This window comes from Ostrinia nubilalis, chromosome 3 (assembly GCF_963855985.1).
Source record: "Ostrinia nubilalis chromosome 3, ilOstNubi1.1, whole genome shotgun sequence".
Classification (NCBI taxonomy): Eukaryota; Metazoa; Arthropoda; class Insecta; order Lepidoptera; family Crambidae; genus Ostrinia; species Ostrinia nubilalis.
In genome coordinates, this window is record NC_087090.1 from 16,073,850 (window position 1) to 16,585,282 (window position 511,433).

Consider the following 511,433-nt stretch of genomic DNA (forward strand, 5'->3'; position numbering starts at 1 on the left):
ACGTTCCTGACCTAATCGTCCTCTATTTGTTCCCGATGCCTGTTCGTGAATCCCATATCTCACTCAAATAATAATGGAAAAGAAAAATAAGTACGTAATTGAAAGACCCGCCCTAGTAATGGAATTTTCTTGAATAACTTCGGGAAAGTAAGCGCCGACAAGTAGGTTGGTCCATTTAAAAATCTCATCCGACCGGCCAGCAGTGCTCTGTTTCTGTCTTCTCCATTCCTAGGTAAAGATGCGGTCTTTTTTCGAGCGAGTACTTACCAAGAGCATAGATTGAAACAGATTCATGTTGCTAATTTCATCATCATCATCATCATCATCATCATTTCAGCCATAGGACGTCCACTGCTGAACATAGGCCTCCCCCAATGCTTTCCATGTTGATCGATTGGTAGCGGTCTGCGTCCAGCGCTTCCCTGCTACCTTTACAATGTCGTCGGTCCACCTTGTAGGTCCATCGACGACGGTGGTTGCTAATTTGTTTGTGTAAAATTGTCTGTATTGGCCAAACCTCTTGAATTCATCTTTCTTGTTCTTAAAGAAGAAAAAAAAATGTAACCCACAAAAAAAATCATCCAGTATCGTATCCAGGTTGAGAGATCGATACTAAAATAATACTATGGACATTTTTAGAACAGAACAGAACCCAGTCAAAGTCATTTTTAGAGAGATAACTGAAATAGACTTTCTAGCAAAAATGATTCGACTAGACTCTGGAATTCTAGCATATTCTTTCAGTACCCTCACCGCTGTACGTCAGTCCCCACCCTGAAATATCCGAGCAGGGGGTGCGCGTGGGCGGCTGACGTCAGCACGCCCCCACCCCCCTTAACTTGACATTCGCGAGGCTGTATCGATCCGCCGCAATGCCGAGGCCGCCGGTGTTTACATCCACTCGTGAATGGAATGGCTATTCGTAGGCTAAATATAAATGTAGGTGTTCAACTTTGCATTGAGATGATCGTCTGTATGGTGATTATTCTTTGGTAGCTGTACAGATTAACTAATTTTTAATAGGTGATAAAGGTTTTCAACCTTTCAGCTGAGTGTTAATACCCAAAAGTCGTTTTAGTACGCTATGTAGCTTTATACGCAATGGATTATATCCACATGGAATATAATCCATATTCCATGTGGATTGTAATAAGCATACCTTCTGAAAATCCGCTTTTTCAAAAAGAAAACCGCCATCCACTTTGCCGTGCCTTGTACAACGTGCGTCATTCAGGCGTGGTCTGTGGCAATTATAAATGGTAGGCACAGCCTATGCATGCGAATGTGACGTCAAACGACCGACCCTCCTGCAAACAAGGGGTTGTGTTCATACTTCATCGAAAATAAAAATGCAGATGTCCGTGAATTTCAATTGAGTGGGCAGATAATCAAATATGACGCTAGCATTTAGCCAACTATATCTTCAGTAAGTAATAGTTACGTCTTAAAACTTAAATAAAATAATTTTTCTTCACCTGTATCCTCCGTTACGTAAAACTAAGTTGACTGGTTGTGAAAATGTGTGCTCAATTCCGCATGCGCGAAGTGCGCAATCAAGTTCTGCTGAAAATCTTTTAGACGGTCTGTATTTGCACGAAGTCTGGCCTTTATTCTAAAAGCTGATCAATTATGAATGTACCCTTACCCATAAAAATTATTCAAGCATGTGGCTGGTAACATCACATCGAGAGATTCTCAAATTCAGGCGTTATTTCAGTACACTTTTTACCGTTTTTCAGCGAATAGTTTCGTGAAAACCTACGCTCAAAATATAGCCATTTGCGTCATTTCACGCCCATGCTAACAGCACCAGGTCATCTTAAGTGAGTACTTTGCCATTAACGGCATTGCAAGACGTTTGTCTACCATTCCTATGAGTTATGTATGTCTATCTACGAAGACTATTAGCACTTTCCTGCAATATGCGTCATCGATGCGTATTTAGTATTTCCTACAAAGTGTTATGAAAATAAAAGGAATTGAGCAGCTTCAGTAGTGCAAAAACTCGTATGAGCTGGAAATTAGTGTGTAGATTCTATTAGCATTATTATAAGGAACTAAAAATGGTTAAAGGAAAAATATTCATAAGTACCTACGCGATGTTTTAAATTGTTGCAAGTGTTATATAACTTTTAACTGTCAATCAGTTATTGTATTGTAACTAAATCTCACAACTAACGAGCTTATGTCCTCTCATCATCTCATCACGTAATCCAATAAGTAAGTATGAGACAATTTTCAGAAAGCTTTTATCGAGCTTCTACGACAGAACGGCGAGCACAGAAAGCTCGCAAAAACGGTAGTGTGAATATTCCGATGTGAAATCTAACCTTTCAGGGAGATATTCGTAACGAAAAATACTTTTTCAATGATTATAAGAATGATTTTAAGTATACAGGGGTGATTTTCCAGATAGGAGCGACTCAGAATCAGTAACTTCATCCATTTACATAAAGAAAACAACCTTTTTTCACATTTAATTATAAAAATAATCCTTTAAAACTTAAGATAATATGGGCAGCCGCGAATTAGATTTTTAATATTTTTTTTGCTAAAACTATTGATTAAAAATAATTTGTATAGATACAAAGTCACTCTTTATGTATAATCTTTATCTCTTTCATCTTTACACCCTTCTATTTTAAGATCAACAGGTTTACCTATGTTCACCATGACGTAGATACGTGAGTTCTCGATAATTTGTAAATCGTAGGCGAGGTACAGAATTCTTTGAATTTGGTATATTCAAAATGAATTATTTCTAAAAGTAAACTGCCCCAGGTTAATTTTCCGCGGTACAAATATACTGTTTTATCCTAATAATACAGCCTCCTACGTATAACAAGAGTCTTATAAATAACTTAGCCTCAAGGCCCAGCTTCGTTCTGGGTCACAATTACTTCAGGTCGAAATACAAAGGTCAAACGTTGTATTGTTCTTTGATCAAAGAATATGAAATTCAAATGAAAAGGCATTCAGGTTCAGGCACCTAGGGCATACCTACACGTATCGTACATACACCTAAATCTACTAGACTACCATAGAAAAGTAATGAATAAATTGCCTTACGTCCTGCGAACCGGCCAAGCAACATATTTTGACTTAGTAGAATTTAACGGGACTATTCCCACCTCTCGTTCCCACCGCTGCAACTCCTGTGTAGCCAGTATCTACAGCTTGACCGCCATAAAAAACCCAACCAATAAAGATAATGAATGTTAGCTGTAGAGTTTGTGAAGTTAGGGCTTGTAGAGTTAGGGCGTGTAGAGTTACAAGCTTAGCTCTACGTGAGATATTAGACAACTTTTTTACAGTGCGAGCTTTGTAACATTTTACGTAAAATCGGATTAGTATTAGCTCCGGGATCCCGGGAGATACCGGGGATTAATATTAGCAATAAGTCCAAACATTTTGGTGTGGTATAATCGACGCTATCGCCATAAAAATTGCTATTTTAGTGACTTCTGCCTTAATAAGTACTAAGTAAGTCTTTGATTTAATGATACGACAACCAAAATGACCACAAAATAAGTAGGTAGCTATTTCTCCACGGAAATTCTTACAAAAATAGACAACAACAGACTTCCTGTTACTAAAGATAAGTCGAAAAGGCTTGATTACTCTTTTATATCAGCCATGTTCCCGTTAACAGAATAGGTATTTATTATGATCGCCGGGATCGGTTTCATTCTGGAAGCTGCGGCGCAGTTTCCCAGTTAGGGCGATGGTCCAAGTCAAAGTTTTAAGGGATGTTTTAGATATTATGTCAAATTCCATCAAAGATGGAGTGAAGAGATATAGGTACAAGGATGGTAAAAGATTTGGAGCTGTGGTATGCATTGATGGAAGTAGGTATATGAAATGGGTAGAGCTCACAATATCGACTGAAAAGTCCGCTTACTTATATGGCAATAGCGTATTTGACGTAAGTATTTTAACAGTTCATCGCCTACTGTTTAGTGTAAATTACTGTGTGATGAAGTTTGGATTGACGTTAAAATAGGTAAAATGTTCCCTGAATGGAAATTAGGTTTCCATTTTTCGCCTGTTTTTCTACAGCGTGGCCCATTAAGAATGATTCATTATAGAAACTGTATTTTTCTACATTTCATGTAGCTCTTTATCACCCATCTGCTCACAGCTCACCCTACGCAGCCATCTAAAAGCGGAAAGCAATTGTTTTAACGCAATGCTCCTACGTTGGACCATACCTCGCCCACCCCAGTTATCGACCGCGGGCATGAATGGCGTTGACGTCACGGCACCCCGCCCTTGAACTAGCATCGATCTGTGCACTTGAACTGCAGCGTGGGAACCAGCAGTCAGGGTTGGGGACGCTTGTGGATCGAGCTTTCTAGACTGTTAGAGATGATTGGCACAGATGGTTATAGATTTGTATGGGACTCGATGATGATATAATTAAATACGATACTTAATTATGTTAAGCAATTATTTTACATTTTCGAAAAAAACGTTTACAACAATATTAAATCAGTCACTGAAGGAGATTACATAATATTCGAAACCATATGAAAATGTAGGTCTAAGTAGACATCATGGCTATCTTTTTTTACGTAATCTTTCGTGTACCGTACTTATGATTTTACTTTTGTTGGCTTTTATTTTAAAGTTCATTTCTTTACCAAAGCACAACCGGGCAACCTCATCTTAGGCTGAGTTGCACCACCTAATTTTGACCGTAACTATAACGATAACCGATGTTTTTTGTATGGAGTTTGACAGATTTTTGACGTTTGTGAGAGTTAAAGTAAGATGGTGTAACCCAGCCTTAGTTTTTGGGTATAGGTTTGGTAACACAGTTGTTTTTTTTTAATATACTTACTTATATATAAAGCTTTCTTAAGCTATTCTTGTACCGAGGTTTGGGCGTAGATTTAGAATAGCTGCGACTGTGTCTCGTCTCGTAGTATGAAACGAAGCTCACACAACTCGGTACAAAGTCAAGCATGGAAAGTATTTGAAGTACCAATCACAAACCTCAAACTATTCTTCAGTGAATTTTGAAATAACAACCTGTGTGTAATTTCGTAATCAGCCTTAATTAAGTACAAAATGACAATGAAGACCCGATTATGAAAAATGACCATCTTCATACCGCTCGTTTTTTATTTATTTTCCTCGCACGTATTTGTAAAAATGCAGCCTAGTTTTACAAATTCCTTCGTAATGGCGACGTACTAATTTTTCCTCTACGACACTGTGTCCGAGCAGTCGAAACTCAGCTTGAGCAATTTTGACTGTTCGAATCTGACATAAACGTAGATTGTAAAAACAACTGCAGTTTATTTCTACGTAGATCTAAATGTGATGGTAACCTCCGATAATTTCATGAATTTGGACAAAAATAGCCATGGCATAATTATTGTCACAAATGAAAAGTTTGTTTATTCCGCAAAAAACTAAATGACTCATTTTAGTAACCAATGTAAACACAAACATTCGCTGCCCTCGTGAACACCGTCATTTTAGCGGTTTTTACGCGTCTCGCGTCACCGCGGAAAGCGTCTCGTTGCGTCATTCGCGTCACTCGCGTCGTCCGTCGTCATTGAGCTACGTCATCGGTGGTGACAGATAAGTAGCCAAATCCGGTTGCTTTGGTGCGGTACGGTTTCATCATGTTGGCTTTTGAGTATTGATTCATGGTTTGAGGGTTAAATGATGTAATGTACAGAGATTTTGATACAGAAATGAGTAGAATGATTTTAGGATCTTTTATTACTGATTTTTTATAAAGTCTGTTTTAATCCCGTTAACCCCTGTATATGCTTGCAGTTTGAACCGACGTTTTTCGGATCTCGGGCCGGTCAGTCCGAAACTTTCACCGTTAGGCTATTTATTTATTGTTACTTGACTTGAGTGACTACCTTCAAGGTAATGAGTTATAATAATTTTTTAGTAGGTATTATAATAGGTACTTTCTTTTTCAGTTTGTTTTGTTTGAAGACAATGTTGTAGTCATAATCTTTATGATTTCACGCACTGTCTAATCAAAGCGTTTTTTGCGTTACTTTAATGTTTTGATAACATTAAAAAGGTGACATTGAAATTTAGCTAAATGATATCAGCCTGATTCACGAGTACACATTGTTAATTTATTCATAACTAGCTTTCCGCCCGCGGCTTCGCCCGCGTGGAATTTTGTCTGTCACAGAAAAACTTTATCGCGCGCGTCCCTGTTTCAAAAACCGGGATAAATCTATCCTATGTTCTTTCCCGGGACTCAAACTATCTCTAACATCCGGTAATTAATTAATCGTATTATGTTATAATCGTTAAAATAAACAACACGCAGAAATAGAAATACGAGTAGGTAGACCCAAGTATGTTTATAAAAAAAATTGCCAAGTGCGTACGCGCAGTGTAGGGTTCCGTAGTTGTCCGTTAACACAATTATATTTCATAATCATACAATTACTTCATCTAAAGTCACTTTTAATTCATGAAAAGCAGTATTATTAGAAGATAGAATTAGAGAAGAATTTTTCCAGATTTTTCAAGCCAACAGTTTAGTTTTTAGGGGCGAAACATACCTCCACAAAATCACAGCTTTTCAGTGCCAATAGTTTCCAAGGAAAACCTTGGACAGACAGACAAACAGACATATCGAAACTATAAGGGTATCAGGACTACGGAACCCTAAAAAACGGACGCTTTTTTATGCCCTAATGAAAGAATAAACAAGCATCATCATAGAGTGATGTCCATATCACTGACGGCTAGTTTTGTTTGCCGATATGATGACTATTCTTCTTTTGGGAAATCCAACAAAACCGCAATCGGTCGTGAGCGAACCGGTTTGTAGATTTATCGGTATCTTTCCACGCCTATGCTGGATGTTAACTTATCTAGCGACTGATTTTCAATGTTTTTCGATAATATCGAATGCCTAAACTTTGTATTGTGACGGGATTATGAAAAATGATAGGTATAGTAACGTTAGAATTTTGTTAAATGTTAGTATGATTACTTTATCTGTCAGCTATCTTATTGAGTCTTATTTTTTCGATAGAGTTCAACAAGTAGTAAGTTTAGAATCTAGAGTTTTTGCCGATAAAAAAAAAATATTAATGTGCTCATAATTACGTGATTTCTCGAGATGACTTATTATTCCGATTTTGTACACCTACCAATTATTACTCCTACTAGGTAAATAATCCTATGTATCATTAACAAAATGAAACAACAGCAAAAGCTTAAAAAAATAAATGAATTTCGTCAAAACTACCAGATTTTGCTCTGTTATTAGTTCCTCATAAAATACAAATGTTTACTGTATATTTGTTTACATCTAACACATCGTAAACAAGGGCCTTATAGTTGCCAAGGGCTGCGCCCGCGTATAAAGAGGCGCGCGACCGCTGTCACGTAGACATGTGCGCAGATACACCGCCATGATAATTACAATGCCATATTAAAACCTACTTTTATTAAGTCGACATCGTATTTGGAGTTATATTTTGGCTGCAAATCGCGCCTATAACAACTAGGGGTCCGTATATGGATATTGAAAGAGTCAGAATTAGACAATAATCTATGTCTTCAGGGGTTTCTAAAGTGGGGCCCCCCCAGGTGAGGCGCGGATTTTCGTTTTTCAGATTACAGTAAAGACTGGCCACTTTAAATAAGAATCTTATAATAAAAAAATAAAACCAAGAGAATGTCGGAAAAACAATTGAACATTGTTTTAACGTGAGAACATCGTGAAAACAATTGAGCACCGGAAAATCACGACATTAGGAAATTAATTAGACACAACTAAAAAAATATCAGTCTTTGTAACACCTCACTTTTTTGTTGAAAAAAAAAAGTATATAAAATGCCAGTGTTTAGCTTGGTGTGTTGTCATTTGTTGTAGAGTCAGCGTCAAATAGTTCCTGACACCCAAAGTAGCCTAAAAGTTCGTAAAACGTCTGTTACAATGAGGGCTATCGTTTTTATACTTAACAGTTGGCACCCCTGGCGATTGACAGGACCTTACTCTACAGTGGCGCCATCTTGATGAGTGCAAATGCGATAGTCCTCCTACCACTTTAGCACTCACCAGTTGGTGCCACTGTCTTCGCTACTAGCAAGTGACAGGACCTTACTCTACAGTGGCGCTAACTGGTGAGCGCTAACACGATAGCCCTCATTGGATTACGATTGTGCTGTCAACTTTTTGGCCACTTTGGGTGTCAGTGTCAGGTTTTGGTTATGGTACAGTCAGTGCTAAAACGTGCTTGAAGTACAAAAGGTTGAGTACCTCTGGCCTGAAGCCACCTCACGGGGTCTTCAAGGTAATATTTAGCAATCGATACACGTGTTTTTGCTCGTCAAAACACAGACACAATTACCATTGAAAGTTATTATCTGATTATAATTTTGCGAAGCCTTTGATAAGTATTTCCGATAATATTAAGTCTGAATATTTGGGCTAATTAGGCATTACTTTGAAGTCAATGTGGGTATTGAAAGATAGGTAAAGCGATTGATTTATGTAACGTAAACGTTTGGTTAAAAAGACATTGCTGAAGCAAGGTTGATTAGGTTTTTGACAATTAGGTAATTGTCAAAAGAAATTAGATTCCGTGCTTCGAAGGGTTACTATATATGTACCGTTGTTCCGATTGCGTCCTGTCACCTTAGCTGGCCCAACTCACACGATATTTATTTATTCATGATATAGGTAAGTTCGTTCGTTCGTTTCAGCCAAATGACGTCCACTGCTGGACAAAGGCCTCCCCCATGGATTTCCATAACGACCGGTCCTGCGCAGTGTGCAACCAGGTTCTACCAGCGATCTTCACCAGATAGTCGATCCACGGTATTAATTGTATTTAATTTAAATGTACCTACGATCAAATACGAGATACAAATCAACCAAGGATTGCCATCCCTGGTTTAGGCGTTGTTCAATAGTATTATCACAGATAAGATAGTGGCGCTCCCACGGTGAATGTTGACGTGTGAGTTGTTTTACATAATAAATAATGTTACATGAATTGTTTGTTTATTCCATTAACTTACATGATGATTATGTAAAACGATTATTTATAGTATTCTAGACTAGTTGGAAATTTCCTTTCGATTTGAAGCTTTCAAGTAAATACGGATAAAGACGTAAGCTCGTGAAGTGTTTTGTTATTGTATTCATGAGAGCTTTACAAATAAGATGATGTCTATGTAGATTGTTACAGACCCAAAGTACCGGTTAAAAATTATGGTTAAACAACAAACCTGTAATATCTTAGGTACTTCTTTATTTCTGCCACCTTTGAAGAATGCGAAAAATAATGTGGGGTCGACTCTTGACTCGTTCGACTCTCTTTTCCGGGGACTCTTTTGGCTAGTGACAGAAATTGATATCAATATTTCATTTTTCTTGAGTGTGACCCTCAATATTTTGACGTATTGTCTTGTTGTGAGCTCGTTAGGACGCCTCATTGGATACGTAGATACGAGGTCACTTTACTATGTAACTGGGAACTAATACAATGTGATATCTCCACCACTCTGTATGCCCCTTATGGTAAAATCCAGGACCCCTGAGTCGAGTCAAGAGTTCAACCATGAAACGATAACAGGCGTCAAGCGTACCTACTGTGGTTATGATTTATTGTAGTAAACTGAGATTTGTTAACTATACTTGTTTTTAACTTAATTAATTTATGAAGAGGTAAAGTTTGGTAGAACGCGTTGATCTTAGAAACTACTGGTCTGATTTTAAAAATTGTTTTTGTGTTGGATAGCCCATATCGAGGAAGGCATTAGGAGAAAATGGGAAAAATATTCAAACGATTTTCATGCGTACGAAGTCGCGCGCATAAAACTACTTAGTAGTAGGTAGTTAGTAACATTATTGTTTGCCGCCTACAGATGGGTTGTACTACCAGTCAGCCATTTTCTTTAGTTACTTTAATGACCTTTAGCTCCTCGTCACACCATGATACTGTGACGCTGCGCGCACGCATCGAAACTTTCCGTCACGCGCAGGTATCGTGGCCGCGCGCCGCTTTTCGTAAGTGATCTCCACGTGATCGTGATTAGATAGGGAAATGCAGACCCGGAATTAGAGAATGGTATGGAAAATATTGTTATTGCTATACAATTGACTTGGTATTATGAACATTTCGAAATAATTGCTGTGGTGTTTATACGCTGAAACAAGCAATGTTACATCTGAATAAATTACAGGAAAAGGCTTTTTGATATTGTTCAAGTAGTATTTTCCACTCTGAAAGAATAAATAATATGTCCGTTGAGTTTATTATGTAAACGTTGGAGATATTATGCGGTTCCTGAAGATAAATGTGTTTATGAAACACATTTAGTACCTACTGTTTTTTACATGCAAGTTACACAAACATTTAACGTTTTTGTATGCTTAAAAGCCTATTACGAGTACTTAAATATTAGATACAATGCCACTACCACACAAATGCTATCAATCAATTAATGCAAAAGTTAGAACGGTAAAATGTATCCTGTCATTTTTAGGAAGCGATCTTTTCCAGACATCTTCAAGTCGAATAGAAATCCATGCTATGTTGTCTACATACACTATAGTCCAATCCTGTTCTGGCATACATAGTAGGCGATTTATTTCGACTTATAACTATCTCGCGTTGAATATGAGCCACTCCACCAGATAAGAGCGTTATCACGCGCGTGCATTAACGACTAGATTCTTCCATATTTGGAGGTGAAAACAAGATAATCTTTATTGTCTACTTCAAATATCGCAACTTTATTGATTCTATATAATGACCTCATGTTGCAGTAAAAACATGCCTGAAAACAGGTGTTGAGTTTTATGTGGAAAATATTTGCAATGATGAATCTCTTTGAAAACAATAAACTGAAAAATGAATGATTCTAGGCTGCTGCTTGATGATGAAAAGTAATGACCACGATGAAGGAAGCGAGCTTTACTCGAAATCTCAATTAAGGAGATCTCTCCAGATCCTGGTTGTTCCATTCTCTAGTTCCATTAAGGCATTGGTTCCTAAAGTGGGGGGCGCGCCCCCCTTCGGAGGCGCAAAGACCTTAAAGGGGGGCGCGGACCATCTGTGTGCTTACTTAAGTATAAAAAACCTGCGACCGCTGAGAGAATGCATTCCAGACTGCTCGATACGACCAATAAATAATCTTGACTGGAGGAGGGCGCGGAATTTTTTGTATGGTCGAAAGGGGGCGCGTCTCAAATAAGTTTGGGAACCCTTGCATTAAGGGACTACTAGATTTGTTTTTAGTTCCATGAAAGTAAAATACTTGTTTGTTACCTAAAACAGCCAAAACGTATCAATATTCATGTTAATAACTGTCATAAAATATGCATTGAGTATAGCTTAGAAGAACTCTAGATAAACTTAGAAAGATATCAAGCGATTTGTAAAATGTGCCATATTACCTCGATCGAGAGAGATCCGGTTGTCATGTTTTCGCAAAAAAGACAATGATATGCAAACGATAACTAATCTTATCCAGTGGATTGGACGTTGAATATAATTTGAATGATAATCTGCATACATACCGTGTTTATGATAGACGGTGATGGACATCAGTCATCATGATACCGGCTAGGATTACCCGGACAAGTACAAGTAGAATCTTTGCTGCCGACAAGGTCAAGGATGGTGTCAATAATAAATGGGGTGCGATGGTGAGGGACCTCCTCGTGGTGCACCCTGGGCAACGTCCGCGTGGTCTGTTCACGCGGGCGGCTAAGTTCTCACCTGCGCGGCAGGTCTCGTCAACCGTCAACTCGGCGGGCCTGTCGAGAGTCCCACATAATGATTGATATGCGCAAAGCATTTCCTGACGAAAAAAAATGGTGTCAATAATAAATACAGTACTTATTATTATTCTGTGATACATACCAGTCAATGTTTAATAGAAATAGTCCCATCGACGTTTCAGTCAAATGACGTCCACCGGACAAATGCCTCCCCCAAGGATTTCCACAACGAATGGGCTTGCACCGCCTGCATCCAGGCTCCTCCCGCGACCTTCGTCAGATCGTCGGTCCACCTACTATGGGCCGGAAGACGTACGGCTTTAGGTACCTGAAAAAAATAGGGCCCAATTTTATTTGCTAGATCTTTCTCTGAAAACACCGTTTGAAAATCGTTCGACCAAGTTTACTCAAAGTACTGTTCATCCGTATTACACCCGACCACAACTGCATTAATAAAGTATGCAGTTTATTCCACTGCAAAGACCTTCTATAAAGCAAGCGGTTTATTGGACGCCATTGTGGTAGTTGTTAGTAGGTACTCTAGAGTTTATGGTTAATATAATATGTTTACTATTTTATATCTATACATGTATTGAAATTCTAGTCGTAATTTTGTTGCACATTTGCAAACCACAAAATCTGACAGATAGAAATAAAAAATAATATTAATCTGAATAGCATAATTTACGCTGTCGTTATACGCTGTCGTTAGGATATCTATTGCCTCATATACATATAACATAGCCTCAGGTATTTGAATGAAGCTATTCTTGATCTGATTAAAATTAGGTTAAGTGTTAGATAAGCTATTGAGTTGGATACCAAAAACTTAAGCGATTTTGTCATTATTTTTCCCACTTTACCAAGCACTTCACTTTCGATTAGTTTCAAAACTAATCTAGCAGTTTCGCAATTGCGCACTACAATATTTAGTTCACACAACATTATCATATGTTTATGCTGTCATTTACTGCTGGCGGTAACATGAGTGCCTATGCACTGAAACAATGACTCACAATAGCAATTAAAAATGACCACTAAGTGACATTATGTAGTGTGTACCTATCGGTCTCATAAAACGTGCTGAAAGACATAAAAACATGTGGTTTCAGTTATTGAAACTATTAGAATATTATTTTCGTTCGTTTTAGCCAAATACCAGGCTCAAATACACAGGTTTCCGCCAAAGATTTCCAGAAAAGCCGAAGACCGGTCCTGCGCTGTCCGCATCCAGGAGCTTCCCGGGACTTTCACCAGATCGCCTGTCCACACTAAGTCTTCCGATCCGTGGTCGTTACTCGAGAACTTTTCTGCCCAACGGCCCAGACTATGTGCCCCGCCCACTGCCACTTACGTTTGGCAATTCTGTGATTAGAAGAATATTGCTTTACTGGGAAACACTTTTTGTTGTGTTTTTTTTTAAAGATTATATTATCGTAAGCCCCTCGTGGTAAGCTAAATACGCTTGTGTTACGAGTGGGCTCACCACAATAGCGTTCCTCGGATCTGGAGTCGGCCAGTCCGACCGCTTCACCGTTCGGCTATCGTGGCTTTCGTTGTTATAGGTAGGTACTTTTACCCTAGATCCGTGTTTACAAGATCGGTCCCCGAAGCCAAACTTTGATAAGGGAAGATCATTGTTTTACTTGAGTGGCACGTGATGGCAGCGTTTAAGAAGCATGCAAGCGATTCACAGTATTCACAGTATCTCACTATAAATAATGCGATAGTTCATGCTGCGATATCGCTGTATCGACACCCCCAGGACATAGTTACGTATGTTGGAATGGCTGAATAAACGCGTTAGCGATTTTGAAACTTATTGCGAACAAATAATGACACTAAAAATAAATAAAACTAAACGGAACGGGGTTTTAAGTGCAAGGTTTGATGGACTGATCTGAAGATAGCTACAGTAGCAAGATGAAAAGAGTGTGAGGTCTTTGGGTGAAAAAAGCCGTATCGTGTTCATTGGCATTCTGTGGAGCCTTAATTTACATCTTAGGCCCAGAACAGACGGCGAAACGCAACTGCAACGATACTGCAACTGCTAGTTACTTTTGAGTTGCATCTAAGTTTCTGCCATAGCGTCCGTTGAGAGACCACACAAGACGCGACCAGTTTGAAACTTTCAGTTTCAGTTTCATTAATCAGAATCATCACAAAGTTGCAATTTCGTTGCAGTTGCGTTTCACCGTCTATTCTGGGCCTAAGAGTTACTTAAACTGAGAGACAAAAACCCTTTTTTACCTACTTTTTAGATAGGATAATTTATTTATTTGATCACCAACAAGGTTACATTGTAGCGTTCACAAGAATAACTTACAAAAGTTTAGTTTGGTTATATCGTTTAATAGGTTTTGGGTTTTTCAGGTGCCTATCTACCTACATGGGATAGTGCTGCAATATAAGCTCCGATCTAATTAATGAGGACATGAACACCAACTAGTAACATCAATTAATATGTGCATAAAAATGCACATGCACTATGATTGCGTGGCGGAACATTGATTATAAATTACTCATTGACATGCATTAGCACATTACGATACTTGGTATACCACCAATTTACCAGCATGTTAAGTAGAAGCAATGCATAAATCATAATACATACTTTCTCGTATTATAGCTACTATAAAGTCTTGATCACACGTACCGAGTAAACGGGTGAGACAGTAAAATGTTTACTCGGTCGAGACAGTTGGGTGAGCGAGTCACATACTCGAACGCTCGGCCGAGCACTTGGCGTAATGTTCATACACATCGAGTACTCGGCCGAGAGCACTGTCTCGCCCGTTTGCTCGGTACGTGTGATCAAGGCTTAATAGGTATTTCATTAGTAAGATTTTCCGCACAGGATTTTCAGCACTGGGTAGGTAACTTATTTCACCATCAATCCCTAATTTTTAAGTGACTCCTATGGTAACACATAACAGGAATTTTGTTATTCAGTTGGTCATTTATAAAATTAGAGATTGATGGTATGGTATTACTCTGTGATGTTACAGCCTATGTGAATTTCATAATATGGAAATTATATTATTTAAAAAAATACTAAGTAAATATCCGCTACATCTCATGTGAGGTCTCCGCAACAATATCGTAGTGTAGTGGGAGGCGCGTGGGCAAGCCGGGGTGTGACCCGCGATACCGAACCAGTTCGCGCCGGTTCGCTCCACGCCACTGCTGCGCCTGCGCATGCCAACTTTAAATCCTATCTAGAAGGAATAGAATCGAAAATCGATCACTTTGTACTTTGTTTTTAACACCGCTTTATTAATAGACTCGCCTTGACTACTTGTTTGGGATAAAGATTATCACAGTTTGGGAATGTTATGATTAAGTAAACGCACACCACCGACTTTTAGTTGGCCGATAGTTGGGCCCGATTCTAATTTATACGAAGAATCAATCGGTGTAATGTGCACTTCCATACATATCCATACTGATTAACTGCCCGACTAAACTATCAGCCGGCAAAAAATCGGTGGTTTGCGTCTAGGCTAAGTTGAGATAGGATAGGCAGTTTTATCACGAAAGGATTAAGTCATAAAATTGAACATCATTAAAAACTGTAATGGATTAGCAAGCTGAAGTGGCAATGGGCAGGGCACATAGTACGCAGAACTGACGGCCGATGGGGCAGAAAGGTTCTGGAATGGAGGCCGCGTACCGGAAAACGCAGCGTGGGACGTCCACCTACAAGGTGGACCGACGACATCGTAAAGGTAGCAGGGAAGCGCTGGACGCAGGCCGCTACCAATCGATCAACATGGAAAGCATTGGGGGGAGCCTATGTTCAGCAGTGGACGTCCTATGGCTGAAATGATGATGATGATGAAAAACTGTAATAACATGCGCAAGCGCTCCTTTAATATAAATAATCACGTATTGTTGTTTGGCGATCATCAACCTAAATGGCATAGTTACCGTAACGTCTACGATTTTTGTAGTACTGTAACGCTAATCTACGACATCTACGCGGTCACTTGCTACGGATGCTACGGAATTCTGTAGCCGGTGTCTCGCTACGAAAATAGTTTTTTGTTTGGGTCATAGAAAAATCTTTTATAATTTTTTGTTTGTGTTTTCTAAATTTAAAATTGAGGTTAAACACGAGGTATTGAACAATGACATTGTTTATAAATGTTATTTTTAATGAATATGTATGCCATGGCCTATTGAAATAAAAATGTTATATCAATGATTTTCCTACTAATAAAATGATAAATATATGTTAAAATTTATGTTTCTTTCTATTTTTACGAATTTTAAAAATAATAATTGCCAAAAAGGTATTAGTGGCCCATGAGGGGATCGAACCCGCGACCTTCGCGTTATCACAGAATACATAATAGTAGCAACAGAAATTGCACTCCCTTGATCAGGATCAGATGCCGACATTTTAACGGTAATAATAAAAATGCAAAATTTCCAACGAACCTGGTGCATTCGAAATCGCACCGTACTACTACGGTCACAAGAGCGCAATTTTTTTGTGATCAGAATTGATCTACCTCGCAGCTTAAGCGTCAGGGTTGTTTAAGCAAAGTAAAATAAATAAAAACTTAATTTTAAGAAGCAATTATTGTATTTACGATTAGTAAACGTTAATCTAGTGGTGTTTGTATTTCGTACCATCTCCAAAGTACCTATTAATAAAATTCAGTGTTGCGATAATTCGAAATTGGACAAACAGTTTTAAAAGGTGTAGTGTCGGAAAATAGACACGGTGAAGTAAAGTTAATGTTTTATTAGCTAAAATAATGTTTTTGCTATAGCTTTTTGCCATAAGTATTTCAAATTTATTTAAAAAATGCTGTTATTTTTAATTACTTAAATTACTACAGTTAATTATTATTTCTAAATATTACGATTTTCCATTATAAAGACGAATAACAGTGCTGTTGGAACAATAAACTTTGATTGCGACGATGATCGACCGAGCGAGTATAGGTACGCGTGTGTACGCAGGCGCGTGGCGGCCATGACTGATTTGCAACTTGAAGTTGTCGCGCGCTGTAGGTAATTATCTCGGCCGGCATAGGCGAGTGACGGAGGCCTGGCGTTATTAGCACGACGCTCTAACCAACTGAGCTAATGGGCCGTTGGTGCCGAGGGGCGAAATATTTATACGGGGTGTAGAAATAAAGATTGTGTTGTAATCCTAGGAAGTTCCAAGTCGACAATATTTTTTGTTTGTTTTTTTTCATTCAGGCAGGACTTCATGATCTTTCTCTCTTTAAAGTGCAAGAGTGCATAGAAGTGCATCATATCATAGTAAACCGACAATTTCAAGTTGCACTAGCTCTGCCCGCATTTGGCTCATTTTCGCACTTTATGCATTCAAAATAATTCTAAAACAAATTTTAGAATTCTTACTTGCGTTGAAAAATGATAGGATTCTCATGTAAACTATTATATCTATAATTTATTGTAAAATCCCAAACAAACTTTATTTGAACTTGATCCATCAAGTCAATGGAAAAGTACCAAAAGTTGACCCAAACTGGATGAGTTTGAGCAAGATTTTAGAATTTTCAGTAAGACTGAAATATGGCTTCTTAATTACACATTATCATACGAAATCTTGTCTCTTAATTGAGAAATAATGATTATAAAGAAAAATGAATCAAACTATCTTATGTAATTGTATTTTTACTCATGTATGACGAGTGTGCCACGGCTTGACCAGGGTTATCGAAGTTATCGCAAATGGCAACATTGTTTACTTATTTTTCAGCTTTGTTTACTTATTTTTGGAGATTGTTTACTGATTAAAGCCGAATGTTTACTTATTTTTGGCATTGTTTTATTTTATTAATTGCAAATGGGGTCAGGTTCCGGTTGTTATTGTATCTGGTTGGTACTTATAATAAATATATCGTTTTGTTTGTCTGTCAATCTTGAATTTAATATTTTGTTTGTAGTGAATTACTAATTATTGCTCACATTGTTCATTATGCTATTTTTATTTTATTTTACTCATATTGACGTAGTGATTTTTTGAAAGTAATTCAATAAGTAGAATTCTAAAGGGGAATAAAATAAAAGAACACACTGCATGCTCTATCAACTCAATATTTTAGCGGTTGACTTTACTATACAAATCATAAGTAAATAATAATGTCTAACACCATTATCTTTTCTGAAAGATGTTTGTTATTTTTAAATTTTCCAGAACTTACAAATAATGATGACTTTTAGTTAAAAATTTCATTCAACACTTATTTACATGCACAGTAGACTCGTTTCTTCGGATTTTCTTTTATCTAAGTATATCAATGATAAATATTGTAAGTGCTGATAAAAACCATAATACCGCCTCGATGACGTCAGAATGACGAGTATGGAGGCTATGGAGCATGCGCCTCCCGCGTGTTCGAATTATATGATTGTTTTGATAATATTTGTATGAAAAATACTCTGATATTAGAGATTATTCACATATCTTGTGAAAACATGGGTGCCAATGGAAACTTACAGATCTATAAAAAAAAAACAAAAAAAAAATGACCTACTGCTTAAAAAAATTGATAATTGTTAGCACCTACGAAGGCTATTGAATTCTCAACATATAGAAAATTGTTTTTGTAGGTATGGTATGGTAGGTACAACGTTTAATAAGTACTAGTTATGTAAAAGAATTGAGAACCTCCTTTTTTTTTACGTCGGTTTTAATACAGTTTAATAAAATTATGCAATTAAATTGCATTTGACTTTTCTGATAATTTGTTTGACTCTGTTACCAAACAATTTTTAATGCGCAATTGAAAAATTCATAATACTACGCTGTCACAACAATTAGGTAGTACAGTACCTACTTATAAAACGAATACAAATAGTGCCGTGACCCCGCTCCGGCGCAGACGGCTTATCGTTGTTGACACTTGCCAATCTCATAGCAGGAGGCATTTGCGTAAGCGCATAGCGGTAATCAACAACCAACTTAACTAGACCCCTACGACTGCTCACGTTTGCTCTTGAGTCCACTTGTTATCAAGTCTCAGGAGGGGGGCGCGAGACCAGCGGTGACTGGACGCGGTTATCAGAAGAGTAGTTGACGTGGGGGCTTATTAGCAGACTGTGTGTCAGTCGGTGGCGGATCGTCGCCGACAGCGGACCTCTTGCAAGGGTTTATTCATTTCTCATCAAAATTATTGATGTTAAAATTTTGTAGGAATGCCCGATTTTGAACGAATGTTTTTATTCTTTAAAATAGGTAATTGTCTGTCTGTCAATACTCTACACATGACTATACAGATGTAAAGCGTATCAGTAAACATATTTCCAATGTTTTGTCGCTATCATCGTGACTCACGACCACGGTTTCGGCGTGTGAAAGGAGATAGCATAGTTTATTTTTATTTATCGTTCTAATTAGTGTATCAGGTTATATCCAATTAAAGTACGCGATAATTGGAAACTGTTCACAACAATACGCTTGGTTACAGCGTCTGATAACGGGGAAACAATAAAATGCGCACGACGTAAATATGTGACACGCCGAGTCGACATGCTGGTCGGAGCAAAACAAAGCCACGCGGTGGGCGCGTGGTCGACGCGCGCCTACGTTATAAGGGAGAGTCCGCTAATTTGGACCAGTTTTTTTCAATCCCATTTTACACATAGTTTTATTTTGTTTTTGCTAATGTCCATGGTATATAATAAAAGATACATTATTTAACTTACTATTTCATAAGTATTAATTAACATGATTGTTTTATATTTAGCACAAATCAACAAAGTACGAGTTCAGAGCTTCGGTCCAATTTAGCCAACCGGTTGGATAATTTGTACCACAGGGTTGCTAAATTGAATTTCAATAAATTTCAAGCCTATAAAAAAACTATGGAAAAATATTATACGATACATTCTTAACAAATTAGGAAACGAAAAGGAACAGTAGTTAATAACATAGACAATCGATATTGTTTTACACGTTATCACGATTTTGAGTACAAGTTTTGTAATTCCAATTATCGTAACGCACAATTGTACCTAATCTACTTTGCCAGTCTTTTGCTTTCATTTATTGTTAGTCAAACATAACTACGCTATTATAACTTCAAAATATGATTTACTAAAAAAAAATTCAAAATCCTTTGGTAAAGTTCCATACAACTTGATGTGGTACAATTTAGCCGACTAGGTGTTAGTGCTTTTAAAAAATCGGTAAAAAATATAGCTTATAAATACCGAAAAATGTTTCAAATAATTGTAATCCACACTAATTTACGCTTCTAAATAATATATTAGAAACACCCTGTGATTAAATTTAACAAAATTACAAACTAAACGTGTATTGTCAAAAGTTACTTGAAAACAAAGAAAAAATACTTTTCAAAATAAAACACACGTGTTTGTTGTCACGGTAAAAACCACATGGCCGATATTAATTTATTTTAAATGTGTGTCGCTGAGTGTTGCAATTACAGACATTCAATAAATACTTTACGAAATATGAGGGTGGTACAATTTACCCGGCGGTACAATATACCGAACTCTCCCCTAAATATAGAACGCATCGCGCTAAACCAAGAGCAAAACTAACGTGACCTCCACACCCCCTTAATTCGTTTACTCTTAAGACGAAAGAAGGGACTGTAGTAAGATTATCAGAGGTCAAGTTAAAGTGGACAAGTCGTGGAGCGCTTGCCTTCGTTGAACCACACCCTGTTGATCTGACTACGCGTTCCAAATTTGAAATTGTTGGCAGAGCCGCCATTGGACTTTGATTGGTATTTTAGCGCAACGATTTTGTAATAAAATTAATTAGTTTTCTTTTTTCTTTTTTTAAGAAAGTGCAATGATCTTCGAAGATTTTCAGGACAAATTGTTCGCAGTAGTTTTATTATTCTAGCGTGATATAGTTAGGTATGAATGTTTAAAAAGTGTTTCCGATTAGAAATAGTACGACAAAAGATTTATTCCGATAAACTTATGGACTCCAGTGTAAGGTTATCTTCTTCCAACTTCCTAAAGAAAATAAACTAATAATAACAGGTATTAGTTTCCAGTTTAAAATCGTCATAAATTACTTAAGTTCTATACCTAACCTAATTAATTATTTTTTATTCGAATTACGAACTTTTCTTATAAACTTCCAAGGAATTTTATCGTAAGTACAAAACGATTTCTCAACGCAACGATGATATCTTTTTTACGCAAAGTAAAGAAACATGGCGATATATTTTGCATCATTCGAACATCATATTGTAACATCATTACAGAGAATTAGTAGGAATTTATGGATGTATTGCGTATATTCCGAACATTGTGGCGCAGTCCGATACGATATCTGACATGCGTATACGCAGTAGATGCATAGGTCTTTCTTAATTGCTTGGAAACTTGATAATGATTGGATTTTTTTGTCTTTTACGTTCGATCGTTTCAGCCAAATGACGTCCACTGCTGGTCAAAGGCCTCCCCCAAGGATTTCCACGAAGACGTAGCGTGGGCAGGCCTCCCACTAGGTGGACCGACGATCTGGTGAAGGTCGCGGGAGGTGCCTGGATGCGAGCGGCGCAGGATTTTACGTTACTATAACGCCATGTGTAGGTATTTAGATATTTTAACATGTAACAAAAATTCATCATCGTCATTTCAGCCGATGACGGCCTCAAGTCACCATCTCCCACTTTTCATAGAGCCGCTGCCGGAAGAGAAAAACATTATCACTAACTACATATTATTATAAAACAAAGTCGCTTCGCTGCCTGTCTGTCCCTATGTATGTTTATATCTTTAAAACTACGCAACGGATATTGATGGTTTTTTAATAGACAAAGTGGTCCAAGAGGAGGTTTTTAAGTATTGTACCTGTGCGAAGCAGGGGCGGGTCGCTAGTATTGTTATTTCACTGCAGGACCACGACCCTCCAATTTATCAGAAGCCTACCTCACGCTGACCAGGCGGGTTTGGAGTGTAAGCCATGATGATTTTATATGTAAACAACTGAAAGACTTCATATAGAAACAAAAACGGAGAGAAAGTCACGCGTAGGTATAGTGTCATAAATTGACATTGGGTTGATGAACTTCAAAGATATATTATCTGTATCGACATAGCAATAGCGCAGCAATTAGTGGCAGGTCCACACGGATACGAATAACTTGTTATCGAAGTAATTTAACCTATTTTTTCTATCGTTTGAGTTATTACACCCTTAGGCTGGGTTGCACTATCTTACTATAACTTTGACAAACGTCAAAAAACTGTCAAACTCCATACAAAAAACACCGGATAACGTCATAGTTACGGTCAAAGTTAGGTGGTGCAACTTATAGTCACACTAATAGGCCACCTATCACAAAAGTTTAAGATCCATGCTTTGTTGTAACCGGCTAGTTTGTACGTAAAGGTTTCGGAATAATTTTGTTATAAAAATGTTTTATTTATATTTAAATAATTCATAGATTGAGATTTACTTCATATTTCTCTTTTTTATTATTGCTTTTCCTTTTACTCGTATTTTCTAAGCCCCCGTGACCATTCTTCTCGATCAACACCTCAAGAGAAGTGGGGATGGCTGAAAACCAGCGCCGTCCAGGGCAAGTAGTCCTTGGCAGCACAAGCTGAGCCACCTCCAGTTGCTTCCACCTTTTTAATATAAGTTTTTTTTGTAAAGCAAGCAATAAACGATTTTTTTATTTATTTAGTCTCAAAGCTCGGGTAAATATGTCAGCTAGATTTGGGCACACCGACCTTAATGTAACAGTAGAGCGTGAACATATTTTATGGCGATCTTTGCCGGTATGAAATCCAAATAACCTAAAAATATTTAGCGGTACTTTCCCCAGAAAGTTCTGAAAAATTATTCTAGTAACTAAACATTACAATTTTACAAATACGCAAATTGCTCCGCGTTACACAACATTGTAGTCACTGAACAAAGAATCGGCTGTCGGGTGATTCACGTGCTTGCATCAATCAACCTTTGTTTGATGCGCTATGATTAACCTGTAATGCAAAATAATATTAAACGACTAGGCCCAGTTTTTTGATCCGTAGTTAAAATAACGAATCTTCAAATGTTACCAATGGTTAAATATTAATAAAAGGTAAAGTAATAGTTAAAATTTCTATTTGTAACCATCGTTCACGGATCCAAAAAACAGGCCCTTAGTGTAAACTGTAGAGACAAAGTTCAACTTAATACACCGACAACCACTGGCAACATTTTTATGTAACATGCGGTTAATAAATAATAAATAACTATCCTTGGACATTTTACACTACGCCTCTAGTCCCAAACTGAGCAAAGCTTGTACTATACCTACTAGACAACGGTTAGGTGACATAAGCTAAAATTACACACAGAAACATTTACATAAAGAAACTGTCGTCTAGAAAATTCGTCACTAGGTTTTCCCCGATTGGATTGTCAAAAAATCTTTATTTGCGTAATATGTCACTCAGGAATCGTAGCCTTTTACTGGTGAAAGAAATTTCTAATCGGTTCTGTAATTCCAAAGATTACTTCTACAAAGAAACTCTACTTATTTATAATATTAAAGTAGACGCCAACAATCTGTACTAAATTCCCTAATGTAGGAATAGTGCTGTTATATTTCAGTATATCTTTACTTTTTTAGAGATAACATTAGCCTAAAATTTTGGGAAACAGAACTGCTTGTTATTATAAGCTTTTTATTTGTTATACATTTACAAAACAAACAATATTTTTACCTGTTTATAATATTGGTAAGAGTTTTATTTTCCGCCAAATCTGTAGGGTAATTCAAGTGCAATCTGTCATTTCAATCTATTCTATTTGTCATTTAGCTTGTTTAATCTGTGCTGAATAAAGTGCACAATATTTAAGCAGGATATGGTTGCACGCGGATTTTTAGAGAGTTAAATCTTTTGGCCAATAGAAAACGTCATAATAGTTATTATATGAACTGGGATTGGTCAATGACTTTTGAAATTAAAATCCGATGGCCTGAAAAAATCGGTTTTCCAACAAACGTCAGTTACGCGCAAGGAGGTTTAGCTATTTATCCATCGAAGTTAATAAGGGAGAAGACATAAGACTAATTTTATTATTTGCCTGCCGCGACCCGGTTTTTACGAACAATGACGATGACGAACGATAAACCAGTAACGAGGAGCACACTTAGCAATGCTTCCAGGTTGCGCCTCGGTATCAATTAAGTAACATTTTCCGTTAAGTTTACTTTATGGCCAACTAAAGGACTTTTGCCGTCTCCATGGACAAACTCGAAGTATGATAACTACAGTCATTGTCAAAATTTTGCACTGCCATTGCCGCTGGATACCATATATCGCTACTATATTCATAGATAATAGACTTTCAGTTAATCGTCAAAATTGACATTGTTTTTTAAATAACAACAAATGGTATGAAAAAGCGCGGGAAACGGCGAACTGAGTAGGCGTCTTTTTTTGGCTTTTGTAAAATTAATTTGAATTAAGGATCAAATAAGTGGTGTATTGTATATATTTTGTTACTTTTTATCTGTATTTACGTAGTTCTTGTGTAATTTCATCAGTTATTCGGTAAGTCATTGCATTTTGATTTTTTCGTGATGTGTGAACCTGACGACCCTGGGGGAGGCGTAGTCCCCCAGGCGTCCAATTTTGTTACGATTTCTAATAATTTAACCGATATGGAAACCGATGGATCATTATTTGACACGGATGGGTCTGGAAAGAATGTAAATTCAAAGAATAAACGTAAACGTTCCTCTGTGCAAAAAGTTTGTAAACACTGCAACAAAAAACGGAGAAGGAATCGAAAATCTAATTTAGGCGGCACTGCTAGTGAATTTGAATGCCAATGTATTAATGAACTTACTACTCTAACGCAAACCACTTCAACTCCTATTGATTCTTCACAAGTAGGTGATACACTTGTACCAGGTCAAAAGACTAGTGAAATTTTAGGTGCTAGTGAAACACGTACTCCTGTAGGAAGAGACCTTTATGTAGCTACTGACTTAGCCCCTTACACAGTTCATGTGCAAAAAGAACAATCCTCTCCAAACGAAAATTGCACCTTACACCCCGTATCATTTGGGCATTTTCTCAAAAGAAACAATATTAAAAACATTGTCAATGGCAGTCTTAAAAGGATAGGTAGGAACAGAATTTCAATTGCATTCTCTAAATTTGAGGATGCCAACGCTTTCCTTAACAGTAACTTGCTGAAATCAAATACTTACAAAGCATTCATACCCACATTCAATGTGACACGGATGGGAGTCATCAGAGGTGTACCTGTTAGCTGGAGTGATGAGGATATTATGAATAATATTAGTGTTCCTACAGGATGTGGAAATATAATCAAGGTAAGGCGCTTAAAGAAAAAGACAACTTCTATTGGCAAAACTGAATTTTTGCCAATTGAAACTGTCGTAGTGACATTTGATGGACAAATTTTGCCAAAAAGAATATTTCTTTGCTACAACTCTCTTCCTGTGGACCTGTATATTTACCCCACAATACAATGTTTTCAGTGCTGCCGATATGGACATGTTAGGAGTCAATGCCGTTCGTTAGCGAGGTGTTTTAAATGCGGAATGGGACACACTGGTGACACTTGTGATGTTGACGAAGAAAACATAACCTGCTTCTTGTGCTCTGGTCTTCATATGGCCACGAGCAGGAAATGTCCTGAATATGTTAGGCAAAGAAGTATCAAAGAATCCATGGCTAAAAGCTGCATAACTTATTCAGAGGCACTAAAATTACATCCTCCGATATCAAAGTCATTTGCTGATGTTTTGGTATCGGGGCGTTCTGGCCAACAAAATTCCTTGATTCCTCTCAGCCCACAGCAACCGCATACTAATAAACAAAACACTTTGAACACCTCATATAAAAAAACAGTTCTCATAAAGCCTAGAACACCGCATAGGCCTGGTAAAGGTTATGATCGTCATGAACACGAAACACTAACTAAAGACTACAGTACTCCTATCTCCCCCAGTAGAAGCATTCTTAATAATGATAATGATTCAACTCATGATTCAAATAGTTCACTTTCTAACCTCTCTATTCGAGACCTTATCATTGCGCTTATTACATCTTTGACACATAACAACAACATATTACCGTCCAACGTTGCCATACCGAAAAATGATGTACTAGTTAATAATATTTCTACTGTTTATGGGGAAAAAGTCCCTAATAGTGCAGTGGAATTGCAGGAGCATTAATCATAAGAAAAGCGACCTAAATTATATAATAAATTCTTTAAATCCGTTTATAATAGCTCTACAAGAAACTTGGCTTCGGCCTGACTCTATTTTTAAAATTTCCGGTTTCTCTTGTATTCGAGAAGACCGCTTTGATAACTACGGTGGGGTTGCCTTACTTATAAGGCACCCAATGCCATTTGTACATATTCCTATTCCGCAGCATAGTAATGATTTTTCGATTATCGCTGCTTCTGTAAATAATATATCTTTTGTTTCTATATATATTCCACATCCCTCAACTTCTATTTATGATGAAATCGAACCAATTTTGAGTGTAATACCTAAACCTGTTGTAATAATGGGGGATTTTAACGCTCAACACCAATCTTGGGGAAGCACTACTTCTAACCACTATGGAAATCGCATTCTTGACTTTTTGGATAGAAATAATTTATGTTTCTTAAATTCTGGAAATCCTACACGGCGCACCCTTCCTGACGAGGGGGTAAGTGCTCCTGACCTCACAATCTGCAATCCCAGCCTTGCGTCCTCTCTAACGTGGTCGACCTTACCTTCTACATACGGAAGCGATCACTATCCGATAACAATAACCTTTCCAACTGACCAAAAAATATCTCCCACTCGCCCTCCTCGACTAAAGCATAAATTGCAAAACGCTGATTGGAATTTATTTAAAGAAAGAGTTCAAGAAAAGATTTCGTCTTTGCCTTCTATAATAAATTCCAATCATAACGAATGTGCAGAGGCTTTAGCTTCGTTATTATTAGAAACAGCTGACGAAACTTTCCCCTCGAAAAATCCTGCTCGTAATAAATTACCTGCTCCCCCTTGGTGGGACTCTGAATGCTCTGACGCTATCAAAGAAAGAAAGGCAGCTGAGAAAAAGTATGTTTCGGACTCGACTGAAGAAAATTTTGAATATCTTTCACAAGTTACCGCTAGTACTAGAAAACTCTTTAAGCAAAAGAAATGGGATAGTTGGAAGAATTTTTGCTTTTCCATCTCTCCGGATACTCCTTCATCTGCAATTTGGTCGAACATTAGACGATTTAGGTCAGCTTTTAAGGAATCCACCCCAAAAGTTCTCCCTACATCATTAACTGATAATTTTTTAGACAGACTGGCTCCATCGTCAGTCCCGGAATTAATTACTCCCTTGCTCATGTCCATGTCAGAAAACGTACAATCCGGATTAAATGCTCCTTTCACTTTAACTGAACTTAAAGGTGTTCTTACTTATGTCAAGGACTCATCACCTGGTCCTGATGGAATCCCTTACTCTTTTCTTGCTCAGCTTTCGGATTCCTCTTTGAATTATTTTTTGAATTTAATTAACTCGATAATTTTTAATGGAAATATACCCCCTTCATGGAAAGTTCAAGAAGTTTTACCTATACTAAAACCAAATAAATCCCCCTCAGAGGCAGAATCATATCGCCCTATAGCTCTTTCTTCGGTTATGGCTAAAATTGCGGAGCACTTAGTTAAAAATCGACTTGAGTGGTATGTGGAGAGTAAAGGATTTTTAAGCAATAGTCAGTTTGGATTTCGAAAAGGTAGGAGCACGTCAGACAGCATTGCAATATTCACCACTGACATAAGACTAGCGTTTTCGATTAATGAACATTTGTTAGCAGCTTTTCTAGATATTTCCGCCGCGTACGATAACGTAGTGTTGTCCCTACTTGTAGAAAAATTGTACAAATTAGAGGTTCCCGTGATTTTAATAAATTTTATTGTAAATATCTTAGTCGGTAGAAGTGTACATATTTTTAATGAAGACTTGGAAAAGAGAACGAGGTTATTATGGAATGGGCTCCCTCAAGGTTCCGTTCTAAGTCCTCTTCTTTTTAATATTTACTCTCATGATCTGGAATCTTCCTTTGGTAATGGCATTAACGTACTCCAATACGCTGACGATTTACTTTTGTATGTATCTGGAAAGAATACTGAAATCTTATGTAATACATTGAACTATAATCTTACTGTCCTAAAATTGTGGTTAGATAATAATGGCATGACTCTATCCGTGCCCAAAAGTTCGGTTGTTCTTTTCTCACGAATGAGATGCCCACCACCAATTACAATTTTTTATGATAATATTCAAATACCGATAAGTAACGAAGCCAAATTCTTGGGTGTTATTTTAGATTCAAAGTTGACAGGACTTTCACATTTCTATTATATTAGTGCAAAATGCGAACGCTTACTTAATATTCTAAGATGTCTGCGGGGAGTATGGTGGGGAGCTCATCCGTTTTCACTAAAACTTCTCTATAATGCAATTATCAGAAGCATTCTTGATTATGGAACGCAATTCCTGGAACCATGCAGCGTTGTTGGTCTACGAAAACTAGACGTCATTCAAACAAAAGCACTACGCACTGTAGTAGGTGCAATGAAATCAAGTCCCAATAATGCTTTACAACTAGAATGCGTGGATCCTCCTTTAAGACTCCGGCGACAGTTTCTTAGTGATAAATTTTTATTTCGTGCTTTGCAATTATCCCAACACCCCCTTTATCACAGATTACTAACTTTATCCGAATATATTCAATCTTCTCCGTATTGGACACATAAAAATCCTCCGTGTCTGATAATTAGCTTTCAAAAATTTAAATCTCTTCAAGCACCTACTCATAGATCACTTTATCTCCCAATATTCTCTTCAGATTATGATTCATTAGTATTATCCCTTAATATTTACTTCGATATTAATATATCTAAGATGGACAGATATGCTAATACAAAGTTCAATCTAGTATTAGAAAATAACTGGTTTGATTGGCATCATTTATATTGCGATGCTTCAAAACATCACCAGGATGGTCCTGTTGGAGTAGGTGTTTTTCACCATCAGTATAAAATTCATCAAATGATAAAATTACCCCCTGAATCTTCAGTATTTACTGGGGAATGCGTTGGTATACTCAAATCTTTAGAATATATTCTTTTGATGAAACTTAAAAAGTCCGTAATTTTCTCAGATTCCAAAAGTGCCCTTCAGGCCTTAGCTAAGTACCCTTTTAAATCTAATATTTTTTATCCAGTAATTATGAAATGTAGGAGCTTGTATAATAAATGTATTTCGTTGGGATTACAAGTAGCTTTCGTATGGATTCCAAGCCATTGCAACATAACGGGAAATGTCAAGGCTGATAAATTTGCGAATGATGCGGTGTCTAGTGGTGACAATTTCCCGTACAAAAATTACTGTCACGATCTAGTAGCTCTACCTAAAGTGTATCTTCGTCAATCCTGGGAACAGGACTGGAGCATTAGTAGTCAGACCAAAGGAAAACATTATAAACAGATACAACCAACTATCCCAATTAAACCGTGGTTTTTCAAATCCTATTTACCTAAAATTTCTACTACGATTCTTATTCGTATGAGACTGGGGCATGTGTGTACACCTCAACATTTGGCACGAATTCACATTATCTCTGATGATACTTGTGAATGTGGAGATGAAGTGGGCGATTTAAATCATATCTTCTTTGCCTGCCAAAAATATGATTCCTCTTCCTTTATCCAGTCATTAATATCCCTCCGTGTCCAACTACCTACATCCATAATTTGTCTGTTATCCTCTAATGATGTAAATATATATAAATGTATTTCTATGTTTATTATTACTTATGATATTAAAATATAGCCTGATACGGCTATATTTTATCCTTTTTATGTCATAAACATATTTTCTGTCTAATGTACATAGTAATATGATTAGTTATTAATTATTATTATCCTGTAAACAATAACACCATTCCTGCCTGATCCTTCAAAATTTTCGCTCTTCCCGGGTATTTTCCTATAAAATCCGTTTCCCAACCTTTACACCTCGTCATTGGCAAATGCACAAGCCGTGCGTGCCAGAAAAAAAAAAAAAAAAAAAAAAAAAACAAATGGTATGAATTTTTAAATGTGATATTTTTATAAAGGTAAGTCCCCAAAACAACATTTGATAGCCTATTTTCTTTCGTTGGCATCTAAGTTCCTGTTTTCTACATATATGTTACTACTACCTATTGGATAAGTAACTAAGAACTTTGTCGTTTATTCCATGTGAACAAAATCCCTAAAAGCCCATTTGTAATAATATTCTTACTAAACACTGCTGAAAAAGGACTAAACTTCTGAGCTATGAACGTATAATCCAGTAGCATTAAGTAGGTAGGTACGTATAGCGACGTTGGAACTTGATATAGAAGTTAGCTGTTTTATATTTTTTTTCACAGCAGAAATCTTTATCTTTGATCTTAATATCTGATCGTACGTATTGTCTTTTAAAATATTACATTTGCCTAAATAAAAATAACCGACCTGCTGCTTATGTAAATTATAATTATTTATAACCCTACTTACAATGCATAACAATCATAATTAGGTATTATAACCCTACTTAACCCAGATACTCCTGAAACTTTTTATACTCGTCAATTTTTATAATTTTTTAGTATGTTTCTAAATAGAGGTCAAGTGTCCACAGAAAAATATTAGAAAAATTCTTGGTCAACTGGAAAAGCCGGAAAATGGGTGGTGTTTTAACACCTGGTCGGAGAATGGACTACTACCACAACTACTACTATGAGAAAAAACCATACTATGATTTTGTTAGGTTTAAGAGTTAAAAACGAGTTGTAAGTTATACTCATTTATTAAAAAAATACCAAAATCTTATTCAGAAGTATGGTATATCGATTGTGGAAATATCAATTACTGTAAGGGACAAAACACGACTTTTCAGGAGAGCCAAAAAACGATTTTTTTTTCTTTATACCTCAATATCTTTTTATGTGATATTACGATTTAAATAGTTTCTATGGCAAAGTTTCTTAGAATTTTCTGTTCTTTCATAATATAAACGCCAAATTTTCGAAAAATGGGTAGTTTAAAAGATAGCATGTCCCTTACATTAAAGAAACGAGCTTGACTGTACCTTACAATGTTGAAATTTAACAGTATAGAATGTCATGTATGTTGTAAGGTACATTTAAGAATAAATACAACAGTAATATTATTGTAACTTGACAATTTTAACATTGAAACCTGATGTAAGTAGAGGTTGCATTCGAGTTTTCATTAACAAAACGAAGAGAAGAGATAGAAACAAGACAACTTAGTGTTCACAAATGCAGTTGGAGGCATCAAATACACATCACCAACAAAACATTTAGTCACTGATGATGCGTACGTCTGCATTTGTGAACAAGTTGTCTTGTTTCTATCTTTTTCTGATCATTTTTACGCGGTTAGGTTTTTTTTTAATCATCGTTCGTTCGTTTTAGCCGAATGACGTCCACTGCTGGACAAAGGTCTTCCCCCAAGGATTTCCACAACAACCGGTCCTGCGCCGCTCGCATCCAGGCACCTCCTACAACCTTCACCAGATCGTCGGTCGACCTAGTGGAGGTCTGCAGCACATTACGTCTTCCAGCTCGTGGTCGCCACTCAAGAATTTTTCTGCCCCAGCGGCCATCAGCTTTGCAAGCTACGAGCTCCACTCACTGCCACTTGATTTTAGCGATTCTGCGGACTATGTCAGTCACTTTGGTTCTCCTGCGGATCACGTCATTTCTGGTTCAATCACTACGAGCATAGCACGCTCCATCGCCTTTGACCTTGAGTCTTCTTATGAGGCCCACAGTAAGCGACCACGTCTCAGATCCATAAGTTATCAAAGACTTTTGTCTTGAGACAGTGCGATATTTCAGACGTGAGAATATCACGAAGCTTCCTGAACGTTGCCAGCCGAGTTGGATTCGACGATTGACCTCTTCCTCGAAGTTGGACCTACCTAAGGCTGGTTTTAGTGTCACGCGGACCGTCAGTGCGGATCGCTCCGCACAGCCAATCTGTATGAACTGCTAGGGAGCGAGCGATTCCTGCCGACCGCATTACTCTAAAACGCTTCCTCGAAGTTTACAGATCGGCTGTGTGGAGCGGATCCGCACTGGACAGTCCGCGTGACACTATAACCAGCCTAACTGGACTGTTTGTACTAGATATATACAGTGTGTCCGGGCATGTAGTGATCAAACTTTAAGGGCCAAATCTAGGGACAATTTTATCGATAAAAATACTTCAAATTTGGGGCTTGACCCATTTATCGCAAAATTACAAGGATTTAAGTTTTTAATTTTTAGTTTTTACCTCTTCCTTCAAAAACAAGTGAAAGCGTGGGTAGCTTAACATTAATAAGCAAATATTTTATATCATGGGATAGCCAATAAAATTATCTATTAGCAAAACTAGAAAACAGTTACAAGTTTCATACATTTTAAGGGAGTAAGAATGGATTTAATTAGAAAAAAACATGACTTTTTCACTTCTTTTTCAGTTATTTTCCAACACAAGAAAAACCGGGTCGTTAAGGTATGTATTATTGTATCCAGTAGCATTAAGTAGGTAGGTACGTATAGCGACGTTGGAACTTGATATAGAAGTTAGCTGTTTTATATTTTTTTTCACAGCAGAAATCTTTATCTTTGATCTTAATATCTGATCGTACGTATTGTCTTTTAAAATATTACATTTGCCTAAATAAAAATAACCGACCTGCTGCTTATGTAAATTATAATTATTTATAACCCTACTTACAATGCATAACAATCAAACCCTACTTAACAATGCATAACAATCATAAGATAGTTTGGCGTATAAGTAGGTAGGTAGGTACTATCTAGGCCGAAGGTGGAAGCGATCGACCCGGAAATATTCTCAACCATCTCAACTATCATAATATGTATTTAGAACAGTCCCTCCTTACCAATGATATTATAGATAATACCATTGCTCCTTACCATCAATGCAATCGAGCAGACAAAGGACATTGATAAAAATCGCCCTAAGATTTTCAAAGACTTAGTATGTACCATAATTTTATGTATATTTTATTTATTTACTTGCAAGTGTCCAAACCTATCGGACAAGTTGCAGTTCGAAAAAATATTTTAAAAGTATTTAAACGAAATCAAAGTGACCGACATATTGACAGAGCAGAGACAGAGATGCGCTTTTTTAATTCGATTTAAGTAAATAATGGTATGATCGATTAGACTAGAGTCTAATCATTAGACCTTTAGACGGGCGCAGATCCGCCGCGCCCGCAGCGCTTCAGTGGATTATTGCATTTTATGTATATTTAATCACATTTATTTACCTACATTTACATATTTACTCTTTTCTTTAAGTGTAGACACTGTTTATGTATAAGTCCACTATTGCATGCCGTGGCAACCTATAATTAAGGCAGCACTTAGATTAAGTTAAATACGTTGTAAATATTGATTGTCTTCCAGTGTATGTCTTGTTGGTTGTCCTATTAAATAAATAAAATAAATATTTATAGCAACACAATGTTTAAAAATATTTTTTTTCAAAAATTATCAATTTAATCGATTATGTCTATTCTAAATGGACATCCCTATTTGTTAGTCAAATTGTCATTCACTCGCATCACCTTTTCTCTCTCACTCACTCTTGCTGTGTTGCTGTCTTGCTTGATCGTTCTTTGTGATTCGTTTGTGTTTTAGCTTTTATTTTCGGAACTTTATTAACTACAAACTTGGCTATTCAAACGGACTCTGATTGATTGCAATAACGACATACTCAGCCTGGGATTTACTGTTTTTGTGTGGCTCGGCCAAGGCTCGGCTGGTGGTTCTATGGTGTTAGAAAATGAGCAACTTAATTATACACAACAATGGGCAGCACCTCGATCGGTAAGTACCCTTAGATTAATAAAACCTAGATGGATAGTCTTCATACAAACGCTTCGTCAAGAGTGAGGCAAAAATCTTATGTCATTAGTGTCAATTTTGTTGGGGAGTGTAGACAGTGAAGGCGATTTTCCCGAAAGTAGGGAAATTTTTAATACGTTTTTAATTATTTTATAACTAACAAAAACAAAACGCATCATGTACTTACTTATTTATTGAATTCAAAGTACCTACCTAATTACAATAAGATAAATCGACTGAAAAGTCTCGATTTCATAAAAAAGGAAGTGTATTTGTACTGCGAACAATTGGGAAATAAATTTTCTTGTTACTGGTATCATTCCCGTATTTAATTTTTGAAAGTCAAATTCAAGCAAAATACGCGTCGAATCGTAGTACTTACTTATGAAATGTAACACTGGTCACTTTCTTTAGTTTTTCTGATGTATTTAGACACCCTTTCACAGCACAAACCGTCTTAATTAATTAAAAGTCGTCGGACGTGTTTACCAATTTTTCACTTTGACAGTTCATGTGACGTTTACGAGTAAGCCATTCTGGCTTACTAAAATCTGCCTCACCTTTCGTGCACTGACTATCTATCTATCTAGGTTTTATTAATCTAAGTAAGTACCTACATTTTGCTCTGCAAGCAATCTTATGAATAAGTACTAGCCTTGCCAAACTTCTGAATTGCCATTCTCATGGCGGGTTGTCTTGAAATGAATGTTCCGCTATTATCTGTGGTTCAACCCTGGACAGTGTGGACAGCCAGGCCCGATTCGATTGTAAGAAACTAGTCGATGGTACAGCGCAATGGAGGCATGAGCGAAACAACAATTATGTTGACAATCCAGCTGGTTTTGGTGTAAATCTAAGGAATTATTTACTTTGACACTATCTCCCTGCTCTCAATGAAAGCTTGTTTTGTTTTGTTTTTTGGAACTAAGACTACTAGAATATTATTTTTTGTAACTAAGTTTGTAACACGTCATAATTAATTATTATAACAACAATGCTTATTTACTAAAGCTGTTTAACCCTACCCTCTGACCCAAAATTCTACTAACAGCACATAATATTGAATTATCATTTTTTTTTATGGTTTGCGGCTCAATTTATTCAACGCACAGGAGTATGTGTGGCATGGCATGCAATGAATCTATTTATTTTTACAGGTTACAGCTCATGATCTTATATGCACAACATGTTGGACCCAAGCCCAAGATACAACTCAAATGCATCTACTTCAAATCTTAGCAGAAAATGTGTGCTTTGCAGTAGAACACTAGAGCCTAGAACACGTTCACATCAGCTCATGTCCCTGAGAACTAACACTCAACATCATATTAACATCAGGAACATAATTGTGGAACGACTAACTCCATTAGAGGTAATGCACGCTAAAGTCCTTATTTAATAAAATGTTATTGGCTATACAATCAGTCTAATTCTTGTAAAGTTATTGGTTTCTGTAAATTAATACTAAAATAAAATAATTTAAGTGCGGGACATTAAAAAACTGATAATTTTTTTAAACTTATTTCTAATTATTATTATTTTTAAACAGGTTACTGCAAATGACTACATCTGTGGGGCTTGTCACTCATTATTGCAAAGAGATACCACACCTACTTCACAAGACTCTCCAGATATGCCAACCGGTGCCCCGGTAGGTCACCAACAAGTTTGTGTTGGATGTGGTTGTTCATTATTGCGAACTTGAAGTCATTGTTTGGATACAGAGAATAATCAAGATATATTAAACATTGTTCGAAATTGGATTCAACCCAGAGAGGTAAGAGCCCTGCCAGTTTTATAATACATAAAAATAATTATGCCGGTTTATTATAATAATAAAAAAGGTTTTTTCCGAATCAGCCTTCCCATCCTTCAACTCCTTCCATTGCTTTCAATCTGCCACTACTCTCATCCATACAGGTTATACAGGGTGGAAACGATAAGTGATCTCACTCGATTATTTCTAAACTACACAAGATATCGAAAAACTGGTTACTCATCCTGAAAGTGCTTCACGAGCTCTTTCTAACGGTATCAGTAAATAGTTACAGAATTAACTGGATCTATCCGAAAATTCAATGTTTTCAGCCTCCATACTAAATGTATGCCAGCCACACAATATTAAAAGTGTTATAGATCACTTATCGTTTCCACCCTGTATAATACAAATAGACTTATATTATTAAAATATTGCAATATTATTACTTACATAATATTAAACATAATTTTTACTATTATAAAGCCAGTTAAAAATTCCCTGAGCCAAATAAACTCAGTAAAGTTTTATTTATACTTCCTGCATAACAACAGACTACTCTTATAAACTATGTACCACTATTCTCACTCTCAATCCTCGTTCCTCATTCATCCCTTTCGTTTCCTCCATAGACCAATCATTCCTCATCATTCAGCGTTCAAATCATAAATTATCTTTCATCACTCATCTTACTATTCCGTTACACACAAAAGTCGTTAATCCTATATAAATATTGCTCTTCTTATTGTTGAACTGTGAATCTGATGTTTTATTTTATTTTCAGATTCGTCCTTCAGATCTTCTTTGCCATAGATACTATCAGAGAGCACGAATTACTACAGTTGGTGCTTATTTAATGAAGCTGAGGACCGGTGATTCAGATGACAGAATAGCTACATTACTTGGCATTTCAAGGAGTACTCTTACAAAATATGTAATGAAAGCACGCAGTATGATGGAGGAACATTTCGTACCAGCACATTTAGGGTTACAACATATTAGTAGAGAGGAAGTAGCCCAAAGAAACCTTTATGTTCCAGTCTCTTTTCGGGAAGCCAGGAAACGATTTACCACAAAGAAAGGCTATTGTCATCATGGATGGTACATACATACATTTATGTGCAAAAAAGTAGCAATTATGCATACCAAAAAAAAAACTTATTCCCTATACAAATATCGGAATCTCGTTAAACCATTTATGGTACTTTGTTGTGATGGCGACATCATTGATGTATTGGGCCCATATTTAATAGAAAATGTAGAACATGACCATTAATAAATAATAAGTACCTACATACGTATTTTCATTTATACCTACATAACTGCCTACTTACCCTTGGGTCGGAATAAAGATATTTTTGGATTTAAATGTAAGTAAAATATATTAACTTCTTTTTAAAAAATGTTTGGCTTTTCCGTAGGCATTCCTATTTTTCCAATACGCAAAGTTCTATTTGCTGCTATTCTTACGGTTTGACAAAGGGGTTCTTTATCGATCTACGATTTAAAGTGTAATTAAGACGTCTCTCCTACATATCTATACCTACTTATAATAAATCTGTAGAGAGGTCAATTCTGTACATGAAATATAATTTTCAAAATAACTATCAGGGGGTGATACTGATGCCAAAAATGCAATCAGTAAAATTTTTGTCTGTCTGTCTGTCCGTCTGTATGTTCCTTATAGAAACAAAAACTACTCGACGGATTTTAACGAAACTTGGTACAATTATTCTTCATACTCCTGGGCAGGTTATATGTAGTATACTTAGGAATTCTCACGGGAACAGGAATTAGCGGGAAAATCCTTTTGTATGAAAAATCTAAACCGCTTAAGTTAGACGCTTTAAATTTCGCACGTAGGTACTTTAGTAAACTAATTCCCACGGGAACGGGAATTCGCATTATTATACATATAATTCTTGACAATAAATAGTTTTATTAGCAACTAGCGGCCGCCCGCGACTTCGTACGCGTGGATCCCGTTTTACCCCCTTCATCTATCTTACGCGGTTTAGATTTTTTCGTTCAAATGTTTTTTCCCGTTCACGTGGGAATTTTGCAATGTCCTGTTGTAACTAAGCTTTAAGTTTATTAAGATACCTACATGTCAAATTTCAAGCGTCTAACTAAAGCGGTTTAGATTTTTCATACAAAGGGATTTTCCCACGAATTCCAGTTCCCGTGGGAATTAGTTTACTAAAGTACCTACGTGCGAAATTTAAAGCGTCTAACTTAAGCGGTTTAGATTTTTCATACAAAAGGATTTTCCCGCTAATTCCTGTTCCCGTGGGAATTCCTAAGTATACTATAACCTGCCCAGGAGTATGAAGAATAATTGTACCAAGTTTCGTTAAAATCCGTCGAGTAGTTTTTGTTTCTATAAGGAACATACAGACAGACAGACAGACAAAAATTTTACTGATTGCATTTTTGGCATCAGTATCACCCCCTGATAGTTATTTTGAAAATATATTTCATGTACAGAGTTGACCTCTCTACAGATTTATTATAAGTACCTATAGAAGATAGAAAATGGAAATGTACTTCTGTTATGCTAATAACCTCAAAATCTGAAGCATTTTTCCTATTGTAACGAATCTCCCGCTTATCCGTGCTTTAAGTATCTACACTAATATTATAAAGAGGAAAACTTTGTTTGTTTGGTTGTAATGAATAGACTCAAAAACTATTGGACCGTTTTTATTAAATTCTTTCACCATTCGAAAGCTACATTATCCACGAGTAACAGGCTAAATTTTATTTTGGAAAATAATAGGGTTCCGTAAAATATGTAGGTACCTAATGTAGGCCACGCGCGCGAAGCCGCGAGCGAAAAGCTAGTGGAGTATAAGGTGACAATCGTTAAGTAATTTCACATATAAAAATCATTATTTCATTGCTTGGGGGTCTTGGGGCGAACGATGTATGGACGCAGAACAATATCCTTTATTTTCAAATTTAAGCAAAAAGCATTCTGTGGTTATAAAATACCTATGCTTATTTGCACCTAGTTTATCAATCACCATGTTAATTCCATGCTTTCTATCCAGTCGACTGCTCTAACGACAAGGGTGGGCAGTCGTTGAGATGACAGCGCGAAAATCGTCGGCATCCACTAATTATGACCCTTATGTACCACTATATTGACAAAGTTCTCCGTCTTCGTACGCGATATTGGAAATTTGGCATCTACCATCGGCTGATCTGACATTAGGCGTAGTCTGGCTTTGATATTCAATTTTCAACTGTATTACCTTGACAATCAGTTCAAAATTGATTACTAGAAAATTATTTGACAGACGATTTCTACTCTCGACAAATGCATTTGAATTAGCCCACTGAATTCTTAGTATCCTGCTGAGATTGTGTATTATCATAAGCAGCTTTTGCGATGATGATTTTCCTCTAAAGCAAATAATTCGATTATTTCTCAGAAAGGTATTTTAAACGTAGCTAATTGTACGAATGATTATCAGATGGTACTTAAGACGAAACATATTTTAACAAAAATTATTTGTTTAAGATTTTATTTTCTATAAACATCGCATAAAATACATAATAGTCTTTTCATATCTATTTTTAAAGGGGGAAAATTAAGCTCTTCTTAGGATACAAAATGCAAAAGGTTGAGTTACGAAATACCATTCATTTACCATTAAAGTTTAACTTCATTTAGGATAGGTATTTAAAACTTAATGAAGTGATTAAGTAAGTAAAAACAAGCATGTAAAAAGATGTGAAAAATGTAGAGATTGTACTATCTGAAAGTTTGTTTTTTGTTCAGTAATATTTTGATTACTCTTGCTGAACTCTTTTAATTAGTATTTTTATGGCTAAGTAATATAACACAGCATAATAAATCATTTGGGTGGTCGGTGGCACTTATACTTCAGGTATTTTGCCAAGGTATTGTAACATACGTAAATAGATTTTTCAGTTACATGACGAAATTTAAATACATATCTATTTTTCAACTTCGTTAGAATTTACGTAAATCCATTCTAATTGTACTTAACGGTCAAATAAGATAAGTAGCATTTACTAACTATACTAACTTAACAAGAAAAATTAAAGCACTGAGTCAGCATTGACTTCAAGTAGTACCCAACTGCATGAAAAAGTACGTACAATTTCGTAACCTTGCATCATAGCCCTTCAATGACACAACACGCTTGCTGCGTTTACTACAAACATCAGGGAGGGCGCCACCTCCAACCGAATACGCCAAAAATATCCGTTTCCCTTGGTTACAATATTAGTTCCATTTTTCGCCGCGCCCAATGCGGTCAGTGCGGCCACACATCAGTGGGCGCGCCCGCGTGCACGCGTCGGCTGCGTGATTCTGACGTCAGCGCGCGTCACTATGCGTCAAAACAACGCGGAAAGCACACAATCTTCGACCTTATTACGAACCAATAAGGACATCCGATAGGCGCATTGTGCAATCCCCTCCGTAGTTTTCCGTTCACTATGATGCGCGGCCGCTGGTCGAGATTCAAGTTGCTTACACGTCATTTTACGATAGAGGTTTGGCAAATACTTGCACTTGCAGTTTTGCATTCCACGACTAAATTAAAATTAGTAAAAGAGGTAGCAGCTAGTCTCTTCATTGATATTGCAAGCCGGGCTGTGAGTGCCACGCACCGCTCACGACCTTCGGCGTTGGGTAACATAAAAGAAGAAAAGAACTCGGATAGTTTTGGCCGATGACCGCGATTCGATTGCTTAACTGTCGGATAGCGAAATTCCGAGTCAAATTAAACCATAGATTGAACTATCAAAGAGATAAGTATAGGTTTAAAAGATATTTCGTCAGTTTCCAATATGAATTCCAGACAAACAGAAACTTACTTATTAACTTCTAAATTATGTTTTTCTTTCGCGCCAAAATAAATCGGGGCGTGGCAATGACGTCATCGAGACAAAAAATGATTACTTTATTTCAAAATCTCCTTCGTAAAAATGCTATGTATTAAATGAGCAGTTCAAAAACCACGCAGCTAAGGAATACTTAGATAAATATGTACAACAGCGAACATTACGTTATCAGTATGAGCGAGCCAATATAAGGCGCCCGCGCACTGGATCCACGCCCAGTGCGGATTGCACGGGCAGACTATCAACAACAAAAAAAAACTTAAAATAATAATAGTAAAGTAACATATTATATTTTTACTACAATGTATTAAAGTACTTGTAGTATACGAAATAACTGAGTATCTTTCAATGACGAAACCTTATCCAATTCATTGATCGATATTTTTAATGTTAATACATGCCAATGATCTGATTCTGATTAATTAAAGCATATTACTGATAAGAATGTAAATAAACTAATTAAATAACATTTGTCAAGAATGTAATTAAGAAAATATTACAAATTGAAATGTATCTAAAAGTCGTGAACTTCCGACTGTATTAATTGTTTATTTATTAACTTTAATAGTAAATAAGATGTGTTAATGAAATTATCTAATTAGGAAAAGCAATTAATGAGAGGATCATTCAAACAGTTGTAAAGCTTATTTACTACTACATAAGCAGGAAATAAATAAATTAATAATTACCTTTGATAAAAACAATCCGTGATAACAAATAATATTATTGTTTAAATGTAGGTCATGATTTACAATGGTAATCGTTTATCTGAATACAAGCATTTCCTTCGGCTTCACCCACGTGGAGTATCATAACAAATACATACGTGTGTCGATCTGAATGAAGTGCCTTTCAAATGGTGAAAGAATTATTCAAATACCTATATCCAGTAGTCAAATGTCAGAGCCTTATACAAGAAAAAAAAAACTTAATGAATGATCATCAGGTAAAGTTTTTCAAATATTTTTATTCCATGTCGTGACCATTTTTGGTAGGTACACCATGACATATGAGAAAAAGCTCTAAAAAGCTTTGAAATCCACTTTTATTACATAGTGGGAGGCATTGATAATCATGTATCATCATGTAATGTATCATGGTAGGCTTTAAGTATTGCCAAGTAGGTAATTTAGCTGTACTAATTAAGCTAAAATAAATAATTTTTGGTTGCAGTTCATAAAGTAATAAGAGCTTTAGCATAAATCTAAATATGATGTGAACACTTGCCTTGATTCGTATAGTTAAAGAATTTTCTAATCCATAATTTAACGTCAAAATAACTGTTTGGTAGCATTCCAAACACACATTTATTTAAAGACATCTTTATAGACTATCATTCATTATTTAACAGTTCCACAAGGTTCCACCTTGTACATTAAAACTGTTTACAGTACAAGCCCAGTGCTAAACTAAGAATATCGCTTCTTGCGTAAGATCCCTGGAAAAATAATGTAAACAAGGCTTGTTATACATGTGTGTAATATACATTATAGGTACAGTCACGGAATGAAAAGGTTTCAGTTTTCAAATTGATTCCTTCAACGAATCGCGAGCACATATTACCTTTTGAAACTATGTTACAGAATAATCTCGAGTTAGAGAAAATAATCTTTAACTGTTCGTCAGTAAAGTTCAAAATTATTCAGATCAAAGTTGTTTGACGATTTATCTTGTCAAGAAGATTATTATGATTGATAAACTAAAACCTTCTTGTTGGTTCAACCTGCCATTATTATTTCTTATAAAATAAAAAAAAACTATTGTCAATTGGTCAATGTCATCATTGCATTGCACTGATGGGATAGAAAAATAAACAAGCAAAACCTTAATCGTTAGCAAACGTCATATTTATTTAAATGTTAGCAGCACTGTTTCTTGCACTGTTATGTTGGCAGGTTTGACTCTTACAGTACCTAGTGCAAGCGAAAACCGACACTAAGGTGACGAACCTTTTCATTCCGCGACTGTACATGTGTCAGTTGTTCCACGCAACGATTAAATGGCTAAGGACACGTTTACTGATTATGATAAGTATAAAAATAAAAATATGTCGGCCGAGAATGTAGAGCATGCAATGAACCGCTATCTAGTTTTTCTGTGATTCCCTCTTATTTTTTGTGGCTGTATCCCACTATTGATTTTTTTTATTTCTTTATTTGTTTAGACTAATAAATAGTACTTACAAATCGTCAAATATTTTGCTCTTAAGGAGCCTCTACATGTCTCATAATCTTTTTACCCTACCAGCGCTTCGAGACCAACATTTGGCAAGTGCTGAGAAGAAGCGCCGTAACAAACTCAGTCAGCACCTGTCTGTAACCAACTTTGATTGAAATGAAGTCTGTAATGAATGAGTAAGTTGCACTAACATTGTAATGTACCAATTGTTATGAAATAAATTATTTATTATTATTATTATAAGTAAATATTTTTGTTTATCATTCTTCACAAAAATGTAATTATGTACTAACTGAAAAAAATATCGGACGACAGCACACATAACAAGTCAATAACTGTGTCTTCAAATGCAGTTAAGTTGGTTACAAGAGTTTTCGCCGTAGAATCAGCTCATCTCGCATTAATTCTTTTTATTTAAATATCATGTCAGTTATAACATCTGTAAGAAGAAGCCTATTGGGAGACGTTAAGGACTATCTGACATGGGTCAATGAAATTAATGATTTAACGTGAACCAAGGGCCTTATCAGGCTGCAGTCTGCTTCAAGTTCAAGTTTTTTTTATGCAGGACAAGGCAGGTATTTGACCGCAATCGTACCTGGTGATAAGTAAGATACAGTCTAGGATGGTACATATCTGCCCTGTAAGTGCCTATTCACTCTCGCCTTAAAAAGGCCCAGATTATAGTGTTCAGGGAAGACAGCAGCAGGCAGCGAATTCCAGTCCCTGGCTGTTCGCAAGTTACACTTGATGACAGAAAATTGGTTTAAGTTTCTGTAGATCCGGTTTATTATCATTACCCTCCTTTTCTCCGTCTGTCTGTGTAAACCTTCCGCAAAAGGACGTGTGCCAGCGTTACCAGCCGGTTTTTGAAACCAACCATACCAGACCACTGTTTTGATGTAGACATAACTGTTGTATTTAAAGCTTGTATTTCCATATAATAATAGGCGAATTTATTTTAAAAGGTATAGAAATATTTGTCTAAATGACTTCCTTTTAACGGATATTGTAAACATTTCCGTTATGTACCATAGTACAAGATATACCTAGCATGCTTAGTTTGGGGCTAGATGACTGGGCTAAAGTCCAAGGAAACTTTGTTATTTATTTATTTATAAATATCAGACAGACACACACCTGCATGGTCACGCCTTTTGTCGCCGGGCTCGCCTTGACATCGCCTCGTGTAGTTCAACTTATATACTTTCGCAAACAAAGCTCGCGCTTGACTTCCGCTGATGGCGGGGAATTTTGCCTAATTTGTATATTGCAGTTCATGGTTATTCTTTTTGTATTGTAACTTAATTTAAACCATAATTCTGTTAATTCGACTGTTTTTGTCATCATCATTTCAGTCACAGAACGTCCACTGCTGAACATAGTCCTCCAATGATTTCCGCAATGGCCGGTTGGTGGCGGCCTGATTGATCATCTTTCTTTCTTATTATTTTTAAATAATTAGCACCCACTACGATCTTAATAATCCAATTAAAGTTACTTGCGAACCCCGGCCTCATTAATATTTGTTAACTTATCAACATTTTTCTCATTTAATTAGCTGAAAAAGTTTAACCAGATTGGTTTCTCGCTAACCTCCATTGGTTATCGGAACGGTTCCCGCAAATAACTGTCGCCAAGGCTCACACCCACGTGCTGACTGGCCAAAGTCCACTTAGGTAGGTACGTGCACTTGCTAGATTTTAATTAAAGGGGTTATCGTTTGTCACAGAGTTGACTCAGGAAAAGTATGTGCAATTCGTCACACAGTTACGTTATACACGTCTCATGATTTGATGCGTATTATATTTTAATTTACTTTCAATTCAATGTGCAAGCAGTCAAATATTTTTAGTAGGTATTAGGGAGAATTCGGGGTGACTTTGCAACTTGGTTAAAGAATGTATTGCTTTTTCAGTTAAATATTAATAATTCAAGAAATAAAAATCAAATACAAAAATATTTTATTCAATTTAGGCCACTAGTGGCAATTATGAACGTCAAAATACAGTAAAAAAAGGTAGCCCTTAAGGGGCACTTTACATGTCTCCTTATTAAATCTTTTGGGCCCTACCAGCGCTTCGAGACATAGAAAGCTTAGCTCATCAATGAACGGTCTCGAATAATTTCGTTATCACTTCCGATTTAATATTCATCTATTTTCTATTGTTTTTGGACCCTGGACTTAGCTGTTCTAAAAACGGTAAGATCAAAACAAGAAAGCGAATTAATTACTACGCAGCAATCAGTTTATAAGCGTATCACCAACCGGTGGGCACACCTACCTACCGATCGAGCGAAGTCCACGCTATTTTGGTCGAGGGGAAATTTTCCTATATTTGCGTCGCTATGCGCCTCGCACTGCGCAAGAGCAGTTTTTGTGTTCATATCTGGATTTCAACGTCACTATATTCTAATCAAATCAAATCATTAAGTACTTAGGCCCTTTCCAGGCCACTTGAATACGTCCCAAATATGGCTTGCCCTTCCACTACTTCGGGACAACATATGGGCTGGTGCTGAGAAGAAGTATCGGAAGAAACTCGATCCTTTTTAGTAGGTCTGAGGTACATAATATTTATGACCTTATGTGATGATTTCAAATAACCTGCTTGCATTTCAATGAGAAAACAGTATATTGCTGTTGTAGCGTTAAGTTTCCGAACTTGATAAAAGTAGCAAGAATGCAATACAATAACAATTAAACTTATAGAAAAGGAGACAAATAGTAATTTATTTATGCTCAAAACTCAGCATCTCCTACTAGGTGTGGTGACGTTGATTAAGGCGTATACATGTTCAGTAGAATACCTAATATTAATTCACATGCTTAAATTCTACTCCTAAACTACTACCTAGTTACTACTATTGTAATTTTTTAACTTACAATAGTCGGCCTTCTGTCTGTCTAGCAAAACAATGTGTGTATTCTACAATGAAATCATACATTTTATCCATTTAAAAAATTCAAAACAGCACCAAGTACCACAGAATTTCTTGTTTCCGGATATAGTTGTTTGGTAATTTTCACCGGTGTTTTTGCATGTAGTTTGTATGACTTTTGACGTTTAGTATGGTTAAAGGAAGAAGGGAAGCCGCTTTGGATCCAATGGCGTCTTAGAACCGGCTTACGGGTAAACTCAACTCCACGGAATCCTCAAAAAGCAATAAAACTAAAGCACCCATGTTGCTGCAAGCTGCCAATGTCTAGAAACCACTCGACATTGGCACAAATAAAAATACCAAAGAGGTCTGGTTGCCATCAATAAAAAGAAATGGTAAGGGTAAGACTGCAAGGTTTCTAATGATAACTCTACGACGTAGAAAGGAACGTTACTCTATCACTTGCGAGTTCTACAAAACAAAACAGAGTGTAGAATGTCTGTTTGTAATACCTGTTGCGGCGATGCGCCGGCGCAGTGACGTCACGCGCACGCCTCGGCCGCGTGGCGTGCACGCCCACCGCACGCACTTGACGGGCTCGGTGCAGCTGGGGTCGCCAGCTGTTGGTTTTGGTTAGGATTATAAAATAAAATATCTAGTTGCACATATTTATGTAGGTAGTAAGTTGCACATAGTATGATGGTGGGACTTGCCATTATATCTAATAGAGTTCCGAATCCTATTATCCATTACTAGCTGTGCCCGCGACTTCGTACGCGTGAAAACCCGTTTTCGCAACATTTTTCATTATTGCTCTGCTCCTATTGATCGTAGCGTGATGTTGTATAGCCTATAGCCTTCCTCGATAAATGGGCTGTCTAACACTGAAACAATTTTTCAAATCGGCCCAGTAGTTCCGGAGATTAGCGCGTTCAAGTAAACAAACAAACAAACAAATAAACAAACAAATAAACAAACTCTTCAGCTTTATAATATTAGTATAGATTTAGATATTTTCAGAAAAATAATTGAAATTATCTACCAGAATCTGTGTTTAGAACTAAAGGCCATGCCATAACTAAGTGCTTCTTCTGTTCAAGTTTCGTAAAGATCACGAAGAAACGTCTACTCTACCAATGTTATTAGACGAAACTGGATTTATTAAGTTGTACACTTTGTTTCATACAGTGTATGTATCAGAACTTACTTTCCTTTAGTCTGAAATGTCACGTAATGCACTTTCTGAGATCAACATCGTATGATTTTTTAATCAAAAGAGCCTTATTTAAGGAATAATGCCCATCAGTTTGTCATAATTATTTCACGTTTTTAACGATTTATTTTTGCGACAAAAGAAAAATTACGTCGTCTCCTTGAGTCACATATCTACAGGGTGGAAACGATAAGTGATCTCACTCGATAATTTCTAAACCATACAAGATATCGAAAAACTGGTTACTGACCCTGAAAGTGCTTTACGAACTCTTTCAAACGGTACCAATAACAGGTTACAGAATAAACTGGAAGTATCTGAAAATTCAATGTTTCCAGCTTCCATACTAAATGTATGCCAACCACACAATATTAAGTGTAATTTTTTAAAATTAAATAATGAACCTAAAAAAAACTCGTAAATTGCATTTTTATTTAAAATTATTAAAGGAAAAAATTAGTTTTAGGCTTTACTTCCTATAAAGTGTTGTATCAAGTATCAAGAGATGAGTGCCATGACTGTGGTAGTACTAAATGTATGGGGGATGGAAACATTGGATTTTTGGATAGATCCAGTTTATTCTGTAACTTAATATTGATACCGTTGGATAGAGCTCGTGAAGCACTTTTAGGATCAGTAACCAGTTTTACGATACCTTCTGTAGTTTTTAATATTATGAGGCTGTAACAAATGTATGGAAGCCGGAAACATTGAATTTTCGGATAGATCCAGTTTATTCTGTACCTGTTATTGGTGCCGTTTGAAAGAGTTCGTAAAGCACTTTCAGGATCAGGAACCAGTTTTTCGATATCTTGTATGGTTTAGAAATAATCGAGTGAGATCACTTATCGTTTCCACCCTGTATACTACCAATAATTAAATTAAAATTGGTTCAGTTATTTAGGCGATCATAGAGAGTGACTTTCGTTCGTATTCATAATAACAAAACGTTCCCAAGCAACGACGAAGGCTTGGCCACTGACGGCATTGCTGCCCGCGTCTCTCCGTTAAGGAATCCACGTGCGTGCGCTTCGTTCGGATTCTAGAACGAAACAACCCACTTGGGCTGGCGACGAAATAAAAGGGAAATTAGCAGTTGAATGTTTATCTACTCCAATAATACAAAGACGAAAGATGTTTGTTTGTATTGAGTAGGCTGCAAAACTACTCGATCGATTTGGAAAATTCTTTCACCATTAGAATCCTAAAATATTTCTAATGAACATAGGTGGTACGAAGGTCGCCGGGTCAGCTAGTATTTTAAGATAAGATAGAGTGTGCAAGTATTTAGGTCTAAGGGTTTGACCTTCACAATCGGCGAGCTGTCTTGATAGAGTCGCAACCTTGACAGCACTACACGCCTTTTCATTGCCTTCAAAAGATATAAGTTAACAGGAACCAGAATTTGGTGTTTTTAACGTTGTATTCGGTAGAAAACGCGGTGGTGCGTAAGATTTCGGAGAGATATTGAATTTTACCTCCAACCTCCTTAAGAATACATGACTTGGAGGGCTCACTTACCACACAGTTAACATACAGTGTGTTTTTTTTGTTAATACACTCAATATTACGACATCACTATTATAACTTGAGGATTTTTCTTCAAGTAGGCAATACCTACGGGTGTTTTTTGGCAGTCACAAACTACGTCGTAAAGAGGTGGACTGGTTTGTCGGGTTTTCGGCGTTCACTGCGCACGTAAGTCTGGGACCTGAATACCTGATGAAATCCTGTTCGTTATGCTACTGAGACGTGGTATACCATCAAGTGTTATAGATTGAGTGAATGAAGTGAACCCCTCATAGGCTGAATATATTTTACACTGGTGTTAAGAGTGGGTTCACCACAATAGGTCGACGAGGATTGCAGTAGGTATTTTTAAATTTCTAATCGGTTGTCCGAACTCCGAAGTCGACACCATTGGTGCCCAAAGACGCAAAAAGAAAGAGAGGTAGTGATCTCCTTGGGGTAGGATGTCCAGCAGTAGATTGCTATATTCTAAAACAATAGTGATGAGCTACTCTAAAATTCCTTTTCTGTATCATATGTTGTATGTAGCACATTTTTCACACATCGTTTAGTATTAGATTTACCATGTCAATTAGTTTTATTTTTATTCTAGAACCACAATTAGTTACTCGTACTACTTAGTTACTAAATAAATCATTTCCAGAGAGTGATTTATCATTTACCACTACAGTATTGTTTTATGTGTGTGTCACTGTGTGGGCAGTATGATGCCAGTCTGGCAGGAGTGGCGTCGTAGGAGGCTGGTGATATGATTCGCAAAAGGTTGCCATTTGCAATTTGTATGATATTTATACTATAATCGCGGGCGTCAATTTCAGAACTCGTCTAAATTGAGTAGTTTTTATTTAAAGTTATGGTAATCAAGCTATAGTAGCTTGTACAAAAAGACTTCATGAAAAGTTCAAGTTCTTGAAGTTTTCTACCGATCTTCTTACGATCAAGATCTCTTTTTAGCGATAGTTTAAAGTATCTACTTTTTTTATGCAGAATATGAGACGCAGTCTAGGATGGTAGGGACATGTGTCTGCTGCTTATTCACTCTCACCTTGAAAATGCCCGGATTATAGTTTTCGCGAAAGACAGCAGCAGGCAGCGAATTCCAGTCCCTAGCTGTTCGTTTATAAAAGAGTTATCGAAACTTATTCAGTATTTAGTTGTCAGATACATCTGCATTTTACATAATCAATTTCCTATATGTTTACAATGAAGCCTAGGTATTTACTTGATGTAATGATCCGATATTCATTCTAGATTCTAGCCTGTCTTGCCTGCATCAATACATAATTGACGTTGGTTGAAATGCATAACAATTGCGAATAAACCTTGATGTAGGTAAAGCAGCCGATAATTTTATCGCTTCCTCGCGTGGTTTGTGTTTAAACACACTAACATACGAACAAATGGCCGATGACTAATTTTTTATGTCATTGGATTACAAAGGATTGTATGTTCCATTTTGTAAAGTAACTGTAAATATGGGCGGTGTGATAGATAGAGAAGCTTCTTTTTTTGTTAATTATTGTTAATTCGTTTGTAAAATATAGAGGATAGAAATGAATAGGTCTCTCAATATTTGGTCTCTCAATAATGAGGCCCACGGCTGGACAAAGGCGTCCCCCAAGGATTTTCTTAACGACCGGTCGTGCGCTGCCTGCATCTAGATGGGTACTTTCCGTCTATCTAATCGTCGCTTTTTAATAAAGAGTACTTCTCAGCTGTATTTAACTCTTTGACCGACTGCACGTCAAAGTAGACAGTGGAATATTACTACATAGTTTTAATAGATGATTTTTTGCAACAAGCAAATCATTCGTAAGATTACGTGCAAAGCGTGGACATTTTTTCGTCTACTGACGTCGATGGAAAAGATGCTTTTGGTTCCAAAAAATTCTTCTGGCGTAAATTGGATCACGGCGACGCTGCGTGCGTGTGCGCAGTGTTAATGGCAGACGTAAATCGCGGAAGTTTCAGCTGCATTTGAGTGAAGATTCTAGGTGTGACGTAGGTATACATAAGGTAATTATAACTCTGAATACAGTTACGTGGAAATCTTGAATTTTCCGTACAGTCATGAGTCTATGCATTTTTCTTGCAAAATGGTTACTTTTGCTCGTACAACGATATTAGATGCTGCTTAAAGAATTTGGCTTAAAGAATCTTATTATTTACATCTTCAGCAAAGAACTGTATGAAACACTGATACTGTAGTTTTACGATTAGATTATGCCAGCTAATATTACGTACGTTTTCATTGTTTTACGGTATTTTTTCCACCAGTTTTCGAACAGTTTGGGAATCCCCGAGTAAAAACGCGGGATTACCTGTAAAGTGCAAGAAAATTAATTACAGAATCAGTTTTTACATTTGGCTTTTTAATTAACCATAGTTAAAATAAGTCTTGTAGTTTTTGTATATTGAGTTTTTTGTTGTGGTTCACCTCGAAATAGACCTTTGTTCAATCCACTCCTTTACCTTGTGTGCCTTTCGGTTTTGCTCGCGACATGTAAGTTTGTTGATTTTTTGTATACAAGGTAAATCTGAGCAGGTCGATACACAGATAATGGTACTGTATACAAATTCCCGGGAATAGAAATGTAGGATCGTAAGTGACGTCACTTGAGGTCATACAAGCACATAGAGATTATTATTTTTTTACTTGCCTAGGAATCGAAGCGATTCACGTTTCTACGCACTCGGAAATTAGACGGCATAAATACTTTAAGATCTACATTGATTTAATTTACATTTCATTATCTTTTCAAATGGATTCAAACACGTATGTAGGGCCTGTATTGCCCTTGAAGTACCTACAATCAATGAATAATAATCACGGATGTGTCGATCGACAAAAATATCGGAATCCTTGGCTGAAGCAGCATGTATACAGGGTGACTTTGCAATCAGTATTTATATTTTTAGGAGCGACTCAGAATCACTTAATCGATTTACGTAAAGAAAACATATTATTTTCATATTTAAATGTTTTTATACAAAATTGGCACACGTGGATAATTTCCTTCGTTCATAGAAAAATACGTACACACAGTTAACTGCAAAGTCGTTAAAAACTAAGATATGGGCACCGGCGAAGATAAAGTAACCGGCGAATTAGATTTTCAATACTTTTTTTCGCGAAATATACCACGGTAAAGTTGTATTGTTAAGTTGTTCTATAGAGCTTATTAAAAAAATTTGGATACTGATTGCAAAATCAGCCTGTATGTAAAATGTGTATTTACGAAGCCCTTTCCTGTACTTCGAGAGAATTCTTGTTCGTGCGAACACGCTTAGGACCTGATCCGCTAAGGCTGACTAGTTAGTTATAATTATAATACATTATCTATTGTTGACTAGCATTCTGATGCAGGTTTAGTACTCGTAGCTAATATTTCAAGAATTCCAAGCTTAGATGAGGGTATAGCTGTCTTTAATTGACAAGAACATTAAAATTGTACGTAATTACGAGTAAGTACCTTGCTACTTGATGTGATGTAAGAAAATGATATAGAAGAAATATTTTTCAAACTTGCTAAAACGGACCCACTGTGCTCACTTTTGATGTTTGTCTTTGTTTCATTTAGAAAGTGAATTTTTATTTTTTAATATTACATATTCAATGCACATGCAATTTTGCAGTAATTGTGTAGAACGTGGTGTATGTACTCGTACTTTAGCGTGACTTCGAATTGGCTTGAATTTTATTTTTCTTGAATAAGGAAACAAACAGCATGATTGATACATGAAGTTTCTAATATTCCTGTTATAAGATTTTAAACTTTCGCGTTCCATTTCAACTAAAATAGTAAGAAACGCCGCGTTAAGGCCCGTGTCTTACATAAATAATTCCTGATATTATTTCAAAGTAGTCCACTGTAGTATGTAGAGTCCGACATACGAGTAATCTACCGTTCATAATACGTTACCAAAACAACCCAACCATGCATTGCACAAACCACTACCTTAACACACGTGTGCTTTATATTCGTCAAAGGTCGCAGTCCGCAACATGCGGCGCACGCGCAGACCGCGTGAATGGGTGACGCAAGCCGCGTTATTTCGACGCGCAGCTATAGGTGTGTCCCTTGGTAGGAGGTATGTTTATGTTGGGTCGAGGGTATCGTGAATCTTTGGCGTTTTGTCTAAGTTTTGTGAGTTGGGTAAAGAGGAACAGCCTTTATTATGGGTTTTTAGACTTGGAACTTAGCCTCAGTTTTAGCCACAATTTCGGTTAGTAAGCATAATAAGGTATGCTCATGATAAGGTATACTTACCAACTAACAGTACAAGCTTATAAAGCTGGCTAAATGTATGATAATGTATAGTTACTCACCTAAAAGTACGAGCTTTCTTGAGTTTAGTTAAGTAGGACTATCGCTATGTGTAAAATATCCAAAGTTTTATATTTATGTTAATGCTGTGTGTGTCACTGTAGTGTCGTGAAGATACTCAGGTTATAGGAATGCGTTGCAGAAACATGTGTGATGAGTACAATGTATTATATTATGTTCTTAGTTGGTTTTTCTTCGATAAAAAGTATTCTGAAAATTTCATCACCTTATCATACTTCATCTAAAACAACGGTTCTGAGTCTCAGCATGACTATCCGCAATTTATCAGATATTCCTTTGATTCATCCCGCATGCGTGTACGCATCCAGTGTGGTGCACGCGCCTACTTCGTGAATGGGTGACGTCACGCGCCTAGAATACTCGCACTGACGCGCCCGCCTAGGCGCGGTGTGGGCGTGGATTAGACTGCAAAAGGCACGGAATCAATTAAAATGGACCGTAGCAACAGCTTTTTATGAAAGAGTTACGTTAGAATCGCATATCTTAGGCCCAGAACAGACGGTGAAACGCAACTGCAACGAAACTGCAACTGCTTGTTACTTTTGAGTTGCATCTAAGTGTCTGTCATAGCGTCCGTTGAGAGACCACACATGACGCGACCAGTTTGAAACTTTCAGTTTCAGTTTCATTCATCAGAATCATCAGAAAGTTGCAGTTTCGTTGCAGTTGCGTTTCACCGTCTGTTCTGGGCCTTACTCATATTTTTCCAAGTAAAATTATCAGGAGAGGGTTACAATCTAGTATCTTTAATACTCTGGTAGTTATTGCAACAATATTAGAACCATACTGCATTGGCTGGATTTGCAGGAAAAACCAGCCAAGTTACTAAGGCTCAGTTGCACCATCTTACTCTAACTTTGACAAACATCAAAAATCTGTCAAACTCCATACAAAAAGCACCGGTTATCGATATAGTTACCTAAAGTTACATGGTGCAACCCAAGACTCTTCGAGTAGTACTTAAAGTACAAATGGTCAAAGGTAACTTTATAGAGCTTATTTTTTGGTTTACTTAGCATCCTTAGGTGTTAGTACAACAAGAAATAAATTTAGTGCAAACTGCACTTGTCTAATGACGTAAATGAACCTTACGAAAACTACTAATCTTTAATAGTTGTAACTAAGTAGCAATTTTCTTTTATTTATGAAAATATAGAGCCTTAAAAGCCATCTAGATAAAATCTTGTTCATCTAACTTGTCTGCCATGTACCATATTGGTGCGGGTAGAATTACCATACAAATTAAATGCTTGATTAAGTCAGCCACCTGCACACTAAGCTAAGCCTGGTCTACATTATAACTGGGTGCAGATGTTACGTTACTTACGCCCGTATTCACAAACATTACTATGAAGTCTCGTGGACGCACAGGGTGACACACGAACCAATTACAGAGCTCAATTCAAAGCTGTGCGTTCGATTTGCTGCTTCACTTAAGAAAGCATCGTTTGTGCATACAGCCGTTAATCTATTTGTGGTAGAGTCAGTGTCAAATAGTTCGTGATACTGAAAGTGGCCAAAAAGTTGACAATACAGCTTTATTCCAATGCAACAAAGATGTGTTGCGAACTTTTTGGCTACTTTGGGCAGTCTTGGTAGTTTGGGCACAGAATAATAATAAGTACTACATACAGAAGTTTTACTTCGCTAAGGTATTTAAAAAAATGTATGCTCAATGTAATTAACAATATGGTGTAATTTAGCCTGTCTCAAGAGTCAAGCACCATTTTGTTGACAAACGTCAGTGATCGGCACTGCGCCGAAGCTATAGGGCTGACTTCGGTAAAATGATGTGACGTGAGGTGCCAAACTGCGGAAAATGACGGAGGAAATACATGATTTAGCATGAATTATCATGAATAATATTAACTACTTATTTACCTCTCAGTGTCTTGAGGCAACTTAAAAAAGTACATTCTGTGTTTTTATTATTATTTAGGCAGTTAAATACTGCACAGTATTTAGTAGGTACACCATTTTCTTTATATTCTTCCATCATATACAAGAATACGCGTGCGTAAGTCAATGTTCGCTCGTATGTGAGGCCTTGTCGAATGGTATCCTGTAGGTGGGCCATCGTGCGTGTTTTGTTTTCGATGTAAACTCGCGGAGATGAACAGGCCTGGTTTGGGTATCAGGCATGAACTATTTGACGTTGACTGTACTTTTTTGCATTTAATCTCAGTTGGCAATCGTCGACTAGTTCGGTATTATTCGAGACGTAGATTAGACACCGATTTTGGTAAGACTGATGATCGCCGCGCCTCCGTCTCTGCGACAACACAAAAGGCATTGTATAATACTTAATTGGTACGTTCCAATAAAAATGCCATTTTGTAAACAAATACTAGATATTAAAGATTAATATTGTTTACAATGTTTCCACCCTCTGCCACATCACTTTCTTTGCAAAATCGCAAAATCTATTACAAAGGCATTAAATGTCACAGTGTTTAGTTGACGTATCTGTACCACATAAATAAATAACCTTGCTTCTGGCGCAGTCGGGTAATAGGTACCTATTTATTTAGGTGATACTGTGGACAAACATGTTTGTGTGGCACAGAGACAGTTCAAACTCTATTTGAGTCGATATTTATCATCCGAAGTTGATGTAGCCAGTCTAAAATAGTTGGCGGAAATAGGTTTCGTGTTCCTATGCCCGTTTTCAACACCAATAGGTACCTAATTTTTAAGTGACCTATTTAAAAATAAAATTCCTGTTATGTGTTACTCTAGGGGTCACTTAGAAATTAAGGATTGATGGTGAAAACGGGCATAAATCCCCCAAACCCTCCCCTATTCGCCTATGGTAAATTGCAGAGAGTCATGTTTTGCATTGAAGACTAAAATGACCTCATAAGGATGATGTTGACAGGCTTGGTGTGGTGTTTTACATAAATTCATAACATTGACAGCTGATGTTCTCAGTTTATTGTATTTGTAAGGTCGTAGACATAAAATGTCAATATAAACCTATTGTTGGTAATGACACAAACAGCTAGTCTAGGGTTCTAGGTAAAACTATGAAATGGTTGACGTGATCTAATCACACAATGTTGGGTTATTAGTTCGTCGTACCTAATTGCCTTCATTAACTAATGACTATTGATCGTCAAAGCTGTGAATTTTCCTTCAATTAATCGATTCAAGTTTTACACCTCAAGTTGTAAAACAAAATAAGTTCTTTAAAAACGTAACGTGTAACATTATTTTTATTTTATTAAGACAAACAATAATTAACAAAGATGCATAGGAACAAGAAATGAAATATTATAACTAAAAATTTTAAGAATTAAGTGTCTGCCACAGCATTTACTGAAGACATGGGCAATAGATTTACACCTTTACATTCATACATTCTAAATATGACTGTGTTCACTATAAGTCATGAATTAACCATGAAAAATGGCGATTGACATGGAAAATGGCGCGAAAGTCGACTGAGGCCCGACCGATTGGGTCGCGGTGCACTGAAACCGCGGTTGTGAGGCCTGCTCGTCGCGTCGCGACGCCATGTTTTTCCTGGTATTTTGACAGGATTACATAGACTTTATTAGTAGGTCACTAAAAGTATAATAAGTACATACTCCTGACAAAATACTTGCTAAAATTCAGTGCAGGTTATATTAAAAATGCAGGTGTATTGCAGAATATTTGGCTCCAAAATTAGGATATGCCTCCTTTGAGATATGAGAAGATTAATAAGCTGAAATAAGTGACACAGATTTCGGTTATTTTATTTCATGTTTCAATTTAGTTAATTTAATGGCATGTACAAGTTAATTATTACCTACAGTTTACGAGTGAGTTGGTTACCTGGAACCAGTTTAAATGCCAGAATAACATCAGTCTCATTACGGTGTTTGTTATTAATTATAATCTTACCTACTTAATTACACGGGTTACACGTGCGTTGAACACTTGCTTATAGTGCTGTTTAGTGGAAATGACAGAAACTGACAGTTTATCGAACTACTGTTCAACTCGTGTGTAACTTTTTATTAGTTAGGGGGTTAAACTCAATCTTACGTTCTTAAAATTAGAGACTTTTAAAGTAAAACGATCGAAATGCAGTTATTTTTAGCAGGAATACTTACTTACATATTTACTCATTTAAAAGATGTGTAAATTCGCACTCGTTAAGAACTTTAAACATAGTTTGCAATGAGATAATGTTTTAACTGCATGCGATAGCGAAATGATAATTTTTCGCTATAGTGTATTCAAAACATCTATAGTTATCATTTTTATCAAACGTAGAGATATCTTTATTTTTTTATCTTTGCTTTGTTTGAATTCACACCGTCCTATCTGTGGACACACGATTTGTATATCTGAATTAAGGTACTTGATACAAATAAGGCCTACCTAACTTTAAATGCTTATATTTCAATAAATATTAACGCCAATCAACAAAATCAAGGTTAATTAACTTCTTCCATCCTTTAATTTTAGCAATATTACAAAAAATAACACAATTTTTAACTAAATCTATTCAAAATAAGCAAATTACGAAACCTCTGATTTTGGCTTTATTAAATCACCTACACGGAATAAGGCCTACGTGATTTAAATGCCTCTAGACCTTAAAATTGTGATTGTATTAAACAAAATGCGGTCTCATAACATTAAACACGTCGATTTGTTTGCGTTATCAAAATTTTACATACCAAGTAAACAGAAATATACTGTGCATCTCTAGATAAACTTAAATTCCACTTATTAAGAATTATACATAAATTATAGATAAAATTAAATATTCATAGTAACAAAGTAATGATTCCTTACATATATTATCAAAAAAAATATCAAAAACAAACAATATTATTTTTTTGCATAGGGCTTATTAAAACACCGTGTTCGAATAAGGCCTACACATAAAACCTTTCAAATAAATCAGTTTAGGAACATCATTTAGTCTTGAATTTTTGTAAACAAAATGAGATCTAATTTTTTGTTAGAACCAGGGCATAAAAAGGCTTCTGAATCATCTTTGCGAACTCCTACACAATCTTTGTGATACCACCTAAAGCAGTCCTTTATGGTCGCATATCTGCTACTTGGTCTTCGAGACAGGCATGATAATACCACAGTTTATTCTCCTTTCCTTTAGATTTATACATACGGCTTTTTTTTCTTATTTTTTATTGGTTTTGTATTTTGTTTGTTTTTTTTACAGGTTTTGTTATGTTTTTTGACACTGTTTTCTTTTTCTTTTCTGTGTTGTTAGTAACATTCTTATTAAATAAATATTTTATTACTCTTTGACTCATTTAGTTTAATGAATTTGTCCGTAATCAGGTGTTGACATAAGTATCTAATATGGCCTACCATGCTGAAATAAGGCCTAGGCCTTATTAGACATCTCGCTCTTGTTGTCTTTAAAAATTTACAAACAATGCATCTATAGCCAGTAGTACAAATTAAGGTTATTTTTAGCTAGTAAGAAATATTTAGAAACGATTACTAAGAAAAGCTTTATCTAAAACGGCATCATTTTTACCAAAAACTTAAGTTGAAATCGCCGGATTTTTATAAGGGAGCACGAAATCACCCACCACCTTAGAAGAACGCGTGCCAATTGGTGCTGGGATCGTGGATCGGGACGCTTTTGCTCTCTACTGGGTTATAGGGCATATAGGTACGTGTCCTTGAAGTATTATCCCGGTAGGATTTATTTATCTGTGTTTTCTGATGTATAGGCCTTATTAGAACGTAGGCCTTATTTGTATCAAGTACCTTATCAGTAAAGAAACTTTATGCCCAAATAGCATAATCTCTAACTAACCGTTTTGATAAGATTTGGAACGACATCCAATAATAAAGTTAAATTTTATATGGTTGTAGAATTATGCAATATTATATGAATATTGTAGAAATAAACCGCCCTATGACATTACCAAAAAGTTTTGTTTGTATAAGAAAATCGTACTAAATACGAAAGTTACTGTGTCTGTGGTGACAGACGGTTTCACGGTTAAACCACTGAACAGATGCAGGGTCAGGGAAAAATAGGGTAATTTTTACCCCGGTTATTGAAAGAGGGACACGCGGAGGGAATATATTTCCGTGACAGACAGAAATTCGTGCGGGCGAATCCGTGGGCAAAAGCTAGTACTATATTATATACGGTGGGAAATACAGACTCTACATTATCAACATTTGTTTTTCTGTCATTCACGAACCGCAACCACATAACACAGTTAAAACACGCATCAAGTTTGTGCTTTATAGCCTGTTAACGAGAGTAGCTATTTGCTAAATGACCTTGGACAGTACTGGTTTACTTCTAGTAACTATTGTCTATTAGCGTCCTTGTGTTGTTTGTGCATTGTTTTGCAGACCTTAACTCGTAAATAATACGGTTTATTGCAGATTGCGGTTTTGATCTTGCCTTGTCTTGGCCAAAAAGGTGTGATCAAGGTAGAGAAGAATAATATAGGCGTTTGAGTTAGTTTATTGTTGCTATAAAATATTTATCGTTGAACTGGCACATAGCAACACATCTCTTCCGCTTATTGATTTCACAATAATAACAATCGCTACAATTATATGATGAAATAATTATTATTCACAATGTCGCACGCTGTGTCTTAACTGTGAGGTTAAGGGTTTGGTTCAGTTAAGATTAATTTGACTCAAAAGAAAAAAATATATCTATGTTCTAAATCATACAACATTTTTTTAGATTTTTACTAAATATTATTGGTATATTATTTATGGTAATAAAGAAACCCCAACCGCTCGGTTGATATTGAACCCGAGAAAATTATTACTAACCTAACCCAACTAATTGAAATACGAGGGTGGGGTCACGTATTTCAACAATTCTCAAGGGAGATTTACGTGGGGACATCGATCGAGGCAGATAGCGCTTAATTTTATTTATTTCTCATTGTTCTTCATTACTTAATGGTTATAAGTTACATAAATGAACAGTCACAATAACTGTGAAAAATTATTTACAAAGCTCACAGTTCGCCAATGTTAAGAAAATTTAAAATTATAAAACCTTTTTGAAACAAAATTATCTAAGTTTAAGGATGTAGACTAAGAGCTAGTGAACGCCAGACCTACGTCATTTTATAAAAGCTGAAAGTTTGTCAGCGTATGCTCCCAATATAGGATATAATGTTGGTAAATTATGGAGTTTGGGTCGTGGTGGCTTTGGGAGCTACCCTAAAAAAACTGTCTGGCAAGGAGTTGGAACTGTCAAAACTGTCTGGCTTTTGGGGAAAATACTTCTAGTAATTGCCCAAGTATTATACATAAAAATCAGATTTTATAGTGTAACGTAAATCTAACTTTTACGGTGACTTTTTCTGTATATTCAATAGACTGTAATTCTACCAATGTTATACCATTAAATCTGATTTTTATGTATAATATTTGGGCAATAATTAGAAGTATTTTCCCCAACAGCCAGACAGTTTTGACAGTTCCAACTCCTTGCCAGACAGTTTTTTTAGGGTAGCTCCCAAAGCCACCACGACCCAAACTTCATAATTCACCAACATTATATCCTATATTGGGAGCATACGCTGACAAACTTTCAGCTTTTATAAAATGACGTAAGTCTGGCGTTCACTAGCTCTTAGTCTAATGCAAATGCATTAAAAAAGTTGCATAACAAAAAAAAAGTTGCGAAAAACTATTGTTACTGGCAGGTTGTAATTGAATAAAAAAAATGGTCTTGAAAATTCGAATTCTTTGGCCTTCAAAATTCGAATGCGTTCGAATCCCAATTTAAACATGAACGGCGTTATCGCACGAAAGTTTTTCAGCGCGTGACGTAGCGGTCACGACGCCGCGACGTGCCACGCGTGTGACGGGCCCGTGGCGGGCGGCCCGCCCGTGTGTGCTAGGCGTGGTCGCTGCACGTCACACTACGTGTGTACACAAAAAAGCTGTGCACAGCAAAATTATAGTTTGGTGGTGCAATAGTTCATTAGCCAATGAGCTGTTAAATTATCTAATTAATTTTTTTTGGGAATCTTGTGTGGCAACAAGGAAAGAATGTAGAGTCAAAACAACTTTATCGTTGATTACAGAGATGTAAAAAAACATGACTTTAAGTACGAACTACCACATAGTTCCTTATGTTTGGCTTTATTTTTTTCTATAAAAATTCTGATGCAATCAATTGGAGAATAGAAGTCTCCATTTAGATCAGGCCATTTTATTATTCGTGACCTTTAAAATCAAAGAAATTCCGTCGCTGCTGTCACGGTGGCTGGTAAAATTAAACTGCAGACTATCGATTGGGAAGGAAATGTTATCTAGAATAGCATTAACCTAGAAATTCGACTAGAAGCTTCTATTTTTGTAAATATTTTAGCGACAAATTCTGCTAGAATTCAACCGACTTCAGCGTTTATTTTGGTATTTGGAGAACTTAAACTTATGTAATGGAAATAAGGTCAAAACGGTAACTTAGAATGACTTGAAAGGTACTAAAATAGAGGTTCTAAAGTTATGTGGAATGGTTGATGTATGAAGCTTGTAACTAAGTTTTTGCTTCAGTGACTTAGAATAACGTCTTAAACGCTTTCAGCGTAGCGATAACGGGTGACGATAAGAGCATTTCGTAGCAATAGGCGTTATCAGCGTGCGGCGAGCGCGGGCAGCGCAGCGGGTGCCCGCCAGTCGCCGGCGGCTGCCTGCCGGCTCCACGCTGGTCTGCAGACCTCGACCCTGGCAGGGTTCCCACCAGTACCAATTCCAACCCTTCTAGTGTTCAGTGTGAGCTAGTGTTGGGGGTATTCCCCTTATTGTTTCTAACCAGTCAGTAGGTGTGCCAAGTGAAATAGTTATGTGTCTATTTGTGATTACGGTGGTGTAGTGAGAATGTGATACCAGTGACAAATCAAACAACAAAGTAGTAATAAATCTCTTTTTTAATTTGCTTCTTAGCATAACATAATGGCTTAACACTAGTATACTACTTAAGTAGTAAGATAGGACAGTCTTAAAGATGAGTAGAGCTATAACGATCTTGAGATCTGAATCACAGTCGGGGGTCGCGCGTTTAGTGCGCGATGGATTGCACCGGCAGCACCACCGGCGGCGACGGCAGCAGGCGCAGCACGGGCGCGGGCGCGCGCTCCTTGGCGTGGCGCTTGACGTGCTTGGCCAGGTGGTCGGAGCGCATGAAGCGGCGCCGGCACACGCCGCACTCGAACTTCTTCTCGCCCGTGTGCGTGCGCTTGTGGCGCGACAGCTCGTCCGAGCGCGAGAAGCGCCGCTCGCACCCCTCCCACGCGCACCTGAAGGGCCGCTCGCCGGTGTGCGTGCGCGCGTGCGCCTTGAGGTGGGAAGACTTGAAGTAATTCTTGCCGCATCCTGGATATGAGCACTCGTATAGGCGGCGTCTCGCGGCGGGCGCGGGGGCCACCAGCCACAGCGCAGTGGTGGGCAGCAGCGCACTGGGCACTATGACGGCGGGCGAAGGGCGCGGCGCCAGCGGCACCCAGCCTGGTGCCGCCGCCAGAGGGACCTGAGGCACGCGCTGCTCGTCCCGCGGCTGCGGCTTAGGCTGGCACTCCGCGTGAGGCGAGGGCACTCGCGCCTCCTCGGCTTGGGGTGAGGGCACGTCGCAGGTCAACGGCGGCGTCGGCGGGCTCGCGGGGGGCACGCGTTCCGGTGTTTTCGCTTGCGCCTGGCTGGCCATGTATTTCACTTGCGAGTAGGAGTGGCCGCGGTTCATTTTGAATTTGAGGGTTTTCAGGATGTTCATGTCGGGCGGCGGCGGCGGCAGCGGCTCGGGGCTGCAGGTGCCGTCCTTGTGCGCGCGCATGATGACGGAGGGCCGGCCGCAGGGCTCCGGCGGCGGCGTGCTGAGCAGCAGGCGCGCCAGCTCGCAGCGCTGGCGCTTGGCCACCTCCTCCTCGCCCTCGGAGTCCGACGCCTGAGGAGTCACCAGCCCGAGCGGCGGCGACTCCCGGGCGCGCTTCACTGCAGCCTTCTTCAGAGGTAACTCGACCTGTGGGACAAAGACAGATGCACGTAAGTGAACGGTCGCTGGCTGGTGAGCACGCGCGCGCTGCGTGATCGCGCGCCGCGCTCTTACCGGACTTTCGATTGCACAAACGGCACGGTAAAATCCGTTCCCGAATTTTTGTTGCACTAAAATTAATCAGGGGACTGCTAAAATTAACTAATATTTAATTTCCAAAAGTTTTTCCAAAGTTACGATTTTAAAAACAAACAAAAGTCGACGACACTCACTTTGTTTTCCATTAACGGAGGGGTCGATGGCGGTGAGAGAGGACCGCAAACTTCGAGAAGAGTAGACATTATGATTACAAAATTAACATTCAACTAAAAAACTTTCTTGTTTAATTCACAAAACTTGTTGTTGTGGGTTCGCGTCTCCGCGGGTTGGAGCCGTGCACTTCGGTCAGCGATCGGCAGCCGAATAAACCGCTTCGCGGGTCTTCGAGGCACGAAGCATGTGTGGGCGCGGGGCGCGGGCGGCGCGGCGGCCAATGGCGGCGGGCGGCGCGGCCGCGCGGGCCAATGGCGCGCGCCTGATCACGCAGCCAGCGCGTGCCGGCGCGTGGTGTTCACGTGCTCGGCGGCTGACGGCGAGGCCGGCGTGACGTCAGCGGCGCGCCCCCGGTGACGTCGCAGGGGCGCGGGCGCGCAAGGTCGCGCTCGCTCGCTGCACGCCGAGCAATCGATGACATTCGTCTGCAAGCGGCTTTACTATTTTGACAGTGTGTCGATGACCTTTGAGTAGACCAGTTGGGGACTGGTGGAAGAGTCACAACAAACTTGTCAGTTGTCACTTGTCGTGGCAGCCTTGTCCTGATTAGATTGCACCTGATTATTTTCGCGTCATGAAGTGATGTGTGAGTGGTTTTAATGTTGTTTGTATAATGTTTGGAAAAGGTAGTAGGGCCCTACTAACTTTTTGATATAGAAATAGAACTTAGAAGTGTTAGGTAAGCTTGAGCTGAAAAGGTTACATAGCTTAAAAACAAATGCACTAGACTCAATGCCTAAGGACTCTACATTTCACAATAATAAAAGACGTAGGTATTGTAATCCCCTTTCGCTTTTACATCAGACAGACAACGATACCGATCAATATTTACCTATAACTTTAAGTAAAATTATGGATTTACGTACCTACCAGGTTGATAGTGACGCAGATACATTATAAAACAAGACAGGTCTTTCGTATTTTTCCTTTATCTAATTATTATTTTATTTCCACTCAAAGAGTTCGTAAACACGTTTTGCGTTCACATTTTCTCTGAGGTAAACAAACACGCACAAGAATGTCGAAGAAACGTAGCAATGAACATGAAAAACCCCTGAAACTTTCCTTTGAAAAATAAGTGAATTTCAATAAACATTATTAACATTATACTTGGTCACTACAATGAGCCACAGTTACAGAGCCACGTAAGGTTATGCAAAATGCACGTGAACGACAGCTCATCAAGCTTCACACTGTGGTACCTTATCTGCTTGTAATAGGGCACATTTTGCATCAAAAATGTGAAGTGTGATGTGCTGTGTGCTATTTTGTAGGTTGCAAAATAAAAGACGTGCTGTTAAGTTAATGTATTCGCGAACTGACCTCAGTCGAGCGTTCACACCTTATTTAGCGTGCTTGTTTGGTCGCTCTCGACATATTAATGTAGAGTCGGTAATACTCAAAAGTTCTCGTAAATTCTTTGAGAGTATTTAGCAGTATTTTTGTCATTGTTACAATACTAGGAGTACTAAGTAAGTAATGTTGGATGAATCCTTATATAACGTGCTTTTGTTGGTAGTATCGAGTCTCGACGGGTTACCTCCGCCATATCGAATAACAATTGATCGAAAATCAAAATATCGAACACACATTCTTTAGAAGTAAAGTAGAAGCACAGATATAATAGTAGAAGTACTCGTAACTATTAATTTATATTTTTGTTGTTGACCTTAAGCCTTGTTTATTATAATTGTTTGTGTCGTCTCGACCTATAAATGTAGAGTCAGTAATACTCAAAACTTCTCGTTTATTCTTTACAAGTAGAGTAAAAGTATTTATTTATTTATATTTTGTTAGTTGAACACAGGACACTCATGTTTTTCTTACAAAGTTCCATTTCGAAATAAAGACGTTTCTGAATACTTATCATTAATGGCTCCGTGACTGTGAAGCGATACGTTATAAACACAAAAACAATTAAATCAATATTACGTTGTTAAACAGATTGCCTACCTTACAAATATGATAAACGAATGGAAATAACCGAACCTTGAACGAGATTTTTCTAGCACCTCGTATAAAAGAATTAGGTAAGTTTTTCTTCATTGAATACTCGCTATTATTCTGTAGACATTAGACCAGACAATAAAAAAGCTTCATAGTAATAAGTCTGCCTAAATTGTGACGTTTCTTTTGTGTACTTATTTCTTTCTTTTGTTTTGGTGTCAAGAGCAGTTTAATCTTTCTATATATCCTCAACTGCTTCAAAACAACATCTTATTAATGATTGAAATGTGCAAACATAGTTGTAAGAGTCACTTTAGAGTCAACAACACACCTCTCGAGTGCATAACAGTCGCCCGTTGTGTGAAGAAATGTATAATATGTAGACTCAGTTCCTATAGCCTGTAAGACGTTAGACCAGACGTAAAGGCAGTCATAAAAAATCCTCAACTAGCCTCATAATAATGATTAAAATCGCAAACATAGTTGTAATAGTCAGTATTGACTCCACATACCTCTCGAGCGTGTATCTATCTGTGCTCAAAGTGGAAAGAAATTATATATTGACATAATAATAATAATATGTAAAGGAAATCATAAGAATATCCTCGTTCGTTCGTTTTAGCCGAAATACGTCTACTGCTGGACAAAGGCCTCCCCCAAGAATTTCCACAAAGACCGGTCCTGCGCCGCTCGCATCCAGGCACCTCCCGCGACCTTCACCGATCGAATAAAGAATATCCTCAAATTCTAAAAATAAACAAATAAAACTAAAAATCAACCTATAATAATGATTAAAATGTGCGAACATAGTTGTAAGAGTCACTTTCGTGTCCACACCTCTCGACTCGAGCGTGCATACAGTCACCCGAAGTGTGTCGATGAGTAACGCAGCGCGGCGGGAAAGTGAGCACGAGACCGAGGCGTGATCGCCGCTGGTGCGAGGCATAAGCGGCAGCGGTGGGGTAAGCGGAAGCGTTTTTGGTAAGCAGAAACATTTTTGGGAAGATGATTTCAATAAGTGATAAAATTTCATTTATACAAATTAATGATAATGTTTGAAGTTGTTTACTATTCATGATTTAATAATGTTTATGAATGACGCATTATTTTTTATAAGACTAAAAGATCAAAGAAAAAAAAAACAACATAAAGATTTTCAAGACAGTAATTTATGTTGTACCTATAACCACAGCTATAACTTCACCCAATTTAAAGGAAAAGTCTATAAGTCAAGTTGATTGTATAGTGAATAACTCTGGTATACAATAAATATTCCCCATCTTGCTTGACCTTCATTGGTTGGATTTTTATTGATCAAGCTAGATCCTGGCCACACAGGAGTAGCAGTGATGAAAACGAGAGGTACCCTAGGCATAATCTGGTACACGTTATTATTATGGTAAAATAAACTAAAACCTTACTATGGTAAAATAAAACCATAGTTAATCATGCCTTTGTTTCTATTTTCAGACCCTAACCACGCTCACTCCACCCGCTCAGCTTCCCGCTTCCCTCTATCACGTGCGCCATACATGCGTCACGTACATTGAACCCGCGCGTCTGTGTGCGGTGTGTACTACGATGCGCCCGCGCCTCCGCGTGTGACGTAGCGGTTACTCATCGTCGATCGATCGTCAACATTGAAGTAGAGTCGTTTGTTTTGAGTTTCGCGTTTATTTTTTAATAATATTATCCTTTTAATGAACCTGCCAGGTAAACACGTTCAGGTAGGTCAACTTGTATGTCAAATTATGAGTAAATGATTAATTATTTTGTTTTGTTTTGTAGTATTTTAAACTTTTCAGTCGGATTATTTTCCTTAATTTTCACACACATACGACATGTGTTTGAATATTTATTTCTCAATAGATAAATGGCAATGCCAGATTTTGTATGGAAAGTGGCGTCTTTTTTTTTTCGCGCGGCCATCGACCAAACTTTGTTTTTTGATTACAAAATAGTGTAATAAACCAAACTTACTATGGCATGTATACCTCTAAACTCAGTCTGAACTGAGTTACGAGCATTAGAAGTTTGATGATTTTCATACTAGATTTGCTTTTTGTGCGCAAGTTTTGTAATAAATTGCAACAAAATATTGCGCTATTTTTTTATTGCGCTGATTCTGCTCCATACTGATGTCTGGAGCCTTTAATGGATGATATTGTTTGTTTACACATACAATCTCACTATTTTGTTGCAATTTCTTACAAAACTTTGCGCGCAAAAAGCAAATCTAGTATGAAAATCATCAAACTTCTAATGCTCGTAACTCAGTTCAGACTGAGTTTAGAGGTATACATGTCATAGTAAGTTTGGTTCATTACACTATTTTGTAATCAAAAAACAAAGTTTGGTCGATGGCCGCACGAAAAAAAAAAGACGCCAATTTCCGGCATTGTCTTTTCTTCTAGGTTCTTTCTAGGTTGTGTTTTATTACCAGTAGAGTTCTTTGTCCTACCCACTAACACACAGGAGCTACAGAGATGGGAACGAGAGGTAGATAAAATATATGTCAATATTTTCAGTACAATAATTTTATAATAAACTTTATAGTCAAATTCCAAATGGAACAGGTCAGGGATCGAACTCATGGTCATGGCCCTTGTCTATTGTGGGAGGTTGCTTCTATTATTTTTAATACAAAATACATTTGGCATTGTGTAATGCAGTACAAAAGGTATGATAAGTGCATCATTAAACTATCATTATAATGTCATTGGCATCTGATAGTGTTACACATATGAATAAATTGCGTAATTACGTGACCAGGTACAGTTGCAAAATATCCGCATACCAGTTTACTTACAGTACCTACATACATATTGCAGGTAATGATAATTAATTATTATGTAACTCCTGCAGCTCCTGTGTAGCCAGGATCTACAGCTTGACCGCCAATAAAAACCCAACCAGTGAAGGTCGAGTTTGTCTCAGGAGAAAGTTAAACTGTCATTGGACCCGCAACGAAATTAATCAGAAGAACACAGGAAGAGTTCGAAGAAGAATTACGTTAATAAAGGGGTTCGTTCGTTTCAGCCGAAAGACGTCCACTGCTGGACAAAGGCCTCCGCCAAGGATTTCCACAAAGACCGGTCCTGCGCCGCTTGCATCCAGGTACCTCCCGCGACCTTCACCAGATCGTCGGTCCATCTAGTGAATGAGAGTAATAAAGGGGTATCATCCCTATAATAACCATTACTTTTTAATATAACAGGAAAATCTGAACGTAAGTATTTAAGCTTGTTTTGGGAGACTGACGCTACTGGCGAACAATTCAATTTCAATTAGAATTTAGATGAACTTTACTGTAACGCGTGTCCTTACGCATTCTGAATTTCTGAGATCATTCGACATAGAGTTGAACTGAAAATAGTCGCAGTGTAGGTGGAAGGTCGCTATAAACGACTACCGTCACCATTGAGATGGCTTCGGTATGTTTCTGTAAGTATTAGTCGCCGTGTGGCATTATTTTTAAAAGGACTCTACATTTACCTTGAAACTATATTAATAAGCTCAATAAAAATTAAATAAAAGTTACAAATATAGTTCAAAATAATTACTAGGTACCTAGGGTAACGGCACCAGTGGTCAGCCAGGAACCAGTGATCAGCCTATTGCGTTGTTTATTGGCCATAAATATCGCTGTAATCTAAATAACCAAATCACGCGCACTTAAATAGAAGCTCTGTTTCCTTATTGGTTCATGCATCACGCGATAGGAGCGGCAGGGGGTCAGGGGAGAGAAGTAAACACGTTCATACAGGTGCTGTCCGCCGACAAGAGCAGAAGTGTCATGTTCGCCATATTTTTTGTTTCACGTGGTGCTCTTTTGAAAGGTGAGAAATAACATATTTTAGTATGAAATGTGATTGTGTTTTATAGATAATAACTTTATACATTACTTGGTGCATTTAATTTTATGAAATTTGATAAAAAATATTGTTTTTTTACTTAAAAATTTGAGGGGCTGACCATTGGATACTGATTTTTATGAAAGATCCAATGGACAGCCCCGGGGGCTGATTACTGGGTTTTTCTATTATTTTTTTTAACAGTAAAAGCAAAACGAGCCATTAAAACCGTTAAATTTATATTTACATATTAAGTGAGACAAGTATTTCCTAATTGTTAGAAAACCCAGTGGTCAGCCGCATTTCAAAATATTTTTTCAAGCGGCTGACCACTGGGTCTCAATGATCCAGTATTCAGCCACGATGTTATTTAAATAATATTTTAAGTATAAATGCGAATGTTTGTGTGTAAATCTATAAGTAATGCTTCATGTTAGTTACGTTTTACCTGAAATAATGGTATAATGTATATTCATATCCAAAAGTTATTATTGTTCACTTTTTTTTAGCTAAAAATGCCGCCAAGACAACAGTATCCTCCAGAGAAACTCTCATCTGCCATGGAAGCCATACGAAGTGGAATGCCGATTAGGGAGGCTAGTAGAACATAATGGAATTCCTCGAGGCACACTGCAAGATCGATCAATCCAAAGAAATTAAAAGAAAATGTACCAAGAAGCCCAAAGTAAAAATCCTGTCTAATCAACTTGTCTACTTTCCGAAAAAGGAGAATATTGGGATTATAAATAGGCCAGTGCTAAGAACTAGTAATAGAAAAATATTCATACCTGACCGAAAAATATCGGAAATCTTAAATACAAGCAGTGGCTCGGAGAATTAAGTTGACGAATGGCAAAAACTCGTTTCTTTTTAGAGATTAGAAGTTACCTATTAGTATTGTGGTTGATTATAGTTATATATATTATAGATACATCAATAGGACATATTATATATTAATATTGTAGATTTTTTTAAAAGAAATGTTGCTGTTTTTATGATAAGTAATAAGAAGTTCCTAGAAAATAAGAAGACACAAAGAGATTGTAAAAGTATGTTTAAAATAATATTTGTATAATGTGCGATATACATTTTTTTGTGCTAAGTGAATCGTTGCTATAAAAATGTGATTTTAATGTCGTTGATTTTGATATAACATTGTTTATTTTGATCTCATTATTAGTTATACTTACTATAGGCTGAACACTGGGTTCAACAAGGCTGTTTATTGGTTTTTAGAGGCTGTTCACTGGGACACTGGGCCATTTTTTGTTTAAAATTAATTATATATTTTACTAAGAGAATTATTGTTTTTGATAAACGTTGATTCCAAACTACAATAAACAATAAATCCATACATGTTGTACGTTTTTTTATTCGACGATTGTTGTAGAAATGACAATTGTCAAAACTTCAAAAAGCTGTTATGAGGCTGACCACTGGTGCCGTTACCCTACAAATTATTTGAAACTTCCTTGTCAGTTCATCTATGTGAATGAACTACGGTCTACGATTATGTAGAGCTAAAAAATTGTGCTCTACTTTTTGGACTGCTAGCGCCACCTGTTGACACGATTCATAACTACAGTTTCAGTGTGGTTCCTAATATTGTACACTTCTTACAGCGCCACCTATTGGATCTAGTATGTATCACATATTACAAAGTTTATTGAAAATGGTGGGGCAGATAGCAAGTTAAAGGAAAAGTGTTGGTTTAAAAGCCTTTGTATAGGTGGCGTTACGGGCTTATTTTATTTAGATTCGCTACAGGAACACTCGTAGCTGGATTCGTAGTAGTTCGTAGATCTTTCGTAGTGCCGAAATATTGCCGTTTCGTAGTAGGCATAAATATTTTTTTAGCATTCAGAATGGGTACCTATTCTTATGATATTTTATCCGTTTTGTTCAAAAGAAGATAGTAGGTATTAGGACGTAGCATACTCATATTATTGAGTAGATTGAAAATGATATTTAATTTTGAAGTGACGATAAATAAATAACCTATTACGAAAAAAATAAAAAAATTGAAATAAAATAGTAGCTAACGTTACAAATTGACATTAGAGATAATATGTTAGTAACCATGAAAGTTTAAAACAATATATTATACTATAGATACTAGATATATTATGTCTGAAAACCAAAGTCCTTGTTTAGGTCCAATATTGTTTCATTTTTTTTGTAAGGTAGTGTACTTTATGGTGATGTAATATTGTATTCTTATGTATGCAAATAAATACAATGCGAAAATCACACAAAGCCATAATATACGAGAAAAAATATTTACCTACTTATAGGAAATACAAGTCAGTGTAATAATTATTATTGTTTTAATAAAGAGTTATAAAATGTATTGAAATAAACAAAATACTACAATAAATTAGAAGAGAGGTGAAATTGAGATTTTGTCATTTCGCCGTTCATTTAAAAGTGGTACGAGTAAAAAATGTGTACTTATTATTATTATAATTATTTTAAAGGATCATAAAAGGAATAATTATAAGGTACAGTCCACCAATGTGTTGGTTTTGTCTTTCAATAATAAAAATACTGTAAAATAATGAGCCGTGACTCGTTGAAGTCTTTTCTTAGATACCATTCTGATAGCATCTAGCTCTTACAAAACTCAATTGGTTGATGAAAATCATTCTTATTTAATAGTTAATGTTAACAATGAATGTACTTATTTATGACTAAATAATAAATTGGAACAGATGTCCAACAATTAATAATTCTAAGTAGTTGTTGCAATTCACGAAGGCGAGTGAACTTTTCATTTGTGGTGGCTAAAAACTAATAGTACCAGTCGTTTTTCCAAAGTTTTGACAGACATTACACTATCGTTATGTGCATGTACACAATTAAAGCTCACTCGCCTTCGTGAGTTGCAAGAACTATACAGATGGGTAATAAAAGTAGATGAAAGTCATAGAGGACTTATTTTTATTCAATAGGCTTTTAATAAGCTTTGTTATACATTTCAGGATAATTTTAACCCTACCACTCCTTCGGGACTGTAAATATGGGGCCATTGCTGAGAAGAAGCAGCTTTTTTTTCAGCAGCATTTTCTTTTATCTGTTAAAACGTTAAGACATTGACATTGACCTAACTAAAATTATTAACTGCAAAATGAAGGTATATTAACATGGGCATATAAATGGTATGGTGAAGTCAGAAAATTGATATCTTAAATTTAATTATTTTAATTTTCATACAAATTGGATTTTATAAAATTTATTTTGTATGAAAATTAAAAAAAATTAAATGATGATATCAACTTTCTGACTTTACCATACCATTTATACGCCCATGTTAACATGGGCTAGTGTCGGCTCATATACCCATCAGTGGCGGCGTAGCATAGGTTGGCACCCGGGGCGCCCCCCCCCCCCCCCGTCATAATATAAATTATAGCCTAAGGCACCCCAGAATGGCACCCCCCTGTCATGACATCACGACCGTCCTTGCCATGCAGATGCGTCAGTGAGTACTAATCTGCGCGACTTTTGTCACCCCCTGATGCTTGGCACCCGGGGCGGACCGCCCCCACCGCCCCCCCCTTACGCCGCTACTGATACCCATTTACCTAACACCCTGTATAGTTGTTGCAATTCACGAAGGCGACTGAGCTTTGCATGAGTGGTGGCTCGCTACTGTTCGTTTTTCAAAAGTATGACAGACATTACACTATCGTTATGTGCATGTACACGTACACATAATAAGTAAAGCTCACTCGCATTCGTGAGTTGCAAGATTTTTATGACAAATATAGTTGTGCCGGACGGTATGGGGTTGCAACCCTGTGCGGACCCTTGATACCGTACGCCGACACGGCGCGATGCGGGGTGCAGCGCGAGCGGGAGAGCGAGACGAAGGGGGCGGGGAGCGCAGAAATAATAACTCGGTTGTGGTTGAGACTGTGACCGGTTCCTCGGAGCAGTGGCGAGAGCTTGGTGTTGTAGCTTGTTGAGGAGAAAACGCGGAACTGACTGGGTCCGGATGGCACCCCGATATTTATTTACTTTCATTAGAGTGAGAAAACCTCGTTGCCTCTCGCTCTAATGAAACAGCAAATCTATTGCCCTCTCTTTCTAATTTAGACCCCCCCTGGGCGGCAATACCGTATAGAGAGCCTGTTTTTTATCTATTCGGTGACCTATTTTTTAACTATGACCTTGACCTAATTCTTATCGGATTCTAATTAGCTCTTCCACTATTCTTTGGAATCTATGTTATTTATTTTCAGACAAATTACTTCTTACTATTCGATAGGTAAATAAAGGTACACAGGTACAGGGTTAATTACTAATTAAGAATTTGTACACGAAATAGGGCTCATTTGGCCACACGATTTTACATTAATTGCCTTTATGGCTAATTAAGATTATCACCAATTAAAAGTAAATAACTATAAAGATCTACACATAATTATCTATCTAATATACATACTATAAATACGACTCGACATACATAACTATGCGAAATTACAGGTTTAATCGATATACATAAAACAAAGGGCTATCAAATTATACATTTCTATGGTTTTCTAAAATAAACTATGATTTATACATCTCCAACGTCCCACATACGCCTATTAATCAGTAATTAAGGACTCGACACATTACTAATTGAGAACTAACTGAGAACCAACTAAGAGAAAGTGGACTGTATTACGAAATTATCGAAATTTAAACTATACAAACTTTATAAAACGAAATAACTATGAAACAAAAACGAAACAATTATTTACAACTATTTTACGGTACGATTCGGAGGCCGTCCGTCGTGCACATTTTCCCGCCGTGTAGCGCTGGTTGACTCGGCGCTACACCTCACTCGGTGTCACGACGGTCGATGTGGGCAGCACGACGAGCTTCTTGGTGGGGCGGCGCAGGACTCCGGTGCGGGTGGCGACGTCGGCGGCGCGCACGATGCCATCGCGCCCAGGGTAGACTTGGACGACGCGCCCCCGGGGCCACACGTTGCGTGGCAGGTTGGAGTCGGCGATGAGCACGAGGTCGCCGATGTTGAGCGGTGCTCCGCTCCCGTGCGGCTCCCGCCGGTGTTGGAGCTCCGGCAGGTACTCTCGGACCCAGCGGTCCCAGAACTCGTCGGCTAGCCGCTGAGCTCGCCTCCAGTGGTGGCGGCTGGCGACGTCTGCTTCGGTGAACGTCCCCGGCTGTTGGATGCGGCCCGACCCCCCGAGTAGGAAGTGGTTGGGGGTCAAGGCTTCGGCGTCGTCGGGGTCCACTGACACGTGGGTCAGTGGTCTGCTGTTGACTGTGTATTCTGCCTCGCAAAGCAGAGTGGCGAGCGTCTCTTCGTGGGGGTGACGCTCGCGCAGGACGGTACTGAGGGCGTCCTTGACGGACCGGACGAGGCGTTCCCACGCCCCGCCCATGAACGGTGCGCTCGGCGGTATGTAGCGCCATCTGATGAGGTGGTTGGCGGCCTCCTGCCGGCTCGCCTGGAGGGCGGCCCGCTGGAGCTCGACGTCGGCACCACGCAGGTTGGTGCCGTTGTCCGACCAGATCTCTGATGGTTGCCCTCGGCGCGCCATCATGCGGCGCAGCGCGAGGACGGCGGAGTCGGTGGAGAGTGAGGCCGCGACCTCCAGGTGCACGGCCCGGGTGGTGAGGCATGTGAACAGCGCCACATACCGCTTCTGGTGTTGTCGGCCCACGGTGACTGAGAGCGGCCCGAAATAATCGAGGCCGGTGTAGGTGAAGGGCCGCTGATGGTGAGCGAGGCGTCCCGTCGGGTGGTCGCCTGTCGGTGGTACTGCGGCCACCGCGCCGAATTCTGCACTGCTGACAACTTTTGATCACGCTGCGCTCGATGGGACGAGCTCGGATCACCCAGAAGCGTTGTCGGATTTCGTTCAGGACTGTCTCCACGCCGCCATGGTGTAATTTCTGGTGCGTCCATGCCACGTAGAGTTTGGTGTACTGGTGGTTTCCATCCAGCACAATCGGATGCTTCTGTTCTTCTGTGATGTTTTCTGCGGCCGTGATTCTCGATTTCAGCTTAATCACCGGCTCGCACGGATCGAAGGCCAGCGCGAGTGAGCGCAGCCGGCTGTCATTGGACACTGCTTCTGTCTTCTTTAAAGCTTCTAATTCGGCGCCAAACGCTTCCTGCTGCACGGCGCGCACCCACAGCTCCTCCGCCCACACGATGTGCTCGGCGGCCAACGGCGGTATGACGTCTTCTGTAAGGACGGCTCGGCGCGGCGTGGGCGGCGCGGTCGGCTTGGCGACACGGCGCCACGTCGGGTCGGCTTCGGTGTTTCGAGTTGTCCGCTTGTAACTGTTGACGTTGGCGCTCTGCGGGCGCGCCCGGCGCAGCGGAGCACGGAAGCGGTGTATCGCCTGGAGGACTCTCGCCGTGGCGCGTATCAGGCGCAGCCACGACGAGAATCTGTGTGGTGACGGTAATGCATCGGAGACTCTGGGCTCGACGATGCTCGATGCGACGGAGTGGGTCCTCTCTTCTCCGGTTGGGGCCGCCTGTTCTATTTTCTCGGCCGGCCAGCTGTCAGCAGGCTCATACAGGAACTTCGGTCCCGTGAACCACCGATGATGCTGCGTAAAGTTGACCGGCGCTCCTCTGGTGGCGTCGTCAGCCACATTCTGTTGGGTCGGCACCCACCGCCACTCCTTCGCCTGTGTGTCTTCCTCTATTTCTGCCACTCTGTGTGCGACGAAAGGCTTGAAAGAGCGGGGTCCCGCCCTCAGCCACGCGAGTACGGTTTTCGAGTCGCTCCAAAAGACTCTTCTGTCTGCCTTCAGCTGGTATTCGTCGGCGGCGGTGCGGGCCAGGCGGCAGCCCAGCACGGCGGCCTGCAGCTCGAGCCTTGGGATGGACGTCAGCTTGAGGGGCGCCACGCGCGCCCTGGCGGCGGCAAGCGTCACGTGCACTCTACCGTCTTCGTCTTCAGTGCGCCAGTAGACAGCAGCGGCGTAGGCCTTCTCGCTGGCGTCCACGAAGGTGTGCAGCTCGCGTCGGGTCGCCCGGCTGTAGCCAGGGTGACATCTTGGCAGGTTGACGTCTCGGAGCGCGGCCAGCTGCCGCACCCACTCACTCCAGCCCGTCGACAGCGGCGGTGGTAGGCGGACGTCCCAATCGACGCCTACGCGCCACGCCTCTTGTAGCAGCTGTTTCGCTACGATGGTGATGGGGGAGGCGAGGCCCAGCGGGTCGAACAGTGACATCACTGTCCGCAGAGCCTCCCTCTTCGTCGGAGTTTGCCCGCTGTCGACGTCAGGCACCCGGGCGAAGTTCAGATTAAATCCCAAGGTGTCGCAGGTCGGCCTCCAGGTGAGGCCCAGGACCTTCTCTTCGATGTCTTCAAGTGTGACGTCCCGAGTGGCGGCAGCTTCCGCCCGATGGACTTCTAGTACTTCGGAGCGATTCGAGGCCCACTTGGCCAAATGAAAATTGGCATCCGCGTGCACTGTGCGCACGTCGGTGCTCACTCTAACTGCTTCTTCAACTGTTTCAAAACTCTGGAGATAATCATCCATGTAGTGATGACGCACGATGGCTTCGGCTGCGTCCGGATGGTCGGCCCGATGACGCTCGGCGTTGTGATTCTTGACAAACAACGCCGTGCACGGTGAGCAGGCTGCTCCGAAGATGACCGACTTCATCCGGTACTCTGTGGGCGGTCCCTCCCGCCGGTGTGAGCGCCACAAGAAGCGCAGCGCATCTCTATCTTTCTCGTGAACTTGTATTCGCAGGAACATCTCTTGTATGTCCGCGGCGACGGCGACGGCGTGCTGGCGAAAGCGCATCAGCACCCCCGGCAGCGACTGCAGGAGGTCCGGACCCGACAGCAGGTGGTCGTTCAGGCACGTACCCTTCGTGCGAGCGGCGGCGTCGAAGACTGGCCTCACCTTCCCGGGCTTGGCTGGATGGAGCACCGGGAAGTGAGGCAGGTACCAGATGCGCCCGGTGGTCGATGGTGCGGTGGCGGCTTCCTCTGCGTATCCTTTTTCTATCAGCTGTGTCATCTGCCGCTCGTACGCCGCCCCGAGCTCCGGCTGCTTGTCCAGCTTGCGCTCTGTGCTGTGTAGGCGCGTCAAGGCTTGGTCGTAATTGTTGGGCAGCTCGGGGTGGTCGGTGGCCCAAAGTAGGCCCGTTTCGTAGCCCGCTGTCGGCAGCTTGATGGTTTCACTCTCCAGGATGCGAAGCGCCCGCTCTTCGGGGTCGGCGCGCGTTTTCTTGGGCGTCACGCCCAACGATTCGATTGCGAAATGCTTCTTGATCATTTCTTCTATTCTATTGTCGCTCTCTTCATTGAGCCTGTATACGTGGTGGACTGTGTGCCCCAGGCTCCGGCTGCTTGAGCCGTGGAGCACCCACCCCAGGGGTGTGCGGGACGCCACCGGTTCTGTTGCGGCGCCACGTCGTACCTCGTTGGCCAGTAGGAGTTCCCAATTGTCCTGCCCGATCAGGATAGTGGGCCGCGCCTCCGCATACCGCACTCGCGTTTCGATATCTTGAAGATGTTGATATTTTGACAAGTCTCGATCGATGTGCTGGGCCGCCAGTCGTAAGTTCTTGATAGTGCGGCCTCGCAGGGAGTGCTCTTCATCCTGCCCTCGTAGCACAAGTTTCACTCGTCGCGAGTCGGTACGCGTGACTCGGGCCCCCGCTATAGCTTCTATGCTCAATGGGTCTATGGGTCCTGTAGCGCCCGCGCGCTTAGCCAGGTCTTCGTCTATGAGTGTGACTGTCGAGCCGTCGTCTAAGAGTGCGAATGTGTCTATATTGGCCTTGGGGCCCACCACTGTCACTGGTAGAATTTTGAGGAAACTTACGGTTGACTTTCCAGATGAGTTTGCTGCTGTCACTGTTTCACTCCGGTTGGCTGGCACTTCGGGTTTCTTGAAGTGCAGTAATGGGTGGTGGGTCCTCTCACAGCCGTCCTCTCCACACTGACGGTCTTCACACTTATGCCCCCCTCTCCTGGGGTTCAGGCAACGGAAACATAGTCGATCCGCTTTCGCTATGCTCCATCGTTCACTGTTGTTCGCACGCACAAATTTTCTACACTTGTCGGCGCTATGGTTCGGTAAACTGCACACTGGACACTTTTCGCTTCTGTTGTCGCACTTTTCGCTGTCACTCCGACTGTTGTAGGCGCGCTGCGGCCGGTTGCGTGGCGCCGCGCGCTGCTGCTGCTCCTCGGCGCCGCCGACGAGCTCGGGGTCTGCGTACTTCCCGCACGCCTCCGCCTCCCTGGTCACGAAGCGGTGAAGGCGCACGAGGTCCGGCTCCTCTGGCGGCTGGTCCCGGCTGAAGTCGAACCACCGGTACCGCAGCGACGGCGTCAGCTTCTCTGTCACTTGCTTGACCACTTCCGGATTATACATGTACTGCGGCTGCTGGAGTGCGCGGAGTGTAGCGACGCTGTTTTTTATTCGACTCGCGAACTGTATTATGTCCCGTGGCGCATCTGTAGGCTTCTGTACGTTGCGAAGTCGTTCGATCTCGGCGAGCGCAATCGTCTCCGGTCTGCCGAATCTTGTCTCGAGTTCGCCGATTATTTCCGCCGGGCTAGTGTTTACTATGAGTAAACTGCTAACCGCTTCCTTGGCTTTTCCTTTCAAAGCCCGTCGCAGGCGGGCTGTATTCTCGATTTCTGTGAAGTATCTCTCTGTTTCTTGATAGCCCGCTCTGAAGGCGAGCCAGTCGAGATGCGAGCCCCCGAAGGGCATCAGTTCTCCGATGAATCGCGGCGTGGCCCCATGTGGGCGCGCGGCCTGCGCGATGGCGGCCGCCAGCTCGTTAAGGTCGAATTGTCCCTCGGACCGATGATACCCCGTTGCTGCTGGCGGCGGCTTCGATGACGACGATTGCTTCAACTGTACGCTGTGCGGCGGCGCCACGCCCGATAGCGGCGCGGCGAGCTGCTGTGCGATCGATACGCCGGTCGGCAGCGCGTGTGGCGCGCCGGGTGGCGGCGGTGGTGCGTGTGACACGCCGGGCGGCGGTGCATGTGGCACGCCGGGCGGCGGTGCTACGCCTGTAGACTGTTGCGGTGCACTGAGCGGCGCGGCGGGCGGTGGCGGCGGCACTGTATTCAGCCACTCGGCCACTCGCGCCTGGCCCAGCGATTCACCCGATGCGACCGACTCGCCGTCCTGGCTGTCCTCCTCCAGGACGGCAAGCCTGGCCTCTTCCAGCTCCAGCTTGAGTCTGGCTATCTTCTGTTTGGCGCGCGCGATCCTTCGCGCACGGTCGGATTTCGTCGACGACGCTCTTGCTGCGTCGTCGTGCTGCTGTTGCGACGACGGTGCTGGCGGTGGTGGTGGCGCCTCCGACGGGGAGCCGGGCGGCTCGATATGCCGCACCGGTTCCGGCGCTGACGGCCTCGGGGCCGCCACTGACTGTGACGCGGTCGCGGGAGCGCTCTCCTCAGGGCGCTCCTGTGCCTCGATCGGCTCCGCGGGTCTGCCTCTACTCCGAGTCACCGGCATTTTACTACGCTCCCCTTGCTTCCGGTTATGAAGCCGATGAAATTTCCCACTCGCTTTTGCTGCCGAAATGTCCAATCCGGCTCCGAATGGACCAATGTGCCGGACGGTATGGGGTTGCAACCCTGTGCGGACCCTTGATACCGTACGCCGACACGGCGCGATGCGGGGTGCAGCGCGAGCGGGAGAGCGAGACGAAGGGGGCGGGGAGCGCAGAAATAATAACTCGGTTGTGGTTGAGACTGTGACCGGTTCCTCGGAGCAGTGGCGAGAGCTTGGTGTTGTAGCTTGTTGAGGAGAAAACGCGGAACTGACTGGGTCCGGATGGCACCCCGATATTTATTTACTTTCATTAGAGTGAGAAAACCTCGTTGCCTCTCGCTCTAATGAAACAGCAAATCTATTGCCCTCTCTTTCTAATTTAGACCCCCCCTGGGCGGCAATACCGTATAGAGAGCCTGTTTTTTATCTATTCGGTGACCTATTTTTTAACTATGACCTTGACCTAATTCTTCTCGGATTCTAATTAGCTCTTCCACTATTCTTTGGAATCTATGTTATTTATTTTCAGACAAATTACTTCTTACTATTCGATAGGTAAATAAAGGTACACAGGTACAGGGTTAATTACTAATTAAGAATTTGTACACGAAATAGGGCTCATTTGGCCACACGATTTTACATTAATTGCCTTTATGGCTAATTAAGATTATCACCAATTAAAAGTAAATAACTATAAAGATCTACACATAATTATCTATCTAATATACATACTATAAATACGACTCGACATACATAACTATGCGAAATTACAGGTTTAATCGATATACATAAAACAAAGGGCTATCAAATTATACATTTCTATGGTTTTCTAAAATAAACTATGATTTATACATCTCCAACGTCCCACATACGCCTATTAATCAGTAATTAAGGACTCGACACATTACTAATTGAGAACTAACTGAGAACCAACTAAGAGAAAGTGGACTGTATTACGAAATTATCGAAATTTAAACTATACAAACTTTATAAAACGAAATAACTATGAAACAAAAACGAAACAATTATTTACAACTATTTTACGGTACGATTCGGAGGCCGTCCGTCGTGCACAATAGTAGAGGTACGAGTTTTTACAAAATTGCTAATCATATTTGAGCCGTTTTTATTTCTTTGATGACAAAACATAGCAATAATGTTATAATATGTATGTACTTTGAATGCCGCTAAAAATACATAATAAGACTAAAAATGTCATACCAAAAATCTGATCAGAACTATAAAAAATCAGCAGCTAATTTATCTTTATTGTAGTGACTGTGGTCACAACACTAGTGTTTGTTTAAACTTCAGTTTCTAAATTGAGATTTTCAGCTTGAACGTGCTAAGTTTCTATTTAAGTCATCATAATCATTTCAGCCATAGGACGTCCACTGCTGAACATAGGCCTCCCCCAATGACTTCCACATCGCACGGTTGGTAGCGGCCTGTATCCAGGGCCTTCCTGCTACCTTTATCAGGTCATCGGTCTACCTTGTGGGTGGACGTCCCACGCTGCGTTTTCCGGTACGCGGCCTCCATTCCAGAACCTTGCTGCCCCATCGGCCGTCAGTTCTGCGTACTATGTGCCCTGCCCATTGCCACTTCAGCTTGCTAATCCGTCGGGCTATGTCAGCGACTTTAGTTCGTTTACGGATCTCCTCATTTCTGATTCGATCTCGTAAAGAAACACCGAGCATAGCCCTCTATTTAAGTATGAACTTATATTAGTTATAAGTGTGTATTAATTTGCACCTATTTATTTACACGTGTCATTTAATTTATATCTAACATAACTAACAACACAATCTATTATGTATTTTCCTCCTTGTGCTAGTTCATTTAATTTATAATGCATGTATTTTAGTTATTTATGTAACTGGAAGTTAAAGAAAAACAAATTAAATTATATCATCGATTAGTCTGATCTCTGATAGAAGGGGTTATTGTCGATTTGCCACATATTTGATAAGTACGTCACGAAAAGATACGTCATAAGTGTTACAGACAGCCCATTGTGCATGATGCATGGATTGGAGGCAGAAGAAACACCGCAGCACGAGCTCAAGCAGTGCAGAAACGTAGCAAAACAACGGGCTTAAATTCTCCAATCACCAGCGTCGCTGCAGGAGGCCTGTGGCAGCCTAGACAGGCTGCTTACTTTCTGGAGGGATCTGGGGTGGTTGGAGTAGGAAGATAAACCACAAATCGCTTACAATGTCCCAATCATGAGGCTAAATGCGGTATTCGTTTGCCCGGAAAAACTAATTACTTTATCTTAAAATTTTTAAGTCTAATTCGCGGGTGCCCGCCCATATCTTAATTTTTAAAGTTAAGGCTTATTTTCGCGCACCTTTAAGTCTATTAAGCTTTGCAGTTAACTGTGTATACGTATTTTTCTATGAACGAAGCAAATTATCCACGTGTGAGTGTGACAGTTTTGAAACCGCGCGCAGCGGATAAAAATAATTAGGAATATGAAAAAAAAAAGTTTTTTTACGTACCTAAATCGATTAAGTTACTGATTCTGAGTCGCTCCTAAAAATTTGGATAACGATAACAAAATCAATCTGTATAATTTCGTTTTGAAATAGCCCCTAGTACAACGATATTAATATGCCGCAGTGTTTAGCTTGATTTGCTGCTGTAGGTACTGTATGCGTTAGGAAAATTCCGTTCAATAATTGTACTTAGGTAACAGGAAGAGAACCGAAATTAAACGGATAGATAATAAAGTTTGTTTGTCTGAGGTCATGTAATTAGATTAAAGTAAAATCAAATTCAGTTTAAGTAGCTGTTTTCGCGTGAAAAAGTAACAAACATCCATCCATCCTCAGTTTGCACATAGTAAATATGATAAAAAGAAAAGATTAATATTTTTGTATGTGTGCAACGAATAAACTAAAAAAATACTGAACTGATTTAAAACAATCACCATGTTTTGCTACAGACCGAAATACGGCGAAACCATGAAGGGCGCATAACATGGACGCACTCTGGATTATTAGTTCCCATTATTGCCGCGTTGGACAACCTTATAACTGTGACATATCGGAAGGGCGCTACTATCAATGCTGGGTTGTTAGAATAGAATAAGACTTTATTAACACAGTAAGCACCATTTATAAATAATAAAAAAATAATACAATAAGAAAAAAATAATTTGTGGGCCACTGCGTCACTTCTGGGTTTACTACTTTAACTTTGACAACCGTCACAAATCTGTCATACTCCATACAAAAAGCACCGGTTATCGTTAAAGTTAGGTGGTGCAACTCAGCCATGGTTTTTGATTTTTGCCACTTGACGTTTCAAAATCTTGGTTCAATTCGGAACAAAGTGCATGATCTGTCAGTCAGTAAAAAACAGAATGTGTTTATTTTGGTCAGCCTACAGGTTACTTTTGCAATTTGATCAACTTTAATGTTACTCGCGACTATTTTCTGTTTTTGTTTGGTGCATTCTATCAGAATTTTCCTTAGAGTATTTCTTGATACGAGTACATCTAAAGGCGAGTAAACATAACCTCAAAATACCTTATTTTCCTTGTTTTTTTTTTGTATCATTTGCATTATATTTTATTGTTTGCTGAATATTTTGTAAAATGACGCAAAACGGGATTTAAAATTAAAATGTTTATTAATTTTGAACATAAAAACTAAGCTTAATTTTTTTTTTTATTACAAAAGATTTTTCCTTCAAGTGCAAACTAAATCCTAACAAATATCACTACAAAACCATACTTTCCAAAATTTTAATGCCATGGCACTATCTTCTATATACAAAAGAAAACCGCGCCACATACCGCCATGTAAGAAAATCAGGCTTCGCCGCGTGTACGCCGGTAGTGGGGCAATGGGCGGGCTGTCGCCCCGCCCAGCGCCGACCCGCCTCAGTCCCGCGCCGACTGCCGCGCGAAGCGAGCGCGCCGCCCGCCCGCGAGTGTTGTGACTGTGATGTGTCGAGGTTAGGACATGTCCCGGAGAAAACAGAGCAACCCTAAGCCGCTAAAACGTGAGTAAATCGGGCAATTTTACACTAGAAATAAGGTTGAGGGACAGTTGGATGGAATGTAGGAGTTTTGGCAAAGTTTTCAGTGTGAAAACTGAACTTTTTCGAAGTTACGAAGTTTATGATTAACAGGTTGTAAGTTTACTAAACTTTCTGGCAGATTTGCCGAAAAAATCTTTGATTTTTTATGAGAGAGAAAAACTTTAATGAGTTGATAGTTAAGTTAGTAAATATCAATATTGTTAACAACAAAACATTATCTTGTGTTAAGTTGTATTAAGATTTTATTGATTTACTGATTAATTCAAATATAATTAATCAATGTCCAGTATACAAATGTTTGTTTAATAAGATTAGACAACAGTTAAGTTAGTGAGTAAAAACTATGACCAAAGCTTTTACCACTAAAACGTGGGTAGACCAAAAGTTGATAAAGTTGACACTAACAACACAAAAATCTCACAGATGAAATAAACCCTATTTCTATTGGTATAAGAACGTTATCAATCACGAACCAAAGTAATTATAAAAATCTTTATCCTGCCTTCTCAGAGGTTATCTGTCAACAAATATGTTGTCAACAAAGAAAGAAAGTTATTTGTGTAAGTTGTGACATGTCACGTGAATGATATTTTGTATTTTTGTACCTAACAAGTTTCTTGACCCGCTCCATCGGTTAGATAAATTAATAAATTAATAAACATTGTGTAGTATGTTTGTAATTATGTATTTTTTATAAAAACTATAAAATGGTCAAAAATTAATTTTAGCAGTTACATTGTGTTTGGTATTATTTTTAGGGATACTTATTTGATTGATTGAAACTGATGTAAATAATAATGTCTCTATATGAATAGATTTTTAAATTAACTGGCTACTTTGTAATTTATTAACTTCTCATTTGTAAGATTCAGCATGTTTCATGCAACAATAAATACTCAATACTCAATCGTTTATTGCATACCTAACCACATTAGCACACATTAGGTCTTACAATTCAGGCAGTTATACAATGTGGACCCAGTTAGGGCACAGCAACTTTAGGAAGGAGACAGAACGACGATCTTAATGGTTTCAAAAGAAATTAATGTACACATTGAGTTTGGTGGAAATGCCATTATTAAACGTTTCGATAATTATAAAATAAAGATAGAATTAATGAATTATTAGAATGGAAAAATATTGTTAAAATGTCATGCTATGCATGTAAATCGAATGCTATCATGAAATAAAAAACACAGATTTTATTAAAATTTCAAATTCATCAAAAAGCGAAAACTGAATTTTAGATTATGGCATAATCCATAGGAAAAACAGGTGTACCTTTAACATTGTGACAAAAAGTGCGTGAAATTCCATAATGTTGTCGTCATAAATACCTGTGTAGATAATATATTAGGCATGGGACATAGTTTAAATTTAATTTATCTTTTCCTCACATTGTCAATCATTCTGATAACTGTTTTTGCCCGCGGAATTGCTCGCGTGTACTCTGTCTATCATGGATTTGTTCACAATTCCAAAGATTAAAAAAAAATTTTTGGCGTATAGCCCGAATTTTTTCTAAGTTAAAAGTAGTCAAAGTTACTTTTTTATATCAGGTATTTGTCTAGGAAAGTCTCGTCAAAATCGGTTAAGCCGTCTCAGAGATTAGCAAGCGGAATGGATTTCTATTCCGCTTTTATTTATTTATTGTAAAACACCCATTAAACTGCAATTAGCAGCTTTTCTAAAAGAAAATAAATAAATAAATTAAGGACAAATCGGCAACTGGTAGAAATATTTTTTATTTATAAATATATTTTCCATGTTGTTAATAAACCATTTAAATATTTATGTATGTTTTATAGTTTATGAATTATTTAAAAATTATAAAAAGTTATTCAATTGATTTAACCTTGTATTGCCATACAAAATCTTTACTTGAATCTAGTTCGACAGCTCTAAAAAGTACTTCAATTAGGTATTTGTTTTCAAATATTCGAATTGCGCGTTCTAGAAATCGTGTTGTTGATTTAAAAACAGTTAGATCTTAGTCGAGGTTTTTAATCTGTATTTACGAGTCCATCACGGACGAATCAAAGTGGCGGGAGCGTTAAACCGTTATCACTGGTGTTCTTCGATTGTCAGCTTATCGCGCGTGGTGATAGCTCATTATTACTTAAATAAGCATCTCTTGGCGGATACAGAGGTTCGTTAGTCATTTGATTGGGTTTTAAAGTAATTAAATTGGAAATTAACAGGGATAAGTCCTGATAGTTCTGTTGAGGATTCCGGGTGAAGCTCGCTTCCATTATTTTCCATCAGGTGAGATGAAGGCCAAGTCAAGAGTTTCCTTTTAATAAAAAAGAAGTTTGAGGAAGTTGAGAGCTTACTTGGAAAAAGATCAATAAAAGAGGATCAGATTTTTTAATGTATGTTAATCCCAGTGTATTTTTTTGTAATCTCTGGTGCTTATGCGTTACAACACACTGTAAAGACATTAATTAATTTTGATACCATATGTACGTACCTACCCACTTATGACTCATTTCAACTTATTGTCAGTTGATTTTGGATGGTCCCATTTTTATGTTATGTTGTGTAACAAATAACATATTTGTGTCAATTTACTCAATAAGATGTAGCTTTTTATTACGTTTTAAATGTTTAGTAATCTGTTTTCATCTTATTTCAATCAACATGTTGACATAATGTGGACTGTTAAAGCACTTATTAAATTTTGGGATTAGTAATTATGTAGGTACCATTAAACCAAGAAGTTGTTATTTAATAGCGTGGCTACTACATCTATACTTATAATAAATCTAATGAATCTGTAGAGAGGTCAATTCTGTACATGAAATATATTTTCAAAATAACTATCAGGGGGTGATTAGTGATCGATACTGATGCCAAAAATGCAATCAGTAAAATTTTTGTCTGTCTGTCTGTATGTTCCTTATAGAAACAAAAACTACTCGACGGATTTTAACGAAACTTGTTAAAATTATTCTTCATACTCCTGGGCAGGTTATAGTATACTTAAGAATTCCCGCGGGAACGGGAATTAGCGGGAAAATTCTTTTGTATAAAAAATCTAAACCACTTAAGTTATCGCTTGAAATTTGGCATGCAGGTACCTTAGTAAACTTAAAGCTTAGTTACAACAAGGAATTCCCGAAAATCTCATGGGAACGGGAATTAGCGGGAGTATCCTTTTGTATGAAAAATCTAAAGCGTAAGATAGATGAAGGGGGTAAAACGGGATCCACGCGTACGAAGTCGCGGGCGGCCGCTAGTATTAATTAAAAGAATTAAATTCAAATTCATTAGCGGCCGTTGTTCTTTAATTTTTATTTACAAATAATATTTACATATAAATATCAGACATTATTCAACTCATTGGTATTGATAGCTAAACCCGATCAGAAATCAATAACATCATGTCGATTTTAAATCGTCAAAACATATGAAATAACATATGATGAAAGTAAATGAATGCTTATCAGTTGCTGGGCAGGCGTGATATGGCATGGGTACACGTGAGATTTTGGTTAGCTCTATGGCTCAGAGAGATACTAACGCCCGTATTCACAAACATTACTATGAGGTCTCACAGTGCGCGTGGACGCACAGGGTGACACACGAACCAATCAACCTTATTCAACGCTGTGCGTTCGATTTGTTGCTTCACTTAAGCAAACATCGTTTGTGAATACGGGCGTAAGTGGACGCTGCTATACTGAGGTTTTGGTTATGCCGGGTCCAAACGGGTGTAATGTGTAATGTGTAATGTAATCTACCGTGTAATGTAACACGAATTCTACGTGCGGACGGCACTACGAGTATTACATGTAAAGTGCTGCCCATTCTACTTCCATTACATTACACGTTACATCTGTCTGGATCCGGCATTACATTACACGGTGGATTACATTACGTGTTACACCCGTTTGGATCCGGCTTCAGCTCGATAGGTAATTACTTAGCTTAGAGATACCAAGTGGACACTGCTACACTGAGGTTTTTTATAAACCCTCGTCATTACGGCAATCAAACCTCTGTAATAACCGGCAATAAGACGACGAAGAAGAAGAGATTTTGGCTTGTATTGTGAAATTGTGATATTCTTCTTGTAAGATATTAAGTCTGCGATCAAAGAGAGTAAGAACTGTGGGTCTAGACAAAGTGCACATTTTAATCGCAAACCAGTCGAAAAATGGTCGAAAGGCCTTTTTTTGTAAAAAGATTGACGGATACGATTTTCGATTTGATCAAAAAGTGCTACTTGTCTAGGGGGGCTGAATACGATCGACTTTTCTGTTTAGTAAATTATTTTTTAGCTAAAAGTGCCTAATTATGAGCTAACCAGATTATAATATACCTACTTTTTATCCAAATTCCATTCTGTGTTTAATATTAAATTAATTTTTAGAAGTAGTGAAAGATGGCAACCTTGTTTTTTACTTAGTTCAAACGTGATAGAGGTCATTTCGTATCTCCTACCTTCCATTTGTCACTATCGCACTGGCTGGTGATTTGATCTTTGATCCAGAAATTGTTGGCATTCCACTAAAATTGATAACTACGATATAGCATTGTCTAATTGCAAATAATTACAATACGTTACGCACCTATTACAATGCTTATGATGAAATTGTACAGAATTGTAAACAATATTCGATATCAAAGTTTAAATTAACGATTTTGAATAATTTGAAACCCATTTAGACAGTTTAAACTATAGGGTTGATAACTGATTATGTTATAGTATAAGTAGGTACTTAATGATGGACTTTGTCACTGGATAAAACTTTGATTTATTGAAATAATCCATCAGGGTAGCCATCCTAGACTGCATCTCACTTAACACCAGGTGCGATTGCGGTCAAATACCTGCCTTGTTATGAAAAAAAATTTTGGATGCTAAATATTTGAAATAGGTATAATTTAAATACTTTTATAGGCTTTACATCGACTTTATTATTTTAGTACCTATCACTTCATATAACAAAGTGAACAATGTAGGTAAGACCTAGGTGATATTTGGCAACAATTTTACATCAATTTGTATTTTTTTTAAATTATTGATGCGATTTCAAATTTTACCTTATTTTTTAGAATGTGTGCGCCTAGTGCGATTCACTTGTCTTATAATTCTATCAAATCATGCAATTCAAATGTCTTATATTTCTGATTTCTGTCAAATCAAATCATATAACGTCATATTTATTGCACAAACACACGATTAACTGGAAAGTTAAACGTAACGGCAATTTCTCTAGAAAGTAGCTAGTTGTTTATCAGTTAGGTTAACGATACAGTATCTTATTTGACCCGTTATCGCTGAGGTAAACAATTGTTTGTTAATCATTGTTTTCAAAACTATATTTCACACTTTCAATTTACATAATTGACTTTGAAGGATTCGTGGCAACACAATTGTGACAGTGGTTCAGATAACGGTTTTGCTAATTGTTTTTGAGAGAATTAAAGTTTTATAAGTAAGTCGGATTGTTTTTTGGACTATAAACCATTAGTATTAAAATATGTTTCTTCTGTAATGGTAGTAGTCGAACTATGTGAGTTCGTATGCGACTCACTATTGTTCATTTTGTGTAGAGCATAATATTTCAATAATATTTTTTTTAGTAGGCGTTTCGCCCGGATATATTAAAAGTATTAAAATCGCGTGCGAATCGACTCTTTTTTGAACTAGTGGTATGCGATTACTAGTTCTCAAAGGGGTCGATTTGCATTCGTTTTTAATACTTTTGATACATCCGGGCGAAACGCCTACTAAAAAAAATTATTATTGAAAGGGGACGTTTCGCACATTCGTGCGAAGGAAAATCGTGCGAAACTACTACTAACCCAGTACTGCTGTACTTATGAAAAAATAAAGAAACATTTATTGCAACGAACTTATGCTTGAATCCCTTTGATTGTCAGAAAATTAAGGCCCCAATCCATGCCACGCTCTGGGCTTTTAAAATCAAACCAGTACAGGACCCTAGAATTCAGTTTTAACTGAACCTATTAATAAACAAGAGGATTACTTCATCCTACAAATAGATACTGTAAAATTCTATCTTTAGTAGACAGCACTTACGCACTTCAAAATCAAGTCGCATCTTACGCAATCGTAAGATAAAAATGCAATTGGACGGTGTATCACGGATTTTATGGAGTGCCGAGATATGCCGAGTGGCTTCCACGCCACTCGAGATAGCTCTGTGTGGTCACCCATCCGGTGGGTGTGACTAGCTATAGATTTGAGTCGGTTTGGAGATGATAAAGCTATGAATCTTCTTTTATAAATGGGTTTTTGCATATTTTTGCTATCTTACCGTTCAAAACCTTAAGGCCCAGAACAGACGGTGAAACGCAACTGCAACTTTCTGATGATTCTGATGAATGAAACTGAAACTGAAAGTTTCAAACTGGTCGCGTCATGTGTGGTCTCAACGGACGCTATGGCAGAAACTTAGATGCAACTCAAAAGTAACTAGCAGTTGCAGTCTCGTTGCAGTTGCGTTTCATCGTCTGTTCTAGGCCTTAGTGACAATTTATTTATGATTCTATCTCTATTCTCTTAAGTTCTACATATCTCTAAGGACCTATTAGACCAAATTTTTATCCGAGAATAACTCCTGGTATAACTGGCACATTGACAGTTTCAGTATGGGCAATGTTTATTCTGAGATTAATATTTACTTTTCCTTGATTGAATCCACCCTAAATGGCATAAAACGCCATTTGGCAATGTTCTGAAATTAGTTCTGAAAGTTTAAAATGTTAAGTTAACGCCATTTAAGAGCAAATTTTGATTCACAAACATCCAAAGGGACATTTTAATCAAACTAGCTAACAGAACCTGTGTTCATCTTGATGTCATCCATCAGAACCTAATTTAAAAGGGCTTCTGAACGAGCCAATTTTTATAGGGGTTTCCACCTTATCAAAAGTGCAGTCATTCAGTATTATAATCAAAGTCTGGACAAACCTCAAGAGGATTTAAGACACTATTCAATCAAAGATGTAATGGTTAAATATGTGTAATAAATAAAAGAATTAAAAAAATCCTAGAAAGTTATTTTTTTTTATCCACAACGAGGAAGCTCTTGGCCTGTATCTCACCTGATGGTAAGTGATGATCAGGCCGAAGATGGAAGCGAGCTTCACCCGGAATCCTCAACCACGGAGGAACTGGCTATCTTACCTCTAACTGCCGGAACACAACAATGTTGTTGACATTGTTGTTATGGCGACAGACTTAGGTAAGATGGTGGTAGCTAGCCAGGCGGACTTAGAACAAGCCCTACCACCAACCAAACCGAACAGAAAAATCTGCCCCCACTGGGAATCGAACCCGGGTCTGCGTCTGAAGCAGGTGGTCTTACCACTAGACCACAGAGGCGGTTAAATTATTATATTATAAATCTGTTTGGGAGCCGTTCGTTTTCGCGAGTATCCCACGGAACCCCAGTACCTATGGCCCTCAGTAATCCGAGTCATCTGGCATCGGACAGTACAGTCGCCCGCGAATTATGCCGCGGCGCGCCCAAAGGCTCATTGTGAGGGTAGGGCTGCCACGAGCAGTGTCGTTAGATTTTGGATAAACGAGGAAGCTTTTGGCCTGCATCTCACCTGATGGTAAGTGATTATCAGGCCGAAGGTTAAACTCAAAGATTGTCATTATCAGTCATTTATTTAGCTTCTGTTACAGGATGATGACTCTAATTTACCAGAGGCAAACTAAAACATCAATTTCAATCAAAGCATAGTACCTCTCATTTGAAAACAAAACTCTCCCATTCATTTTGTTGGGCAATCTGGGCAATACAAGCCGATGACGTCATTATTATGATTGCCAACCCAAATTGACATTTTTTTTATCAATTACAAAACAATCGAAGATCTTAATTTACAGATAAGAATGAAGCATGTTTTTAATAAGGTGTTTTAGTATTGATTAATAGTGTTAAATACCAAATAGACTATTTGACACCATTTCCTAATAATTCTAAATCACAACTTTTTAAAAAGACACTGCATTCTGGTCTTATAAACTTAATTAATTAAACTGTAAATTAAGATTTTTGGTTGCATTGAGACTGAAAAAAAGAATACAGTCGAACATAATTACCTCCTCCTTTTTTGAAGTCCATTAAAACGTAGTATAATTGAGTTGACACAATAGTGACGTCACTTGTATTGCCATACAAAATCTATGGGAGAGTCTCGTTTTCACAGTTTATTGGCCCTTGGCAGCCCTAGATGCGCGTGCGCAAGCAGTACGCAAACGAGCCGCGCCATTGTGCGGAATTATGCTCGCCGCGGATTCTTCCTGCTCGTTGTTTATGACGATAGCGAAACTTATCGGAACCACTGTAAGGTAAAACACGTCAACATACACAAACAAATGTAGTGTTTTAAAATACCTAGGTTGTCTAAAGCGATAGTACTGCCTAAATTGTGCCATCTCTTTTGTGTATTGCTTTTTTTGTTTTTGGTGGTGTACAATAGAGTGTGTTATTGTCTGTTTTCACATGATTATTGAGAGCTTAGCTTGTAGTAATGCAGTGATAAAAAATATGATTTACTTCTATCAAAATCAAATTTAAATATCAATACAGGACCATAAAAATAACCCAGAAAGTAAAGCATTTGCTTAAAACATACAATGTTAGTAGGTGATTCATGAAAATGTATACCCAAATTATTTTGTTACTTAACAAACAAACAAAACTTAATAGTTTTGCAGGAAAACAAATAATAGTTTTCTCGGCAATATATTGAATTTACATTTTGACGAGGTAAGCAATTATTGAATAGCGCGAATGTAACATTAATTACAAGCAAGTGTTATTTTGATCGTCATCTTTACAAATCATTCCGGGAACTGTTGATAAATCATTGAATATTTTTCCCGAAGAATCATTTATCTGTATAAGTAGCAATAACTCGTTTATTGCCGGTTCGTACACATCTGATAGTCAAGATAAGGTTATCAATGGCTAGGCGCTGTTCTAAAAAATATTGCAATATTTGTATGGCTTATCGAGGGATTTCGTAAGCCAGATATGTTGTTAGTTAATTAAACATTATGTTATTATGTTTCACGATATGTTGTTTTATCTGGATGGTTAACGCACTGGATTTTTGCACTTTACACGTGTGAATATCAGCCTTTTCTTCCATATTTATTGAAGCCTAGGCGCAAACCACCGACTTTTAGTTGGCCGATAGTTGGGTCGGGCTGTTAATCAGTATGGAGATGTATGAAAGTGCGCACATTACACCGATTTGGTATCGGCCGATTCTTCATGCAAATTAGAATCGGGCCCAAGTATCGGCCAACTAAAAGTAGGTGGTGTGCGCCTAGGCTAAATAAATTCTTTATTGCACACAATTCAGGTACAAGTCTCTCTGTTCTTTCTTCTTCTTCTTTCAGTTAACCTTTAGGCCAAACAGAAAATATTGTGAATTTGTAACATTGTAACACTTAGGCCCAGATAGTTCTTTGCCTTGGATTTCTGGAAGAGAAATATTTATTAGCGATAAGGCCGCTATCTATTTTGCTATTTCAACTTTCTGTATTTGTTTTTAGGGTGCAAAATAATGTCTCTACTATTTATGTTTCTAATATTTTCTCTCTCTCTTCTGTCATTCAGTCATTAAGTATTGAGGATCCTGATTTTGTTATGGAAAAAAGGCGAACAAAAATGTGAATTTGTATAAAAATCTAAATGTTGAGTAACTTAAAAAATTAACAAATTTTCACTCGTCTGGAACTCGCTCCTATTCTTTTGCCATTTATATTTGCCAAAATAAGTAGCAAAAAAACGACTCCAAAAAACCCCAAACAAAATCCAGTAGCATCACCATTAAGCCATTACCCTCCGTAACAGTGGTATTTGTAACCATATGCTCGCGATTTAACCCTCAGCACCCCATCTTCCCACGTGCATTCATCCCTGCCACGTGTCGGGGGTCGGAGTGACCGACCGGCAACAACTTTTGACTTTATGGCGCGGGGGTTAAGAGAATAATGGTGTAACTAAGGGTTACTGGGACAATAATGGTTTCGCAGTAGTAACGTAGCCTATGCGCAGACCATTGATTTTTCGTCGGCCGATAGTTTAGTCGGGCAGTTGATCAGTATGGGCATGTATGGAAGTGCGCACATTACGCCGATTCACTTTGGCCGATTCTTCATACAATTTAAAATCGGGCACAACTATCGGGCAACTAAAAATCGATGGTCTGCGCCTAGTCTTAGAGAATTTGTATAGGATCAGAAAGTACTGAATAACACTTTAAGATTGTATTAAATAAATATTTTGCTTAATTAAAAATAAAACTAAAGGTATACTAGAGCATTTATTTGTAAAATGTATGACGTGACATCGGCTCGTTGTTCTGTAACAAGTCTATATTCACCTTAATACTAATAATTACCACAACGTAGGTATAAATATAAATGTTATTAAGCTACATTAAAAGTTATAGAGACAGCACATCAGACTGTACTTTTTTGTTGAAATGTCACCCTTATTACGATCACATAAGAAACCTCAGTATAAACGTTGATGTGCCGTCATGTGTTCATATCTACAAACCAAGTGACTCTGGTCAATTTTCTCACTCGTGATGACTCCACACAGATAAATCTCGTCATTTACCTACTAATGTCGTTGCAAAATTTAAGGAAAATCAACAGGAACATACCGTTAAGTCGGACCATTACCTCATACCAATCACAGATCACAGCACACAATTATGAGGATTTTCTGGTATAAATTTGTTAAAAATATTAAACTGGCAGATAAAAAAAAACTCATTTATTTTTGCAAATAGGCTTTTAAAAAGCACTTTTACACATCACGATAGCCATACATACATACATATATGTAGGTCTGCAAAAGGATTTGGCTCAGAAGCGGGTGTCTATGGGCGACGGTAATCACTTACCATCAGGTGATCCGTCTGCTCGTTTGCCTCCTGTCACAAAAAAAAATGTTCTTTTTTTATACAGAACAAGGCAAATGTTTGACCGCAATTGCACCTGACGAAATGATCCACTATTTCTTAAAATTTCACGCTGTATATTACTTAAATTGCTTACTTGTGTACTCGGTAATTGACACCAATAATTCCAAAACACTTCTTAAAAAACATTTTATTCTATCGGTGAAAACCGAGTTAGTTTTCAATGGGCTGTAGAATTAGATTTAAGTAGTTTTAGATGAATTGATTGTTGAGTTCGCGACCTGCTGACGTCATAACAGTCTATGGGAGAGTTTGGGAGAGTGTATCTTTGACAGGCCATAAAAAAGTATGTCAATTGAATAGGGTGTTCCTCGCCCTATTGCTTTGATTCTGTTGGTTCTATTATTAAGTATCATCCTAAAGTCCATTTAAAAATTGGAATTTCAGTCACATCCGAATTTCAACTTTATTCACTAGATTTTCTAGGTTCAAAATTTGTTAAAGGATTTTACCTATAATAACTGAAAAAAGTATTATACCTTCAGGGCTGACACACCCCAAACACAATTAGCATTAATTAGGAATTAGTCTTCCAAACTAATTAATAATTTATAAAATTATGATGTTGTGTATTTTTCATAATGATGAAAAGTACGTAAAAATGATATATCGGCGTCAGGCTTGTCTAGGTGGATTAAATCGCTGGCTCAACGATAGCGATCTACGATAACGTAGCGATAGCGTAACGATAGCGTAACGATAGCAATAAAAACAAATTGGAAATATTACGTGTTTTATTAAAACGGTAAAAATATCGGATTTGGTTATTGATTATGAACGTTTGCTAAAAAAATATTGTGATTACTGGTTTAATGACACTAAATAGATTTTTTGTTGATTTTGAGCTGCAATACATTTAATTTATACATCAATAAAATACGCCAGTTAAAACTACATTGAGTAGGATCTCAACAAAATCATGAATTTAATTCGATCCAGGGAACACAATAATTAAAAAAAAAATCAGTAAAAATAAACCAATTTTCTCTGCTGACCGTACCAGTAATCCATCGAAAACATTCAACATAGATGTAATTTGATCAATATCGGCCCAGCATAATCGCCGTGCCGGGGATTTGCCGATAGCCCGCTTGATCGATGATTTACCGATATTGATAACGAATTTTATCGATAGAGATTTATAATGAACGTGATGGCTTAGAAATTCTTGTAACGAATAATGGGAATAGAAAATTGGTTCGGTTATTCTTATTTGTTTTGTTACGGTAGCTGGATAGCTGTTCTTTAATTATAAGCTACGATACGTTTAATGTTGTGTGTAATAAGAAAAATATGCTCCATTCAATATACAAGAATTGTTTTTTAATTGTCAGTAATTTGCATGATAAAAAATGGTAAACATTTATGTAGTAGGTATTTTCATATGAAAAAGTTGTAGTATTTTCATTAGTGAAATAAAATTGTCCTGAATAGTAGGACGTATGAAGCTTTTGAATTGAACTAATCTACAGACTTTTGACAATTTTTGACAATTACTCTCTCGACTCATAGTTTCTGTATCTATAATATTATGTTCGGTTGGAATATCTATTTGCAGAATCCAATTGAATCGACCCGATTGTTTCAGTATAGTTATACATATCATATTACATTTGTGTTTAAGCGGGCCAGTTAAATTGTATCATTTAATTGAGTCTGTCAGACTGAAGCCTCACAGGCAGTTCAGATTGGCCGTTACAGGATTGTACAGGGAATAGAAGTCATCCTCACCTTGCTACAGAAAATCAGCATTTTGTTAAACTCGTTTAGCAACAACCTTTAAACCATTCCGTGCCCGAGTGCCTGCGTGTCGATTATGCTCGATTCGCCAAAATCGATACAGCATCGATGCAGCCGATTACCGATCCGGCAGGAAGAGCTTATTGTAACTAATCATGCAATCCCAATTAACAGAGGTTTTTACCTCACAGGTTAGATCAGGGTTGTCGATATATTTAATTTATACGCAGTTCGATTGATAAACAGTGTGATGGTATCTACGTGGGTGGATTTATGCAGGAGGTTAACACGTGTCGTGGACGTGGGATGGAGACGTTGGTTCCTTTTTGCATTTTTTGACAGGTTAAAAGTGGACGGGCTGTGATTTTCGCATGAGATATCGTGTGGTTGGATGAGATGGATGCCGAGATTGCGCCGTGGTAAAGGTGATACTTGTCTGGGCCGAGATTGGGATCGGATGATCCGGTCCTTACATTTTCGTGAGCTAGTGCTAAGATTTAAGGCACTGGACACGCAATCTTGATGATGACACAGAAATGACGCAAGGTTTTTGACCTTATCGCTGAAGCAACAGAACAAGTCAGAAAAGGTGTCTGAAAAAGTTTTGTATCAGAGAACTAGAGAACTGAGACTGGCTGTATTTTGCTAATTTCAAAAACGATTTTCGAGTGATTTACATAAATAAAAAAAATGGTTTGTATTTGTTGCATTACCTGTCAAGGCGATTGCAGTAACGTTATCATTGCATTTGCACGACTATCTTTTTATCGCCGTTGCAAAATGTTTAAGTAACTCTTGCTTTATTCTAAATGGCGAAAGAATGAAATAAACTGAGAGCTTGAAAGTGTGAAAATGGAAGGACCTGAAGTTCCTTTTGGAGAGCAGGTGACAAAAAACTTCATAATGTAAAGTGCCCCATAAGGGCTACCTTTTCTTTTTTATTATTTTCTATTGACGTTTATAAGTGCCACTTGTGGTCTAAACTGAATAAATATTTTTGATTTTGATTTTGATTTTGATAATGCCATACTAAAAGTTGGGTTTCAAATGATTTTTACAAAAAGTCTGTCGCTCTTTTCATGACCCTTGCTCATCGTACATGGATGGAATGATGTGAAATGCAATGTCTATTTTTTAATTTTGACCAGCATTTGCTTTCCTAACAAATAATAAAGTTTGCCCTTAAGGGATTTTTACATGTCTCCTTATCTTTTGGGCTCTACTAGCGCTTCAAGACAAACAGGCACGTTCTGTGGACAGTGGAGTAGTTTTAATGGCCGATTTATGTTCAGTGTCCTCCAAATAACATTCATCATATTCTAACCCTAATTATAGCAATCATTATGAATAAAACATGCCCGTTACAGTCGTGTCGATGCCATCACGACTGCTGATAGCGATGGCTATCTGCCTGATTGCGTGCTACTGAACTGATAAGGCCTGATAACGGTATGTTTACCCACATTATCGACTTTCATGTCAATTACTGTACATGTATACAGGCAATTATTGCTAACAGTGAAACGCACTTTCGTTTTTATCTAATAAGAATTTGGTTTTTACATAAAGATAGTAAATATTAAGATAGATAAATATAACATTATTTACAACTATCGTTTTAACGCTCACCAGTTGGCGCCAATGTAGATGAAGGTTCTGTCATTGCTAGCGGCCAGAGATGTTATGGATATCCGTAACCGTAACCGAAACTTTCGGATATCCGAAATAAAAAATATCCGTAACCGAAACCGGTATAATATTATTCCTATATCCGTAACCGTATCTATAACTGAAGAAACTACATATCCATAGTGGCTAGTGGCTAAGACAGTGGCGCCAACTATTGAGCGCTGCAGCGGTAAGGTGACTATTGAATTTAGACGATAAAATGTCGCCCATCCTAGGCTAGTTGGATGGCGCCACTGTAGAGTAAGGTCCTGTCACTCGCCAGCCAATTGTTTTAAGTATAAAAATAATATTCCTTTGCATCCAATCCAATTTTATTATTTCTTTCATTAAATTAACTATCAAACTTTCATCACCTTGTGCTATTCCCTAATTGCTAATAAATAAATAAATAAAAATACACCTATTGTTACACTATCTACCAGTTAAATTCCCAACCAGATGTCTCATGAGATGTGGAGTATTGTGGAGGCTATATCGTGCCTTATCTGTAAGTAATGGCGGGCGGGATGCGCGATAGCCTGCGCCTGCGCACCTGATTTGGTGACGCTAATTCTAGACTCTAGATTAGACCTACTTGTAAAGAAATGCCACTGAATTGATTGTCAGTTATACCACAGAATAATAATAAGTACTACGTACAGAAGTTTTACTTCGCGAAAGTACTTAAAAAAAATTATGCTCAATGTCATTAACAATATGGTGTAATTTAGCCTGTCTCAAGAGTCAAGCACCATTTTGTTGACAAACGTCAGTGATCGACACTGCGCCGAAGCTATAGGGCTGACTTCGGTAAAATGATGTGACGTGAGGTGCCAAACTGCGGAAAATGGCGAAGGAAATACATGATTTAGCATGAATTATCATGAATAATATTAACTACTTATTTACCTCTCAGTGTCTTGAGGCAACTTAAAAAGTACATTCTGTGTTTTTATTATTATTTAGGCAGTTAAATACTGCACAGTATTTAGTACACCATTTTCTTTATTTTCTTCCATCATACACAAGAATACGCGTGCGTGAGTCAATGTTCGCTCATGTGAGGCCTTGTCGAATAGTATCCTGTAGGTGGGCCATCGTGCGTGTTTTGTTTTCGATGTAAACTCGCGGAGATGAACAGGCCTGGTTATACAGAATGAAATTCACAATTTTTATGAGTAAATAATAAATTACTAAAAGAAAAACACATTTTTGTTCTTTACGTAAATCAATTAAGTCAGTGAGAGTCGCTCCTAAAGATTTGGCAACACTTCGCAAAGTGTAAATGTACGAGTATATTGAATTTCATCGGTTGTTAAATAGTTTAAAATAGAGAAAAAAATGTCGCGTTGAGACTGATCTCAATTTATATAGGCACTTTAATCTCGACGTTTTGGCTAAGTTGCTACAGCCGTATAAAAATGTCGCGTTGAGTGAGACTCATGTTTTTCTATTTTACTTTTTATTAATTTCTACTAGTTAGATCCCTAGTGAGTGAGTATCCATCCTAATAGTAGCTTGCAATCTAAGATCGGGGGTAAAGAGCATCGATAAAGCTCTTCTTACATGACCTTTATGTCTATAGCGTTAGGAGTTATTATCTTAGATCGTGTTTAGAGACCTGATAGGTGTTGGGAATTTGTACTTCATGACTGGAGGTATCTTGGTATTTATTAGGTAATTGATAAAATATTAAAGTAACTGTAACTTGGTACAGGATAATAAAACTACTATTTTTAGATGACATTTCCAAGGTTAATAATGGAAGAAATCAACTCAAAGATCTTGCCAGTTCCTTTATCTACGAGTACATAGAGCATTTGCATCTTAGCTTTGCACCCACTAGTTGCATTATCTTAGTTTATCTGTGAATTTTCACGCCTAGCACGAATACGTAATAAGTAGATAAGTAGAAGACCTTGTTGACTTGTTTTCAGTGTGATCGGTTACTTTGTATTTCAAACTGTTTTTTGAGTGTCAAACCGAGTCAGACGCAGTCAGGTACAAGTTCTAATTACTCCTTAGTCCATTATATTCGTGTCCTTGATGTGAATTAAGTATTAAGTGAGGTGCAGAGCTTGCAACGTTTCTATCAGGTCATTAGTCACTAGTTGTCACTACTACTATCTTTGTGTCATTAATATACACTATTCAATTAGGTGCAAACTTCGCAGCGTTGGTAAGATGTCACTAGTTAGTCAGCTAGTCGTCAATAGTTTGTAGCATTTCTATTATTAACTAGTCGCTAGTCCTCACTAGTTGTCGCTTTAGTGTCTCACCGCCCTTACCGTGAACTATTCGCGGTTCATTTGTGGGTCACGCGCAGGCGCCGATGCGATCGCGTTCGGTATCGCGTTAACGTATCGCCGCTTCTAATGATCGCTTCCTTAAATGTTTCGGAGAGGAACGAACTTTAACCGCAATCGAATCGGTGAATCCTTGCACCGATTTATTTTGATGGCTTTGATAACTTTACAGAATAAAAAAAGTATTTTTTATACAGTAATTATGTTATGAGTCGGTCCACCACAATCCAGTCCTCCAGTCCAGTCCAGCCTCGGATGTCGATTCGGCGAGTCTGACACCTTCATCGATCAGCTGTTGCTGAACACATACATACACAAATCACATAGCTCCGTTTACCAATCCTTTTTTTTATCCACAATGAGGAAGCTTTTGGCCTGTATCTCACCTGATGGTAAGTGATGATCAGGCCGAAGGTGGAAGCGAGCTTCACCCGGAATCCTCAACCACGGAGGAACTGGCTATCTTACCTCTAACTGCCGGAACACAACAATGCTGTTAACAATGTTATTATGGCGACAGACTTTAAGATGGTGGTGCCTAGCCAGGCGGACTTAGAACAAGTCCTACTTTTAAACTTAATATTATGATTGTGATAGGAGTGGGTTCATCACAATAGTTAAATGGATGATGAGGTTCGAAGTCCCTCGAATCGGCAGTCAGTCAAGTCAATCGACAACCATTGGGCTATTATCACCTGTTACGAATTTGAGTTATGAATTTATTGATAGTCGTTGTATAATTGATTATTACGAGTACTTAAGCTATGTTTTTGTAAATATTATGCTACTCAACGTCAGGTGCAAAGGTAATGTTTTGAACATGCAGCCGTGTCTGTTTGACATGTGCTCATGTGGCCAAACCTCTGATTAAAAATATCTACTATATCTGTGAGTCCAAGGTGAGATGTGTGTATTTTTAATTTACTACAGGTACAAGGTGCATATGCCCGATCTTGTTGAGATTGCCGTCTCTACCTATATAAAATGGCGTTTAAACTCGATTCACACATATCAGTGAAGCCACAGTTCCGTCAAAGTGTTCGCTCAGTTCAGTATCAGTGTAGCACTGATGCGTCAGTGAAATATTTTGAATATTTTAAAATGTCAGAGAGCTGTTTCAATATTCTTGTTCAGAAACTATGAGTAAGTTATTTTGTTTTTGATGCCGCGGCGGCGTCCGTGATCCGACAAAAAATATAGTCATCAACGAATACGTCCATGATTGCCGGTGTCGTCACTGACACTGAGAGCACTGTGTCGTCACTGACACCACTGACACTGAGAAGTGGGGATGCGTTCATAGAAACTGTATGAAAGAATATTTCGCGCTGTGCCGGTACTGTGTCTGAACTGTGACTTCACTGATATGTGTGAATCGGCCTTTATTATAACAACATACAATTTAACATGCAACGTTTTTCGAATGTACTAGAAAAGTTTACGTCCTATCGTTACTATTCCATAATTTTACAATGCACTGACAAAAAATATTAATATTTTTAATAGCTAAGGGTCAACAACAAGATTCAGTGACTAGTACACAGGTCAAGATCCAAAGTAGGTACTGAGTACCTATAAGTCAGTATTCTACCGATTATGCTTTAACAACAGGTTAATCAGAGGAGATATTTATTGGGAAGCCAAATACACACGCGTTATCACTGGAAAATATCAACAGGATTTTATATGCAACTGACCACAAACTCCTGACATATCCATTGTCTATGTCTAATCATTGTTTCGTTTCGAATTAACAAAAAACACTAACTTTCCCAATGGTCACAGAACTGTCGATAATCGTCCGCCGATAGCAGCGCACGCGCACATCACGCTGTCGCCGTCTCCCTCTCTTGTAGGGGTGCATATCTCCATCTCTCTCGCGTTATCTGAGCTAAATTAAAAAACAAAATAATGAGTATATCGCTAGTTATCGCCGTTCGTATCGCAGCATCCGCAATGTATCGGCCGATAACGAACCATCTGCTCTGACAGCGGCGATTTGAATCGTGTTCTATTTATGAATTATGAAAAATACGCCATTTTGATTGTGGGTTTAGTTTATGTTTTATTAAAGTATTTTCATTATCTATGGTTAATCTTATAGCAACAAGAGAACTTGACAAAAAAATGAATAAGAACACTGAGCAGATTCTCAAACTCTAGATTAAATTTTACAGCAAGTACTGTTTATTACATTCGATCAGTTGTTATGAAATAATATGATAAACTAATTTTGTGTATTTTAGAGGTTTTTATTTCGTTTTAGCCCTAACTGAAGCAATGTGACGCTTAAGACAAGTTAATGAGAGATGGCTCTTACCGCTCTATTAGGTAGTTTAGACTCTTGCTGTCTTCTTCTTAAAAGAGAACTATTTGTTATAAGTATTTATACAGGGTGTCCTATTTGCACGTCTCCTTCTCCAATACTAATATCTCCCTTCAACCCTTGATTTATAAAAGAAGCTATTAACCAAACCTTAAGATATAACATTTAAAGATTATTCAAAACACCATTGATTGATTGTTTTCAAACATTATCATGGTACACAAAACAAAGTGTAATGTATCTTACGTATCTACCGGCTGATAAGTTTATCAGCTGCTATCTGAGTTACTTCACATTCTCAGTATCAATGTGTAACTCGTGAACCCGATGACATGTGATCATCAGATAATGGCACACATGGTTCTCTTAGTTTAGTTTTTATTAGATCATCGTTGAAATTTACAGCATGTCAAGAGTTGGACAGATTTGTTGATAATTATTTTGTTTGTCAAATACGTCAACCAACAGCTGGACATAGCATTTATTTTAAAATTTTGTTACTTTTTGTGACGTTTTTTGGGGTAAGTCTATGTCCAGTCTTCTAAAGAATAATGACGACGACATTAAAAAAACGATTATTTGAATGAGCCAATCAACGTATCAAGAAAGGTCATGCAATTTTTTAAATTGTAAACATATTTTCTCGTCTGCGCCAAGAGGAAAACTGTGTACCTACCCACTAATAGTTGGTATGACAATTTGACTTTGGTAAAAAGTTGTATTTTGAGTTATAAATAAAGATAATATTAACTTATCAGATTTTATTAAAAACACGACACAATGAGTTGACACGACAAAATTAGTTAGCTAGTTTCTAATTTCTGTCTTTGGCTTTTATGACACGTAACCTATTGTTTAGGCTTAAAACTTGTAAATACCTTCTAATTTTAACTTAGCCTGTAATTAGTAATTAGTTCACCCGGATCTGTGTCAATACATTTTTACTGATAACAGCTGATAAGGTAATGTCAGTGCAACAGAGTTAACTAAACTGCTTTGTCTGATGGGTCACGATAAGGCACGAACCGTTGGAGATTTCGATACTTTGTTTAAATGTGACAAGTATTGCGCATGCTGGAAAATTTTCCATGTAAAATTATGTATTACGTACATGTAGAGTATTGTGTTTTTTGTAAATAAATGTTCGTTTATACAGATGTCCCAAAATTTTCACGTCATACTGCTACCGGAGCTCCGCGGAGGTATTTAGCTGGACCTAAGATGCATCACGCCCTTTATGATACACTACATCATCATTTCAGCCACAGGACGTCCACTGCTGAACATAGGCCTCCCCCAATGACTTCCACATCGCACGGTTGGTAGCGGCCTGCATCTAAGGCCTTCCTGCTACCTTTATCAGGTCGTCGGTCCACCTTGTGGGTGGACGTCCCACGCTGCGTTTTCCGGTACGTGGCCTCCATTCCAGAACCTTGCTGCCCCATCGGCCGTCAGTTCTGCGTACTATGTGCCCTGCCCACTGCCACTTCAGCTTGCTAATCCGTCGGGCTATGTCAGCGACTTTAGTTCGTTTACGGATCACCTCATTTCTGATTCGATCTCGTAAAGAAACACCGAGCATAGCCCTCTCCATAGCACGCTGTGCAACTTTGAGCTTCTGTATAAGGCCTATAGTGAGGGGCCACGTTTCCGAGCCATAAGTCATAGATACACTACATAGAAACTGATATTTACAAGAATCATAACTGTACCATTTAGGCAGTTTACTTATTATTATGACATGTAACTACTAATTTTTTGTTTGCATCTTTAAATGGGACTAATTTGTAACGAATATTTGTATGACACTCATAGACCAAACATAGAGCTCTACCCATTATATTATGTACCACCTGAATTCCACATTCACCTGTTTTACAAATAAATGATTTGATTTGATTTGATTTACTCTCAGGAGTTGAGAGAGTGACTATGCTCGTAGAAGAAAATAAAGAAAATACTATATTAATTAGCAGTAATAGTTCTAGAGTTACTGTTGTATTATCACTTCAGGGCAGTGCATGAAAAGCCTATCTTATCAGTTAGAGTGTCCATGATCTGCTTTGCATTTAAATTGCAACAATACAATACGACGTGTGCTAAAAATATGGTCAAAAGCAAAGAACATAATTTTAACCCTTTCTGTTCTGACCCTGAGTATTAATATTCACTTTAAGTAACATAATTTAAAGAAAGTAAGAACATACAGAATTAAAATTTGGGTCTTTTCATGTTGTAAGAAAAGACTAAAGGAGAAATAATTATGCGAACATCAGGTCTTTCCAACCCGTCTAGCCAGCAGTGGAGTGTAGAACAAATCTTCCGTTTATACCTCTGGCAAAATTATAAATGGACGTATATTTGTAATTTCATAAGATAAAATTACTTTTATGACTTGTCTTATAGTTATTATCTCTCAGAATAATAAATATAATATCTTTAGAACAGTGGTATTAAGATCCGGGATCCGACTGAATCACATGTATTTTTCCACAATCCACAGATTAAACACTGATACGTTTAATTAAATACATATTACTGTTTGCGTCAGCCAGAACGATTTGGCTCTCATCTGTCGATAAGTACTGATAACAGATCGTTCTTAATGGACCGTCTGCCTCTGATAAGATAAGGGAATCTTCAAAACATATTTGAGAACAATGTGTTTGACTGAGACGTGTATATCTGTACATTTTATCAAATAACGCGTGGTAGGAACGTGGATATGTTATGTATAGGTATTTAATGTAAGACAGGGTAAATGTACACATGTCTTAATTGAGGGAATGCTAGGTTGCTTTGCTTAAATAAACGCCAACATTGCAAACAATCTTCTTCTTGTCATGTCGACAGAAAACCTATACAGTGTTAGCCAAAAACTCCACTACAAGAGTATTCGTATATTGATCCAAAGATAGTCAACTTCATACAAAACGATTTGTTATAAGACAGAAGCACTGTGAATACTTCACTTGCGCGAGTTAACTCAGCACAGCGCCATCTATTGGTAGGTTCAGGACCTTTACTTAAAATACTTGTACAATAAAATAAAGGATATATTTATCTAGCAGTGGACTGTTGTAGGCTAATAATGATGATATATCTATTGAACAGTATGTACACCCTAGATTTGCATCTATCAGGTGTAATTGCGGTCAAATGTTTGCTTTTTCCTGCCTAAAAATATGTTTGTATCATACAATTAAGATCACATTATAAGCAAAGGATAGAGAGAGACAGCAAGAGCTTTTAATTTGATAAACAGTAATTGAAAATTATAAGGCGCCTACGAACAACGCAGTCCAAACTTCAATTAAAAAAACATTGATTAGTGAACGCTTCTTGTAATTACCGAACTGCCCACTATGAAGGCGGCAATAAAACAATCTTGCCCAACTTTCTGATTGTATCTAACCAACGATTAAACAATGGCGGAGTAATCGAAAAAATAATTTGCCTAATTTGTCGACGGGCGACGCGGGCTATCCGTCAGCCAGATTAGAGATGCCTCGATTGTTAACTGTGGCCTCCGTAATTAGGACTATTTGTTTTGGTCGGGTTATCGCGCGCATCGAACTTTTGGCGGGAACAATGAAAAGGAAACTTTGTAATAATTTGATTTGGCAGCGATTCTCAAGTTTTGGTTACTACTTGGTACCCTGTGTTACATAATAAATGACTGTAAGAAAAAACAGTTCTACTTTTCAGTGACTCATTTGTTTCTCTTTTTCTCATTTTCGTTGATTTCAAGATTTTTAATTACAACGACGTGCACAATGACATAAATCCATAAAAACTGTTTGTGTTAAATGTCATGTTTACATCATATGATTTGAATCTATTGTTTTAGGTCTACATTTCAGACATGAAAAAAAAGATTTACGGAAAACTGTTATCTTTAACTATTGGCAACAACAAAAGTATTGACCATATAAAACACCTTCCTTCAATCCGTCAATGCGCGCTTAACTTTTCCTGGCAAGGCCCCTTAATTAAAAAAAATATTTTATTTAATGAATCCTGGTCCAAAAAGTTTGGAAACCAGTGTTTTACCTCAGTGATTTGTGGGTTTAATCAATTCAGTGCGCCTCGGTGTAACCCGTCTGCCTCCTTGGGAGCCGTGAAAAAATAACTTTAGGTAATTAATAACAATGACGCTATCAAGATTCTTAATTAACACTCGGGAACTGAATAAACAAGAATTAGAGAGGGAAAAGGAATCTGTATAAGTTAATTTATTTATTGGTATGTGATTTGTATTAAACTTTAAAAATAACTTGGAAAAAATATAAATATTTTGCAAGATTTCACCACCAGACATCAGCAAGCAATAAGGAGGTTAAAATCAAAAGGTGATAGCTAATTTACATTCTTTCTGTTTTTCCGAAAATAAAAAGTCATCTGGTAGGGGTTTACAGTTATTAAAACTAGTGGTGTACCTACACCATCCACCATATCTACGCATCATTTATGTTCATTTGTTTTCAGGCAGTGCCTTCTATTAAAGTATTTTGTGTATTTAATTTTCAGGTACAGTACAGTTTATTACATTATTTGAAAAGTAATTTTAAGATATATTTAATTTAATAATTTGTAGTGAGTGAATGAATCAAATTGAATTTGTCACAATCTAAAATGGCAGCTTCAAATTCCCTGCATTCTATGTGTATCACAAGCTATAGGTGCGAGGTCCACCCAGATTGCAGGTATTGTCTCCTCTGGGAACGTAACCCGACACCAACCCACCTGAGCACGGTGGCTCACGGCGTGGCAGTTTCTTGTCCGATTTTATTAAATAATTTTCTGTATTCAATTTTCACGTAATTTTGAATGCGGATAAAGAATTACAACAACACATCAGTCTATAGGTACATTTTTATTGCAAAATAACGACCTTTTATAACGACATAGGTGTTTAGTTGTTCTATTCCACTTTGATAACCCAGGTGATCAATGTAGACTCTAGGCGACACTTAGGTGTCCTTTGATCACCCGTGGATAAGATCACCTAGGTGATCAAAGTTGACTTCTTATCTAGGCGTGATCAAAGGACACCAAAGTTAGCGCAGACCACCAACTTTTAGTCTGTCGATAGTTAGGCCCGATTTTAATTTGTATGAAAATCAAATCGGTGTAATGTGCGCACTTCCATACATGTAGATACTGATTAACAGCCCGACTCAACTATCGGCCGACGAAAAATCGGTGGTCTAGGCCAGGGTTTCCCAATTTTTTTTTGCCAAGGAACCCTAATTGATTATACTTTTCCTAGCGGAACCCCCGTACTACTCCGCCCGCACGCCCTGCCCCTCCCTTGTACGTAAACAAGTCGGTGCGAGCGAACAACGTCGGTCACGCAACGTGGGATAATATTTTTTACGGAACCCTTGCGGCCTTTCCACGGAACCCCAGGGTTCCGCGGACCACCTTTCGGGAACCGCTGGTCTAGGCTGCCACTAGGCTTAGAGTCCACTATAGATCGTTTATTTTGATGTGCTATCTTGGTACGAGTACGTTAATTTGAAGGAACAGAATGATTTTGATGTAAATTATTACAAACTGAAATGGCAGTTCAAATTCCCTTGCTATAGGTGCGAGGTCCACCCAGATAGCAGGCATTGCCTCCTCCGGGAACGTAACCCGACACCAGCCCACCTGAGCACAGTAGCGCACGGGTGGTCGTGCTGCGCCAGCGGTATTGAGACATCGTGCTGTGTGTTATTGGTTTACATTGGGTTTTTACAGCTTGAGTTATGCAAATAGAATTGATCAATTGAGAATTAAACATTTCAGGCGAATAAAGAATATTTTGTTACACCTAAGTTTAGTAGAGTCGCTGCGATTAATTTATGCAAGTTATAAAAATTGAGAAATACATACTTACTTAAATTACTTTTGGGTGTGAATAAATTTATTATTTTTAAAGCACTCAGTAAACAATTTTTTTCAAGTACTTAGGTACTTAAATGTTTATATTGTTTTAATATTAAACCGACGACTTTAGCGAAGTTAATCGGGTATATAAACCACCAGGCCAGGCGTTAATCGATATATCGTGATAAATCGGAAGATTAAGGTAAAACGGATTTTAATTTTAGTTTGATGACTGTTGACATTAAACTAATCTTAAGACACTGCAGTTAAAGTGCTAATCACGTGCCTTAATCTTTTATCTTTAATTAAAATATAATAGATGACGATAGAAATAATGAAATATATTTGTCCTTATACCGTTTTTTGGTTTCCGAAACTTAATGCGATATTAATTTCTCTTAGGATTAAAAGATTTATTGAGACGTATAAAATTTTTACGTTTTCACAATATACAGGGTGTTAGGTAAATGGGTATATGAGCCGACACTAGCCCATGTTAACATGGGCATATAAATGGTATGGTGAAGTCAGTTTGATATCATCATTTTATTTTTTAAATATTCATACCAAATAATTTTTTATAAAATCCGATTGGTATGAAAATTAAAATGAAGATATCAATGTTCTGACTTCACCATACCATTTATATGCCCATGTTAACATTGGCTAGTGTCGGCTCATATGTTACCCATATACCTAACACCCTATATTGTTAAATTTTTCATCGATGATTATTTTGTATCTTTTGCCGTCTGACATTCCGTCAACTTACTAACTAGGCCTAAACGACGATTCCAGTTGAGTTATTAACCTTTTTCTATCACACATTCCACGTAGACGCGGGCATCAGTAGTTTGTGTTAACATCGTTCCGCCCGATACTCGAGAGCCCTTGTCCGACGATGTTCGCTGCCTAATCATCTATCCCATCTACACCACGCCATTGTTCTTTCTCGTCTCAATCCCCATCAACCAAAAATAAACCCTAACAACCCCCCCAAAAGGCTGCTTCTCCTAAAAGCACAAAACCCTCGACCTACGGCCTCGCGATACATTTCATCTCGTCCCAGCATAAACTACAGCACAGGCGTCAATTGTTAACAACCTTTCGATTCTCGTGAATCGATACAATCGATTTTGCCTTTTATTTTCTCGCACTAGAGTCGATTGTTTTATTCGATTCGCTGCCTCCGGCCGTTTAGATCAGACTCTCAAACTCGATATGACAGCGAACGAATTTATTCCCTATAGGTACGTTTGTTAGAAACCATTTTGAGGTTATGATTTTGACACCTGCAGTTGTGTTGGTAAATCAGATTGGAGCAATGCAGGCCTCTGGAGAAAATAGAGCCAAGTTGTTACGAATCCTAGATTTAAATATGTCTGCCGCTACAGTTTTTATTATGGAAGTTAGTTAATTAAGATTAAAGGACAGTTTCAAAACCTAAAAGTATGGCCGTAACCACAATGAGCCAACATGGATACCTAAGGCATAAATTATGTTACTTATTACGGAAAAAATAATTTATCTACGGAATAGAACGATTTTACTACTTTTTATACTATGGAAATTCATTTATAACTATTGTAAAAGCTTGCTGTCATCTATCTAAAATATCGCATATGTCGAAACTTGGCGAAATCACTGTCGTACTCCCACCTTAATATGACGGATATCGTCTATTATATTCATTTTAGACCTTATTATCGTTTCAATAAATGTCAGAGTGTTTGTAAAGCGTTTTTTACGAGCAAAAGGACGGTGTCCGCTTGTTTTGACAGTGGGTGTACGGCTACGATATGCGATTGTGGAGCGTTTTAGATCGGCTGATAACGGCTGACACACGGGGGTCAAGATCGGCCGAAAATGTAAGACAATGTAGCGTTTGTGAAAAATAATTGATAAGACACTGGATTTTCCAATAGGTCTCAAAGGGAATCATAGTGAATTTAGTAGATGACACAGCAATCAAGTGACGTACATTTTATGAAGTAACAAAACGTGATTGCCAATATATTTAGTGAAGCAACAGGACCAGGGACCCATGGCATGATTTTTTAGTCCATTGATTATAAGAATGTCTAAAAATGTCACTGATGTGTGATAAACTTCTAACTCTGGTCTCAACAGCTCATTGGCATCGTTACTTCATAGATGTGTTTAAAATTTTTGCTATACTGAGTCTACTTCAATTTCAAATACGAATAAACGAATGTAAAGTATGTTATCATCATCATCATTATCCGGTCATTTAGTCTCCAGGAAGACGAGTCTCTCTAATTTACCAGAAGAAAATGGAGGATATGGTTTATACTTCCCACGCTGGCTAACCGGGCCCTCCAGCCCAATATTCAAAAGAGTGGGGGTGACCATATTTTACTCAAAATTACACGGCTATATGATACCTTCTTGTTTTTGGAAAAAGTTTGCGAAAAAAAAAATCCATCCATTCATTTAGGCTCTAAGAGCATCTTCGATCCAAAATCTTGCTCGTCACTCTTCTCGGCCGTGTGTCTCATAGGTTCCACACCGCTTTGTTACTTGTTCCTATGTGTCTGTGTTTTTTGTGGGCCCCGTTAATGGCCCGATGCGAGATTAGATAACTACACAATGTTTTAGTTTAATTATATGTTTGCATACGAACTATTAATGATTATATTATTTACTGCTGATAGACTTTTACGATGGCTACTGCGTGTATTATGGATAGTTGTGCAAACATGTTTAGAATTACGTTGGAATGGAATTTGAAGTGATTTTGTGTGGTCTTTTCTCATATGACTCAATAAACGGCTTGCTTAACGTAGTCTCTTACTAAACAAGGAGTCATATTTCTGTTTTTTACCTGACTACGGCGAATGCAAAAAGAAAATGTCTTAACTAAACTGAAAACAAATACGCAAATTAATTTAGCATCAATCCACCGGAGAATCGAACCCGGACTCTATCGACTCCAGTTTTTTACCACTAAACAAGAGCGATTTCATGTTACGAGATTCATATAACGTCTAATAGCATAGCGTAGAGTTATTTGTAAAAATAGCATTGATAGAGTTATTATAATAGACTTAATTTTACGGATGACGAAACATCAAGGCAAATACTGTGGCATCTAGTAAATGTAGTTCTAATCTAATACATAACGTGTACATAAGTTTGAGTGTTGTCGACTGTAAACTGAAAACGAATTCATGCCAAATTGACTTTATCTCTCTATTAAGTATTTCCGTCTGTCTAGAAAATAGCAAGATGATTAACCTCTTTAAGAATACTGTTCCCATAAAATGGGAGACTTTCCCCAGCTGTGGGCCATCATAGCCTTGAAACAACAGGGTTATTTATTCGATAAAACAATACTGATTTCGGCATTAACGTTGCCGCAAGATCGCAGCGTAGTTAGCGCAGTGCTGCGCCTACGCACTATTGTTTGTTCTAAGATATCGCCGTTTACGGCTCCGACCGATTTCGCTCAATGCCTTAACTGGCGACTATCTGGGCTAGATTTTGTGCAAATGACTATCTGACAAGTTGGTTTATACAGGGTGTTTGGCGCATCGTGTGCCAAAATGATTTGGCGGATAGAATGGGTCATTTCCTATATTTTCAGCCCCCATAACACGTTCCATGCCAGACGGCTACTTTTATATTAAGTTTTTTAGTAATTTCACCAAAATACCCAAATCGCATCATTTAATTTCGATTTAAAAAAAAACTACTAGGCGTAGCCTCAAAGTAAATATTTTGTTTTGACGTGCATTGATGTAGGGTTGCATCAGATCTAAATTTACTGGCAAATATCATCTAGTTTTTTTAAATTCAGCTTTGAAGTTTTCCGAAAAGTTAAAAATGGACTGAACATTTAAGTTTACATAGCTATAAAAAAATAAATAAAAGAGATAGCGATCTTCGGATTTTATCAAAACTTCTCTAGTCTATCCCCATTTAAACGGTATACTAATCTTGTTTAAATAATAACAATAACTTCACAAATTCCTTAAATTAGTGCATTGACTCTACTCGGACTGATTTGCGAAATTTGTGTTTATAGCCCCTTTTGTGTGAATAGCACGTTATTAAACACCTAACAGGTCAAAATTATTTATCTTATGCAATGTAAAAACCTTTCGTTTTTCAATGTGGATTTCTTGAAATTAAAGACGAAAATAATTATTTTGATCGTTTATTAATTATTACAAATTTTGTTCAAAATGTCCGCCTCGGCAACGTATACACTCACGACATCTTCTTCTAATTACGACTGTTGTCGTATGCAGCCACATTTCTCTTTTTATTACTACAAAGGCGTTTTCTATTCTTTGTTGTAGTTCTTCTATTGTTTGAATCCGTTACGTACACCAGTTCTTTAGCTCGTCCCCAGACGTAAAAATCTAACGGAATTAGCTCTGGGGAACGTGCAGGCCACTGTATAGGGCCATCTCTTCCAATCCACGAGTAGAAAACGCCTTTGTAGTAATAAAAAGAGAAATGTGGCTGCATACGACAACAGTCAAAATTAGAAGAAGATGTCGTGAGTGTATACCTACGTTGCCGAGACGGTCATTTTGAACAAAATTTGTAATAATTACATTGCATAAGATAAATAATTTTTACCTGTTAGGTGTTTAATAACGTGCTATTCACACAAAAAGGGGCTATAAACACAAATTTCGCAAATCAGTCCGAGTAGAGTCAATGCACTAATTTAAGGAATTTGTGAAGTTATTGTTGTTATTTAAACAAGATTAGTGTACCGTTTAAATGGGGATAGACTAGAGAAGTTTTGATAAAATCCGAAGATCGCTATCTCTTTTATTTATTTTTTTATAGCCATGTAAACTTAAATGTTCAGTCCATTTTTAACTTTTCGGAAAACTTCAAAGCTGAATTTAAAAAAAACTAGATGATATTTGTCAGTAAATTAAGATTTGATGCAACCCTACATCAATGCACGTCAAAACAAAATATTTACTTTGAGGCTACGCCTAGTAGTTTTTTTTTTAAATCGAAATTAAATGATGCGATTTGGGTATTTTGGTGAAATTACTAAAAAAATTAATATAAAAGTAGCCGCCTGGCATGGAACGTGTTATGGGGGCTGAAAATATAGGAAATGACCCATTCTATCCGCCAAATCATTTTGGCACACGATGCGCCAAACACCCTGTATTATTAGAAATAATGGGATAGGTAGTCTGTAGAAATGGCGTAAATGTAGAGTCGATTGGAAAAGGATAATATGCACAGCTTTTGTTAGGTGTGTAAGTAATTTTATTGTGGTAGAATTACTATGAACTTTTTATTCTATAAGATTTTACAATAACCATAATAATTTGTGCTTAAAACACACGCTTATTTCATAATTTAAAACCTGATTTTTTTTATTTAATTTTTTTTAATTGAAAAGTTGATATTTAATTTGAAGACGATCAATGCTAAAGTCAAAGGATGATGGGCAAAAATGTATGGAAAGTGGTACCCGCTCCAATAGCCATAACCAATATATATTTTAAAAGGCCTTTAGATGTAGGAAAATGTCTGCTATGGGGCCAGTTCTAATTCACGTTTTGAAAGCAGTAATTCCACTAAGTATTATAATGAAAGTATAACACAATCATCCATGTATACGAGTATGTATTATGACTACAATCTATTAATATAACCAAAAGAAGCATCGAAAAGGAAAGGATTATATCTACGATGAACTACCCAAGCTATTAGCCCTTTATTCGCTTTCATCATCATCATCTTGATCATTTTAGCCATAGGACGTCCAGTTGAACATAGGCCTCCCCCAATGATTTCCACAATGGCCGGTTGGTGGCGGCCTGCATCCAGCGCCTTCCCGCTACCTTTATGAGGTCGTCGGTCCATCTTGTGGGTGTACTTATTGGGTCTTGTGGGTTAATTCGCTTTAGCAACCCATAATAAAACCCTTAAGAAGTAATAAAACTTTAACCCCTTTATTAATAAAAGTTACACCCTAGTTGAACTCTGGCTTAAATTGTCATTTGGTGTCAATCCAAGGTTCTTCCTAGGTGTAACTTTTTATTAATAAGGGGGTAGTACTTCTTTAAATAAAAATATTTATTTCACAATTATCCCCATCAATAATTATAGAGTTAAGGAAGGATGCTGGAGCAGTAAACCCTTCCTGCCTCGCATAACCTAAGTACCATACGATGGACACGTATGATACTTCTTCTTCTTCTTCCTCGGTCCCAGGATCGTGACCACAGATAGTGTTCCTCCACAGGCTGCGGTCATAAGCTGTGTGGACCGCACGATGCAAACTCCCGCCCACCGTCTTCCTCACCGCGTCCGACCATATCGTCGCGGTGCCCTGCCCCGAGCGCGTCCCGCTTCATACTGTATGATACTTAGGTTACACAAAAAGTATCTTTATCTTCGAACGCAACCAGATCTGAGGCTGGTGGCCATAGTAAATGTTGTTCGTCTTGGTAAGACCTTTCAAATGACACTACAAACATAACTATTGGAGCCGGGTACCATTCTGCAAAAAAGTATGTATATCTTCGTACACAACCAGATCTGAGGCTGGTGGTCATAGTAAAAGTTGTTCATCTTGGTAAGACCTTTCAAACGATACTAGACACATATCTATTGGAGCCGGGTACCATTTTGCCCATTGTCCTTTAAATTCAGAAACCGGGCCTATGCGAGTAGACTAATTTTCAATTAAAATTATAACACTTGCTCCCTAGTTGAAATACTTAATCGTTACATAGTATAAAATTAAGTCGCTTCCGCTGTCTGATCGCATTGCTATTAAACTATTCAACGGATTAATAAATTAGTGCAAATCATTGAAAGCAAAATACCTACCTTGTTTTTGGTCTAATAATAACCAATTCTTGGAAAAACAAAGTATGACTTGCTCGGGCATTGACCTCAGCTTTATCACCCGGTGTTAATGAGTGTCTTTAGTCATCTAATACTTCATTTGAATATACAAGTTTCAATAATTAACTTACCAATAAACATAATTTAGGAATCCTGTAAAATAATAAAAGTTGCCTTTGCCTCCGTTCTGATGCGTCATCATGACACACGTCAAATAAATACATAAATCCGGATAGAGAGTAAAATGTTTTTACCTTAAACTTAAGTCTACTCTCATGAATTTTGACTGGTGGTACCCTGGGCTGTCTTGCTAGATACCCTGGTATGTATCAAACCCTTCTTCTCACAAAATACTGTTATAGCCTTGGCGCAGACCACCAACTTTTAGTTGGCCGATAGTTGGATCGGGCTGTTAATCAGTAGGTGTACGAAGATGTATGAAAGTGCACACATTACACCGATTTGGTATCGGACTATTCTTCATGCAAATTATCGGGCTCAACTATCGGCCAACTAAAAATCGGTGGTCTGCGCCTAGGTTTAATGTACTGAATCTATTCGCATACGCGCACATCTTTACTCCTGCTCTACTGTGAATTATTTTATCATCGAGTCCATCATAGCATAACAAATAACCTTTTATATTTTCATATAATGACACATATTAAACACATTCCACGTACGAAATAAGTAGTGTTGTCAAAAAGCGATGATTATCTTCGGAAATTATCGAATAATCGACGCTGCTTGCGCGTGCGTCGCTTGTCAAACCAAAACTTTACATTCAAACTAGTTTACCGGGTACTTTCCACGTGTGTTTTAACTCATAGTCCTAAGGTTTAGTTTACGTTGACTATATTGGAATATAATGTGGTTTTCCACTGTGTGTTATAATAACAGTAACCTGTCATAGTGTCACAGTTTTATAGATTAAAATCACGCCATTAAGCAACGTGCGATGGCTCGTCGATACAGAGATATGTTATTTAAATTGTGTGTACATTATGATGGTATGTTTTCGAAGCAACGGTCAATCTAAATTTAGTTTTTATGTCGGTTAAACTAAGTAGCTATATTGAGGATTTAGTAACTTTCTGGTAGGTATTTGTAAACTTTCAGTAGTTAGGTAACTTAGTAAAATGTGGATTAAAAATTACATTCACCGGTAGGTAGGATTGTAATGAATTTGTTACTCAAAAACACTTACGGTGGCAGCAAAATAGACAATTTGGCAGTGTCTACTTGGTAAATGATGTTCTGTGAATAAAAATGAGTAACAAGGACAAAATAGTTTGATATTAAGTATTTTACTGATATGCCACAAAAGTCTTACTACGCGTGTGATTGGAGGAGGTACCCAGATCACGGTTAGTTATGGAACATTCATCTTTGAATAGCAAATTTATTGGTAGCATAATATCTTTCAACCAATAATTTCTATCCTTCGCAGCATTGCATTAAAAACTATATTATATTAGTTCTACAAAATGGATTCATAGACCCGCTCTACAATGCGTAAACTTTTAACCCTTGCGCCGCTCTAACGGCTGACTTATGTGAGTGCTCGCTCGCTCGCTCGCTCGATCGATCAATTTGCGCGTGATTTAAAGCTTGGCGAAAGGTCGTGTCGATCTGTGGATAGGACACCTCGCTCTGTTGTTCATAATTAATTCTTGTTTTTGTTGTAAGGAGTGTTTGTTCGGGCAGAGTTATGAGAGTTATCGGCCGTTTCTAAAGCTAGAGTTGAAGGTTTAAACTAGATGTTATCGATTGAATTTAAAAGCTACATTGTGTTAGAAGAGTGCAATAGTGACATGTGGAAGTTAAATTTTAATTTATGGTTAAATTTTTCCTATGGGCAACAGTGTTACAAACAATGTTAAATATGGTGAATCAGAAAGTGATACCGGTGCATGATTACGTAATAATATGTTGAATGCTTTGAATTTACTATAATAAGTAATTAAGTATTGTATGTGAACGATATTTCCATGAAATTGCTAGTCACACTTATTTATGTACTCTTGATAAAATAAACTCATGAGAGCAACTGATGTTCTTGTAATTTATTAAGTAAAGTGTAATTTAAATTCAACGTGCTAGAAGAAATGATATGGCATGTTTTATAGTCACTTATTTAGAACAAGATCGATTTGTATCGTTCCATTTTGTAACGCAGTGTAAATAAATTCATCGCATTGAGTGAGCCATCTTCCCACAGGACGAAATAAAAATCTGTTGAAACATTATTGGAACGCAACAGAAAAAGCTGAAGAGGATTACCTTTGGCAAATACGATACCACAATCGAGCACTCCGCAATCAGACCATCGGTAATTTGGTAATAAAATGAAAATGCGCTCGCGCTTATCGCCAATCCGTCCTATATAAACATTCCTGGATCCTTCGTAACGACGCAAATGCCATTACTGATATCAAAGAAAAACTGCTCTTATTGCCCGCGCAGAGAACCAGTTGGGACGTCATACGTTGCGACTAAGCCGTGCGCGTTAAGGGTTAAATTGGTTCGGCGACTTTCGTCGTACTTATCGTGGAGGTGCTTCAACGCGTCTGCAAATTTAATTTTCTTTAATAAGTGGGTGTTTTTATTGAGTTTGAGACTTATCTGGGTGCGTTACGTCGTGTTTTTGATTGGCGGCCGCCGGTCGTGCTCGTAGGCGAGTATCGGGACGCGCACGTTTCATCGCGCGCGATGCGCGTCCCGATAGTGGCCACGCCCCGCTTTTTTCGTGGCCCGCGAGTACAATGGGGTGATCTGCTAACTAAATAACGCGATGGATCAGGACGACGTATTTTTGAAGCATTCCAATACCTAAAAGTTATTTTTGAAAAATCCGGGAATTTCTGCCAAAGTGCATGTTCAAAACGATGAAAAATCATGATACAGTCGCCTGAAAGCAAAAGAAAACGTTGACAAATAAACTGATAATATTGAGTCAAAAGCTTGTCGATTAAATATATGGATTTCCTATTTTGTACGGTTATTGACAGGTGATTTCCCCGTAATTCAGACTTATTAAGGTACTTGATACAAATAAGGCCTACCTAACTTTAAATGCTTATATTTCAATAAATATTAACGCCAGTCAACAAAAACAAGGTTAATTAACTTCTTCCATCCTTTAATTTTAGCAATATTACAAAAAACAACACAATTTTTAACTAAATCTATTCAAAATAAGCAAATTACGAAACCACTGATTTTGGCTTTAATAAATCACCTACACGGAATAAGGCCTATATGATTCAAATGCCTGTAGACCTTAAAATTGAGGTTGTATTAAACAAAACGCGGTCTTATAACATTAAACACGTCGATTTGTTTGCGTTATGAAAATTTTACATACCAAGTTAACAGAAATATACTGTATATCTCTAGATAAACTTATATTCCACTTATTAAGAATAATACATAAATTATAGACAAAATTAAATATTCATAGTAACAAAGTAATGATTCCTTACTTAAATTATCAAAAAAAATATCAAAAACAAACAATATTATTTTTTTGTATTGGGCTTATTAAAACACCGTGTTCGAATAAGGCCTACACATAAAACCTTTTAAATAAATCAGTTTAGGGACATCATTATTAGTCTTGAATTTTTGTAAACAAAATGAGATCTCAATTTTTGTTAGAACCAGGGCATAAAAAGGCTTCTAAATCATCTTTACGAATTCCTACACAATCTTCGTGATACCACCAAAAGCAGTCCTTTATGGTAGCATATCTGCTACATTTTTTTCGAAAAAAGGCATGATAATACCAGCTTTTATTCTCCTTTCCTTTAGAATTATACATACGGCTTTTTTTCTTATTTTTAATTGGTTTTGTATTTTGTTTCTTTTTTTTTTACAGGTTTAGTAATTTTTTTCGACTCTATTTTCTTTATCTTTTCTGTGCTGTTAGTAAAATTCTTATTAAATAAATTTTTAGTTACTCTTTGACTCATTTAGTTTAATGAATTTGTCCGTAATCAGGTGTTGACATAAGTATCTAATATGGCCTACCATGCTGAAATAAGGCCTAGGCCTTATTAGATATCTCGCTCTTGTTGTCTTTAAAAATTTACAAATAATGCATCTATAGCCAGTAGTACAAATGAAAGTAATTATTAGCTAGTAAGAAATATTTAGAAACGATTACAACGAAAAGCTTAATCTAAAACTGCGTCATTTTACCAAAAATTTAAGATGAAATCGCCAGATTTTTATAAGAGAGCAAGAAATCACCCACCACCTTAGAAGAACGAGTGCCAATTGGTGCTGGGATCGTGGATCGGGACGCTCTTGCACTCTACCGGGTTGTAGGGCATATGAGTACGCGTTCTTGAAGTATTATCCCGGTTGGATTTATTTATCTGTGTTTTCTGATGTATAGGCCTTATTAGAACGTAGGCCTTATTTGTATCAAGTACCTTATATCCGGTTACGCCCGGTTAGGTATAGGACAGTCAGAGTCAAATAGCTCGTGACACCCAAAGTGGCCAAAAAGTTGACAACACAACCCTGTTAGTTGTAACAAAGACATGTTGCGAACTTTTTGACTACTTTGGGTGTCACGAACTACATATTTGACACTGACTATACCTACAGTTACCTATCGTAAAGGTAGCAGGGAAGCGCTGGACGCAGGCCGCTACCAATCGATCAACATGGAAAGCATTGGGGGAGGCCTGTGTTCAGCAGTGGACGTCCTATGGCTGAAATGATGATGATGATGATGATACGGTCTACAGTTAAACTAAACATGCATAATGGATGAATGAATACATTTTAATTTGGCAAAACAGTCTTAGGAATTTAATATGGATTCCACTTGTTTCTTCTCGGTAAAAAATCAAAATAACATCAGCAGACTAACAGTTAGGAGTTCATTAATTAATGTGAGAAAATATTAATTAATCGTTTCATGGAGCTAATGAACCATTTTACAGGTTTAACGATAACCGCCACAAAAACACGGCATTCGGAACGGTATTAATTAACGTTATTTATATAACTACTACGTTTTTAATAACTCCACACTGATAGTTTATTTCGATACAAAAATACTGTAATAATACAATCTCTGTTAGTAAATTGGAATTTATAGATTCTTCATAAACATTTTTTGTAAATAAAATATGAAATTAATTAGTTTGCAAAGTGTAAAAAAGACTCCTCGATTTCAATTTTGAGTAAAGAAAAGATAAAGATTGAATATTGAATGATATTTTGTCTCTTTCGAAAAAAATAGCTTGTCTGGCTAAGTATAGGGGATGAAATTTCTTATCTGGAACCCATAGTTTATTAATTTTTTTTTCAAGCTTAATTTTTTTAACTAATACATACAACTTACACAATGCTTGGTGTTTTTATTTTAGTTTAATTTCGTACTTAGAACCTAAAAAAACATTTCATTTTGTTTTTATAAGCTTAATTATTTTGACTATTTACAATACAAACAACTTACAACAAAGCTTAGTGTTTTATTATTTGGTATAGTTTCTTAGTAATGTCCACCTATACACCTAAGAGACTTAAATAAATGTGATTTATAATGATGACTCAATTTCAATGCACCTATTTATACCAATATCAAAAACCTATACCGATAATGCAACTGGACAAAGGTTCTCTACAAATATTATAAGGTACAAGCCACACTTAATCAAGCTTCGCTTTGTGACGCAGTGGAATGTAGACTTTTCAATTCAATGTTTGAAATTTTCTTCCTTTTGCTAACCAAATTTATGGTGATGCAAATATCTGTCTATCTATCTAAATGGTATTTAGGCGGTTTTGTTGTTTTACCTACGTAAATTAGATGTGAGGTATTGTTGACACTCAGAAAATTACTGTTTGACTAATTTTTAATTTAACTTTTAGTTACTGGTCGAAACTTGCTACAAAGTGTTATGAGACAAGTTTTACACGTCAGCTATCCAATTTTAGTGATGTTCCCGTACATAAATTGTTAATGAGCCAAACTTATTTTAGTCAAAAGTTATCCGACGATTGAAAAATCAGCCTTAAGTCATCTTGCAGCGCCTGCACTAACGTAAGCTCTCCTCAGTGTGGCTCGCACCTAACAGTACAAGGAAGTCGGTCCCTATCGATGTTTTAGTTGTTTTACAAACGATTTTCCGGTCGTGTCCATTGGTTAATTATAAACGTTATAATTATATCTGTGTAGTTATACAGTTATATGTTGTTTCCTCGACTAATCGCCATGATGGTTGTTTGTCGCTACCAAAACGATAAAATGCTCCTGATTCGAGTTCTGAAAACGTTTTTCCTTGTAGGAAAATATTATCGGTATGTTTGTGTTTTACGTGTCCCGTGTTATTTGACACTAGCTGTGCCCGCGACTCCGCGTGATAATAGTTTGAATAATATTAACCTTTTGCAACATTTTTCTTTACTGCTCCACCCCTATAAAGCCTTCCTCAATAAATGTTATACTGTCTATCAATTAATGGCTATCCTACACAAAAATATATTTTTAAATCGGACCAGTAGTTCCTGAGCAACAAACAAACAAACTCTTCAGCTTTATGATATTAAGTATACTCGTAGATGGCTTTTGAGAGGAACGGTTATGGTGGACTGAGAAGCTTTGATTGAATAAATTACCATAATATTACTTATGTTGTTTTATAATATTTAATTAATTTATATCACAGACACATAGGGATAGCTTTTTGTTCAGTAGTAAAGTTACGTACTAATTGTTCATATAGGATAGAGCCTAGAGATTTCAATGCGTAAACGTATATTATTATGTAATAGGTATTTTTATTTTATTTTGTTCGGAAAACATACAGTTAGTAGCGGCAGGTCGCCCATGCGCTGGACTGATCAGGTCAAAACCGCACTCAATGGTCCACTCCACGAGTGTACAAGAAAGGCTGCAGTGCGGGAGGAATGGCGACGGATTGTGAAGCTTGCCACCAAACCAGGTGTGACGACCACGACCACTCTGGCAAGAGTGTAGCGACGAAGAAGAGAAGAGAGAGAATTAGTTAGTCACCAGGTTGAAATAAAGCCAAGTGCTACCAGGCGATGAAAATCGTCAAGACATGGAGCGAGATCAATCGCGAAGCTCAAGACCGAACGCGACGGAGGACTGTTGTGGACGCCCTCTGCCCCATCTAGGGGACATCGGCCCTTAAGTCAAGTCAGGTTAAAATACCTTGGTTGTAACCTAAAATAATACGATTCTCAGCTTCCTTAGCCATTGTTTTCAACCTTTTAAACAATTGCCACTCCTTTAAATCTTTTTACAATCACAAAAACAATCTTAAAAGCTTGTACCTGATAATAATATCTTATAATCATACTTTGTGCTATTTACAGAACTTAAGTCAGTATCACACGTCTCCATCGTTGCTTCTTATCTGTAACTGAAATTATTCATACTTTAAATTACCAATAAGTAGATAGGTACTGCACTAGCCCCGATATGATCGGGCAGCAAAAAATAACGAATACGATATTCTTTTAGTAGTAGAGTTCCGTGAGTAATTCGTGTGGATAGTTAAACCTTTACTTTTCTCGACTAATTTTATTAAGTAACTAGCGGACCCGACAGACTTCGTTCTGTCAAAAATATTTGGAGAAAACGTTTGTACGGGAAAAAGAAAAGGGCTGTTTTTAGGGGTTTCCAGGAATTTATTCGAATTTTTCTTGCCGTCCGTACGTAGGATGATTCCTTGAAATTCAACGAATATTAATTTAAAAAAAGGATTGGTAAAATTGGTCCGGGCGTTGTTGAGCTATGTGGTTACCAACACATTTTGTGATTAATTTTTATATTAAAGACTAAATTAACTCAAAATTACAATCAATTTCAGTTATGCAGCGTTGTACTCGTAGGTATAAGCGACAAGGGCGTAACACGAAACTCTCACCGTAGGTGTCCTCCCGTAACTTAAACATACAGTATTTACACCTTAAAAACAAAATGTTTCCTGATTACGGTATAGTGTGTTTAAAACTTATGACGGTAAAAGAAAAAAACATTTATTTTCAATTTTCTATCAAAAAGCTTCAATCGAGTTCATTGGTAAGGATTTTTTTGTCGTTTATATTTAAAATGGCAATAGAAAAACGACCACATTACATTAGTGATTAATTTCTTACCTACGTCGCTTTGCTCTTCAGTGACATCTACCTTTAATAGCATGCAAGTCAAAGGAAGCAGAAAGGCGCTGGACGCAGGCCGCTACCAACCGGGCAACATGAAAAGCATTGGCGGTGGCCTATGTTCAGCAATGGACGTCCTATGGCTAATATGATGATGATGAAGACAAATGACTTGTGCGGAACCCAGCCTTTACACTCCAGTCTGCCCATAATATCTGCAAAAGTATTCCGATCTAGAATATCTCCATGTGTGTAATATCGGCTTATCTATGGCATGTGGTAGGGGAGGCCCCTCCCACTTGGAGGTCGACAACTGGTCGAACAGGTTCCTTAGTAACCTTCAATTGACTGGAGACTTGTAATGAGCTGTTTTTAAAACTTGTAATTTTAACGGCTTGCTGGTATGTAGGTACAGGTACAGTCAAATAGGAAAAACTAAACAGTGAAACATCCATTAAAGTAGCAATAGCTACAATTTTGCAGTAATGTACAGTGAGATAAACTAGCGATTGCATAGGTATAAGATTCAAAATTGCCTAAAACAGAAAACTGAATTAAACTAATTTGAACTCTTCATCTTAGTCAATTTACATTGAAAAACATGATATAGGTACTGAATGCCACTCAAAAGCTCTTATAAGATTTGACAACTGTGAACTTAAAAATAATGTTTTATTAAGTATTTTTAAGAAACTACAACAGTTTATCAATTATGATTAACTACAGACATTTGCCAAGTAGGTAGTCCTTCACTTTCCCCTCTGGCCAGTTGGGTTGGGGACCTATTTGATTATTCGCATTATGTGACCTAATGTCACCGTATACTGCCTCCACTGCTAGAACCAAATGGCAAACACATACCAAGTAAAGTACACAACGATCAAAATAACTGCACGCAGGAAGATTTAATGAATGCTACAGACAACGCCACTCTTGTAGCGGAGTTGGGCTGACACTGTATAGGTTTGTTGTCGACACGACAAGAAGAAGAACTATCGAAATACATAAGAAAACATCCAAAGAGCTTGCCAGAACATGCCGCGCGAAATATTACATTTAAAATTATAAGAGAATATCAAAGTCAATGAAATTATAAAAAGCATAATTTACCATTGCATAATAACCGAGTTTCCCAATATCATTGGTGTTTACACTCGTTTAGTCGTGTAAGATTATTAATACTGAATGCAAGTTCTAGAAGCCTTCTAGAACAATACTTGCATGAGACTTTTGCACGCATTAGTATTTCCCATTGCAAAATAACCGAGTTTCCCGTTCGTTTAGCCCTGTAAGGTTTAAGCACTTTACCCGCGCGACAGCTTAAATTAAAAAAAGACAGAAATTATAACCGGCATAATTTAGCATTGCAAAATAACCGAGTTTCCCAATATCACTGGTGTTTACACTCGTTTAGTCGTGTAAGCATCCGTCAATGGCGCGCAAACAAATTAGCGCCGCGCCGGCCGCTGTATTAAGAAATAAATTGGGAGACGGTGCCAGGGCTGACTCTGGTGTGATTGTTAAAAAATCCTGAGATTGTCCTTTGGTGACCCCGTTTTGAGATAAAAATATTTTGAGGTCTTGTAGAAACGGAAGTCTAATTTCAATGTTATCAGTTAATAGATTATAATTTTATTTGATTTTAAGCGTGTAAAGGTTTTTAGCACTCACTCAATGTAAATCTAAGAGCTGACAGGGCAAGGTAATAAACAACGAGACATTTAGAGGCTTAAAAGGAACATTATTTTATTATTTAGTCCGTACTAAATATAGTAGTTAAGTACAAATATAGAGTTTTTTTTAATGGTTGACCAGTTATCTATTAAGGCTCTACTTTAGCTGTTTAGGAACCTATTTTTTTATTTGATTAAATGCAGTTTTGATCAGCATTTTCGAGAAACTGCTTTTCTTTTTTGCGAATTTAAAAGCAGTTCTAAAAAGTATCACTTATGTCAATTCAACCGCCTAACGTTTGGCAGCCCTACTTCAAGTAGGGAGAACTGCCCGCGGCTTCGCATATAAATTGCAGATTTACGCATAATCTTTCATTTTTCAAGTCGGCTAATGTCGTGTCGACTGACATCGCCTCCTCTGATCATCACTCAGGACATCATAACACAATATTATTAATAACTATTAACATATTTTTAAAATATATTAGCATTTACACGCGGTTTAACTTGCAAGGCGGCTTGTTAACAACTTGAAATTTACTTTTCGCGTCCGTTTTTGTGATCGTTTTGTAATTTTACTAATAACTAAATTTTTACGCGTGGCAATTGTTTTGCAGAAGGATTATTCACTGATCCTTATTATTAATAATAATACTATGTAATAATTAATGAGAGTAGGAGTTTTATGACAGCAATGTTAATTGCTCTACATTAATTTGATCATTTTGAATTAGTATCGTTGTTTTCAATTAAGTAATAAAAACTACTAAGTAGTCGTTAATATTAATTACGCATATGCTGATTTGTATGTACGCAACTGGTTTACTACTTTTTGTACCATTTTTTAAGAATAGAGTCACCGTTAGTAATTTTGTTTTGATTGAATATCTAAAATTCTGTGGTTTTAGTTGGTTTTAGTATTTGAACTGATGGTGGCGCCCTCTTGCAAATGTCAAAACAACTTCTTCTTTGTTGATGGCGGTGAACTTGTGCATTTTCGCCAAATTTGCTAAAACCCGTATGTGATGGTGGCGCCCTCTATTTACTTTTTTCTTTTAATATTGTAATTTTTATTTTTTTTATTTTGTTTTCTCTCTTTTGTTTGTTTTTTGTGTATTGTCTCATCTCATGTTTGTTTCCAGCTCTCTCCAAAAATGGTCACCGCAGAATAACAGCGTCGTGTTCTGGTTTTATTACACTCCAGAGCATGACACATGCTGAGCGGTGGCCAATTTTGGTTCTAACTTATACTTGTTTTTTGTTATCTCACTCTGTGTGTTATATTTTTTAAGTTTGAACCAAATAAATGTTTTTCTTTCTTTCTTCTTTCTTTCTTTCTTTCTTAAAATACTATTATTTTTCAGTTAAGTCTAAAAAATATATAATCTTATCCAATTTTAATTGTTTTTGTGTTACAAATCTATGCCAGCTAATTTCTTAATCTTATCGTTTTATAAGATTTTAAGGAAAAACAACTTGTTACGGTACAAAACCTTAAGGCCGGGTAGCAGAGAAAATGGCGAAAATGAGGTTTTCATTTTTCATTTTTGAGGTACTAAACAGTAAAATTAAAGGCTAAGATTTTTATTGGGCATAGTTGAGGATATTTTCTAGGGCTATTAACGGATGGAAACACGATTTGATGAAGTTGACTCGATAGAATAAATTCCCAAAGTTACCTCTATTCGTTTTCTATTTATGGTTTTATTTTTAAAATAAGCGATTTGAGATTCTAAATCTTTTACTAAACTAAAGTTCAGAAATAACTTGAGGGCTTTTAACGGATGAAATTTTTATATTGGGTCTTATTTAGTTACAATGTTAAAAAATGTGGAAAAAATCGTCCATAACGGCTTGGACAATCTCAATCAGTCGCGCGGTGGCGCTTACGGAGGACGGACGCGTGTCAGTTTTTTGGCCGTGACAGTTCGCGAGTGGTCAATATTTTTGACAATGATGACTTTGATGAGTCACAGTATAATAATATCAGTGTTACTGGAGAAAGCTTAAATTTTTGATAATTAAAAATTATCAATTTTGTCTACCTATTGAAATTTAAATCGTTCGCATCCTTTTAAACGAAGACTTTACTCATGATACATAGTACATTCCTCAAATATGAGACAAAACCAATGAGTTAAAATTACATTTTAATAGTACTTACATACAATCGTCTTACACTCTTTAGAAGAGCACACTGACACAAATAAATAATAAAAAATACTGTCTAAGGTCTGTAGCTTAAGGTCTAAGCTGTAAGATAGAAGAATCTTCTAGCCAAAAAGATGGCAGATGCAGCAGATGTCAACGGATTTAAAACTGGAGTTCATATGACTCCTTGTAGACTTGAGTCTCTAGAGCGTCCCTTCCTCCACCATGCGTAAGAATTTTCACAAAAATACTGTCTAAGGTCTGTAGCTAAAGGTCTACGCTGCAAGATGGAAGAATCTTCTAACCAAAAAGATGGCAGATGCAGCAGATGTCAACGGATTTAAAACTGGAGTTCATGTGTATCCTTGTAGTTTTGAGTCTCTAGAGCAGTGGTTCTTAACCTTTAAGTCATGAGGGACCATTTTACCAAATTTCTGTCTTGTCAGGGACCACCTCATAATCGGTCAAAACCAGTTTGACTGCAAAAATCAGTTAAAAGTGGTTTTGACCAAGGTGTGCAAGTGCACATCGTGGATTACTTGGAATGCCTCCAGGGACCACCAGTGGTCCGCGGACCACCGGTTAAGAACCACTGCTCTAGAGCGTCCCTTCATCCACTATGCGTAAGAATGTTTCAAAAATACTGTCTAAGGTCTGTAGCTAAAGGTTTAAGCTGCAAGATAGAAGAATCTTCTAGCCAAAAAGATGGCAGATGCAGCAGATGTCAACGGATTTAAAACTTGGAGTTCATGTGACTCCTTCTAGACTTGAGTCTCTAGAGCGTCCCTTTCTCCACCATGCGTAAAAGTTTTCCAAAAATACTGTCTGAGGTCTGTAATAAAAGTCTAAACTGCAAGATAGAAGAATCTTTTAGCCAAAAACATGGCAGATTCAGCATATATCAACGGATTTAAGACTGGACTGGCACCACCTTGTAATGTCATCCTCTCATTGTTATCTGTAATGTAAATTATTTTTAAAATGTATTTAAAAAATAAAATGTTCGTTTTATTATTTCAATAATCTGACCTCTCAACTCAACTACACTACACAAACACCTTTGTTTGCAACTGTACTGACGAAACCTCGATATTATACCGTTCATTTAAGATGGCAAGCTTTTTGCTGCGGTAATGCACTCCAGGTAACCGTGTGTGATGCTTATTGCTCATAGTGATTTTCGATACAGAGCCCCGTACATATTTATACATAAATTATGGAAAGAAAACACCCAGACCAATACAAACAAATATGTATGCAATTTTAGTATGATATTTTTATTTATTAATTAACAAAAAGACTGAACAAAATTGATGCGTGTACTGATTAATGTAATTAACCACATGCAAAGCTTTGTGAATTGTAACAACTATAATTTATTTATTATCCAAGCTCTAAATAATCGCTACTACGAGTAACTGATCATAAAATGTTTTTCCAATCGCTCAAGCTCCCGAGGATCTACCGATAGGTCGGGTGACGTAATCTTGAAATTCTTTTAGCCGGCGCGGAACTTCCGGAAGGTCGGGTGACGCCACGCCTCTTTGAACCGTGTTTACTTTGGCAGTTATACCTATTCTATATTTATTCGATTCTAAAATACATTCCCAAAAATTTTGAAAGTTGTTTTAATTTGTATCACTTGGATATGATTTGTATTAGAAAGTGCTGTGAGTATGACGCTTGAACGGAAGGAAGTCAACCTAACCTAACCAACTGCGTATTTCTAAACTGCGTATTTCTATACTGTGTAGCCGCGAGAGCTCTTTGGCGCGCTGTCTTCAGCGAAGTATTGCGCGCGCAGATTTTGACAGCGCGAAATACCTACTTTAGCAGAAATACCAAGCCTTAAACTAGTCAACGATAACAACCACCTTTCCCCAACACAATTTCCATAAACAAAGGAAATTACCCCAAAAAAGAGTCACTAATGATCCAGACTTGTTTGGAGTGATCCCTTCCCAAAGATGGCCGAATTTCCGCCGAAGCCTTGCCGGAAGCGACGCCATGTTTACAGAGCGCGCGGAGCCGTCATCGCGAATTTTAAACAGGCGGCGATTGTTTCGATACTTCTCGTAATGTTCGCGGCGAGTAGAGTCAATCGGTTACTGATAGAGCAGCGGTTAAACGTAGAGACGTTTTGTGGAGGAAACGATTGATTTTATGAAGTGATGGATGGATATTTTTTCAATTTTTTTCCACCAACGCGGTCTTCGATGCGTATCGAAACTTGTCATTCATAAAGTTAGGGCACGGACCTATTACATAAAATATATTAGTTGATGTGCAGTCCTCCGTAAACTAATATTACTATTTATAAGTGATTTATAAGGAAATACTTTTGATGTCCACCTACAAGGTGGACCGACGACGTCGTAAAGGTAGCGGGGAAGCGCTGGACGCAGGCCGCTACCAATCGATCAAAAGCTGTGGACGTCCTATGGCTGAAATGATGATGACGATGATGATGAATTTTGATGTAAAATTTTGTCACCTTAAGAAAAAAGCCTAAACAACAAATAAAATATGAAAGAAAAATACTTCTGTTATATTTTCAAATGAAATTAAAAACCAGAGATAAGCCGTTCATATTCCGCAGGATTTCGTAACTAGAAAAATATAATTAAACCAAATTGGAAAGGACGTCCCCAGCAACATAATAACTCAGGTGTTAACGTCCTCGCAATTTTGCTAATGTCCCAGCAAAAATAAGAAAAAAGCCCCGAGACATTAAAATAGATTGCGTTAATGACTTTACGCGTTCATTTTAATTTTTTTATGTTTAGGAAATAATAAACATGTTTTATTGCTTCAAATGTTTGTGAAAATATTTTTCAGTCTAGCTTAAAAGTTTTTAAAATAACTTCATTAATATTTATATTTCTCATTTTTCAGGTAAGCTGTTTTTTTGCTAATAATACATTCAATAATCACCGACCGGTCCTTCAGTAAAAGTAAGTGATCCTAACAACATGTATCTACTGTAAATGTTCACGAAAACAGTGTATTATACTCAAACTGGCTACATTTTACTTAAAGTAAAAAAAGTAATTTATTATTTCATCATCATCATCATCTCAGCCATAGGATGTCCACTGCTGAATATAGGCCTCCCCAATGCTTTCCATGTTGCCCGTTTGGTAGCGGCCTGCGTCCTGCGCCTTCCTGCTACCTTTATGATGTCGTCACAGAATTGACGGCCGATGGAAATGATGGGATAGCAAGGTTCTGGAGTGGAGGCCGCGTAGCGGAAAATGCAAACGAAAATGCTGTACTTGTGCTTAAGTGTCGTTTTTCTATTTCGCAGCAAGTGCAAACATTAATTTCCATATCGCCAATCACTGAAAGGATGTAACTTTAATGGTTATCATTACCTATACCAAAATGCTTTTGGCAGACACCGTTAAACGCCTAACAAAGTTGTCTTTTTTATTTACAAGTTAAGTAGATTTGTCTCTCATACTCAATCATATCACCCAACACACGTTAAAATTAAAACCAGCTCACTACAAAGAGCCAACATGGAAGCGAAAACTTTTTAATCTGGCCAGACAATTCGAGCCGTGCATTATGCGCGCGCGCGAGTTGCACAATGGGTAAGCCGCGCTTAAGCAAGTGATGTATCTCCATTGTGCGCTAAACACATACGGCGTTAATGCCAACTTTGAGGAAATGCGGCTTTTTTCAATCGGCACTTGTTGTTTGTTCCGATTTTATTTTAGGTCTGAATTAACTGTGTTAATTGAGAAGCTAGTGGTAAGGAAATGTTGGCTTCTAAGGTTGGCTGGAAATGTTACATTCTTGTTTTTATATTTGGCACGTAGTGAATTCTATAACACTTAGTGGGTACTATGTATTTATCTAATAACTAGTAGAAGCTGTGCTTGGCTCGGGTGTAGTATTTTTTTAAATTTAAAACTTATCTGCACATTGAAGATATAAAAGGCCTATTCAGACCTAAGCGGTATTTGCTACTGTCTGCGGCAGAGAAAACCCAGTGGGTTGGTGGCTCAGGTCGCTCTAGCCGCGGTACTTGATACTAAAAACCTGAGCGAAACCCGCGTGGTATGTACCTCTACCCACAGCGGCAGCAAATATCGCTCAGGTTTGAATAGGCCTAAAAGGTGAAAATGATGTGTGATTGTTAAAAAACCTATAGAGGTTTTTAGCCTAGGGCTAGTCATCGATTGTATCAAAATAAGCGTTGCACACTACTATATTCGTCATGAAATAATCTCACAATACAAAAACATGATTACACCGTCGCAAGTCATGACAGGCAGGTCATACATCTGTTGGGCGGCCAAGCGTTCCGCCCTCGGAAATGAAGGGCGGCACGCGGGCTGCATACCTGAGTAACGCAGCGTTGAAGCAAACGCAACGTAGAAATATTTGTAATGTTACTTAATATGTATCATGTTTTAAACTTTTGTAATGTTAGTAAAATGATAAATAATAGTTTTACAAAACAAGATTAGAACATACAAGAGTAAGTCGTGACAGGCAGATCGTATATCTGCTGGGCGGCCGAGCGTTCCGCCCTCGGAAATGAAGGGCGGCACGTGGGCTGCATACTGACTCAGACGCACGTTGAAGTCAATAAAAAATTGTGATATAATTTCGATGATAAAAAAACCGGCCAAGTGCGAGTCGGGCTCGCACACCGAGGGTTCCGCCGTACAAACGTAGCGGTTTACAATTTATGACGTATTAAATCAAATTACTTGATTCCGTTGCGAGTAGTGGCGAATTTCAAAATATGCGGTATGATTATTTTTTATTTATTTATTTTTCCTATATTTGCATTATAGGTAGGTACCTACCTCAGCGTTTTGAATTTTTGCGTTGATTTAGAATTTCTCACAGTTTAGAGGCAATTAGATTTAAGAAGTGTTTGATATGAATTTCAACTTTAATATCTCTACGCGTTCATGTGAAAAAGGGTAGGTAGTAAGTTTATAATTATTAAAAAAATATTTTATGTCATGTAAGCAAAAATAATATTTTAAATTTTATATAACTTCAAATTTATCATTTTCGCAATTTTTCCTTTATCTGTACTATATAACGTTGCTTCGTGCCGAATTTCAAGATTCTGAGTTCACAGGAAGTACCTTGTAGGTTTTGATTCCCTAGCGTGTGACGGAAATTCGTCTAAGGTGTCGGTATAAACTGCTGTATCTTTTGATCGCGTTAACTTAGAAGTTTGATTTTTTTACTTCTTAAAGGGACAATAGATCTCGGTATTTGGTATAAATTTCAATTTGATACCTTTATTCGTTCGTGAGAAATAAGGTAGTAAGTTTCATTTTATTAAAATATTTTTATTATATTATATAACTAAAAAAATGTAATTTTCGCAATTTTTCCTATATTTGCATTATATGACAATGCTTTATGCCAAATTTCAAGATTCTGAGTTTACGGGAAGTATCCTGTAGGTTTTGATTCCTTTGCGAGTGTCGAAAATTTGTTGAAAATATCGACATAATCGGCTGTATCTTTTGATTGGCTTGGCTTAGAAGTTTGATATTTTCACAGCTTAAAGGGACAATAGACCTGAGTATTTCATGTGAATTTCAGCTTGATACGTTCACGCGTTCTTGAGATAAAGGGTCTTGACAGACGGACGGACGGACAACAAAGTGATCCTATAAGGGTTCCGTTTTTTCCTTTTGAGGTACGGAACCCTAAAAAGGTAAAAAATATGACTGATCTTGCGCGTAATTTGTAGAAACCAAAAAACAAGTAGGTACTTATACTTCACGTAACTTTTGAGGCAGTAAATCTTTAATTACATATCAGGCAGTATTTTTTATACCAAAACATCTTCGCTACATGTAAACTGTGTTATATAAGTATTTTTAATACATATGGTACTTATAATTTATTTATTTATTTGGGTAAAAAAACAGTATTGAAGTACAGTAGCAAATAAATAGTAATAATATACCAATAATATCTAAATTCAACACCAGCATCATTTAATACAGTTTAGATAAAACAGTTAATTAAACTTGTGTTGAGAGTGATAATAACATTTAGAATACGCTATCTTATTAAATAGCATTTTATACGAATTCCTATAATTTTTGAAAAATCGTATACGATTTAAAATTCGTTCCAATATGTAGTTCCAAATAGAAACTCCTTCGAAAGTGTAAGAAACCCCCAAGTAACAATAGTGCCAAGCAATCAAAACAAACGTCGCGGCGGTGTCGCGGCGATAACGCAGCGATCACGTTACGCTATCACCGTGTCACATTGTTCGATATCGAGACGTGCACTTTCGCTCGATACGTAGGGCTGTTACTGTATTATTTGAAAAGTTAATTTAATTAAAAATAAATCAAGGGTCACAGAGTGATATTATACGGTGAAAAGTTTTTATATTTCTTTAATCATCTACTTAAATAGCTTGTCCTAGATACCGTGTTTATGATAATACTGTATAATACTTTGTGGATATTTTTGTGAATAAATCGTTCGTTCGTTCGTTCGTTTTATTCATTATGGTATTATGTTTTTGAAGAATGCTGTAAGTAAGCGGGCTTATTTATGGGCCCTTACTCTTAACTAGTGAATATTACTTAATATTAACTAGTCCTGAATAATTTATGTTTATGAAGGGCCTATTTGATAAGCCATGTTTAATTTTTCCATCATAGAACTAGCATAGTGTTTTGACATGTTTTTCAACGGTGGCGAATGTAGGAGGGCCTTCAAAATGGGGTCACTACAAGACACCCCGCAATTCTAAACAAATGAAAAAACATGACAGTTGTAGGTAATTTTGAAATATCTTTGCTCCGGCGATTTTTGTATTTACGAATACAGTTACTTCGCTCCAAGAAACGATTTCGAAACTGAAACTGAGTGCTTACCATGAGTTTACGTTAGGTGTGCTCGCTAGCGACTGCGTAAAAAATGACATTAAATATATGACAAATTGTACAGCGCCCTTAGCGGCTACTAAGCCCACCTAACTTAAACTCATGGTAAACACACCTGTCCGTTTACCGTTAGATAATTCCTGGCAACTAGTGGTGACTGAGTTTGTTCCGGCGTTTCTCAGCACTTGCCATATGTTTGTCTCGAAGCGCTGGTAGGGCCCAAAAGATAAGGAGACATGTAAAGTGCCCCATAAGGGCTACCTTTTCTTTTTTTTATTATTTACTATATTTTGACGATCATTAGTGCCACTTGTGGTCTAAATTTAATAAATATTTTTGATTTCTTTTGTCACGTTTTTGTTGTTTGATGGTACAGATTGTGATGTTTTTCACACATTCGCCCACCTTACAGCCCTACACGATGCAGTTGTCGATGCAAGTTGCACCCGATAGAGCATTGTCCTCGATAAACTTGTTATTGCGATCGAGAAAGCGGCTATCACCTCGGTTATTTGTAAATACATCGCTCGTTTAATTGCTCAGATAGGTAAGGTGACTTTTCCGAATCTATTGTAGGTGAGTTTTCTTCGCTAGTTCTAGATAAGCGGTTACCTATGAGCTACTTTGTCTACACTAATATTATAAAGAGGAAAACTTTGTTTGTTTGTTTGTTTGGTTGTAATGAATAGGCTCAAAAACTACTGGACCGTTTTTAAAAATTCTTTCACCATTCTAAAGCTACATTATCCACGAGTAACATAGGCTAAATTTTATTTTGGAAAAAATAGGGTTCCGTAAAATATGTAGATAATGTAAAATATGTAGTCCACGCGCGCGAAGCCGCGGGCGGAAAGCTAGTTTACTATATTTTGACGTTCATAAGTGCCAACAATAGTCTAAATTGAATAAAATATTTTTGATTTTGATTTTTTTATTCAATCATAGATTCAGATCTGTTGTTGAATTTGCACGGCCTAAATCTTCTAGTGTCTGTACTTGAACTTGAGTGTTACCTATGTATAAAATAAAGCTCAATTTATTTAATTATTGTGAAAATAATAAAACTTTCAATGTAACGTAGTCGCATAAATCGACAGCTGTTGTAGGTAGATAGTAGTTTGTTTTGGCTACGTGCAACGAAGAGATCACGATCTTGTATTCGACACCGGTATCAAATAACTGCCTTATCGGGTGATAGTATGATAGTTACCCAGGCTTTATTGTTGGAAAATCAGCTTTTGGTTTAAAGAATTACTCATTAGAATGAAAATTCCATGTCAATCTCGTATTTTTCGACTTTATGTCCAAGTAGTTAGTTCCTTGAAGTCCAAGGATGGTTTTTACAGCGAGAAAAATTCGAATAATTTCCGAGAAAACCCTAAAAACAGCCCTTTTTCACGCGGGCGAAGCCGCGGTTGGAAAGCTAGTAACTGATAAAAAAAATTTTAAGATGCAACTCTTAACGTAAAATTTATTAACCATGAAGTGTAATCTGTCAGTAATAAGAAGGCTCAAGGTCACCCAAAGAGCGATGGAGCGTGCTATGCTCGGAGTTACCCTTCGTGATCGAATCAGAAATGAGGAGATCCGTAGGAGAACCAGAGTGACTGACATAGCCCGCAGAATCGCTAAAATCAAGTGGCAGTGGGCGGGGCACATAGCTCGTAGAGCTGATGGCCGCTGGGGCAGGAAAGTTCTTGAGTGGCGACCACGAGCCGGAAGACGTAGCGTGGGCAGGCCTCCCACTAGGTGGACCGACGATCTGGTGAGGGTCGCGGGAGGTGCCTGGATGCGAGCGGCGCAGGACCGGTCTTTGTGGAAATCCTTGGGGGAGGCCTTTGTCCAGCAGTGGACGTCTTTCGGCTGAAACGAACGAACGAACAAACGTAATCTGTCCAAGTGTATAACGTGTCAAAGCTTCAAGTTATTGCTACGACCTAGACGGTCAGTTTCTCGGTAGTGTCTAGGGCCCGATAAGGTGCATTGTTATCAGTCCTTGTGCAACGATTGCATACATTGCGACTGCACTCGTCCGATAACCGAGAAAAATACAAATCGATCGGTTTTGAGTCAAAGGTCAAATTAATATAGACGACAGCACGTCAAGACTATACTTTTTTGTTGCAAACTCAACTTTATTACAAGTAATTAAGACCTCACTTGATGTCTGTATTTTAGTTATGAATTTTTAAACTGTCTTAATTCTTTAGTAATCCGATGTGACTTTGTGTTGCAAATTTGATATTTATAAACAATTTGATATTGCTAATTGATATTGCAGACAGAGTGTACTCAGTTAATTTACGCCACAAGTTGCAATGTTAAGACAGTCTCAACTCAAGTGACGTTTTTCATTTGTGTTGTCGTAGGTTTTTATTATTTTAATTCATTTAGATTTTTAGTCGTTCATAACTTCTACGTGACAGAATAAGTTGTGGAAATACAGAAAGAAAATCTCATCGCTCTCTCCTCATCATCATATCAATCAAATTACAGTTATAATAGAAAGATTGAGTATGGTTAAAAACAATCTTACTAATATTATAATTGCGAAAGTTTGGATGTCTGGATGTTTGTTACTCTTTCACGCAAAAACTGCAGAACGGATTTTGATAAAACTTTACAGTATTATTGTTTAGAACCCAGAATAAAATATTGGTTATAATTTATGACGATCTGTGTCAGACTTAATTTCACGCGGGTGAAGCCGCGGGCAAAAGCTAGTTTTAATAATAAAAAAAGTCGCGGAATCCTGCTTAGTTTGACCCTTGTCGCACTATAACCACAGAATAATAATAAGTACTGCTATAACCGACTTTCTTTCATTCCCATCTCCACAATGTCAGTAGTAATGACATTACTTCAATGCAATTCATTAACTGACTAGCGGCCGTTTTACCCCCAGGGGTGGAGTTTAGTAAAATCCTTTCTTAGCGGATGCCTACATCATAACATCTACCTGCATGCCTTTCAGCCCGATCCATCCAGTGGTTTGGGCTGTGCGTTGATACATCACTATGTAAGTCAGTCAGTCAGTCACCTTTGAGTAATATGTATTTAGATACCTAGTGTCTGGTCCGCCTATGTGCCTTTTTCCTATGAAATCCGTATCACAGGAAAAAGGCACTAAGGCACCTTTTTAGCTCGTTTGAACAATAAAAGAATGGTTCATCATATTTGTTCTTCCCAGCAGGCGATTACTGGCGTTATAAAGATCCCGATACAATAAATCAGGGGGTGTCCTCCGGCCATTTTAGGGGGTCGTTAGCGATTTAAAATTTCAATATCGCAGCCGATCAGTTAAGGCGAATGAGTGTAATGGCATATAAATCAGTCGGTATCAATGTAGCCTCTGTCAATAGGTGTGAGGTGCGCGCGCGAGGATAGTGTGGGTGCGCCTTTAGCGAATTTATGTAGTTTGGAAATGAAACCACTTATTTTCGTGACGCCCAAATGGTTAAAAAAACAATAACATTTTTATTCACTATCAAGAGTTTTTTTAAAGTTCATGAATAAATCATACACCTACCTAAATCGTCCTGAGTCTTTTTACAAAATCCTGTATGCATAACTTTCAGAATTGAAAAAGAAAAATCCTTCATACTTTATTTTGCATCCTCTAATTTCAAAGATATTTGTTAAATAAAGGTATTTTTTCTGTAAAAGGAAAATTGAAGTCTTTATTGAGGTCTTATACAACGCCTATAAGTATAACGTTCTAATTAAAATAATTATAAAGGTACAAAACTACCTACTATAAATAAAAGTATTGCGATTTTGACTTTCAATATCTCCATAACCATATACTCAGGTATATGGTCCCTAAGATAAAACAAACCTGACTTCAATAGTACGTAATACAAAATAATAGCTTGAATCTACTCGTCATTACAATCTTTTACTAACTTTTACATGACTGGTGTCTGTCGTCAAATCTTTCAACTATTTTTTTTTCATTATTATTATTATTGAACCATTTTCTGGCTTTCCATTGAAATTTTAATAATACAAGTCATAAACGCTAAAATTGGTGTAAATATTTCTCGTCATGTCCACGCTATTCCTTCGCCCCAGCGAAGTCCATTATCGAGAGGTGGCGATGGCGTCGATAGCGGCATAATTTGCAATAAATATAAGGAGGTGCCCGTTCGACTCTCGGCCGAGACAAATTCCCCGTTTGTTACGCTCACAATTTGTTTGGATTATGTTGTAAAAGTTTTTGGTAACAATTTGTTTTTGAAAAGCTAAGAAATACGGTTTGTATTTTAGTAGGTATTTTATAAAAGTAACATTTAAAAATCTACATAGAAAAACTTGTTCTTTTCCCTAGCCCTTTTTCCCATTATCTGCACGGCATAAAAAACTATTTTTTTTTAAATTAAAATTATTTAATGCAATAAACATAGGCTGATAAAAAATTACCGTAAAAATAACATTCATTTTCCTAACAAAAAATAGTATAACATTTCCAATTTTTAAATATTTTTTCTTCCGGCAACCTTCAATGTTTTATTAATAAATTAAACACCAAATCAACAAAAATCTTCTCTAGAATCTTAGTGTGGGCCCAGTAGCCGAAAGAAAAAATATTTAAAAATTCAATCCGGCGACTTGGCCCGTGGACCAAGCTTAAAGTGGGCCAAGTCGCTAGAAGACTGCTATGCGCGTACCATGAGTTTACGTTAGGTGTGCTCGCTAGCGAGTACGTCAAAAATCTATGAAGATTTTATTTCTTGAAAGTAAGGGGCGCTGCACAGTATATCATATATTTAATGTCATTTTTTTACGCAGTCGCTAGCGAGCACACCTAACGTAAACTCATGGTAAGCACACTGTAATCTGTACCATTTCAATAACACGTTGGAAGAACTTGTATACTTACAAGTTTGTATCACTTTACAAGTCTAAACTTTTATTTAAGCACTTCTACATGAAATATCGTCGATAAAATTTCATCAACTCAATGTAACCGGAGCTGAAATGCGTTTTATCGCTCGATACTTTTAGTTTTATCGATTTTAATGCTGAACCGATATCGACAATGTTGCGCGCGTCATCGGGCGACCTAATGTACGCCCACGCGGCTCAAAAGTACTAATGCTTTAGGGTCTCGGCACACGATGATAAATAAAGAAATATTTTTGGATACATACTACATGCATTATTTCATAGACACTATGTAGGTACTCGTAGGTAAGTATACCTACCTATGTTACATAAATGATGTAGGTTCTAGTTTAGTTAGTGAAAAGACAATTTGCATTTTAACACGTTTCACGGCGCAAGGAAAGATAAGCTTAGGTTTATCTCAGTTACCTATAGGCTATTTAGCACCTATTCATAGTAAAAGAAGACAATAAAAATACAAAAATCTAATGTTTCGTTCGTTTCAGCCAAATAATGTCCACTGATGGACAAAAACCTCCCCTAAGGATTTCGAGAGTGCATTACCCCAGCAAATTTTTTATAAATATTGTTAACAAATTTTGCTATTCGTGGACAAATTAATACGCAAAACAAAAGCTATCTATTCATGTATTTTTGGTTCCGGGATAGAATGACTTTAAAAAAAAAATTTGCCAGGGTAATGTTTGAAACGCTACCGCAGCGAAATCTGTTTTTTCCTAATAACTTTAAAACTATAATTTGAACGAATTTTGCTATTAGTGGACAAATTTCTGCTCACGATGGACTAATTATCTGCTACACTCTCGACTCTCTAAAGCACAACATTTATAAAAATTTTGCTGGGGTAATGCACTCGGATTACCATGAAAATCAACTGAAAAACGCGAACAAAGTCGTTCCAAACAACACAACTTTACAATACAACCGCACGTTTATCTACGCGCCGATATCTAGCAAAAGTAAGGTGAGCTCAACAAAACGAGTACCTCGCTTGCTTAAACTCGGTTTATCTAACGATGTGTTACAGCTTGTTCGCGATAGAGCAATCGCCGATGACCGGGCGATTGGGCACGACCGCGACAGGTTAGCAAACCGACTGTTAGATTAGCATTGTTTTAATTGGCCGTAATTATCAATTAGGACTGAATCTTGGACTGTTATGGAAGCGCATGGATGCGGGCAGCGCAGAAATTAAGTATTTCTATGTTTATTAATAAATATTTTGAACTTTATGTCAACTAAGATGAATAAAAAGTACCAGGGTAACATAAAATAGGTGCGCTTCGATGAATAGTTCAGGTGCGTTTCATTAGGTGCGCCTCAAAATGTGTTAAATGAGATGCAGTCTAGGATGGTACATATCTGCCCTGTAAGTCCCTATTCACTGTAAGCATTGTTTCATAATACTTAACCCTAAAGACTGCACGAACACCAAACAATATCTCCTGTGACGTACCCGTGACGCAAACCTAAAACGACACTTTCCTCCGCTTTGATTACATGTAGAGTGACATGAACCTACTTATTAATATAAAGTTACACCTAGGATGAACTCAGGATAAAATGACATTTTCATACTAAATGACAACTCAAGCTAACTTAAACTGGAAAAAAAGAAAATAAACTAGAAAAGAACTAGGGTGTAACTTTTAATAATTAGGGGGGAAATGTCAAAAAGTTACAATCAAAAGACTAAAAAATGTGTTGTCTATTTAATTCCCTTTACTTAACCCTAAAGACTACAAACACCAAATATGTATAATATCTCCGTGACGCAACACTAAAACGACACTTTCCTCCGCTTTGATTACCTGTATCACATCACCTAGCACTCTACATGAAGTGTCACTGTATCGCAAGGGTTAATGGTGTGAGAATCGCTGATAACGGCCCACCCCACCCTACCCCCGGTGGGGTATCACGGGATCGGTGTAATTGGCCGGTGATAGATAATGGGCCGTGAAACTTCGAGTTTTAGATGCGGTGGATCAGATCGGATTTGCGAAGATAAAAGTTTGAATTTTGGTTAGTGATTTGGTCGTGGAAAGTTGTTGGGTAGGCACGGTTTTAAATTTAACTGGGATGGGTAGTACTTCAGGGTTAAGAGTGATTTATAGGTTAGAATCTAGTTTCCAGTGTTAGAATAGGGACATCATAGGAACAGCAATGATTTATTGACTTTAATGCATTGTAGAGTCATTTTATGTGAAAATATTGCAATTTCACCATTATAATTTAATCAATATAACGTGAATTATTTTTCAGAAATGTGTAACAACTGTAATACAAGAATAAGTGATATAATAAGAGCTTATTCGAATGTAGCTTACCTTCTTATAACTTATGTTATGTTTGGTAATAATATTTTATTACAAAATCATTATCACGTAAAATGTTGTAACATCACTTACAATACAATTATTGCAAAATGAAAATACCATTTTAAACTTAATATTTTCTCATATCAAAACCACAATACACTTTACGTTAATATCCATGTTTATCCAGGTATACTTTAGTTATTAATAAATGCGATGATCCCTCCACAGGGGGGAGGGGGGAGGGGGGCTATCAGTAACACAATGTATCACATTTTCATAAGAGATTCATTTAGTTCGCGTTTTGCCCGCCCCCACCAAAATTGCGCGTTTCCACTGTAGTGAAGGTTAAAATGTTGAGGCAAGACGTTCAGGCTATGTATGCTAGTTTACGACACTCACTTAAATCTCACCTATAGTTTTATTATTGAAAAAGTCGTAAGAAACCGTAACCGTATAAAGGCTATTTATTAATTCTTGTTTCTTGAATAGTTTGTTTGTACACTTGGAAAACTTTTAGTATTTTACCTTCATAAAAATGGGACTCACAAGGAGACAATGTGATAAAGACAGATTCGCATGTAAAACTAACTCTTACGATTTAGGATCCTGAAACTGACTAAATAAATCAATTTCACCTTACATTTTTGAGTGAAAAAAATTTTTAAGATCCGTTATTTGAATCATTTCACTCTACTATTTTGTTTCTCGAGTCGCTTTAGATAACCATTTTTGAAAATTCGGCCACAACACGCCAATTTTAATATTATTTTTTGACGAACGACTTTAAATGTGTCGTTTTTTTTTTTTTTTTTATGTGATAGGAGGCAAACGAGCAAACGGATCACCTGATGGTAAGTGATTACCGTCGCCCATAGACACCCGCAGACCCAGGGGCGTTACAGGTGCGTTGCCGGCCTTTAAGGTAAAGATACGCTCTCCTCTTGAAAGCTTGCAGGTCGTATCCGTCCGGAAACACCGCAGACGACAGTCCATTCCACAGTTTGGTTGTACGGGGCAGAAAGTTTCTAGAGAAACGTACTGTTGTGGACTGCCAACCATCTAAGTGATGGGGGTGGTCGTTCTCCGACATTTTCCCGTGCCGTCTGTCGCAACGGAGCCGGACAACGGCGTCGAGGGCGGCTGCTCGCTGCGATAGCGCTCACGTGCCTTTGTTCTGATCGGATATCGCTCGGATCATCTATTATTTATCCTTTTTCCGCGCAAGGAAGCGCGGTACGTGGAGGAGGCAAATATTTTGTGGGGTAGTTGAAGATTTTGGGTTTGATGAGTTTGAGATTCTCGAAGGTTCAATAATAATATTTCAATATGTCATGCCCTGCGTGCCCAAACAACTGCACGTAGATTTAATGAATGCTACTGACAACGCCACTCTTGTAGCGGAGTTTTGAGCTGACACTGTATAAGTTTGTTGTCGACACGACAAGAAGAGTGTGCGGGTCATTTGTTGTTAAATAAACGTGCCTAGATTTTGACTGGTAATTTCTTGATGGTTTCAAATTCAGCTCTAAGTTAGCCTGACTCTTAAACCAAAGGTAGCGGAGCACATCCGATCAACTATCATTTCATTGAGGTGGAAATGGACATAATATTTTATACTTATAGTCTTTGACATTCTACTAGATTTTTAATCACTTTGAAGTCGCTTATCTCTTCGCTAGTTTATCTACATTTAGCGCGATTCAAAAACGAATTTATAAACTTATGACCAGCATAAAATAATAACGATTTAAGCACATACCGAAGCTTCGTAGCTCCTCTATTCGTACCTGCGCGAAATATGTCGAGCGAGATTACGCTGAAAAGGGCCGAGATGGATCATGCGAGCGGTGACGTTATCGGACCCATACGCGGACGTCGATTCCAGGATTGGTGCCTAAAGATTTTTGTAAGAAGTTGTCTGGGGAAAAAGGTAATAATTTACGCGATATTCGATATAAATATGTTTTACAGGTGAAAAACAAAAAAAGCTTAATTGATGGATAAAGTCCGTGCATATTCCAGCCTCAGAGAAAAACAGTTCAATAAGAAGGTTAAAGTAAGTACATATTGCTGCAGTAAAGGTTTCAGAGAGATAGAGAGCATGAAGGTTTTGGAAGATATATTTGGAATGGCTGATCCGGATAACTTCGTACCGCCTATGTTCATCAGGGATAATGTAGGGTTCTAATGGAGAAATAATTTTTCAAATCGGTCAAGTCTAAATAAAATCTTTCTTCTTTTCATTATTAGTGTAGATAAGTAACGATATGATAGGAAACAATTTTAGAAAACACGATACTGGTTGCATTACAATAGTGACTGAGCTTCTTGTGCTACTTCTTCTCAGCACTGGCCCATTTGTTGTCCCGAATTCCCGAAGCAGTGGAAGGGTTAATACTGGGACGTGGAAAAGTGCTTTTTGAAAGCCTACTTACAGAAACAAATAAGTTTTATGAGTTTTTTAGTCAGCTCACTTTTCATTAATTTTCTCTAAAAGCCTTGACTTGTAACTCGCTGTGATCGAGCCCCCACTCGTCGCGTCGCCGCTTCCTGAAACCCAATTGTGTGTGCTGATAACGTTTATCAGACTGACACTTAGGTGCCTCAAAAATAACGCTTCACGATCTGCTTGTTTGTTTTTTGTGCGCGCAGTCAATAAGCCCCCTGACTTGGATATCAGGATTAAAATTATGTGTTCTTAGGCTGAGTTCACCACCTTATTTTAACCGGTGCAATAACACTAACCGGTGCTTTTTGTATGCAGTTTGACGTATGTTAAAGTCAAAGTAAGATGGTGCAACCCAGCCTTAGTTTTCATGTAGGTAAACTTTTTTGAGCAGATTGTTAAGGGGTAAACCTGAAAAAAGTGATAACAGTTTTTTTTAAATAAAACTGACATGGCTGAATCTGGCGCAGGAGACTTGCTTATGCTTTGGCACAACATTTAATTTTATTACAATTAGCATAACCTTTGTAATTCTAGCCAAACTAAGAAACCACAACCCACTATTGATTGAAAGTGATATGTGTGTCGCACCGCCAAGATTCGATTCCTACATGTGCCGAATCTAGGAATCGAATTGTGCAGCACCTTGAGTTAGTAAATTGAAACTGGATCACGAAGGGACCTCTTACTTCCAGAAGGCAATGTTAGAAACGCTGCTGTCGACGACGCAGTCTTTTTCCCGTGGAGGCAATGGCGCGGACGCCGTAACGACTGCACCTCAGCCGTGCTCGAGTGGTTTGGCGGTTGTCTTCGTTAGGCGAGCTCTAACACAGAATACGAGTAATAAGGCGTCTATAAAGTGACCTAGGAACCGAACGAACGCTACTCCTCGAGTCCGGCTAATCTCACCTGGACCACGAAAAGGCTACCTACTTCCAAAAGGCAATGTTAGAAACGCTGCTGTCGACGACGCAGTCTTTTTCCCGCGGAGGCAATGGCGCGGACGCCGTAACGACTGCACCTCAGCCGTGCTCGAGTGGTTTGGCGGTTGTCTTCGTTAGGCGAGCTCTAACACATATTAAGGGTAATAAGGCGTCAATGAAGTGACCTGGGAACCGAACCCTCCACCTCGAGTCCGAGTTTCAGAAGGCAAAGTTAGAAACGCTGCTGTCGACGACTCAAGCCTTTTTCCCGCGGAGGCAATAGCGCGGACGTCGTAACGACGCCCACCTCAGCCGTGCTCGAGTGGTTTAGCGGTTGTCTTTGTTAGGCGAGCTCTAACACACAATACGGGTAATAAGGCGTCTATAAAGTAACCTGGGAACCGAACCCTACACCTAGAGTCCGATGAATCTCACCTGGAACATAAAAGGGCTATTTACTTCCAGAAGGCAATGTTAGAAACGCTGCTGTCGACGACGCAGTCTTTTTCCCGTGGAGGCAATGGCGCGGACGCCCTAACGACTGCACCTCAGCCGTGCTCGAGTGGTTTAGCGGCTGTCTTCTTTGGGCGAGCTCTAACACATAATAATAAGGACCGACAAAAAAGTGACATAGGACATGAAAGGGCTACCTACTTCCAGAAGGAAATGTTAGAAACGCTGCTGTCGACGACTCAGTCTTTTTCCCGCAGAGGCAATGGCGCTGTCGCCGTAACGACGCCGCACCTGAGCCGTGCTCGAGTGGTTTGGCGGTTGTCTTCGTTAGGTGAGCTCTAACACAGAATACGAGTAATAAGGCGTCTATAAAGTGACCTGGGAACCGAACCCTACACCTCGAGTCCGAGTTTCAGAAGACAATGTTAGAAACGCTGTTGTCGACGACTCAGCCTTTTTCTCGCGGAGGCAATGGCGCGCACGCCGTAACGACTGCACCTCAGCCGTGCTCGAGTGGTTTAGCGGCTGTCTTCTTTGGGCGAGCTCTAACACATAATAATAAGGACCGACAAAAAAGTGACATAGGACATGAAAGGGCTACCTACTTTTAGAAGCCAATGTTAGAAACGCTGCTGTCGACGACTCAAGTCTTCTCGCGGAGGCAATGGCGCGGACGCCGTAACGCCGCCGCACCTCAGCCGTGCTCGAGTGGTTTGGAGGTTGTCTTCGTCAGGTGAGGCGAACATCGCGACAAGATGCAATAGAAACAAGAGATTTTTTTATGTAAGACAAGGCAGGTATTTGACCGCAATCGCACCTGGTGTTAAGTGAGATGCAGTCTAGGATGGTACATAATCTGCCCTGTAAGTGCCTATTCACTCTCGTCTTGAAAAGAATTTGGCTAAAAAAATACCATTGATTGACACGAATGTCTTTAGGTGAAATTTAACTTTATTGCTAAGTGAAATAGTAAATCTCGAGATCAATGTCAGCAATCACTGTCGTAACATTATGTTAGGCATTTGAAGTGCCCAAAGTGTGCATTATAAATACCTAAATAGGTAGACGCCAGACAACCAGGCAACTATTACACAATTTTAATTTAATACGTTTTAGATTTACGTTCACAAATTAAATTCCAGCTATGAAAGTTAAAATAAAACCAAATACATAAGTAATGCTCGCATGCAATTTTTGTTCGTGCGACGAGGAAGTTTAACAATATGCAAAATATTCAAATTGACTCACTATCAGATGAATTCTAACTTAATTGCAGAACTACATACTATTCCTATCGGAAATTTTAGGCCGGCACTTCCTTTTTCTCCTGAAATTTTTTTCAGGTTCGTCTTAAACCTTTAAACCTTGGGTTGAGACACGTATTTTATTGTATTCTCTCGCATATAAATCTGGCCAGTAAAAAATAGGTAAGTAATATTGCGGAAAAGTGTATGTATTACTGAATTGTCTATAAACCATGCTGTAAATATCATCTTGCATTGCAACGATTACTGTGTATCACTGAATCATGATCATGATGACTGATGAAAAGTTTTCTATTATATCTGTTACAGGAAATGTATGAAATCCGTCATTGTATACAATTCCTAGGAATTGTGTATAATTCCTAAAATCACCCGGAAATGTGTGATGTAAATTATATTAGATACATTTCCTAGGAAATTTACACATTTCCTAAACAGCAATCGGAAATGTAATATTTAAGATTTCAATGAATACACGTGGACATGCGGTGCGAGGGGAGGGTACTGTATCATTTGATTACAACGATAATTTTTTGTACGCCTGATTGTCTATAGTCTATGGCACACAAATTTTATGCCTAAAATTTTTTTATACAAAATGATTTTTATTACGCCTCTTTTTTTTTCCGAAACTTAAATAGCGCTCGGCGGCCGCTACCGCGGCAGCTGTGTATGTGTAAGGTTGCAAGTCTAACCTAACCTAACGGAGATTTTGTTATCCAGCTACAGGAATACTAAAACCTTCATGCCAATAATAGTTTGATAAAAGAGATGTTAAAATTAGGGATTTCCAATACTTCAGCGTAATATGCGTGATGCCAAAAGAAAGGTATGCCAATAAATTTTAGGCAAATATTTTTTAATTTAAAGTAAGTTTAATAGTGCGAAAACAACTGTCAGGCTAAACAATAATAATTGGGAGTTAAAATCAGCCAATGTAGTTTGGCTAATTGAAATTTTAGGCGTACCGAGGGGCACCCGATCACGCGACCGCGCTAGTGCCGCTTAGTTTTATACATTTCCTAATACAATATTGGAATTCTATAAAATTCCTAGGAAAAGTACACATTTCCTAGGATATGTGCGTATTAAAAAAATTCTGAAGCAATATTTTATACATTTCCTAAATAGCTTCGGAATTGTATACATTTCCTAGGAATAGTATAAAATTCCTAGAATTCATACATTTCCTGTAACATATCTAAGTTTAAAAATTGATAATGTCTATTCTATTAGCCGAATATAAAGACCTACGTTGGACGTTGACTTGATGACCAAATGAAAGTTATTTTAAGTCAATACGACTGCAGAATTTCCCGTAAACTCAGAATTTTTCTTCACACAATACATTTTAAGGCACACAAGACGTCTACACTCGCCTCTTTGTTAACCGATACCGACATCGCACATATAAACAGATCCTTACCACAAATTACCCTTATCGCTCTCTCTTACCATTATGCACTTTAACTCAAAATAGCAAAGTCCGTTTCAGCTTGGCGAAGGTTAGTTTTCAGCCGTAACTTTGTACAAGTGAATTTATACTTAAGTGTCTGGGGTCTAGGTCGAGTTTGGAATGCAGGGTAGATACAGCCTGTTGCTACCGGATATTGCCGCGTTCCATCAACTCGGTTGCCGGGAATCACCTTGTAATTCGCCAAATTACCCCCAAATCTTTGTGTAATTAAATACTTTTCAGCGAAGCCGTTTTTTGAGGTTTTGGCGGGAGAGACGAGAATTGACCGAATGCGGTGTTGATTTCGATCACTTGACCACCTTTTGATGATGTATTCCTTTTAATTATTATGTTTTCAAAGCCACAAGTTAACTGATTTGGGAGATTCGAGGGCTAGTTTGATTCCTGTCAACAACTGGACAAGACAAACACACTCTTGCCACAGGGATTGGGTAAATGGAAATGGAATTGGTTCTCAAATTTAGCACCTCTTTTTATAAAGTTTATATCATTAAAATACATGTTAACTGGGAATCTTCATGGCAAGCGAATTCTTGTACAAAAACATACACAATCACATTAATCCCATAATTTTGTTTATGTTTTGCAGTTACTCGTACACTTTTAAAATTAATTTGTTATTTCAAAGCTTGCTCTATTGTAATAACGGAAGAAAATATATTATTTTTCCAGTAGAATTTATTTTGTAAAATATGTATTTTATTTTGCATGTCAATTTAGTTATTTTCCTCATTAGATCCAGTGTTTTAGAGCAAACAGAGCCCGACCACAATAGAATTACATGCAATAGTCCCATCTCTATAAGAAAAGATTAATATTTAAACAATTGATATTAAGTTTTCACTGAAGAATTTACCGTAGTTCATCTGCTTGTTGAAAGCTCTTCAAAAACCTCCTGAAAATAATATTTATAGTCTATTTAAAGTAAAAAATTATGTTAAAGGTATCCCATTTATATACGTATGATAAATGTGCTGAAATAATTATTTGGATTCGATTTTTTTTAAGTTAAAGTTATATTTCTGTTTGAATTGACCTAAATTATAGCTGTTTTAGGTTCGTAAGAAATAGGAATGGTTCTTTTCACGACTCAAGTTTTTTTATGCAGAACAAAGCAAATATTATTATGTCATTGCAAGTCTAGGAAGGTCCATACCTGCCCTGTAATGTAAGGGCCTATTCACTCTCGTCTTGAAGATGCCCGGATTATAAATGTTAGGCAAAAGGGCAGGCAGTGAATTACAATCCCTAGCTGTTCGATCTATAAAAGAGTTAGCTAAATAAATGATTTTATTATTATTATTATAAATGTGAGGATCGAGGATGGTCCCTAAAGGCATGCCTTCTCTCCTCGCCCCAGCTGTAGCGCTATCAGGTCCGCGCAGGCGCCTTAGATCATATCTGCTTAATTAATTTGCGCGCAAACAAACGGGTAAAAATGTGTGTTTTTCATAAACCCCCGTCAAGATGACAGCCAGTTCCATCTGTGGCTAATGTTATTCATGCACGGCAGCCTTATAAAGATTCTAATAGATTCGTGTGACTGCGACACCCGAGTTGCTAAATGATTGACAGCCGTAAGCCATGCACTGCACCTGACGACTGATATTTCTCTGATTCAGTACGTACTATTGGCAACAGTGTTAACTACCCATTGCCCGTCATGTCATCTCGTTCTATCGCAAAGAATCACCATTTGATGAGAGCGAGAGCAAAAACGGAAATGGATAGTTAACAGTGTGGCCGTGTGTACCTAATCACCTATATCATTATAAGTCACGTCACACGTGAAATTGTGTGACCGCATCTAAGATGACAACGTATTAAATCATAATCATTTCAGTAGTTCACTGCTGTATCTACTAAGACTCCCCAAGGTAGGGGCACAGAGCATTTTATCTCCCTCTTTTTTCATCCAGATTCTGCTGATTAACTGTTACGAGTAGGTCAAGCTCTATTTGCCATCATACTAAGATTTTGAATTTGAAAAATTTATTTTCTTTGTATTATTTACTATGCCGTCCTAATTACAATAATGCCTTCACATTAAAAAACACATGCAAGTTCCATGGCGTTTCATGTTTAAAATTATCGCGGCTAAATTATAGCAAACGAGTTTCTTTCGTGAGCTTATCGCTGCTATCTGGTGATCTGTGAAACTTTCTGAATCTAAGCATGGAACGTGCTTCGGTCTTGACCTAATGCTACTTTGGATATTATGTACAGTCGGCGTCAATTATGTAGTTCGTGACAAAGTGACCAAAAAGTTCATAACACGTCTTTGGCTATGTTACCATTGCACCTTATTGTTGTAACCTTGTTACCATTGGATTTAACCGCCTCTGTGGTCTAGTGGTAGTCTAGTGTATACCACCTGCTTCAGACGCAGAGGTCCTGGGTTCGATTCCCAGTGGGGGCAGATTTTTCTGTTCGGTTTGGGTGGTGGTAGGGCTGGTTCTAAGTCCGCCTGGCTAGCTACCACCATCTTACCTAAGTCTGTCGCCATAACAACAATGTTAACAGCATTATTGTGTTCCGGCAGTTAGAGGTAAGATAGCCAGTTCCTCCGTGGTTGAGGATTCCGGGTGAAGCTCGCTTCCACCTTCCGCCTGATCGTCACTTACATCAGGTGAGATACAGGCCAAGAGCTTCCTCGTTGTGGATAATAAAAAAGAATAAGGTTTTCAACATTTTGGCCACTTTGGGTGTCGCGAACTATTTGACGCTGACTATACAGCACTGCAGCGCATCAAGTTAAACCAGTTATAAAGTAATAGTGAAGTAAAGCTTATGTAGTTGTGATAGTGGCTACTTTCCAATAAAAATGTGCAGCTTGATGTGCTGTCGACTGTACTTTCTTCTTGCGATAATCTGGAGGTTTTATCATGGCAGTTGTTGGCAGTTTTTGTTGAAGTCAAGTACGGATGAATTATGGCAAATGTCGGACTGTACAGCGTAATAATAATGCAAACTTTTCGTTGCCCAATGGGCCTGACTTTGACAAGACTTAATGACAGTTTTGTAATATTTTCCTGAAATATCCTGGGTTCGATTTCCACATGACATAGATTAATTGCTTTATGTAACTATCGTGCTATGGAGAGGGCTATGCTTGGTGTTTCCTTGCGAGATCGAATCAGAAATTAGGAGATCCGTAAACGAACCAAAGTCGCTGACATAGCCCGACGGATTAGCAAGCTGAAGTGGCAATGGGCAGGGCACATAGTACGCAGAACTGACGGCCAATGGGGCAGAAAGGTTCTGGAATGGAGGCCGCGTACCGGAAAACGCAGCGTGGGACGTCCACCTACAAGGTGGACCGACGACATCGTAAAGGTAGCAGGGAAGCGCTGGACGCAGGCCGCTACCAAACGATCAACATGGAAAGCATTGGGGGAGGCCTATGTTCAGCAGTGGACGTCCTATGGCTGAAATGATGATGATGATGATGAACTATCGAACTGTATAATAAGCCTCTATAAGCTCTGTGCATGACTCCTTTTATTTTTATTTTAAGGTCCAATAATCGAGTCCCAATTTTGGGACACCCTATATGTGAATCTCTAAATTGCTATCTTTTTTGTTTGGAGTGCCATAGTGAAAATTGAATAAAAATAATTTTATTTCTACTGTTACTCACTCTTTACTATCTTTACTCAAGGTATTATAGTAGGTAGACTAGTTTTAAATGTCTATCACGAAACAAAACTGGTGCCAATCGTTATCAGTCGGCTGTTGAAGCCTACGTCGCGATTCTACCTATGTTTTACTTACTTTTAACTATTCTCACTCATGCCATATCATGCCGCGATGCTTAGGCCGGGTTTCACCATCTTTCTTTAACTTTAACAAACGTCAAAAGCCTGTCAAACTCCATGCAAAAACCACCAATTACTTTTAAAGGAAGGTAGTGAAATTCAGCCTAAACTCGTTTTAAATACGATTATCTATCTTCGCGAAACAAAACTGGTGCCAATCGTTATCAGCATTCAGCCGTCGAAGCCTACGCTAGAAGGTCGGGTTATCAGGAAAAGACCTTTACGAGGCATCGTGGATGCTAAGGATAAGATTAAAATGCTAAGTTATGTGTTTCATTAACAAGCGGGCTTAAATTAAACCGTCTATTGCTATATTTGTGAAACTTGTCAAACTCTAGGTTGATTTTTTTTCTGTGGGTATGCGTAACTATTAGACGTAGACTAGACTTTTTAGAAAGGTAATCTCCAACATAGATGGACTAAGTAATTACATTTGGGTAAACTATATTTTTGAAAAAAAATAAGGACTCAATTAAAAAAATGTCATTGCAAACAAAATCAATTAAAAATATTAAAAGAGGTGCTACATTTTCAGGAGAGGTTTTACTGAAAAAGGTTTCAGGTGTGAAAAGTTTTGATATGTTATCAATGATGACAGCGAGAAATTTTATATGGAGAGCTTTTGCTGAAAAATCGTCAACTATTTTCAATAAAACTCTGTATACACTTTGATCTAGGCTCTAATAAGCACACCACACCAGTTATTTTTAAAAGTAACTTTCATAAAGCAGTTTATTTTTATATGATCAAACGAACTTACCAAGTGAAGTTCGATCTGAATTATCCTGTTTTCGCCGAAGAGATTTATTTTACCGTGTAGTACCCCTGTACGACAAGCCAATCCGCACACAATATTCAGCGTAGTAGTAGTAAAAAACAAAAGAGCGGGCAACCCCACCCCTACCACGCTGTGGGCTCGGTGTCCGAGCGGTCTCATTATATTTAGAGAAGAGATGACATTGACGTTTACCTCTAGGGAAGAAGATATAGAAATCTTCGGGTTGGGAGGGACCTTAAATCTCTTCGGCGAAAACAGGATAATTCAGATCGAACTTCACTTGGTAAGTTCGTTTGATCATATAATTATCCTGTTTTCGCCTCCGAGATTTATTTTACCGTGTAGATGTTTAGAGCATGGATCAATGTCCATGTTAAATGGTTAAGAGAGTAAATGTCAATGTACTAAATACATAATAAAGCAATATTTTTGTATTAATAATCGTATTGCATCACTTATTCATAACAATAACAAGTATCACGGTCTCAACAAGATTTTGTTCATTATAGAGTATTATTAGATACATTTATTTGTACTTCTATTAACTGTTATGTACGACTACTGATTGTAAAAAGTTGCCAAGACAGTTGACAGAGCATCCTGTCTATCCAGCACACTGGCTAATTGTGTCAACGTTGACAGCGGCGCAAATCGCAGGCAATAATGCCGCGTGTCGCGTGCTGTGTGGGCCGAACACCCTCGTGTCGACACTCCTTTCCTATATTTATCCAGTTTCATCTCAGAACTGAGCTTGACGACGGTAGTGGTTAACACCGAATCGATCACAGTGACTGCAAGGCTAACACTCTGATTGTTGTAAAACATAATGTGGTTAATTAAAACTTATTACTTTATTTGGATACAGTTTGACCAGTATTCCAAAACAGTATTAATTTGGATTCCAAGTAACACTGTTGCGAGGAAAAAGTTTGGTTTCTATTTAATAGCACCTTTTAATAGCAATCTTTTGATTCTTGAAACCTGACCCATAAATTATAATATTTATTTAAATAATTATATATTTCAATAAATTATAATTTCACTAACGATATTGATAAGCGGTGGTTATTTAATGTTATTATAGGATGCACCCGACTTTAGATAATGCTAAGAAAATCGAGTAAACTAGGTACAATGATGTAATTGAGCATTGTAAAAATATTTATTTGTCAGTCATTTGGTGTAGTGGTTTCGAAACGGACTACTATGCCGAGAGGTCCCGGGTTCGATCCCCGGCCGGGCAGAAATTGAATTGATACAATTTAATTTCTGTGATGGGTCTAGGTGTTACTATGTATAATATGTACTTATGTATATAAAAACGGTATTTAAGTACGTTTATATCCGTTGTCTAGGACCCATAGCTTTGCTTAGTTTGGGACTAGAAGCGTAGTGTAATGTCCAAGGAAGGATATTTATTTATTATTTGCGGAGTGTATACCGGAGTCTGGTACGTTTTGTTTGATCCACGACTGCCAAATACAAAACTCACTGCCAAGGAAAGGTAAGCTTAAATGGGCAATATGGTACTACTGATGTACCTGTTGCCCCAGCATTCAATTTTTTTTTTTTTTTTTTAGTGAAAATCGTATTGACGTCTAAAAAAAAAGGTCGCCATTCTAAGGCGAATTAATTGGAATTAATTCATGTTAATCGTGTAGAAATCTCTACGCCAGACGATAAAATATGAATTATGACTAAATATCAAACAAAGTTCAAGAAACAAAAAATAGGTTTATGTCATGTACTGAAACCAAAGCGTCTAACATTTTCTGAGACAATATTAAACCAAGCTCCTACTCCGTGTCTTTATTCAGACACCTTGATTCAGTCAGCTTCAGTATTGTGATGATTGAATTTTTATAATCATGCAAAGAAGAAATAAAAAAATACTAATAAATTCTCAATTTATACTTCATAGAAAGGGAAGAAAGACTCGTTCATTATTATGAGTTTGTGGCAGCGTCATCGATTCGTAAAATAAAATCGCATTATTTTTTGGTATTATTAAAAAATGTCCTTAACTAAAGGTTACAAGTAGTGGTAGTACTGGTAGGTACCTACATAATACATAGTTTATTTTTTGTGGTCGGTTCGTTCTTCGACTGACCAAAGTCCACTAGTCCGGTTTTTATTACAAGCGGCCCGAATTCTTTTTTAATGCATCAATAATTTTCTATTACATTGATTACAGTGTAATTATTATTGTGTTATATTTATAAAGGCATAGTTATTATCGCTTTAACGCATAATAAGATACTTTGCTTGTCTAAAAGATTTAGCAAGATAAGAAATGATTCAATGTATTTCATGATGTCGCATCTCTTCTTATGAGAATTCTAACGTTATACATAAATAATTTATACGAACCAATTCTAAAACAGAACATGGAGTTAAAATTGACCTTTTTTTTTTTTTTTTTTAGTAATTAGATAATAATGGTGACGATGAAGCCTTACTTTGTAAGACTATCAATAGTATTATTAGCATTAATCAAACATTGATTAGTAGGTACAAACCTACATAATAATGTTTTTCCAATACAAGAAAAAATGACGTCATCTTATGTACCGATACCGATACAGTTTAAGGAAGCTCTTAGATTTTATCAATTATTTATAGATACAAGCTGGTGAGACGTCATGAATTAAAAAATAAAATAAAAAACTTTGTAAAAATATTAAGGGCTAAAGAAAGGCCGCAAAGAGACAAACAAAAATGTTGCCCGTTTGTTCATATACAAAACAAACATGCGTTAAAATAAGACCATAATTCTATTTGCTTTTCAGTGGCTATCGTGTTTATGTAATAAAAATATATTAATAAGTTTCTTTAAACCATAAATAAATCTTTTGTTAAAAGTTTAATTGTGGTTAAAATATCATCCCTTTTGAAGTGATTAAACCACATAAACTTTGTTTAGCATCTTATATAAACGCTATCTAAGTCAACCATCCAGGAACATTTTTTTTTTTTTTTTAACAGGTGGGTAATCTCAGAATGTACTCGTGTCGACGGATGCGATTAAGAATATTCTTAATATCAACGTCTCTGCGCCGACGTGTATAATTATTTGTTATGTATAATTAAATATGTTTACTCGCATGGTTATGATGATTATGAAAAAAAACATCTGGGTTCGAATCGGGAATCGAATAGGTATCTCGGTACAATAAATTCTGTAACCGGATATTAGGTACATTGCATTTAACATAAAAATATTTTAAGCGGCCAGCACATACCTGTACATAGATCTCGCGTGTTCTAGGGACGCGGGTTACCTTGGTGTTCTGGTCGGTCTTTAATGGCGCTTCCCGCGTTGCGCTGGCAGCGCTGGGCATGCGGCGGCGGCGGCGCGGCGCTGCGGCGTAAATAAAGGCGCCTGCGCTTGTGGAAGGCGGCGTGGTTGCGCCGCGGGCGGGTGATAGGTCTTACTTAGCCCATAATACCATACAGCAGGGCGTAGCTTGTCGGTACGGCCTCTGTATAAAGCCTCGATTCACACAGTTATGCGAACGGCTAAAGCTTAAATTATATATTCAGTGCAGCAGCCTGGATTAGTTGTCATATCAAATAAATACCTCTTTTCCCGTTTTAGAGGATTATAATGAGTTATAGTTGTCGATCGTCAATGTAATTGGTCGACCGACCGGAAATGTAGAAAGATCTTTGTGGGTTTCCAACAAGAAAATGTGAGACTGATAAGTACTCACAATCACGATGTCAGTTAATACGAGTCGTTGCATAGAAAAAACGACATTGTCATACTTCATAAAGTAGACATTTATTTCCACTTCGACTCGGTTCGGTCAACAAACCGGCCGAAGGTTAATTTAGGAACTTTAATTCTGACCTTATAATAGCAAGTAATGAATCTACATAAATGCACTTTGAATTTTGATCTGATACTTATTTCTTTCTTACTAGCTTTTGCGCAATCACAAGACTTATTCAGAACCTTGTTTAATATTGAAAAAGAATCCTTTTCTATTTAGACCAATATCGATTGGTGTAATGTATAGGTAAAAATACCAAACAACAAAAATTATTCAGTTACCCTTTGTAGCATTGAACAATGTGTACGGCCACAGGGTCATCGGTCGTTATAAGGGCAGGCGGAGGCTCGACTGGGGCGAGTGCGTCCGCGGCGCCATCAGGCTCCAAGACGGTTGATGCTTCATAAGGTGTAAGGCCAAGAAGGCAAGCTCTTGATGTGGGTAGTTTCGTACAAACGCAACATTTTTCTGTATGAGCTCATTATGTTATGTTTTTGCGGCTTTTTTAAAAATGGCCGAAAAAAAAAGTTACTTAACTCGTAAAAGTGAATAATATTACAATACCTGGCTATCTCGGTGATTAATATCTCGTTTTAACTCGCAAGAGCAAAAACGGCTACTGGTTAAAAAATAACCGAACATAAAGTGGCTGCTGGTTAATATCTCGTATTAACGCTACTGGTTAAAAAATGACCCGCAAAAAATGACCGATTAAAAAGTGGTTGCTGGTTAATATCTCGTATTAACTCGCTAGAGCAAAAAATGGCTACTGGGTAACATCTCGCATTACCTCGGAGCAAAAGAATGGCTACTGGGTAACATCTCGCATTACCTCGGAGCAAAAAAATGGCTACTGGTTAACATCGCGTGTTAACTTGGAGCTAAAAATGGGTCAAAGTCACGCGTCGTGTCACAACGCTTATAATAAAAATGTACGAGCACTTGCACAAAATCGTTGTTACAACCAACCTTGTGTTGGGTCTAATTCTTGTCACTTCACTGTACAACTTAAAATAATTACGTTTTTTGTCGGTAAAAACGTCCTGGTGACGTCACTTAAGTATTTTTCTTATACTGCGTGCGGTCGCTGCGCGTGCGCACAAAGGAATGAGACCGCTCGGACACCGAGCCCACAGCGTGGTAGGGGTGGGGTTGCCCGCTCTTTTGTTTTTTACTACTACTACGCTGAATATTGTGTGCGGATTGGCTTGTCGTACAGGGGTACTACACGGTAAAATAAATCTCGGAGGCGAAAACAGGATAATTAAAAGTGTGTAACTTTCATACAACATTATCTTTTTATTGCCCTTTGATTCCCTTCATGTCCGTGTGTGTGTGACTGTGTGCGTGCGCCGCGTCGCGATGATAAGGAAGTATTAGCACATTCTGCCGGCGAGCGCCACTGTATTTATTCTTATCCGGAATAAGTCAGGTTACACCCCTAGTGATGCGGGGAAGATATCGATAAACTGGATCATTTTATGAACTTCGAAGATAGAACAAAATATTAAGTAAGTACAGAAAGTAAACAGTTGACTAAAAAGTTAGTATGAGAAGCAATTTTCTGGTGTGAAGTTTGATTAAAGTGTAATTAGGTGATTGTCTAAAAATATTATTTCAACCCTATTTATTTATGTCTTTCAATTTGTTCTTATGTTTTATTGGTAAGTTTAATATGTTTAATTTAATGGTATAACGGACGCCATAACTTTTTGAACTACAACAGGTAAGCTCTTGGCCCGATCTCACCTAATGAAAAGTGAAACATCAGGTGCGATTGTGGTCAAATACCTACCTTGTTATGCATAAATAAAAACTAGTTGAATGAGGCTGAAAATAAAATTTCAACCCGCATTTTTCCACCATAGAGGATCTCGCCTCCAACATTTATGCACTTGGAATCTATCGGATAATGTACTTACCTAAGTCAGCAATAAGGGTTTAATAATATTTTAAACTCCCAATCTGAACAGATAAAGATAACCATCTATCGATAGCTCTATCGACACACGCCACCCCTACGAAGGGGGTGAAGCGACGCTGGCGCGGCGAGATAGCGGCGATGCCATCGCGGGTGGCGGCCCTGATAGTACGAATAATAATAATTTTATTATCGCCATCTAGGGCTGCCACCCTCCAGATATTGTTTCGCTATTAATGATTGGATGAGATGTTTTTGTATGAGATATCTACTGAGTTAAAAATGGCATGTTAAGATTTTTAGGAGTTTCGATGAAAAATATAAATACATGCACCATCTTACTTTAACTTTAACAAACGTCAAAAATCTGTCAAACTCCATACTAAAAACACCGGTTATTGTCATAGTTACGGTTGAAGTAAGTTGGTGGAACTCAGCCTTAATGTCATAAAAAAAAAAGTCTTGCTAATCTAGGCAATGCAATGTACCTATTGACATTATCAATTTATCTATGCACCTAATAAGACGGTTTTTGACATTGATAGGTCACCTTTTAAAAGGTAACCTTCAATAATAGTGTGTAGGTTATATTGCAAAACTAGAAGTCTTTATCATTTTGGGTAAGAGTTTTCAGACGTAGATAATTTTCCTTTCAATCAAAGTTGTAATCGAGATACGCAAGTAAGAAGCTAGCAAGTAACACACAGAAAAACCTTGGAAGAAAGAGAAAAAACAAATTAAACATTTGAATTTGGAATGTGGAAGAAACAAAAGTGTTTGAAAACAAAAAAAAATATCGAAAGTGAAAAAAACAAAACTATTCGAATTCAGAATCCACCTTTCCATAAAGCAAAGATTTTAAAGCGTAGTGGCCGTCAAAAATGGGCCGGGCTTAGGGGGCTCCCCCGAGGCCTTATCTGCCCGGTGCAGATTGAATATATTTCATGTGTGCCGAGATCCGCGCGAGAGAAACAGTTTTACAGTTAGCGTACTTTGAGAGAATGGGGCCCGTACTTTGTTAAGGGAAGATTTGCGTACAATGTTAGAATGAGAACGTTTAAGAGACAATGTTGTGGTTATGAGAAAAATGTATTCATGAATATTATCTTGGTAAAAAGAATATTAGCAATTTTGTAAATACAATCCTACTAACATTATAAATGCGAAAGTTTGGATGTCTGGATGTTTGTTACTCTTTTACGCAAAAACTACTGGATGGATTTTGATGAACCTTTACAGTATTATTGTTTATAACCCATATTAACATATAGGCTATAATTTATAACGATATGTGACAAACTAAATTTCACGCGGGTGAAGCCGCGGGCAAAAGCTAGTTACTAATAATCCCTTTAACCCATCGTGGTAAGCTAAATATCCATGTGTTACGAGTGGTTTCACCACAATAGTTGAGCAATAATATGAAGTATGTTTATTTTAAATTAAGACAATATTTAACTTTATCCCAACGGGATTTGAACCCGCAATCAAGTTTCAGGTGGTCCTGGAGCATCTGTTAGTTAGACCAAGCAGTGTTGTAAGCAATAGAGAAACCACATTTTTTATCCCTACCTTACAATTATACCTACACCGGATAAATATTCTTAAAGTGGTAACTTAGATATTTACATCATGCGAGTGGAAAAATTACACGTTCGTGGTTAAATTAGCGATTAAAGTGAACTTGTTTGGAGATATCGGACTTTATCGGGCGTAGACGGCATTGTTAAAAGGCTGAATAGCTATCTGCTAATGAGCAGATACCCGGGACTCGAACCCGCACCGCCGTAGGGCTGCCAGGGACCAGAAATCCTCCAAGCCTAATAAAATTGTAAATGTGAAAGTTTCTGAGGATGCTATTAAGTTTGTGAGGATATTTTTCACGCAAAAACAACTGAACGGATCGATTTAACGATCTGCGACAATCTGAATTTAACACGGGCGAAGCTGCGGTAAAAGCTAGAATGTTATAAAAGTGAAAGTTTGTAAAGATTGATGAATATTTGTTACTTTTTCACGCAAACTACTGAACGTATTGATTTAACGATCTTTGACAAGTTTGATCTTTGAAAAAGCAAGAATGTTAGAAGCGTGAAAGTTTGATGGGATGAATGGATGTTTATTACTTTTTTACGCAAACACTACTGAACGGATTTTGATAAAACTGTACGGTATTATTTGTTCATTCATATATCAGAAAACTATAGAATTTATAACTGTGACAAAATTAATTTCACGCGAACGAACCCGCTGGAAAAAGCTTGTTACAGTTTTTAAGGATATTATGTTACATTTTTTTAATTTTACAAGACAGCAAATCCAACAGTATGTCCAAAGATATTTATAATTAATTTTAGTTATCTTATTTAATAAGTATGTAATTTATCCGGTATCCTGGTGGTAAGAGTTATCCGTTTGAAACCGGACAGGTGACAACCCTAAGCACCTGTAGTAATTAAAGTTGTTGTTATCTTCTAAATATATTGTGTGTGTGTTACTAGCATGGACAACAGTAATGTTATCGTGGAAACTTCTTTCCAATAAGAATATTCACTTACTTGGTGCCAGACATAGAGTTGATAAGCAAAAGTTGAGCTAAACTACTTGGGATTCCCACAAAAATTTAATGGAATTCAAATTAATCATGGGACATGATTAGGATAGCAACTTTATACGATGTATCTCAAATTCTCAACAATGCCGGTTAATAAGGCCCAGTTTTTTGATCCGTAGTTAAAATAACAAATTGTATTATCAACAATGTAATTGGTTAAAAACGTTCCTAGTGAACAACTTCTGACACAAGCATTTTATTAACTGGAGTGGTTAACGTGAATATTAGTATTATGTGGAATGGGCCATCAGCTCCTTTAAACCATATAAAGCGTGTGGCGAGGACAACATATTCCCTGCTCAACTGAAGGAGGGGATGGAAATCCTCACTCCACATCTGGTCAAAATCTTCAGAGCCAGCTTGGCCTGGGGACATATACCGGAACGATGGACCACAGTAAAAGTCATATTCATTCCAAAGGCTGGCAGAAAGGACTACGCCTTGCCAAAGTCCTTTAGGCCAATAAGCCTCTCATCCTTCCTTATGAAGGTTATGGAAAAGGTAATTGACATCTATATTAGGGACGTAGCACTAAAAACGAAACCTATTCACCACACACAGCATGCCTACCGCAGAGGTAAATCTACGGAAACAGCCCTGATCAGCCTGATTGACAGGGTCGAAAAGGCACTGGAAGACAAGGAAATCGCGCTTTGCGCATTTCTAGACATAGAGGGAGCTTTTGACAACACTCCTACTACACTGCTGGTCGAAGGTCTGGTTGCAAAAAGCCTTGACCTGACGACCACGAGATGGGTGGAGTCGATGCTCTCCAACAGGAGAGCTAAGGTATCTCTGCTTCAAACCACTATGGAAGTTACAACCACCAGAGGATGCCCGCAAGGGGGCGTGCTTTCGCCCCTTCTCTGGACTCTGGCGGTTGATACACTACTGTATAAAATGGCCGACCTCAACATTGACACTCAAGGGTACGCTGACGACCTTGTTGTCATAGTAAGGGGCTTCTGCCAAAGTACAATATCTTCCATAATGCAAAGAGCGCTAAACACCATAGGTGGGTGGTGCAAAAGAAACAGTTTATCAGTTAACGCTGATAAAACTGTCATTATTCCATTTACCAGGCGTAGACAGTTGAACAAACTAGTCAAACCCTCTCTAAATGGAAAAGAGATCGAAATTTCCACGGAAGTCAAATATCTGGGCGTCACTATCGACCAGAAACTAACATGGAATACTCACCTTAATAACATCATACAAAAGGCAAAAATTGCCTTAGGCTCCTGTAGCCGCATGATGGGCAACAATTGGGGCTTGAATCCCCGATCTGTCTTATGGCTGTATACCACTATCGTGAGGCCGACTATATCGTACGCCTCTGTAGTGTGGTATCACAAAACCAGCCAAAAGACAGTAACAGTTAAACTAGGTAGTCTGCAAAGGCTTGCCTGTCTCATGGCAACTGGGGCAATGTCAACCGCACCTGGGGCGGCCCTGAACGCACTACTGTGCCTAACGCCCCTAAGTATGCACATTGCTAAGGAGGCGGAGGCAAGTGCCTACAGGATAGACGCTCAGGGGGGCTTCCATTGCATATCCCAGAGAATGAGAACATTACTGGAGGCTATAAAGAGCACACCTACTCTTTGCATGACTTCTGACATCATGGTTCCAAGTTGTAGCTTCCAAAAGAACTACAAAGTGGAAATACCACACAGGGAGGACTGGCTGAACAAGCAAGTCACCTGTGAGAAGGGCAGCCTTATATGGTTTACTGATGGGTCAAAAATGGGCCCTAACGTAGGCTTTGGCGTGTATGGAGAGCAGCCGAAGCTTAGGCTATCTCAAAGCCTGGGCAAATTTGCCTCTATCTTTCAGGCAGAAGTCTACGCCATTATTGAATGTGCGGAAGCTAACCTGCGAAAAAATTATGCCAACCACATAATTTACATTAACTCAGACAGTCAGGCCGCGCTGCTGGCCTTAAACTCCAACTTAATCACCTCAAAGTTGGTAGAAAACTGCATGAGTCGACTAAATACTCTAGGAGAACGGAACAGAGTAACGCTGAGATGGGTTACAGGTCATGCGGGAATCGAGGGCAATGAAAATGCCGACGAACTAGCCAGAGCGGGAGCGGAGGGAACACAATATGGTCCAGAACCCTTTTGTGGTGTTCCCAAAAGTCTCGCTCGAATGACCCTGGAGAACATCTATTTAAACAAATCCTTTATGGCATGGTCAGACACGCCAGGATTAACTCATTCCAAAGCTCTCATAAAAGCCTATGATCGAAAAAGCTCTAAGCAGATCATAGGACTGAGTAGGACCAAAATGCGCATCTTAGTTCGAGCCCTCACTGGACACTGCAGCTTAAACAAGCACTTGTCCACTATGGGACTGTCCGAAACAAGAACGTGCAGGATGTGCCAAGAGGCAGATGAAACGCCACTACACATGCTCACGGACTGCGGACCTCTGATGCGCAAGCGGAGCTTACACCTGGGCAAACACATCCTAAGCCCACAAGATGTAAAACATATCGCCCCCCAAAAGATACTGCACTTCCTAATGGATGCAGGACTCGGAGGCGAACTGTAAGGAAAACAGCGGCGATCACAATAGATCGATAACGGTCGCAGTGATACTAGGACTTTATTGAACTAGAATAGCCGCTCAACACAAATAAAAAAAAAAATAGTATTATGTGCAATAAAAAAATGCTAAGACTGTAATTAAAATAAAACGCTTCGATTTATTTAATGCATTTAGATGCAGTTGTCCTTCAGAATCGATTACAATGTTTTATATCGATACAGTGACACGTGTGCAATATTGCTAAATACGCACGTCTGTAAAAGATGCCTAAATATAAATAATTAAACCACAAAATCATCTCCAGTAAAACCTAAATGTATCAAAATGGCTAATTCTGGTGGTGCCCAAATACAAAAACGTAATCCTTATGTCCTACGTTAGGCCTTCACAGTATGTCATATCAAACAAGTATTTTATAATTTTACGTTCATTAAAATTAATAAATTAACTTACCTAATTATTCAACATTAATCTCTATAAAATCACCAATAAACCCAAAACATCTCAAAATAGTTGACACACACATTGCCCTTAACGGGTGAATGGCCCCTCGCTGGACCTATTCAGGGGTGGGGAGGGCAGGAAAGGGGGGGGGGGGGTCTGAAAAACGTGAAAAGTGACCGCGATAAGGTATGTTTAGCCTGGCCGATACGATACCGGTGCAGTTATTTCAAATTTCGCAGGAGATAAGCTGAAAGTTTCACAGCGGTGCACACGTGGTTCGTAGAAAGCCATTCGTTCGTTAGCATGGTCACAGCTTGAGTGTGTTTCGTAATACTCATTTGGTGGTTTCAATTCAGAATACTTATTAAGAAGAATTAAAGATGTTTGGCAGTGGACGGGGCACATAGCTCATAGAGACGATGGCCGTTGGGGCAGAATAGTTCTCGAGTGGCGACCACGGGCTGGAAGACGTAGCGTGGGCAGGCCTCCTACTAGGTGGACCGACGATCTGGAAAAGGTCGCGTGAAGAACCTGGATGCGGGCAGCGTAGGACCGTTCATTATGGAAAGTCTTGAGAGAGGCCTTTGTCCAGCAGTGGACGTCATTTGGCTGAAACGAGACAAGAAAGATTTTTGTGAGTTTGTGAAGGAATATCTATGGAAGTACTGAAAAGATTTTCAGCAGTAGAAAGCTACATTATTTCTGAATGACAGATTCTAATTTATAATGAGTTAATTGACTAAATTATAGCGATGAGTGTAGAGTAAGTCGGTTTTTCTGTGATAAACTGAATTTTACTCGGGCGAGACTCCGGGCAAAAGCTAGCATTATACACATTATGAATATACTCGAATGTGTTCTTAAATAAAATACAATATTGTAATCAATATTTAAAAGTTTATACTCGTAGTTTATCGCTCGGAACACGCGAAACATACAAACTGCAGTACGCGAAAACGTTTATGTCAAAAAATACCTCACTTTAGATTCAAATGAGCCGAGCCACCTATTTCCGTGAGGGCTGACCGTGTGATATACAGGGTGAGGTACTATGAATCAACATTATTTATTTAAACTTATTTATGAGTTCTTTCAACAATTTTTCAGTTACAAAAATGTTTTAATTACCATTAGTTAATCGAATCGGGTGTCTAATGCCCGTTTTCACCATCAATCCCTAATTTTTAAGTGACCCCTATGTCAACAAAATTCCTTCTATTTGTCAACATAGGGGTCACTTAAAAATTAGGGATTGATGGTGAAAACGGGCATAAGATTTACAAACATAGAGTTATTTCATTTTTTTAATACTACTACTACTACACTACAGTACTACACAACACACCAAATTACACTGCGTTACAAATAAATAAAAAAATTAAGTACCTGCTTTGAAATGTCGCGTTTTCTTATTACCTAATTCCTATCGTTTAGTAAGAATACATAGATATTTTCTTCCCATCACGTCTCATATTCTTCCCTGAGGATGTGCCAAATTATGCTTAAAACTGAAAGAATCAAATATAATTTATAGAAATCTAATAAAATATACCAGATTTTTATACATCAATCGAGTTCATTTTTTATCATTTAGGTATAAAAAATATAAGAAAAATAAATTTAAACCCATACAATTTAAACCCAAAATACCTTTAAATTTTAACTTTGATTTATTTATTTTTTATTCGAGAATAAATATAATAATACATTAACTTAAAATGACTTAAAAACTAAAATTTAAAAATTACTAATTATAAAAACTATTTACAAAATAAAAAATACTTCACCCCCAGCGCCGCAGTCAGGAATGGTGCCCAAAAGGCTGGCAGCATTGCCACGTTGAATGGCCAGGCTAATTCTCTGACCAAAATAGCTGCCAGCCTTTTGATCACCGGTCACCTCGGTGAGCCTCTTTGCCAGTTCCTTATAAAAGGAACGAGCGCTTGGACCCCATGGTCCCATAGTCTCAACCCCAAACGGCACAAATATATAACTCTCATTGAGAGCTGCATATTTGCGCCGCTTGGAGCACTCAGCCGAGGCCGCCGCCGCGCCTGCAGCAAGGGAGGTACCTCCTGTATGAGACGGAGCAAGCGTATCCGCGCATGTTGCGTCCCACACAAGAGGACGTCCCTGCTTCCAGGGAATGAGCGTCATGCCGTCAGGTCTCTTGCCGTCGTCACGGAATATGCCGTTAGGCTCTAAAACTGCTGGCACATTGACGGACGAATTTTAACTTTATCTTTAGTGTTTTGAAAAATCTTCTCGTTTTACACGCCAACAGTAATCGCCTAGCATAGTTGTGTCCCAACGGCCTTGAAATCGTTCTTCAAGCTTCTTTACATCTTGGTGGAACCTCTTTACAGCACCAAGATTAGATGGAAAGAAAGATAAGCGAAGCTTCTCGAAGCGCTGGTAGGGCAAAAAAAGAATGAGACATGTATAGACTCCTTAAGAGCATTTGACGATTTGCAAGAACTAATTTAATTAGTCTAAACAAATAAAGATAATTTTGATTTTGATTTTTTGATTTTAAGCGGGAATGAAGAAAGTGAATTTTTAACCACATTCTACAACTCAACTTTTCGTATGCTTTTAACATGTTGTTAACTAGCTGTTCAGCATTGTCGGCTCTATGATTTCCTAAAAACCCTTTTACAACTGCTTTCAGTGATAACCAGGCATCGAGTTCCTTGTCAGTAAGCTTTTTGTCAAAATTTAGGTATTTCATCAATGTTCGTATTGGTGGTCCCATGGATGTACCTTCTTTGAGGTTTGCGTCAGTTAACTTTGAAAAAACCGTCTTCAAATATATAAATCCATCTCCCTCTTTATTCTTAGCCATTAAATTTTCTTTCAACAGACCAAGTTTTATGTGGAGTGGTGTTTACCACAAACAAAACTTATTTGGTGCATTTTTGCAGTTGCGACGGCCACTTAGTTCAGTAGTCATGTTAGATTTTCAAATAAATATGCTCAGAGATATCGAGGTTATCGAATGGAAACGATTTTGTATTTTTTTTTTTTTTTATGTGATAGGAGGCAAACGAGCAGACGGATCACCTGATGGTAAGTGATTACCGTCGCCCATAGACACCCGCAGACCCAGGGGCGTTACAGGTGCGTTGCCGGCCTTTATGTGCCGGCCTTGTATGAAATAAAACAATAAAAAAGTATAATATCATCGAAAACCTCAACTATTCTTATACGCCTAAAATGAGGGTAGTTAAAATAATGATTGACTTGTACCTCGAGAACTAGACGTGATGGATACCACATATGTTTGGAACTTTTTATCTACGACTAATTACCTATTCATTCCAGCTATCAGTTTAACGGGTACCAAAATCGTGTAACGCAGTGTTATTTAAGAAATACATAAAATTTTACTAACTTACTAAATTGTGCACGTTCTTTTTCAGCTTTGCAACAACTTAACCATCACTAGATAAGTAGTCTAACACACCCCTCTGTATGGTCCAATGCGCAATAATTGAACCTGAATCATCTGTGTAAAGTTTAAAATGCCAAGAACTTAACCACCATCAGATAAATGGTCTAAAAGTAAAGGGCTGGAGACATCCCGTTTGCAAGAACTGGCTTTTGCAGGATTCCGTTTAGTAGCATACGTGTTTTATTATTTAAGTTCAGACGAACAACCCATTTGCCCGAAAAAAACCGACCCGTTGGGATTTGTAATTCGAATTTTAAACACACATGTGTTCACACGACAGTCCAGTTTGCGGGACCGTGCATTAATGGATCCCGCAACTGGATTGCCATGGGAACGAGGATTCCGTCGACTGGGACCGCATTTAACTAGGACCGCGGTTCCAATCGCCGGATCCGTAAAAATTAAATAATTTTCTTCCGGCGACTGGGACCTCTCATGAATTTTAGTACTGTACCGATTTCTGTTTGAATAATATATTTTTTAAGTATGATGAGTGGTGCCAGTCGCCGGAAGAAAATTATTAAATTTTTACGGATCCGGCGACTGGGACCGCGGTCCTAGTTAAATGCGGTCCCAGTCGCCGGAAGCCTCATGGGAACGTACCCTGACACCCTGTATAGTCCAATGCGCAACATGCCACTGCGCGCGTGCCCAGCCTAACTCTAGATGCGCCGATAGCAGCTCATTTGCATAATACTGCAGATTTTTTCAAGAAAACATATACAAACTTCATAACCCACTAATGCCCTTATGGGGTGGACCAAGGGATGAGGGAGAGCGAATAGTATTTGTGGAAACCACAAAACAACGACTTATACGTCCATTTTCAAAATAATATTCAATTTATATTACACGAAAATGAAACTTTTTTTAGATTTTTTTTTATTCAAAGTGCCGACACATCAAGCAATTCATTTCTAAGTGATCTTATTCAAAATGCCTTATGTTAAAAAAATAACGTTTTATTTCAGTTACTTTTTTTGAGTCACTAAGTAAATTACGTTAGTTTGTTACATCTCAAGACTCCATCAAGTGTTTCTGGAAAAAAATACTCTCATGTTAGTGGGCAGGATAGGTTTTTATGAAAGACTGGCCGTCTTATTCCACTATTCCCCGTTGACAATCCCCGTCAACGGTGATTAGTGAACTTTTTGTTCACTATTCCCCGTTAACGCCAATTGGAGCGTATAATGGGGAATATAGAACTAAAAAGTTCATTAATCCCCGTTATATTAGGATTTTATTTTTAACGTAATGGGGATTAATGAACTTTTTAACTGTCATTAACGGGGATTGTCAACGGGGAATAGTGGAATAAACCGACTGGCCATCGTTACTTCCAAGTTTTCCATTGCACGTGTGGAACCCTAGAACTCTAATCTCAATTCCACGTATTTGAACAGGAAAAAATACCACATCTGACCTTATAATTATTATAATTAGTCGCTCATAACTTGAACTGCATCACAGGTCAAAGCGGGTCGCGACCTGTTTGTGTGATATTATTTAATTATAATTACTTTTCGTTGTTTGCAGGTAAGTGGGACAATCACGTGGAGCTGGTAAGATAGAGGTGGATGGTGAGGAAAGTGAAAATGGCGCGAGAAAAAGAACATCTAATGCTGAGATGCGCCATCTTACTTTAACTTTAACAAACGTCAAAAATCTCTCAAACTACATACAAAATGTATCTTTAAAATAATATGTACAAAGTACCTTAGTGTGTTTGTAACCGCTGTCCAATTACTAATAGCATAAGTTTTGGTTATCACTTTGTAAATAAATGTGTCCAAGAATTATAAATAATTTGTAAAAACTACGCGAGTACACGACCTTTCGCTTGCCGGGGACTGCTCTTCTATTTGAGTTACTTAGCTGAATGTAGACCAGTCGACAGTCGATGATGTCCAAGAATCATCACTTACCATCAGGTGAGATACAGGCCAAGAGCTTCCCCGTTGAGGATAAAAACAAAAAAAAAAGAATAATTTGCATTAAATTTGTTCAACTGTCATTTACTATTATTGACATTTATATTACAAAAGGCATTCATACCTCTATCTACAAGTGAGGCTATGAAAGCAGCCGAACGGAGCCCTAACTTTAAGTACCCAGTATTTCCCTCAAGGCTCCTTGTATCGTATCATACCTAATTAAAATGACAAAAACTCCCGCACCTACTTCATCTATCACGCTCCCTGTGTGCGTGTACAGACGGGGGTGACGAGGGGTGGGGGCGGGGGTGGGGGTTACAAACACAGCAAAAGTTCACGTCCGCCTTATCTCATCTGTTTGACGGATTCCTACCGACAACGCGGCGTATTCATATTTCGCGCAGATTAGGCAAGCGCAGAGGTAGCTGTTTGGAAACTGATAGAGAAAACAGACATTTTGACGTTAAATGGCCCGGCTGCGTCCATAAGGGCTGATAAAAATGTGTAACTTTTGTGTACTTAAATTAGTTCTTGCAAATGAAATTAAAATAGTAATGGGCTGTGTAAGTTTCGGTTCTAATTACGCAGTCTCTCTTAAACTACACATTAAATGAGGGTTTTCAAATACGGGTTTATTGTTTAATCAAAACACACGATTTTTTTCACCACAAAACTTTGTAGGTATTTATCGCGAGATACGTGTCAATGTGGTCCCGTAATCATAAAGGTAGCAGGAAGGCGCTGGACGCCGGCCGCTACCAACAGGGCAACATGGAAAGCATTGGGGGAGGCCTATGTTCAGCAGTGGATGTCCTATGGCTGAGATGATGATGATGATGATGTGATCCCGTGACTTCTGGTTCACATTAGATTAGCGTGTTTCACCATAATAAATAGGCTTTTCAGTGTTCTCATTCAAATAGATATCAATGATGCTTTATATCTATCTAATGTCAACACAGAAACTTTTTAATTCAAGAAAAGCTAGGGTTACTCAATATAAACAACAAAACAATATTTCTCTGCATTCCACTGCTCTGTGCAGCCAAGATCCTGGCGGCCCGGCTCTGATAGCGAGCGCTATTTAATCACAGATACGATCGAGGGCGGGCGGCTTATCGCGCGCCTTATCGCCGCCCCCGACTTTCTTATCGCGCGTATAAATTCTGGGCGATTCTTATCAAGCCTTTCAAGGGCGCTAGATGTTTCGGTACGTGTGATAAGTAAGTAATTATAAACGCTCGCTTGAGGGTGTGATGCATCGCGCTTTGTTCGCGTTGGAGTGACGGATTATTTAGATTATTTTAAGTAAGTCCTTGAGTATGTTGGCAATAGTCTTTTGTTATACTTTAACATTATAGTTCTTGCAACTCCCGAAGGCGAGTGAGCTTTACTTGTATGTGTACATGTACATGCATATAACAAAGTGTAATATCTATCAAAACTTTTGAGAAACGAACAGTAGCGAGCCACCACACATGTAAAGTTCACTCGCCTTCGTGAATTGCAACAACATAAACTGTTTTAAGTTTCCGTGGACATTATATTCGAAAGAATGCTATTGAAATGTGTTTTATAATTACCTGTGCAGGTCGCTTTTTAAATAGTTTCTGATATTTTAACATAATCAAGAATGGATTGAAATGAACAAAAGGCTTAAAGTTCTAGTGCAATATTTTTGAATATTACATTCGTTAACTAATTACTAACAATTCCAAGCCCTCTTCAGTGAGTGTCACATGTCGCAGAAAATTATAATAAACGTAGTTTTGTGTAGGTGTTAGATTAGAGCTAACGATACGAGTTGCGTAGAGCTAGGGGGTGACACCACCAACCACCCTCACCCCGCGTTATCACCCAGCCTTATCGGGTTCTATAAAATCAAGATAAGCATCGGGGTTCTACGACCTGCTTTTGTTTGCTTGAGCACTGTAATGTGGAATGTGTGATAATAATTGTTTTCTATAACCTTGATAAAATTCAGGTTTTTTTTACCCAATTACAAAAACCTGGCTACGAACAGTAGGCCAAATCATTCATTTGCCTGAGGTAAATTAGTGAGGATCGTACGTGGAGACTTAATGATGTCATAGACTAAGAGCTGGTGAACGCCAGACCTACGTCATTTTATAAAAGCTGAAAGTTTGTCAGCGTATGCTCCCAATATAGGATATAATGTTGGTGAATCATGAAGTTTGGGACGCTGACAAACTTTCAGCTTTTATAAAATGACGTAGGTCTGGCGTTCACCAGCTCTTAGTCTATCATGATAATATTGGTAATGACAGCAAATAAGCCTACTTTATAATCAAACCGAAACAATAACAATAATAATGGTTTTTCGATGGCGGAAATTTAACCGGTAACCGTAGTAGAGTCTATAGAAGCTCCATCACTGAACCACAAGTAAACCTCGTAACTTTTTTTTTTTCAATAATCAAATCGTTAATGCATCCATAATGTTACAGTTTTGCACAAAAAACAGTTTAAAATGTACCAAGGTTTTTGACTAACAGCTGACCTGTTGAAATATAAAAACACGTATACTAAGCATTGGAAAACACTGAATATTGCTACTGAATATTTGTGGAATCATTGGAAAATTCCAGAGCATGACAGACGGTCGGGCAGGGCGGGCGGCACCGCTGGGCGGGCGGTATCGGCCGCCTTATCGCGCTATAAACTCCAGATGGCTATCGGCCTATTGTGACTCGCTTTTGTGTTATTTTTGTAGATATACGGGAATAAGTCAAAACGTGACTTTATCTGAAGTATTTTTGGGAAGGATTTATTATAGTACTGCAGTATAGTAACGCGTTTCCCGTATGTGATTGTTAACATACGTAAGCGTATCTTTACAGTTTTCTATTTGGGATATGTTTTTCAGAACTTACACCAAAGCTTTTTCAGTATTTTAATCGATCTACATTACCTCTTACATATAGTTTTCAAAATTATTGGTACAGTCAGCGTGAAATAGTTATTAACAAACGATGCTTGCTTAAGTAAACCAGCAAATGATGCGTTGAATAGAGCTCTGTGATTGGTTTGTGTGTCACCCTGCGCGTCCACGCGCACTGTGAGACCTCATAGTAATGTTTGTGAATACGGGCGATAGTACTCTAGATTTTTGGATGTAACGTCATGTTGTAGTTCCATCTGTTTGTCAGAACTCGACCATAAACCGAATCTTATATCTCTCGACTATAAATACTTTTTATCTTCACTCTGAAGCGTGTTCTTTGATGTTTCTATTCAGGTTTGGATTTTGATAGATAAGTTCGCAGACAAGATATACATATTTTGTACTAGCTTTCCGCCCGCGGCTTCGCCCACGTGGAAATTTGTCTGTCACAGTGGTTTAGGCGTGAAAGCAAGACAGACGGACAGACAGACAGAGTTACTTTCGCATTTATAATATTATATTAGTATAGATCTATGAATTAATATAATCATCACTATAATCCAGGCCTTTTCAAGGCGAGAGTGAATAGGCACTTAGGCAGGGCAGATATGTACCATCTTAGACTGCATCTCACTTAACACCAGGTGCGATTGCGGTCAACTACATGCCTTGTCTTGCATCAAAAAACTAATTAGTCGAAAATAAACCTGTAAGTACCTATGTTGATAAAATATTTTAAGTCCAGGACTTTAGTAAATTATCCTGTCGACTTATGGCATTCTATTTTTTTAAATAATTCACATTATTAATTGATCATTTATTTTTCGAACTGGTTAACTGAAGTCTAAATTAAGTTGTCAAGAGTACCTAAGTAAGTTTGATTTGATATAAGCTTCGTATGTTTTACTAAGACAGGTTTTTCTGAATGGATTATGTCTATTGTATTAATTTAAATTAACCGTATTAATCTTTGAAGTCTACATAATATTTTATGAGTTTAGCAATTTTATCGCGAAAAAGAAAAAGTTAGTTAAAAAAGAAAAACTGAGGCTGAGTTGCACCACCTTAACAATAACATTAACTGGTGTTTTATGTATGGAGTTTGACAGATTTTTGTCGTTTGTCAAAGTTAAAAAAAGATGATGCAACTTTTTTTTATTATTAATTAGCTATTTGTATTGCCCAAATTACTAATAGTCCCGTTAGCCCCTCGTGTTAAGCTAAATAAGCTTGTGTTACGAGTGGGCTCACCACAATAGTCGAGCGGCGGTGGGATTCGAACCCGCGTTCCTCGGATCTCGAGTCGGCCACTCCGACCCCTTCACCGTTCGGCTATTATGGCTATGATAGCCGAACGCCTAACGACGTTAACAGCTTAAATTGCAGGTTTGACTCAACTGCTTAGGTACTTTTTGCCAACCTGTCCATTACCGACTCCTCTATATTGCATTATTAATTGAACATAAAAAGTACTTTATCATCGTATTTCATGAACGCTGCACAGGTTATAAATCAAACCACGTGACCCCCCTGACACACGCGTCGCCAGGTCGGCCAGCATTATTAATAAAAAATAATTATTCCTCGTATCTAACTTCCGCTCGAGATACGCGATTACATCGGCCTGCTAATTAGAGTTATCGTAGACCAATTATTTATAAGCTTATCGAACTTGCGCCATTGTTCAGTTAAGTTTGCGGTGGTGCGTGTAATACGGTTGTGTAGGACGGCGAACATGCTTTCTAATTCCAATAAGAAAGGTATAATAATCATTAATCGTTGATCCTATATAATTATACTATAGGTCTAGATTGATTTTTGTGTTAATGACTAACGGAACTTGTATTACTTATATCTGGAAGGTTTTTCAGTACACTTCCGGTGACATTAGGTCATGATAAAAATGTGTTGTTCTTTGAATGGTTCATCATCATCATCATCTCAACCATAGGACGTCCACTGCTGAACATAGGCCTCCTCCAATGCTTTCCATGTTGCCCGGTTGCTACCTTTACGATGTCGTCGGTCCACCTTGATTTGGTTTGAATGGTTAAAGCTTAGTAATTAATAGAAAAAGTATTCAAAAGCACTTTGTATTTGAAAACACTCAAATAAATATGTTCACTGTAGTTCAGTTCACTATGAACTAAAAGATGTGACATTTGTCGTACCAATACGTTTCCTTGTGCCTAGGCAGAAAATTCAAGTCAGACTACAAACTTAGGTATTGTTTAATGAAAGAAATCAATTGTTACCGCGGTTTATGCGACCCCTAAGGGTTGTTTGTTCGAGGTTATGTTTTTTATGCCCAGAATGTTTAGCTGGACGGTTCGAGCTATGTCCGTGTGTCACCCACCTATATAGGTGACTATAAGTTTTCGCTGTACGCAATTGTAGTAGATTAGCACAATGTGAAGCAATGTTTTCCTTGATATAATCCTGTTTTATCATATTGCCTACCACTAGTAGTAGTTACTAGTTATTTGATAACAAATAATACTGTAAATATAATAATATTAAGCATCATATTTATTATTTTCAGCGCAAAATAAGATTAGAAGTCTTTGTATTATAAAGAGGGAACTAATGCATTTACAAGGACCTACCTTATCCATGTTTCAATCGTTACTTTACTTTAGTATCTTTTAAAAATATTTGATAATTATTAATAAAAAACACCCTAAAATACACTAATATACTTTATGTTCTAATCAAAAGCTTCCAAAAAGCTTAAATAATAATCACTTAAGAATTGCGCCTGTGTATGCTTGAATTTAAATGGCTTTTTGAGCATTTTTGTTTCAGAATGCGAAAAATAGACAGTTATAAAAGTTGTTAAATTACCTTGCTAACAAAAACCCAAGCTTGCTGATCATAAACATATTTGATCCCAGATCGCCCAAGCATTTCTTTCTTTGCACCATAAATACAAAAATAAAATCCAATTGGTTTAATTTAAACTAATAAATTAAGCAACGACACATCCAATACGAAAATCGCTGTATCACAGTAATTACCAGTTTAGGCTATGCCAAAAGAAAACCATAAAATCCCCATTGCGAACGCCCATCAATTGCCCAGGCCAACGGTTAAAAGAATGTATGGCCCATAAAAATGTTAATACACTAATGCAATTGCGCATTTCTTGCAAGCGTAATTTGCCACGTTGAAACGAAAAATGCACTGAAAGTTTGGTGATAAGGCGCGGTTGTGAAGCATAAGCGGTAGCGGGAGCGTGTTATACTCGTACACAAATAAAATAATAATAAATAAATATGAACATTTCACAATGCGCCTTTAGTCCCAAACTAAACAAAGCTTGAACTATGGGTACCAGACAACGGGTATAAATATACCTACTTATATATTACTATTATTATAATATTATACATAAAGAGGTGAGCCCCAAGTGAGGCCTTCTTTCAAGTCACATTTATGGTACCTGTTAGTTGTTTATAAAAAAATTAAATGCGATTATTTATTGGGCTTTCAAATAACACCAATATTGTTGGGGCACCATGATTGTGTCAAAAGAAAATCTTTAAAGTTCGCGTCGCGGAAGGTGCGATTTATTTGATGTTGAGCATAGTTTCTTAATAGTGTACTTAAAACTGTTTGGTGCTTATCAATTACTATTGTAGTCATGGCTGACACTAAACATTGACAAGCGAATTGTTACTTACCTATTGGATAGCGACAACATGTACCTAATGGAGATTAACTTATCAAGTATTTAGTAACTAATTAGAACAGTTTTCCTTTAAAAACAAGATTTGTTTTCTCTTTACACAAATGTCTTACTGTGTTTTTCTTCCTTATGTTTTTGCCTATAGAAAATAATTTAACATACAACTATGTAAAATTCAACTTTAAATAGAAATTATAGTAAGTAAACGACATACAACTTTAACGAATCCACAGAAATTTTCTTTGAAATATCATAATCGCTATCGCCGATAAACGACTGTCGGGCATATGTCCAGCCGAATTCAGCATTCGCGGGAATGGCTGTTAAAGAAATGGGACATGCAAATGAGACCGATGCTATGACCGACGACCGAAACCCCTCCTCCTTCATGTAAAGAAATATTTTCAGGGTATATGAAGTATGAGTCTTTGTAAGCATATGTATTTACCACTGTATTTAAGTATGTTTAATGTTTATATTTATACAGACGGTCGTAGTGGAAATCCTTGGGGGAAGCCTTTGTCCAGCAGTGGACGGCATTTGGTTAAAACGAAGGAACGAATGATTGTTTCTACTCGTATTACCCATAGTACTAATAGCTTCGCTTAATTTGATAGTGCAGTGTAAAATATCATTAGATATTTATTTATTTACTGAATCTGCAAATGCAGATACAAAAAATTTCTACATAATTCAAAATCAAGGTGATGATTTTTATACAAAAGGGGACTCGGGGGCTAAGATAAAATATTCATATCTCATATTTGTAACTATGGATTTCCATGAACAGTATCTATTGGTTCTTTTATAAAATTTCGCAAAATATAATCAATGAAACAAATAGCTTATCAAACCCAAACCTTCAGCCAAATCCTCACTTTTGCTTGTTCGAACTCTACAAAAAGCTTCAAGTTGATAATGCATATCTATCAGAACTGGCGGGCTTCGGCGCCGTTTGGCACCGGCCGCGATACACTGCATAAGTTAAAGCCGCCAGATATTTTTATACTTTATGGGGCTAACCGTGATAACGGGAAGGGATAACCCATGTGCCAAAATGAAACTGCAAAAAGATACGTGCTGTTACTGTCTATGGAACTTGGCAATTTTGTGCACACTGGAAATCATTCGGGGAGGCCTATGTTCAGCAGTGACTGTGGATGTCCTGTAGCTGAAAAAATGATGATGATAATGAATTTGATCAAAATCAACTGAAACAGACAAAATTTATTCTCAGTGAAAACGACGCTTTGGATGATCTGTATTAATTTTAACCAACTACAAAAAAAGGCTGACAGCCGATGGGGCAGCAAGGTTCTGGAGTGGAGGCCGCGTATCGGAAAAAGCAGCGTGGGACGTCCACCCACAAGGTGGACCGACGACATCATAAAGGTAGCAGCAAGGCGCTGGACGCAGGCCGCTACCAACCGGGCAACATGGAAAGCATTGGGGGAGGCCTATGTTCAGCAGTGGACGTCCTATGGCTGAGATAATGATGACAAAAAAAGGCTCGCAAACCGACTGTATGATTTTATACAGGGTGTTAGGTAAATGGGTATATGAGCCGACACTAGCCCATGTTAACATAGGCATATAAATGGTATGGTGAAGTCAGAAATTTGATATCATGATTTTAATTTTTTTAATTTTCATACAAAATAAATTTTATAAATTCCGATTTGTATGAAAATTTAAATAATTAAAATGAAGATATCAATTTTCTGACTTCACCATACCATTTATATGACCATGTTAACATGGGCTAGTGTCGGCTCATATACCCATTAACCTAACACCCTGTATAGTCAGTCTTATTAGTTTGAAACTTAACAGTTTTAAGTAACTACTTAGGTTGAGTTGCACCACCTAACTTTAGCCGTAATAACGATCACCGGTGGTTTTTGTATAGAGTTTGACAGATTTTTGACGTTAGAAAGTTAAGGTAAGATGGTGAAACTCAGCATAAGAATGTATCTTATTGCGCTGAAAATCTTACAAACATGGTCACAGCGTCCATTAACATAAAAGTACCAATATCACAATCATAAAGCTTACTGATAAAAAACTAATGCATGCACCCGGAATGCACCGATATCGGGATCAGATATCTCGTCCCGGCTCTCAGCTGATAAGGGTTTAATTCATTGATAACTTGTCTACAAGATAGCTGTGGCGCCAAAACTGTTACGTCTTTACAATTATAAAGTGCCAGGATACGACCCTTTTTATTCCAATACATTCTGGGGACTACTGTTCTCGAGTGGCGACCACGAGCTGAAAGACGTGGTGTGGGCAAGCCTCCCATTAGGTGAACCGACGATGTGGTGAAGGTCGCAGGAATTACCTGGATGCGGGCAGCGCAGGGCCGGTCTTTATGGAAATCCTTGGGGAAGGCCTTTGTCCAGCAGTGGACGTCATTTGGCTGAAACAAGAACGATGGACAACACTGTAAGATATACCTATCTTTAAAGACAGACATAGTACCGCATAAACTACATCATCATCATTTCAGCCAATGGTAGTTCACTGTTGAACGTGGACTCAAGGAATGAAACTAAGTACATACAATCTTCCAATCTCTCCATTCGTACCACCATCTTTTCCGTCTACACCGGTGGTGGTTCAACTCCGGTCACCAAACCACCAGGTAAGAATCCTTTCTTGTAAGACACTGTCGGGGTCGTCGGTCCATCGAGCAAAAGGGCGGTCTGCACTACGTTATTCGATACTCTCCTTTTCACAACCATTTACTCCATGTTTCCTAGGTTCTGTCGGTTCATTTAGCTTAATACGCATTGCAATTCTGTTGGGTTATGACGTCAGTTTTTGCAACCCATACTCATTATTTCTTGCCTGGATTAACATTTGTTTCGTGCATACCAAAAGTCAAACACTATAAATCAGACCGACGGGAACAAAACTATTTCTCAAATAACAATCCAAAGCACCTTTCATCTTCAATAATTGTTTTATGTTCACCACAAGTGTAAACAATACACGCAAAGAAAAACAAATAGCCACTGGTGTATGCAACACGACAGCTACAAGCGTTTAACGTACAACGACGGCTCAATGCGAAGTGTTAACTCGCATTTCCATAGATTGCTGTCGATGGACAGGTAACAAGGAGATACCGTCGCGGTACCGCTGAGGTGGCTGCGCTCGCGCCGGTAGTCCGGACTTTTTGTTTTATCTCGCATCTCTGTCCCACTCATTTGTTGGCCATTGTGGAACGATCACCGTCTCGATTTCTTTTTTCAAAGATAATATTGTTCTCCGCTCCGATTGGGATCTGTATTCTGTTACAGCTGTCAGTTATTAAGCGTTCGGTGTTCGGAATAAAAAATCTAATCGAGTGTGAATAAAGTATGTGTACCTACGTTACATTCTTGAGGAATCGGTAACGTTGTAATTATGACCACTATTTTGTCATTCAAACTTTAATTAATTGTTAAATAAATAAATGTTTGAAGATATAGATGATGTGCAGTCAATGGCCCTGCCGGAACAGGCCGATTGCAGCACTCTGGGTCAGAACCCCTGAAAGGAGCCCTGCCAACAAATTTACGAATCGCGGTTCGCTCGCCCACCACCAATAAACAACCACTTACCGGTGGGAGCAGGCTTTTCTTCCACGTACGAGTGGACAGGGTGGTTTCTTCTGATCCTCTTTTGAAATCTAGCGAGTGCGGTCTGCAGCCACGCGGTTTTCACGCGCAGGTCGGATCCCAGCTGGTAGTCTTCGGATTCAGGTGCAAACGATGGGGCACAGAGATAATTCACCCAGAACACACCACAACACTTCTCAGACGGAAATACAGTCTAAATCTAGCGAAATTGAAAATATTTGCAACAGCAATTTAAACGCTGCAGCTCGCGACGAGGACGGCCATCACACTCGTTTTTTCAGCCAATCAGGATCGACTCCCATCGATATGCTCGTAGGAATCGAGCGTTGCTATTGGTTGATTAGAACGAGCGAAACGAATGAAGTTTTAAACGAATGTTGGCGCGGCATGATTTGAAATAGTTACGTTTACTGTACATACCGCCCACCAAAATACAGCTGGTATTTTCCAGATAAATAACGAAAAGACTATGATAAAATACCGAAGACGACTAACATTGAAATTTATGACGTATAAAAAAAAACGCATGAGTATTAATTACTTCCTACCAATAACTAATGTTAAACTAAGCATATGGGGTTTTTTTTTTTTTTTTTAAATAACGAATTAAATGTCTATGGGAAGAGGACACAGTTTAACAAGCGGTCGCTTGATAATACTGTCTTTAGTTTTAATAGTTGCTACTCGAATGGTTCCATCAGGACCAGGGTGTAACTCGCATACTCTTCCCAAGGACCATTGCAAAGGTGCACGATTGTCATCTTTGATGACTACGATAGAATTAACGGATAACGGATCGGAGACTTTTGTCCATTTCATACGTTGAGTTAAAGAAGTTAGGTATTCGTTCTTCCAACGAGTCCAAAAGCTTTGAACGAAAGATTGAATTAGCTGCCAACGATTAAGTCGGTACAGCGCAACAGAGGAGTAATCCTCGTCAGGAACGCTTGTAAGTGGTTCCAGCGTTAAGAAATGACCCGGGGTCAGTACGTTTAAATCGTTTGGATCAGTGCTTAATGCGCACAACGGTCGCGAATTCAAAACAGATTCTATTTGAACAAATAAAGTGCTAAGTTCTTCAAACGTTAAAACTTGATTTCCTACTATACGATACAGATGCGATTTTGCAGCCTTAATCTGGATCTCCCACACTCCACCAAAATGTGGGGCTGAGGGAGGATTAAAGTCGAATTTAATTTGCTCGAGATGCGAGGCTTGCTCTAGCAATGACAAATAATTGCTGGCACCGACAAAGTTCGTTCCACAGTCCGCATGAATTATACTACATCGTCCGCGACGACCAACGAAGCGACGCAATGCAGCTATAAAACCATCCGTGGAAAGAGTGGACACCACCTCGAGATGGACTGCTTTCGTCGCTAAGCAGACGAACAGACAGAGATAAGCCTTGTCCATCTTTGCACCGCGATGGGTCCCGAGCTTGATTCGGAAAGGTCCGCCAAAGTCTACGCCCACTACTGAAAACGGCTTTACTTGATTTAAACGATAAGAAGGTAGGTCGCTCATAAACGGTTCTAATGGTTTTGGTTTGGTTCGATAACATCGTATGCATTTAGAGAGACAGCGGCGAATGGCGCGTTTTGCGGAGAGAATCCAAAACTGTTGTAAAAGTAAATACTGAGTGGTATTTTGACCTGTGTGACAGTGTTTTCGATGAACAGACTCGATAAGCTTGTCAGTAAATGGGTGCTCACAAGGTAAGAGCGCTGGATGCTTTTGATCAAACTCGAGACCCGCGCGTGAGAGGCGACCGCCCACCCTGAGGATACCTATCTCATCCATAAACGGATTCAATTTTTGGAACGGTTTAGGTAACGATTTATTGGATTTGATATGTTTTATCTCATTACTAAATGATGAATTTTGAACCGATTTTACAATGAGTAGTAACGATTGATGATTTTCGTTTTCAGTTAGAATTGAGCTGCTGAGACGTTGACTCGGATCTTTTGAACGAATGTTATGTAGAAATCTACGGATGTAGGAAACGATACGAGTTATTTTCTCTAACGATGAGAAACGTTTTAATAACATGTCAAAAATTGAGTACTGTTGTTCATCAGTTTTTTGGTTGGTCATCAGTACAATTGAATGGCGCTCCTCAGTACGCACAACTTGCTCCTCACTACATGTCGGAAACCTGCCTTTGGGCCAACAATTAGCTGGTTGTGACAGCCAGGATGGACCTGACCACCACAGTGAATTATGAAGCAGATCGTGGGGAAATTGTCCACGAGAACACACATCCGCAGGATTGTCACCAGATGCGACATGATGCCAGGACTCCGCAGGAATCGTATCCTGAATGCGGCTGACGCGATTTGCGACGAACGTGGTCCAGCGCGAAGAGTGCGACCGAAGCCAAGATAGAACAACAGTCGAATCGGACCAAAGGTGAACTGAATCGATAGGTATTTTGGCCTGATACGTGTCAAGAATGAGTTGTGTGAGGTCTGCGAGCGTTACAGCTCCACAGAGCTCAAGTCGAGGCAAAGAAAGTCTTTTAAGCGGAGCTACACGAGCCTTGGCGCATAACAGCCGAGTATGAATAGATCCGTCAGCGCATAGGATGCGTAGATAAATAACTGCTCCGTAAGCGAGTTCCGAGCTATCACAAAAACCGTGCAGTTCGTATGATATGACATCATCAAAAGTGAGACGACGTGGAATGTTGAGCTCCTTGATTGATGATAGCTGTTGACAGAAAGTCTCCCATAGGTTGATGATTCCTTCGGGAGGTTGCTCATCCCAGGAAATTCCGAGAAGCCAGAGTCTTTGTAACAAACATTTGACTTGAATCGTGAGAGGTGATAGGAAGCCCAACGGGTCGAATATTTTAGCGATCTCACTAAGAATAATCCGCTTAGTGCACGGTCGATTGGATGAGCTCACATCGAATAAAAATGAGTCGGATACTGGATTCCATTTGAGTCCAAGTACCTTGAGTGTAGGATATTGCTCATCAGAGAACGATTTAGAATCCAGAAGACACTCCTCCTGGGAAAGATCTGAAAGCAATCCCGGCGAATTACTAGCCCATTTCCTAAGTTCAAAATGACCTAGTTCGAATAATTTAACGATTTGTGATTTAGCTTCTAACGCAGTGGTCAAGCTTTCACAACCAGTGACGATATCGTCAACGTATATATCGGATGAGATAATTTGTTTGGCTAGAGGGAAACGATTACCTTCGTCCTCTGCCAATTGTTGAATTGTTCTACACGCCAGAAACGGTGCGGATGAAACGCCATACGTTACAGTGTTGAGTCGATACTCTTTAAGCGATTGATCAGGGCCAGACCTCCAAAAGATTCTCTGGTAATCTCTATGATCATCAGAGACCAGAATTTGTCTATACATCTGACGTATGTCAGCCATAAAAACAACCGCGTGAAGTCGATAATGAAGGAGGATCCCAATGATATTGGACTGTAATTTAGGTCCCGTTAGCAAGGTATCATTTAATGAAATTCCTTTAATGTCCTTTGCAGAAGCATCAAAGACGACGCGCAATTTTGTTGTGACGCTATCTGGCCGCAACACGCAATGGTGCGGAATGTAAAATTTACCCTGGTTGAGCTCTGCAGCGTTAACTAACGACATGTGGCCGGATTTCTCATAGTCATCCATGAATTCGCAATATTGTTGGTGTACTATAGGATCACGTGACAAGCGACGTTCGATTGCATGGAATCGCCTTAATGCAACATCACGAGAACCATGAAAGACCGGTTCCACCGTGTCCTTGAAGGGAAGACGAACTCCATACCTACCACGCACATCGCGATAGTGGTCAGCCGCGTAAAGTTGCTCACACAAAATCTCCTCATTTGTGAGAGGTGATGCTTGAGGAACACTGTCCACCTCCCAGAAACGCTGTACGATCGAGGCTAACTCGCTGTCAGCCCTCGAAGAGACTTGTACCAAAGATGAGGTTACAAGTGGCGTTCTACCTAACAGAAGCCAACCAAAGACCGAATTAATTGCTAGTGGCTGATTTGAATTATCGCCCTTTATACGCTGAGAAAGAAGCGACTCAGCAAAAACGTCTGCGCCGAGCAAAACATCGATAGGTCCAGGGATGTCAAAACCTGGATCGGCTAACGGTAACGCATTAATATGAGTCCAACCCGACGTGTTGAGTTTAGCTAAAGGTTGCTCACCACAGATGTGGGTTATAACGTGCATATCTAAATCGAATAACGGGCGATTATTTGACGCAACCGAACAGCGAACAATGCTGGTGACGTCAGCCGCTACACCTCCCAAACCGTTTATATTAGTTGTAAATGAAACTGGATTAAGTTTCAAGAAACCAACTGCCTTTTGGGTAATAAAATTGTTTTGGCTACCGGTATCGAATAATGCGCGAATAGAATGATAATTACCGTCCGAGTCTTGTATTTGTATTATCGCCGTAGCCAACAATACAGTCGTATTTAAGTTATTTATTGAAGGTTTTGAATTCTCTCCTTTAACAAACAGAGAAACCGATTGAGAGTCAGTGGAGCCTTTGTCAACACCAGGTTTGTCCGTACGTTCCCTATGCAATAACGTGTGATGTTTATGTTTACATTTTAAACAACGAAAAATAGATTTACAATCCCTTAATTGATGGGACGACTTGAGACAGTTGTAACACAATTTCGCCTCTGTTGTGTATGACATACGGTCGTCTACGGATTTAGCGAGAAACGATTTACAACGTGTTATTGAATGACAATCAGAACACAATGTGCACTTCAAAACCGGTTTGTTATTATTTTCAGACGTTTCACTTTGACTCCGGTTAGAGTTATTCGTTAATAAAGTATGAGTCACATTGGCGCGCTTTGAATAATTATTAAAAGTCGGCTTTGATGTTAAACGTGTATCTTTGGCCGAGTTAATGGGTTTTGAACTATCAGAGAAATGACTATCACGCAATAATGATTCACACTTTGAATGTAAAAAGTCCTTTAGTTGTAAATACTCAGGAATCTCCGTGTTGACGTATTTTTCTTCGAATTCACGACGCAGTTTTGAGTCTAATTTAGATAAAATGTGATAAACGAGGATAAAGTCCCAATTATGAACAGGAAGATCTTGCTTACGTAAGATGCTTAAGTTTTCGTCAATGCAATCTAACGATCGACGAAACTCAGTTGCGTTATTAAATTTGAAAGAAACGTTTAAAATATCTTTCCAGCAGGTGAAAGATAATTCACGTTTATGTTGATAACGGGCGACTAAGGCCGCGTACGCATCCGAGTAATAATCACCTGTTATAGGAAATTTGCGAATAAGCAGCAGTGGATCGTCGGTTAATGTTGACACTAAATATTGAAATTTCTCCACATCGGTAAGGGAATGACAGTCATGGATCAACGCGTTAAACGTATTGAAATATTCAGGCCATAATTTTATATTACCTGAAAAGGTAGGTAATTGAATTTTAGGTAGCTTTATATGAGATCTAGATGATGAAGACTCTGCCTTAGAATGACTTCTCATGACGTTTGCTTCTGCCTTTTGCAATTGTTTTGCTATTGACATAACTTTGAAGTAAGCATCATCAAAACGCGTTCGAATGTCGTCATCGTCACACTGTTCATCATCATCACTAGACGAGTTCAATAATTCAAGTATTGAATAGTGTGCGAGTTCAAAGTCTGACCTTATATTTTCAACGTCATCGCAATAAGAAAGAAAAAGATCGCATAAACTATCATCTGATTCGGTTTGTGTTGAAATACCGACCTCTAATGCCTTTAACATACGGTTCAAAGCGATAGTACGCTTACGACGTAATGACGGTAAATCGTGTATCGTATACTCTGAACTAGGTTTCGATTTAGATTTGCTAACTTGGCTAAGTCTGCGAGTAGGACGCTTCGGTTTGTAAGACATGATTACAAGTTTAACTACTTGTATCAACAACAATTAAATACGTGTGATTTACTACCAAACCACGTTAAATAGAAAGCTCGAATTAAATAAAACGATTACGCTTCGAGCGAGTGATGCGTACCGATAAGAACGTAAACAACTGCAGAGTAGGTATCTGCAAGTCGCAACAGCTGGCGTATTTTACGTCACAACTTGTAGGTATTTCGCTTCACGCAGGTGAAGGAACCGACTAAAGAAACGTTTGAAAGACGAATAAATATCGATTAATTGGAGTGTGAAACGAATAATTGTCGATATTACAGCCGAATAAATTATACTAAACACTTTGCTTAAGTATGATCTGTAATATAAACAAACGAGTAACACTTGTGTTGTTGTCACAGCCGAATAAATTATAAATACAAGACAAAGTTTATGTTTGTACCTATGATCCGCGACAAAACAACAAGTGGGTATCAGAATACGAAATAAACTGAAACACGAATAAGCGAGTGCATAAATTAATGTTGCAAATAAACGAATAAAACTGACAACAGATTGTTTGTTGACAGCTGTTGAGTGAGTTACAAAGGAACGAATGAAATGAACCATACAATTTGACGTCTGAGTGAGTGAAACGTTAACGTAACGAGTGAATATTTTAAATGGAACGAATGAACTCAAAGTACAAAATGGACGAATAATTTTATGGAATGCGCTAGAAGTTTTCACTACCCGAAAATATTAATAAAATTGCAAGTTCACGATTTCGATGATATAATGTTAGAAATGTATTGTAAATTGAACCTAATGTCTTGAGCAACGTTACGAGTTATTATTTGTATGATTTTACGGTAAATATTAGGTAGAAATATTACGGAAAATTCCCAAAAAATACCAGCTATGTTTACGGGTCGGATTTTAGATATCAAAATTAGATCAGGAGCCACCTGTCCCGGGTTTCGGCACCATAAAGATGTGCAGTCAATGGCCCTGCCGGAACAGGCCGATTGCAGCACTCTGGGTCAGAACCCCTGAAAGGAGCCCTGCCAACAAATTTACGAATCGCGGTTCGCTCGCCCACCACCAATAAACAACCACTTACCGGTGGGAGCAGGCTTTTCTTCCACGTACGAGTGGACAGGGTGGTTTCTTCTGATCCTCTTTTGAAATCTAGCGAGTGCGGTCTGCAGCCACGCGGTTTTCACGCGCAGGTCGGATCCCAGCTGGTAGTCTTCGGATTCAGGTGCAAACGATGGGGCACAGAGATAATTCACCCAGAACACACCACAACACTTCTCAGACGGAAATACAGTCTAAATCTAGCGAAATTGAAAATATTTGCAACAGCAATTTAAACGCTGCAGCTCGCGACGAGGACGGCCATCACACTCGTTTTTTCAGCCAATCAGGATCGACTCCCATCGATATGCTCGTAGGAATCGAGCGTTGCTATTGGTTGATTAGAACGAGCGAAACGAATGAAGTTTTAAACGAATGTTGGCGCGGCATGATTTGAAATAGTTACGTTTACTGTACAGATGAAGTAGAGTTACTTAATTTTAATAAGGCGGAAGGGTATTGAATTAATCTCACCTTTAGTTCCCACCACAGCAATTCTTGAATAGCCAGGATCTACAGCTTGGCGGCTAATGAAATCCAAATCTAATAAAGAATGAGTAGTCCCAGGGGATAGCTGCCTGTCTTGGAATTAGCAACAATATATTCGCATACTGCAATACTTCCGATATGTCTTAAGGCGGGATGACAACTCCATAGAGCGGCTGGTCTAGTCGTCCAAGGAAAGGTCGAAGGAACCCGATCGCGCGACAGGTCACCTATGCTCTGGACCGACCAAGTGAAATCGGCAGTGGGAGACGGCGTATGTGACTGCACCAGACAGTATGCCAACAGAGAGAGATGGCGGGAGATCGTGCGGAGAGCTGTATCCGCCTCTACAACCGATGTGAAAAATGCCTCAACGTGACGAATAAGAAGAAGAAGAGGTGACTAAACTCTGGCTGAACTGTTCGTAATATTAAGGACTGTATGTAAGTCTTAATATGTAGTTATTTTTGTCCTCCCAAACCCAGTATCTCTGGACTCCCTACACGAATCGCACTGTCCGTAACCCGAGCCGCGGTGTAACAAATGTGTTAAACAGTTTGAACGTATAAACACTAGGGCATTGTCCCGCGATCGCTATCGCGACACACAAAGGGCCAGCGTATCGTGGTAGCGGCCGCGCTTGACAAATGGCGCAAGAACGAGCCCACCCAATGAGCGACCTGTACTATAGAACGCTGCACTAAACTTCTAAACTTTTGTCAGTTGAAAAGTAAGAGGTTTAAAAAATATTAGTAAATAGATTTTATAAAATAAGGCTGGGTGGCACCATCTTACTCTATCTTTAACAAACGCCAAAAATCTGTCAAACTCCATACAATAAACACCTGTCATCGTTAAAGTTACCGTTAAAGTTAGGTAGTGCAGAGAAAATTCTCCTAGCTCAAAACTCAATCCAATTTCTAGCATAGATTGAGACTATCGATTGCAATACGGACCTTAATGAAGGCGCTACCCTATTTAGAACATTCGATGTAACACTGATAAATAATACCTATTTATTTTAATATCACATGTAATCAAAACGAATGTCAATTTATAATACAGCCATGAACAGAGATTATCAGCACGTGTAAAAAGTAGTCAACCTCCAAGAAATAAGCAAGCAAGAGTGAATAATCATCTAGGTAAGCAAGCTGCTATATCATAGATCACATTTACACAAGTAAGATAGTGATCAATAGCAAGCCCATAAGAGGTTAAAAACTATTTTTTATCACCTAAGCTTCGCAACCCAATAGATCTCTATGACGCTCGAGTAAATCCTCATTTAGCACCGTAGCTTCCCCTTCTATAAAGGTCAGTATGCGTAACATACTCGTATGTACAATGTAAAAGCCGCCAGATTTCGTTTCCTCAGCCTCAGACTATATCCTGAATCAAAACTAAACTCTAGTATGTGGACTTTTACACCATACGCACTTTTACACTTTTACATCGGAACGTACAGTGTAAAAGCCGCCAGATTTCGTTTCCTCAACCTCAGACTATGTATATCCTGAATTAAAAGTAAACTAGTATGTGGACTTTATAATTTTTACATCCACGCGCACTTTTACACTTTTACGTCGGAACGTACAGTGTAAAAGCCGCCGGTCTCCATTTCCTCGGCCACAGGCTATATCCTGGAATCTTGTTTAAGTAATAGTATCGCGCTGCGATAGTGTTAGCCCATTTTTCTTCTGTATAACAAAGGGTGTAATCGGCCGTGTGTGTTACCCGGGAGCCATGGTGCAAGTTATGAACTTAGTGAGGCATTAAACGAAAGTAAAGTATTTTAAAGCTAGTTAGATAACTCGCTTGCAGAGTTTGTTTATTTCGTTACCTATTTAAAAAAGCTGAACCATAGATGAAACCTGATGTCAGTCTGGTTTCATTTATGGTTGGTTCAGTTTGATTTTTTTTTTTATGTGACAGGAGGCAAACGAGCAGACGGATCACCTGATGGTAAGTGATTACCGTCGCCCATAGACACCCGCAGACCCAGGGGCGTTACAGGTGCGTTGCCGGCCTTTAAGGTGAAGATACGCTCTCTTCTTGAAAGCTTGCAGGTCGTATCTGTCCGGAAACACCGCAGACGACAGTCCATTCCACAGTTTGGTTGTACGGGGCAGGAAGTTTCTGGAGAAACGTACTGTTGTGGACTGCCAACCATCTAAGTGATGAGGATGGAAGTGCTGTCGGGTAGATCGGTGGCGAAAAGTGTTGATGCCGTAATTTTTGAGCTTTAGTCATTATTCTAAACCTAAAATGGTTAGTGATCATTTTAATAGGTAAAATGGATTCGTTACGAAGTTGAAATGACTGAAAAGTGTGTCTTCTTTTACTTTAAATCCAATCCTTAACTTCGAACTCCTATTTTCTTCTGATGGATATCGTTTCAGGTTCTATAACAATTTAACTTTCCCCCGGGACAAACTGGTTGGGTTTTTATTGGCGTTCACAGAAGTTGCAGAGCGGTGGGAACGAGAGGTGGAACTAATCCCGAAATATGAATCCTCCACACTAATGACTGAACGTATCAAGCAAGTCTTGCTGCAAGACTTTTGGGATGCGTCTAACTTAAAGTCACAAACGCCCGTATAACAGGGTGATACACGAACCAATCACAGAGCTCTATTCAACGTTGTGCGTTCGATTTACTGCGTCACTTAAGCAAGCATCGTTTGTGAATACGGGCGTAAGGCTTAAAGCATTAAACTTGGACCACCCCCCACAACGGCAGTGGGCGAGGTGTCGCCGTGTATCGCAAGTTTAATGATTCACTCCATGATTTCATACCTCGGCCGACCGAGTGACACATCTGATAGATGTACGAGGTGATCACCCACACAGTCTTGAGACAATGGTTGTGGTAACCTGGCATTGGTTAGGCTCAAGATCGTTCGCTTTGAAGCAGCTGGAGAAAAATCAATGACAATATTGACTGACTGACTGACTCACTCACTCATCACGAAATCTCAGAAACTACAAGTGCTGCTAGGAGACTAAAATTTTGCATGGGGGTACCTTTTATAACGTAGGTGCTCGAACGGATTTTACGAAACTCCGCCCCTAAGGGGGTAAAACGGGATCCACGCGTTCAAAGTCGCGGGCGGCCTCTAGTTTATTATAAAAAAGATGATAAATCCAGGAATTATCATAATAACATTATAGTTGAAACATGTATTTATTTCTCGCCACTAAAGCAAACAATATAGGCTTGCTAGAATAATCATAACTCGAATATACCTACATAATGTTTACGCCATCGCACCAGGTTGCACACCATTTGAATCAAGATTATATTGTTATAAAAACTTAACCTTTCAACTGCCATTGTCTTTTATCAGTTTTAATAACCGTATAAATATTAATATCGATCAGATACCTATTCAGTGTATGGTAATTTAAATAATTAGACTAGTAAAAATAATAACAAGTGTCAACTGTCAAGTTAAACTATTACCCCTTAATAATGTTATTATTACGTAACCGTACGTATAAAGAGCTATTATCGGGCTAATGATTAAGTACAAATTCAGTCATGTTTTACTTTTTTTCTTTCTATAAAGTTAGATGTCTTATGCTATCTTTTTGTCACCCCTATAATTGCACACCTACTTTAATTCGATAAAGACAATTAGGTAGTTCTTTATCGTTGATTACTTCGCCGAAACAAAGGCGTTGCATATTAATTACCAGTATCTCCCATGTAGTGATAGTGACGCCTACTTACCTACGCCTGAAAGGCAATTAGTGATAAAACTTCTAGTATCATTTAAAATATAGTAGGTAGGTACTGTGTCGGTATAGCAATGCAATAGTGCTATTTTTTTCAAATTGTCGGCCGTTTGGTGTAGTGGTTCAGAACGGACTACTATGACGAGAGGTCCCGGGTTCGATTCCCGGCCAGGCAGAAATTGAAATGATGAATTTTATTTTCTGTGATGGGTCTGGCTGGGTGTTACTATGTTTAATAATGTATGTATTTACAAAAAAAAAGTATTTAAGTACATATGTTTATATCCGTTGTGTAGTACAAGTACAAGCTTTGCTTAGTTTGGGACTAGAGGCGCAGTGTAAAATGTCTAAGAATATTAATTTATTTATTATTTATGAATTGTAGTCGTATGTGTTGGGCACATTTCAGCATTGCCAGAATGGGCAACCTTCAATAGCTCATGATTAGGGTAGACTGGGTACGGTTGTAACAACTCGAATTTTATCGAACAATGCTTGGAAGATCAGCCTTACTTGCCTTTTTGCCCGCATGCCCTTCCCTTTGTACCCCTCACCTACCGAGCAACAGTCTAGTTGTTACAACCGTACCCAGTCTCCCCTTTTAGGAAAATCGAGGGCTCCTAGGAAGTCCTAGAAGCCATGGATCAACAGTATCGAAGCAGTAAAAGAAGTTCATCAGCCTACTTCACTGCTTGACTTATTCCAACATAGATATTACTGAACTAAATAAAACTAATGGATGGGTTTTGTTGATGAAACTTTGCAATGAAAAAAAGCTACTTTTTGTAGAATAACTCGAATAAAAACAATCAAATGACCATTGAGTGGTCATTCCAAAGTTCTATTGTCTGAATAAGAACCAGAAAATAAATAAAAAATATTAATTAAATGTAAATTACTTCCTTATTATACGAAACACTCTGATAATAAAACATACAATCGCCCAACTGGATCTCGCTGACCAATTAACTCATGTTCTTACTTATTACTCGAGATCTTATCCATTTTCAGTCACGATGTAAAGATTTTCAAGTATTAATTACATTTCACAAATTAAGGGCACCCATAATTTGTAAAGATTTAATAAAAATGATATATTTATCGACTAAATTACACTGCACAATGTTCTGAATCAATAAAAAAACAATAAAACGATCCCGAAGAAAGATTTCTGGTTCAATCGACATCAAAAAAGACATTACTTACTTGTGCAAGTAAAGCTCACCCTGTAATCTAGTTACAAATCATTTTAGTATTACAGAAAATCTATGTACAGTCGCGGAATGAAAAGGAATTATTTATTTATTTATTTATTTATTAAAATAAATATGACGTTTGCTAACGAATAAGGTTTTGCTTGTTTATTTTTCTATCCCATCAGTGCAATGTTACAAAATGTAGTTTTTTTTTTTAATTTAATAGATAATGGCAGGTTGAACCAACAAGAAGGTTTTAGTTTATCAATCATAATAATTTTCTTGACGTCATGTTAAATCGTCAAACAACTTTGATCTGAATAATTTTGAACTTTACTGATGAACAGTTAAAGATTATTTTCTCTAACTCGAGAGTATTCTGTAACATAGTTTCAAAAGGTAATATGTGCTCGTGATTCGTTGAAGGAATCAATTTGAAAACTGACGAACCTTTTCATTCCGTGACTGTACATACAAAAACAGTTCTTAAAAGAAATCTTTGAAATTTTTCGTCCTCCTTTATGATTCCATCTTTTAGCAAAATGTCTCGTAATTTTTATAATAAATATTGTTATGTAATTTAAAAATGATGATTACTTACAGTTTACTTTGGCTTATCTTAATCTTAATCTGCAAACCTAATAATTAATTGGCTGCTGCTAATCACTAATCCGTTAATATCAGCACAATGCGGATTGACCTTGTGATATAACACGTCTTATGTATTTATTTATCAGTTATTTAGCTTGTAATTATGAAATTTCTTGAATTTCTTTGTAAAAACTGAAGGGAAATAAGTTTTTTCCCCTTTTAAACTATAGACAGGTATGTATCTATTTGATAGCTGGTCATGTTGTTAAGTCTACGTCCGTAAGTCAAAATTATAAATATTTATCTTTCTTTGAAACCGTAACAAAAATGTTACAGGTACATAGTAAAGTAATTACATTGGCCGTACATAAAAAAATCCCGTGGTACCGGTAGGCTATGTAGGTACCAAAGTAGTGTGTACATAATGTATCTGACATCCGTTGTCTGTTACATTTTGTACAACCTTTACTTGGTTGGTTCTGGACTGGAGTATATTTATATCAATATATAAAACACGAGGTCACCCACTCTGACCCTTACAGATTGACCGATACGGATTGAGATTTGCTTCGAGATATTTGACTCAAAAGTCAAAACTAATCCATGGCTTGTTAGTCAACGTCAGTGACGTGACGGAGGGCCTGATCGGCCCTCAGATTGTTTCAGGGAATCAGCCGGAGTGAATAAAACCGATCGGCCGAACAATTTCGCAAAAACTACACAACACGATCCGTTGTTCAGATCGCTGATAGGGCTGCGGTAGCGTCAGCAATGGCGGCTTGCGAAAACTAGTTTTGGTTTGCAAAAAAAAAATACAGTGACTACTAGGAAAATGGTTTTTAATGTTTAAATTTTATTGACTATCTCGCAACAATAAGAATATTACGAAGATCAACAGCGGCAAAAACCAAATAGTATTTGAAAATAAAAATGTGAACATCAAATTATATCAACAGATATGAAATCTAAAAAAATAGACTAAATATTTTTTAAGTAGAGGTATTCAAAGTTTATTGTTACTTGAGACGTTAATATTTTACATAATTTTATATCTTATTAGCTTCTTCTATGCCTTTATTTTAGTTTAAGAGACATTGGAGGGATTAATTTACATCAAAAACTATGATGTTATTTATTTTTTCTATATCAAATAACCATCAATACATCATTCAGTTTTTACAATTTGTAACAAAGTATAGACAAAACCTCCTTGCGTGCTGTCCCTATACACACGCGGGCTGCGTATCGTGCCATCTAATATTATTCTGGGAACGGCCTTAATAAGTCACTACAGAATGTTATCTATTTCATTTTATCGGGGCCCTGATAACGATCTCTATCCAATTAGCCCCACAATGCAATATGGGCCGTCTCAGGCACAGTTATGACGGAATTCTGACTCCATGCTCGTGTTTTGTTACTTTGTTGGCTGATGTCAGCGATGGATGATAAGATGCTGCCAGTTTTGTAGGAGTTTTTGGGAAAATTTGGTTAGGAGAAGCTTCTACGTGGTTCTGTTGTTGAAGAAAGGAGGTAATTATAGCACGAAATTGAAACACGCTTTTCTTATCGCCAAAACCTTATTATAATTTCTAAACACTAACTAAAAAAACCTTTCAATCAACATCCACAACTTTGTGACTTGTACAAACTTTCATCCTCTTTAGGCTTTTACGTGGGAACGTCATACAAGGTAAGGAATGTAGATACTTAAGTATGAAAACATTAGACTCTACCTACGAGTCTTTCAATAACTTGGCCCACTTTTAGCTTGGCCCACGGGCCGTGTTAAAAGTCAAAGTTAATGTTGATTTTCAACATTAACTTTAAGCTTTTCTTACATAGCTTAAGCAACTTTTTTCCCACAGTTCCAAACAATTCTCTGATTTAAGTAATTGCTTTGCTTTATTTGTTATGAAGTGTTCATATCTGACAGACACAAAACAGTGACAGACCACCAAATCATCACCATTTATTGTGCCCTGTCTTCGTGGTGCACTTTTCTATCTAAAAGACATACCCCCTTACTAATAAAAAGTTACACGGTTGTTGATCACTGTTTTAAAATGACATTTCCATACTAAACGTCACTTTAAAACACTGATCAACGAGCATGTATGTAAGTTTTATTAGTAAGGGGGTATAAGTCAGAGTCGCACCACCTATCTTTAAGTTACATAGCCGGTGTATGAAGTTTGACAGATTTTGACGTTTGTTAATTTGGTTAGCAAACGTCAAAAGATGTTTGTTGATGCGTTGCAGCGTTGGTTTGCTAAGATGGTGCAACCCAGCCAAAGTATAACAGTTGCAATTATTCCTCAACTGAAGTTCCAGGTTTCTTTGCTATAATCTTTGTGCTAACCTTGTAGTTGGTGGATATACTTTGCTCAGTATCACGCAGGTCGTAGTGTGAAGGAATGCAATCAACTCCCGCGCAGCCGGGGTGATATCCGCCGTAATTTGATCGCCGATTATCGCGCGCGCCATCTTACGCCCGAATACTGTACCGTTGGCAAATGAAATAGGTTTAAATTGCATTACGAGTATTTTGATGGGAAATAGAGTTAGGCTGAGTTGCACCACCTAAATTTGACCGTAACTATAACGATAACCGGTGTTTTTCGTATGGAGTTTGACAGATTTTTGACGTTTGTCAAAGTTAAAGCAAGTGTAAGTAACCCAGCCTTAAGCTGAGTTGCACCACCTAACTTTGACCGTAACTATAACGATAACCGGCGTTTTTCGTATGGTGTTTGACAGATTTTTGACGTTTGTCAAAGTTAAAGTAAGACGGTGCAACCCAGCCTTAGTGTTTTATTGCAGGCTTTGAGGATTCGTTAGTTACTGGTTACAGGTGAAGTTTAGGTTTAATTAAATGTGCGCATCTGCGGTCTAGTGGTTGCAATGTTGCTCTCTCTTTATTCAATGACCCTGGGTTTTGATCCCAATGAGACACGAACATTAAAATTAACTTTTGTAGTTTCTTCCAGTTTGATTAGGACGGTACAAGCTGGTATCAATATTTGACATCTAAAATTTTTATTTAGATTTTTTTTCTTGGCATGCATTATATTGTAGCCCAGTTATCGGTCCAACGATGACCAAACTAAAGCCTTATGGAAAATCCTTAGGGGTTTGTCCAGCAGTGGACGACGTCCACGAAGAAACGAATCATAACATGACAATAATTCCTAGAACAATGAACAAAAGTGGTTATTTTATCTCTACTAATAAAATATAAAAGCTGCATTAATTAACAAAATAATCTAGACTCTATCACTATCACCACCTATGGGGGGTCAAGGGTCAGAGGGCGGGGGTCGCTGATAACGCATCGCCGTGTTATCAGCGATCGGCGCGAGTCGAATTATCGCGACTCGTTCGATTACTCGGCCTTATTCCTAATCGAGCCTTGGTTGTGAAATAGGGCATGACATACATAGGGGCCACTATACATTCATTATATGTACTTCTTTTGTGGTCGCGGGTTCGATTCCCAGCAGAGGCTCGTTCTTGTGCCACTGGTTTCGGGGCTCACTGTCTATCGTCGTCATCGTCATCGTTTCAGCCGAAAGACGTCCACTGCTGGACAAAGGCCTCCCCCAAGGATTTCCACAAAGACCGGTCCTGCGCCGCTTGCATCCAGGTACTTCCCGCGACCTTCACCAGATCGTCGGTCCACCTAGTGGGAGGCCTGCCCACGCTACGTCTTCCAGCTCGTGGTCGCCACTCAAGAACTTTTCTGCCCCAGCGGCCATCAGCTCTTCGAGCTATGTGCCCCGCCCACTGCCACTTGATTTTAGCGATTCTGCGGGCTATGTCAGTCACTCTGGTTCTCCTACGGATCTCCTCATTTCTGATTCGATCACGCAGGGAAACTCCGAGCATAGCACGCTCCATCGCTCTTTGGGTGACCTTGAGCCTTCTTATGAGGCCCATAGTAAGCGACCACGTCTCAGAGCCATACACCATCACTGGCAACACACACTGTCTATAACTATTCTAGAATGTTTAAAAAAAATATTTCAAATCAAATGCTTAAACCTTTTTAAAGAAAACGTTAAACGTAACTAGTTTCTTTTCAAGTAATGATAAATGTATTTTAATATTTTATTAGAACACACCCAATTAACATTATTAATGACAGAATTAATCCGGCCGCTACAACTAAAAGACATATTAAAATAATGTGTTTGATTACTACAAACACGAATTTTTATAGCCGCAGCCTAATTTTATACTCAAATCTGTGTCTACGCGTTATCACCACAGTGCAGGTATAAGACAGTAGGATTATGCCCAAGGCATGTTTGTCAGTCCAAAACAAAATATGAATCAAACATTCGACATTTGCGAAACCAATATGCTTCAAATACGCACCATTGAAGTTATTAAACAGAACAATAATAATATGAATCTTATTTAGTCTGGAAGACAATCCATTTCTTTCAAATCTACTTTTAAAACCACTAATAACTTAACTTAGTTGTGTACAAAATACTGTCTTCTATCGAAAGAACAGTCCAGATGTGCCCTTTTCACTTGTGTTTTTCAATAATTTCTTAACTTACATGATGTTCTAAAAAACGTCAATAACTTATCGAACGTTCAAAGTACAATTATTTAAACCCAAGGCACGACTTCCATGCAATAGAACTTACCAGTGTTCAGAGATTGCAAAAACTGTGATAACTTCGAAAATGATTTTTATTTTTCTAACTTTAAACTTTTCTTATTACTTGGAAGGGCCTACTGAACCTCTATGCCTGCCCATCACTATCACGGTCCTCTTGTTAATGCCTCCACCGGTGGTCTGAGTGACGCCCTTAATTAGCGCCAGGAATTCGGTATTTCTGACTGTTTTACATTTCATATCGACTATGTAAACTAAAGTTTAAAATGCGCGGTTAAAAATGTACCCCTGTGTATAAAGTATCACAAAATTAAGAAAATGTAAAGATATGTGATCAATCCAAAATGAGCATGAAATGTTTCTAAATGAACTTCGTAGCAGACTACGAGAGCTACGACGTAGACTCTTCCAGAACGTCTATTCTACGCCGTAGCACGACACAAAAACTTAAGAGATGTGCGATTATCAACAGCCTCGGGCACTGGATAGTCTTCATAAAGTACTTTTAAAGTAACCTTACACTACGCACTCACTGCTTTATTAAGTACTCTACCCACCAACTGAGTTTACACCTTAACCCCAAGTTATAAGACTCACTTTTAAATGACTTCTTATCAAATAAGTAGTCCGTCTCTCAAACGGGAGCCGCCGTCATATCTACAAGTTCAAATTCGTAAAAAGGATTGCATATGCCCGATAGTCCTCCGGCGCCATCTTGCGATAACACGCTGTATAAATCAACGTTAACGCACTCAACGATAATACCCCGGTCGGGAGATAAAAGTATTAATCAATACGATTCCTTCGACCTAATGGATTCTTAATGTGAGATACAGCCGTCAACTGCTCGGAAATATGTGTTTCATGTCGGGATTGGTCGAAATGGAACGTTAAAGTACGTCATATTAATGTTTGCTTTGGTGGTCAAATTGAATCTTTTTTTTTATGCTAGACAAGGCAGGTATTTGACCACAATCGCACCTGGTGTTAAGTGAGATGCAGTCTAGGATGGTACATATCTTTTTTTTTTTTTTTTGCGTCGGGAAATGCTTTGCGCATGCCCACTGGCTGATGGGGACAGTCAGTCAGTGGGTTATGTGGGACTCCCCCCGCCGGGAGGGCGGGGCCTACCCACTAAAACCCGACGGTGTCCTCCGGGGCCATTGATACGAAGCCGCGAGTTATTGTCCTATTGGACATTCGTCCGCGGCTCCGTCTCAGGCTACAGCTCGCTCTTGGGCGAGCCCCTCCAGCTTCGAGGGGAATAGTGATTCCCCTCGGGTCATCCGCTAACGGCGCCCTGGACACTGGTGCGCCGGCGCCACGGGTCTCGTTAGGCGCCCGCCGGGCATCCCCATACCCGGCGGTCGAGACTCCTAAGGAGGAGCGTGGAGGTTGTAAACCCTCCTGCGACGCCCTGGACGACGGCGGCGGATCATAGGGGCGTCAGCCGAAGCCTCTCGCTCCCTCTCCGCCGCTTCCTTCTGCGAGATAACTGCCTCGCAGAAGGAGAGCATTGCCTGCCATACCTCCTTACTCCCCACCATGCGGGCCACTACGGCCTGCAGAGAGAGGTCGTCTCCCACTGCGGCTACGAGGGACTCCCGCTCGACATCCCACGCTGGGCACACCTCCAAGGTGTGCTGTGCGGAGTCCGTCGCAGCATCGCAGTGCCAGCACCTGGCGTCGAGCTCCCGACCTATTCGGTGGAGATAGTCCCCGAAACAGCCGTGGCCCGTAAAGATTTGAGTCGTCCGGTACGTTAGACGACCGTGCTAGCGTAGCACCCACTCATCTAGCACGGGCTGGATGGCGCTTAGGGTGCGGCGGCCAGCAGCGCATCGGGCCAAACGGTGCCCCCAAGCCTCCATGGCTACCTCCACGTGTCTATCTCTTTCTGCCTCGACCTCTCTGAGCGCTGGACGTTGGCCCTGGGCCCTTTGGTCTCCCCGCCACTGATAAATCGCAGCAAGGACCAGAGAGTCGAGGTCCCAGGGTAAGGTTCCAGCCAATGCGATGGCCGCCTCAGTAGCCACGGTGCGGTACCCACGTATTACCCTCGCGGCCATCACCCGCTGGACTGCAAGGATCTGCCTGGTGTTAACCCCTTCTAGGGCGTCATACCACACTGGGGCCCCATATAGGGCCATGGAGCGCACGACACCCGTATAGAGCCGCCGACACGCGTTTTTCGGCCCCCCTATATTTGGGAGCAGGCGGCTGAGGGCCCCCGCGGTGGCCAACAACTTCGGTGCCAAAAGTTTAAAATGTGTTTCAAACTTCCATCGACTGTCGAGGGTTAGGCCAAGGTACCGCATGGTACGACCCACCATAATTCGGACGCCACTCACGATGATGTGAGCCCCCTCCGGTGGTGCTTGCCGAGCCCTGTGAAAGCACATAGCCTCCGACTTTTCGAGCGCCACTCTTAGGCCTAGCTCGCGCATCCGCCGGACCACTGTCGCCACACCAGCTGTGGCACGGCGAGCCGCCTCTCCGTAGTCACATCCGCGGGCTGTCACCAGGGTGTCGTCAGCGTAACATGTTACGCCGACCCCAGTGATGAGTCGCCCGCGGAGGACCCAGTCGAAACCGATGTTCCACAGGAGTGGTCCGAGGACTGATCCCTGTGGAACACCGCACGATACCTGGTGACGGAGGAAGCCCTGCCGCCCCACACAAACCACCTCTCGGCCCGATAAGTAGTCAGCAATAACCGCCTGGAGATAAATAGGCACCCCGTGGTGTTTAAGGGCTTGCCTAATGCAGGCCCATGGTAGGGTGTTGAAGGCGTTAGCTATATCTAACGACACTGCCAATAACACCCCACCCCGGGCCACCTCTTTGGTCGCCAGCTCCTTTACTCGAAGTATGGCGTCTATTGTTGACCGCTCGGCCCGGAACCCAAATTGTTGGGGCGAGAGGTTCGGTCCAACCCTCTCAAGGTGCCGGACCAGGCGGGCATGAATCACCCTCTCCAAGAGTTTCCCACCCTCGTCCAGCAGCACAATAGGGCGATATCCAGAAGGGGAGTCCGCTGGCCGTCCCGGCTTCGGGAGGAGGACAAGCCTGCCAGTCTTCCAGAGCGAGGGAAATTTTCCCTGGCTAAGGCAGTTGCTAAACAGACACCTCACTCGCTCGCCCAAGATCTCTGCCGTCATTACCCACACCCTTCCAGGCACCCCGTCCGGTCCCGGTGCCACCTTCTTTGCGCGCAGTCGGAGTATGGCAGCACCAAACTCGCCCTCTGACACGGGCGCACGGTGGATCGAGCCCATACAAGGTGTTGGACATGGTGCTTTAAATGCAACTACTTAAAACAAGATTGATTTGCATATAAATTGAAAGATGAGACTTCATTCTATCAAATATCACTAATATCAAGTCATGATCTACTATCATAGTTATGTGGTGCGACCGTAAAGTGAACAAAGTCAAAATCATGGATTTTCTGACTTCTGTTTGTATTGTCAATTTATCCAATTTCGTTCACTGGTTTTATGTTATTACTTATTAATGTATTATCTTATACCTTTATCTTAATCTGTGTGTTAAAATGAGTGCCTAAAAAACTTCTAGCTTGGCTATTTTGACGTATTTTTAAAAGGTATTTTTTTTAATGAAAACTGCGTGTTTTAGTTGACATCTTGGGCGATCTTTAACAAACCATGAATGAGAGATGATAGATGACAACGTGGGCGATATTATTACTCAGTTTTTAGACCCTTATTCATCCCTATTTTCGAGAAAATCACAAAAAACTAAATAAAAGCGCCTCATTTTTCCGCATAGCAAAATTAACTTAGGTAAAATTCGTTACTCTAAAATAATGTCAGGTAAACCAAAGATGTTTATTTTGGTTTATGAGTTGTTTATCGTGTGCAATTCAGTAAAAATACTCATTAAAATGAAAAACCTCAAGTCAAATAGAGATTTGTATGCATTATTAAAAACCACGATGAAAGATCGCGCTAGTTCTTTAGCTAGGATACTAGAGCTGTTTTCGCATACACTCTCTTCAGATAAACAGAGGTAAGTACTAACGTAGTTAATACTTTATGAACATAAAGAAATACTATAAAACAGATATAGTAAAAAAATCATATTGTCATCATCTCAAAAGATTGTCGTTGAATTTAGTACATACCATACATACATTTTGTATGTATTTTTTTCTTCATTTATGATTGTGTTAGGTAGGTACTGAGTTACACATTTTATTTATCAGATAACTATAAAAAAAAAACAATAATTTCATTGACATTGTTTGTCGCAAGAAGAAGTAGTGTCATTATAATGAGCACCAGTTTTTAGCTACAAACGTAGATTGGCTTAGGCAATCTGTTGATTGGAGTCAGTTTTGTAGTCCGCTAAGTCCCTATAAAATTGCATTAGTATGTATCTAACAGCTAACAGAATATAAAATCAAGCTCGACAAAATCGAACAAAGTGATTGTGTGCAATGAAAAATCAGGCGTTTGCAAAAACATTTCTTTCATAAGTTTAACACTTAATGAGAATAAATTTAGAGTATTGTTAGATTATGTATCTAACAGTTAACAGAATATGAAAACAAGCTCGACAAAATCGAACAAAGTGATTGTGTGCAATGAAAAATCAGGCGTTTACAAAAATATTTCTTTAATAATTTTAACACTTAATGAGAATAAATTTAGAGTATTGTTAGACTATGTTACTCTTTAAATATGGAAACAGACCAAAATGAGTGAGTATTTGCTTTTAATTGAACAATAAATACAAGTTTTTCATCACTATATTTTAAGATTTTTTTTCACTTATATTAATTGCCATCTAATAAGTAAAATCTATCACATTAGAAAGATAAACTTGTCAACCTTACACTGTAAAAATTTGAAGTTACTACGTTGACGCAATCTCATTTTATTTTAAAAACACTGAGTAAGGAAGCGATGTCCAACGCTTTGTATGGGCTCGATCCAGTGTGGGGCGGGGGGGGCTCTGTTGATGCCTCTGGATGTGTCCGCATAGGCGGTGGGGAGAACTCCGCCTGCACCGGGAACAGAGAGGTCATCACTGTGCCCAGCAGCGCGGGCTCCATAGTGTCTGTGATCGGCGGTGCCCACGGGCGGAGTTTTCCCCTCGCAGACCGGTAAGGGCGACCCCACGGGTCTCGGTTGAGCGTCTCCAGCATCTCCTCCCGGGCCCTGGACTTAGCCTGAGCGATCGCCACACGGAGGGCCTTCTTGGCCTGTTTGTACGTCTCGTACAAGGGGCCGTCGAGCGCTGGGTCGCGTAACCGTCTGCGCCGGTGGCGGGTGGATTCGCGCTGGGCTGCAATCGCAGCCCTGCGCAGCTCGGCGATCTCCTCCGTCCACCAGTATACCTGCCGCTTGGGAGGCACGGGACCTACCCGGGGCATTGCGCTGTCACAAATGTCCACCATGGCTTTCCGGACCCACTCCGTCTCTCGCTCTACGTTTAGTGGCTCGCTACCTGCAGGCTCCCAATCCTTGACAAGGGCCGCCTCAATCAGCATATCCCTGTCAAGGCTTGCAAGTTTCCACCGCGGAAATGGCGAGGGGCCAACCTGCGACTGCTGTGGTGTCATCCCGGTACCGTAGGCAGAAACTTCAAAGGTAATGTACCTGTGATCAGACAGGGACTCTGCCTCGGTCCGTACTCGCCAATCGGCCACGCGGCGTGCGACAGCAGGGCTAGCAAACGAAACGTCCACTATGGACTCGCCCTGTGGTCGCACGCACGTGGCTTCCGTCCCGGAGTTGAGTTACACCAACCCCAGGACGACCGCCCAGCTGCGCAAGATAGCTCCTCGAGCATCCGTCACCCTTGCACCCCAGTCTGCGGCTTTGGCGTTGAAATCGCCCGCCACGAGTGTGGGGAGTGCGAGCCCTCGAATGTGGGATCCCAGTCTGTCCAGGCTGGACTCAAACTCAGCGACCGATCTACTGGGAGGGGAGTACACTCCCGCCACCAGTAATCCCCCACACCTGGCAAGTACAAAGCCATCGCCCCTGGCGACCGTACTGGGTTTGTGCGCGCCTGCCCCAATCAAGGCCACCAGCTGTTGGGAGTCTACTGCCCAACTGTCTCTATTGGGCAGGACATAGTAGGGCTCAGACACAACCGCCACGTCTATCGACCACTCCACTATGTGCTGCATGAGAAGATCTTGTGCAGCAGTGGAATGGTTGATATTCGCCTGCAAAACCTTGATGTTCATCTTTACCCAGTGGTTGTGTCCATCACCTCAGTCCTGCCCCGCTGCTGGGGCTTGGGTGTGGCGGTGGGTGTTCCATCAGCCCCCTGCCTGCCCATCCTCCCTTGGACTTTAGGTGGGGTGCAGCTTTTGTTTCCCACCCTGTGTTCTGCAGGTCTACCTGCGTCTGCGCACAATGGATAGTGCGGAGGCGCAGTGCAGTCCCGGCTCTTGTGCCCGGGTTGTCCGCAGCGAAAACAGAGCTCACTGCGGTCCACCTCCGACGGACATTGGGCAACGACGTGCCCTTCCACAAGGCAACGGTAACACCGCTGCGGCTTAGACGTCAGAACCCTGACTTGAGCAGACACCCAACCCACTAGGAGCCGCCCTTTCACCAGCTGTTTGGCTACCTCCACAGGCACCCGAACAGTCGCTGACCCACTCCCGAGGAAGCTTTCTCTAATTGGGCCGACGCGGACACCCTCAATGGCGCAATTACCAGCCTTGGCAACCGCTACCGCAAGCTCCTCACCTGTGACGGAGTCGTCTAAGCCAGTTATTCGAACTTCTACAGTTTTCACTGGCCTGGAAACCCGCACATCTTCTTCTGGGAGTACCTCGCGAAGCTTGGTTGCGAGGGCGTCCGCCCTGTCGCCGCTGGTGGCACCGGGGATCTCTAATAACTTGCCCCCGGTTTTGGCCTTTCGGAAACGGAGCCCGGTGACGATACCAAGCTCCTCGATGTTGATCCGGGATTTCGCTTCCCGGATTAAGTCCTCATATTTAACACCTCTTTCCTTAGCGCCTGGCTGCAGAGTGAGAACAATTGCAGCGGAGCGCGGTGGGTGAAGGTCAGGAGACGCCTTAGAGGCTGGCTTGAAACCAACTGGTTGGGTTAGGTTATTTTCCCTGTTCGACTGCTTACGAGTTTTTCCGCCTCCACGCCTAACCACCGTCGACCAACCTTCCTCCATGGTTGCAGGTGGGGGTGGGAGTGAGCGGGGCTCGCGAGCGGGGGGCGGCCCAGGAGTAGGGGCGCGCCTGGCTCCTTTCTTCTTTTTGTTTCTCCTAGTAGTGGAGACAGGGTTGGCCTCTTTCTTTGCTGCAGGCGTCGGGGCAGTCTGGGACCTGTCAGCCGTATGCTGCTTGGCCGGCTTCTCAGGTTTTGCCGAAGGCCCGGGTGCCGCGGGTTTGGACGTTGCCACATTCTTTGAAGGAGGGAGAGGTGGGAATTCCATCTCCATCTCCGCGCTTCTCCTGCGCCGATCCGCAGCCAGCGGGGGTCGGAGGCGCTCCTCAGGTAGAAGCCTGGGCTCGAGCGCCTCTATTCGTGCGTTGACCATGTTCCCCACCTGGATCATGACGTTCCGCGCGTACTCCTCTGGGTCAGGCTGTTGAGACTGAGCCGGGGGGGGAACGGGAGGGGGAGTAACCTTACTGTTGAACTCCTTCAGCGCCTGGAACTCTTTCTTCAGGTCCTCCAGCTCCCGTTCCAGCTTCTTGTTGGCGGCTGTCAGCCGCTGCACCTCTTCAGATGGCGAGCGATCAAGGAGAACCTAGATGGCCCCAGCGATGTTCACTGAGGACTCCTTGAATGCTCGCTGTACGGTCCCCGAGATATTCGGGCACTTTTTATATGCCGCAACGACTGCATCTGTGCTGGAGCGGATGTACTCCAGTAGTTCTGCTGTCGTGCGTTCCCGCGCCGCATATTCAACACGAGCACGCATCTGGAGCAGTTTCTTGGTCCAGATCTCAGCGTGCTCGTCAGCCTCTAGTCCTGCTAGGGTTTTGCGCTCTTGTGCTTCCGCCTGCTTTTTCAGAGCTCGCTCAGCCCGTACTCCCGTTGTCACGGATCTGCCGCGACCTCGCTTAACGGAGGGCGCTTTAAGGTCTCTAGCTGGTGAGCCAGAGCTTGCGCTCCCCAATGCCTCATCCGAGTCACCGTTTCTTGTCCGTGCCTGTTTCACGGCATGCAGCCTCTCTGAGGTTCGTGAGCCCGTGCGCGTGCCGGCACGCGAGACGGATCGCGATGTCCTGCTTGCAACCGAATCAAACGACATATCCGTCGCATTCCCCTCAGTGTCGGAGTCCTCCATACCAGCGCTCTGGGCCTCTCCAGGGCACGTGAGGAGCTCCGCATTCTCCGCCACGGCATCTGCACTCTTCTCCCTGGCTATGCCGGCGGCACCATCGCCCTCGCCATCATTCACACCATCGTCCAAGTCGTCTAGCAAATCAGAGTCCGTTAGTCGTTCGCCTAAGTCGTTATTGCGCGGCCGAAGCCGCGAGGCAGTGATGGTCCCCCCGTATACGTTGGACCGACCGCTTGGTGAGCGGCCACGGGATTCCCCAGCATCGCTGGGACCCGCCCGGGTATTATACAATGTCTTGTCACTTGCCATATCTTTTTTTGCTGCTTACGGGCACAGCTGCCCCGTCTCTCCACCTGCAAGGGGTAGCAGCCGATGATACTCCGCCGACTATACCAGGACCATTATTGGACTCAGTATCCCTTCACCCCCCTCCAAAGCTTCAGGATCGAGGGTGTTATAGACTTTTCCTTGTCGCGACCCGGGCAAATGCCCCGACGGTCCCCGGCCCACTCAGTTGTGACTTACGGGTTGCCCGGCAGGTCCGCCGAGTTGACGAAGTCCTGCCGCGCAGTTGTTTTTTATAGAGGTTTTCTCCTCGTGGCCCTGGTAGAACAGGACCCCCGGTCCGCAGCAGCGGGTTACGGTCTGCTCTATGCCGCTGCTCAGTCAGCTCTGCTAATCAGAGTAGTACCGAGAGCGGCTCTCCAAAGAATGGGCCCGAGCAAACGCCCCGGCCCCCTCCTGTGGGGGTTTTTAAAGATGTCCCCTGCATCGCGACCCGGGAAAAAATCCCTTAGGTCCCCGGCCCACTCAATTGTGGGTTACGGGTTGCCCAACAGACCCGCCGAGTTGACAAGTCCGCGCCGGTAACCGGTACCCCCCACTAGGGGGCCTTCCCCTATCCGCAACCTGGGGACGCGTCCGATGGCAGACCCAAAACTGCACACGGAAGGATGGTACATATCTGCCCTGTAAGTGCCTATTCACTCTCGCCTTGAAAACGCCCGGATTATAGTCTTCAGGAAATACAGCAGCAAGCAGCGAATTCCAGTCCCTGGCTGTTCGCATGAAATCATCTTAAAGTGACTCTATGTTATTTCTGTAATTACCTATCTTGTTATGAAAAACCGTGTCTGTAAATATGTCGTTTTAAAAACCTTGAGATAAAAGTTAAATTGAATTATGTACGTGTGATTTTTGATCTGACTTATTTTGGTTTCACAAGGCATACTTTGGACTATGTGAACCCAACTCACGAAAAGGTTTTACTTTTAAGTGACTTAATATGAAGGGTTTTAGATGCAATAGCCCAATTTTATTATAAAAACAAAGTTAGTATTCTATTAATTTCTGGTAAATAGGAAGTCAGAAAAAAATTGTAATAAAGAAAAGAAAATACAAAGATTCCTATCCAATAATACTATGTGTAAAGGAAGTTCGAAGTGTTTCAAGTGCAAAGTTCAAACAATTTAGTCCCAGCTACATAACTATGTATATCTTTATTTAATTATACGAGCGTTAAAACAAACGTTAATTTAATGCAAAATGGCCGAATAAGATCAAATTAAAGGTTACGTTCAAAACCTTACATTGTTCATAATACTTTTTGCTCGCACACCTAAATCGTCGATCGGAGATACTGAGAAAAAATAATAGTTGTATGTAAATGAGCCACGCATGCGCGATGGAGTGATAGCAAATCTTGCGGCGAGATCTCCGGGCACCTGCGTATCTAGTTGGCGAGGCTATCGCCGCATCGGCCCAATCTGGAGGTTGCGTGTATGATGTATTGTTACACTCGTTATGGTACCCATTTGGTTTTAAAAACGAAAATGAGGTACGGTTTACTTAACCCACTTGTTACGGAATTCACTTTTTCTATCACTTACCTTAAATCAGTCATGATAAATTTATCTCTAAACAATCGCTCCAAAACTTTATAGTTATTTACATCAGTGTACTTATAAGACTTGGACAGTACTGCGACACACCTCATCTTTCAAATGTTGCACATAAAAATTGTTTAAACTACCCACATTAGTAAAAATATTTATGTAAAAACTGGCGTTCTTTTAAAAGAACGCTAGTAACAAGTGGGTTAATCTGTTACTGGCTGGAAATTCGAATTATTTAGCAAAAAAAATCTTTTCAGAAAACTCGTTTTGGTGGTGTTTTGTTTTTGAAAATGAGAAAGGGTTGACCGGCATTTGTTTTAAAATTTTTCTCATAGTCAGAAATTAGACCGAAATCATTCTTAATTTGAATCTAATTCTTTTTATAGCTACACCTTAATGTTACTGACGGGATTTTAGTTTCACTTAAGAAAGATGTTAATGTTTTTCGTTATTGGGTGAAATTCTTACATTCCACAGATGGATAATAGATAAAAGATAACAAATAAAACGTGAACATTAATTACAGTTTTTTCCTTATTTTCAGGTAAGTTCACTTTCATTAAGGAGCAAAAAATATTGGGCCACAAAATACAGGTAAGTATGTGACCTACTATCAAGGAGCAGTAAAAAAATATTATGATATGTATTCTTTATTATCAGTAACTTTTAACGAGTATTCCGTTACATAAATTCCTAGTAATTTGGTCAGAATAGTCGGCCATGACTAGCACCAAAATGCAGCCTTCAAAAAAGACTAGCCCCTCCATTTTACTAGACATCGTACAACAGTACCAAAATACAGATAGTTCTGTAATTTTTGTCTACGATATTTATCATTTTATCGATACAATCGGAAGTTGATTGATTTCGTGATCAATAGATTACGTATCGCTTCGTACAGAATAGTCTGATTGTGTGATAAGGGTTCCCTTGAGATCAGGATAATAGGTAAGGTCTAGGCTGCGATTGTGTTTGTAATGTTAAGTATTAGATGAAGTAGTTCTGTTTTATCTTAGTTCTTTAAGCAGTTACAGTAGTTTAGCACATAGTTTTGGAAGTTTTAAAGGTTGTATCAAACTAGGTTTAAAACTAAATTAAAAACTAATCTGAATTTCAATTTTTATTAACAGGATTTTTTTTTCTTTTTGAATTCATTGAGAAAGTTGATAATTAGGTCAAGTTTGATGATCAATAAAAATCTTATTACGACTGCCTTTTCAATCAGTATCAGACATTTCAAATTAGAACTAAGAAATCTTAGATCTTCTAATTTCAATCTAGCCAGACGTGCCTTCATCTGACGTTCCAACACGAAGCGTCCTATCAAAAATCGCCCAGCCACGTTTATGGCAGCAACTTTTTTATTTGACATTTTATACAAGTTTATTCAAACAACGATAGGATCGCAGACGTTATCTCTCAATGCAACGTTACCGCGCGCTCCGTTGTGATACCATCTCGGCCATTGCTAGTTCAGTATGATAAGCCGCTGTGTGTGTGTGCGCGCGTCGCTGTGTGCGAGGGGAGCGCGCGCCCGACCGCCAGTCACTCACTTTGCGCGGCAAAAGTATGACGGCTGACCGACCACGCGGTTAAAAATGTCAATTAAAATACAACAGTGAAAAAAACCTGTGATGTTATTGTGGCTGAGGTACCTGAAACAACTGGAGCTGGCCTGCGCCGCCCAGACGCCGCCAGACGGCGCTGGGCTCGCCAAAACAATGTGTAAGTGTTGTTTACATCGGCTGTTATCTATTTATGTGTGTTATTCGCGTTTAATTGTTATGGGCAAGGTTCGAGTGCTATAATGTGTAAAAATAACATGAAATTCAAGCGAAAAACGTGAAAATGCAGTGAAATAATACGTAATACCATTAAATTTGTTGAAAAACAGTTGACGGCTACTGAAACTTATGAAAGTAGACTTTTAAATGATTATTTGATTAAACGAAAGTGATTTTATTAACTGAATTCGGCTGTAAATAAACTGTAAACACTCACTTTTGACAACCAACACAAATGTAGAGACCAAAAAACATTTTAGTTGATTTAATTTTATGTAACGTCGATTTATTTATATAAGTAGAGGTATTTTAAACATTATAGAGTAAGATTTTCATTGCTTATAAGGGCATAATTGTGTGTAATATAATAATAGAGCTGAAATAGATTGTCTTTATAAGCCTTTCAAAAACTCTGCTTTGACATACAACTGTGAAATATTTTGAGCGCTTGTTTTTATTAAGATGCAGTTTAAACAAAATACCTCAATATCATTCAACTTACCTATTATCTAAGTAAACTATTTTTTTACTCCATTCTTCATTCGTTAACGTTGTTTATTATGATAAAAATGTCGTTAAGTTATTTCTTTATCTTGTTTGAAATGTGATTGCGCCAGCAGCTGGGGGAAGCACTGGTTTCTTATTATAAGTAACAACGAACTTATTATTATTTGTATATTTGACAATTTTGAGAGCAAAACATTTTGTACCATAACAGTGGAAAGTAGAAACCAAAGTAGATTTAAGTTAAGGATCATCTTTAACTAAAAAACTGCGTAAACATGATAAAGGTTTGCCTTAATACTCGTGCTAAGATGATTACTCTATCATTGTTACATAAATATACGTTTTAGGATTATTATTAGCTCTACTACTCACATAATGAGCACATACCTTCAATCGTAGAGATTCCTATTATTGACTTCATCTAAGATTTTTTATATTTTATACTGAGACACACTCGCGAGAAGTGTCGGGGTATTGTATAATAAAACAAATGGCGACCTTCGATAAACTACGACAGCTGAAGTCTTAAAGGCGTTGGAAAAAGGTTTTGATGCTTAAAAAAAAATACTCTCAAGAAACTCATTTGAACCTGTAATCTCATATGCGATGAAAGAACTCTACAAAGACAGTAACATTTCTCAGCGACGTCTAATTTTAGTCGTACCAGATATTAGCATAACTCATGTCTAGCGCACATTTGTGTTCCCCAGATTATGTTCCCGCGATCACGAGCGGCGATTGTAATCAGATATACTGACGTAAGATAAAAGATTTAAGGAGATACGTCAGAATGAACGAGTCGAAATTCCGCCCGTGTGTGGCGCGCACGCTGTTTTGACAGCCGCTGTCAGTGTCAAATGTGTCAAAGTCGTGGCACGCGAGCGAACGGGAGAAGCGTGCAAGCAGTTTTTAACCAACAATTCGCCGTAACTGGTGCTTTAAAAAATGTGTAGCACTACCTGCTACTGCTAGCTACTTTGTAAACCTAAATAGATCACTTTGTGTTTATCATTCTGTATCGAGGGGCTTACACTATCTCAAATCATTCAAATAAAACAAACAAATGGAATATAAAATCTGTCAATCTCATACAAAAAACACCGGTTATTTTTATAGTTACAGTAAAGTAAGTTGATGAAAAATTTTATATCAAAGACTAAGAAGAAGAATATTCCACAATGGAGGTGTGTTGATGACTAACGCCCGTATTCACAAACGATGCTTGCTTAAGTGAAGCAGCAAATCGAGCGCACAGCGTTGAATAGAGCTCTGTGATTGGTTCGCGTGTCACCCTGTGTGTCCACGCGCATTGTGAAACCTCATAGTAAATGTTTGTGAATACGGGCGTTAATCTTAATACAAGTACGCTTCTATGCTTTTCGTTCGCTATAGCTGCAAGCTCGTGCGTGTAAGCTTTATCTTTTGTTTCAACTGAACTCTTTATGCCAAAGACATAAGAGCTGTTTTCCAATAGTTACTTACTAATGGGAAGTCTAAGTAGACGTTTTTCTATTTGGAATGCTTATGAATATTTTAATTGAGGTCTAAACAGATGTTTATCAGCCAATCCTTTGGTTTGCGAAGTGAAATTTTATTCTTGAGATCATACGTTTTGATTAATTAGTTAGTTAACAAAAGCGGTAGCAAACCTTGAGGAATTTTCAAGTTTAATTTGATATTATCTTTCGAATAAATGTGCAGTAAACTCTATCGCAGTAAATCATACTTTTTAACTTACTGTGACTAAAGAAACACACACGACATACTTAGATATAGTTTTCCTTATAATTATTTTGATAAACATCTAAAGTGGTCATCTACATTACTGTTGACCTCCCTTCTTATCTAAGTGCTTAAATTATTTCTAACGCGTGTTAAAAGGAACGAAAAGGAAAACGTATAAAAAGGAATTATCACTGTCACACTAAAAAAAAAACACAAAACAACAGATTTCTAAAATTATGTTGAGCTTTAAAACATAGAGCTGGCACTCAACAATTTGATCAAAAGAAAAATAATAAAAAACTATAAAACAAAAGATTTCGAAAATTATGTTTGGCTTTAGAACTGGCACTCAACAATTTTGATCAAAAGAAAAATAAATTTCAAATTTCGAAAACAGTGTGACGTGTCTGTGCGCAGCCGACCGGCTCCCGATGCGATAGGGGGCGCTATCAGCAGCACAGATTTCACATTCACTATCAGATGGATGCCTTGGCGCATGTGTGCGTGTTGGGGTGACTGACAAGGTTCCATTGTGGGAGCGACGAAACACCATGAGAAAGAGACGGATATACCCGAATAGACAGGTGTAGGCTGCATTTTGAAAGCAAACCAGTGATAAACCACAGATTTTCATCAAGAATGCCATTTGCCAGATATTTTGGCCTCTTAAAAGATGGCCAAATGATCTAGGACGAGTAATCCAAATTATTTTTTAAATGTCATGTTGATAAACATTTCAGTAGTGTAACAGCCATGTTTTTACTGGAATCATTTTATTTTCTGAATTTTTCAAGTTGTTAAAAGTTTTGAAATAGATTTTTTATGAATTAGTAGAGTCAGTCCAAATCGAATAAAGTTTTAGCAAATAAGATATAAGTAAGATTTTGTGAAAATAAAACTTGGGAAAACACCTAATGACGATGCACATAATAGAAAAACAACCAAAATGAAAAATGATGTTAGACAATAGCTTTCAAAGTGACATTTAGGTGGAGACTTCGTTATACATATTTTATCCGACTCACTGTGCGATAGCGAGGGGGTCGGTTATCAGATCATGGTGCTTCGCGCATGCGTGTATGGCGCACAGTTTAGGGAAGGCCTCTATGAAGACAAAAGGCCCATTATTATTCTTAAAACAAAAAGTTCAAGGCACATATAAAACTTGGTAGTTTTGTTGAAACTGCTTCGTACTAGCAACAGGAAAGAAGTTATGAAGAGGAAAAAGGACTCTGTTAGAAACGGCAGGAAGAACTTATTGATTTGATAAAGTTTTTAATATTTTGAAATAAAAAGATTGAACTGAAAATAATATCATGTTAAATTAAAATTATGGAGAGTAAGTTTTTATTTAATTTTGCCTATAACAATGTGCGTTGAAATCATTTAATGAAAATACCTATCATTTATGAAGTGTAAGACTTATTTATTATATTTCAAAGTACAATTTCAATAATAACTACTTGCAAGAAAGCAAAGAAATGATACTTTACTTTTAATATTCATAAGTTTCTTCTAAATTACACAATGTCTTACACCAACGAGAAAGAGTGCTTATACATACAGGGTGTCCCAAAAAGTAGTGTCAAGCCGAAGCCCAGAGGTAGAGCATCACTAGGACTACCCAAATCACCGCGACTTGATAGTTCGAGTTATGATTTTTTTTCAAAATACAGGATTTTAGTTTACATTCGTGTTAAGGATATAAATACTTCTGAATCAACTAGGCCTAGTATTAATCTAATAATAATGAAAAAAATCAGGCATGCAACTTGACAATTTGCGCCACAGTGACCAAAAAAGTGCCTAAGCACAGAAATTTAAAACAATCATGACTCGAAAACTATCAAAAATCGTGGAACATACATGGTGATGATTCGGATAGCCCTAGTGATGCTCTACCTCTGGGCATCGACTTGACACTTCTTTTTGGGACACCCTGTATAAAATAATATTCTTTATATCGAGTTTCCACATACATACATTTTTTATCCCCAGTAAGACCTTATCAGTAGGCAAGTCGGGAGGCGTGTTATTTCCTCCCGATAAAAACTGCAACTGATAAGGCATTTTAATTAGCAAATACCTACTCCCTGATAAGAATTAAGTTTGATCTCGGAACTGAAATACCTCCAGATGGGTTTTTCCATTGTTTTAGCAATTAATGCAAATAAATAAATTTAATGATAAGGGTCAACCGTTTCATTATAAATATATCAGAAATATAGGCATTGTAACGATAAGGTGTTTCAAAAACCTAATTGTAATATAAAATGTTACTTTTAAAACGATGACAATAGTCCTTAAAACTGCCAATGTCTAGAAATTCTTTAGCAATTTTATAAACAACTAAAAATCTCCTGAAATAAATTGAACTGCCCGAGTTTATAGAACTTTAATCAAGGTAATAAGGCCCAAAATATACTTTATTACCATTTTCTTGTAAAATAGTACATTTTCTAAAACTTTTGCACACGGATTTCAAAAGATGCATAGACACAAAACTGACTTAGAAACGATATAAGTATGTACTAATTTGAAACAGTACAATTAAGGCTGACTTACCGCTAGGAAGTGATTTCTCTCAACACTAACAGAATAACCTACGAAGGAATAAAACACTGTGGGAAGAAGGAAGGAAAGAAAAAAACTGTTTTATTTGGCACTATACATAAACTTCTATTTTGCAATAAAGGCGACGCCGCGACGTATAAATAGACATATTAATCTGATGGACTGTAGACTCTACCAACAATATTCTATTCAAAATATTCCAAAATAATAACCCCCTCAAAAGCCCACGGGGCTTATCTAAACAATTTCTATTGTCTTATTAAGCGGTTTTTTCCCAAAATAGTGTTATCGCCCGAATCAGGAGTCGAACCTAATCGCTTATCCAATCTCGCTATCAGGGATCTTGGTCGCGCCGACCCCGACGGGAGGTTTTTGTAGCCACAACGTTATGTTTTTAATCCTTTTTGATCAAAATTATGGTTAGATTGTTGATTAATGGTAAGTAAAAAGTTGATTTTGAGGTAACGAGGTTGGTACGTCAACAATGAGGTCAAATATTATTGGTGTTCAGGCGCGTGCCTGTGCGGTTTCTAACAGTAAAACAACGATCTCGTGAAAGTGTTTGTGTCGACACATAGGCGCGTCCATAGATTTTTATTCTTGTATAATGTAGGTAGTTCACTTGCCATCCAACTCTCACACTGTAAAAGTATCTCTGAATAGATTTACTCTAATTTCATCAAAAACCTAGTTTTATTGCTGCTACCATACTGTGCCTAAACACAATACAATTGGTATTAAATTAGTTGAGACCTAGGTCTTGCAGAATTTATGCTAAGCATAGGTACTAGTTTTAAAAAGTTTTTTTTGTATTGATCTGTAACACCTACTACCAACTATGGTGACTATTTAGTTTTAACCTACCCTAAAAGTTATGATGACGGATACATTTATTACCCAACTTCAACAAAAAGAGGAGGTTCTCAATTAGGTAGTTTTAAGTTTACATATGACTACATTACAAAAAACAACCATAGATAACTCCACATAAACATTTGCTTACTGTGGGATTTGAATGTGCAACGTATTTCTGTAAACATACCACCAAGTCATCCGACCTTATAGTCAACGAAATCAAATTAGGTACATTTCGGTGAAAAGTCTGTCAAATAGACAAAATACAGTCTATACTTCTAACAAGTTGTAAAAGCTTTTCCATAGTTACTCAAAAGATTCCCAAAGCCCGCGATTCTAAAAAAAGAAACGCAAAACAAAACACCGGTTTCAAAATATAATTTAGTATTCTGTTTGCTCTAAATCTGTATCCGGGCATTTCTCTGTAAGCTCGTACAGGTCCCATACAAATGCTGTCCTGGCAATTATTTTTAACATTTTCCAAAAAACCGTGATCCATTTCAAAGAAAATTGACTATTATTTTAGTTAGATAAGGAGTCCCACTGAAATTATTAATATTTTCCGAGTTATTAGCGATTTTCCAAGAAATCATGACAGGGGACTGTTAATTGAGACAGAGGACTGTTATACTTTAAGAAAAAGTCATTTTAAATTGATCAATTATTTATTATTTTATAGCAAATCAATAGTAAACAAAATGTCTTTATAAAAAATTTACAGAAATAACAACTTTCCTTAATAAACATTCATATCAAAAATTAACCTTAACCTCTGAGGCACTGAATTCCGAGTACCACCCGTTCCTGCTATTTCATCATCAAATCTTTGAGGGGAATTTTTGGTCAATTCAGGTTCAGCAGATTAAAGATTTTCCGTTATAATGCTCACAAGAACCACTGTTGCAAAAGCAGCTGACACTTTTCATTGTTAGTCATCAACATCATTTCAGCACTGGACGTCCACTGCTGAACATAGGCCTCCCGCCCTCCCCCAATGACTTCCACATCGCACAGTTGGTAGAGCGGCCTGCATCCAACGCCTTCCTGCTACCTTTATGAGGTCGTCGGTCCACCCACAAGGTGGCTCGGTGTCGCTTGTCTCTCGCTGCGTTTTCCGGTACATGGCCTCTACTCCAGAACCTTGCTGCCTCATTGTTAGTGTTTTATATTTATTTGGAAAGCCGAGGATGGACCAGGAATGAATACTTGCGACCTGATGCACATATTTGTGCAATTTCAGGCAGAGGACTGTTGCCAGGGGACTGTGTATTTCGGCTAGATTTCACAATATTTACGAAAATGATGTTAAATAGTGTTTTAAGAATCTACCGATCAATTGAGACATAAATATTATATCAATTTATACTTTATTTAGAGATTATTAAGTAATTAACATGCATATTATGACTTACCAGAGGACTGTGTGTGGTGGCGATTCAAGCGCGTGTTCACCTCACAAATGACGCTCTGACACTAAAAAAATAGGCATCTCAACGCCGCATTCGGCAAGGTTGCCTATTTTATAGCAATTGCATTTCATTTCACTCAAAAAAAACATCGTAGCTATTATAGTTTTTTTATATTATGAATTTAAATTTTTGGCAGGGGACTGTATTAAAATTTTGGGGACAAAATTTACCGGAGTTTACTAAATAAATAAAATTGGTAATGAGAGCTTGTTTTACGAAAATAATATAATTTCATTATTATTCTTTATGCTATGAGCTGCCAGATGTATGTAGTTTCAATATCTTCTTCGTAAATCTCATTTCTAGGCGGAAATGTAGTGATGGGGACAGCCAGGGGACTGTATTTTTCGGGCTTCAATCGAGTCTAGAAAAAAACTAAAAATAGTTATGGTTCTAAAAACAAAGGGCCCGTAAAGTTTTGGGGTTAAAGTTTCATTACGAGTGTGTTTCGTTTAAATATTTTAATTGCTTTTTGAAAAAATCGGCCGGGACAGCCGATTACGAGCTTACAGAGAATCGCCCATCCATTACAGTATATTATACAAGTCCTATTCCACTTTATCTTTTATCGATTAGTGGACTCGCCCGATAGCACGATCGATCAATTCAAGTGCAATACACTGAACATATTTCATTTTATTTTATTTTTTTATCCACAACGAGGAAGCTCTTGGCCTGTATCTCACCTGATAGTAAATGATGATCAGGCCGAAGGTGGAAGCAAGCTTCACCCGGAATCCTCAACCACAGAGGAATTGGCTATCTTACCTCTAACTGCCGGAACACAACAATGCTGTTAACATTTTTGCCATAGCGACTGACTTAGGTAAGATGGTGTTAGCTAGCTATTTTGATTTTCTTTAGTCGTTTTCAAACTGGTAGCCCTTTTACTGTAAAAATGTTGATTATCTGAAATATACAGATAAAAAGAAGAAGATATAATAGGGTTATATGTATATTTTTTCTTTAAATATAACTATTATGTTTACTCAAATAATTAAGGTAGAGTCAATGATCTAAGTCACATTTTCACTTGTGTGAAAGAGGAAAATAAGGATTCTACGGATCTTAAATCATCATTATGTTTTACAATTAAATTAATTACTACTTCGATTATTCGATACGGAATAGACAACGTGTCATTCATTACTTTCTAGGTTTTTTTTTCTTCATCTATCAACTTTCATTTTTTTGTTCAAAAAATAAAAATCTTATCGGTGGTTTTAGACGACAAATGTTTATAGTGTAAGTTTTCGCGAAAAATCGATAAAATGCGTCGTTAAAAGTTTATCACGGAGCATCTTAGGGCTACAGAAATGAAAGTAGCATTTCTCGCACCCTAATCGTGCGTTTCCGCCATATTTCGGCTGCGGCCGAGTGGGCCGGGCGACTCACGCGCAGCTAATTGATTCCGCGCGGGGCGGGGCTGCCGAAAGGTCGCGGGTTCGAAGCCTGGCTGTGACGTTGACGAGATTGAACGTGTGAAGATTTTTAGATAAATCTCTAGTTTGGCTGTCTAGGATAATTATACTTTGTTCAACTGATTAGTTGTTAGTATGTGTTCCAATGTTTATTGGTATTTCTGCAAATCTTATGTTAAAACACATCATTTTCATTCAGAACATTATTTTTCACTTTTTCAACTAGACATAATATTAGATCGTACATATAATATGTAACTCTACTCGATTGTATCATATTTGCAACAATAGTTTTATCACTTGGTAAGGAAAAGTCTTACAATGTTTTAACATTGTTACATTGATGAAACTAACCCAAACTGTAACACACAGTAACGTCTCTAGCGGTCGCTCAGAAACGAATTTAACGGGTTAAGAATTCGCGTCAACTTGAGTCATTTTATCAAGTTAATAATCATCTAACATTTCAGTATCTTCAAAAACATCTAACAGAACTTTAGCGAAAAGGGCAGGTGTAGAATTATTTGTTTTATTTTTAATATAATTTGATAAATAAAAGGATTATAAACACGAAACTGCGACTACGAGCAAGTTCAAACTAGATAATTACAGGCGAGAAAATATTAATATCTGCGATCGCATAGATCAGTGTCGGCAATATAAATCGCCGCGCGTGCGCAAGGCAACAGATAACCGGGCTTTATTCATAAGCCTTGTTATGGTTGCTGTTGTATGGAATGCCATTGTATGAAGTGAGTTAGAAAAAATATAAAGATATGTAGGGTAAACCAGAGAGTGATTGCCCACTGGTAGTGATTGCCCGCTTTAAGAATAATATTGTCAGGTGCTGACTTTGAATCACTCTAGTTAGATTTGAATTTACTAAGTAGATGGCTCCGAGATCAATGTACAGTAGATTTATAATTTACAATAGGAAACACTAAAAAAAAAAACAGTTATGGCGGATTTTGTCAAGACGGGTGAAAATGTTACTCAAACAGGTAAAGACTTTAACAATTTTACTAAGGAATTACTTGCTTAGAGGTTAAATTTTTTTTGCAAGTTATTTAATATTCAACAAATGGTGTATAGTCATGATGAAATTACAAGTGTTTTCTCCATTATCAATGAAAATAACTGATAAAATTTGATTTCTAACGGTCATTTTAACGGTGGGTAATCACTGCACGTAAATCTGTATATTTTTAGTTATTGCCCACCATCATTTCAGTTATTGCCATATGTTAATGTATAGTTATTGCCCAGGGCAATTATTATTAGAGTGTTGCCACAATGCAGTAGCAGTGTTTAAGTTGCTCATTGCTAGACTTGTTTTGCAATTTACAGGCATAAATATTGAAATGGCTTTTAATGTTTCATTTTCAGTATGCCAAAGACTCCAAAAGTTCAATATAGCATAGAAAATTTGCAAAAAGCGATCGAAGCTGTACAAGATGTATCCAACAATTTATCTACAAGATAAATTGCTGAAAAGTATGGTTTGGCTTCAAAAAATTGATAAAAATTCAAACGCAAATACAAAAAATGAAAAACCTACGTTAAATCTACTAGTGAAAATGTTAATTGTAAGGAAATAGATACAACTTTACAAGAATAACCAACAGCTAATTGAACATTCTGAGCAACCACTTGAACTGATATCAAAGAAGTTAAAAAAATAAATAAATATAAAACTTACAAATAAAATTTCATCATCGTCATCTATGTTTTGAAGTAGATGATTCTGTCTCTACCGATTCTGACTCCTCAACATTCAGCTCAAGAAATATTTGATAATATAGTTAATAAGGCCAAACGCAATTTATTTTTAAATTTTGAAGACTGTACTACTAGAATTTAAGTTTAATGTTTTGTTTTGTTTATTTAAAGCCTATTTTGTCATTTTAAAATTGATTATTTTGTTTTAAGATACTGGGCAATTACTGTGCTTTGATGTGGGCAATTAGTGTAAGTAATGGGCAATGACTGTACTTTTTGGAGGATTTTAAATTTATTTCAATATTTTCTAAGTTACGTAAGTTTTAACTAAAAACTGTTAATATTCTGTTTAACAGTTTATTGAGTTATAAGAAAAAAGTCATAAATGGTTGATAATTAAAATACTTTCTTTAATTTTTCATCTCATTGGTTTTGAAATCTTTAAGAGCCATTTCACAAAAATATTCCGCGCGAATTTAGGTAAAAGCTGTCAACGCAACGTCAAAAGAGTAAAAAGAACGCTGAAATGGACAAAAAAATCTTGAGCCGTGACCGTATTAAGACTTGATTTAAGTTATTAATTTTAAGGTAGAATGAGGTATTCAAACTTGATAAATTAATTTAAATTTTTAATAGAGTTTAATAAGTCTTTTATATTTCGATTCATAATGAAACACGAATAGGTATAATATGTAAAATATATATTAAGTACAAAATAAAGACAGTCACATAGTGAAAAAAAAATCTGCCCCTTTACAGCTCCATCATCGGGCCCTGGATACGAAATATTCGTCAAGGCGAATCACACAAGCCCAAACTCCATAGGGTTCTATTGTTTTGTTACGGAGGTGGCCATTGCATCTCCTCCAGATCTATTATCAGACAGAGCTAAGAAATAAATAAATAAATATTATTATAAGTAAACAAATAACTAAAATAATTCATCTTACTATCTTACTTCTTACTAGTCTTACTAATATTATAAATACGAAAGTTTGTGTGGATGTCTGGATGTTTGTTACACTTTCACGCAAAAACTACTGAACAGATTTTGATGAAACTTTACAGTACAGTACAGCAGTACTAGGCAGTCTGTGTTCAACTATCACTCGGGTCGGAAGTTCCTATCGCAAGACCTTTGGTTCACTCAGTTCCGATACGACTCTAGTGCTGTGTGTAATTATTTTCGTGAATACACTGAATTTATTAATTTCTACGAGTGGATTTCATTTTGCCTGAGACCTACGCCATGAACCCTGAACCAGAAGACCCTGTCGCCAGCGACAGCGACGCTCATCCATCCCTGGCGTCGACCAGAATAACAATGTTAGGCTATAATAAAATTTATGACGATCTGTGACAAACTAAATTTCAAGCGGGTGAAGCCGCGGGCTTTACTACATATTTCATACTAGCTTTTTGCCCGCGACTTCTTCTGCGATGAAGTGGAAAATGGTTCTAATAGAATTAAAGTATTCTAAGAAAATTAATTTTGTTAAAATAAATGATTATATTTTTTGATATAAAATCTACAAATTATTATGTTTAAATATTTGAATACTTACAAAATTATGAGATCTTTCTAAAACAAAATTAAAACACTACACCTGCCGCAGATTTCTTTGTAAACAATGTTTTTTTGTTTTTCCTTCAGGTGCTAAAATCACCAGGCTATTGTGTGCGCATACTCTGGAGTATGCCACATACAACTGGTCGTCGGAGAAGCATAGATTTCCATTAAGTCTACTCCCGCTACCATATGGAACTCCGCTAAAACTCGTGAGGGCGCCAACACTTGCTTTTTATCGAAAATTAGTATGAGCAGTTGCGCACGCGGTTGCCCGTTGCAGGCTCTATGCAACCACACTATTTTAAACCGTGGTCCCTAAGCATGAGATGGGAAACTGCACTCTCTTGAATTCTCTTGAATTTGATGGTGTTAGGGGAATCCTAGGAATGAATACAGACTTTCCAATGGGAACTCCTCATCAATATTGCGAAATTGCGAGTTGCAATGCAATGTTACGTTTTCACTTGTTATTTTATTGTAATCTGACCTTGATTTTTCAAACACGTGTCAAAAAAAAAATTAAATCAAAAGTACTAAGGAATATTTCATTGATATCAACTTAGAAACAAGCACAGATCACAGAAACTAAAGGGAAATGTGACAAGGGACAAATTGGAACATATTGCTTGTGAAAGCAATGATGACAGTAGCGACGTCATTATGTAAACAGTTTATATTGCTTGCATAGTACTAAAGATTATTCGAACGTTGAATACTGATACCGCAGTGGATAATAAGCACATAATTTGATTTCTTTGTGTGTGTGAATTTCTAATACGACACTGAGTTTCGAACTCAGCGCTTTACTTAGCATCTCTCTATATTTCTATGGAACCAAGTTATCTCCAAAATAACATTCCACACCTTTTTAACATAGTCAGGTAATAATTTTAATAAAATACGAAGCACGTCATCTATCAATAGGATATATGTATATTTTAGAAGTTAATAAATTATGCATAAAATATAAACACTAGAAGTTTAGTTAAATCGTAGAATTTCTGAAAAACAAGTACTAAAATCGTACTGAAAAAAAAGTATTAATATGTTATCTAATTTATTTATTAAACGTCGAATTTTATCAAAGATTTTGTACTATAATATAGTTTTTAAAAATATTTTATAGCCTACATAGAAAAAAAATTAGGATTCTAAATCGTGAAAGAATTTTTTTTCAGAGCAATTGCCTCCAAACAAACAAACAAACAATCAAATCTTTCCTCTTTTATTACTATAGATTTAACAACAAAGCTTCCCTCTCGAAACAAAACGCTTCTTTTTTTTCTTCACGAAACAAAACTCAAAGCGGATAAATAAATTAACAAATCTTTGAACAATTTCACAGCGCCATCTAGTCCAAAAGTAGGCAACCAATATGCTTGTGTTAAGGGTGCTAGCATAATGGATATACTTTTTTATAATTTATTTATTAAATTAAATACATGGTACCTACATATTATACATAGTTACACCCAGATCCGTCAAAGAAATTAAAATTCATCATTTCAATTTCTGCTCGGCCGGCCGACTCGAAACAGCCTCTCGGCATAGTATCAAATGTATTTGGTCGCCGTACAAATCACCGCTTTACGACACGAACGCACGTAAACGTCACGGCGGGAAAAATGACACAGGTCCTGCCTTGACGGGCGCTCGCGCCATACTAATCGATGTCGGCTTGCGCATTGTAATTTATACTGATATTCACATCAATATTTTGACAAAGTGGTTACTAATTTTTAAACAATAACTGTAGAAATCAATTCTACAATGAATATTCTTTATTTTGGGATGCTTTTATTGCAGTTATTGCTGTGTTTTTAAACCAAAAACCACGATCAAAATGTGACGTTAATCTTCAAATTTGCCAAATTATTTTTAGATTTTACTCAATAATGGTAATGAAATTCAAGAATCTATTTCATTAATGGACTACAAGAATATATGTCCGATGATTACTATATATTTTTAAGCTTATTATATGAGCATAAATAATAGATACAGGACTTTGAAAATGAGTCTGCGGCAATTTTTCCGTAAAATGGTTGTGGGAGATGGGGCACTGTGAATTAAGCAAAAGAATTTTAGTAAATCCGTTTCATTAATGGTCAACACCAAGGATTGACCTATCTTTCGCAGTTATTAAATAATCTCTGGGTGTTGCTTAAGATAGTAATTCATGCTTCCAAAATCTTAGAATTTCGCACGAAAATGTAAAATGGCTCTTAAGTGGGCAATAGCTATACGGTTTACCCTAATTAAAAAATAATCAAAATACCACGTTTTTTTTTGCGGAATCCTACTATCCTACTAATATTATAAATGCGAAAGTTTGTGTGGATGTTTGTTACTCTTTCACGCAAAAACTACTGAACGGATTTTGATGAAACTTTACTGTATTATTGATTATAACCCAGAATAACATATAAGCTATAATTAATGACGATATGTGACAAACTAAATTTCACGCGGGTGAAGCCGCGGGCAAAAGCTAGTTGCCAATAATTTTGTTAAATCAGTTTTATCAGTGTGAATTCAGTACTTTACTGTTTTATGTACCTACAACATAATCTAGATAATACATGACCAAAAAAAGTTATTCAAAGTTTTCTGCTAATTGAAAAGGTTAACTCTACCGTGTACCTACTTACCTAATGGATGGCCTACCCGTTAAAGGTTGCAAGGGGTTTAATGTAGGCTGTTCAAGCCATCGCTTTTCATTGTTACTAAACTCTGTAGAGTTTGGCCATTTCCCTACGTCACATAGGTGAAAATTTATTCACTAACTAAAGTATTACACAATAGTTCTTGTTCAAACCATGAAGCCACATATATTTTATTTTAGAGTATGTATTAGTTATTAGTTTTTTAGGGAACAAATATTACCTATGACACTCACCAAATAACGTTCTACGTCCGCTCAAAAGACCGAGTGGGGGTTGCAGAGGCGAGTGGGGGTGGGGGGTTCGTTATCGCCGAGCGCCCCGATCGCTGAGATTCGCCCGCGCGATCGTACGAGCGATTGCGATCGCAGCCGAGATACGCGCTTCCAGAATATGCCTGTAGTGATGGGAAAGACGCAAAATTTCAAATACGAAAAATGAAATCGATTCATGCGTATCGAATAGAATATATTTCTATCGAATGATAAAAGTTAGTCGAGCGGTTGTGGCGATTTGTAGTAGATTGAAGAAATCGCAGTATAGTTGTGATTTTTACGGGTTTTTCAAAACTACTTTTCTAAGCTCTGCTCGTAGGTGTAATAGCTGAAACAATTTAAAATTTTAATTTCACTGAATATTTTGAACAATCAAGATAGAAAGAAAGAAACATTTATTACGATGAACATCCCTTAGTTAAGGACAAAAGCACATAAATATTACAAGGAAATAAAAAGTGAACTAAGCAGTTCTAACTACCCTGTCGCAACAGCGATGCCCATCGCAATGGGACCCCAATCACTCACATAGGTACTCTACATTTCGCAGTTAGGATCAGACTATTTAATGGTCTTGTTTATCAAACTATGTAGTTAATTATGATACTTATGATGTCTATGACATAATCATAATTTTAACCAAACAAAAATATACCTACGATAAACTTTTTTATCCACCAATACATCACTATCGCCTCTATCTTTTCAAAATCGTTTTCGCCCAATCGCTAGAGAGATCTCTCTCTAATGACTTTTATGGTGCTTCCCTACGATTTATGTTTAGTATCAAAATCGTGGTACTTGCCAACTTAACGCATGGGATATTCCATGATATCGGTTTAAAATGTTGATAAATTAAGTTGTATGAAAATTTTAACAGGTTTTTTATTATTAATTGGTTTTATCATGTAAATTAAGTTTTAGTTTTAAGGATCTTTTCGTATTTTTATCTTCTGACAAGTTTTTTCATCTATCCATTTGAGTTATCACATTAAGGGCTGATTTTTCAATAGTCGGATAACTTTTAACTGAAGTAGGTATGAGCTTGACACATTGAAAGTTTCAGTATGGAAAATTTATGTCAAAATGTTAAGTTTATTCTTCAGTTAAAAGATATCTGACGACTGAAAAATCAGCCCTAACTTAACTATAAATCTTACATCTACTATCTTTTTTAATTATTTAATCACTGTTTAAGTTCTTCTAAAACATAATTTTCATTGTAGGTCTATAATCTAAAATACCTTCCGTAAAATGAAATGAAAATTAACTTCCACCAGACTTAAAAATGGAAGGTCTAATCGCAAAAGTACATAAGTTAGTTTTTATCAAACCGCGCATGCGGGAGCTATCGCGATGCGATACGGCTGCCCGTATGTGGCGGAAGATACGGTGTTTGTGAACTTTGCTTATATTGATATTCAATCTATCTAGGCAGAAAATAATACTCTACTAGGTAGGTACCCAATCTAAGTTGCCTTATTTATTTATTTAAAATCTTTATTGCACACATAAAAATACAGTGGTACAACAGGCGAGCTTAATGCCATGTTCATCATGTTGTGATGATGATACTCGTAATTTGTCTCTACATGTCTCAGATCTTTTAACAATGAAATGTGCTTAAAACTATTCTGCCTTGCTAGAGATATTAGCAGTTTTTGACAAAACTATAATGAATGAGCTCTATCAGATGAGCTGACAGGCGTTTTTTTAACAGCAAATAATTAAGTTACGGGTGATATCGTTAGTACGGCAGTATTGCTTATGTGACTTTTTTTAAATAATTAAAACAGTGACTTGTTAGCCTTGCGATTGAACTGTGAAAACCTTATTTGCTACAGAAAATCGATTGTTTCAGACTCTATCATTCTTCTTCAATTAAATTCCAAATTGTGAATACAGCTATAAAAAAATAATGTGAAATGCCAGATTCTGAATTCCTTTAAAAGATCAACGAGTTCTTGCTGTCGTCTGTCTGTACTCTGTATTAGTAGTACAGTCAGCAAATTAATAAATATTAATATCTAACATATTCGCAAAAACTGTCGCATTGCTTTTCAACACTGGCACCTGAGCCGTCCCATTAAGGTCGCGAATGGCGTGCACCTGCATACATGTGTCGCCGCGCGTCCCGACTTGCATCGTTTATCTCCACCGTATCGGCCACGTGACGTAGGAAGCGCCCTCGCCTATCGCATCCGGGCGCCGGTAGGGCTGCCAAAAACATACAAATATTACCGGTTTTTAAGTTGCTGGGTTTTTGTAACTGCGATTGGGTTTGAGTATAATGTTAAACGTTATAATGATTGCTCTAGGTACCAAAAAACCTGTTTTCACTTTCTTCACTCGATCTTATAGGTACGAAAGGAATAAGTTAGTAGAGGCACCTATGTAATAGAAGTAAACTATTATTTTTAGTTTAGGCCTGTAGTATTTATAAACTTAATCAATCTAGATAATAATTTACTAATTAGGTATGTAGGGGTTCACACTCATGAATAAACAGTCGCATTTAGATCGCACTCGGAAACGGTTGTTTCATTCCGCCTCCTCACACTGGCTAGACACACACACACGCCCGCTCTTATACGTGGTGACCCGCGACACAGAGTACGCGATACAGTGCAGTGTGCTCGGAATTTGCGTGCAAAAACATGTACGCGACGATGCCGCCGCCAGCAAGTTCAGCTCAGGAACCACCTGAACACAAAACCGAAATCGCGACAGTATCGGTTGCAGGCAGAATACCCGATTTTTGGCCTGAAAACCCACGCCTGTGGTTTGTGCAAGTGGAGGCCATCCTGACACCCCAAAAAATGTCAGATATCAACAAATACTACATGGTCGTAGCAAAACTTAACAAGGAGGCGATACAGCAAGTGGCAGATATATTGGCGAAACCACCGGAGCAAGACAAATTCGAAACATTAAAAAATAGACTATTGCAAATTTATGAGGAGTCAGAAGCTAGACAAATACAGAAGTTGATTTCAGAAGTGGAATTAGGAGACCAAAAGCCTAGTCAGCTATTGAGAAGAATGAAAGAGTTGGCTAGAGGAAAAATAGAAGATGATACCCTGAATATACTCTGGCAAGGCCACTTACCTTCCTCGGTGAGAGCTGTCCTCACAGTAACATCGTCCCAGGACCTGGACAGTCTAGCAAGTGTAGCAGACAAAATAATGGAAACTTACCAGCCGGCACGCATCAGCGAGGTTTCCCGTAGTCGACAAGAACCGGTAACAGCATTCGATGTGGCAGCAATCATGGCGGAAATATCTAAAATAAACATGAAAATGGAAGAGATGAATCAGGACAAGGAAAGGTATAGAGGCAGGAGTAGGAGCAGAGGCAGAAACTGGAATTTTTCTCAATCAGCTACCAGGAGCGGCAGAACGCCTGACAGTCCCAATTGGTTGTGTTCGTACCACTACAGATTTAGAGCGCGAGCCAGGAAGTGTGTACCGCCGTGCAACTGGAGGAAACCTGCAACACCATCGCAGGCCCCGCCATCAACGTCATCGGGAAACTAGGTGAGGTGCAGCAGACGGCGGGAGGCTGCACGATGAAGGACTACCGCCTGATAGTAAGTGACAGAATTTCTCGCATAAAATTTTTAATTGACTCAGGTGCGCATGTATCCGTTTTGCCCAAATCAGTAATTAAAAATAAACAGGAACTGTGTCTTAACTCTAACTTTAAATTGTTCGCAGCAAACGGCACGGAAATAAAAACCTACGGAACCAAAACACTCACGCTTGACCTAAATTTGAGGAGACCTTTCAAGTGGACTTTCATAATATGTGACGTCAAACAACCTATTTTAGGGGTAGATTTCCTTAACTATCATAGGTTAATCATTGATATTAATGGCCGTTGTTTATTAGATAAATTAACTAATTTTGCAGTGTATGGATCGATCGTAAACAATTCTGAGTTGGCTATTTCGACCTTGCGAAGCGACCACCCGGTATATGAGATATTGAAACGATATCCAGAGGTTCTCAAACCTTTGTCGTTTAAGGAGGCACCCAAGCATTCTGTTTATCACTATATAGAAACTACAGGTCCACCTGTATTTTGCAAACCAAGACCATTACCGCCGAATCGTTATAAATTAGCTAGAGAAGAATTCGAGAATATGTTAGAAGCAGGTATATGTAAACCCTCAAAATCGGCATGGGCCAGTCAAGGTACAAGCCGAATCAATTAGTGAGTGAAAGTTTTGTGCTTGACTGTATTTTTCTAGGACGGGTCTTACAAAAGCTATTCCATTGGGATTGACGATGAAAGCACAAAGTACGCTAAAGCTTACTTTGATAGTGAGATTATACCGGTATTACCGGTATGCTTACCGGTTGAAAACCGCAGTTTACCGGTATAAATTTTAACAGCACCTCGTGCCAACCCTGACTATGTTTGAGTTTCATTAAAAGAAAATAGATTTTACTGCACCAACTTAAGCGTCAGATTGGTCTGAACAGGTAAATTAGGGTTTTAATTAACTCATAATCTGATACTCGGGGGATCTTATTAGTAGCGGTTGATAAATGTTGATTTTACGTTTTATTAAAAAAAATAATCTTGCCTCTTGTTCCTTGCCTGCTTTGTAATTAATGTACTAAGTTATATTATTTTCTTAGTAAGTGATACAAAATAAAAGCGTATAAAAAAGAAAAAAAAATATTTTTTCCATCAAAAAATAGAAAGCTTATCCAACAACCACAAGGTAGATAACTTTTTCATGACAATTAATTTTAATTTCTTACCAAGGTAAGTAACTGAAGTTTTTTTGTGGAATTACTTACTTACTAGCTTTGTTATGATGTATTCTTTAAAATAATATGTAAAAGAATAAAAGACAAAGCCGACTTTACAGTTACTTTGATCTCATTAGTTAATTCCGATAAATAAATTAACAATAAAGTAGTTTTTACAAAACTTTTTAGACTCCAAGAAAAAGTACCACACGATAACCCCATTTCGATTATGGCGGTATCTCTTTAACTTTATCATAGTTCTGTGAAACTTATCAGTAGTTTTTGTTACTTAGTTAATTTATTAATTAAAGGACATGGCGGCATTTCTTTGATGATGGATATATTACAACCGCGTCTATACTTTTGCAATTTTTTAATTGGTTATTTGGAAAACCAATAAAAAGTGGTTATCTAGTTTTAAATTACATTACTTTGAAAACAGTTTTACTAATTTCTGTCTCAGGTACTTACTCGTACTCTTTTAATTGTTAAATTTGATTGTAGATATTTTTGAAAATCATCAGTTATATTTTGCTTGTTGTAGAGTACGATCCGTCTTAGTAAATATGAAAAACTGCGTTTTAAAAATATGTAAATCAAATATTTTACATATTTTTTGAGACTTGTACCTATGTACGATGTATCCAGTCATAAACGTTCAACGTTATATAAAAAAATATAAATTAAGTTAATTAATTTAATTAAAGAACACTGGTGTGTTATCACGCCGCATCGCGGAAGTTGCGCGTTATCGCGCGCAGCATGTATTGTGTGGGACCGCTGCCGTTTGGAGGTGTTTTTGTAAATTTTGAACTTAGGCGGTTTTGCTTATAGGCCTTCTATGGCAGCCCTTATATGTGACTATCACATTTTCTTACCTAAACCTTATAAAAATATTTACTTAAATAAAAAGTTTTTAGGTAAGATTTAAATGTATTAAATCAGGCAATTTTTACCATTTTTTTGATTTGGGTCTTTTTAGTCTAATGTTATATGCCATTATTTATCTATTCAGTTAGTGTGTAGTGAATAAATTAAGAAATTGTTCAGAAAGACAATCAAAAGAGCTAAGCTAGTTACAACAGCGTGACCTACAACAATCTGCTAAAATCCGATCGCAATCAATTCCCAACAATCGCAATATTCAATTCGAATCTGCCATTCAAATGGCTTTACTTAGAAACGAAATAGTTAAAACAAAGTCTTAGAACAATAACTCGCGATTTATCCACAACCGTGGGCGCGCGCACGACGCGACACGGCGACAATAAAATCCCGCGATCTCGCGCGTTAACAAGCGCGGACGCGTCGCGCGATGCCATCGCGCCAATTTGTACGCGCGTCGCGCTACGATTTATGGGGCACGCGAGCGGTGTTATGGCTAGGCGCATAGGTGGCCGGTGTCAGGTATGGGATGTGTGTAGTCAAATTAAATGGTTCAGGCGGGGTGTGATGTCTGGCAGATGTTGAGGATGCAGCATTGCAGCCATACCGTGCACGTAGAAAAGTCTTCATCCCAAGACATTTCTCCGGACAATATGATAGTAGAAAAATAAATGCAATAAAAAGCGTCTTACTGATGCTTTTTCAACCATGGATTGTTTGAACTTTCTTTTCATTCTGGGGAAAGTCCGACAAAAATTTAACACATAAAGATAGAAACTAATATTTTCCCAATCATCGATTTTCACATATAAAGGTGTCTATTTACTTAACCTTATCCTATATCTCTACTTATTTATTATTTACATTTGGTTTTAGCTTACTCGATCTAGTATCATTAGTAGTTGTAGTAGACCTTGGGCATTCGTCAGGAAAGTACATAGTTGTTGGTTATTTAAATGCCAAAATCACCAACTAATACCATAAAAATGCGACCGAAATTTCAATCAATTAGTCTACATAAATGCAAAAATATTTATTGCCACGAAACATCCGACATGTCCCCACTCCCAGCAAATATAAAAACAATATTATTGCGGCGGGAAGCATTGTTGGCAATTCCTCTAAACTCAGGCGTTGCCAATTAAATCCGCCATTTTTACAAGCGCAGGCGCACCTCACGCCTCCGACGAAAGAGTGAAATATAAACGTTACAACTAGGGTTGCCACCTTGTTACTTAGAATGGTACCTGAATTGAAAGATAGAATTGCTTGTGGAGCACTTCATTGTCAACTAGGTACATAGTTTAGCACGAAAATTAAATGTATTAAAGCCTGATAAAAATTATAAATCGTACTTAATTAAATATTTTGTTAATTAAATAAATAACAAACTCTGATTAGACAGACTTCACACACGTTTTTAATGTTTTTACGATTTTTTGAAGAAGAAGTCTGGACATCGTGGTAGGTAAATCCTCCATTTGTCTCTAGTAATTTTGGTAAACAAAATCGACTGTGCCCTTACAGTGAAAACTACCTGGCGATCACTGATTCTCTTCTACTTTCAGATGACACATTCTTAAATCCAGAACAATAGTATTACTACGCCTGTATTCACAAACAATGCTTGCTTTAGTGAAGCAGCAAATCTAAAGCATAGCGTTGAATAGAGCTCTGTGATTGGTTCGTGTGTCACCCAGTGCATCCACGCGCAGAATACCAGTGGCCGTAACGTGCTCTTCAGTACGTTATGACCTCATACTGAGCAGAGACCAATTTGGTACAATGTATTTTGCTTTTTAAGTTGATTGTACTTATTGTTTAATTTTTTGGTACCAAATAAATGTTTTTTCTTTCTTTCTTTCTTTCATTGTGAGACCTCATAGTAATGTTTGTGAATACGGGCGTTAACCTCGGCAACCCTGCCCAAACCCGCGATAGATCGGCTCGCGAGTATCGGCGCAGCGATCGCGCAATATCATTATTGCTGCGCCCGCGCAGCCCGGAGTTCCCAGCGCTGGCCGGGGTGCGAGGAACGGTATTCAATAATCCTGGACTGGAAGGAATAGAATACTTACTTAAATAACAGATTTGATTTGAGTTCTACTGTGGGGGGAAAGCTTTATTTGGGAAGTGTTTGTGTCCTGAAAAGTGCCTATTAATCCTTCAAGGCCCGCGAATCTAGACACAATAGATAATCAATTGTTATGACATTAATGAATGCCGTCTGGGACTCAAGCGGTTAAGTACTACTTAGTAACGAATTTTAATTTTATTACCGATCGCGCAATATCATTATTGCCGCGCCCGCGCAGCCCCGGCGTTCCCAGCGCTGGCCGGGGTGCGAGGAACGGTATTCAATAATCCTGGACTGGAAGGAATAGGATAAATAGCAGATTTGATAGAGGGAAGAATTTGGTAAGGTAAACAGTTCTGCAGTGGTAGAGCAAGCAGGAAGATTTAATGAAGGCTACTGTCAACGCCCCGTTCTTGTAGAGGAGTTTTAGGCTAACATTGTGTAGGTTTGTTGTCGACACGACAAGAAGAATAAGAAAGAGCAAACTACATATATTTGGGAAGTGTTTGTATCCTGAAAAGTGCCTATTATGTACTAGTAACAAATTTTAATTTTATTACCGATCGCGCAATATCATTATTGCCGCGCCCGCGCAGCCCCGGAGTTCCCAGCGCTGGCCGGGGTGCGAGGAACGGTATTCAATAATCCTGGACTGGAAGGAATAGAATTCTTACTTAAATAACAGATTTGATTTGAGTTCTACAGTAGGGGGGTGACTTTATTTAGGAAGTGTTTGTGTCCTGAAAAGTGCCTATTAAGTACTAGTAACGAATTTTAATTTTATTACGGATCACGCAATACCATTATTGCCGCGCCCGCGCAGCCCGGAGTTCCCAGCGCTGGCCGGGGTGCGAGGAACGGTATTCAATAATCCTGGACTGGAAGGAATAGAATAAATAACAAGTTTGATCTCGCAGAATTAGGTCAGGTAGACAGTGCCACTGTAATAGACCAAGCTACATTTCGGAAGTATTTGTGTCCTGAAAAATGCCTATTATTTTTCCCAGCGCTGGCCGGGGTGCGAGGAACGGTATTCAATAATCCTGGACTGGAAGGAATAGAATAAATAATTTGATCAAGTAAAGGGTGAGGTGGACCGTACCACTGTGGTAGAGTATGCTATATTTGGGAAGTGTTTGTGTGCTGAAAAGTGCCTATTATTTTTCCCAGCGCTGGCGAGGGTGGGGTGCGAGGAACGGTATTCAATAATCCTGGACTGGAAGGAATAGAATAAATAGCTGATTTGATAGAGGGAAGAATTTGGTGAGGTAGACAGTACCACTGTGATAGAGCAAGCTACATTTCGGAAGTATTTGTGTCCTGAAAAGTGCTTATTATTGTTCCCAGCGCTGGCGAGGGTGCGAGGAACGGTATTCAATAATCATGGACTGGAAGGAATAGAATAAATAGCTGATTTGATAGAGGGAAGAATTTGGTGAGGTAGACAGTACCACTGTGATAGAGCAAGCTACATTTCGGAAGTATTTGTGTCCTGAAAAGTGCCTATTATTGTTCCCAGCGCTGGCGAGGGTGCGAGGAACAGTATTCAATAATCCTGGACTGGATGGAATAGAATAAATAGCAGATTTGATAGAGGGGAGAATTTGGTGAGGTAAACAGTTCTGCAGTGGTAGAGCAAGCAGAAAGATTTAATGAAGGCTACTGACAACGCCACTTTTGTAGCGGGGTTTTGGGCTGACACTGTGTAAGTTTATTGTATTGTAAAGAGCAAACTATATTTGTGAAATACTTGTGTCCTGAAAAGTGACTAATAAAGAATTTTCAGACAAGCTTTAGCTATTTCCTCAATAAAGTTTTAAAGTTTTTACTACTAGAACACTTTAGATTTAGTTATGATTGTCAATTTAGTAAGGCTGTATAGTAATTGTCGATCAATTGCGAGCTGAGTTTCTTTCACCACTTATTTTCAGCACCAGCCAATTATGTTGTCCCGTAGTGGTGGTAGGGCAATAAAGCTACTATATTGGTATGTGTTTATGTACGCTGAAAAGCACCTAACATACTAATAAAAAGCACAGAATACCCAACACTTGCGTTTCTACATAGACACATTTCACGGCACTAGAAAATAAAGTATGTTTAATTCATTCATACTGTCATTTAACATTGAAGACGTATCCAATCAGCATCCAAAGTATACATCGCATCCCACAATTGCGTCCGCATTTCTCGCCCGATAATAATATCGGTTCCAGTGTCACTGCAGCGAAATTACCCACGACTGGGCGATAAGGCGCGAATGTAAATGAGACGTGCGAAAAGAATGAGATTATCTCTATTAGGTTTAAATTAAGGCGGGATGAGGCCGCGCAATTATATTGTCACGAAGGTGCGGGCAGGTGCCGAGTATCGCGCGCGCGATCGCCAGGGCTGCGCGGGACCAGCGGTCGCTACGAATTCTTAAACGTTACCTGAATATTGGGACATCAAGCTAAGACTTTAGCACCCGTACTTTTAAACGTTACCCGAATATTGGGACAGCAAGTGAAGACTTTAGCACCCGTACTTTTAAACGTTACCCGAATATTGGGACAGCAAGCGAAGACTTTAGCACCCGTACCCTTAAACGTTACCCGAATATTAAGACAGCAAGTAAAGACTTTAGCATCCATACCTTTAAACGTTACCTGAATATTGGGACAGCAAGCGAAGACTTTAGCACCCGTACCCTTAAACGTTACCCGAATATTAAGACAGCAAGTAAAGACTTTAGCATCCATACCTTTAAACGTTACCTGAATATTAAGACAGCAAGCAAAGACTTTAGCACCTGTACTTTTAAACGTTACCCGAATATTGGGACAGCAAGTGAAGACTTAGCACCCGTACTCGTAAACGTTACCCGAATATTCGGCACGCAAGGATTTGTCTTTCATTTTGACGATTTCATAGTCATAGGATTTTTATGGGACAAAAAAGATGGTGCAATAAAAACAAATTAGACCGTTCAAACCGATATGAAAAACACTTTACGTCAATCTCCATTCTCTGCCGCAACTCAGGAAAACCAAAGGAAAAAAAAGGTGGTGATCTGTAGGTCCAAAAAATTTTACAGCCATTCTTATAACTGAAAACAGTATCATATAAACTCCAAAATATTTGCAAAATTAACCTTTAAGTAAATAGTATAAACAAAGCCATTTTTCACCACACTTTACAGACCTAGGATTTATCTCATTTAATAGTTTAGTTCTAGCATCCATGAATCATTTCCTGACTACTCTAAGTACGGTTAGAAGGTGACATTACCATAAATAAGTACCTACTTATTTTCAATTTTAATTCAAATCAAATAATATTATGACCGTATTATGTACCTAGGCACAAAAGATTACCCAGCTAGCACAAATTAGGATTTATTTCATTTAATAGATACATACATACATACATACATACATATTTCCTGACAGCTCTAAATACGGTTAAAAAGTGAAATTACCACAAATACGTACCTAGTTATTTTCAATTTTAATTCAAATAAAATAATATTATGACCGTATTATGTACCTAGGCACAAAAGACTAGGTAGGTACATAAATTTACCGTTTATTGAAATGCTTTGTCCAAACTATTAATTAACACAATAAAATTAAACCTACTGATAACGATGGACGATGACCGAACTACAGAAATAAACAATCAATGATTCAACTTATTTAGTTAAAGTTAATTTAAATTGCAAGTTTATGCGTCATTGAATTATCGTTGTTGACATTATATCACACTTCTGAGTACTTAAAAGAGTGACACGTTTACATTTGGTTAACGTTATTAATATACATTAGTAATATATTTAACAATAATTACCTACATGCTACTAATAGGTAATCTGCTTGCAAAGTTAAAATGTAAACCTTACACGTTTATTTTTAATTATTGGTCATCCCTATACGTAAATATCATAATATCTATGCAGAAAGTTCGTGACGGTCTTTCTGTTTAGGTAAGTTAAAGATCAATCGAAGAAGATAATGTTTTTATGTCAAAATAAAATTAGAATAAAGCGAGTTCAACCATCGATATCTTAATCGACACAGCACCTCACTACACAGACAAGACAGTGCATTTTTCTGTAACCCAATAGATTTAAGGGTGAAAATTGAATTGCGGTTTTATCGTGCGGACGGACGGACTCGCATATTTTATTGTGAGCCAATTAAAATTATTCCTTCCTTATTGATTGTGTGAAAGAGTTAGTTCTAAACTAGTGCTGCGCTAGCCGATAATTCAATAAGTTGCGAGTAGATATTTTGAAATTGTAGTGTTGTGATTTGTAGCGATTGTTGTAAGTTACTCGCACTTCTCGAGTTAGTTTTGCGAGTCGAATGAATTATATCCGTCTTTATGATAGCTTGTTTTACTATTCGTGATCCAATAATTTGCACCTTGTATGGGTAACCATGTTTATTCCTGGAGATTTCTCATTCCTGTGAATCGAATGTGACTTATGTCTTTGTGGATAGTAGTTAAGAGGAATTAGGTACATTTTTGAAAAGCATGTCAGTGTTTCACACAACGTTTCAATGGAAAATTTTAATTACAAATAAAGATAATTTCAAAAGAGACATAAAATCCAAGAAAATTATACTCAGATGAAAACATAAATCTCAGGGTTAATTATGTGACTGCATTTCGCGGTTTTATTTGTAAAACATTTCGTTCGTTCGTTTCAGCCAAATGACGTCCATTGCTGGACAAAGGCCTCCCCAAACTTTCAGAGAATTCAACTTTTCAGCACTTAATTCTTTAGAAATTGTACAATGGAATTATTATTATTAGACTCTTCGCCCTTAGCTTTTATTAAATAACCAATATTTCCTTAACCTTTCCACAGTTACAGTACACGTTACAAACTCAAGGGACTCGTGTCCGTTGTTAAAAACCGGCGCACACGCATCGGTGCCGTTACCATCTGAGATCGGCGCGATACTCCTTGCAGTCTGGGCACGTGTGATGCATTCACTTACACATTGCAAATACAATTCTATCTTAAAGTCGTAGAGTTCAAATTTAAAAACTCTGTAGAGAAACAATCGATAACGTTCGATTTTCAAACTTAAACTCCTCAATTTCAAAGTCTGATTTCCTTCACGTTTCAACAAACCACATGGTAAATCCATTTTGAGTTGTCGACTGCACGTTTTAAGGTGGAAAGTCCTTTGTAGTGTTGTGTGTGAGTGAAAGATGTCAAATGGGTGCGTCGGCGCGAAAGCCGTCTGCGTACGCGCACGATAGCTCGCGATGGGCGGCTAGACGTTTTACAGACGTTGCCTATCGATGCGAGGAATGTTGACTTTTTCTAATGTACTTGGGTTCTGGGAAAAAGGGAAAATCTTTGCATTTAAAGTGTTTACCTTGTTATAGAAAAAGGTCAAGAAATAAAAAAGACAGGTCTTGAGTTCTTGGCTCTACATTAACATGTAATAATTGTCCTAAGTAATATTTGTTTGTAAACTTGGACGAATAAGATTCTTCCTAGTTTGTGAATGATAAATGATAATTACTTACTCTTTCATCATCATCATTTCAGCCACAGGACGTTCACTGCTGAACATAGGCCTCTCCCAATGATTTCTATATTGACCGATTGGTAACAGCTTGCATCCAGCGCCTTCCTGCTTTAACTTAACTACCTATAACTATTTAACTTCCATACAAAAACTGCATTATTAATTTTATACACCAGAATAACGGCATAAGCCAACTACTCGTAGTATGTCTTATGTAATATTAGTTTGTGAATTATTATTCCATTATGCCATATACTTCCATAAAAAATGCTATTAATATAACTTATCAGTAATACAGCTTATACATCAGAAAGGCATAAAGGCAACTAGTAACACGATATCTCTATAATGGAAAGATACAATCAAAAAAGCATTTCATAAACACTGCGTGTCGATTTCATTCCAAACAATTGCACGATCTACGATCGCATCACACGTTGGAAATCATTCGCAGATATTAATATAGATAGTTTGACTGTCTGTGCGTGTAGGAAGACATTATCGACGCATCGGTGACTCAACTCTTTGTGACTGACTCACGGTGATGCGTTGACTATCAATTTTTGCATCAGTCCACTGTGATTTGAATTGCATTGAAATAAAACGCTATAACCCTGTATAAGCAGTTATAATAATGAGAGGTTTTGCAAATTATAAATTATATTCTTCTTCTTCCTCGGTCCCTCACTGACGAGGATCGCGACCACACATAGTGTTCCTCCACAGACTGCGGTCATAAGCTGTGTGAACCGCACGATGCTATTTGGTATACAGCAACGAAAATGATAGAATTTGAAAAAAAAATGGATACATTTTACACGGCTTCAACTTTTAAGGATTTTTAGTGCTATTGTGTAACAAAAGTCACCACAATCCTGATGTCACACTTTTATGTGACCATGCATGCAACGTACTAAACTGCCAATCGCCGTGTAAATTGCGTCATCGATATCCAAATTTGCAAAATTGGTATTAATCACTTATCTTTAATGATGTGCAGTTCAGTAATATCTCAATACAATAAAAAATAATAAACCTTTGAGATTGTTTAATTTTTTCAACACCAAGTAAAACCACAGATAACTTAATGTATTTTTCCAATTAACAAATGAATAATCACACTGAGACCGCATGGAGATTTTAATTTTTCCTATTTTGTAACTCTAGGAAAATCGTTCCCTTTTTAAAAATCAATTAAATTCATTTTTGTACCCAATCAAAACTGCCAGTGTTAAGACAGAAAATGCCATGAACCAAAAAAAAAAAACAATATTTTTCCGTAGAAAAAAAAAACGAATTGTTATCGACGGACGACGGAGGTCCGAATCTTCCACGCGTCAAAGTAAGTAAAGAAAATCAAATTAAAATACAAATTCCATGAAGTATCCATTTCACGATAGCGATCGTCGAATAAATAAACGCGCGACGACATGTCGCAGTGACGGACCGATAGGAAATTGCGACCGCGGCCGCACGCCGATATTTATTCATTCTTAGATTTGATGGTGACTGTACGTTTGTGATGCGCACGATATGGAAAAGTAATAGAAAATTGTACGGAGCATTTCGGACGCCAACCTTTTTTTTTCGGATTTTTTTTTTACAGATTTTTGGCGAAATTGCTCCCACTTCGAAGTCTGGAAAAAATATTATATTTTTTAATTTTTTGCATTTAGGTATGTAATTCAACTTGTCTACATGAACATAAAAATGGGTGAAATTATAGTAGACCCTACCCTAGAGTTCCGTTGCAGAAGGCAGGCTATTGTAGAAAAACATTGGGAGAAAACTTCTCAGATTGTTTAAATTAAATTATGCGTTTTTCTTGTCCGATAAATCGTCATCCAGTCTACACTGTAGGAGCACGGCCCTATTTATGTTACTAGAAGCATGGTGGCTTTGTTCTAAGCAGTGACTAGACAGGTTTCCTAAAACACCGTATTATTAACCCCTAAATATTCAAGAACTAAGGTCTAGTAACCATTGCTTACCAACATAAAATCCGAGCATTTAAAAAGGTTGTGTACCCGATTTTCGGAGCATCCGTCTATAAAGCGGCCTATCATAACTCAGCGATTTCAATATTAAGATAAGCCGTGGACAGGCGCGGAAGAGACGCGATGTATGCGCCCGCACGGCCACGCCAATATCCGACCGAAGATTGAAATATCTGACCCGCGCGATTTGAATGCGGCTCACGTGGGGCCCGTAAGGCCAGGGCCTGAGTTGGGGCCTGCTTTCTTAAATAAGGTTGCGTTGTACCACGTTACTGTAAGTCTGTAACAGGTGTTTTTTGTACGGAATTTAACAGACTTGACATTTGATACAGTTAGAGTAAGATGGTGCAACAAGCGATGTATGCGCCCGCACGGCCGCGCCAATATCCGACCGAAGATTGAAATATTTTATCTGACCCGCGCGATTTGAATGTGGCTCACGTGGGGCCCTTAAGGCCAGGGCCTGAGTTGGGGCCTGGTTTCTTAATGCTGAGTTGCACCACCTTATTTTAACCGTGACTATAACAATAACTGGTGTTTTTTGTAAGGAATTTGATAGACTTGACTGTTGATGTAGTTAGAGTAGGATGGTGCAAGACGCGATGTATGCGCCTAAGGTTGCGTTGCAACACTTTACTTTAACCGTAACTACAACCATAACCAGTGTTTTTTGTACGGAGTTTGACATACTTTTGACGTTTGTTACAGTTAAAGTAAGTTGGTGCAACACGCGATGTATGCGCCCGCACGGCCACGCCAATATCCGACCGAAGATTGAAATATCTGACCCGCGCGATTTGAATGCGGCTCACGTGGGGCCCGTAAGGCCAGGGCCTGAGTTGGGGCCTGGTTTCTTAGATGACCTTTTAAAAGTTTGTGCAGCATTCCTAGAGGACCGCAGCTCTACGCGAATATTTCGAAAGTGGTTCTTTCTTACGGTTTCAGAAGTTTCTGTAGTGTTTAATCTGAGGTAACTCGGGTCTATGACTATGTTCCTTTGGCTTTGCTTGCGATTTGAACTTTGAGTATAACCATAGTACCTATGACTGACTCAAATTGGACCGAGGCAGAATAAAATGTAATATGAATAAACGTATTTAAACATGATTTTAAAAATAACTTTTCGGTAATTAATACACGTCATGCTCTAGATTCAATTACATTTCTGTTAGTTTCCTTATATCTACGTGTAGGAAGTACAATATTTTTGTCCAATATTTTACTCGCTCGGTAAAACCGCACAATACTTATCTATCACTGTTCTGTTAATTAGTGACAAATATCCAATTTAACAGCACATCACAACTATACATTATTTGTTGCAAAAAAGACACCTTATTACAACTAACATAAGATACCAAATTGTTAAGCTTAATGTGCCCCGGTACTCCTGTTAATCACACTGACGTCAATGTTCCTACTTCAGAGGAATATCACTGGCGAATCACTAGTTTTCCTTATTTATTCAGTTCCCAGTAAAATATCGCGGTTAAAAAGTATAGCCGGTTAATATTGTAATTACAAACAAGGATAAATTAATGGAAGATGTTTCCGTGCTTTGAATGGCACAGTAGAGTTAAATAATGTGGAACTTTTAAGAAAATATTAATTTTTCTAATACCTACTTTTAGCCTAGGCCCAGACCACCGACTTTAAGTTGGCCGATAGTTGGGTCGGGCTGTTAATCAGTATGGAGATGTATGAAAGTGCGCACATTACACCGATTGATTCTTCATACAAAAGAATCGGGCCCAACTATCGGCCGACTAAAAGTCGGTGGTCTGCGCCTAGGCTTAGATTTCGAATAACCCCAGCTTTTCTTTTTATACGATGGCTTGTTTCGAATAACGTGTTATTTTATTGCTTGCCAGTATCATTTAAAATTTTCTTAATTAAAACAAAACACGAACGCTTAGCTAACGTTACACACATTGAAACTCCTAACAAAGCTTCGAAATTAATTTCCTTTGCCAAATCGCAATTCGGAACCCTCGATAAACAAAACGCGCTCCAAACTATCAACGATCAACGCTTTCGAAGTTCGAAATAATTTGAAAACGTAACAAAACAAAGAGCATCATTCAAACGAACGAATGAACGATTCAAATGAGCGAGTGAGCGGATAGATGGAGTAAACAATATCTTATTTTGCTATAATCCACGGCGGGAAGCTGGGCTAATTTCCTGGGAGGGATGGAACTCCGTTTACAGTTTGCTATTTAAATGGTTTACACTTCGCGATTGATAGTAAAAAGTTTTATTGAAGTTTAGCAGTATGTGCTGATTTATTGAGCATGTATAAACTTATTTCAGGTCCTGGGATATGCTGAGTTAGGTTTAAAATAAATCTTGTCTATGCTTCTATGTTTTGCATTTGATTTTTGAAATTGGCTAAAAAGGAAGATATATTTATTATTTTATGAACAGTGACTAATTTTATTTAAGTAGGGAATTTTCACAGCTGTATTTAAGACAATGGTTAGTTTATAGGTGCCTAACTATTAATTGCTGGCAATTCATTCTTGAAATAAATGAAAATTATGAGATGCTTGAAAAATTAAGGTGCATGTAGGTACTATGATTTGAATTTGAATTTACTTAAGCTCAAGATAAGCTACATTCAGTTCCAAAATACTGCTATGATTTCAGTAACTTTAATTCAAAGTTTACACAAAAAAAATTTACACAAAAGCTTCAAGACATTTTAAAAATATATCGTATTGTGTAAAAGCCGTTTTCTCACGCGCGAATAGGTTGAACATTACACTTGTTTCGCAAGATGTCGCGATTCGTTCGTTATTTATCTTCCGAATGGAAGGGAAACGAAGGGATCACTTCTTTGATAGGTTCGCAAATGTTAAATTTCGGATTAATTTATATATTCAATTTGGATGTGCGGTGGAGCGGACGGCTACAGATATGGTGTTTGTGATTGTTTTATGTTGTCTTGTATAGGAATTGAAATAGTCGGGAAAAAATATTAATTTAGCTTGTTAAAATCTCTTGAGGTCCTTACTGGTTTTCATCTGGCTACTTTTGACCATTAGATAATTTTTAAAAATATGAAAAGTAACTCGAATCAATTTGGTCCATTTTACCCGTTCCTCCATATCCCGCTTGACAAATTAATACTGGCAAAAAAAACAGAATTATAAGAGGAAAATGCAATTTTCAGTCTTTTTCAGTTTTTCTCTTGAGTGAAATTATTAGAAAAATATACATATTTTTAAATAAAATGTCTCTACAAATTAATAATCACACACAGAAACGTTAGTATTTTGCCGGAATTGGTAAAAATAGTAGAGCCTTTTTGGATCATCCAAGTGAATGAAATATGTAGTGATCAAAAAATACTAGAGCCTGTTTGGATTACCCAAGCGAATAAAATATGTCGTGATCAATTTGTCGCCCTCATTAAGCGAATAAAGGCGCGAAGCAGAGTGTTGCGAGCTATCGCCGCCTCCTGCGGGGAGCGTTCATTTCCTGAGCTCGCCTCTTGTCGAACTAGCTCAGAGAACTAAGCCAGAAGAGGTAGCGAACTAGCGGTGTGGTGACTTGAGACGAATAGAATAGTTTTTGGTTCAGATTTATGTGCTACGTGACAATAATGTACCTGCTTACGTGTCCAATGCTATGTTTTTTGTTACATTTGAAAAACACTCAAGAATACCTTAAATATGAATAAAAAAATCGATATAGAGATTTACCAATCACATACGTAAAATAAATAAATACACCACTATCTCTACATCTCAAAAATAAAGCCTAATAAAAGCTTAGCCTAACTGGCCTTTTATCGAAAGAGACTAATGGCGAACTTTTAGCTATGTCCACGGGCCAAGTCGCTGGTTTGAATTTTTAAATAAGTAGTTTTTCTTTCAGTGACTTGGCTCACCTGCAATGTTTTATCAACACCAAATCAACAAAAATCTACTCTAGAATCTTAGAGGTGGGCCCAGTCAATGGAAGAAAAACTATTTAGGAATTAATAATATATTAATAGCCCGTGGGCTAAGCTAAAAGTGGGCAAAGTCACTGGAAGACTCATTCTACAAAGCTGGAGTTATTATCTGTTTTATGAATAGTTTCTCTTAAACAGAGCGACATTAAACCTAAGCTTCTTAAAGACCCCCAAGGAAAACGCAAACGTGGTCGCCCCAAGCAAACTTGGCGGCGCACTGTGGCAGACGAGGCGAAGAAGATCGGCAAGACTTGGAGCGAGATCAAACGCGTAGCTCGAGACCGAACGCGATGGAGGACTGTGTGTGGACGCCCTCTGCCCCATCTAGGGGACATAGGACCATAAGTCAACTTGACTTAAAGAGAAAAAATAAGCACCAGTATTTCTGACATCATAAATTCTTGTAATAAAACGCTCTCAGCTTGTGTCTCATAGTTCTAACACTAGAATACGCGAGGATAATCACATTGTTTCATTTTTGATTCATTGCACTTGCCGTTCGTAAGTTTGTATTTATTATATTTCTTGCCCGATCGGATATTTGTACTGCCATATTTTATCTTCTGAAGTTCTGGATACGTTGCCTTTAATGCTAAACGACATTTGCTATAGTTTGTTCGGAAATAGCAGTGTTTATAGTGTTATTGAATTATTTATTCTTGTGATTGTTACATTAACGTCATACTTATTTGTTTTTTTTTTTGTTTACAGGTAAGTTCCAGGCTGTAATGCAAGTGCAACAAAAAATAGTTTAAGTTACACTAATCTTCAGGTTTCTATTAATGGTATGTATTTGACCGCAATCGCACCTGGTGTTATTTGTTTTAAGGCTCTCATCTTTTTAATGAACGCAGGAGAAATTGTAATTACAATAGACAGAAAATTTTAGTTTTTTTTGTTACAAATGAAAACTACATCTACATAGGACGACACCATGATGATGCGTTCAACATGATTTTTGGGAGGAAATTCTTGGTTCCGTAATTAAAATAATGTTTTGTTTTCCACGTCGTGACGTCATGCTTTAAAGACTCAAGTAACTCATCATGTACTCCGTGAGTCTTGCTCTTGATAATGACTGAGCCGTTGAGCGCCATCCAGCGTGATTGTAGATTAGTCATTCGCGTTGCTCTTTTGTTTCTTTTATGCTACTTTGTTATTTTGTTTTGCACATCTATAAAATGATGGTTGATTGATTGATGACGTATGTTAAATTTAATTTTGAAGTAAACGGTGGTAAATTTTTTTAAAGAGTTACTTAATACGTGACTTTATAAATTTTATTGTCACCAAATATGACATTAAAAACCTATATCTAAAGAACTTAAAACTTATGTCGTTGATTGTGCCAACATACTTGCTTTCAATTATATGTAGGTAGGCATTTATTCTAGGTCTAGGTATACTTAGATCAGGTCATTTTCAAACAATACCTAAATATTTCACCAACTTTACAGTCTTACAGATCGTTGATCGTGACTGCATTCTAATCGATAATAGAGACAACTAATTCGGGCGTGAGAATATCCTAGCCTTTGCGCTTGCGCAAGCCGCAGTCTAATCCGATGCTGGGCCTAATGTCGTTTGTTTTAGTCTATAAAATGCTAACTTTATTGATCATTCATTTGTAGGCAAATGTGGGAATAAAATCAAATAACAACATTAAGTAACTACCTACCAAAATATTCTAGCATGCCTTTGAACCTGATGACAAATGTATGAAACTAAATTAGTGTGTGTTAAGCTTTGCAGTTAACTGTGTGAACGTATTTTTTCATTTTTTTCTATGAACGAAGCAAATTATCCACGTTTGCCCATTTTTAATTATAAAAAAAATAATTTCTTTATACCATGATCTACGTTGTCCTGGGCTTAATAGCCATAATCGGCACGGTCATCGCAGCAAGGAGACTTCAGTGAGTTATTATTCAAATCGTCCAACAAAACGTTCGTATTAGATTGCAATATATTTGTTTGAAACTTTAAGAGTGCGCAAAAAGTCTACAGTTACTCGTACCTATAAGTAATCTACTATAGAAAGTTCTTGGATTTCATATCTGAATCATACACTATTATCTGAATACGCTTTGTAATGTGTAACACCTTGTTGTTGTGTACTTTTATCATTTAAAAAAGGGGATTTTACTCCGCTTTTCCCGAAAATTCATACCTACTCAATTTGTTAAACCTTTCAATTGCTAGTTCATTGCATTTCCCCTCCAAAAAATTACACAAAAGCAAAAGATTTGCTCCACTTAGTGCCTATCAATGACCCCTCCTTAGCGTCGCGTGAAAAGCGCAGCGCGATACAATCAGTGGAGTATCATTGCCGCGAGGGCCAGCGCGCGGCTAATCTGTCTCCGAGGCTCGATCGCTGAGGACAATTTTATTAGGACTGCGCGCATTCGCAGGCCCAAGTGGAAGTTACTCTTCAAGTGTTCTTTTGCAATCGGCGATTGGTGTCCGTTACTAAGCGTTTTCGTTTGAACTGTAGCGTGATGGAATGAAGTTAAAAGCCCCACTTAAAACTAAGGATTAAAATTTATACTTGCATTCTTATTTAGGTTCATTTCTTTTCACTGGTTATTGATTTTTATTCCATAAATGCTTTGCTCTTCGTTAAGTATACGTCCTCTATTTATTTTCCTTTTAAGAATAGTTAAAAGTTTATCTCTAGAACCTTGCCGCCCCATCGGCCGTCAGTTATGCGTACTATGTGCCCTGCCCATTGCCACTTCAGCTTGCTAATCCATCGGGCTATGTCAGCGACTTTAGTTCGTTGACGGATCTCCTCATTTCTGATCGATCTTGTAAAGAAACACCGACATAGCCCTCTTCATCTGGAGTGGAGGCCGCGTGCCGGCAAACGCAGCGTGGGACGTCCACCCACAAGGTGGACCGACGACATCATAAAGGTAGCAGGAAGGCACTGGACGCAGGCCGCTACCAACCGGGCAACATGGAAAGCATTGGGGGAGGCCAATGTTCAGTGGACGACGTCCTGTGGCTGAGATGATGATGATGATGATGAAAAGTTTATCAATAATTTGACTCTACATTTCATCTTTTGAATAGTTTACTTGCTTTCGATTCAAAAAAGCAAATTAATATGCCGTTATTTCTACAAATACACCGGCAACAATACATTTTAACGTTATCATATTTCCCAATTCTAAATATGGCGCACAATATCTCCAAGTCCACAAATCTCGGACTGTTACAAACAATGTCTTCCAATTTGGATAGCACAAAGCCCAAGGAGATATCGGCCGAATGCAGCGCTGCATCGATCGCAAACAACCATCTCTCTTAGACCCGCAATCTCACTATTATCTATGCTACTCCGAGCTACAACCAGTTGACAAAGTGCACTACGTGATATTCCCGCCATTACTCGTAGTGATTCATATCGACTCACCCCAGACCTCCGCCCCCCTCCCTCCCAAGATAACAGCTCCGCACGCTGTCCAGATATACCTATTAAGGATGCAACACCGAACACTGAACGTAAATAACGCCCAACTTGCACACTGCTTATTGTTGTCGGATTCAATCGGCCATTTTGAAAAAACCAAACGTCACAGTGACAGCGAAAAGCGCGCCAAAACTACCGCGACAAAGCGCCGGTGGTCCGAAACAATCAACAAATTCGCATCGCACAAACGGATCGGACGTTTATTGTCCGCTATCGTGAAATTCCACCTCCGTTGTTTATAACAGAGACGCCCAATTTGCTCGGAGACTTTTTATCTTTTTTTTCTATACGGCGAACAAAGGTTCGATATGACAGGTCTCAATGTAGAATGCGGACGGTATCGGCGGCCGGGCACGACGCAAAACGAGGATCGCGCGATCGGCAAAACAAGAAGCAGCCGGCCCAGCGGCCCGTGACAATTGCATCTCTCGAATTGCAGCCGCCATGTTGGATTATTGCGCCTCTATTTCGATTAAGTGTCTCATCGGCTTTGTTTTAGTTTCCGTTTCTGTTCTCCGTTTTTCGCATTGTGTAAGCGCTCGCCGGATATTACTTTCGTCAGTTTACATTCATTGATATTAATTTTATTTGCAAGTTGGACGGCGGCGAGATATTGCCCCGTTGTGCGAGTTAACTGGCTTTTGTGCCTGTTTTTATATCAGTTTCCTAACTTTAGAGTAAAGTTTTTATTCAAAAGCGAAACTCAATTAACAAAGAGTTTGTATTTGGAAATAAACCTTTTTGACAATGATAAAGCTTTGCTAAATAGTAGATTATACAATGTTTAGTGTTATATGCGGGCTGTTCCATTATTTATCAACTAAAAACATCTCAAGTTCTATTTAGTGAGAAACATCTTATTCAAAATATTCCTTTGCCTCAAATAGTCCGGCAACCTTCTTAAAAATGTACGCTAGTGTTGTTCTCTCTTCCGAGAGGCGGTGTATCGGCGCGCCCGTGCGGAACGGCGATACGCGGACCCTGGCCGCCGCCGATACAACGCCCCGCAAAAATCTATTCATATTTCCACAATTTTTAACCCCTACTAAACTGGCACGAACGAAAACTCTTTCAATATAAAACAACTTACGCATAAAAAGCAATTTAAAAAGATTGAGACAAAGGAAATTGCCCATCAAAATGTTAATCCCCGTACCCCTTCGCAGCCAATCGAAGTGGAAACAAGTAATGCGACGATACCGACCTGTCTAAAGTTCAATTGGAATCAATCACAAATTCAGTTTCAGCGAAAAGCTATTTGCGCGAAACCTCGCGATCACCGCATGTCAATCACTTGAAACTTCGACAGTTTTATAAAGTATTCGGGATTCTTCGCGCGCGGAGGAAGCAATCGGGATCTCGGTTTGACGTTTGTTACAAAAAAGCGCGGGAGCGGCAGCCGCGGTATGGATTCGAAAATTAAAACCGCGCGTTAGTCGGATGACGGCTGTCATCGCGCGCGCGGTGTTGCCAGTCGAGTCGATTTCAGGCTTGTTCTAAATATGTCACTTCTTTGTTATCGAGCGACGTGCGCGCGGAAATGAAAGTCCATCCAGTAGACGAGTCCATTATCGACGCATCGCATATTATATTGCGCGCTGCGTTCACGGCAAATTAACAAGCCAATTTCATTTCAACGCGAGGAAAAACGCAACGCAACGCGCTAGCGATAAATAAACTCGTTAGACAATCGTCAGATGTTTATCTTGTTGAACATACCTCTTGATAGATGATATCTTGATCACAAGAACTAAAATGCACACTCAGGTACCTTTATTCATTAGCTAAGTACCTTGCAAGAAATTTTCAGGAACTTTTTCTAAAAATAGCAAAAGGATAGGTTCCATTTTCAAAATTCCTTGATATGCATAAAAAAATTAAATGTAGAGTTTAAAAACACAACAAATTAATATTCGCTAACTCCTTCCTTACATAACATTTTAAAAGTGACTAACAAATCTAACAAAAAAACATATCAACCGAATTGGGAACCTCCTCCTTTTGTTGAAGTCGGTTAAAAATGTAATGTGCCCAATGCTACACCATACATGCACATCTGGAAAAAATGCCAAAACCCATTCCTTAAAACGCGCGAATAACGAATCGCGATAATTCAAAATGCGAAGAAAACTTACATGAGTGACGTATCTCACGCTGGCAGGCGGGTATCCTGCACTCACCTGCGTCGCTCACTCGTCACCGTAAGCCGCGTTGCGCGAAAAAGTTTTCGACTGGTGCGCGAGATAGACCCCGCACTCGAGTTAATGTCGTCAACTGTCGGAATGGGTACAGCACGCCCGCTTAATTTTCACATTTAGAACGTTCGGAGTGAAAATGTTTGGACAAAAAAATATGTTTTGAAAGATACTTTATGACATGACAGATTATTATGTATGATCAAATTAGGTATTTTTCCCCAAATATTTTTTTATAGTAAAGACAAGCAACGGATTACTAATGTTTGGCCAAAAAACGTTTCCCAAATTATCACATTGCAAACAACGTTTCGCAAATTTTCATTTGGCAAATTCTCATTTGGCAAAACAACTTATAGCAAACTTTTAATTTGCAAATGCCGTTTTTGGCATATTATTGTTTAGCAAATTATTGTTTGGCAAAGTATGTTTTGGCAAATGTTTCATTTGGCAAAAATATTTCACGATACACTATTTACAAAATAATTTGATTGGTGCATAGAATGGAGTACAAATTAACAAGTGGTTATTATTTTATTTAGTGGGTAGTTAATATTAAATTTGTTCTATATTAATTTTTCATATTTCATTCTTTTTATCGAAATTTCCAAATGATTCATTAACAATAGAGGTGATTCTAGCGTTTGGCGGCCGCTGCCGCGCGGCACGCTTCGCTCGCCTTCGCGCGTTAAGGGTCACTGTTCTAACCTAACCTAACCTACTATTTTCTGCAATACCTACTTTCTGCAACCATACTATTTTCTGCAATCTCTTTGTTTTACATAACATTCTTGTGAAAACCATGATCATCTGCCTCTGCCTTATGGTTTGATTTGTGGGTAAGTATGTGAAGTGTCGATTTGACCAAACAAATTATTTGGGATATAATATTTGGCAAAATAAAACATTTGCTATATAAACATTTGCCAAGTAAAATTTGGCCAAATGATAATTTGTCCAAATGAATTAGTTGCGAAAAATACAATTGCTAAAAGTTCATTTGGGAAATGAAACTTTGGCGATAAGTTGTTTGCGAAGTGAAATTTGGCGAAAAGTAATTTGGCCAAACGGAAGGATACCACAAGCAACACTAACTTATCTCGGAGCACCAACATAAAATATAACTCTCTTTTGTCAACTGCAACTTTCTGTAAGAATAAATTTTCAAATCTGAATTCTAAGATTTTTTAAACTAGTGCCTTCATTATAAATCACTCGCAGCCAAGATAAAAGTCAGAGAGCATACCGCAGAAACCGCTGTACAATTTGTCTTTCTAACTCAGACAACAATTTTTAATATTTTGTTGTACGATGGAAAGAAAATAAAATCTCAAGTTTTTCACCAAAATTTTTCCAGTCGCAAAACAGCGATTTCGAGCAAATACAAACATTCTTGGCCTCGCACGGTGTATCACGTCACCTGTCGATCGGATCGACATTATGTTTGTTCAATCGTCAACGCTCCTTTTGTCCGGCGGCGATAAGCCACGCACCACTAGGCGAGGTCCGTGCGAGAAAAATTGAGAATATTTAGAATCATTTTTAATGTGAATTCTTAGACATATTTTTGTTTTTGACATTATCTAGTCGACAGAAGCTCTTCTTTGGTTTGAGCTTGGTAATTGATGGTAGATTTTTTAATGAAAATACTCGTAGACCGAAACGTTACATGCAAGCTTACTTTATTTCTGATATTACGAATAATTTTAACAGGTATAGAGCAATAAACGTACATTTCTGTGACGGGTCTGGGTGTGACTATGTATAATATTTATGTATTTAAAAAAAAAAGTATACAAGTAGTATATCCGTTAAGCTAGCACCCATAACACAACCATTAAGTTGCTTCCTTTGGGGCTAGCTGGCGCTGTGTGAAATTGTCCAAAGATTTATTTATTATTATTATTTATTTATTTATTATTATCTATTCCTATTTCTAAACGAAAGCAGTGGTTTTCGAAGTTGGCGTAAACAGCGATTTAATAAATATTGGCACATTATAATAATGTATTTTTTATCTAGTGTAGAGCAATCAAATAACAGTGATATTTCTATTTTTTTTTATAAAATAAATAAATTATAAATGTTCTATGTTCAGCAGTGGACGTCCTATGGCTAAGATGATGATGATGATACAATAAATGAATTAAGTTACATAATAATCATTATTTTGATTATTAAACGAATTAAATGTAATAACATTCACCCAATCTATTGTCAAACCTCTATCAAAGTCTACAGCGAGCTTATCAACCGGTAGCCACGTAAACACACATTAAAACCTATCTGAGAAGTTTGTCAACTACCCCGATGTGTATCGGTGTGTAATCCGCCGTGTCGTGATAGCGGCAATCGTAAAATCGGTTGATTACGCCTTATCAGTGAGCGATAAGCGCGAACCATTCAGTGTTTGTTTGGCCAACACAGCGGTGGGCCGCGAGCGAAGCGCGTTCGATTTTGTTTTGAATTTTTTTTTATTTCATGTATTTTTTGAGCAAATGTTGCGCGAAATTTTGAGCTAGTGATTTGACTTTTGTTTTTTTTTTTAGTTACGTCCTTGCGGCAGATATTCGTACATTTAAACTAACTACAGACTTTAAAATTGCTAGTAATTTAACAGACGTGTATTTTAGAAGTTATGTGTCATTAAAAAGGTTTTTTGCGATTCGTTTAAGGACACATCTTTGGACATTTTGATTGGAGTTTAAGTGGAAAATTACATTTCACATGTCAATTAGATATGCCAATAAATACGTGGTCGAAGGCTTCAAAAAGAACGTGACGTCATGTTACGGTAAGTGTTTAGTTAATCGATTGGTTATAAATAAAGTTTGCATATTTCATTTGTTATGAGTGAATTTAATTTATTTTATTATTATTTTGCTGTAATGTTGTTAGTAGATGAAGATTAGGGTATCTGGATCCAACCATTCAGGATCCAGATACCCTAATCTTCATCTTTTCAACAACATTTACTTATTTTATGATCAGACTACAACAGCATATATTTTATGATCAGACTAGATCAGAAAATTAAAATCTCTTTAATGTATACTTGAATCATGAGTTTGACGAGCTTGCATTCATTATGAGACTTGATCACTTGCTAAAGAATTCATCTACGATAAGTAGGAGAGCTTCTACTATGGCACGCAACTCTAGCGAAGCGAGAGCTAGTGAAATTTCATTTTTATGTGTTCAGGTATTCTGACACGATTAAAGTAAAAAAAAAATAATAAGTTTCATATGTATAACATATTATTTCCAAGATAGAAAGTAGCCTATAACATGTTATTCCATTCCATCTCTATATCAAGTTCATATACGTTCAGCCGTTCTAACGTAATTGAGTCAGCTAAATATAATATGTTGTTAAAGTAGCCTATGCGTTGTTTTAGACTATATTTTATGAAATTTCATCCATATAACTATCCGTTTAACTGTAAATGTGTAAAAAAACATAAAATCATATCTAAACCTTTAGACTTTTATTACGAATATGAAACTGATTTATAAGATATAATATCTGGGTATTTGTTAATAGTATTCAATTCAGCTTAAATAAGAGGTTTATGTTTAGTTAAGTTCTTAATAAAATTGAATACATTTACACTTTTTTTTATTAAATAATTTAGGTTTTGCTAAAATGAAACAGTTTATTGATTAAACACATAACACATTTATTTATCATTTAAAATATTTTTAAAACAGTAATTAGCTCTCATTATTTACACAATAATTAAAGTAACACTAAACTAATAATAAGTACAGTACAATCATATTGCTACATTTTTTTCAACACACCATTTCTTTATACATATTACATTTTTTAATGCACATATTTTTTCATGGTTAACACAGTTAAATAATTTGGGATTATCTAAACAATAAAGATTGTAAAGAGTATTTAAACTAGGAGCACCTAGACAAGTTACGTCCATTACACTATTTTGATTACATAAATTATGCACCCATTTAATCTTTTCATCTCCTTTCACAAGAATATGTTTACCTTTTAAATAAGGTACGATAATTCTTTGAAACTCTCTGTAGTCAATATGTCCTTCGTTCCACCGATAGCCTCTGTTCTTTTCGATCCAGCAAACTTGTCTTTTCTCTTCAATAGTTAATGAACAGAATGGGTATGGAGGTTTGATTAAAAATAGATGGGTATGCTCTTGAGTAGCTATAGCAAATTCTTTTATTATAAATTCATTTCTATTATTTTTAAATCCTTGCAGATCGACAACTATATTGCTATTCATGATATTTTCTTAACGATGTTACTCAAAGGTTTGTATTCGAATATACAATCGTTTAAAATCAAACAATAAGCAGATGTCTGATCTGGTATTTCTTGGTCTGTTTCGATTTCAACTCTCACATCGATTGAACCTTTTAAAGTTTCGTGTTGTCTCGAACAGTCGATAACAATTAAAGGAGCTATGTCTCTGAATTCTTTCAAACTTAACAACGGCTCTGACCGACGTCCGTAATACGACTGTTGAAATCTTGCATACTGATCGTATAATAAAGAAAACCTATCTTCTGAAAAACTAACATTTAGTCCTTCATACGGATAATATGATGAATTTAAAAACACTCTTACATCACGCACATGACAATGATCAAACTCTGCCATTGACAATGCAACATTATGTTTACGGTTGGTTTGTAAGGCAATGACAACAAATCGTGGTTTCTCTATTTGCGAAGAAGTTTTTATAGACCAAGTATGCTTACGTGTTTTAGGTAGTAATGGATATTCATACAGATCCCAATTACGGAACGCTAATGGAATAGCTCGATCTTTCTCCAAGTGTTTCAATAGGTTAATCCTTTCACGATCCGAAACTTTTATGTGTGGAACTCGCCATATAATTTTATTGATTATAATGTCATCCACAACTTCGCCTGCATTTAACTTCACCGCATTAAGATTAGTATTACTTCTTAGTAACACTAACTCATGTTTACAGTTAATAATAATTTTTTCATAGTCTTCGGCAAATCCTAGTATCCTATTTAACGGTATAGATGCAGAAAATGATCCACCGTTGGCATTGTTTGTTCCTATGGTTGACCAGCCCCAAACTCGACTACATTTAGATTCATTGTCATTTAACGATAGGTACGATTTCATTGTTGTAGTAATGCCTGCATTCTTAATTTTGTCTATTTCTACTCCATTTAGTTCATATCTAATATCTTGGAAGAGAAAAAGAGCTGGATTATTTATGAAATGTACATTTGATACTTTTTCTTTGGTGGTGCTGTTATACACAATTACTTTTCCTTCGATATAAAGATTACTAAGTGAAGGTAACACGTACAAGTCTTGTTGGTTGATAGGTATTCGTATTTCATCATTCTTGTTAAAACTTGTCACATATGGCTTGTACGAATGATACTCAAAACTTTCAATGCTGTTATCGTACGATGTTTGTTGAGATATATTTAAAATATTCATTTTATCAACCCAATTAACTTTAGAAATTCTTTATTAGTCTTAGTTAGCTTCTTTTTTAGCTGAAGCGGTCTGTCTTTGTGAAATGATCTTTTAGAACTGACTGAAGTACTCAATGTAGAAGAGCTTTTATTGAAATTGATCATTTTTTTCTGAAATGTAAATACAGCTGTACTTCTTCACCCCTTAAGTTAATCTCTTTGTTTTCAGCGTCCAAGAGCCTTATATTAATAGCGACTATAGAACTTTGGTTGACAGGAAAATAAATTAAATTTTTAGGTATTTCAATTATTCGATAACCAGGTGGTACATTAGGTACGAATTCATAAATTATATGGCTAGCTTTCCCGTTTACAAATGAACCACTAACTACATCGCATTCGATCCGCACAATAGTCGTTGATAGAATGCTTACAGGATACTGTGATTCAGTACTTATATTTGCATTTATAGTTTCCATTCCAAATCCTAAAATTTTACCAATTGATTTACTTTTATTGAAATGAATGTCTTTAGAACAATAGATATTTGTTTTCAATGTATTATTATTGCAAGTTAGTTGTAATACAGTGTTCTTGATGTTATTTTTTAAATAATCACAAATATCTTGAAGCTCGTAAGATCCTTCTGGAATTTCAATGATTTCATTTTCACCATAGTAAAACTTGTTGTTTCTTTTATCTATGTTGGGGATAGAATTGAAGGTTGAGAAATATAAAAGACCGCATTCATAGTCCCCCCGAAGTTCCAAAGTCGGTGAATAATTGGTTGTTAATGAGGCTCCTGTCCCCGTTATAGACACAGTGAAAGACATTATTATACTGACAATTTTATTAATAATTTTCATTATTTAAATGCTTTTTCCAATAATTCCTTAAAAATTTCAGACACAAATGACCACAGTTTATCGTACCAAAGGCTTGATGTCGCACATAATTGTATTTTATAGGTAAGTTACGCAAATATTGAACTAATTCCAACGGTGGTTTTAAATTACCAAAACTGTCGTAATATTCAACATAATCATTTTGCTTTACAAAGGCTACCCAATGTGTACCAGGATTTTTGTTACTATCCAAATTCATGATTGCACATTCTGTCTTCTTGGGTTTTGCAGGTAATGTATCTCTCATGAATACACCACGAAAGAATGGAATATTACTTCCATGTTCGATTATATCCACATCAGTGAGCGCACGTTTAGGTAGCCGCATAATTAGTTTTTTGAAGGATTCAGATATAGCCCTGCTCCATTTTTATGTGGTTTTATATACAACCCTTTACCAAGAGCCATCGCTTCCATCATTCTGTTATGTCTTTCTGATTCCTTCAGACTCTTTTGGGCAGCTTTAGAATCATTAACAGCTTTTGCTATACCAGCTGCTCCTCCAGCAAGAGAACCTAAAGCTGATAGCCCCGCAAATATAGGAATAAGTGGTAAAAACCCTCCACTTTTTGGAAGAGGAATACATCGAGGTAAACGTATTCCTTTTTTATTAACAAAAAGTTTCTTTGCAGCTGCATATGCATATCTTATAGCAGAATGGTTATCTTTACATTTACTTCTTTTTAATTCTGATTTTATTTTCTGTATCCCTTTCCTAAATGATGTTATGCCTCGACCTGCTTTGATTTTTGCTTTCATAGCATTTTTAACTATCCATGAAGCAATTTTTTCTCCTTTTCCAGTATCTTTTGATTTAAGCCTTCTTTTAGCCATATTTAACAGTTCTAAGTCTGCCTTATGTCGAGCACTAGAATCTTTATTCAAGTAAGCAATATCGTGATGCATACAAGCCTCATCCAATTGGTTAATCCCTCGATCACCTTTAAGTATTCGTTTCTCAAGTTTAGTTCCAGGACCACAATATTGATATCCAGGTAAATGTAACTCAAACGGTAAATGATCTATCAAGGTATCAATTATACCACTACCTTCCGTCATTGATAATCATAAAGTGAGTTAAAGAGTGAAAATTATGTTATTTATATAACTACACCACAATTTCACTTTTATCCACCCAACTGTTTTCCTTGTCACTTAAACCCAGCCATTTTACAAAAAGTTTGTTTCCTTTCTTCCTTATAACTTTCTCAATAAGATAAAGGTCAGTCAATTTAGTTTTTTGTAATTCATATCCATAAAAAGAACCAAGAATAATTTGATTATGCTTGTCTTCTATTTGATATGTTTGAGGATCTGTTTGATTAACTTTTACAATACGAAAAATTTCTGTAGACCAATTAGGTGTATAACCTTTATAAAAATCTCCTTTGAATTTACTTATTCGAACAAAGTTACCAACTTGAAAATTTGATCGTTGACGTGTTTGTTGCCTTTGACTTTTAATAATATTAGATCTAACAACAATCTCGTTGGAATGGTTGACATCTATTGGTTTAAATTTTGTAACGCGATGTATAGTGCTGTTGTATTGCTGTACAACGGTGTCTAAATTATTTTTAAACCATTGATATCGACCGCATAAACTAAACAGTTTATAGAGATGAGATTTTATCGTTCTTATTACTCGCTCCACAATGGCTGCCTTTTTAATCGAGTATGTGGAATAATGATTAATGTTATAACTTTTAGTTAACTGTTTGAAAGAATCGTTATAAAACTCAGTACCCAAATCGGTTTGCAAATTTTTAGGTTTTCGCCTCGATTCGATTAATATACTATGCATTGCATTAGTAACATTTTGTTTGGATTTAGACTTCAATGGTCTAACCCATACATATTTTGACAAAGCATCAATTACAACTAGAACATATTTATATCCTTTATTAAATGCTGAGTATTTTTGAAAATCCATGAGGTCAGCTTGCCATAAATCATCTATTCCTTTGATAATTGTATGTCGACGGATGAAGTTTCTTCTCACTGCTTTGTGAAGCTCGTTTACCAGATCTTGTTTACTCATTCTTGCTAGATTTAGCAGCAATCATCACATCAATTTCTTGTTTTGTGTAATAAAATGTAGTCAAATTATTAGTAGTTGATTTTTCTAAACTATTAAGATATTTTTTTATATTACTTTGAATGATTTTCAATTCATTTTTAAGTTCTTGAACACATTTATCCACATACTGTTTATTTACAGCTTCATTATCCTTTTCTGGAGTTAATAGTCCTTTTAATCTCGATGATTTTAAATCAAAATCACCTGAATCTGACTTTACTAATGTGTCAGTAAGAATATTAGTAAATTCAGATAGTCTTAAACGCTTATGAATATGGTGACCGAATTTATCTATATTCATTGCCGTCTGCTCGGCTTCTGCAGTGTAATGGTACTGCCAAAACCTCCTGTTGGAAGCTTTTTATATTTTATATCTTTTATGATACCAGCTTCATACAATTCCTCTATTATTGCATAAATTTCATTATACACTCCAGTGTTACCAGCTGCCCATGATCCGAGTAGTAATTTTAACCTTTCCACTAATTCATTTGGATCATCCCAATAAACTAAATCAGTATCCTTCTTAACTTCTTTCAAAATATCAATTCCTTCACCTTTACTTCGACTTTCTACACTGCTTGTATTTTTCGAGAACTTAAACAAAGGTTTGATCACATTCATATATTTAAATCCTTTGTTACTATTTATAGGTTTAGATGGATCGTAATTACGTTTGTGGGCATTGGTATCCATAAGTATTAACTTATAATTGTGTAAGTCCTCTTCTGTTATGATATCTAAATTTGGCAACTTTTTAAACAATAACTCTTTTAAGCCAAGAGTTTTTTTTAAACTATGATTCCCGATTTTTAGGATGTCATCATCATCATAGACGCGAGTTGTACCAAGCATAAGTTTCCCATGTTCATTTCGAACACCATAAGGTACATCTTTTAGTACTTCAGATGATATAGACCATGATAAAGAATCATTTGGAATACTTGGTGATGACTGAAGTGATTTAAACGAAAAATCATTCGCATCGTAATCATCCTTAGGAAGCGAGGTAGTGAGGGTTTTGTTGGATGTTGTATAAACATCGTTATCAGAGTTTTCTTCATTATTAACAAGATCCTCAAACTCATCACTTGAAGTAATCGATGACTCACTTTCGCTGCACTTAATTTTTTTTATAAGACGATTTTGTTCTGGGTCTTCATTTAATTTCTTCTCTTCAGTTTTTCTAGTTAGCATATTAAGCGGATCAACGATAGGTTTAAATATTGTTTTCAAAGCCAGATCTTTTGTATTTCTTGCATCTTTTATCATTTCTACCTTTCTTTTTACAGCTGTAGCAGATTTTACAATTTGTTTCTTGAGATCTCGTTCCATTGTAAAGGATTCTACTCTGTTCAACTAATCAAATTAAACTGATGGCTTTGTGACATAGCAGCTATTTAAAAGGTTTAGTCTACTAGTATGAATGTATCGAACTTCATTCTGTAACAGCCTTTATTTCGTTCACAATCTTTATTTATAACAACATAATTGAAAGGTTTACTCCATACGGTTGAGCACATTTCACGGAACTGAGACCATGTCATATCAGACCCTACATGTTCATCATAAATGTGTCTCAGATTTATTTCGTCTTGCTTAAACAATATGATCAGGTTTGCATTATCTCTTACTAGTTGCTTAGGTATCTTAGTATAAGTTTGATTAATATAAAAACAGTCAATGTTCTTATGTCGACCCATAGCGAAATAATCACGTATGTTGTTCTGATTTTCACAAGCTACGTCGTCAAATATTATAATTGAGTTAGGTGAAGCTTCGTGTGGACTCAAAATTTCACTATTATTATTATACGTGTAATAAGATGTGCCTGATACCTTCTGCAATACTTTTTCTAAAAATAAGTATTTAGGTTGATATAAAGACTTTGAATATACATAAAGGTTACGGAAACGTGGTCCATTCTGGTGTAACAATAAACTGATAACTAAGTTAGTTTTTCCACAATTCGATGGACCACAGACAATACTACGTATAGTGTTTGGTAGTAAGTTTCCATGACGTTTAACCTCGTTTTTTGATGTAGGATCGATACATTCTAATTTAAGTGATTCTTTTTGTTTAAGAAATTTCATAACAGGTTTGATATATGACTGTATTGTTTGATAGATTTTAATGAACTGACATCGATCACAATGGTGTAGTGGTTTTTACTATGAGCAGAAAACAAAAGGTTACGGTTAAAAAAACACCAGGTATTTCATTTAATCATTTATTCATTACATTATAATCAAAATATAATAATTCTTAAAATTAAATAACCAATTACAATATCATTTAGTTACAATATCTATTAATATAGGAAATTTATTTATGAAACAGGTTATTATTCCATTAACAATCTTAATTTATTCATACAATTCCTTTCTCACATCGTTACTAATCCATAAGTATTGAATCACAATGACCCCACGGTATGGTATGAATCTGATCTTGTAATACTTGAACTTTGTCATCATTTCCCTCTAAAACTTGTTTATCTACTTGTTGAGAATATAAAACATGCTTGATTGATTTTATCATATTCATTTTACTTCTGAGTACTTCATTTTTTAATAAAACATTATTATAATCTTTCAATTCAAGATTTTTAGTTACTGACTTAGACACGCCTTTCGCTTTTTTTATTTGAGTTTTAACGCTATTTATAAAATATAACTTTGCACGTAAACCAGTAAATTCTGTAATCAAGTCGTCACCCATTTCATGTTTCCATAATCCGGGTATTTTTGGGTTAACTTGTGGTATGTGAAAAGGGTTATCGATTTCAAAATTGCTAGTATCATACATTTGAATATCATTATGCATCTCATGATAAAAATCGTCTGTGTATATTAAATATAATAAGCTATCAGTATCAGTATAGCATAGGTTAGCATTTTTACCGTATTTATTTTTTATATAATTATAGTGAAACTGATATAAATGCTGCTTTGCATATTCTAAAACTGTAAACCCGATATAAATTGGTCTGTCTAAAACAACCTTTTCATGATTTAACTCTATAGCAACAAAATTTTCTGAAAATATTGATATACTCTTTAAGTTTGGTTTAATTATCAAATTTTCAGCACCAAGCTGTTTATTAGTTTTATTATCATGATCCCTCCATTTTGAAATTAATTTAACATTCGTTTGTTTGCGTTTATTTTCAATCGTTTTTCCGAATATTGAATTATTTAATAATTTGAAAAAATCTTTTTCAAAAGCTGTTTTCGAATGTTGCCGAAGACTGGTATTGAGATCAATGTATTTTTTTAAAAAGCAATCCTGTCTAAAACTTAGAATACGATGAACTTTTTCTAAAATCAAACCATTCTTTAAACATTCTTTAAGATGAATATAATGAATAACATATTTCTTTTTGTTATAAAGGTTTGCAATCAATTTTTTTGATTTACCATACGGGGGTATAATTTTTTCAACAGCAAATGGTAAATCTTTATGTGTATTATGTAAATAATCTGGATACATTAAGTCTACTTCAAGAATATAACCGTAATCAGCATCATCTGGGATATTCATTATTTCAATTTTTTTAATTTCACTCTTTGATAATAATCTGAACTGTGAAATGGGGAGTTTTTTCATCATCGCATAACCATATAAATTATTACAGTCGAGGTATATCAAATAACTGCTTGGTTCTGAATCATTATAATGTGGTAAGTATTTATTATTCGCTTTAGCGTGACGTAATGAGCACTGCGCTAGTCCACCACGGATACCTTTTTCTAACAATTCATAAATTTCTAATTCGCTTATCAGCTCAAGTTCAACGCCTGTGTATAATAACATCGCATCCCAACTTAGGCTCGGTGAGGTTACATAATATGCTGGATCTAATTTGTAATAATGCAAACTCGTTTTTCTAAATTTTTCGAATACATCGCAAAGTAAAAGCACATCGCATTTTAAATATAAATCTGTATATTCAGCAAGGGATTTGATATCGAAAATTTCCCACACTCTTCGAGCATGTAAATATTCATTATCAGTTATAGGTTCCTCTCGCAATGTATTATAGAAATCACATTTTGAAGGTAGTTGAGTTTCTCGAAATTTCAACCAAGAGTTCATGTAATCGTAAGGATAAATACCCTTTTTTCTTAACAAATTAAACTTTTTTTTTATCAGGAAACTCTTTAGATAAATGTAAAAAATCATTATCTGATAAATTTTTACTCAATATGTCTAGGCTAGAACTAAGAAATTGATATGAATCAATGAATTTTATCTGAATAGGATTTTTATAGTCTTCAGTTTTAATCACTTTCGTGAAAGATAAATATTTTTCTTTTGTTTTCGGTATTACATTGATGTGACCTTCATATTTTGCTAACTCTTCAATAAATAAATGTGAATCATATCCAGATAAATTATGAAACACTACAGGAATGAATGAACAAACTCTATGCATCAAATTACAATGAGAATGCGCCGCTCCTCTGTACTCAGAAGTAATATGATCATGATCTCGGACTTTATCATTCACTAATAATTGTTTACATATGTGACATAGAATGGCGTTTTTATAATTTGATTCCTGTTCTAATGTTAAAGGGGTCATTAACTTTTTATCACTTAAAATTTTATGTATACGTTTAGCATCTGTTAATAAACACTTAACAAACATTTCAACACAGTCTGCTCCTGTATAAGACACATATTTATTTAATTTATCATTATGTGAACAACAAATATAATATGCGAAGCATGATGGCTGGTGAATATTTAGTTTCTGAGTGTTTAAAGTGTCACTTTCATCACATTTAATTAATAAGCACTCAAAGTCGGCATAAATAATAAAGTTGATTTTCTGCTGTCTCTCAAAATTTTTAAATGTTAACAAAGTGTTCTTTTCAGGTAAAATTGACAAAATGTGTGAACAATTATGAGTATTATATTTTTTTTCACTGCAAAAAAATTGTAAACACATATCACATAAATGAACTTTACCTTTGTAACGAGTGAATTGAGGTCGTACTAAACGTGTCAAGTTCTTTATTAAACAATAGTGAGCTGTCGTTTTGTTTTCTATGTACAGTAAATTGAAATGATTCTTCTTTCTATATTTTGAAACATAAAGAGGTCCAGTTATAGTACTCTTTCGTAAGCCGTATATGTTAAAGCTTATGTTAGGATTGTTTTTTTCGAAATGTTTAATATCTTCATGTGAAGGAGGAAATGATATTCCATCAATATTTAAAACATCGGAAAAGTGTGGATATGAACTAGTTTTGCAAACATTATTCATAGCAGGGTACAGTCCAGCCATTATACTCCATAGAAAACAGTAATCATCATTATTTTTTATATTTATACAACTCTTTGAATTTTTTATGGCTATGGGTAGGTCTATATATGTTCCACCTCTCATAGGAGAATATTTATTTATATTAATTTCGATATGACTAAACGAAACAAAGGTCCACCCAGATTGACAATGTTGAAATTCGGTTAACTTTTCATTAAATGTATTCATCATATTCGTTATTAACTTTTTCAAATCAGTATTCTTATATACAATCATATATTTTGTATTAAACGACTTTAATTGTGTTTCATCAGATTTTGGCAACATAAAATAGGCAAACAATTCAAAATTTAGTTTAATGCAGTCATGTTTATTTAAAGATAAATTGATCAAATCTATTAATTGTTCTTGGTTGTCATATATCACCGCCTCTAAGCCGAGGTACTCGACTTGCTGATCGACATTTAATCTGTATGTAACAATTCTGTTTCTGAATGCAGTTGCAACAATATTAATATTTTCAATCTGTGTATTCAATAAAGAATTAGCTTTATGTATATTCGTTTTCATATGATATGGATATTGTCTTTTCAGTACTAGAACTTTGCATTTGTCACAGTATTTAGAATTTTGAGCTCTTGCTGTTTCGTAAGGGTGTGCAACAGTAACTGTGAAAAGAAAAAAATAAATAATAATACTAATATTTATTGAAGACACTTATTCTGTAAATTAAAATAACAGTGAACAAAGATTACAATATCTGTTACATAACTTATTCGGTTACATTATAGTAGGTAAATAGCATAGTTATTTAGGTGAGTATATAATAATAGTGTAAGTAGGTAATATTATAACGTATTAAATAACACTTTCGTATGACCCAAGCAATGAGACTGGACAATTCCTAAAGTCCTTTTTTATTAGATTTACGAACTCCTTTAAAGTATGCCATGAATCTTTATGTTCATCAAGTTTCATTTTAATAGTTGTGATGGCGTATCGCCATCTATTAATTGGCGCTATTTTCTGTACCTCCTCCGTGTTATATATCTTTAATTCCACATAATACTTTCCCTCCTTTGTCTCACTTATTTGTTTAGAGAACCCTCTTGATTCTCTTCTTGTAAAAGAAGAAAGTAGAGGTGGTATATTACCGCTTTTGCTGGATGTAGACGGTTTCACCCGATGTTCCTCATCGCTGTCTTCACCGAATAGATCGTTCGCTGTAAGTCGAGGTGGTGGAGTGTACGGTGTGATGGATGTCTTCGTTTTTTTCACCTTCGGCTCTTCTCTCGGTTTGCTTGAGCTTCTGCGCTTATTAGACTTCTTTTCCACAGGTTTTGACTCAACTTCAGAGTCGTCACTGGAGAGGAATAGATCCTTCGCCAACAATTTCGACCTGTAAACAATAAAAAAAACAGTTTAATACGAATATAAGAGAATATTCATTGAATACAGAAAATGAACAAAAACAATAAATAGATAGTATGAGCGGAATAGAGGACATGAATGGAATTCAGAAAATTAATTAAAACAATAAAAAAGAATACAGAACATGAATCGAATAAAGAAATTTAATTAAGACATAGTCTTAGAATAGAGAAAACGATTAAAGATAATAAACAGAATAGATAGCATGAATTGAATATACAAAATGAATGAAGACATGAATAGATCAGAATAGAAAACATGAATAGATCAGAACGTATGTTCTGTCTAGGAATCGAACCTAAGAGTCGTGTAGTAGCCTTAAAAAGTATATTCTATTCAGTAAGTAAAATAACAATCTAGTTACAGAGTAGATAATAATAGTTGGTACTTACATTTTTATTATTGAGAAAACCTTTAGGTTCTTCTGAGGCTGGCTGGCACTAGGGATCTTCAAATGACTGGCTTCCCGTAGGATAACAATCGATCTGTGTGATTTTCGCTCAACACTAGAGCTATTTAAATAAAAGATTTGTGACGTGGATCCCTTCCTTATTAGTTAAGTTCGTATGTTAAAAAGTAGCAATCTGCAGTTTTCTAAATATGTAAAGTGTTGATAAGTGAAAAAATATCTAAACAATGCTTATACCCTATGTTTACTTGGTTACATTATTAATTTATTAACCTTCTCCTTTATGTAAGTATATTGGTAAACTAGCTATCGTCACACGGTTTCGATCGCGATTATAATAGGGTAACAACGCGTGTTAGTCCAGATCATAGTCTATCTATGTATATAAAAAACATACAAATCCATCCAACGATTGCTGCATGATTGTGCCTAACAACTTGACATAAACATACAAACTTTCGTATTTATAATATCACTATAGATAATATTTTATGCATAAGTAACTCTGTCTGTTAATTATGCTAAACCACTAAACCGATTTTGATGAAATTTGGTACAGAGATAGATGGAATAGAGCTTATATTGTTATTATAAAACTGTTAAGTTTTATCAGAATCCGTTCAGTTATTTTTATAAAAGAGTAACAAAACTTTTATACATACAAAGTTTCGTATTTACGTATGTTTGTAGGATACGGAACTATGTTCAACATGTAAACTAAAAATTAGTTTTTAATATACCAGGCAAAGTCGTAGTCATTAGTTAGTATCATGATCAAACATTAATGGACTAGCAACTGAACAGACGTCAGCGTACGTATTTGGACAGCACCAAATACAGAAAAGCTCTACATAGCACTAAACTACTAACGTAATATTCTTTATAGAAAAGTGTAAAGTTAGGTCTATTATTAAAAACTGCTTATAACGTAATATAGACCAATTACCTCGGGTGTTTAAACTATTTCGTAAGCACTCTTTTTAATATAAAGGAAGGGTTCTGAGATGTGGAATTAATTAGTATTTTTTAGTACCTAAAGCATAACGAACGAATAATTGCTAGCAATAATGGCGGTAAGTTATAAAATATTTATTTACAAATGTTTTTTTTTTTACACTTGTAAAAAAATGTCTAATCATATTACTTATTTGTTTCAGCACGAAAATTGGTCTTATTCACCATCATATACACCGCTCTCACCACCAGCATCTGGAAGGATGAGTCCTACGAGTGTGCAAAGAATAATAAACAATATGGAAAATGAAAATCAACGATATGGTGATATCATCATTAACCAACAGAAGAAATTGTATTCGAGCATTCGAACGGTATCGCATGGAGCAAAAGTGATTCGAATAGAAATTTACGATGCGGAACAGTTTGAAAACTCTACCAAATCTGTGTGTCAGTGTAATGCAGAAATTTGTGCTCAACACGTTGTGGAAAACGTGTTTAATGATAACATTTATACTCGAGTTAAAGATATTATCAAAAGTATAGGAACTATTTTTATGTCTCAACCTTTTTAATTTTTTTCTAGTATATAACATGTTTTTTTATGAATGTATGTAATTTAATAAATAATAAGAATGAATGTAATGTAATTTAATAAACAGTTAATTAGAAAAGGTGATTTTATTTTATGATAATGCAATGCAGTAGATAATTCGTATAGAATACCATTGAATAGGAATAAAACTTCAACCCATCGTTCAAACTTTACATTCTTAGAGTCGATGCGAAATGTAGATCAAATAACGAAATGACGATAGTGAAATTGAATGCAAGCTTGTCAAACTCTCGATTCGAGTATACATTATAGAGATTTTTATTGTATGATCTAGATGATATAAGTAATAGTCTAGATAATCTAGTATCTAGGTCTGATCATAAAATATACGATGTTGAAAAGATGAAGATTAGGGTATCTGGATCCTGAATGGTTGGATCCAGATGCCCTAATCTTCATCTACTGTTGTTGTTTAAAAAAATTCAAATTGATTACTAGTGTGAGCGTCAATCTATCCTAATTGTATACAAAATTAATTTGTATTTAATTTTGAATTTGAAAATTCCGCACTGTCCTCGGATCCATCAGATTACACTGCATATGAATAGTGTTTTATTGATAAAAAAAAATATAATACCTACACACTGATCCCCGAAATAAAGCTCACTGCAGATATATTTAAATCTGCGATATGCATTAGCAACTATTAATTACTTAACTTCGCTAACTCTTTTATAACAAACAGCTAGGGACTGGAATTCACTGCCTGCTGCTGTCTTTCCCGGCCTTTTCAAGGCGAGAGGTCACAGGACAGAAATGCAGCATCCTAGACTGCATCTTATTTAACATCAGAGGGCCTAGTGTGATTTTACATCAAACGCGCTCACTGGTGAGCGCGTCAAAAAATTACATTAAATGTATGACAGATTACACAGCGCCCCTAACGGGAAACGTTCAAAAACTAAAATTTTCATACATTTTTAAACGCGCTCACTGTGAGCGCGTTTGATGTAAACGTACACTCAGCCCACAGGTATGATTGCAGTCAAATACCTGCTTTGTGTACATAAAAAACCTTCGTCGTATTCTACGTTAATTTATTTCTAAATTACACGTTCTTTCTTTAAAACTGATTCGCTTATTCAATCTAAAATATATGTAATTACACAAAAACCAATCTAAATCCATGTTAGTAAACCTTCAAATAACCTAACGCTTATCGTTTAGTTGTTGGTTAGATATTTATTGTTATGCGGGCCGTTATCATAGCCACTGTGTGTACAGTTAATTTGGAAGTATAATTGTTGTTGTAGATAACTAAAAGTATGCGATAACATTCCACGACTACAACTTTTTCTATTTTAAAGTCTTTAAAAATCTTGATGAACAATTATTCCCTTTTTTTCCTCTCCTATATTTTCAACATTTATAATGCTGAGTGCAGACCATCACTATCTAATTTGTGTCATCAAAACACTCACATAATCTGCTACATGGCCTCAGTAATGGTATAAGGCATTATTCTAGGAGAAAATGGCGGTTGTTAAATACTATTTAGTCCAACAGACACAGCCCAACAAAGCTCATACAACTTGATCAAAACCTACAGTAAAATCTGGAAACACTTAAAAGTTATTTCTACTAAATTTGGAAGACAAACCAGACCTCTGAATATAGAGTCCAGCCCCCTTGTTACAAAAAGTTAGACTCTGGTTGAACTCTGGTTTAAATTTACATTTAAACTTTTACGTAATTAAGCCAAAAATATCCATTAATAGACCAAAGTAACGTCATCCAAAACAAAAATTACGCCTCAATCGTCAATCCCCAACAATTTTAGTCCAAGAATTCAGCACACATAACCACTGTGCGGTTGCATAATAGCAAAACCCATGCAAAACATACCAGCTCGCCCGCAGCGTGCATTTTTACCATTTTCGCGTGCGATAACGCGGCTCCGTTATCAGGAGCGTTATCAACGCCACGGTTAGTTCACTTTCAATCAATAGTTGCTTGCATGAAACCATGGGTTTTTAGTGCCGTGTCTTTTTTATGAGACTTAAAGCAAAATTTAATGCGTTTTTACAGTGAGTAAGTCTTTATAGGTTCTCTACATTCATGAAACAAGCAATATTTTCGTTTCATTTTTCGGTAATTTGCACTTCTGAGTCGGATTATAATTTGAACAAAGTCGTACTTATTATCTTATGTATTTTATTTATGAATATTTATTTTGGGTTAGTAGTAATTTCGCACGAATGTGAGAAACGTCTGCTTTCAATAATATTTTTTTTTTAGTAGGAGTTTCGCCCGGATGTATCAAAAGTATTAAAAACGGGTGCGAATCGACCCCTTTGAGAACTAGTAATCACATACTACTAGTTCAAAAAAGAGTCGATTCGCACGCGATTTTAATACATCCGGGCGAAACGCCTACTAAAAAAAATTACCTGTTATTGAAAGTATACGTTTCGCACATTCGTGCGAAGGAAAATCGTGCGAAACTACTACTAACCCTTTATTTTTTGTGAAACTGTATTAAGTTGCTGTATACCTTTCTTACCTACCTTAAATAAGTAAATAGAAAAGTTTCATTTTACTCACATAAGTAGGTACCTATTTCAGGAGAATAGCGAATAGGAGAATAATATAAAAATAAATAAAAACGTTTAGAAAAATTAACTTCTCTTATCTTAAAAAACTAGATAAAAATCATATCGTTTGTCTGTAGCCAGGACGGCTTGCAATGGGATATTGACACGGCAATTAAAAATAAACTCGGATAATTCATTGACGTAATTACTCGATACCGATTCAAAAAACGATAACGTTATCGTTATTAATTGCAATAACATCTTGTAATCAGATAACGGGGGATATCTACTAGATCGGAGTTAGCCAATTATCGGGCTATGAAATACAATAGAATGTTAATACAGTAATTCCATCATCAGTCTTCAGCACTGTTTCAGAACCAGCATTGAAGTATGTGGCTATTGTAAAAACGAAGATCATCATCATCATTTCAGCCACAAAATCAAAATCAAAAATATTTATTCAGTTTAGACCACAAGTGGCACTTATGAACGTCAAAATATTATTATAGAAAATAATAAAAAAGAAAAGGTAGCCCTTATGGGGCACTTTACATGTCTCCTTATCTTTTGGTCCCTACCAGGGCTTTGAGACAAACATATGGCAAGTGCTGAGAAGAAACGCCGGAACAAACTCAGGACGTCCACTGCTAAACATAGGCCTCCCCCAATGATTTCCACATCGCCCGGTTGGTAGCGGCCTGCATCCAGCGCCTTCGTGCTACCTTTAAGAGGTTGTCAGTCCACCTAGTGGGTGGACGTCCCATGAAAAAAAAAAAGAAGCTCAAAGATGAAATTGACCTAATTCGTCGAGTAATCGAGTTTCAATAATAGGACCAAGCTTTTAAATCCTTTTTCAATCAATCAACAATCGAATTTACACTACATAATACGAGTTTAATAATAATAATAGTTTTTCCCAAACTAACGCATTATCATAATCATGGCGCCAGCAACTGACGCCCGTATTCACAAATATTACTATGAGGTCTCACAGTGCGCGTGGACGCACAGAGTGACATACAAACCAATCACAGAGCTCTATTCAACGCTGTGCGTTCGATTTGCTGCTTCACTTAAGCATGCATCGTTTGTGAATACGGGCGTGGGCCTACTTACTTTACACAATTTATTAAAAATACAGTAGTGTTAATGATTAAATACAACGATATTAACATGTTTCTAATCTAACTAATTCCTAGCCGTCCATGGAAAACTCTTTATCAAGACAAATCGATTTATTTATCAATTTAAAATCTTATCACTTCATAATCACTTAAAGCAGGAAAATTTTATTTATTTTGAAGTTACCAAAAAATAAGTCTCCGATTCGATTATATACTTTTGTGTATATTGTTATCTTTACATAGTAGTTACATATTGAGTATAGTATAATCTCTACATATTTATCTATTAAATAGGTAGGTAAACCTACCTAAACCTCTTTTAGTATGATTCTTTTTCAGAACAACTCTACAATTCCATGTTTTTACCCATTTCAATGATTGATAACTGCATCGATAAATAAAAATAAACTGCCTTTTTATAAAAAGAAAGGGCCTCTACTTTCGGTGGTACATCGTGCGTGAGTGTGTGATTCTCTATAATTTGACGCTGGCATACGAAGGTTAGAATTACACATGTATGTAGGTACACTAATGTAAAGGTTAAAATTACAAGTAAGTATACAAAATGTAAAATCAACTCGAAAAATTCCAAACAGGTGTCAAATTTTCCGGCCCGCCTCCAAAATGACGGAATAAAATCCTAAATTGGGCATAAAAACCGTCAATAACAGATTAAAAAGTTTTAAAAACCGTAATATCGAGTTGGACGGCGCTCACTCGACACCTCCGTATCGCGATACGATCGGAGACGATAGTAAAACCTATCGGGTGTTCGATTACATCTATGGGGGATAAATTTACGGATAAAACTGCATAAATTACACACCGATGGCAGTCTGTGTGGCTTGTTTACGCTTTAACGTTATTTTTTAGGTAATTTTTAAATTTAAAATCTTAGGTTACTATATTATGTTATTAATAACGACTTTGCGCCGAAAATAACCATGAACCATTTCATATGTAAGGCTGGGTTGCACCATCTTAGTTTAACTTTGACAAACGTCAAAAATCTGTCAAACTCCTTACAAAAAACACCGGTTATCGTTAAAGTTAGGTGGTGCAACTCAGCCTAAGTAAACAAAAACACAAAATATTACACAATTTGATAGACCACACACATGTTATCACTAGCGTGAATACACGTTTTTCTCAGACTAAATATAAACAACTATCAAGTACATAATAAGGTGAGTAAGTAAAAAGTTTAAATCGTCGAAGTTTGTTTGACATATCAAATTCCATATCAGGCAACTTGAAATCATTTATGAAAGTCCCAGTAACACTATACAAGTAAAGTAAGTGAATTACCTAAGCGTTTTGTTAGATACTTTGCCTTGCTTTAGATATTTACAAATTAAGAATGTTATCTAATTTCCAAATTTCAATACGCGCCGCTATTGCGTTTTTCATCAAGAATTCGAATAAAAGTATCCGATATCGACCAGTGTCCATTTTCGATAAATACCTAACAGTATATCGAATCAAAACATTTCGTTACTCCATCGTATCTCCGTAATAATGCAATAAAATAACCGATATTCAATCTAAATCACTCGAGAATTCAATCGGTATTTTTACTTTCTAACTCTAAAGTGTCTAACATTTTGTATACCACCGTCATTGGCCACCCAAATATTTTAATCGGTAAAAGAATCGATTTTCGAATGGGAAAATCGGGGAGTATTTCACTGCTCTATCGATGCATCTACTCGCGTTCACATTATTAAAGCGACCGCGCTGATTTATCGAAATCGATAAGTGGAAGTAAATTATTTTATTAGTTTTCGATTAGAATTTGTAGGTTTGTTAACGTTTAAGAAATTTGTACGTGTTCTAGTTTGGGATTGGATTTATTTGTTCAGATGACTGTGGGTGAAAATAAAGCGATGCTCGGTTCTTGTTCAAAAATTAACTGGTATGGCAGCCTTGTACTTGTACTTAAACGGAAACGGGTATCCGATGTCTATCACCCACGATGTTAGACATTGCCCAATCGGCGGGGACGACGAATTAACAAGCGGTTATTGTGATAGTTTCGGTTAAAGTAAATTGGTGCAACTCAGCCTTTTTCAATGAAGCTTATTATACAATGATTTCATCAGAAGTGTTCTGGACTACGGCACGTTTCTTCTCGAGCCAGGCAATAAATCTGCTTTTAAAAAATCAGATCTGATACAGTCAAAAGCTCTCAGAATTGTAACAGGAGCCATGAAAAGCAGTCCAGTAAATGCGCTTCCAGTCGAATTTAGACGGCAGTTTCTGTGTGATAAATTTCTCTTTCGTACATTCTATTTCTCAAATCATCAACTTTTTCCAAAACTTCACTGCCTATCAGAAAAAGTTCATGTTTAACAATACACATACGGGCGCACGACCCCACTCGCGTGGAGTAGGAAGTCCGCGAGAGGGGACGCGTGCGCAGCTCGGAGTGACACAACGATGCACTTCCCTCTCCAACTGATCGGGTATCACGTGGCCACGTGTGACTAGCTCTTGTCTATTAGATAATCCGTTTTTAGTAAGAGCATCAAAAGTTTATTATTTACTAACGACCCGCCCCGGCTTCGCACGGGTGCTGTAAACCTTCCTCTTCTTGAATCACTCTATCTATAAAAAAACCGCATCAAACTGCGTTGCGTAGTTTTAAAGATCTAAGCATACCTACATAGGGACAAGCAGACAGGAAAAGTGACTTTGTTTTATGTAGTGATTTACTTGTAACTTTATGGGTTTTATAGTGAAGGACACTCAAAACTACTTATATTTTTACTTTCAAGCGTCAAGACAATCCTTGATTTAAGAGACGAGGACAAAACCTATGCTAGAGTTTGTATTTTCTATTCATAAAAGAGAGAACAAAAATCACATTTTTGGCTTTCTAATACTTTTAATATCAGTCATCTTTCCTTCCTTTTATTAGACACTGACTTGTGCCCGTTTATAAAACATAAACCTATTTTTTTTTTCATTTCTAACGGATCTATTTTTCTTTTCAGGTAAGTCACCCCGATATTTATGACGTCATTACGTAAGTACCTCATTACCGCAATCCTATCAAACGAGACGTACAGCGGAAGCGTGCACATGTGTGTTGCCATTATTGAATTTTCTTTCGCCGTGATTCATGTGTTGCCAGCGTAAATTTTCTGTGGAAAATTTTCAACGCATTACCGTAATGTCCCTTCGGTATTTTGAGTTATTGTTAGCTAAATACTTGCTATCAATTCTAAGTAACATATTTGGGGGTTATAAATCAAAAGCATAAGTTATTTGTTTGAGTATCGCTACGGGCCCGTGGGATGTTATTTGTTTTCTTTTTACTGTGTTTATTTTATTTGATTTCTCATTCATCGATCACTTAGTCAGTATAAAGAATAATACGAGTAGTTTAACAACAAAATATTATATGTACTACAGACAGACTTGATATATTGCTCTACTATAAGTAACAACAACTCATTTAGTCCATTGCGAGCTGACAAGAGAAGCTGATATGCCCCGAAAGCTGTAGTCGACAAACTAGGATCCATATTATTACAGAGGACTGATTAAACTTTGTAATTATTGACTCACTTCAAACAGGAGGAGATTCTCAATTCTCTGAGTACTTAACTAATTAGCTATGTCAACTTTTTTGTTCGGAACAGTTCATCTACAGAACTTTTCCTCACAACCCATCACCCATACGTTAGTCACAAAACAAAACACCTCCCAAGCAACAAGTCGCCATTATCGCGGCCCGAATCTCTAACTCGGGCCCGTATCATGTCTCCTGCGACTTTATTAAACTTTTTTGCATCACAGTTTTTCGCGTTGGATAAATTGCTCGACGATAAGTCAGACTAAACGAGGTTAATACATTAAACGGAGTTAGCGGAGTTCGCCCGCGGCGAGTGACGGAGTAATGAGCTAAAGAAATGCGAGTTGCCCAACTTGTCCCGCTAGATTTTTACGGTTGACAAAAGTTTAAGTGACTTGGGCTTGGGGATATATCATCTTTGTTTTTATAATGTTACTTGTACAGTCGACAGCATATCAGAATAGGTAACTATATTTTGTTTCGAAATAAGATCTATTAGGTGCAACTATCAAAAGCGTTAAGGTTTTTCTATGTGCTGTGTACAGTTTTCCGACATTGTAGTTTCGTATACAGTGATTTCAGTGATTGAGATTCTAAGTCTAATTTTACCTAGTGTCTCGATTTCAAAAGAACCTCTTTCCTATTGATTTAAAATGGTTAAATATTGAACATTTTAAAGGAATTTCATTTTATAATTTAAAGCTCCTCTAATTTCTTTAAAAAGCTCCATTATAGATCTCAATGAAAATCTATTCAACGAGCGGGTTGTCTGGACCGCGACTAATAAATTTAAAAGTGTCTCTTTGGTAAGTGCCTGAAAATCCTTTCGCGCGGTATCTCAAAATATGAAAATGTATGTAAAGCCGGCCAGCGACGGGCCGACAGACCGCCAATAAATCGTACCGCATCGCTCCGTATCGGCCGTCATTAGCGCGAAAGTAATTGTCGCAGATTTGTCTCCGGACGGCGCGCGAATGGGACGCTTTATCTAAGTTTTTTAGAAGATATGCGGGCACGCTGTGGAATGTAGGGATAGAGGTAAATGTACGTACTAGGGTGTATTTAATCAACACGAATCTTTTTGCTAAAATAATATTGTTTAATATGCAATTATAGTTATTGTGTCGTACCCACATATTGCTTGAATTAATTTCATAGTAACCTAAACTTGAATCATTTTAAACGTTTTAAATATTTATTTTACTATAAAAACGTTCCTACACTCGGTTACTCTAGGCTAGAGAGAAGCTTCTTTGTGAAAAAGATCCTCTTCTGAAGACTATACCTAATATTTCAGAATTAGAAATAAAGTTAAACCTCAGGTTTTATCCTACAAAATTCTTCAAGCAAGTCTTTTGTTAATTTAAACCTACACTAATTACAACGCACTCACAAAACAACTTTCTTCTTACATAACCTCTTTATGTAAAGCGAAGTATGTCAACAGCCCCCGGCAATTACCTAAGTTCGTGACAAATATCTGGTGCACATTAAAAGCGCGATTTTTCGCGTTATCGCCGCGCCGCAGGGCCGCTCACCCTTGATACAACATTTTTCAGGGCGATATAACCGCTCTTTTTCAGGATATACAGCCTGCTCCATTTTGTGGTGGTTTTAAAAAACGTTGTTTATTGAAAGAAACGTAAAAAAAAAACAAAAAGGACATGAGATAACAACGTAAGTTTTATATGAATCAATTTTATTACAGTTAGGTATGGTATTACAAATAAGATTTTGGAAATTCTTAAATTATTCCACGATGTTGTGTGATTTGCGTGGATTAATTGATTTTAAAAAATATTAGTAATTTATAGGAAGTCGTCAAGGTAGGTAAGTATGTAACTTAGATAGGGAATGAGTTATTTGTGAAGAATCTTTTTTGCAATTTTTAGAATATTTGACTACATTTCTTAAAACCAATTGTTTTGAAATGAATGGCCTATGACATACCATTCACCTTAAGAAAATATCATCAACTTTTATTATAAATGGCTTTATCTCAATTGAATCTCAATTCAAATGCTTAAATCTTCTCACAAAGTCTGCTACAAAGCTTGTGACATTATTTTAGCTACCTAGAAGACAAAACAAAAACGGAACACTCTGTACACCCTCGCTTTTTCAAGCGATATAACAAGTTGAGTCTTTAAAAGTTTATCACGAAGTTTAGCGCACCTCCGCGGATGATGTACCGCATCGCATTAATCCACGTTAAGTTAATCTTACGTTAAACGTTAGTTAACCAGTCGCTTTGTTACTTCAGCATAAGTTTTCTTCTGCGATTAGGCGGAGTTTTCTCTTTTACAGTTTTCTGTTGGGAGTTTTTTATAGTTTGTTTTAAGATGTTGTGGCGATGATTTTTCTAGCCAGCCAGCTGTAATTTGTAAGTGTAAAATATAAAGATATAGCGTGAAGTGAAATCTACTAATTTACTAATCATCAAAAGATTAAAGGGGTTTTTGCCCTGATAAAATGAACTTTTCCCCATAAATACATCGGGTTAAATCCATTCAATCTTGCACAAATTCAAATTCAAAATTATTTTTTGTGTAACATAGGTGTCTACAGATATTACTTTTTTGCTCTATCATATTATTTATCAAAAGTGGCGTAGTTAAGTAATAGTCACTTTCAATGAAATCAATGATTTTTTAAATATTAATGCTAGAATCCACCGAATACAGTAATCTAATTTCTGTTTGGCCCTAGGTATGGTTTACTATGCAAGTGTGCTATAGACAGAAACTTTTATTCAAACCAAAAAAAATCATTCAAACGGTCCAAGGTAGAGGTGGGCGCCACGCCGGCGCGCCGCCGCCGCCGCGAATTTTTTCACGCCGCCGCCGCCGACGACCAGCTGTCGGCGCGCCGATACTGATATTGTACCAACTATTTGCAATTTATTCCTCTCCTATACTGTACTTTCTGGATTTGTGTTTCGAACGCAGAAGAACTAATTATAATATTTACTCTTTATTGCCATATAAATTGGTACACAAGGCGAACTTAATGCTGTGATATACTAATAAATTGATAGAATAACTTAATACTAACTATATTCACAGTTAATCCAGTACATTATTCAAGTTGCTGCTTGGTCTAGTAAATAATTGATCACAAGAGGCGTCGCTCCCTCTTGCTGTCAAGAAAAAAATCGCCGCCTTCATCTGGCAGACAACCCACACTAGTGGACTATACTTTAAGAGAATCACTCACACAGAGATTGCCAAATATGTCTCGGAATGCAAATGGGAACCACAAACTCTGGAAGGCAACAAAGTACATCCCTCAAAGTGTTCTCCGCCTATTAGGTTCGGTAATACATGAGTCCGAACTGACAAGAAAAATCTCAGACCTTTGCTACATGACAAGCCGGTATATTTAAACCCAACGACATGGATAATCCAAAAAATCCACAATTAAATTAAAAAAATAAGATCAAGTATTACTTGATCCGAGACTTGCAGCTATGCCTGCCTTTGATTCCTATTGATAATGATGATTCTTTCGACCGATTTCGGTCATGATGACCACTTCGACTTAGCTGTCTTGGCGGCGCTGGTGCGCCCGAAGATAGCTTACATAGCTAGAAACTCCTCGCACTGAGTATCTGAGCACGCCGCCAACATTATTATAGTGAATGGCGGCAGATGGACGAGATTTGTATCATCGCGTTTCGCGTAGAGTTCAGGTGTGCGCTGCACTTTGAACTCGCGGACTCGCCTCTTCACAATCTCCCGCCATTCTAGGCGCTATGCTCCCAAACCTTCCCATTGTGATTTGAGAGTGCCCATTTTGCATCTTTTCATATGCTGCTTCTGGACATCTTTGTACCTATCTGAGGAGTTGACCGGCGTGTTTCCGCTTACCCTCCTCAAGTTAAAAGTAGAAGATTGATTCCTACTACGCTAAGAGAGGACGAAAGACGCAGGAGGACCAAAGTGACTGACATAGCCCGCAGAATCGCTAAAATCGCTAAAAGTGGGCGGGGCACATAGCTCGCAGAGCTGATGGCCACTGGGGCAGGAAAATTCTTGAGTGGCGACCACGAGCCGGAAGACGTAGCGTGGGCAGGCCTCCCACTTGGTGGAGCGACGATTTAGTGAAGGTCGCGGGAGGTACTTAGATGCGAGTGGCACAGGACCAGTCTTTGGGGGAGGCCTTTGTCCAGCAGTGGACGTCTTTCGGCTGAAACGAATGAACGAACGGCTAAGAGAGTTGGCTAAGCTAAAGAAATAGCCAAAATGAATCCTTCACGAGGGTAAAGCACCTTCATTTGATCTGATCACCATGCAGTCCATGGTCTTGACAATGACACACTGAGTGAGATCCTCGCAAGTCTCTTAACTTTGGAAATGATCCATAAGCCTGGCAAGTCGCCTTACGAAATCTCCTCCTATCGCTCAATTAATCTGACATTTGTATTGTTAAAATTATGGGAAACGATCATTCTTGCTCATTTATTCCCTGGCCTAAGTATGACCCATGTATTATAGTATACCCGACCATAAATTTTGGCAGAAACCATACCAACCATAATCAGTACAATGTTTGAAAAAGAAAGAACCCAGTACGGCTGCTTTCGCTGTGGCTTCAGCTGGGTTTAGCATAAAGGACTACTCTATGAAATTAAAAAGTACCTTCCAGCACACTTCTACTACCTACTGATGGAGTCTTATTTCAGTGACAGACAGTTTTAAATCAAACTCCGTGACAAAATCTTCTCTTTTTAGCTGCAAAGCTAAAGTACCCCAGGTCTCTGTACTTGGTCCGGTACTCTACAAAATTTACTAGTAAAGCAGCCCAAACACCAGAAAGCTGCGGCTTTCCTCAAATGTAACTGTGATTTTAAAGCGACTAAACTGTTGCAAAGTCAGCTAAATGCCAATAATGCTTGGCTGACCAAGTGGCGCATGTAAGCAAGCCCCGAAGTCTCACCATATTATCATTTAAGACGTCGTCAACTTATCTTCCGGCCAATCTAGACCTCGACACATTGCTGCAATCAACCTGCATTAAAAACCTGAACCGTAGGATGACATGGAAAGACCATAAATACAAATAAAACAGATCTGAACATAATATTATGGTATCTAACTTTGGTCGACTGACAGTCAGCTAATCCATCATTAACTGTGTGCCTCCAAAGAGCTCAAAAATACATGTTAAGGGCACATTGGTACGCTCGCCTTTAGGAAATACACTAAAACCTGATCTCAGCCAAACCTGATATCCAAATATCAAAGTATCTATGATCAAGAGAGCTAATTTACTAGGGTAAACCACTACTCTAGTAGCTCTACCGTGTCAAACCCCAACCAACTGCAAATCACCTGATTAATCTTGACGACACATACTAAAAAAGCAGATTTAAAAAAAAACCTAATGAATAAAGGTCAAACAAGGTCACGCCGCCGACGCCGCCGCCGCCGAAGTCAAAAAGTCGGCGCGCCGCCGCCGGCCAATTATATATCGGCGCCCACCTCTAGTCCAAGGCTGTTGATTAGTCCAAATCTAGCGTTCAGTTTTAAAGTAAGAAAGTTCGTAACATCTTTAAAGTTAGTGCCAGCCTTAACCATCAGTTATCAGGTAATCATTGAACCCCGACCGATGCCAGATACAAACACAATATCCGTTCAGAGAGCAGTCGCCTTATCGCTACCAAAATCTTAATTTATAACGCATTTTTATTATGCTTTTACAAAAATATCCGCCCGACAGATGTCTTGTAATACTCGCATGGTTACACGTTTAAAATAATCGATGCTATCACATTACATTGTTATATACATGATTGATTCATTACATAGTTGAAGACGGGTAACTGAATACGTTTACTCAAAATACACAGCCTGTTTTAGCAATTATTTACTTTGTAGTTTGAAATCTTAAAGGGAGTTTATTTACATAATTAGCAAAGGCACTATTAGGAACAACGTTTTCTTAAGACCACTTTAAATATATTATCATGTAATTATTAAATTATGGTTAAAAATTACGACGTAATTGGTTGCGACATTTAGGAAAAAGACTTCATTGTAATGGGTGAAAACATTCTTACTAGAAAATTGTTTTTAAAACTTAAACCTTCGCAAAAAAATTGGTCATGCGATAGGTACCTACTTAAATTTTAACCCTTCAAGTGCCAGCGAATCGAGATACAAAAGAAATCAATTGTTTCCGCGGTCTCATGACCACTCAGGGTTCCACAATTTAAAATAAAATCTTTACAACGTAAAATTACAAACATTCTCGCAAACATTCGACTCCCAGGCTAGAAGTAGTTCCCGTTACACCCAAAACGGGAGACTATGTGTAGTCACCCGGCTCCGTCCAATTTGGGCGCCCGCGATAAACATCGGATTTGAACAGGCACGGACTTAGGCACTAGCTGTGTAATTTAATTCACATTTCCACTATAAATATTAATACCTGCACCAAAATTGCTACTTAACTAATTCAAAAGACCTTATCTCATTTAATTTCAAAACTATTTAGTAACTGATTTCAAATTATGACATGGTTTAAATACCTACTTGAATCTGTTACCTATTTGAGAATTCAATTCGATTGGATTCTTAAAACTTAACGGAGGTTCCCGATTATTCTTGATTGGCCCAAAATTATGATCGATTTTTATTATTCGCTTCTTCGTTATCACAGCTAATAGGAACTTAGCCAGTAATAAGGTCACACGTCTTGTCACATTGAAAGTGACCGTGACGTAAAACAATAACACTTTCCTCTAAAGGGTCAATAACATCCACAACTTCATGATTTAATTCTTCTGAACCTAAATCCGTCCCTGCCCGGTTTTTATTTATGGCCGAGTATAATATCCTCGTATCTAGCCGCGTATAAATAAGGCGGATCTATGGCTCTATCTCGCGTATCTGGAGATGGCTCGCGATACCGTTTTATTTATTCACTGCCTGAATACGCCCACGTCATGGCCAGCTCACTGATTCTTTGAGAATTGGTGAGAAGTTACTCTGTTTTTGTTCATAGGTATACTTTTTCCTGCGACTTCGCTCAAGTTGGTTACGGTTTGCCACAGAAAGCCTCTATCGCATTTCATGTATTTACAACTAGCGACAAATAGTCATAATAAAACACATAAAGTGACAACACAACCTTTTTCCTATTGTAACAAAGACGTGTTGCGAACTTTTTGGCTACTTTGGGTGTCACGAACTATTTGACGCTGACTGTAATTTAAACATTAATTATTATTAAAAGCATTACATAAAACTTGAGATGCTTGTCGTTTTCTTGGCTGTGATACAAGCTTTCATCTCTTATCTTCACATTTTCTCCATTTAAGATATTTTACCAAAAGCTTTTCTATTCCTAAGTTCATCAAAATAGCTTCAGCTGCTCAAACGTCAAAACGTATACGATATTAACTAATTATCTAATTAATTACCTAAAAGTTACTTACATAAGTATTTTATCCCAAAGACTATAACATAATTTGTATTATCTTCTTAAAGTACCTAAATACATTTTCCATTTAAATCTATAGGATATTAGATACTTTAATTTAATTTGAAAGGTAACATGAGACGCGAAATATGAAACTATGACATCACCTATAGTATTCAAGTAAATAACTATAGACATCGATACTTATCTTCTAGATTTTAATTACAAACTTCCAAGATCCTTATCATAACTTATTACATTGTTTCATTACAATATTACAAAGTCATCATCACGTAGGTATATCTTTGACCTCTGACACAAAAATTATGTAGAGTCAGTTTAAAAGTGCCAATTTTATTAATATGTAAGCTTTTATTTTTATACTATCTGTCGCTATTAGATAGTGATGTGATAAAATATCATCTTAAGTTTTTTACATGTGTATTTTTATCATTAAAATATGTATAAACAAAAGATTCCGACAATGGAGCTTTTTGATTTAGGTAGTTATAATTTTTTATTTCAACTTATTTAATAACCTGGTAATTTATTCCAAAATTCGACACAAGCAGGTATGTCGTTCTTGCATTAACTAAAACTTCATCTTAATTAATATCGTGCTTAAAATATTTAACACTGCAAAGAAAAGCATCAGTAGCATTAGTCGCCAGCCTCCTTCATAAATAATCATGAGTACACATCTCAGCATCAAGATTAAACTTAACAAGTCGCTAACAAACCGAATCATAACACAATTAAATAACCATCAAAATAAAACAGCGAGTGATCATTACTGGCCCGACGACACCGCGGCGCATTCCCGCTGATCGACAAGAAAGTATCAAATATTATACGTCGAACACACCTGAAGCCAGACTGCATGGCATGCATATGAAGAAGACCGATACCAAACTACCAATCCTCTAAACACCCGACCACACACTATCACAATGCAACAAGTCACAAACTCCCATGGACGCCCACCAGAAATAAATTTGCAGTTCCACAGATAGCATCATTTCGTACGTTCGCAAGAAACATTTCACGAGAAACATGGCCGATGTTCGGCCGAAACGAAACAAAGCGTTGTGACATCCCGATAAAGATCGATTGGCTCCAACGCAACGTCGCGCCAAAACGGCCCGAGCAAATTATCGATTCATAAAAACATCGATTTTAAAATATTGCGGTGGGTTATCGCTTTGTTCGATAGGGTGGCCAGTATCGAGGATTTATGCGCGACGAGTTTTTAATGACAGTTCAGTTTTTTAATCTGTTGGGGCTACGTCACTTCTTCGTACCTAGGCATACCACAAACACTAACAAAAATAACTCTCACATTTGACACTCCAGTTACACTTGTTAAAACAACTAATCCACACAGTAGAGACATAGGTAGATATAACTTAAATAAAAGTCCCATAGGTCATAAATTAGTTAACATAAATGAGACTTTCATAAAGTGAAAGTTACAGCCACAGAAATTAAAAATTTCATACCTCTTGTGTCTTTTTAACCATGTCTTTCTGCTTGTGTTCGAAAAGCATCCAAAAATTCAAAATGCAATTTGTAACATACATAAGTGCCGTAAGTGAATATAAAGTAAGAATCTTTCAGTAGTAAGACTGAAAGATTACGCAAGCTTTGTAAAAATACTTATAATATATTTCACATAAAAAGCGCATCTAGGTCTTTTGCGTCTTAAAATTCAAACCTTTTGTATTAGATATACATACATTATTAAGTATACAATATACAATTTGTACCTTCATCGCCGTGTGGCCGCAGGCTGCGTCACCGTATCGCGCGATCATGTCACTGCGCAGGACCTTTGTTACTTCGCCATGTTCATTCATATTCCGCTATCGCACGACAACATCTTATCGCGTAGGATATCTCGAGTGTGAGATAATTTATTCCTCACCCATCTCGCAAATAATAACCCTGTTACTTTGTATCGAAGTCCTAATAAAGTTGATAAATATGCCTGACAGGACGACCATTTGCCCATCATCGTCTATGAATTATGTAAAAATGTCTGCAACAAGACATGGTGTTTATGCATTGTAATTTACATTTGCTATTTAACTTTTTATATTCCGAGATACACAATGGCGACTGTTGTTTTATGTATCTTTTTAATAATTATCTATAAAGAAAAAAAAAACAAAATGCTATAATGTAAACAAAAATACAAAAAGTTTGATAACATAATCTGTTAATAAAACAAAATAAAAAGCCCAAACATATTTTTTGTTCTGTTTTGTTTTGTACATACTATTTCTGATTCTGATTCTGCCATCACTCTAAGCCTCGTATGCATTTGCTTGATACCGCGTGTCGTGCGGAGACACCGAAATTCTAGGAACAGACAAATCTCCATCCCTTTGAGAGGATATCTGACCTAGCGAAAGGGCTTTAAGGGAGTGAAAATAAAGTGTAATGCGAACGCAAGCTGGAACGGTCTGTGAGGAGGGATGAATGTTACACCGAAGCGAACACTATGAGGAGCCACTTAGTTAAACGACAGATAGAAATTAAAACAAGACTAGAATACTGACTGAGTTTCTTGCACTGCTTCTTCACAGTACTGGCCCATTTATTGTCCCAAAGCAGTAGGGTTAATACTGGGACTTCTAAAAGTGCTTTTTAAAAGCCTACTTACAAAAATAAATGAATTTTATGAGATTTTTCATTTTTCCGTGCTTATAAATTATCTGGTCTTTAAATTTTAAGCTTTACACAAAGCCTTTAGAGTTATTAATCTGCCAAATAGACTCATATTCAACCGCCTTTAAAGGTCGATGCAAGATGCTAGCACGGGCTAGTCCTATGCTCTATGATAGAGCCTCTATCATAGATTCAAGATTGGTTACTTTTCTGTTTAGAACAATTATATTTTTGAATCGTAGATTTTAATCGTCATTTTAGTAGGGACCTTAATTCACCTTATCTCAAATAAGATAAATAAATTACAACATCGAAATGTTACAAGGAGAAATACTACAAGAATTCTTAAAAGTAACTAAGAAATACTACAAGAACTTTCAAATATAACTAAAAAATACTACAAGAATTCGTACACCTATCTGACAAATAAATAATAATAAATAATAAATATCCTTAGACATAATTTTACACTGCGCTTCTAGTCCCAAACTAAGCAAAGCTTGTACTATGGGTACTAGACAACGGATATAAACATACTTAAATACTTTTATTTTTGTAAATACATACTTATTATACATAGAAAACACCCAGTCCAATACAAACAAATATGTTCATGCACACAAATGTTTGTACTGTGCGGGAATCGAACCCGCAACCTCCGGAATAGTACGGCCGATATGTTACATTGTTTCTCTTCCCGCGTTCGCGGCGGTGTGACAGTCGGTCGCTATCACCGCATCGCCGCTGGGTGGCCGCGCGCGATCGCCGCTCGCGATTAGTCGCGGACGCGCGCGATATTTCGCGAATGACACGAGAATGTCGCCGTCGTGGGCGCGCTGTGGCTTGTTACCGCGAACACAACGCAATTTGTACACGATAAAAGTAAGCTCTTAATAGAAACAGCGTTTTGTGAATGACGCGGTCTTGTGGGTTATTGTGCTTGGTGTAATAGTTTTGTCACATCAAATAAGACATTGTCCGCGATAAAAAAGAGTGTCATCCATTAAAAGCTGTTTTTTGATTCTCGCATGGCACAAAAATATCACCCTACTCGTGATTAAATTGTATTAGAAACACAGGTTTACAAACGCAATATTTTGAACAGCATTGTGGTTAATTACCACTAATTAAACTGCATTAATATGTAACAAAATTTATTTTCTGTTTTTAAATCTTTGAATCAAGCTAGTTGACTGATTCAGTTCATTTTCTATAAAAGACAACAATATTATCCTTCTATGGCCTTGTCTAAAGTACCTATAACAAGTAATTAATAAACTAGATAACACGCTGAAAGGTGTAGTGCACCTTCACCGGAAGTGCGCTCCTAGGGCGGCGACAAAGCAGCCATTAAGTACAATTTGGACGGCCGCCCGCCCATCCGAGCGCGCCGATAGCTCATTACACCGTGAGCTAAGCACATAGCTCATGTTCGGTCATCTGTACCGTCAGCAACTTCAAGTATTGCATCTATTAGAATGTAGGTAGGTACATTTTTTAAATCTTACGGTCTAAACTCAAACTGTTAAGACAATAGACAGTATTTTTTTATGCATAACAAGGCAGATATTTGACCACAATCGCAACTGATGTTAAGTGGGATGCAGTCTAGGATGGTACATATCTGCCCTATAAGTGCTTATTCACTCTCGCCTTGAAAAAGCCCGGATTATAGTCTTCGGGAAAGGCAGCAGCAGGCAACGAATTCCAGTCCCTAGTAATTTAAATATCCTAAGAGAGAAAATAAACAATATCATATAATAATAATTATATTTAAATAAGAACATTTTTGTTTTGTTAATGTCCTAGCAAAAGATAATAATCGGCGAGTCAGCTTACGATCGCAATGGTAGCCACTTCCCACGTTCAACGTATTGTTCCACAAATCATAATCCTCTTACTTTGGTCCAGTTTGAAATTGTATCAGTCAGATGGTGCCTAACATGGATTTGAAAACATAGGTAGAAACATGTTTGAAAAAGCTCTCGTATGAAACAGCTCAGATGTGCCATATTCCAGCTGACACTAAAACACTGACTTTTAAAAGTTCAGCTTTTATTTCGAAAGCCGAAACAAAGTGAGATAGCTCGGAGAGACGGAGCTGGTGTGCCACGATAAAGACACAGCTGAAGTGCAGGCAGTAACCTCTGTATCAAATAAACGTGAAGGGTCACACTGCAATATACTAAACTAATAATTTTTCACCAAACCTCATATAGTTTTTACATCAAACGACCAAAATGAAACTTAACTATAATCCCTGTTTCCTATCACACAGATGTCTTGTATTCGATGAAAGAAAAATGAGATTACAGAATCCCTAAAATCAAGTGGCAGTGGACGGGGCACATAGCTCATAGTGTTGAGGGCCGCTGCAGCGCTGGGGCAAAAAGTTCTCGAGTGACGACCACGGGCCGAAAGACGTAGTGTGGGCAGGCAACTAGGTGGACAGACGAACGATCGAATGAACGAAATGGAAAATGAGCAAAACCTAAACCTTATTTTATCCCACTCACAACATATGAAGATGACATTGGACACAGACAAGTCCCTAAGGAAATACATTGTGTGGGAAATACGAGTACACCTCATTTTTGGATTACTAGATTTATTTTTCTCTCTCTCTTTAATGTATTGACACTTAGCGCCATAAAACGAAGGTAGCCTAGCCTACTGTGTATAGCTGCAGTACGTTGGTGGTGTGGGCGCGATAAAACGCGGCGCGATACGCGCGCGCGCGATAAACGCGCAGCTTGCAGCTATGATTCACGGCGATAGTATAACTGTCGTAAAATGGAATCGGCTCAAGGAAATTGATATAACCCCGTGCTGATGCCACGAGCTCCCGGATTTGCGGATTGGTGAACAACCAGGGTAAAGAGTTACTCGAAATGAAGCTAATTTAGCAGTAACCTTAGTCAAACGTGGTCCCGTCAAAGTATTGGGATAACCCGCTTGCCTGTTTATGTATCTTGAAGCAACAGTCGCGAAAACAGCTTGTTGAAATAAGGTCCTTATTTCGTTGTCAATAACCATAGCTCTATTGTCTAACACCAAAAAATTTTCTTAGTTTGGGACTAGAGCGCCCAGTGTAAAATTTTCAAAGGATGTTTATTTATTAAAGCATATATTTGGACTTTTCATTGGTGGAATTTTAATATTTAGACCAATAACAAAACAACGAACAAAACTCGATTCCATCTTAGACATGGATTGACTCTGATTGAATCGAGTTTTGTTCGTTGCTATGTAATACGGACTTTATGGTAGAAGCTCCACGTATACTCTACTTTTATAATGTTACTAGCGGCCGCCCGCGACTCCGTACGCGTGGATCCCGTTTTACCCCCTTAGAGGTTGAATTGTGCAATTTCCCGTCTTAGTGGGCACCTACATTCTAAAAGGAACCTCCATGAAAAATGTGAGACTCCTAGCACTTGTAGTTTCTGAGATTTCGTAATTAGTGAGTCAGTCAATCAGCGACCTTTCGCTTGTATAGATATAGATATTCAAACAGTAAAAACAACGATTAAAACCTTACAAAAAATGCACAAACCCTGTATTAAAATTTCATCCAGCCAGCTTTCTTATAAGCTCTCATATGCCATAGAGTATCTCTGGTAGAGCGGGCGTATATTGCGTTCTTGGGCGGGCGCGATAACGGCGCACGTTATCACCGCCGCCCAGCCGCCTATCGTCGCCGCGGCTCCATAGCTCATCCTTGAACGTTGTGTAAAGTCTAAAGCAAAACAATTATACTTTTCCTTTATCGGAGCGAGTTATCGTAAGACTGTTTTATTACAATGGGAAATTAAAATTTGTGAAAAAGAACAATGCATGTTCTAAAAAAACTAACAAAAGTAAAAGAAATGCATTAGCATTTGTCAGACTTAACAAAAATTTACCAAAAAGATGGTATCCTGAAATATTTCAGCCTGTTAGTTCGAGACTCGAGTATATTTTTGAGAAAAAAAAAATATTTATTTATTAGGCACCACATAATTATGGTCATGAACTTCTACACTATTATATTTACTTTTAAACATCGTTATGCAAATATACGTAAAGACTTGTGAAAGTAAGGCGGGCGGGCGCGTCGCCTCGATTTTGATTCCTGGGCGGGCGCAATAGCTTGTAGCATTGCACCGAGCAGAGCACTTATCGTAGACGCACAGCCACCTACCGCAGCCTGGTTATCTATAAAACTACGCAATTATTTATCAAAGAAGCATGGTCAAAAAAAGGCAAAAAATGTACCCTATTTAGGAAGCCACTTGATTATTTCAGTAAAGCATTTTCCAGTTTATTAATAAAAGTGTCAAAAATGTTTCAAACAATTTAAGATCCCAAACAAGTTTGCACAGCTAAAACGCAATTCCCAAACATCGGCAAACACACACGGGTTATAAAAGTAAGGCGGGCGGGCGCGATCGCGATCCCTGGGCGGGCGCGATAAGGCTCTGTGTCACTGCACCGGTCGCAGCCTTATCGCCGCCGCGCAGCCACCTATCGTTGCTAGTTTTATCTTGAAAACTACGCATTTATCAAAGTAGGCTAGCCAAAAAGTTAGATATAGCAGTTAAGTCTACTTCGAGATGTCACTTTAAGGCAGTTACTTACTTATTTTTATAATAAAAGTGTCTCAAGTGTGTTTCCAACGATTTAAGATTTTTTATGACCTCAAAGCAAAGTTTGAACAGCTAAAACGCAATTCCCAAACATCGGCAAACACACACGGCTTATAAAAGTAAGGCGGGCGGGCGCGATCGCGATCCCTGGGCGGGCGCGATAAGACTCTGTCTCACTGCACCGGTCGCAGCCTTATCGCCGCCGCGTAGCCGCCTATCGTTGCTAGTTTTATCTTGAAAACTACGCAATTATCAAAGTAGGCTAAGGCTAGCCAAAAAGTTAGATATAGCAGTTAACTCTACTTAAATATGTTAACAGTTTTTATAATAAAAAAGTCTCAAAAATGATTCCAACAATTTCAGATTTTTATGACCTCAAAGCAAAGTTTGAACAGCTAAAACGCAATTCCCAAACATCGGCAAACACACACGGCTTATAAAAGTAAGGCGGGCGGGCGCGATCGCGATCCCTGGGCGGGCGCGATAAGGCTCTGTCTCACTGCACCGGTCGCAGCCTTATCGCCGGCGCGCAGCCGCCTATCGTCGCCTGTTGTATCTCCAGGGTTTTGTGTACCGAGTCACTTTGATAAAGATGTGTTAGGTTATTGGAGTTATGAATTTTGTTTCAGATAGCTTGGGTGAAGCAAGTATTTTATTTTAGCATAAATTGTAGTAGGACTTACTTCTATGGGAAACCTACTATTTTAGATACTTCACGACTAATATTAAGTTGTAACTTAATTGATTTAATAAAATGAAGTGACTCTCTCTTAGTAGTTTTTCATCCATAACTTTTTGTAAAATAATTAAGAAACACCTTGCAGTGCCTAATGATTAGTGATTAGTTACACTAGCATTTTTGATCACCTCAATAAAATCTTTACAGACAAAATATCGACCCCCACTAACATGTGATTATGTCGACCAATTAGGTAATTTTATATTTAAATATTTCTAAAGAAAACACTTTAAAAGTCATAAGTAGTCACTATTGTGGCAGAGTACTAAGAACCGAAAGATTATCTTCCTTAACTAAATACGAGTTTAACTAAAATTAGCCAGAAAGTAGTAGGAAAAGTCAGCCTTTCCGGCAGGTGGACAGAGGTGTAACATTGTTCCCCTAAAAATAAAATTTACAGTGCTATCGTAAATCGTGCCAACTTTGACTCGGTACGAGCCCATTCAACGTCGATAAACAACAGTTTATTCACAAGTAACATAGTTAGAATGCTACAAACAGCGAGGAAAGGCCAAACCGAGATGCGCGATCAAACTCGTGAAATGCTTATTATAAACGCACAAGAATCTTCCCTTACATCTCAATTGTAAAACAATGTTATCTATTGCAGTAAAACCCCATCAAACCAACATAAGCCTTCTTCGCACTCAATAAAGTCCACTCTTATTTGACTGCATAGTTTTCGAAGTTACACCAAATAAGATTAAGTAAGTTCTCGTTAACAGGCGAGAGTTGGCTCTAATGTTATGCGAATAAAGTTGGAATTTGTTTAGTGGGGGGTACAGAAGGTTATTTATTAGGTAAAGGGTGGAAGAACGCCCCCTCAATGCTTTGAGAGGTCTGAATGCATCTGATGGTATCGAAACTAAATACGTGCAAGTTAAAGGGAAAGGCATTGTGTGGGGGCACCACTTTCTCACGTTTGAGATTGATTTCGAGAAGATTTTTAATTTTAAAACATAACTGGTTTTCGATCGCGCACTTTGATGAGTCAATTCGAAATTACTATGAATAATGAAATAGAGAATGTGTGTAAGTTAATGTTTTATTTTTCTTACTACGCTTATCGTGTTATGAGGTAGGATTTATTGTCTTTTTACCAGAAAGGCCAGAAGGAATAACATAAGTTGTAAACAGTGGTAATTAATCAACTTTAGGTTAATTACAAATTGAAAATAACTTTTTAGTAAGACCGTTTACAGGTAAAAAACTGTTTCAAGTGTCCTCCTCCGTATAAAAGTAATTTTAAGCTTGTTTATAATAATACTGACACTTCCAATTCTAGTTTATTCTTGGGAAAGTCCAGCACTTTTTGTTTTAGCAAATCAAATGTTTACCTACAGCACTAAATTATTTTTGTTTACATTAACTCAAGCTAATAGTAGACAGTACCCTTATCTTAAAAATGAACATTACATATTAAAAGCTTTAAGCGCTTTTTTACTGCGCTTTTATTGTCATCTGTGAACACAACGTGGGTTCAACACTCATTATCATGAAAATCATAAAACTCTTCTTTGATCACTGAAAAAAGTTTGCATTTCTAAACAGTTTTACAGTAACAATAGGCAAAAAGATGTAAGATGTTTGTCAGTCTTTATAAAGTTTAAAAAACGTGGCGTTACTAAAGGATTGCTCTCTCTCTCTTTATTAGATATTTCATTTGTTTAAAGATTTTACAGGCAATACGAGTAGGTATACTAGTATTATGTAGCTACTTTTAATGTATTGATAGGTGGAATTTTTTTATAGTGTTTCCCAGTGCGAGCATAGCATTGGTTTTATTTTGGAGTAAGCAGTAGTAGCAACCAGCCTCTTAAAACCATTGGTTGTCTTTTCTTTTAATTTTTTGTCAAGTGAGCAGAAAAATGTACTGTACTATGTGTGCATGTTAATAACCCAACACGAAGATATCAAAACTTTTTCAAAGTTATTAGGTTTTATTTTTTAATAGCTTGTATGACATTGTAAAGGGTAGTCGATCCTCATACAGTTGGGTATTAGTTCCTTACAATAGGAAAAACACTAATAATTCTGAGCGTTAGCATTGTTTGGGCAGGCGAGACGTTTTTAGGCGACACGGATAGAGAAACACGAAAACAACGTGAAACGTCTTGCTAAAACTTCGAAACTTAAGAACCGGTTACAAATAATATAATTTTAGTAAATCTAAGTAGCTTTGATAAGGTGAATATTACTGAGAATTGCATGTTTTAATACACATTCTGCTTTTTTATAATATGTTAGGCTCAAATAATGTAAAAAAAATTAGACATATGTATTATTCATTACGTTACATTTTATTTATTCTGATTGAAACACTATCAATTTCTTTCTTATCCCGATGTTGACTCTAATCACTCCAATCTTTATTAATTACAATATGTTTGTTGCCAACGAAGAACCATGACTTTGAATTTACTTGTATTTTTCAATCTAACAGGTTTAATACGCCAATCGTCATCAAGACCTGTTGTACAGGTATGTCATACTTAAAGACGTCCGACTCACACAAACATTAGCTTATTCATTAAAAGTGTACTATTTTATGTATATTGCCATGCCAAACAGTGATGGATTTACCACCAAGCTGAGTAGGCTGAAGCCTAGGGCGGCAAGCGGCAGATTTAGTTAATTTTTTTTATTTCGATACACAAAATTAAAAAAGTTACACTCATACAAAATACGAATCTTGGAAATTGGAGAGATATTAACAGAAAATATATTTTTTATTCTACTATATCGCATCCAGCTTTGTGTATCTGCGTCCGAACGTGCCGTATCTCGGGGCGCGCTCACGCGGCTCTAACGATTTATTTAGTAACGCGGTAACGACGTTTGTTCAGCCAGCGCCACACGTCACTGTAGTGGTCCGTTTTTATCGTCGCATCGTTGCTTTTGCGATAGCCCGCAACGCTGTTTCTGCGGGACTCAAATATTGCTCAAAATTCCAGTATTTACGTCATTTTAGACTAAAACAGCTCTACGCGTCAGGAGAACGTAGGTAACTCACTATGGTGCAATGGTGGTCCGTTTTTATCGTCGCTTTTGCGATAGCCCGCAACGCCGCTTCTGCGGACTCGAATATTGCTCAAAACTTCTAGTATTTACGTCATTTAAAGCTAAAAACAGAGCAACGCTATACTAATAAACAGCGCTACACGTCAACAGAAGAACATAGGACACTATGCTATGGTGGTTCTTCGGCCGTAACGTTGCTTGTGCGGTAAACACTGAGTGACTGAATATTGCTCGAAACTTGTAGTATTTTTGCCAAGACTGTTTTATTGCTCAAAACTAATGACAGAATAACGCACATAACAGTACTTACTACACGTCCAGTTCCTGGTATTCTTTTTAAAGTCGTTTCCAACAATTCCGCAACGTTGCTTGTTGCGCCCTATAAGTCGCTAAGTGACAGAAAATTTCAGGAATCTTCAATGAAACGGCTTATTTGCTAATACAGCTCCACAAGCCCCTTTTCTCACGCTTATGTAAATGCAGTCGATTGGAGCCAATTTAAAAATTTAAATCTAAAGCTGGAGCGTTTATAAATAACTCATTTCTCAAATCTGTTTGCTCACGGTGAACTGCTTCACCTAATTTGGTGGTACGTTATTAAAAATCAGTAAGCAAAGTATTAAAGGAATGGGATCACTTAATCGCCGCGCCGGCGGCGGGGGCACGACGAGCCAAATTGGGTGTTTACATTATGCTGAAGGACTCGGTCTTAGTGTGCCAGGTGTTTGATGGGTGTTCGCTATGAAACTGGTTTATAGCGTAAAAAAGGGTTATGAGTTTGCCATGATTAATGTGATCAAAGTCGCATCGTAGCTACTGATTGAAATGACTTTGATTTATGATTTTAGTGCCAATTTGTTGTAATGATTTGAACACAATACTTCAATCAATTGATTTGTCATTTTTTCTCTTATGATCTGATTAAATAGACTGTAATATACAGCTGATTTGAGATAAGTAAATAAGTTAAAATATTCACTTAATGAGTGTACAAATACTCGCGACAACATCAAAGAATGTGTTTTAACATTATCATCGGTTAGAGCAGACTCATTGCATTTTCTCACCTAATTTAACCACCCTTATCTCACCGCTCCCTTATAGACATACCATCCATCGTCCCGGCTTCGTCACTTAAAATAAATTCACACTAAGTTACACTTAAATCAGCCAGCCTTTTAGCGGCCATATCGTTTAGCATACGCAGGTTATCGCATATGCAAATCTGTACAGTCGGGCCCTTGAATATGTATCAAATAATGCTACCTTAACTCAAAGTAGTATGGTGGAGAGTAGATCCATATTTATGAGGCCGACTGCACCGGGAGTGTTGAGAACTCAATTTGTAAAGGTGAAGGCGGTGACATTCCTTTTTAAGATCAGCGTTGCAATTATGCATGTCAATAAATAAATGGTGTCTGAAAAATTTTCGTTTATTTTCATAGAATAATTTGTTGTCATTTTAGTTTTCAGACTGTTTTAAGTAAAAACGAATAACTTGTGTACATAAGTTACTATTATGTTCATTATTCTAATGAATAGTTAAGTCCTTGAGGTATGTTTGCAAATTACATAACACATACAAAAGTTATTTTAAACAAGCAGCTAAAAAGAAACTAAACTTATTGCTATAATATTTATTGCTGCAATAAGACCGCCTTTCGCTATATTCGTCGCTAACTCTTATCGAAGCAGTAGCTGCCACTTCGCTCCGTTATCACAACGTCCCCAATACTACACGAAATTTAAAAAGCCATTGTGTTATTATCTAGCGATCAGGAAACATATCTCGCGTCCGGTGTAAATAAGTGCGGACGCATTAAGGCGCGATCGCCAGGTGGCCTTCCGCCCGTTGCGCCGCCCGCCCTGTATCGCTGATAGCGCCGCTAACGGCCTCTAGCGGCCGTTAGGGGGCGTTACGGTCGCGTTAGCGCCGGCCGCTTCCTCCGCATTGTGATATGGGCCGCTTTATAAAGCGCGCGGCGTCTCTCGTAAATTTTTGGATGGTGCCGCAACGATTTTTAGTTTATCTTTAGATAGGTTTGGGAAATATGTGTGCGCTGACCACTTACTCGTCCTAGCAAGTACTAGCAAGGCTCTTTACTACAAGTTCTAGTAGGTAATTAGATAATTTTAAAATGCATAATCGATCACATTGTACAATCATTTGAATAAGTCTTCAGTTTCAATTTAAAATAGACTTCCAAGAGAGCACTACCGGGGCCATTAGCGCAGCACCTGAGTATATATTCAATTAGGCGGGCGGCGCGATACTATCGCGGCAGGGCGGGCGGCCAGATAGGTGCTTCTTTACAATACAGCTAGTGCATTAAGCGCTGTTAAAATGCACTGATATTACCACCTAAATGACCATCTTATCTTACCGATATGGGAGACACATATTCGCTATTATTTTTGTCTTTAATGAATTACTTAAATGCAATTTTGTAATTAAAAATGTGCCTATGTCGCTCTTAGATCGTAAAACCGAAGTAAAACGGGCACTATCGTAGCCATTAGCGGCGGCACCTGAGTGTATATATTCAATTAGGCGGGCGGCGCGATAGTATCGCGGAAGGGCGGGCGGCCAGATAGTTGCCCCTTTAATACTCTGTTAACGGAAGGTCGATGGGCTTTGTTGTCGCTTGTTGCATGATTTGTTTTGTGTTTTGCACCTGCTTAGTGAAACAGCATTAAATTTTAATCATTTAAATATTTTTTGTTTTACAAGTTTCAAGATGGAGCTTTATTACAACTTCATGAAATACGAGACGGAATAATCATAATACTATGCTCGTTATTAAAAAGAACAAAAACGAACTTAGTATTCTTTTAGTGGCAGTTTTTCTCAAACTGATGCAAGATAATGTATTTTCTACACACGTATTTAAGTTACTGATCAACACATTTAAAAACGCCCTTTAATATTTTTAGAGACTCCATTAGAAGTATCCCACTTCTTTATAGCAATAAACAAACCCGTAATCTGTATTTTAACCATAGAACAATTCGCATAATCGGTCGTTTGAGGCCCTCCGCAGTAAAACATTACCGGGGTACAGTCGTCAACAATAAACAATAAACGTTAAGGGCGGTTAACAAAAACCGCGAGCCCTTCCGAAGGATGTTTGACTGACTCGGAAACGCCTAATTGGGACGGTTTTCTTCAGTTACAATCCTAACATTCGTGGTTAATTTTAAAACAGAGAAATAAAAACACCGTAGGTACTTTAAATATTTTTTACGATTGTGAAAACGACTTAGCGGTTAATTACAAGGACTTGAGTGTTAATTTATTTATATTTTTCAATGAATGTGTCGCAGTTAAGATCACACCATTGGCACAGCTTTTGTAATTTCGTTTTTGTAAATGTTACAATTACAAACCTCTAATCTTATAAAGTATAACCTCACTCACTATTCTTACAAAAAATCTGTTACTAGGATGCACCGCAATATTAAGTAAATACATAATGTTTTACAGTCAGACGTGAACACTTCAAACATAAAAATGCTATCACAATTTTTGCCGGCACCCCGAATCTTTTGACTGCGGTGACCTGTGCCGTGTACATTACACCTCCGAATCTGATTCCAGCGCCACCTATTCAGCGCGCACCTTTGTGAGTGAAGTGGGTCAGTCTTCAAAACGTGCCTTTTTATGACTCCCACTGTACAAGCTTGGAGAATGCCTGCTCATTTTTAGATGATATTTTGAAACTTCTGAAATTATTCAGATATTATGGAAATATAATTATTTATTTACTTCTCACGTGGTTTATATTTAACAGCTACCTACCAACTAAAATACATTACAGTGTATTAAAAAAACACATTTAAATAAATCTGTGCATTGCACTCAAGATAACCTGTAAAATACTAAATTCTAGTATAATTTCCAGTAAAAACCGATTTTTCAACTGCCAGGTTCATTTTATCTTCTGTAAAATTCTTGACATAAAAACTTCTTATTTGACATTTGAAAATGGGTCTCAAGTCAAGGTTCTTGAAATTGCTGTCTCAGATGTCGTAGATAGTAGGTGGTACCTATGTTAACTTTAATTTGAGTAATACAAAATGCTTTTACAATCTGCTTATCTGACCGAACTTTTAAGCGAATATACTTACCTGTTTTTTAAGTAGGTATTGCAGTAGTTTTACATTGTACCTACTTAATGGCATCGCTGGACATTAATTGTAATAAAAAACCTATCTCGTTTAAATGACTAAAACTTTCTCAGCAACAGTAACTGCACGTTCTTTAAACGGTTATCAGTTAACTAAATCTCGCACTAACTCTATTTACCTTAACATGGGAACAATTCACGAAAATCTGAAACTTTTAGTCGGAAACTTGGTATCTGGGCAGAGTATCAGCCGGTGTATCAGGGCGGGCGGAAGTTTCAGGCTAGATATGCCAAGAAAGAACGAACATGCAACGGGTTAAAATGCTATCATACCTCTAAGAAAGGCTTTTGTGATAAGAAAAAATATGACTATCTTAATGTAAAAAAAAATTAATCCATAAATTATACTATCGTATATAACATACGGTATTTAGCATAACAAATGCTATATACCTAACGCAATCTCCTAAAATGCATCTTACCATACCATCTTTTGTAACTTTATGAATGCAATAAATTATTTCATTTTTGAGTTTTATATTAAACCATACGAAAAATCTTAAATAATTATTTTCACGTATCAAATAAACTTATTAATTGTAAGTAAAATTATAACACCCACAGGACATTTTCAAAATCACTGAAACATTCCATAAATATGAGTTATCACCTGAATGACTCACTCATCTAAATGAGTGATGATGATAATTAAACATCGAGCTTTTATATCCAAAGATTTATTTTCTCAGATCTGCAGATCCACAAAACCTCAATACAATATCTGCATTAATGCCCACCCCCATCCGTATCTAACTACCGGCAAGTACTTGTAACCTCGTTTATAGTACACTTATAGTACACAAATGTGCTGTACTTGCGCTGCATTCAAGACACCGTGATACGTTAGAGATACGCCCAACTTCGAGATCCAATACGAGGAACTAAAAGTTGTTGTTTGGGTGGTACAAGCGGTGAACACAAAGCGGAGAAAGGTTATACATTAACTAACATATCAGAAAAAGAAAGTCAGAAAAAATATCTAAATTGTATAACTCAAAGGTGACTGACTGACTGACTGACATAGTGATCTATCAACGCACAGCCCAAACCACTGGACGGATCAGGCTGAAATTTGGCATGCAGATGTTATGACGTAGGCATCCGCTAAGAAAGGATTTTACGAAACTCCACCCCTAAGGGGGTAAAACGGGATCCACGCGTACAAACGGGCGATGTGAAAATCATTGGAGGCCTATGTTCAGCAGTGGACGTCCTCTGGCTGAAATGATGATAATGATGCAGATCTAAAACATTTGCGTTCCATTGCATTTGAAACTAAAACCTGAACGATGCCACAAACCCTCTCTGTTTATAACCACGGCTGTAGCAATACAGCTGAAAGTGATTTAAAAAAATGTGTTTTGTCAACATTATACCGGATATTTGTTTGACTGATCGATGAATAAGTGGCGTGCCAATATTATTGAGTCAGTGCAGAATATAAAGTTTACTAAAGATTTCAACGTTGTAAGATAAGATTATCAGGGTGTAAACATATTATTTTGGATAGAAACGACTGCTTGGATATTTTAATTAATTTTCTATTGAATGTTACTCGTAAAAATATTTTTGAAATATTACTGTACATTTAGCTGTTCATTGTAAAATAGGATACGCAAACTGAAATCGTTGCAAAGGTCACATTATGTAATAATAACATTCGTTATCTGCACGTTATCAAATACCGTTATCACTGTAATATCTGTGGCAAACATCTGGCCCAACATAATCATAGCACTGATAACGAAACTAACTCATTTCGAACCTTATGTCAACGCGATAAGAACGTTATCAATTGATGTCTAAAAGTGATATGTAAACATACAAATTTAATCAATCGGACACAATAACTTCTCGTGAATGCTCGCAGATAGCAAATGTGGTTGCTTTTTAGTAAACTTTATCGAAGGAAATCTCCCTGATAAAGGTAATGCTTACGAAAATACGAGGTTTTATCGCTCCTGTTTGATTTCGTGTATGATTTACCTATCTGTGATACCACTTACCGTATATCAAGATTCAAGCAACTCGAATTCATTCATTTATTTTTATGTAAAAAAATCAGTAGCAGTACCTAACTTATTTTAAGATTAGATACTTAATATTCTATTTTTTCAGAGCGGGACTGTTTCGCAAGTTGTTTTTAAAGAACATAGCTGTCATATGAACTACAACTAAGTCACCAGCAAAAGTAAAAATATGATTTTTTGCTTCATAGCGCTTGAGTCAAAAACTACCTAATATGAAGCTTTAATGAATTTTCAATTTGTAGAAAATAATTATCATAGGAGAAAAGCACTGGAGAAGGACAGATCTGATTCTGAAATTGTTTTGTATTTAATAAAGAGAAGTACCATTAGGTACCTACCCAAATATAACCTAATTTTCAGCCACTTTAAGCCCTAGAGTCCCGTAACTATTAGGCCGTTTGTAGACATCCGTTTTTTCACCGGACGACGGACCGTCAAAAAACTGATATCCTTTGTTTGCTGTCAATTTTCTCGCCAGACCTATGTCCGATGCATGTGCACATGTTCATTATAAACCATACACCACCGCTAAATCCGTAGTCCGGTCAAAAAACGTATTTTTACAAAGGGCCTTAGGATTTTTGCAGTTTTCATATTCAAACTTTATTTTATAGACTTCATAGAGTTTGAATCGTCGTCTTGAAACTTGCACCAGCCCTCCCCAAAGACAGCCATTGCAACTAATACGCTTTAGATGCAGTTCTAATTAAACTGTATGCTAGTTTGTAATGTCGCGGGTGCCGTATACGTGCGATAAGATGGCGACCGTTTTAGGCGTAACTTTCTGTATGTGTCAAATGTGTATTGGAATGGGGTGTTTAGATGGATATTTGTTGTATTGTTCTTCTCAGTAAACTTGAGCGTGGACTTAGGTACAGTACAGTTGAATTGCAGTCTACCTTCTGAAATCTGAACGAAATGATATTTCATATCAACGATCTTAAATAAAAAAATATTCCAAACGCCTATGGCGGCTTATAAACTCTTACATACATCATCATCATCATCATCATTTCAGCCACAGGACGTCCACTGCTGAACATAGCTCTCCCCCAATGACTTCCACATCGCACGGTTGGTAGTGGCCTGCATCCAGCGCCTTTCTGCTACCTTTATCAGGTCGTCGGTCCACCTTGTGGGTGGACGTCCCACGCTGCGTTTTCCGGTACGTGGCCTCCATTCCAGAACCTTGCTGCCCCACCTTCATTCACCTTGCTTTACATACATCAGGGACTTCAAAAGTGCAGTTACATTGCTTCCAAAGTGTCGGATGTAACAACTATGGTTAGAGAACCATAGTAGTTATTGGAATATTTTTAAAATTGCATTTCAGTGAGAGTTTTCCACTTTAATAAGTTTTCCGTAAATACAGAATAACTGCAGATCATGAGAATATCAATAACTCACAGTCGCCAGAGAATTCCTGCGAGTGATGTCTCTACTTTTTCCTTGAACGTGTTAATTCTAATTACACGCCCATAACGTAATTCTGTAAGTTTATCTATCCTCTGCTGCAGTTAACACGTAGCATTAATCCCGCTATCTGCGGATAAGCTTAAAACATTCGGATAGCGGCAGACGAATGAATCACTTTGCCATTATGAGGCGGGGCGGCCGCAGACGGGCGGATAAGTCTAGACTCTAGCTAGGAGATGCGATTAAACGCACGGATTTTTTTTAAATAAGATCTTTGCAGACCTCAGTGGAAGTGAAATGCCTTCCAGCGGTGGAAAAGGTGGTTGAAAAGGAAGGTCTCACTAAATGCTCAACACACAATGTATCTGTTGCTGACGTATAAAATTCAGCGTTAAACTTTACTTCAGTTGCATTACCTATGAAATATAGTTGTGTGTTATGTCTAGATTTATTTATCCACAACGAAGAAGCTCTTTCTTGCCTTGAAAAATGGCCCTATGATGCCGCATTGTAATCATTTTTTCTTTCTTACAAAATCCTGCACCAAACCTAACAACAAACGATTTCTAGTCGCGTACAAGAATGCGTTTAGTCTGCCGCGTTCGCGCGCCCTTACGGGTCATAATATGTGAGATTGCGTCTCGGAAGATAAGCGGGAGTGCTTTTGCCGATAACGTCGTGTGCGGACGAAATCGGCGTATGATTTAAATTGCGATTCTGATGGGGTTTATCTCGAGACGTCAGGGGTCCATTTGAGAAAAAAGATTGGGTGATAATACGGACTGGTTCTTTTCGGAATATTGTTTAACTAGGTGCCTGCTCGTTCTATGTGCTTAAGCTTGTGAACATAGGTACACATTCTTTACTGGTTTAGAAGCTTTACAGCCGTTAAATGTTATACCTATAAGTTTTTTCTATTCAACATTGTGCAGGTAGGTAGTGTTATTCGTGGTAATAATTAGCTGTGTGTGATTGAAAAACTATCATCTTAACTGTTACACAGCTCACTCAGCCGTTGAGTTGTAATACGATTTTATGTTTTTTTGTTGAAGTAATAGGTATAAAGATATGATATGTATTATTCGCGCTAGAACGCGCTCGTATGCCTTTAATGGGACAGTTGTGAATGCGAGTAATTGTTTACAATATCTTTAGTTACGTTAGGAGGCAATAGCTACTTTCGTTTTATAATTAGTGTCACACTCGTGTTAGCAGATTCGCTATCGATGCGAATCCATCATACCTATCGAACGCTCGCGCGCTTCTTTTGTTTCGCAGCGTCGCTTACGTCACACCGCTCATAAATATTAAAACTAACCGGGGTGAGATATTGACAAAATGCTTCGCGGAGGTGTTTAGTATGAAAGTTTGAACGATATTTCTAGAGGGTTTATAAAGCAGACACATTGATCTGTCACAAAATTATAGATTTTAGCTATAGATACTAGGTGCTCTTTATAAAGTTCTGAATTAGATTTGAGTAGTTTATCTGTATATCTTTGCTTTCAGTCAATATTGTTTATAGTTCTAGGTTCTCAATTTCAAGTTAAAATCTGAGAGATATTTGAACCTATAACTGTGACTACCATATTTATTCAAATCCTTTAGAAAACATAACATAACAAAGACAAATGAAAATTATAATAGACGACTAATTTCGACAGCTTTTTCCGCCCTAAAAACAAATCTAGTCACACATCCTTCTCTAAACTTAGGATTGAAACTTTAAACCTGTTTTTATAATCAATGCCTTCCGCACGCATCATAAAGCTCACATATCACGTGCGCGCAGTCCGCAGTTGCTGGGGCGGCAAAATAAACGAGTTGGCGCCTGGGCGCGCGCGATAGCCGCCCGCCCAGCGATGTATGGCGCGATAGGGCGCTGCCGCCGCGAGATAACACCTGCCCGAGAAACGATTGATTCTGCGGTGTTAGCTCCGTCTAAAATTAAACACTTTTAGGGTGTAGCGCGCTGTAATACACCAAAACATAAAAATTAGATACCTGACATACTTTTCCGGTTAATTACCACACTTTTCTTGTTATAGACTATAGCTTTCCGCCCGCGGCTTCGCGCGCGTTGACTGCATTATCTACATATTTTACGGAACCCTATTATTTCCCAAAATAAAATTTAGCCTATGTTACTCGTGGATAGTGTAGCTTTCGAGTGGTGAAAGAATTTTCAAAAACGGTCCAGTAGTTTTTCAGCCTATTCATTATAACCAAACAAACAAACAAAGCTTTCCTCTTTATAATATTAGTGTAGAAGAGCCAGTGAACGCCAGACCTACGTTATTTTATAAAAGCTGAAAGTTTATCAGCGCATGCTCCCAACATAGCTAAGAACCATGGCCAAACATGAAGTTTGTTGGGTCATGGTGGCTTTGGCAGACAGACGGTACTAAAGGTGAGTAAAATACCAACTTTAACACCTGCCCGAGAGACGATTGATTCTGTAGTGTTAGCTCCGTCTAAAATTAAACAAGCAATTTTAGGGCGCAGGGCGCTGACGACAAAGTTACCTGACATACTTTTCCGGATAATAATTACTCTTACATGACGTGCACGGCTGAGATAGTGCTAAATTAACTTAAAAAGGGTTAAATAATAACGCCTGCTGGAGAGATTAATTCAGTGGTGTTAGCTTCGTCTAAAATTAAACAAGCACTTTTAGAACGCAGGGCGCTGAACTTATTGTATAGCTCGTAGGGCGCTGTGAACAACAAAATTACCTGACATACTTTTCCGGAAAATTTTCTACAGCACGCGTGCGTTTATCTACCTCCTAAATTTATTAAAAAATGGTTGGAATGTATTAATTATACGATGACTTTAAGTTTTTATAATTTAATTAGGATTGGCCGCCGCCCAATGTGTGAGTCTATGTCACTCACCTGGGTTAAATTACGGTCTCCAGCGCATCAACCTTTACATTTTTATTACAAATCACACTTATTACGAGTACAATCACACAAACCACAATGTTAAGTCCGATATGCCGTTACCCCTCCACGTAAACCGCGGTTAATCTTTAATTTGACGTAAAGTAAGTAACGATCCGTCCGAGCTATCACCCGATGTATTGCAGCGACAACATCAGCTATCTGCGGGCCGTTAGCTTGCTCTCTACACCTTTAAGATGTTTATAAAGAACCTCTATTTATCATTAACAAAATTTTACCCAAATTGTACTTATTATTTGCTTAAGCTGAAAGTAGGTACATTCAACGTGATTCAATGGTGTTGAAATAAACGAAAAAGTAAGGTCTACTCGTTTTTTACAACAACAATTAAATCTTGTTATTAACCCTTTAAAAGCGATCAGGATGTTTGACTTCTAGTCCGGCCGGTATTTGTCCTGAGGTCGTAGTAGGGCAAACTATATTGGGATAGTATAAGTACTTTAGAAAGGGCCTATCTACGTGTAAATTATTTGAATCAGATTCAGAATAAAAAATAATTAAATATAATTTTCTTCACTTGTGGTCATTAGGTAGAGGCAGAATTATGATCACTTGCCGCAATTATTTAAAAAAAAAACATTAAGAGCATGAAAAAAGATCTTCATTTAATGTGTAGGTATGGGAGGCAGTTATCACTAACTTATCACGAGCATTGATACCGAGATGTATTCCCCGAGGCGCGCGCTATCAGTGGGGCGCAGTCCCTCTTTAATAGCCTCGGGCTCCGTGCGTTTGGATTGCATTCAACACTTGTTCTGCGGTCTCGAGCTGTTGTGGCGATTAACTTGTTAATTAAGAGGCAACATTCATTTTCAAAAGATTTATTAAAAGTGTTTATTGGTATGCAGCTTTTTTCAGGACCCTTATACACATACCTAATTAAAGCTTGCGCTACGTAAAACACTTCATAAGCTGTTAAAAAGGTGATTGTGCATTCCATATTAGACCAGGCCTTTCTTGGTGCATTTTATTTAAAAATTATATTTTTATTTACATATTGAAAAAAAACTAGTGTTGTTTGTGTTTTCGGCATGTAAATAAGAATATAAACAAATGAAATAATCGATTGTTTAAATGACAATTAATGTCCTCCAGCTCCACTGCCTTACAAAGTAAGACCCTAACTGCCCACTAAAACGGTCACATCATCATCAAAATCGTATATTATCGGCTGAAGATAGCAAAAACGCTATCTAACTGCAGATCTGGGTCGTTAAAAAGCCTTACAGAAAAATGCCATTAATACACTCCACACCAGTATTATATGGCTACTTTACTGCTTAAGCATCCTGTCAGGAAATAATATCACACATCGACTATTATGAAATAATCAAGCCCTTTCATATACAGCAAATATCTCTGTCTAGTTGAGATAAAAAAAAGAAAATTCAGAGAAAACCTTTTTGTTGTTACTGGCAGTTTTTAATCTACAGGGTGGCCCAGAAGAAAGTTCACTTTTGAAAATTCAAGGAAACGAAAACTTTACATTTTTATAGAACTTTTACTACTGCAATTTAAAGGAAATTTAATGCAATTTATTTTTAAATTTAACTTTATTTAATTACATCGCCCAGGAGATTTCCTTGACGCTTACAACATTCGATCAACATTCATCAAAATCTTGAAATGCGTTCGTTAGAATTACCTCGAAACCTATTTTCAATTTTTTGCCGAATGCTCAGCTTCAGTTGCTGTATGGTTGTTGGATTATAAAAGTACACTCTATTCTTAATGTAACACCACAAAAAAGAATTTTCTGGAATGAGATCAGGGCTTCCTGGGGGCCAGGAGATGTCACCCCTGCTTGAAATTATTTTTTTGTGGGAACATGTCTCTTACCATCTAAATGCTCTCATTTGAAGTGTGACACGTAGCCCCATCTTGATGAAACCAAGTGCTCCGGTCATAGTCTTGCGAATCTTGCAGCTTTGAAATCAAAAAGCTTTTCAGCCTACCAGTATAGCGCTCTCAAAAATTAATCACCTTTCAATGCAACAAACCAATCAAGCAGGGGTGCAATCTCACTGCCTCTAAAAAGCGCTAATCTCATTCCAGCAGACTTATTTTTGTGGGGTTACCTTATGAGCAGAGCATACTCTAATAATCCAAAAACTCTGCAGCGTTCATCCATCCTGAATCCATTTCGAGGTAACTCTAACGAAAGTTTTCCAAAATTTTGATGTATGTTGACCGAATGTTGTAAACGTCAAGGGAATCACATGTACGATCAAATTTATAAAAGAAAGTAAATTTTAAAATAAATTGCACTAAATTTCCTTTAAATTGCAATAGTTTTAAAGTTCTACAAAAATGAACAGTTTTCGTTTCCTTGAATTTTCAAAAGTGAACTTTCTTCTGGGCCACCCTGTATTTTCATCGTCATCATTTCAGCCAATGACAGTTCACTTTGGACTTGACGACCTACTTTGTGGACCAAAGAACGCATAGCACGATTGTTTACATTACGACTACCTACTCATAGCTGTGCTAAATAGTTCATAGAGAAACTTAATGGTAGAGCAACATCCTACAAAATAATGTGCCATACACAATATCTATTTAATAGTATGAAAAAGCTTTTTGTGGCTGATTGTACAGGGTCCTTATCCAGTTTGTCATCCATTAGCATTAAAATTGAACTTTATCTCGTCAATAAAAGACCGGTCGAGATTGTAAATATAAAGACAATAATGTTATTAGGCAATAATGATGTGCCTGATATGGCAAAGATAAGCATCGGAGTAGAAGATGTACTGAATGGAGTACCCACTTTTTGCCAAGACAGTGCTGTACTTTATTTAAATAGTTCTTTTTTTTTCGAACATCGGTCTATGAAATTGATTCGAGAAATTATTTTGTGCCAGGCACTAGGCTGCATGCTTTATTATGTCCTTTGCCAACAGTCTCAATGTTTTTCATTAAAAAAATGTAGATAAACGCAAGGAGTGCGTCAACATAACATCTGTTTAGTACGAGAGTTTAACGCGGAAAGCGAATGAACTTAGTTTCTTAGTTCTAGAAAATTAATGAGAAAGCATTTTATGGTTTGGTTCATTTAGTTACAAATTCTCTAAACTGCATCGGATAGCGTCAATTTCAAATCAGAATAAAGAAGAAATCATTTAATGAACTGATGAGGTCATCTTTCCGAAAAAACATAACAAGTTCAAAGCAAAACAGCCTTGTCCTTCTTACACTCGCTTGAGTCATTTAACGTAACGAGCTATCAAACTTCAGCAAACATTAATTAAACAAAACTTATCTCGCGTCCATAAATAACTTTGTTTTGATAAAAATCCAGTTATGATCGTAGTCAGGGCCGATGACCGCTCTTAATGGTTACAGATACCTTGATGCTAACCAGACCGACTGCGGCCCACAGAATCTTAGTGTTCCAACTAATCGATCTACAGCCTCCTTATCAGGGGCTGCTTGGATCAAAAATACGTGAAACCACCCAAATCCGAACCTTATCCCCCCAGGTTAAGAGTCACGCGTAATTGAAAGCGGTCTTATCGGCAAGCGACTCGGATATCCAGTGGTTCTGTTTCAGTTTCGCTGAGATATCCATTAGTATTACTCGTAAATATCTGCAGATATCGCGCGAGGAGTGAAATTGGTGCTACTCTACATTAATTTGTTCGTAATTGGATTTCTACTGTAACCTCATTGATTAATCTTAGGCACAAAGTACAGAACAGTGGAATGAAGAGTGACATCATCTTGGGTCACTCTTCATTCCAGATTTTTCGGGAAATAGGAAAACAGTCAAGTAAGTTACTGAACCTGGTAAATTAAAGGAAAACCTGTCATTTGTGCATAAATATTTAAAAGTTTTCGTTACTTTTAAACATTTCAGAAGATGCTAAAGAAAGGGAAAAGGTGTCAAATGATTTCACATATTCATGCAATATACGTATAGGTAGGTACGTAGATAAATACAAGTATGTACCTACGTGTATATCTTAACATAAACAGTACAGTTTGTGTTCAACAAAGGCTAAAATGACGAACACCAGAATTCTCACTTTCATCCATTGATTCACCATAAACAGACACTTGAAGACCTAGACCTAACCATTTCTTTTGCATTGCCAACGTTTCTTCAAGGCATTTTTTTCACCAATCAGATAAACTTCGTAGCTCGTAGTTTCCGAAAACAACCAGAAAGCCAATGTCATAGGCATCGGCCACCCACGGCCACGATAACGGCGACATACGAGTGCCGTGCCGGTAGGGAGGGGCTGTATCGATATCAGTAGCGGTAATACCGGTAAACGAAAATACCGGTATTTGAAATTATTGCACGTTAAATATGAATATTTAAACAAGAGTGAGTGCCACGCACGTGTATGGCAGCCTGGAACTTGCTAAACGATCTTCCTGCAGCCTGAACTACTTTAATAGAGGCAATCATGAATATGCCTTCTTTGACCAACGTTTAAATCACAGTTTCATGCTCTGTAGCATATTCAGGTCCATCTAAAAAGGCTAAGAACTTTCCAATTTCAGTAGTGACTCAAAACGAAGTATAGGTCAAGTGTTTGACTCTATCAACTGAAGCACGATCACGTTCACGATTCTTGGACATAAACGTTTAGCATGATAACATACTAACACAACAGTCTTATCGATTTATTTATCTATAGCAAGAAAGTAGATACCGCTGGGAAGACGATTCGCTAAAGACCTGCATAATCTCCAAGTCGACAACAGGCGAGGGGTGGGCAAAATGGAGACTTATTGTCGAAGGCCATACTTAACTTTTTTATAGCATGAATACCGGTAAAAATACCTATAGGTATCGCGGGTATTCCCCTCCCGGGACAGCCCGCGCGGGTCGCCGCGATGCGCGATATGCCCACGCGCAGATGACCGCGCGAATTTGCAGCATTGTCATATTCCTGATGTTGATGCAGGATACCGCTGCCTGGTGCGTTTTAGTATGTACGATGGATACCGAGATTGTCTAAGGGATATTTAGTGAATACATTAAGTTGAAGTTCTGATAGACATTTTGGTCACAGACTTTAAAACAGAGGAATGAATGGATTTTATGTCAATGTTGTTACGGAATTTCCAATTGATACTAAGGGATAATTTATGAAATTGGATTGTTTTAAATATTTAAACGAATCTTTCATTAGTTTTGGGCCTGCTATGGGTCAGCCATACGTATGGGAGGGACAATGTATCAAGAAACTATGTAAAGTTTGAAGAATGAACCAACTTTTAAGAAATCTAACCTGTTCATATAAAATACCTGATTTAAACTTTACAAAAGCACAACTAAGTATGCAAAGCGCACCATCTATTTCTACCAAACGTAACCCAGTATATCAAAGTCAAAATCAGCGCCAATCTTTGATTTACATACCTCCAGCAAGATAGCATGCAGTGGAGGGGAGAGGGGATGCCGATCGGCTATTGGTCGATACAGATTTATGGTTCCGTATCGCGAGCGTTCCGCAACAAAGTCTGGATATGAAAGCACGATGGAATTAGGGATAAAGTGTAGGAATTTCAGAAACACGCATTATAATTCAAGTAATCACCGTATAAATAGGTTTGCATAAAATCAACTCTTTTTAACCGACTTCAAAAAGGAAGAGGTCCTCAAATTGGAAAGAGGAATTTTTAAGGTGAAATGCATAGTTTTTTTGGATGTTTAATCACCATGGTCATCATTATGAAGACAAATATGACAAATAACATAAATATTTTGATGAATTGTGTAAAATAGTTAGTATAGAAAATTGTTTAAATAGAGTTAGACTTTTCAAGCACCTAATCAGGAGGAATCTAATGCTACAAAACAGCAATGGAGACGAAACATTTGAAAAATTATTATAAAGATGAAAGCTTTACACCACAAACACTGGCTGGATATTTTGATAAACGACTCAAGATTTTTAAAAAGTAGAGCACTTTTCAAATTTAAAATTATCCAGTATTCCAAATTCGAAATAAAGTTCCGCAGAAAGCCGTGTTGAAGCCGCGACAGTGGCTCTCTGTGGCTGCGCGCGCGCTTATCGCGGACATGTGTTGAGCCAGATGCGCCGATAGCGCCGCTCCCAGCGCCAGATAGGCGCTTTGATCTCTAATGTATCTGTAATAGGTTTCGTAAGCTACTATTTTCTGAATTAAATGAGTGAAGAAACTCGTTGGAAATAGTGCCAAAAATATTCATAAGGTATTGCGACAGGTTGTAGGTGCCAGTGAAGAAAAATGAAACATTGTCACAATGTCAAAAATGGAAATACTTTTTAATATACCTATTATGCGATATATTTGCCACTTCGTACACTCTGTGAAAAAGTTTTCCAGATAGCGCCTTCGCATAATTTCTTTATTTTATAACAAGACCAGAGCAATTTAACGCATTCACAAACGATGCTCGCTTAAGTGATGCAGCAAATCGAACGTTTGTGAATACGGGCATAAATCTGTATTTGACACCACCAATTATGTACTTACCTACTTTTTATGAGATGTCCAAATGCATTCTCCCATTTAATTTCTACGAGTATGACAACTACATGTCGATAGCGTCACTATTTTGCCCAATACCTAAGCTTAGAGGTAGTCAAGACAAATGGAGCCATTGAGGACTAGTTTCTATTATTCTAATATGGCAATACTAATCAACAGCCTTATCACGAGCTGGGCGCGGCGTGGCGTGCGCCCTCTGCAATTAATTAGTGCCCCCTTATGTGAGTTTGTCATAAAAAATTGTTTACGTTGATGATTTTTGAGGTGTCATTTTTATTTAGTAGGTCGAAAATTATTTATGGACTGGGTATGACACAACTATACTATTTAATTATTTTTTTGACGCGCTTCTCGCTTCCACCGTTCAGACGAAGCATACGAGTGGACTTTGAGCTGAAAAATTAAATAAACATGTCAAATTTTTTCCCTAACAGTATTTTTTCACACAAAAAACCTTTACCACATTAGCATCCTATCCTACTAATCTTACTAATTTATAAATGAAAGAAAGTTTGGATGTTTGTTACTCTTTCACGCAAAAAGTAGTGAACGGATTATTATTGTTTATAACCCAGAATAACATAATATAGGCTATAATTTATGACGATCTGTGACAAACTAAATTTCACGCGGGTGAAGCCGCGGACAAAAGCTAGTCTTATATAAAAATTTAGTTTACCCATGTACAAAATAAGCCACAGAACTTAAAAAAAAAAAATTAAAAAAAATATAATAAAACAAATTGAAAATTTTTGAATAACCTAAAATGATTTTATCATATTTTTGAAACAAGTTCTAAATGCTTAGCGTCCATCAAAGGCCGCGTGGGCGCGATATGCATCGTTCGTCCTAGGTCCCAGCTAATAGATTCGCCTATCGCAGTCAGCAACTTGGATTTATAGCTTTGCGATGTAGAGGAACAGCTTGTTTTCCCAATTGTGAAATCTTAAGAACTTATAAGTAAGAATTTCTTTTGGATGGAACACAAATCGGTGACATGAAAATTGATCTGGCATATCTTCAGCACATATTATAAAAAACTAGCTTTTGCCCTCGGCTTCATCCGCGTGAAATTTAGTTGTCATAGATCGTCGTAAATTATAGCCTATAATATGTTAAGTGTTCTGGGTTAAGTTATAAACAATAATACTGTAAAGTTTCAACAAAATCATATCACATCCAAACTTTAGCATTTATAATATTAGTAGGATCTTCATTTTTCTGTGGTAAGGATTCCAGCAATGAAGACTAAATAGCCTCATGTATGCTGATGATGAGACAAAGTTATCAGTACACAGTTGCACAATAAATACTAACAATGACAGAAAATGAGTTTACACTAATCCTTAAGCAAAGAAATTATAATTAAATTTTCCCAGAACAACAGGAATTTAGGAACTCTAAATAAAGTGTATTATTTCCTTTTCAACGTATACTTTAAATCCTACCGATACTTGTACAGAAAAGCACATCAGCAAATACAATTCTGTTGCAAAGTCGCCCCTTTTACCACTGAATAAGGCTCCGGTGTTTATCTTAGTATGCCTTAAAGTACAAATATTTGTTCAAATATTTGCAATAGTACCAAGTGTTATATATTTTACGAACCGCAAGTAAAACTAATGATAATTGAATCTTCTGTAACAACACTGTAAGCCGTTGTGGGTTACGAAAATATAAATTAGTGAACGTATCGAGATTGTATAAACTACGTATTGCAATGATCCTGCCAAACCTTATACAGGGTGTCCCTTAAATTTACATCAAGTAAAAATAAGGTAGAGCATTAATTTCGCCAGCGACAAAAGATCTTCGTTCAAATTCAAAGAACTAGCTTAAGTACCTATGACGTCTGTGGTGATTGAAACTTTTCCATGCTGAATATATCTAGAAATGTTTACTGAAAAAGTCGTCTTCTTCAGGTAACTCGAAGATTTATTTGGTAAAAATTATGTGTTATGAAGTTTTTCTCCAAAAAAGCATTTTTTGCATATACCTACAGAACACCTACATAAGTCCTAGTGGCTAAGAAGTCATAACTAACTTGCTTTTGAGTTAATTTCAACAACACCCTGTATTTTAACAAGCTACAAAGGAGGACCAACGTTACACAATGTCGAAGATCGATCGCAAATCAAGCAATCGTGAACATTAGATTTATATCGGTCCGTCCAGCAATAACCTTCAGGGAGGGAAGTTAGTGGAAACTATAAAAATAAAGATGGGAGATTTTAACACAGTTTATACATTCTATAAGCTCATCTTTAGACTTCTCTAGACTTGTCTATGGATTTAATATTATTTTAGTTGTTCAAATACATGCATTCAAGGAGCTATTGTCTGTTTTCTGACTCTTACCCAGGCCAGGGTTGCACCATCTTAGCTTAACTAATAACAAACATCAAATGTCTGTCGAAATTCATACAAAAACACCGGTTAAAGTTAAGTTAATGCAACTTAGCATAAAATTATGCCATGCAAGATGCACTTTCATAGAGTAGCGCTGAAAGTATGTTAAATATTAAGAAGAATACTTCAAGGGCGTGTTATAGGCTGTACAGTAGTGTACAGCTAGTATCTGTAACTGTTCTTATTGAAACTCGGAGTACTGAAGGCTGTATGTAATTATGTACCTAAATAATAATAACATAGTTATGGTTAATGTAAGGTGGTGCAACTCAGCCTAACAGATCGCGTATCATAGAGCCAGCTATTAACCATAGATAAACAATAACAGAGCAACAGAAGTGCGTCGACACATGCCACCGTATCACGCACGTCACGTGACCTAATGACAGTCACGCGATACCGAATACTAGCTTCGGTTAGCGCATATTTTTGGAGAGGAACGCAATTTTGAATAACACTGTTGTCAAAGTTTGGTGGTATGCCTGTTGGTACAAGCTATAAGATGAAGCGTGTAGTTCATATTAATCCGCGAGAAATCCTAATAAATAAAGTAAAAAGTAACTTGGGGTTAGACGACTAAAGGCCTCTATAAAACCAATAAAATTAGAGTATCTCTATTTACCTATTACAGGTAGATACGCCGCGGATACTTATTAATTTGGTTGTATAACCTATTTTAAAAACAAGCAAACTAGGTAGTACGGCCGCCTAGTCTGCCTACCAAAAAAGCAATCTAGCATAATTAATTATGAACTGACCACAGTGCCCACCATCTCTGAAACTTTTTTTCGTCATCCCCGGTCGTTTAGTCCTTGATTTTAAAAGCCTTGTATTTCATGTCTAGTTAGAAAGAAACAAACATTTATAAAGCACCATTTTTATGGAATGTTTTATGGTATCAATTCTTAGGACCCAAACCCAAAAAGTGTGTGTTGCCGAAAAGTGGTGTTAAAATTTTCCATTACTTCTTTCTCTTGTGCCTTACACCGTATCAAATTTCCCCCGATCAGGAAGCCTTGGAATGGATTGGCGGTGTAAACGGTGGATGCTTACACGCACAGCGCGCCAACGTTTCGCACTGTTCACGACTTCATTCGCCATTTTATTGGCCTGCGAGACAATTTGGCGGGAATCATGTGATAATGAACGCCATTGTGGAACATTTTTGAACATGCAGTGGCGCGCGCTGCAATTTACAAGGAGGTTGTGCCAACTTTTTTTTCTTTCGGCTATATTCTGTCTGGTTATGTGATTATTATGCGGCCAGTATTTATGCATTCGACACAAAATAAAATGTCAAAGTTTATGTCTCAATTAAAAAGAAATCTTAATTCATTCAGCAGATCAGCAGCCAGTCATATTTTTATTATCGATGTTAAGTACCTGTGATGTTACTTACATTTTTTTATTCATGGGACTAAAAATACACTGAACAACTTCAGTTTTCAGTTATCTTCTACAGAATAGAGATTTTGAACATAATGTAAAACTTTAAAAGAGTTAAAAGTAAAAGTATGTAGGTTACTTGATTTTGGAATTACGCTATACAAAAAGAAATTCACAAGACGCTGCCCAATTATTTTTGTAATTAAACCTTTTTCCACACGTCATGTCCTGTTTTTCCGCATTTATAAAGCCTCTATCTACAAGTGCGTACGCTGACTTTCAGTTAACACAATGAGTTGCGTTGAAAAATGGGTTAGGTTGGGTTAATATATTCCGCCCGGCACGGAGGGCTGACAAACGCTATTGACACAGGAGCGCCGTGCGTGCGGCCCTCAGATACCGATCTCACATTTTGTGTTCGCCTCGTAAGCGATAAGGCGGTGAAAACGCCGAAACTGTGACGAAGAGCGCGTTCGCGCGGGAAAAGTGACAGGCATTTGTTTTTAATTTTACGATCGTAGCTTATAAATCTGTGGCGATGGCCCGCCGAAACTGCGATGAGCATCGCGTTACGCGGGAAAACTGAGTGTCATTTGTTTTTCATTTTATGATGGTCTGTGAAGGTTCCTATTTGGATTTGGAATTGAATAGGGCAATAACATATCACAGCATACGACATGGTTTAGAGTTGTTTACCTATAGTCTTTTGTGAACATAAATGACACATTTGTTTGAGCCATTTTAGTATGTAGGTATTCCGTTACAGACCTGAAATCTTTATTTCATTCATAAAGTTCTGGAAAAGTAGTTCGAGTCAAATCTATAATAATAAAAATCTTAATCTTACCTACTTGTACTTAATTGTAATTTTTTGTCAAAACCTTTTTAGCTTGTTATAGTATTAGAACTATTTATTGTACCTATGTTTAATAAGCTTGTAAATACCACTAGCTATGTCACAACAAACCCAATATTCATAATGTATTTTCTCGTTACAGGTAAGTCATACATCTCGAGGCTGGAGCGCAACTAGTAAGTCGGTGAGGCAATCGTTTAAAGCGCATTAAAGCACAATGCTCGCGCCGGACAGCCGCTACTAACGACCGCTAACGCGCAAAGAATGCGCCATTTATCCGCCGCATTCAACAGAATGCGCATAAAAACGATCCGCGACAACCGAAATAAATATCGATTCATAACACAATGCAATCTAGAATCGATTATTTTTGTTAGGTTGACCACACTGGCCACACATCGCGCATGAGTACCCGCGTATCGCGCGCGGCGATCGGCCAAGGCGCGGTGATACCATCTGTCAAAATACGCGAAATTAGTCGGTTGTGAGTGAATTGCTGTATTTATGTTGGTTTTACATTTCGCAGAGAAACTTAGGCATATTGATTCGATGAATGTTAAAGTTTTAATAATTATTTTATATTCATATTATGGAAAGAGAGCTTTTTCATTGGATTAAGCTCGAACTGGATGTTTGCTATTTATAAATACTCAGTACCTTGAACTTAACCGTTATATTTTTAGAGAACCACCACTTCTGTCTAAATGCCTAGCTATTCCTTTATTTACATACGTTTTGGTACCCAAAAATAAATTTAACTAATCATTTTAACTACATAAAAAGATCTTATTATGATGTACAAAATAAACTATAGTTATAAACCTTACAAATTCAGAGCGGTGACATTAAAAACTGCTGCCGCGAATTCAATGCGCCATTTTTCGAAATCAGATGCAATTCAATTTCACAACGAGACACATTTATCTCATTATCGTGCGACATCAATGGCGAATATTCATATTTACGTGGATGGTAGCCGCCTGAGCCAAATTCAAATTATTTCTATGCAGACCCTTTTGGGCACTTATGCGCCTTTAGTGGTCTTGATGAAGCTCTACTTAAAAAAAGTTTATCAGACTCTGACATGCATAGTTTGACATGTCAGAAATGATCATAATATTTTATCCGTAAATCTATTTTTAAGATGGCAACTCAAACATTTTATCAAACTACTTTTCAAAAGAAGTAAATAAGCAGCTAATAAAATCGCTTTTGCTTGTCAACACAGCTATACTTTTACTTCACAAGACGCGGCAGGCGAATCGAATAACAATACCCTTTTATCGATACATCTTACCTATTAATACAACAAGCGCATCCCTAATTGTCTCGCAAAATATGGTGACGTCTCCAAAGTACTGTGGGCAGCCGATGACGTTCCGAATGTGAACTTTATTACGTTGTAACAGAGACGGCTCCGTGGTGTGCAAGGTCTCATCACTTTGATAGTATTTACACGGCGTTTGAAGAGATTTATAAGCTGGTCAGTTAACGCTAGGGCTATCAGCTATTTCACTTAGGGGGTGAAAGAAGAAAACATAATATACGAATGCTTAATTATTGTTAATTGCGAAAAATCTAAAACGTTAAAATAGCGGTATCGTTATAGCCAATGAGCTGCTGTCATAGTGACATTGACGTAATGTCAATGTCACACGAGAATCAAACGTCAGAATAGCGGGCTTTTGTGCTAAGTGATGAATTGTAATTAAAATAAGGCAATACAATGTGAAAGTTGTGTACCTATCCAGTGTTTTATTTATGAAAATAGATCTACCGGCCTCTAATATTATGTAGAGTCTTGTTTTAAGAATCTTCGATTTACTCTTACAAACAACACTATTTATTAATTGGCAGTAACTCTATTTTTTGGAAAACTGATTTAGTCCTCTCTTAGCGTAACGGTTTGAATTACGCCACCTGATTCATCCTACTACGGGACTATTCCTACCTCTCGTTCCCACCGCTACCGCATTGCAACTCCTGTGCAATCAGGATCTATAGCTTGACTGCTAATAAAAACCCAACTAGAGTCAGTTGTCTAGCAGGGAGAGTTCCCTGCTTAGAGTGAAGTAACCAAGTCATATTTTTAGAGGAGAATCCTCGAGCACCCGATTGCGGGGCCCGGGGCACGTGCCCAGGGGAGAGAAGACCATCGTATTTAAGTCTGTCACCATAAAAACAGTATTCCTGCATTTGGGGCAACAATCTTGCATTCCTGCCTGTTCCCCTGTAGTTGATGATTCCGGAACTCGCTACCACCTTCTAACAGGTGAGATGCAGGCCAAGAGCTTCCTCGTCGTGGATAAAAAAGGGCCTGAAGAGAGAAAGCCTCAATTTTAATTAGAACATTTCAGGAACGAGACTATTCCCACCTGTCGTTCCCACAACTACAACTCCTGTGTAGCCAGGATCTACAACTTCACTGCCAATAAACAACCCAACCAGTGAAGGTCAAGTTTGTCTCGGGGGAAAGTTAAACTGTCATTGGACCCGCAACGAATTTAATCAGAGAAGCAAAGAATTTAAGCTGGAGTTCGAAATTAAGGTTCGACTCCCCCAGTGCAAAGCGGCAGGATAGGCAGCACATGCGTGGCATGAGGCAGCCCTAGCGCCGCGCGTGCTAAGATGTTTATGCGGTCCGGCGCACGGTTTCGTGTTGTGTTTGTACCGATCTGCGGACACATGCTCGGCCGAGGCGTTGGCGTATTTATTAGTTGGCTGCTTCGTAACTGATGCGGGGGCTTGACGTTTTTATTTTAGCTCCATTCGGTAAAGAGCACTGATGCCTATTTTTCAGAATCAGAATTCATTTATTTGCTTTTTATCACTTAGAGCACCAATCGGAATCATGTTCAGAGTTGTCTTCTGTTAAACATAGGCCTCATCTTTAATGAGAATGATCCATGGGAGCCCACATTAAATAAATCCCTGGAACCCATTAGGTATTAAGTGGGTTGTACTCTTGTACCAGGGCGGGCTTTTGCGTTTTTTATGTATGAGGGAGCATACGTACGGGTCAGAGGTCACCTAATGGTAAACAATCATCACTAGTAATTGATGTCCGCAGCTCGAGAAGATTTACAGTTGAAAAGTTTTCACCGACTTAGGTAGGTAGGTACCAATTTCTGCAATTATGTCAAATAATTTACTGAACGCATCAAAGCAATGAAAATTCCATGCGACGACTCTACATTTAACGAGCTTAAATATTAAGTACAATAATGATAAAGTGCACTCAATTAAATAGTTGTTTGGCTCCATTTTTAGCCCTGGTTAATAGGCAATTTATTATCAAAATAAATTTTCCGCCCACGTTCACCTTATCTCGATAACTTTCCTCGGCTTAGATTTAATTGCATCGATCTGGGATCGCGCAATCGATCGATTACAAATCGGCCGACCGATCGGGCGATCAATTGCGCAATTTCCCGCGTATCTCGACAACGCTACTAATGAGAGCGTACACCCGCCATTGTTTACAGATTCGATCGCCATGTTATCTCCAGGGTTGCCAGGTGCAGTTGGAGGTATTAGGACTAGGTGTTACCATGTTTTTGAATTTTAAAGAGAGAGCGTGCGATGCAGTCGAATTAAGCGCCTGAGAATCAACTCTACATGGTATGTCATGCATGTCCTTGTCCATGTATTCTAGCTTCTCCGTGCATTTCTTCTTGATTATGAAAATCTCTTCTTCCACTCATCTTGCTTTCTGTTCCTTCCAAAATAGTGAAATTGTTAATAATGAAATTGCTTTTTAACAACGAGAAAATAATCTCTGTTACTAAACAAAATTACCTGTTCTATGCTGATAAAATTAAATACACTAATAATAAAATAATGTAAAAGAGTCGACTTCTTAGAGCACTCATGAATTAGGTTATTCCTATATCAAAAAAGGATTTGTTTTAGAAGACACGAATATGGTTGATCTTTTTCGACTGTACTCTATCTATGGCATATGCGAAAAAAATTACACCTAAAATCCCAATGTAGGCACACTCCAAAGTCATTCTCGCCAGCCCACGTTTTATCTATCTGGTAACCCTGTCTCGTATTTTTGCCGGTAGCCATGTTTTCACTTATCTCCGCGTATGCGATTGTTCCGTTCCTGGCCAGTTTTCGTCATTGCGTCTTGTTATTGTTGTTGACCGTAGTGATGTGCGATACGATCGTATGTGTGCCGATCGTCCGATTGCGAACGATTGTTTAAAAACATCGAACAATACTGAATGATATGAGTATCTCAATTCGTAATTAAAGTCGTATTTGCATAGATGAGAGATTGCGAGACGAATGAATTGTTTAATATCGCAATATTGATCTGTTTGTTTTTTGTCCGTTGATCGAGCAGTCGAGAGGATATTGCGTGGAAATAAATTATCTTTTTTGCTATATTTGACAACTCAAAACCAGTCTAGTCCAAGTGTTTTTAAATAATAAAAAAGATAGAAACGAATATAGAACCTCTTTTTTAAAATACCAAGCAAAAATAAGTAGAGAGAAGAGTTTAATATTAAATTCCTTCATTATCGTTCTCATTAATCAATCAAAGTCGAATATCAAATCAAATTCACACGTATTCAAATCCAGTCAAAAGACTTCACATAATTTATATCTTGCATCATTTACCAACGCATCGGGAACAGGTGGTGAAGCGTTTTACAAATTAGCGTTGCGATCGCGCGATACGACGCGACATCGCGCGTCCGCGTCAATCGTCGTAACGAAGCGCGTATTGTATGCAAAGCGCACTACCGCTCGCTCAGCTTACGACGACCTAACGCTATTTATTGCTACGCACGACAAAGACGTATTGCCAATTTTTTCAGTTTTCGAAAACCTGTGTAACTGGTAATTAAGGCTCTATTTTCACGAAAGGAAAGCTTAAATTCGCTTGTATTTCAATAGAAAACTCAAGCCAATTTCATACAAAAACGTTAACCTCGGAAAATGGCTTTATCAGTGAAAAACTTTAAACACGATCTCCCATGAAAAATCTTTATACCTATTTTTTCCGCAATCACCAATATTATAAGTTCCATTGTGCGGCCGCGATAGCCTGGAGCATTGGCTCAAACTGATCCTTTCCAAAACCGTCCCCAAAGCCGTACGATCTCATTCGCGTTATTTAAAATCGACTCTACAACTCACATTCCTGCGTTCATAATCGCTCGCTTCGGTGTAACTTATATGACGTTCTGTCATCATGACACGGCATCGCCTCTCGCGTATACGCCAGACCTGTCCACTCCAAAGTGTATGCTATCCTCGGTGGTTAAGGCAGGAAATCGTATAGGAAATTGAGGGGATTTAGTCCGTTTAGTCGACGCCGCGACTGGCGCTATCGGCATCACCTTAATGATGTCTCGATGGTGGATAGCCATTGTGTTGGATGTAAATTTGTAGCCGTCGGCGCGGGTAATGATGTGAGAACAAACTGAGATCCCGATAGCCAGATCTGGATCGCTTTCGGCCCACTGTGCGGGATTGTATTCAGCTTTCGGCTTCAGCCCGTGCGATCGTCGTATTTTTATTTTGAAATGCGAACGAGCATTGTTTCTGTCTTGTAAATCATAAACAGATGAGATAACGAGCGTCGTTCAGGGCCGAGTTACGTTGCAGTTTCGCCAACTATTATGCTCCTGTCATTAGCCTGCGACCTTCCAAACAAAAACTAAGCATTCAGGCCATTTCAAACCCTTTTCACATTATTCCACACAACAAACAAAACGTTACATTCAAAATGGCCGCGCTCAAAATGGCGGTTGTGATGGCGTCATTAACACACAGTTATCGCACTATTTTGTCGACTAGACAAAATTTCAGTCTTTCAACGTGCGTCGGCGTAATGAAAGCGATGTAAATGATGCTTTGACGAAAACGCGATAAATAATAAGCCCACTAAAATGAGGTTGATGAAAAACGGCTCACGATGGGGGGTAGCAATATTTTTGCTGAAAATTAGGCTGTCATTTTGCTTAGGGATGCGGTCAAGTCACAATTTAGCTTGATTAATCGCTGTGATTATGATAGTTTCCAATGTAAATGACAAACTCATAAATTACTGGTTTAGAAACGGATTTAATGTTCCACTAACGGACAAATAAACAAACACGATGTAAACAATTTGAACAACCACAAAATTGCTTTACATACCCATTTGAAGTCTACAATTAAGTCACTACGACAACAAGCCATAACATCTTTATCTGAGTGAATCGATTCTTTTTCTTTTAAATCGACTATCTGAATCGAGTGTGGCGCCTGCCGATCTCTTTTATCGAGGCATTATCGGGGACTAATGCACTGGGCGCGATAACGCGGACATAAGAGCAGGGGCAGATAAACGCGGTGTGGCCATGTTAAAAATAGTTTACACGAATAGTTGTCTGCTCCGTGCCAGAAAAACAACCTGTTTGAATCCGTATGTATTCATGTCGAGGTTTTCTCTGTGTAACGGGCCAAATTAGTGTTAAGAAAATTTATTGCGCTTGTGTATCTATTAATATAATTTTCTTTGATTAACAATATTTTCTGAAAAACAAAATCTACGCTTACTAGTTCATAATGTTTTGTCGACTACCAAAAGGACAATATGAACTGCTCGAAGTATTTTACCGACAAAACCAGTACTTTGTGATTACAACAGTAGATAACATTCAAAATACTTAAGTAACGTTCTATTTATAACATCACCGCATTCTTATGGGCAATAAATAATGAGCTATATTTATGTGTGCTCTTAATCGATCAACTGACAGAACCGATACGGGCGCATCCCTAACCGCATTTTAAAAACTTGGAATTCCTTTTACAAATTCTTTCCAAATTCAAATTCAAACTTATCGACCGCCGAAACGAATACATCTTCCTTATTTAAATTGTCATTACGAACTCTTTCCTTCGGTTATCGAGTGGGGCCGGCTTCGGAGAGATGGCAATAATAAAAATTATCTATACAAATGGCCGGGGATTACACGGCGACATAAATTCGGCTCTGGGCCAATGAGCGCGGCTGAGGAGAGGAGATAAAGGGTCATCGGTTTTTAGAACGCTTTCGGTTTTCGCTAGTTTGTTGATGGTTAACAATTTTTCAGACTGATTACCGAGATTAGGCGCACACTTAATGTTTTAGTGTGAACGCGTTTGTTATCTCTCGTCTGCGTCTACAGACTGTAGTTTGGAAACATTTTGTTCGGTTTGTTAAGCTTTTAACTTTTCTAGTCACTCCTTAGTCCTGGTACTTAGGTACTTCTATTTTATTTAATAAACTTTTACGCCCATTGGATGCAATCTGTGAGTGCAAATGTGCTTCGGTTCGTTTACACGCATAAATCGCCGCGGATTAGTACACGCGTTCACGTCCCAAGGCTTCGTCAGGGCGGGCAAATATTTTAAAGTCCAATTCCGTCGAAAACAGGAAAAAATCTCGGCGGCCGCCGTCGGTATCGGCGCTCAGCGAGACACCGCCTAGAGTTATACGACAAAAATGCTAATTTTCAAATCTCGAACTCGCTCGCCGGCCACAATCGAAACGACACCGCACTCCTTTATTTGCAACATCCACTCTATCCCTCCGCCTCGCTCTGTCGCCTGCCTTAATAACTCATTTATTTTCGAAAATCGAACGAATATGACGTACACGCGCGATAACACGAGATCCGAATCGCAAGTTTTCTTTAATTACACGACTTAAATTGTGGAGAACGCGTATCGACGCCATCTGCAGGCGTCCGCTAGTAATTTTTGAGATAGCGTACTCCGATTAAACGTGAATTTATTAAAAATAAACAGCCGTCCTGCCTGTACAGCTTTCTCGCAATAGCATTCATGAAATCGCTGTAAAAAATATTATGTCGCGTTGATAAAAGTGGCGGACAAGTTTATGCGATTTATTCATGAATTCAATTGATTTCTTTTGCTTTATCGTGTGGATCTGTTATTGTCGACGGCAGCTCCTGATCGGGCCTAACGCGCGATCAAGGGTGTCGGGTAATAAAGTGCAATAAAAACAATTTGTGCTTCATGAAAATTGTAACAGCGTGTATGAACATCATATTAGATGTTCGCTCGATCCATCAACGGCTCGTTAGCGCGTTAACATGCCGAGAGCGAGAGGTTTTTTACTTTTTCAAACCAGTCCGCGCTAGTGTTGAGCGCCCGTTTTTGTGTCGAGCCTCGATCGATTGTCAGTAGTAATTGGTATGGGAGTAGCAGATGTTAAACATGATGTTTGACGGTGAACAGAGTTAATTATTTTCGTGTCGTAGGCGTACTGCGACCGTTCGAGATCCAATCGCGATCAAGATACCGCCGTAATACAAAAAGGGAATGGATCATTCCACTTTGATTGTTCGATTGTACAACAATACGCTGTTAGTTTAAATTTAATTCACGTTATTACAAACATCAATCTTGATTCGGGCCCGAGTAGGTATCGCTGTAAACTTTTCCCGATAGCGATCGCAGCGAATGCTAAAGAGGAAGCGTAGGTAGAAACGTTGAATGCAAATAAAGTTTACTTGAAATCAAGATCATTCTCGCTGCGATGTAGCGGGTATAATAAATCGTGCTTTTATTTTTCTCAGTTGAAATAAATAAATATCTACGATCTTCTGCGGAAGAGTGTTATCGGGCCATCAGTTTCGCGGAATGTCGCGGGTTCCGCAAATCAAATTACGCATTCGAAATTCGAACGGCGGACGAATCAAAGCGCTGGTGTCGCTATCGCTGCGTTCGCAATCGACATATTAATATTCGATCTAGAGCCGTCTCGATGTTCTCGATTCGTATAATTAAAATCGAGATCGATCCGATTGGACGGCGGATTCCGTCACGTTATTCATCATAAGTACCGCCTACTTTTGACGCCTCCAGCGCTGCGTGTACGCAACTTTTAAGCTGTTTATTTATATGTGATGTTATCGTTTAATCGCGCGATCGTTAATTTAGTGTTGTATCCGCCATTTTGTGGAGACGATTGCGGCAATTAAAAAGTCACAAGTGTATTCAAATTATGTTTTAATGGGGTCCCTGGCAATCTGCGTTCGATTAATCAAGTGTGGCGTATGAGTGGAGTTATGGGGGGTGTATTATGAAATCGCATGTGTTTTTACGGAGGTGTGGTGGGGGTTCGAGTCGTGCGCCGTGCGGCGTATCGTCGCGTTTTGCATAGATTTAAAAACTCGATAGTTATGCAAATGTCCCGCTGCCGTGTTTGCTTGTTCTGAGTTACGACGTGGCCTGGTAATAGAGCCTATCAGAATTAGACCTTTTTAGTGAGTGTTTTTTCCGTTGCACCTTGCGACTGCGGATTGCATGCTCTGAGGACATACGAGTCAAATTTCAGGAAATTAAAACAAGTAACACACGAACAAGGAGTTAGTTACATTGACGTTAAAGAAATAGCCCAGTTACATTTTATTATATCAGCCGTAGGTGTGCAAAAAATTTGCGCTAGTTGGCTGGAAATTTTAACGTGATTGCTTAGCTTTACTAGTTATTTAGTTCCTATTTTTTATTCGTACTTAACAAAAGCACTACTGTAACGACTCTATAAAATATATTCGATGTGGGTTGTAGTTTCTTTGGCGTCTGAGCCTAATTAGGCTCTATTTGTTGGAATCATTGCCAGTTTATGTTGGCGCGTACTACGCCTATCTTCCTTCACTCATTGTCATATTGAAAGCATTCGTGATACACTTTGAAGTTAATAGTTAGGGCTCTAGTCTTAGGCTGAGTTGCACCACTAAACTTTGCCCGTAACTATAACGATAACCGGCGTATTTTGTATGGACATTGACAGATTTTTGACGTTTGTAACAGTCAAAGTAAGATGGTGCAACCCAGCCTTATGGTAGAGCGAACTGCTAGTTTAAAAACATCTTTACATTGATTTTTAAAAAAGAACAATAGCCTCTAAACAAGTGATTGAAGCAACATTAAGAAACTAGAACTAAATAAAATATGCGAATAACTGGATATAGTTTAAATAGAGATGACTATTAATTCAGCATAGACACAGATATGGGACGCGATAGTCGGCCGATATGCCTAGCAAGATGGGCTGATATTTGTCTAAGAACAGGCTGAGAATGTCTGAAGTATTTTCGAGCTCTTTATACAGAGTGATTAACTTTTACCATTTATGACACTTATAGGATGAAAGCAAAGATAATAAAATGACAAATTAAAAAGATAAACAAATTGCAATTAGGGCTGATTTTTCAATCATATTACTTTTACTATTTATGACATAAATTATAGGATGAAAGCAAAGATAACAATATGACAAATTAAAATGATGAACAAATTGTAAGCAGGGTAACTTTTGCCTGAAGAATCAAATTGTCATTTTAACATTTTCCCATACAAACACTGTCGATAGGTCAATGTTATTCCTGAATTAAAAAGTTATTAGATAATTTAAAAATCAGCCCTTAAACTAGAAAAGCGCCTAAATGCTTGTCCTTTATCATTCCATCCCCTATTTATTCTCTCTAGCAACTCCAAACATCACACCCGACATCAGTAGCGAATTTAAAATCAAATGGTTTACAGGCATTCGATTTGAATACACAGAATAGTAGAAATGAATTTATTTGTAAAAAATATTGTACGCGGATAAAATTAGGCAAACCTAACAGCACAGTACACAGTTGATAAGATTGTACAGGAGAACTTGGATAGAAAAGTTACTTTTTTATTCACAACGAGGAAGTTCTTGGCCTGTATCTCACCGGATGGTAAGTGATGATCAGGCCGAAGGTGGAACGAGCTTCACCCGGAATCCTCGACCACGGAGGAACTGGCTATCTTACCTCTAACTGCCGGAACACAACAATGCTGTTAACATTGTTGTTATGGCGACAGACTTAGGTAAGATGGTGGTTACTTCCTTTAATAAACCACCCAACGAAATTTCTGCTGGTTAGAAGCCTTTGTAAAATACCTAGAATTTTTCTTATTCGACACCCGGTATAAGTGCGACATTAACGAGTACTTCAGTTATAACTAGAACAAGGCAGGTCAGCATGATTCTTGGCCGGTAATTAGGGTTGTGTATGCAAATGGGACCGCACCCGCGTGACATTATAATGCTGGTGTGCAGTACATACGGTGACGCCACAAAAAGGCTGCGTTAAGTTTCGTATGTTTGTGTGAAAGAAAAAGAAATATATTTTAGAACTATTGGTACTGTTCTGGATACTATTATGATACTAGAGCGATGGGAGTCAAGAGCATGATTCGTGGCCGGTAATTAGGGTTGTGCAGCAGTACAGGAATGACGCCACTGAAAAGGCTGCTTTAAGTTTCACATGTTTTTGTGAAAAGAGTTAAAATTATTAAACCGGTCCTGGATAAGTGTGTTATAAGATACATTTCAGAGAGACTTTGTACTTAGTTATTATCAGCTGAAAGTAAAATTAGAACTACAGAAATGGCATAATACGACTAGACATTGTTTATTTTTTCATGCAGAAAAAGGCAGTTAAGTATTTGACCGCAATCGCACCTGATGTTAAGTGAGATGCTGTCTTGGAAAAGCCTTGAAAAGGCCCGGATTATAATGTTTATTTGTTTGTGTTATTTCACTATGTTTCATATTAAACTCATAAGAAAATGGAAAATTGATTAAACCTGAAACGTGTAAATATTTTTTGCATTAAGACTCGCATCTCAAACTTTTAAAAATAAATGTAGAAATATTGTTGTAGCAGTAGTTAAACAATAGATATAATGTGTATTTTCGATCTAATTATTTACTTAAAATTACTAAAAACTTCATGAAAATAATTATTTTAAAACCTTGAAACTTACTTTTCAGCGAACGCAAGAAAGTTATTGTTGGTTTTACACAAAAATTAACATTCGCCTAAAACTACACGAAAAGAGTTCTAATTTTCCGTCGTAGCTTATGTAAGAGCGATCGCCATGTATGTATTTTCTTTTTTCATTTATCGCGACTCAAGTATGTACTTAGCATACGCACTATTGTTGACCTGAGAACTGTGGCAACTTGGATATGGCAATTTCAGAAGGAAGAAAATCTTTCAAAACGCATCATTAATTTAATACAAATCAACATGATGTGCCTGTTTACTTCAGTGCTACCTGTAAACTCGGCCTGGCTATTTTCACTTAAAAACGGAGAATGACGGAGATATTATGAGAGATTTTTTTTTTTTGTTTATTAATCACGCTATTACTTTAAAGTTCAAAGAGTAGAGTAGGTAGAGCTTTCTATATTTATGTAGCTAAATGACAAATTCAATCATTCCGAAATACATAAAAAAATAGTAATGCTCGGTGTTTATTTACGAGATCGAGTCAGAAATAAGGAGATTCGTAAACGAACCAAACGGCGATTTGGTACATAAGCTTGCTAAGCTAAAGTGGCAATGGGCAGGGAATGTACGCAGAACTTACGGCCAATCGGGCAACAAGGTTCTGGAGTAGAGTTCACGTACTGGGAATGCAGCGTGGGACATCCATGGTGGACCAACGACCTCATAAAAGTAGCAGGAAGAAGCTGGATGTAAATCACAACCAGGTCAATATGAATATCATTGGGGGAGGCCTACGTTCAGCAGTTGGTCGTCCTGTGGCTGAAATGATAACGATGACTTACTTGACTTGATGTCCTATGTCCCCTAGATAGGGCAGAAGGCGTCCACAACAGTCCTCCATCGCGTTCGGTCTTGAGCTTCGCGTTTGATCTCGCTCCAAGTCTTGCCGATTTTCAGCTGCTTCAGTGCGCCGCCAAGTTTGTTTGGGGCGACCACGTTTGCATTTTTCTTGGGGGTTCCAATGATGATGATGACATAAAAAGTGTCAGGAGTCCTGTCACTTTTTATGTCCTGACTCAGCACCTTCATCATAGAACTGCGTCACCTACAGCACAGATTTCGGTTCTTAAGAAATACCATATCCATCTTTCCCACCTTGGCGTCCCCCACATGTGGCAACACTCATGAATATTAACTTACGTTTTACATCAATCATACTCCAGAGGCCGAGATCGCCTCGGCGATTGCACACTCGTTTGTTAAAGGGTTGATTTCGTCAAGGAAGTGGGTTAATGAACCGATTAATGAATCTAGTAAACGCCTCTTTAGTAGCCATTTCGGTAAGTAATGGCCTCTTGCGTTAAACTAAGATAAAGTTCCAATTGGTAATACTAATTTGTGTATGCCTTGACCTGTTTTGATGAGTTAGAAAAATCTACCATCGAATATTTTTTCATACTGGCAACACTGATCTCAAAACCTCAAATCAGAAAAAAAATTCCAGGCCAGGAAGGAAGGCGTTTAAAAAAAAAACCTCAAATCCGTCTCTTTTGATGAATTACGAAAATTCTACCACCAAATATTTTTATTTTTTTACACTGGCAACTACATTACCTCAAATCTTGCATACGCGATGCATTATCAGCTTAAACAGCCTGTCTCATAGCCGCATCGCAGTTGTACAGTTAGGAGCAAAAACATGTTGTAGGTACCTATCTCTTAAGGTAGGTACAGTTGTTGCGGCTTCTGCGTTGATTTAGCCCGAGGCGTCTAAAACAATATTTTGCAGATGTGATTATAGCGATAGTTTTTTGAAACGTGTATTGTTAGATATGTAAATGTTTTGACGGCTAGTTACTGATAACTCTTGAGTTTAAGGATTGACTTGACCCTCTAGGAGTCAGCTAACTTTGAAACTAATTTTTCATATCTATTAAGCATAATTTGATTTTTTCACCTATAAATGACAGACTAGAGAATACATGGGTAAAACACAAACAAATGGTAGTATTAATTTATCAATTGTACTTTTTTATCGACTGCACCAATAAGCAAGTGAAATTACAAATTGTCATTTCTATGTCAAACAATGAAATGACATTTATATTTATGTCATTTATTTTTACAATGTCTTCAGCTTGAAGACAGCTCATAGTTTTTGGTTGGGACTGTACGTGTTATCGCTCGCGCGAAGACATCAAGATTTATTCGTCATGCGCCGGACGCGGGCACTATAAGGAAATGTTTATCTAGGTCCGTTTGCAGCGTTTTTGCTGGTGGCCCACGGCACGATCGCACTGTCCCGGCGCATTTATTTGTACTGCGAAACAAATCGAAGGAATAGATTTTAGATTTCTTGTTAGTCCTTAACTATGTTAAATAGGACGTGTTGTCAAGTTGCTGGGGAATTTTTATTTGAAATGTTAGATGTAGTATAAGGTTTGTTTGTATGATACGACTCAAAACGTGTTGTAATCGTTACTTGTAACTTCTGAATCCTGTACAAAAAGGAACGTATATTTCAGAAAAGGTGTAAGAAGGACATCTACAAGCTTAACGTTGCTTTGCCGCTCACTGCGTAATTGTTTTCTAATAAAACCTAAAATGTAAGTTAAAAAATATTTTCAAGTTATCTGTCAGTTAGTTATACAACCCTCCTTTTGACGCAATCGGGTAAAAACGGGGCAATTTTACACCAAACTTCTCTTTTTCAAATGGTTATTTTATATTATTCAAACTTACTCCTGCATAGCATTCATCCACAGCCATTTATTCTTACAAATAATTTTATTTTAAAGAAAGAAACTCAAAGCAACAGGGTTGCAGTTGCTTGCGATAGCGCGGCAGGCGATACCGCGCGATATGTTAATGCGCGATCGTGACGCACGCGCGGACAGCCGCACATCATAGTGATACAGGCATTGCTATACTCACTTCTTTTATTTATTTTTTTTTATCTGTATACAGGGTGTCCCTTAAAGAGTGTCAAACTTAAGGAGACCGTATCTGAAATAGAGATGCTTTTCCAATTATTTTTTTTGTATAGATGGTCACCATTAGTCTATCACCTCCTTAAGTTTGGCACGCTTTTTACGAGACACCCTGTACTGACTCAGTAATCACTAAATCTCAGAAACTACAAGTGCTAGGAGTCTCAAATTTTGCATGTGGGGTTTTTAGAACGTAACGGGATTTTGCAAAATTCAACCCGCGTTAATTTTGACAACGAATCAGTAGTTTTGGCAAAATACAAAAATGATTAAGCTCAACGTGAAAGGCTGAGAAAAGGGGTCAGAAAATCAGTTAAAATACCTAGTCAAGATATTTTATTATCTGTTATAGATTGTTTTGTAATTAAGTAGCATTAACTCTTATTTAGCCTATTGCTCGAGTCACTGAGAATTCCTATTACCTAGGGTCAAAAAACCTTCACAAATACATCAACAAAGTCTTAATTGAAAAAATAATTGTCTCTAGATCTTCATTACATCATAATTTATTAATTTACTTCCTAATTTCTTAAGATTGGAAATCCTTGATCGTTAAGAGCCATTTCACAAAAAAGTTCCGCGCGAATTTAGGTAAAAGCTGTCAACGCAACGTCAAAAGAGTAAAAAGAACGCTGAAATGGACAAAAAAATCTTGAGCCGTGACCGTATTAAGACTTGATTTAAGTTATTAATTTTAAGGTAGAATGAGGTATTCAAACTTGATTAATTAATTTAAATTTTTAATAGAGTTTATTAAGTCTTTTATATTTCGATTCATAATGAAACACGAATAGGTATAATATGTAAAATATATATTAAGTACAAAATAAAGACAGTCACATAGTGAAAAATAAATCTGCCCCCTTACAGCTCCATCATCGGACCCTGGATACGAATAATGAAACACGAATAGGTATAATATGTAAAATATATTAAGTACAAAATAAAGACAGTCACATAGTGAAAAAAAAAATCTGCCCCCTTACAGCTCCATCATCGGACCCTGGATACGAAATATTCGTCAAGGCAAATCACACAAGCCCAAACTCCATATGGTTCTATTGTTTTGTTACGGAGGTGGCCATTTGCATCTCCTCCAGATCCATTATCAGACAGAGCTAAGAAATAAATAAATAAATATTATTATAAGTAAACAAATAACTAAAATAATTCATCTTACTATCTTACTTTTTACTAGTCTTACTAATATTATAAATACGAAAGTTTGTGTGGATGTCTGGATGTTTGTTACACTTTCACGCAAAAACCACTGAACAGATTTTGATGAAACTTTACAGTACAGTACAGCAGTACTAGGCAGTCTGTGTTTAACTATCACTCGGGTCGGACGTTCCTATCGCAAGACCTTTGGTTCACTCAGTTCCGATACGACTCTAGTGCTGTGTGTAATTATTTTCGTTAATACACTGAGTTTATTAATTTCTACGAGTGGATTTCATTTTGCCTGAGACCTACGCCATGAACCCTGAACCAGAAGACCCTGTCGCCAGCGACAGCGACGCTCATCCATCCCTGGCGTCGACCAGAATAACAATGTATAGGCTATAATTTATGACGATCTGTGACAAACTAAATTTCAAGCGGGTGAAGCAGCGGGCAATACTACATATTTCATACTAGCTTTTTGCCCGCGACTTCTTCTGCGATGAAGTGGAAAATGGTTCTACATTATAGAATTAAAATATTCTAAGAAAATTACTTTGTTTACTTTTTTTTATATAAGTTTATATTTTTCACAACAAAAAATTAGTCATAATGGTTTGCCCAACTTTATGTGTATATTTACCTGTGGAAACTTAATTGGTTTATGTGTTTTCTCACTGCACCTAAGTTAAATTATATTGTAACTGTATGTTTCCCAAAAATAAATAAATAAATAAATAAATAAATAAATAAAATTAATTTTGTTAAATGATTATATTTTTTGATATAAAATCTGCACATCATTATGTTTAAATATTTGAATACTTACAAAATTATGAGATCTTTCTAAAACAAAATTAAAACACTACACCTGCCGCAGATTTCTTTGTAAACAATGTTTTTTTCTTCTTCTTTTCGTGTCGACAACAAACCTACACAGTGTCAGCCCAAAACTCCGCCACAAGAGTGGCGTTGTCAGTAGCGTTGTCAAATGTTTTTTTGTTTTTCCTTCAGGTGCTTAAATCACCAGGCTATTGTGTGCGCATACTCTGGAGTATTCCACATACAACTGGTCGTCGGAGAAGCATAGATTTCCATTAAGTCTACTCCCGCTACCATATGGAACTCCGCTAAAACTCGTGAGGGCGCCAACACTTGCTTTTGTATCGAAAATTAGTATGAGCAGCTGCGCACGCGGTTGCCCGTTGCAGGCTCTATGCAACCACACTATTTTAAACCGTGGTCCCTAAGCATGAGATGGGAAACTGCACTCTCTTGAATTCTCTTGAATTTGATGGTGTTAGGGGAATCCTAGGAATGAATACAGACTTTCCAATGGAATCTCCTCATCAATATTGCGAAATTGCGAGTTGCAATGCAATGTTACGTTTTCACTTGTTATTTTATTGTAATCTGACCTTGATTTTTCAAACACGTGTCAAAATAAAAAAAATAATTTAAATCAAAAGTACTAAGGAATATTTCATTGATATCAACTTAGAAACAAGCACAGATCACAGAAACTAAAGGGAAATGTGACAAGGGACAAATTGGAACATATTGCTTGTGAAAGCAATGATGACAGTAGCGACGTCATTATGTAAACAGTTTATATTGCTTGCATAGTACTAAAGATTATTCGAACGTTGAATACTGATACCGCAATGGATAATGAGCACATAATTTGATTTCTTTGTGTGTGTGAATTTCTAATACGACACTGAGTTTCGAACTCAGCGCATTACTTAGCATCTCTCTATATTTCTATGGAACCAAGTTATCTCCAAAATAACATTCCACACCTTTTTAACCTAGTCAGGTAATAATTTTAATAAAATACGAAGCACGTCATCTATCAATAGGATATATGTATATTTTAGAAGTTAATAAATTATGCATAAAATATAAACACTTTAGAAGTTTAGTTAAATCGTAGAATTTCTGAAAAACAAGTACTAAAATCGTACTGAAAAAAAAAGTATTAACATGTTATCTAATTTATTTATTAAACGTCGATTTTTATCAAAGATTTTGGACTAAAGTTTTTGAAAATATTTTACAGCCTACATAGAAAAAAATTAGGATTCTAAATCGTGAAAGAAATTTTTTTCGGAGCCTATTGCCTCCAAACAAACAAACAAACAATTAAATCTTTCCTCTTTTATTAGTATAGATTTAACAACAAAACAAAACGCTTCTTTTTCTTCTTCACGAAACAAAACTCAAAGCGGATAAATAAATAAACAAATATTTGGGCAATTTCACAGCGCCATCTAGTCCAAAAGTAGGCAACCAATATGCTTGTGTTAAGGGTGCTAGCATAATGGATATACTTTTTTATAATTTATTTATTAAATTAAATACATGGTACCTACATATTATACATAGTTACACCCAGATCCGTCAATGAAATTAAAATTCATCATTTCAATTTCTGCTCGGCCGGCCGACTCGAAACAGCCTCTCGGCATAGTATCAAATGTATTTGGTCGCCGTACAAATCACCGCTTTACGACACGAACGCACGTAAACGTCACGGCGGGAAAAATGACACAGGTCCTGCCTTGACGGGCGCTCGCGCCATACTAATCGATGTCGGCTTGCGCATTGTAATTTATACTGATATTCACATCAATATTTTGACAAAGTGGTTACTAATATTTAAAAAATAACTGTAGAAATTAATTCTACAATGAATATTCTTTATTTTGGGATACTTTTATTGCAGTTTATGCTGTGTTTTAAACCAAAAACCACGATCAAAATGTGACGTTAATCTTCAAATTTGCCAAATTATTTTTAGATTTTACTCAATAATGGTAATGAAATTCAAGAATCTATTTCATTAATGAACTACAAGAATATATGTCCGATGATTACTATATATTTTTAAGCTTATTATATGAGCATAAATAATAGATACAGGACTTTGAAAATGAGTCTGCGGCAATTTTTTCGTAAAATGGTTGTGGGAGATGGGGCACTGTGAATTAAGCAAAAGAGTTTTAGTAAATCCGTTTCATTAATGAACAACAACAAGGATTGACCTATCTTTCGCAGTTATTAAATAATCTCTGGGTGTTGCTTAAGATAGTAATTCATGCTTCCAAAATCTTAGAAATTCGCACGAAAATGTAAAATGGCTCTTAAGTAGTAAGTACCCTTAAGAGCTTTTATACTAAAAGCTTACTAATACAAAAACCGAAGTGAACGACACTTGTATCAATATTTATTTACGTAATTCATTTCTTCGAAGAAAAAACACAGCATCAATTAAAAGTACCGTAACTGTAATGGGTCATCATTCAAATTCCAAATCTAGAAACTCATCAGTATTTCTGATCCTGCTCCTATTAAACACCTTTATGATGTTGTCACGGATATAACAGTCTCAACACACACGGTTTCACTTCTACCCACTTTATCAGCCCATTTAAAACCTTACTCACTTCTGAGTAAAGTTTAAAGTCGCTTATGAACTCCGCTCATGTGTCGAATATATGATAGATGAACAAAACTCTGTAACAGAACAAACTAAATAAATCAAGATGTTGAGCGACGATAATATCGACGTCGTCTTTGTCATTGGACTCTTTATTTGTGTACTTATTTCTTCGATGGTAGTTTTTATTGGTAGTTTTTACTGGCAACACTACGCTAATGGCGCCCGTAACGCAGTGACGCTAAGTCGACACGATGTTTGATTGTTTTAAGAAGATAAATACTGAGGTGACCATGTTAGAGAGTTACTCGTAGATGCGTTTGTTTCAAACTGGTTACTGACTCCTATCATACACTCAAACAAAATGATCTATCTTTTAAATCATAGCACCCTTTAAGTGCTTTGATATAAAGTTTTTTTGGGAAACAATTCTAAACGAAAGAAAAAAAAGAAAGAGGAAAACCGTGAAACATACCGAAAACCTAATAAATTATGGAAAAACTGTGAAATAACGTATCAATTTTAACTAAGTTTTAATAACGTCAACTAAAAATACTAAAGTAGGTAGGTACAGTCAGCGTCTAATAGTTCGTGGCACCCAAAGTGGCCAAAAAGTTGACAACACAACCTTATTGCAATCGCAACAAAAACGTGTTGCGATCTTTTTGGGAATTTTGGGCGTCACAAAGTATTTGACGCTGACTGTACCTATATGCAATATGAGACCATGTAATACGAAGCTAATGCGCAAAACTAAATCTTATACAATATTTTTAAGCCCCAAATGCACTGCAAATCTAATTTTATCAATTCACCGATCAGTTACTTGTCGATAAACACCGCAAAACATGGTATCTTCGCTAAGTTTCAAGTGAATTTGCATAAACTAGCTTAATAGTCCATTCGGAATGGGTTTTATTTGGTTTAAACTAGTTCGGTGCATGGGAACAATCGATTTAGTTTCTATTTAGGTCAATGTTACAAAAGATTTAGGTTTCAATTTGATTGCTAAGGTTTTGGTTATCTTGGTTGAACTCTGCAGAAGTTACTAATTTGAGGGTAGTTGAAGGTAGAGTACCGTAAAACGCAACGTGGAACGTCCACCCACAAGGTCGCGACCAACGACCTCATAAAGGTAGCAGGAAGGCACTGGATGCAAGCCGCTACGAACCGGGCGAATGTGGAAGTCATTGGGGAAGGCCTATGTTCAGCAGTGGACGTCCTGTGGCTGAAATGATGATGATGATGAAGGTAGAGCAAATATATCATACAGGCCCACCGACTCTATGATAGGTTTCGGAACTTTATAACTCGTCTCACATACATTACCAAAGTTAAATTGGAATGCTCACTCAAAATACCAATTAGATACAATTTTACATTCAATGATCGAATTCGTTGGCTACCGGCGAAACATATCAACAGACAATCAGTTCAGTTCAAGGTGTACCTGGCATTTGGGGATAGACACTACGGTAACTCGAACTTGAATCACTTCATCGCTCATAGATTTCAAAAGAATTAAGAACACAACTGAATAATGCGACACAAAGACTTCAACGTCTCTAACCTGAATTTTGTAGCGTCTCATATTGCTGAAGCATTAAAGACACCTCATCATCATCATCATCTCAGCCATTGGACGTCCACTGCTGAACATAGGCCTTCCCCAATGCTTTCCATTTGTCCGGTTGGTAGCGGCCTGCGTCCAGCGCCTTCCTGCTACCTTTATGATTGTCGTCGGTCCACCTTGCGATCACAAAGAAAACATCACCTCATCAATATCCTAAATATAAAAAAAACATATAAACTGCTACAGCAGCACCTAGTTTTACGATAGGGACTGCCCTATCGTAAAACTAGGTGAAAAGCATTTTTCCTGTAAAAAAAAGCTATAAAAGGTAAAATGCTTGATTTTAAAAAAATAAGTTCAAAATTAGAAGCTTTTCTGTGGCCAGATTTAATTACCAACTCGATCGCTTCCAAGTCACTCGATTCTCACTCCTTTCTCGCCGTTGTCACTCAAGTGACACCCGTAGTAGCCCCAAACTCCATGTGATCGGTCACGGGCGTCACAGTCACAGATCGATATCGCGCGATTGTGACGCGCCCGATGCACGACTATTTTAATTGGGCTCGATCTTCCATCTGATAAGCAGAGACAAGACGCGTTTTGTACTTTTTGGGGGGAGGCACGTGTTTGAGCCGCTGTTATTGATTCCGATGTGAATGCGAGCTGAATCACAATGTTTTCAAACAGATACTTGGGACTGGTTCTTTGTTTTATCTGGTTCAGGAGTATCTATAGCTAATCTAAGACTCAATATCTCCGCTGATAGCAAATCTAATTAATCTAAAGATAGTCGGAAACAAATGTTATTTCATGAGCAAGATTAATTAAACACAAAATTATATTTTGACCCAAACAATGCTGTTGCTAAGTTAAAATACTCTACATTGTAGAATTTACAATACACTCCGCCTTTGCCATATTAAATCTAATACAAAACCTAGGTTTAGCATGACTCCACTATCTGTTCTCTTTGTATTCAAAGAACGGCAACATGTAGCAATGTCACTTGTCTAATTTCTAGACAAATAATGCGGGCACTAGTAAACAAGTACAATACACGTATGCATGTAACCTCTCGGGTACGGCCATTATTTGACATGTTTATAAAGACAAAAGGGTACAGATGAATATCATTTAACGAATCGACGTTGAGCTTCGAGAGCGCTGCATAAACGACACTCAGTCACGCCATCTATCTGATTGCACGTTCAACCTTTTCGCCAGCAACAATCACAAGCTTATAACTTATTTAGCGAAAAACAGAAGCTGGAACGACTAACGAACGGCGATAAGCGCGCCCCCGGTATGACGGCGACATTAAGCGCGATGGAGAGCATTAGCCGGCCAATCGCGCGTCACCGCGCATCGTAATGACCAATCGCGACGCGCTAACACTAGGATAGCGTGACCCGAACGCAATCCGATCCGAATGGTATTCGTTACCGCGAGATGGCGGTCGCGCGCGCACCAATCGTCGCGTCCATCTCGCTGTCGTGCCCATATAATGATCTTCACAGGGGCAGGAGAATGAAGTTGAGCCTCTCATTAATTGGCGTTTTGAGTCGAGATCGTTGCACGAAAGATAGGTTAATTCCTTGCTCGGTAGAGATCGTTGTCTCTCAAAAAGGAAGGTGAGCGAACGTTTTCTGGAAATCAGATCCAATTACATGAGGGCCCGTTAAGTTTTTGTTCTGTTTGCCCGCGGGCTGACTCACGCTCGCGATATTGATGGACGAGTATTGTTACGACCGGTTCGTATTGACGGATCGGCCTGTTTCGACGTTTAATTGAATGAATAACGCTGACTGAAGAAATAATTCGTGTATTTTGATTACTTTTCAAATTAATTTACAACCGTTGTTCGTTCGTGTTTTCTTGCTGGTAATCGAGTGAAGTTGACGCGGGCCGCCCCCGCGCTCCCCTCCAGGCTCCTTGCTCGTATACAACTTCAGACGTATTATGTGCGCTGATGCGCCGATAGATGGCGTTAACATGCCGCCGGCCTTGGAAGCTCCAAGCTTCCAAAATGATGATGATCGAATCTTCATGCGTGTGTCATCGAAGGGCTCCCCGATAATGCCGCAGGCGTCCACGAGACCGCAGGCCTCGACGAGATCGCAGGCGTCGACGAGATTGCTGGCGTCGACGAGATTGCAGGCGTCGACGAGATTGCAGGCGTCGACAATTCAGCTGCAGTGGGCAGTGGTAGTGGGCAGATCTTTGAAAAGGCCCGCTGTACTGTCCCCGTCGCGGTGCGAATGTCAGCGACTCGTGAAACTCCGTCTCTGCCAGGGAAGACGCGTATGATTCTCCCCAGGCACCACTTGAGAGGCGATTGATGATCATCTTTGATGAGGACGAGACTATCTAGTTTTATGTCGTCCTTCTGCGTTTTCCATTTTGTTCTTAGTTGAAGCTCTGCCACGTATTCTGTCGACCAGCGCCTCCAGAAATGTTGCCGTAGTTGCTCGACTCGGTCGTAGCGTGCCAGGCGACTGCTCGGCACCTCGGTGATGTCTTCGCAGGCTGGAGCGGTCAACGGTCGGCCGATGAGAAAGTGGGCAGGAGTTAAGGGTAAGAGGTCGGAAGGATCTGTAGACATAGCTGATAGAGGACGGGAATTTAGGATGGCTTCAATTAGTACTAAAACAGTGCTAAATTCCTCATATGTTAGGTGAGCATTGCCTACTATACGTCTAAGGTGATGCTTGCATGATCGAACTCCTGCCTCCCAAAGTCCCCCAAAATGAGCAGCGTATACTGGAATATGTTTAAATTTTATGCCATCGTTGGCAGTAAAATCTATAATTTTATCGATATTATCTTGAATTAATAATGGAAACTCTTTTTCTGCTCCAACGAAATTTTTTCCGTTGTCAGAGTGTATTTCTGCGGGTTTTCCGCGCCTTGAAATAAATCTCTTTAACGCTAAAATATAATCATTAGTGGATAAGCCACTTACTAATTCTAAATGAATGCATCTAGTTGTAAAACAAACGAATAAACAAATGTATGCCTTTATTAATTTTGACCCCCGACCCTTGCGGTTCAATATGAAAACTGGTCCCGCGTAATCTACGCCAGTGTACATAAAAGGAAAACCTGCCTCTAAACGTTCTTTAGGTAAATTACCCATTATTGGAGTTAAAGTTTTTCCTTTCAGGCGTGAACACCTTACGCATTCATGCACTATTTTTCTGGCGAGATTCCTACCAGAAAGCGGCCACCAACTTTCGCGTATAGTGCACAATAGGTGCTGGGGTCCAGCGTGTAATAAATGTTTATGATAATATTTAAATAAAAGACCGGTAAAATGATGTTTGCTACACAACAATGCAGGATGCCGTTTATCATAATTAAACCTGGACGAATCGCATAACCTACCTCCCACACGAATTAATTTATTATCGTCAAGAAATACATTTAAACTTAAAATACCATTCGCTTCTTTACATTTTGTTAGTGGTATTTCGTTTAATAAGTTGTTGTATACAGTCGGAAACATCTGGGCTTGCGCGCAGCGTGTCACAACAACTTCTGCATCGTGTAACTCGGCGACTGATAAGGGACCGGTGCGTCGCGCATGCTTATTGCGTGTATTGTGAATAAACCTCAGTAGGTACGCTCCAGTCCGCTTCAATCTATTAAACTGTGAAAACCTTTTGAAGTCGAATAAGCTATCTGCATTTGTACAAACTGCACTAACTATTTTAAGTTTTAACTCGGGTAGATCTTCACGGATAGGTATCGCTTGAGTATCCCTTGACCAGTCTGCACAATGTAAAAAGGTAGGCCCGTGCCACCACAGGTTATTGTTCTTTAGTGCATCGATGTAAAGGCCCCTTGACACTAGATCGGCTGGGTTTTTATCGCCGTCTATATGCAACCACAGTGAATCGCCTGTCAACTCGTTTACTTCTGTTATTCGATTTTGTACAAAAGTTTTTAATAAATGTGGAGACATACGTAACCACCCCATCACGATTGTTGAGTCCGTCCAAAAGCAAACAGAATCGAATTTTAATCTAAGTGACTCAACAATCTTTTTGTACAATCTCGCACCAATTAAAGCACCACAAAGTTCTAATTTTGGGATACTGGTCGTTTTCAAGGGAGCAACTTTACTTTTTGCACATAGTAGATTAAGCGAGACTACTGAATTCTCATCTATTGTACGAATATATGCACAAGCGCCGTATGCATCTTGTGATGCGTCTGAAAAAATATGTAGTTCCGTACGATGAGTGTGAGCTGCCCTAACACATCGTGGAATTTTAATGTCGTGTAAATGTTTTTGAATCGAATCTATGAATTTATGGAATTTTTCTGTGACGTCACTCGGTACTAGGTCATCCCAGTCGATTTTACATAGCCACAGCTTTTGTAAAATGATCTTAGAAATTATGACAACAGGGCCTAGGAGACCTAAAGGGTCATAAATTTGAGAAATGATTGACAACATCTTTCGTTTAGTTAATTGAGTGTTATCGCAGTTCTTACCTAACTCGGACGTAAAATGAAGCAGGTCATTTTTATTATGCCATCCTAAACCGAGTGTTTTTGTTTGTGTATGCTCGCCTATTGCCAACTCTTTTGACGAGTTTGTCGAGGTTACGTCACAGTTAAATGTCCATTTACGTAATGGATAGCAATATTGCCTTAAAATTTGTGATATTTTTTCGCAAATATTTATTAATTCAGCAGGATCATCGCATCCTGTAATTAGATCATCAACGTAAAAGTCCTCTTTGATAATGCGCGATATTTTTTCATCGTCGCATTCCTGTGCTACCTGTTGTAGGCATCGCATACTAAGGTACGGCGCTGACGCAGTGCCATACGTCACGGTATTTAACCTATACACGTCTATCGGATCCGAAGGGCTTTCTCTCCAAAGTATAAGCTGTAAATTACGCTGGTCTTCATGAATGAGCGTCTGTCGAAACATCTTCTCGACGTCCGCGCTTGCTACCCAATAATATTGCCTAAAGCGTAATAAAATCGAGAAAATATCGTTTTGAAGCCTAGGTCCGATAAACTGTAAATCGTTTAAGGATTTATCAGAGGTAGTGGCGCAGCTGGCGTCAAATACTACCCTTAATTTAGTTGTAGTACTACTCTCGCGAAATACGCCGTGATGCGGTAAAAAATAGTGTGGATCACTGTACTCGTTTATTTTTGTCATGTGACCTAAATCCCTATATTCTCGTATAAAATCCGCATACATACGTTTATATTGAGGCATACGTTCTAACTTCCGTTCTAAAGAGAGAAATCGTTTATAGGCAACCGAATATGAGTCACCCAACAAATCAGCTGACTCCTTTAGAGGTATTCGAACTGAAAACCTACCATCTATTTCCCGTTTTGTCGTATTTTTAAATATTTCCTCGCATTTACGTTCATCACAGGTAAGTATATTTTCGCGAGGGCCACTATCCTCCAATTCCCAAAATTGACGTAATTGTAAATCGATAGTTTGTGTAAAATTGCATTGAATGTTTTGTTTACAACGCATTTTATTCGTATGAATTGGTCCGGAAATCAACCAGCCCAATTTCGTATCTTGAAGGTACGGACCACTTTTTAATCGTATTTTATTATCGTTTAAAATTTCCCAAAATAAGTCCGCACCTATTAATAAATCGACTTCCGAAGGTAGATAATAAGTAGGATCAGCGAGCTCGATGTTGTTTGGAATTCGTATAGTCTCAACATCGATACTCACGGGCGGTAAGAATGACGTGATACGCGGTAAAACAAAACATTGAACGCTCGTAGAAAAATCGTTTAACTTTGAGTGAATAATCAAATCGCATAATTTATTAGAGTGTGACACCGATTGTCCCACACCTGATATTCGAACAGTGGACTGTAAAAACTTCGTATACTTAATTCGTTTACAAAATGTTTCCGAAACGAAACAATGTTGGCTCCCGTTATCTAGGAGCGCTCGTGCCGTGTGTCGCTTATTATTATCGTCCAGTACTTCGATTAGCGCTGTAGATAATAGAACTGGTCGCGTCAACACCGGCAGAGGTGTATTTAGTGTTTGATTCAATGATGAATGCAATACAGTTGATTTTAATTGTGACGTACTGGATGCATTATGTGATGACGTATTAACACAGTTGAGGGAATCTTTATGTAGTAAGCTGTTATGTTTTTGTTTACATTGCTGACAAGGGCCGAAAAAACAGTCTTTAATCAAGTGACCTGGACGTAAACAATTGGGACAAAGGTTGTTATCATTGACTAATTTATGTCGATCCCCAACAGACAAATTTAAAAACATACTACATATGTATAACGCGTGATTCCCACGACATAATACACAAACACGATTACGTTTAGCTGATTTATTGTTTTCCGATTTCGCAGCCACATAACTATAACTATGTGCTTGCACTGCTGGAGATTTCACATTTTGAGACTGTTTATTACTATTATTGAATTTATTAAAGTTGCTGTTATTAGAATTGCTATTATTATTATTCACGTTTATCATTTCTAATAAATCAGCTCGGTTCTTGAGAAAGGTCAGCAAATCGTCCAGTTTCAACTTACGGTTAGAACTATTTGTAATTAACGCGCCCTTGTGATTCTCCCACTCACGTTCAGTGGATGAATCGAGTTTACATACGATTAAATACATAATCAGAGTGTCCCATGACTTGGTGGGTTCTCCTAATGATTCTAGGGCACGTAAATTACGCAAAATAGTGTCAATTAGTTTTCTAATAAGTAAAGGTGATTCCCTATTCATATTTGGCAAAGAAAACAACGACTTTACATGGTTGTGTATCAAAAGACGATCGTTTTGGAATCTATTGACTAATAGTTCCCACGCATGAACATAATTTGCATCTGTTAATTCCAATGCGCCTATGACCTGAAGTGCACTACCGCTAAGCGATGACCGCAAATAATGGAACTTTTGAATCGCATCTAAATCGGTACGGCAATGAATCATAGTACAATAGGAATTTTTGAATTCTAGCCAGTTGTCATAAGAACCGTCAAAGGTGGGTAATTTAATATCAGGTAATTTAATTTGCATCGACTGACCTTTTTTGCATAAATTACCGCTATTCGTAACAATATCATCACTATTGTCTTCCAAAATCGATTTAGCAAGAGAAATACATCCGTAATACTGTTCCTCAAAACTTTCTCGATATTCAATAAGACTTACAAGATCATTTTCATCAGAGATTTCTTCTATTTTACTTTGTAATGCATTAAATTCATCAAATACAGACTCCAATTGAGAAATTCTTAATTTTAATTCAATTAATTGAGGCTTTGTCAAATCGATATTTTGTAATTTTGAAATATATTTATCGAATGACGTTAATCGAGCTTTGAGTACTCCTCTTTGCCTTTTTAGGTCTGTAACGGATGTTTTTAAAGAAGTAGAACGTTCTTTGGAGGCTGACCGACTACCCTCCCTAGAAGATGTTTTAGGAATTCTAAGCTTAGAATTTGCAGAAACATATTCCTCATCGCTCATTATGGGAAGAAATTAGAAAGCAAAGAGTACGTACGGTTTTTTGCAGGATCACCTTATTCGCTTACGGCGCACAGCAGGCTGTGACGTTGCAGTTGTCACGAACACCACAAACGGCTGGAATTTTGAAAAAATAACACTGTTTCAGCACTAATCGATTAGGATGGGACGTGAAAAGGAAGGATAACACCTGACCGTTGATCCGATTGATGTGTCTTGGCCTGGTTCCTCGTCTTTGGCTTCAGTTTCAGGATACGCGCCGGGCAACGACTTCCGTGCAATATCTTGAGTCCAAGGCTCCGTCCGACTCGTAGGACCAATGTTTCGACGTTTAATTGAATGAATAACGCTGACTGAAGAAATAATTCGTGTATTTTGATTACTTTTCAAATTAATTTACAACCGTTGTTCGTTCGTGTTTTCTTGCTGGTAATCGAGTGAAGTTGACGCGGGCCGCCCCCGCGCTCCCCTCCAGGCTCCTTGCTCGTATACAACTTCAGACGTATTATGTGCGCTGATGCGCCGATAGATGGCGTTAACACGGCCGAATTTCTGAAATTTGTAAAATACGCAAACTCGTAAGGCCGCATTTCTCGCATTTCGTTAAGCGAACGCGGGCCCCACCCACGCGGCGACATTTACATAGCGCGAGCACGTCTCAATTAGGAGCGCTAATGTATGCCTCGACTCGCGAACCCCGATCTGACTGACGTCGACAGATAGCGGGCGAAACGTGACGAGTGACGACTATCGCGAGAAAACCCCCGCCAGCTCAGCATCGCTCGGCTATTAACAACACTAATAGGAAGATACCGGCCGCGATTCTTTATTCCATTTGCGAAACTGATTCCGCGGACGGTGCATTAACGATACGCTTTTGTTTGCAGGTGAGGACGAGGAATGGGGAAACGAGAGCGAGGCGATGCCGGGAGAACCTCGCACGCCGAGCTCAGGGGGCGAGCGCGCGGCTTCCAGCGGGGGCGCCTCGCCGGCGTCCGCGGGCTCGCCCGGGGCCTCCCCGCCGCGCCTGCGCCTCAACACCAGCCTGGCCACCGACCCCGCGCTGGCCCCGCAGGCCGCGGCCCTCAAGCATGAGCCGCCCTCGCCTTCGCCCCCGCCACCTCCTGTGCCGCAACAAACGAGAGACTTCCTGGCTCTATCTGCAACCTTCCCCGCCCTGTTCCCGGCGGCACCGGCGCCCGGGTACATGTGCAAGCCGTGCGGAATCAGATACTCATCCCTGAGTACCCTTCAAGCGCACCAAGAACATTATTGCTCAAACAGGAGACCCAAGCCGACTGAGGGCACTGACGCGCCAGCTGACCCAGCTGCGGATGAATCCAGCAGCGACGCGAAAACTCCGCGGCCGGCCACTGCGAGGCAGTACACTTGCAACCTCTGCTCGTACAGCGCCGACAAGAAAGTCAGTTTAAACCGGCACATGCGAATGCACGCGCCGTCGCCGGCCAGCAGCGGGACTCCGGCGCCGACGCCCACGTCCAACGGCGAGGCCCCTGCCGACGGCCCGCTCGTGCAAGACCGCTACTGCGCCGACTGCGATATACGATTCAGTTCAATCAAAACGTATAGAGCGCATAAAGCGCACTACTGCAGCACTCGACAGGTCGTCAAGCAGGCGGTGGCGGCGGCGAGAGCCAGCTCGGCGACGTCAGGGTCCGCGCCTCCCTCGCCCGGAGCGACACCCCCAGCGCAGGCGCAATATGCACTCGCTCTACCTACCAATCCGATTCTCATCGTACCTTACTCATTATTACGGAGCGCCAGCACGCTCCCAGGTACAACTCTACCGGACCCGGACACTCCATGCTTTCTGTTACCAAATGGGACATTCCAGCCTCTCAGCCGCGCGTTACCAAATATGACGACAGAAGGGAAAGAACCTGAAGTCTTGAAATCGGCTAACAGGCCCCGGGAGCCCTCGAGAGACGGTGCTACGCCGCTAGATCTAAGCGTGCGACGGTCGCCTGAATCTGTAACGACTGATGAACACGAGAAGGAGAACAGGATACGTTCCACGACGCCGGAGCAGATCGTCTGTGCTCCTTCGCTGCCGGGATCGCCGGGGACGCCGTCTCCATCCAGGCGGTCGTCTTCTCCTTGCGGCGAGCCCCAGCCGACTAAAAGAAGGCGACTGAGTTCTCGAGGCCCGACTCCAAAGCCACCAAGTGTGCCTTCGCCACCGGAAGAAAAATTTAGTCCCGTCGTTCCGCCTCCGATAATACCTCCTGCTCTGGCGTTGAGGCTGGCGAGTGAACTGCCAGTGACCGTGTCTGCGTCGCCCCAGGTGTTGGTCAAGCAGGGCGTGTCGAAATGCAAGGAGTGCAACATTGTTTTCTGCAAGTTGGAGAACTACCGCATCCACAAGCGGCACTACTGTCCGTCTGGGGGTGGGGAGGATAGGGCGAGTCCGGCTCCAGCAGAGCCCGGGCCGCCTCCGCAGTATCGTCAGTTGATATGCTTGGCTTGCGGGATCCACTTCAGTTCGTTGGACAATTTGACGACGCATCAGTCGTATTACTGTACGAAGAGGGAGACGCGGTCGCCGCGGACGGCGCCTGAGCTGCCTAGGCCTGCGGCGGGGGCGGGGGCCGAGGGGGGGTGGAAGTGCCCGTGCTGCGAGGTGGTGTCGCCGACGGCGGCGGCAGCACAACGGCATATGGAAGCGCACGCGGGCGTCAAGGCCTTCCGCTGCACCATCTGCCGGTACCGCGGCAACACGCTTCGCGGAATGCGCACGCATATACGCATGCACTTCAACAATAAGAAGCCTGCTGATTTGCAGGTGAGTTGAAATGTAATTTTTCTTATATTTTTTCATACGACACCCGGGCGACTTCTACCGCTGTAGAAAACCATTAAACAATCAAGTTATTTAAAAAATAAGACACTTTTTTGAAACGTATTAAAAATCTGATTCGCGTTAGAAATCTCTCAAATTGGCGTACGCCATGTGCGACTCATTGATGACTCTTGAGCTAATTTCACACCACAAAATTAAAACGAAATCATTTTGAATATTTTAATCTTAGAACCGATCAGCATCGAATCTGGAACTTGCAATGTTTTTTTAAGCCACGTCACTCAGTATTTAACCTCAAACGTTCCAAAACTAACCGTCAATTCCTCTCAATTCCAGGAAGAGAGCTACATCGCGTGCGTGTTAGAAGAAGACAACCGCGAGGTTACCTCTCCCAGTCCCGCAGCAGGCGGCGAGCGAGTCCACCGCTGTGGCAGCTGCGCTTACACATCCACCTACCGCGGCAACGTGGCTCGCCACGCGCGTCTTGTCCACGCCACGGAAGACCCTGAACCAGAAGAACCCACCCAGACCTCCCCAGTCCCCGTCGTCGACATCAAAAAAGAACCAGAGGCAGAAGGAGAAGAAACGCCGAACTACTGCAAATTCTGCGACATCTCGTTCAAATACGTCAACACGTTCAAGGCACATAAGCAGTTCTACTGCACAGCGAATAATCAGGAGACGGCCGCGAATAATAACGTGCCTGCTCCCCCTCCGGTAAGGGTCACAGACACGCCTGTGCTATGAGATGATTGAGTTTGCCCTGGGAGATGTTAGATTTTGACTTTATTGCGTTCATGAAACCATGTCACATAAATGCTTAAACTGTGGTTGGTCTCCGCATTTGCTAAGCCAACCTGTAACCGACATTTTACATAGGATAGAGCGGGTACTCGTAGTGCTCTAAAAACATGAATTTATTTTCTGAATATAGAGTCGATGGTCGCGTGCAATTTGATTTGCCAAGAGACTTATGCCCGTTTTCACCATCGATACCTAATTTTTAAGTGACCCCTATGAAAACAAAATTTCTGACAAGTGTTACCATAGGGGTCACTTAAAAATTAGGGATTGATAGTAAAAACGGGCATTAGTTCTTTTGAAGATGTCCTTTGACTGCAAGCTGGTTCTAAGGTATTCTTTAATTTACTAAATCAGCTCTCAGGCAAAAGATACCTTTTATAAACGCAATAAAAGTGAAAATTAAACTCTCCGGGCATTGGCTACTGAATCTGAATATTTGGAATTACGCTGGCAAATAACTTATGCTTCCGTTTGCTTAACGTTTCTCCTATGCTAGAATAGTCAAAAGTGTATCCACTACGGATTTTTAATCAATTGTGTGCAATAATCGGATAATGTTTAATTGGATCCCGCATATCAAGCCAAATTGACGTTACACTCGTGTGAGTGAGAGAGTGAATGAGTGGTTGGTTGCTCTTCGCAAGGTACAGTCATGAGCAAAAAACTTATACACAATGCAATTTATTTATCCGTAATAAATAAAAGCTTCACTTCCAATGAAAAAAAGTACATTTTCTCGTGACTGTACAAGCGAGCCCTCAAGTGTAAACACGTTATGTTACGGACCTTGTTATTGTAAATTTACTAATAGTTAAAAGTTAACCTCTTCGTCTTTGTATTAGTATACGTTAAAAATTACCAAATTGTAAATATATGTAAAGATATTATTACATTGTAACTAAATTTTATTACCATTTGTTCTAAGTAATTGTTCTTTCTTTGTTGTTAATTTTGTTTATTATTAATTATTAATCTTAGATGAATTATTGTATTCTATAACTTGTAAAGCGATCTAATGCTCATTCCAGAATTATTATTTTACCTACCAGTGGTTTTCTCATTATTATTCATTAATAGGCTATGTATGTGATCTTATTTCTTTGTTCTAGGCTGAAAGCTTAGTTTGCTATTGAAAGAAAAGGTATTTTGAATTTGAAAGACATTATTTAAGTAATTATATTTATTAATATTCACGTAAACCAGAAATAAAACCATAGACACTTGCAATATGAACTCTTGCAATGTGACACTAATTGGAATCATTGTCTATGTGAGAGGAAAGTAAATTAATATTTTGCCAGGATTGTCAAAAAATACTTCTTAAATTGTAGTAAATTATCCATTTATTCCTTCACTTTTTGACTTCTGATTGAATTGACTTGTAGTTATTTATTTTGAATGAACTATTTTTTAACAATTCCATTTTTCTCTTCTATGTTCAGTAGTTGAAGTTATTAAAACGAAACACTTATTTAACAACGTTTAAATAAAACAATAAGCAAAATACCATGTTTTGTCTATGCCAAAGCATTGCTAGAGTAATCGTAATTTGCATTTATAGGTATCTCACTAATTATAGTATAGGTGTAAGTGAATACAAGACTTATTTCGTGGATTACCTACGTATAATAACTTTTGTGTTTGTCTATGTAGAATTGGAATGAGTCTCGAATCTGTTGGGATACCAATAGTGGTGGTACAGTGACCAATACATTGATCTTCCATCTGCTGTGACGTATCTTCATGTTTATTAAGTGTGCAGTTTTTGAAAGTTTCAAAAAATCGTTAACATTTTCGTCGACGACTGTACACGGATAGACGTAATTTATCATGACATTTATGTAAAAAAATATGTAACCAAACAAAAAATATTGCATTATTTCAAATACATTGACGGGTGCGACCGTTAGTAGAGAAATGGTGCGTCAATATCGGTCGATGTAAGCAAACTTATGCAATTTGTTGTGAGTACATATCAATACGCAGCATCTGATGCAACGTGCCATAATCTGTAAACTTTAAACGTTTCAATAAGACCGCATCTCGAATAACGCCGTAAAAAATTTCTGCCATTTAGACGCATATTGCTTGAACCAACTATAATAAACTATGGCTCCATTTTCCTGTAATCCTGTTGCATTTTTTTCTTTTTCTTTCAAGCAATGCAATACAATGCAATAGAAAACTCCTTGGACGTTTTTGATAATAACAACTTATTTAAAAATATTTACTTACTCTTATCACTGGTTAAAATCCGCTGCTTCGAAAAATTTTAACGTATCTCCATAAAAATGCGTAACCTATAGTTTCAATTTAAGAATTTTTCTCTCGACTGTACTTCAAAAGCGTTCAAGGCTACATTTGGCTATAAAATGTGTACGAAATTTCAAAAACTAAATGTAATCATAGAGTGTTAATAAAGTGATAATACGTGTAAAAGTTATATCAATAACTGAGGTAGACATACGATGATATTGTAAAAAATATGCCAGACAATAAATTATTTATCACATATTAAATGTGTGGTTTTCCTTTAAACACCTTTTCCAAAGTACCTGGCCTTATCCGGATCTGGGTTCGATTCCCAAATGGGCCTTAAAATTAGCCTACTTATTTTTCTATGTTGCAGTTAAATAAAAGATTGAACGATTTAGCAAAGCAGTTCTTTTAATAACTGGTATTGTTCTTTTAATAGCACGCGCGGCCTACTATTGTAGACCAGGATAACAGTTTATTAGAATAAAGTTATAGATAACTTTTAAAAACTTGCGCTAAATACAGCGTACCGGTGTAAAAAAGGGGCGCGTGTACGCGTGTTAAAAGATAGTGCAATTCTGAAATTCTTACGAAACCGATTTAGCGCACTGGTTGAGAACTCCACAACTAAACGGATGCAGTTTAGTCGTGGATTCGATCTCCGCAACGAAACAGGCAAGTTTCGTCTTCACAGAAAACGAGTAGCGCCATCTATCGTTACCGATCTTAAACTTATTCTGCCCTCTTTTTATAGTGGTTCGCGCTCGCTCGTCTAGTGGTTCAGTTTGCAAAAACTTGCTATTATTGCGGGTTCGAATCCCAACGCAGGCACAAGTGCACCGACATCAAACTTATAAGATCTTAAACTTTTGCGTTCCATTTCAACTAAAGTAGTAAGACACGGGTCTTAACGCGACGTTTATTAATGAGTTACATTATGCACTCACGGCTCCATTATGTACTCCGTGAGTACATAATGTAACTCATAAATAAACATCGCGTTAAGAACTTAAGACCCGTGTCTTACTACTTTAGTCATCAAAACTTAATTGGATAATTTCATATTTTCAGCATGCACAATCAACAACACAAAAATCATCTTTGTATAACAGTATATTCTTATAAAATCAGTACAATAATCTCCGCTTAGAACTAGTAACAATAAAATTGGTAAGTGTTCAATCAATCTGGGCTGTACTCATCTGAGGATCCGTCTCCGTACTGCTCTCGGAACTGCTCTGTGTCTTCATCTTGACCGTAGTAGAAGCCATCATCGCTGTCACCCTGGAAAAAGGTGCAGTATTTTTAAATGTTCATGGTTTGTATCGTAAAGTGCACTGCTGGGCAAAGGACAAAGGTCCACAGAGATATCCACAACGACCGTCTAGGCGATTTCCGCGCTATCACTAGATCGTCAGTCTATGCCTGACTTTGAGAGGCCTCTCTGACTCCTTTGCAGTAAAAATGCTTTAGAAATACTGAATTGTTCTTCTTTATTCGACAATCAATAGATCTGGCAAACTATGTTCTAAAGTTTTAAAATACACAGAATGGAATTGAAAATGGAATGTCAACTAGAGGCACGCGTTGCTCGATTAATGCTGAGTGGGCGCCAAAATATGCGTGTATGTATAGTTTTAAGTCCCTTTGTTCTGTTTTTTGTTTTCTTTTTGTGTCAAATAAAGTTTTTTTTATTCTTATTCTCTAACTAATAACTAGCTGATCTGTTGTTGTTGTTATTTTGAATATCAATAAGTATCACTTACTTTGTACCCATCTACAGACTCTTCGTCTAAATCTTTGACGGTGGAACAGAGGAGCAAATTCTTCGGTTGTGTTTCTCCGTCCTCTGACATCACTCTAGCTTTGTACTTGGCGTATGCAGTACCGTAACGCTCTGCATCTTGGTTGAATATGTCTGGTGGATCGTCGTATATTTTGTCTTCACCAGTATCGCTTGAAAGATCATCTTCTGAAATTAAAAATATCGGGTGTATTAAATAAATTTACTTAAACCGTACAGTCAATATTTTAAATGTATTATACTTATTTTAGATAGCGTTTCAGAACAGATGTATTTTTTTTTTCAATATTTATTTCATATTTTTTTATTATTTATGCAATAATGTTTTAACAATAAATACGTCAGTATTTGTCATCGTCATTCTATTTTGAAATTGTCATGTATCCCACTTGGGGGTAGATCTGAAAAACCAGTCTGGACACGTCAGGTGAGTCAGCACGCGTGCTCTCCCGGTATTCCCGAATATCTACGTATACAATATTGGCGACGAGTGTAAAACAGTGTAAAATTGCATAATAGTGCATAAACAACAAATTAATAATATTTGTAAAAGTGAAAAGTGCAAAAATGGTGGTAAAGTTTGGTGAGTTTGATGTAGCACATGGCTGTTGGGAAAATTACATCACTAGGTTTGGGTACTGCCTGGAAGCCAGTGAAGTGAAGGAAGACGAGAAAAAGAAAGCGAATTTACTTGCGGTATGTGGCCCTGATTTATTTGATTTAATATCGTCATTGGTTGCTCCTAAAAAAATAAGTGAGGTTACATTTTCAACTATAAAGACTTATTTAGACAATCATTTCCACCCAAAGCCAAATGAAATAGTGGAATCATTTAAATTTCACTCTAGAAATCAAGAAGACGGGGAAAAAATTAGAGATTATGTAGCAAGTTTGAGGAAATTGTCAATACACTGCAATTTTGAAAATGTCGACCGCACACTAAGAGATCGATTGGTATGCGGGATCAGAGATAAAGATATTCAAAAGAAAATGTTACAACAAACGAGTTTGACATTCCAATTGGCTTGTGAAATTGCTTTGTCACATGAATCTGCCAATTGTGACTCTAACATTATCATTTTACCTAATACTAGTAAAGCTCCAACTCAAGTGTTTGAGGAACCCATGGACATTAATAAAATTTCATATAAAAAAAGTGAAAAACAAAATTGTTTCCGGTGTGGTAAACAACACAAAGGAGAGTGTAGATTTAGATGGGTAAAATGTAATTTTTGTGACAAAACGGGACATATTGAGGCAGTATGTTTAAGCAAAAAGAAAAACAATAACATTAGGTCAGAATCAAATTGCAATGGTTTATATGAAATTCCAATCAACAGTGTAAGACAAGCCGGGGTGCCTGCATATATGGTCAATATATCTCTCAATGGTTGTAATATTGAAATGGAGGTAGACTCGGGGTGTGCATTTACATTAATCAGTGAACCGACTGCCAGACTCATATGGAAAAATAAATTACCACAGTTCAGTAAGATAGACATATTGCTAAAAACATGGACGGATAACCAATTGAACATTCTTGGAAAAGTATTTGTACCTGTCAATTATAAAGGAATTGTTAAAAATTTACCTGTCATTATAGCCGAGGGGCAAGGACCCAGCTTAATAGGTAGAAATTGGTTTAGTGATTTGAATATTCAACTTGAGGGAATAAATAATATAAAAATAGATACACAAGATGTTAAACACATATTGGAAAAATATAAGGATATTTTTGAAGAGGGTCTAGGTAAATATACTGGACCAATTGTCAGTATTACACTTAAAGATGGGGCTACCCCAAAATTTCTTAAGTGTAGACCTATACCATTTGCGCTAAAAGAGAGAGTGTGTGCTGAAATAGACCGCTTGGTGGCACAGGAAGTGCTAGAACCTGTACCCCATTCTGATTGGGCTACCCCTATTGTGCCCGTTTTGAAATCAAACGGGGGGGTGCGGCTATGTGGAGATTACAGATCAACAGTTAACATGGCAACGGACACTGATACATATCCACTGCCTACCCTAGATGAAGCATTCACACATCTTCAAGGGGGGGTAGTTTTCAGTAAAATTGACTTAGAACAAGCGTATACACAAGTGCAAGTAGATGAGCCTACATCTTGTCTATTGACACTTAATACCCCTAAAGGTCTTTTCAAGGTGAAAAGACTTGCATTCGGTGTCAAAGCATGTCCAGGCATTTTTCAGCGACTTATGTCTTCCTTGCTAGCTGATATTCCTGGAGTGGCCGTACTATTAGACGATATAGTGGTGATGGGAACTAATGTCATGGAACACAATAAAAGACTCAATATGGTTTTGAAGAAATTACAACATGCTGGATTAAGAGTTAATAAAAAGAAATGTCAATTTCTGGCGAGAAATATAAAATTTTTGGGTTATATGATCGATGAATCAGGAGTACACCCATGTAAAGATAAAATTCAGACCATTGAAAACTTCAAAGCACCTCATAATGTTAAAGAGCTGCAAGCTTTTTTGGGGCTCTTAAACTTCTACGATAGGTTTCTGCCCCATAAAGCTACTATAGCCGAACCCCTATACAAATTGTTACAGAGTGACATGAAATGGCATTGGAACAGCGGACATCAAAGGTCTTTTGAAAAGCTACGTACAATGTTAACTAGTGAAGACACGCTGGTTCACTACGACCTCAAGAAAAAACTATTATTAACATGTGATGCATCTCAGTATGGGCTAGGAGCTGTATTGGAACATGAAATGGAAGATGGCACCGTTAGACCCATCATGTTTGCTTCTAGGACTATGAATGTTCATGAAAGAAATTATGCACAAATAGACAAGGAGGCAGCAGCGATAATATTTGGGTTAAAGAAATTTCATCAGTTTATAAGTGGCAGGAAGGTTGTGATAAGGACCGATCATAAACCTTTGCTAGGATTATTTGATCCAAAACGACCAATCCCAAATATTATTTCACCAAGAATGTTAAGATGGGCTCTATTATTAAATTCATATGATTATCAAATAGACTATGTTCAGGGCAAGAAACTTGGAAATGCTGATGCTCTAAGCCGCTGGCCTTCTACAGACCAAGGCAAAGTGGAAGAAGAATATTCAGGGGTACTATTTATCGAAGAAACTCCACTTGAGTTAGAATTCTCTGCAGATGAGGTGGCAAAATTGACGCTAAAGGATCCAAAATTAAGCAAAATATTATATTGGATACGAAATGGTTGGCCAAGTAAAGTAGAGACAGAATACAAAGTATTTTGGCAAAAACGAGAGGAAATGTCTTCTTTTAAAAATTGTATTCTGTGGGGTAATAGAGTAATATTGCCTGAAAAGATGAGAGCAAAAGTATTGGAGGAGTTGCATTCGAACCATGATGGTATCGTAATAACAAAAGCTCTAGCTAGAAGCTATTTTTGGTGGCCAGCTATCGACAAAAATATAGAACAGATGATAAACCGTTGCAATACTTGTGCAGAAAATAGAAACATGCCTAAGAAAGTTACACACAGTTGGATAAGACCAGATAAGCCATGGTCGAGGCTCCATATGGATTACGCAGGACCTTTTCAAGGGAAAACTTTTTTCATTCTAATTGATGCATTTTCAAAGTGGCCAGAAGTGAAGATAGTTCCTGATATGAGTAGTGGAACACTAATAAAAACATTACGAGAAATATTTACAGAACAAGGGCTACCTGACACAGTTGTGAGTGACAATGGAAGATCATTCATTTCTGAGGAGTTTCAAAACTACTGCAAATCAAATGGTATAAGACATGTTCTAGTTGCACCATATCACCCTGCCTCTAATGGACAGGCAGAACGCACTGTGCAAACCATTAAAAATAAACTTAAAAAACAATCACCTGGATCTTGGCATATGAAACTTACATCAATGTTATATGGCCTACGAACAACGCCAAACAGCACCAACGATAAAACCCCGGCAGAATTATTAAATAACAGACATTTCAGAACCAAGTTTGACTACCTAAATCCTCTTACCTTCAAAGATAAACCACAGCTTGAAGAATTGGAAGAAAATGAAAGCAGGAATGTGAGGTCAGTAAAGGTTGGACAAACTGTTTATTTAAGGAATTATGGCAAAGGCCCCCAATGGATCAAAGGTGTGGTAGAGAAGAGAATAGGAATTTGTAGGTACTTAATTCAATGGAATGGAAAATTGCTAAAAAGACACATAAACCAGATTCATCTATTTGGGGAAGAGAAAGGTGAAACAGAACCAAAACAACAAAGTGAAGAAAATATACTAAGGGAAGATGATGATGATGAGGAGGAGGAGACCATAGTTATACCCTCACCTTCAAAATGGGCAGATATTATAGGAGTATCAGGGCCACAGGATATTGATGCTACACGGAGGATACAATATGAACAAACAGCACCTGAACAATATAAAAGGGCTCGCTCAGAATCAGCATCACCTCAACAGTCCCACAACAAAAAACCAAATTTGGACTTAACACATGAAGATGAAGATCTAGGAAGTGAAGTGGACGATTAATTTAAATAGAAAAGTTAATGCATGTTATAGTTGTTAAGAGTGATGTGTTGTGTAAGTGTTAGTATTATAGACTAGTGATAGAACTTAAAGACAAAAGTGATAGTGAACTAGCCCGGGGGAAAGGCATGTCATGTACCCCACTTGGGGGTAGATCTGAAAAACCAGTCTGGACACGTCAGGTGAGTCAGCACGCGTGCTCTCCCGGTATTCCCGAATATCTACGTATACAATAGAAATATTTACCAATGTCACATTTCTCCATGGCCTTGATCATATCATCTTCATCAATACTGCTGTGTTCTGTATCAGGGTATTCGTTCCTCCAATTATTCTCATCGTTGGAGTCATCATCATCGTCTGCTTCGCTGTCTGACGGCTGCAGCCCATTATCTCGATATGACCCATATATCAAGTTCGTTTCATAGTTTTCTATACTGTAATAAAAGCAAAATATGTTTTATTTAATATGAGAAAATAGGCTAAATATGTTTGTTGAAGACAATTAACACTTAGGTCATGGACCATTAAAATTACTAAAAATGTTTGTACTTAAAACTTATTAACCTCTCAGCCTCCAAGTGGTAGCCGGGTACTGCGTAACAATTGCTTATCTATTGTGTCTAGATTCACGGAGCTTGAAGGATTAATTTTTTAAGTTTACACATTACTCGAGGTAGCTAAAATACCCAAAAGCTGACTGAATTAACTAGAAACAAACTTACCTGACTAGATTATCTAACATGGACACATCAAAGTCCTGTTTAGCAGCTTTGTACAAATCATATGCATATTGAACACCCATCTGAACTTCATCCTTCCTTTCTAAATCAACCAAATCAAACAGATCTTCAGTTTCCTTGTTACTATCGTCTTTTAACCCTCTACTACAGTTTACAACCTCGTAGCGGTTTTCAGTTGAAGCTTCTTTTCTGTCTTTCCTTATTTTCTCAATGATGTCATTCACATTGTGAGATGACTTCAATTTCAACTCAGATTTTGGAACAACTTGCTTGACACTTGTTGTCTCCTGAAAAATACTATTTATGTAGACTTCTAGAAATGTCGGAGCAATGTTTTTATATGAAATTGTTGATAATGCTAACCTGGTTATCGACAGTACCAAGAAACACGAAAAGCGAAGGTGATATCTCTTCAGAATTTGTTTTCATCCGTTTGCATAATAATACCAACGCATCTTGAGGATTATCCTCCAATTTGCGCTTCACACGAAGTACCGTCGACATGGTAAGTTCCTCAGGTAAGCTGTTCTTGTGAAAATCACATGGAAAAACACAAAACACAAATCCGCCAAAAACACTTGTTGTTATTTCAACTGTCAAAATTGACAAATCAATAGTGTAACCAAAACCGATAGTATTATGGATTGATTTTGATAATCGATAATACTATCGATTAATTGTAAATGGCCATAGTTCGCAAATCACAAAATTTTTTGTAGTTGCACTTAATAAGTAATCTACACTCGTAGAAAATACTAACAAAAATAATAACTGCTGATAATCTTATCTATTTGAAAATCAATAGTAATAAACGTAACTTTATAACATAAACGTAACTTTGATAACAACGCTATTGAAATCCTTGGAGGAGGCTTTTTCCAGCAGCAGACGTCTTCTGGGAAGAATTGAACGAACATACGTTACCGCAGAATCGATAGAATATTATCGCTTGCTCTCGGATGTTCGGCAACTATACAACACTATTCCACACAGTGACAAAAAAAAACTTTTTTTATATTTAAATTACTAAGGAATAGGATTAATCAGATAAAACACCTCAAAATATTGATGTGTTTCTTAACACTGTGAATTATTGACCTAGTGTCAATTAACAACAAATAAAACAATATCATTATGTCTTTGCTTGTATGTATTAAAATATTCATTTAAAAAATATTGAATAAAAATGTTGCCACAGTAATATACATTGAGAATTTTGTGTACTTTTACTAAAAATATTAGTGACTAGCTTTCCGCCTGCGGCTTCGCCCGCGTTGAATTTTGTCTGTCACAGAAAAACTTTATTGCGTGCTTCCCTGTTCCAAAAACCGGGATAAAAACTATTCTATGTCCTTTCCCGGGACTCAAAATATCTCTATGCCAAATTTCAATCAAAATCGGTTCACTGGTTCAGGCGTGAAAGCAAGATAGACAGGCAGACAGAGTTACTTTCGCATTTATAATATGAGTAAGTATAGAAGTATAGATGGATAATTATTATGGACTAGCGGCCGCCCGCGACTTCGTACGCGTGGATCCCGTTTTACCCCCTTCATCTATCTTACGCGATTTAGATTTTTTCATACAAATGTTTTTCCCGCTAACTCCCGTTCCCGTGGGAATTTCGCAATATCCTGTTAAAACTAAGCTTTAAGTTTACTAAGGAACCTGCATGCCAAATTTCAAGCGTCTAACTTAAGCGGTTTAGATTTTTCATACCAAAGGATTTTCCCGGTAATTCCTGTTCCTGTGGGAATTTCGGGAATTCCTTTCTTAGCGCACCTCTACGGTACCTAAGCTACGTCCCTTCCAAATTTCAAGTGCCTACGTTTAGCCGTTTAGGCTGTGCGTTGATATGTCAGTGAGTCAGTCATACCAAAGGATTTTCCCGCTAATTCCAGTTCCCGTGGGAATTTTGCAATAATATCCTGTTGTAACTAAGCTTTAAGTTTACTAAGGTACCTGCATGCCAAATTTCAAGCGTCTATCTTACGTGGCTTAGATTTTTTCATACAAATGTTTTTTCCCGCTAACTACCGTTCTCGTAGGAATTTTGCAATATCCTGTCATAACTAATCTTTAAGTTTACTAAGGTATCTGCATGCTAAATTTCAAGCATCTAACTTAAACGGTTTAGATTTTTCATACAAAAGGATTTTCCCTCTTATTCCCGTTTCCGTCCGAATTTCGGGAATTCCTTGTTGTAACTAAGCTCTTAGATTACTAAGGTACCTACATGCCAAATTTTAAGCGTCTAACTTAAGCGGTTTAGATTTTTCATACAAAAGGATTTTCCCGCTAATTCCCGTTCCCGTAGTAATTCCTAAGTATCCTATAACCTGCCCAGGAGTATGAAGAATAATTATACCAAGTTTCCTTAAAATCCGTCTAGAAGTTTTTGTTTCTATAAGGAACATACAGACAGACAGACAGACAGACAGACCGACAGACAGACACACAAAAATTTTACTGATTGCATTTTTGGCATCGGTATCGATCACTAATCACCCCCTGATAGTTATTTTGAAAATATATTTCATGTACAGAATTGACCTCTTTACAGATTTATTATAAGTATAGAAGATTTATTTTACTGCTTCTCAGATCTTTAAAGCCTCAGCCAGCAGAGGCGATTCGACTTCAAAACTTGGAGAAAATAACTTTCTTTTTGACTTTACAATTTATATTTGAAGGATTTTTTTTATTTAGTTTTGATCCATATAAGTTTATTCAATAGATTCAATTATGTATTTTAAACCTTGATGTAGGTAAAAAAAAATATCCAAAGTCTAAGAAAAAATAATTTGAGGTAGGAGGCGGTAGGCTTATAATAATCAAACAAAACTTTTTTTTAATGGTATCTACACGTAAACTGTACATTTTCAGATGGAAGTAGCGGGTATCACTAAAAAATTTTGACAGCTCAAAAATGAAATGGACGCGATAATTTCAACTCAATGCATTTAGAAATTCCCATGCAAATTTAAGAAAATCGACCGATTGTGTGTGTTTTTGTGTTATATAAATTAAAATGGATAACTTAAAGCAGTTTAATGCCATGGCGTCAGATGACAATAACTGGCGAACTCCAAGCTTTCGTCAAGGTGTGGTCACGAAAATGTAAGTATTTGGGTATTTTTGTTTTGAAAACACCTTCTGTTTGTTTATTATTTATCTACCGTATCTTTGATGTATAGGAATTATTGCTAATAACCTAGTAAACAAAGTTTCTATCGATAAAGTAACCATCCATTCTGTAACAGGTTAGTAAGTCTTAAATTAAATTTATGGATTCACAGAGAAGAAGTCATTCAGCGTTCGGGCATGCAAGTTGCTAGAAACAGCAGTGAGATGGAGAACCATGTGTTTACGAAGGCCAAGACACGTGAGGAGTACATGAATATGGTTGCGAAGCTCATTTTGCATGTCAGAGAGATGTGTAAGTATTTAATAAGCTTTTTATTTGATTAGTTGAGTGAGAAATCATAGCTTTAGAGTGTGGATTTATTCATTTACTAAGGACAGCCACCAAATCTTACACCATTAAAGTAAAACATCAGGCTATCAATACTTAAACGATGATAGCGTAATATACTTACTCACCACGATTTGATTATTTTACTAAAGCTAATGTTTCTTATTTAGAATGCTCTTGCCTTAGCAAATGTACTTTAGTATACAAAAAAAATTATGTCTCAAATACCTCACCATTAATTTCAATAAAAAAGACTGAATTTTTGGATGTATTATAGTCTATCCAATATAGCTTGATTAGAATGACGGCTGTCAAACGAATGTGACTAGTGATGGGTATGTTTCGTACGGTTCACATAGATGTATCGATAAGTTTTCGAAAAAATGATATAAAAAAATGCACCCAATTTTTCTTCATATCTTTATTCATAAAAATGACAATTATGATTTAAATTTAAAGACAGTAAAATTTAAAATTCATGTCAAGGGTGTACAACCTAAGTCGTAGTCATTATCATCAGTGTTCTTCAATGGTTTTTTTCTCTCGCTAGAGGGCGGTGGGCATCTCTTCTAGAGCAACGGTCCTATGAATACCCAAAAAATTACCGGTGATTGATTTCCGATGTTTGATTATTTAAGAATGAAATGTTTTTTGGTTTTTAATAGTGAACATTTAGAAAAACGTATAACTTGACTTAAATATGTTAAAAAATTAGTTAGAAAAAAAATTTGTTAAATATGTTAAAAAAATAGTTTTAATTTAATATGACATTTGTCGATATGTCCCAACACTAACATTTTTGTAACTCGAGATAACCTTGTAGAGACGTCGTTAATACTCTAGCTTGATTTTTATAATTTCGAATTACTACTTATTGGTGTAATTTAACGCTGCATTTACACGAAATAATCATTTTTATTGGAAGCGTCGTCGAAAATATTGTTTGTAGGTCAGACGTGAATTATTTCTTGTCCGCCAATATTTAGCTCTCATTGATCGCTACTACAAAGTCATGTCGTTACTTTTGATGGCAGCTGTCATTCTAATCAAGCTATATTGGATAGACTATAGCTATACTGCTATACATTAGTTATGACACTTCCACAACTGTCTGTAATGTAATGTAGTATAGCTTACATTTCACTAAGATTTACTTTACTTATATCTTTAGTTATAAGCTTATGTTAATTTCATTATTTAATTGAATTAGATGGGAAGAATACAAAACTGAATGATAACAAAGACAAGTTGACAAATGTGTGTCTTTAAGTCGCAATTATAAGTATTTTTAAGAAAAAAATATTATGATATAAATTATTTATCATTTTATTTGAAAGATATTAATAGTCAATTTCATTTTATGTGATGCTAATGCTACTAAAACTTACTATATTTCGCAAAAGTCTCTTTGACTGTGAATAGTTCAACTGGGAAAACCAATATACTCACTAGTACTTATTTTTTAAAGTCCCACATACCAATCTATTATTTTTATTGATGAAAATGTTCGTACAAAAATAGTTTTAAAAAACCTCAATCAAACAAATCATTTTAAATTCTAACAAAATATTGAACCATTTTTATGCAAACTAATATGTAATTATGTTCCACTACTTTAAACTTTAACGAATAGGTCAACGTTGATAACTCACATTTTTCAAAATAAAACATAGTTAATCAACAACGTATAACCCAACGCTGAGTGATAAGAGGCGTGAGGCAGTTAGTGAGTAATATCCAGAGTAATAGATAATGCCGGTCTGCCAAGTGTAGCGCGTACTTGCGTATTTTGTTTGCTCTCAAACATAAGTTTTTTAATTTAATTTCAGCTCAACCAAAACAAAACCAAGGTGCACCAAATATGCAGGGACCCAACCAAAACCAGGCAGGGCCTAATCCACAAGTACAGAACCAGCCTGGCCAGGCCCAACAGGCGCCAAATAACCAGTCTGGCTTGGCCCCAGATCCCATCAACGCCTTACAGAACTTAGCATCCCAAGGCTCAAGGAACCAGATGATGAATATGGGGCCTCAGGGCCAGATGCAGCCTCAAGGGGTTATGGGACCTAACCCAGGGATGGGAGGCATGCAGCCTCAGATGGGTCAACAAGGCCCGATTGTGTCGCAAGGGGGCCCACAAGCCCAGACGGCCACGAATTTGCTGCAAACATTAACGCAACGGCCTCAGATGAATATGCAGCAACTTCAAAGCAAAATGGGAGGAGGAATGGGGATGGTCCCAAATCAGGTACCTAATTTTTTATGAATCATCTACCTTACAGATTTAAATAATGACAGTTTTGTGATAAATACTTAGCCATCTTGTTATTAAATAATATTTATTGCATTGTGTTAATTTCTTTAGGGCCAAATGGGAAACAACATGATCGGAGGCATGGGTGGCATGGGGAACCCCATGGGAAGTCAACTTCAGAACCAACTAGCCGGTCCGGGTATGCAGGGCCAAATTATGCCCAACATGTCCATGCAAAACACCATGTCAGTACCCATGAGTGGCACTAACACCATGGGACAACAAATGGGACAGTGCAATCAGGTGGTTGGCGGTATGGGGGGACAGATGGCGCCAAATAACATGCAGGGACAAATGCCAGGACAAATGGGTGAGTAGTCATGAACTTTATGTTTTTTTATTTTATTTATGTACTTGTTAAAGTAATCATCAATGTGTGAAAATGTTTTTTACACCTGATCAATATAATATCATTAATATTTAAAAAAAAAACAAATGTTATCTTTGTTGGTGTCAACAAACTTATTGGTAACTGACCTTACCAACCTTCAAGTATTTACTTGCATAGTTATTACGATTTGTGCGAAAATGTGAAATCTGTAAAAAAAAAACAAGTGATAGCCCAAAAAATTTTTTTCTATAATTTATATTTCACATTTAGGAGAGAAAAATCGCAAAAGTTGAGACCCAACATTTCCATTTCAGTTTCTTTTATCATGACAACAGACTTCAAATAGCGCATTTCATATACAGGGTGTTAGGTAAATGGGTATATGAGCCGACACTAGCCCATGTTAACATGGTCATATAAATGGTATGGTGAAGTCAGAAAGGACATCATCCACGTTTCATATATTTTTGGTCCAAAATCAAAAGTGCCGGCCAACAAAAAAAAGTCCTGTATTCTGAGAGAATACGTCTGCCTTAGCATTTGTTACTATGGCATCAAAGCCGTAGCTCCACTGTGCGTCGAGTATTTTATTTGAGATCTAAAAGTCATTGACTATTCATACATTTTTTGTTCAAAATCAAAAGTGTCGGCCAATAAAAAAAAAAGTTCTGTATTCTGACAGAATACGTCCGCCTTAGCATTTGTTACTATGGCACCAAAGCTGTAGCACCACTATGCGTCGAGTATTTGAGATCTAAAATTCATCGACGTTTCATACATTTTTTGTTCAAAATCAAAAGTGTCGGCCAATAAAAAAAAGTGCTGTCTTCTGACAGAATACGTCCGCCTTAGCATTTGTTACTATGGCACCAAAGCTGTAGCACCACTGTGCGTCGAGTATTTGAGATCTAAAATTCATCGACGATTCATACATTTTTTGTACAAAATCAAAAATGTCGGCCAATAAAAAAAAAGTGCTGTATTCTGACAGAATACGTCCGCCTTAGCATTTGTTACTATGACAGCAAAGCTGTAGCACCACTGTGCGTCGTAGTATTTGAGATCAAAGTCAGTCGTTTCATATATTTTTAGAACTCAAATACTACGATGCACAGTGGTGCTACAGCTTTGGTGCCATAGTAATAAATGCTAAGGCGGACGTATTCTATCAGAATACAGCACTTTTATTTTTTGGCCGGCACTTTTGATTTTGGACCAAAATGGATGATGTCCTTTGATATCATCATTTTAATTTTTTTAATTTTCATACAAAATTAATTTTATAAAATCCGATTTGTATGAAAAATAAAATAATTAAAATGATGATATCAATTTTCTGACTTCACCATACCATTTATATGACCATGTTAACATGGGCTAGTGTCGGCTCATATACCCATTTACCTAACACCCTGTATTTTCCTGTAATATAAAAAAACAAATGTTTGTAATATGTAATAACAACAATGTCTCACAACAATTTTGTAATGAGTCCTAATTAATGCGTGACAGACTTGCGATTATCCAGTAACAACTACAACATTCATATCACACTGATAACTACACACATTACGATGTATTTAACATTTAATAAATGTTAATTTGTACCTACAATGATAACTTATCTATTTGTGGGGGGTTTAATGTTATGTATATGGTTTACTATTTCTTTTATTCTATCATTTTTTTTTAAATAGTTTCGAAGTTGGAGCCTTCAAATTACAGGTATAAAAGCGCTGCAGTGGCACTATAGTTCCAAGATACTGAACTGTCCTGTCTATCACATCGACAGTGGGGCGCCACCGTCAATACCGGATCGCTGGTTCCGATTTTTGCCATGTTGGAAACCATATAGTTGAACGATGGTAGCGCCCCCCTGTCATTGAGTTTGGTGGGACAGTTCAGCGTGGGTCATCAATACTATTAGTTTACAATTTCTAGAATCGCAACGAACGTCGCGACTGCGTTTCAGTGGCGCCACTGTGCAGCGCTACCTCACGCCTCTAATTTCAAGGCTCCCAAGAGGAAGTTAGATTCGAATGTTACTTTTTTTTCACTCTGCATTTTGTTCTTCTTTTATTTTGGCAACGACTTGGTATTGAGAACCATGATTTCGCCAATGTCACGTAAGCATTTGTTTTCGTTGGTACAATCGGCGTCAAATAGTTCATGACGCCCAAACTTGTCCAAAAAGTTGATAACACATCCTTATTCCAACTGTAACAAAGACGTTTTGCGAACTTTTGGCTACTTTGGGTATCACGAACTATTTAACGCTGACTGTACATCTGGACCGAAACCTATTTTATTGTGAACTCAAAAGTAAATTGATCTAAAGCCCGGTCTGTGAGCACGTAGAATTTTGTCCAACCCAAGCTACCCATCCTTATCGCTCGCGCGTAATTATATTGCTGTCGCGACTGTGCGACGGGCGGCTGCAGTAAGTGTGCGAGCGCGACAGCAACATAATTACGCGCGAGCAATAAAGATGGGTAGCTTGGGGTCATTGGACAAAATTCTACGTGCTTGCAGAAGTTGCAGACCAGACTATATTAATTAACTTTTTTATCACCATTCCATCTCTCCAGTGGGTGGTATGGGCAACAACCAGAACGTGAATCTAAACATGCTACACATGCAAGGGCGGGTGCAGAACAAGCCCGAAGTGGTGGGCGGCATGCTGGTGGGCGGCTACCCGCAGGTCAGGGCGCCGCCGCCCAGCCAGTTCCTGAGGCGGAGTCCCTCGCCCTCCGCGCCCTCGCCCAACATGAGCGGGCCTAGTCCTGTGGGGATGGGTGAGTTGGTTTTTATTTGTTACTTTCCTATGTTTAATTTAGGTCCCATTTCACTAAAGCGAAGGCAAAAGGAGGTGTAGCGAAGCTGGCATTTTATTTTCACCATTTTTCAAAGCGGAGAGGAGACGAGACAAATCCCACTACCACCCATGGTTCTTCCAGCCTCACGGCGTACGAACTGAATCTCGGGAGAGCGCGCGGGTACTTGCTCTATGCTCTTTTCCCCGGGCGCTTTGCTTGACTCCCTACAAATTTCTCTGATCCATGTCCCTTCTCATAGTCAATTTTCCCCCTTCTGGGGCTTGACACCACAAATACGGTACTTCGCGTCGGGCTGCTATCGTTGGGGCCTAGTCCCATGGGGATGGGTGAGTTGATTGCAAGGGCGGGTACAGAACAAGCCCGAAGTGGTGGGCGGCATGCTGGTGGGCGGCTACCCGCAGGTCAGGGCGCCGCCGCCCAGCCAGTTCCTGAGGCGGAGTCCCTCGCCCTCCGCGCCCTCGCCCAACATGGGCGGGCCTAGTCCTGTGGGGATGGGTGAGTTATTAATATTTGTTACTTTCCTGTGTTTAATTTAGGCCCCATTTCACCAAAGCGAAGGCAAGAGGAGGTGTAGCGAAGCTGGCATTTTATTTTCACCATTTTTCAAAGCGGAGAGGAGACGAGACAAATCCCACTAAAGCCTGGTCCGTGAGCACGTAGAATCCCGTCCAATGACCCCTAGCTACCCATCCTTATCGCTCGCGCGTAATTATATTGCTGTCGCGACTGTGCGACGGGCGTCCGCAGTGAGTGTGCGAGCGCGATAGCAACCATAATTACGCGCGAGCGATAAGGATGGGTAGCTAAGGGTCATTGGACAAAATTCTACGTGCTCACGGACCAGACTATACCACCCATGGTTCTTCCAGCCTCACGGCGTACGAACCGAATCTCGGGAGAGCGCGCGGGTACTTGCTCTGGGCTCTTTTCCTCGGGCGCTTTGCTTGAATCCCTACAAATTTCTCTGATCCATGTCCCTTCTCATAGTCAATTTTCCCCCTTCTGGGGCTTGACACCACAAATACGGTACTTCGCGTCGGGCTGCTATCGTTGGGGCCTAGTCCCATGGGGATGGGTGAGTTGATTCCAAGGGCTGGTGCAGAACAAGCCCGAAGTGGTGGGCGGCATGCTGGTGGGCGGCTACCCGCAGGTCAGGGCGCCGCCGCCCAGCCAGTTTCTAAGGCGGAGTCCATCGCCCTCCGCGCCCTCGCCCAACATGGGCGGGCCTAGTCCTGTGGGGATGGGTGAGTTCTTCATCATCATCATCATTTCAGCTACAGGTCCACTGCTGAGTATAGGCCTCCCTCAAAGACTTCCACATCGCAGTTTTTAGTCTAGTCCTGTGGGGATGGGTGAGTTAGTTTTTATTTGTTACTTTCCTATGTTTAATTTAGGTCCCATTTCATCAAAGCGAAGGCGAAAGAAGGTGTAGCGAAGCTGGCATTTTATTTTCACCATTTTTCAAAGCGGAGAGGAGACGAGACAAATCCCACTAAAGCCTGGTCCGTGAGCACGTAGAATCCCGTCCAATGACCCCTAGCTACCCATCCTTATCGCTCGCGCGTAATTATATTGCTGTCGCGACTGTGCGACGGGCGTCCGCAGTGAGTGTGCGAGCGCGATAGCAACATAATTACGCGCGAGCGATAAGGATGGGTAGCTAAGGGTCATTGGACAAAATTCTACGTGCTCACGGACCAGACTATACCACCCATGGTTCTTCCAGCCTCACGGCGTACGAACCGAATCTCGGGAGAGCGCGCGGGTACTTGCTCTGGGCTCTTTTCCCCGGGCGCTTTGCTTGACTCCCTACAAATTTCTCTGATCCATGTCCCTTCTCATTGTCAATTCTCCCTCTTCTGGGGCTTGACACCACAAATACGGTACTTCGCGTCGGGCTGCTATCGTTGGGGCCTAGTCCCATAGGGATGGGTGAGTTTATTGCAAGGGCGGGTACAGAACAAGCCCGAAGTGGTGGGCGGCATGCTGGTGGGCGGCTACCCGCAGGTCAGGGCGCCGCCGCCCAGCCAGTTCCTGAGGCGGAGTCCCTCGCCCTCCGCGCCCTCGCCCAACATGGGCGGGCCTAGTCCTGTGGGGATGGGTAAGTTCTTCATCATCATCATAATTTCAGCCATATGACGTCCACTGCTGAACAACGACTTCCACATCGCAGAGTTCTTATTTATTTGTTACTTAATTCCCACCTCTCGTTCCCACCACTGCATTTCCTGTGTAGCCAGGATCTACAGCTTGACCGCCATAAAAACTCAACCAATGAAGGTCAAGTTTAATTGTTACTTATCATAAGTCTGATTTTGCCGGTTTTGCCCTGTTCAATCCCCTTAGGTACACGTGTTACTTTTAGCATCGGCGACCGGCGATTTAGTGTAATTCAGTACTTTTGACGCAGGATGTCATATTCGCGAAATGTCATCGCATAATTCTCAAAAGTCACTTTTGTAGAATGTTACTTTTGCAAAAGGTCACTTTTCGCAAAAGATTTTGAGAACGTGATCGATGACATTTTTCGAATATGACGTTCTGTGTCCAAAACCAATTCAGCGACTACTCATTTTACACCGCAGACTTAAAAACGTCAAACGCGGCGATAGAGTCGGTTTTCGGAAGCTCGATACAGCGTTTAAATCTCTCCGCCAGCAGTGTTTCCGATCCAGAATCGAAGCAATCGCTAAAACGCGCGATTCCAATACCGCGTCTGAAATCGCGATGCTACATCGATAGTGTCGCTGATTCCGATACTACAATCGAACGCAGAGAGTCGCCAAAACGTGATTCAGCACCGATACTATCGCAAAATCGCCGATCACTAATGCTAAATGTAACATGTCTGCTGTTGCCCTTATGTAAACTAAGAATCTTCATTGCCTTATTTCGCCAGAGTGCAGTGGGCACATTTTGCCGCTGATGTCCCCCGCGAGCATCGTTAACAGTGGGTTTTTTGTGTACCAAGGCCCTATTCAACACGAATTTCGTTGCGTTCTTTCGCCACAGTGAACGCATAATGCCTCCAGTGTTACGTGCGCAGCGTTTAGACATTAGAGCTCAAGCACACGATGCGTTGCAGCGGCTTATATCTTTCATATAAATATCTGTGACGGGCACGTGAGCGGTACAGCGCCGCGTCGCGCGATAAGGCGAAATCTGTGCAGTACGGCGCCGCAAAGCATCGTGTGCTTTAGCTCTTAGGGCGCTTTCAAATGAGGCGTTTTGAAACAGACGTTAGTCGTTCGTTAAATAGGCTAGATGACAAAATTTCAATTATTTGCCCGTCAGACAGATAATTAGAAAATATTAGACTCATATTTTTTATTTTCTTTCATAATTTAATAATAACATTGCTACATCGAGTTGAAATGGTGCGATACGTCACGCTTGAGTAGAATTTTTACTCAAAAGTGACGTCACGCGACATTTCAACTCAATATAATACTGTAATTATACGATTATGGAAAAAATAAAAAAATATGAGTCTAATATTTTCTAATTATCTGTCTGATGGACTAAATAGAATTTCGATTTCATTACCCAGTCATCATCCCTATTCTCCTGTAAACGCACGGCAAACGTCCGTTTTAAAACGCCTAATTTGAAGGCGCTTTACAAGTTTGAATTACACTCGTGTTTGCAGGCGTGATGGGCGGTTCAGGCGTGGGCGTGGGCGGCGGCGGGCCGATGCCGTCTCCTTTGTCCGGGCTGGGCGCGCTGGGCGCGTGCGGTGGCAGCCCGTCGCCCTCGGCGCCGCAGACGCATCTGCAGCACCACGCGCCACCGCAGAGGTACGTAGACTATAGTATATAACAACATAATTACGCGCGAGCGATAAGGATGGGTAGCTTGGGGTCATTGGACAAAATTCTACGTGCTCACACGCCGCAGACGCATCTCCAGCACTACGCGCCGCCGCAGAGGTAGCTAGACGATGAATCGTGAATGTATTCCCCAGTACAGCCCGGTCGAGTTGTGGCAGGCATGACGTCACATTGACGCTCTGGTACCAGAGTAAATACAAATGAGTAGGTCATCTTCATAGAAACGCACCGAGCGCGGTTTGTATGTGAGCGCGCCAACACGTATGCGGCGCGCACGCACACACTGACAAAATTCGGGGCAACTCACCGCTAATCAACGCAAAATTTTGTCAGTGTGTGCGTGCGCGCTGCATACTGTAAATAAGAAATTTTTGCCGGAGCAAAATAAAAAAATTGATATTTGAATTGACAACAATTTATTGCGGGTGAGACAATAAAACTAAAAAAAAAAAAGGGATGGGTCGTTGGGCCGTTTGGTTGGTATGGATTAAAAATACTTAATAATACGGGATTAGCGCGCTAGTCACCACCACTCGGCTCAACCCCCTCCGCACCCGTCGGGCGCAGCAAGCGTCCGGCACTGCGGGACAGCCGGTGCCAAACACCTTATAGCCGGTGCCAAACAGAGCAGCCGGTACCATACACCTCCTATTGTACAGTAAAAAATTATATTATACAACAGCACAATACATAATATTAATAACAATTTAAAAACAACAATCCATCGCTCTCGAGGATGGAGCAAATGTGAACACAACAAAATCCATCGATAATACATTACAATAGTAAATTTATTTAGGAAGTAATATTTTGGTAAAATGTGATTATTACATGGGTAATCTACTTTTTCAAAGTAACCAAAATAATTGACAAGCTGAATAGAAAACGGAGCCAACCTATGAAGTAGGGTAGCCCGTGACCGAGTGCCACGTTTCTATCAATTCATCCCAACTCAGCGGAGAGGCGAATGAGTTTGAAGAAGAAACCACAACATACCTGCTATGGAGGCAACATCAGCAACAACAGACAGCAACAACAGACAGCAACAGCAGACAGCGCAGAGGCTCGCCACCGAGCACTGCCCAACCACACACAATCTGCGAATAACAACCACGTGCATTGGTTAACAATGCCGCCAATGCAAACAACAAAATAGCAAGAAGAAACCCAAGGTAATCCTTGGAATAGGACCTGCCCACCTTCAGCAATAAAATTCAGCACGTGGCAGTGAGTCCACGAAATCGGCGGACAGCGGGATTTCGGTGTCCAACCGGAATTCCCTTATTTCGACCACAATAATAATGCGTGCCCTGCCCGTTTGAGTTGGGAAAGGGCACTTTTAGGGCCGACTCAGAATGCCACAACACCACACACTACAAAACTTCTGTTCACGACCGCGGTCAGCAGAGCAAAAAAGAAAAGGACACTCCAAAAAGCTCCGGTCATCACCCGTGACTCAGATCTTCGTTCGAAAACTTGTCACTCCAACAAATCACAATATCAAGCAGTTTTGTATAATTTTTATCTTTACTTTCAACAAATGCCACCTGTGCCAACCAGCCTCTCATTGAACAATTTCGATATGAGAACTCACAACACTGCTTTTCCCATTTAAATTTAATTAAATAATTAAACTTTAGGAAGAAAAAAAAAATAACAAACAAGCAAGTTTCTGAACTTCACCTGCGCGCCTCGTTTCACTCAGAATATGTCAAATTTCTAGAACGTTCCGAATCCATGATCAATCAAGATACATTATAATGTTATTCCAATATAAACATTGGGAAAATACTGTAAATAGCTAGAATTTAAATTAAAGAGCCTAAATATTAAGTTTTACAAAAATGCAGTATCGGACATTCAATTTTGTTATACACTTTTTTTACTAAAAGAATGAAACGTAACGCATTGATCTGTCAAACGGAGACATTCAAAAAGTGAGGTTATTTATTGCTCTGTTTACCAAAACAACGTAATTAATTTTTAATACAAGTTAATCTAAATTCAGTGAATCTCTAACGACGACACAATCAAGTGACAAAGGAAATACTGTACACTTTGTAATATGTGACCTTACGGTCAGTTGGAATGTTTGTTTGTCGAAATCGGTAAGTATTTAATCTCGCCAAAAAAAGTGTTACAGTACCCCCTCACCCACCAGAATTTTACGAGGATAACGAGAAAAATTCACGCTGGCCCTCCAGCATAATCCTATCTTACAGAAACAGAACCACCACAATACATAACAAAAAAAACTAACACCTCAACAAACTTCAATCTACCCTACATAACTTTTAAATCCCGGAGCTACACCACGAACATGCGTACTCCGCCAAACAACATCATCTTTCTTAACCACTACGTCCCTCAGACGCCTATCACAACAATCAGCATCTCGCAAGTGAGATTCCCTCAATTGCCTATCCGCTTCGAACACTTTCCGTCGAGACCTGGGCAGTGAACCAACAAAACCGACGCTGACACACTGGAAGGGTCTACGACGAACCTTCAGGTGTTTAAAAGCTTTACCAGCATCACCAGTCAACTTCCGAGACACGACTGCCTCAGCATGCCCAACCATCGAATCCCTCCGATTCACAAGTCGCATAACATCAGGCGCTATCTGAAAAGCTTTCCAGAAGTTGATGCCAAACAACAAAGACGACGAAAATCTAGGAACCACATAAAACTTTATAACCTTTAACACATCATTCACTACGACAGGTAAAAACATATATCCAACCGAAGGGGAAGTTGAACCATTCGCCGTTACCACAGCATCAGTCGAATCCGATTTATACAACTCACCCAGGTGAGAAAAACAATTCACAGCAGAACCACCAACAACAGAAACTTCCGCTCCAGAATCTAGCAATCCAGAACACGGAACACCACCAATTTCAACATTTAGATAAGGACGTGCGTCCTGACAATTATCTGGTCGGACCGTCGCACATTAGCTTTGCAATTTTTTGAAAATACACGCACGTACTCACACCAAGCACGCCACTCTTCAACAGGTGTAATATCGAAACGAAGGTCCGTCACCACGCGTTTTGTGACTCCAGAAACTTTTACGTCCTTCTGGCGTGCACACTTCGGACAATTGGCAGCGGTCACGCCCTTCTCACCACAACGATAACAAATAATAACATGAGGCGCCTTACAATCACGGAGCGTGTGGTCCTTCACACGGCAACGCACGCAAAACTTCTCCATGCTCGGACTTTTAACTACAGCCTCACACTTTGGACGAGCAGACTTACTTTTGTAGGCCAGGTCAGGGGCGACAGTATTCGGTACACTGCGCGGGGGTTCAGCGAAGGATTCCGCCCTCTGTCTCGCTGCTTCTAACTGCCTACAATGCCTCTTCAAGTCGGCCCACGATTTTATTTCAACATTGACCAAAGGAATGGAGTAGGATGGCCTAATGTTGAATTTGAGTAAGCTCAACTTCTCTTCCTCGTCCAAAGGTTTACGCAACCTCGAAAAGTAATTTTGCATAAGGCTTAGGTAACTACATATCGATTCGTCAGGACCTTGGGTCCTTGAACGAATCTCCTGCAACAAACGATGATCATAATCGTAGGGTAAATACTCCTCCAGCAACGACGCTTTTAAATCCTCCCAACTATTTAGTTGGTCACGAGTACCTCGGTACCAATATAGGGCCTCATCGGTAAATAATTCGACTGCCGAGTTAAATAATTTCTCCCTCGAAATATTCCGAGACAGACACAACTCCTCAATTCTAACAATAAAATTCTGCACACTGTCTTTCCCGTTAAACCTCAAATTCAAAGAGTGGACACACGCAGAACAATTCACAGGCTTGACCATGGACGACTCATTCGCAGCCAAACCAGAGACCTTAGAAACTTCCTCCTCAGCAGGTTGGAAATCATAACTGCTAACGAATGTGTGCGTCATACGGTCGATCCGTTTTAAAAGTAGGATGAGACGCTCATCCAACTGTTCGCACAAAGTCCTATCATCTTCATCCGCAGCCTCAACACGACTCAACCTATGGAAGATGTGGTTTCCTAAAGTCTGCAATCTATTTAGTTTTTTGAGTAATAGGGGTTTCCTATCACAGAGCTCCTCAAGCTCGTCTATTTTAAAAGAAATAATCCTGAGCTCAGCCAGTGTATCTCCTTCAAACACACTCACCTCATCGCTAGGTATATCCTGAGCCAAACGTTTAATTTGAGCACGCAACAACTGTACAGTTCGCTCAGGCACAGCATCACGGATCACAACTTCGTAAATTAATTCATTTTTATTCAAAAGATTGAAACGGATAGGGCGTTCCTCCTTCATGTTGACTTTACAAAATGAACGTTCATAAAAAAGTAAATAAGGTACAATATTTTAACTAATATTAGTTAAACACTAACACAGCATGATCACACTCAACATAGTATCACAACAGCATCAAAAAGAGCTTCCTCGTTGTGGATAAAAAAAAAAAAAAAAAAAAAAAAAAAATTTTAAGATGACCAACCAATCCGTCACTGAGCAATAGACCAGTGCCAGGGAGAACCTCGACGGACCCAACAACGTCCCTGTTCGGGCGCCATGTAAATAAGAAATTTTTGCCGGAGCAAAATAAAAAAATTGATATTTGAATTGACAACAATTTATTGCGGGTGAGACAATAAAACTAAAAAAAAAAGGGATGGGTCGTTGGGCCGTTTGGTTGGTATGGATTAAAAATACTTAATAATACGGGATTAGCGCGCTAGTCACCACCACTCGGCTCAACCCCCTCCGCACCCGTCGGGCGCAGCAAGCGTCCGGCACTGCGGGACAGCCGGTGCCAAACACCTTATAGCCGGTGCCAAACAGAGCAGCCGGTACCATACACCTCCTATTGTACAATAAAAAATTATATTATACAACAGCACAATACATAATATTAATATTAAAAACAATTTAAAAACAACAATCCATCGCTCTCGAGGATGGAGCAAATGTGAACACAACAAAATCCATCGATAATACATTACAATAGTAAATTTATTTAGGAAGTAATATTTTGGTAAAATGTGATTATTACATGGGTAATCTACTTTTTCAAAGTAACCAAAATAATTGACAAGCTGAATAGAAAACGGAGCCAACCTATGAAGTAGGGTAGCCCGTGACCGAGTGCCACGTTTCTATCAATTCATCCCAACTCAGCGGAGAGGCGAATGAGTTTGAAGAAGAAACCACAACATACCTGCTATGGAGGCAACATCAGCAACAACAGACAGCAACAGCAGACAGCGCAGAGGCTCGCCACCGAGCACTGCCCAACCACACACAATCTGCGAATAACAACCACGTGCATTGGTTAACAATGCCGCCAATGCAAACAACAAAATAGCAAGAAGAAACCCAAGGTAATCCTTGGAATAGGACCTGCCCACCTTCAGCAATAAAATTCAGCACGTGGCAGTGAGTCCACGAAATCGGCGGACAGCGGGATTTCGGTGTCCAACCGGAATTCCCTTATTTCGACCACAATAATAATGCGTGCCCTGCCCGTTTGAGTTGGGAAAGGGCACTTTTAGGGCCGACTCAGAATGCCACAACACCACACACTACAAAACTTCTGTTCACGACCGCGGTCAGCAGAGCAAAAAAGAAAAGGACACTCCAAAAAGCGCCGGTCATCACCCGTGACTCAGATCTTCGTTCGAAAACTTGTCACTCCAACAAATCACAATATCAAGCAGTTTTGTATAATTTTTATCTTTACTTTCAACAAATGCCACCTGTGCCAACCAGCCTCTCATTGAACAATTTCGATATGAGAACTCACAACACTGCTTCTCCCATTTAAATTTAATTAAATAATTAAACTTTAGGAAGAAAAAAAAATAACAAACAAGCAAGTTTCTGAACGTCACCTGCGCGCCTCGTTTCACTCAGAATATGTCAAATTTCTAGAACGTTCCGAATCCATGATCAATCAAGATACATTTGTGGCGACACCACATGACATACGTCCGCATCATACCGGCAGCACCGCCGCACTGGACGATGAGAGCTGCTTTGCCCTAGATTACTACTAGACTTTTTATTTTAAGATGTCGGTAATCTGTTTTTATTTATTTATTGAAGTACCCTTGTTTTTGTGTAATATTTATGTTGTGTGAAACAAACCTATACTAACTTCTTGCTGTCCTTATCTATCTTGCTTATTAATTAATATTCGTGTACCGTCTTTTAAGTATTATTTCCATGTCGTATGAAACAGATGTATTTGTAAGTTCAGGCTATCTCATTCTAAATTCAGTATCAATAATTTGTGTACCCTCCATCTTATTTATATTTGTGTAGTGTGAAATAGATATACTTTTCTCCTTCTGTCTCGCTCTGACCGTTTATGATAATGTTTGTAGGTAATCGTTTTATTGTCTCACCCTAAAATGTTTGTAATTGTTTTCTGTGAAACAGGTATATGTTTTGTCCTTGTCTCATTTTGTAAATATTTTTCTATATAAGACCGTCCGTTTTCGAAATAAAGGTTCATTGTAATTTGGAGTCAGTCTTTAATTGACCACACATAGCCCCTCTCAACAGTGGTGACCCCTACCGAACACATCATACATCAAAATGAACACAAACCCTGAGGGACGGCTGCCACATAATCATCATCAACATCTACATGATGCGCAACAACAAGAAGTTTTCGCCATCGACCGTCCACACTCATCATCTTCAAGATACAACGCGTTAGAAGACAAGATCGACAAGCTGACAGAAGCTATTACGCAACTAGTGACGCACAATAACCAACGAGGACGTTCACCCTATCGAAACTGGAGACAGAATCGGCAATCATCTCGATCGAATAGCCGCAACCGAAGCCAGACGCCCAGCAACTCGCCGTACTGCTACTATCATCGCAAGTTTGGCCACAACGCAAGAAAATGTGCAGACAATTGTACATTCATGAAGAAAAATGTGCCGGAAAACTAGCATTAGCGTTGGCAGAGACGGGCACCAGCGCTAGAGTTCAATCACACCGTCTTTTCGTTACCGACAAGAAAACAAAACTGATGTTTTTGATCGACACCGGTGCGAACATCTCCGTCATTCCTAAAAGAAGTAGCCAGCAAATGAAACCTACAACGTTCAATTTGTATGCAGCTAACAACACTATAATACCTACCTACGGTGAGAAGACGCTCGAGTTGGACCTTGGCCTACGTCGTCCATTCAGATGGAAATTCATCATAGCCGCCGTCAGCAAACCGATAATTGGAGCTGATTTCTTAGAATATCACAAGATACTCGTAGATATTGCGGGTAGAAGCCTCAGAGATGAAGTCACAAACTTATCAGTGAAGACAAAGATTTCAAACTACCCTACACCAACAATTCGAAGCATCGACAGCAGTCAGAAATATCACGATATATTAGCTGAATTTCCTGAAATAACTCGGATATCAACAATGAAAGAAACACCGAAACACTGCGTCGAGCATTATATAGAAACAACCGGACCACCATTATACTGCAAAGCAAGACCCATTCCGCCTCATCGCTACGCAGCTGTGAAGAAAGAATTTGAGGTCATGGTGGAACAGGGCCTATGCCGACCGAGCAAAAGCCCGTGGGCAAGTGCACTGCACGTAGTGCCCAAGAAGAACGGTGACATCAGGGTATGCGGTGATTATAGAAGACTCAACGCTACCACTAAACCTGACCGCTACCCTGTGCCACGTCTTAAAGACTTCACCTATCAACTCAACGGAAAGAAGATATTCTCCACCATAGACCTCAACAGAGCCTACCAGCAACTGCCAGTATTCAGCGCTCACATCGAGAAGACAGCAATAATTACTCCCTTCGGACTGTTTGAGTTCCCGAGAATGTGCCCAGGTTTGAAGAACGCCGGACAAACCTTTCAACGGTTCATAAATGAAGTGCTACAAGGGCTCGATTACGTTTTCCCATTCATTGATGACGTCTTGATCAGTTCTGAAACTGAAGAAGCCCACATTCTCCACCTGCGCACCGTGTTGAGTAAGCTGAACGAATACGGAATCACTATCAATCCATCGAAATGTACACTGGGCCAGGAAGAAGTCAAGTTTCTGGGCTACATGGTGTCACAGCACGGCATTAAACCACCTGATGAGAAAGTGAGTGCAATCAGTGCATTCCCTCGCCCTAATACTATCGAAGAACTGAGAAGATTCCTCGGCACTGTCAACTTCTACAGAGACGCCATACCACAAGCCGCATCTATACAAGCTCCACTGAACGCGTACCTACATAATAGCAAGAAAAACGATAAAACAAAGATTGTATGGACTGATGACGCTACACAAGCATTCGAAGCGTGTAAAGTTAGCCTTCAAAACGCAGCTTTACTCGCGCATCCCGCATACGACGCACCGATAGCACTTATGTGTGACGCATCTAACACCTGCGCCGGAGCTGTGCTACAACAATACCAGCATGACAAGTGGCAACCACTGGGCTACTTTTCAAAGAAATTCTCCGATACGCAACAACGATACTCGACGTACGACCGAGAACTACTGTCAATTTACATGGCAGTAAAACATTTTCGCAAAATGTTTGAAGGCAGGCAGCTCACTATATTCACCGACCACAAGCCAATCACTTACGCCCTGCTGAAGAAAACATCTGACACTGAAACTCCACGTCGTACCCGCCAGCTACTATTTATCAGTGAGTTCACAAGTGATATTCGTCACATAAGTGGGAAAGAGAACATTGTTGCCGACTCGCTCTCTCGCATAGAAGACATAACATGCCCGAGTACTATTGACTACGATCAACTTGCATTGGCACAAGAAAAAGACAGCAATTTAACAACACTTATGAAGCAAGACAATCTACACTTCAAGAAAATTGCAATGTCTAATAGTGCAAGTATCTACTGTGAGACATCTACCGCAAACGTAAGGCCGTATCTACCTCAAGACTTTCGACGTATAGCATACAACGCAATACACAACTTAAGTCATCCTGGCATTCGCACAACCCGAAAAATGCTCACTGAAAGATACTTTTGGCCATCGATGAACGCCGACATCAGCAACTGGACCAAAGCGTGCATACCATGTCAAAAGGCCAAGATAAATCGACATACCAGCAGCAACTATACCTCATTTCCACCAACTGAGAGATTTCAACACCTACACGTCGATATCGTCGGGCCACTACCGCCTTCACAGCATGGCCACAGATATCTACTCACAATGATAGACCGCACAACCCGTTGGCCAGAAGCCATACCTCTGCACGAGATAACCGCCGAGACAGTAGCCAGACACGTCTACGAAGGATGGATCTCACGATTTGGGTGTCCCTCTACACTGACGAGTGACCAAGGACGCCAGTTCGAGAGCCAACTTTTCACATCACTCACTAAACTACTTGGCATAGAGAAGACAAGAACTACCGCATATCATCCGCAGTCCAATGGAATTGTAGAACGGTGGCACCGAACTCTCAAGACCGCCCTTACTGCGAGCCTAAACAGCCGTAACACTAAATGGCTTGACGCTTTACCTACCGTTCTGCTGGGACTACGAGCTGCAATAAGACAAGACACCGGAGTAAGCGCCGCACAACTGACCTACGGAACTAACATAAGATTACCGGGAGATCTCTTCAATAACACCCCGATGACGTCATTACAAAATATGGACTACACCTACGTGGAACGATTACGTCACACTATCAACGAATTCAAAGCCGCTGAACCAGTAAGACACAACACTAAAACTTTCGTGCACAAAGATCTCCAATCCTGCGAAAGTGTATTTCTGCGCATCGACTCCGGCCGAAGATCACTGCAAGCGCCGTATGAAGGCCCGTATCCTGTGCTACGGCGAGATGACAAAGTATTTCGCATAAAACTACCCGACCGCGAAGTCAACGTCTCGATCGATCGACTAAAGCCTGCTTACACACTCAACGAAGACATTAACGATCACAACATCACTACCGACATCACTACGAAGACGCCCGCGACCACTACAACCGCGACGAGAACACGATCCGGAAGAATAGTGAAACCAGTTGTACGCTTCGCTTGAGGGGGAGCTATGTGGCGACACCACATGACATACGTCCGCATCATACCGGCAGCACCGCCGCACTGGACGATGAGAGCTGCTTTGCCCTAGATTACTACTAGACTTTTTATTTTAAGATGTCGGTAATCTGTTTTTATTTATTTATTGAAGTACCCTTGTTTTTGTGTAATATTTATGTTGTGTGAAACAAACCTATACTAACTTCTTGCTGTCCTTATCTATCTTGCTTATTAATTAATATTCGTGTACCGTCTTTTAAGTATTATTTCCATGTCGTATGAAACAGATGTATTTGTAAGTTCAGGCTATCTCATTCTAAATTCAGTATCAATAATTTGTGTACCCTCCATCTTATTTATATTTGTGTAGTGTGAAATAGATATACTTTTCTCCTTCTGTCTCGCTCTGACCGTTTATGATAATGTTTGTAGGTAATCGTTTTATTGTCTCACCCTAAAATGTTTGTAATTGTTTTCTGTGAAACAGGTATATGTTTTGTCCTTGTCTCATTTTGTAAATATTTTTCTATATAAGACCGTCCGTTTTCGAAATAAAGGTTCATTGTAATTTGGAGTCAGCCTTTAATTGACCACACATAGCCCCTCTCAACACATTATAATGTTATTCCAATATAAACATTGGGAAAATACTGTAAATAGCTAGAATTTAAATTAAAGAGCCTAAATATTAAGTTTTACAAAAATGCAGTATCGGACATTCAATTTTGTTATACACTTTTTTTACTAAAAGAATGAAACGTAACGCATTGATCTGTCAAACGGAGACATTCAAAAAGTGAGGTTATTTATTGCTCTGTTTACCAAAACAACGTAATTAATTTTTAATACAAGTTAATCTAAATTCAGTGAATCTCTAACGACGACACAATCAAGTGACAAAGGAAATACTGTACACTTTGTAATATGTGACCTTACGGTCAGTTGGAATGTTTGTTTGTCGAAATCGGTAAGTATTTAATCTCGCCAAAAAAAGTGTTACAATACGTGTTGGCGCGCTCACATACAAACCGCGCTCGGTGCGTTTCTATGAAGATGACCTACTCATTTGTATTTACTCTGGTAGGGGGCGGGCCGATGCCGTCTGGCGCTTGGCGCGTGCGGCGGGCCCTCGCCCTCGGCGCGCCACCACGCGCCGCCACAAAGGTAGCTAAAGCCCGGTCTGTGAGCACGTAGAATTTTGTCCAATGACCCCAAGCTACCCATCCTTATCGCTCGCGAGTAATAATATTGCTGTCGCGACTGTGCGACGGGCCCCCGCAGTGAGTGTGCGAGCGCGACAGCAACATAATTACGCGCGAGCGATAAGGATGGATAGCTTGGGGTCATTGGACAAAATTCTACGTGCTCATGGACCAGACTATACGTAGGGGGCGGGCCCCAGGGCAGACGCATCTGCAGCACCACGCGCCGCCACAAAGGTAGCTAAAGCCCGGTCTGTGAGCACGTAGAATTTTGTCCAATGACCCCAAGCTACCCATCCTTATCGCTCGCGCGTAATTAGGGCTATCGTTTTTATACTTGACAGTTGGCACCCCTGGCGATTGACAAGACCTTACTCTACAGTGACGCCATCTTGATGAGTGCAAATGCGATAGTCCTCCTACCACTTTAGCACTCACCAGATGGTGCCACTGTCTTCGCTACTAGCAAGTGACAGGACCTTACTCTACAGTGGCGCAAACTGGTGAGCGCTAAAACGATAGCCCTCATTATATTGCTGTCGTGACTGTGCGACGAGCCCCCGCAGTGAGTGTGCGAGCGCGATAGCAACATAATTACGCGCGAGCGATAAGGATGGGAAGCTTGGGGTCATTGGACAAAATTGTACGTGCTCACGGACCAGACTATACGTAGGGGGCGGGCCCATGCCGTCTCCACTGTCGGGGCTGGGCGCGCTGGGCGCGTGCGGCGGGCCCTCGCCCTCGGCGCCGCAGACGCATCTGCAGCACCACGCGCCGCCTCAGAGGTAGCTAAAGCCCGGTCTGTGAGCACGTAGAATTTTGTCCAATGACCCCAAGCTACCCATCCTTATCGCTCGCGCGTAATTATATTGCTGACGCGACTGTGCGACGGGCCCCCGCAGTGAGTGTGCGAGCACGATAGCAACATAATTACGCGCGAGCGATAAGGATGGGTAGCTTGGGGTCATTGGACAATTTCTACGTGCTCAGAGACCGGGCTTTAGATTTTCACCATCAATCCCTAATTTTTAAGTGACCCCTATGAAAACAAAATTCATGTATTGTGTTACCATAGAGATCACTTAAAAATTAGGGATTGATGATGAAAACGGGCATTAGTGTTACTTATGTTGGGGTGGGGTTCTAGACAATATTGTAACTATGAAAGATCGAGTCGCAGCCGCACCTGGCAACACCACCCGCCGTCACAGTCTACAGAACTATGAGAGGACTAGATTGTGACGAAAGAACGAAAAGGCCTGGGTTTCAAGACGATTTCGTGCGCTGCTATACAAAGGCCCAAAGATATCTACAAGTTACAACAAGCGATCTTGATATCAGTTTATCAGCAGATGATATCAGCTATCTGGTCCTGCGAGGTTGCTGGTGTTTTACAAGTAACCCTGTATAAAAAAGGGCATACATTAATAAATTATTTCTCTCCACAGAGGCGTAGGCATGGGCATGGTGGCGTCCCCCTCATCTTCCCTTAATACACCCGTAGGGGCAGGCGTGGCTTCCCCAGGGGGGGAGGAAGCAGCTTACCGGGAGAAGGTCAGACAGCTGTCGAAATACATCGAGCCGTTGAGGAAGATGATACACCGGATGGCTAGTGAGGGAGAGAGTGAGTATTAGACATAAGTTTGTTACTTTATCTCCATTAGAGTCGTAGACTCCCCCGGGAGACTGTCCAAGTACATCGAGCTGTTGCGAAAAATGATACACTGGATGGTTAGCGAGGGAGAGAGTGAATACTAGATATAGTTTGTTACTTCTTCCATTAGACGTGTAGTTATGGGCATGGTGATTCCCCCATCTACTTCCAATGTTGGGAAGAGACAGCCTACTGAGAGAAAGTCCGGTATCACTCCAAAGGCATTTCAAGTACAAGCTGAGAAAGATTATACACCGGATGGCTAGCGAGGGGGAGAGTGAGTATTAGAACATCAGTTTGTTACTTTATTCCTATTAGAGGTGTAGCCTCCCCAGGAGGGGAGGAAGCAGCTTACCGCGAGAAGGTCCGCCAGCTGTCCAAATACATCGAGCCGTTGAGGAAGATGATACACCGGATGGCTAGCGAGGGGGAAAGTGAGTACTGCCCTTAGTTCCTTTTTTTTTTCATCAGAAGCATGATGTCGTGAATTACACGCATACACAACACATCTACACTTTTACACACAACAGCACACACCCTACATTCATCCCTAATGCCTTTTCATCTTTTGTGTACTTTCATATTTCGATTTATTGGTTCCTTAAATAACACTTCAGCTTAGCCGTACTAATTCTACCTGTAAATCGTTATTCTTTCCTCCACAGGACAGGCAATGCCTAGTGTGGAGGTCTGTCTTTTAGTTATTGTATTGTTTGCTTCTGGCAATAAATATTTTCATTTTCATTTTCTAAGCAGTAAAAAGTGCACACAAAATCTACCATCTCAGTCAGCCTCAAATATTTCGTGACACCCAAAGTAGCCAAAAAGTTCGCAACACGTCTTTTTTATAATCGGAATAAGGTTGTGTTGTCAACTTTTTCACCACTTTGGGTGTCACGAAGTATTTGACGCTGACTGTACCTAATAAACGTTTTTTTCCTTTCCTCAGATGTGGAGAAACTGACCAAAATGAAGAACCTACTGGACATCCTATCGAACCCAAACAAGCGGATGCCACTTGAAACACTAATCAAATGCGAGGTGGTGCTAGAGAAACTTGATTTCAAGCGCAGCGAAGGCGTCGTCGTGGGACTCCCGCCGGGGAAGGTCAGTGACGTCATTATTGAAGATTGTAAATCAATAAATAAATAATTATTTATTTCAGACTCATCCATAGATTGTTAGTAAGGATTAGTAACAATGTTGTTTTAGGAGAGCAGAAAATAAGCGGTGAGGAGACGAGCGGTCAAGTTATTTCCACCAGAATACCTCCATATAATATATCTACTCCGCGGGAGGTCTTCGCCGCTCTGCTTAACTGTTTCTACTGAAACTGAGCGGGATTAAACGCGTAAAAAACTAATTTTATTGGTTACTTATATTTATTATAACACATCTCGTCTCCTCTTTGGAAAACGGACCTATTTATTAGTTAAGGTCCGGTCCCCTTCTCTCAGCTCCGCCCCCTTTCTCAGCTCCGTCCCTTTTCTCAGCTCCGCCCTTTTTCTCAACTCCGCCCCTTTTCTCCTCTCTGTTCATTCAGTGAACTGTGAGCTGGCTAACTGAACTTGAAGTTTGCCTTCTCCAAATTTTTAATAGAGCGTATAATTTGAGTCGCGAGGGAAGTCGAACCTTATCTTCGAACTCCTATATTACAGTTTTTCTGATTAATTTCGTTGCGGGTCTAATGACAGTTTGACTTTCCTCCGGGACAAACTTGACCTTCACTGGATGGATTTTATTGGCGGTCAAGCTGTAGATCCTGGCTACACAGGAGTTGCAACGATTGGAACGAGAGGTAGTCAGTTCAGTAGTTAGCGACCGATTCGCACTCGTAGCGAGCTATGTCCCATATACTTATTGTCCCGAAGCAGTGGTAGTGTTGTTACCGAGACGTGTAAAAGTGCTGTTTAAAAGCCTGCTTTCAAAAATAAAATGAGATTTATGCTTATTTTATTTTGCTTTTCTTAGGAAAACTTACAAGTAAACATTGACTTTGTCCCCAACAGGAGCAGATCTTCAATCCTCTGCTAGAAGTAGTAAACAACTGCCTGTCGTCGCCGCTGGCCAACCACACGCTCAAGCGTACCTTCGGCTCCACGTTAGACGCGCTCAACGGGCCCGAGATCAGGTTAGTGCTAATAGAAATGTTTCGCTTGCCGTTCGGTAAGCACAAATGGTGTCAAAGCAGTTCTGCTTTGTTGTGACACCATTTGTGCTTTGACCGACGACACGACCAGCGAATTTCATATGAATTTTATACGCGTATTTTTTTGTTTGTTTAACACTTACATTGGATACAAAAATGTATAATTTTTACTGCTAGCTACTAAGAGATTCGTCTTGTCTTTGTGAAACTAACGTGTTATGTGCTAATAACTTAAAAGTCGTCAATAAATTGTTAAATTCACCATCGCCTATAATTTCATAATAAAGAAACCCTTTCTTTTCATTGGTCCTTCGAGCCGGATGGGAACCAGCGACTTATGGATTCATGATAAAAAAAACCCTGCTCTTTTCAACTTATTTGACACATTATTTACTAAATTGTGTGTAATGTTTGTTTTAGGAATCTACCACCACCGCTCAAAACGCAAAAATTAGAAGAGCCAGTCATGGATATACCTGATGTTCTTCAAGGAGAAATCGCCAGGCTAGACTCCAGGTTTAAGGTATGGATACAATTATTTCATTAAAATTGTGGCTAATGTCAAATATTTAGCCCTGTGATGAATAGCAGGGTGTTTTTGACGCACCAGTTCGGCAACTATGCATTAGATAAATGTTTATGGTCTCAAAAGGTGATAGAGTTTGAGACTATAGGTGAAGTTTGTATACGCGATTTAGACTCAGACTTCACCGGGTTTTTTATATGTATAGACGCAGCTGTGTTGTGAGAGTCCCCCAAAACTTAGGGACTATGCTAGCGTCTTTTGAGCGTCGTCGTTTTGCTAGCGCCTACGCAGCGTCAACGCGGCGCTATGCTCCACTGGCGTCGCATTCGCGCAACTTTTAGCGATTGCTGCGCTGATGTTCAATAGTCACTAGTATTGGGAAACTCCCGCATATTTAATGACCTTCTTGTCTTAGGTCTCTTCCACTTTAATCACCTGGAATAGATCACCCAGGTAATCAATGTGGACTCCAGGCGATAATTTAGTGTCCTTTGATCACCTATGGATAAGATCAACTCGGTGATCAAAGTGGACTTCTTATCCATTGGCGATCAAAGGACACCAAAATGTCTCCTGGAGTCCACTTTGATCACCTGGATTCGATCACCCAGGTCGTCGCTTGCCTCTCTAACTGACGTAACTGACATTTTGCAAAATTTTCAGGCGATTACACAGATCGATTCGTCTTGCGAAATTGATTATGATGGTGTAGATAACTCAGTTTCGAAAAAAATTACAGATACGTCAGTTAGAGAGGCAAGCGACGAGGTGATAGACTCATGCCTGTTTTCACCACCAATCCCTAATATTTAAATGACCCCTATGGTAACATCAAACAGGAATTTTGTTTTCATAGGGGTCACTTAAAAATGGGGATTGATGGTGAAAACGGGCACTAGTCTTACCCAATCATCGAACTTTCCAGGTGTCCCTAGACAACATGCAGTTATCAGGCGGCATCGGCGCCATTTCCCTGGTCGCGCAGTTAGACGACGCGCGTCTGCCGTGCGTGCCGCCGGTGCACGTGTCGGTGCCGCGCGACTACCCGCTGGCCGCGCCGTGCCGGCTACGACTGCGCGGCGCGAAGCCCGACGCGCCCGACTCGTTCCTGGCGCGCGTGGAACGCGCGTGGGAGGCGCGTGTGGCCAGGTGACGTCACCACAATAATATCAGGGCCACTGACCTGTATTATTATGCACTAGGCTGCTGTCATAATATTTCTGTGCCTATTTGAGTTTCGGCATTTTGGCGCTGTAGGCCATACTGTAGGCAGACACGATTGTCCGTGGAACTTAAATTAGTGATGTCTTAAGTCGCTTACTCCATACAATGTACGTCAAAATTAGCTGTCATTTGTATGGAGCAGTCCTGGATCTGTCAATAGGCCGTATAGGCTGCGGCCTAGGGGCGGCAGATTTCAGATGACGCTTACTCGATTTCAGAAGATAAAACTTAAATAAAGATCCAACCCCACCCTAGCCTACGGGCGGCAAAACTGTAAATCCGCCACTGCTTCGGAATAGAGCAACAAAGAACTGAGCGAGCGAGATGTCACTAGTAGCAACACTGTGTGATAAAAATAGATGCGTGATGCCGTCGCTGTCATGTCAGACAGAACCGTTTTTTGCAACTATTTGACTGTTCAGAGGCACTTAGTGGCACGCTGAAAATTTGAAATAAGATATTTTCAGATTTTACGTGAGTGAAATCGTGGATGTTTATGAGAAATAATGCTTCGGAAACGTAGTGACCGGTTCAGTAATTGATTTATTGTACAAAACAGTGAAATAATCCTGACAATGACACATAAATGATATCCAGTGTCAACCAAAATCGGTTTCGTTTGACAGCTCGTGGTCGTTGCTTTATTCCGAAAGAATATTAACTTTATAGTAATACCAGACCTGTGGGCTGAGTGTGCTCACTCACTAGTGAGCGCGTTTGATGTAAACTCGCACTAAGCCCTCTGTTCATCTCCCCGAGTAGGCATCGAAAACAAAACACGCGCAGCGTAACCGCCGGCGGATTTAATCCACAAGGGATTCACGAGCGAGTAGTGATGTACCCACGCGTATTCTCTCTATTCCGTGTCTCAACTCAGTTAGATTATGATTTTGACTAACGAATCGCAGCTATAAATACAACTAACTATAAGTATAATGTATATTTTCCTCCCGCAGGTTACCGAAGCAATGCTCCGTGGGACAACTCCTCGACGCGTGGGAGATGAGTGTGCGTCAAGCGAGCGCGCCCAGCCCTATCACGTATACGCCCGTGCCCGCGCTAGGACTTTAAGAAATGACGCAGCGACAACCCTAGGTAAGCTCAGTAACCTTTGTTGCTGTAGAGTTTCGATGGAGTTAGCGTAAAATAGAAATGGATTTAATACGTTAGGCATTGCAGCCTTATGAGAAACTTATGAAAACACCGTAAAGGTTCGGCCAAACCAACGCGATAAACCGGCGTGCAGCGATGGCGATCAATGCATTAAGGTCTGGTCGCCATCGCTGCACGCAGGCTGATCGCGGTGTGATCGCGTTGGTTTGTCCGAACCCTAAAAGAAAAAACAAAAGAAACTCATGGAAGCAAAGTTCCGAGTGAGTACCTGGAATATGCTCATTCGTCGATCGTATAACCCTGTCATAATCAGTCTCTAAAGACTGTTTAAAGTCTATAAAATTGGTATGCTAAAGTCCTATTTTACTGGTGGCATCTTCAGCCCAGTAGAAACCAATTTCCAAAAAATGTGGACCATTTTCAAAGGGCTATAGCTTGCAAGAGATGCAGTTGGTCTTAGTTTATTGCTCTTATTATGGCAAACTCATAATTTTCATGTATGGAAAATTATTGTCAACACTAAATAAGTGTGCAGTAATTTCATAACAAAATTTTGATCACCATACCAGCCGGGCTAGGATGCGCGCCGTGATATAATCTTATCGATTTTAGATGACAAACGTATGAGATTGTCACGTATAATCGATAAAATGGCGCGAGAAAAGTTTATCGTGGCGCGTATCCTAGACCTACAGCCGTCTTAGGCCGTCGTATCATAGTGGCGGCATTTAGGCCTTGTCTACGCCTCGTTTGCTGGGCGCTAATAGTGGCTACTGAAAGCGGGGTTCAGACTTGTGTAAGTGATATCTAACGAACGAGCATTACATTCGGAACGTTGTAAGAGCGAACAGAGACCTCAAAGTTAGTAACTGCAGAATTCGCGCCGAATCCACGTCATTTGCGTTACATAAGGCCCAGAACAGACGGTGAAACGCAACTGCAACGAACGAAAGTTTCAAACTGGTCGCGTCATGTGTGGTCTCTCAACGGACGCTATAGCAGAAACTTAGATGCAACTAAAAAAAAGTAACTAGCAGTTGCAGTTTCGTTGCAGTTGCGTTTCACCGTCTGTTCTGGGCCTAAGTCTGAACCTCGCTTTATGCAGCGATTTCAGACTTTATTTATAGTGTTGACCAGACCTTGACGAGATGTCAAATAACATTTTAAAAATTATTGCAAACGCAACAATCGGTCATTGAAGAAATTATATGATTTCACTTTTCGGGAATGTATTGGCGTGAAAATTATAAAAATGTCACGTTTTCAAAGTGAAACTTAGAAAAAATTGAGTTAGTGAAAATGCATGCGGTTTGTGAATTATATTATGAAGATTATTAAACTCTGATTTTTAATTCGACGGAATTTTGACATTTCAGAAGTGTTGCCAACATTGAAACATTCCCACTAAGAATGGAGAGCATTTTCACAAATTAAAAAATAATCCTTTCTTGAATTTAAGGTTTCACTTGAAAAACTAAGGCTTAAAAATGTACTGCACATTTCAAAATGGTTATTTGAATTTTTATTATCATATTTTTGAAGTTACAAAAAAAATCGGGAAATTATTTTTCTATTACTGGACTCCCTGGCCAATAATCCATGGGTTACAAACCTTTTTTATGAAAATCCTTTTGTTAATAAAATCTTAGTTTCATAAAATAACCAATTTAACAAGATGCCAATTTTATAATCCAAGTTGATTATGATGACGATAATGATGATTGATGATCAATTCATATTTCGTTTATGATAATATGTTGTTTTACTGTGTTAAAAAAACGTTTTTTTCTATTTAATCTCTAAAATGTACATAATAATTAATGTACATTGAATTCACAAAACAAACAATAGTTCATTCTTGTAAGTTGTACTTGATGAAATTTCATTTCATATTATTTATTAATAATTCAAAGCAAAAAAGGCTTATTACATCTGAATTGTCAAAAAATGACAGCTGTCAGAATTCCGTCGAATTAAAAATCGGACTATAGTATTAAGCATATTATTGTGAAGTATTTTTTTATGATTTTAGGTAAGTATGAAAATATTTTCAAGATATTTTTAAATATTTTATGTAGTAAAAATAATATGACTTCCAAGATACAACGTATTATCTTGATATGTATCCGAAGCGTTTGAGTGAGAATAATGAATTATCCGTCTTATTTCTTCAATTTATGATACATTGCTTGATTATTTAAAATTAATTTAACTGTTTAAAACTGACTGGCCATTCATCTATTTATGTTAAGCGATTATTAAATCGTGGCGTATGTTAAGGGCAGCGTAGCGTGATCATAGCGCGATTGTAGCGTAATTACAACGAATCAACGCGATACCGCCTCGCTATGAAATCTCCGATCAAATCGCAACTGTGAAAAAGCTCTAAGGCAGCTTAAATGACATAAACTCTGCCACTGAAGTATTGTGTAATGTATGTATGTTATCAGAACTGAAGATTTCATTGGGTTATGTTTGTATTTTATATTTTATTTCCAATGTTCCTAAATGTTTTATCTCCATTATGTAATAAGGGATCCTCTGATGGTATTGATACGCGATTTTATTTCTTATATGTATTAAGTTAAACATGTTTGCAGATGTGATATTTGTCTGTGATAATTTAAAAATCAAGGATAACTCAGATTAATTGGATCCCTATTAAATTTGAGGTTAATTTATTGTTATGATGAGCTACAATTTTAAACATTCGCATGCAATAACAGAACTGATTCGTACAAAATTTACTTTATCAACACGGGATCAATTTTATACAATAATGTAGTCCAATCTGTAGGTTTCTAAGAGGTCCCTTTGATAGAATTTATAGGCGGTGAAGATATAAAGCAATAACTGTTTGTAAATTGAATAAATTGAATTGAATTAGTACTCCTGATTTTCATTTAATGTCACCAAATTTTCAATTGACCTCTATTTGTTTATGGGGCCGTCCATAAATTACGTCATCGATTTTTTCAGATTTTAGACCCCCCCCCCCCCCTACAATCATCCTAGCGTCATTTCTTAATGACACCCCCCCCCCCCCCTTCTCCCAAAATTGACGTCATTACCAGTTTGACAAAATTAAAACACTTGTAGAATCACCTTTTATTTTTTTTTTAATAGATAGAGTGATTCTTAAGGAAGGTTTATATGTATAATACACGTAAGTACCACGGGTGAAGCCGGGGCGGGCAGCTAGTATTATATGTAATCAGTAGCGGCGGAAGGGGGGGGGGGGGGGGGGGGGGGGGGGGGGCGGTGGGGGGCGGTCCGCCCCGGGTGCCAGGCATCAGGGGGTGACACAAGTCGCGCAGATTAGTACTCCCTGGCACATCTGCATGGCAAATCTGCGGTCTATGTCATGACTCATGATACGGGGGGGGTGGGGGGGTGCGATTGTCTTTCAATCGGTAGGAAACCCCAAAAATCCTGGGGGGGTACCAGGGGTGCCATAGGACTTGTGACGGGGGGGGGGGGGTGATCGCCCCGGGTGCCAACCTAGGTGTGCTGGAAGAAATTTCTTTTTAGAAATAATCTTTTTGTAGGTGAACAATAAACTATAAATAAATAAATAAGAATGACGTCAATTTCGAAACACCCCCCCCCCCCCCCCCCCTATCTATCATTTACCGTCATCCGCAGACCAACCCCCCCCCCCCCCCCCAATTTAGAATGACGTAATATATGGACGGCCCCTATGTATAAAATAGTGTGCTAATTTCGAGAAGGTGAGATACAGGCCAAGAGTTTCCTCGTTGTGGATAAATTCTCTTCGCGGTCTCTTGGAGTAATTCTCTCTCTTCCGAGTATTTAAGTATTCGTTGGTGTAAAGGGTTCAGAAAAAGTAGACTACTCAATAGTCAGAGGTGTCAACTACACTTTTCTATTTTGATTTATTTTACTACCGGTCAAAAACGCGCGGTTCCGAGCGCATCAGAGTCAAAGAAGTGTATGTATTGGTGACAGCGTATATTTCCATCCCTTTCGTCCAAAGCGAGAGGGCAGTGTGAGCTACGTAAAGAAGTAGCCTTGCAAGAGTTGCATGAACAGTAGGCGCGCGAGTTCATGTCCATCCTGAGGAATGCGGTAGTGCTGTTACCTAACTAATTATGCTAATGTCGATATCGATAATTATTACCAATTAAGTAGGTCAACCTTATCTATTCCATATTTTTTGCAACTTATAAGCAAGTAAACTATACATTTCTGTAACACTTCCTACATGTGGGGTTTACTGGGGTTGCCTCGAAGAAATTGCTTTAATTTACTGTCTTTTTTTTCCTCGACGCACATCTGTAGGACATTTCTCGCCATTTCTCGTGCTTGGTTATGAATTATAAAAGGTTTTTTTCTACCTAAACTTGTTGAAGGCGAAGTACTCATGAATGAAGAATGTTCACTAATTTTGTTTTTTAGCTTTCTGTATTCTCTGTTAAAAATAAAAAATACTCGTGAAAGAATTATTTCGATACGTCAATTAGTTTCCAAGATATTGAATTTTAAAAGTGCGGGCGGCGGCCGGCCCGCCATTTTATGCGCGTGACGTCATATTACAGTGACTGGCTCATATTTGTATGGGTGGAATCTTGCAAACTGAATTAAGACCCACTTCCAGGCAACCGATTAAGCTGAAATTTCGCAAACACATGTGATTTGGATGACCATGCAATATTATGATGACATGGAGCTGATCTGATGATGGAGCTGGAAGGTGGCCATAGGAACTCTATAATAAAACGACTTAAATCCATCGAGTTTGGGCTCGTTCGTTTTGTATTGATGAGTACTTTAATTCTATATAGTAATCAGGGTCTAATGATGGAGCTGGAAGGTAATTCGCAATAAAACGACACAATCGCATCAAGATTGGGTTTGGTTCAATTTTAATTTCTGTGATGGGTCTGGGTGTTAATATGTATAATAAGTTTGTATTTACAAAAAAAATGTATTTAAGTATGTTTATATCCGTTTTCTAGTGAGCGGACACTGTGAATGTACGTCACGCGCGGTCACGTGACCGTCGGCGGGACTCGATATTTTAGCGAACTTTGAATGCCTATAAAATCATAACTACTGGGTATTTTTGAATGAAATAAAAACTAATGTATTTGTAAATGTAAAAGCCTAACTGTAACATAGGTTTCAAGTGATTTTGCATACCTAGTAACATTCTCAATTACACAAAATAACAACACAAAAACAAAATGTCGACAAGCACGCGTCACCGTCGTCAAGGACAACACTCAACTGCGGACGAATGCGGCGTGGAGGGTGGGGGCGGGGCACGCTGACCCCGCGTGCCTCCTCAGGCCCCGATGGACATGAACTCGCGCGCCTACTGTATGTGCTTGTTCACGTTGACTCGCGGGCGCGGTGACGAAATATCAAACATAATATGTAGTGATTCCAAGTGTACGAAACGCAGGTGCGGTCTAACTAGCGGGCAAGCTAGCGACTGGTGCGCGCGGAGCGCTCGCGGTAATTTCAACGCGTGAGGCCTCATTCGCACGAGAGTTTAAACAGCGTTGCGTTATAACCCGGCGTCAGCGCTTTTATAACGTCTTCAATGTGATCATTCATACGAACGCTTTTAAATCACTTTCGTCTCGTCCCTCGCTTTAGTAAGACGGGAATGGTTTCTGCAAAATTACTAGCAATAGCAATTTGTGTTGCTAGAAGACGAAGAAAGAAACAAAGGACATTCATACATCCTCTGAATGAACAGAGATACTTAAGACAAATGTATACCATGATTGATATTTTTGGAGTCGGTGCCGGTAAATTTAGAACATTTCTTGAGCTTGGCACTGAGCAGGCTGGCACCGACTCCAAGAATATCTCGAATCTACGATTATTCTGTCAAACTCTTTGTTTAACTGACTTTATCGTACGTTATGAACTGTCAAATGATTACGATTGCTTTACACAATTCCACCTCTGGTTACAAAAACTGTTGTTTTGGGTTCTGGAAGTTCTGGAAACCCGAACGACATCAGAACGCGTTTTTCAGCGTGCCTGCTGTATCTTTTTGGTAAATAGTAGGTACTGGATTAACGGACTAAGGATAATTTAACGGAAGTTAACGAGTCCGTTAACATTTTTGAAAGTTAACTTAAAAGTTAATCCGTTAATAGAAATGTTAACTTCGTTAGTTAACGATTAACGGATTAACGAGTTAATGCCCAGCTATGGTTTTTGCGTATAGAAGTGGCCGAGATTCAACTTCTAAAATAAGGACTTCAGGATCCCACCCACGACATCGTATCGACGTTCTCGACAAGCACGCCCAAAAAACAAAACAGAACAAACACGTCCGACCACTAAGAGAGCGCGCGGCGTACTGATCGCAGCGCCGGCGCTTTTTTAACGCTCGTGTGAATAATAATATAAAGTTTCATACGGCCTATTCCCAACGCTCTGCGTTGAAAATGCAACACTGCTCGATAAAAAAGCGTCGCGTTTTAAAAGCGCCGACGTGTGAACACGTACTTGGTTATGCATATGTTCTATTTGAACGCTTTTTTAACGGACGTTAAAAAAGCTCTCGTGTGAATTAGGCCTGAATATGTTTGTGTGTGTTCATGTCAAACTAGCGGCGGCGCGCGCGTTTCACTCGCGACGTCAGGTAAGTTCAACCAGTTTGAACTTGTCGCTAGAAACGATAGTACGTCACACTCGCGCGAACGCCTGGTGGTTAATGTGAACACGAGCTCGCAATGTTTCCCGCGCCCGCACCCGCCCGCGCCCGCGCGTACCTACGTGAACAAGCACTATGTAATGGGAAGGGTTATAAAATAAAACGCAAGTTTAATAGATGCGTGTATTGCTACAAGGAGAACTGGTAGGTGGCGGGGCGCGCGCGGCACAGCCCGCGGCGCTGCGTGCTGCCGCAGCACGACCAGTGCCGCGCGCCCGGCCAGCCCGCGTGCCCGTGCCCGCAGCCTGGGAAATAAATACATAAATGTGGACACAGGGGGAGCGATAAAGCAGAGTAAATACAAATGAGTAGGTCATCTTCATAGAAACGCACTGAGCACGGTTTGTATGTGAGCGCGCCAATACGTATGCGGCGCGCACGCACACACTGACAAAATTCGGCACAACCCGCTAATCCACGCTAAAAGACAATGCCGGAAATTGGCGTCTTTTTTTTTTCGCGCGGCCATCGACCAAACTTTGTTTTTTGATTACAAAATAGTGTAATAAACCAAACTTACTATGACATGTATACCTCTAAACTCAGTCTGAACTGAGTTACGAGCATCACACGCGGCGCGCTCACATACAAACCGCGCTCGGTGCGTTCCTATGAAGATGACCTACTCATTTGTATTTACTCTGCTTTATCGCTCCCCCGCGGTGTCCACATTATCTACTCATTTATATTTACTCTAGATAAAGCGAGCGCCATATTTGTCAGGTTTCATTTTTTTCTAAAGTTTTGTTCTGGCACAAAGAATACCACCCCACTATTCCAGTGATTGTCGTAAGGGCGACATCAGAGCCAGCTGGCGTCAACTGTTTTGACCAATCGTATCGCAGAATCGAAGAAGCGCGTCTGTATTGGAGACGTTAAAAATTACCGTAATCGGGGCACAGGTCTCTCCCCAACCCGTCGTATTCGTACGTAAACAAGCATCAGTTTAGGCAAATGAAACAAAACAGTGTCAACTTCAGATTCTCTTGACGCAAGAAGCCATAAATAACAAAAAAAGAAACTAAATTAAGTTCAGTTTAAAAAGTTATAGTATAATGAGAATCTACATCAAGACTAAATGTTACGTCTTCTGTCAGTAAGTAAATACAGCCGAAGTGCTTTCATATCCCTTAGACCAGTGTTTTTCAACCTTTTTCATTACACGACCCCCCCTAGTATGAAAAAATTTTTGGCGACCCCCCGACCGTTCGCTTTTTTTTTCATGCATTTTATAATGTTGCAAAGATGTTTGTAGGGACCGACTACTTCAATCCATACAACATTTGCATAATTAGATTTCGGATTAATCTGTCTTTATAAGAATTTTTTTTACTGAAGTAGTTTTTACGAGCTCTCGCGACCCCCCAGGGGGTCTGCCTTAGACTATATTTACTGTCCGTCGTACCTTTATACCCTCCAGCCATGGTGGCGCCGCAGCCGCAGGTGACGTCACGCTTGCCGCCCGACGAGCAAAACGCGCAGCAATGAAATTGCCCGCTATGGGCCTTGGACACTCGCGCTGCACATGGGAATGGACTGCCCTGAAATAAGTATTGAAGGTGCTGTCAATAAGCTCTTCTTCTTAGGCCCGGTTTTTTGATTCGTAGTTAAAATAACCAATGGTCAAATTTGACAGATGTCAAATGACAAGTGGTTAAATATCAGAAAAAAATGTTTTTTGAACAATGGTTAGCTCGACTTTTAATACATTTTTTAACTATTAGTTAACATTTTGTTAATATTTAACTTAGTAGCAAAATTTAACAATTTGTTATATTAACTATGAATCCTTAGATTAATAAAGCCTAGATAGATAGTCAATGCACGAAAGGTGAGGCAGTTTTTAGGGAGCCGGCACGGCTTACCCGTAAACGTCACATGAACTGTCAAAGTGAAAAATTGGTAAACACGTCCGACGAATTTTAATAAATTATAATGGTTTGTGCTGTGAAAGGGTGTCTAAAATACATCAGAAAAACGAAAGAAAGTGACCAGTGTTACATTTCATAAGTAAGTACTACAATTCGACGCATATTTTGCTTGAATTTGGCTTTCAAAAATTAAATACGGGAATGATACCAGTAACAAGAAAATTTATTTCCCAATTGTTCGCCGTACAAATACACTTCCTTTTTTATGAAATCGAGACTTTTAAGTCGATTTATCTTATTGTTATTAGGTAGATACTTTGAATTCAATAAATAAGTAAGTAAATGATGCGTTTTGTTTTTGTTAATTATACAATAATTAAAAACGTATTAAAAATTTCCCTACTTTCGGGAAAATCGCCTTCACTGTCTACACTCCCCAATAAAATTGACACTAATGACATAAGATTTTTGCCTCACTCTTGACGAAGCGTTTGTATGAAGACTATCCATCTAGGTTTTATTAATCTAAGTATGAATCAAAAAACTTAGGCGAAGAAAATACTGAGCTCAAAGGGCGTTTGGTTGCTGTCTGCTAAAGGATACGTGAGCCTTTTTTATGTACAAAGTACTTTATGGACTGTCTTGTGTCTGTAACACAGGATCTAACCCAGGGGTTCCCTACGTTTTATCGAAAGTCGTTTCATCGAAGGTCGTTTCATCGAAGCCGTTTCATCGATTGGTCATAATCTCGAACGTACGAAATATCGAATGCCGTATCATCGAATGGTCACATTATCGAATAGTCGAATCATCGAATATCTTAGCGTCAAAAGGTTATGTATGTATTAAAGAGTTACCTACTTACTAATAAAAGTTAGTAACTCGCTGAACACTTGTTTAGACTTTAGAGTGACGTTTAATATGGAAATGTCACTTTAAACTACTATTCAACGAGTGTGTAACTTTTTAATAGTAAGGGAGTTAATCATGACATCGATATAAAAATGTGTTTATAAAGTGAAAATAGCTATTAACTATAACACAAAAGCGTTCGGCCACCAGACCTGGATGTATGATGCACTCACGCCTTAGCCTTAGTACAAACTAAATAAAAAAAAATACATCCATACGGCGAAATCCAACTTTGACGTTCTAAATTTAAATCACTTTACCGCCCTTTTACTATTTTGGTGGTTTGAAAACGCATTTTCTTGATACTTAACATAATACTTAACCACATGTCACTAAAAAAAACTTGATAGTTGGATATTTTAAGTTACGGAAAAAAAGTTGGGTTTAAACTAACTTAGGCTAACTTGTACCACCTAACTTTGACCGTATCTATGACGATACCTAACCGGTGTTTTATGTTAGAGTTTGACAGATTTTTGACGTTTGTCACAGTTAAAGTAAGATGGTGCAAGTCAGCCTGACGTCACCTTCCATGTTGCCATATTTGATACTTATTAAACAACCTTTCGACACTTACCCCGTTACTTATAAAACTTACACGCTCGTTGAACAGTGTTTTAAAGTGACGTTTAGTATGGAAATGTCATTTTAAAACAGTGTTCAACAACTGTGTAACTTTTTATTAGTAAGGGGGTAAGACTCTAAGGCCCGTTTTCATCATCAATCCCAAACTTTTAAGTGACCCCTGTGGTAACACATAACAGGAATTTTGTTTTCATAGGGGTCACTTAAAAATTAGGGATTGATGGTGAAAACAGGCATAAGACATTCGATGATTCGACCATTCGATAATGTGACCATTCGATGATACGGCATTCGATATTTCGTACGTTCGAGATTATGACCAATCGATGAAACGGCTTCGATGAAACGACCTTCGATGAAACGACTTTCGATAAAACGTAGGGAACCGCTAACCCAGGTAAGCCTCGTACTCGGTGGATCACCGGCCTGGTGAAGATGGATGCGGAACTTTTAGCGGCAGGCTTTTGACCGCTTTTGTCCAGCAGTTGACGTCTTTACATTCGGTGTTCTATTACCCTGTATTGTTGTTACCTTGATAGGCGTATTGTTAAGCGTAACAGCGAGCAGGTAGGCACCGGGCGCGGGCGGCGCTACCCGCAGCGCGTAGGAGCCGTCGCCGCGGTCGCGTACCCTCGCCGCTGCGGGCGCCGCGCTCGAATCACGCCGGCGGAAGTACCCGCAAACCTGGAATGAGGGTACTTGTTCATGTGTGGAGTTGAGTTGGATGCACTTCAGAAGTGTTCTGTATTTCTGCAATAAATCATTGTATTAGATCACTAGCTTTCCGCCCGCGGCTTCGCCCGCGTGGATTTTGTCTGTCACAGAAAAACAATATCGCGCGCGTATTTGCTCACCGTTTAGACCTACCCTGGACTACGACAAACATTTTAAACCCAAAATCAGCTCAATCGGCCCAGCCGTTCTCGAGTTTTAATCAGACTAACGAACATAAATTCATTTTTATTTATACAGGGTGTTAGGTAAATGGGTATATGAGCCGATACTAGCCCATGTTAACATGGGCATATACATGGTATGGTGAAGTCAGAAAGGACAATGTTCGTTCTCCATACATTGTTCGCCGTTAGATCAACAGTGCCGAAAAAATACTTTCTAGGTTCTAAATGACACAAATCTTTATGTAGGAACAATTATACCTGGCGGACCAATTCTATAAACTTATTGATAGCAATATTGTAATCATAACCTCTTACTTACTAGTATTGTATTATATTATTTTATGCACATCGATTTGGGAGATGTTCTGTATTGTAGTTGTCGCAGCCAAATTGTATTATAATATTGGACGGGTTTTGGAAATAGCTCGGCGTTCCACTATGATTTATTACTTACATTTTGCACGTAAATAAATAACATGAATCCTATGTTTACTTTCCACTCTTGACATTTAACACGTGACTTACCAAACTAACTATCTCCATGGTTACCGTCTTAGTCTATGCATGACTAGGGATTGAACAACTTTTAATTGAATATTATTAACAATTCTCTATAATTTATCGATTGAAAAATATTCGGTATTTGAATCGAAAGATATATTCAATTTTATCAATATCAAAATATTCAATTTTAATAATAAAATAAATATTATTTACTACTACCTATGAAATGTTCTGAACATTGCCTGGAGCGCTCCCCCAATCCTGGGTTTTCCCTTTCCAAGCTGAGAGGACATCATTTTGGTTCTATCGATACATTATAAAGGTACTTAATATTTGAAATGTATTACCAATTATTGTTATAAGCATTTTGAGCGAATAAAACTTTCAATTCTATTAGAACTTTAGACATTTCTCTCACTTTAAGTGGCATTGGATTTTTCATCGGATTTTGAAACTGTTACAGATATATTAAAGATGATCCCATATTGTTGTCATTGTCTATATCAGTGTTATGATCACAATTCTTTTTATTTTATTCATAACCTTCGACCAGTTGGACACATTAGATAGATTCTTGTAGTATCGTGCAATATATTTTTAACTTTTAATTAAAATCTAGTCATACTGTAGCAATATGGACGATTTATTTTATTTACAAGATCGGTATCTTATTGTCTATGATGACCGCAGTCAACATCACTATTACATGGATTCATAACAATGAAGTACGGCATTGCCTTGTGCCGATTTTACATAGATTTTATCCACACAAATTATGGAACTTCATAGGATATGGAGCAGGCCACGCCCTAAAATGTCCGGATGTCGTCATAGTATTATAGAATACATATAAAAGACTTTTATTATTTCATTTTCTAATCCTCAAGTGTCCGTTACAATCTAATTAATATTTAAGTATTCAAAAAGTAAGAGATTAATTTTGATACTTTACTGCTGTGCCCAGGAATCTAAGGCGGTTTCTGACAATGTCCTTTGATATTGTCATTTTATTTTTTTTAATTTTCATACAAAATACATTTTATAAAATCCGATTTGCATAAAAATTAAAATAATTAAAATGAAGATTATCCATTTTCTGACTTCACCATACCATTTATATGACCATGTTAACATGGGCTAGTGTCGGCTCATATACCCATATACCTAAAACTCTGTATAGATAAACCTAGCTAGATAGAGATATCTAGATTTTACCTGTTCACCCCCACACCATATTCGCTCTCCGCTGCTATCTCGTAACTCTAGAATAGCTTCATGTGGGTAATCTACTTGAAGGTCTTGAAGTCCTGAAAACATTTAAGTTGGTCATCATTCGAATGCCCCAGATTAAACCAACTTTAAAGCCTGTTTCACGATTAGTTGATAAAGTTTCCAGGTAGGTACCTACTCGTCCCATGGTCTCTTACCCTCAGTATTCAGCACACATTTGTCTGGATCAGGTGCGCACGTCAGCAGCCGCCCTACGAGCGTAGAGTCATGGACGGCGGGCGCGGTGGCCGCAAACCGAAGCTCGCAGCGAGGAGGTTCCGCTAGCGGTTGCAGCTCTGTTAGTTTCTCAAGCCGCCGGGATACGGCCCCGCTGAGCGAGAGAAGCTCGTCTTCCTTGGCTTCAGATAGCACCTGGGAAGGCAGAGGAAGTTTTCACAAAGGACAAGAGGAATAGAAAAGAATTTGGAAAGAGTTAATAGGTGTAGCGCGGTGAGGTAATCTGCCCAAGGCCGCAAGGCAGACTCAATTCCACACGTCTTCCGCTATTTGGCCAGTATGTTTTGGTATGGCCATGGGTTTGTCTCTATGAATCTGGAAAGAAAGTTTTTGGCCTACACTCCCCCCGCTTAGCTAGACGGGCTGGAGAAGCCCGATGAAATGATTCCCACGGGATGAATGAGAATGATCCTACCGGAATTTTGGCAAATTGCTGAAAACTTACCTCCTCCCTCAGTAAACTTCACAGTGTCCCTGTGCTCTATCATGAAGCTTCTCGTATCTTCTCATCCACTCTGTCAAATCATACGACCAGCTGAGTGCCGGTAGCGGTCCCGCATCATGCACACCGCCTGGCAGTGGGTCTCCACTTGTAGGTATTACTGTCCTTCTTACCTCCTCAGCAAACTTCACAGCTTCAACCGCGTGCTGCGCCCTATCATGCAGCTCTCTCGTCTTCTCGTCTACTCTGCTGCTAACAGTCCAAGTAAAGGCCGTCCACTGCCCGCCGGGGTATACGGGGGTTAGGTATTGGCAAATGGCTCAAGTTGACTCCTACCTCCTCAGCGAACTTCACAGCGTCAACCGCGGGCTACACCCTATCATGCAGCTCTCGCGTCTTCTCGTCCAGTCTCTGTCGTTAGCGGTCCCGCTCCACTGCCTGCTGGTATTGTTATTAGGTATTGGCAAATGGATCAAGTTAAGACTCCTACCTCCTCGGCGAACTTCACTGCGTCAACCGCATGCCGCTCCCGTGTCTTCTCGTCTACCCTCTGCCGGTAGCGGTCGCGGGCTCTGGCTGCGGCCATGCACACCGCTCGGCCGTGGGCCTCCACTGCCCGCCTGCATCCTGTATCTGTCCTTACCTCCTCAGCAAACTTCACAGCGTCAACCGCATGCTGCGCCCTATCATGCAGCTCTCGTGTCTTCTCGTCTACCCTCTGCCGGTAGCGGTCGTAAGCTATGCTTCATCGCTTATTCTGTGTTCTTTCCTTACCTCCTCTGCAAACTTCACAGCGTCAACCGCGTGCTGCGCCCTATCATGCAGCTCTCGTGTCTTCTCGTCAACCCTCTGCCGGTAGCGGTCGCGGGCTCTGGCTGCGGCCATGCACACAGCTCGACCGTGGGCCTCCACCGCCCGCCGGTACTGATCTGCCCACGCTTGGACTTCGCTCTCTACGCGGGCTGCTTGGGACTGAAAGTGAAATGAGTGATCTATTTTTCTGTTTAATCCCATTTTTTTGTAAACTCAAATGCTTGAACAACGAACTTCATATTCGACCGTAAAATATAATAAGAAAAGAGAAGATTGATTGTCAGTCCTTCATGAGAACACCACTGGACGTATCTATGAAAATCGTTTTATTGCTCACACATCGGACTGAATATTATATTAGGCGTCCACGAAGGCTATGTCACAGGGTATGTCTGGTGCCCACTCCAGAATGTTGGGCTAATCGATTCGAAGAGTTGATAGTACTCAATCATCACTCGTGCATGAGGTATGATATCATCTGTTTATTTGCCACTTACATCAGCTTCAAAAGCAGTCGAGCTGAGTATCCTCACGGCTCTCTCTACGTTCTCGGGAACATGCTTGGCCCTCTCGCACGCGTCTCGAAGCAGACGAGCGCGTTCCGCCGCCGCCCGCGCAGCGTTCGCTAATGCGTGCCCTGAATGGGACACGAGGCAGCAGTCGCGGCAGACTACCTGGGAAGGTAAGAGAAGGGTAGTAGACTCAACAACGTCAAGTTACATTGATGTCTTCACTGGTTGATTCTGATAAATCCTTTTATATTTGGCCACGTCATTCTCACAACTGGGTCAAAATAATGGATTTTCTACCACTGCCAGCAACTTTGTGTAGATATGTCATCTCATCTAGCTAGATCTGGCCTCTAACTAGAATACAGCTAAAGAACCTAAAGCATCGCTTGTTGCTAGTTCAGTCAGTTGATTCTTTGGAATATTCCAGTAGCGAATTTCATTCTGATCTGCTCGTACTTTGCTGCTGTGGTCTGTCAAACTCAGTTGTTCCATTGTGGCAGCAACACAAGTGACCTCAACCAAATCCCTCATATGTATAAATTGGATACCTAAATACTACTGTTTACCTGCTGGCACGTGGCGCAGTACACCGTGAGCTCAGCCCTTGGATGCTGGCTGCAGTACTTGGGCGGCAGCGGATCCAGTGGGTGCAAGGAATGTCTGGCCGTCGCCTTCTGCCGGCCGTGTGCCTCGCTGCACGACGTGCAGACGCTCACCAAGCATTGGTTGCAGCGGCTTTCGGCCTGGACAGATGGTAAGGAAGTCATCTTCTTACAGTGGATTAGCATATACGGTAGACCAGAAGGTGGAGGGAACGTCGCGCCGATGTGCAGTTTGTGGGCCTCGCCGCTACATTTAGATACTTGCTGAAAATTGTAAACCAAAGGTGAGGAAAGGAGCTCCTAAAGAATAATAACTGTAAAAATCTTATATCAGGAAGACCCTGGGGCATATTTTACTTCAGAAACGTCTGTTAGTTGAGTCACTACATATTACACCTCAACAAGCTTGTTAACTAGGTAGTCTAGGTACTATTATTGAGACAAATACAGGACTGTCGAAATACATCTCACTCCAAATGCAGTCCAAATACGCATATTGTAACGAGGAACAAAAATAACGTCAAATTCAATTAGGCATATAAAGCCTAATTCGCATACAATAAACAAAAAAAAAACTGAACACTTGGTGAGAACAAAATCGCCTAATTAGTCATCGAAGATTGATGCCGTTCCCGACAGCCGCTGTTGTTACAAATGATCGTTATTTTAGGAATCAACACGTGCGCGTCAACTCATGCGCATATTCACGCAACACGAGCGATTTCAACCAATTCTCTTTCTACTCGTCCCGCCACATCTTTTTTGTTAATGACTGTGTTTACCGCGTTCTTGTGGAAATACCTTTGGTAATGAAATTCTTTCTCGCCTCCTTTGATATTTTCGTTCATTAGCTCCTCGTAAAAGTCTTTGTTTGAGTTTAAGATGAAAGTTGGAAATGTTATGCGTTTCGATTCATTTATGCAGGTGATGGGAGACATTATTTTACGTATGTCTATTTAAGTTTCTCCTACGTAGTCGGAATTTCAGTTACAACCACTTTTCCGTTTTCTAGCCATCGGATATAAAAGCTCTTTAGTTTGATGACGTAGGTCCAGCCGTAGGCTATTGCCGGAGAAAGCATAAGCTAACTGTACCTAGTTCCCATGCGCGGCGCGTATAAACCGGGGGGCTGGAGAACAACTCTAGCTACGCCAATGCTAAAGCCCGGTCCGTGAGCACGTAGAATTTTGTCCAATGACCCCTACCTACCCATCCTTATGTACGGGTAGCTTGGGGTCATTGGACAAAATTCTACGTGCTCACGGACCAGACTATACTCATATTTCCTCTCACCTTATTATCGCTGTTGCACAGATCGCACAGCACGCCTACACTCTCGCCCTCTCTCGTAGCCAGCATCCTTCGGAGAAGCACGTAGTTTAGAGGAAGAGCTGCGATCCCTCCCAACGGGAGGGGAGTATCGTGCCCGCATGTCGGACACAGGAGGAACTGGACGCTTTTGCCGGAGATCTGGCAAAGAAGTCAGTGTTGACATTTTCAAGTAGGTACACAAATAAAGTCTCGTTCTTTGATTCTTGTCAAAATATTGGCACTCTAGCTTTTGAAGCGACAATAACCCAACAGGGAAGGTGCCGGACTGGCCAACTTGAGTTACATCGGGGTTTCGAACCCCGCCATCGCTGGACAAGGGCGGTGAACCCATTCATAATACAAGCATAATAAAATGTAGCTTAACATGAGGGGTTAACGGAATTTATTTCTTCTTGTCTTACCCTCCTAGTAAAGATGCCATACTTCAGCGGCTTCTGGTCCCAGCTGCCGTCAGACCCTGAATGGCGCAGGTCGCTCTCGTAGCCCGAGCCGGCGGAACCAGCGCCAGAACCAGACCTGGACTCGCCTGCTTCCAGCTGGATGGACCCTGTAGTGAAGGTTAGTTAGAAACATATGACATAATTATGTCCCTACATAAGTTACAATTTTATTGTAAATAAAAAGTTATATTGTGTCAAAACGTGTGATATTATTGTTTTAAATTGGCGCCCAACATGTGACTGGCTTAGGATAGAAAAACTATAGACAAAAACGCCACCGACTACCGTTACTACGGTAGTATCCCCTTCACAAAGGCAATTTCTGTATTTCAAAAGTAACTATCTAACTTTATTTTATTTATTATCAAACTAAATTCATCACTTGCCACATACTTAATTAAAAATCGTTTTGCCTTCGACCAAAAGTGTAATATTTAAGGACATCATGCATGACAAATCGGCATAAATATACCTACTAGGTTTTGGCAGGCGCACGGGTGCGTAGGCCAAACATTATTTTTGCTTGCGGAAGAAACATAGGTAGGTAGGTACTCTGTTGCTGACTGTATTGGATGTAGGGAAATATTTAGAATCCTGTACGTTGACCTTGTTTTGGTGATTCATAGATCTATTAAAAGTGCTGCGTTCTTGACACTACATCAGTTCATACGTACAATACGAATGTATATTGCTATTTTTAATAAAAAATTTTCGTTACTTTTTGGGATGTCTCAGCGTCATTACGGCTTAAAGCTACCAAAAGATAGGCGTGCTATGCAAATGATTCGACAACAGAATGTTCCTGTTTGGGGTAAGTATGCCTTAGTAGCGAGTGATAATTCCGATGTGCTGGTGTAATTTTATTGAAGGCCAGCCTTACTTTCATATTAACAGGTTTTTTTTTCTGAAAGAAGTTTCTAACTAAGACTATACTTACGAGCAAAAGTATGGAATCACCCCTTTGTGTTCCGAGCGGTCTTAAGAACTGAATGACTATGTATTTTATGTATCTTTGGTATCAATTTAAAGTTTATTATCACCTTTAAAATGGTACCATTTTTATTGATCTTCTATTAGTCATTTAGTTCTTATGATCGCTCGGAATAAATAGGGTGATTCCATATTTTTGCTCGCGAGTGTAGTTACGGGTTTTGCAAAAGACAAGCCTATGAAGATGAAAAAGACTGTGATTCAACTAAGACCAGTTCTTTCAGACTGTTTTATTTAGATGGTTTTGGACGTTTGATATAATACAGACCTGTATTGCAATTAAACTGATTTTACATCAGAAACAGACGGACAAATTCTGTGAATGATTACAGAAATAACCTCTTGTACGCGCACGCGCAGTTATTAATGCCTAATGAATCATGCGCAACTGTGCTGCTGATTATTTCGCAATGGGATTACGACTGTAAGTCTGTGTTTACATGAGCGGGCATCGGGTTTGACAGCCGTCTGGTAGAGTTCCAAGACTTCCAAGCTCTGAAGTTCCGGGCCTAACATTGATAGTCATGGTTAAGTGGGTATTGCTCTCTACTCATAGGTACACAGGTATAAGTTACTCTTTTAGATAATTGTGAATCTTGGCTGTAGGTGCTTACAGAAGTTTTTTGGTGGGTGGAGAGATGTATGAATGAAAGGCTGTATTAGTCCTGTGAAAACGTTCTTCCCGGTACAGTTTAGTTTGCATTGTGTTTTGGGCAACCTTTATGGTCAGAATAGGGATTTATTTTGTTATCTTCTTTTAACACAAAGAAGTAATTTAATTTTACTAGGCATTTCCACCTTCGGCCTAATCATCATTTACCATCAGGTGAGATACAGGCCAAGAGCTTCCTCGTTGTGGATAAAAAAAATGTAAGCCCGCCAGTGAATGGCCAAAATGATTCATTGGTTCATTCGCACGTCAAAAACGCCGGCACCATTGAATTTGTTTAAGGTAAACGGCTACTAGTTCGTGATAGTACGTAAGTTCGTAAGTTTTTTTTCTAGCTCAAATAATAAGCAAATGGAATATTATTTATAAAAATTCTTTATTACTACAAAAACTCTATTATTTAAGCTATCTAAAAAACCAAGTACCAACATTGTGGCGCCAAAAATGAGAGCAATACGAAGCTTCAAACTCTCAGAGAGCCAAAAACAGCCGTGCGGCGTGAAAATGTTGCTCTCACCGTAAGGTTAGCGCTCCAACTTCATAAGCTTATAGAAAGGCGAAGAAACGTCCATTTGTATAAAACTTGTAATAGTGGTTTCATGTGTTCCTTGACAATTGATTTGGCTTAGAAAAAAGTTAAATGAAAACGTAGAATTCCTTTAAAATTGCGATTATGTGACTCACGAAATAGCGTACATATTATTTTTCGGGTGTCCCCTGTTTCGTGATACTACCGAATCAAGGATATTATGGATAATATTTTGATGCTTGGTTTTTAAATAATTATTTATGATAGTTGAAATGTAAGTTATGAAACAAATAATACATTTATTTAAGTTTCTCATGATCTAAATTCGGTATATGTTTCGTTCACTAGAATTTATATGACACGAGTTTGAAGTTCACATAAATGACCAATTTTAAGATAAATTAGCATAAGTACTACCAGCGTAATTTTGGTTTTAATTCGATTCGTTTTATTTTTCTTGGTTTATTTGTATTTTATATGGGATAGATAATAGTTAATTGACACAATTTGACAATAATCCATGAATTTTACTTGGGGAATTTGGAATAATCAGTATCACGAAACAAGGAACCGTAATTATTGTTACTTTTTCCCAAGTTCGTGATATATAAATGTATAGTGTTAGGTACTTGTATGACACATAACATCAAAGAAATCGACATATTTTTTAGTTTTTAATACTTACCTACCTAAGTAATAAATTAATTAATTTTTATTATGAGTCATTGGCGTATATGGGGCTATTTTCAGGGGGGGGGGACTACCCTCACTTGAAGCAGCTCCAGGGGTGGGGGGTTAGTCCCCTCCCCCCTCATTTTTTAAACTTAGACTTGTATGAATATTTTCACATATCGTTAGAAATAAAAAATCTAAATTTTATGACTACGAAGGGGAGGGGGGGGGGGTAAGGCCCCCCTACATTTCTGATGATTATATGTTGTTAGAATAATAAATCAAAACTTTATACGAAGGTACGTACCTACCTAGCTAGACAGACTCACATTATTTCTTATGAATATTTCAGGTAGGTAAGTAATGTCGTCAATTTCACAAAATTCTTTTATTCTAAATTTATACTATCGTTTTTAAATTTATTCAACCCTTAATCATTATTAAAATATCCTAACTCGATGCGTAAAACTTTATCCCGAAATAGGGGACATGAGTTCACGAACTTAGAAACAGAGCAAAATTTTATCACGAAACAGGATCCAAACAAGAGGTCCGCAGAACAATTAATATTAAAAAAAGTTCAAACAATATAACTACAATTTATGTATTAAGTTACTGTCAAAAGACCAAAGTTTAGCATACAAAAGCTTTCATACTGATATCATGCTTGGTTATTTTTAAATAAATTGTTAACTTACCTTATAAACAGATACTGGAACTGCTGTATGTCTGTTTAGAATCATGATTCTGTGACTCAACCCCTTGAGATCTAGAAGTGATTTTCTTCTTCGTTTCGTTTTCCTTTGCCCATGGTTCCATTTGCGGCACTTTCAGTTTTACAATTAGGTAGGACTAGATATTATAGATAGGCTTCCTAAATGTCGAGCGATGTATAGAGCGCAGTACCTCTGACTTAGTACATTTTATGATAATATGCCGTATAAAGAGTAGGTATGCTTCTAAAATTCCAGCAATGCTTTCACAAAAATCCACCCAACTGTACAAAGAAAATAAAAAGCGATTGTTTATACACAATCTTTGTTTGTTTGTCCGTTTGTCATTCCGGGCGAGGCGGGTGGCGTGTATTTATGGAACGCATTAGCGAGTTCCGGCCTCTGTCAATGAGCCTATGGGATTCGTGGCGACCTTGCTATATTTTTTATAATAGGTAATTCCCCAATGACAGCAATTATGCCAAATAATAAGCGTAGAGTCAATATCCTTGGACATGTCACACACCGTTAGTTTAGTTTTAAACTATCCAAAGTTTGTTCAATGGGTACTGGTACCCAGATAGTATCATATCATGGTACCCAAACCCATAGTACCATTATGGTATCCACGGTAGTCTGGACAACGGATCAAACAATACTTAGCTGGATTATCAACATCAGTATAATGCGCAATAATCTAGCGCATACAAATGTTTGATTAGATGAGAGATCGAACCCGCAACATCTGACAGTAGTCGGTACGCGAACCACTAGGCCGTCTAGTCTAGAAGCTACCAGACAAAATCGTTTTGTCCATCGATCGCGTTTTGATGCGATTAGTGAGGAGGTTGGAGACGAATGTATGGCTTCACATTACGTTTCTAACTGGATCTGTTTGGAACATACGAGGGACTTGACTTGCCTAACATAAACGAATAAATAGGAACGAATATACTACAATAAAAAGGCAATAAATAAATTTTTCTAAGAGGAATCGCTGAATTTTAGATTTGATCTTTTTGGCTCTCGTACATTCTCTCTAAAATTTTAATTTTTACAAAGAGGTTGCAGTTAAGGGCCTCATTTCTCAATAACGGAGTACTTAATAGGTCATATAACTTTTAATAGCTTCCCCAGATGCACTGCAGTAGGCCGAACGCATAAACATACATAGTTTTATTAACATTAAACTGCGACCAAATTAACATGAGCCTCCTTTGAACCCAATCCTATAATATTTCATAAAAAATCTGCCAGCAGCGGAGTTCAAACAACATTGGTTGATAACAGATTAGTCAGACAGCTCTTTAATAAAAGGTTCTTTGTAATGGGCACGTTAGACTTAACACAAAATTAATGATCTCGGTTTGACTTGTTAATAGACCGAGCGTATACTTAGTGTTTATTGGCGCTTTACGCCATTACAGATCAGACAATAAAACGGAGTATTGCCACATTGATTTGGAAATTGAAGAGTAGGTTTTAGGACTTATCTAGCCTTTCATCTCTTTGTTAAAACTTTGTATCCTGTGTAATCACTTCAAGTTTTAGTAAAACTCTACATTGCAAAGTTTGTAATATTATTTGTGGTTTCCGCGACTACGAAGTCAAAATGGATCGTTTTGATTTCCGCAATATAAAGTCTCGATAACTCTACAAAGTTCTTAATTTAAATTTATAAATACTTTGTAGAATCGCCGAGTCTGCGCTCATCAACATCAAGTACATTATTAATTACTTTTAAAGATTTAACATATCGTGATGAATCAAAACATTAGATATAAATTTACCTGCATCAACCTCGCTCCAAGTCTCTGCCTCGCCTTCCTGGTGCAGTCCCTGCAAGCATCTCGTACAGAAGCTGTGCAGGCAGCCCAGTAATCTAGGCTCTACCAACTCCTTCCTACATAGTCCACACTCCCACTCTTTCACTGGAGGACGCCCATTTTCATATGCCGAAGTCCTCGGGGCCACATTCAGGTTCTGGCTCACAGGACGTTGAGTTCTAGGCAGTCGCAACGGGCTGTTCCCAGCACTGAGAGACGACTGTTCAAAAGACTTCCTCTTGTCTTTCTTTCGCGAAAAACTTCCGAAAATGTAAAGAATACGGTCCACTTCCATTTTTATTGTAACGACGACATTAAAAATACCTAATTTTACGCGCGAACTTTATTTGAACTCAAATTCAGAATGTAAAGTTTTTTTTAATAAAGGCATACGAGCGCGTGACTATACGGAGAGTGAAACAATAAATAATTGTGTAGCATAAAAATAAACGTGTCGTCCGATGGACGCCTCCCGGCTTACTGGAAGCTCAGCACTTGGGGGGTTGCACTCTCAGACAAGATGGGAAGTGGGATTGTTTATGTAAGTAATCATTATGCTTATTACTTACTTAACATTGACTTATTTGGGTAAAATCGCAACTAAGTTATATGGGCTTGAGAGGTGGGTAATTAGTAGGGTTTCAATATTCCAAAAATTGTTACTTTTATCAATCGTCTAATTTATCACACCCCTCTTCCAATCGAGCGTTTTTGTCTCATGTCATTTCCTACATTTGAGGGATGAGCCCGGTAACAAAGTTAACTGTTCTATTTTTGGACCAAACGACCCCGTCATATCTCATTTCCGTGACATTGGAGGGTTGAGGACGAACGGTGGGCTATTTATTATGTTAAACTAAGGGGCTACTTATGTCGCGCTATTTTATGTTAGGCACGCGCAAGTCCTTTTTGAAGTTCTGATTTTAGGCTTTATTACATCAAAACAAGCAAAACACAAACTTTACCACTCTACCCTCATGAATGCAGCTATGGGCATGGGTAACAATTTTTATACAGTCATAACTTAAATAAATAAATATCCTAATAAATAAATATCCTTAGACATTTTACACTGCGCTTCTAGTCCCAAACTAAGCAAAGCTTGTACTATGGGTACTAGACAACGGATATAAACATACTTAAATACTTTTTTTTTTTGTAAATACATACTTATTATACATAGAAAACACCCAGTCCAATACAAACAAATATGTTCATGCACACAAATGTTTGTACTGTGCGGGAATCGAACCCGCTACCTCCGGAATAGTAGTCCGTTTCGAACCACTACACCAAACGGCCGATTAAAAAGAAATGTTCATAGGCTAAATCGAACTTTCTAATTAAATAAATTGTTTCGAAATTTTAAAAAAATAGTAAGAAAAGCTCTGCAACTATTTCGAAAGAGCGTTTGGCAGCTAGCGTTAAGCTTGTGCAATGTTAATTCTCCACGATAAGTGCGCAGGAGTTGAATGGCTAATGGAGTGCGATAAACTGCGTTAACCACTGACAACAATGAAATCGTTCTCTAAATAGAACTTTATTTATTTAAGAAATATAACGAATATTGGGCTGCAAGGTGGGGAAGAGCAGCAGATAAGCAGACTTTTAAATTGTTGCGAGGGATAATTTAAAGGTGAACTTTTTGTTCACTAAACATCCTTCAAAATACTTATTATGATAAAGTTCGGTGACAACGGAATAATTTATAATAAAAGCAACAAAAAGTTTAAATAAGTTAAATTATTATTTCATTTTAGCTAAACTTAATTAGTTTGAATTCCAACCCAACTGTATTTTAGTAAATTATCTTTGATCTTATTTATTATAGACGCACATAAAATTAGGTATTTTACCAAATGAATGACATCACAGAACAATGAAAGTCAAAGTTTTCATCAGCTGTTGTTGTTTATGAACTGCACAATAATAATAGCGCAACGCGCGAAACGGAACGCTGACCTAGTTTTGGCGGCAAAACTAATGTCAGTCAGCTATTTTTCGCGCGCACCCGTGTTGCGCGGCGACCATTCGGAAACTGAGTATGAGTTATAGTTTGAACAGGAAGGATTCACTACGGAAATCCATGCAAACAATACCCAAAACATGGCCGGATGACCCAAACATAAATAAAAGCGTAACTTCCAAGATATTGATCTAAGATCTAGGAAACAAAGAACTTTTTCACAAAATGCACATACTTAAATAGGCATGGGGTGGGAATGGTGGGATTTTAAAAGTGATGCAGTATTGTTTACTAGTACGAGTACCCTAGATACAGCAAATTATTTAAAAATCTAGGACTCTACGCTGCAAATCAATACGATAGTCATGACTCTATCAAGCTCTGTCGATCGTCCGTCCTGGAACTTTCCCATGAGTGACAGAGACAGTTAACTCTGCAAAACCACATAAATATCGAAATAGTCTAGCACAGTAGCCCACTAGAAAATATAAACGAAACCTAACCATACAATAAATTAAATTAGACGCGGCCACCGTCTCGTATCGATTTATTTATTTAACAATGCGACGGCCTTATTTATTTGGTCTGCTGACGGAACTGCGCTGTGTTTAGATTCACAATGGTGATATGGGTCAAAACGATCTGTGAGAGATAAAATAGACAATGTATGGGAACAAACTTTGTTTACCTTGTGGCTCTCATTTTAAAAAACGTACTTACTTAATATCTTTTGCAATTATTTTCATTTCATAAATATTATGTACTCTAGTAGGTAAGTTAGGGTAATTTTGATCTACGAATAATCGTTGGTGGAAAATACGCATTGTAATTTAATAATATATTAATTAGTAGGAAAAAAAATCATTAAAATTAAAAATCTCATAAAAATCTGTTTCAAGTAGCTGCCTTATGGGAAGGTGTTCCACTGTCCAGAAGGCTGGTTACATTACATTAGACTTGGCAAGAGTCCCGCTGAGGCGTGTAGAGCGCCACCTAGCGCCACGTAATGATTCTGCCAATGTCCTATAAAGTTAAATGCTTACTGCACAAAACGGAACGTACATTATTGACGGCCACTGTCAATTTGACAAGTTTGACATTAGTCGATCGGTGCTGTTGTGCTGTGCGTGCAGTCGATTTCTATTTTACTTTTCTCGTGTGGGTGTAGAGAAACGCAAAGCAAATGCTTATTTATAAACTATTTTGAATATTTATTACGCGAGTGCTCATTTGTGTGTAATGTGAAGTGCTCGGGCCCAGTTCGTCATGATGAACGCGCACAAGATATGGGTGCTTTCAAGCCTCTGTGTTGTTGTTATCGTTGTAATATATTTTCAGTCAGAAATTGCACGTTTAGAAGAGATTTATCACAGATTAGGTGATTACTAGGATCTGTCCAATTCAATTTACTGTTTATTTGCGATGCAGATACTTATTATCGTAATTAATTTTCAGAATACAGATTAGTCCAAACGCATTCCGAACCTCGGCAGTTCTTCATGCAACCAGTGGATAAAAGTGATGATGACCTGGTGGTGATATACAATAGGGTTCCGAAGACGGGATCGACAAGTTTCGTGGGTGTGGCGTACGATTTGTGCAAGAAGAATCACTTTAAAGTGTTACATATTAATATAACGGCGAACATGCACGTGATGACCCTGGACAACCAGTACAAGTTTGCTCAGAACGTCACCAAGTGGAAGGATGTGAAGCCAGCCCTGTACCATGGGCACATGGCATTCCTGAACTTTCATAGGTGGGTGAGGGGTTTTATTAAAGAAATCAAATAGGAAGTTATTTGAGAGCTCATCTATTTTAAATAGTTCCTTTTGTACCGGTTTACCTGATGTAATTTTCTGCAAAGCTCTGATACCCAGGCATGCAATATTCTGTCAGATATTGTGGCATAAAACTTATCAAAGTTTTTTTACTCATGCCTAAAATTATACTGAAATTATCTCAATTATCAAATATGAACTTCTAACTTTTTTTTACAAGCTCTTACATTGATAACTTTCTTTTAAAAGTTAACAATTAAAACTCTTTTGTTTCAAATGTTTTTCTTTTATCTTTCAGACTTGGCACCTCTTCAAAGCCCTTATACATAAACCTGATAAGGAAGCCCCTGGACCGGCTGGTCTCATATTACTATTTCTTGAGAAACGGAGACAATTTCAGACCACACTTGGTTAGAAAGAAACATGGAGATAAAATGGTAAGGATGTTTAAAAATGTTTGGTATGAAATAGCTTTTTTATTTATGGGAATCACAAGGTTGAGATACATAAAATTTTTGCATGCTGTTGTCACCTATATTAAGCACTTAGCATGTAACCAAATGTTATCATCAATAAGTATCATCAAATAAAAATTAATAAAAAGATCTGAGTGTCTTCATGCGAAGGCCTCGTCCATCAATTCTTCATTCATTCTCCATAATGAAGAATGTTCACTAATTTTGTTTTTTAGCTTTCTGTATTCTCTGTTAAAAATAAAAAATACACGTGAAAGAATTATTTCGATACGTCAATTAGTTTCCAAGATATTGAATTTTAAAAGTGCGGGCGGCGGCCGGCCCGCCATTTTATGCGCGTGACGTCATATTACAACGACTGGCTCATATTTGTATGGGTGGAATCTTGCAAACTGAATTAAGACCCACTTCCAGGCAACCGATTAAGCTGAAATTTCGCAAACACATGTGATTTGGATGACCATGCAATATTATGATGACATGGAGCTGATCTGATGATGGAGCTGGAAGGTGGCCATAGGAACTCTATAATAAAACGACTTAAATGCATCGAGTTTGGGCTCGTTCGTTTTGTATTGATGAGTATTTTAATTCTATATAGTAATCGGGGTCTAATGATGGAGCTGGAAGGTAATTCGCAATAAAACGACACAATCGCATCAAGTTTGGGTTTGGTTCAATTTTAATTTCTGTGATGGGTCTGGGTGTTAATATGTATAATAAGTTTGTATTTACAAAAAAAAAAATATTTAAGTATGTTTATATCCGTTTTCTAGTGAGCGGACGCTGTGAATGTACGTCACACGTGGTCACGTGACCGTCGGCGGGACTCAATATTTAAGCGAACTTTGAATGCCTATAAAATCATAACTACTGGGTATTTTTGAATGAAATAAAAACTAATGTATTTGTAAATGTAAAAGCTTAACTGTAACATAGGTTTCAAGTGATTTTGCATACCTAGTAACATTCTCAATTAGCATGATTTCATTATCCTGTACCAATGCCTCACTATTTGAGACATAGTTGATACATTACAAAAAACAGCTTCTCTACAAAATACTTGATTTTAGTTATGAATGTAACAATGTAAAGAAAAATACAGTGTCTATTTGTAATGTGAAAATATCAGCTTTTTACTTTGTATGTATTTATAGGTACAAAAAAAAACGATTTTTGTCGGTACATTTGTTCTGGACAACCTTTTAAGAACAAAAATATTCCGTCTTATTTTGTATGAACAACCCATGGTGTGGTAGTGTACATGCCTTATCAGCCAATTTATCAAATGTCTGTTCTTTATTTTTAGACGTTTGACGAGTGTGTGGAGCAGGGGCAGCCGGACTGTGACCCCAACAACATGTGGCTTCAAGTGCCTTTTTTCTGCGGCCACTCAGCACAGTGTTGGTATGTATTTATAGATACTATAGTTTCATAGTGAAAATACACATGCTGTATATCACAAATGATATAATACTTGTTCAGTGGAAAACATTAATTTGGTTTTAATTCAAGTTAGACAGTAGTTATTTCCTTGTACAGTCAGCATCACATAATTCATGACACCTAAAGTAGCCAAGTAAGAGGCGACTTAGGGACTACACATCAAACAGAGAACGGGCAGCAGCGCTCTCTGAAAAACATCAATCTTTTAAACTGCGATCTCCAACCCGCCTGCCAAGCGTGGGGATTATGGCAAAATCCTCCACTATAGTCCAGCAGTGGACTGTAAAGGGCTGTTGATGATGAAAGTAGCCAAAAAGTTCGCAACACGTCTTTGTTGCAATTGGAGTAAGGTTGTTTCGTTAACTTTGTTAATTTTGACCACTTTGGGTATCATGAACTATTTTACGCTGTAATAGGTGAAATTTTGCATCGAAAATGTATACCCTGATGTGTTTTCGATTATACATACATAGGCGGAATTGCCTAACATACTCGTACCATCTATACTAATATTATAAAGAGGAAAGATTTGTACCTATTTTTGTATGTTTGTAATGAATAGGCTCAAAAAGTACTGGGCCGATTTAAAAAATTCTTTCACCATTCGAAAGCTACATTATCCACGAGTAACATAGGCTAAATTTTATTTTGGAAAAACATAGGGTTCAGAGGTCCACGCGCGCGAAGCCGCGGGCGGAAAGCTAGTATTTTATACATATATTAAAATAGATTACCTCATCTAGTTATTGAAAAAAATACAAATTCCTGCCATTACTTTATGTGATAGTAAAATCAGTTAGTTAAAGTTTTGCGCAACATGATTAATTTTATAGCATCGTTAAATAGTGCTTAGCCCTAGTTAATGAACGAGGTTTAATTGCGAAAACATTTTTTTTTATGGCTATTATTAATAATGGGAACTTTAAATGAACAATTATGTTGGATTTTTAAATTAAAACACGCCGCGAAATAGCATTTTGGCGTGTGTTTTCGACTACGAGCCTTATTGCAGGCAGATTTGGAGCTTCTGCTCTAAGTCTATGCGCAAACCACCGATTTTTAGTCGGCCGATAGTTAAGCCCCGATTCTAATTTGTATGAAGAATCAACCGGTGTAATGTGTGCACTCCCATACATGCCCAAATGCCCATACTGATTAACTGCCCGACTAAACTATCCTCCGACAAAAATCGGTGATCTGCGCCTACGCTAAACACTTTCATTCAAGGTTTTTGTATCTTTAGACTAGAATTGAACCTTAAAACAAAGCAATAAGGTTCAATACATTTTCTAATCAATTGAATGTGATTCTTAAATATTTCAATTTTGTCCCAAGGAAACCGGGCAGCCACTGGGCGTTGCAGCAAGCGAAGCAGAATCTAGTCAACCACTACCTCGTAGTGGGAGTGACGGAAGAAATGCTGGACTTCATCATGGTCTTAGAGGCAGCCCTGCCCAGGATGTTCAGGGGTGCCACCGAGCACTACCTGAACAGCAACAAGTCGCACCTGCGTCAAACCAGCTCAAAACTCCAACCCAGCCCGGAGACCATAGAAAAGATACAACAGTCCAACATCTGGAAAATGGAGAACGAATTGTACGAATTCGCGCTAGAACACTTCAAATTCGTCAAACGGCGAATCCTGTTGAAGGAGCCCAACAGTGTTGCGCAGACATTCTTCTACGAAAAGATACGGCCTAAATGAGAATACGTTTTACTGTTGACCACAGTAATATCATTGAAACAGTACGTTCGTGCGACTTTGAAAACCAACCGGTTGCTAGTGAAAGTCATATCGGAATATAATTATACAATTCGCTTAGCTCTAGGTTGGACTTAAAGGGTAAACTTTTTAGGTAAATTATTACAATTGACTTATAATCAATATGCAATATATCAATGTTATACTCGTAGTTGTAGCATAAGAATGATGGCTATTCGGATTTTAGAAAAAGTTTATTCTTTATTCTAAGAGCCAACACTGCTGAATACTGAGTTGATACTTGAGGAATTAGTTATTTCTTCCCACAAAAACATTACCAAGTTACTTTAACAGTTCATGCTGCATACCAATATAAATAACAAAGCTGCATCTGTATATTTGACAGTCGTTCTTGCCAGCATTTCGCTATGAGTGGGAGAAATGCATAGATCCGAAAACAGAAAAATCACGTTTACTTAACCCCACGGGACACAGTTTCAAGTTTCATCTCAGTATTTGCGCGAAAAACTACTTAAATATCTCGTCATTCCATGCATTTGCATGTCATTGGTAGTTTTATTTTTACTTGAAGACAGTTTACATACCATTGATAATTTAATTTTTATACTAATCTAATTTTATTATATCTTGTTATTTTGTGTACTTTATGTACTTACATTTTTTTATTATATTGACATGTATAGTGTTCATTGTAGTTAAATTTAAGTCCTAGGTCTAATAATGTATCAAATATTTACAGTACTAAATAATTTCGTTAGAAGAAAGAGACAATGCTCTACAAAACGGCGTATAGCGTTCTCTCACTCTCACATTAGCTGGAATCTTTTTCATGCATAACCCCATTTAATACTTAATTATGGTATTGCAGTGCCTAAAGAATTTTACTAAGCTTTATGTAAGGGGTTAAAATACCAAAGTTAATGAGATTTACGGTTTAGGCACTCAAGTACCTGATAAAAATCTGTTTAAACGGTGATCTTTAAAACATATACTTAATACATTAATTTCGTATGTATTATAGTAGAAACATTTTACAAGTTTTTCATCAAATTGCACCGTTATAGATGCTTTGCACAGTAATATTACTTATATCTGCTAATTATTATTACTAACCAATAACCATACATATTATTATGTAGCAAGAAATTATTGAATATAGTTGTTTATGATGAATTTATAGCCTGGACTTGTATAATATTGTATTAACTAATTTAGAAAATTATAGGACGAATTATGTGAATTGATACTTAATAGCAATTATTTTTGTGTTCATAGATATTTAAATTATAACAATTTGTATATTTTGATTATTATTGTTGATATTTTATATAGAAAAGACAATCTGAATTATTTTTATAAGAACGCTCAAGTTTGTTTGTGTTTGTATGCAGTGGCTTATGTTTTTTGACATAACAATGTAATAAAGTATCTCTCTTCCTCTAGATAGTTAGTCTGTTAATAGACCGAATTCTAAGAGAGAGCGAGACGACTAATCATCTCTCTGTCATGCTTAGACAGAGACAGCCAACGAATTCTGACTCCGATTTGTAGTGCAATCACTATCACTCCAAGAGAGGGACAAAAGATGTGTTTTAGATGCATTCGAAATTCGCATAATGAATTTATACCAATTGTATTCTTATGCGATTTGTATAGTTTCAAATGCGTTAGAAATTTGAATGTTTCAAAAATACTTTCAAAAATAACCCTCTCGCTTAGATTTGATATCGATTGTTCATTGCTTTGGCGCGCAGCCGGCGCGACTATGACGCGACTTGACGTGTCATGACGTTAGGCGAAACCGCTGTCAATCTTTATATGTATAGCTATATGAGCTGTTTTACACCAATGCCGATACAAGACGTGCAATAAGCAACCAATAGAAGTTCGTTATTTACACATCTCCGCTCAGCTTCAGTAGAAAGAGAAACACATCTCACTCAAGTCGCGCAGCGGTCGTGCCGGCTGTTTAACAAAGCCTCAACTTTTCGTTATTGACTAACTGAATCTTGTTTGTCTAATCAAATATTGTGATATTTTTAAATCCATCCACGCTTGTTGACCGAGCTGTTAATTTGTTAACTTTTTGTAACTTCGTGCTGTGTGAATATAACGACTCATTTTTGTTGTAAACCTATTTTTGTGTGCAATTTTTTGTAACTCGTATTTCAGTTGTATATTAGAGTTTGTAACTAAATATTGATTTATGTAATTCCTACTTAATAATATCAGATTTTGTATTTTTTTTTGTGTAGATAATGTGTGTAAAAAGGGACCATGGAAATTACAGAATGTAAACGGGTCATTGTGGCGTCGCGTTGACGTCGCGCCGACATCGCGTCGTCACTCTGAACGACGGATGTCGTGATATTATACGGTCTTTTTATTGATTGATATAAAAGGTATTACTACTCCTATGTACAGGATTTTGACCTTTTATAAGCCTATCTGTAGAAATTGAAAATTAATTCTGTGAAAAAAAAACAAAAGTTATGCATATCAAGGGTACCTTTCGTTACTTGCAATAAACTCTTGTGTAGACTTTATTGTTGACATGAAATTTTTAAATGAAAAAGTAAAAAAAAAACTTTGAACTATTTCCCTATTTAATTTCGTAGCGAGTTCAATGACAGTTTAACTTTCCCTGGGACAAATTCTGTCTTCACTGGTTAAGTTTTGTTGGTGGTCAAGCTGCAGATCTAGAATACCCACAAGTTGCAGTGGTGGAAATAGTTTCCTACCCTAAAAAGCACAGAACCACCATTATAATCGGATATTTGGGAAGATTTTTGTGTTGTCTCTGGGAGATGCTCGTATTTATCAAACAAATTGTCCCCGACCTTATTCGAACCTAGAATCTTCGTTGGCATTACAGTCCAGTTCGCGAACGATCAGTCCATAAAATTTCCATAACCCAACAAATCATTATCGCTGATACAATTTTATCGAGCGGATACACCCTGCGTGGCGTAATTAAAACTAGCCATCAAATCTATGGACAAATTACTAAGAACCACCCCTGCTCTATGTCTATGACGTTAAGGTTCAAAGTCAGTTTCGATCTAGATAGCTAAATTATCAGGGTGGAAACAGAAATAATAATTGTTGATACAATACCGCGATATTTGTTAATGTAAAACAGTTCGTTTGTCGCTTTCTCCGGCGATTCTCTCTCGAATTTCAGAAAAATATTATAGTCCTTAAGTTTAAATGCTCTTCAAGACTTGCTAATAAAGTCCCTGGATTAGGAACTTTTCTACCTACCTCTATTATGGTGAAAACGAGCTATGATATTATTTTTTTATATCCACAACGAGGAAGCTCTTGGCCTGTATCTCACCTGATAGTAAGTGATGATCAGGCCGAAGGTGGAAGCGAGCTTCACCCGGAATCGTCAACCACGGAGGAACTGGCTATCTTACCTCTAACTGCCGGTACACAACAATGCTGTTAACATTGTTGTTATGTTGTGTATCACCCTTTCACGAACCAAACTTTGGAAACTGAGCTTTTACCTGTATCGTACACTTCGTAAGAACGTTACATTACATAAAAATGCTCTAGTGTATATTGACCTTTATTAAAAACTAGAACTAGGTTCTAGAATCTCTCTGTCGAGATACGGGACTATTCCCACTTTTCGTTCCCACCTCTGCAACTCCTGTGTAGCCAGGATCTACAGCTTGACCGCCACAAAAACCTAACCAATGAAGGTCAAGTTTGTCCCAGGGGAAAGTTAAACTGTCATTGGACCCGCAACGAAATTAATCAGAAGAACATAGGAGGAGTTCGAAATTAAGGTTCGACTTCCCTCCATTGCAAAGCGGATGACAGGTGACAAACAAAGGTTTAAAACCTTAAAGAAAAGATTATGCACCACAGACAATAAATATCTCTCTGTCGAGATAGTCAAATCTTTAACCACTTTGGCTATCTTATTTGATATTGTACTAAAAATTTTAAAGAAAGCTTCTATAGCAAGTAACGAAACCCTCCCTAAGAAAAAAATTCCGATTGAATGTAAATAAAATAGAAGTTTAATATCATACAACATATAACTATATCTTGTGTAGTCTCGAAAACTAACTTACATGGCTATAATGTAAAAATGTATAAGTACTTAGCTTATTTTACAATACTGTAGATAAACATTTTATAGTGGATAAGTGATAGAACGTTCTTCCATTTGTCATATTGTGATTCTGATGATATCAGCGTTGTAAATATTCGATAACCTGTAAAATTGTAACCTATGACGTCACTTGACGTGTTTGCGGTTAAGGTGCGTAACTGACAAAAAATGGTTGCAAGAAAATTCTGGAAACTCGATCTTTTAGTACCTACTTATTTCAGAATTGTTCATATGTTCGATAAAAACTATATTTTTAAATTAATGAACTTTCTCGCGCCTTAACTTTATTATTGGTGGCAAATCAGTTAAATCTCTAACTTATTTTTTTTAGTCAAAGAAAACCAATACAATGTTATTAAACTTTATTTAACGTTTACTTCAGCCAAAGGACGCCCACTGCTGGACAAAGTCCTTCTCCAAGGATTTTAATAACATGTTATAAATATCTTTATAGGTATTATTTATTGATCTATTTGTTTAAATAGGCAGACTTGGAAGTTGGTAATCATTAGTTTAACTGAAATGCCACCGACGGGATTTGAACGGTGAACTGTTATTATGAGTAGTCTAATTATAAAATACTTATAAAAAGTTTCGTTCTACTAACACAAAATATGTGTGGACTGTTTATCTAAAACATAAATAAAATGTAGTGAAATAGAAAGAAAATAGAAAACATGCCTAAACACTGTAATTAAAATATAAGAATAATAAACTATTATTGTAACTCGTACTTATACAATTTATACGCCTCTATTATCCGTTGTAATTATTTTTTGTATATTGACATTTTATTTAAATCCGTTTGGGTTAGACGACATTGATAATTTTATTATATTCTGTTTTACAAGACATATTAAGATAAAGCGCAATTAATTTTATATCTAATACTCCACCTGAAAAATATAATGGCTAATATGAATTATACTTAAATACAGTTCCTTATATTTTATTTTCATTTTACATACACTTGTTATACTTGTTATTATACTTCAAAGTTTTCAGGTAGTGATTTAAAAAATTGACAAATAAGTATCTAGTGCCCACACCATACTTTTAAACACACGCACGAATGCTATGCACATACAGTTTGAGGCACTAAATCATGGTAGAGAACATTATAACATGATTGCTTCCAGATAACCTATGTATGTTTTACATTCGAATTAAACCGTTGTTTCGGCACTCATAGTACATAGTAGGTCTTTATAAAAATTGTTCGCGATAATAAACTGACATTATACACACTTTTATTTTTCATTGATATTCCTGATAATTTAAATGAACGATGAAACTTATAGGAAATAATATTTACGTTGTTTTAGAGAATGTAAACATTTCGTTGCTGCACCACGTTGGGCGCCAATTTTTTGAGTTAAAGTTAAAAGTCAAAAAAAATGGTTGTGTGTTGCTGATTGTAAAACCGTTTCCACTTATTAACTTTTATTTGAATTATTTATCGCTCCCTATTTCTCAGAAAAGATGATCTCATGTCAACACGAGTCATTCCACTTTACAGAAATCAATCAAATGTTAAGTTTTAATAAGATAATTACATACTACCACAAAATATCGTCCAACCGCTGTGTTTGACTACATGCTTTCCGATAATTGAAATGTATACATGTAAACTACGTATACTTTCCAAGAACTTTGTCTTTCAGTTGACTAAACGTATCAATTATCGAAACTGTAACGGATATGAATAAATAAAGTCGTCCTCCGGCTGTCTGAGTCACTGAAAAATTATTGACCTTAATCGACACTTGAGCTGTTTCTTAATGTGAGCAAATATCCCATCAGTCACCGGTAGGCCCTTGCAGAGCGCCTTGCATTTTGTACGATAATTACCACTCACACAGTACTTTCATTCAGGGGGACGTCTCTTTAATTATTCAATTGAATTCCGCTCTCGCTTCAGGGCCGCAGGATTACTTACAAGAGAAAGAGACGGACAGAGTTTTCGGGGCGAGCCGGTGTGAAACCTAGGTGTGAGTGTCAGTTGTGTTTTAGGCGCGAGGGAGAGCGGTTGGCCCGCGATGCCAACTAGATTCAGACCGCTAGCAGAAATGCTATCACGGAGGCACAACTTTCGAATAACTAGAAAGAAGTCGATTAGCTAAAAAGTTGAAGTTTTTAAACATGAGATAGATTAATTTGAATTTAACAGTTTTTATGTTTAGTTTGTTTTGAGGTCTGTTTACGAAGGTCGCGTCCTTCAATCGATAAACTATTAATTGTGACATCGTGTGATTGCCCGTGGCCGGTAGACAACTCGGTTGGACGCGCGTTTTGGATATATTTTTTCTATAAGTGCCAATTTACTGTAGTTAATATAATATTTTTATCGGACATTGCGTCGTAACTTTGCCGCCGAAGAGATTTGTTTTAAATATTATCTTCATGGAATATGGGCATCTGTTTAGACACTGGTAAGTTACATATGTTTTTATTTATAGCATAATCAATATTGTTTGTTGACTGTTTGTTATTTTGTTTCGACATTTTAATGGAGAAACTGCATTCACTTATTGCTTTTAAAATTAGACAAAGCGAGAAGTCTGAAAGCAAAGTACCTATCTACATAAAACAAATTAAAAGACGTAGAATGCAAAAATTGTTTCTTAAGTACCAAATACGCGCGAAAAAGTTTTGAAGTTTTGCATTACCCCGCGTTGGGCGCCAAATTTGCCAGATAGTCGTACACAGCCGGCCTTCATACATAGATGAAGTTATTCTACGAACATAGTAATTTGTTATAAGATCATTGTTATATTAATTGATTTGGAGGTATTCATTAGCAGCATCTGTTAGGTTAATTGAATGTTTTTATTTATTTTATACGTAGATACCTACTTCTTGGACTTGTAAAAACTAAACGACTTATTGATAAAAAAAATTAAAACTGTAGGTATTTTATTTAACACTGATTTACTGTTAATTTCACTGAGATGACCAAACAACAACTATATCAAAATACTGTTGTAATTACAACGGTGTAACAGAAATGTTTTTGTTTTTGTCCTTGGGACTCGCAAAAACAATACACTATTTTTAGTAACTTTTATATTTCCTTAAGCCAAAAGAACATTGAACTTTAAGGCAGGAAGTGGAAATGACCCAATAAAAAGCCGCCCCTTGGTTTTTTGTTGCCTCTATAAATCCTGTTTAACAACAACTGATTAATCAGTTAAGACTTTTTCAATTCATACGTTTTCGTATCTCATATCACATTATGATAGCATTATAATATTTACCTATAAATTAATTAATCCAATAATCAAAATAACTTGTTACTTTTGTTTAAGTACATAGAAGCTTGCCTCTTGATCTTATTTAGATTTTTTTCTAGGCTTAAATATTTTGGGTTTCCCTCGTTTGCTTCGGTTTTGCGGTGGTGGTTCATGTACCATATTTAATTTATCCATTTATTAGCTTGCAACTTGTTTTTACTCACATGTCCAGATGATATGAAAACAAACAATTTATACATACCCATGTATAAGTACACCAACCACCAACATCAATAATGAACTACTTCCATCTTAAGAGTATAATCATCATTTATTCGATTTTAATTTGCAATATTGTAGATTACTTACGGTCGGTGGAGATAGAAGGAGTCCAATATAAAATCTTTAGGAAACCTCTTTCAATTTCTCATTTCTTCAAGTGTGATTTCGAGATCCTCTTTAATTTTTTTTAATTTCGCAATTTAATTGAGTTTCCCTCGTCCAGAACAAAACAACGATGAGTTGGAGACCACAAGCGGCGACCGCAGCCGGCGCGAGAGCGCGTGGGCCGGCCGCGCGACGCCCCCGGCCGCCTCCTTCCCCATGCAGAACTCCAGCCACGTCAAGTTCGAGCCGCCAAACGTGCCGGTCATATTCGTCCTGGGTATGTACTGAATCTTGAAGTAAATAGTACATAGAGTGACACTACATTTGGTATATTTGACACGAGACGGCGCGCGGAAAAAGACGCGACCAGGAGGCGTAGTGCCCTGGTCGCGTCTTTTTCCTATGCAGAACTTCATCCAGCCACGTCAAGTTCGAGCCGCCAAACGTGCCGGTCATATTCGTCCTGGGTATGTACTGAATCTTGCACTAACTAGTAATATAGAGTGACAATATGTTTAAAGCGAGGAAGCGTAGAGTCTCTCCCAGCCGTAATGTAAGAGCCAAAACACATGATGCGTTGCGGCGCTGCACCGCAAAGATTTCCCCGTATCTCGCGCGAAACTCCGCACCGCTCGTGTGCCCATCACGGATATTTTTCTATAAGACGACGCAGACACCGCTCCGGCGTCGCACCGCCGCTGCAAGGCTGCAATAAGTACTACTATTATTTATTCTGTGACTGCAACGCATCGTATACTTTGGCTCTAACACTCCGTCCCTATTTTTGGGAGCAGCAGCAGCATTAGAAAAGTGGGCTGGCCGTTTGAAGGTACCTACGGGAGGTAGCACGTCATTCTCAAATTTGAACCAGCAAACGCCCGTCATATTCAAGCTGGATATTAATATGTTGCACAACATTGAGATACATTTTCCAATACTGATAGGAGAAAGAAAAAAAAAATAAAGTGAATTTTGAACACACCACGTTGGGCGCCACTTTACTCTTTAGCGTATATTCTAAACAACATTACATAGAGCGTTAACCTACCTATTAAAACAAAGTCATGCAATAATGACTTTACAGTATGAGTCATGTCACAATTGAAGGGTTCTGTCAATTCATTTGTTATTAACAGCTACTAACTCTACTACGAGTATAATTAGTATTACCTACTCAAGCCTATAGCAAACAGCTAGTCTGTAGAAATGAAGTGTTAGTTTTTAATGTTTGATGAATAATTAGTGCTACAGGCATGATGTAACTGTTGCCGATATTTGATGTATAATAGCTGAATTCCTATTTTACTCGTACCTTCGTTTAAACATTAAACGCCGTAACTTATAACGAAAAGCGGTGTTTTTGTATGGAGTTTGATAGACTTTTGATGTTTGTTAAAGTAAGAAGGCTGAGTTGCACCACCTAATTTTGTCAGTAACTTTGACGATAACCGGTGGTTATTGTATGGAATTTGACACTTTTGACGTTTGTCACAGTTAAAGTAAGATGGTGCAACCCAGTCTTAGTGTAAGCGCATATTTGGCGACACCTTATGGGTGAACATCCTACACTTCGCTTTCCGGTTTTAAAATCTGCTGTAATTTCTGGAGTACGGTTTTTGAAAGACAATGATGTACATTCTTTGGCTGGTTTTAGTGTCACGCGGACCGTCCGGTGCGGACCCGCTCCGCACGGCCAATCTGTATGAACTTATAAGGAGCGTTTTAGAGTAATGCGGTCCGGAGGAACCGCTCCGCTCCCTAGCAGTTCATAGGCTGGTTTTAGTAGTGTGTTCCAAAGAAACAAATACCATTGTGAATTAACAGATGTTTACGTCCGCAGGCGGCCCAGGCAGCGGCAAGGTGACCCACTGCGACAACCTTATGCAGGAGCGCCGCGGGGTGGTCCACATCAACATGACGGATCTGTTGCAGCAGTACGCCATCGGAAACGGTACAGCATTTTTTAACTGTCACGGAGACTGGCGATTAGTCGTTAGTCCTAACGGGAAACCGATGATATGAGAGTCGTTAGCTTTTATTTAATTTAAGAGTGATTAACGTTAAGAGTAGGCGCACACCGTTGATTTTTCGTCGGCCGATAGTTGAGTCGGGCAGTTGATCAGTATGGGCATGTATGGGAGTGCGCACACTACGCCGATTCGATTTGGCCGATTCTTCATACAATTTAACACAACTATCGGCCAACTAAAAATCAATGGTGTGCGCCGAGGTACTCTAACAGAATCTGGAAGCGAATCTGTCCAAAACATGCTCATCCTCCTTGCTAACATCTCGTGTCTTGACAAACGAGTTGTATGAGCAGGATTAGATGTAAAAAGAAACCTCATAAAACTCATTTTGAAAGCATTACAACTTAAGGCTTGTGGCAACAGTTTGCATCTTTTGCTCCTGGTATTAAAAGTGTCTGAAGCTTTAAATTGAGTTTGGCGGCTTTCAACATCTCTAGCGTACCTATGTTAGTACTCATTGTATTATTTATTAAAGTTACTAATCATAAGTTGTTTTCTGAAATCGCGCATCTTGCACGATGTAGTCAAAATATAATGATGCATCGCGTTTTCACTTTTAAAAAGTCCTAAATGACTGAAAACAGCCTCTGAAAAACGACTCTACCGCCGCAATGAGCGTATTAAGATTTGTGCAGCGATCTAGTCTCCTATGGACATGTTTAATGTCCATTAAAATCACTAAAAAGTTCAAGATTGCCGCAAACCATGACCGCGTACAATGTCGATCAAATTAGACGACTCATTCAACTCCTAAAAACAGCAGCAAATAGCTGGTTTCTGATACTGTCGCCTTTTACTGGGACTCAAATCGATCCCATTCCGTATTCAGAGTTCGTGCGCTTGACCGTTTGGTAAACATTGCAATTACCCCCATTAAGTACATTTGTATTTGCTCTTCTTCATGCCATATAATTTGTGGACGATTTTCGTGAATTCAGTGAAAAGTTTTGGACTGAATATTCGAGGTAGAGTTAAAAGGACTTTTCTATTTGTATAATTTGGGTGTGCTTGTGCTGTTATTACATTAAAAGCCCCCCAAAAACATTTATCTGCATACCAACCTACGTCATATTTAAGTACCTACCTATATGAAGGACAGTATTTTTGTCTCTCATATCAAAACAAAACCATTTATAATATTTTTTAGTGCAGTACATTACAGTCAAAGTCAAAGCTTTTTCAGTAACTTAGGCCCTTTACAGTCTTTTCATAAAACTTTTATGAGTTCTAAAAAACCTTCTTGCATCAAGTCAAAATGCTTAAGTATTACCTACCTTAATACGGTCACCAAAACGACTGATTTGAGTAGGTACATATTAGATAGGTACCACTAATAAACGCGAAAAACCGCAAAACTTGTTTGTTGTCACAAAATTGCTAATCGCCTTTGCTAACCACATTTTTAACATAGGGTTTTATCATTATCATCATTTCAGCCATAGGACGTCCACTGCTAAACATAAGTTTAAGTAGGCCTCCCCCAATTATTTCCATAATGACCGGTTGGTCAGCCAGAGCCTTCCTGCTACCTTTATGAGAGATTTTTTAGGGACTGGTTTATTAACGACTAGCTTTCCGCCCGCGGCTTCGCGCGCGTGGACTACATTATCTACATATTTTACGGAACCCTATTTTTTTCCAAAATAAAATTTAGCCTATGTCACTCGTGGATAATGTAGCTTTCGAATGGTGAAAGAATTTTAAAAAACGGTCCAGTAGTTTTTGAGCCTATTCATTACAACCAAACAAACAAAGTTTTCCTCTTTATAATATTAGTGTAGATGAAATTAAAGATCCTAAACAAGAGTTGCAGTAATTGGAAGAATCCGTAAGTGCCGAAGCTAAAAATAGTATGGCCTTTATGTGGTGTAAAATCTTTTAATGAAGAATGTTCACTAATTTTGTTTTTTAGCTTTCTGTATTCTCTGTTAAAAATAAAAAATACGCGTGAAAGAATTATTTCGATACGTCAATTAGTTTCCAAGATATTGAATTTTAAAAGTGCGGGCGGCGGCCGGCCCGCCATTGTATGCGCGTGACGTCATATTACAACGACTGGCTCATATTTGTATGGGTGGAATCTTGCAAACTAAATTAAGACCCACTTCCAGGCAACCGATTAAGCTGAAATTTCGCAAACACATGTGATTTGGATGACCATGCAATATTATGATGACATGGAGCTGATCTGATGATGGAGCTGGAAGGTGGCCATAGGAACTCTATAATAAAACGACTTAAATGCATCGAGTTTGGGCTCGTTCGTTTTGTATTGATGAGTATTTTAATTCTATATAGTAATCGGGGTCTAATGATGGAGCTGGAAGGTAATTCGCAATAAAACGACACAATCGCATCAAGTTTGGGTTTGGTTCAATTTTAATTTCTGTGATGGGTCTGGGTGTTAATATGTATAATAAGTTTGTATTTACAAAAAAAAAAAAAATTAAGTATGTTTATATCCGTTTTCTAGTGAGCGGACGCTGTGAATGTACGTCACACGGGGTCACGTGACCGTCGGCGGGACTCAATATTTAAGCGAACTTTGAATGCCTATAAAATTATAACTACTGGGTATTTTTGAATGAAATAAAAACTAATGTATTTGTAAATGTAAAAGCTTAACTGTAACATAGGTTTCAAGTGATTTTGCATACCTAGTAACATTCTCAATTGTCCTGTTACAGTACATCAGACCTTGACTATGAACATGAAAGCGCATTATACTGAATTACAGGTTTCAAATTTGCATAATCGTCCGGTGCACGCCTCATGCAATAAAATAAATGCATATTAAATTACTAGCTTTCCGCCCGCGGCTTCGCACGCGTGGAATTTTGTTTGTCACAGAAAAACTTTATTGCGCGCGTCCCTGTTTCAAAAATCGGGATAAAAACTATCCTATGTCCTTTCCCGGGACTCAAACTATCTCTATGCCAAATTTCATCAAAATCGCTTCAGTGGTTTAGGCGTGAAAGCAAGACAGACAGAGTTACTTTCGCATTTATAATAATAGTATATAGAGTATAGAAGTATAGATTACTGGCCTAGCCGTCATCCACAACTATGTACGATGTAATGAAATACACGGTCAAATAGTCAAAGGTGAGGAGTCAGCTTTATTGAATTTGTTTGTAATTTTTTTCAGTGATTTTTTCTCGATCCCAATGCCATCTTAGCATGTTGAGTCACATTAAATTAGTCTAATTTATGTAAACAGTCGGCTCAATAACTAATAACACTACAAACGTCGACAGGTTCATCCAGTGTCTAAGTAGCTCAGTTGGAAGAGCAGTCGCCCAGCAAGCGAAAGGTCGTGGGTTCGATTCCCGCCTTAAGCTCGATTCACACATATCAGTGAATCCACAGTTCAGACACAGTACCGGCACAGTGCGAAATATTCTTTCATACAGTTTCTATGAAAGATAAAAACGATATTTTCACCTCAATTTTCTTAACGAATCCTTCAAGTATCAGAAAATACTTATACACGAATGTCAATTTCTAAAATTACGGAGTCTTTCTCTATATCATTATCTAAGTTAGCCCTCATTCGCCTTAGGGTCCTCGCCCACGCGACAGCATCGCTACTAACGCGCGTTAGTCGCATTTGCAACGCACTACATAAGTGATACCAACGCGCTACTAACGCGCAACAGCAGCGCGACTGCATCGCTACAAAAAGTCGCCGTGGGCGAGGGCCCTAATGTCCGTGGGAAACCACAAATGTCGTCTCAAGGATGCCTTAAACACTTACGAAAGAAATTGAGTTCTGACATGGAAACTTTAAACGTCATAGTGTCGTCCGATTTTTACCTTACATTAGTTATTTACTCGAACCACGTAGATATTAATATTTGAAACGGCGCGTCATGGTTCTAGGTATTTATGAGAAGGTATTTTCGAGCTAGATATTGTGTAATATTTATAGATGAGACGATAGAACATTATTTAGAGCCGTTTTAGAATATGGCCCTAGGTCATGGAGATATTAATGTAATATTTATGTACGTACCTTATACACTTATTTAAAATTGATATCGTTCAACTTTGGGTCCTTTATTCTATGATTTCTGCGCTGGTACTAACAAATCCGTCTCTACCAGACATGCAAGACTTCGGGACGCTGTCCAGCAAGACGGTGACCGAGGTTCTAATGCTGGAGATGAAGATGGCGCCTACGGCCAAGACTTACCTTGTGTCCGGCTACCCGCGCTCTATGAGGGACGTGGCTGAGTACTCGGATAAGGTACGTGATCATTAGCATTTTAAGCTAGTTTTAACCGTGAAAAAATAAAATGTTCCAGATTTTTTCAAACAATCCCATCACATTATCATTTCAGCCCATATTTAGTACTAGATTTCCGCCCGCGGCTTCGCCGTCGTGGAATTTTGTCTGTCACAGAAAAACTTTATTATTGTTTCAAAAACCGGGATAAAAACTATCCTCTTCCTTTCCCGGGACTCAAACTATCTCTATGCCAAATTTCATTAAAATCGGTTCAGTGGTTTAGGCGTGAAAGAGAGACAGACAGACCGACAGACAGAGTTACTTTCGCATTTATAATATTAGTATATGTAGTAGCCTAAATCCTACATCTCTTTTGGTTTGTAATCAGATGGCGGTTAAATTTATAATTCTTGGTTCATACCTATTAGGCTAGGTTTTCGATGTATTAGTGGACTGTATTTCTGCGGATGCTTAAACAGCTGCCTAAAGAACGCAGTTGTAAGCTTGCAAATAATAACTGGGACGAAGAGACCGAAGAAAAATGGCGACAGGAAATTTGGAAAGGAAACATGCGCACTTACCAATAATATCTCCGTCGGGCACTCTTCAAGTTTCACAAGCCACACACGATGGTTCCGAGCCGAACACTTAGCAATTATTGTTCTTTAGAGCTGTCTTGCACAAAATCGATATAAAATATAGGTCACGCACAAATTAATAAAGACACGTCTGTCTCAGCGTAGGCGCAAATTAGGAAGGGGCGATGTCCACCGTATGCGTTGCACATTCGTAGATCGCGGTGACAGACGAAGACGGCAACAGCAAAAGTGCACATGTTGGAAAGGGATGGGAGATGATGGGATTTAAAACATTTGCAAGCTTACCCTACAATAATTTTATTTTTACAAACCGCAAAAATACGAAATCCAACATCCCCCCGGCCTTGAAGAAACCCTTCAAAACAAAGAGAAAATCGCCCCATGTAATACATAGAGCGTAGCACATAAGGTGCAGAAGTTAATTGATAAGTGAATAAACAAAAAAAAATAAAAATAAAACTAAATATAAAGGACATTGTCAGAAACCGCCTAAAAACCGCCCAAAAACATTAACCCATCATAATTATTTTCTATTTTTTTTAATACATTAAGCACCCTTTCATTCTAATGGACACTTAAGCATTGAAAAATTAAATAAATAAGTCTTTTAACGTTTATTCTATAATACTATTACAACTTCCGGACGTTTTGGTGCGTGGCATGGTCTAAAACCTATCAAGTTCCATAATTTTTGCCGATAAAATCTGTACGAGGCATTACCGTACTTTATTGCTGGGAGTCCATGTATAGTGATGTTCCTGCGGCCATCATAGACAATAAAATATCGATTTTGAAAATAAAATAAATCGATTAAACTGCTTTGAAGACTAGATTTGCGTTAAAAGCTAAAAAGATATTGACACTATGACAAGAAGCTATCTAAAGTGTCCAACTGGTCGAAGGTCGTAAATAAAATAAAAATAATTAGGACCATAAACTGATATTCATGGTATCATAACTGTAAAAGTGTCAGAATCCGATGTTGAATCCAATGCCAGTTGAAGTGTGAGAAACATATATCAACCTAGTATAGTTGCCAGTCTCTCATAATCTATGCCAATGAGGGTTTTCGCGATTGAAAAATCCGCCAGATGGCAATACGTAGACGTGAGGTCCAAATGCTGCATGATTGGTTATTTTTGACATGACATTGATAGATATCCACCAATCATGCAGCATTTGGACCTCGCGTCTACGTATTGCCATCTCGCGGATTTTTCAATCGCGAAAACCCTCATTCATAGCACATGTATAATAATAGACCAAATGAACTTTTATAGATTGTGAAAGAGAAGATAAAGATTTTATTATTTTATTAAAATCTTGCCACGAGGTAGTTTTTCAGTAGAAACCAGGATTGGATAATCGCTACAGGCAAGTATCAGAACATTTTATAAATATTTTTAATCGATTATATCCTTGTGAATCGTTTTAATAAATTGTCATTTTACTTTTTCAATTAAAACTTTTTCAATCCCTAGTCTTGTCAAACTGTCATAATGTCAACAAATTATAAATGTCACGTCAGTTGACTCAATTTCAGTCTTCTGTGCGTTTATTGTATTTTTATTTCAATGAAATAGTGCTAAAGGGTTAGTACTAAAATTGAAAGCCTTTTTTCAGAAAGAAAACCAATGTGGTGCCCTTATTATTCATACTGTTTGAAAGTTACAAGTCAGTGATACAGAGTTGCCGACATTATAACTCCGTAGTGATACCATACCAAAGAAGAAGTTTTCCTAAACACTTGTGTTATTTTTATATGTGATCAAATAAAAAGCATTAATTCTACTGCTCAAATGGAATAAATTATCCCAAGAGACCGAATATAAAAAAAAACCTCTCCATAGAAATTATCACCATCAAGAGGATGTGATTTTTTTTGAGAATTTGATATTGGTCCTGTAAGAAAAGTAGTTGTATTTCAGTAGTAGAATCATCAACCCTTCTTGTTTCATCAGCAAGAGCAAGATTACTATTAAAACGCCCTGTAGGTAGGTAGTGTTAAGCTGAAGAGTTTGTTTAGTGTTGTGCCGGTATGCACAATACTTAATCTCTTCATATTTTATCTTGATCACGTTCACAGTGTCAGCACATTTATCACGTATAGTGCTGATGCTGTGACGTCATTTATCTATAATCTATATCGTATAAATATACGTGTAGTCCGCGTTAATAAACAGATTAATATCAGAGACTAACTACAACCCGTGTCTCATTCATACGCTCCCCTAAGATGGCACAAATTGGTGACCCCGACGACGAACCGGACGAGGAAGACGATCCAAACGAAGATGACACAAATTGGTGACCCCGACGAAGAAGATGATCCCGATGAAGTTGCCACAAATTGGTGACGACGAAGATAAACGTACCAAGCCGACGTGATGTAAGACGTAACCTCCATCACCCACCACCATCTTCAGCATCAGCCTCCGCCAGCTTTCATCTGACATGGAATCAAATTGGCTACCCCGATTGAGCAGAGCAAATCCGTGACGTCACTTCAACATCAATCATCGTCATCATGTCAACTCCGTGCAAGTTGTGCAACTCAACACTACGAGAAGTCGCTGCCAGTACCCCTGTCACATCCGTATTCCCGATTTCTAAAAGGACCAACCTCGTCTGTGTAGCTGGAATCAGTCTTGGAACTTCAAAAGAATCAAATCGCTAATAAAATATTAGAGAATGCAAAAATAATGAAGTCTCAGCAGTTCAACAGTCAACTACAACATTCAAGACCAAACAATGGAAAATGTGCTAACACAGTACAATATGTTCAACTGAAATAATGATTGTGCCATGACCGTGAAAATTTGCGACGCAGCAGTTACAGGCCAAGGTCGCCTAGTCAAGTAAGAAGATTTTGTTATTATAATATGTATCAACGTATGCAGAAAAATGTGAAAAATCATGTGATTGGAAACAAACGAACCAATGAAACTAAAAATCGCACAGCCAGCACGGCTTCTGTGCTATCTACCCGTCTAACCGCCTTATTGTTACCGACTGAAAAAGTGGTATGAGGTTTTTTAATCGTTACGGGAGCAATGTAAAAGTGATAAGCAACAATGCTAAATGAGCAATATGTTATATACCACGAATGGTTCAAAGATAAACACTTACGGTGAGAAAACTCTGACTCTTAACTTGGGAATTCAATCATTTAGAAAAATGTGTGTCCCTCCAGAGCGAATAATTTCTTAGGTTATCCGATAACGAGCCAAGAAATCGCCCAACAGAGCAGAAATCAAAGCAACCGATGAATTGAAACACAGTTAAGGAATTGAGAAAATTACGCAGCCGCGTATCGAAGTTGAATACTTTGAATATTTCAAGAATGATAATTCGCCTATCCTTTGGTCTTCAGAAGCCGATAACGCTTATGAAATGTGCAAGGACACAAGGCATGAACGCTGTGACTACAGCGCACCCATCGCGTAAAGCCGAGCTTGCGCGAGGGCAACCCACGACTGTGAAAACGCCAGATAAGGAAGAAGCCAGTGTTTATGTTTTGTTATAATTTCATCTTTATGAACATTTCACAATTTTTCACCACATGATTTGTATAACGTAGATAGTTATTGTAATTTGTATTATGTAATTAGCACATTATTTTTATTTCTTGTATGTAAGTATGTAGAGATTGAACATTGAACCATGTATTAACTTAGATAATTTATGTATGTTATTGTAATTAGCGCATTATTTTTTTTATTTCTTATTTAAAGGGGGGGAGTACTGTGCCGGTATGCACAATACTTAATCTCTTCATATTTTATCTTGATCACGTTCACAGTGTCAGCACATTTATCACGTATAGTGCTGATGCTGTGACGTCATTTATCTATAATCTATATCGTATAAATATACGTGTAGTCCGCGTTAATAAACAGATTAATATCAGAGACTAACTACAACCCGTGTCTCATTCATACGGTCCCCCAACATGGCACAGTGTCAAAGACTGTCACACAGTGTAACTTAAATTGGCATATTATGATAATAAAAAATAAAATAAAAACTTAAATAAACATTTATGTTAATATTTTTTCTATTTATTTATTTTCCCAAAGCTTCACAGTGACAGCTGAAACAGCAATACTGTTGTAAAACTAAACTTGGAACAAACTGTTACAAATATTTTACAAATTAAAATAAAACCGCATGTTGCTTTACTTTCTCGTATAGGTAATAAATGTAAATAATGGCTAGATTATTAATGTTACTTTGTTACCCTCAATAGTGAGGAGATCTTATAAAATGGTAACCCTGATTTTCATTGTCATTCAAGTGCTCTTTCTACGCAAGCTTCTGTGATTTGGCCAAGGGCCACACACATTGCGATAACATTATGCGACATTGATTTGACAGCAGCGGAGTGAAGTCTTGCGACTATGCAAAATGATACCCTGTAATCGTAGCGCATATAGACATAGACGGGGCGGGGCACATAGCTCGTAGAGCTGATGGCCGCTGGGGCAGGAAAGTTCTTGAGTGGCGACCACGAGCCGAAAGACGTAGCGTGGGCAGGCCTCCCACTAGGTGGACCGACGATCTGGTGAAGGTCGCGGGAGGTGCCTGTATGCGAGCGGTGCAGGATCGGTCTTCGTGGAAATCCTTGGGGGAGGCCTTTGTCCAGCAGTAGACGTCTTTTCGGCTGAAACGAACGAACGAACGATACGTATTACCACTATTTACCAGACATTACTATTTATTGCATACTCGCCGGATTACACGTAGGAGCACGCGCGTTACAGCTTCGGCCTTGCATTATTATAAGATCTTGTTCCGCCCTTTTACGAACTTCCTCCGTGAGGATATCCCCGCCGAATTCTATGATGAACCTATCAAAAGTCATATTCTGCAATGTCAACCCACCACAAGGTGGACCGACGACCTGATAAAGGTAGCGGGAAGGCGCTGGATGCAGGCCGCTACCAACCGTGCGATGTGGAAGTCATTGGGGGAGGCCTATGTTCAGTAGTGGACGTCCTGTGGCTGAAATGATGATGATGATGATGAAATGAATGAAAATGACAAATCTTCAACGTGTATAATACCGTGCCAAAGTAATCATATAATTTTGGCACTTTAATAACTATTGCCGTTTTTGTTGTACAGATCATGCAGCGCTACTTGCGGATATTATTGGAAAGAAAACTATGTGGGCTCTAGATCTGAAGCCGCTTTAACGAACACGAAGTGCTCATACAATGCGGCGTATTTTCTTCCAGTCTTTAGTCAGGACTTTAGTCGAATTAAAACCCCGGTTGAACGTGATATAGCCGCACTAGAATACGATGCTTTTTTGCATAATCGCAAGACTTCGTTCCGGTGTCGACCGAATGTTGTCATGATGTATGTGGCCCAGGGGTTACCGTAGCCGCTAAGGTTTGAAACTTCTTGCTTAAAATATTGTAGTCTTTGGCATAGACTACGACGGTAGTCATGGAGATAGGAGTTTGTTATCTCGTGTCAGATGTAAATGGTGAAAAGAAAACTCATGATTCGTGTTATTTTTATGCAATATGTAGGTATTTTATAAAAGTGGAACCCCGAGTGATCTCCAAAACCCATTCTATTATTATATACGATTCAGCTTCGATATCTATAATACAATAGGAGTTTATTTCATGTGTCAGATGACAAGGGTGGAAACAACCTACGATTCATGTTGTTTATTTACGTGCAATATGTGGGCATATTATAAAAGTGGAATGCCGAGTTGTATTTCTAAAACTTGTTCTATTATTTTATACTATTTGGCTGCGACTCGGAGTGACGACAATACAAAACATTTTTCGCGAATCGGTGTTCATACATTCACACAATACATTAGACGCCATGTTGTCATAAACGACATATTATAAAATCGCTGTGATTTAATATTCTTAATCATTAATTTTATGGCAAGTGTCCATCAGGAATCATTGTTCTTACACACAGAATCGTATTATTTCGCTTTCGGGTAGTAATATGTCAAAATTGTTGGTTTTTAGGCGAACAATGTATGGAGAACGAACATTGTCCTTTGCTACGTAAACAAAAGTAGAGAAGACTATTGAGTCGGAAGCGGGCATAGCCGCACCACTGGGCGCTTATAAGTGCCAGTTTTTGTTTTTATTTCCGCAACGCGCGTTACTCCATCCTTGCCAGGAAAAATACTTGTAATTATTCCTAAAGGCCACTGTAGAGGTGGAGAGTTTTCTACAATTAGTAGAACTACGGTACCTACTTTTATTGGATTAGAAGGTGTATTCCATTTTTCACGCAATTGCAAATTATGTAAATACTCCGATCTAAATCTTTTTTAGAAGGACTGAACAAGCGAATCCATCAATGAGAAACGAGACAGTAAATTAGTTCGTTGTTCAGCCAAATCAGCCGCAGGTAGGCACTCGAGTGGAGCGGTAGATAAAAAATGCGACGGTGTAAGCGCGAGCGGTTCCGATGGGTCAGAACTTAAAACATAAAGAGGTCGACTATTGAGCACTGCTTCAATCTGAGCAAGAACAGTCGACATCTCCTCAAAAGTGAGAATTTGATTCCCGATGACGCGGAATAATAGCGATTTAGCGCTCTTAACGTTCGCTTCCCATAGGCCACCAAAATGGCTCGCAGTGGGAGGATTCATTCGCCACGTGATGCGATTCTTCGCGAGTTCATGACTAAAAGTTTGATAATAATCGTCAGTTTTTAAAAACTCGTGAAGTTCATTAAAATAAGCTTTACTTGCAACAAAATTGGTGCCATTGTCGCTATATAAGAACGTACAAGGGCCACGTCGCGACCAGAAACGCTTAAATGCGTCAATAAAAGAAGCCGAAGTTAAATTAGAAACGAGTTCCAAGTGAACTGCTTTAGTCACAAGACAAATAAATAAGCATAAGTATGCTTTTACGCTGCGAACGCCGCGCTTGCGATATGGCGTAATATAAAGAGGGCCTGCGTAATCTACGCCCGTGTGTAGAAACGCTTTGCATTGCTCCAATCTACATTTAGGCAAATCAGCCATTGGCGGGAAAGTAGACTTCGGATGAAGCCGAAAACAAATGTTACATTTATGGATGAGCTGTCTAACAACACGTCTAGCGGAAATAATCCAATATTTAGACTTTAAAAGAGCAATTAATAACTGCGGTCCGGCGTGGCAGTTGTCACGGTGATAAGATTCAATTAGAAGTTCGACTATACGTCCCTGTTTAGGCAGTAGTATAGGATGCTTAGATGAATAATCTAGTGTCGAGTTCGATAAGCGACCTCCGACGCGTAATATTCCATCACATAAAAACGGATATAATTTTAATAATTTTGATGAACATGGTTGTTTGTTAGACACCTTTTTAATATCCTCTGAAAAATATACAGATTGCACAGCCTGAATTACTTTTAATTCGGCGGCATTTAAATCGTCAGCGGTAATGACATTATTTTGCGGTAGCCTCTTCATAAATCTGAGCATATAAACAGTGACGCGTAAAAGCTTGTCCCACGAGGAACAGCGAGATGCAAGAGACAAAATAGGATTTTCAGCTTCAGTTACCTTTTTAGTAGCAACATGAGAAACTGTTTTTTCTTCAGGCAAAGATAATTTGTTAGGTGCAAATTGTTGTATAGGCCAATTGTCAATAGGCAGTGAAAGCCAAATCGGTCCTTTAAACCAAAGTTCGTGCTGAATTAACTGCGCGGGCGTAAGTCCGCGAGATACACAATCTGCGGGGTTTTGTACGCCGGGAATGAAGTATAACTTATCAGGCGAAATATTTGTTTGAATTTGTGAAATGCGGTTGGCAACATAAGTATCAAATCTATGTGGCGAAGCGACCGACCAACATAGTGCGACTTCTGAATCTGAGAAAGCGTAAATGTTATCAATTTCATATCTATTTGACATGCTGTCGTAAACGATTTTAAGAAAACGAGACATTAATAATATTCCATTGAGCTCTAAGCGCGCGAGCGTGATCTTAGGTTTAGCAGACGCGACGCGCGATTTTGAACATAAAAGCGTGACAATAGGAGGCATATTGCCATTTACGACGTGTAAATAAATAACACAACCATATGCGGATTCACTAGCGTCTGAAAAACCAATCAAAGAAACTTTAGAGCCGCATTTAATGCCTACATGGCGCGGGAACGACAAGCGGGATATTTGCGGTAATTCAAACAAATATTGTTGCCATACATTAATAATGCGGGAGGGGGGCACATCGTCCCAATCAAGATTGAGAAGCCAAAGCTCTTTAATTAATAATTTAGCGAAAAGAATAATAGGTCCGACGAGTCCTAAAACGTCGTACAGACGAGCGGTGGCGGATAAAATGGCGCGCTTTGTACAAACTAGTGGCGGACTAGAAGTCTCAAAAACAAAAGTGTCTTGGGCGGGTAACCAGCGCAAGCCTAAAATCTTAAATATATTTCCGTCATCAAAGGAAATAAATTCAGATTGGCGGTGCGACTCGGGTATTTGCTCGAGTAACTCAAGCGAATTGGAAGTCCACTTGACCAAATCGAAACCACCGGCTTTGAACAGCTGAATTAATTCTCTGGCTATCTTAACTGCTTCTGGAAGAGAAGAAGCAGAAGAAGCCAGGTCATCCATATAGATGTCTCTTTCTACGACGGAGGCTGCGTCTGGCCAATTGTGACGTTCGTCACTAGCAAGTTGGCGCAAAGTGCGGAGTGCCAAGAATGGCGAAGATCTGAGCCCAAATGTGACTCGAGTAAACTCAAAAGTTTCTAGCGGGTCTGTATCAGAAAATCTATATAAAATACGTTGATATTTGCGGTGCGGAGGATTAGTATGAATACACAAATACATTTGTTTAACATCTGCAAAAAATGCAATACTGAATAAACGAACGTTCAAAAGAATATGAAAAATATCAGCCTGTAGATTGCAGCCGGTGTGTAAGACATCGTTAAGTGACAGGCCGGTGTCAGTCTTGGCACTGCCATCCAAAACGGGGCGAACTTTAGTGGTCGACTTGTCGTCGCGAACCACAGGATGATGCGGTAAATAAAAACCCGGAGACTCACAGGCCTCGGGTGCGGTGCGGGAAAGAATACCCTTATTTAGGTATTCCTGAAAAATATCGTCATATTTAATTTTTAAAGTAGGATTATTAGCGAACTTCTTTTCGAGAAGTAAAAAGCGTTTTTTAGCGGTATTATAAGAATTTCCTAATTTCTGAGGGTCATCATTAAAAGGAAGATCAACAGAATAACTGCCGTCAGAGCAACGAACAGTTGTAGATGTATAAATAGTTTCACAAAGTTGGTCTTCAGGGCTTAAAAAGGTGCGCGAGGGAAGTTCCTCGACAGCCCAAAATTTTTCAACGACTTGATGAAGCGAGTCAGAAGTAAAAGCACACAGTGTGCGAGTAGCGGGTTGCGGAGAAATAATAGGAGCGTCACCCATAATTAGGTAACCTAAGGTCGTTTCAAAGGCAGAGGGCATGAAATCATTAGTGTTTTGAATTTTGCTAGCGAGTAAAATTTTACAATAAAGTTTAACTCCTAAAAGCATGTCTATAGGTCCAGGTTGTGAAAACTCGTCATCAGCGAGCGGTAAGTTTTTTATAAAAGGTATGGCCGTCACGTCTACGCGCGAGTCGGGAAGCTGGGACGTAATTTTTTCAACTATCATGGGCTGTATAGCATATTCATAATTGTTATTGAAACGAGAAGTAAACTTAAGTTTAGTAAAGCCTAGAATTTTTTGTGTGGCTCCTCCTATGCCTTGAACTTCCGTATAGCGGGTTTGTTTATGTATAGGAAGCGATAAACGCTTGCAGCAATCAGCGGAAATATAATCACTCTGAGAGCCAGGGTCTACTAGACATCTCAAAAGGTGAGTGCGGTTATTACAATCAATAACTTTTATTTTAGCGGTTCCTAATAAAGTTGTCGTTTGAAAACGTTTACTACGATCGCACGAAACTGTACAAACCGATGCATTATTTTCAAACGTGTGCGGTGATTGAATAGCGGGAGAATGAGTCATAATATTGGACTCGGCATGACCGGCCGCCGTAGTGCGGGCGGGGTCATGAGCGGTAGCGGAAATATTAGCGGGGTCGGACATCGCTGCTGCACCAATATTACAGTTACTAGATTTAACATTTGTATTGAAATGCAATAATGAGTGATGTCGCATAGAACAATGAGAACAATTATGTTTTGAAGTACATGAAAAGGTTTTATGTCGTACACTTAAACAGTTGTTACAAAAAGAGTTATTTTTAATAAAATTATAACGATCAAATGGCGTTAATTTCATAAAAGAAGGACATGAATACATGTGTTCGTGCGATTTATTATTACACAAGCTGCACTTCTCGCTTCCGCTTGTGTTGTTTGCACTAGACCCTTCCGTATTCACAAAAGATTTCGTAGGCGTAGGGGTGTGCTTAGCGGATGATTTATTTTGCGGTTGAGAAAAATTATTAACCGGTTTAATATTAGTTACAGAGCGAGATAAAACTTTACTTTGTTCTTTAATGAACTCAATTAAATTATGATAGGTTGGTATCTTTTCTTTGCGATATGTTATTTCAAATAATTTAATTGTTTCTGTATCTAACTTTTGAAGTGCCAAATGTAAGAAAATAAAATCAGTTAAATCGCCAAGTTTTAATTGTTTGAGCGCTTCCACAGAGGAATTAAAAGTGTTTATAAATGAATCTAGTCCGGTTGAACTTGTATTATTTAGCGATTTAAAGTGTAACAACTGATTAAAATATGCACATGCGAGTGAACGAGGATCGTCATACTTTTGCACGAGTGCTTCCCAAATAACAATATAATTTTCAGCGGTGGGAGCCAGCCCTGCGCACACGCACGACGCCTGTCCAGTTAGTTTACCAACCAAGTAAAATACCTTTTCGCTATCGGTAAGAGATGCGTTATCATGAATCATGTTTTTAAACTGTTGATAAAACAACGGCCAGTTCTTGACGTCACCGTTGAATGACATCAAATCAATAGGAGGGAGGCGAGGCTTCGAGTTTGTAGGCGTTTGCGGTTGCGAATAAGAACTACAATGATCTTTCTCGATATCGAGCAAAAGTTGCTTAATATAACAGTACATTTCCTCAAATGAAGTCCACAAATCATAATCTACGTCTGAGTCGGGATTCAATTGTAAATTCAATATGTTATAAGAATCTAAAACGTCTTGAAAATCACTACGTAGTTTATCTATATTTGTGGCACTTGCACGAAATACCTTAAAGTTTTGTATGTTTTGTTCGGTTTTCTGTGCAAGGTCGTAAATATTTTCCATGCGTTTAAAAATAACATCGCGTTTAACAATAAAAATAGTCAGTTGATTTTTATTAGTATCGCCATTCTCGTCCACGAAAGCATCGCTTCCTCGTTTCTTAGATTTAACCATTGTAAATAGTTGTAAATATCTTTAGTTATAAAAGTAAAAGCGGGTAAAAATGTATATAAGAATATTATGCGGTTGCGTAAGTAAAATAATGGCGAGCGGGTGATGTATAGAAAAATAATGGCGGGTAGCGAACGCTGAGACGCTGTGTTGTGCGTGATCGAACTTAACTGAACAACGAAATGAATAATGGAATGCAAATACGTTATTATGTAATTATGAAATCTAAATTTCAATTATTAGAATTGAGAGTGAATTAGCGGTGATGTGATATAACCAAAAGTAACTTGAAGTCACGCAAATGCGGTGCGGAAATAAAATAAACAAAAATAAAATAGTTGTCAACGCGGTTAAATAATTATAATGTCGACAATCTACTTTTATCTGCGTGATACAAATACTCATACGTTATATCCAAAATGGCGGGTTAAATAAAATAAAATTTGCGGGTTAAAGATATGTGTTGTAAAGTTAAATTTAAATAAAAATATGCGGTTAAATAACGTAAAAATCGTATTTTAGATGCGAATATCCGGCTCGAAGGACCAAAAAAAAGGTGTAGTAGCCTAAATCCTACATCTCTTTTGGTTTGTAATCAGATGGCGGTTAAATTTATAATTCTTGGTTCATACCTATTAGGCTAGGTTTTCGATGTATTAGTGGACTGTATTTCTGCGGATGCTTAAACAGCTGCCTAAAGAACGCAGTTGTAAGCTTGCAAATAATAACTGGGACGAAGAGACCGAAGAAAAATGGCGACAGGAAATTTGGAAAGGAAACATGCGCACTTACCAATAATATCTCCGTCGGGCACTCTTCAAGTTTCACAAGCCACACACGATGGTTCCGAGCCGAACACTTAGCAATTATTGTTCTTTAGAGCTGTCTTGCACAAAATCGATATAAAATATAGGTCACGCACAAATTAATAAAGACACGTCTGTCTCAGCGTAGGCGCAAATTAGGAAGGGGCGATGTCCACCGTATGCGTTGCACATTCGTAGATCGCGGTGACAGACGAAGACGGCAACAGCAAAAGTGCACATGTTGGAAAGGGATGGGAGATGATGGGATTTAAAACATTTGCAAGCTTACCCTACAATAATTTTATTTTTACAAACCGCAAAAATACGAAATCCAACAGTATAGATTACGCAGCTTCACTGGAATAGTAAGTTTGTTTGTACTTAATAAGTCCTCTATACGGAACACTTCTCCTAGGGAGCGTTATAAAGATCAATAAGTATCCCTCTTATTTCTTCCAGCTCCTGATATGTTTAAATAAAACCGGTTAAAGCGCGATTTTCTGTATTCTAATCTAGTGGTTACGAGTTGACTTCTTTTGTTGAGCTGGAGATTTTGGGTTAGTTTTTGTATCATGGGCCACTTTGATGTTTTTTGTATGGTTCAGATATTGAAGGCTACAATTAAACTTCGTCTTTAAGCTTTTCCTTAGCCTGAAATCTGTTTTTCAAAAGCGGCCCGCGGCTTGGCCATGTCAGACACTAATGAATGGCGCTGAATTCTGACACCATAGGCTTGGCCCATGTCAGACACCAGACGGTGCTGAAATCTGACACCATAGTTGTGAATTCAGTTGTTACACGCGTGTACACCAATCGTCTGGTACACATTACATGTCAAGGGCGACGGAAATAATTTTAAATTTGTCACTTCACGCAGACCGAATCGATTCCCAGCGATTCGGCTGGGTCTATATCAATTGGTCAAACTCTAACAAACGGTTTTGGACTCTTAGCAAAATGGTACAGAGTACATTTTCAAATGAAAATATACACGCGACTCGCGTAAACAATACCAAACCAACAAAAGATTTTGATCAAAATTACTGTCTACTGCGAAAATAGCAAATAAACATAATAGATATTGTGTGAATTCATGGCTACCAAAAATAGTCAGCAAATAGTTTATTTTCATTTTGAAATGCTTTTCCCGATCAAAACAACTCTATCAACTCGTTCAATTAAAACCTTAATGCAAAGACTAGTTCAAAGTCAGGAGTTTTCTTTTGAATTTTCGCGAACTTATGGGTTGGCCATAGAAACCATCCTTAATATAATTCCCTTTGAGATTTCAAATTCAAATATTTTATTTATCAGACTACTATTGGTCCATGGGTTATTTCTTTAAAGTCCCATCTTCTAGATTCAATGTCGGAAAAATTCTTCAAAGTTCTGCGTATAGGCGTTCTCACGTCCGTAGTCCGTACCTACTTCATTATAGTACCTAATTTTAATTAACAGAACTATTAAACCCAGTTAGGTTACAAAGTCAGAAGTTATCCTTTGGATTTTCGTGAACTCATGGCTTTCCCATAGTTACCATCCCTAATATCCCCTTTAAGGTCTCATCTCTCATCTTCTAGATTAAATCTCCATAGGAAAAAACATCTAAGTTCTACATAGGCGTTTTCATGCCTTTAATGTATTGTAGTAAAAGTTATAACTACAGTTAAGTGTAAAAGATTAACTGCTATCGTCACCACAATCTTGGTAAGAATGAACCACAGATTGCGATCTACACCACTGTTAACATCTAGACTGCCCAAAGGCACTCCTAGACCTCACGACGCCATTAATTTTCCGCTGACATGGACTTCCGAATGCCTTTCGTTCTTGGCATCGAACCGCTTTGTTCTACCCACGTGGAACTGGGTCGGAGTGGAGTTCCTTTCATAACTTATGTTTGCCGATTTAATAGCACAGTTCAATGTTCTGAACTACCTTCTTTCTGCAGCTTTGCCTATTGCCACGGTAATATACTCGTAGTATTACTGTGCTTTTGCATTGTTTCTTAACCTAGGGACCGCGGACACCTGGGACCACCTATTTATGGACCATTTAACAATCATAAATAAATACCACCTAAAGTGTCGTAATCGAAATTTATTGCTGCCTGTTTTATTAAGGGGATTGTTAAAACTATGCTTGATTTCCTAAGAGGTCCGTGGGCAAAAAACGTTAAGAAACGCTGGCCTATTGGATTGGATTTTGGACTATATCATTTTACCTCTACCCCTACCCCTCTGGTCATATTATTACCAAAGTCAATCTAAAAACATCGGAACAGATTCAGCTGCCTAAATTGAATGTTACAGGCAGACAAGACGATTTAGTTAGGTACGACGGTAGAGAATGCACCATTTTCAGAATAGAATAAAAAATGAATCCATGAATGCCTTTTTTATCATTATTTTAGACTAGCGGCCGCCCGCGACTTCGTACGCGTGGATCCCGTTTTACCCCCTTCATCTATCTTACGCGGTTTAGATTTTTTCATACAAATGTTTTTCCCGCTAACTCCCGTTCCCGTGGGAATTTTGCAATATCCTGTTGTAACTAAGCTCTAAGTTTACTAAGGTACCTGCATGCCAAATTTCAAGCGTCTAACTTAAGCGGTTTAGATTTTTCATACAAAAGGATTTACCCGCTAATTCCCGTTCTCGTGGGAATTCCTAAGTATACTATAACTTGCCCAGGAGTATAAAGAATAATTGTACCAAGTTTCGTTAAAATCCGTCGAGTAGTTTTTGTTTCTATAAGGAACATACAGACAGACAGACAGACAGACTAAAATTTTACTGATTGCATTTTTGGCATCAGTATCGATCACTAATCACCACCTGATAGTTATTTTGAAAATATATTTCATGTAGGTACACAATTGACCTCTCTACAGATTTATTATAAGTATAGATAACTTCACTGCATTTTAGAAGGTCGCTTACTTATCTAAATATAGAGAGGAGCATACTATGTGTTTTTTACTTTATTAATGAAACTGAACTCTACCTAAATTGTTTTACTAAATAAAGCCTTTGATCTAAACTTTATTACTTCCTTATAGTTTTCAAAACTATCTAGTGACAATCTTACAGTTCTTAAAGGTTCAGCTAGCTGAATTTCCCACCTTCTTACGAACAAGAAAATTATTTCCCACTTACGAATTATCTCTCCACGAGTCACAAGCGCCACAATATCAATTCATTTACCTATGAACTTTGCACGACGGCAGTGTATTGCATAGGAATTTATGTGATTGTCCGTAACAATTAGCTCGCACGAAAGGTCAATTTGCCATGGTGATTGGTGCTATAACTCCGGGGTAATGCAACAGTGTTAATGAAATGGTTTAGTTTACAAACTAGATCGTTTTGCGGTCTCTGAGGAGTTGGGATGTGTGCATTTATTGTGTCTTGAACTGGACGATCCTATAGATATTTTATTTCGAAGAATAAGTTTATGTAGTACCTTAAGTGGGGTACGTTCTAAACGTGTCCTCTTTAACAGATGGATAGCGATTAATCCCAACTTAACAGTTTTATATCCATAAAAGTTGGCTCAAGCGTAACTACCTATTTTTTAAGAAGTGACTCTGGATCCTTCTAAAGACACATTTTTGGGGTAAAAACCTTTCCTTTAATGAAATGAAGTTTACTTTTAAATGGTGCCAATATTTGTGGGAAGTTCGGATGCATACGTTTGAAAGTGCTTGTCGCGGGAGGTGCGATTTATTTGATGTCGAGTGTAGTTTTAGCTCTTAAGTACACTCAGCGGCACGGAATTTGGCCCAAGCCTAAAACAACCAGATATGAGGCCAAATAGGTGTTGTATATCTAAGTTTCGTGTGACATGTTAACAGAACTTTTTTTTTTAATTTAAGAGGCTAGATTTATTTAAAAAAATGCGTCTGTTTACCTTTTTTGACTCTAGAAACGCATTTCGTTGTTGGAGCGTAAAGAGTACGGGTAAGTTTAAATTCGATATTAAATGTTGTAAGGGGTTAGCGTTTTGTTTTTTGTTTTTAAATTAATATTAGGGTTATTCTCGTTTCCATAATTTGAGAATAATGCCCATTACTCCAGCTCAAGTTGCTCAAATAATGTTGCTTAGAAGTCAAGAGCGTATGCAGCGGGAGATGGCTGAAATTTTCAATTTATTGCGTACAAACTTAAGATACACGTTAAAAAGGCATGACCAGACCGCCTTTTACACAAGAAGACCAAGAAGTGGGGAATTAAGGTGTATGTCAGCTCGCGATGACCCGATTATCGTGCTTGCAATATCAAGAAATCGGGTTTTCACTACGTTTGAGATACGCCAGCGTTTACAAACAGCAAGCCCAGTAAATGTCAGTGAGCACACAATAAGAACAAGGACGGAGGATTATAACCTGCATACTCGAAGACCAGCTCGAGGACCAGAACTTCTCCGATACCTTCGCGAAGTGCGACTTACGTTTTCTAGAAAACATGCAAATTGGACGTTAGACTAATGGAGTAAACTCTTTATGAAAACTGTCTGTTTGCGTAGTAACTCTTCTCCGCACCTTCTCTATACACTTCCACGGCCGTCTGGAGCTCTTAAGGTGACTCTGTAATCATCGATCCATAGAACTTTACTCCATTAGCCTTGCGTCCAATTTGCATGTTCTCTAGAAAACGTAAGTCGCACTTCGCGAAGGTGTCGGAGAAGTTCTGGTCCTCGAGCTGGTCTTCGAGTATGCAGGTTATGATCCTCCATCCTTCTTCTTATTGTGTGCTCACTGACATTCACTGGGCTTGCTGTTTGTAAACGCTGGCGTATCTCAAACGTAGTGAGAACCCGATTTCTTGATATTGCAAGCACGATAATCGGGTCATCGCGCGCTGACATACACCTTAATTCCCCACTTCTTGGTCTTCTTGTGTAAAAGGCGGTCTGGTCATGCCTTTTTAACGTGTATCTTAAGTTTGTACGCCATAAATTGAAAATTTCAGCCATCTCCCGCTGCATACGCTCTTGACTTCTAAGTAACATTATTTGAGCAACTTGAGCTGGAGTAATGGGCATTATTCTCAAATTATGGAAACGAGAATAACCCTAATATTAATTTAAAAACAAAAAACAAAACGCTAACCCCTTACAACATTTAATATCGAATTTAAACTTACTCGTACTCTTTACGCTCCAACAACGAAATGCGTTTCTAGACTCAAAAAAGTTAAACAGACGCATTTTTTAATTAATGTAGCCTGTTAAATTAACAAAAACAAATGTTCTGTTAACATGTCACACGAAACTTAGACATACAACACCTAGTTGGCCTCATATCTGGGTGTTTAGGCTTGGGCCAAATTCCGTGCCGCTGAGTGTATGTCTACTGGAGCCCAAAATCATATAAAGTGTTTTAATTTTAAGTATGTCCACTAGGAATGAGCCCAAAATCTCTGGCTCTATTTGATAAATAATGGGTTCCCCATAAAAACTTTTACTCTATTCCCTTTGCCACGATGCAATATAATCTTGTACAAAAACTTTTCAGTAATTTCTGTTCCGTAGTTTGCTTTCGCATATAGGTTTATTATTGGTATAGTCTTAACGACCTAGATGCTATCACCATAGTGCTAACTAAGCATGCCAGAGCCACCCAGCTAAATTATTTTTGTCGATATTGTACAGCTCTGTGACGTCACGCCGCTTCAGCACCTGTAGAAACGCGGCGTCATGATCGCGTCATGTTAAGTCGGTGCTGACACTAAACTGATTTTTTTCAAGTACAGTCAGAAACATTATGGAGCAGACAAATAGGTATAGCTGTCAAGTATCAAGGCTTTCTTTAATGATTTTAGAATTTTTCATGAAGCAGTAACTTTAGTGAAATTCAGACGAAGATTTAAGTCCCCGTGACATCAGCTGATCTCGATTTATTTATTTATTACGGGACTCTCGTTCCCACTGCTGCAACTCTTGTGTAGATCTACAAATTGACCGCCAATAAAAACCCAAACAGTGAAAGTCGAGTTTGTCCTGGGGTAAAGTTAAACTGTCATTGGACCCGCAACGGAATTAATCAGATGAACGTAAGGGGAGTTCGAAGTTATTTATTTATTAAAGTAATATTAAGAAAGCAGAAGTTTGTGAGGATGCTGAATGTTTTTATAATATCTACCTTAGTTTTGGCTCTATATTCAATCGAGAGACTTTAACCGTGATAAGTTTTTGATTGATAGTGTACAGAGAATCAAGTTCGACGCGTTAATACGCTAAAGACATTTTTACCTACGGTTTACATTAACATGACTGTACCAATGATTCACGATGCCCATGTCGGTAAACTGGCATGATACGTACATGCATGACCGACTTTTTATATTTACAAATATTTTGCTTCAGTCACGACAGTAAGGGCATTTGTCGGGATTCTCATTTCAAAGCGAACCAAGGTTCTATTGGATTGTTGAAACATCTTTTGATTTTCTTTGAGTCAGGTTGAATCACTTGCTTCGCCATTGATTGGGTCTTTTTGCGAAATAGTGACTCACTTTGATGGGTACCGTCTTGTTGCAATACGTTTTAGGACTGGGGGGCTATAAAAAGTGCAATGTATCCCAGTATTCTAAAAATCTTTCAGTAGTAGTTATAGAAGCTGCATACCTACTGATTTATGTTTTAAATAACTGCCATTGAATAAGTAACTTAAAGAGAGGAATTCCTCAACTACTTGTAACATTCCTACTAAGTGTCAATAAAATATTTTTCATTTTTTCAGTATAGTAGGTAATACCTTACAACTGTTCTAAATTAAAATAAAATAAAATCTATTTTATTTTAATTGGGGGATAAGTTTTCTTTTTTGTTCTTTCTATGATGTTTGTGTGTAATCTTGTATTGTGCCTATAATATCATGTATTGTGTATTGTGCCAAATAAACAATATTCTATTCTATTCTAAATTGGCAATCCACTTCTTTACCGACTTTAGACGTTCATCGAAGTAAATTGAGATTATGTTTTAGCCCCTTCTAAGTCGAAATAATATTACGATAGAAATGATACGAGAATCTTACTGCAAAAATGCTTCTAATACTACATCCAGATAATTTATGTCATCAGATTAAATAAGCAAACCATTTACGAAGACCACCCTTTTCACAGACTCCAGCATAATAAATCCTTGTTCCAGATTCAGACCATAAGCGGCGTAGTGCTCGTCAGCTGGCGACAGCGAGTCCTGGAGAGACAGATCGAGTACGGAGCCCGGTTGGGACATGTGGTCCTGAGTCTAGCCAGGATGGAGCTCAACAACTTCTACAAGAACGTCATGCCGGTCGCCGACTACTTCGACCAGTCCAATATGCTCATAGCGGTGAGTCACATACTTATTTCTTTTTTTAAAGTTTCGAAAATTAAAAGCGTTCGAAACAAATGAAGTAGGTATTTAGCTCGATTTGTCCTCGCTATTTCGACCAACCTAGACAACAAGTTGTTAGCGGTGAGTCACAAGGGGGTAAAAAAAATGTAAGCCGCATTGTTTTTCAAGGCATCTCCTAAGTATAGCTGCCTCTGATCTGAGGTATAGGCATAATATTGAGTATTACATAGTATAGGCGTCGGCTCGAATCTTCTGAGGTACCTAACGAAGTGCGTGCGAGCAGCGATCTTCCGTATTCACGCCCTTGGCGACCCGTAGGAGGTTTTAGTGGGAAACAATGCGCATGGGGCCGACTCCCATTCTTAAAAGAGCACCACATAATCCTCGAGGGTGCTGGAGGGGCAGATCGAGTACGGAGCCCGGTTGGGACATGTCGTGCTGAGTCTGGCCAGGATGGAGCTCAACAACTTCTACAAGAACGTCATGCCGGTCGCCGACTACTTCGACCAGTCCAACATGCTGATAGCGGTGAGTCACATACTGAATACTTTTTTAAAGTTTCGAAGAAAAAAATTGAAAGAGTTCGAAACAAATGAAGTAGGTATTTAGCTCGATCTGTCCTCGCTGTTTCTACCAGCCTAGACAACAAGTTGTTAGCGGTGAGTCACAAGGGGGTAAAAAAAAATGAATGCCGTATTGTTTTACAAGGCAACCCCTAAATATAGACATATTATTATTGAGTATTACATAGTATAGGCGTCAGCTCGAATCTTCTGAGGTGCGTGCGAGCAGCGATCTTCCGTATTTACGCCTATGGCCACCCGTAGGAGGTTTTAGTGGGAAACAATGCGCATGGGGCCGACTCCCATTCTTCAAAGAGCCCCACATAATCCTCGAGGGTCCTGGAGAGACAGATCGAGTACGGAGCCCGGTTGGGACATGTCGTGCTGAGTCTAGCCAGGATGGAGCTCAACAACTTCTACAAGAACGTCATGCCGGTCGCCGACTACTTCGACCAGTCCAATATGCTCATAGCGGTGAGTCACATATAGATGACCCACGCTGAACTGTCCCGCCAAACTCAATGACAGGGGGGCGCTACCATCGTTCAACTATATGGTTTCCAACATGGCAAAAATCGGAACTAGCGATCCGGTATTGCGCCCCACTGTCAATGTCATGCATAGGACAGTTCAGTATTTTGGAACGGGTAGTATTTAAACGAGTGACTGTAAATTTATGTTGTAAGTGTCAAAAATAATTAATGTGGGCTAAAGAATTACTAAGTGAGCGACTGAGTGCGAGTGACGAAAAATCAAAAGAACAGCAACTTACAAAAAAAAAATTGAGTTCCTTAAAATACAAAATGAGAAGCTTCATAATATTTGAGCGACCTAATATTTGATTGAGTGTCAACGTTAGGTCCTGCATTTTTTTCAATATTTGGCAAATGCTTTTTTTATACTGAGCGGTATTTTTAACTTTAATGAAGTGTTTCGAATGCAAAAACTACTTTGAAAAATACTATTATGAGCAGCGTATTATGAGCCCACATTTAAATAAAAAATGATCTTATGAAATAAATATTTGACGGAACACTATTCTAGTAGCGAAAAAAATAAATCATTAAAATTATGAAACAATGTATTACGAAAAATGAAATAAATTTGAATTTTCTTAAATCGAATCAACAAAAAAAAAACAAAATAAAATAAGTCGCTTCTGTCAACCCAAAAAAAGTAATCTTATTAATAAGGTTCATTGACTGGTACCTATGAGGATTGAGGAGCTCTACCTACTCATCGTCACTGTATGATAAGTGCTGGCTTGGACTTAGCGGGCCGGCCTCGTTTTCTTTTTTGTCCAATAGGTATCAGTTTTGCTTCCAGTGTCGGTGTTGTTAGTTTGAGCCGAATTGCTAGACCCAAAACGTGTTTGCATACATATTTTGTTAAAAATTCGGGACAGTCGCCCCGCCCCCATTCGAATTCGCGCGCTGTAACAATCTGTAGTTTTCATTAATAAAGCGTATCAAAATAAAAAACATGAGACCTCAAATATAATATCAGTAACCAATAATCATTAATAAAGCAGCTCACAAAACTTTGCTTAGAATTAACTTTTTAGTAGTTCGTTCAGTAAAACCTCAATTAGAAAAATCTAATGTATCTTCATATTAAAGTTGCCCTCTTTGTATTTCTAGTTGCTCACTTAGTAATTTAGTCGCCCGGATAGTATTTTTATGTCTGAAATGTAATAATTAAAACCCACATTTTGTAAGCTCGTTCTGGATTTTATTATTGATCAATATTCGTCGTTAGTTTGGTAAATTTTTCGCTTACTCAAATTCATACCGCTCAAGGTATTAAAACAGTATGCCATCATCAGTCGCAAAGTTTTTTTTTAGTCGCTCGTTTTATAATTCCCCTTTTGGAACTATACCTACTCAATACCTTTTTTAAAGTTCAGAAGAAAAAAATAGAAAGAGTTCGAAACAAATGAAGTAGGTATTTATTTAGCTCGATCTGTCCTCGCTATTTCTACCAGCCTAGACAACAAGCTGTTAGCGGTGAGTCACAAGGGGGTAAAAAAAAATGAATGCCGTATTGTTTTCAAGGCATCTCCTAAGTATAGCTGCCTCTGATCTGAGGTATAGGCATAGGCATAATATTGAGTATTACATAGTAGTATAGGCGTCAGCTCGAATCTTCTGAGGTACCTAACGGAGTGCGTGCGAGCAGCGATCTTCCGTATTCACGCATCACGCTTATGGCGACCCGTAGGCGGTTTTAGTGGGAAACAATGCGCATGGGGCCGACTCCCACTCTTCAATTCGAAACGAATTCGTCCATAGGCACTCCCCACGTTAGAATTAGAGATGAAACGGATATCCGGTAACTATCCGGTAGGCCGGATATCCGGCCTAAATTTACTATCCGGCCGGATACCGGATAGTAACTCACTATCCGGCCGGATACCGGATATTTAAAAACTACGACAATTTCGTATAATAAAATGAAATACATTAATCTTTTATGGTAAATATCAATAAAATGGCTTATAATAATAACGGCTTTTATTTAAAGTCCAAAAAGCCATATTAAGGCTTCAAAAAACTTATCTCTTATTCACTGTAATGACGAATACATAAATAGTAAATATCTGTTAATGTCGAAATATTGCCAAATAAAATAGGCGACCTGTTTTTAGGGTTCCGTAGCCAAATGGCAAAAAACGGAACCCTTATAGATTCGTCATAGTCATGTCTGTCCGTCCGTCCGTCCGTCCGTCTGTCCGTCCGTATATAACAGCCATTTTTTTCCGAAACTATAAGAACTATACTGTTGAAAAACTGAAACTCAAAAATTTTTTTTTCATCAAACACATACGTGTGGTGTATCTATGGATAGGTCTTCAAAAATGATATCGAGGTTTCTAAAATATTTTTTTTCTAAAACGAATAGTTTGCGTGACAGACGATTCCAAAGTGGAAAAAAGTAACTTCTAAAATAAGAAAATGAAAAATCTAAAAAAAAAACATAATATGATGTAGGTACATTACTATAAAAACTACCAACGAAAATTGTTTTGAACGAGATCTAGTAGGTAAGTAGTTTTTTTTAATACCTCGTAAATCGTAAACCGCTTATTCAAGTCAAGTCAAGTCAAGTCAAGTCAAAGTCAAGTCAAAATTTCTTTATTTGTTTAGACTAATAAATAGTTCTTACAAATCGTCATTTTGCTCTTAAGGAGCCTCTACATGTCTCATAATCTTTTTACCCTACCAGCGCTTCGAGACCAACATTTGGCAAGTGCTGAGAAGAAGCGCCGCAACAAACTCAGTCACCACTGTCTGCCGGTTAATATAAATAAATAGAAATAGCAGTAGTAGGTACATTCGATTCAGGAGCAGTTCACTGAATTTACCATGCATTCTTGTATAGTGTATCTTATAAGAATGGGTATACAAAATTGCGTGGCATATTAAACAAGGTAGTGACGTGCTAATATCTAGACTTACAGATTACATACTCAAATACTAGTAGAAATGACTCGCATACATAAGTTGGAATAACTTGGATTGACCAGTCCCCGAAAGCAGCGCCTGTTCACAGACATGACGAGTGAACCAGCCATCGCTTCACTCGACCATATTAGAGGGAATGTAACGACCCGCCTCACTACGCCACCACCCCAGAGACATTTTAGTGAGAATGACAATACCAAGTTATCTCTTAGAGAAAAAAAAACTAATAATAAAGCTAAGTAACAGTCCAGATTGAGAAGCATGACACTATAACATTTTAGAAAATTAGATTAGTTTATACATTACTTTTCATAGCACGATTTTAATTCTTTTTAGTGCGAGCATGAGAGGACCATAATCCTACTCCCAGGATGACTTATCATTAAGAAAATCTCGAGTTGTATAATAGGCTTTTTTAAGCATGTGATCTTTAACTATACCTTTAAATTTATTGTACGGTAGCTCTTTATATTTATCAGGGACTTTGTTATAAAAATGGATACCTTGTCCCATAAAGGTGGCAAACACTTTATTAAGTCTAAAAGCGGGTATAGCCAATTTATTTTTATTTCTAGTATTGATTTGGTGAATATCACTTTTCTTTTTGAATTCATTAATATTTTGTTGAATAAATAGAATACAGTTTAAGATGTATTGTGAAGCGGCCGTGAGAATGCCAATTTCTTTAAACAATTCTCTAAGGGACGCTCTTGATTTCATTTTATACAAGTATCTTATGGCACGTTTTTGCAGAATAAATATTGTTTCAAAATCTGCAGCTTTGCCCCATAGCATGATTCCATATGACATTAGGCTATGAAAGTAGCTAAAGTAGACTAAGCGAGCTGTTGATACATCGGTTAATGACCGTATCCTTTTTATTGCAAAAGCCGCTGAGCTGAGCTTTCCCGCCAGAGTTTCTATATGGGAGCCCCACTGGAGTTTTGAATCCAGGGTAATTCCCAGAAATACAGTAGATTCTACCAGATCGATTGCATTATTATTAAGTTCTATTTGGGTACTAACTGTTTTTACGTTAGGCAAAGAGAATTTTATACATTTTGTTTTCTTTGCATTCAGTTGTAGATTATTTGTAGTGAACCAACTTAAAACTCTTGTTAGTGCATTATTTACATCGTCAAAGTTATTTTTACTTCTATCAATATTAAAAATCAAAGATGTGTCATCAGCAAATAACACGATTTCGCAAGAGTCTTTAACAAAATATGGTAGATCATTAATGTATATAAGAAACAAGAATGGACCCAGAATGGACCCCTGCGGAACTCCCATTTTCACAGGTGACCCAGAAGACAAAACACCATTTATGTCGACTTTTTGAACTCTAAAGTTTAAATAGGATTGTATTAAATCCAAAGCCGAGTCCTTTACCCCATAATAGTGCAGTTTGCGAATTAGCGTTTGATGTTCTACGCAGTCAAAAGCTTTTGAGAGATCACAGAAGACCCCTAGTGCATTTTGAGAATTTTCCCAAGCCTCGAAGATATGTTTAAGTAGTGCAACCCCGGCATCGGTGGTGGAACGACCCTTGGTAAAACCATATTGTTCACTATGAAATAGTTTATTAGAGCCAAAGTGAATCATAAGTTGCTCCTGTATGATTTTTTCAAAAATCTTGCTCAAAGCGGGCAAGATAGAAATGGGTCTATAATTGCCAGGGTCGGTTTTGCTACCAGACTTAAATAATGGCATTAGTCTACTGTGTTTCATGAGGTCGGGGAAGATTCCCTTCTCTATGCAATTATTGAATATTATCGCTAACTGTGGGGAAATTATATCAATAATGTGTTTGACTATCTTGACAGAGATGCCCCAGATATCAGTTGTACTCTTTACATTTAAAAGATTAAAAGTTTTAGTGATATCTAATGGAGTAATATGTTTAAAAGAGAAGTGCGAGTCACAGGGTGTCACGTGGGTTTTCAATATTTCTTCAGCCTCGGAGGGAGATGACTTTAAGTTGGCAGTTGTTGCTGAAGCTATATTAACAAAAAATTTGTTAAAAGCTTCTGCTACATCTTTATCTGCAGATATCAAATTATCGTGAACTTTGAGAGAAAAGTCATTATCTCTTGGTTTTAGTTTACCAGTCTCTCGGTTGATAACATTCCAAGTTTCTTTTATTTTATTACTGGCGTTTCCTATCTTGTCCCGAATATAAAAAGACTTAGCCATGAAGCAAACTTTCTTAAAAATTTTTGAATACTTTTTCACATGCTCAAGAAAAGATATACTATTATTATACTTTTTCATGCCATAAAGCTCATATAACGTATTTCGACTTTTGTATATTCCCTTAGTAGCCCAGTCACTAAACTTAGATTTGGTATTTGGTTTTAATGGCTTTACAGTAAAAACTTTGTCATGTTCGGTTTTAATACATTCGAAAAGGTTATTGTAAAGAGCATCTGGGTCTCCCTGCACGTACGGCACTAAATGCAATTTATTTCCAAGATTATTCTTAAAACGTTCTAGACGACTAATGGTTACAGGTCTACATACGGCATTTTTGTTACTTGTATTATTAGAATTATTAAAAATAAATTCTACTTTAATACCACAGTGATCTGACGTAAGATTGTGTATGACAGTTTTTTTGTCAGGGACACAGCTAGAGAAAATATTATCTAGACAAGTAGCTGTGGTTTCCGTAATTCTAGTTGGCTCCTTAAATTGACTAAACAAATTAAATGACTTAAAAAGGGAAAGTAGTCTTACAGAATATGATGATGAGCTATCTAGTAAATTGACGTTAAAATCTCCACAAACTAAGACCTTTTTGTTGCTGTTACAAGTTTTATTAAGAGCATCCTCAATAGCCGCTTCAAAAATACCAAAGTCCCCAGAAGGGGGTCTATACACACATACAATGATGTAACTCTCAAGCTCGACACAGGAAATTTCGATAACACGCTCAACTGATAGCCCTACTACATCTTTGCGTTCTTTACATTTAATATTATTATTGACAAATATTAAGGAGCCTCCGTGAATGGCAGACTTCCTGTAAAACGCGCTACATAACTGATAATTATCTATGTAAAGAGAGCTTTCATATTTCTTAAGCCAGTGTTCAGTAATACACATTACATTAATGTCAAAACTTTTTAAGAAAAGCTCTAATTCTAAAACTTTGCTGGTCAAGCCTTGAATATTTTGATGAACAATCTTGAATGTTCCAGACTTGGCCTTTGTCGAGTGCCTCAGTTTAAACAACTAGTAGTAGGTACAGTCTTACAAATAACTTAAATTAAAAAGAATATATTTTTTAATTTCATAAATCAATGGTACGGAACCGTTCAATCACACACTCACGATGGCAACCGAAATCGCCCAATTTCATCAGCTCCCTAGACACGTAGCAAAATCTGACATTCTATTCGGACGGATTCGATTTTCGAAAAGTGTGACATCTCTAGTCTACTAGACCCACTGATCGCGTTCGAAGCTCCTGTGCGGCGCTAAACTCATCACGACATGCAACGTGACAATGGGCCAACTATCCGGCCGCCGGATATCCGGCTATCCGGCCTAGCAGCTCGCCGGATATCCGGTATCCGGTATCCGGCCAAACAACTATCCGTTTCATCTCTAGTTAGAATCACTAGAATTAATCATTAGAACATTAGTCTCTTCTGCAGCACAACCCTCTCTGATTTACCTGACTTACCCCCAAGGTGGGGTTGAAGAAGCATGATGTTCGCAAAATCGCCTTTTACGGCAATAATGCATAAGGCATAACTACCTTTAATGTTACAAATACCAAAACGTGTTACAAACTGATACACTTTTTCTTGACAATGCGGTTTTTGCGAAAATATTACGTAGTAAGGACAATAACTCGTAATTATCTCTATTGTGTTATCAACGCATTATTGTTATCAAGATTAATTTATTGTATTGTAATATTGTTGATATTATTATGATTGATCCACTTGTGAGTATAAAAAAAGATATTTAATTTCAGTCTTATTGTCAACGGCCCATTAGCTCAGTTGGTTAGAGCGTCGTGCTAATAACGCGAAGGTCGCGGGTTCGATCCCCTCATGGGCCACAAGATTTTTTTCTTTGTCTATTTATTTTAATTACATTTTGTAAACTAAAAATTTAATATCGTATTAATTGTGTACAGGGTGGCAAATAATGGCCAAACACTCTACCAATTAAATTCGGTCTATGCTTCTATGTTAAAAGACCAGTAAGTTATTTTATTTTTGTAAAACAAATTATTTTCCCATAAATCATTTTCTTTCGGTTTCGTAGTTTAAAAATACATTACTTCTTAGAATCTAAGTATTTATTCTAATGCATCAAAAACATCAGACACCACGTTTACAAAAAATACAAAACAAAAAAATAAAAACATTTTTTTTTTTATTCTGCAACATAAATAAACGAACCAATTACCACAAAAATAAACAAATCCATCAATCGGACGTTATGATTGTGACTTCCAAACAAAGCGAAGCCTAAGTGGCGGGTAGTAGAACAAATTAGCGGTTGCGCGCATTATTGAAGCTACAGCTGCAAACTTTCTTAGAAACACTTTAATTCTAGACTCGCTGACTATTGACATGTGTTAACATAGATAGAGTAAACGAAGAATTTATCGATAAAAGTTGCGAATAAATTGTAGATTAAAAAGATAGCCGTGGTTCCAACAGAGTAAAACAGGATCAACCCCACTCTTCCCTTGGATCTTGTGATCGTGAAAAAATTATTAGTAAAATTAGTAGTAGTTTCGCGGCGCGCATTCTAGACCCACAGTTCTCTTGTGGATAACGGTGTTGGTTGTATAATTACTTGCTGTTTACATAAGGGTTGGATTGTAATTTTTAGTATACAACTGTTTGTTTTCCTTAATAAAATAAAATAAAAATAGCGCTTTAAGGGAGAAGTCAGCATAGGTAATACTTACTCGTAAATGAAATAAAAAATTGATACAACATATAGCCTGACCAGGAACATAAAAACCCTGGCATAGAGGCGCTTCAATTGCATTTGATAGTGCAACACTGAGTACAGTCGTACATGTGTTAAATTAATAGGCTAAATTTATGTATCAGGATTCAGGATTACGGGCTAATTTGATATTTTCATAAATTAACGAAAAATATTATTAAAGGTAACCTGGTTTAAATAAATTAAATGAAACCATCAATCGAGCTAGTAGGATTTATTTTATTATTCATCAATAATCAAATTCAGAACTTGAATATTCAACTGCAATGTCTGCTCATGAACGCTTCAAACTCGGTACTTCTTTCCCAATTCCATAAAATTCAAAACTTAGAAAGTGACAAAAAACTTTAAAATAGGTAGTTGAAACAGACTACAGCTAATTTTCATAGTGGACTGTACTATACGATAAACATGTCAGTCAATTTGACAACCTTTGTCGGAAACATTATTCAATGAAAATATTGTCCGAACCCTTAGTATTTCTCTTCGACAAATACATTAACACATCGTGAACCACTTTTCTTTCACGACTATAAAAATATTTTAGCAATTTAATTCACAAAATCAATTGCAAATGTTGAGAGGGGCTATGTGTGGTCAATTAAAGGCTGACTCCAAATTACAATGAACATTTATTTCGAAAACGGACGGTCTTATATAGGAAAATATTTACAAAATGAGACAAGGACAAAACATATACCTATTTCACAGAGAACGATTACAAACATTTTAGGGTAAGACAATAAAACGATTACCTACAAACATTATAATAAACGGTCAGAGCGAGACAGAAGGAGAACAGTATATCTATTTCACACTACACAAATATAAATAAGATGGAGGGTACACAAATTATTGATACTGAATTTAGAATGAGATAGCCTGAACTTACAAATACATCTGTTTCATACAACATGGAAATAACACTTAAAAGACGGTACACGAATATTAATTAATAAGCAAGATAGATAAGGACAGCAAGAAGTTAGTATAGGTTTGTTTCACACAACAAAAATATTACACAAAAACAAGGGTACTTCAATAAATAAATAAAAACAGATTACCGACATCTTAAAATAAAAAATCTAGTAGTAGTCTAGGGCAAAGCAGCTCTCATCGTCCAGTGCGGCGGTGCTGCCGGTATGATGCGGACGTATGTCATGTGGTGTCGCCACATAGCTCCCCCTCAAGCGAAGCGTACAACTGGTTTCACTATTCTTCCGGATCGTGTTCTCGTCGCGGTTGTAGTGGTCGCGGGCGTCTTCGTAGTGATGTCGGTAGTGATGTTGTGATCGTTAATGTCTTCGTTGAGTGTGTAAGCAGGCTTTAGTCGATCGATCGAGACGTTGACTTCGCGGTCGGGTAGTTTTATGCGAAATACTTTGTCATCTCGCCGTAGCACAGGATACGGGCCTTCATACGGCGCTTGCAGTGATCTTCGGCCGGAGTCGATGCGCAGAAATACACTTTCGCAGGATTGGAGATCTTTGTGCACGAAAGTTTTAGTGTTGTGTCTTACTGGTTCAGCGGCTTTGAATTCGTTGATAGTGTGACGTAATCGTTCCACGTAGGTGTAGTCCATATTTTGTAGTGACGTCATCGGGGTGTTATTGAAGAAATCTCCCGGTAATCTTATATTAGTTCCGTAGGTCAGTTGTGCGGCGCTTACTCCGGTGTCTTGTCTTGTTGCAGCTCGTAGTCCCAGCAGAACGGTAGGTAAAGCGTCAAGCCATTTAGTGTTACGGCTGTTTAGGCTCGCAGTAAGGGCGGTCTTGAGAGTTCGGTGCCACCGTTCTACAATCCCATTGGACTGCGGATGATATGCGGTAGTTCTTGTCTTCTCTATGCCAAGTAGTTTAGTGAGTGATGTGAAAAGTTGGCTCTCGAACTGGCGTCCTTGGTCACTCGTCAGTGTCGAGGGACACCCAAATCGTGAGATCCATCCTTCGTAGACGTGTCTGGCTACTGTCTCGGCGGTTATCTCGTGCAGAGGTATGGCTTCTGGCCAACGGGTTGTGCGGTCTATCATTGTGAGTAGATATCTATGGCCATGCTGTGAAGGCGGTAGTGGCCCGACGATATCGACGTGTAGGTGTTGAAATCTCTCAGTTGGTGGAAATGAGGTATAGTTGCTGCTGGTATGTCGGTTTATCTTGGCCTTTTGACATGGTATGCACGCTTTGGTCCAGTTGCTGATGTCGGCGTTCATCGATGGCCAAAAGTATCTTTCAGTGAGCATTTTTCGGGTTGTGCGAATGCCAGGATGACTTAAGTTGTGTATTGCGTTGTATGCTATACGTCGAAAGTCTTGAGGTAGATACGGCCTTACGTTTGCGGTAGATGTCTCACAGTAGATACTTGCACTATTAGACATCGCAATTTTTTTGAAGTGTAGATTGTCTTGCTTCATAAGTGTTGTTAAATTGCTGTCTTTTTCTTGTGCCAATGCAAGTTGATCGTAGTCAATAGTACTCGGGCATGTTATGTCTTCTATGCGAGAGAGCGAGTCGGCAACAATGTTCTCTTTCCCACTTATGTGACGAATATCACTTGTGAACTCACTGATAAATAGTAGCTGGCGGGTACGACGTGGAGTTTCAGTGTCAGATGTTTTCTTCAGCAGGGCGTAAGTGATTGGCTTGTGGTCGGTGAATATAGTGAGCTGCCTGCCTTCAAACATTTTGCGAAAATGTTTTACTGCCATGTAAATTGACAGTAGTTCTCGGTCGTACGTCGAGTATCGTTGTTGCGTATCGGATAATTTCTTTGAAAAGTAGCCCAGTGGTTGCCACTTGTCATGCTGGTATTGTTGTAGCACAGCTCCGGCGCAGGTGTTAGATGCGTCACACATAAGTGCTATTGGTGCGTCGTATGCGGGATGCGCGAGTAAAGCTGCGTTTTGAAGGCTAACTTTACACGCTTCGAATGCTTGTGTAGCTTCATCAGTCCATACAATCTTTGTTTTATCGTTTTTCTTGCTATTATGTAGGTACGCGTTCAGTGGAGCTTGTATAGATGCGGCTTGTGGTATGGCGTCTCTGTAGAAGTTGACAGTGCCGAGGAATCTTCTCAGTTCTTCGATAGTATTAGGGCGAGGGAATGCACTGATTGCACTCACTTGCTCATCAGGTGGTTTAATGCCGTGCTGTGACACCATGTAGCCCAGAAACTTGACTTCTTCCTGGCCCAGTGTACATTTCGATGGATTGATAGTGATTCCGTATTCGTTCAGCTTACTCAACACGGTGCGCAGGTGGAGAATGTGGGCTTCTTCAGTTTCAGAACTGATCAAGACGTCATCAATGAATGGGAAAACGTAATCGAGCCCTTGTAGCACTTCATTTATAAACCGTTGAAAGGTTTGTCCGGCGTTCTTCAAACCTGGGCACATTCTCGGGAACTCAAACAGGCCGAAGGGAGTAATTATTGCTGTCTTCTCGATGTGAGCGCTGAATACTGGCAGTTGCTGGTAGGCTCTGTTGAGGTCTATGGTGGAGAATATCTTCTTTCCGTTGAGTTGATAGGTGAAGTCTTTAAGACGTGGCACAGGGTAGCGGTCAGGTTTAGTGGCAGCGTTAAGTCTTCTATAATCGCCGCATACCCTGATGTCACCGTTCTTCTTGGGCACTACGTGCAGTGCACTTGCCCACGGGCTTTTGCTCGGTCGGCATAGGCCCTGTTCCACCATGACCTCAAATTCTTTCTTAACAGCTGCGTAGCGATGAGGCGGAATGGGTCTTGCTTTGCAGTATACTGGTGGTCCGGTTGTTTCTATATAATGCTCGACGCAGTGTTTCGGTGTTTCTTTCATTGTTGATATTCGAGTTATTTCAGGAAATTCAGCTAATATATCGTGATATTTCTGACTGCTGTCGATGCTTCGAATTGTTGGTGTAGGGTAGTTTGAAATCTTTGTCTTCACTGATAAGTTTGTGACTTCATCTCTGAGGCTTCTACCCGCAATATCTACGAGTATCTTGTGATATTCTAAGAAATCAGCTCCAATTATCGGTTTGCTGACGGCGGCTATGATGAATTTCCATCTGAATGGACGACGTAGGCCAAGGTCCAACTCGAGCGTCTTCTCACCGTAGGTAGGTATTATAGTGTTGTTAGCTGCATACAAATTGAACGTTGTAGGCTTCATTTGCTGGCTACTTCTCTTGGGAATGACGGAGATGTTCGCACCGGTGTCGATCAAAAACATCAGTTTTGTTTTCTTGTCGGTAACGAAAAGACGGTGTGATTGAACTCTAGCGCTGGTGCCCGTCTCTGCCAACGCTAATGCTAGTTTTCCGGCACATTTTTCTTCATGAATGTACAATTGTCTGCACATTTTCTTGCGTTGTGGCCAAACTTGCGATGATAGTAGCAGTACGGCGAGTTGCTGGGCGTCTGGCTTCGGTTGCGGCTATTCGATCGAGATGATTGCCGATTCTGTCTCCAGTTTCGATAGGGTGAACGTCCTCGTTGGTTATTGTGCGTCACTAGTTGCGTAATAGCTTCTGTCAGCTTGTCGATCTTGTCTTCTAACGTGTTGTATCTTGACATGACAGTAGGTGGTACAGCAGGTGCAGGATCTTGTGGCAGCCGTCCCTCAGGGTTTGTGTTCATTTTGATGTATGATGTGTTCGGTAGGGGTCACCACTGTTGAGAGGGGCTATGTGTGGTCAATTAAAGGCTGACTCCAAATTACAATGAACATTTATTTCGAAAACGGACGGTCTTATATAGGAAAATATTTACAAAATGAGACAAGGACAAAACATATACCTATTTCACAGAGAACGATTACAAACATTTTAGGGTAAGACAATAAAACGATTACCTACAAACATTATAATAAACGGTCAGAGCGAGACAGAAGGAGAACAGTATATCTATTTCACACTACACAAATATAAATAAGATGGAGGGTACACAAATTATTGATACTGAATTTAGAATGAGATAGCCTGAACTTACAAATACATCTGTTTCATACAACATGGAAATAACACTTAAAAGACGGTACACGAATATTAATTAATAAGCAAGATAGATAAGGACAGCAAGAAGTTAGTATAGGTTTGTTTCACACAACAAAAATATTACACAAAAACAAGGGTACTTCAATAAATAAATAAAAACAGATTACCGACATCTTAAAATAAAAAATCTAGTAGTAGTCTAGGGCAAAGCAGCTCTCATCGTCCAGTGCGGCGGTGCTGCCGGTATGATGCGGACGTATGTCATGTGGTGTCGCCACAGCAAACATTTAAAATAAAGTTTGTTTACACTTTGACAACAATAGACTGACATGCAAGGTGACATGTCAATGAAGTTTTCAGTTACTGTTGCCATTAAAAGAAATTAGTACCATTAGTTTTCCGCAACATGGCGAGGGTTTTTATGTTCCTGGTCAGGCTATAATTAATCATTACATTCATCAAACGCTGGAAGGTCACGTACTGGCCATCAGCTGGTAAAAAAAACACAAATTAACTTCTTCTCTAATTATTTGGAAAAGTAGAATAAAATTTAAAAACAATTGACGGCCATTATCTTGCAACCTAACTTCTGTTTTCAAAATCTGTACCTCGCCAGTGTTGCCAACATGAAACATCATAATCCTCGAATTATCGCCGAACAAACATGTCCAATTGAATTACGCGCGTGTTGACAAATCGATGGGCATCAATAATCCAGCGTGGCCGTGGATGTCGCGGCAATCGATCACGGTCAACGTACAATGTCACACACGGACAACGGCACATTGAGATATAGGCATCTTGTGTAGAGGGAATACGAGCTATTTCTGATGTGCACAGTACAGGGTACCATTGTCCAGTGTATACGGGGACATTTTCTGCTCGGAGGACGAACCCCGAAAAATAGTCGTCGCAGTTTTGAGTTTTCCAGTGACATGGCCCACTTTAGCATGGTCCACGGGCCAAGTCACCGGCTTGTATTTTTAAATATGTTTTCTTCCGGCAACTGGTCCCACATTCAATGTTTTTGTAATAAATTTAATACGAAATCAACAAAAATCGATCTTAGAATGGGCCCAGTTGCTGGAAGAAAAAAAAAATCAATCCAGCCACTTGGCCCGTAGACCAAGCTAAAAGTGAGCCAAATCGCTGGAAAACTACATAATAAATTTAAAATGTCCAGTGGCTCACACCACACTGACTCTACCTTGCTGTACTTTACCCACTCACACCGTAGTGCGACAATGAAGGTGGTGTAAGTTGATATTCTTTGAATAAAGTTTGAGAGTTTGAGTAAGGTGAGTCTTTCTTTTAGGAACTACTAGTAAGTAGAACAGTAAACAGATTAGTTAATCAAGGATTCGGAACTAAAGTGATATAAGGTTCTGTAAAGAGGTCAAAAGTTGGCATGAATCATTTCCTTTCAGTAGTAAGTAGCTACTATATGTTATTTTATTTTATGTTTAATGCCATATTTAACTGGTACATAAGGCAAACTTAATGCCATAAGGTGAATACCTTTTTTTTACCTACCAGTTTATTTTGAAATAGGTCAATGCCCTATAAAAAGCTTTTCGTTATTACCAAAAACATACTAATCTAATCTAATACGACGATCTTAGCAAACACATTTTTTTATTAGAAAAGACAATAATGTGCTTACAGTAAAGTACTTAACAAAACTAGAAACTACGTGAGTAGCTTTTTTATTACCTAGGTAAAGACTTCAACAAACAGATTAAGAACAACTTTATAGATACGATTAGACTGATACCCGTACCTATTCACAAACGATGCTTGCTTAAGTAAAGCAGCAAATCGAACGCACAGCGTTGAATAGAGCTCTGTGATTGGTTCGTGTGTCACCCTGTACGTCCACGCGCATTGCGAGGAGGCCTCATAGTAATCCTTGTGAATACGGGTATGATAGACGTACAAATAATATACTGGTCATCACAAAAATCGGCCCACCTACGTTTTACAGGAAAACTCATTTCTACTGACACAATCATGGTGCCCCAACAATATTGGTGTTATTTGAAAGCCCAATAAATATCATTAAAGAACTATAAATATCATTTGGGTATTTCTCCGGACAGTGGCGGGGCAAGACCTAAATTTGATGTGGGCAAGACAGATTTCGCGAGGCCTTGTTCTGTGGCGACCTGAAGACGGATTTTATGAAATAATAAAAAAAAACGGGTCAATGGTCTATACATTGACAGTTTCTGATTTCTTGATTCAGTGATTATTTTTAAAGGAATTTTGCGCCAAAGAATAATGTTTGTCACTTAAAACCGTGTTGTTGCTTAATTTTGTGTCTGATTATGGCTGAATTGGTTTGGATAAAAAAATTTTTTAACTACATTGTTTAGCTATCAATAATTTATCCTACTAATATTATAAATGCGAAAGTTTGGATGTCTGGATGTCTGGATGTTTGTTACTTTTTCACGCAAAAACTACTGAACGGATTTTGTTGAAACTTTACAGTATTACGGTTTATAACCCAGATTAACATATTATAGGCTATAATTTATGACGATTTGTGTCATACCTACTAAATTTCACGCGGGTGAAACCGCGGGCAAAAGCTAGTATTTAATAGTATTTAAAAGTTGAATTTGACATGTGAGCAAAATTTTTGATGCGCGAGGCCCCTTGTACCGCGAGGCCGTAGGCGGTGGCCCACGTCGCCTACGCCTTACGCCGCCTCTGTCTCCGGATCTGGATTATTTAGTTGATTACCCCGACCTTTTTTATTTTTGAATTTAGAGTAAGTTTAGGTAAAACATTTCAAAATAGACATTGTTACGTGCATATTTTTTATATTGGCCCATCTGTAGCAAGCAGGAATAAAAAGTTATGTGACATCAAAATTTTCATGGTCGGGGTAATCAAAGTTGGGAGTCAGAGTAATCAAAAATAAAACAAAATATTTTATTTTCTAAGGTTTTTTTAAGTTATGGTGAAATAAATGTTATAAAAACTAGCCATTTGTTATTCTGATGTATAAACGACAATATTGTAAAGTTTCAACAATATCTGTTAAGTAGTTGTTGCGTAAAAGAGTAAAACACTTTCGCTTATACATATAATATTAGTGACTCAATGTCCTATGTCTCCTATATGGGACAGAAGGCGTCCACAACTCAACAGTCCTCCATCGCATTCGGTCTTGAGCTTCGCGTTTGATCTCGCTCCAAGTCTTGCCGATCTTCTTCGCCTCGTCTGCTACAGTGCGCCGCTATGTTTTTTTGGCGCGACCACGTTTGCATTTTCCCTGGGGGTTCCAATCTAGAGCCTGCTTGGGGATATTATCGGGGTCCCTGAGTGTGGCCGATCCAGTTCCACTTGCAGCGTTTGATCTGCTGGCCGATTGGTATTTCGTAGCAGCGTTCCAAGAGATTGTCGTTTGGAGATTTTGGAGAATTCGGCGAATACAGCGGCTGAAGAAGATCTGCAGCTGATGCGAGATAACCTTAGTGGCCTTCCACGTTTCACACCCATAGAGCAGAACTGATTTGACGTTGGACCCGAATATTTTGATCTTGCGTGGGTCAATTTCCGTAATTGCCATACGGCTCGAAGTTGTGCGAAGGTAGCTCTGGCCTTGGCAATGCGCGAAATGATCTCCTTTTCGGTACCTCCAGGCTCTGACACGATGTTCCCGAGGTAAGTGAAATTGTGGACTCGTTCCACAGCCTCTGCACCAACGGTGTGCAATTCCTCACACCAGATCGCATCTCTTGGGTCTTCCGATACTGATACCCTTGCTTTACTCTTTTTTCGGCACAATAATTAGAAGCCCCTTATGCCAGTCATCTGGGAGTTCCTCTTCCATCCAGATGTTTTCGGCGACAGGTGTCAGGACGTCGACGGCGGAGTTTACATCGGCTTTCAGCATTTCTGCGGTGATAAAGTCGAGTCCAGGGGTCTTGCCAATTTTGAGAGACAGGATAGCCTTGGTCACTTCGTCGCGGGTTGGTGGGTTAACGTTGACGTCGAGCAGCCTAGGTGGAGTAGAGTGTCTCAGGTCCCACAGAGGCTCAGGCGTGGTGGTGGCGACTGTTACACCGGTAGGGCGGAAGATAGGATAAGATATTATTATCATTAATAATATGTATTAACAGGATTTCATATTAGTAAATGGTTATTTTTGCTTATTAAACGTTATTTAGTTAATCATTCATTAGTAAAATTACAGTTCTATTGATTACCCGGTGACAAAAGTCGGGGTAATCAAGTTCGGGGTAGTCAAAAAATTAAGGTTTATCCTGAGCCCTGCCCAATCTGTAAGTTGAATCCCAAATGTTTTAATACACAAAAATGCGGTTGCATGGACCATTATTCCTGTACATTCTCAAAAACTTTCCATGTAAAGAAACCTAAATAAACAGGATAGAGTAATCAACCGTGCACTGAACCAAGGTCTGGGTAATCATATTCTTATCTCGATAACTCCGAAATCTTGCGACGAGTCGCATTACCGGACACCTCGGCACGGAGGCCACCACTAAAGGTTCACGGGGGAGGATAGAGCTCGTTTCTAAATTGCGTAGCTAGGGACGTAGGCGCACATTAGCGACGTGTCGGGGTAATCACGGTTAACGCCCGGACACAACTTCTAATAGTTATTTTACAAAACCTTTTAGTGATATAGTTATATCGTATTTAATTTATCAATGTTTATTTAATCAGTAATCGATTACATAAGCATTGAAAGCGGTAATAATAACGGATTAATTTATACGAGCAAATTTGTTCTGAAATCGGGAGCGCGGACACGCCGTGGTAATCAATTTTTGACGACTTACGATTTTTTTAAATTACTTAATTAACTATTATTAACTATCTCTGTGGTTTAACAACAAGAACCAAAGTTATACTATTAGATAAAAATATTTGTTACTAAAATATTATGATATTCGGGTACTTTTTGGCCCCGGACACGTCATTTTCTTGGCCGGTAGAATGACCCATTTAATTTCTTAATAAACGATTAACATAAACGCGGTATACAATAAATGTGACTTGAAAAAAGACCTCACTTTGGGCTCACCTCTGGGATCAATTAGACCAATTTTTATGGTTATAAAACCAAATAATGATCTCACGTGTCCTCTTTAACAGATGGATAGCGGTTAATCCCAACTTAACAGTTTTATAGCCATAAAAGTTGGCTCAAGCGTAACTACCTAATTTTTGTAAAAGTGACTCTGGATTCTTCTACAGACACATTTTTGGGGTAAAAATCTTTCCTTTAATGAAATGAAGTTTAGAACTAGGCTTTTAAATGGTGCCAATATTGGTGGGAAGTGGGGATGCATACGTTTGAAAGTGCTTGTCGCGGGAGGGTCGATTTTTATGATGACCAGTGTATTATCTTCTGTCAACCCTTACCCATGTGACATGCAATAAAATAATTATTTCAATATCAATTGGACTAAAATGCTACAAGCTTTGCTTACGGCTTTACCACGAAATTAAATGACATGAGTCATCAAAAAATTGTCGAAACGAAAATTACTACAATCACGAACTGACTCTTAATTCGAATGTCCAAACCAATATTGGTCAAATTGCCTACAGCGGTGGAGTAAAATGTCCATGTGAATAATTTAGATTCTTGAAAGTTGAATAAACAAGTAGCATAGGGTCGTATTAGGAAACAATACTCAATTATATGAATATGAATCTATCAATAGGTACAGTCTTGGTTTAACCGCCTTTGTGGTCTAGTGGTAAGACCACCTGCTTCAGACGCAGAGGTCCCGGGTTCGATTCCCAGTGCGGGCAGATTTTTCTGTTCGGTTTGGTTGGTGTTAGGGCTTGTATTAAGTCCGCCTGGCTAGCTACCACCATCTTACCTAAGTCTGTCGCCATAATAACAATGTTAACAGCATTGTTGTGTTCCGGCATTTAGAGGTAAGATAGCCAGTTCCTCTGTGATTGAGGATTCCGGGTGAAGCTCGATTCCACCTTCGGCCTGATCATCACTTACCATCAGGTTAGATACAGGCCAAGAGCTTCCTCATTATGGATTAAAAAAAAGTCAGCGTCAAATAGTCCGTGACAACTAAAGTTGATAACACAACCTCAATAACAACAAAGACGTATAGGTACGTCTTGCAAACTGCATTGCAACTGCAAACTTTTTGGTTACTTTGAGTCATCATCATCATCATCATCTCAGCCATAGGACGTCCACTGCTGAACATAGGCCTCCCCCAATGCTTTCCATGTTACCCGGTTGGTAGCGGCCTGCGTCCAGCGCTTTCCTGCTACCTTTATGATGTCGTCGGTCCACCTTGGTGGGTGTACCTACTTTGAGTGTCACGACCTATTTGACGCTGACTGTAGTCAAGGATAGATCAAAGCCTTTCATTGCTACAAATATGGTTGATTTGATTGCTACTCTATGGTTCATCTTACTCCTAAAAACCCTGAAATTCTCAATTTAATCTCTAGCTATTGTGTTGGGTAATTTATGATCAAGAACTAATCGTTAATCAATTACGTGACGTCATAAATAAGTGATGACGTCACGTAATTGTCCTACGTCCTATGGCTATATTTTTTAACATTGCAACTAAACAAAATAGCCACCGTCGTATCTACCTTCAGGTGATTACAGAATTCATGCATAATTTAAAGCTCTCGGAAAAGCGGTGACAAACCGACGATGACGTCTGCATCTAATGATTAGCCATACTATTTTGCCATTGGTTTACTTATCGAAGACGACAACATTATAAAATCTTAATTAATTTTAAACTTTCGCGTTGCATAATTGAATTAATATTAAACAAGTTTTAACCCGATACGCAAATATGAAATCTTATTTAAGCTACAAGTTTAACATGGAGCTCTAATGCATTTTCAGGAGTAAAATAATTCGTTCCTGAAAAATTACCAAAAAAGTTTGAACTTTCCATTTTTGTTGCATATGATTGACATTTCAAATAATATCAATAGTCAATACGTATATCGATCACGTCTCCGGGATATGAATCCACGACCCTTGTGGGACTTGAACCCTCAAGGGCCTCAACTTAACCACTCTGCTATCGTTATCGTAACGGAGCCATTCTTCAAATTTTCCCATTGTTTTGTTTACGCGTCTGCTAATGTCTGTTGATATCGAAAACTAGCCTCTAGATGTTTCTGTTGTTTTCAGTCGCAAGGCCACGTCAGGCCCAAGGCACGTGTTACTGACAAAATTACACACCGCAGCAGTGTCTTCTGGCTGTTACATTATGCACGATAGACGTGAGAAACACCAGCTGACTATAGTCGATGAAACTTTAATGGACACCAACGCTCTACACTTTACTGTTTTAACGTTCAAACAATTGCCGGTTGTAAGTATGTGATTGGCACATGTCGATCATGTTGAAATGTAGGTATCGATAACATTCAATTTGAAAGATAGGGTAAGTATGTTATGTTTGCGAACTTTCTTTGAACTGTTGACGAAGATGTATTGGAACGATTTTTTTTCCACAACGAGGAAGCTCTTGGCCTGTATCTCACCTGATGGTAAGTGATGATCAGGCCGAAGGTGGAAGCGAGCTTCATCCGGAATCCTCAACCACGGAGGAACTGGCTATCTTAACTCTAACTGCCGGAACACAACAATGCTGTTAACATTGTTGTTATGGCGACAGACTTAGGTAAGATGGTGGTAGCTATCCAGGCGGACTTAGAACAAGCCCTACCACCAACCAAACCGAACAGAAAAATCTGCTCCCACTGGGAATCGAACCCGGGACCACAGAAGCGGATTTGTTGTGAAATAAAAGTGAAGCATGTTATAAGATCATTAATTTAATTTGGGACGCCTCTATGTTAGGCTCTCTGAACTCATAGTTACTAGATTCGATTTCCAGATAGGACACCTAATAGTGTACACACGGCCACACTGTTAACTATCCATTTCCGTTTTTGCTCTCGCTCTAATCAAATGGTGATTCTTTGCGATAGAACGAGATGACATGACTGGCAATGGGCAGTTAACAATGTTGCCGATAGTACCTTTCTTAACTGTCTGAAAAGAAACATTAAACGCTTTTAAACCTAAACAGCCAAAAACCTTGTCGTAGCTCCTCCAATTTAGGCTGAGTGGAGTCTATCAATAAGATAAATCTATCTAGGTTCTTCCCTAGTAGATTACATAATATAATTTATCGAACAATCTATTGAAAATTATTCTGCATGAAAAAACCAATATCCTTGAAAATTATACCCTATAATTCAAGGGACATGTGTCCACACCCTATTATTTGCTTACTCTACTTAATGACACACAAAAGCCTTATGGCTCATTATAAATGCATGACTGCAGTTTATATGATAGTAGGGAATACAGTGAAAAGTATTCTAAAGGTGCTGATAGACTTGAGCATTCACTTGTAATGAGCATTTGTGCGAATGTTACATCAAAGAAAAATACGAGAACCTTTTAGCGAGCGTTCTGGCGAGTATTCTAGCGAGCATTGCTTCGAGCTATTTGGCGAGCCAAGCTTCGGTCATCGTTCCGCGCCGACCTCTGCGACGACCCTCCCCTCAACCCTGTTGCTCTCCAGCTCCAGTGTGTTGTAAAATAATTAGTTATTATTATTTTACGTTCATAGCAATGTTTGGCTCTATCCTTGGCTCGGCTCGTTGTTCAGTTTGATAAATATAAAAACGGTGAATGCTCGATGTTCTGTTACGAGTGAATACTCAAGTCTATCAGCACCTTAAAACAAACGAAGCTCTAGTGAGGTCAAGCATACGGGCTCGTTCCCACGGTATCCAGTTTTGCAGAATCCAGTAATGTAAGATCTCGCAAAACTCAAATATCGTGTGAATAGGTACGCTATTCGATTGTTTCAGCCAAATGACGTCCACCTGGACAAAGGCCTCCCTCAAGGATTTCCATAACGACCGGTCCTGTGCTGCCCGCATCCAGGTTCTACCCGCAACCTTCACCAGACCTCACCCCTGGTGAGGTACACTAAATGTATTTGAAATTGAAATTACAAATTCGAATTGATTAGTTTTTTGTGTGTCTTTATACACGTATATTTATTACAAATCTTGCAAAAACAGTTCTTGCAAAAAACAGGATATCTCCGTGGGATCATGCCTTACGCCCGTATTCACAAACGATTCTAGCTTAAGTGAAGCAGCAAATCGGACGCACAGCGTTGAATAGACCTCTGTGATTGGTTTGTGTGTCACTCTGTGCGTCCACTCGCACTGTGAGACCTCATAGTAATGTTTGTGAATACGGGCGTTAATCTGTTCCTTCCTATCTCTAAGCTGACGTGGTGCCTAAACCCTCTGACCCTATGGAGAAGAGAATACTCTACATTTTACCTTGGAGGTATTTCCCGAATAACCTGAATTCTACCTAATTAAGAATCACCTTTTTCCAAAGTGGGTTACCTAAATATTGAAAGATTACCTTCTGATGAAGATTAACGGGTTTCCAACTACCACTTCCTTAGTCCATTTCTGAATAAATAACCTGGCCATTGCCAGTATCGGCTGGTAACAAAGAAACAGTTATGAATTTTTAGTGAGCAAATGTGTGGTCGACCCAATTATTGATATGCTTTAGGTTGAATTGACACACATAGCGGCTCATATTTGGCTGATTAAACGTCGCGATTTTAAATAAAAGCTTGTTTTATGAAGTCTCGGTTTGTTAAGCAGGAACCTTTCAAGACAGAAACAAATATTTATATTCCCGTGTTTATAAAGAGACTAGCGGCCGCCCGCGGCTTCGTACGCGTGGATCCCGTTTTACCCCCTTTGGGGTTGAATTTTACAAAATCCCGTCCTTAGTGAGCACCTACGTTCTAAAAGAACCCCCATGCAAAATTTGAGCCTCCTAGCACTTGTAGTTTCTGAGATTTCGTGATGAGTGAATGAGTCAGTCAGTCAGTCAATACCAAACGTTTTCTAAGAAGCGAATGAGATTATCCTGCAAATACTTGTGACCATAACTGGCAAATTCTATAAAAAAAGTCACGTCACACTTAATTTATTGATTGTTCCAATTTAAAACTTACATTGATGCTCTAGAAAACTTTTTCAGCGTTCACGCTCCAAAACCAACCCCGTATGTTCGCGTTCTCACCCAAGAAAACGCCGTTACCCTGTTCATTTATGATGTATGACTCTGTGACCCAAGTATCTGTGTCAGTCAGTGGCGAACCATAATTACCCGTAATTAGCTAGCGAGGGTGCACAGCCAATAATTACTGAAATAATGGCTGAAGAAATTACAGCGTGGCTGAAAAAGGCGCAGGCGTTGATTGAATTTGCACTGTAATTCGAACTGATGTCTGTAATTTTGTTGAAGCGTCAGCTTGAAGGACAGGTATTGGTTTTGCAGACTGCTGAATTGTTAATGGAAATGACTAGTTATTTGTCTTACGTTGCAGCAGCGTCATAATTATACTGAAATAGCAAGGAAATGTTTTTGTTTACTTCTTTACGAGTAGACATCGACGTAACTTTTACTATACTTTGTAAAATGATAAGGCTCATTTTCTATAATTTTACTTCTGTTCTGTCTGTTCTATATAAAGCTATTAAGAAATGAAGGTTACTGCTGAGGTCTTTCTCTGCCAGATAGCTCGATCTCTGTAACCAAATACTGTAGCTCTACATAATCTAAGAAATAGTGGTTGCTGGATAACTGATTACTTGATCTCTGTGAAACCGCAAGTTGTGACTCTTACAATAATTTACAACTTAATTCTATCTTCCAGGTAAACGGCGAACGAAACCCAGAAGAAGTGTACAAGGACTTCAGGGCTGCTGTTCTCCAGATCCTGGGCACGCATGAGGACCAAGCAGCCCTCAACGGGGTTGGGACCGGGGGCATCCCTGGGGAAATTGTGGGGGTGGAACCCGCCCCTACTGCGAGGAGGCCTAGTACACCAGTGAGGGTAGAAGACACGGAGGAGGAGGCGTCTGCTCTGCCCATAGCAGCGCCGGTGGTCACGCCACCCAGAGAGAACGGACGCGCTGAAATTATCATGCCGAAGGTAAAAACTGCAAGCCACCACGGTGTCTTTGACTTTTTCTTTTTCACTGCGGTCAACCGCAGCCTGTAGTCGCAGTACACTGCGGTTGCAGTCTGCAGCCCATCTTGGACTTATACTTTTATGATGGGTACTGCGCTACCCGCATCCAGGTTCTCCCAGCGACCTTCTCCAGATCGTCGGTCCACCTAGTGGGCGGCCTGCCCTCGCTACGTCTTCCGGCCTGTGGGTCTAGACAAAGTGCAAATTATAATCGCAAACCAGTCGAAAAGCCTCTTTTTTGTATGGAGTTTTGACGGATTCGATTTTCGATTCGATCAAAAAGTGCGTTTTGTCTAGGAGGGCTGTGCACATCATGTCAAAAAGTCATCAAATGTCATTTTCTGCAAATAGGCTTTTAAAATGCGTATTTACACGTCCCAGTATCGCTTATGTTTTCTTTTCCGTAAAATATAAGTTATTTCCCGTAAAAATAGATGTTATTTGTATGTCAAATGTCAAATGTAGGGTAATCTTCGGGACTGCTGGCTGATATAATCTTATAATAATTGCTGTGGTTGAAATAACATTGTATTTATGTCTCATAATATTTGTTATGGATAGCTCTATGATAAACAACAGTGCACGAGGGAAATGGTATTGGAATAGTTTTTGACAAACCGAAATATTCGTGCACTCGCAGAAGGCATTAAAACAGTAATAACTTTTATTTAGGGCTTAGGTAAAGAATGATAAGTTACCTACTTAGATAACTGCCAAGGGATTATTAAAAAAGTTAAACGGCCGTTGAACGCTTGTTAAAATTGACATTTACAAGTAGTATGGTCATTTTTAACACTGTTTAACAGTTTTTTGTATTTTTAAAGTAATTTTCGTATCAAATGCTTTTATGTTCTCACATGGTCGGCGGCTTCTTTTCACGATCTTTCCAACAATGTGGCATTTGCCTCCGTCCTTCGCACTTTACCCATAATGAAAGCTCTTCACAACGTACTGGTAGACACATTAACAGTGATGACTATCGTAAAACGTAAAAGCCGAGGGCACTGGAGTATAGAAAGGTCGACAGACGCCTTGACCTATTCTCTTTAATCCTCTGTTTACCTTTTGTTAAGTTACATGCGTAACATTGGCTTACATATTGGTAGACTAGCGGCCACCCGCGACTTCGTACGCGTGGATCCCGTTTTACCCCCTTAGGGGTGGAGTTTCGTAAAATCCTTTCTTAGCGGATGCCTACGCATAACTTAAACCTGTATGCCAAATTTCAGCCCGATCCGTTCAGTGGTTTGAGCTGTGCGTTGATAGATCACTATGTCAGTCAGTCAGTCTCCTTTGAGTTATACAAGGTGTTAGGTAAATGGATTCAAAATCATATTCAAATCGGATTTTATAAATATTATTTTGTATGAACATTAAAAAAATTAAAATGATGATATCCGAGCAATTCGAGCGTTATTGTAGTGTGAGTGTGAACTCATAGATATTTAGCGTGTACCGACTGGACTGAACTGAATTGCCGTAGAAACAAGCCTTTACAGTGACGTAGTAGAGAAAAGTGCTCCCATTTATTTTTCACTGTTTAAAATCTTGAAAACATACGTTTTACATCTACTTCAAATACGGAAGTATCAAAAGAGGCGTAGTAGTTTATAACTTCATGTCGTTGAACCCCTGAATATTCGGAAAAGTATCATTTTCAATTACTCACTTCCTACTCAATAAATCGGTTACGATGAACCGAATGAATCATACGCGAGTACGCGACCCTACCTTATTATTTACAAAGGGAAGTGAACAAGTTGTTAGTTGTTTTGTTTTATAGATCAAAGACTAGTTTTAGTTTATATTCGTACCTATATGCTCTAGTTTTGTTCCATTCAAATTACAATAATAATTGCCTGTTTTAATTAATGTCGTTATTGGTACGACTATAGGTACCTAGGTATATTTGTTACGCTTAATACAGTGCGGTGAATCCAACGGATTTCGATAATCAGAAGTCATTCATAAACTATAAAATGCGTGCTGAAAGATAACGAAAAAAGCTATTGCAGGTAATTTTTAAAATTACCTATGTGCAGTTAACCTATGTTCAGCAGTGGTCGTCCTGTGGCTGAAATGATGATGATGATGATAAACCTACATAAGTAAAGGCTTATTTATGTTACGTGATAATAATATTGTAAAGCTCCACACACACTTGAAATTCTTGTTTTAGCAATCAATCAATCAATTGTTCAAAACAACCGCGACACGCGGCTTCATTTTTTCATAAAAATCCATGACGATCACTATCCTCTGAGCACTATTCGTTGGTGTACTACCTGAGTGTACTACATACATCTTATCCAACAATTTGTTCTTTCCAGTCCCAACTGATCACCGTTCAGGGTTTTCTGAACAGCCACCAGCCGCAGCCTCCGGTGGGCGCCCCTCCGCCCGTGCTGTGGGTGGTGGGCGGCCCCGGCAGCAACAAGGCCACGCTGTGCCAACGAGTCGTTGCTAGGAGGCAGGGCTGGACGCATTTCAGGTGAGATTAACTTGGGTTGGGACTGGGGTATCCGAGAGGAGATCGTGGGGATGGAACTCGCCTCTACTGCGAGGAGGCCTAGTACACCGGTGAGGGTAGACGACACGGAGGTAACAAGGGGTGGTTTTCTGATCAACCACCCGCAGCCTCCCATGTACGGTCCCGGCAGCAACAAGGCGACGCTGTGCCAACGAGTCGTTGCTAGGAGGCAGGGCTGGATGCATTTCAGGTGAGAAGACAATAGGGTTAGGACTAGGGGTTTTCCAAGGGAGATCGTGGGGGTGGAACCCGCCCCTACTGCGAGGAGGCCTAGTAAACCAGTGAGGGTAGAAGACACGGAGGTAATAAGGGGTAGTTTTCTCAAAAGCCACCAGCCGCAGCCTCCGGTGGGCGCCCCTCCGCCCGTGCTGTGGGTGGTGGGCGCCCCTCCGCCCGTGCTGTGTGGTGTGGTGTGGTGGTGGGCGGCCCCGGCAGCAACAAGGCGATGAAATTAGGGCTGGGATTGGGGGTATCCCAGGGGAGATCGTAGAAGTGAAACCCACCCCTACTGCGAGGAGGCAAAAGTACACCAGTGAAGTTAGACGACACGGAGGTAACAAGTGGTGGTTTTCTGAACAACCACCAGCCGCAGCCTCCGGTGGGCGCCCCTCCGCCCTTGCTGTGGGTGGTGGGCGGCCCTGGCAGCAACAAGGCCACGCTGTGCCAGCGAGTCGTTGCTAGGAGGCAGGGCTGGACGCATTTCAGGTGAGCTTCGAGTGAAGTAAACGTACCTGTGTATGTTGTCTAATATGGATGATTTCGTAGCCGACTGCACGCATCAGCAGCAGACGACGTGTCACACTCACCGCACCACTATTAGTTTCTGAAGCCTGGTCCGTGAGCACGTAGAATTTTGGCCAATGACCCCAAGCTACCCATCCTTATCGCTCGCGCGTAATTATGTTGCTGTCGCGCTCGCACACTCACTGCAAGCGCCCGTCGCACAGTCGCGACAGCAATATGATTACGCGCGAGCGATAAGGATGGGTAGCTTGGGGTCATTGGCCAAAATTCTACGTGCTCACGGACCAGGCTTTATGTATTTCTAAGAAATAGCATTCGTTGCTAGCGACACGTCGTCTGAAAGTATTAAAATACGTAGATACCAGTAGTGTCGCGACGACACGTCTGCTGCGTTCAGTCGGCTACGAAATCATACTTTTAGTCGTGTGGGTCCAGCAAGGTTGAACAGGACCACTTTTTCTGTGCCCGTAGAAAGCAGGCGTGTTGTAAAAGACGACCAAGGGAAAATGTTATCTCTCCAACCCGTCTGTTCTGAGTGGGAGTAAGGGTCAAATCCTTCATACGTGCTCCTGCAAGGAGCCTCCTGGAAGAAGGCTGCATAACCTCATGATGATGATTGTTTTAATTTGAGTGTTTGAGCTTCATTCAAACCCTCAAATTAAATCAATAAATAAAATATAAATATTGATGTTGGACTGATGGATGGATAATAATAACCGATATAATGTTCAATCTAAAAATAACCTTTCTCTCCCCCAGTCTCGGCCAACACTTGCGTGCGTTAGCCGACGCAGGCGGAGGCCCGGCTTCTGATGGAGCCCTAGCCCGGGCCTCCCTTAGCGGAGGCGAGCTGGTCCCTGAGGAGCTGGTCAACAAGGTCGTGAGGGGCGCCATGAACGAAGCCTCAAGGAACGACCAAGGGCTCGTGTTGGAGGGGTACCCGAGGGACATGGAGCAGGTGGAACATTTCCAGAAAGAGGTGCGTAATTTGGTGTCTTATAAGTATACGATTTAGTTCCGGAGGAGCTGGTCAACAAGGTCGTGAGGGGCGCCGTGAGCGAGGCGTCAAGGAACGACCTGGGGCTCGTGTTGGAGGGATACCCGAGGGACATGGAGCAGGTGGACCATTTCCAGAAAGAGGCGAGTCAAAATCATGATTGGGTCAGTTTTATTCTAAGAACAGCTCGATTACTGAGGCGAGCTGGTCCCTGAGGAGCTGGTCAAGAGGGTCGTGAGGGGCGCCATGAACGAAGCGTCAAGGAACGACCAGGGGCTCGTGTTGGAGGGATACCCGAGGGATATGGAGCAGGTGGACCATTCACAGAAAGAGGTGCGTAGAAATAATCTTGATTTTGTCAATTTTATCCTTAGAAAAGCTCGTCTCCTTATGGGAGCTGGTCCCTGAGGAGCTGGTCAACAAGGTCGTGAGGGGCGCCATGAACGAAGCGTCAAGGAACGACCAGGGGCTCGTGTTGGAGGGATACCCGAGGGACATGGAGCAGGTGGAACATTTCCAGAAAGAGGTGCGTAGTCATAATTATGATTGGGACAGTTTTATTCTTAGAAAAACTAGCCTCCTTAGGCGAGCTGGTCCCTGAGGAGCTGGTCAACAAGGTCGTGAGGGGCGCCGTGAGCGAGGCCTCGAGGAACGACCAGGGGCTCGTGTTGGAGGGGTACCCGAGGGATATGGAGCAGCTGGAACATTTCCAGAAAGAGGTGAGTCAAAATCATGTTTGGGTCAGTTTTATTCTCGATTACTAAGGTGAGCTGGTGCCTGAGGAGCTGGTCAACAAGGTCGTGAGGGGTGCCGTGAACGAAGCCTCGAGGAACGACCAGGGGCTCGTGTTGGAGGGGTACCCGAGAGACATGGAGCAGGTGGACCATTTCCAGAAAGAGGTGCGTAGAAATAATCTTGATTTTGTCAGTTTTATTTAACCTTAGAAAAGCTCGTCTCCTTATGCGAATCAGTTTTATTCTTAGAACAGCTCGATTACTAAGGTGAGCTGGTCTCTGAGGAGCTGGTCAACAAGGTCGTAAGGGGCGCCGTGAGCGAGGCGTCAAGAAACGACCAGGGGCTCGTGTTAGAGGGATACCCGAGGGACATGGAGCAGGTGGAACATTTCCAGAAAGAGGTGCGTAGTTTGGTGTCTTAAGTATACGAGTTAGTTCCGGAGGAGCTGGTCAACAAGGTCGTGAAGGGTGCCGTGAGCGAGGCGTCGAGGAACGACCACGAGCGCGTGATAGGTGGACCATTTTCAGAAAGAGGTGCGTGGTCAAGATCATGGTTTATTTAGTTTTGTATGTAGGCGAGCTGCTCCCTGAGGAACTGGTCAAATAAGGTCTTGAGGGACGCCGTCAGCGAGGCCTCGAGGAACGACCAAGGGCTCGTGTTAGAGGGGTACCCGAGGGACATGGAGTAGGTGGACCATTTCCAGAAAGAGGTGCGTAGAAATAATCTTGATTTTGTCAATTTTATCCTTAGAAAAGCTCGTCTCCTTATGCGATCTGGTCCCTGAGGAGCTGGTCAACAAGATCGTGAGGGGCGCCGTGAACGAAGCGTCAAGGAACGACCAGGGGCTCGTGTTGGAGGGGTACCCGAGGGATATGGAGCAGGTGGAACATTTCCAGAAAGAGGTGCGTAATTTGGTGTCTTATAAGTATACGAATTAGTTCCGGAGGAGCTGGTCAACAAGGTCTTGAGGGGCGCCGTGAGCGAGGCGTCAAGGAACGACCTGGGGCTCGTGTTGGAGGGATACCCGAGGGACATGGAGCAGGTGGACCATTTCCAGAAAGAGGTGCGTAGTCATAATTATGATTGGGACAGTTTTATTCTTAGAAAAGCTCGTCTCCTTATGCGAGCTGGTCCCTGAGGAGCTGGTCAATAAGGTCGTGAGGGGCGCCGTGAGCGAAGCGTCAAGGAACGACCTGGGGCTCGTGTTGGAGGGATACCCGAGGGTCATGGAGCAGGTGGACCATTTCCAGAAAGAGGTGCGTGTCAAAATCATGATTGGGTCAGTTTTATCCTTAGAACACCTCGATTACTTAGGTGAGCTGGTGCCTGAGGAGCTGGTCAACAAGGTCGTGAGGGGTGCCATGAACGAAGCGTCAAGAAACGACCAGGGGCTCGTGTTGGAAGGGTACCCGAGGGACATGGAGCAGGTGGAACATTTCCAGAAAGAGGTGCGTAGTCATAATTATGATTGGGACAGTTTTATTCTTAGAAAAGCTCGCTTATTTAGGTGAGCTGGTCCCTGAGGAGCTGGTCAATAAGGTCGTGAGGGGCGCCGTGAGCGAGGCCTCGAGGAACGACCAGGGGCTCGTGTTGGAGGGATACCCAAGGGATATGGAGCAGGTGAAATATTTCCAGAAAGAGGTGCGCAGTGCAAGTCATGATTTGGTCAGTTTTATAAGTTTGTGAGCTGATCCCCGAGGAGCTGGTCAATAAGGTCGTGAAGGGCGTCAATTTTCACGACCTCGTGGTGTGAAATTGTTGATGGAGTAATACCGGTGATATGTCAGCGCTACAGCAAGCTAGAGTGCTAGCTGCTAGAATTTTAGGTACTAAGGTAAGGCTCGAAAGGCCCAGCAATACCTAAGTATATGGTGATGTCACTACGCTTGCTCCCGTTTCGACCATTGCTGACCGTGCGTCCCTTTTTCAACTAAAAAAGAAGGAGGCTCTCAATTCCTCTGTATGTTTTATCCAGTTTAGCATATCGCCCCGTATGCTCCTCCTCGACTGCTCCAAGCTGCAACTCGGCCGGGGTCGGCGGGACGACTCGGTGGCGGCGTTCCGGCGGCGTCTGGAGTTAAATTAGAAGTCTTTAGGGCTTTAGGTCTTTAGGTTCCATTCACTAACAATATTTTAGAAGTCTTTAAGGCATTAGATCTTTAAGTTCCATTCTCTAACAATATTTTAGAAGTCTTTGGGGGCTGTGGAGCCTAATATTAATCATCATATTTGCTCCCAGTTCCGCATATCGCCCCGTATGCTCCTACTGGACTGCTCCAAGCTGCAACTCGGCCGAGGTCGGCGGGACGACTCGGTGGCGGCGTTCCGGCGACGGCTGGAGTTACATTTCTCTAGTAGAATGTTACTTAGAAGTCTTTAGGGCTGCATTGTCTAGTAGTATTTTAGTCTTTGGCCTCATTCTTACTGTCCCTTTCTCTACTAGTTCCGCATATCGCCCCGTATGCTACTCCTCGACTGCTCCAAGCTGCAGCTAGGCCGGGGGCGGCGGGACGACTCAGTGGCGGCGTTCCGGCGACGGCTGGAGTTACATTTCTCTAGTAGAATGTTACTTAGAAGTCTTTAGGGCTGCACTGTCTAGTAGTATTTTAGTCTTTGGCCTCATTCTTACTGTCCCTTTCTCTCCCAGTTCCGCATATCGCCCCTTATGCTTCTCCTCGACTGCTCCAAGCTGCAACTCGGCCGGGGTCGACGGGACGACTCGGTGGCGGCGTTCCGGCGACGGCTGGAGTTACATTTCTCTAGTACAGTGGTTCTTAACCGGTGGTCCGCGGACCACTGGTGGTCCCTGGAGACATTCCAAATGGTCCACGAAGTGCACTTGCACACCTTGGTTAAAACCACTTTTAACTGATTTTTGCAGGCAAACTGGTTTTGACCGATCATGAGGTGGTCCCTGACAAGACAGACATTTAGTAAAATGGTCCCTCATGACTTAAAGGTTAAGAACCACTGCTCTAGTAGAATGTTACTTAGAAGTCTTTAGGGCTGCATTGTCTAGTAGTATTTTAGTCTTTGGCCTCTTTCTTACTGTCCCTTTTTCTCCCAGTTCCGCATAACGCCTCGTATGCTCCTACTCGACTGCTCCAAGCTGCAACTCGGCCGGGGTCGCCGGGACGACTCGGTGGCGGCGTTCCGGCGACGGCTGGAGTTACATTTCTCTAGTACAGTGGTTCTTAACCTGTGGTCCGCGGACCACTGGTGGTCCCTGGAGACATTCCAAATGGTCCACGAAGTGCACTTGCACACCTTGGTTAAAACCACTTTTAACTGATTTTTGCAGGCAAACTGGTTTTGATCGATCATGAGGTGGTCCCTGACAAGACAGACATTTAGTAAAATGGTCCCTCATGACTTAAAGGTTAAGAACCACTGCTCTAGTAGAATGTTACTTAGAAGTCTTTAGGGCTGCACTGTCTAGTAGTATTTTGGTCTTTGGCCTCATTCTTACTGTCCCTTTCTCTCCTAGTTCCGCATATCGCCCCGTATGCTTCTCCTCGACTGCTCCAAGCTGCAACTCGGCCGAGGTCGGCGGGACGACTCGGTGGCGGCGTTCCGCCGGCGGCTGGAGTTTAATTAGAACTCTTTAAGGCATTAGATCTTTAAGTTCCATTCTCTAACAATATTTTAGAAGTCTTTGGGGGCTGTGGAGCCTAATACTAATCATCATATTTGCTCCCAGTTCCGCATATCGCCCCGTATGCTTCTCTTGGACTGCTCCAAGCTGCAACTCGGCCGGGGTCGACGGGACGACTCGGTGGCGGCGTTCCGGCGGCGGCTCGAAGTGTTCCGGGAACACAGCCTGCCCATGCTTCGGGCGCTGGACCAGATGCACCGCCTCGTTATAGTGAGTAGACAGTCTGTAAGTGTGCTTCTTTCTTTTTATTAGTTCTTTTAGTTCAAATTGCAAGGAATAGGTAACTTCTGGGCAAGCTCGCTCTATCATAAGTCGCATCTGCAGGAGTGAGATTGTCATCAAGAACAAGAAAAAAAGTGATATTAACTAAGGCAATATAGTACCTAACTATATTGCGATACCTATAAGCCTCGATCGCGATGTGTCCGCGTCAATATGCCTACGAGTAGCTTTGAAAGTGCAAAATTTTATATAAGTTTTGGTGACTGTAAGCAAAACTCAGGCAGGAGTATTTTGTAGAGGTAGGTTTACTTAAGTGGGTACTAGACTTACATTCGACTTCGATTCATGATCTTGAATACTTTGCCTCACTGTCTAGCTAGAGATTTTTTTATGGGACAGAAGAAATACAGGGTGTTAGGTAAATGGGTATATGAGCCGACATTAGCCCATGTTAACATGGTCATATAAATCGTATGGTGAAGTCAGAAATTTGATATCATCATTATTTTTTTTACTTTCATACAAAATAAATTTTATAAAATCCGATTTGTATGAAAATTAAAATAATTAAAATGAAGATATCAATTTTCTGACTTCACCATACCATTTATATGACCATGTTAACATGGGCTAGTGTCGGCTCATATACCCATTTACCTAACACCCTGTATAAGACACTCTATAAATACTACTCTACTGTCTTTACAAAATACACAATAATAATTTCTCAATAAAATTGGCGACAAAATGTTATCTCCACTTTATTATAAAATTGAGAGATTTAATTTATCTTTTTTTCAGAAATCAGAAATATTTGTTCTTATTATTTATTATTATTATTTATTCTTCCAATTTGTTTTCTTTTCTAAGCATGATTTTATTTTTTCAAAATTTTTTTGCTCTTTGTCCTTATTTAACAATATACGCATGACATGTTTGCTGTTAACTTTATGGTGTTAGAATACCTAATTGGGCACACACATAAAAATCTAGATTTTAAGGATATTAAACAAATCACGCAAACAACACTATTAATAGTCAATTATAATGAATTATATCACATTAACACTGTATACCTACTTACTTTCAGTAGTCAGAATTTTAACCATCAACTTCCCTTTCATTTTAACTTTGAACTCCTCCTATGTTTTTCTGATTGAATTCGTTGCGGGTCCAATGACAGTAAAATTTTCCCCGGGACAAACTTGACCTTCACAGGTTGGGTTTTTATTAGCAGTCAAGCTGTAGATCCTGGCTACACAGGAGTTGCAGCGGTGGGAACGAGAGGTGGGAAAAGCCCGTTCCCTTTCATTTTCAATGAATCCATTCAAGGTGGACGGCGACTCCGACGCGGCTGAAGTGCAGACGGAGTTCTCCCGGATCATGCTGGAAGAGCTGGAGAAGGCTGAAGCGATCGCTGCGATGCCGCCCACGCCGCAGCCGCCCAGCTCGCAGCCGCCCACGCCGCCTAGAGCTGGTAAAAAGATGATAACAGCTATAGTCTGGTCTGTGAGCACGTAGAATTTTGTCCAATGACCCCAAGCTACCCATCCTTATCGCTCGCGCGTAATTATGTTGCTGTCGCGCTCGCACACTCACTGCAGGCGCCCGTCGCACAGTCGCGACAGCAATATAATTACGCGAGCGATAAGGATGGGTAGCTTGGTGTCAATGGACAAAATTCTACGTGCTCACAGACCGGGCTTTAGCAGGGTCATATACGGGTCTATCTATTAGTATACCATCATGGAGCAATGTAATAATAAGTATGGAAGGCGATGGATGACGGTCTTAGAAGCAAATATCATAAATGGACGTTAGTGCAGACAAACTTTGACAAGATGAAAAAAATACATTCAAGAAAAAACATAACGATTTGCATGGATTATTCCTGCTATGTGCTGGGAAACTCATAGAATTTAAAATTTCATATGTTTTTTTTATCAAACTATAATTTGCAATTATATTGCTCTACATAACATAGTGTTTGTTTGTTTCTTTATCACTTCAAATGACAACTTACTAACCTTATCTTCTAGATGTATCAGCGATACAGCAGTTCGCACACGCCGTGTCCCGCATGGGCGGCGGGCTAGCCAACGGGTTCGCCAACGGGACGGTCAGCAACGGGACAGTCCGGAACGGGACAGTGCCCAACGGGTCCTTACCCAACGGGACCATGGCCAATGGGATCGCAGGAGTAGTCAATAATAAGGTACCTGTCATTATCATAATTTTAGCCTGTGGTAGTCCATTGCTGGACATAGTCACAAAGAATGATGTATTTTGCCATCCAACAGCTACCAGTTATTTTTAAATCGTCGGTCCACCACAGTAGGTCTAGGTAGGTAGGAATGTCTAAGAAAACTCCTATAAATATGTACTGACAAATTCCTTAGTATGGATCTTAACAAGATAACTACACTGTCAAATGCCTCGGACTGATCTTTGAAGCTCCTTTCTCTTTTAAAACATTCAAATAGCTTTAGGTTTTGGAAACCATACTATGTATAATGGCTCGATGTTAAGTGTGACAAAGATGTTAATGGTACCTACATTGAAAATTTGGAATATTTCTAGGACTCCCGCAAGGCTCTCTTTTAGGGCCACTTTGGTTAACCAAAGTAACAAATAACTTTTGTTTCCAGGTAAAGCCAATAACAAACAACGTGTCAAAAATCCCGACCGTGTCTCAGATGACACAAGACGAGGTCCGCCGCCTCTACGAGGGAAGCTCGGGCGACATCGCCACGCATATGTAGACGGTCTTAATGAGTTAGTATTAGAAAATAAACCTTGTGGCCTTATAAATACAGTTGCAGAAACAAATCGACGGATTTATCATTCTCTAGAAATATCTATAAAATACAAACATTCAAATAAGTCAAATGAAACAGGTCGGGGACACATTATTTCACTTGGAAATAAAAACCTAAATACTTACTAATGTAGGTTTATTTTTAAGTAATGGACTCTATGAGAGAAAAATCAAAATTATTAGAGAAAAGTGCCGAAAAAATTTCTTTACTATAAATTACTTTGTAAGATTAGATTCTAAATTAGAATTAGATGTGAATGTAAAGCCTTAATTTAAGTAAATTAACGCTAAAGTTACTAAATTACGTACAAAATAGTTACTTAAAATAAAAAGGTACAATATATTTTATGAGGTTTTACGTTTAGAATATTAGTCTCTGTAACTTGAAATCAAACTTTTTGTTCTATGATTGGTCTAACTACGAGCACATACCTACATTATTTTAAGCCAATTTAATAGCCTTTAATCTGTTGGTACTTGAGTTTGAATTATGTTTGAGGGTCGTTTCATATTTGAGTATCTTTTGTTAAAAAAACAATAGACGCGTATTACAACGCGTCTATTGTTTTTTTTTTGTTAACAATTTATGACTATTTATTTAAAAATTACTTAATGTGATTATTTTTCATTATGTTTTCTAATTTATTTTATTTTTATTTTTCTTTTAGTATTCGTAAAGAACTTTTATTGTAACATGTCGTAATTCCACATCTAAAAACTAAAGTAAGGAAGAGTTACGCACACGACTACTTAGTGCCTTTATGTAAGATACATTTAACTAGGTTCAATTACATAATAAGATTTAATTAATTAAATTATCACTTAGGTAATGTGTACCTACCTACTTACTTATCTAATACTTAATTAAAATGTGAATTTCTAATTTATTTATCTTAAGAGAGGTTTAATATAAATAATTCTAACCATATAGGCGAATATGTATATTTTTTAATGAAAATTGATTTCATTTCAAAGAAAAAGGTAAATATTAAAGTACAATCTATTTATCGAATGGAACTTTCAGAGGTATTTTCGAATTCGATCTTAAAGCCATGTATTCATTAGGCAACATTTGTTGATAAACACTGTTTATAAACTGTTCATAAACAATGTTTCATAATGTTTCATCATCTCTGTAAACAGTTTATAAACAGTCCATAGGTGATGAAACATTGTTTATGATACATGTTGCCGTGCTCCCCGCTATGAGTGGAGAGCAAGTGTGGACGGCCAAGTTTCAGAAACCTGTGTTTATGGTAAACTTGTTTCACACTAGTCATAAACAGTTTATCAACAAATGTTGCCTATGATACATGTTGCCGTGCTCCCCGCTATGAGTGGAGAGCAAGTGTGGACGGCCAAGTTTCAGAAACCTGTGTTTATGGTAAACTTGTTTCACACTAGTCATAAACAGTTTATCAACAAATGTTGCCTAATGAATACATGGCTTAAATCTGTGTGATACAACTTCCTATATTAAAGTACAATACCTATATTTATCGGATGGAACTTTTAAAGGTACTTTACCTATGTTTCGAATTCGATCTTAAATCTGTGACAACTTAAAAACTAATTCTTTTTTATTTAAAACTGTTTAATGTTAAAGGCAATATAGTAAGAATAAATGCCTTAAATTAGTTTTAAAGATATATTTTTGCACATAAAGTAACACCGAATGTGACGTCCGAATAGAGTTAGTTTAAGTTTAGTGAAATAATTCTGTAAAATGATATGGGTACAAAATATGTATGGACTGTTAATCTTTTAAAATAGAAAGACACGGGTCTTAACGTGACATTTACGAATGAGTACATTATGTGCTAATTTTTTGCCCAAATTGTTTTTCGTTAAGGTGCCATTTTTTCATTTTGAAATCCAGTTTATAACCAGGATTGCAAACGAAAATTTATTTGAAAATATCAAGTTACCACTAATTTCCTGGGCACATGAAGATTTATAAAAATAAAGTAAAAAAAAATCCGTGAGAAATACGCACCTACTTACTTGTTATTTTTTTAATTACGCCATAAATGCATTTGACAGAAAAGCTCTAGGCTTTTTCAAATGGCCACAATCAAATTCACTTGGAGTGAAAATTCACTTGGAGTGAGTGCCTGTGACGCTAAAATATTTTGTACCTGTAAAATAGATAAGATTTAGAATTCACGTAGCTTAGATAGGTGATAACACAATACAGGGGCCAATCTAGAGTTAGTCGTAGAGAAGAGTTAGCGTTTCCACTCTCGTACTATCGCACCTTTTTATATGAAACTACTTATATAGGGTGTTTTTTTTAGAAGTATACAAGTTTAAAATGAAATAAAATATGTAAAAGTATGTTTGATTTACATGGTATTGAATTTGTTTAAAAGATGTTCTTATGCCATTTATGTTTCAAAATGATTTCGGGCCTAAGGTCGCCACGGTTGGCTCAAATGTAGCGTAATCGAAATGTCCAATTTTGAATTTCTTTTTCGAGCAACTGGGGCCATACATCGGCAATAAAGCGACGAATGTTGGCATTGAATTCCGTAGTTTATCTGCGGAGTAGTGGACTTTACGTATCCCCAGAGAAAAATATAATCCATAGGTGTGAGATCACCCGATTGTGGAGGCAAATTCAAAGATCCATTACGTGAAATTATCCGCTCATCGAATGTTACCCGCAATAAATTGAATGTGTCGCGTGCTGGTTGGATGGTAACACCATCATGTTGAAACCATAGCTCTTCCACGTCAACATCATTCATCTGAGGAATAAAAAGTTACGAAAATTGCGTCGACCGTAATAGGGACGCTTGTATGGAAAACTGAACCATGATTTTCAAAATACATTTTTTCACAATTTGCAAGCATTGTTCCGAAGTAATTCTATTTAATTATGAAATGGCAAAATATACTGAACACAAATGTACCACCAACTTAGGGTTTCTGCTCGAGCTTTCTCGAACTCGAGAAAACTCGAGAAATTTGGCTTCATTCGAGACGAGAAAAAAATTACCGGAGCTCGAGAATTCTCGAGTTTCCAATTTGAAGCTTTAATATTCTTGCAAGCCTATTTTCTAAGACAAAAGTAAGTTTTTAATTATTTCATAGGTTAAGGTTGCTTTTAGACTGGCCTAATCTCTCGTTTTTTAACTGATTTGATTTGCAATGCAAGTAATGATCTTAATTTATCAACATTACCTACTCTATTTAGTTTTACTTTTGTTTCATATTTTTGATGCTGTTTTGTGTCGCTGAATAAAATATTTAATTTTCATTTTTCATTTTCAATCGAAAGTAAGTAATAACGTGGTAATAATGTTCACCAACTAGATGCTATACCTATTTATCAAGTATGTTTACCTCTGACTGATTTAAAGACTGAAAAATTTGTTAACTGTCTGTTAGGTTAGGTACTCGTGCGTCCTCGTAAAGTTTATTCAAGTCGTTATCGTTTCCACTTAACATCAGGTGCGATTGTGGTCAAATAACTGCCTTGTTATGCATAAAAAAAACTTTATTAAACATATTTTTTTGTTTATAAAAAAAAACTATTTATCGTAATTTTGCTATTTGGACTTGTGTTTTTTAGAAAACAAGTGATTCAATTGTAGCTCCAGATTTTTATTGTTATTATTGCTATTTATATCCTTAAAGTACACGCGACTTTATGACTTTTGTTGTGATTATTAGTTAATATTAATTATGAAAGAAGATTTTATGTTTTGTTTCTTTCCTTACCAAAATAAGTGGCACTAAATTCTAATATTGATTGGTGTGCAATAAAAGTAGGTATATTAGATTAAAAAACCTGCGTTTTTATTAAATTTCAACCGATTTCAACAGTTTTAATTAAAAGACTCGAGACCCGAGAAAACTCGAGACTTTGGCCTCGAGAATTCCCGAAACTCGAGAAAAAAAATAGGTCGAGAAATCAGAAACCCTACACCAACTATCAAATTAACTGTCACTAGAAACAGTCTAAGCGATTTAAAGTTGTATACCTCTAAAAAAAAAACACCCTTTAGTTCTTGCAACTCACGTAGGCGAGTGACCTTTCTTGTGTGTGTACATGTACATGCACATAACGATAGTGTAATATCTATCAAAACTTTTAAAAAACGAACAGTAGCCAGACACCAATGTAAAGCTCACTTGCCATCGTGAATTCCAAAAACTATACTTAATTTTAACTTCGTATAGCCATATAAAATGCTCTAACTGAAGCTGTGAAAATTAGAAAAGAAACTACTTACAATAAACAATTTGTGTTGAGTAGTTTCTGTTAGATTTTTGTCGTTATTTTTTTTTTAGAGAATCGAAATTTTATGAGTTGCCTTTCTTTTTTATTAATGTTTATTGTCCGCCTCGTACTTTGTTAAATGTTGTACTTTTACTTCTATAAATGTTAGTATAATAATTTATTTGCAGTGTTAAATGTGCGTTATTGTTTTCTAGTTAGTATACTTTTAAAATGCGTGCGGGTCATGCTAGTTGTTTTTATAGTTGTTGATTAATATTTATTAAATTATTTATACCTTTTATTGTTAGAAACTTTTTAATATTGTTTACCATAAACCATAACCAGCAGCTGACGAACGAAATACTGTAATACTTACTACTCAAAATGATAAACTAGATTTAAAAGTAACTGAATAACTTATTTTTTATCAAAACATTATTGTTGATTTGTTATTTTTACGTTCAATTTACGTGATCATTTTAGCTACAACTAATTAATTAATTAAATGTATAAAATACCTAATTTAGAATAACAAAACACTATGTGTTTGTAGAAACTTTGTTTACATGAAATAAAATGCACAATTTTTATAATAAATCATGATCTGTACTTATTTTAGTCTATGTAAATAATCAAAGAAAAAGTAAACAACTTACTTATGACTTACGTAATACGATTTAAAGTTTCTAACATGACTGTTGCTGGCAGTTTGGCCAGCAATCCTTTTTTATATTGTTTATGGTTTTTTTACTTCTTTTAATATTTTTTTTTGGATTTTTGAAGTTGTCTTTGTACACGCTCGTGTTAATGTTTTGAGCTGCAAAGCTACAATATACCTACTGTTTTGGCCCTTTTTTGGAGTTTTCTTGATTCTAGTGGCATACCACAATCACCACCGGCAGGCCTCTTTATAATACAGTCCACCATCGTTTTTAACATTGGTCCTCCGATAGGAGAGGTGAAGGTACCATGCTCACTAGAAGCAAGGTAAAGAACCAATCAGGTAACCCTACAGAGCCCCAAGCCTCACAGGTATGTGTAGATCCTAGTGTCACGGTGCCTCAAGCAGGTGGAGGTTCGCTTGGAGCCACTCCAAGCGTCGATATCTCCACCTCAAATGCTGGAGGTACTCACTCTAATAGGTCTAAATCTACATCCAGCACAGTTAAAGCTCGCATACAGGCCGAAGCTCTTCACGCTAAGGCTATGCTTGAAATTGAGGAGCAGTTAGCTAAGGCAAAGAGGGTAGCTCAAGACAAACTTCTGGCAGCTCAACTCGCTGCCATCGAGTCTAGTACACGCAATAATTCCGTCAACTCTTGGGTTCACAGTTTGCCTGACCATTTCTCGGATATCGTATCAGCCGCTGCACAGCCGCAGAATCCCGCCGCTTCAATTGCAGAGGACAGACCAGGTCCTTTTTATGCTGTCAACACGGTACCCAAAGGTTCAGAAGGCTTACTACCTAATCATAGTCAGTTGACGTCAAAACATGTAGAACCACATCTAGTTTCTCCTTCTCGTCATCATCAATCTAATGACATTAGAGAGCTAGCTCGTGCCATCACTTCCTTAACCAACAAACCTAGACCATCTCAACTACCTATTTTTAGTGGAAAACCAGCTGACTGGATAGCTTTCAAACAGTCATACTATCAAACCAGTCAGTCATGCTCTTTCACCGAAAATTTAGCACGGATACGATCTTCCTTGCGCGGAGACGCAGCTCTATCTGTGTCCGCCCTCTTACTGACTTCTAGAGACCCTGAAGAGGTCATACAAGCTCTAGAAGATAATTTTGGACGGCCAGAACTCATAGTTTTAGAAGAGCTTGCACAAATTCGCTCATTACCTAGACTACAAACAGATCTCAAAGATTTAAACACCATTTCATGTCGTGTACACAATTTAATTTCAGTTTTGAAACATTTAGATCAGTTGGAGTATTTGCATTCACCGGAACTTTACAACACAATTTTAATAAAGTTAACACCGTTGATGCGTATGCTGTGGACACGCTATGCCGCTGAACACACAGGTGCGAAATCCAAACTGGAGTTACTATCTGATTTTCTTCGTTTCGAATCCAGGATTCATACACGTTTTGGTTTAATTTCTCAACAAAATTTTCCTGTAAATAAAATGAATTTTCAAAACAATACACATGACAGGAAGTGTCACGTCCATGTGACAGACGTAACTGACACTTGTCTTTTTTGTCATAAATCTCATAGTATCATAGACTGTGGAGGTTTTAAGTCTATCGATGTTGACCAAAGAGTACAATTTCTTCGTGATAATAAAATTTGTTATAAATGCTTATCTCAAAAGAAACATCAATGGCGTTCATGTTCCAAAGGAAAAATGTGTGGCATAAATCAATGTAAACTCAATCATCATCAATTGTTACATCGTACGTCAACCAGTTTTTCTAAAAATGCTGCTGCACCTACCTTTTGTCAACCGTCCGTGCCCAACATGTCCACCTACGTTTCCGTCGAACAGGAGACTAATGACAGCAATATCCAACCGATAGTTCAACCATCTAGTCCTGTTGAGCATCCGTTGTCTAATGATACTGCCCTTTCGTATTCATTAGCCCCTTCACATCTCTCACGGAAAGTTTTACTAAAGGTGATTCCTGTTGTAGTAAGGGGACCCCAAGGTGATGTTGAAACCTTCGCGTTGCTGGACGATGGATCTACAGCGAGCTTAATAGATTCCACCATCGCGCGTCAAATAGGTATCCAGGGCAGAGATGGACGCATACGTATACAAGGCGTAGGAGGTATGGTTTGTGAGCAAGATATACAGTATGTTTCATTTAAAATAAGAGGAAAATACAGTAATGAATTTTATACAATAAATAATGCTCGAACTATTTCTAATATTGATCTGTCTAGACAAACGGTTTCGGTTCAAGACATTCAATACTCACACCTGAGTGACATTGTTTCTGAGCTCACATATGAAGATGCCAAGCCTACAGTTCTTATTGGCGCCTCGGATTGTTTTTTGACAATACCACAAGAGTTAAGGTCAGGCTTGCGTTTACAACCAATAGCCACTCGTACTAGTCTAGGCTGGGTACTTCATGGTCTTTCTAACAATAGTAGGAATTTTAAAGGATTTGATTTTATAAATAAAACCAATGTGAAAAATATCGATTTATCGGAACTAGATAATTTGGTCAAGGAACAATTTAAATTAGAAGCTTTAGGAATTACTAAACGTTCCACATCCTGCGGACCTTTACACGAGCGTGCATTACAAACTCTCGACAAGACTGCTGAAAGGTTATCAAGCGGTAGGTTTAAAGTCGGTTTGCTCTGGCGCGAGGATAACCCGCATGTCTCTGATAGTTATGCTCTCGCTCGTTCTCGTTTCAATACTCTAGGTCTAGAGCGTAAAATGGCTAAAGACAATTAGGAATTCTTTCGCCACTGACAGTTCATAGCAGGATACTCCTTCAAAATATTGGCGAACAGGAGTATCTTGGGATGAACCTTTACCGATGGACCAACAAAAAGAATGGGGTTCATGGTTAGACAGTATCGCGTTAGTGGAAAATATGAACATTCCACGTTGCTATGCGTCTCATTGCAACGCGGACTAATCTGAGCTGGAGCTACACGTCTTTGCTGATGCCAGCGAGTTACTACGCGAGTGTCGCGTACTGGCGTATTTTGGATTCAAACGGTAAAGTCAAATTATTCTTCATTGCAGCGAAGTCACGGGTCACTCCTCTCAGTCCAGTTTCGATGCCGCGTCTGGAGCTACAGGGTGCTCTGCTGGCCGCACGCCTCGCGGCCTCTATACTGGCGGAGCACAATGTAACTCCACGTAGGCGTGTATTTTGGATAGATTCAATGAACGTTCTTGGTTGGCTAAGAGCTGAAGCCCGCTCATTAAAACCCTTTGTTGCCAACCGTGTAGGAGAAATATCCGAAATCAATGAGGTCTGTGAATGGCGGTGGGTTCCGACTAGTTTAAACGTCGCGGACGAAGCTACTCGAATGAGTTCTGCAGTCTCCTCTCGATGGGTTAGCGGTCCTAGTTTCCTCCTTAAGAGTCATGAAACTTGGCCCTCGGAGACTTTGCCACCCGTTAGTTTAACTCAGAATGATTTCGGACGGGAGTTTAAGGCAGATTACATACAGATTCATGCCTTAAACGATCAAAATTCTCACACGCCAACGCCTATTTCGTTTACATTGGCGGCGGACCCTTCGCGATGTAGCAGTTGGTTGCGGATGGTGCGTGCAACCGCTCGTGCGCATCAGTATATCAAAATCCTCCGCAATCGCATAAATTCAAAATTGGGGTCACATAATTTGGCTACACGTTTCTCTTCATCCTCACGTGCTCATAATAGTCATCCAGCGCATTCATTATCATCGTTACCATTGCTCAGCGACGAGGATTTATACACGGCAGAGGTTCACATCATTCGTGAATGTCAAGAAGAGTCCTTCTCAGAAGAATTGAGGTCGAATCGCCGACGTCAAGCTGTCAACAGAAGCAGCCGTCTCTTTCGTTCGACTCCCACGCTCGATTCTGAAGGCCTACTCCGAATGAACGGAAGAGTCTCTGCCACGCCTGATATGCCCTCGTTCACTAAGAGACCGATAATATTGGATGGTCGTCACCACACCGCTCGCCTCCTTGTAACACACTATCATAAAAAAGCTGCTCACGGACTGAATGAACTTGTGGTGAACGAGATACGCCAACGTTACTGGATTTTGCGACTGCGAAACACAATCCGCTCCATAGCTCTGCGTTGTACTATCTGCACAATTCGACGTGCGAATCTGGTCCCACCACCGATGATGCTAGTCGCAGTGGGAAGACGACGAGAAAAAAGATACGTTGCTCTCTTCACGTGTCTTACTACCCGAGCCATTCACCTGGAGATTGTATACAGCCTCTCAGCGGACGCTGCAGTCAAGTGCCTGCGACGATTTGTCGCTCGAAGAGGCACCCCGTGCAAGATATTGTCAGATAACGGGACTGCCTTCGTTGGGGCTAATAACCTACTTCTCCCAAGCTACCAGCAGTGTTTCGGGGACGAATGTGCTAACCAGCATATTTCCTGGCAGTTCATACTACCTTCAGCTCCTAATATGGAGCGTGGGAACGGATGGTTCGAACAGTGAAAACGGCGCTGAAAGCCATGCTGGCAGAGCAAGTGCCCAAAGACGAGCTCCTATGCACCGCTCTTCATGAAGCAGAAGCACTGGTGAATAGCAGACCGCTTACCCATGCGTCCAGCGAACCTCACGCTCCCGAATCATTAACGCCGTTTCATTTTCTCATCGGTTCATCGTCACCGTACCATTCCATCAAGACTGATGCCGGGACCTGCTCAGTAGGAGTGATTGGAGGAAGCCTCAACGCCTTGCTGAACTATTTTGGCAGCGTTGGGTCAAAGAGTACCTTCCTCTAATCGCTCCTAGAAGGTCGCCCAAAGGTTCTTCGTCGCAGAATTTCCGAGTCGGTGACCTCGTCCTTATCGCGGACGGTAATCTCCCGCGGGGAACATGGCCTCGAGGCAGAATATCTGCGGTCCACCCCGGCAAGGACGGAATAATCCGCGTCACAGAGGTCACCGCTCTCGGCGGAATTCTGCGGCGACCAGTCACCAAGCTGGTCAAATTACCATCAAGTCCCCCCCCTGACTAAATCGGCTCTGCCAGGGGGGTGGAGGATGTTGCTGGCAGTTTGGCCAGCAATCCTTTTTTATATTGTTTATGGTTTTTTTACTTCTTTTAATATTTTTTTTTGGATTTTTGAAGTTGTCTTTGTACACGCTCGTGTTAATGTTTTGAGCTGCAAAGCTACAATATACCTACTGTTTTGGCCCTTTTTTGGAGTTTTCTTGATTCTAGTGGCATACCACAATCACCACCGGCAGGCCTCTTTATAATACAGTCCACCATCGTTTTTAACAATGACTCTTCGGTAACGCTGTTACATATCAGGTACTTAACTAAATAAAAGCTTTAATGTGTTTATTTGATAATAATGAACATACGCAACGGCTTTTATTTATTTATCTGATAAAAACAGCGATCCTGAAAATTATTCCTGAAAAGCTGCTAAGGCGGGCGGGCGCCATTTTCCCGCGCGGCGGCCATGTTGCAAGTTTCCCGCGCTCTTTGGAGGTCGATTATTGGCTGGCTGGCACAGTTTCCATGGCCTTGACCGCGCGCCGCACCGCAGTTTGTTTGCCTGCATTGCTCGCGGTGACTTGACGTACGCGCGTTTCGTTTCACGCAACCGCACGCGGTCACGTTAAAAATATAAAATGGTAAGTTACTTTTGATTTATTAAACTTTATTTTTATCACACAAAATCTGGAGCGATTGATGTAATTTTTTAATTGTATATGTAAGTGAGTAGTAGCTGCGGATGTAAAAATAGAAGGTGTTGTATAACAGCTGGGAGACGTTTTTAACAATTTTGCGGTGGTTTCTGAGTGATTGTGACGTCAAAGTTCAATATTAGACTGCATTATGTAAAGTTAATAATGATTGTCTTTACTCCAGAATGGTTCATTTTGCATTTTTCATTCATAATTAGGGGAAATAAGATATGAACCTACAACTCCGATATGAAAAATGTTGAAAACTAAACTAGAAACAAATCAAGCAAAACTATCTACTTATCATCCAGTTTAATTCGCTATTATTATGAGCATCTAGAGTAGATGGTAGTTTTAATTGTCATACTTATTACAAAAGTTTCTTATCTTAGTTTCAAATCAAGGATTTTGATAAAAATCTTCATATGAAATTAAAGCATTCATAATTATTATGATTTCGCGGTAGACAATGAAGTTAGTGTTGACCTAGGTACTGCAATGAGTTTTATTTTAATAACCATGCAAATCCATTAACAGTTTACAATCCTAGGACATTGTAAATGTAGATCGATTTCATATCTGTCCTCGTATCAGTTGTAAGTAAGAGATAGACAATTTTATCTCATCTATAGATTGCTAATAATAATATTTTGTCTTGTAGAAAAAAGTACTTAGAGATGCTCCTAGATAACATGTAGGGGAGAGGGGGGCAGCTTTGAACAATTTTCATACTTTATTAAATATCTTCCAAACTTGAACGATTTCATTAATTTTTTCTTCCTAGATAGAGGTCATGGTTATCACACAACAAAATAATGATGTTCTTCTTACTTATTCATGAACGCTTATTAAGATATTTAGATTTTTTCACAGACCTGTAAACGTTCAAAACTGCCCCGTAGTCGGGGCAGCCTTGAACACGCCTGGGGCAGTTTTGAATTAGTATTTTTTTCAATTAAATAAAACTGAATATTTATGAATGTGTATTTTTAAAATAATTAATAAACAAAATTTTAAATGATCAGTGTCATTTGGGATCAATTTAACATGTTTATTTTATTTTACATCACTCTGTACAAAGTAACACAAAACTTAGGGATATTATTAAAAAAAAAGTAAATATAAGATATATCAATTAACTAAATAATAATAAACTTTCTGTTTAATGACACATCAAAGACAAAACTGCATAATTTAAAAAATATCAATCAACTACTAAAACTAGCTTTTGCCCGGACTTCACCCAGCTTGAAATTTTATCTGTCACAGTAAAGCAATCTGCTTATTTTTTATGTAAAAACCTTCTACGAAGTATTAGAAAACTTAAGGTTTCATAATACCACTTAAAAAAGAAAATTTATAAAGTTCAAAGGTGCCCCAACCATTTCGTTCAAAGCTGCCCCATGGGTCATTTTCCAGAAAAAAACATAAATTTAATAACGGAACATACTTTTATATCGCAATTTCTTATCAAATCTTCATTGAAACTATTTAAACTTCCATATAGTAAACAAACCACTCACTATTTTATAAAACTACGTCCACAAAAACCTTAGAACCAAAATAAAAAAGTGCGAAATTGGCAGTCAAAAACAAAAAACCACTTTTGCCGGTTAACCTACAGTTAGATATTAAAAATTAGATGTGACGGCTATGCGCATCAGTGCTGGCAATATAAATTATGATTTATACCATTGTAGCCTAAACCAGTGATTTTTAAATTCATTTGTTCTAAGCTGCCCCTGTCCAAAGCTGCCCCCCTCTCCCCTATACTCGTAGGTATTTTTTCGATATTTATAAAGGAAGTAGGTAGTTGTTAAAGTTGATGATTAATTTACACTCTGATTAATTTTCACCGTCTGATCAATAGTCGACTGGTGGATAATGTCTTAAGTAGGTATAAAAGAATTATGTAGTAGTTACCTGTGTATTTTTTTTTTGTTTTAGCCAAAAATAAACAACGATAGCGATTAAATTGATCCATAATGGACATCATTTCTGAGAAGGCATTATAAAATATTCACACGACCTCAAATACATGGAGAACCTTTATCGATTACTTTTTAGTGGAACTCGCGCATTTGCGTTCATAATATTGATACTTGTTACATAAGTAATATTATTTACTAAGTAATATGTCGATCGATAATAACAAACATTACCTACTGTGCTTAGCGATGGGCGATTATTACTAAATAAATCGAATTATTCGAATGGTCTCTATAATCGAATGTATTCGATAAGCAATCGCAGTCATTCGATTAATCGACGCGCGCCATATTACTAACGAATAACATGATTCGTTGCTAGCGCTACCGCATTCCAGCACAAGCGCCGTTGTAGAAAGGTAAATAGATTATCATTCGATTGTCGATTATTATTCGATTTTTTTTTTCGAATTGTTAAATTGACAATCAAAAGTTCGATTGGTCTATTGTCGATTCATTCGATTATTTTTTTCCGAACAATCGCCCATCCCATCGCTAACTGTGCTCGCACCTAGTTGTCTGGAAGAGATCGATTCGCTGAGATTATACTTTACGACTTTAGAATAGAATAGAAAGTATTGATTTATCTCAAAACAGGTTTCATTTACAGTTTATCACAGATACAAAAAGTCGTAAGAGACAAAAAGGTCTATGACTCAGTGATTGCAGGAGACCCACAATAGGGATGTTTCCTGGGTCAAAAAGCAAGGGTTTTAATTAGTCCGTCAGTTAACTTATCAAAAAATACTCTACACGTATTTTTAATTTTTTAAACTAATGAAAATTTAAAGAGTTAAAGCGCGCCAAAGTTCAAAAGAAGAGGCCCATGACGTCAATGAGTGCTTAAAAGTGCCGCACTTTGTGACGTCGCGCGGAACTTCAACGCACCAGAACTATGTAATTATTTGTTTCATTGACAAATGTCACGATTAACGTGAACTTCTCGTTACTAATATACTTAAACTTTAAAATAAACTAAACATTGTCCATAAAAATATTAAACCTAAAAATAAAACCTTACTTGCTAATATAAACACTACTTACTTAAACTATAAACTATAAATAATTAAATACTAAATAAAACTAAACATAATACTAACTTTCAAACAAAATCCTAATCCATACGTCATTTAAATGTGCATCGAAATGTTACTGCGCTGTTCTCGCTATTAAAATCGTACGGGTTATTTGGTGTTTTGTTTACCGCGTCTCAAAGTAAAAAACTGCCGTGAGGATCGCACCGGCGGCGCCACGCAGACTAGCTTGGCGGCCGAGACGAGTGCGGTCGTCCCTACTGCATTGAATGCAAACCTATTTCACGCTCGACTGATTTCTCAAGTCGTTCATAAGCGATTTACTATTTTCGCATACTTCTATTAGTGCTAGTAACACTTTACTACTGCAAGATCAGTGTTAATTATAATTATTTCAACCCCTTGACCGGGTAAGTAATGCATACCTATAAATTAGAAAGTAAGTTAGTTTTTGTGCATGACCTTTACATGACCTTCGCATAGGGCGTGTTAGATATTTGGTTTATTCTGCAATTAATACTATTACTATGATTGTAGTTAGTGTGTAGTAATAATTAATTAGTGTAATTAAGAAACAATACTTAAGAAATTATGTACTTCTTGCATTTATTGTCAGTACATAGCACTCACTATGGGTGTAAATTCGATAAATGCTTAAATAAATATTAATTTAGTGGTATTAATAATAATACAAATTAATTACTATGTTTCTTAGGTATTTATTTCCTTAGATTGTATTGTAAAGATGTTTATTTTAATTTTAGATGCAAAGATTGCGTAGTTCCTTCTCGCTTAAAATTTAGCCATTATTATTAGTTAGTTTAATTCCTATCAAAAAGTCCTTTCTGCTTTCTTTTGCCATTAACCGTGACTGCCACATCGCGATTTCTAATTAGTAGTATTAGTTCCTAAGCAGTTCGCAGTTTTGTTGGCCAGATAACGGAAGTTCGCGTTCATGTTGCAGTCACGGTGAAAAGTCGGACATTTTACTAAGTGCCTAATACTCGGTGTTCCAGGGTTTTTATGCCGGGCATAATATTAAGGGCAGACTACACCACGCTCAAGCAAGGACGAAGCCAACTGAAGCTGTCAAACACCTACCTCAGGCCAGTGTTGGAACTACTTAACCGTCCCGGTGATACCAAATTACTTTTAATAAGAAAGAACCTGACCCTGAGACTATTTAATTTTAGATTTTTATTATTAAGAGATAATTGCAGAAGTTCAATAAACTTATTATTTTGTTTTCGTTCCGTTTCATTAATTACAACGTAACAAGTGGCGCCCATTCTCGCGGTTCTTGAGGTAATTTGGTAGTAACGGGTCGTAAATACTTTTTAGTTTTCTCGGTGTTGGTAGTAGTTACTTGGTGAATGGTATTTGTAAAACGATTTTGTTCGAGTCTACGCTAACAATTTCAGATGGTGAGTAATTTTTATTTATTCTGTATTTAGCTTAAATTAACTACTTTTACTGTAATACCTTAATGGATTGTTATACTCACAATCTGAAATTTGTATAAATTTTGCCAATAAATTTTTTTGCCCATCTTTTTTAATATTCTTGACTACTCTTCTCACAATACTTTTAATTAAATTAACGGAATCGTTCTGTCACATAGCTGATTGATGTAACAGAATGGACTTAAAAAAAATTAGGAATCATAAATAATAATAGTTAAGCACCTAATACTAGATTAGTTGTTATACTAGATTTAGTTATTAGCTATTACTAAAATAAAAATAAAGGTTTTTGCCCTACTTACTCGGTCTATTTAACAATTTTATATTTTCAATATTAAACATGGACTATACTATTAAATTCCTGTCACTTCAAAAATCTGAATTGGAATACGAGGTAGGCCTGCGTGGTGATACTCCGGCAGATACTGTTGTTGAACTGCGGAGACAAATAACTAAATTATCACGCGGATTTTCATCCGAGGACATACTTGAGTCACATCTCGATGCACATGAAGATTTAAAAGGCGCTAGGGAGTGCTTGTACAAAAGCCAAAGTAATATTGCTACTCTTAAAACTAAATATGATAATAACTTATATTTGCGACTCAAAACCTTTTGAATCACATTTATTACCGTCTTACAAGGATTAACCCAAACACACCTGATGACACTTCCCTCTTGTCAGAATTAAATAAACACCTAACTAACCAATACAAAGAAGTTAATAAACTGGCACCTACTAAAACTAACACTTCAACATCAGATAATACCAGTGCAGAAATCGAAAATAATAGCGCTACCACAAACATTGCCGTTACATGTGACCGTGGAATTAGTTCAGATCTTCACAAACTAAAATATGACGGAAAAACTTGCGTGCGTGCATTTATAGAAAAAGTTGACGAGTTTACCAAGGCCCGTAATATAAATTCTGACAAGGTTTTATCGTTTGCTGCCGAAATTTTCACTGACAATGCCTTGCACTGGTTTCGTAGCATTCGAGACACCATTACAACCTGGGAAGAACTAGCTTTTCTCTTAAAAAAAGATTTTGGACAATTTGATTATGACTACAGATTAATGTCTGAGATTAGAGCAAGATCACAGGGTGAAAGTGAAAACATTACTGTCTACTTATCTATTATGCACTGTATGTTTTCACGTTTATCTCGCGCACCAAGTGAGGATGAAAAGCTAGAAATTTTATTACACAATATTAGACCTTGTTATGCTAGCATTTTAGCTACCTCCCCAGAAATAAAAAATATTGAAGCACTACGAACTCTATGCCGTAATTTTGAAAATTACCAATCTAGGTTGTTACAGTTTCGCGAACCACCAAAGGTAACATCGGAAACACTCGCTCCTGAATTTGCCTACAATAAACCTAGCACATCACAAACTAAAACATATAACAATACTATGTACAAACCTAATAACTACAACAAATATAATGACTATAATAAAACGAATAACACTCCTAACTACACTAATGCATTAGATACTGTACCGGTGAACTCCATTGCAAATAACAGTAATGTAAAATTGCCTTTCTGCCCTCGTTGTCGCACACACACCCACTCTCTGAAGAACTGTACAGCACCAAAATTTCTTATTTGCTTCAAATGCGGAAAAAAAGATGTTACTTATCCTACGTGTCCCGATTGCGTTAAGCCAGCAAACTACCCTTACCATAAAAATCCAAAAAACTAATAAAGATGGATTGTAGTAAAAAATTTTGCCTACAAGATTGGGACAATTGGTTGTCATTTGTTAAAACCTTTTCCCAAACGTACAAGGTAGCTACAATCCTACATCCTAAACCAATTAATGATCCACGTCCCTACGTCAAAATTAATATTGCTAACAATGAGTCCCTGTCAATGTATGGTCTGTTGGACTCTGGATCTGTGGTCAGTATTTTAGGCAAAAACTCTCATGTTATGTTGACTAAATGTGGTTTTAAAATAGCTGATACTCAAATTATTGAAGTTACAGCTGCTGGTGGTCAGAGAATGAAATCGCTGGGAATCATGCATTTACCTATAGTTTTTAATAAAAAGTCTGCTACTATTACGGCTCACATTATACCGGAAGTGGATATTCCATTAGTTCTCGGAATTGATTTTTGGTCTTCATTTAATATTCTGCCCAATAATTTACCTAAAATTTCTTTTCTTTTTCAAGACGATCCTAAAGTCATGGAAATATCTTTAAATAATGGTATCCATTCTTATGAAAATCTCACTGAGCAGCAGAGAAAAATAGCTGATAAAACCATCAAGCAATTCACGGATATATCTTTTGAACATAAAGGTCTAGGCAGGACACACTTAATCACCCACAAAATTGATACTGGCGACGCCAGTCCTATTAAGCAAAGATATTACCGTATGTCACCGGTCAAACAAAAAATAATCGCGGAACAGGTTGACGAAATGCTTGCTATGGACGTAATAGAACCCAGCGAAAGTCCATGGTCTTCTCCTGTACTGGTGGTGGATAAAAAAGATGGAAAGCCACGTTTCTGCCTAGATAGCCGTAAACTAAATTCAATAACTAAGAAAGACGCCTATAACTTACCCTATGTTTCTGAAATTTTGGACAATCTAAGAGAAGCTAAATATATGTCAAAGCTAGACCTATCTAAAGCTTTTTGGCAAATTCCAATCCACCCCCCGGATCGCGAGAAGACCGCTTTCTATGTTCCAGGTCGCGGCACATTAATGTTCAAAGTCACTGCGTTCGGTTTGTCCAATGCTCCAGCAACTCAGCAGCGTCTTGTAGATCTCCTCTTCGGAAATGACTTTGAATTAAAGGTGTTTTGTTTCCTTGATGACGTCATCATTATCAGCAAAACATTCGAGGAGCACGTATCACTCCTAAATCGTGTGCTGACTAAACTAAGTGACGCAAATCTGACGATTAATCTAAGCAAATGTCAGTTCTTTTGCAGTCGGTTGCGCTATCTCGGGTACGTGGTGGATGAAAAGGGTCTCCGTACTGACCCTGAAAAGGTGGACGCTATTTTAAATTTTCCTACTCCTACAAATAAAAAGGAAGTTAAGCGTTTTCTGGGTACAGCTTCGTGGTACAGACGTTTCATTCCCCAATTCAGCACTATTGCTGGACCCCTAAATAAACTAACTTCCACTAAAAAAAATTCTCCAGCCTTTAAATGGACTCCGGAAGCGGATAGGGCATTTCAGCATCTGAAGTCACTTTTAGTAGAAGCTCCAATTTTGGCTTGTCCTAACTATGAAATGCCATTCGACGTCCATACAGATGCTAGCAATTTCGGGGTTGGAGCAATGTTGTCACAGACTATCGACGGCATCGAGCATCCGGTTGCCTACATGAGCCGGTCTCTCTCAGGTGCCGAACGTAATTATAGTGCGACAGAAAGAGAAGCTCTCGCTGTTCCGACTGCATTAGAACACTGGCGCTGCTATGTCGAAAACGGTAAACCATTCTCAGTCTATACAGACCATTCGGCCTTAAAATGGTTTCTATCTCTTTCAAATCCTACTGGTCGCCTTGCGAGGTGGGGTGTTCGATTATCCTCATTCAATTTCGAGATAAAACATCGTCGAGGCAGGGACAATATTATCCCGGATGCTTTGTCTCGATGTGCTGTCGCTGCAGTTACTACAACATCATCTTCCAGCTCAAGTGATGACACTATCAGCTCTTCCACGCCCTCACCTCCACACACTACAGACAACTGGTATTTAAATATTTTTAACGGATGCTTAACGACACCATCTAAATTTCCAAATTACAGGTTAGAAGGAAATGTTTTGTATCGGTACATGAAATGTAACAACACCCTTCTTTCTGAATTTAGCTGGAAAGAGGTTGTTCCAAATGAATATCGCGATAGAACTATATTAGATAATCATGCTAATGAAACAGCAGCTCACTTAGGTGTTTTTAAAACGTATCGCCGCCTTCTATTAAAATATTATTGGCCTGGTATGTATAGCGATGTCGTTAAGGCGGTTACTAACTGTCAAGTCTGCCTAGCCTATAAACAACCTACTCATGGTACTCTAGGTAAAATGGGAAGACCAAAAGAGTGTTCACGTCCATTCCAGACACTCTCTATTGATCTGGTCGGACCCTTACCCGTTAGTAGAAAACAAAACTGTTACTTGTTTGTGATAACCTGCTGCTTTTCTAAATATTGCTTATTGTTTCCTCTTAGACAGGCTACTTCTACGGCTGTCTGTAAAATTCTAGAGGACAATGTATTCCTGGTTCATGGCATTCCTCAAACCATCATTATGGATAATGGCTCTCAATTTATAAGTAAGCAGTTAGACACTCTACTAAGTAAATATAAAATTCCAAACGTTCACTTTACACCAAAATATACACCACAGGTCAATACAGTGGAAAGATACAATAAAACCATAATAACAGCTGTATCCACACTTATTAACAATGACCACAGGGCATGGGATATATTTTTACCTAAGATACAGTTTGCTATAAATAACTCCGTAAACGAAGTAACTGGCCATACACCTTCATTTCTAGTGCATGGTCGTGAATTGGTCACTTGCGGTTCACATTACATAGAAAATGATGTTTCAAACGAAATTTTGTTTCTACCACGAGACGCTTACGCGGAGAATTTGGGACATTTGGCAACGGTTTTTGACCAAGTTCAAACTGCTTTATGGCGTAGCCACCAAAAAACGACTCAACGTTATAACCTACGCAGAAAAGATGCTGAATTCTCAGTGGGTGATACCGTTTGGAAGAGGTGTTTTTTCCAAAGCGATAAAGCTGCTCACTTTGCGAAGAAACTAGCTCCCAAATTTGAGAAGTGCCGTATTATAGGTAAACGTTCCCCTCTTGTTTACATCTTAGAAGATAAAGATGGACGTGATATTGGGGCCTGGCATATTAAAGATCTCAAACTGAAAATGTATGAAGCTTAGCAACGCTATTACGATAGTTTCGATTTAACTTAGGTTAAATCTTTTCTAAGGAGGGGGATATTGTCACGATTAACGTGAACTTCTCGTTACTAATATACTTAAACTTTAAAATAAACTAAACATTGTCCATAAAAATATTAAACCTAAAAATAAAACCTTACTTGCTAATATAAACACTACTTACTTAAACTATAAACTATAAATAATTAAATACTAAATAAAACTAAACATAATACTAACTTTCAAACAAAATCCTAATCCATACGTCATTTAAATGTGCATCGAAATGTTACTGCGCTGTTCTCGCTATTAAAATCGTACGGGTTATTTGGTGTTTTGTTTACCGCGTCTCAAAGTAAAAAACTGCCGTGAGGATCGCACCGGCGGCGCCACGCAGACTAGCTTGGCGGCCGAGACGAGTGCGGTCGTCCCTACTGCATTGAATGCAAACCTATTTCACGCTCGACTGATTTCTCAAGTCGTTCATAAGCGATTTACTATTTTCGCATACTTCTATTAGTGCTAGTAACACTTTACTACTGCAAGATCAGTGTTAATTATAATTATTTCAACCCCTTGACCGGGTAAGTAATGCATACCTATAAATTAGAAAGTAAGTTAGTTTTTGTGCATGACCTTTACATGACCTTCGCATAGGGCGTGTTAGATATTTGGTTTATTCTGCAATTAATACTATTACTATGATTGTAGTTAGTGTGTAGTAATAATTAATTAGTGTAATTAAGAAACAATACTTAAGAAATTATGTACTTCTTGCATTTATTGTCAGTACATAGCACTCACTATGGGTGTAAATTCGATAAATGCTTAAATAAATATTAATTTAGTGGTATTAATAATAATACAAATTAATTACTATGTTTCTTAGGTATTTATTTCCTTAGATTGTATTGTAAAGATGTTTATTTTAATTTTAGATGCAAAGATTGCGTAGTTCCTTCTCGCTTAAAATTTAGCCATTATTATTAGTTAGTTTAATTCCTATCAAAAAGTCCTTTCTGCTTTCTTTTGCCATTAACCGTGACTGCCACATCGCGATTTCTAATTAGTAGTATTAGTTCCTAAGCAGTTCGCAGTTTTGTTGGCCAGATAACGGAAGTTCGCGTTCATGTTGCAGTCACGGTGAAAAGTCGGACATTTTACTAAGTGCCTAATACTCGGTGTTCCAGGGTTTTTATGCCGGGCATAATATTAAGGGCAGACTACACCACGCTCAAGCAAGGACGAAGCCAACTGAAGCTGTCAAACACCTACCTCAGGCCAGTGTTGGAACTACTTAACCGTCCCGGTGATACCAAATTACTTTTAATAAGAAAGAACCTGACCCTGAGACTATTTAATTTTAGATTTTTATTATTAAGAGATAATTGCAGAAGTTCAATAAACTTATTATTTTGTTTTCGTTCCGTTTCATTAATTACAACGTAACACAAATAAAAATATATTATTATTTTTTGATATTAAACATGACGGACTAAAAAAATTATTTTAGGAAACTAGCCTATTGCCCACAAACTTAACACCAAAAGTCATTACTTTCAACTTATGCCTTGTGAAGTGTTGTGGAAATTGGAGTACCTACATTAAGCTATCACTTTAAAGTTTCCCAAACGGAATTGAATGGTTCATTTTTATAGAGCCTTCCCATCACTTGTCGTTGAGGCAGCTCCGGCAACAAAGGGAGGAAAAAGAGCACTAAAATGTAGGTACGTACTTACCTAAGAACTAGTTTACGTGCAGGGTTTACATTTACGCGGAAATAGAAGGGCCAAGTGTTTCTAGGCAAGGCGAACAGGTGGACAGATGACTAAACTATGAGGGTTCCTTGTTGAACTGCGGATCCCTAATCAAGAATTATATCAATCCAATCTGTAAAACGTTTCGCGTCGGTGAACAGAGAAACTTGTGCATCTTATGAATCATGATAATAACTAACTCTTTTCAACATAATTGTACAATATTAATAAATGTTCATTGATGATAATTCAAATAATTATCTTGATTAACCGAGGTAAGACTCAGCTGTGAGCCTGTGCATTCAGTATTCGAAAAATCCTCGCAAATGACTCGCTAGTGCTGTAAGTTATTCTAAATTGCCCCAATCAGGAATCGAACCTTCGGGTATTCGTAGCGATCGAATCACCGCACCGCACTCAATTTAACATCAATAGACGAGTCAATCTTATAAGTGAGTTTTGTTGCAAAATCGCACCTATAACAACGCATTAAGATTATTTAAAATAGTTTGATGTCACCATCCTTATAAATATTGAGTTGGCTTTTATCAGATGATAAACAAGTGCCAAAAGAATTCTATGAATCCTAATAGTACCTAGTCGTTATGATGATTTGGTAGAATTCATTTCAATTGGGCCAATTTAAATTACAAGCGCGTGCGCACATTACGAGCAAAACAACAACAAACATAAATTATGACAATGAGTGGGTGTGTAACTTATACAGGGTGCGCTAGAAAATTATCCCAAGGATAGGTAGGTTATAAACAAGATACGGGACTATTTTTTTTTTGTCGCGGAGGAAATGCTTTGCGCACCGTCACCACTGCCGGGGGACAGGGTGTATGTGGGACTCCCGGCGCCCTGAAAAGGGCGCTGCTCCGTCCTTAAATTGACGGACGGGGTATACCCACTTAAAAGCTCCGCGGCGTTACTTCATCGCCCGAGTGGGTGGGGGTGTCGCGAGTATCCGGCCGTAGACTTCCGCGACAATACGGCACTAATACCCCAATCGCTACAACTCCAATGTAGCCAGGGTCTACAGCTTAAACCTAACCAGTGAAGGTCAAGTTTGTCCCGGGTAAAGTTGAATTGTCACTGGACCCGCAACGAAATTAATCAGATGAACATAAGATGAGTTTGACTTCCCTCCAGCGCAAAGCGGATGACAAGCAGGATAAAGGAGCAGATTACAAACGGGATAGGGAAATTATTGTCCTAAATAAAGTAGATAGAGAGGTAATATCAAAGACTTAGCAATATGCAACTGATATCTCGTCTTTCTACTACTGACTTTATCACACAATCTATAGCATAGTAAATACGATATGAAACCAGATAAGCTCATTGTTGTTTGATTGCCCTTCACTGCACAAAATGGTTGTTCTCATCTTGATTAATAACTGGCAGACTTATCTTTTTCTTTATCTGACTGGTTATTCGTTTTGGTAGCCCCCAGCAGGAAGAAATGTGTTTACATCCCTAATTTTGTCAACAAACTTGTCTTCCAGGGTAAAGACTCGGTCTGACGTCTCCCAGAGATGACGTCAAGCCATCTATTTCCATCTGACGCCATCTTAATCCTTCTCTTAAATCTGAAAGGAAATCTGTTTGTCTTTTGGTTCTACATAGTACGGAAGTGTTTTTAACACAGTCTCCAGCATATTATTATTTATGTCCCAATGTTAAATGTAGGTATAAGGTTCCTAACTGTAGTAATGCAGGTGTCCAGAATCTTTGTTAACACTCGTGCTGTGTTTACATGATCATATAATCATTCAGTCAGAGTTTGATTGAGTACCTATACAAAAGACTACCGTTTCAGGTGAAACACTGCTAAGTTCGAATTATCTGCCCTGTGAACCTTTGCATAGTGTTTAAAGACTAGTATATAGTTCAAATTGACCTACCTACTCTGGTTTTCCCAATATAAAAATTGGTAGAATGCCCCAAGGAAATTCTCTAACCAAACTAACGAAAGTGCTGGTAGGTAGATACGCTAAACGAGTATTTATCTCTAACTTGTCGCTCTTCATATCCATTTGCCCGTCCCCTCGATAAATCTCTGCCTGTTCACGATAGGGCTCCTGCCGGAGTCATTACATTAGGTGGCCACGGGCCTACAATACATTAGGCCTACGTAACCTCCATGATATCGTCAGTCACAAATAGTTAGTAGGATTAAAATAGAAGTTATTTTATGACTCGACGAGCTTTATTGAAAGAAGTTTTGGATATCTTTTCCTGAAATGAAAATTTTCTGCGAGAAAAGCAGCGGGGAAAGCGAGTCTTTCCACAAACACAGGTTGGGGATCCCGCCAAAGTCTATAAAACTTGTTGTTTTCTCCAAAACCGCCAGTCTGAAGCTGGGAGACCGCGGACGATGCCAATCGCAATTTGGCACTGAACCGATATTATTTCAGTATTCCTGTTAGTAAACTCGTTGGAACCTTGAATGAAGACGTGTTTTCCCTCGCTGGGCCCTCAATACAGTTTGCATGATTCCCACGTGTCGTAAATGAAAACTTTGGGCATAGGAGACGGACCAGTGAAACGAGACGTGTTCTACTTCTGTTTGGTATTGATCGGGCTGTGGTTGGAAGCGAAGAGTTTCTTCTGGAGACGACCCATTTATCAGGTAGATACCAGATGAATTTATCTTCATCCTTGCAAATTAATTTTCTGCCAATGTTGTGTAGAGTTCTCATTGTTATTATTATCGGCTAAATCTTTGACTTTTTACTAAAGAAATATGTAGTCCAATCGAATAACTTAGCAACTAAATTCAAAAACAAACAGTGGAATCAGTGGATATAGTTAGTGTACCTAATTTTCTGCCTTTCATGGCGAAACATTTGGCATGGGCTGTCACTCTTCGTACAATTTTCCGGTTATCATTCCCACGTCAAAATGTCTACGTCGAAGACCAATTTGTCAAAAGATGGCCTTCTGCGCATGGCTTCTGCGTTGATTTAGGCTGTTGTTATGCTAATTAGAGCTATTTTAGCAGTATTATCATCATCATCAGTAGTTAATGACAAGGGCAAAATCAGTTCCGCTCGACATTAGCACGCGGTCATTGTCAATGCGATGCTCGAAATAGATTCGCTTATTTTGTTTCTGCGCGTACGCATGTTATGAAAGTGGGTTAAAAGGAGAAAATGTTAACACTCTTTAAGGAGAAAATGTCAACAAAGTCCAGAGCGAAAAGGTACAAAAGCTTATATGAATTTCATCCGTTTTGCAAGAAAAGTGGGAAAACCTGTACCTATTTCATAATAAAAGATGCACACAGTCTGTCACAAAATATTGCACGTAGTATATAGTAGTACTACGTGCAATATTTTGTGACAGACTGTGTATGTTAGAGCTGAAGGCGAAAGGCTTTCTTTGGTTATGTTAGCACTGTACATTATTCCAAATTACAAGCACAACTGTGTAACAAGTGTCTTATACCTACTTATTGATATTTCGCATCTTTATTCATTAAATAATACCTACAGAAATGTCTTTACAAATTACCCCCAATGGTTTTATTAAATAACTTAAAGGTATCTGCCACTATTTTACTCATAGAAATAGGAATGCCATTGAGTTTAATAGACATTGTTTTAAACTTGTCTATAAAGAGAAATATGATAAGTACCCCGTAGAGTTAAATAAGGGTTTATATAAAAGCTAAGTAGCTGTTTGCTTTTAGAAAGTGATC

The 511,433-nt window shown here is 38.5% G+C and overlaps 7 protein-coding genes, 3 long non-coding RNA genes and 2 other non-coding genes across 15 annotated transcripts; 9 read left to right on the top strand and 3 right to left on the bottom strand.

Annotated features, from left to right (window-relative positions):
- Positions 1 to 33,400: 33,400 nt before the first annotated feature.
- LOC135088063 (uncharacterized) lies at positions 33,401 to 36,715 on the top strand. Of its 2 annotated transcripts, XR_010260951.1 has the most exons (4): positions 33,401 to 33,656; positions 34,832 to 35,046; positions 35,224 to 35,451; positions 36,215 to 36,715. It is a non-coding gene; the product is annotated as an uncharacterized LOC135088063 (long non-coding RNA). The 2 variants fall into 2 exon arrangements; XR_010260950.1 differs by lacking the exon at positions 33,401 to 33,656 and having other exon boundaries at positions 34,384 to 35,046.
- A 24,631-nt stretch (positions 36,716 to 61,346) lies between these two features.
- Positions 61,347 to 62,939, bottom strand: LOC135088370 (Krueppel-like factor 16). The gene is made up of 2 exons (XM_063983221.1): positions 62,695 to 62,939; positions 61,347 to 62,449 (listed from the first exon to the last, which is right to left on the bottom strand). Exons 1-2 carry the CDS (start codon positions 62,761 to 62,763, stop codon positions 61,496 to 61,498), a joined length of 1,023 nt encoding a protein of 340 aa, XP_063839291.1. The 5' UTR covers positions 62,764 to 62,939; the 3' UTR covers positions 61,347 to 61,495.
- Positions 62,940 to 82,974: 20,035 nt separating this feature from the next.
- Positions 82,975 to 347,559, top strand: LOC135088049 (zinc finger protein ush). Of its 3 annotated transcripts, none has more exons than XM_063982931.1 (3): positions 82,975 to 83,073; positions 342,303 to 344,218; positions 344,573 to 347,559. In XM_063982931.1, exons 1-3 carry the CDS (start codon positions 83,034 to 83,036, stop codon positions 344,981 to 344,983), a joined length of 2,367 nt encoding a protein of 788 aa, XP_063839001.1. In that variant the 5' UTR covers positions 82,975 to 83,033; the 3' UTR covers positions 344,984 to 347,559. The 3 variants fall into 3 exon arrangements, with proteins under 3 accessions (XP_063839001.1, XP_063838999.1, XP_063839000.1); XM_063982929.1 differs by lacking the exon at positions 82,975 to 83,073 and adding an exon at positions 208,470 to 208,636; XM_063982930.1 differs by lacking the exon at positions 82,975 to 83,073 and adding an exon at positions 250,782 to 251,151.
- Positions 347,560 to 348,391: 832 nt separating this feature from the next.
- Positions 348,392 to 354,961, bottom strand: LOC135088044 (probable RNA polymerase II nuclear localization protein SLC7A6OS). The gene is made up of 5 exons (XM_063982924.1): positions 354,728 to 354,961; positions 354,347 to 354,651; positions 353,868 to 354,058; positions 349,063 to 349,268; positions 348,392 to 348,580 (listed from the first exon to the last, which is right to left on the bottom strand). The coding sequence occupies exons 1-5, from the start codon at positions 354,866 to 354,868 to the stop codon at positions 348,479 to 348,481; spliced, it is 945 nt and encodes a 314-aa protein (XP_063838994.1). The 5' UTR covers positions 354,869 to 354,961; the 3' UTR covers positions 348,392 to 348,478.
- Positions 354,962 to 357,259: 2,298 nt separating this feature from the next.
- Positions 357,260 to 367,355, top strand: LOC135087596 (mediator of RNA polymerase II transcription subunit 15-like). The gene is made up of 7 exons (XM_063982322.1): positions 357,260 to 357,484; positions 357,664 to 357,803; positions 359,669 to 360,087; positions 360,205 to 360,463; positions 363,073 to 363,279; positions 366,989 to 367,118; positions 367,286 to 367,355. Exons 1-7 carry the CDS (start codon positions 357,396 to 357,398, stop codon positions 367,353 to 367,355), a joined length of 1,314 nt encoding a protein of 437 aa, XP_063838392.1. The 5' UTR covers positions 357,260 to 357,395.
- An 11,754-nt stretch (positions 367,356 to 379,109) lies between these two features.
- On the top strand, positions 379,110 to 385,133 carry LOC135088188 (mediator of RNA polymerase II transcription subunit 15-like). Its single transcript, XM_063983079.1, has 7 exons — positions 379,110 to 379,210; positions 379,874 to 380,049; positions 381,029 to 381,186; positions 382,089 to 382,210; positions 382,649 to 382,751; positions 383,680 to 383,903; positions 384,935 to 385,133. Exons 1-7 carry the CDS (start codon positions 379,110 to 379,112, stop codon positions 385,047 to 385,049), a joined length of 999 nt encoding a protein of 332 aa, XP_063839149.1. The 3' UTR covers positions 385,050 to 385,133.
- A 6,787-nt stretch (positions 385,134 to 391,920) lies between these two features.
- Positions 391,921 to 408,098, bottom strand: LOC135088189 (E3 ubiquitin-protein ligase TRIM45-like). The gene is made up of 11 exons (XM_063983080.1): positions 407,574 to 408,098; positions 402,171 to 402,316; positions 401,731 to 401,907; positions 400,402 to 400,578; positions 399,821 to 399,997; positions 399,285 to 399,482; positions 397,990 to 398,203; positions 397,778 to 397,869; positions 395,691 to 395,843; positions 393,197 to 393,332; positions 391,921 to 392,036 (listed from the first exon to the last, which is right to left on the bottom strand). The coding sequence occupies exons 1-11, from the start codon at positions 407,902 to 407,904 to the stop codon at positions 391,921 to 391,923; spliced, it is 1,917 nt and encodes a 638-aa protein (XP_063839150.1). The 5' UTR covers positions 407,905 to 408,098.
- Positions 408,099 to 410,694: 2,596 nt separating this feature from the next.
- LOC135088055 (heparin sulfate O-sulfotransferase) lies at positions 410,695 to 420,381 on the top strand. Its single transcript, XM_063982941.1, has 5 exons — positions 410,695 to 410,953; positions 411,031 to 411,334; positions 411,655 to 411,793; positions 413,142 to 413,239; positions 414,614 to 420,381. The coding sequence occupies exons 1-5, from the start codon at positions 410,842 to 410,844 to the stop codon at positions 414,981 to 414,983; spliced, it is 1,023 nt and encodes a 340-aa protein (XP_063839011.1). The 5' UTR covers positions 410,695 to 410,841; the 3' UTR covers positions 414,984 to 420,381.
- Positions 420,382 to 428,051: 7,670 nt separating this feature from the next.
- Positions 428,052 to 428,124, top strand: Trnaa-agc (transfer RNA alanine (anticodon AGC)). Its single transcript has one exon. It is a non-coding gene; the product is annotated as a tRNA-Ala (tRNA).
- Positions 428,125 to 457,198: 29,074 nt separating this feature from the next.
- Positions 457,199 to 457,272, top strand: Trnai-aau (transfer RNA isoleucine (anticodon AAU)). The gene has a single exon. It is a non-coding gene; the product is annotated as a tRNA-Ile (tRNA).
- A 42,178-nt stretch (positions 457,273 to 499,450) lies between these two features.
- Positions 499,451 to 500,801, top strand: LOC135088045 (uncharacterized). Its single transcript, XR_010260947.1, has 2 exons — positions 499,451 to 499,965; positions 500,572 to 500,801. It is a non-coding gene; the product is annotated as an uncharacterized LOC135088045 (long non-coding RNA).
- Positions 500,802 to 504,836: 4,035 nt separating this feature from the next.
- Positions 504,837 to 507,387, top strand: LOC135088046 (uncharacterized). Its single transcript, XR_010260948.1, has 2 exons — positions 504,837 to 506,551; positions 507,158 to 507,387. It is a non-coding gene; the product is annotated as an uncharacterized LOC135088046 (long non-coding RNA).
- Positions 507,388 to 511,433: the final 4,046 nt, after the last annotated feature.

What these genes read in the sequence shown, in the direction of transcription:
- LOC135087596 (XM_063982322.1), top strand. Translation starts at nt 357,396, where the DNA reads ATGGATAACTTAAAGCAGTTTAATGCCATGGCGTCAGATGACAATAAC. An exon ending in TGGGGATGGTCCCAAATCAG is followed by an intron (nt 360,088 to 360,204) that starts GTACCTAATTTT and finishes TAATTTCTTTAG; the next exon opens with GGCCAAATGGGAAACAACAT. An exon ending in ACAAATGCCAGGACAAATGG is followed by an intron (nt 360,464 to 363,072) that starts GTGAGTAGTCAT and finishes CCATCTCTCCAG; the next exon opens with TGGGTGGTATGGGCAACAAC.
- LOC135088055 (XM_063982941.1), top strand. Translation starts at nt 410,842, where the DNA reads ATGATGAACGCGCACAAGATATGGGTGCTTTCAAGCCTCTGTGTTGTT. An exon ending in AGAGATTTATCACAGATTAG is followed by an intron (nt 410,954 to 411,030) that starts GTGATTACTAGG and finishes ATTAATTTTCAG; the next exon opens with AATACAGATTAGTCCAAACG. An exon ending in AGAAACATGGAGATAAAATG is followed by an intron (nt 411,794 to 413,141) that starts GTAAGGATGTTT and finishes CTTTATTTTTAG; the next exon opens with ACGTTTGACGAGTGTGTGGA.
- LOC135088370 (XM_063983221.1), bottom strand. Translation starts at nt 62,763, where the DNA reads ATGTCTACTCTTCTCGAAGTTTGCGGTCCTCTCTCACCGCCATCGACC. An exon ending in CTCCGTTAATGGAAAACAAA is followed by an intron (nt 62,450 to 62,694) that starts GTGAGTGTCGTC and finishes TTTGTCCCACAG; the next exon opens with GTCGAGTTACCTCTGAAGAA.
- LOC135088044 (XM_063982924.1), bottom strand. Translation starts at nt 354,868, where the DNA reads ATGTCGACGGTACTTCGTGTGAAGCGCAAATTGGAGGATAATCCTCAA. An exon ending in CATGGAGAAATGTGACATTG is followed by an intron (nt 349,269 to 353,867) that starts GTAAATATTTCT and finishes TTTTAATTTCAG; the next exon opens with AAGATGATCTTTCAAGCGAT. An exon ending in AGTCTGTAGATGGGTACAAA is followed by an intron (nt 348,581 to 349,062) that starts GTAAGTGATACT and finishes ACCTTTTTCCAG; the next exon opens with GGTGACAGCGATGATGGCTT.
- LOC135088188 (XM_063983079.1), top strand. Translation starts at nt 379,110, where the DNA reads ATGCCGTCTCCACTGTCGGGGCTGGGCGCGCTGGGCGCGTGCGGCGGG. An exon ending in GATGGCTAGTGAGGGAGAGA is followed by an intron (nt 380,050 to 381,028) that starts GTGAGTATTAGA and finishes TCCTTTCCTCAG; the next exon opens with ATGTGGAGAAACTGACCAAA. An exon ending in CTCAACGGGCCCGAGATCAG is followed by an intron (nt 382,211 to 382,648) that starts GTTAGTGCTAAT and finishes TGTTTGTTTTAG; the next exon opens with GAATCTACCACCACCGCTCA.
- LOC135088049 (XM_063982929.1), top strand. Translation starts at nt 208,546, where the DNA reads ATGTTATTGTGGCTGAGGTACCTGAAACAACTGGAGCTGGCCTGCGCC. An exon ending in TGGGCTCGCCAAAACAATGT is followed by an intron (nt 208,637 to 342,302) that starts GTAAGTGTTGTT and finishes TTTTGTTTGCAG; the next exon opens with GTGAGGACGAGGAATGGGGA. An exon ending in AGAAGCCTGCTGATTTGCAG is followed by an intron (nt 344,219 to 344,572) that starts GTGAGTTGAAAT and finishes TCTCAATTCCAG; the next exon opens with GAAGAGAGCTACATCGCGTG.
- LOC135088189 (XM_063983080.1), bottom strand. Translation starts at nt 407,904, where the DNA reads ATGGAAGTGGACCGTATTCTTTACATTTTCGGAAGTTTTTCGCGAAAG. An exon ending in TTGGAGCGAGGTTGATGCAG is followed by an intron (nt 402,317 to 407,573) that starts GTAAATTTATAT and finishes CCTTCACTACAG; the next exon opens with GGTCCATCCAGCTGGAAGCA. An exon ending in TGTGCAACAGCGATAATAAG is followed by an intron (nt 400,579 to 401,730) that starts GTGAGAGGAAAT and finishes CCATCTGTCCAG; the next exon opens with GCCGAAAGCCGCTGCAACCA.